The sequence below is a fragment of the Saimiri boliviensis genome, chromosome 3, assembly GCF_048565385.1.
Source record: "Saimiri boliviensis isolate mSaiBol1 chromosome 3, mSaiBol1.pri, whole genome shotgun sequence".
In the NCBI taxonomy this organism is placed as follows: domain Eukaryota; kingdom Metazoa; phylum Chordata; class Mammalia; order Primates; family Cebidae; genus Saimiri; species Saimiri boliviensis.
The window spans coordinates 107,337,518-107,831,968 of NC_133451.1; the positions used below are offsets into that span (position 1 = coordinate 107,337,518).

A 494,451-nucleotide genomic window follows, 5' to 3' on the forward strand; every position below is an offset into this window, starting at 1 on the left:
TTTGAAAGCTGGAACCATGTTATTAAGTGCATAGACATTTAAGACTACTATATATTCCTGTTGAATTAATCATTTTACTATTGTGAACTATTCTTGTTTTGGTTTAGCTTAAAATCTACTTTCATATTTAAATAGTGACAACACTTTCTTTTATTTAGGTTTGCATGGTATATTTTTTCAGATCATTTTACTTTCAATGTACCTATGCCTTTATATTCAAAATATATTTTTTAAAATATCATGTAGTAGAGTCTCACTATGCTTCTAAGATTTTCTGTCTGAAAATATATTACGTTATTTTAGTATACACTCTTTGTACTCAGTGTTATTACTGATCAAGTTGGGTTTAAGTCTACTGTCTTCTTTGTTCTCTTTGTCCAGTCTTTCTTTTTTCTTTTTTTTTTTTTAAATTTCCTTTTCCTACCTTCTTTTGGACTATTCAAGTGTTCCCTTTTATATTCCATTTAATATCCTCTCTTAGTATATATATATATATAGATAGATAGATAGATAGATAGATAGATAGAGAGAGAGAGAGAGAGATTTTATACTATTATTTTAGTGATTAGGTATTGGTGACTTATACTAGCCTATCTTAAATTAGAATTTGATCACTTTCCATTCAATAAATCTTATCACGATTTAGTTTTAGTTACCCCCTTGCCCTTTGTCCTGTTGTTATATATTTTGTCTTCACATTTCATAAAGCCACAAGCATAACTTTTAACACAGAAATTAATGTTTCTTTAAGTAATAACTGTTTTTTTCCTATTTTCCCACATATTTTCCCTTTTCAATGTCCTTCATTTATGCCTTCAGGAATAACGTACTTTAATTTGGAATCATGTTTCTTTCACCTGGATAATATAGTGTTCTTATAGTTCTTATAGTGCAATTCTAATGAAAACAAATTCTCTGAATTTGTGTTTATTTTAAAATAAAATACTTTCTTTTGCCTTTATTTTTGAAAGATATTTTGCTTAGTTAAGGACTCTAAGTTGACCATTTTCCAATACTGGTAAGCTGTATGCTAATTTGCCTTATTTATGTGCAAAGGAAGCTGAAAGTTTTACTGTTGCTCTTTTGATGTTGCTAAGCTTCCAAACCCCCATTCTAGAGGGTTTAGAGTTTTCTCTTTAATTTTAATTTTCAACAGTTTGACTAAGATACACCTACATATATTTTCTTTATTTTTATCCTGCCAATCTGTATGTTGCATTTCTCATCATTTCAGGGAAAGTCATGCCACTGATCTCTTTAACACTTTCTCTGTCTCATTTTCTCTCTGTTTTGCTCTTACTACGATTACACAAAACACTCTGACATACTTTAGGAGACAAATAATAGCTACCAATTTTTATTTATGTCTAAAATAAGTTATATTTCTTACATTGTATAGTATCTTACAGCATAACACAGATGAGAAGACAGTTCCGTAAATACAACATATAATCTGATAGTATATGTATTTTCAGATTTTTAATCCAACACTTAAGTCTGTTGAAAATAATATTGCTACAAAGCAACACTTTTAGAAGTACAAACTTGCTGTATAATTTTTTTATAGACGAATAGAGAGTATATGTTTTCAACTTTCTTCTTAAATTTTGTTAAATCTTGCCTTTCTTGCCTAATTTTGTTAAATCTAAGGTAAACAATCACTGTATAATGGTAAAATAATTCATTATCTGGTTGTTTGTGTGTTTTCTCTCTAACGCACAAGCCTCACCTCCTTGCCGGGGATGGCAACTTTGCTCTCCATTTTCCAAATCACTAAATGAGACCACCTTCATCTGTGTCTCTATAGTGAATTCGTTAATTAATTGTTCCAGAATCCCTATTTTTATAACTTTTCTCTTTCCCAATCCTATTATCCTCAAAACCCTATCTCCTCTCTCCAACGCCAAAGTCTGTATGTAGGAAAAACTAAGCTTTCTCCAATATGGTGTAAGTAATAAGCTCTCCCTATTATGGAGTAAATAAGCAGTTCTTGAATTTTTTTGTCTTGGAATCTCATTGTACTATTAAAATTTTTTGAGTATGCCAAAGAGTTTTTGTTCACATGGGTTAAATCTATTTATGTAGGTTAAACCTATTGACACAACGTTAAAAAGTAAAGCTTAAGATGTGTTAAAATATTTATTAGTCCATTTAGAAATAGAAATAACAAACCTGTTGCAGGTTAACATAAGTCGCACTTCTATGAAAAATAAGTATGTTAGAAGAAAAGATGAAAAGAGTAACACTGTTGTACATTTTAGCAAATCTCTTTAATTTCTAACTTTACAGAAGAATGCTTCTGCACACAATCTGTTATGAAATGGCACATCTCATCATCTCTTACAAATTCTCTCAAGGGAATGGGAATTTTAAAAGACAGATAGAATCTTAGCGTTATTATGAAAATTATCCTGATTTGTAGACCCAGAAATGGTTTCACTGACCCATCAGAGGTTCCCATACCATAGTTTGAGAACTGTTGATGTAGATGTTAAGATTCTGCATGAGTGGGAAGTATCTAATTAAATGCGCAGTTCAATGCCCTCGAAGAAAAAAAAAAAAAAAAAAAAAAAAAAAAACTGAGAAATTCTTACAGGTTTTCCCAGCTACTTGGTGACAAAAGCAGAACGATGACCCAGATCTTTCCCCTTCATCATTTTTTACAGAAAGTAAACCACATGTTTTTGGTCATGAGGATTAAACTAAATTAGACAGTGGCATAGAACATTAACGATGGGACCTCAGACATCTGTTGACAGATTTGGAGGTATTTTAGGAGAATAGGCCTTTTCAGCTTCTCCAAAATCAAACCAATTAGAGGGTTCCCCATTTTGTCTGTGTCAAATCTACCTCCAAGAGCATTCTGCCTCATCTTCTATTGTGATATTCCAGGAGAAGATAGTAACAATGAAAACAACAAAAGTCTCCTCATTGTCTATTACCAGAGATATAAAAAAGTCAAAGAGGGACATAAGAATTCTCCTTCAATGGCTGTGACCCATGCTGAAGACACTTTGCTTGGTCAGCTGTGTTTTGTGTAGCAGTAGCTCATCTAAAGAGGTTTTGGTTGTCCTCCGGTGCCTCAAGAGACTGGACTATTTCACCAACAGTGCTTCAGGTCATGCTTCACCAAAGGTTAAGGATACGGCTCAGCCATATCGTCATAACAAGCCAGGACAAAGCACTATCACTGACTGGGCACAAATGTTAAGATGCAGTTCTCTTGTCGTGTTACATAATAGGGTACTAGTAGAGTTTTGCATTCAGGAGACAGGGTGCTGGAGTAAAAACCTCAAGTCTGCCTTTCACAAATTAAATGATTAGAGAAACTTTAGTAAACTTAGACTACATACTGGAAATTAAAATAAATAACAATCAATGGGAGGGAATTTAATAAGCTGAGTAACATAGGCATATTTTATAGAGAAACCAGAGTCATACAGTAATATACCTTGGGCAAATGTGTTTAAAATGGACGCAAACACGTTTGTATGATACAAGTGTTTTTTTTGTTTTGTTTTGTTTTGTTTTTTTTTTAGTGTCAAATAACTTGTCATTTTGTACTTACTGTAAAAGCTTTGCTAGATTCTTATTGATATTTCTTAACAGTGATTTGCAGTTCCTATAAGTAAGTGCCATAATTTAAGATGAAAACTTATTCTGTAAGTTAATAGTTTGTTAAGCATTTTCCACAGAGAAAATTACCAGTTTAAGCCTTTCATTTTAAATATATTCTACTAGAATTATCAAATTATTTTGATAACTAAAAAACTAGATTTTTCTTCTTGAATATATATGATTTTCCTTAAGTGTATGTGTGCATATATATAAATATGTATTCACTATATATAAAAATGTATGTATTGAAATATATTATATAAATATATATTAATAATATATACTCACAATATTTGTAAAGAAAGTTTTCGGGCTGGGCGCACTGGCTCAAGCCTGTAATCCCAGCACTTTGGGAGGCAGAGGCGGGTGGATCACGAGGTCAAGAGATCGAGACCATCCCGGTCAACATGGTGAAACCCTGTCTCTACTAAAAATACAAAAAAATGGCCGGGCATGGTGGTGCGTGCCTGTAATCCCAGCTACTCAGGAGGCTGAGGCAGGAGAATTGCCTGAACCCAGGAAGCAGAGGTTGCAGTGAGCCAAGATCGCGCCATTGCACTCCAGCATGGGTAACAAGAGTGAAACTCCGTCTCAAAAAAAAAAGTTTTCAATACATATTTATACATTATATTTATACAGTGAAATATATATACATATAGGTATATAGATATATTTATATATAGTGAAAATTTTCTTTACAAGTTCCGAAGATGTTTTTTCATAAATGAGTGACGAGAAACAATAATGGCAGAGCATGTGGCTTCAGAGCACCTCTTTTTGCTCTGTAATGTTTCAGCTTACTCAATTGTTCATGAACTCTTTATGTTGAGCATTAAATTTCGAAGCATTTTAAACCTTTCTGTAAATACCAAATTATGTTATTTTTTCTTTTGTAGGGAAGTTGTTATTTATCTTCTGATTGTTTCACCCTTTCCTACCTGTGGTAAAATGAATATAAGAAAAAAGCAGGCAATCTATGGCAAAAGAATTCCAAAAGGTCAACTAACAGATGAAAAATATTTCATCTGCATATATTTATCAGAGAAATGCAAATTTAATCCATGATTACATACCATTTTACTTCTGTCACATTGGCAAAAATGAAGAACTCTGACAATCCAATATGTGACCCATTATGGGAAGAAAAGGTAACTCTAATACTTTATTGTTGAAAATTTAATCAATAAAATAGCTAGTAAACGTGCATACTTTTACAACTTAATAATAGAAGAATTCTGCTAGTGACTACGCATCTCAAGGCAGTTATTGCCCATGTGCACAAGGAGACATGTAAACTAATGTTCACCGTAACAATGTTCAGAAGAGAAAAAAATTGTAAACCTCAAAACTTACTAAAGAAAGAATGGATATATGTCATAATTTACTTATATATTATATATAACTTATAATAGGTAGAACATGCTTATCGTCATGGTATGTTATGTGCCAAACACTAGGATGAATGAAAGCTCTGTAACAACCTGATTGAATGTACTTACGGTTAATTACGTAAAGCTGTATTTTAAAGTGGCTGTATCTTCAAAACAATGTTGAGAAAAAAGCAAGCTGCGTAACATATATAATATACTAAAATATATAAATATGTATTAAAAGTCTAAGACATACATAAATGATGTAATTCTATTCATAGTAGCTGTCAATTCCTTTTTGTTTTTCATATTTATTATTCATATTGTCTGTATTCATGACTTACAACATGATGTTTTGATGTTTTGTTATACAGGTATATAATAAATGTTTACTTCAGGTAAACAAGTGAACATACTCATCACTTTCTATAGTTTCTTTTTTTGTAGTAAGAGTACCTGTAATCTACTCTGTTAGCAAATATTCAATTTACAATACAGTATTTTTAACCATAACCCTCTATGGTATGGACTTTATATCTTTAGACTTACTCATGTTATATAATTGCTGGTTTGTACCCTTTGACCTTCATCTCTCCATTCCCCTCCCCATTCACACATTATTATTTTATTGATACGTATTGTTTATACATATGTGTGAGTAATATGGTTTGTCTGTGTTCCTACCCAAATCTCATCTTATAGTTTCCATAATCCCCACATGTCATGGGAGGGACCCAGTGGGAGGTAATTGGGTCACAGGGGTGATTATCCCCATGCTGCTGTTCTTGTGATGGTGAATAACCGCTCATAAGATCTGATGGTTTTATAAGGAGCTTCGCCTCTTTTTTGAGCTCTTCTCCTTCCTGCCATCATGTGAAGAATACGTGTTTGTTTTCTCTTCTGCCATGATTATAAGTTTCCTGAGGTCTCCCCAGCCATGCAGAACTATGAGTCAATTAAACCTCTTTCTTTCATAAATTACCCAGTTTGGGCAATTCTTTACAGCAGTGTGAAAACGTACTAATACAATAGGGTAGGTGTGTTATTTTGTTATAGGCACAGAATGTGTAATGATCAAGTCAGGATATTCAGCATATCCACTACCTTGAGTATTTATTATTTTTATATATTAGCAACATCCCCTTTTCCAGCTATTTTAAAATATACAATAAATTGTTTTTAACTATAGTCACTGCGCTCTGATACAAAATATTAGAATTTATTTATTCTATCATATTGTTTTCACCCATTAACTGACATCCATTTATCACACCTCTTTCCCCCTCCCCCACACCTTCCCTGTCTTTGGTATCTTTCATTCTACACTCTATCTTCATGAGATCCAATTTTTATGTTTCCCCATACGAGTGAATATGTGATATTTGACTTTTGGTGCCTGGATGATTTCACTTAACATAATGACCTCCAGTTCCCCCATGTTCCTGCAAATGACGTATTTTTTTTTTCATTTTTGTGGCTGAATTGTATTCCATTGTGTGGATGTACCACATTTTATTTATCCATTTATGCACTAACGGACACCTAGGTTGATTCCATATCATTTTGAATAGTATTGCAATAAGCATGGGGGTGGAAGTATCCCTTTGATATACTGATGTTCTTTTCTTTGGATTAATACTCAGCAGTAAGATTGTTTGATCAGTAGTTCTATTTTTAGTTCTTTGAGAAATCTCTACGCAGTGTACAAGTTCCCTTTTCTCTGCTTGCTCACAAGAACTTGCCTTTTTTTTTTTTTTTTTTGTCTTCTCAGTAATAGCCATTTTAACTGGGATAAGACGATATCTCATTGTTGTTTTGATTCGCATTTCCCTGATGATTAGTGATATTGAGCAGTTTCTTATTTACCTGTTGCATTTGTATCTTCTTTTGTGAAATGTCTGTTCATGTCATTTACCCACTCCTTAGTGAAATTATTATTTTTTTCCTGTTGGGTTTTTTTTTTTTTTTAGTTTCTTACATTTGTTTATTATTAATCATTTACTAAAGGAAGAGTTTGAAAATACTTTCTCACATTCAACAGGTTCTCTACTCACTCTGTTGATCTTTTTTCTTTGCTTTCCAGAGGTATTTTAGTGTAATATAGTCTTAATTGTCTATTTTTGTTTTTGTTATCTGTGATTTTGAGTACCTAGCCAGGCGTCCCCAAACTTTTTACACAAGGGGCCAGTTCACTGTCTCTCAGACCGTTGGAGGGCCACCACATACTGTGCTCCTCTCACTGACCACCAATGAAAGAGGTGTCCCTTCCTGAAGTGTGGCAGGGGGCCGGATAAATGGCCTCAGGGGGCTGCATGTGGCCCGCGGGCCGTAGTTTGGGGACGCCTGACCTAGACCAATGTTCTGAAGTATGTTTTCTATGTTTTCTTCTAGTGCTTTTGTAGTTTTGCATCTTATGTTTAAGTCCATAATCCATCTTTAGTTGTTTTTTGTGTATAGTGACAGCTAAGGGTCCAGATACATTCTTCTGCATAAGGATATTCAATTTTCTCAGCACCATTTATTGAAGAGGGTGTCCTTTCTCCAGTGTATGCTCTTTGCACCTTTGCCAAAGAAATCAGCTGGCTAGAATTACATGGATTTATTTCTGGTTTCTTTTCTGTTTTATTAATGTATGTGTCTGTTTTCTACCAACATCATGTTGTTTTGGTTACTACAGCCTTGTAATATATTTTGAAGTCAGGTAGTGTGATAACCTCCAGCTTTATTCTTTATGGTCAGAATTGTTTTGGCTATTCAGGCTCTTTTTTAGTTCCATATGAATCTTAAAATATTTTCTAAAATTCTGTAGAAATGACATTGGTATTTTGACAGATATTGCATTGAACCTGTAGATTCATTTTGAAGAATATAGTCACCACAAAAATGTTAATTATCCTGATCAATGATGATGGGATTATTTTCCATTTGTTTGCCTCCTCTTAAATTTCTTTCATTAGTGTTTCACAGTTTTCCTTAGAGAGACCTTTCCCTTCCTTGGCTAAATTTATTCCTAAGTACTTTATTAATTTTTTAGGTTATAGTCAATGGAATCACATTCTTGATTTCTTCCTCAGACAGTTTATTGCGGTTGTATAAGAATGCTACTAATTTTTGTATGTTGATTTTGTGTCCTACAACTTTACTGATTTTATATATTAGATATAATAAGTTTTTGTTAGAGTATTTACATTTCTCTAAATATTAAGATTATATCATTAGCAAAGAGGGACAATTTGACTTCCTCTTTTCCAATTCGGTTGTCTCTTTCTTTCTCTTACCTAATTGCTCTGGCTGCTTTTTCCATTACTGTGTTGAGTAGGTGTGAGTAAAGTGGGCAGCCTTGTCTTATTCCAGTTAGAGGAAAGGCTTTCAGATTTTTTCCATTCACTATGATATTAGCTGGTCGTTTGTCATATATGGCCTTTATTATGTTCCTTGTAAACCTAATATGTTGAGAGCTTTTGTCATGAAAAGATGTTAAATTTCATCAAATGCTGTTTCTACAACTATTGAGATGATCAAAGAATCTTTATCCTTCATTCTGTTGATGTGATATTAATTTGTGTATGTTTAATCATCTTTGCATCCCTAGTATAAATAACATTTGATCTTGGCACATTATTTTTTTATGTGCTGTAGGATTCAGTTTGCTAATATTTTGTTAAGGAATTTTGTGTCTATGCTTCTCGGGGATATTGACCTGTGACTGTTAATTGGTAGTTGTTAATTCACAGATGCGAAAGAGGAGATAGGAATTAATTCTGGTAAGGATGTGGCATAGAGATAGCCCCAACTAATTTAGTGATGATGTATTTCTTAAAAACATGTTAAGAAATACAGCACATTATGCTTTAACAAAATAGATGATGGGATCATATTGTTCAGTACGGTGAGCTCTACTTTATATTTGAAAGCACATATTATAACCATAGATATAAAAATTCCAGTAATATTTTTTAAACTTAAAATAATTTTACTCTGATAAAACCAGTGAGATATCATTCAAACCAAATTGAAGAATATGCACAAATGATGGTAGTACCCCATTTTTCAGGCAGCTTAAGAATACGATTGGCTGAGCACTCATGAGGCCAATTTTGACCTCCGGAAGAGTGGATTTGGTGGGGTTGGGTCCCAGTAGCACCAGATCCCTGTTTTCTAAAAGAAGATGGAATGAGTGGTAGAGGAAGAAGAGTAACATCTAGGTGAGAACAGTCCAAGGCCACCACACACTTCAAGCACCACATGCCATTCACAACCAGAACAAATCAGCAGTAGGGTGTCACTGGAGCAGCCACAATACTCAAGTAACTTCTGCAGACAAATCTTCCATTGAGAAGTGAGGAGAAATTTGGCCAAATGGGACAGTACTAAACCTAAATTGGCTTACCACAGGTACCTGTGTTAATTGCCAAAAAGAAGATGATGACCTCTTTCTCAGTAAAGCTGGATTTTAGGGTGGAATACGGAATAACAAACACTCAGAGAAAACTTTCTTTAGATTTCTAATGCATTATTCATTAGAAGTATAGTCTATAAAAGCAAAAATGGTTTCGCTGACAATATAGAAGCATTATAGAACAAGTTGTGTTTTTCTTTAAACTGTGCAACCAGTGATGACTTTTATTCATTTTAAATTTGTTATGATATATATTTAAGGTGCAGAACATGATTTTCTGATATACACATACAGGGTGGAATTATTACTACAGTCAAGCAATTTAATATATCAACTATCTGACATAGTTGCCTTTTTATATATGTGTGATAAGAGCACCAGAAACCTGGTCCTTTCACAAACTTTTATTATGTAATAAAAATATTATTAACTACAGTCCTTATGCTGTACATTGAATCTCTAGATTCATTCAACCTGTATCGCTGTAACAACTTTGTACCCTATTCTGTTTCTATGAATTTAATTTTTTTTTGCTTGCTTAGATCCCATATATAAGTGAAATCATGCAGTAATTGTCTTCCTGTATTTGGCTTATTTTAAGTAATGTTCTCAAAGTTCATTCACATTGTTGCAAATGGCAGGATCTCCTCAATTTTTAAGGCTGAATAATATTGCATCCTATATACTATATATGATAATTTCCTTATACATCCATCTATCAATAGACACTTAGAAGTTTCTCTAACTTGGCTATTGTGAATAATGCTGCAATGAACATGGGGCGCAGATATTTCTCTGAGATGCTGATTTTGTTTCCCTTGGGTATACACTCAGAAGAAGGATTCCAGGGTCATATGGCAGTTCTATTTTTATGTTTTTGGAGAACCTCCTTATTATTTCTTATTCTCATTAACAATGTGCAAGGTTTCCCTTTTCTTGTCCATAGTTGTTTTCTCTTGTCTTTTTGGTAATGACTGTTCTAACACTAGTGAAGTGGTATATCAGTGCAGTTTTGTGTCTTATTTGAAGAAATATTTACTCAAGTCCTTTGCCCATTTTTTTTTTTTTTTTTTTTTTTTTTTTTGAGACAGAGTCTCTGTCTGCCACCTAGGCTGGAGTGCAGTTGCACAATCTTAGCTCACTGCAACCTCTGCCTCCCAGGTTCAAGCGATTCTCCTGCCTTAGCCTCAAGTAGCTGGGATTAGAGGAATATGTCACAATGACCAGCTCATTTTTGCGTTTTAGTAGAAATGAGGTTTCAACCCATGTTGGCCAGGCTGATCTCGAACTCCTGACCTCAAGTGATCCACCCACCTGGGCCTCCCAAAGTGCTGGGATTACAGTATGTCCTACCATGCCCATCTCTTTGCCCATTTTTTAATTGGTTTGTTTGATTTTCACTCTTAAGTGGTGTGAGTTTCTTATATTTTGGATATTAAGTTCTTATTATATATGTGGTTCACTAACATTTTCTTCTAATCTATAGGCTGTCTTTTCACTCTGTTGTTTTCTTTGCTGTGGCGAATCATTTATTTAATGTAGCCCAAGCCTCACTGTTTTATTTTTGCTGTTGTTACCTGATCCATTGGTGGAACATCCAAAAAATGTCCAAGAGCAATGTCAAGGAGCTTTTCCCCTATGTTTTCTCCTAGAAATTTTACAGTTTCAGGCCTTACTCTGAATTCTTAACCCATTTTGATTTGAGCTTCATGTATGAGATAAGATAAACAACTAATGTCAATTTCTTTGACTATACATGTTCAGATTTTCCAGAATGTATTATTGAAGATACTATTCATTTTCACTATATTCTCTTGGTACCCTTGCTAGAAATTAGTTGATCATAAATGCTTGAGTTTATTTTTAGGCTATTTTGTTACAGTGGTCTACGTGTAAGTTTTTATGCCAGAACCACACTTTGTTTTTGTAATGTTATTTGAAATTGGGTCGTGGAATGCCTCCAACTTTATTTTTCTTTCTCAGGATTGCTTTTGTTATTTGGAGTCTTTCATGATCTTAAAAAACAGCTTAAGAGAAGAAAACCGATTTTGAAAATGATACAAAGGTAATCAGGCCTACTGAATCTTTAGGTGAAATTGAGTTGAAACAGTCTCCTATAACACTTTGATAATATGCAGAAAAAATTTGCCTTTCAAAGGTCTTAGAAATCTATTCTCAATTCACTCAAATTATCAAGATCTTCCAAAATTATTCAAGAATAACTTTCTATTTTGGCCTTATTTCAAAATCAACTTCAGGTGTAGGAGCAGAGTGTATTTGCAAAGAAGTAGGTGCAAGACAGAGTAGAAGAGAGAGGGAGAAGCACACATGGCTTGGAGCAATTCTGGAGTTCCTTCCTTTAGGTATTCTCTGATCTACTCTTAGCCCATTTCAAAATTTCAAGCAAGCCACTAAATTAATCCTTACAGCTTATCACAGTTTCAGTAAGGAGGCAAACTCTTCACTACCAAAGAGAGCTATAATCTATATATTTACAGAGAGTTTTTTTTTTCTCTCATTTTCTGGGATTCTGACAGCTCCCCCTGACAGATCATGAATAAGGGCACCAATCTGATTACCTTGCATTTCCTGCCACAAAACTATTGCCTGAGACATTTTGTGGAAAAAATGAATGCAAATTCCACAAGGAAGGAAGTTCATACTTAGAAAGATCTTTTTAAACTCATTAAATTGATGGCTTTTGGAGAGGGATCAAGGAGAGAAGCCATAGCTGGGAAAAAAAATCAAGAAAGCGTTCAATGTAATCTGCTTTCCATAATAAGGCCTTTTAAACTATGTATATTCGTCAATGAAGTAAAATTAGATAAGTTTTGAAGAAATGTACTGGTAATAACTATGGTACGAAAATTATAAGGTATAGAAAATGAAGAAAGTAAGAGAGAGAGAGAATGATAGAAAGAGAAAGACAGAGGAAGGGGAAGAGGAAAATAAAGTTAAAATGCATTTGACAGAGTAGCTACATATATATTTAAATACAAACTATGTAATGTAATAGAACATGCCAAATACACAAAGCAAAAAAGAAATGAGAATTCTTAGGGGGTCATACTTTTGCATGAATAACTTTAACTTTTATGGTAAAGAAGGGCACAGACAGGAAATACAGGGAGATGTACTTTAAAATGTCGGAAGAATATAATGCATAAGAGGCTTATTTCGGATTATGAAAGATCCAAAGTCCAAGAGGTGGCAAGGCCATTTATGAAGACCTTATTCTGCACAATAAGTAGCAAAAGGAAAAGAAAAGTAAAAGAAAGCAAAGAAATCAGGAAAGAAAATAAAGGAGAAAGACAGGAGGGAGGAAGGAAGAAGAACAGAAAAGAAAGAAAGAAAGGGTGAGAAAGAGAAAGAAGAAGAAAGGAAAGGAAGAGAAAGAAAGAAAAAGAAGGAAGGAGAAAGAAAGAGAGAAAAGAAAAAAGGAAGGAAAGAAGGAAGGAAGGAGAAAGAAAGAAAAAAGAGAGGGAGGGAGGGAGGGAGGGAGGGAGGGAGGGAGGGAAGAAAGAAAGAGAAGAAAACATGAGAGGGCTTTTTCAGTTTTATGCAAAATGTGGAGTGTAGCTGATCACAACATGTCCAGTTTGCCACAGTTTTTTCATTCTAAGTGTCAACAGTTTTACATACAAAGAACCATAATAGAACACATAAATAAAATATATCCATCTGTGCATATCTGCTGTACATGAAAAGTATGCCGTTATTAAAAGTCCTTCATCAAAATGAATTTTGAGAACCACTAGATGTCAGCCTCTGATAATTCTATGAAAAAGACACATGCTGCTTTTTTATTTCTGCGACAGACTTTCTGTTCAGCCATTTTCCTCATCTAAATGAAAGTGAACCAGAAATTCTATGCTGTTTAAAATAATCATATCACTTGTAAGAAGATGAACAATTAATTTGATGTTACTATTTTTACGATTATGATTTGTTAAGCAGAGATATGAATAAAAATATCAGCCTCTGTGTGTTTGTGTATATATATGTATATGCATGCATATATATACCCATGTGTGTAATGTGCATTGCCACTATACAAGAAGAAACTACTTAAAACATTTTTATCTCCTTAAGCCCTCAGCAAGTGTTTCTTTCCTTCCTTCAAGAGAACATTTCATCTGCCACATCACAGAAAATAATGAAGACAATAAAGTTTTTTTCTTGTTTTTACTCTATTGCAGATTTTATCCTTTCTACCTTTTGTGTGGATATTTTTCGATACAATATCTCCACACCTCTGCAGATCTATTTCCTTGAGGGATAAAATGGTGTCTTGTCCATCATATGTGCTTGGTAACATCAGTGAATTTGTGAATGAATGAATATTTGAGTTAATTAACTCGTCATAGGAAAATAATTTTTAAAGCAAGTCGTATCTCTTGAGCCAGACCATGAGTTCTGAAGAAGTTATTCTGGAGAATGCATATCATTAAATTTCCTTAGACTACAGATGTTAAGTATCTTCAAATAATAACTAGGAAATTGCAATTTGCCTTCCTCCTAATACTGCTTTTTCTCAGCACCTAATTTTGTAGAGGAGCATAGCCAGAGAGAGAGAGAGAGTCTGTCTTCATTCCAACTGTGATGGTGGATGCAGTCAAGTGAGATCTACCAAAGCCCTTTGCCTGCAGTTGACAAGGGAATATTCTGCAAAGTCTATGTGTGTGTAGGGGGCACAGATGGTGGACCTGAGGAACATTAGCACAAAGATCCTAAAGACTGGTTCTGCAATGGTTTTCTGTTGTGAACTGGCCACAGTTTGGCTGCATTTATCCTTCAAGTCTTAGCTGTGAGATCCTTCTTTCAATCCCAATTCTGAAACAAGTTATCTCCTTTTCTCTGGGAAATTGTAGCTACAAACTGAGACTGTAAAATCCATTCACTTAACAAAAATCTATTCATCCCAACTCTCTGTGAGGCACTGTCTTAGGTTCTGTGGGGGGATACAAAGATATATTCAAAATAGTGCCTATTCCAAGAGTTTAAAATGAATCATCTAAAAAAATTACAATCTTTTATAGTCTCAAGATTCTGTAAGTGATTAGTACTTCAAAGCCATATTGCATAATTAGTCAGAGGATGTTGAATCATCTTACCAAAAAATTCTCATTGATACATTTAACTTACAGAGAAATCAAATCTTACCAGTTGACCTTTTTTTTTTTTTTTTTTTTTTTTTAGATGAAGTAACTGAAATGCTTAGAAGAAATTGTTTGCTTCAGGCTATGGAGTGAGCTGAGATTATATAACCATCTTCACTAGCAGCATGCTAGCGAAGGTGGTTATATAATGCTTGTAAAATCTTGATTGAAAACAATTTTTGAAGCCATAGGTACAACAGCAAATGTGAATTCCTTAGTATGCCTTCATTCAGTAATACTGTTAATACGGCAATGCTGCATGATGGCTCCTGGACACCAAATATTTAGTGGGAGAGACTTTCTTTCAGCTGTCTCAGAAGAATATGTCAGATGCATTTCTCTTTTTTACTTCAAATCCATTAAATTGGAGTGTTTTCTCATTTTTATCTATTTTCTCTCATTCTATTCACTCTTTCGCAAATATGTTAAAAGGGTGATAAGCAAGAGATCAGGTGTGTCCATGTGCACCTGGAAATATTTTCTCTCTCTTGCTGGTGAAGGGAATGCTGCCAGAAGCAGACCTGTCACTCAGGAAGAGGGAACAGATGGAGTGAGAAAATTTCTACATACAGACAGCCCCAAGGAGCTGTGTGGAGAACGTACTCAACAGGCATTGCATTTTCAATCTGCCTTCACACTGTATTTATGATTCTGTGAAAATGTCTGGTTTCTTTAACTGAATGCTGAGTTGAATTGCCTCGAAAACTTTATCTTAATCAAACAATAGCTCTTCATGTAGAAAAAAAAAATCACAGACTTTCAAGGCTTGCACATGAAAGAATGAAAGCAGAATTTTGTAGCTTAAATTTTACTTTTTATGTGTGTCTATTTTTGAACACGGTATGAGAAAATGTTGGATATGGGTGATTACTGGTAACATAATGAAAAGTGTATTATATATGTACCTATTATTTAATAAAATAGAGATGAAATGCAGATAAAAAAGTAACCAGAATTACGCTTTAGAAAAATAACTAGCTAAAAATTCAAGGACAAGTAACTAACCAATCATTACTGAGGTGGAATAATAAATTATATTGAACAGGGATTGATTTGAAGACAGTAAAGCCTGCGACATTAGCACAAAGATCCTAAAGAAATTTTATCTGTGCTCTTTAAAAACTATTCAGACAATTCATTTTATCTGTGCTCTTTAAAAACTCTCAGACAATTGGAAGAAATGTGTTTACAGAAAAAAATAAATTACTTGTCTTTGATGGAAAATAAAAACCTTTGAGATGTATAGATAATAAGATTTCTCACAGTGGCTTATCCTTTTACAGTAATGATATTTCAGTAGACCAGTTTTACTATCTCATTGACCTTTAATTTCGTAGCTCTGATAGGGTCCACAAAGACCCGGGGACTAACGATTCAGGGGAATAAGTCAATCAATTTACCAAATGTAATGAGCGATTACCATGTTGGTATCTAAATGAGCTTTCCCAGAGAGGAAAACAATAAATAAATAAGTCAAAAAAATATGTCCAAAGCCACTATATTGTGTCTTTATCATTTACTCTTAATGATCATTGTTTTCTATCTAAAAGGAATTGTAAGAAATAAGATATAGAAGGGAAAGGAAGAAATCACATGCCTTATTTGATGCTATTCTCTTCCTCTTCCCTTTTTGCCAGGTAATTGTCCAGGCTGTGCTGTGACAGTAAAGGGAGAGTGAAGGAATAGCATACTACAGTGGGTTAAATAGTGGCCCCTGCAATGGACTGAGTCGTGTCACCATGAAATTCATATGTTGAAGCCCTAAACTCCCAAGGGACTGTATTGGAGATGTGGCCTTTAAGAATGTGATTAAGGTTAAATGAAATCAAAAGAGAGTAGCCCTTATAAATCCTATGGAATTAATATCCTTATAAGAAGAGGATGAGCCACCAGAGTGCTCTCCCTACCACGTGAGAACGCAGCAGGAAGATAGTCATTTGCATAGGCAAAAAGGCTACCTTTACCATAACACAGACATGCTGGCCTCCTGATCTCAACTACTAGTCTCTACAACTATGGGAAAATAAGTATCTGTGGTTTGTTAGCCACCCATTCTGTGCTATTTTGTTATGGCAGCCAGAGAAGACTAATACCTTTCCCAAAATATATGTCCACCCAGAAGCTGTGAATGTGATCTCATTGAGAAATACGATCTTGGCAGATGTAACAGTTAAGGATCTCAAGAGAATATTATCCTGGATGACAGTGGACCATAATCAAATGACAAATATCCTTACAAGATAAATAGAAGGCAAGAAGACACACAGAGGAGGAAGTAATATGAAGATGGAGATAGAAGTTGGGGTGATACATCTATAAGCCAGGGAACACTAAGGGTGGCTGGCATCAGAAGCTAGAAGAAGGCATTAAATGAACTCTCCTTCAGAGTCTCCAAAGTAAACTAACCCTGTTGGTACCTTGCCTTGAAACTTCTTGCTCTCAGAACTATGAAAGCATAGTTTTATATTGTTTTAAGCTACCAAATTTGGGCAACTTGTTATATTAGTATTAAAAAACTAATATGAGTGCTCATTTATAAGCAATCTATTAGCTAGGTGTTAGTAAACACATTTCCTAACCAAAAGTTTGTTTGTGTATAATACCAAGAGGCAATGAAAAAAGGTCCCAGGTGTGTGTGGGTGTGTGTGTGTGTGTGTGTGTGTGTGAGTGTGTGTGTGTGTGTGTAATAGTCAACACATATCTGGCTCCAACAAATACTGATCTACCTCTGTCACTACAGTTGGCTTTTTCTGGAATTTCATATAAATGAAAACATACATACAGTATGTCAGCTTTTATGACTAGTTTCTTTCATTTATACAATGCTTTTGAGATTTGTCCATGTTTTTGCACATACGAGAAGCTCGTTCTTTATATTGCTATGCAGTGTTTCATTAAACGAGGTACCCAAATTGATTTCTGTATTCACCAGTGAATGGGCATTTTGGTTGTTTCAGATTTTTGGCCATAATGCATAAGTCACTATGAATATCCAGGTTTATCGATTTGTGAATAAACATGCTTTCATTGTTCTAAGTATATACTCAGGAATTGAGTCATAAGGTAACTGAAAAAAAACAACATACTTACGTTTTTGAGGAACTGACAGTCCTCCTTCCAAAGTTGCTGCCCTATTTTACATTCCTGTCTCAAGTCTGCAAGGGTTTCAATTTCTCACATCCTTGTCAACACTTGTTATTATATATATTCCTGATTTTAGCTATCCTGGTGCATGAGAATTGCCATCTCACTGCTGTTTCAATTTGCAATTCCCTAATGACTAATAATGAGGAGCATGTTTTCATATGCTTAATTGTCATTTACATATTTTTGGTGCCCTATTTATTAACGTACATTTTGCTCATAATTTTTCTGAGATGTTTCTCTTCTGAAAGATTAGTTATGGGTTATGTTTTGCACATGGTCTTCTTTTTCTTCTATTGGCATGGCTTGTGAAAAAGTTTATTTTGATGTAGTCCAGTTTATCGATTTTAACTTTTATGCGAATGTTTATGTTTTATTTAAGAAATTTTTTACTAATCCAAGGTCACAAAGTTTTATTTTCTGTTCCTTTCTGTGCTCTTCATAGGTTTAGTTTTTACATTTACATGCATGATGTTCATTTTAGAATATGCGTGAGGTAAGGGTCAAGGTTCATTTCTTATATATGAACAGACAATTGTTACAGAATCATTTGTCCAGATGATTATTCTTTTCTCATGGAATTACATTAGCACCTTTGTAAAAAAAAACGATTGACATATAAATATGGATCTAAGGCCGGGCGCGGTGGCTCAAGCCTGTAATCCCAGCACTTTGGGAGGCCGAGGCGAGTGGATCACGAGGTCAAGAGATAGAAACCATCCTGGTCAACAAGGTGAAACCCCGTCTCTGCTAAAAAAATACAAAAAAATCAGCTGGGTATGGTGGTGCGTGCCTGTAATCCCAGCTACTCAGGAGGCTGAGGCAGGAGGATTGCCTGAACCCAGGAGGCGGAGGTTGCGTTGAGCCGAGATCGGGCCATTGCACTCCAGCCTGGGTAACAAGAGCAAAACTCCGTCTCAAAAATAAAAATAAAATAAAAATAAATAAATAAATAAATATGGATCTATACCTAAACTCTGTATTCTGTCTCACTGGTATCAGAAACTGCATTATCATAATTAATAAAGCTGTACAGTAAGTCATGAAATCAAGTAGTATAAGATAAACAATGTTACTACTTTTCAAAATGGTTTAAAAGTTCTTTGAAGTTGTCTTTTCTAGCCCCACAGAGCTTTGTTTCTAATCAATGTGTCAATTTCTAGAAAATAATAGTCTGGTGGGATTTTAATTAAGATTATATTTCATTAACAAATCAATTTATGGAGGTTTTGATATTTAACTATATTGAGTTTTTCTAGCCATGAACAAGGTATAGCTCTCCAGTTATTTAGATCTTGTTAATCATTTCTCAGCAATGTTTATAGTTTTGAGGGTATACATATTATATTCATTTAAAACATATATACCTAAATATTGTTAGATTGTTATGCTATTATAAATTTTTTTAAATTTTAATTTTCTTTTGATTATTCCTAATATACAGAATTCTAATTAATTTTTGTATATTGACTTTCAGTCCTGCAACCTTGCTCAATACACGTATTAGTTCTGTTGGCTTATGTGATTGTTCATTTTATATATCCACTTGACTGGACTATAGAGTGTTCAGACATTTGGCCAAACATTATTCTGGCTGTTTCTGTGAAAGCATTAACATTTAAATCAGTAGACTTGGAAAGGTTACCTCCCTAATATGGGTGGGCCTCACTCAATCAGTTGAAGGCTTGACTAGGGGAAAAAAAAAGCTAACGTCCTCCAAGTAATAATTTTTCCTGCCTGATGCTAGTCGACATTTAACTGGGACATTGACATTTTTTTCTGCCTATAGACTTGCACCGAAACATGAGCTCTTTCTAGGTCTTCAGCCTGCCAATGTTTGGACAGATAGTATTCCACAGACCCTCTTGGTTCTCAGGTCTTCAGGCCTAGATTAGAACTAAATCATCAGCTATCCTGGCTTTCCAGTTTACCAACTCACCATGCAGATCCTGGGACTTGTCAGCCTCCATGAAAACGTGAGCCAACTCCTTATAACAAACAAATACACACACACACACACACACACACACACACACACACACACACACACATATTGATTCTACTAGAGAACCCTGACTAATAAGGCTTATTTACAGATCCTTTAGAGCTATATACATGGACAGTCGTAAAGCATATCTACAAAAAAGATTATAGCTAACATCATACTTAATGTTGAAAATCCCAAAGCTTTCCTACCAGGATCAGAAACAAGACAAGAATGTCTCCCCTCGCCATTCCTTTTCAGTGGTTTACTGGAAATCCTAGCTCATATAATAAGGTAAGGAAATTAAATAAAAGATGTACAGATTCGAAAGGAAGAAATGAAATTGTCTATGTTTGTAGATGACATGATTATTTATGTAGAAAAGTGAAAAAAAAAAAAAAAAAAGACAAAAAACTCTCAGGTAAATTTATGTCCAGCAAAGGGGAGGGATGCTTCCCTTGATTGCTGAACAAGAATCTCGTTAAGATTCCCTCTACCAACATCTACTTTAAATATCTGATTGGTGTCTTATGTTAGTCTTTCAGTTATTGTATCTGGAGGTTTCACTAAGGTATTGATAATAGATAATAAATTGTGCTGTTTGAACATATACGTTAGCGTTTCTAGAACATTTAAGCATGTGGTTGAATATCTTTAATGACATATAACTGCAAAGTGTTTCTTATGTAAGAATAGTTTGAGTTTGTATTCTGATTTTGATTTACTCATGACAATTAGTTGTCTTCTCTGGTTACATTAGTACGGATTTTGATTTTTAATTTCATGACAGATTCATTTAAAGATTTCTGTTTGGTGGAAGACAATCTATTCCCTTTCAGCTGCCATATGACTATCAATATGGATTTTTCTTGTTTCATTTCTAATTTTACTTATTTGAATCTTATCTCTTTTTTCTTACTGTAGCTAAGGATTTATCATTTTTTTCATCTTTTCAGAGAAACCATGTCTTAGTTTTATTGATTTTTATTTTTCTTTAGTTGCTCAAGATGTAGAGTTAACTTTTCTATTTAAAATCTTTATTTTTTTTTTATAATAGATGTTTCTTACTATCAGCTTTCCTCTTAGTTTGGCTTTTACTCCATCCAATAAGTTTTGAAATGTCCTGTTTTCATTTTTCTTTGTCTTAAGGTATTTTAAATTTACCTTGTGATTCCATCTTTGACTTCTTGGTTGTTTGAGAGTATATGGATTAATTTTCACACATCTGTGAATTTATCTAGTTTTTCTTCTGTTTTTGACTACTAGTTGGTATTTGGTATAATTACAGTCTCCTAGAATGTATTAAGCCTTGCTTTGCATTTCATCACAAAGCAAGTCTTAATACATTCAAGGAGACTGCAATTATAATTAATCTGTCCTGGAGAATCATCTATGCATACTTAAGAAGAATATGGATTCTAGTCCTGTTGGGTGGCATGTTCTGTGTGTGTCTGTTACGTCCATTTGTTCTATAGTTTTGTTCCAATCTGTTGTTTACTTATTGACTTTCTGTCTGGATGCTGCGTCCATTATTGAAGGGGTATTGACATATCCTACTACTTCTGAAATGCTTTCTATTTCTCTCTTCAGATGTTTGTTTCACATATTTAGGTGCTCTGATGTTGGATACATATATAGCTATTATTTTTATATGTCTTTGTAATGAATTGACCTTTTATTATTGTGTGACAATCTTCTTTGTCTCTTTTAACAGTTTTGGCTAAAAGTCTGTATTGTCGGATGTAAATAAGTCTCCTTGTAAAAGAAAGAAATTCTGGACACAGAGAAATCAGCAGATGAAGATTGGAGGTATGCTGCCAGAAACAAAGAAGCTGTAATAAAAACCTGAAAAAGAGCTTTCCCTGGAACCTGTTATGGCCCTGAGAACACCATCATATTGTAGTTCTAGTTTTCAGAATTGTGAGACAATACATTTCTGTTGTTTAAGCCATTCATTCTCTGTTACTTGTTTTGGCAGCCTTAGTAAACCAAAACCGGAATTAAAACCACCATGTTTAAATCTATTCCTTTAAGAATAAATTGTGATAAAAGCTGGAGAGAAAGTGAGACAGTCCAGTGAGGGACAGGCATAGAACTTGACATCCTAAGATGGAGGGGCAATAAAAAGACACTGGCAGATATCAAACTTGCAGATATTATTAACCTCCTCTTTTTCCCACAGGTAAACTCTCAGAATTTAACTGATCTTGTTTCCATGGTTTCCCCCAAGTCAACTTGCTAAATGCAATTTTCTCAGATTGGTATTCTTAAACTGCCAACTAGTCAATTTACTTATGAAATTTATTCCCACACTGTTACTTTATTCATCTCTCTTTTCTTCTAAATTTTATTTTTTTCTATTCTTACTGAAGACAGTTCTCTGCAATAGAGAAAGCATCTTTATGTGCAGATATGAAATGTCTCTGAGTTATTCAGTGACATTAAGAAGAAAAATACAAACAATTACTGACATCTGGATTCTTTAGAAAATATTTTTTTATTGAGGCTGAAATCATTTTGGAACTTCTGCGAGTATTCTATGATGTGGTTCAATGTTAAGGAAAATTTATCTGTGACCAGGTTAATGGTATGTACAAAAGTACAAATGGCTAAATGGTTATGTTGTACGTAGGGAACTATAACATAGGGTAAGGAAATCAGATTTATTCACATTGAACAGTAATTACAAATAAAATTTGGTGGAGATGGTAGAGCCAGAGTAGGGAGGAATATTAGGAATCTTAACCAGTTGTCATGAAAATGAGAGATTTTTGTTGCTAGTTAAGTAAATCTGGAACTTGAATGAGCGATAATTGAAGGAGGAGGTTTACCTTTCTTCTTGTCATGTGAGGTCTTAAATTGAAAACTTTGTTCATAGAGATGGGTGGTACAAGTGAACAACAAATTAGCTATAATCAATTAGTCGGTTTGTAAGTCATTCAAAAGTTTAGCTCTGAAGTAGAGAAGTATCAGTTTTTACGTAGGCATGAATCAACACACACACACACACACACACACACGCACACACACACACTTTCTTCAGATCTAGAGGGGTAGCTATACTTATTCTTACTTATTCTACTCTATTTATTTAGTTCAGAGCATCTATGTGGTGTTTAATGTGTTGTTACTTACAGCTTAAAAACATGAATTAAATTATAAATGAGAGTGAGAAAAGAGGTGATAATCAGAATACAGTGATTGATGAATTTGATGAAACTGTGGGAAGAAGAAAACAGAATTTATAAAAGATGATATATGGTGGTGTCCATTGATGTCTCTACACTATTATGACACTATACCACATCATAATTAATGAAAACGTTACATTCTCTCAGGAGATGTTACCTCTGGAGTCATTGTATAAAACAATGTAAAGAATGGAAAGATAGTCTGGCTCAAACATTCCTTAGAGTTGTCCTACTACATGCTTGCAAGGTGAGGTCTTAGGAATACATTTCTGACAGATTTATATTGGTCAAGTTCACTCTCAACAAGGCTACATTATTTTTAAATAATTGTTTTCCATCACAACAAAAATAATTAACAACTTTATATCAAAAAGAGACATGGAGAGCAAATCAGCATATCAGGATTTTACTCAAAATTTAAAGGTGTTGTCCTCAACAATTTTTTCTAATGATCTTGCGTGCTCTTGAAATTTTGTGAGGTAAGTTTCCCCTTTATTTCACTTGATTACTTTACTCAAGCAATCAAGGCCCTCTTGTCACTTCAATGAGGAGTATAATGTTCAGACTGAAAAAAGTCCCCTGCCACAGATCTGTAATGACAAAACAAAAGACTAAGAAAAATATCTGTCCCTGCGTTAAATAAACATTAAACAAGAAATCATTAGTTTCATTAGTTTTACTACTTAAACTACCATCATTGAAATTCAGTACCAATTACAACTTGCAAAAATAAAGACAGCATTGATTTTCACTTAAGGGATGGAGTTTAGAACGAGGCTCTGGGGATGAAAGGCACAAGGAGGGGAACTTGAAAAATGGGAAGAAGGGAAAGAAAAGTCATTTGGATCCTCTATACATTTGATAAGCATGTTTCAATTAAGATGGAAAGTTATGGTTAGCTATTTAATATGTAAGAGTCAAGATGGTTGAGGGTGATAATATGATATAAATCATGGTCATAGGTCAAGAGCTAAAGATCATAGTGGATGAGTCATAAGGGTAAAAACAAAGAAAAACTGGGTGCTTCGTGGGTTGCTTACATGCTTGCTAAACACAGTGAGAATATGGATAAGATTACTGGCAGAGAAGAAAGTAGTATCGGACACCCAGTTCTCTGTGGTTTGCTCAGGATTGATTTGGGATGTGGTTGTAAGATCAAGGAAGAAAGGTAAATAATGATATAATGAAATGGCTGCCAGTTCAGTAGTTTGGAAGCGTCAAATTACGACCAAACATCTGGTCTGTAGGTAATATGGAGATTCTGAGAATCTGGGAAGCTCCCCATTTGCTGGGTTGTACATTGTTGAGATATAATATTTGTAATCTTTACTATATGGAGCCCTCCATAAAGGTATGTAAACAGAGAAGGGATTGTTATTGCTTTTATGAAAGGAAGATTTTGTAAGTGACAGAAATATGATTCCAAATGAAAAAAAAAAAAGATCAAAAAAACTTAAAATCAAGATAAAGGAAAAACTAAAGAGAAATAGATCAGGGTCCAGGAGATGATATGTGCTGAATCTGAGATCTTTCATTTTTGCATTACCAACCATGGGAGGTGGTATTTGATTGGTGGATTTTATTTAGATTCTTCATAGCTAATTTCTCTTCCCTCCCTTTTTCTTAACCAAATGGGCTAGTAGTTCCTAGATGCATTACTTTAATAATTTCATTACTTTAATGACCTGAGGCAGACTGTGGAGGCTCACAGCAGCTAAATTAAACAACAAAAAAAGGTATTTAAATGTAAAATGTTGAAGTTAATCTTACAAATTTCTAAAGTGTATCTTTGCCCCACACACTCTGACAAAATCCATGCCCTAAATCACTAACTTATTTTGACCTGTATCATTTATTTATGCTTCTAAATATAGTGTCTACGTATTACATGGTTTAACTAATGTGTTATTCAAGAACAAAGTGACAAGTCAGCATTTCAGCCAGGCATGGTTCTAGTACCAGATTTTTCATTTACACAAATATGTGATAATATATTTGTATTACTGAGAAAATTTTTTGATTTATATTTTATATAAGATATGTAAACGCATTCTCATACATGACATAAATACTTGTGGAGGTGGGACTCTGGAGTTCATTACCTTATAATCCTAAAACTGCCAGGGATTTTGATGCCTTTGCATTGGTAAAACAACATTACCTTCACTAGAGCCTTTCTTTCCTTTTGAAGTTCATCGATTTCCTTTTTATTTCTAAAGGCACTCTATTTTGCCTTCAACTTAAAAAAAAAAAAAAAACAGATTTAGTGGGTACAAGTGCAGTTTTCTCACATGGATATATTTTGTAGTGGTGAAGTCTGGGCTTTTAGCGTATCCATTACCCCAGTAATGAATGTTATGCCCAATAGGTAAATTTTCTTTCTTTTCTTTTCTTCTTTTTTCTTTTTCTTTCCTTTCCTTTCCTTTCCCTTTCTTTCTCTCTCTTTCTCTCTCTCTTTCTTTCTTTCCTTCTTTCTTTCTTTTTTTGGTGGTGCTCACTCTGTCACCCAGGCTGGAGTGCAGTGGCACAATCTGGACTCACTACCACTTCCTCCTCCAGGGTTCAAGCAAATTTTCCTGCCTCAGCTTCCTGAGTAGCTTGGATTACAGTGCTCACTACCACTCCCAGCTAAGTTTTGTATTTTTAGTAGAGACAGAGTTTCACCATGTTCACCAGGTTAGTCTCAAACTCCTGACCTCAGGTGATCCACCTGCCTTAGCCTCCCAAAGTGCTGGGATTACAGCTGTAAGCCAGCATGCCCGGGCCCAGTACATACATTTTCAGCTGACACCCTCCTCCTGTCCTCCCATTTTTGGCATATCCAAGGTCTATTATTCCTTTTTGTGTGTCCATAGGTACCCACTGTTTAGCTCCTGATATAAGAGAGAACATGCAGTATTTGACTTTCTGATTTTGAACTATTTTACTTAAGATAATAATCTCCAGCTTCATCCTCTTTTCAATGAAAGATGTGTTTTCATTCTTTTTATGGTGGCATTGCATTCCATGGCATATATGTATATATACACCACATTTTCGTATTTAATCTTCCATTGATGGACACTTAGGCTGATTCTTAGGCTTTGCTATTGTGAATAGTGCTATAATAAACACACAAGTGTGGGTATGTCTTTTTGATATAGTGGTTGATAGAGGAAACTCTGAGTAGATACCTAGTAGTGCGATTGTGGGATCTAATGGTAGTTGTATTTTTAGTTCTTTGAGAAATATTCATCCTGTTTTCCATAGAAATTGTACTAATTTATGTTACTCTCCTCAGACCACAGACCACAGTGGAATAAAACAGAAAATTGATAACAAGAAGAACTCTCAAAACTATAAAAATACATGGAAATTAAACAATCTGCTCCTAAATTATCTTTGGGTAAGCAAAATTAAGGCAGAAACTAGTTTTTTATTTTATTTTATTTTTTGAAACAAATGAAAATACCAACACTACATATGAAAACTAGTATACAGCAAGAACATTGCTAGGGGTCAGGGGTTAGGGGAAGGATAGCAGAGAGTGAGGTATTGGAGAGTGACAACATTAGGAGAAATATCTGATATAGATGACGGGGAGATGGATGCAGCAAACCACCATGGTAGGTGTATACCTATGTAACAATCCTGCACAATCCACACATGGACCCCAAAACTAAAAGTATAATTAAAAAAATAAAAAATAAAAGTGAAAAAAAGTTTATAGCAGTAAATATCTACATCAAAAAGATAGAAAAATTTCCAATTAATAACCAAATGTTGTTGAAACTCAAGGAAGTAGAAAAATAAGAAAAAAAAAACAATTGCATGCAAAGTGGTTATGAGAGCTGGTGGAGTCACAGATTGATTCTTGAACTAGCAGTGGTGGTAGACTATAAACAATTCTTCTATCGGCAAAGTAATATCTCAAAAGTTCAGGAGAAAGTGGTCATGGTTATCCATGAAATCAATGCTTATTTAACCACATTATGTGGTTTTACTTGGAGTTGAGGTTTAGACGGCCACCCCTGTCTCTGAAGAGAATAATTCCATTTCTGGGACAATTTTACAAATGAAAAAAAAAAAAAGCTTTAATTCCTCCATACACCATAATGCTGCACACATGTTTGTAAGGCACAGATACCCTAAATACCATGGCTTAGGCTATATTGGAACAGTATGCAGCCTTCCTTTTAATTGTGGAATTCGTAGTTTCAAAGCTGACACATTTTCTTTTTTCTTTTTTTTTTTTTTTTTTTTTTGCATTGACTGTGTGCTACATGAACATGCTTATAATTTGGGTATGGAGTACAATAACAAAACACAATGTTCATGAGGGCAAAAAATGAGACATAATGTTTGAAATAGTAACACATGAAAGTAGGCACAGCAATTGCACTTACCGTTATGCTGAGTAAGTGGCCACCGCTGTTAAAAAAGAAAATTAAAGAAGTGCTTACACAGTTCACCAAATTCTGAGGTCATCTTCACAAAGCCATGTTGTGTGCATGGTGTGGTTGAGGAAAATGAGGAATACAACTGTGGTTCTTTACAATTGCGTAAAAAAGGTTTTTGCCAAAAAAAATTTGGCAAACTGCACTCTGAAATCTGGGGCTGCCTGTGCTTTGGGGTTTTGTGGCAGTTCATCCCGTCAGGCAATGTAAGTAGAGAAGAAGACTATGGATCTGATCTTCCAGAGCGGTGCAACAGAACTTGCATAATTGTCCAGAAGATGTGTACGTGCAGGACAGGGTTCCTTGTGTGATCGTAGGCTATTACTAAAAGATGTAATATCCGTGATGAATGGTGCAGACAAACTTTTGGCAAAAATGTCAAGAATGAAAATCAGAGTTGCTATAGAGAGGTGAATATCCAAGGTGAACGTTTTGGTCACTGTGGTATCAGTGGCACTACATATGTAAGACGTAATATCTCAGATAATCTGCATGGAAGAGCTCCGTGTGAGAACATGAAAGAAATTCCTAATTTGAGAGATTATCTCACTGTACATTTGACTCATTTCACTCATATCATCTGCTGGAATACTGCCATTTGGGGATGACCATATCTGATATTGGAGAAGTGAAAGATAGTACAGAGTGTTGTACAGAACTAGTATGCATCGACAGGAAGTATATCCACATGCCGCTTTGGGAAAGTACTTGCTCCTAAGACCTGCAGCATGAGAGGAATCTGCAACGATAAACATAACTGCCATTGCAACCAAAAGTGGAAACCCAACAGCCTGATAAATGGCACTGATGGTGTTGGTAGTGGCCCACCCTATCAAAGAAAAGTGAAAAAAGAGATACGTAGAAGGATTTACCTAACAATGGTTTTTGGATTCCTATTTTCATTTTATTTTATTATTTGTTATTTTTTTTTGGATGATGTGTGAAAATAACACCCAAGGAAAAATGAAATATTCAAATTTTACCTTAGAAAGAATAGCACAAATTTACAGTTTCAGAACATAAACTCAATCCTTAATGAAATTTCCCCATTTAATTATGTGTCCTGGCAGTAGAAATGTTAGTGTATATTTAGTATATATTTATTATATTAAATGTCAGTGTATATTTACTATAGATATCAGAGACCATTGAAAGAAAGTCCCAGAGATCTATAAATGGATTATAAACATTAGCCATTAATTAAAGGACATTCCTATTACGGCTCTGCCTTTCACGATTTTAAGTGTATTTACTGATTTACTTTTCATGGAATTAGTCTCTTTGGGTATCCCAAGCAAAGGCACAGCTCATGAGTGGTAGTGATGTGTGTTCCTGTGTGCACATGTGTGTGTACGTGCATGTGTGTGTCTGTGTATATTGTAATTTGCTGTCTCATTGCAACTTTCTTCCCATTTGCCCTGCTTTGTCACAGGGAAAATGGGAAACTAGAAATCACATTTCTTCATTGTCACTTCTTCCCCTATGAACACCTGCCAATGAATGGAACTAGAGGGAGACTGGAAAGCGCAGAGAACTGTTTGATGGATGTTTATGTCAGTGTTGCCTCAGTAACAGCTTTCACCTTGACAGCATCAGTAGCTTTCAGTCTGCATGTTATTAATATTGTAAAAAGGAAAACTTTGGAAAAAATAAATTTAGTACAGTTTGTTTACATAAAGTACAGTTTATGAATTGGGCAGCACTCAGAAACAGGAGTTCAGAGAGTTCCGCCCAGCAATGTGGACAGCAAGTACCTATAGACAGAAAATTAACATGATGTACCATAACAGCTTCATTGATCACAGCTGGACATTGGCCTTATTTAGACATGGGATGGTGAGATATTTGCCTTATATGGACATGGTCTGATCAGTTGGTCACTGTATTAGTCCATTTTCACACTGCTGTAAAGATACTACTCAAGACTGGGTAATTTATAAAGGAAAGAGGTTTAATTGACTCACAGTTCTGCCTGGCTGGGGAGACCTCAGGAAACATCCAATCATGGTAGATGGGTAAGCAAGGCACATTTTACATGGTGGCAGGTGAGAGAGAGAGTGAGTAAGTGTGAAAGAGGCACTGTCAAACACTTATAAAACCATCAGGTCTTGTGAAAACTACTCACTATCATGAGAACAGCACGGGAGAAACCATCCTCATGATCCAATCATCTCTTTCCCTCAGAATGTGGGGATTACAGGTCCCTTCCTCTACATGTGGGGAATTGAAGACTATAGTCTGAGATGAGATCTGAGTAGGTATAGAGAGCCAAACCAAATCAGTGATCTATGATTAACTAAAGCTCAGCTGCTGTGATTGTCTGGGACTTATATATTTGTTACAAGATTGTTTAAGTTAGGCTGCAGTTTTCTACATAGGGAGTTAAAGGGAGGCAGCTTAAGGAAAATTTTTAATTAAATTTGATGCTATATATATTTAGTAACTCCCAGATCCAATAGTATTGTAATGCCCAGAGACACCAGCACAGCTATCAAGCAACTTACCTTCAGAATTCTGAGTCCTAAGTCATTGAGCCTTCCACCAAATTCCACAGGTTTCAGCAGTAGGTTGGCTCTGGGGTATCCTCAGCAGTTGGAGCCCCAGAACAACAGTACCTATTCCAACACTGTAGGTTCCAGGAATCCCAACCCCTTCCTTTGATCTCCAGTTCTAATAGTGATAGCTACATCTTGTTAATGCTTGTGATTATCTCAGGGCCTGGTTTCTCATTTTGTGAGAACTCTAAGTGACATAGTATTTACCTAGATAGAAAGGAGGACAACAGATTTTTTATATATGGTTTGGTGGTGTCTCTATTCAAATCTCATCTTGAACTGTGGCTTCCATAATTCCCATACATCATGGGAGGGACCTAATGGGAAGTAATCAAATCAGGGGGTGGGTTTTTTCCTGTAATGTTCTCATGATAGTGAATAAGTCTCACAAGATCTGACAGTTTGATAAAGGGGAGTTTCCCTGTACATGCTCTCTCTTGCCTGCTGAAATGTAAGATGTGATTTTCCTCCTTATTTGCCTTCTGCCATGACTGTAAAGCCTCCCTAGTCATGTAGAACAGTGAGTCCGTTAAACCACTCTCCTTTATAAATTACCCAGTTTTGGGTATGTCTTTATCAGCAGCATGAGAACAGATTAATACAGTTTTGAACTTTTCTCAGTACCACCACTGACCGTCTTGGGGAAATGATTTAAAATTAGATAGAATTTCTTCAAAATCTGAAATGAGAAGAAGATAACGCCACTAAACTTCTTTGTAATGTTGCTTATAAAATAGGATAAAGAAGATGCTTAGAATTCTATGTATCATGTACTAAATCTTGGTTTCATTTGGAAAAAAAAAAAAAAAAAAAAAAAAAAACCTCAAAAATCCCAATTAAACAACCATGGTTTAAGGTCTTCAGAGAGCTGTGTAGGCAGTGAGGACTAAGTGAATAAAAACATCAGGAATGGAATACAATTCTGAAGTAAGTTAAATTTTCAGCCATGTTTCCTTCTGGATCACTTGCAGATGCGGAATGTGAATTAAAGATGGGGCTTGACCCAGTTAGGAGACCTCTGCTGCGAAAAAGAAAAACCACCAATCCTCTTAGCTACTACAGAGAACTAGATTCATAAATTAGACATTTTGGAGCCTTCAGTTCATAATTAGGTCCCCCTAAATCACATTTACTATGTTTGAAGACTTTGTGGGATGCTGGTGAGTTAATTTAAAGTTTCAAAAAAGCATAGTTTCCTGAAATCATGTCCTATTTTGGACATTAGTCATGGTAATACAGGGCTTGTCTAAAGCACAAGTATGTCTCTTCCTAAGACATATATCTGATTTTGAATTTGCATATGACAAGAGGCTGGAGAGCTGGTTTCTGGACCCTTAAATGATGATGATTAATCCTCATCATCTATCAGAGCTGAGGAAATAGAGCCACATAAACTCCCAGTTGAAACTGTAGTAGGCCCCAGACCTGAGCTATATAAACGAAGGAAAATTAGTCCAAGATTTACTAAAAACTCCTGGAATTCATTTAGGTAATCAGGTCCTCAGCTTATCTTTCTAACAGAGGAAAGAGAAACAAATCTTTAGTGGAGCCACCTAGAACTCCTATGGTTGTTTTTTTAAATTCAATTAATAGCATGCAATAAAACATTTCCATACAGGTTAAGAGTAAAAAAATTGTGACCTTGTATTAGAGAATAAACAAAGCAGAAGAAAATAAAGGAAAGAAACAGGAGAAACTATAAGTGTGGTCAAGATGATGCAAACATGGACCAAGAATACATTTTTAAAATGACTATGATTAATGTTTTAAAGTAGGGGAAAATGTATAAAATATAATAAAGAACACAAAATATTTCTTTACTTTGAATTTAACATCAAATGAATATTTTAGAACTAAAATTACAGTATACTATAAGAACTCAGTAGATGACTTAAACAATAGACTGGATAGATCAGATTACAGAATCACTTAACTGGATAGATCAGATAACAGTAAGTCAATGGAAAAAATCTTACACCGAAGCACACACAAAAAGCATAAAAGTAAGAAGGTAAGAGGTGTACAGAATATACAAAGTTCCCACATTCCTAATACTGGAGTTACACAGAAAACATAAAGAGATAATTAAATAGAGATAATATTAAAAGAACTGTTTTAAAAAAAAATCTTTTAAAGGAAATAAAGGTTTCAGCCCACTGCTTCAAACTGGGTCACATACTTCTCAGAGGCATTGACGATATTTGCTTCTTATTTATTTTCTCAGAGATTTCTGCTTGCTAATAATCTATCTTCAAGTTTGTGTATTCTTCTGCTTTGCTCAAATCTTCAGTTGATTTCCTCTATGAAATTATTTTAATTATCATACTTTTTACCTTAAAAAAATTACATTTGATTTTTCTATATAATTTCTATCTCTTTACTGATGTTCAGAGTTGCCTTCTGTATAGCCAGTGTTTGATCAGAAATTGTGTTTAATCCCCTAGACTCAGTGAAACTCCTATATTTTGCTGACAGATTTGAGTGTAGCCCGAGGAATTCTTCAAGTCTGTAACATGTCATGCTCTGATTCTAATGGGTGCACCCTAGCACATGTGCACAGCCTTCTGATATTCTGTTATGACTGTCATCCCAGGAGAAATCTTGTTGGCTGTCTCTTTACTTTGTTCTGTTAAACTTCTGTTTGGGCTGCTATTTTGTTTAGGGCTATGAAGTTCATAAAGTAACTGTCCCTTTATTAATTGCTTGCCACCCAATCTCCATTATTTTCAACAATGTTCTTATTCATTAACTTCTTTATTTTCTACTAAATAAAGTCAGTCTCCTCAGTTGGTCCTTATGAGCAGAACATCTATGACACTATACAGGAGTTGGAAGTGGGAACAATGAACCACTCTACTAGGGTGACATCTCCTTTCTACAAGAGGGATGAAATGAAGATGGTAGATCATGGTCTTCTTGGCTTGCTCTCCTGGCATAGAACCTCAGATCTATAAGCAAACGGGGGCAAGGAAAACAGAGGACTCAGTAATCTAGGCCTTTTGTGCCTGTGGCAGAACTCTGACCCTGTGAGTGGAAGCTGTGTGGTTGATCTGGTTCACGCTAACACAAAATACAGTTTTTATAACAAGAAGCTGGAGAGGGAATTAGGTAAGTCTGACATTTTTTCTTATTTGGGTGAAACCATAGCACTAGACTGAGAACTTGGGGTTCAGTGAACCCTCTTTTCCTTGGCCACATCTGTACAGAATACTTACAGTATCATGGATAAAATTCAAGTGCCACAGATTTTTTTTCCTCTTCTACCAAGACTTAGAAGATTTGTTTGGGTAAATGTTTCTCCAATTGTTGTATGCTCTTAGAACAATTTTCATCAACGTTAAACATGTTAAAATGTTTCATCATTTTAATTGCTGTTGTGCTGAGAAAAGGGTCTGTCAACTCCTCATATAGTTACTCTGAAACTCCCATCCCCATGACATTTTGGAGAAAAGGAAAAAAATAGTATATTGAAGAAGAGAAACAGTATCAGATATCCAAGACTTTTTAATAAAGTTGTGGACATTAAAATAGTCAGATACTGAGCATTGAAATTAGGGTAGAAGCCAAGTGATTCATTCAGTAGCTTATGTTGGGTCAATTGATATCCTTGCAAAAATGATGTATCTTTATCACTACCTTGAACTATACCCTAAAGCCAATTTCAGATTGATGTAAGTTGTCAATATCAAAGATAAATCTATAGATCTATTAAAGGAAAACACAGAAAGATGTCTATGACCATGGAATAGGCATAAGTCATTGATAGGAAGAATCATTATCATGAAAATGGCCATACTGCCCAAAGTAATTTATAGATTCAACGCTATCCACATCAAGCTACCTATGACCCTCTTCACAGAACTGGAAAAATCCACCTTAAACTTCATATGAAACCAAAAGAGAGCCCACATAGCCAAGTCAATTCTAAGTAAAAAGAACAAAGCTGGAGGCATCATGCTACTTGATTTAAAACTGTACTACAATGCTACAGTAATCAAAACAGCATGGCACTGGTACCAAAACAGAGATATAGACCAATGGAATAGAACAGAGACTTCAGAGGCAACGCCACACACCTATAACCATCGTATCTTTGAAAAACTCAACAAAAACAAGTGATGGGAAAAAGATTCCCTGTTTAATAAATGGTTTGGGGAAAACTGGCTAGCCATGTACAGAAAGCAGAAACTGGTTCCCTTCCTGACACCTAACACTAAAATTAACTCCAGAAGGATTAAAGACTTAAACCAAGACCTAACACCATAAAACCCTAGAAGAAAACCTAGGCAAAACCATTCAGGGCATAGGCATAGGCAAGGAGCTCATGACTAAAACAGCAAAAGCATTGACAACAAAAACCGAAATAGACACATTGGATCTAATTAAACTCCATAGCTTCTGCATAGCAAAAGAAACAATCATTAGAGTGAACTGGCAACCAACAGAATGGGAAAACATTTTTGCAATCTACCCATCTGACAAAGAGCTCATATCCAGAATCTTCAAAGAACGAAAACAGATTTACAAGAAAAAAACAAACAAACCCATTCAAAAGTGGGTGAAAGATATGAACAGACACTTTACAAAAGAAGACATATATGAGGCCAACAAACATATGAAAAAATGCTCATCATCACTGGTCATTAGAGAAATGCAAATCAAAACCACATTTAGATACCATCTCATGCCAGTTAGAATGGCAGTCATCAAAAAATCGGGAGACAGCACATGCTGGAGAGGATGTGGAAAAATAGGAACACTTTTACATTGTTGGTGGGAGTGTAAATTAGTTCAACCATTGTGGAAGACAGTGTGGTGATTCCTCAAAGACCTAGACACAGAAATTCCATTTGACCCAGCAATCCCATTACTGGGTATATACCCAAAGGATTATAAATCATTCTATTATATAGACACATGCACATGTATGTTCATTGCAGCACTGTTTACAATAGCAAAGACCTGGAACCAACCCAGATGCCCATCAATGATAGACTAGACAAAGAAAATGTGGCACATGTACACCATGGAATACTATGCAACCATCAAAAACAATGAGTTCGTGTCCTTTGTAGGGACATGGATGAATCTGGAAATCATCATTCTCAGCAAACTGACACAAGAACAGAAAATCGAACACTGTATGTTCTCACTCATGGGCGGGTGTTGAACAATGAGAACACATGGACACAGGGAGGGGTAGGGAGTTAGAGAGGGATAATGTGGGGATAAATGCCAGATATAGGTGATGGGGATGGAGGCAGCAAATCACCTTGTATGTACATGTATGTACCTATGCAACAATCCTGCATGTTCTGCACATGTACCCCAGAACCTAAAGATCAATGAAAGATCTATATTTTTTAAAAAAGACTGTATTTAGCTTTGTAAGAAACTGCCAATCTGTTTTTAAAAATGATTGGACTATTTTGCATTCATACGAGCAATGAAAAAGAGTTCTTGCTCTGCATTGTCTGCACAATTTAGTTTTTATGGTTTTGAGTTTTTATCCAATTTAACAATTGTATAGTGATTTCTCATTTTTTGTTTCTGATTTGCATTTCCACAGTAACAAATATATGCATTTTTTTCATATTTTATTTACAGTCCATCTGACATTTTTTTTTTTTTTTTTTTTTTTTTTTTTTGGTGAGGTATCATCTGTTTGGATCCCTTTCCTTTTAATTGAGGAATTTCTTTCTTATTATTGAGTTTTAAGAGCTCTTTGTATAGATCCAAAATAAGTCTTTTATCAAATACTTGATTTACAAAAGTTTTTATCCAGTTTGAAACTTGTATTTCTATTCTCTTAATAATGTAGTCTTAGAACAAAAAGATTTTAATTTAATGTTTGATTTATTAATGTTTCTATTCATAGGTGATACTTTTTGTATTGGATCTAAGAATTCATTACCAAATCTATCTTCTGTAGATTTTTTTTGTTCTAGCAAAAATTTTAGTCATTATCCATCAAAATGTCATTTTGCCTTTGTCAAAATTAGTTGAATATATTTGTGTGGATCCATGTCTCTTTCTAATCTCTCTGTTCTATTTCACTGATCAATGTATTTATTCTCTCACCAGAATCCTTCTGTCTTGACTAATTTAGCTTTATGATAATCGAAAAATTGGGCCATGTGAATCTTCTACTTTTGTTCTTTTTCAGAATTGCATTGGCTGTTTTAGATTCTTTGCTTCTGTATCCAACTAAGAACCAGGATGTCGGTATCTCTAAAAGCCTTACTGGAATTTTGACTGGGATTGTATTGAATGTACAGATCACTCTGGGAAAAATTAACTTCTCTAGTAATAAGTCTTCTGATTCATGAACATAGAATACTTTTCCATTTATTTAGGTCTTTAATTTTTCAATCAGTATTTTATGTCTTTCCATATATAAACTCTGTACATATTTTGGAATATTTTTGCCCAAGTACTTTCATTTTTTTAATAAAATTAAAAATTGCATTTAAAAACTCCAGTTGTACATTGTTGATATATAAACAAACAATTGACTTTTGTATTAATCTTGCTTCATGTGACCTTATTATGCTGGCTTACTAGGTCCAGGATTTTTTAAGATACTTTGAAGTTAACTACGTAGACATCATGTAATCTGCAAATTCACATATTTATTTTTTTCCTTCTGATGTTTATGCTTTATATCTTATTGTCTTAACTTACTGCACAAGCTAAGATGTCCAATATAATGTTGAAGAGTGGCCTTAGAAGAGGATATTTTGCCCAGTTTATGATCTTAGAGAAAAAGTGTTTTATCTTTAACCATTAAATATAGTGGTGGCTATAAATTTTTCATATATACTATTTATTACATTAAGAAATTTACTTGTTTTTCTTTTGTTCTTATATTTTTGAGGATTTGTATTAAATGGATGTTAATATTGTCTGTTTTTCTACATTTATTGAAATAACCATGCAGTTATTCTGAATTACAGAGACTGGTTTACATATGATTAAACATATGTAAACCAGTCTCTGTATTTTTGCAATAAATTCCACTTGTAATGCTATACTGTACTTTTATCTTTGCTGTATCCAATTCCCCATTTTTTTTTTTTTTTTTTTTTTTTTTTTTTTTTTTTTTTTTTTTTTAGGATTTCTGTGCCTATTTTCATAAGCTGTACTGGCCTATGTTGTCTTTTTCTTGTAATATTTACCTGATTTTTTATACAGTAATGCTGACCTCCTAAGATTAGTTGAGAAATGTTCACTCTTCCTTTTAATTATGGGAAAAAAACAAACCTGAGGAAAATCTGCATGACATTTTTTAAATGTTTGTTAGAAGCCACTACTAAAACTACCTGTGATTGTGTTTTATTTTTTGTTGCTTTTAACTTTGAATTTTACAGTTTTTATAGATATACAACTATTCCAGTTATATATGTTTTCTTAAGCAAGTTTAACAGTTGGTGTCCTCTGTGAAAGTTGTACCATTCAAGTAATAAAATTCATAAACATACAGTTGTTCAAAGTATTAATTTCTTATCCTTTTAGTGTCTGTTGAATCAACACTAATGAAACCTCTTTCATGATGGATGCTGTCAATTTGTGTCTTTTCAGTTTTTTTCCTGATGAGCCTGCTTAGACATTTATTAATATTATTAATATTTTAGAAAATCACTTTTGTGTTTTTGTAATTTTTTCTATTTTTAAAAATTAGAATTCCTTTAATTTCTGCTATGTTTTATATTATTTTTATGCTTGATTTAACTTTAATATACTATTATTTCTGTATTTTTCTAAGGTGGAATTTAGGAAGTTATTAATTAAATTAAGTGCTTAATTCTAATTTAAGTTTTTAAGTTATTAATTTTAACTTTTTTATTTTATTTTATTTTATTTGTATGTGCACTTACTGATATAAATTTCCCCATAGGTGCTGCTCTTGCTCCTTCTCCCAAATCCTGTTATTTTCATTCTCATTTAGTTCAAAATACTTTAAAATTTTTCTTGAAGCTTCTTTGACTCATGTATTATTTAGAAGTTATGTTTATTAATTAACATATACTTGGACATTTCTAGTCATTTTTTATTATTCAGTTCCGGATTAATTCCATTGCAACTAGAGAAAAGTATGTTGTATGATTTACTTTCTTAATTTTTCCAGATGTATTTTTTGGCAAAACTATGATTTACATTGGTGAATATCAATACAAAATTGAGAGGTATGTATACTCTTGTTTTTAGATGGAATATTCTATAGATGTTATTTAGATCAAATGGATTATTTATTTTTAGGTGTCTATATTTTCATTGGTTTTCTGCCTGCTTTACCTATCAATTATGGATGTGAGACAAGACAGAGGATAACGAGTTCTCCAACAATAATTATGGAGTTGACACTTTCAAATTTTATTTTCATCAGTTTTAGCCTAAGTAGTTTGATGCTTTGTTGTTAGGTACATACAGGTTAGAATTGTATTCTTTTTGGAGAATCGACCTCTTTATCACTATGCAGTGTACCTCTTTATCCATGATAATTGTCTTTCTTCAAAATGTTACTTTATCTAAAATATATTTACTACAGCTTTCTTTTGCTTAGGGTTATCATTGTAACTTTCTCCATGCTTTTAATTTTAAACTATCAGAATTTTTATATTTAAAGTAGCTTTATGGCATACAGATAGAGTTGGGGCTTATATTTTCATCCAGTCTGATAATAACTATTCTTATTAAAACGTTCATATTCAAAGTGATTACTTCTATTGTTGGATTGTAATGTACTACAGACACACAGACACACACTCATATATGAATGTCTTAAGAAGAGAAAACTGATTGAAATAAATACATAGTTAAAATATAAGAGCTAAGGAATCTCTGCTCATAGCAGGTAGAAGAAAATTGCTGCAGGGATAATTCTTCCTGAAATAAATAGACAACAAAAAAAACAAATTGGCTCAAAACTATCAATCCACAAATTTGTAGACTAAATTGAGGCCTCAGGGAGTCAGCAGGATTACTAATTAAAAATGAATTCAATAAAGCTGTGAAAATTGGAATAAGCATCTGTCTTGAATAGATGTCATTTAAATATATGAATCAGTAGTCTTGAAAATGATGTTATTATTCATTTTTATGTATGTTCATTAAAGTATGCTGTACTGCTAATATATTTTCAAATTCTGTTTTTTATTTCAAAATTGTCATAGTATAATCATTTTATACATGTCAGTACTTAATATATTCTATCTTATTTATATTTTAGATTTTAATCATGAAACATTAACATTTATTAATATAGAAGAGTGCTGAAAAAAGAAAGATGAAAGGGAAAATGAAGCTAACAAAACATGTATGTTAATAGTGGGGGCATCTTTCTCAGAGTTTTGATATCCAAAATGCCTCAAATGATATAGCCAAATTTTTATGCTTATCAGGAAAATGTCTGCTATATTGTATAAATTATGGATCCAGGAACAAGCAGGAGGTGGTTCAAAATGACATTTCATTTGAAATGTAATAAGTCCTCACTTAATGTCATTGATAGGTTCTTGAAAACTGCAAATTTAAGTGAAATGATGTACTGTGAAATGAAACCAGTTTACCATAGGCTAATTAATATAAACAAGAGCTAAGCTTCTATGGCATACAGCACGTCATTTTGCTTAAAGTCACAGTTTCCAAGAACCAATCAACAACACTGAGTGAGGACTTGCTATAGATGTCTCAAATATCTGGCTCATTCAATCATGAACAATCCAATTAGAGAATATTAATATTCTCTAAAAATTAATATTCTCTATTTTTTTAGAAAAAAAAGAAAAAAGAAAAACCATCAAAATTTTTGATGACTTACCCAGATTTGAACTGCTAGTAAGTAGCATAGTCATCACAGTGGTTAGGGAAAATACTAGTGGTCTATTAAGAAACAAAAATATAATTAGTCTTAACAATGTTGGCAAAATTATGTGCTTATTTGTAGCAGAAATATAGTCAGTCTCCAACTTATGATGCTTTGACTTACGATTTTTTGATATTACAATGGTTTGAAAGTGTCATGTGCTCAGTAGAAATCATACATTTTAATATTAAATTTCAATTTTCTCAATAAATTACATGAGATAATTCAACATTTTATTATAAAATAGGCTTTTTGTTAGATGATTTTGTCAAACTATAGGCTAAAGTAAGTGTTCTGAGCACGTTTTGGGTAGGCTAGGCTAAGCTTTGAAGTTCAGTACATTAGGTTTATTACATGCATTTCTTACTTACAGTATTTTCAACTTATGATTGATATATCAGGACATAAACCTATTGTAATTCAAGGAGTATCTGCACAGATAGAAGTCTTATGTCACGTTTACAAAAGAAAGTTAAAGAGGTTTAAGATGCTAAATACTAATTAGATAATATGTAAAAATATGTTACAGAATAAATCAAAAACAGTTAGCTTTTATAATTTTGTGATTTATATTATCACATTTTACTGAGTAGTTTTGTTTCCAAATATACAAAAGTTGTTTTCTGAATAGTAATTCTGCTTTAAATTGTAAAATTCTAAAATTTCTAAAATTTGCATAAATTGCCTACGTTTTCTTCTTAGATCACTTCTACGTAGAAAGATAACATTATCTTTATATAAATTATTTTTGTATAAAAACTGATGACTATTTGAATTGTATGCATGTCCAGATTCATACACAATTAATCTCTTTAAATGCAAACATTTTCAGAAAATCTCATTCTGGCTTCAATGGGTTAAAGCAGCAAGACAATATAATTGTATTAATGTACTAATTCTATGTAACAAATTATCACAAATTTAGTGGCTTAAAACAACACAATTTTGCTATTTTGCAGTTCTGGAATTCAAATGTCTGAAATGAGTTTAGATGGGCCAAACTCATAAAAAAGCTCTCTGGAAGAGTGTGATTCTTTGCCCTTTCCAGCTTCCAGAAGCCCTGAAAAGCCCTCAGCTTTTCTAAGCTTTGGACCCACTCCTTCTCAACAGTGTTGTTCTTCCAAACTCTCTGCTTCTGTACTCACATCTCTTTCTCTGACTCTGCACCTGTTTCACTCTGATGATAACTCTTGTGATTACAGTTGGGCCACCTGGATATGTGGGGTAATCTTTCCATCTAAAGAGCCATAACTTAACTCATATCTGCAAACTCCTTTTTTCATATACGTAACACATCCATAGGTTTGGGGATTAGGATGTGGACGTGTTTGGGCGACATTATTCTGTCTAGCACAGCAACTACATTTTATTTGCTGATTCAGCAAATATGTATTGAGGTTCTGAAATGTGCCACGCATTATTCTAGACATTAAGAACAGCAATGAACAGAAAGGCAAATTCTCTCCCCTGCTGGAGTTTAGGCTAGTGGGGAAGACAGGAAATAAGCAAGATGGATAAGAATGGCATATATAATACAACAGATGACAACAATGCTTTGAAGAAAAACAAAGCAGGTGGACGAAACACAATGTATGGCTAGAGAAGGCCTGTCTCAGAATGAAAATATCAAGGTGGCAAGGGAACAAATAATGCAGACGTGGAGAAAGACTGTCCTGGACAATGGGACAACAAGTGCAAATGCCTCAGGTTGACAAAAGAGGATTCTTAAATTAAGTTTAGCCTAAATCTGCCTCTTACATAGTTTAAGTTCAGCTTAAATGTTTCTCTACCGCTGTTGTACTGTCTTCTAATTAGATGTGTGAACAGACTGTAACCTACTCTTGTAATATGAGGCCAAGTGTCAGTCAATTACAGCAGATTAATTTCAGCCAATCACAGGCAGTTAACTCTTCAAATCTTGCTTAAATAAGGCAAATCCTGAGTTGTAACCAATCCAGCTGCTTCTGTACCTCACTTTTCCATTTTCTGTGTGTTTCTTTCCTTTTTCTTTCTATAAATATTATCCAACCATGCGGCAGCCCCAGAGTCACTCTGAATCTATTCTGGTTCTAAGGGCTGCCCAATTCTCCCATTGCTCTTTGCTCAATGAAAATTAAATTTAGGGGCCAGGAGCGGTGGCTCAAGCCTGTAATCCCAGCACTTTGAGAGGCTGAGGCAGGTGGATCACGAGGTCAAGAGATCGAGACCATCCTGGTCAACATGGTGAAACCCCGTCTCTACTAAAAATACAAAAACTCAGCTGGGCATGGTGGCACGTGCCTGTAATCCCAGCTACTCAGGAGGCTGAGGCAGGAGAATTGCCTGAGCCCAGGAGGCGGAGGTTGCGGTGAGCCGAGATTGCGCCATTGCATTCCAGCCTGGGTAACAAGAGTGAAACTCTGTCTCAGAGAAAAAAAAGAAAAAAGAAAATTAAATTTAATTTGTCTAAGATCATTCTTTTAACATGTATTATGTTCTTTTTGAATTATACACAGCATCGTCATTAAAAAATTATCTCGTTATCAAAGTATTAGAAATGTTTAAGGAAAAAATGTTGATTTTAGACAAAAATTCCATGCAATTTGTGATTTACCTCTGGTTAAATATTAGTAGTTAAAAGTTAGGTCACTTCTGTACCCAATGGGAATTTCTTTGTGTGGTGGAAGTAAAGATAATGATATACTTGAAACTTCACCAAAACGAATTCTAACGCAGAGTCAATATTAAGCCAAAAAAGAGGAGTCTGTATTTATCTGGAGACTTTAAACCAGTGAACACTCCACTTTCTGTGCTGTTACAACAGTTACTTTCTAGATTAAGCTACAAAAATCTTAGTTACTATTTCAGGTCATACTTATTATACGTCAAGATCTCATGGAGTCCCACTCCCTCTCTCTAAGCTGCATTTAACTACAAACTTCTCCTAAAGAATATTTTCCTACTGTAGCAAAAATTTTAATATGACTCCAGGGAAATAAACTGTATTACAGTGAGCCTGCAACACCTCTGCATTTTAATTTCGTGTATTCCTACAATATTACTGGTACTGCTGTGTCCTTTTGTTATGTCTAAAGCACACGCTGCTCTCTTTTACTTCCTTGAACACAATGTGTTATGTTGTGTCATGGAGTAACTGCTACTTTATATTTACAACTTACTCAACCAGAAATTCATAAGTTTGGTTTATGTACTTGATTTGTGAGCTTTTGACATCTAATATTTAAATTTTGTTGAATTGGTCATATTTTGGAGGATGTGGAAAATGGATTTGGTGGACGAAGGCCCACTCATAAAATCCCCTCTGTCCTTGGTAAGATGTGTGCAAGCCACTGTTTAGGATACCTTATTCATTTCCTTTTTTTCTCTCTCTCTGAGATGAAGCCTTTGTCAGCCTGGCTGGAGTGCAGTGGCGCGATCTCATCTCACTGCAACCTCTGCCTCCCAGGTTCAAGGGATTCTCCTGCTTCAGCCTCCCGAGTAGCTGGGATTACAGGCTCCTGCCACCGTGCCAGGCTAATTTTCGTATTTTTAGTGGAGACGGAATTTCACATTAGGCAGGCTGGTCTGGAACTCCTGACCTTGTGATTCACCCACCTCAGCCTCCCAAAGTGCTGGAATTACAGGTGTGAGCCACCATGCCAGGCATTCACTTTCAATTTTTAAAAATCTCTTTTTTATGTTGATTAAAATATCTCTTATTCATGATCTGTGTTCATCGGAATTTACTAGTTCTCATATAGATTTCTTTAGAAACCTTTTTTTTTTCTGGTTTCTATGTACATTCTACGATAAGGTTGATTTTAATTAAAAAACAAACAAGCATCAAATAATAGACCATTAAAAAGATTATCACTAGAAATAGGAACATATCCATAAAAATATTATAAACTATTTAAAATCTTTTTTAAAAAAGGCACTTTGAAAATTAGTGATTTTAATAATAAATATATTTCTAATGGCATTTGTAGTTTACTGGCAACCATAAGTTTTATGTCCTCATTTAGAATTTCATGTCAGACACTCTCACCTGCTTATTCCAGCACTACCTTAATTTGACCATCAATAAATTTAAAATTATATCTGTGGGTGTCCTGGAATCAATCCCCACCTGGTGGCTATAGAGAGACAAGTATAACTAAGTTTATTATCAGAATCTATGGTACTTTGACTGTTTTCTTGACTTTATTATGGGTTGAATTTATCTAAAAGTTTACTGAAGGGTTATAGTTCTTCCTTTGTCATGATAATGCTGAGACATATTCCTTTGCCTTACAGGCATTTTGCTGTCTGAGACTGAAAGGGAGGAAGAAGAAACAGGTATGAGAACATGAACAGGGGAATCTAGACACATGGATTAAGTAGAAGAAAAAGCAATCCAAAATAGTTCATTAAAAGCGTGAAAGCTCAGGAGTTATCACAAGACATTAAGCACTATCCCACCACCTCTTGTATTCTTCCATGTCTGTGTTTTGAAATTCAGTGGCTACTGACTCATAACTATGCCTAAAGCTGTAGAAGCTAGACTTTGGATAATGCTCACCTTTAGCACATGCAATTGCATAAATTACATTTACTTTGTTCTCTTTCTCCACCTTTTGAATTTCAGGCTTATTTCTTAATTTCTTTTTTAATAAAACCTGTGGAATTTCTATTTTCAGAGAGAGTTATGTGCATACATATTCAAGATCAATCTCGTTACCCTGATGTTATAAAATAGCTGATATTTTAGACTCTAGCACAATATAAAATCTTCTGAATTTGATTAGTAATTGATTAGCATCTTACTCTTGTTAGGATATTTAAATGTATATGGAAAGTCTTTTGGAATTATGGTAACTGAATTTATTAGGGAAGGTCATGGTAAGCAAAAGTATTCTTATAAAACCTGGCTTATTATGAGGCATATATAGTTTAATCATGAAATATATTGTTATCTGGATGAAAACTATTTCCCACTAAGATTATAGCCCAATAGTTTGAAATCAAAACAGACAAAAACTTCAGTAAGAAACATAAATTAACACAACCAGAACACTTGATTTAACTGTCCTAGATTACTGAATTCAACAACAAAATAATTTACAATCTTTTAAAGTTCACTTGAAATGTTTACCAATATTGATTATATGTTGGGCCAAAGAAAGTCCCAACATATTTTCAAAGATCAAAATCATGCAGAGTATTTTCACTGACCATGATAAAATTAAGTTAAAAATTTAATAAAATAAATAATTATAAGTGTCCCCCACTGCTTGGAAACTAAATACTACACTTTTAAACCAATATTCAAATACAAAATCCAATCGACATTAATCAACATTTTAAACCAAATGATACAAAGATACAGTACATCAAAACTAATAGGGTGCTGCAGAAATAGTGTTCAAAGGAAAATTCATAGAAAAGGAAAGAAGTGACTGTCAAAGATTTGGGTCAAAGAAACCATTTAAAGAATAGCAAATGAAATGCAAAGGGTAAGGGAGAAAGGAATAAAGATAAGAGCAGAAATAATTGAAATAGAAAACAATGCACAATAAAGGAAATCAACAAAGTAAAATATTGGATCTTAAAAAAAAAAAAAACTAGCACAAATAATAGATCACTGGCAAAATTAATCAAGAAAGTAAAAGAAAAGACAAAACACAAATAACCAAACCAGAATGTAAAAGATTCATGTTTCAAGAATCTACAAGCAAAAAAATTACAGGAGATATTACAAAAACATTAACCTAAAATATTTGCTAATGTATAGGAACTCCTGCAAAAACAAACGTTACTAAAATGACAGAAGGAGGAATAGCGAAATATGAATTGTGGCAGTATGAAGATGCAGTGCTTTGATTTCCCATTAAGGAAATGCTTGCCGTTTGGCAGTAGGTGATCTAGTAAGCAATCTAGCCAATGGCAGCTTAGGTATTCATTTCATCTTTGAAAATGAGACCATACTCTCCTCGGGCAGCCCTACTTTATAAGTGAGCACAATAGAGGTGGGGCCTGGAATTTTCTTCCAAATGTGGAACTCTTCCAAGAGGCAATTTTTTCATTGGAATAGCCATTAGGTTGGCTGAGGCTGTCCTATTTGCATCAAGACTCAAGGATCTCCCTCATCAAATGTTGTTTCCTCTCCATTTTATGTTTTACAGGCGTTAATTCCCAAATGGGTTAACTCCCACATTCCTAATTCTATATCAGAAATATCTTCTGTAGAACACAACTAACACATGAATATGCAGTTACCTTTTAAAGAAATTCCATCCATCGTTTAAAACTTTTCCAGAAGACAACCCCAGGACCAGCGAGTTTTATTAAGGAATTCTGTTGGATCTTTAAGTAAAAAATAACATAGTCCTGTACAAACTCTTCCAGAGAGTAGAAGGGGAGGTAAGGGTGTGTTTCTCAGTGTATTTATAAGGCTATCATAGCTTTGATACCAAAACCCAACAAGAATGTCACATAAAAAGAGATTGCAGGCCAGTCATCACTCTTCAACATGATGCAGAATTCTAACAAATTACTTGCAAATTAAATCTAGTATATATAAGGAAATACTATGTATAATACATAATTATTATATATGTGTAATGAAGTTGGTCTCATTCAAGTAGGCAAAGTGGTTTAATGTTCAAAAACTCAATAAATGAAGGTCTCTTCTTGAACAAAGAAGAAAAATATCACATGGTCATCTCTGTAGACTCTGAAAAAGCATTTGGTAAATGTTAACATACATTTGTGAAGAACTCTGTATTAATAGAATGGATTTCCTTAATCAGCTAAAATGTGTTTACTAGAAAATATGTTTGTTGGTGAAATTTTGCATCTTTCTGGATACAAAAAAATAAAAAAAGATATCTTCCAACTTCAACTTAGTGTTGAACTAGAGATCTTAATTGGTGCAGTGAAGCAAAAATAAATAAGTAAATAAATAATACTAAGGGCGCATGGATTATAAAGAAAGAAACAAAACTCCCAGCATCGTCAGATGATATGTATATGTACACAGAAAATCTAAACAAGTCTACAAAATGTGAGAATCAATAAGCTTATTTTTGCAAATCATTTGTACAAGGTCAATATTCAAAAATTAATCATGTTTCTATACAAAATAATGCAAAATAAAATGTTTAAATATATATTAAATACCTAAGAAACATGTAATGGAACATAGTCAAGATTTTTTCAATGAAGAATATAAAATATTGCAAATGAGAATTAAAGAAGTCCTAATTCAACACAGAACTATATCATACTCAAGACTTAAAAACTCACTGTTTCAAACATATCAATTCTTTCTAAAACTATCAATATATTTGACCTACCTCCCCTTGAAATCCAGTAGATTTTTATTTTTGGGGGTAGAAAGTGACAAGCTGATTCTAAAGTGTTAGTGGACATACAAAAGACCAGGAATAGTCCTGAATTCTTGAAACATAGAAAAAAAGATTAATTCATATTAGCATATATTAAAATTTTTATAGAACTACAAAAATGTGGTTTCAGAAATGTTTCTGGAACAATTGGTTGTCCTTATTAAAAAAAAGAAATTTGTCTTTTACCTCACAATGTATGGAAATGCTAAATTCGATTGGATTTTATATCTAAAATATTAAATATAAAACTATAAATGTCTTAGAAGAAAATCATGAAAGGACACCTCTATGTTTTTGAAAGAGTCAAATATTCTAAAAGTGTTAATCATACATTTTTTTAAAAAGGATAGTGTGTTGATATTGATTCTAAGGACATATATTTATCAAAACATACAATTATGAAAAGCAAAAAGGTAATCCACAGAATGGGAGAAGATATTTCCAATACATATATTCCATAGAACTTGTATGCAGAGTGTTTAAAAATTTATTTTAAACAAGTAGAAAATGTAATGGAAAACATAAGTGAAAGACTAAATAGCTACTTTATAAGAGGATATCCAAACACCCAGTAAACATATGAAGTGACTTCCATAGTCTACGGCCACACCACCCTGCAGGGTCGGGCCTGTTTAGTACTTGGATGGGAGACTTCCATTTCATTAGTTATAAAGGAGATGAAAATTAAAATTCCTATGTGATAGCAGTACACATCCACTAGAATGGTCAAAATAATGAAGACAGACAACGCTGAATAGTGGCAAATACATAGAGTAATGAGAATATCATACAAACCCTGGTGCAAATGTAAATTTGTAGAACCATTTTTGATAACCAGTAGGCAGCATTTGTTAACATCAACATATCCATAATCTAAAACCCAGCAATTTAATTCTAGATATATATTCATATATATTTACATATATATATAAATGCATACATATACAGATATATATTCATTTCTATTGAGACATACACACACATATATATATACACACATATATATGTTTATCGAAAGACAAGAATGTTTAAAGTAGTACAATTTAGAATAAAAATGAGAAACAACTCAAATGAATTATATCCAAACCAAAACAAAACAAAAACCTGTAATATAAGCAACTATGGACGTCTGCATCTCAATGATCAAAAAATCAACTACAAATATTTGCAATGTTATGAATCAGTCTCATAAAAATAAAGCCAGACACAAAGAGTACATACGATTCCATTTATATAGTCTGTGGTATAAATTTCAAGAGATTGGCTACCTTTAAGTTAATATCTAAATGGGCAAAAGAGGGGTTTCTGAGGTCCTGGTATTGTTTTGGTTCTTCGTGTATTAAGTTTGTGAAAGATCATGAAGCATATACTTATGACCTGTGTGCTACTTTTTATATATGTTATCCTTAAATTCAGAAGTGTGAAACGTATGCAACCTAGGCCCCAAAAAATCATTATAGGAACTTCTTTTGATTAAGTTATATTTTGGATATTTTTCCTTCCCAAAGGTTACCAGTGTGCTGAGTATTACATTAAATCAAATTATTTTCAACCAAACTGCCTCTGTATAAGAGCTACAATACCAAATACAGACTGCCTCCTTTACAGATGCCAATTTTATCAATTAAAGTATAATTATTAAATAAATAGAAACTAATAAAAATGAACATGTCTTTCTGTGTTTCATGAAATTTGTGTTATTACCTTAATCTGTAGATTGAACTTGTCCTAAGAAAATGTATTTATTTTGTCTTACACGTCAAAGCTCAAAATCAAATTCAGTTAATAAAACCAATATTGCTTTACCATACCACAAACTGCTCTGCATGGTTACTTATGCAATTCTTCTATTCCCAACAAATGAATCTATTATGCAAATATTTACTGAAAATCTGCTGTCTGCCAAACACACTACAAGGTATTGGGAATAAAAGGCAGAGAATAAGACAGTGGCCTCTTCAGGCTTGCATTCTACTAGAAGGAAACAGACACCAGGAAATTTCCCAAAGATCACTTATTATAATGACAATTGCACTAAAGATGGATTACAATGTCCTGAGCAGAGATGTACGAGAATAACTGAACAGTTTCTCTGAGACCAAACACTTTGAACTGCCACCTACAGAATCCATAGATACGAATTAAACCAGAAGAGGAGAGGAGTATTCTAAGCAGAGACCAAAAGTATCTTAAAGTCTAGTGGTTAAAAAAAAAGAATGATGAACGTGAAGATCAAAAGATTTCAGCATGTCAGGAATTCTAACAGTCAGTAGGTAATCAGCTGGAGCCTCCGTAGGGACGAGATCATGCAGAGTATGTAAAGTATGTTATTAAAATTTATTTTCTCCTAAAAACAAGGAAAGGCACTGAATAGATTTAAGCAGAGGAGCAACGGGATTGATTGACATATTGTTAATGTTGTCATCTCTCTGGCCACAATGCAGACAATGGTTAGTGAGTCAAATCCCACAGCTGCACGTAGACCAAAGAAGAAGCTATTACAGAAATTCAGGAAGAGAAAACTGGTATCTTGAAATTGATTGATTGTGTGGAGATCGCCATGTAATAGATGATTTTGAGAGATATTTAGAAAATAACGATTAATAGCTATGTTTGAGTTGTAGAGAAACTGTTGAGAAAAATCTTCCAGCTGGTACTGTGGATATATATTGATGTTGCTTATTAAGATAGGGTATATGGGGAAAAGAGATGGGATTCCACATTTAATTGCCTCATTAGCTGTGAAGCTTCCAGCGGAAGATGTTGAGCAGAGAGGCTGAGGCCCACACTGGCTGGTTAACCGACACATCACTGCCCTTTTTTTCTGGGCACACAGCTACCTCCATTTCTCATGGTTTTCTGCAGTTAGGTGGAGCTGTGTGGCTGAATTGTGGAATCTGGGCAGAAGCCTGGTTAATAACTGCCACACAGTCCTGTCCCCTCTGTTTCTGGTGACTGAGTGAGGAAGATGAATGGAAGTTTGAGTATGACAAGACAGAAGCCTGCCGTCAGTGGCTCTGCAAGGGGCAGAGGCCCTCTAACGATTCCTATGTGCTGCAAAGTGAGTGAGAAAGAAAATTCACAGTGTAAAAAGCAAAGCTGCTGAGACTTAGGGATTGTTTTCACAGCTATTAGTTTACGTTACCTAATGGAGAAACTGTTTCTGAAAGGGTGATGTGTCTGTAAAAAAAAGCAAAACAAAATACAAATAAACTCACATAATACTCATAAATGCCTGTGTGTGTGTGTGTGTGTGTGTGTGTATTTATATTTCATTTTGCTTTTTTTACAGTACTTATATTTTTTCAGTCAAAATCTAAGAAGTCACAATTTTGAGAGGTCAAAAATAAGAAAACTTGTAGACTTTTAAAAAATGGTGTCCTTTTGGGTACGTGATTAAAATATTTGTTAAACTTACCATCTTTTGGAACCTACTAAACCTATACCCACAGGGAAAGAAGTTGGAAAACAAAATCAATAGTGTGTTTTGGCTCCTGTTGGCCAGGTTTGGGTAGGTATTACAAGAAAGAATTGAGATGAGTAAAGATCAGTTAGTTTTCAAAGAAATAGAAAGTCCAGAAATGTAGGGTCTTGTTAAGTTCAAAAAACTGGCTGCTGCTACACAGATTCCAAACAGAAAAAGATAAGGAAGGAGTTGTGCCTGATGAAATCCCTTTAATACTTAGTCTAGTGATGTAGATCCAGCTATTGTTTACCTTCCACAAAGTGGTATCCGATCATCTTAAGATGGCTGCTATTCAAAGTGAAAGTCACAGAAGTGAGGAAGCATTAGAACAATATGTTAGAAGTACTTTTGAGATTGTTACTTGGACATAGAGTAGAAGCCTTTTGAGCTCTTAAGAAATTTGTATTGCAAAAAAATTAAAAAATGTAAGCAGGATTACATTTAAAAAATAACCCAAAACACAGCACCATGAAAACCAAATAGCATCCTTGGGATGTGGCAATTTAGGTGGCAGTGGTGAATTAGTGATTATTATTATTAGTGATTAATTAGTGATAGTTATTGGTCAAACGAGAGATAATGGAAGTCAGAATTTAGTTCCGATTTAGCAATTTAAGTTTGGTGAGGTAAAGAACTACAGATAGAGAACAGATAATTCCTTTGATAATTTTGACTGTGAAAGTAAAGTGTATATGTTGAAATGAGGTAAGAGAGTTTTATTTTTGCTCGTGTCTTTGTTACATAAGATCAGGCAATTTGAGCAGAATCAACAGCTAAATGGTATATTTCTATAGAGAAGCAATTTGAAGCTATAGAAGATTAAAAACTATAAATTAATAGCAAAGGCAAGAGAGCAGCTATACAAATAGAGAAGTTCTGGTCTCAGACATGAGGAGAAACACATCCTCTGCAATAAGCCAGAGAAGGATGCTGCAAACCATTTAGTCTTGAAGGATTTAGGTGCAGTTAAAACCATATTCCCTCCCTTGTGAAACATAAGTGCCCTACATTTCAATCTTCCAGACACAGGCTCTCCCCACCATTCCCAAGAAATATGACTGAGATAATAGAGAAGACCATCTCATAATCTCAATTTGGTTATCAAATCACAGTATTAATACTTTGGCAGATGCATTATTTTATTAAAAATAATAATCACCTACATTGATTAGCATTGGTGTTATTTACAGTACTGTCAATTTACATGCAATGACAATATCTCTTTAATCCTCCTAACAAACTCACAGACAAACATGTTTCTCACACACATATCAAAATCTGAATTTTAGAGAACTACCCTATGTTTTTCTTCCCAGTACACTAGTTTGATTTTTTTTAATAGTGGAGACTTTAGCTAAAATTGAATAGATGAAGTCGCACTTTCTATATGCCTCTCTTATATATTCACAGAGGCTATTCTGATTCGTGGTGATGAAATTTTTCAGTGCCTAAAATTCACTATTTACTGATGTTCTTCTATTATCAACCCATAAATCTGATTTCTCTCCTCTGCCCTTTTTCTGTTGCTCCTGTAATCCCTGTTCCAATAGTGTTGTGAAGTATTTTGACCAGTTTAAGTTCCATTTCACCAAACTGTGGTATTGATTTTTTCTTCCAGAAACCTCATCTCTCACCTTAAAATAACATTCAGCAAACCAATCTTTTGGAAAACTTATGAAAATATAGAAGAAAATGTGTTCTTAATGTTTTAGTTCTAGCCAAACCAATATCAGACAAATTCTTCATGCTGTAATTACTTTTTCTAGGACTACAGAAGGAAGAATGAATGGAAATAAATTGGAGGAAAAAAATGAAATTGGAAAGAAGGCTGTCTTATTATACATATCACAGACACTCTAGGTTTCAGGACTTCAAATTTAGAAAAAGATAAATATCACTTGTTCTCTCTAAAACATGTAGAGCAAAAATAATGAGCTCATGTCTATAAAAGTGCCATAGAATAGAAAAAATAATTAGAATTCTTTTTATAACTGGTCTTTAATGAATTATCACTGCATTTTAAAAGCAAAGTCACTTCAATGTTGTGTCATATAACTCTTTTAATTAATAATTGTTTTAATAAACATTTATTGCTTGCTATGTGTCACTTACGAAGGAATAAAACCAAATATCCGAGGACTTATATTTTAGTGAAGGAAACTAGAAAATAAAAATAAATTTGTAAATGTATGTAGAAAGTTCTGTATGAAAAATAAAGCAGAGGCCAGGTGCAGTGGTTTACACCTGTAACCTCAGCACTTTGGAAGGCTGAAGAGGGCAGATTGCCTGAGGTCAGGAGTTTGATACCAGCCTGACCAACATGGTAAAACACAAATATTAGCTGGGTATGGTGGCACACATCTATAGTCCCAGCTACTTGGCTGAAGCAGGAGAATCGCTTGAATCTGGGAGGCAGAGATTGCAGTGAGCCAGGATTACACCACTGCACTCTAGCCTAAGTGACAGAGCAAGACTCTGCCAAAAAAAAAAAAAAAAAAAAAAAAAAGCAGAAAAAGCATATAGAATGTATAAGCCACTTTATAGATAGGTTGTAAAGAAAAACTAACAGATATTTTGAGCAAACAAGAGAAAGGACGAGGCTCACAGGTATCTTGAGGAAAAGCATTCCAGGAAGAGTCAATGGCGAGTTCACAGGCCCAGAAAATGCAGTTGCTGATGTACACAAACAGCCATGATGGGCACAAATTAGAAAGGGTGAGAGGAAACAATTTAGAAGAAGTAAACGATATTGAGTAGCAAGATAACATTGTGTTTTGTAAGCCTAGTGTAGACTTTGCATCAACTTCTGAATGTGGCAGGGAGCTTTAGGGGTTGCATACAAAACTGTGATCTCATTTTTCTTACTTCCTAAGAGGATTATTGTGGCTGCTGAGTTGAGAAAATGATGGTTGAAACGGGAGGTTTAAGAAGGGAAGCAGGAAGACCAGTTAATAAGGGCCTCCAGCAATCAGGAAAGAAGTTAATGGTGTCTTGAGGAGTGGAAATTCTGAAGAACTTATTCTGGGAACATTCTGAAGGCATAGCTGATAGGGAATGTGAGAAACAGAGACGATCAATGACTCGTATATCTGGGTCTGGGGAAGGTGAAGTATGGACTTGTTTTTTATGGAAGTGGAGAAGACTGTAGAAGGTGCAGCTTCCTGGGACAACACTGGGTCTACAGACTGATAGGTGTTAACTCTAAGAGGTCTCAAAAACATGTTGAATATCCTTAGGATACATGAGTCTGGATTATTTCAGAGGAAGATTCTAGACTGGAGAGATGAATTTGAAGTCATCAGCTGATAGATGATATTTCCAACCATGAGATTAGAGGTTAGTTACTATGAAAGTTAAGGACAAGGAATACAATGGTAAAACATTACATGACTAAGCAAGAATGAGCAAGGGGATTTAGAAAGGCACAGCCAGGGAACTGGTAGAAAAACCATGAGGATGAGACTTCCTGAATCCAAGGAAAGAATGTGAGGCAGAAAGAAAGGGATGACTGACTATCAAATATTGCTCACGAATGGAGCAAGGATACAATGCCTTGCAAGACCGTAATTAATGATCTCTCAATTTGGGACTCTTTACCTCATTTACTGGCTTTTGTTCATTCACACTTGTTCAACTGTCATTTCAGGTAAAAACACTTCCTTTACTGTCCCATTTGCCTGGAATGTTTTTGCCCCAAATGACTTACTTCCTCAACTCTTTCAAGTTTTAACTGAAATGTTACCTTCTCAATGTAAAGCCTCCACTGAAAATTCACCACCCCTGCCACATTCCTGGAATTTCTCACATGATTAATTATTCTCTATAGGATGTCTCGCTTCAAAAATACCTTATATTCCATTTATTTATCTAATTAGTATCTATCTTCCTGCATCAGAATAAAACTACACTAGATTTTTACCTATTATATTCACTGCTAGATCCTAGTGTCTACAAGGTAACTGTAGTGGGGTCTCAAAATCATGTGACACAAAATAAATGAGAACTAAGCATTGGATTTAGCAATCAGGAGAACAATGCTCTGGCATGACTGATCTCCATGGAGTGTTGAATACAAGGAGGTGATTACAAGGGATTTAAGATAAAATGATAGGAGAGTAACTGGAGGTGATTATACAACTCTTTTATACAAATATACTATTAAAAAAGCAATAAATAGATGGCTGTCAATAATGTAGAATCAAATTAGGGTATATTTGTTTTTATTTTTATTCTTGTTTGATTATTGTAAGATTGGGATAAAACCATTTGAAAGTGAAAAAAAATGATTCAGAAGAGATTAAAGAAAAAAAACTTTTAGAGTGATAACCTTCTCTCAAAAAGGTGAGGGGGGCTATGATCCAGAATACACCAAATGCTTTGGCCTAAGAAACATGGACAATTCATCCATAATAAAAGGAGAAAAAGCAGGGATTGTGCACATTGATGCAGAGAAGTTATCAGATGAGTAATGAAAATTTATGGAAATGGACTTCTGATCATTTCTAATTTTTCCCTAAAATAGAAAGTAATTTTTAATTCTATGGATAGAAATAGTGTTGGAAGTTTGGTAAGAAAAAGTTATGATATAGTAACCAACCAGGATATGTAGAATAGTGAATGCTTCAGACTATAAGCCAGCAAATTATGGCTCTCAGGCTAAATATAGGCCCTCATGTGTTTTTGTAAATAAAGTTTTATTGGAATAAAGAATATGTAAATGATGGGCATTTATTTACATATTTCTATTATTGTTCTTGCACTATGAAGGTAGAGGAAGTGGTTTCAACAGAAACCTCATGGCACATAAAATTTCACATATTCAGCTACGTGCAGTTGTTCAAACCCGTAATCCCAGCTAATGAAATGGCTTACACCTGTAATCTCAGCTACTTGGGTGGCTGAGGCAGGAGGATCACTTGAGCCCAGGAGATTGAGACCAGATTGAGCAACATAGTCAGACCTCCATCTTAAAAAGAAAAGAAAAGGAAAAAAAAAAACTTACATTTTTGCTGTTTGGTCATTTACAGTAAAAAGATTACCAGCCCTGTTCTAGAAAAATGGAGTAAGTTTATTGGGGTTCTGAGTGCTCACCTAAACTTAGGTGAGTCTCAGTGTGTATTTAATGCCAGCCACATTTTTCTATGCAGGTTCAGGTGTGGAGGAATAGGCAGACACCTGAATTAAATCAAGGTTGGCATCTTACCATGCTTGTTTGAGGAAAATAGAGGGTCAACGGAGTTGAAGATTTGCCAAGGAAGTTTTCACAATGATGAACTTGCACTGTAAACTAGTTATTGGGGGAAACTAAGGACATAAGAAGAGTGAAAGACTGTAGGAGATAAATAGATATGTGATCCTCATGGAGTAAGAAAGCTGGAAACAGTTGATGGAAGTTGGAAATCAAATACCTAAAATTTAGATTATACATGGTTTGCAATTATTAGAAATTGTGAGTTTTTATGATTTCAGTGGCTGGATGGGATAGGGTCAAACCCATTGGAGGAGAAGAGACAAAGACCAGCCTCCACCACTGACTTGTCAAGGTATTTACATTAATATCTGAAGTCTCTTCTTGGCTTAGCAGAAACTCCTCTTGTTATTTCAAGCATAAATTTTATACTTCTATAAATCAATAGGTATTCTGTTCAGAGAAATGTGAATGGTACCTGATGATGCTTGGATATTAGGTAGCAGATGTTAAAAAACCAAGGGGAAAATTCTTAAGCTTTTTTGTGTCAACTTGTATAAACAGCATAACTTAGATGTTATAGATGTGATTTTCATATAATTTGCATTTATCACATTGTTAGCTCTAACCTACTTTGTGTACTACTTACAAGTTACGATCTAGACAGCTTAGAAAATATAATTACTTTTAAATCATGGAAGTGTCATTCAGGAAAATTATTGTCCTGTTAAGTTTCATTCATATGCCAAGGACACTCAGTTCTTACTTAGGATGCTGCATTTCTTTCTCAAAGAACAGATCTCACCCTATGCAAAAATAAAATATTAGTACTAAGAAAGATGAATAATATAGTAATCATGGTGAACATTGTGTAAAGGAAAACAAATGTAGTTTATAACTTGAAAGACAGGGTAACTGTGTAGATTTGGCTAGGTCATTAAGTGTGGACATGGATGGAATGGTATGGAGATAGTATTTCTAGCTTGTGTTAAAGTAATTGGCTGACTTATTCATGCATTCCTTTAAATGTTGTTAGTATTTCTTAAAACTCACTCCTTGTTTCTGGGAATTCTCTTTATATAAAAGGCCAGACTGACAATATCTTTCCTTTTGAGAAAGGTGATTAATAGATTAATTAATAGATAAAAAGGTTTCTATAAAAATTAATAGACGTCAGAGTTAAAAAACTTTAAAAGACCAGAAAAAAAAAGTGCTATTTCTCCATGCTCATTTACTAGAAAATACAAAATAATTTCATGTGTATTTTTAGCAGATGAATGGGTAAGCCTTCACTGGCATGTCAACTAATATATCAGCCAAAATGGTAATGTTAATTTTTTGTGACAAGCTGTATAAATATTTCAGAGCAAAGAAGTACCAATATTATCTGGACATGCCAAAAAATCTAGAGAGAAAGAAAAAACAAAAAATCTGGTGCTTACACACACATAGTATCATAAGTGATACCAAAAAAGTACCTCTGCTCCATCTTTCCATGCCATAATTTTTGGATTTATCACAGTTGGATTTATCTTCTAATATTATATTTCTATCAGAATGGCTCTCAAGAGACAAAAATAATTGTTGAAAAAAGTAAAAAAGCAAACACTGCAACACATCTCTAAAGACAAAAATAGTTCTCATTTTTAAATCAGAGCAGTGTTGTTGGGTAGCTGAATGGGATCAGCTCCTCCGTCAGTGGGTTCCAGGTTCTCGGAGACTATAGAGTGTTCTCTTTAGTGTTCTAAAACCTGGACATTGCACACTTGCTCAGGTATCTGGAGCGGAGGGCAGAGAACCCTGAGAAAACCAGTATGTGCACTCTCAATTATTTTTTATGTATTTTTCATCTAACAGCCTGTTATTTCTTGGTCTAATTTGGAGTTTTTGTAGATTTTACTTTAAAAGATTTTTTCCCACATGAACATTAAGAGATTCCAATAACATTGTTCTTTCCTTTCTCTCTATTACTCAAAGAATAATAGCAGAATTAGTTGGATTTAAACTTATCAGCTACTTTTCTCCTATTTTTTAATTTTCCCGTTGTTTATTTTTAATATTTTGTTTGATATTTCCAAATATCTGTAAAAGATTTCACAGATCAGCAATACAGTGGTCAAAATGATATTATTTCATTTAATATTTTATTTCATGATTCATTTAATAGTTAATTTAAGAATTGCTTTATTTCATTTTTAAATTGTTTTCAATTTTATATTGCTAACCTGTGATGGATTTTTGTGGTAAAGAGCCAAATAACCTAAAATAATCAAAAAGGGAAAATGTTTTTTGTAAGAAGAAATTCAAGGTTGCAGACCTATTTAAGAAAGTAAAAACATTTATATTTGAGCTAGAAGCATTTTACACAGATTTGCCTGCAGTGACTTAAAACTTAATCTTTTATCCAAAAACCTCACAGAAAACCAAACAGAACTTCTTCAAGCTATTATAGTACAGTTTAAGTTTCATGGTGGTCATTATATTTCTGCTAGCAGGTTGCCCAAATGAAGTATCTTTTAAAATCACCTGTTTCTATTTAGACTAAGGCAAATAAATAAATAAAACAAATATTTACTTGTTCTTTGAAGAAATCTCATATTTTTAAGTTTTAATGTGAAGAATGAAATTATTTACATCCAAGTTAGAGCTGATCTACATATATCTTATTCTTGAAGTGAGTAATTTCCTTAGGCATAACGCTAACCTTAAAATTCTCAACAGGAAATTACTTGCTTTAATGATAAAATGAGCATTTTTACAAAGAGAAATGGACTTTTTACTTTTAAAAAATTATAATAATCTTATAATAACCCATTTTCTTAAAAGCATGTATTAAAAAATTGTTCATATTCATATTGCATAGTATACAAATATTTACTATGTTGCTGCTCTTATAAGAATTCATAGACACTGAATTATGAATATATTAATTATCATTTAATAATAGATAGAAGATAACTTTATTTTCTTAAAAATTACTTTTAGAGACATAATTAAAATACTTTGCCCAGATCTACTTATAATTATTGTAGATATTTCTAACATAAGTCCAGTAATATGTAAGTAGAAACTAATATAATTCCTTAAGCCTCATGAAAATTAGTATTTTTACTGGTAACTATCTTATTATTTTTAAATTGCCATAACTTCTAGTTTGGCCAGAAGAAATCAGATCTGAAACATACAAAGCCTAGAAAAAAAAAAAAAATATATATATATATATACATTTAAATTTCATTACTCTCACCTTTGTATTTTGAAGCAAACCAAGAAATCATTTTTCTTTCTGAATTGCATTAGGCTTTTTTTTCTCTGTTAGTTTGTGAAGTACTAAAGGAAACATAAAACAGCAGAGATCAGACAAGAAAATGGCAGAACTTGGAAAAAGTTATTTTCTAAATAAAATAACCTCCAAAGTTTTTAGTTCCTCTATCTAGAATTCTGGTACTGAATATTTATGCACAGAATTTTCATTGAATTTTGAAGTCTTAGTTCAGCTCAGCTGAAGTAAGAATCTTAAAGGGATGGCATCTATTCCACTTGAAAAGAATTCACACACATAGGAAAGAGGAATAAACAAAACAAAAAAGAAAAAAACAAATACACTGCAGAAGCTAATCATAAGTACACAAAGTACACAAGTGTATTTATTACATTTTGCAAGCACTTTGTTCTACATTTCAAAAACGCCACCATCAAGCTGTTGGCACATTTATGTACAAAACAGATTAATTGTAATGCCTGCTACAAAGCACTCTGTGAAAATACAAACTCTAATACCAGAAATGAAAGTCCAAAGTGTCAACATCATTACATAAGTTGAAAAGACAGTTTTAGAAATCATCGCAAACTGTTAAGACACGGAACTGAAACACTATAATATAGAATTTAAAGAAGCCCATTAATACTTTTGCTGAATATCTGTAATACTGCGTATATCAGAAAAATGTTGAACCAGTAAGATAATCTAAGTGTAAAAAAAGGAAGCAAAATGAACCCCAAATTAATTAAATAATACTACAGAATGCATAATCATGCCACAGATAACTCTAGTAATACCCCCTCCCTACAACAAGAACTTGTAAAATTACTGATGATGCATGACTAGTCGTTGTACAAAGATTGTTTCACTCAATAAATTTTATTAGAAATGCAGTTACACTGAGAAAGGATTTCACAATGGTCAAATCAGTGCACAATACTACCTAGTTTTATACACTGACAAAAATGTCTTGTCAGGCTACATCATTTTAATAGACACTTTACAGCATTCTTGTAGCATTAGAAATAATCAAAATAAGAGAGTCAATGTTAAAACAAACACCAAATTTGGTCCAATAATACCGATTGCTTTTTTTTTTTAAATTCCTTTGATACAGGTACATTTTATAAATGAATATGAATGAATATTCAGTTAAAATGACTTACTTGAAATAAAAACACAAATATATCACTACACTTCCAAACAATACATTCTATAGGTGCCTCTGACCACACTTTAGAAAACACTACAGGTAAACCAACATACATTGGAAGGCTGCAAGCAAAGCTATTATATTAATGGAAGCCTTTTCAAATATATCATACACATTTTAGGAATAGTTTACAGAGGTGCAATCCATTAAAACTTTTAAAGTAGGTAAAACAACTTCCGAGGGGTTAGTGTGCTTATTTGTAATAAACCACCTTCATAAAGGTAATTAATTTTCCACATTAGCATATTAAAAGTTCCAATCCAGCCACTTCTTAAATCACAAAGAGATCATTCTCCAATAGTCTACAGTAGTTATTTCCATTAAAATTGTCTCTATATACTAAACTTTAAAAGGTAAGCCTGGTGTCACAATCTTAGAAAGGCAACTAGCCATGCATTAGCATTACTGTTTCTACATGCTCACAACATAAACATGAGTCATCTGAGAGAAATACCTTTTAAGAACATCAAGAAAAAGTACAATGTTAACAAAGATAAGAAGCACTTTTTTTTTTAAACCTACTCTTACAAATTTAGAAATTGCACCTTAGATTGATGAAAACATGAACCTGGGCCTACAGTAACATGGCCACTGATCTTCAGACAAGATTTCCATATTTCAAGAGTCATCGTGATGTCATCTCTGTCTATTGTTTCATAATGTACAATGGTCCCTTTGAAGGTTACCTGTAGTTAAACTAGTTACCGAAATCACAACTAAAGAGTATAAAAAGCTATTTCTTTTTAAAACATAAGAAATAATGCAAAAGGTGTTATGTATAACACATGGGAAATGATTAGAAATCAAACAGATCTTTGCATTTGACAATGTTAGTGTCTTCAATCTTACAGAACTAGTAAATGAGTTTGAGAAATTTCAAAAAAAAAAAAAAAGGCTGGATAGGAGCTTGTAGAAAAGATTTGATTACATCAATTTAATAAATTGGGAAATTAAGTGCCAAACAACAAAGAATTGTACTCAGGTGATTCATAAGTCACCTTACATATCATTGATGAGAAGCACTTTCATTTTGTTTTTTAAAGGTTGGATGGTTGGATGGCCCTTAGTTAAACACCAATGCATTCAAATGGTAGGAAGAACAGGAAGATGCATTTATGTGTATGCATTGAGCCGCTCTTTGGAGCGAGTAGAGTGGATGTCATGAAGCTCTTGCTCTTCCTTCGACTTGATGTCTTCATACTTCTGCATCCGGCAGGCATCTTTCACATAGGCCCAGTTGGCAGACAGAACCATAAGGTAGTGAACCTAATCAAAGACAAAAATAACGTATATCAGAAGTTTGTTCAGTGTCTTCATTACACCTTGCTGTCTGGAAAGAAGTCTTCAAATTTTAGGTCTTTACAGGAAATGTTTACATATGAAATGGAACCCAAATTTTGTTAATAATAAAAACAATATAAAATACGTTTTTCACTCCTCCAACAATATCCCACCATATTCTTGGCAGCCTTTTTTTGAGTATCTCTTTCTTTTCTTTTTCAGTTCTGAAGTAATCCAAGACTCATTATTGATCATTATGGGATGTTTCCTGCCCAATGTGTTCTCATTTGCCCAAACCATAAACTATACATTCCATGTTCATTATCTATGTTTTATAATCCATAATCAGAAATATTCTCACATACCCTTTGTGCCTAATTGATTTGAATTAACTGGAAAATCTATTACACCAATTAAACAGAGATCATGGAAACCCCCAAATATAACTGTGGATTTATCAGGTTAATTTTCCCTTTAATGAATTTTGTAGTTTCTTTTCCATTATAAACTATAAGAGATAAAATACTGTGTAATATGGATTTTTTATATTTATATACATTCACAACAATTAGAATAGTGACATTTTCAAAACAGAAGGTCCTGTTTTGTTTTGAGTAATGAAGATGCTGAAGAAATAAAGCCCCTTTATTTGATTTGAATTGACTCAGCAAAGAAAACCCAAAAAAACAAAAAACAAAAATAAATGCTTATTTGTTTGTTATCTTTTTTTCCCTCTTGGTTCACAGGGTAGATAAAGCAGTTTTCCACATGATGAATTTTGATGAATAGAAAAGAGAAACTAAGTTGCCAGTGAATTACTTTCTCTGAGTTTTAAAGGGTGGGCAATATTTTAACCCCACATTCAGAAAAATAGAATCCTAAGATTTTGATCGGTAGTAAAGAGTACATTGAAGGAGGCAGGCTGGTTCTAGAAAAGTACAGATGGATATAGAGAATGAAATAGCAATTCTAAATAGTGAATATTGTGGCATGTTCTGGTAGTCCACAAGTAGCAAAAAACACAATAATTTTGACACAAAGATGTAGGAAAAAAGATGCATATCACTATAAATAACCTATTTTTAGAACTTTCTATTTCCTCTGAAGTTTAGAACTTTGTTTAAGAACATAGTAAGCCACCTGAAAGCAGGGGATGTGAGTTACATTCTTGTACATTATGGCATTTACGTAGTGAAAGCTTAATCACTATGCATACATATATGGATTACATCAGGCTTATACACAAAACAAAGTTTATGTGTTTTTTGTTGCTCTAAAATATCAAGTGCTGTGGAGAGTGCTTAGTATGTAGTAGATATACAAAATAATTGCCAAATAAATGAATATAGTTTTCAATATTCAAAAACTTTCCATGATATCTGAGAAAATGTGGCCCCCAAATTATTAAATGTGTATGAGTGATGTTGAGTACAGTATCTCACGCCTGTAATCCCAGTACTTTGGGAGGCTGAGGCAGATGGATCACTGGAGGTCAGGAGTTCGAGATCAGCCTGGCCAACATGGTGAAAACCCATCTCTACTAAAAATACAAAAAAATCAAAAATACAAAAGTCAGCTGGGTGTGACAGCATGTGCCTGTAATCCTAGTAAGTCGGAGGCTGAGGCAGAAGAGTTGATTCAACATGCAGTGAACTGAGATCACACCAGTGAACTCCAGCTTGAGCAACAAAGTGAGACTCTGCCTCAAAAAAAAAAAAAAAAAAAGAAAAAAAAAATCTGTTTATCTATCTATGCATGAGTGAAATACTGAAAGGAAATTCAAGGTCACTCCAGTTCAGAAACAGGTGCTACCTCATGGGTCTTACAGGCATTTCATCTGGTCCTAAGGGGAAGACAAGCTGAGGGCTTATTAGCGCCCCTCGCTGGGTGAACAGTGCTTACTGGAATCTGGTGCAGTGCCACACTGACTGACTTTGTCAGCATGTAGGACTTCCTAACTTCTCTACAAAATAATGGAGTAGAACAGAGTAAGTTCTTAATAAATATTATCACTTATATTACAATTAAAATTCTTAAATTCTTAATATTAAGGTTTTAAGAAATATTATTAATAATAAAACCTGCTTTATTATTCCTGGTACTAGCAGTAGTTATATTTTACCTGCCTCCTAAGACCTACACTAATATCAGAGCTAATAAATTGGAAATACTTAGGTCAATCATTTAAGCTACTATGGAGTTTTGTGATGACTCTAGATAGAGAAAATAACCCCCAAAGAATGCTTAGTACTTGAAAAAATAATCTTCTAAACTTTCTGCTTTAAATAAAATTTATGTACAGCTTTAAGTATATGTGAAGCATAGACTGCTTAAGAAATGCGTAATATATGATTTTCTAACAGATCAAAATCGTTGATTTGTTTTCAGACTAAGTATTTTCAGGGAAATTTAAATAGGTATTTTTCACTAGTGTATACCTAAATTTTTAGGCAGAATTTTATATGCACATCTATGTAGCGAATACAAACAAATGTTTATTATACTCCAATTTTTAAAAGATGCTCGAATAGACTTCTTGTACCTAGGTATATATTGCTCATACATACCCATGCCATTAAAAATGTTTGACAGTGTGAGAATGTGTGTATGAACACGAAGGTACATGTTTCCTCTGATGTCACAGCCAGCATGTTTCCTCCTAAGGACCATAAATGTTTGCCAGAACTTGTTGATCCTTCCCCAAGGCACAGGTTAGCATTAATTTTAGGTTAAGAATATAAGGCCTTTGCTTCTTGTTCTATTTTAATCCCTCCAATTAATCAACCAACATGATCTTTATCAGGCATCTCACATTCTGAAACAAAATTTCTATATAGAGGTTTCTTGTAACTATATCTAAAAGATCGAGTGATGTTAAAGTAATAAAACATTTGATAATTCATGTCAATACTGACATAGTCAGTTTTATTAAATATACATGTATGTCATTTTAATAAAACAAATTAAATACAAAATATTTATGAAATCACTAACTGGTCTGACATGGTTTATTAGCACATTAGCATTTTCTCATCATTCTTATTTTTAGTCTTTGACAAGAGAAAAAACATTCTTTTTTTTTTTTAATAAAGTGTTTCTTTCACCAACATATAAGGTAGGTATTGACACCATAAGGAAAAGCAATAAATAAATTCCAATTCGTTCATCATCTTTCCATACTGACTGAGCTGTCACAGTTGTGAGGTTACTGGGAGTCTTCTAGGGCTCTAGACTACTCATCGTCAAGGGTACAAACATGGACTGAAGACCCTGGATGCAAAAGCTATTACTGATGCCCAGAGTACTTGCTTAGGGTTGATATTTGGCATTCCAGTGGTCAAACTGGAATTCTTGCTAAGTTAGAAAGGAGGAGACTGGCACGTAGTAGGTCTTCCTCACTGAGTAAAAGCCTGATGTCTTAAAAGAAGATCTAGGGTGAGGTGCAGTGGCTCTTGCCTGTAATCCCAGCACTTTGGGAGTTCGAGGTGGGCAGATCACAAGCAGGAGATTGAGACCATCCTGGCTAACACGGTGAAACCCTGCCTCTACTAAAAGTACAAAAAATTAGCCTCGTGTATTGGCACATGCCTGTAGTCCCAGCTATTCCAGAGGCTAAGGCAGGAGAATCACTTGAACCGGGGAGGCAAAGGTTGCAGTGAGCGGAGATCCCGCCATTTTTCTTCAGTCTGGGTGACAGAGCGAGACTCTGTTCAAATTGAAACTACAGAGGTTTAGTTTTTAAAAAATAACCTAATTTGTTTTTCATAAATGACTCTAGTATGTGGCTTTTTAATGTTCTTAGTTATGGAAAAAATGTAAATTAAGGAACAGATTAAATTATTCAGAATGTCACATTGCTATATACATATATGCTACAGAAATAATTTTTACACTTAGAGTAATCTAATTTCTAAAATCCTAATGAATTACTGTTTTTGTTAATGGTATCAATATTGTAATAATAATATTTCTTTGGGTTTAGCCTTGTTGTTGACTTACTTGCCCATTGTTTTTCCTACTTTTTTTAATCTGATGAAATAAATGTGTATTACATGAACTTCAAACATTAGAGGTAGTTTATCTTCTCTACAAGCAAATAGCTCTGGAATTCACATTGAAAAAACAAGCCCCAGAGCTTGGAGGTCTTACCATAGCAATGACTGCTGCCCCCGCTCCAGCAAGTGCCACAATAAACAAGTGGAAGGTCATGTTCAGCTGCAAAGGAAACCACAGAGAATCAAAAGGTGTCAGAATTACAGGTAGAAGAGAGGTCAAGATTGCTACTGTCTAATAAACAAGACTTTGTGCATCTTAACTAAAAGAAAGCCTGTGATAAATCACCCACTCCATCAGAACAGATTATTACAATATATTTTCCTCTTTAAATCATTTAAATCCTTTCAACTTCATCATTATAATATAACGTCATTATAAAGATGAGATAATGATTAACAATGCTGGTTTTCATCGGTAATATTACAACAATATAAGGACGGCTATGTTCTCTTTAAATATAGCTTCATCATGTTTTCAACCTTCATTAAAATGATATTCTAGAAAATTTGAAATAGTTATAATTTTTATTGAATTATGCAAAGCATATAATTCCTATTTATCCTCTACGCCCCCTGAATAACACTATTGCGAGTAAAATTGCCTCTGGAAGAATAAAAGGAAAAGTCATTATAGATTTCGTTTTAATAGATTATCCAAATAAAATGAATGCTAAAATTCTGACAAAATTAAAAGCTGTAAAAACACTCACCTCAGTAGATTCACACATCCTCAAGAAATTCTCAGAAACAGTACAGATTTTCTTTTCCTCTCCAATTGTCACAATTCCTACAATGTGTAGAAAATTACAGGTTAGCAGTATAAATGTTTTGAAGAGCCAAGAGGAAAAAAAAAATGAAAGTTTTTGCGAATCAAATCTAAGCAAGTTCCACTTTGTCTTGTGTTATAACAGAAAACTTCTTTAGCTTTCATTGTGGATAATAACTGTGCATAGAATTATGAATATAATATGCAAAACTATTTAGCCCTCAAGCAATTTAAGTAATTTCAATCCGAATTCAATTGAATCTCACCCTCAGAATTTCAGATTCAATTATAGCCAGTTCATTGGTTTGACCCATTAACAAGATAGTTTAGGCATCACAATTATTTTGGTAACTATGCCCCAGACTGTGCTGAAGTCAGGATCTAAATTTGTTCAGCTAGTGCAATGCTTCTCTTAATCTGCAAAAGCATACTGCCCAAAGGAGTACTTTTCCTTCCTCCAATATTGAAAACAATGCTATTATTAACAGGAAATGAAAAGTTGCTATATCACTTCTATTTACCCCTGTTCCAGTTGGTTCATGGACCAACGACATTAGAATCACCTAGGAAATAGCCAAAAATATGTATTTTTAGACTCTAGCACAAAACTGGTAGATAGGAATCTATGAATATTAGGCCTAGAACACTGCATTTTTAAAACGAGCACAGAGGCAATTCATTGGCATGTCTCTGCATCTCATTTTTAGAGAGCAAAGTAACCACGTTCATCCGGTGATGGCTCTTTAATTTTGTTTTGAGAACTCTTGAAGTGCTAAACACATACAGGCATGAAAAAAATACGAAGTTCAGGACATTCTAATACCTAAGCTTTAGCATTTGCTCCTCTATATTTAGTTGTTTTTGTTACTGTTGTTTCATTTCTATTTTTTTTGTTGTTGTTTTGTTTTGTTTGAGATGGAGTCTTACTCTGTCACCCAGGCTGAAGTACAGTGTTGCCATCTCAGCTAATTGCAATCTCCCACTCCTGGGTTCAAGAAATTATTGGGCCTCAGCCTGCAGAGTAGCTGGGATTAAAGGTGCACGCCACCACACCCAGCCAATTTTTTTATTTTTAGTAGGGACGAGTTTCACCACGTTGGCCAGGCTAGTTTCAAGCTCCTGACCTCAACTGAGCTGCCCATCTCAATCTCCCAGAGTACTGGGATTACAGGCATGAGCCATGGTGCCAGGCCTTCTTTATTTAGTTTTAATATGTATTTACATATTCTTCGGTTTATGGGATATCATCAACTCTCCATCTCTTACAGAGCTGCTGCTATTATTATGTTCTCCCTTGCCAATGGTTTGTGGAATATGTTACAGTGTGAAAAAAAAAAAAAAATCTATTTGCAGTGAACAAACACATAGATCCCTCTCTACAGCCTTTCCTTTCTGCCAAGATGGTTCCAAGAGGGTGTAAAATTTAAAAGGGTTCTCTCATGAGATTTCCTCCCTAAAATATTTACCATTATTGAAGAAGGTTTTGGGTCAAGGCATTATCTCTTCATAGCAATGCATTACAGACTTCATTCTGTGGGATATTTATGTTGTGGTTACATTTCCTTATCCATTTCTCAATTCACATTTTCAGCAAAACACCTAGAAAGTGTTAGCCTAACCTTACTACAATTTCTTTTCTTTCATTTCTACTTAAACCCTCTCAAGTCAGATTTGGCCCCATCTCCCCTTCCCTGGAAATTTTTCTTATAAAGATCACTAATGACTTCCAAGGATTAATTCTTAGTTTTCATCTTCTTGCAAGTTGGCAGTATTAAACACAGTGGATCCTCACCTTTTCCTTCATGCTCTCTTCATTTGGTTTCTAAAATTTACAGTCTTCAGTTTCTGCCTTTCTGATCTCATTGCCTCATTCTTCTCACTTCGTTGTCTCTTGTCTCATCTTCACTCTGACCTCTTCGGTTGGAGCTTCCCACCCTTCACTCCTTAGCCCTCTTTCTTCCATGCATATCTCATTCAGTCCCAGATATTTAAAACTCATCAACCACTCCTAAATCTACGTGGCCATCCCATATGTCTCTTCTCAAATCAGGATTCATATATCCAATTTCTTATCTGACAATTCTATTTGGATTTCTAATAAGTATTTTTTAAAAACTTCTGCAAAACAGAACTTCTGCTCTTCTCCTGTGCTGGCTCCACTCCCAAGCAAACACTTCTCCTAGCTTTGCCTATTTTTCTTGATAGCAAATCTTGTCACTGGCTCAGTCAAAAGAAATTCCTCCTTGAATTCTCTTTTTTCCCCCAAACCCTACATACAATCTATCAGGAAATTATTTTGCCTCTCTGTTCAAAATACATCCATAATCAGACCAATTCTTCCCACCTCCCTTGCCATCTCATCTCCTGATCCAAGCCACCAAAACTCCCACTTGGATTACTACAATCATTTTCTAACTGGCTTCCATGCTTCAACCCTTTCTACAATCCATTCTTCAAGTAGCAACCAGAGTAATCCCTCTATTAGTCACACCATGCCCTTTCTCTGCCAAAATCTGTAATGATTCTCTACATCCTTCAGAATAAGGCCCCAAACTTACAATGTCCTGTAATGTACTCATCATGATGGTACATGCCAGCAACTCGTAGACTTCATCTCAATCTTTTGTCTACCCTATTACTCTACTTAGGACTCACTGGCTTCCCTATTGTTTCCTGAGGAGCCAGGTATCATATTGGCTTGGTAACTTCGTACTGGCACTACTCTCTGACAAGAATATTCCCAGAGCTAAGTTTCTCCTGTCCTTGAAAGGACAACAACTCAGTGAAGACTTCCTAGATCATTAAAAAAATACTATCGTTATAGTAGGTAGATAGTCAGACATGAATAGAGCAAGAGGGTCCCCCAACTCACCGCCCACTGAGGATATCAGGCCACCATCAGGTGATGGTCAGGCAGTTGTTAACTGTGTCTCTAAAATAATAATTGATCATAGTTAGCTGCCAATAAAGAAACACCTGAAGCTGGTGATCGGCAGCTTCCTGATATGAACTCAGGAGTTGGACAAGCGGGCTCAAGCATGCACACTAAGAGGCAAAATGGCAGAGTGTAACCGATGTATGACCTTCTTCTAAGGACACTCAAATGATAAGTGACAAACACCTCAAATGAGCATGTGCGCAACTCCAGAAAACACACCGCACGTGCGTCCCCTCCCAAGTGCTGGTCAGCCACTACACATGCAGACAGCACACCCCAAGGGAGTAATCAGGTGAGAAGTATGCAGGACCCTTGAAGAATGCCAATGTATAAAACCACAAGTTAAAAGTCAGACAGTTCACTTGATCTCTGAAGTCAGTCACCTGGTCCTTTTCCAAGCGTACTTTACTTTCTTTCATTCCTACTGTAAAACTTTTAAATAAACTTTCACTCCTTCTCTGAAACTTGCCCTGGTGTTTCGCTCTGCCTTATGCTCCTCAGTTAAAATTCTTACTCCTGAGGAGGCAAGAAGTGAGGTTGCTCAGACCCATATGGATTTGCTGCTATTAACATCATTACTGAACTTCCAGTACTCCTGATGCTATATGTATATGTGTCTACACACACACACACACACACACACACACACACACACACAAAATAAAGTTTTTGTGATAAGTATACCATATATAACATATATATATAATATATTAAAGTTAATTGTAGTTTAAAAATCAAGATATGAATAATATTAAGCTTTAGAAGTGAGCATGTGGAAGACGAGCTGCAGGGTAAATTCGAAAGCCTGATTATCTTGTATCTTTGTCTATGAATGGCCAAATTGGTCACACCAAAAATTAAGTAAGTTATTCTAATTTATATCAAATTTTCTAAATGTTGAATATATATATAAAACCTATGGAAAAGTTTTAGCTAAAAGGTGCAGACTACATTTTCATTTTCTTCAAAGCAATTAGGAGAAGAGGCAAGTTATAAGCAAGGATGGCCGGGCGAGGTGGCTCACGCCTATAATCCCAGCACTTTATGAGACTGAAGCAGGTAGATCACCTGAGGTCAGGAGTTTGATTCCAGCCTGATCAACATGGTAAAACCTTGTCTCTACCAAAAATATACAAGAATTAGCCAGGTATGGTGGCGGACACATATAATCCTAGCTGCCTGGGAGCCTAAAGCAAGAGAATCGCTTGACCAGCTGTTAGTACAGACGAGTTTCACCCTGTTGGCCAGGCTAGTTTCAAACTGCTGACCTCAAGTGATCTGTCCACCTCAGTTTAAAACAGGAGGGGGAGGTTGCAGTGAGCTGAGATGGCGCCACTGCACTCCAGCCTGGGCAACAAAGTGAGACTCCATTTCAAAAATAATAATAATAATGATAATAAGCAAAAACTAGGCAAGGGAAGCATCAAGAACTCAGTACAAGGAGAATTGGGGAGAACAGGAAGGACTTGATGCATTAAAGTTGCAGTAACAAGCTTTTTTAGTACTTCATATTTTTCAAGCTGGCTAAACACAAGTAGTATATTTCTGACATTGTAAGAATTGTTTGTGCCTGAAATATGACAACTTCAGAGAAAATGAAGCATAATGTGTGCACACAGTTACTAAGACTTTCATCACCAAGACAATAAAAATCTTTGGTCCTTACTGGACAGCTGAAGTATGACTCCAAGGGTTGTAAACCCCTATCAAGGAAATTGTAAATGAGACTTGGAGGTAAAAGCAGAATGAACAGATACTTAAAACACTCTGATATCTGATAGTGCTATAGGAATTAACTCCCTATTATGAAACATAAATACTTAAATTTAAAATGATTTATCGTTTACATTGCTAGGTTTAAAGATGATAGAATACCAGTATATCTTCTAGAGACCACTCACCTCCCCGGGCTCTGGGGGGCTTTTCTCCATTTTCAAAGTCAGCAAAAATGGATATTTTCATACCCTTCTCTATAGTCCATCTTCCTCTGACTGACTCCTCTCCTTTGGCCCTATTTTTCATTTCTAAGGATCCTTCTGAATACATTGATGCCACCTGAATAATTCAGGCTAATTACTTTCTTAAGATCAGTTGATTAGCAACCTTAGTTCCATCTGTGACTTTATTTTTATTTGTTTGTTTGTTTTGAGAGAGTCTCGCTCTATTGCCCAGGCTGCAGTGCAGTGGTGCAATCTTGGCTCACTGCAACCTCTGCCTCCTGGGTTCAAGTGATTCTCCTGCCACAGCCTCCTGAGTAGCTGGTACTACAAGTGCGTGCCACCATGTCAAGCTAATTTTTTTTTGTACTTTTAGTAGAGACAGGGTTTCACCATGTTAGCCAGAATGGTCTCGATCTCCTGACCTCATGATCCTCCCATCTCCACCTCCCAAAGTGCTTGGGATTACATGCATGAACCACCACACCCAGCTCTATCTGTGACTTTAATTTTCCTTTGACATGTCACCTAACATAGGAATAACTACACATAGGATTAGCCTACACAAGAAAAATATAACAAAGATTTTATGAAATAAATTATTGAATTATGTAGCAGAAGTGAATATAGTTCAGTAATTAGCAATGACACATAGCTTCCTTCTCTAGAGAAAGTATGATGGGCCAGCTTCATGATATAAGTGTCAAACTTTATTTTATATTTTTTGCCATGAAGATTTTTTTCATTCAAAATTGAACAATACTGGCACATGATGCAATTTTTCCTTAAATATTTGTTGAAAATGAAACCAGCCCAACTGTCCCATAGAAATGATATTTGTGGGTTTTTGAACAAATATAGAAATTGCCACCACCACCACCACCACCCCAGTCTTAAAACTTGAAAGTTACATTTGTCTCATCTGAGTTTCTTCTTCAGGAAACCCATCATCAGGCAAGGGACTGAAACTCACCAGATCATCACATCTAGACAATGAGAGGCCAGGCCTTTCATTCATGATTGCCTCCTTACTCCCCAATTCCTGTCTTACATTCCTTATCCACTATATGACCCCCCCAATTTTAGTGGTTCAGAGGCAGATTTGAGACTGATCTCTCATCCACCTTGGCTGCAGCACCTGAAAAAACCTTCTTCCCTGGCAATACTTTCTGTCTCAGTGACTGGCTTTCTGTGTGGCAAGCAATGTGACTTAGATGGATTCCCTGCTTTCAGCAACAAAAATAGTGTGAGCAAATAATTAAGATGAAATCCTACTGAGAAGTGTTTTATGGAAATAAGATAAAAACAAGCTGCTGTCACTAACACGTGTGGGTGTGCTGAGTAAGAGGTAGGGTTGGCCAAAAGTCTAAAAGAAGCCCTACCTACTTTCTCTCTATGGTTGGCTCTTAAGTTTTATCAAATCTTCAGGTTGTAATGGAGGAGAGTTTGTTTTTTTTTTATTTATTTATTATGCTTTAAGTTCAGGGATACATGTGCAGAATGTCCAGGTTTGTTACATAGGTATACACATGCCATGGTGGATTGCTGCATCCATCACCCTGTCATCCACATTAGGTATTTCTCCTAATACTATCCCTCCCCTAGTGTCCCCACCCCCAACAGGCCCTAGTGTGTGATGTTCCCCTCCCTGCGTCCACGTGTTCTCATTGTTCAACACCCACTTATGAGTGAGAACATGCAGCGTTGATTTTCTGTTCTTGTGTCAGTTTGCTGAGAATGATGGTTTCCAGCTTTATTCATGTCCCTGCAAAGGACATGAACTCATCCTTGTTATGGCTGCATAGTATTCCATGGTGTATATGTGCCATATTTTCTTTATCCAGTCTACCACTGATGGGTATTCGGGTTGGTTCTAAGTCTTTGCTACTCTGAACAGTGCCACAATAAGCATACGGGTGCATGTGTCTTTCCTCAAAGATCTAGACATAGAAATACCATTTGACCCAGCAGTCCCATTACTGGGTATATACCCCAAAGAGGAAAGTTTTAAACTTTGCATCTAGATGACATAATGGGGATCAGTTTTAACATTTCCTCATGTAAAGTTATGAGTATGAATATCTAATACATCCAATGTAATTGAATCATGGGAGATATCATTGGAGGATAACAAATCACAATGAAAGCATAAAAAATATAATTATTTCATAATGCATTTTGAAATACAGAAAATCCTAATACGATATGCTATCTACAAATTCCCCAACGATATCAAGTAATGTCTCTGCCTTCCACTAGAACTGTTTGAAATGCATACGTGTATCACGTGAATGGGAATGAATAGTGGGATGCATACTTCCACTACGCAGGTATAATGGCCGTTACAGGCTAAGAGTTCAAGGTAGTTTAAATACTTGGTCTCCTCTACAACAAAAGATAGCATCTATATACAAAGGAGACAACTTTGCAACAAGAGAAATTACTTTAAAGCATATTCTTATCTATTCAATTGTCTTTTTGATGCATATCAGTAAATTCTGAACTGATCCTAATACAATGTTTGAGGAATGGTTCTCTTCTGATGCTTTTTGATAATAATGTGGTTGTATGCATACATTCAGGAGCCTTATCAAGATATATAATCTGGAGGGCAAATAAATACTATACAGCAATAGATTTTTGTATTAAGAGCTAAACAAAAAGTCTTAATAGCTCATATAAAGGCTGCATAACATCTGAAAAGTGCCTCCTCTTTCACATCCACAAAAGAAAAGGCACATTTGGATAAATCTTGATAACTATGTTGTAAATATTAGTACACCTCAAAGAATAATTTTAACCACATATATATGCTTTGTGTAACATGGAAACAAATAATATAGCACATTTTTTAAAAAAGCAATCATGGTTTGGAACTAATGAAACTGAAATAAGGTTTTTGACTTTGAGTTAACGCCATATGGGATGAAACCTTTGGAAGTTGGGATTGGGTGAATGCATTCCACACAAGAAATAGATGTTTATCTTTGGTGGCCAGAGGTTAGACTGCAGTAAGCAGAAAACAGCCTCTCAAAGATGTTCACATCTTTAACTCTGGAGCCTGTACCTGTGTTGGAGTATGCCATGAAGGGGAATTAAGCTTGCAGAAGAATGGTCAGGGAGATGCAATTTTGCTGGCTTTGAGAAAAAATGAACTGCCATGACGATAAAGTAAAGATGTAGAAAAAACTTAAAAAGTTTGGGGGAAAGAAAATGACCTTGGCTTTCAATATTGTATTTGTCTCGTATTGCTGCTGTAACAGATTGTCACAAATGTGGTGGCTTCAAGCAACACAAATTTGTCTCTTATAGTTCTGGAAGACAAAACTAAAATAAAAGGGTCATCAGAGCTGCATTTCTCTGGAGGCTCTAGAAGCAGAAGCAGTTTCCTTTCTTGTTCCAGCTTCTGCAGTCCACCCACATGTCTTGGCTCTTGGCCCCTTTACTCCATCTTTAAAGCCAGCAACACTGCATCTTTCTGCCTTTTCTTCTGTAGTCCCTCTCTCTCTGACTGCCTCTTCTCTGCTGACTCTCTCTTCCACTTTGAAGAACCCTTGTGATTACACTGGGCCCATCTGGCTAATCCAGGATAATCTTCCCATTTTAATCAGTTGACTAACAACCCTAATTCCCCACTGACAAGGAATTTGACATATGTATATGTTTCAGGAATCAGAATGTATATATCTTTGAGGATCTTTTATTCTGTTTTCTTAATAGAAGAATGGTTTACTTCAGATTACACTAAAAAAAAAAAAAAAAAAAAAAAAAAAAAAAAAAAAAAAAAAAAAGCTCTTTTCCTAAAAATTGTATTTGCAAAGCTGTGGAGTAGAAAAGAATTGTGCCAAGATTCAGGACACTCACCTTTCTATTCCAGCACAACCTGCTGCTGGGTAGCTATATGCCTGGAAAATTATTTCATTTCTTAGAGCTCCATTTCTATGAGCTGAACTGGTGATAAATGAAGTCAATTTATAAATTCAATGACCCTATGACATATTCTGTGCTTAATGTCATAAGGAATCCTATATACTCAGTGGGATAAGTCTGAATATTTCAAGTGAAATTAGGTTTATTAGGGGATCACAAGCACTTAAGTGCATTGAGAATTAACAAGTTTTTTTTTCTTTTTAAAGTTGAAAATATTAAGAGAGTCTATTTATCTTTTACAAAGGATTTTTTTTTCTATCTTTTAGAAAGCAGACTTGGGAAATTTTTAAATATTATTTTTCTAGAGTCTCCCAATATTTTTTCAGTTTAAAATCTGGTTTGATAATACAGAAAACCTTACAATCACCGACTTAACTATTTGCATTTAGTATACTATAAGAAATGAAATGTTTCTAACCAGAGCATGCTAATCTCTCATGTATTTCTGAATATAAACAATCACATTAAAGAGAATCTGATCCTCCGTGTATTCCAGTGGTAACACTTTCTTAAAATAAACTGAAGCTTTGAGAGTACGGTTGACAGATTAACAGTAAAAACCATCTCAATGTGCCTTAGCTAAACTTGAATTTCACATAAAGAACATATATTTTAGTATAACTATATGCCATACAATATTTGGTACCATACTTGTCATAAAAAAATATAACTTCTTTATCTAAAATTCAAATTTAACTGGGTGCTCTGTATTTTGATCTGGCAATCCTAACCGAGAGGCTAATCACATATTTTTCAAATTTAACCTTTAGGATCAGCAGAATAAAAGGAAGACTTCGATGACAAAGGGCTGAATGCAGAGCCACAGCTTTTTGAGCAGTTGTTCTGTCGTGACCACTAGCAGCATTCGCTGTAAGCTCCTTTTCTGATATTTATAAGGGATTTTATTTTGAGAGTAAAATCTCCCCAATGTCCATATTCCCTCTCACCAAGAACTTCACCCATAAAGCGTATCTTTCTGATCTTCCCTCGTACCCATGTACATATGAGCGTTATTATTACATAAGATTTTAGCCTTAAATAAAATTAACCAAAGAGAACTGCTGACTTGTTTGGCACTCTTTGATTTCATTATTTATTTATTTACTTATTTTGAGATGGAGTCTCGCTCTGTCACCTGGTCTGGAGTGCAGTGGCACCATCTCGGCTCACTACAACCTCTGCCTCCTGTGTTCAAGCAATTCTCCTGTCTCAGCCTCCCGAGTAGCTGGGATTACAGGCAAGTGCCATCATGCCCGAATAACTTTTGTATTTTTGCTAGAGACAAGACTTCACCAGGTTGACCAGGCTGGTCTCGAATTCCTGACCTTAAGTGATCTTCCTGCCTCGGCCTCCCAAAGTGTTGGGATTACAGGCACGAGCCACTGAGCCCCACTGATTTCATTGTTATTAAATGCAAACTAGTATAGTGTACTAGATCACATTAGAGGGGGCCTGAAAGCTTCATCTGCTAGGATGGTGGGTGAGCCACTGTTCTGAACACACAGCTAGTTAGCTACCCCGTAATCTACTTAGAGCATACCCATAAAGCCACAAGCCCTTCATACCCCTGCTACTAAAATGTTTCCTGCTTTTTCCTGAAGAACGAGAATACTTCATTAGAGAAAAACGCTAAAAAGTGTCCCCAAGTGCCGGTAGATTGGCTTTTAATATCTGTTCAGAGAAAATATAATCCATTTGCAAATGTGGATTTGCATGTCTTTTATAAATTCTGTAGCTCCCATAATGTTACACATGACAACACAGAATCTCAAAAAGTCTAACTGAGATTATACTCTACCTTTCCTCTTCCAGCTCAGTACTAAGTTTTAATCTGAGAGGCAGTTGACTTATGAGGAAGAGCAAAGCTTCTGATTCAACCTGTGTTGCCCATGTTTGAATCCTAGCTCTGTCAGCTGCTAGCTGTATAACCTTGGATAAGTCACTGAACAACCTCACTGTGCCTCAGTTTTGTGATCTACAAAAGAAGAAAACAGTATTGCCTACCATACGGAGTCATGAGAATCAAACAATGTGACACATGTAAAATACTTAGAATAGGGTCTATACATGGTAAACATATATATATATAAGAGTATTATTATTACATGAGATTTTAGCCCTAGATGAAAACAACCAAAGCAGATTGCTGATTTATTTAGTATTCTTTGTTGTTATTATCATTAAATGCTAGCTAAGATGCCGACCTCCCATTTCAGAAGACAATGAATTGCATCCTTCTTAGGTGATCTTTATAGTAGATTTGACATTTTGTTCAGTTTATCACGGCAGAATGAAAGTAGAATGCAGACATCATATTAAGTCTAGAAAAGAGCAAAGGAATCAAGAAAAGAAAACCACACTTCTAACCTGCCAATACCAGGAAACGTGATCTGACATCTGGGTCAATATACATGTATATAAGCTGTGATATTAACATCCATTCATCCTTGACTTTCTACTTTAAATTTAAAGGGAATAGTCTTGGCAGTAATACTCTGATCAATGTATCTCTGTGGTAGAAGAGGTCCTGATAGTTCCAAGTGATCTGTAATATTTTAGAGGCAGTTTTGTCGATAACGCAATATGGGTTGGTGTTTTACAGTTAAGAGATCCAATATCCACCTACCAAACTGACGAAGGTCCAAGCAGAGATTTGCTCCCTCCACTAATGTGGTGTTCCGGCAGATGGTCCACAGATTAAAGTACATGTAAACTGGCAGTGAGGTGAAAGCTGTGACTCCCAGCCAGGCCAACATGAACACGTATGTCAGCATAATGAACTGTAAAAGAGAAAAAAATGGAGAGAGAAAACATAACCTACCAAAGAAGAAGAATTTTGTGTTTCATCGGCAAAGCTCTATACAGAAGGTTTATAGGATACAGTACCCAAGTCAATATCACAACACTGCTGATTTGCAGCACAGGAGGTTGAGAAATAGTGTGTATAATGGGTTAAGTGAATAAACCTGCTGGAAAATCATATCTTGTCAGAAGTTCTGATGTACAAAAAAAAAAAAAAAAGTAATCCTTCTGCATTATAATGCCTTCTCATCCATGTATTTAAGTTTAAAATCTCATCACAGATTATTTTTAAAACTTTAGAAAATATTCCTGGGTATTTAGAAAGTATTCACTTTGCAAAGGGAATTCGGGAGAATTAAAAGTCTGTCAATAAGTTTATGTAGGAATAAACTGTCACCATGTCATGTCATAAATATTGAAGCCATTTAACTGTGTTTACAATTAACAAATATGGTAATTCTCAAATCACGTTAATATATAATATTAGTGTGTATTCTTCTTTTTAAAAATTTTTATAAACTTGTCTGTTTTGTTTATGCATGTTAATTTTACCTTTTATGTATATAGTAAAATATTATTTTAATTTTGAAAATAAAGTTTTTAAAAATACATTTCAGAAATGTTTTAAATATTTATAAAGTGTATAATAGGTGTTCATGTATCCTAGATAGAAATGAATAAAATACTTAGTTTAAGCATGGATTTACATGAAGTTTTAGTTCACACATAGTAGGCAATAGATAGAAAAATGTCTGAAATATAGCCCCTGGACACCAAAAGCTACATTTCTATAGATACATGGTTCTTCTGAAATTCAGAAGCACACTTTGATCAAAGACTGTAATTGATTCAGTAGTGCATTCTGGCTTAAATTTTAACACCTCAAGTAATCACATTTTCAAAATAGCAATACAGTATATAAATAATAAATATACTGAATGAAACTTGATGTTTTATTCAACCCTATTTATCCCTTTTGTGATGAGTTATTATCTAGATTTTACCCCATGATTTAGGTGAAATCTCAAACAAGTCAAACTTATTCAATATCTCTCAGAATATATATTAAAATTAGCATTTTTGAAATAGTAAATTTGGAATCAATGCCATGATAGAACTTATGCACCTATATTAAAGTTATATTGTGATTAACATAGAGATTATTGGGATTAAGGATAGCAAGGAATTTGTAAAACAAATAAAGGCAGAATGTGAAGCCAGTGAGTCCTGGGATCAGGCCCTTCCATTAAATATATTACTAAATGCCCCAGTACTTCAAAAACCTGTCACCCAGGCTGGAGTGCAGTGGTGAGATCTCAGCTCACCACAACTTCTGCCTCCTGGTTTCAAGTGATTCTCCTGCCTCAGCCTCCTGAGTAGTTAGGATTACAGGCATGCACCACCACATCCAGGTAATTTTTGTATTTTTAGTAAAGGCAGAGTTTCATCATGTTGGTCAGGCTGTTATCGAACCCTGACCTCATGATCCACCCACCTGGGCCTCCCAAAGTGCTGAGATTACAGGTGTGAGCCACTGCACCCAGCCCCCAGAGCTTTTTCAAACACATGTTTTCTAATAATATTGCTTTATCTCATGTCAACTGTTAATTTCTTTTTGTCTCTCAAATGAAATACTAATAGTTGGTGTCAACATCTGTCCCAACAATATCCTTAAACTAAGATTTGGCAGACATATTTAAACCTTATACATCCAAGATGAAACAAACCCTGTCCTAAGAATATTAGCAAATAAAATTTGCTGATTATTAATTTATTTAAATCACCAAAGGAAGGAGAGTAAGTATCATTAAAAAGGTATTTTTTAAAAAATCAAAGTTTACATTCCTTTTAGAATTATTTTAGTTTTGCTGAACAAATACTTATGAGGCTAAATATGAATAGAGATTTATGGTAGGATTTCAGCCATGTAAGGCAATAATACTTCCCCCTTATTTTACTGATTAAAAGAATAAAATAGTCCAAGTGGAAATACAGACAATATTTGGTCTTGAGACACACTTGACTATATGTGGTAAACCTTTTGCTCATCTCCTCCTGAGGGAAAGGATAATAATAATAATAATAATAAGATGATGATGATGATGATGATGATGATGATGATGATTTTGAGATGGACTGTCACTCTGTCACCCAGCCAAGATCAGTGGCCTTATCTTGGCTCATTGCAACCTCCGTCCCCCTGGTTCAAGGGATTCTCCTGCCTCAGCCTCCCAAGTAGTTGGGATTACAGGAGCCTGACACCACACCAGGCTAATTTTTCTATTTTTTTAGTAGAGACAGGATTTCACCATCTTGGCCAGGCCGGTCTTGAACTCCTAACCTCGTGATCCACCTGCCTCAGCCTCCCAAAGTGCTGGGAGTACAGGTGTGAGCCACTGCACTCTGCCAATATTAATATATTTAAATGGTCTTTATCTTTTCTTTCTGGACTGTGGAATGTAGCGCATCAATGGATGAAGTTCGCAGAACAGTGGAAGGGTTAGCTCAGAATTTCTCCCCTCTCAAAGGCTTTCCTCCCCTATCACATCATTGCTTAGTCACGCAGGCTAAGTGAGAATGGTTGCTAAGCCTCTGAAAATGGATAAGCATACTCCAAGTGAAAATACCCATTCACCTCTGATACTAATAAACTCTATGATATGATGCAGGTCATTTTCCATCTTTTGCCATTGGATTCTAATATGTAAGAGGTAGAAATCTATCTTTCTATTTCTTTAACAAGCACTGGCATGCCACTTACTGTGTTGCTAAATATCACATCACATGTTTTTAGCAATAAAAGAGGGTCTTCTGGCATACTGATGAAAGGCACAGGCTTTTCAGCTGGCTTGAATCTAATCTGCTCTTTACACTTCTGTTTCTGCCTCTGTAAAATGGAAATAACTAGAATGGCAATCATTAAAAGCTCTGGAGACAACAGATGCTGGAAAGGATGTGGAGAAATAGGAATACTTCTACACTGTTGGTGGGAGTATAAATTAGTTCAACCATTGTGGACAACAGTGTGGCAATTCCTGAAGGACCTAGAAATAGAAATTCCATTTGACTCAGCAATCCCATTACTGGGTATATACCCAAAGGATTATAAATTGTTCTGTTATAAAGACACATGCGGAATTATGTTCATTGCGGCACTGTTTACAATAGCAAAGACCTGGAACGAACCCAAATGCCCATCAATGATAGACTGGACAAAGAAAAGTGGCACATATACACCATGGAATACTATGCAGCCATCAAAAACGATGAGTTTGTTTCCTTTGTAGGGACATGGATGAATCTGGAAACCATCATTCTCAGCAAAATGATACAAGAACAGAAAATCAAACATTGCATGTTCTCACTCATAGGTGGGTGTTGAACAATGAGAACATATGGACACAGGGAGGGGAACATCAAATACTGGGGTCTATTGGGGGGGGACTAGGAAAGGAGCAGTGGGGGGTATGGAAATTGAGGAGGGATAATATGGGGAGAAATAGGTGATTGGGGGCTGGAGGCAGCAAACCACATTGCCATGTATGTACTTATGAAACAATCCTCCATGATCTGTATGTGTACCCCAGAATCTAAAGTACAATAAAAATTATTTTTTAAAAAATGGAAATGACTCCAAACTGGCCTCATATGCTTAACTGAGGCTGAGATGAGATAATGCATGAACAGCATTTAGCACTGAAACCTGACACATAAGAAGCTTTGACAAAAATATTAGCTATTTTTATCTTTGAAAATATCAATGTAATTACTACTATTGCTACAATATTTTGTACATACTATGGAATTATATAACTCTATGTAGTCTTATAGAATAAAGGAATTAGATTTCATTTCATGTTTGGATAAATTGAAAGAATGATAAGTTCTTGAGTCTGGGAAAGTTATTTAAAATGAGCTCTCCTCTGAAGAAGAAAGGTTCCAGAAATTCTTGGAAACCACCCTGAAAGTGAAGAAATCCTCTTAAGGGAACAGCTTTAGGGGGAAAAGTCTTTTTTACTAACATTTTCATTATTAGCAATAGTAGATCTCAAGGCTAATGTATAGTCTCTAGAACAATGAGCATGATATGGCAGCCTGAAGCTTTGGAGGATCCAAAGCAGCTCTGAAATCCATGGGAGAGTAATCAGCATGCCTTTGGTTGCATCTTCTCTATCTTATTTTTCACTTGTTCCACCCTTAAAGATCTTTCTAAAGCTTCTTTTGAAGCTGCTGTTCAGTGCAGAATGGAACTTATAATTCAAAAGGTCTAGATTCAAAGTAGCTTGGAACACTTTGAACTGTGTTGCTACTGCTACTTTATAAGGCAATAAGAGGTCTAACTTCTGAAACCACAGGACTGACCCACATCTTTTTTCTACTCTGAGCTATGTTATAGAAAATTAACAAAGCTGGATGATATAGAGCAAATCAGTGTGGTGAGAAAATATTTTCATTACTATTAATGCATAAGTTTTGTTCTAGAAAAATGCAAACGACCTTATTTTCTAGTTTTGAATGTAAACCGGTTGTATTTCAGGGTGTAGAAGCTCACTAAAGTATTCATTAAAGTATTTTAAAAAGCTAAATATGTAATTTGATCTTTCCATTTTATGTTCTATTTTAGAATCTGATGATTACTAAAATTTAAGAATTATTCAAATTGATCATGCGTAATCCTAGGTAGAAAATCTTTTTATGTAATAAAATATTGCATAATTATAAATTTATTTCTAACTTTACATTGTGAGTCGTATCATGGAGATATATATATATATATATAGTCATCTGAATGTTAAATACATTAGTAAGCAGCTCTTTTGTTAGAACAAACTCTGAAAATGTAAAAGTTCTTCTGATTTTAAAAACCTTTTCTTTGGGTACGTGTGCCTTTATCAATCTCTGTTTTTGGATGAAACACATTCTGAAATTCATCTTCATATTATCTGTTTGAGAAACATAGTAGAAAATGAAAAAAATGATAAAAGTACTATTGAACTTGAAATCAGATGACCTAGTCACTAGTTTGACATATCACTTAATCCCTCATAGATACTTTCCTCATGTGTGCATTGGAAATTATGACACATTTCCCATAGGGCTATGATGTAAACAAGAAGATCCTATATAAAATCACTTAACATGAAATGTGAGCAGTAACTCAAAGAAAGGAAATAGTCTGATTTAATAATATGTATTACTTTTACTTTCAGAGGGTAAGTATGGACGTAAGGAAACTATTTCTGTCCCATTTGGTGTTTATTGCTTTGAACAGACACTGAATGTTAATTTCTAGCAATTCTATGAAGGGAGGATAAGTTCTGTAGAAATTACATAAATAAAGTGGCCTCTTTGGCTTTTCTTATTTTAGTCATTATTTAGAATCACTCACATATATTAAAATGCTGACTAATTCCTCCTGACTCACCAAAAAAAAAAAAAAAAAATCAGTAAAACTTCCTTAATTTGAATTAGTTAATTCATTGATCTTTGAAAGTAAAATTGGTATAAAATGAAAAAGACTGGGTACTGTGTATTTAATTAATATCTTTATTATTTCATTATTCCATGATCATTTTAGCAGCATTTCATCAGAAAATGAAAATGACTAGCAAAGCAAGCATCCTCTTCCTATATTTCCTGCTGGATTTTTGGTTTTATTCAATATACATTTCTTGAGATTCTACCACGTTAGTATTCAATTCAACAAAATCATTGTGAATTACTTCTTCGTCACTTGAAATTAAATAAAACCACATGTAATTACTGTTTTGATGTCAACCTGGATAATCTAATCACTTTTAGAAATCTGGTAGAGAAATTGAAATAGAACTGCAAGAGGCAAGGTTTCATGTTCTTTAGAAAAAGGCCACATATTCTCGTTCCTTGATTATGTAGCCATTGAGATTGCAGTGTATTTAACTTGAAAATGACTTGTAAAATGTAATTGGTTTTTCATCTGAACTCCTATGAACTTAGACTTAATGTCTAAGGAAATCACACCCTGTTGAGCTCTAGACTTTCTGTGGCAACTTTAGCAGATGTACACTAGTCTAGGTAAAAATAACACCTTGGAAGTCGGAAGCATTGACAAAAAGAAGCCAGCTGACTCTGATTCCAAAAGTCTCTGAGTCTCTGAACTAACTGCTGAAAATATATGCCACATGTTTAATAGAATGATATAATATCATGAAGAGTTTCAGATAAAGAGCATATTTAAACTTAAGCAAAATGAATAAAATGGATGTATCCAAAGCCTCTTTATAACCAAAAATATTCTATCAGATTGAACTCGGGTCATTGTTTCTCACTGTTTCAAGGCATAGGATATAAAAATAGTTTACTAAATCTTAGCTCAGAACCTTATATTTCACAATGATATAGTTTTGTAATATTTTCTCATCTTGGAATGGATTTAAAGAGTAGCAATCCAATCACATTTCCCACTTAAACAACAAAACAAAATATCTTTAAATTTATCAAGTTCAGAGTTTAATAATCCTGTGATTAAAAAAAAAGAAAAAAAAAAAAAGCTTCAATAGGTAGACAATAGCTGAAGGAATGCAGCTTCTAATATTGGTTTTCACCATGGCCAGACAGTAGGATCATCTGGTTAATGTGAGAGAGAAAAAGCAGCTTAGGCCTCTCCTGTGCTAATTACATCTGTATTTTTAAAATCACTGCACATGATTCTAGTAGATATCCATTGTTAAGAACTCCTTCTATATAGGAATCAAAGGAGATCTCAGGAGTACATTTGCTGTAAAGACTTCTTTGATCTTCAGCTTTAGACTCTGACAGGGTTCTATCCCTAATGTTTAATAAACAATAAGATAATAAGCCAGACATGCATACTAATGTCAATGAAACAGCCAAAGGCATAAATGAGTGGGGTACTGGATATGAGCTAGATATTGAAATCAGAGTGTCTCGAATTTGTCACTACTGAATTTGAGGCCAAATCATTCTTTGTTAAGGGGACTGTCCTGTACAATACAGGACGTTTAACAATATCCCTGCCCTCTAACCACTAGATGTCAGATATCAGTTGTGCAATCAAAATGTCTCAATTTCCCTGAGGGCAAAATAGCTTCTTTCTTGTTGAAAACTACAACACTAATGCAGGAAAACACCAAGTCAAAGGGAAGAAAATGCATACCTGAATATATTATCACTACAAATGCAAGGCGGAAAAGCATTACAATCCAGCAGGCTGTGGAAATTACACAGTGTATAGCTTAATGCAGAGGAAGTTACTAAACCATTATGTAAATTACTCAAAAATATGCAATCATCATCATCATCATCAGTATTATAGCCCAAAACTACCTATGCTTAAGTTGTGATTAGAAAATTATTTTTAAGTGATTTGTTATAACAACTTTATTCAAAATCGCCAAAACTTGGAAGCAACCAAGATGTCCTCCAGTAGATAAACAGATAAATACACTCCAGCCCATCTAGATAAAGGATGAAATATTAACCAGCACTAAAAAGAAATGAGCTATCAAACTATGAAAAGACATGGAGAAATTTTAAATGCATATGACTAAGTAAAGAAAAAAAAAACAATCTGAAAAGGTCAGTCACTTACTGTGTAATTTCAGCTCTAAGACATTCTGGAAAAAGAAAAAGTATGGAGACATTAAAAAGATCAGCCATTGCCAAGTGTAGGGGGATAAGAGGGATGAATAGGTGGAGCACAAAGGATGTTTAAAGCCCTGAAACGATTGTGTATGAAAGTATAATGGTGGATACACGTCATTATAAATTTGCCAAAACCCAAAGAGTGTGCAACGCTCAGAGAAAACCCTCATCTAAACTGTAGACTTTGGGCAATTTGTGAAGTGGCAATGTAGATACTTCGATTATGAATGTGCCATTCTGGTGCTGGTGGACTGTTGGTAATAGGAGTTTATGCACGTGCTGGGGAAGGGGGCCTATGTAAGAAATCCTGGTACTTTCTGCTTAATTTTGCTGTGAGCCTAAAAGTGTTCTAAAAAATAAAATCTATTTATATAACAACAAAAAAAAAATTTTGAGAAATTTATTCATGAGCATATGTGAATAGCTAATATTCTGATTTAAGTGTTCACTGTGTGGTTTGATTCATAAAAGTCATCAATGTCACTGTGAAATGATTACATACTTCAATCTCAGTTGTTAAGGATGATTTCATCAAAATAAAATGATCTGTGAAACAGTCTGGTTTCCTACACTAAACTACAGGGATAAAACTGCAGAGAATTTTTAGACAGTGAGTGTAAGAGCTAAAAATATGTTACCTTAGACATAGAGGAAGAAAATCTTAATTCCTGTCATATGAGATACCTTTTTTAAAAGCAAAATAAAAATATCAGCCCATTAAAATAACAACCGCAGTATTTATTACTATGTATTGTTACTTTGCAGAAAGTAAAAGAATATTAAAAGTACTCAACGTCCTTTTTAAAAAAATAGTTAAGGGAAAATTAACATAATCAAAACCAATTATTATGCTCCATAAATTTATTTTATTAGATAAAGCAGGTTGATATAATGTCTAAAGCCACACAATGCTAGCCACAAAAACTGCACTGGAAAGGCAAGCACACTCTTGGTAAGTTTATCACATCATATTGTCCAGAGTTATTTTGTTCCCAGTTAAAATTAATAGAAATCAGAGCATGAGCTCTTGAGCTAAGATGGGGAAATATATCCAACGTTCTGTCTGTTGTACTTACTGCTTATCTCTAATGCTTAAAGTAGTGCCTGGAACACGGTAGACACTCAACAAACATTTGGTGAATGAATGATGGTATGAATGTAAGGCTTGTCTTGTGAGGAAATATATCTTACCATGTGTTTATCATTACGATTTATTGGGTTTTGATGCATTTACCTGATAACTAAAAATAAAAATATGACAAATAAAAGGCAACTGTTCATAATAATATAGTATCAACAGTTAAATGTCATCTTTAAACTAACAAATCTCAAGATTTTACAAGATGATAATTTCTCATTGGTTGGAAAAGATGAGAAAAAGTGAAAGATTCTGAGGGAGAGCAAAATTAAAAAGAATTATATGGACATAAAAGTCTACAACCAAATATGGCCCTAGTAAGAAATATATAAATTCAAGTGTTGAAAATTTTAATATATTATGTTAGAAACTAAAAACACGACGTACTCTCAGCTTGTAAATATTTTCTTAGAAATATAATGCTGAATAAAGAAAATATGTTGCTAAAAGTTTAACAGAAACATTGCTGGAAAAAGTATAGATAACATAGTCACAATTTTTTAAAACACAAAAATAAAGTGTTGCTATCACTTTAAAAAGACAGAATGATGAAGGGTGAGCTAAAACTACTCAAATTCTCCCATTAACAAGGGGTCTTGTTTCTTCTTCCTCAAATTAAAATTAACAAAAATTAGAATGAAGAAACAAAAAAAAAAAAAAAAAAAAAACAAGCCAATGAAATTGTCATTGAATGCATATGCTGATCTGATTTATGTGGAAGAAAAATTCTAGTCATGGCTATATCATCTCACTTAGGTTGATAGTGTGAAACTTTTTACTACCACCCCTGCAAATAAGATAATTCTGCCATGGATGAACAATTATTATGGACTTTTCTACCTTGGTTATTCTTTTGTTAGTAAATATTTTTGCTAAGTAATCAAAAAATAAGATACCAGATTTACAGGCAAATCCTGAACACATTTAACTGTGCAATTAGTATATACTTAGTATATACTTAATACATTCATATGTAAGTCTGATAAAAACACTAGAATATTATCTTTCTAAGTCAGATGGAGAATTTAAACAATGTTGACAGATTGACTACATCTCAATATCCAAGAAAAGTGCAATTTCATTAGAAGTGAGTGATAACCAGTGTGTATTCCTTGATGGGTATTTAATTTCAAATGAAATGGTGAAATCCCATCTCTACTAAAAATATAAAAATTAGCCAGACATGGTGGTGGGGCTTCTGTAATCCCAGCTACTCAGGAGGCTGAGGCAGGAGAATCACCTGAATCCAGGATGCGGAGGTTTCAGTGAGCTGAAATTGAACCATGGCACTCAGCCTTGGTGACACAGTGAGACTCTGTCTCAAAAAAAAAAAGAAAGAAAGAAAGAAGAAAGAAAGAAAGAAAGAAAGAAAGAAAGAAAGAAAGAAAGAAAGAAAAGAAAAAGAAAAGTCATTGAAGAAGTTAGTTTTAATTTTTAAACTTGAAAAGGAGCAATGAAGAAGGCCACACTAAAATATAATTATTGTTTTAAAGGTGTTGCCATAATTTGAAGCGTGAGTTATTGCTCTTCAAATCAGCCCCTCCATTGGAAGCTTCAGAAAGTTGGGCAAGACAAGGAAAAGACATGGAAATGAATACTGGTACATACCTGCACATCATTGTCCTGGGACGAAGTGAGATATGTTTCAGACCAGTGAGAATATGTCTGTTTCTCTACCAAAGGGCAACATACAAGCTATAATTTATATGTGCAGTTATAACACAAAAATAGCTCTTAAAATTGATCATGTAAAGGAAATTATAAGCTTTATCAAAATCCAGGAGAGCACCACATATATCATACACATGTATCAATCTGCTGAGAGATTATCATTGACTCAGAACTTCAAATATTTAAAATGTTTAAAAAAAATGCTACTTGAATACTTTTTGGCATATTCATTAGAAATAAAACAGAAGTATATAAACTGAAATGATAGTTCAAAAAAAAATTACATCCAGATTTGTGATAGAAAAAATTTTAAAGAACCAGAGAAAGCAGGTAAACAGAAACAGTGACAGGTACATTTAATATTATTATGATATGTCAAAGGAATGAGGCATACCAAAGAAAACATCTAACTATTTGCCACAGGGTTGTTCTACTTCCCTGTATAATATACTGGGGGCTTTGAGGGAAGGGAATGATAACTGGAGTACCTCCTCTTGCCTCCACACCAGCTCGCACACATTTTTCAACTAGTGCTTTCTTTCTTTTCCACTTAAAACCATATTTAGCTAGGCAAGGCACAGTGGCTCACTCCTGTAACCCCAGGACTTTGGGAGGCTGAGGCAGGCGGATCACCTGAGGTCAGAAGTTCAAGACCAGCCTGGCCAACATGGTGAAAGCCCATCTCTACTAAAAATACAAAAATTGGCCAGGCATGGTGGCAGGCATCTGTAATCCCAGCTACTTTCCAGGCTGAGGCAGGAGAATCACTTGAAACTGGGAGACGGAGGTTGCAGTGAGCTGGGATCCCACCACTGCACTCTAGCCTGGGTGACAGAGTGAGACACTGTCTACAAAAACAAACAAACAAACAAAACAAAACAAACAAAAAATAGGTAGGACGAGCAATATCTATCTATCTATCTATCTATCTATCTATCTATCTATCTATCTATCTATCTATATCTGTTTGTGTAGCATTTACTTGAATATATATATATACACGTATGTATAGTATTTACTTGAAATCCCTGGTATTTACTTGAACTTGTCTAGATAGATGGATAGAGCAAGAGAGAGAGTGAGAGAGAGAGAGAGAAAGAGAGAGAGAAAGAGAGAAACAAAGAAGATTCTATTAGGATTAGGATGAGCACCCGAAATTGGCACTAGAAAAAAAATCATATTAATTTAGAAATTATGTGGCCAAATTAAAAGATAGAAAGTTTAAATAATAATCACTGCTCATGCCATTGGAAGTAAACATGGTAGTGAAATAACTATATAAATTATTAAGTAATAAGAACATAAATGTCAAAGCAAAAGATATAAATTTTCCCTACCTCAAGCATTTTTCCTCTTCAGTCCAGCCTTTACTTTTAGTCAGAATAATTTTTCTAAAATGTAAAACTAATTGCAATGTAGAAACTCATATTTTTGGTGGGATTGCAAAATGGTAGAGCAGTTTTCGAAAGGAGTTTGGCAGTGTATTACAACCCAAATCCCCATCAATGATAGACTGGATGAAGAAAATGTGGCACATATATGCCATGTAATACAATGCAGCCATAAATAGAATGACTTCATGTCCTTTGCAGGGACATGAATGAAGCTAGAAACCATCATTCTCAGAAAACTGACACAAGAACAGAAAACCAAACACTGCGTGTTCTCACTCATAAGTGGGTGTTGAACAATGAGAACACATAGAAGCAGGGAGGGGAATATCACACCAGGGCCTGTCTGAGGGTGGGGGGCTAGGGGAGGGATAGCAGGGGGTGGAGGGATTGGGGAGGGATAGCGTTAGGAGAAATACCTAATGTAGATGATGGGAGGATGGATGCAGCAAACCACCATGGCACATGTATACACCTATGCAACAAACCTGCATGCTGTGCACATGTGCCCTAGAACTTAAAGTATAATAAATACATAAAAGAAAAACTAAACATGCTGTTGCCATATAATCCAGCCATTGACTTGCTGGTATTTACCTGAATGAGTTGAAAACTGGTATCTACAGGAAAACCTGCATGCAGATGTTTAAAGCATTTTACTAATTGCCAAAACTTGAAAGCAACCAGGATGTTTCTGGGTAGGCGAATGGAGAAACAAACCATGGCACATCTAGGCAGTGGAATATTAGTCAGTGTTAAAAAGAAATGAGCTGGGGGTGATGGGGCTTGGGGAGAGATACTGGTCAAAGCTCACAAGATTTCAGTTAGACAGGAGGAATAAGTTAACAGATCTATTGTACAACATGGTCCATTATAGTTAATAACACTGTATCATATTCTTGAGCATTGCTAAGAGAGCAGACTTTAAGTGCTGTCAATACAAGAAACCATCTGAGGCAATGCAAATATCAATCAGCTGGATTTAGCCATTCCACAATATATGCATATTTCAAACCAACAAGTGGTACAGAATAAATATATACAACTTTTATATGTCAATTTATTCAACCAACCAATCAGTAAAATAAAAATATTTTTAAAAAGAAAAGAAATGTGCTATAAAGCCATGAAATGATGTGGAGGAACCTTAAATGCGTATTGATAAGTGAAAGAAGCCAATTTTGAAAAGCTATATACTGTGTGATTCCAACTATGACTTTCTGGGAAAGACAAAACTGTGGAAACAGTAAAAGCGCAGGGGTTAGGAGTGAGGGAGGGATGAATAGAGCACAGAATATTTTTAGGGCAATGATGCACTCTGTGTGATACTGTAATTGTTGATACATGGCTTTATACATTTGCCCAAATTCATAGAATATACAGCATCAGGAATAAACCCTGATTTAAACTGTGGACTTTGGGTGATGATGTGTCAATGCAGGTTCGTTGACTGTAACAAATGTGCCACTCTGGTGTGGGATTTTTTTCCTTTTTTTTTGAGATGGAGTCTCACTCTATCGCCAGACTGGATTGCAATGGCTCAATCTCTGTCTCCCTGGTTCAAACGATTCTCCTGCCTCAGCCTTCCTAGTAGCTGGGATTACAAGCACTCGCCACCATGTCCAGCTAATTTTTGTATTTTTTTAATAGAGATGGAGTTTTACTATGTTGGCCAGGATGGTCTAGATCTCCTGACCTCATGATCTGTCCACCTCAACCTCCCAAAGTGCTGGGATGACAGGCGTGAGCTACCGCGCCTGTCCAAGAGATTTTAATAGTAGAGGAAACTGCATATATGTAAGAGAAAGGAGTATATTTGAATCTCTGTACTTTCTGCTCAATATTGCTGCCAATTTAAAATTGCACTAACAAATGGAGTCAACTTTTAAAAACGAACTGCAATGCTTTCTTCTTTATTACTTTGCATTGGTCTCATCCACTCAACAAATCACGTTCATATACTTCAAGATTTACATGACGCATCAGGGTTTTCCACTTACTTAACTTCTCCATCCTGATCTAGGACACGGATGATTGCAGTACTCTATATTTCATTCTAATTCACACCTTCTGGGTTACTTGTAGAAGTTCTCTCTGGCCGGGCTTGGTGGCTCACGCCTGTAAACCCAAACCCAACACTTTGGGATGCTGAGGCAGGTGGATCACAAGGTCAGGAGCTCAAGGCTAGCCTGGAAAATATGGTGAAACTCCTTCTCTACTAAAAAGAAAAAAATTAGCCGGGCATGGTGGTGCACACCTGTAGTCCCAGCTACTCAGGAGGCTGAGGCAGGAGAATCACTTGAACCCAGAGGTGGAGGTGCGGTGAGCCTAGATTGCTCCACTGCACTCCAGCCTGGGCAACAGAGCAAGACTGTCTCAAAACAAAAGGAAGTTTTTTCTATCCTCTCAATCCAAGATCAAGAGCCCCTTTTACTCACCAATTTGTTAATACAGTTATACATCCTTTAAAGAAAGGAATACATTTTGAGAAATTCATCATTAGGCAATTTAGTCTTTGTACAAACATCATAGCATATACTTACAAAAACCTAGATATATAGCTTGCTAAAAACCTACACTAGGTGGGACAGCCTATTGCTTTTAGGCCATAAATCTACGTAGCATGTTACTACACCAAATACTGTAGGTAACTGTAACATGATGGTAAATATTTGTGTCTCTAAACATGTCTAATCACAGAAAAGGTACAGTAAAACTATGGTATTGTAATCTCACAGAACCACCCTCTGATATGTCGTTCTGCACTGATGAACACATAAGGGGTGCATCACTGTAATTAAAATTTCCTCTGTGCCCACAACGTGTACTGTACTGGGCCTTAGGTCTAGTCAACAATACTTCTTTTTTGTTGTTGTTTATAGTTTTTATTTTTGATTAATTTATTTATTTATCTATTTATTTTTTGAGATGGGGTTTCACCATGTTGGCTAGGCTAGTCTTGAACTTCTGATCTCCAGTGATCCACCCGCCTTGGCCTCCCAAAGTGTTGGGATTACAGGCGTGAACCACCACACCCAGCCTTAACAACAATTCTTTATCACAGACTTAAATCACCTCCTCTTTGTGAAACACTGTAAGCTCCATGCATGCTCATCAATATGTTTGGCATGCATGAGTTCATGCACACGTCTCCCATGTATTCTGACTATACTAAGGGCACCCCAGGGCCAGGGATTCTGTTTTGTTTCTTGATTAATCCTTAACAACTCATCATGACATATCAATCCTTGTAACAGATCCTTAAAATAAATAAAATGGAGCCAAAGATTTTATTTTTTCAATTGAAAACAAAATTCAAATAAAGTCAAATTATATAAAAATAAAAGCTTTGGCCAGGCTTGGTGCTCAGGCCTGTAATCTCTGCACTTTGGGAGGCCAAGGCAGGCAGATCATCTGAGGTCAGGAGGTGTTTGAGACCAGCCTGACCAACATGGTGAAACCTTGTCTCTACTAAAAATACAAAAATTAGCCTGGTGTGGTGCCATGTGCCTGCAATCTCAGCTACTTGGGAGGCTGAGGCAGGAAAAGTGCTTGAACCTGGGAAGCAGAGGTGACAGTGAGCCAGCTGGGCAACAAGAGCAAAACACCGTTTCCAAAAAAAAAAGAAAAAAAAAAAAAAAAGACAAAGCTATTGGCTTAGTAGAATATATATTTTTTCAGCAAATATTACTGCAGAGAAAACTTCCATTTTGTGACTATGAACAATATAACATAATTTTAATATCAGGGTTACTATAAATGCCGGAGAAACATATTTCTTTTTCTTTTTGAGATGGAGTCTTGCTCTATCCACCAGGCTGGAGGGCAGTGGCACCATCTCGGCTCACTGCAACCTCCACCTCCCAAGTTTAAGCGATTCTCCTGCTTCAGCCTTCCGAGTAGCTGAGATTACAGGTGCCCATCACCATGCCCAGCTAGTTTTTTTTTTTTTTTTATTTTTAGTAGAGGTGGGGTTTCACCATGTTGGTCAGATTGGTCTGAAACTCCAGACCTTAGGTGATCTGCCCACCTTGGCTTCCCAAAGTGCTGGGATTACAGGTGTTAACCACTGTGCCCCAGACTGAGAAATGTATTTTTGACCAGTGTTCCCAATATAATAATGCTAGCCTTACTAATTCTTCAGTGAACGTTGAACTTTAATATCTTTGAAATACTTAGTTTCCCCATAAAGCAATCTTAAAATAGAAACTATAGTAGTAGTTAATCTCAAAATGAGAAATATAGATAAAGAAATGGAGTTTCAAAATGTTGTGAAGCAATATCTTTTGTAAAATGTTATTGATTGAAAGGCAAAGTTCTGAAAAAATAGCTCTTGAGTTTTTTCCAAAAGTAATTTTTAAAATAAATGTATTTACATAAAGATTTTTCCCAGTACAGTAAGCATACAATTTCTGGTTGCAAAATAAAGGCATTCATTAACCAATCAATATTTAAATGCCCATTAGTAATCTGTGGTTATTATTTCATCTTTAGTAGTCTATTTAAATAATAACTATTACATGTTTGAAAATATTTGGCATACTGAAAGAGTATCTGAGTAATTGAATTAGCCAATTTAAAAACCATATTTTTCTTTGTGAAGTGTCACTTGAAAGTGTAATATTGAGGCTAATCACACTGACAACAGTTAATATGAGTGAATGTATCCAGATTGTATTCCTGGGAGTCATCAAGTTTAAGAAGCTGAGGTTGAGCATTTGCTATCCTTGACATTAATTTACGGTTTTATTGCAAAATTTGATTGAAAAACCTATACTTCGAGATGCCTTCATCTAAACTATGCTATATTTGTAAGTAGAAATTAAAAATTCATAAGTTATGGAGATATTTTCCTAAAATTTTTCAGAGGGTGTCACATTCTATGATTTAATTTTATATTAACAAAGTTAGAAACTTGAAGATTTTAAGTATTATGCAAAAACAAAATCTAGGTCTGTAGACTATTAACCTGCTATAGACAGGGTATTTATTATAAAATAGATTTTTATGTAATTATTTTAATATAACTACTCTGTTTAGGAAAGCATGGGTCAGATAATGTGTGATTTCATGTGTTTAGTTTTTCTTTTTCAGTAAAAGTACTTTAGACACCCTCGATATGATGTGATGAGAAAGATACATCTCTGTAACCTTCCTCCTCATAACTCAAACCCCCAATCCAATGAGGAAAACATCAGACAAATTACAACTGAAGTTAATTTACAAAATGTATTACTTAGGTAACACCCCTTAGAACTGTCAAGGTCTTTGAAAACAAGAAAAGTCTGAGAAAATGTTGTAGTTCTTAGTAGTCTAAGAAGAGACATTTAAATGTAATATGGTATCCTGAATGGAATACTGACACAGAAAAAGAACATTCTGTAAAAACTAAGGAAATCAGAAAGAGGCATGGACTTTTATTTAACAATAGTGTATCATTATTGGTTCATTAATTGAAACAAATATACCATATTAATGTAAGGTGTCAATCATAGGGCAAACTATGTTTGGTATATATAGAAACTGTACTGTCTTTACCTTTCTGTAAATCTAAAATTATTCCAAAATAAAATGTTTACTTAAAAATACTTCAGAATTATAAAAAATGTAAGCAGTCATAAATTATACAAAATTATATCCTAGGACAATCTGATATAAGAATATACAAAAGTGTGTGTTTTTTTTTAAGTATTGGCCAAAGAGTATATGCAATGACTAGAATCATCTTAAAAATCAAAAACAAACAGATAGAAACAAAATAAAATGTTCAACATTTTGAGAAGTTATTTTTATTTTAAATGAATTTCAGTCACAACTCATGGTGATCCACATGATGCAAACTTTGTATCAATTTTCCATTTCTGGCTGCTGTAAGTCTCTTGTGTTTAAAAATCTAAACTAGATGCTTTACACAGAGTTTTCCATGTTATCAATGCCATCTTATGAGACTAGCACAACATTTCTGTCAACTTTTACATTAGACATCAGAACAAATAAGAACTTCGTTTTTTCGCATTTATTTCTTTCTATAATTTATATACCAGCATAGTTAATATCTCAACAGTTACACTGAGACTGGTCCACTGTCCTAGTAGTTAGAGCTCAGTTCTGAAGCAGTATGTGAGATCTACGTCAGATGCTTGCAGCAAATAAAATTCTGCTCCTTTTTCCTCACGCAATGCTTTTTGAAACATTATTTTAAAGTATCACCCCTATGTTTGAAGAAGTCTACATCCTCCTGCACCCCACCTCCAACTTTTCCCTACTAAGAAACCAGTTAAAGTCTATTGTTAAAATCTGAGAATAAATGATGTTGCCTTCCCCATGTTAGATTTGGAGTTTCCTAGAAGGAGGCAAGGCTTCATTCTAGAAATTCTGTTTCCACTGTTTGGGTTCAAATGTGTGTGTGTGTGTGTGTGTGTGTGTGTGTGTGTGTGCCTGTGTGTGTGTATGTGCCTCTGTGTGTGTGTGTGTGTGTGTGTGTGTGTGTGTGTGTGTGTGTGTGTGTGTTTAAAAAGGCTAAATTTTAGGGAAAGTCTAGAACACAAGAGTTTCTTTACAGTACTTAGAAATTTTTCTTAGGCCTTCTTACAGCTAGTTATCAAAAGTCTGTTAGTCACAGGAAGGCATCTTAGACTACCAAACTCTTTCACATCCTGCAGGGTATTCTTGTATTTGTAAAAAGAGGCAATTCATGACTGTCAATAAAAGCGAAGGTGAAAATGAGGACATCTCTGTAATGAAAAGCTTTCCAATGACCAATGAATGATCTTACTAAGAAGCAAAACAGAAAATGACTGTCAACTTACAAAAGACCCTGTGAACAGAAAACTGTCCTATTAAATTAACCCAAATAAACCATAAAATGGAAGGGAAGACCTAATCATCAGGTTAGTGGCATGGGCTCTGTGCTGGATGCCTGAATTCAGATCTGACTTCATCACCCACCATGTACCCCAGGCAAGTCAATCATCTTCTCCAGGTGGCAGCTGCTTTATCTCTGAAATGAGGACAATTCTAGTATCTACATGACATAGTTTATCGAAGGATTCAATGTCCTACAATTTAGTATAATAGTTACAGTATGGGCATATGTAAGTGCCTAACAAATTTTTCCTATTAATATTACTGAACTTATTAGTACCAAAATTTGACTTTAAGCTATGAAATGGAGCTGTGAGTTATAACATACAGAATAGATTTTAAGATAATTATACAGAGTATGTCTTAAAAATAGTCTAATATACTTTGGTGAAATCTACCAACACATGTTGCTAATAAGACAGGTGTTTTAAACTAAACAAATAGAATAAAGGTTGAATATCCTTTATCTGAAATGTTTAGGGCCAGAAGTGTTTTGAACTCCAGATTTTTTCAGATTGTGCAAGAGTTGCATTAGAGTTACTGGTTGAACATCCAAATACACATAGCCAAATCTGCAATGTGCCAATGAACGTTCCTTTGAACATCATGTTGGTGCTCAAAAAGGATTACATTTTGGAGCATATCAGATTTGGGATTTTCAGGTTAAGATATTCAACCTTTTATCTCTGAAACAGGGTAACAATAGCAATCAGTCAATTTTATCGCTTTAAAAATTGTATATGAGAACTGCTTGCAGTGGCTTATGCCTGAATTCCAGCACTTTGGAAGGTCAAGGAGGGTGGATCACAAAGGCAAGAGTTCAAGACCAGCCTGACCAACATGGTGAAACACCATCTCTACTAAAAATACAAAACTTAGCTGGGTGTTGGTGGTGTGTGCCTGTAATCCCAGCTCCTCAGGAGGCTGAGGCAGGAAAACCGCTTAAGCCCGGGAAGTAAAGGTTGCAGTGAGCTGAGATCATGCCACTGTACTCCAACCTGGGTGACACTGTCTCAAAAAAAAAAAAAAAAAAAAAATTTGCATATGGAAGCACATTGCTGTTATAATAAGACTGTTATGAGTTGAATTGTGTCCTCACAAAAGTCAAATGATAAGATTCTACCACTAGGTATCTCAGAGATTGACTTTATTGATCTTTAAGGAGTTGAAAAAGAAAAAATTAGGTCATTAGGGTAGACTCTATTTCAATGCGACTGCTATCCTCATAAAAAGGGGGAAATTGGGACACAGCCTTTCAGACAGGAAAAACACCATATGAATGTGAAGGCAGTGATGGGTGGTACTTCTATAAACCACTGGATGTCAAAAATTACCAGCAGTCTACCAGAACGTAAAGGAGAAACATGGAACAGGGTGTTCTTCACAGCCCTCAGGAAAAAAATCCACCCTAGTAACACCTTGGTCTCAAACTTTTAGCTTCCTGATCCATGAGACAATGAATTTCCGTTGTTTGAGTCATCCACTTTATAGTACCCTGTTGTGGTAGCACTAGCAAACTAATAAAAACACTTCCAAACGTTATTGTTTTAACTCTCAGAGCAGGTAAACTTATAGAAACTAAATTTATTAAACATTCCATAGAGTTTAGTACATTTAGGAAATCTATTACTTCAAAAGTGTTGCATTTAAAAATCTAAATGTCAGAAGAAGTATAGATAAATTCTGAGATCAATAATGATGTCATAGTAGCAATCAGCAATTTATAGAAATAAGAAAATTGGGGATGGGTGCATATATCATCCCAATATTTCAAAATGTGACTCTCTGAATGTCTCCTAAGTAGCAATAGAATAAATATGTTTTGGTTTAAATTTTAAAAATAAAATATGGTTAAAGAAAATATTTCTACATTAAACTTAATTAGTTCATGTTTAATGTATTCAATAACATGTATTTGAATGTACTCAATTTGGTGGCATTTAATATTTGAGGTAAATACATTTTGTTACTTAAAATATTTTAAGAACTTTGTATAATGTTTTAATAAAGTAGTTAATAATCATTTACACCCCCAGAATTTAATATTGTGGTTTTATGTTTTTTGTGCCTCAAATTCTGGATTTTGAATGATAGATAGCATTAAAATGTTGTAACCAACTTGAATTGGCCGATATTGAATGAGAGGAAATGCAGAATACAGATCAAATTATGCTTTCACAGGCATTCATTAAGTAAAGGGAATATTGATTATCACTCTACATTCAGTGATACAATGCTGCTTATTATTATTTTTTTTTTTATTTTTTTTTTTTAGAACAAGTCTTGCTCTATCACCCAAGCTAGAGAGCTGTGGCATGATCTCGGCTCACTGCAACCCTGCAACCTCTGCCTCCTGGGTTCAAGCAATTCTCCTGCCTCAGCTGGGACTACAGGTGTGTCACTATGCCAGGTTAATGTTTGTATTTTTAGTAGAAACGGGATTTCACTATGTTGGCCAAGCTGGTCTCGAACTCCTGACCTCCTGATCCACCCACCTCGGCCTCCCAAAGTGCTGGGATTACAGGCCTGAGCCACTACCCCTGGCCTGCTGCTTCAAAATTAATTGTGTTTTTTTCTGATCTAGTTTCAAGTAGTAACCCTTTTCCTCTTTATGCAACAGAGAGAAACAGGGATAGAATAACAAGCTTCTGTTAGTATTAGCCAAGGAAGATTTTTGTATAATATACTTGTTGCAAAAAAGAAAATTCCACCCTTTAGTTTATTCAGTATTCCAAGTAGAGTTGAACTGAGATAGCTTCAAAAACCAGACACACTCGAAGCTATGGAACACAGGCAAAACAGGTTAACAGGTGGACTATAAGATACAATCTGCCTATAAAGGGAAAAAAAGAAGAAAAAGAAAAAAAAAGCAGCAGCAGTATAATAAAAATAAGTAGCAGGAGAGGGTGGAAGATAAATATTTCTTTTCCCCCTCGATTCCATGGAGCTACAAATCCTGCGTAATATGAAAGCTGGGGTGGGGGTCGGGGGATGGTTGGCAGAGGGGAAGCGGGGCAGGGTTCTGCAGCACTGGCTGCAGCCGCCACTGTTTACTTCTCAGTCTTGGAGCTAGTCCCCTTCCTGATGGCAGTGCTGGGACACACAGGGTATGGTTCCCAGCCTCACCCGCTGCACTGCTGCCTCTGCAGAATGCAGGGGAATGCAGCTCCTACTCCCACCTCTGCTCTGCTCTTTCCAGGGTGTCAGGGAGGTGTTACAGGGGTGGGCGGGGCATCTTGCTGGGCGGACACCCTGGAGGAGCCCACGCAGCTGCTGCCAGCCTTCTGGTCTGTTGGGTGGCAGTGGTGACACAATTGTTGCCATTATAGAAAAGAAAAAACAAACAAACAAACAAACACGTGGCTTATGTTTTGCTTCGAAAATTCCTATTTGAAATACTGTAAGATGCTTGAATGGCAGGCAGATAGCCAACTGCATCTCTCTATATACAGATATGCAGTTTCTTCTTTGTTTTTTCTTTTTGCTGTGAAGTAATTTTCAAATTCTGAATGAAATAACACAATTGACTGCACTTTTCCCGGCAGAGGGTTATCACCTTATGGTAAGATGTGCTTTCATACCCCCTTATCTCTATTTTTTCATTAGGGCTTTAGCATCACAGACTCCTTGAACTGGAATAAACTTGAAATGATCCTCATTTTGTAAATGAGGAAACTGTGATCCATAAAAGGTGAGTAACTTGCCAAGGCACACCAGTGGCATTACAACGTTAATGTTCCAACAGTAAGAAAAAATCCCATTACTCTATAACTCAATTTACTGTAGAAGAGATACATAACTTAAAATCGGAACTTGCCTTTTTACTAGAGAAATTGCTTAGGCATACCTGAACATTGGACCACGAATTATTCATATTTTAATTTTTCATGAATCCAAGATCTCTGTGTAACTAACTTTCTCCGGATCTATAATATGATGTTACTGATTCAAATAATTTCAATAATAAGGCACAGTTTAAAGCCTCTTAGTCACATTATTGGGATTCTAGTTCTACTCTGACTCATATATTTTACCGCTGGGTATTATGGTAAGTTTTGTCCCAAACCAAAAATAGATGATTCTTTTAAGAAATAATTCCAGAGACCACTACAAATACCCACAACTCAGGTAAACTATCTCATCAGATTGTTATTACTGTTGACCCTGAGAAACATAATAAAATGTGTTAGAAACAGGTTAAAGTTTAAAAGGTTTGCTGGTTAACAGGTACTTTTTAATGTTACTGTGAGATTAAAGTAGTTTATATTATTCCTTATTAGTATTATATTACTTAACATGTAATATAAGTAATATTTAGTAATAAGTAATATTCACCTTTTTAATATGAATTATATGCTATAACTAGACACTGTTACATAACATTAGAAAAAAGTAAAATACGTCTGTCAAGAATGGAAGCTTCAACATTTCATTATAGAAAATTATTTTGCATAAAAAGGCAAAAGTACTTTCAACCATATTACTTTTTATTTTTACCACTCTTAGACATTAATAGATAAGCATTGTCTGTATTGCAAAACTTTAGAGTAAGACTATAAATTTGATTTCCCATTAAATATTGTATCAATTAAAATTTAAGGCTGAAATTAATAGAATTATTCAGTTAATAGAAAACAGAAATTACATGATATAGCTATCCTCAAATTTACAGTAAAATACAGAGATATATGTTTAACAAGAGAGAGGCACATATATTGGAGATATAATTGGTGATGAATTGGAGATAAATTGGAGATGAATTTTTCTGGGATTCTCATGAGAACCACAAAGCCCTTTGGAAAAAAAAATTCATAAATCAATCTACAGTTTTGCTACCTCTAGAAACAAAACTAGTTGTGCTACATAGAATCTGAGGATTTGAAACTGATATTTCACAAGGAATAATCTTACTTTTAAAAATAATATTATCAATATTTAAGATAACCATCACAGAAGGAAATGTTACTGTGTTAAAAAACAAACAAACAAACAAACAAAAAAAAGCACTTTAATTCTTAGAAGATGAATACAAACACCTGTGTGCTATTTAAATAAATGGACATTAAATACTGAATATAGAGAACCAACATACCCAAGCGCTCACACATCTGCCACAAGTGGTGATTTTGAAATCCCCATAGAGATCTTTGATGGCACCAGTTGTGAAGAAACCTTCCACCATCAGCAAAATGCCATACACAAAGAATGCAGCTGCGATGCCGTAGATCACATACTTAAAGATGTCAATCCTGAGAGAAAAGATAAAGGGATTTATTGCAGTAACTTTTTATTGCTGCTATGCAGAAATTGATTCTCACATACTCATGATCCTTTTGGAATGAAAGTTATAGAATATTTATATGCATAACGGAGGTTGGATTTCAAAAACATGTTTGCTTCATATATCTAATGTTTATACATAAATTCTGTGCTGCCACTTCCAATATTTGTTGACAAGAGCGTTAGCGTTTTCATGTTTGTAAATTTCTTCCTCTTCTTTTAGTTCACACCAACGTAAGCTGGAGTTTGCTCTTTTATTTATTTATATATGTATTTGGAAACAGAGTCTTGCTCTGTTGCCCAAGCTGGAATGCAGTGGTGCAATCTCGGCTGACTCCAATTTCCTGGGTTCAAGTGGTTCTCCTCCCTCAGCCACCAAGTAGCTGGGATTACAGTCATGTGCCACTATGCCTGTGTCTTTTTAGCAGAGACAGGGTTTCACCATCTTGGCCAGGCTGGTTTCAACTCTTAAGCTCAGACAATCCACCACCTCGGCTTCCTAAAGTGCTAGGATTCCATTCGTGAGCCACTGCACCTGGCCTATTCATTTATTAAGCAGTATAATCATCATGCAATTCCTCCAATTAGGACAAAATACCAAATGTAAAGATTTGTGTATGTAACACTGTTTTTCAAAACTTACGTCAAAGGGGAAGAAAGCTTTATAATTAATGATGTAGTTGTTTTACATAAAATGATATAATCCCATATTTTGTCATTACAGATAGTCAATTATAGTTCTATTCTATTTGGTACTCATCATAAACATCATGTGTATTTTTAGTAATAATGCAAATAATAAAAAGATATGGTTTTACAGATAAACATTGAAAATGAAGTCTTTTAGGCAGAATCACTAATGGATATCCTGTGGAATTGGGTCTGAGCCAAGATATGGCATACTTTTGCAGTCACAAGGGAAGGTTCTTTTTATTTTCTTACATATACATTTTCTTAAAATTGATTGCCCAGTTGAAAAAAAAAAAGCCCATGTGGCTAAAATAATACATTTATCTAGAAAATGTAGAAATGTGCACACACAGAACTGATACATGGATAACAGATAGCTATATGGATAGATATATAGCTTTTATTCTTTGCCCATAGCTCGGTAACTACAAAATGAAATTCAAGAAAATAAGAACAATTAATTTATTTACAAATTAAAATCATTTGCATTTCCATGTTTTGAAAACATTCATTTCATATATATGCTCCAAATAATATCTTTTAAATCTGTAGGAATATTTATAGTCTTAGGTGTAGCCTAGAATCAAATATTCCATTGGGATTTATTTATTATACATATATCTGTATGGTCAGTAAACATTTTACATTCATTGTAATCAGAGTTGAAGAAACAGCCAGTTAAAGGCAGATGTGGCAATATCACGAACTAAATGCTATACAATAGTTACTTAACCTAAAAAATAGGTTATATTTAATACTGAGAATGTATTAACTACGTACATTTCTTTGGATAGAGACCATGACGTTCTAAGTAAAAGTTAATGTAGCACCAACATATGAGTACCTGTTGATGCTAAATATTTTATTGAGACTGCTAGGTGAATTCAGTAAGTATGAAATAAATTTACATTTTCAATCAACCCACCAATCTTCCTTTGAACTTGTAATTTCCTTCATAAATCAGATTTATGAGGGTATGATTTCCATAAAAGATATGATTTCCATTTATTTATTTATTTATTTATTTATTTATTTATTTATTTATTTTTCAAGACACTATCTCCCTCCCAGACTGAAGTGCAGTGACATGAGCATGGTTCAGTGTAGCCTCAACCTCCCAGACTCAAATGATCCTCTGGTCTCAGCCTCCCCAATAGCTGGGACTAGAGGTGTGCACGACCATGCCCTGCTAATTTCTTTTTTTTTTTTTTTTCTTTTTTTTTTTCGTAGATTGAGAACATGCTGCCCAGGCTGGTCTCAAGGGATCTGAACTCCTGGGATTAAAGAGCTCTGATATGGTTTGGCTGTGTCCCCACCCAAATCTCATATTAAACTGTAGTTCCCATAATCCTCGTGTGTCATAGGAGGCACTCAGTGGGGAGGTAGTTGAATTATGGCGGCAGTTATCTCCATGCTGTTATTGTGAAAGTGAGTTCTCATGAGATCTGATGGTTTCATAAGGCGCTTTCCTGCTGCTTTGCTCTGCACTTCTTTCTCCTGGCTATGTGACAAACATGTTTGCTTCCCCTCCCACTATGATTGTAAGTTTCCTGAGGCCTCCCCAGTTGTGCTGAACTGTAAGCCAATTATACCTCTTTCTTTTATAAGTTATTCAGTCTCAGGTGTGTCTTTTATAGCAGCATGAGAATGGACTAATACGGGATCTGCCAGCCTCAGTCTCCCAAAGTGCAAGAATTTCTGAGCCACTACAGCCAGCCTTCCTTTAATTTTTGACATCTTTACTCAAATGTAAGTTTCATAAAGGCAGGGGTTTTTAGCATTTATATCAACTACTATATCTTCAACTAGAATGATATATGACAGTGCTGGATAAAAAACCTTGAATTGGGTGGGGGCAGTGGCTCAGGCCTGTAGTCCCATCACTTCGAGAAGCAGAGATGAGAGGAGCACTTGAATCATGTGTTCAAAACCAGCCCAGTCAACATAGCAAGACCCCCATCTCTACAAAAATTTTAAAACTAGACAGTGTTACTGGCTGAAGGCTGTAGTCCTAGCTACATGTGAGGCTAAAGTTGGAGAATTGCTTGTGTTTAGGAGGTCAATGCTGCAGTGAGCTATGATCACCCCACTGCACTCCAGCCTGAGAGACAAAGTGAGATCCTATCTAAATTTTAAAAATATGAAAGAAAGTAATTATTAAATTAATACACATTTAATAAGTAATCACAAAAGAGCTATTGAATGAGAGAAGTGTTTAACAAAAGTCTTTTAGTTCTTTTTTTTTTTTTAAATTGCATTTTAAGTTTTGTGGTACATGTGAAGAACATGCAAGATTGTTGCATAGGTACACACGTGGCAGTATAATTTGCTGCCTTTCTACTCATCACCTGTATCTTGGATTTCTCCCCATGCTATCTCTCCCCAACTCCCCAACCTCCACTGTCCCTCCCCTATCTCCCCCCAACAGACCCCAGTGTGTGGTGCTCCCCTCCCTGTGTCCATGTGTTCTCATTGTTCAACACCCACCTATGAGTGAGAACATGTGGTGTTTCACTTTTTGTTCTTGTATCAGTTTGCTGAGAATGATGGTTTCCTGGTTCATCCATGTCCCTACAAAGGACACGAACTCATTGTTTTTTATGGCTGCATAGTATTCCCTGGTGTATACATGCCACATTTTCCTGGTCCAGTCTATCATTGATGGGCATTTGGGTAGGTTCCAGGTCTTTGTTATTGTAAACAGTGCTGCAATGAACATTCGTGTGCATGTGTCCTTATAGTAGAACGATTTATAATCCTTTGGATATATACCCGGTAATGAGATTGCTAGGTCAAATGGAATTTCTATTTCTAGGTCCTTAAGGAATTGCCACACTGTCTTCCACAATGGTGGAACTAATTTACACCAACAGTGTAAAAGTGTTCCTATTTCTCCACATCCTCTCCAGCATCTGTTGTCTCCAGATTTTTTAATGATTGCCATTCTAACTGGCGTGAGGTGGTATCTCAATGTAGTTTTGATGTGTATTTCTCTAATGACCAGTGATGATGAGCATTTTTTTCATATGTTTTTTGGCCTCATGTATGTCTTCTTTTGTAAAGTGTCTGTTCATGTCCTTTGCCCACTTTTGAATGGGATTGTTTGTTTTTTTTCTTCTAAATCTGTTCTAGCTCTTTGTAGATTCTGGATATCAGCCCTTTGCCAGATAGGTAGATTGCAAAAATTTTTCCCCATTCTGTTGGTTGCTGATTCACTGTAATGACTCTCTTTTGCTGTGCAGAAGCTGTGGAGTTTGATTAGATCCCATTTATCTATTTCACCTTTTGTTGCCAATGCTTTTGGTGTTTTGGTCATGAAGTCCTTGCCTATGCCTATGTCCTGAATGGTTTTGCCTAGGTTTTCTTTTAGGAGTTTTAAGATGTTAGGTCTTATATTTAAGTCTTTAGTCCATCTGGAGTTAATTTTAGTGTAAGTTGTCAGGAAGGGTCCAGTTTCTGCTTTCTGCACATGGCTAGCCAGTTTTCCCAACACCATTTATTAATCAGGGACTCCTTTCCCTATTGCTTTTTTTTGTCAGTTTTGTCAAAGATTGGATGGTTGTAGATGTGTGGTGTTGCTTCCGAGACCTCTGTTCTGTTCCATTGGTCTTTATCTCTGTTTTGGTACCAGTACCATGCTGTTTTGATTACTGTAGACTTGCAGTATAGTTTGATGTCTGGCAGTGTGATGCCTCCTGCTTTGTTGTTGTTGTTGTTGTTGTTGTTTTTATTTATTTATTTGTTTGTTTTTTTTATTTAATTTTCTTATAATTGACTTGGCTATGCGGGCTCTCTTTTGATTCCATATGAAGTTTAAGGTGGTTTTTTTCAGTTCTGTGAAAAAGGTCATTGGTAGCTTGATGGGGATAGCGTTGAATCTGTAAATTACTTTGGGTAGTATGGCCATTTTCATGATATTGATTCTTCCTAATCATGAACATAGAATGTTTCTCCATCTGTTTGTGTCCTCTTTTATTTCCTTGAGCAGTGGTTTGTAGTTCTCCTTGAAGAGGTCCTTTACATCCTTTGTTAGTTGTATTCCTAGGTATTTTATTCTCTTTGTAGCGATTGTGAATGGCAGTTCATTCTTGATGTGGCTCTCTTTAAGTATGCTATTGGTGTATAGGAATGCTTGTGATTTTTTGCACTTTGATTTTGTATCCTGAGACTTTGCTGAAGTTGCTTATCAGTTTCAAGAGATTTGGGGCTGAGACGATGGGGTCTTCTAGATATACAATTATGTCATCTGCAAATAGAGACAATTTGACTTCCTCCTTTCCTAATTGAATACCCTTTATTTCTTTTTCTTACCTGATTGCTCTAGCTAGAACTTCCAATAGTATATTGAATAGGAGTGGCGAGAGAGGGCATCCTTGTCTAGTGCCAGATTTCAAAGGGAATGCTTCCAGTTTTTGCCCATTCAGTATGTTATTGGCTGTTGTTTTGTCATAAATAGCTTTTATTATTTTAAGATACATTCCATCAATACCTAGTTTATTGAGGGTTTTTAGAATAAAGGGCTGTTGAATTTTGTCAAAGGTCTTCTCTGCATCAATTGAGATAATCATGTGGTTTTTGTCTTTGGTTCTGTTTATGTGGTGAATTACATTTATAGACTTGCATATGTTGAACCAGCCTTGCATCCCTGGGATTAATCCTACTTGATCATGGTGGACAAGCTTTTTGATGTGCTGTTGCAATCAGTTTGCCAGTGTTTTATTGAAGATTTTTGCATCTGTGTTCATCATGGATATTGGCCTGAAGTTTTCTTTTCTTGCTGAGTCTCTGCCAAGTTTTGGTATCAGGATGATGTTGGTCTCATAAAACAATTTGGGAAGGATTCCCTCTTTTTGGATTGTTTGGAATAGTTTCAGAAGGAATGGTACCAGCTCCTCTTTGTAGGTCTGGTAGAATTCGGCTGTGAATCCATCTGGACATGGGCTTTTGTTGGGTGGTAGGCTGCCTCAACTTCAGACCCTGTTATTGGTCTATTCAGGGTTTTGGCTTCTTCCTGGTTTAGGCTTGGGAGGATGCAAGTGTCCAGGAATTTATCCATTTCTTACATGTTTACTAGTTTATGTGCATAGAGATGTTTGTAATAATCTCGGATGATGGTTTGTATTTCTGTGGAGTCTGTGGTAATATCCTATTTATCATTTTTTTATTGCATCTATTTGATTAGGCTCTCTTTTCTTTTTTATTAATCTGGCTAGTGGTCTGTTTATTTTGTTGATCTTTTTGAAAAACCAGCTCCTGAATTTATTGATTTTTTGAAGGTTTTTTGTGTCTCCATCTCCTTCAGTTCTGCTCTGATCTTAGTTATTTCTTGTCTTCTGCTAGATTTTGAGGTTTTTTTTTTGTTCTTGCTCCTCTAGCTCTTTCAATTTTGACAATAGGGTGTCGATTTTAGATCTTTCCTTCCTTCTCATGTGGGCATTTATTGCTATATATTTTCCTCTAGACACCGCTTTAAATGTGTCCCAGAGATTCTGGTATGTTGTGTCTTCATTCTCGTTGGTTTCGAAGAACATCTTTATTTCTTCCTTCATTTCATTGTTTATCCAGTCAACATTCAAAAGCCAGTTGTTCAGTTTCCATGAAGCTGTGTGGTTCTGAGCTAGTTTCTCAATTCCGAGTTCTAACTTGATTGTACTGTGGTCTGAGAGACTGTTCATTATGATTTCCATTCTTTTGCATTTGCTGAGGAGTGATTTACTTCCAATTATGTGGTCCATTTTAGAGTAGGTGTGATGTGGTGCTGAGAAGAATGTATATTCTGTGGATTTGGGGTGGAGAGTTCTATAAATGTCTGTTAGGTTTGCTTGTTCCAGGTCTGAGTTCAAGTCCTGAATATGCTGGTTAATTTTCTGTCTCATCGATCTGTCTAATATTGACAATAGTCTCCCACTATTATTGTGTGGGAGTCTAAGTCTTTTTGTAAGTAATTAAGAACTTACCTTATTTATCTGGATCCTACTGTATTAGGCGCATATATATTTAAGATTTGTTGCTTTAAAGTCTCCTTTATCAGAGACGAGAATTGCAACTCCTGCTTTTTTTTACTCTCCATTTGCTTGGTAAATCTTCCTTCATCCCTTTATTTTGATTCTTTGTGTATCCTTGCATGTGAGATGGGTTTCCTGGATACAGCATAACCATGGGTTTTGGCTTTTTACCCAATTTGTCAGTCTGTGTCTTTTGATTGGGGCATTTAGCCCATTTACATTTAGGGTTAATATTGTTATGTGTGAATTTGATTCTGCCATTTTGATGCTATCTGGCTATTTTGCCAGTTAGTATATGCAGTTTCTTCATTGTCTTGATGCTCTTTACCATTTGGTATGTTTTTGGAGTGGCTAGTACTGGTTGTTCCTTTATATGTTTAGTGCCTCTTTCAGGAGCTCTTGTAAAGCAGGCCTGGTGGTGATGAAATCTCTGAGTACTTGCTTGTTCATAAAGGGTTTTATTTTTCCTTCATTTATGAAGCTTAGTTCGGCTGGATATGAAATTCTGGGTTAAAAGTTCTTTTCTTTAAGGATGTTGAATATTGGCCCCCAATCTCTTCTGGCTTGTAGGGTTTCTGCTGAGAGATCTGCTGTGAGTCTGATGGGCTTCCCTCTATGGGTAATCCATCCTTTCTCTCTGGCTGCCTTTAGCATTTTCTCCTTCATTTCAACCCTGGTGAATCTGATAAATATGTGCCTTGGGGTTGCTCTTCTTGAGGAATATCTTTGTGGTGTTCTCTGTATTTCCTAGACTTGAATATTGGCCTGCCTTGCTAAGTTGGGGAAGTTTTCCTGGATAGTATCCTGAAGAGTATTTTCCAGCTTGGATTCATTCTCTTCATCACATTCAGGTACACCTCTCAAACGTAGATTAGGTCTTTTCACATGGTCCCATATTTCTTGGACACTTTGTTCATTCCTTTTTACCTTTTTTTCTCTAATCTTGTCTTGTTTTATTTCATGGAGTTGATCTTCAACCTCTGATATCCTTTCTTCTGCTCAGCCAATTCATCTGTTGAAACTTGTGTATGCTTCGTGAAGTTCTCATGTTGTGTTTTTCAGCTCCATCAATTCACTTATATTCCTCTCTAAATTGTTCATTTTCATTAGCATTTTGTCAAATCTTTTATCACTGTTCTTAGTTTCCTTGCATTGGGTTAGAACATGTTCTTTTAGCTGACAGAAGTTTCTTATTACCCACCTTCTGAAGCCTGATTCTGTCAATTCATCACACTCATTCTCCATCCAGCCTCGTTCCCTTGCTGGTGAGGAGTTGTGATCCCTTGTAGGAGGAGAGATGTTCTGGTTCCGGGTGTTTTCATCCTTTTTGCACTGGTTTCTTCCCATCTTTATATATTTATCCACCTGTCATCTTTGTAGTTGTTGACTTTCAGATTGGGTCTCTGAGTGGATGTCCAGTTTGTTGACGATGAAGTTATTTCTTTCTGTTTCTCAGTTTTCCTTCTACCAATCAGGCCCCTCTGCTGTAGGACTGCTGAGTTCCACTCCAGGCCCTGCTTGCCTGGGGGTCACCTGCAGTGGCTGCAGAATAGTAAGAGTTGCTGCCAGTTTCTTCTTCTGCTATCTTTGTCCCTGAAGGATACCCGCCTGATATCAGTCTGAACTCTCCTTTATGTGGTGACTCTTTGGATATACAGGGATCAGGGAGCTGCTTGAGGAGACAGTCTGTCCTTTATAGGAGCTCAAGTGCTGAGCTGTGAGCTCCATTGTTCATTCAGACCTGCTGGGCAGGTATGTTTTGGTCTGCTGCAGCAGACTAAATAAACTCATAACACCCCCCCCCCAACCTTTTTTTTTATCAGGTGCTCTGTCCTGGGGAGTTAGGACTTTATGAGTTTCTGTTGTGCTGCTACCTTTTTTCAGGGCTGCCCTGCCCAGTGAGGAGGCAGCCAAGTCACTGCCGCAGAGGCTTTGCTGAGCTGCTTTGGGATCTGCCCAGCTGCTGTGTGAACTTTCCTGCAGTTCTGTTTATACAGGTATAGTTAGAACTGCCTCAGCAATGGCAACCCACCTCTGTAATGCAGACTCTCTTAGTTGAACAGTTGACTGTCTCCCAGGTGTTCCAGTCTCCTGTTGAAAAGGCACTGGAATCTGTGTGATTTCCCATGCAGTGACCCACTGCACCAGCTGAAACAGCCACACTGAGATTTGTGGTGCTTTTTTGCCCAGGAGTCTCCTGGCCTGGCTCCCTGTTTCAGTCCCCTTCTCTATCAGTTGAATGGGCAACTCTGTCTGACTGAAGCTCCAATCACCAGCTAAAATGGTGCCTGTACCTGTGTATTTTGTACAGAGAACCACTGCTGCACCAGGGCACCAGCCAAAACAGCCGCACTTGTGAAGCATGGGGCTCCTCCGCCTGGGAGTCTCCTGGTCTTGGGCAATAAAAATCCATCTGGAAATGCAGCATCCACTCACCCTCTGCGCTTTTGCTGGGAGCTGCAATCCTGAGCTGCTCCTAATCAGCCGTCTTGTATCCGTTAAGTCTCTTAATTCTTACTCATAATTTTATTAGAAAATAAATTTGATTTGAATCCTGCAAATCTAATTAAATGTCTATCTCATTATTTTTTTCTGAATTAAAACTAGTTACATATATATCCCTTGTGGTTCAAACTTAACTTGTCAAATTATTTAAATAAATTTCAATATACTAGTACCCTATTTATTTTCAACAGTAATTTTTTAGATCAACTTCAAGATTGATCAATGTAATTTGAATAGTTTTTAATTTGCTTAAATTCTGTAGCTCAAAAAAAACCCTGTATTTGTTGTTGTTTTTAATAATACATAGAGAACAAATATTCTATAATATGTGAAGAATGAATACAGTTTTGCTATGAGAAGGACTATATTTTCATTCTGTAACTGATATTTATACTATAAATTTGATAAATGTAAAAATATGCTTTTGTATAATTTTGTATGCATTTTGTATCATTTTGTCCAACCTCTTGGACAAATTAGTTTTCTCTACCTATGTGCTAACACATAAGCAAGAAAGGCAAAGAGAATTTGTTGACATAAGAAAATACCTCTAAAGTAGGAAATGATTTTCTTGTAGAGGACTTGTTTGATAGACAAAAGTACAAATGATTGGGGGTGAAGAAAGAAAGAGAAATTTAAAACATAGAACTGAAAAAAATTTCAAACATCCTAAATGGGAAGAATTTGGCCAAAAAAAAAAATGCTATCAATAATTTTCCAACTTTTGATATAATTATTGAGGAAAATCCATTTTAATCACTAAAACTAAATTATTGTGCAGAAAATATTTTTCTGATTATTTTGGTTCTAAAAATTGTCTGATCTAATTAAATAAAAGCATTATAACCTCAAAGAACTAGATGCTATCTTCTGAGTAAATTTTTTAGAAAAAACCTATAAATAAAAAGCAAGAACTTATATTAAAGAAATGCTGATATAAACATATCACTATGTCTAAATGTACCAATCAAAGTTATTCATTGCTGAAAAGTTGTCTATGCAAATTCATAGAGTATTCTCATTCTTTTTTACTGTTGCATACTACTCCATGAGTATTTGTGCACTATCATTTATTCACCAAATTTCCAATGTTTAGATACTTATATGATTATTGATATTTTACAGTTAGAGTATTGCAGCAATGAATAACTTTGATTACATGTATTTTCAAATAATTAAAGACATATCTTTAGAATTAGGATGGGTAGATTTTTGAGTTAAAAATTAAAGACATAGGTAATTTTGTTACATATTGCCAGTTCCTTTCTGTAGGTCTTGTACCATTTTTATTCTAACCTACAGTATATTAGAATGTCTGTTTCTCCACATCCTTTAAAAAAGAGCATTGTTAAACTTTTAACTTGTTGTTAATCTGAAGGGTGGTGAGTGGTATCCTAGTATTGCTTTATTTATCTGAAGTATGCATACAATTCAACATCTTTTAATATGATTATGGGCATTATTTATATATGTTTTTGTGAATTGTCTATTCATGTGTTTTGACATTTTGCCATAAGATTTGTGGTCTTTTCCCTTCCTCAATTTTTAAAAAGTCTTTATAAATGAGCAATATTATACTTTTGTCTGTCAACAGTTTAGACATTTGTCCTTGCTTAAACTTCCTGTTGATTGCAATCCCCAGTGCTAGAGGTGGGGCCCAGTGAAAGGTGTTTGGGTTATGAGAACAGATCCCTCCTGGCATGGTGCTGATGTCAGTGGGTGTAGCACCTCCCCTCCAACTTTCTCTTGCTCCCGCTCTGACTATGTGATGTGCCTGCTCCTTCTTCTCCTTCTGCTATGATTGTTAGATTCCTGAGGCCTCCTTAGAAACAAAGCAGATGCCAGCACCATGCTTCCGGTAAAGCCAGCAGGGCTGTGAGCCAAATAAACCTCTTTACTAATTACCCAGTTTCAGGTATTTCTTTATAGTAATACAAGAATGATCTAATACAGAAAAGTGGTACTGAAGAGTGGAACATTGCTATAAAGATGCCTGAAAATGTGAAAGCAGGTTTGGACTGGGTAACAGGCAGAGGTCAAAAGAGTTTGGAGGGCTCAGAAGAAAACAGGAAGATGAGGGAAATTTTGGAACTTCTTAGAGACTGATTGAATGATTGTGACCAAAATGCTGATAGTGGCATAGACAGTGAAGTCTAGGCTGACAAGGTTTCAGATGGAAATGAGAAACTTATAGGGAACTGGAGCCAAGGTCACACATGTTATGTCTTATTAAAGAACTTGGCTGCATTTTGTCCATGCCTGAGGCCTTTGTGGAAGTTTGAATTTCAAAGTGATGATTTAGGGGATCTGGCAGAAGAAATTTTTAAGTAGCAAAGCATTTGCATGGCTGCTTCTAAGAGCCAATGCTCATACATGGGAAGAAAGAAATGACTTACAATTTGAAATAATATTTAAACAGGAAGCAGAGCATAAAAGTTTGGAGAATGTACTGCCTGGCCATGTGGCAGAGAAAAAAAAAAATGTTTTGCAGAGAGTAATTCAAGCAGGCCATGGAGCAACCTCTTGCTAGAGAGAGACGCTTAACTGAAAAAGAGCCAAGTACTAGTATCCAAAACAATGCAGAATGGGCCTTGAAAGCCTTTCAGAGACCTTCATGGTAGCCTCTCCCATCACAGGCCAAGACCTAAAAGGAAATGGTTTCAGAGGACAAGCACAGGGTCCCACTGTCTTATGCAGTCTTGGGACACACAACTGCTCATGTTCCAACCTTGGTTCAAAAGGCTTGGGCTGCTGCTTCAGAGGGTGCAAGCCATAAGCCCTGTTAACTTCCACAGTATGCTAAGCCAGTAGGTACACAGAATGCAAGGGTGAAGAACATTTGGCAGCCTCTGGCTAGATTTCACAGGATGTATGAGAAAACTTGGATGTCCAGGCAGAAACCTGCTGCAAGAGTGAAGGCCTCACAGAGAACCTTTACTAGATGCATTGCCAAGCAGAAAAAAGGTCTGGAGCTCCCACACAGAGTCCCCGCCAGGGCACTGCCTAGTGGAGCTGTGAGAAGTGGGCCACTGATCTCCAGACCCCAGAATGGTAAATCCACTGGTAGCTTTTACTCTGTGCCTGGTGAAGATTCAGACACTCAAAGGCTGTGAGAGCAACCACAGGGGCTAAACCCTGGAAAGCCACAGGAGTGGAGATGCCCAAGGCCTTGAGGGCCCACCCCTTACTCAGTGTGGTCTGGTGTGGGAGATAGAGTAAAGAAGATTATTTTGGAGCTTTAATATTTAATGACTGCCCTGCTGTATTTTAAACTTGCATGGAGCGTGTAAACTCCTTTATTTCAGTCAATGTCTCCCTTTTGGAACAGGAACTTTTATCTACTGGCTATTATCTCCATTGTATCTTGGAAGGAGCTAACTTGTTTTTGATTTACAGGCTCCTAAGTAGAAGGGATTTGGCTTGTCTCAGATGAGACTTTGGACTTTCGAATTAATGATGGAAAGAGTTAAGACTTCGTGTGACTGTTGGGAAGGCATAATTATATTTTGCAACATGAGAAGGACACGAGATTTGGGAGAGTCCAGGAGTGGAATGATATAGTTAGGATATTTGTCCCTGTCTAAACCTCAGGTTGGATTATAATCCTGACTAATGAAGGTGGGGCCTGATGGGAGGTGTTTGGGTCTTGGGGTGGATCTCTCCTGGCTTGGTGCTGTCTTAAAAGTGTGTGGCACCTCTCCTTTAACTCCCTCTCTCCCTCTCTTGCTCCTGCTCTGGCCATCTGAAGTGATTGCTCCCTCTTTGCCTCCCACTGTGATAGAAAGCTTCCTAAGGCCTGCCAAGAAAGAAATGCCATTATGCTTCCTGTACAGAGTGTAGAAACATAAGCCAATTAAATATACATACATATCTTGTTTTCTTTTTAAGAGGGAGTTTTGCTCTTGTCATCCAGGTTGGAGTGCAGCGGCACAATCTCAGCTCACTGCAACCTCCGCCTCTTGTGTTCAAGCAATTCTTCTGTCTCAGCCTTCCAAGTAGCTGGGATTATAGATGCACACCACCAGGCCCAGCTAATTTTTGTATTTTTAGTAGAGATGGGGGGTTCACCACTCTGGCCAGGCTGGTCTCCAACTTCTGACCTCATGATTCACCTGCCTTGTCCTCCCAAAGTGCTGGGATTACAGGCATGAGCCACCATGTCCCAGCTTACATTTTTTAATATATACACATTACTCAGTCTTAGTTATTTCTTTATAGCAATGTAAGAAAGGGCTAATACATCTGTGATAACTGTTACAAATATTTTCTTCTGGTTTTTCATTTGTCTTTTGGCTTTGCTTATGGCATTTTGCTGTGCAAATTCAAACAACAGAAATTTTATGTTGTCAATGTTATCAGTGTTTACTTTTATTACATCTCATTGGAATTTAGTCACAGTTAGAAGCCTTTACTTACACCCAGAGAAATTCAACCAAGCCTTCTAGCATGTGTCCATTTTCATTTATTATATTTAGACATCTGATCAATTTGGCATTTATTCTTCGGGTGGCACAATAATTGAATCTACTTTTGTATTTTCTTCAAAATGGCTGCCCAGTTGTTCCAACATCATTTATTCAAAAGACTATCTTTGCAGCAATGATTTAGGTCGACTTATGTCATACAATGGATTTCTATATCTAGATTTGCCTATTCTGTCCTTTCATAAATCTGTTCGTTTTTGTACCAGTTCCACACTGTTTTAATAAAAGGGGCTTTGGGTATATTTTAATATTTTGTAGGACTAAATTCCTCATAGCTCCTCCTTCTTTGTGTTTTCTTAACTATTTGTGTGTGTTTATTTTTACACATGAACTTCAGGCTGTTCCTTTCTAGCATTATTAAAATGCTCGTTGAAGTTTTATTAGGATACACTGAATCTATACATTAATTTTGAGTGAATTAACATTTTGATAATCCTCAGCAAGAACAAGAAATACCTTTTCATTTGTTCAAATCTACTTTTACATCGTTGAGGAGTGTTGCACAGCCAACTTTACGTAAGTTTTGAACACTTCTTGTAAAGGTCCTTAATTTACTTTTTGGCTACTATGAATCAAATTTACCTTTACCAATATATCTATAAAATTATTCTTTAGTTATACAAATGTTCCTGATTTTACATGTACATTTTATATCCTACTACATTGCTGAATTCTATTTTTATTTAAATTGCCTTAACCATTGGTTCTAAAATTTTTCAAGTATATCACCCTGCTATCTGTAAATAGAGGGAGTTTTATTTTTTGTTTTCCAATTATCATGCTTGTATTTAGAACAATGGTTTAAGCAGCGATTCAGAGAAGAGTAGGAGAATGAGAAGCAGAGATCATCCTAGCCTCCCTTCATCTTGACTTCAGTGGGAGTGTCTCATTGAGTAATATTCTGGTTTAGAGTAGTGACATTTTGATACATCCACACACACTCACATCATACATCTCTTCCTATTTTCCCAAAAGTTTATTGGGAAGCAGCATTTTTACTAACATTACTGTTGAATTGAAATAAAAATGATCTGTTAATGAGAGACAGAGAGAGAGAATACACAAGCGTTTGTTTCAAGTCTCAAGAGCCCTCCGTTTAACTTAGAAATATGCTTTCTTTTTGTCTTGTCTACATATTCTAATGTTCCAATATGCTGCTTATGCTCACCTGGATTCTTCCCATGGCAAAAAGCAGAAAATCAGAAGTGCCTCCACTAAAACCATACAGGCATGCTTACTTTGTGCATTCCCAAAAGTTTCTAACGTTTTAATTCTTACAAAAACTTGTTACAGGCAGCAACTACTGCAAGAGCAAAAAGGAACCTTGATTACTGTGGTCAGCTATAAAACCCCCCACCTGATACAGTTATTTAGATTGGTGCAAAAGTCACTGAAGTTTTAGCCATGACTTTCAAAGGCAAAACCGCAGAAACTTTTGTACCAACCAAATACTTCCTAATCCCTGACACCTATGAATATGGAAGCAGTCAATATTTCTGGAGAACTGCCAACATGACAAAGGAGTGAATATGACAAAGGAGTGAATATAAACTGTTATGGCATCAATTGTAGTCAAAAGTCTTGAAAATAGAAGCCTATTCTGGATTATTCAGGTGGTCTTCAATGCAAACACATGTTTCCTTATGAGAGGTATGGGGGTGGTTTTCAGAGAGAGATACAGAGAAGAAAAGAAGGTTCTGTGAAGGTGGAGGCAGAGATTAGAGTGTTGTGGCCTCAAGCCAAGGAAGGACTGCAAACACCAGAGCCAGGAACAAGCAAGGAGTAGAATTTCCTCTATCAATCTCTGGAAAGAGGGCGGCCCGGCTGACAGCTTGGCTTCAGGTGTCTGGCCTCCCCAACTATGAGAGAATACATTTCTGGGGCCTTAAGCCAATAGTTTGTGATTAAATGTTATGCTGGTCACAGTGAACTAATATAGAGAACGAATTAATTATTGTATCTTTTGGTTCTGTATGTAAAGACTGCTTGAAACGAATTCTGACACTATCGAATGCACTTGTATGGTAAAAGTCATTAATTAGAACACAGTGGTTTGGCAGCAATATACACAAGTTGCTAGAGTATACAATATTTCTTTAGAACCAGAAAATGGCAATTTAAAAAAGTAGGAAATGGCTGCTTCTTCCTAAGCACTGAAAATCAAACATTCCTGAGTGAAAATGAGGAGCTTTTCTAGTCTAGGGTATAGATACATTGAAGTTGATGTTTCCAGTGGCTTCTCTACTAGACTTCAGAACAGAGTATTAGCAATTTTGCAGACTACATTGAAGCTACTTCAGAATGTTTAGGGTTAGGATAAAGAAAAGTTATGTTTTATTCTTTTTTATTGCAGTAAATATCATAATATGGGTTTTACTCTCAACGTATTTTAAGTGTACAATATAGTATTATCTACTATAAGCAGAATGCTGTATAGCAGATCATTCAAACGCTTTCATCTTACATGACTGAAACTCTATACTCATTGAACACCAACTCCTCATTTTCCTCTGGCCGCAGCCTGACGACCACCATTCTATCTTCTCCTCCTATGAGTTTGACCATTGTATGTAGTTCACATAAATAAATTCATGCAGTACTATCCTACTGTGACTGACCTATTTAACTTAGTGTAATGTCCTTGTATTTCTTCCATCTGGTATCATAATGACAAGATTTTCTCCTTTTTTATGGCCAAATAACATTCCATTATGCATTTTCTTTATGCATTCATATATCCATGGACATTTAGGCTGTTTCCACATCTTGATTACTGTGAATCATGCTGCAGTGAACTTGAGAGTATATGTATCTCTTCAAGATCCTGATTTCAGCTCTTTTGTATTAATACTCAGAAGTGGGATTGCTGGACCACATTGTATTTCTAATTTAAATTTTTCGAGGAACTGCCAAACTGTTTTCCATAGTGGTGGCACCATTTTACATTCCTAGCATCAGTGCACACTAGGGTTCCAATTAACCCATACTTATTCACACTTATTATTGTCTGTCTTGTTTTGTTGTTTGTAATGGCCATCTTAATCGCATTCCCCAGATGGGTAGTGATTTGGAACATATTTTATGTATTTGTTGGCCATTTATAAGGCTTCTTTGGAGAAATATCTATTCAAGTCCTCCTGTGCCAAATTTTTAATTGAACTTTTTTTTTTTTTTTTTTTTTTGCTATTGAGTTGCAGGAGTTACTTGTATATTTTAGATATTAACTCCTTACCAGAAACACAGTTTGTATTTTCTCTCATTCTGTAGGCTGCCCTTTCACTCCAATGACTGTTTCCTTTTCTGCACAGAAGCTTTTTAGCTCAATCTAGTCACACTTCTCTATTTTTGCTTTGGCGACCTGTGACTTTTGTGTCAGATCCAAGATATCATCACCAAGATCAAAGATATAAACTTTTCTCTTATGTTTTCTTCTAGCAGTTTTATAATTTTGGCTCTTACATTTAAAGTTTAATTTATTTTGAGTTTATTTTTATGTATGGTGTAAGATAAGCATTCAATTTCATCATGTTGCATATGGATATCCAGTTTTTCCAGCATCCTTTATTGAAGAGACTATCTATTTGTCATTGTGTCTTCTTAGTGAAAAGTAAGTGATGAAAAGTAAGTAAGTATATGCTTGAGTTTATTTCTGGATTGTGTACTGTGTTACAGTGGTTTATATGTGTGTCTCTATGTCAGTACCACACTCTAATGTTCAACAGCACAGTAAAGTGACTGTAGTTAACAATAATCTACATATATTTCAAGATAGCTAGAAAAGAATATTTGAAATATCTCTAGAACAAAGAAGTGATAAAAATTTGAGGCAAGGGATATCCTAATTACTAATTAGCTCATTACACATTGTAAGCCTATATAAAAATACCACATGCACCCCAAGGATACATATAATTATGTACCAGTAAATACATATATATAGACATACATACATACATATCCATACCAGACTGTTGGTTTTTGTTGTTTTCTGTTTTTTGTTTGTTGATTTGTTTTTAGAGACAGGGTCTCACTCTGTCACCTAGGCTGAAGTGTAGCAGTGCAATCGTAGTTCACCACAGCCTCAAACTTCTGGGCTCAAGAGATCCTCCTGTCCCTGCCTCCAGAGTAGCTTGCAGGCATGTAGCACCATGCATGTAGAGATAGGGTATCACTATGTTGCCCAGGCTGGTTTCAAATTCCTGACTTCAAGTAATCTCTTCAACCTTGGCCTCCCAAAGCACTGGGATTACAGGCTTGGGCCACAATGCCTGGCCAAGATTGTTTTGATTACTGTCAATTATAATGTTTTGCAATGAAGAAGTGTTAAGTTTCACCTTTATTATTCTTTCTCAAGATTATTTTGACTTTTTGGAGCCCCTTGTGATCCCATATGAATTTTAGGATTTATTCTACTTCTGCAAAATATGCCATTATGATTTTGATAAGGATTGCATCAATCCATAAATTGCCTTGGTTAATATGAACATTTCAACAAAATTGAGTCTTCCAATACATAATATGGGATGACTTTCCATTTATTTGTGTCTTCTTTAATTTCTTTCGAGAACGTTTTACAGTTTATAGTGTATGAGTCTTTTGCATCCATGGTTATGTTTATTTCTAGGTTTTCCTTTTTTTCTTTTTGATGCTATTGTAAATTGGGTTGCAGAAATACAAGTTCAACCTACTTCAATTTTTTAAGCCTTGTTCTGTGAGCTGACGTGATTATTTCCTGGTGAATGTTCCAGCTTCACTTAGGAAGAGTATGTACTCGACTCCATTGGATGGCACATTCTGTACATGCCGTTATGCCATTCTGCTACTGTGTAGTTCAAGTTTGTCTACTCTCTGGATATTCTATCCATTCTTGAAAGTGAGATATTGAAATCTCCTGCTATGATTGTGTCACTCTTAATTTCTCCCTTCGGATCTGATGGTGTTTGCAGAACAATGTTTGTGAACCTTCTCCCAATTTCACTGAGATGTTCTCAGAGGCTGGCCACCAGGTATCTAATCTAGGCCAGTTCTGTCACTGGTTAGAATGAGGTGAGACAGAAACCAGTCCCTCAAACAACCCTCCCAAAAGCCAGAGCACCGAGTGTGTGCTCCACCCTTCTGGTCTCTGTTTTTGTCCCAGTGCTGAGATGAGCTAGCTTGGAAGAGGGGCTGGTGTGGGAGAAGTGAGATTGCTCGTGTCCCCTGTTTCAACATGGCTACTATGTGCTTGCGCTCACCTGGGGTACTGCAACCACTTAAGGAGATTCTCAAAATCTCATAAAGGTATTGGTCTGTAAATTATTGTTGAATCAATGTTTCATGGGGGACAAGGGCTGGGACTTACCAGTCCGCCAACTTGCTGACATCATTTCTCTCAAATGCATGTTTTGTTTAATTAAAATATACAAGACGTCAAAGTGTAGCATTTATGCTAGAAGTATAATTGCGAATTATTGGTGGCAATTATAGCAAGATAAATCTTTTGATTTTACCTTTTCAAACTTTAACTCAAATGCTCTGTAAGAATACCTGGCAGAAAATGCTGCAATAAATTAGCCTAAGTTATTTGTTAATTTCCTATGTCTGCTTTATCAAAATACCACAAACTTGGTGGCTTTTTTAAAAAACAGACCCTTTTGGCCAGCCGCGATGGCTCACACCTGTAATCCCAGAACTCTGGAAGGCCAACATGGACAGATTACAAGGTCAAGAGATGGAGCCCATTCTGGCCAAAATGGTGAAACCCCATCTCTACTAAAAATACAAAAATTACCTGGACATGGTGGCATGCACTTGTAGTCTCAGCTACTTGGAGGCTGAGACAAGAGAATCACTTGAACCAGGGAAGCGGAGGTTGCAGTGAGCTGAGATTGTGACTCTTTACTCCAGTCTGGGTGACAAAGTGAGTCTCCATCTCAAAAACCAAAACCAAAAACAAAAACAACAAAAAAGCAGACACTTATGTGCTGGAGGTCAGAAATTTGAAATCAGTTTCACTGGGCAGACATCAAGGTATTGGCAGAGCCCCACTTCCTCTAGAGACTCTTGGAGAAACTTCTCTTGCATTTTCCAACTTTCAGAGTGCTCCATCCTGGGCTTTCCTTGGCTAGCGGCCCCTTGTTCAAAGCCAGCAGGTAGCACCTTGTTTCAGGAATAACATTGCCTTCTTTTCTGGTCCAATGGCTCTCTGTTCCCCTCTCATAAGGACACTTGTGTTGGGATTTCGGGCCCATCCAGATAATCTAAGAGGATCTCTTCACCTCATGATCCTGGATGTAAACACAACTTCAAAGTCTGTTTTGCCATAAAAGGTAACATACAATGTTACAGGAATTATAATATTGGGGCCATTATCAGCCTGTCACAAGCTATAGACTTCCTTGAAGTTGAATGATAATTTCTTGCCATTCAGATATTCTTAGGGGAAGTTTTCTTCAAACAATCTGGGGATGGACATTTGCTAATGTTATATTCCAATATCCATTTCAAAATTTTAAAGCATCAAACGTTTAAATTATAATAAATCTGCCTTGTCTTACTGACTTCATTTTCTTTTCATTATCACAAAAGTGTTCTTTTATCAATATGCAATATATAAACTTAATAGAACACATAACTTCAAATATTAAATTAGGAAAATTAAATGCTTGCTTCTCTGTGTAAGGATGATTTTTGTCCCTTGTATATCACAAGATGCATAAATAACCCTCTGATGAAGAAGTCACTAATTATGAGGCCTTGGTTTTCATGTAGGATCAAATAGATTAGTAAGGAATTTTTACCTTCAATACTTTTGCCTTCCAAAGTAACCACTCATATTATCCTACTTCTTAAGGGATTAATTCACATACTTTACCTTCTTTCTAAATGCAGATTTTCAGACTTCATGTACACAAGTGTTTTACCAATTGTAAAAGCAATATATAAACACTGTAATTTTTTTTTAAAAAAAAGCATACCAGAAAAATGCAGATTATTCACTGTTTATACTACCAGTTTTTAATTTATTTTAATTAATTCCACAAAGCTATGCTTACTATATGCTACTTTGAAAATTTCCTTTTAAATCAATATATTGTGAATATTTTAAAGTATTATACAGTTTTTAAAACAATGTGTAAGATATGACACATTCTGTCATTTGAAGATACCATGCTCTATTTACCAATTGGCTACTTTTATTCAATTGTAGGAAGAAAAAAGGATCCCAATGATGTTCACATCCTAATCTCCATAACATGCAAATACATCATCTCATATGCCAAAAAGGATCTGGAGATGTGATTCAATTAATGATATTGAGATGGGGAGATTTCCCTGGATTATCTGGGTGGGCCATTGTGATCACAAGAATTCTTAAAAGTAGAAGAGAGAGGCAGGGTCAGATTCAGAGTGAGATTTGAAGATGCCCCATTGCTGGCTTTGAAGATGGACGGGGACCATGAGCCAAGGGATGCAGGTGGCCTCTGGAAGCCAGGACAAGCAAGGGTACGGCTTCTCCCTGAGAGCCTCCAGATGGAGCACAATTCTGCCAACACCTTGATTTTAGCTCATTTCAGTTAGCCCAGTAAGATCTATTTCATACTTGTCACTTCCAGGACTCTAAGATAATACATTTTGTTTTAAGTAACCATATTTGCGGTGATTCTTTTTTGCAGCAGCAATAGTAAGCTAGAACTTGTTATTTAAAACAGCATGGCAATAATGATGATTTTATGTAATATTTGTTTACAGTCTAGATTTCTTCCCTGGGAAAAATTCCTAGAAAAAAAAAATAATGTACATATGGTCAAAATGATGTCCAGAAAGTTTGTGCCAAAGTAAAAGCACATTAATAAAAAGCAAAGTTCCTACTCTCCCTTTGTTCCCTAATGCAAGGTATTGTAATTTAATTTTTCTGATAAATTGTAAGGCTAGAAATAATGGTATCATTTAAAATGACTTTTCTGAGTTTACTATTGAGGATGAATATATGCCTACTAACTATTAATCTTTTGTGGTTTTTAGTATACCTGTTTTAGTATTTTCCCTGTTTTTAGTGTGATATTTTGCTGTAGATGCAACAACTGTTCATTTTTAAAATTAGGAGCTCTTGTCATGTAAGCTGCAAACATTTTTTCTCAGTTTTTATGTACATTTTAATGTTTTTATAACACTTTAATGAATATAATTTTAATTTATAGTATGTTAAATACATATTTTCTTTTGTGATTTCTTATATTGCTTGTATCCTTCTTACCCCATGATCAAAAAAAAACCCTTATTTATATTTTCTACTAGCTTTTACAAATTACTTTACTATTAAATTCTAATTTCTAATGCACCTGGAAAATTTTTGGTAAAATGCAAAGTAGGAACATAGTTTTATACATATTTATGAGTATTTATGTGGACTTAGGTCTCTTTTTACCTTTATATTCTGTTCCATTTTATATGTTTTTCTATGTCCGTCCCAATACCATATTGTATAATATTAATTATTGCAGCTTCTCAATTCCCTCTGTTTGGTTAGCTTGATGCAACCTATACCTCTATTAAAGCAGTAACTCTACCATTCTCTATTCATATCTGTTTAGTCTGATGCACATGGCAGTTTGCTCATATACCTTTCATGTATCAGTGCTTGAAGACAAGGAATTTGTCTTGTTCTACTCTGCATTTCTAAAGATGAGCTAATCAGACATAAGATTAGCATACATATATATATATATATATATATATATAGTACATGTATATATATATGTATATATTTGGAAACAGGATATTATAAAAGTATAATCAATTGAAAGAGTTTAAAATATATTTTCATACTTTAAATTCATGATAGCTCCATTCGTGAAATAGGAACTATTACTAAGATAGCTATTCTGGTATTAATAAGACTAAGTCAATTATAGATTGTTAGCATTTCAGAACTGTAAGTTCATTACCATCCTTGCCACGTTAACTGATAGGCCAATCACCTCATTTCAAGGTAGTCTATGTATTCTTTTTAGAAAACTGTGACTTTTGGAAAGTCCTTAATTTGAAGCCAAAAAAAATTTCTCTATAAATTGAAATACTTTTGCTTAAGTCTCTTTCTCTTTGAACCATAAAGAACAAAGCAAGTTTTCTTTTACCTGATGACTGTTCAAATATTATTTGAATGAAACTATCATATTCTTATTTATAAATATTTTTCCCTAAAGTTGCTATGATATGGTTTAGATCTGTATCCCACCCCCGCCCCCCCACCAATCTAGTGTTGAATTGTAATCCCCAATGTCAGAGTTGGGGCCTGGTGGGAGGTGACTGGATCATAGAGGCAGTTTCTTGTGAATGGTTTAGCACAATCCCCTCCATGCTATTCTTGTGAAAGTGAGTGAGTTATGGTGAGATGGTTGTTTAAAAGTCTGTAGCACCTTCCACTACTCTCTTTTGCTCCTGCTCTGGCCGTGTCAAATACGCCTGTTTCCTCTTTGCCTTCCACCATAATTGTACGTTTCCTGAGGCCTCCCTAGAAGCCAAGTAGATGCCAGAATCATGCTATATGTACAGCCTGCAGAAACATGAGCAAATTGAACTTCTTTTCTTTCTAAATTACCCAGTTTTAACCATACTTTATAGCACTGTGAGAATGGACTAATACAGAAGAATGGTACCAAGGAGTGGCACATTGCAATAAAAAGACCTGAAAATGGGGAAATAGCTTTGGAACTGAGTAATGGGCACAGCCTGGAACAGTTTGGAGGGCTCAGAAGAAGACAGGAAGATGAGGGAAAGTTTGAACTTTCTAGAGATCTGCTAAATTGTTGCAACAAAAATGCTGATGGTGATATAGACAGTGAAGTCTAGGCTGAGGAGCTCTCAGATGGAAATGAGGAACTTACTGGAAACTAGAGCAAAGGTCACTTTTGTTATGTATTAGCAAAGAGGTTGGTTGCACTGTGCCCCTGCCCTAGGAATCGGTGGAACTTTGAACTCTAGAATGATGATTTAGGGTATCTGGTGGAAGAAATTTTTAAGCATCAAAGCATTCACGATGCAACCTGGCTGTTTCTAACAGTCTTATGCTCATATGCATGACCAAAGAAATGACATAAAAATGGAACTTATATTTAAAGGGCAAGGAGAGCATAAAAGTAAAAAATTTTTAACCTCCCCATTGGCAGAAAAGAAAAGCCCATTTTCATTGGTGGAATTCAAGTCGGCTGCAGACATTTACATAGTAAAAAGAAGCCAAATGCTAATATCCAAGACAATGGGGAATAGTCCTCAAAGGCATTTCAGAGACCTTCACAGCAGTCCCTACATCACAGGCCCAGAAGCCTAGGAGAGAAGAATGGTTTAGCTGGCCAGGCCCAAGGTCCCTGCTGCCCTCCACAGCAACAGGACCCAGCTCCCTGCATCTCAGCTGCTCCCACTCTAGCCATGGCTAAAAGGGGCCCAAGTATATAACTCAGGCCACTGCTTCAAGGGGTACAAACCGTTAGTCTTGGCAGCTTTCCAAGTGGTGTTAAGCCTGCAGGTGAGCAGAGGGAAAGAGTTGAGATGTGGAAGCCTCCACCTAGATTTCAGAGGATATATGGAAAACCCTAGATGTCCAGTCATAAGCCTGCTTCAGGGGTGGAGTTCTCAAAGAGAACCTCTACTAGAGCACTGTGATAGGAGCACTGTTGGAGCTCCCACACAGAGTCCCCACTGGGATACTAGCTAGTGGAGCTGTGAGAAGAGGGCCACTATCCTCCAGACCCCAGAATGGTAGGTCCACCAGCAGCTTGCATTTTGTGCCTGGAAAAACCATAAGCATTCAACAGCAGCCCATGATAACAGCCATGGGAACTGAACCCTGCAAAGCCACAGGTCCAGAGCTTCTCAAAGCCTCTGAGCCCACCCTTTGCACCAGTGTGGCCAAGATGTGAGACACAGAGACAAAGGAAGTCATTACGGAGCTTTCATATTTAATGACTGCCCTGCTAGATTTTGGACTTGCACGGGAGCTTATACCCCCTTTCTTTTGGCTTTTCTAACTTTTGAAATGAAAGTATTTCCCCAATGCCTGTACCCCCACTGTATCTTGAGAGTAACTAATTTTTTAAATTATTTTACAGGCTCATAGGTAAAAGGAATTTGCCTCATCTTTGGATTTTTGAACTAACACTCAAATAAATTAAGAATTTGGGGAAAGCATAATTGTATTTGGCAATTTGAGAAGGACAAGATTTGGAAGGGGTCTAGGATGGAATAATATGATTTGTATTTGGTCCCCACCCAAATCTCATGTTCAATTATAATCTTCAGCCTGGGGACTGGTGAGAGGTGACTAGATCATGGAGGTGGTTTGTGATGAATGGTTTAGCACTATCTCCTCAGTGCTGCTCTGGTGATAGTGAGTGAGTGAATTATTGTGAGATAACTTACAATAACTGGTCGTTTAGGGTGTGTTCAGAGATAAACCGACTTAAGATAGCATGATAGTAGGTATCAAAATTGTGAGTCAGTTTCAGAGAAGATGTCATCATTATCGTAACCACTATCACCCTCACTATCACCATCATAATAATAAACACTTGTATAGTGCTTACTCTGTGCCAGCCATGTTATAATTGCTTTGGAATATCAACTCATTTTGTCATCAACTCTAGAATGTGGGCAGCATGAATATGTCCCCTGTACTCCTGAGTTACTGAGACAGGTTAAGTGACTTTTCCAAGGTAAGAAAGCTAGAAAGGGACAGAGAATATATGGAACAAACGCCAGGAGTTTGGTTCCAGAATCTTATCTACCACACTAGCTTGTCTATCTAAAGTCCTCATGGTTCAAGTGTTTGGTTTTGTTCTTGTTATTTCATATTGGTGTTTTGAGGTTTTTTAAGACACACATTTGGGGAGTACTAGCCTGGCTGAAATATTGTCTAATGAAATGCACATGACTTGATTACTATTTCAAAAGTCTGGGATCCAGTATGGTTTTCTAACATGAATTCTAGTTATGACTTACATTATTTTTGACTCCCCAAGACTAATCAATAATCCTACATCAATACCAGTTTGGCAGATCTTCAAACATTGTGGTGAGTAGAAGACTTTGACAGTTTGGTTTAATTGTCCACAACCTAGTTCAGTACAGATAGTTTGCACACTAATGTAATTCACATTGGCCTATGAAACCTTGTTTTGTCTCGTTATTAAATCACAGTTTTCCATTCCCTTAACAGAGCCCACTTATCCATTAAGCAGCTAATAACTGTTTCCTATTTCATTAACTTCCAGAGAATAAACATAAACTACAAGCAAACTTAGAAATGTAAACCCACATAAAGTCAGTTGAGAGCAAAACCTATATATCTATTTTATCTAAGCTTACTGATTGATTTTGTTTTAGGTAAATAGGAACTATTTTATATTTGCATGCAATATTAAGTAACTCACTAGGTAGTGAACTCAGTTTTTGATGTGTTAACTTCAAATTACAGTCAATTAAAAATCAATAAAATTTTTAAAATAAAATAGATCCACTCCAGAAGACAACTCAATAAAGTCATTATCTTATAAGTTATACAGGGGCATGCTTATGAGTAAGACTGCTCCTTGTCCAGTTCTTAGGAGAGCTATTGAAAAAGCCAAGTCACTTAGCAAAATTAGTGGTTTGGATTTCAGCATGATATCTAATTTTCTAACCAGTCTCCGTATTTTATTGTCTCATATGAATCTGCTTCACAGAAGCAAAATACCTACCCTACTTCTTACTTACTTTGTCAAATGACTTACGATGCACAATAATAACACCTTTCCAAAGGGTTCTCAGAAGAGAAAGTCTAAATCATAAGTATCAGGAAAAAATGTCCTTGTCGCCACATAGCAGAAAGTGGCAGAACTGATTTGAGTGCTGAGTGGGCCTAAATGGCAATGCTAAACCAATACAAGTTGTGATGAGTGTAGAAACAACCCCCTAATTGATAAGAAATTACATGCTTCTTACCAAAGCAGTTTGTAACAAACAAAAGACCTGGTTTTGAGAAACGAAGCTGAAAATTAAGGGATTAAAAGCTTCTGGGGAACAAAATTGACAAGAGGCAGAGAGGTACTAAAATTACATAAATGACTAGAAATGAGTTATATAAATCAGTAACAGAATCTTTGAGAAAACTTTTGAGAAAAGCATTCTTCTCTCTTTCTGGAGGTCTCCACACCTCAAATGTAATAAGACAAAACAATTTCATGGGTGATATCAGCTAAGAGTTTAGGAGCTCAACTTCAGGGTAGCTCCCACTGGCAGAGGCCGATGGTATTTAGAATTACCTTTTCTGGAGGTCTCCACACCTCAAATGTAATAAGACAAAACAATTTCATGGGTGATATCAGCTAAGAGTTTAGGAGCTCAACTTCAGGGTAGCTCCCACTGGCAGAGGCCGATGGTATTTAGAATTACATGTCTAATATACTGGTGACATAATAATGAGGATTGTTTGCAAACTCAGATACGGTCAGTGTGGTTTGCATTCTGGACAGGTGGTTAGTGAAACAGAATAGTCACACGTCATTGTGTTTGCTATTGCCTTTCCTGTCTGCCTCTGGACTTATAGTGACCATGTTGAGTTATGTGTATGTATTTAAGAAAAAGGAGACAGTAGAGAGAGAAAAAAAGAGGTAGAGAGAGAAATTTTGTGGTCCCTGAGATAAAAAAGTAGGTAACTCCTCAAATCCTGAGGACCACAGATGGAAGATTCAGGGCATGGGCAACTGGTTTTATCTTTTAGTTCACACATCCAGTAAACAAGCTTCTTTCCAAATATGTGACGTAGGAGTGGTTGAACTAAGTATGAGAACGATGGAGAAAAGAAATAGACTCTGTAAATTACTAAAATTAGGTAGGTCTTTTGTTCTTTTCTCCACAATTACGCTCTTACACATTCTTTTCCAGACCAACCTTAGTTTATTTCCAAGAGAGACGTATGATCTGCAAGCATACCATTCAGCCTCATCTACCTTATATTTGCTTATTTAGTATCTTCTGTTTCCCCTGCACCTTTTCCATTTCTCTGATACCCCAGAAGGCAGTCCTGCATAGATTAATTTCTACCTCTTCTAGACCTTTATGTAATCTTTTAAACTTATCACTTGGCACTAATTGTACTAAGAGGTTTATGGTACATATTTTTCCTCTGTTTTCATGAACTATTTGCTGGCAGGAAGAGAGTTTTAAATACTTTGGTAGCTCCAGGGGACCTGTGTAAGGAATTTTGTAATGTGAAACATGAAAAGAGAGATAATTTTGACGTTTACTTTTATTCCAATCAAAATGGTATTCTTCACACTCCAAACATGCATTATTGGTTTTATATTTAATGCGTAATGTAACAGACCAAAGGTAAAACTACCAAATTAAGCATATAATCTCCAGTCTTTCTTCTAAACCCTCCCTGCCCCCACATACACTGCCTTTCGAGCTTTGATAGATCTCTACAATATATGAAAGTTTGTTGTTTAAATATCAAATATCTTAACAAATTTTTGCAGATAGACATACATAAGCATCTCTTGCCATTCGTTAGACTTATGATTTCTTACAAACTTGTAATTCTATAACCAAGTTTAGCAATTTGGATGTAGCTTACACAGAGAGAATCTGTAGATGTTAAGGACATCTGTGATGGCTTAAAATAATGCACAGTGAGAACATATTTTGTCCAGGGTAGGCTGAGATAAAACTAGAAAATGTCAGTTTTATCACATTAAAATGTATCCATGCAATCATTTTCTTAAGACTCTCTAAAAACTAACCTGTAATAATACAAAGCATTTTAATTATATTCCAGATGATGAATATGATTTATAATCTTTAAAGAGTTGATTCGTGCTATTTGAATCTAAGGTATTGATAGCTATTGAATTTTGGTTTTATACATAGGATTGCATTGTGTTTGATGGAAATTGATAAACTGTCTATTGCATGGTTACAGGATTCAATTTAATGGATGATGTCAATTTTTCAGAACTAATTTGTAAAATAAATGTACATTGGGAAATATAATATGCAACCTTCAACTTGCTATTAATCCTTGATTTCCATTTGTCAGTGACCTTGGTCAGGCTCTCACTTGATACTAGAGTTATGAACTATATATTTATAATACTTGAGCTTCTTAATTTAGTAGCTAATCATTTTCACTTTTCTAATCAGCATGTATGTGTGGGGGTGGGGAAGTACTGGGTTTTCTCAGTCTCATTTTCTCTGTTTTGTTTCTTATTTTCTGATCAGCCCTGCTAAAGGTATTAAGTATCAACATGTTTTAAATACACAAATATTTCAGCTTTCTTTTAACTAAAAATTTTGCTATGTACTCTGTCTAGTGGTATATGTTGTGCACCTGCCCCTTAGAGTAGGGAATTCTTGCTCTGTTACCTGATAGAAATGTACAACTGTATTCCCTTTTCATTAACAGGGGAAATTAGTAACTTTAATAAATAAAAGTAAGTACGATATTTATAAAAACTACTTTGAAAATCAATTTAAGAAAACTGCTTAAAAAATACCTTGTTCGAAGAAATTTGCCTGTACCTGATGGAGTATAAAGAAATTTTTAGCAATATGATATATTTTTGATATTGTAGTTGGAGAAAAGTTGTCTTCTACATAAACAGTTGTCTGGGTGGACCAAGTGTTTTTTTAGAGTAGAATCATAGGTTATAATTACATTAGATCAACAGTAGTTGCCCTGCATAAATGAGAATTGTAATCAACCTCTTTTAGATGGAATGATAGGATTAAAAAGCAAAGCTACAAAAATAATCCAGATAACAACTCAGATTTGTAAATCTAAAAGCATCATATTAGTTAAAATGTATATATGCATTAAGAATGTTTGAATTTATTTAGAATGACACAATAAAGAAACATGAAGAACATTACAAACACATGGTATCAAACAGCCTGAAATAAATCCAAGAATTTGTATAACAAAAGCTATAAGAGCTCAGGAGACAAAGTTTATTATTAGCTGGAATTACAAACAAACAGTAATGAATTATTTTCTTCTCATGGGCATAAAAATCACTGAAAACATTATCTGAATTAGTAACTTATTTAGAAATAAATTTTTCTATTATTCAATCCCCAATCCTTGATCTTGATATTAAGCAGTAAGGAGCTGAAATTTCAACAGCAAACTTTAACTTTCATAATCGTAATATAGTGATCTTAGGAGTTTTATGTTTTAGGTGAGAAAAGTATAACGGATGTTTGTAAAAAAGGTTGTTCAATTTCTTATGATTGACTCTTTTACAGAAGACAATAAAAACTTTGCACAATGTTCTTTACATCATTTCTGTGAGGCAGCGGAAGTGAGATATCATACCCAGGGCTGAGTTCATTTCCTTTAAAGGTGAGAGCACCCATGGAGCTTTGGTGATTTTTCTAAAATTAGTGGCAAGGGCCAGAATTGTACCTGGCACTATTTTAATAGAACAGCCTCTGTTCAAGTTAGAAGAACAAAGAGAAATGCCAGAATTCCACTTAATGGTAACTGAATTTTGAATACAACTTTACATTTAAAGCATTGATTGAGCCCTGATTAAGTTGGTCTCTGATCCTGTGCTATGTGCCTTCTGTTGACTGTAAAGGCAATTGTGAATCTTGATTACCCTTCTGAATCACATACACCCTTAGAGTGTTTTTTTGTCTATATAACACCTCACGTAAATGTAGGCCCCAACTTATTTAATACCCAGATGTGTAGATATGTACCCTGAAAATAACCAGAAATACTAGAGTGACTTACATGGTAAAAACGTCCAGTGTGTCTCCAGCAGTTCTTGCCATCTCAAAGTAGGTTTGCAGAATGTTGACAGTTCCAGAAAGCGCTTCATGACCACAGCCACAGAACAGGGCAACACCCGCATAGAGCAGGATGGTGGCAATCAGAGAAGCATAAGGAATGCCTCCCAGGCATTTGATGCAGCATTCAAAACACCCTGTAGAAGATCACAAAAGGAGAAATTCATATTTTTGTTAATCTAATTAATGAAATTTTTTTGCAGACTTCAGCACTACAGGAAATTATATATGCACTGATAATACCAGGTAGACTACATAAATCAAGTCCTAGAATGCCTTGAAGATACAAAGATCAAATTCCTTAATTATAAACCCATCCTCCACAAATAGGAGAATTCTTCCTATGACTGATATCTTCCTCATCTGCCCCAAAACCCACAGAAGCCCTTGCTTCCAAACCCAGACTTTCTATAATAATTAATCTTCACCATAAATGCATGCATATCATTCTTTCTTAAATTTATTGTTCTCAAATGTCACATTCTTATGGTTTTATTTCAATGGCATTTATTCTTTTTCACCCCCTGTATTTGTATTTTTCCTTTTTGGTAACAGATTTTTTATTAATGTGTTGTAGTTATGCATGTTTTGGGATACATGAGATTTGTAATTGGGATATCCACCACATAAAATATTTATGCTTTCTTTGTGTCAGGAACATTACAATTCTTCTTTTCTGGCTATTATTAAATATACAATAGATTATTTTAAACTATAATTTCCCTGCTCTGCTATTGAATAATAGAACTTATTCTTTCCACATTAGTGTATTTTTGTCCCCATTAACCAATTTTTCAAACAGTAAGTTGAAGCCCATTAGCATATTTGTGAAGTCAACTTAGTGAACTGTTTTTTTGCTTTGTTTGTTTTTTTTTTTTTTTGAGACAGATACTGGCTGTGTTGCCCAGGTTGGAGTATAGTGGCACAATCTCAGCTCACTGCAATCTCTGCCTCCCGAGTTCAAGAGATTCTTTTGCCTCAGCTTCCCTAGTAGCTAGGACTATAGGCACACACCTCCATGCCACACTAATTTTTCTTGTATTTTTAGCAGAGACTGGGTTTCACTACGTTGGTCAGACTGGTCTTGAACTCCTGACCTCAAAACTTAGTGAATTTTGACCAGCAAATATTAAAAGTGGCAGAGACTGGAATAGACAGTATCTGACTGCATGTTATGTAGTAAGGGCAATTATTTTTGACTCTTTTGACTGCAATACTTCTATATGATATTTGAGTAGTGACTCATAATGAAAATCTACTTCTTGCTATCATTCATGGTTTAAAAAATGTGAGAAAGACACTGGTACAGCAAAAGAGTGCACATCGGACACATCAATCACTGTGTGGTTTCTGCCAAATTTATTCTTTTGAGCTTATCATCTTTAAAAATGTGACATTAAGAGAATTGTCAGAATCCTCATATGGTCCTCATGAGGATTAAATGAGCTAATGTATAAAATAGTACTTGACATAGAGTAACTACTCACTACATGCTGTCATTATTAGATGTAATTTAACTATTATTACTATTTTTGGCGGGGAGGGAAGGGAGTCTCGCTCTGTTGCCCAGGGCCACTGCAGTGCCCTGATCTTGGTTCACTGCAACCTCTGCCTCCCAGGTCCAAGTCGTTCTCTTGCCTCAGCCTCCTGAGTAGCTGGGACTACAGGAGTGCATCACCAAGCCCAGCTCATTTTTGTATCGTTAGTAGAGACAGGCTTTCACCATATATGTCAGGCTGGTCTCAAACCCCTCACCTCAAGTGCTCCACCCACGCCAGTCTCCCAAAGTGCTGGGATTACAGATGTGAACCCCTATGTCTGGCCTCATTTAACTATTGTTAATATGAACTATAAGTGTGCTGTCATGTTGTCAAAAATTATTCGGCCATTGTGGTCACTTTTGGTTTTTTAAGTCTCATCACTTTTGCTTATTAAAACACAGCTTTAAGCATTTAAACAGAGACATCAGAAAATGATGGCAAATATTCAGAATAAAGGTCACAGGTTCCTAGGCTATTACTAGATACCTTCTAAGAAATTAACTCGAAACGCTTGAGCATATATGTTTTGCAAGAAGAAATATTTATGAGATACTATGTGCCAGCTACTGCTGAAAAAGAATTTAGGTAAGAGGGCTGACAAGCTAAGGGTACTTGCAAGGATGACCTACCTTCCATATGCGCCCACGTCTAGCCACCCCACCCCGCACATACACACACATATCCTCATTCCAAAGATTTCCTTCTGCTTTCCTCCTTATGAAAATTCTTGACCAACTCTGTCTCTGTAATGCTGAAGCCTCCCACATAATTAATGACTTTTCCTTTTCCTTCAGAAACGAATGACAAACAAGATTTAAAAGTGGATCATGATTGTGCTTAAGTCATAGGAAGATCCGTGTGTGCTTTATCTAGAAGGCATAGATGCATATAGCAACATATGAAGCATGTGATAATTGCAAAGTTCCTGTGAGAACTCACTTTATATTCGGAGATTGAGCTAGTCTGCTATTTTTAATGCTGCTCACTGAACTGGCCTTCTTGAGAATTCTAGTCCATCCCATCTGCCCCAGAGGAGGTTAAAAAAAGGAGTCTGAACACCTTCCCACTTCAGTAGCTGTTGTTTGTGCAGGCAAGATTGTTTCCTGAACATTCTTCCCCTAGCACACATCACACACACACACATACACACACACACACACACACACACACACACACACACACACACACACAATGTGGGGAAGTAGAAAAGGTTAGAACAGCTTGGAACTTCATATAATAGGAAGAGATTTCACCAGCAGATGGCTAAAACCAATGTGTGTAGTATCTGAATGTCACTGAACACAGTTTTGGGTGGAGATTAACCGAGTGTCAAGTCAGTCTTTGGACTATTCCATCTCTTGATGTTCTACAATTTCTGTCTCACTGAGTACTTAAAAATAATAATAATAAAAACATTAGTGTCAATGCATGGAAGAGCTACCCCTGTTTTTGAAAGTATACCACATAGCCTCATAATTTCAAATCCTGTTCATCTGTGATTTCTCTAATTTTCTCTTCTCGAAGCATTTGATGTGGTTGTGGGAGATACCTACAGCAGACAATCAGAAGTATAAAGACCAGATAGAGAAAATGTTTCACAAAATCGTTCAAAATACATTAAGTTCATATATAAAGGGTTCAAACACCGAATGCATAGGTGGGAATTGCTTTTGCTGGATCCTAGAGCCTAGAGCTAATAATTGAGTAAAGATAAAATCAGAATCAGAATAACTCAGGAGCAGACAACGTGGAAAGCTCATGACTAATCACCGAAACCACTTCTGGGGACTTCTGATTAATTTAATTCTTGATTCAGGATCAGTTTCACTTATTTCTAATTTTTTGCCACTCTACTTTAAATAGACCAATTCTAGCCTCCACACTATGCTCTATAGCAGTAGGGGGGATACTGGAGTTACCGCATCAAAGTACCAAGTATAACTTCAATTCAGTAGTGGCTTTCAAATGTAGAAAGAAAAGCAGGAGATAAATTCCAAAATCGGGTCAACCCAAATTGACAACCCTGAGATAATGTGCATTTCGAAAATCAGTGTAAGGTCTCTTTACTCTATTTACATGCTACCATTTAAATCTCTCAGAACCACCTTACCTTTATGGTAAATACAACTTCCTGTGAAGGTAAGCTAGAATCTTTTGACTTAAGACCCAACCCTCCGTGAAACTTCTATTCAAAGGAAGAAATCTTAGGTACTTCATCATACACATATTGCACTAATAATGGGCTAGGTCCTAACTATCCCCACTCTTCTACCGAGCCTGAGTTGCCTATTCCTTTTAAAAGAAGACTCCCAGAACTCCCATCTGGGGAGAGAGTGTATTATTTCAGCATTCTCTCCAGCTGCCAGGATCCCACGTCGTTGCTGGCAGGGGAGCTTCTCTCCTCCCACAGAGAGGAAGCGCCTTGGCAGAGCAGCAGAGTTGCCATAGCAACTGTGCCCCTGGGCCCCGGATAGGTTCCCAACAATCACCCTTTAAGGCTTCGGATCCTGCTGCCCCAGCACCACGTTTTTCACTGAACAGCAGATGAAAAACCACTCTATTAAATGAATATTAGTGAAGGCATAGTAAGCGAAGTGCCAGCATTGGAGAAGATTTTTTTTTCTTGAGAAAGTCTCTAGTGAAATGGTAAATATTGCTTTGAGCAGGAAACGTTTCCAGTACTAGATATTATTAAAATAGGCCCATTAATTCTCAGATAGAACTGATGGCTCAAATAGAGAGTACTGAATTTGCATGTTCTAGTCACTACCTCTATACACAAAGAGATATTTCTTATAACCATTTTCTGGTTATACTTTCTAAAATGAAATAATACTGTGCCTCAGCTTTAACATGAAAACAAATATTAAAAGAATTATGAGATGTTCAACACACCCTCTGAAACATTAGCATTTGCCCAAAGATTAGTGAAGTTACAGATTGACTTGTACTAATAAAACAATTTCAAAGAAAACAGAAGCTCTTAAGAAATGTTATCTTTAAAAAAAGATACTGACATTAAAAAAAATACATTGAATAATTTATTTCCATTTAAACATTGTGAAGTTAAACACATGCCTTTACTTGTGCTCACTCCACAAACTGCACCAAAACAAATATAGGGGGAAAAAAACCTAAACCAATAGGAAAAAGACCAGGAGAGATACGCAACAGAGAAGAGAGACCAGCATCATTCTGGATTCTGGAAAAGAGATTGACAGGAGAGGTTGAGAAGTCAGGTTTACAATAGACTGACAATGGACTCATCGATACATTTTTTCTAATATTATTTACCAGGCAGCTGATTCCTTCTCTCCTGATTTATGTCACCTTTGTCATTATCAAGTGTCCATAGAGGTATGGGTCTGTTTCAGGGCTGTCTCTTCTGTCCTATTAGTCTATTTGTCCACCCCTGTGGCAGAGGTGTTTGAAGCAAAACAACTCCATCTTGCATAAGGGCTGGGTAAAATAAGGCTGAGATCTGCTGGACTGCCTTCCCTGTAGGTTAGGTATTTACTCTAAGCTACAGGATAAGATAGTATGTCAGCCCACGATACAGGTCATAAAGACCTTGCTGATAAAATAGGCTGTAGTAAAGAAGTTAGCTAAAACCCACCAAAACCAAGATCCACAACGAGAGTGGCCATTGGTCACCCTCACAGCTCAATATATACTAATTATAACATATTAGCATGCTATAAGGCACTCCCACCAGTGCTAAGACAGTTTACTAATACCATGGCAAAGTCAAGAGGTTACCCTATAAGGTCTAAAAAGGGGAGGAGCCACCAGTTCCGGGAATCGCTCACCCCTTTCCCCAAAAACTTATGAATAATTCATTCTTTGTTTAGCATATAATCAAGAAGTAACAATAAGTATCCTTAGTAAAGCAGCTCAAGCCGCTGCTCTGTCTGTGGAGTAGCCATTCTTTGTTCCTTTACTTTCTTAATAAACTTGCTTTTCTCATTATCACTGGTCATTAGAGAAATGCAAATCAACACCACAATGAGATACCATCGCAAGCCAGTTAGAATGGTGATCATTAAAAAGTCAGGAAACAACAGATGCTGGAGTGGATGTGGAGAAATAGAAACACTTTTACACTGCTGGTGAGAGTGTAAATTAGTTCAGCCATTGTGGAAGACAGTATGGTGATTCCTCAAGGATCTAGAACCAGAAATACCATTTGAGCCAGCAATCCCATTACTGAGTATACACCCAAAGGATTATAAATCATTCTGCTATAAAGCCACATGCACACGCATGTTTATTGCAACACTGTTCACAATAGCAAAGACTTGGAACCAACCCCAATGCCCACTGATGATAGACTGGATAAAGAAAATATGGCACATATACACCATGGGATACTATGCAGCCATAAGAAAGGATGAGTTCATATCCTTTGCAGGGACATGGATGAAGCTGGAAACAAATTAACAGCAAATTAACACAGGAACAGAAAACCAAACACCGCATGTTTTCACTCACAAGTAGGAGTTGAACAATGAGAACACATGGGCACAGGGAGGGGAACATCATACGCTGGGGCCTGTTGGGGAATGGGGGGCTAGGGGAGGACTAGCACTAGGAAAATACCTAATGTAGATGATGGGTTGAGGGGTGCAGCAAACTACCATGGCACAGTTATACCTATGTAACAAACCTGTATGTTCTGCACAAGTATCCCAGAACGTAGTTTTAAAAATACAGTAAAAAGGCCGGTCGCGGTGGCTCAAGCCTGTAATCCCAGCACTTTGGGAGGCCAAGGCGGGTGGATCACGAGGTCGAGAGATCGAGACCATCCTGGTCAACATGGTGAAACCCCGTCTCTACTAAAAATACAAAAAACTAGCTGGGCGTGGTGGCACGTGCCTGTAATCCCAGCTACTCAGGAGGCTGAGGCAGGAGAATTGCCTGAGCCCAGGAGGCGGAGGTTGCGGTGAGCCAAGATCGCGCCATTGCACTCCAGCCTGGGTAACAAGAGCGAAACTCCGTCTCAAAAAAAAAAAAAAAAAAAAAAAACAGTAAAAAGTACATAAATAAATGTACGTGCTTTCACTTTACTCTGTGGACTTGCCCCGAATTCCTTCTTGCTCAAGACCCAAGAACCTTCTCTTGGGGTCTGGATAGGGACCCCCTTTCCTATAACAGCTGGGCCAATGCCACACTGCCTTATAGTATGTTTTAATTTGTGGAGGAGATTGCCTCAACCAAGTAATTTTCTTCATGAATGTCATGGCTATTCATTGCCCTTTTACTTTACCAATTAATTTTAGAAACAGTTTGTCTGGTTATATAAATTAACTAATTGGGATTCTGATTGGTGTTTTTGTATTTGTATACATTATATAATTTTGCTATTAATTTTTTATCAACAAACTTTAACATTCTTTGTTGATTCTGTGAATTATTTTGAATATGTGGATTATTTTAAATTTAGGTTGATAATGCCATCTGTGAAAATGTTGAGCTTTCTCTCTTTTCAATATGTGTGCCTTTTAATTTAACTTTTGTTGTCTTACTTACTGGATAAAATACAGAGAAGAGATGTAAAATAGTGTGAAAAGGCATCTTTTGTGATCTTGATATTATAGATAATACTTGTCATGTTTTTACCATTAAGTTTGATGTTTGCTGTTGTTGATTATAGATGGTCTCTTGTTTTAAATTCTGTAACATGCTTCTCATCTAGTAAAAGAATTTTTTCTTTTCTCTTTTTTTCTATCATTTCAATAGATTTTTTCTAATTTAAGTTAAAGTTGCATTCATTACACAAAAACCAATGGTGTCACAGGTTTTTAAAAAAACACATTGCTAAATTTTTCATGCTGTGTTCAATGCTTTTGCATTTATTAATTTATTCCACAGTTACGGAGCCCTCATCAGGTGTCAGACACTATGCTAATTGCTGAGACTTTAGAAGTAAACAAAGTCCATGAAAATCGCTGCTCTCATTGTAGAGGTGGGAGCAAGATTATAAACAAGACACTGAAGAAATATGGGTAAGATTGTAAAAAGTTCAAGGAAGGAAACCTAAACAAAGAAGTGGGATAGGGAGTATGAGAATATCAGTTTCAATTTCTGATAAAGAGGCCAGGGAAGAAATAACTGTGGCAGCAATGTAAAAAGGTCTGGGAAAGGTAAAGGGACCATTCACGCGGCTATTTGGGAGAAGGTTTCAAACAGAGGGAAACTAAATGTCAATGTGTTGAGGCAGGTATGTGTCTAGAGTATCTCAGGAAATTTTAAGAGACCAGTAATGGCAAAATAGATTGAGGTAGAGACAAAGGAACATAAGGAGAAATTAAAATATAATAGGTTGCAGCCTAGCGCGATGGCTCACGCCTGTAATCCCAGCACTTTGGGAGGCTGAGGCAGGTTGATCACAAGGTCAGGATATTGAGATCATCCTGGCCAACATGGTGAAACCTTGTCCCTTCTAAAAACACAAAACTTAGCTGAGCGCGGTGGCGACTGCCTGTAATCCCAGCTATTCAGGAGGCTGAGGCAGGAGAATCGCTTGAACCACGTAGTGGGAGGTTGCAGTGAGCCAAGATCACGCTACTGCACTCCAGCCTGGTGACAGAGCAAGACTTTGTCTCAAAAAATATGCATATACATATACATATACATATACATATACATATACATATACATTTAAAATTGGTGAAGGTATAGGGACATCAATATGTTAATGAATGTCATTGATGTCAAATTTTTGTCTTATGTTTTGTAATAAAGCTTATATTAGCCTTATAAAGTGATCCCTTTTTTTCAATGCTCTGGGGCAGTCTGCATAAAGTCATAATTATCTGCACAGTGAATATCTGGTAGAACAACCAGTAAAACTAGCCAGGCCACTTGTGCACTTTATGTGAAGAATTTAAACTCTTGCTCTAATTTGCTAATGTTTATAGAGTGATTCAAGTATTCTATTTCTTCTTAAATCTCTTTGCTAAATTCAGTTTTTATAAGCATGTGTGAACTTAATAAAAGATACAAATTTTCTCATTAAGTTGTGTATAACATTTTAAATAATATTTTTAGTGTATCCATCATCGGAACATATGTCCTCTGGCCTTCTCCAATGATTTTAATTCTTTCTTTTTTATTTCATTCCTTCTTTCCTTTCTTCCTCTTCCCTCCCTCCTTTTTTCTTTCTCTTTCCCTCTGCCCCTTTCTCTCTCTCTCTCTGTCTCTCTCTCTGTGACTCTCTCTCTCTCTTTCTCTTTCTCTCTCTCTTTCTGTTTTTCTTTTCTTCCTTTCTCTCTTCTTAAAGTGTATAGGCCAGGACAACCTATGTTTTACACTTTATGTTTGCCATTAAAACAAACAGTTTTTAATTACTTAAAACATCACATTTTATTTTCCAGTAAGTCTACAATATTTCCTTCCCAGCTTCATAGTGGGGATCTCTTCCCATTATAGCCATTCAGAAACTCAGGTTGATAAAGCAAACACCATCCTGAACACTGCTAGTCATGACATCAGAATAAAAAACACCATAAGTCTCATTTGGCAATTGAGTACTCCAGGCTCTAAGTAGTACATGCCATGTCTACTCACAGCCTAATGGGTAGAAAGAGTCACTAGCCTCCCTCTCAATGACAAACAAAAAAGTGCAATTCTGCTATGTTTCCATAAGAATGGGAGCCACAAAACTTAGCCAACAGCACTAATAACTATCATAATGAGTAAAGCTGAAGGTTTTTCCACATTATCATTCTATTCAAATAACCTTTTATTGCATGATTATTTTGTTTCTTTAATTTCTAATTTTACATTTTTTTTTCTTTGTTTTTATTTTCTTAGGGTAAATTTTCCTATATGTTTTCTAATGCTTTAAGATGAAAAGGTGGATGCTGAGCTAATTGCCCTTCGGACTTTTTTCTTCTCCAATGAAAATATTTAAGCCTATAAAGTTACATTTTAATTCTAACTTAAGTGAATTCCACAAGTTCTGACATGCAAACTTTTCATTCCTTTTCAGTTGTAAGTATTCTCTAAACTTCATTGAGATCTCTTTTTGACATAGAAGTCATGATTTTTCTTTGTATTATTTACTTTGGTTTTCAAATATGCAAGTTTTTAAAATTTTCTGTATGTTGTTTGTATATTTATTGCATTATTGTTAGAGAATATGGCCTATAGAATCCAAATCCTCTGAAATTTATGGTGACCTCTCCTTTTTTTTTTTTTTTTTTTTTTTTACCTTTTTCTTTTTTCTTTTTTTTTTTATTTTTTTAAATTTATTTATTTTACTTTAGGTGCATACTATATCTGGCATTTCTCCCCATGTTATCCCTCCCCACCCTCCCCTCCCTCCCCCACCACTGTCTCTCCCCTAACCCCCCAACTGCCCCCAGTGTGTGATGCTCCTCTCCCTGAGTCCACATGTTCTCATTGTTGAAAAGTAGGCAAAGGATATGAACAGACACTTTTCAAAAGAAGATTACATGAGGCCAACAAACATATGAAAAAACGCTCAACATCGCTTGTCATCAGAGAAATGCAAATCAAAACCACATTGACATACCATCTCATGCCAGTTAGAATGTCAATCATTAAAAAATCTGGAGACAACAGATGCTGGAGAGGAGACGGAGAAATAGGAACACTCTTACACATTTGGTGGGAGTGTAAATTAGTTCAAGCGTTGTGGAAGACAGTGTGGCAATTTCTCAAGGATCTAGATATAGAAATTCCATTTGACCCAGCAATCCCATTACTGGGTATGTACCCAAAGAACTACAAATCATTCTCATATAAAGACACATGCACACGTATGTTCATTGCAGCCTTGTGTACAATAGCAAAGACCTGGAGCCAACCCAAATGTCTATCAATAATAGACTGGACAAAGAAAATGTGATACATATACACCATGGAATATTATGCAGCCATAATAAATGATGAGTTCGTGTCCTTTGTAGGTGATCTTCTTAAAATTAAATCCTAGACTTGAGTTTTTCAGTTTCTGAAAGTAGCAGAAATTTAGATCACCAACTCACAGGAGAACGGGCTTGTGGTACGAAATTCTCAGGAGACATTTTTTCTCCCTCAACTTACCTAAGGTATAAAATATATAAATTTTTCTTTCTGCTTTACACACAACTTTTGTCATTATTATTGCTCTGTAATTTTTGACACTGTTTCATTTTGTTTTTCCTGGTTCAACTTTTCACTGAGTCCTTTAAAGTCCTGACTCTTATGCTGTGTGTTCCAACTTGACTGCCAGTCTTGGAGTCTGGCTGTTTCCTAATTTCCTAACCTGTATATTACCAGGACACTCAATGTGAAGTCCAAGGAGACCAGGAATATGAAAATGACCCTAGACCTGCTGCTGCCTGTAATACTTTCTTGCTTACTTCCCTGAGCTTTTCCTTGAATATTATTTTTGGCCTCTGAGGGTCCTGCTTACTCTCTTGCCAGTATGTCAATGTGTACTTATATACGTGTACATTTATAAGTAATTATATTTTAATTGTACCTATGTTGTAAATGTGCATATTTTAAATGGACAAACATATTTGTTTCAAAACATCAGTTATTGGGGAACAAAAAAGATTTTCCTGCTTTTAGTCTACCATACTGCTGGTAATTCAAACCTAATTACAAAGAGACAACCAAACCACCAGGTATTTGAGGAATGACTTCAACTTGGAGAATAAAAACTGAAATAAATAAGCAAAAAGGAAATTCCAAGAAATACGAGATAAAGCAGACAGCTGAAGAGCGTTTAAAAAGGGCACACTGGCAAAACAAATATACATACATATATATATACTCATACATATATATATATGTATATACACTTACATATATATATAGGTGTATACACATATATACATATAATGATTATACATATATACATATATGTATATATGAATGACATATGTCATATATGTGCACATAATACATATTATATATGTATATATAATAGATATAATATAATGTAACATATGTATATAAATGTATATACATATATGACATAAGTATATATACATATATATGACATATGTCATATAACTCATATGTATGTGTATATGACATATAAATCATATATATGTATTATACATTTACATACATACAAATGTATAGATATTTATATATAAATACATATATAAATGAGTGTATCTATACACTTATATACACATATGTATATAAATATATATCTATATATTTGTATATATAAATACATATATGTAAATATATTTGTATATTTCTTTAGAATATTATAAAATATATTTCACTCCAAACAAAATGGATGTCTTGCTTTCTAACTAAAGTAATAATATGAGACAGCCAGATAAAAAGGGCTCCCAGAGAATCTGCAGCTGGCCTGTGTATTGGGAGGATGAAGTCGGGCCTTGGGAAGCTGTGGTTGTTTGGGTGGGGGATGGGAAGACTGTCCTCTTCTGTCCCTGTGTGGTAACCTGATGAAGTGGAGCCTGTTAGCAAGACTCTATCTCACTTTCCTGAGTTGTATCTCCTTTTCGATCAATAAATTCCACTCATCACCCTTAAATGTGTCTGTGAGCCTAATCTTTCTTGGTCATGTGACAAGAACAGTTTATTTTCTGCAATAAATAGATGGTCTAAATAGGCAACTGCAAAAAAATCAAAAGCTATTATTAAATGGAAATATAGAGGAAGTTTAAATTTTCAGAGAAGAGCTAAAAGACACACACACACAAAGAAATCTATGACAAAGAAAAACTAACAGACAAAAGATGGAAATTACAGAGAAAAGATACACAACTTAGAAGATCAGACAAGTAAGACCAACAACAATAGAACATAATGAGATTTATCAATAAAGCAGTGAAAATAAAAATGAGCAAATTACCAAATAACTAATATAAAATTGTTTTCTAAAGTTAAGGGCATGAGTCTGTAGATTGTTAGGACTCACTGAGTTTCCTTTTGGGGCTGAATCCCTCCCTTTCTATAGCTCTTACAGCCCCCACCACCTCCTGGTGCTCCGTAGCCACACAATGGCAGAGGCAGGAGGCCTGATGTTGGCTTCTGGTGCCACCAGAGTGCTCCAAATTAATAAAGGAGGAATAGAGAAATTGTGGTCATGGATAATAAGTGTCTTAGAAAAATTCATCATCAGAGAAGGGGAACGAGAAGTGCTTTCAGCTAAATTTAAAGCAAATGCTTTTATTTAGAGAACTATTTCTGAAAACTTGTAACAATTCTAAGTTAGCCTTAAGACCTTTTTGTTCCATGGAAATATTAGTAGAGTGAGGCGAACCTGACTTCCTTGTGTCCTAACACTGAGGGAAACATATCCCTTGGGTAGAAATAAGAGAATTAAACCGAGACCTGACTATAGTAGGTTAATTTCACATGCTTACTCTTTTTTTCTATGTCTATGGTAGCAGCATGGACATGGAATCACTAAATCAATATTCAGAGAATGTTTCTTGAGCACCTGCGCATACAGAAGTGACCAAAAAATATGGTCTCTACTCTGTTTGAGCTTATATACCAATGAGAACAGAATTGGAAAATTCTGGCACCTTTTAGAAACATTTCTGAAAACGTCCTATAAAAACATACGGAATTGTGATATACTTAGTGTCCAGTTAGTGTATCCAGAATTACAGTGTTTATCAGCACAATGGAATCAGTGGCAGTGGGATTGGAGTTCAAAACTATCCAAAAAACAGTACACTAAAAAGTTCCTTGGTGTCAAGTATAACACGCCATAAGGATGAGTAAGGATATTTCAAAACTGTGCTTCTGATGAAGGCTTTAAACTATAAAATGTTTAGCAAACACGCTAAGTTAACCCTTTAATGAATGACATGATCCTCTCTATTTTTCAAGCCTTCTAGAATATAGCTCAAATAATCCTTAAATATTCTTAATTCTTTTACTAACATCTTACTTAAACATGTCTTGGCCTAAACAAAGGACAGAGCCAAAGTAAGTATTTGAATTATTAAGGACAAAGTGGCATTACCAAAATAAACTCAGATGACAGGTTTTTATCTTAAATATAGAGTCATGGCTATAATCTGTGATTAAATAAATCAGCTACTAATTTTAAAAGAAACGTCTTTAAACAGGAAAAAATCTGCAGTATTCAAAGTCATTTTTGTACCTCTAGTACAAAATGGAGGAGCATTTTCACTGTATTTTTTGCGGAATCTCATTACATTTGGTTGTGGTTCGTGGTTTTCCTTGTCTGATTTTCTAAATGGCTTATCTTTTCTGTCCAATTTTGATTTTTTGTCTTTTTGTTCTACTTTGTCATAGGGTTTTTTCTCTCTCTCTTTTTTTTTTTTTTGTTTTTGTTTTTTTGTTTGTTTGTTTTTTAACCCTTCTGGGAATATTTAAACTTCCTCTATCATCTTTCTATTTAATAATGTCTTTTAGTTGTTTTGTTTTTGTTTTGTTTTTGTTTTGTTTTTGTTTTTGTTTTTGTTTTGGTAGTTACTTGTTTGTGGCTGGGTATCAAAATCACCAGGGACAATGTCAAAATAGAGATTTTGGGATCCCTTCTGCTGAGAATGTTGTAGGTTTTTATCAAGTTCTTCAGTTGATTCTGATGCTGCAAGATATGCAAGGCATGCAGTATTCTACAAAATCACATTAGATGCCTTGAATCTTTTAAAAGTATTCGATAAGCTAGGATATACATGTAATACAAAGATTAAGAAGGAATTACTCTAAAAAATTTGAACAAATGATTAAACAACATATACACCTTATAACTATTGATAATCAATAAGAACTTTGTTAACAGTTCCAATGCATTGGAAACAATACCAAGACTTTTTGTTTTGTTTTGTTTTTGTTTCTGTATTTTAGAGACAGGGTTTCACTCTGTGCCCAGGCTGGGGCGCAGTGGTGTGATCACAGCTGACTGCAGCCTTGACCTCCAGGACCCAAGGGATACCCCTGCCTCAGCCTCCCAAAGTGTTGGGATTACAGAGAAGAGCCACCATACTTGGTCACCCACGACTTTCAATGCATTGCCTACAGCTTATAGGAAAGAGCTATAATTGTAGACAGGCAATTTCTCAAGTGGCTATTGAGAGTAGATACTGCTGGAGTACTTGAAAGCCTATTTATCATTAATTTTTCAGAAGAATGATGACATTCTTGTTTTTAAAATGCTATCATGAAAACATTTATTAAGATTAATATTTAACATTCCGATAGTTTTTTTTAAGAAATATATTACTAATTACAGAACATTCTGTACTGGTCAACACGACTTAGCAAGAATGTTTTGATTAATTAAACTTGTTTCCCTAAGGCAGCAAAGTTAATTGCTTCTATTATGAATAGAACCATACTCTTCTGACTGTGATAAATAAGCCCCTAGGGTGAAGGAACAGTCAGGTAGAGACATGTTTCTGATGTAGGAAAACAATCTCTGGAATGAAAAAAAAAAAAAAAAAAAAAAAAAAAAAAAAAAACTAGCTTGAATTTCATACATCTGTGGGATTTTGATAGCATATACCCTATGGTTCAGATAATGTCTGGAAATACAGTTAAAAGCCTCATTTTCTCTTGTAATGAATGGATTAATTAACAAAAATTATCATCCCCTAAATATCCACATGGATTTTTCTCTCACAATCTTCAAATCTTGCTCAACATATTCATTCATTTGTTCTTTCATGTGTGTGTTTGTTCTGTTATCCATTGCTGCCTCACCAGCCATCCCCAAAATGTACTAGCTTAAAGCAGCAATTTATTGTAATTTCTCACATCTTCATGGGTTTATTAGTCTCAGCTGGGCAGCTTTCACTTGGGATTGTTCATGCAGACGCAGACAGAAAGTAAATAGGTCTGCAGTCATCTGAATGTTTGACTGGGCTGGATGTCCACGATGGCTTCTTCGTTGTGTGTATGGCACCTCAGCTAGCATGCCTACAACTGCCGAGAACTTACATAATTCTGCCATATTCTATTATCAAAATAGTCACAGAAAGCTCCGATTCAGCTGTGATAGCAGGGGGGAAGAAGAGTTTAGGACTGAATGGGAGTGGGTGTAGAATTTTCAGCCATCTTCAGTCTGACACAAGCTGATCCATTTTAAAATTCATCTTTCCACCCAAGTGGTTGCTTACTTTTTCTCCATGACACTCATCACCACCCCACGTATTATTTGTCTTATTATTGACTCTTTATTAATCGAATCTCTACCAAACTGTTAAAGCCATGGGGTCAAGAATTTGTGTTTCGTTCATTTCTGTATGCCCATGTCCTAGCACAATATTTGACACATAGTAGGTGCTCAATTAATGTTTGTTGAATAAGTGATCTAGTTAAAAAATATGTCTCAACAACCAAGACAGGTCCAAAAGTGGTCATTAGCTTCAAACCCTCCACCATGTCCAGCTTGCAGAGAAATATTAGAATCATAAAAATTTTCTACTTTGGGATTAAGAATGAGAAATGCAGGCAATGAATGGTTAGCTGCAACACAGTTTTTTATTTTGTTTTTCTCCTATAACTTTAAAAAAGTGAGCCTATTTTTCTTTCTGAGTAACTTGTAAAGAGTGTTTATGCAGGTTTGCTGGAAAGTTCATTCAAAAGCCTTCCTGTATTGTACTATAATCTTCAGTTTGTAGAAGGAGAAACTGATGTTGTGCACATCACATAATAGAATGCAAAACAATAACTGGCAACACTTGTACTGAATGTATCCCTCTCTAAGCTTCTGTTTTGTTAATAACACTATGTTGAGGATTATCGGTATGACTCTCCACCAAACTCAAAATAAAAACACAAACCTCTACATCAAAAACAACAGATAAAGAGTCACAGAAGACCTTGAGACCTTCACAACTACTATTAAATTCCAAACAGGGAAAGCAAAAGACATTGCCAACAAAAGTAAAAATCATTAGCCTCTTAAGCAACCTAATTCAGGAAAATAAGATAGTGTTTTTCCTAGAGGAATTTATGATCACAAGTTATTCACCAGTATCCAATAAAATTTTCCATGATTTTGAAAATAACGTGTTAAGTATTGCTCCAAAATAATGTGGTTCCTCAGATATGTGTTTCATGGAAACAGAGTTGTCTATATTTTATCTTATCTCATGCAACATCAATTCAGCAGCTGAAGGAATTATTTCAAAGTATGACCTGGAGTATGTCAGTCTCCTGCTTAAGATTGTTCCTCAAGTTTCCTTTACATTAACTTACCATTATACTTTCTATGTACTCCTTCTATACTAGAATGCTGTGTGTGATCTTGCCAGCATCACTTCCCACTGTGGCCCACATGGCTCACCCCACACCAGCTACACTGGCCACCTTTCAACGCCTTGCAGACAAGCGTTTACACTCTTCCTGTTCCTCTGCCTTGATGATCTGATGCTCTTCCCATGCTAGGCTCCTTCCTGCTTAGAGCTTAAATGTGTCTTCCTTAGAAAAAAATCCCTTTACAGTCCCTAAAAGAGAACGCTATTTATTTTCAAACTTAACAATGACTAATAAAAATCTGGTATTCCTTGGTAGTCATGTAGAATTATCTTTATCATAAAATCCATTCAAGTCCATGATTTAATCATAGAAGCTTGTTTTTTAATTATATATTTTTCTCCCTAATCTCAACACTAGTGATGAGACTTACAGATTGCCCAGATTTTTGTGGCAGTTGGAATTTTATAACATACTATGGTAGCACTGGTGTGAAATGCTATTTGCATATATGGACATAGACGTGAGTAATAAAAGATAATTAGTCATTACTTAAGATTATTCTTCTTAGATAGACAACATTTTAAAGACTACTAAAGAAGAGAGAACCAATTGATCCTCTAGGAAAAAATTGGAATATGCTGAATTAGATAAAAATATCTCAAACTTATGAGACTTATACAATTTAGATTTCATGTTATGTTCTTGGGCAATATGATAAAGAAAGTATAATAATTTTTTCTTATGTCTTGTGGATGTTCTGGAAAAGCTGTTACAATTGCCAAGAGTTTTAAGCATAAATAAGGTATTTTGTGTTGCTAAATAAGCATTATGAAGCATTATGTGTTATTTAGTGAAGCAATATGGCATATGAAGTTATTTTTTAACCTTAAATCATATATAAAGTTTTGTAAAATTGCATTAATTAAGAAAAGCCACTTGAATTCCACAGAAAAGCCACAGAACAGGTACGTGTTCTCATGCCATAAATGCACCCTCATGACCGGGGCAATTTTAAGATGCTTTTATTTTCACGGTTATTGAAAAAATTTTCTTAAAACAAAAATAACAACCGCAAAAATAGCAATAATTTATGTTATGCCGGATAGTCTGTAGATCTGTTTTTATAAAATTAGTGTTTATATGTGTCATTAATTTTTATAATTAAATGAATTCATTTGGCTTTTAAAGAAAACAAATCCCTTACACACAAACTAACTCATCAAAAATATTTTCATCCGTATTTTACTATATCGTTACTTTAAAAACAATAAAAGAACAAATAAAACTTTATAAACTAATCTAGAAAAAGAAATATATGCATTAGGCCGAGCACAGTGTACTGTGCTCGATCACACCTGTAATCCCAGCACTTCGGGAGGCTGAGACAGGAGGATCACTTGAGGTCAGGAGTTAGAAATAAGCCTGGCCAACATGGTAAAACCCCATCTCTACTAAAGACACAAAAAATAGCTGAGTGTGATGGTGGGCCCCTGTAGTCTCAGCCACTCAGGAGGCATAGATAGGAGAATTGCTTGAGCCTGGGAGGCAGAGGTTGCAGTGAGCCCAGAGCAAGCCACTACACTCCAGCCTGGGTGACGAGTGAGACTCTGTTAGAAAAAAAAAAAAAAAAAAAAAAAAAAAAAAAAAAAAACAGAATGAAATATTTGCATTATTACAATTAAATTGGTGAATGCTTAAACCATATGACACACACAGAAAACCCACGAATGTATGAATCACAGGTTTACTCAAAGTTCCAGTGTAAAAAGGCAAAGATGGGATCGTCTACCAGCACATTCCACTACAAGATTAAATACAAATCATTTTGACAGAATTGGAGCATACTTAAAATACAGTTGAGAAATTTGAAGCCTTTCTTAAAAATAAAAATATAACTTTAAAACCAAATGACTAAAATAACTATAAAATAAATACTGATTATGAATTCAAGTTGTGAAAGAAAAATTAGAAATGAAAAATATTCAAATTCTCTTTTAAAAGAGAACATGAATTACTTATAGAAATTTTGTTCATAAAAATTCACTAAAACATTTGCAGATACAACCATCTTACTAAAAACATGATAGATTTTTAATGTGTTCTGGCTTTTTAGAATTTATTCCAAATTAAAAAAAATCATTTCTTTTAAGAAACACATATTTTAAAAATTCTGTTTCATAGTTACTACAACACACCAAAATTGGGTATGACACAAAATTTTCAGCCATAGTCTAAAATATTTCCTACATCAAAATGTTATTTCAAAATCTATACGGACTAGAGAACAAAACAAATTGTCTCCTGATAATCACAGCGTGCCATTTTGTATCATGAGCATGATCAGAATGTTCAAAATGGGTATGCAACAATTAATTTGTTACAATGTCAGAAACAAATCGTCACCATCTATTAAAAGAAAAGCTCTTCTGGAATCCTGCAGTGCTGTCTAAAATGCTTGAATTGTCTAAGATACATTTGGAAATAGAGAGGCAAATGACAGCACTTCAAGTAGATATGTCACTTCTGCAAGCAGTATCTTTTCTCAGGCATCAGACACTTTAAAAAGCAAAAATATATATTTTTTAAATCAAAAGAATAATATTTTCCTTCTCTCTCCCTCTCTCTGTTTCATTAAAGGAGCTATTGGATTATGCTTTCCTCCTTAAAGGCCAGGGAAATAGTAGTTAAAATTCCCTCATCAATCTTTTTAAATGTTATGGAGGAAATGTCGATTTTATTTGAGCCAAGCACAAGCCTGTCATTTTGTTGCTTCTGTTACAATCTGCCTGAGCATCCTGATAAGAAAATACAGATGCACTGCTTTTTTCTTACAGCGAATTCAGTCCTGACTAATTTATCCCATCGCCCAAATACTTAATGTCCTTTGCTTCTTTTGATCATATCTCATATGACCTTTAGATGGTTGGGGCTGATAATAAAGGTTTAGAGAGAAGTTAAGAGGACTACAAAGCAGCCTATGAACATATGATAACAGAATATGCCTTTTAGGTGTTTCTGTATTCTGCTCACCACAGGACACATCCTTAAGAGGGCTCAGCCTGCATATGAAAACCTGCACTTCACATAAATCTTTTTGTTTCATGTTACTAATCCCCAGAATTTTATGAATACACACAAAGCTCATTTTCAATTCCTATCAGTCACCTCTAGTGGCTGTGAAGTGAAAATAAGATACTGCAAAGTAGAAGCATGTCCATGGAATAGCTTAAAAGGCAGAAATACTAAATAAAACGTTAGATCTTTATTATTTCTAGGATATGCTCTACACTGAAGTACAGCACTCCTGGATTGTGGTTTGCATGAGGTTAATAATTAGTTCCCAAGACCAAGGAATATGGTTCTTGTAGCTTTATATATCCTTCATTTCATACAGAGTTTGGCTCATGAACACAGCACTGAATAACCCCAATTTTTGTAAGGAAAATGCACCACAGATCACCGCTGCACCCTTTAGCAGCATTCTTCCTTTCTAATAAACTTTCCTTTTTTCACACCTATACTGGTATCTATAACTTCTTTTTATCAACCTGCGAATGGACCTTTTCCCAGTGCAGGGGCGTTGATATCTCAGCTGGCAAGTGACAGAGTGAGACCCTGTCTCAAAAAACATTATATTGTGCATGATGTACAATATGTGAAATTTTCTCTTTACTGTTAAAACCAGTGATACGTTTAAAAATCCTTTCTTTGACCAGCCATGGTGACTCATACCTGTAATCTCAGCACTATGGGGAGCTAAGGTAGGCAAATTTCTTGAGCCCAGGTGTTCGAGGGCAGTCTGGCCAACATGGCAAAACTGTCTTTACAAAGAAATCTTTTACAAAATGAGCTGGGCAGGGTGGTGCACACTTGTAATTCCAGCAACTGAGGAAGCTCAGGTGGGAGGATCACTTGAGCTTGAGAGGTGGTGGCTGCAGTGACCCATGATTATGCCTCTGCACTTCAGCCTGTGAGACAGAATGATAGGAGATATATATCTCATATATAGATATAGATAGATAGGAGATATAGATAGATAGATAGATAGATAGATAGATAGATAGATTATATATATATCTCCCTGTTATATCTCCTATCATGTAGACAAGGATCTATGTTGTGCAGGCTGATATATGTATATACATATATCTCATATCATTTAGAGAGGGATCATATATATATATATATATATATATATATATATATATATATCATATTTTGTAGATAAAATATTGAGACAAATGGTTAGTGTCAATGGTTTGCTCTCATAAAGAGATTCTAAATACAACATACACTTGCTCCAGTTTAGTTACAAAAAGCTGATATATTTTTCTAAGGTTATTTTTCTTTCATGTAACAAGTCACAAGACCTGGAGTATTTCACAGTTATGATTGAATGAGTGACATCCAGAACACAGATATGACAGAAGCAACCTTGACCATCTCAGGACTAGGAAGCAAATGTCCTAGAGGGACTTGACTCAGTTTATCTTTGGTCCCAGACAAATGTTATATAAAAATGAAAATCACTGTGTGTTGGGGTTTTCTTCCTATTTTCTCAGACCTATCCTGACTCCCATTTCAACCATGTATTTGATTTTTAAACTCCTTAGATGTAGCTGACTAATCATCAAGAGGTAAGTCAGCTTGAAAATTCAACAGATGCCATGGTGCTAAAAGGCAGGCAAAGGGGTATCTCTGGGGGCGTTTAGCTAGAATACTATATTTTTACCAAAAAGTTCCAGATTGAACTTATAAACTCATCATGTTTTAATTCTTTATTACCTAAATTAAGAAGCAATATGTGATGCAATGTTCATATTCTAGCCTGGTTGCATTTGAAAATTAAGAGTAATAAAAGAAGGATCTGGTCTTATCATTTATAAAGATATATAAAGTTTTACTAAATATTGAATCTTTTACTGGACAAATAGAAGATAAAGTAATGGAACGTTATCATCAGTTGATACATTAAGCCCAGAATTTTTGGGCCTCTCATATTAAAAAAAAAAATCTTACTAAAAATGTATAATGAATGGGTCTAGTGCAGTGGCTTACTCTGCAACCCCAACACTTTTGGAGGCCAAAGCAGGTGGGTCACCGGGTCAGGAGTATGAGACCAGCCTGGCCAATGTAATGAAACCCTGTCTCTACTAAAAATACAAAAAATTAGCTGGGTGTGGTGGCAGATGCCTATAATCCCAGTTGCTTGGGAAACTGAGACAGGAGAATCACTCGAACCCAGGAGGCAGAGACTGCAGTGAGCTGAGATCATGCCACTGCATTCCAGCCTAGGTGACAGTGTGAGACTCTGTCTCAAAAAAAATAAATAAGTATAAAGTATTACATGTGCCATTTGTTAATGTTATTTGTTATTTATTAAAATAAAAAAATAGATCTATTATATGATCCAGCAATCCCACTACTGGTATATACCTAAAGGAAAGGAATTCAGTATATGTGGGAGATTCCTTCACTTCCATGTTCATTCCAGCATTACTCACAATAGCCAAGATATGGGATCGATCATCATGGATGAACAGATAAAAAGAATATGGCACACATACACAACGGAATACCATTCAGCCTTTAAAAAAGAAGGAAATCCCGTCACTTGCAGAAACATGGATGAACTTCAAGGTCATTATGTTAAGTGAAATAAGCCAGCTGCAGACAAACAAATATCACATGATCTCACTCATACGTGGAACACAAAAAAAAGTTGAACTAGGCCAGGCACCGTGGCTCATGCCTGTAATCCCAGCACTTTGAGAAGCCTACACAGGTGGATTACCTGGGGTCAGGAGATTTAGACCATTCTGGCCAACATGGTGAAACCCCATCTCTATAAAAATATAAAAATTAGACAGGCATGATGGAGAGTGCCTATAATCCCACTACTTGGGAGGCTGAGAAGGGAGAATCACTTGAACCTGGGAGGTGAATATTGCAGTGAGATCCTGTCATTGCACTCCAGTCTCGGCGACAGAGCAAGACTCCTTCCCCCGCCTACCCGCCAAAAAAAAGGTGAACTCATAGAAGCAGAGAGTAGAATGGCACTTAAAGAGGCTGGGGGTGGGCAGAGCAGAGAGATACATGCTGGTACAAAAAATATCCTGTGCATTGTTTATGTTATTTGTTAATGAACAATACATGTGTGTGGTAATAAAACAGATAGCTTGAGAGTCAGATGAAAATAGAATCAAGCCTTGAGCGAAGAGTGCTTTTCTCAAAAACCTGCAGCAGCTCCTCATTTCCCTTGGAGTAAGGACAGAATCCTTACAACAGATTGCCAAGACTGTGCATAAGGTTTCCCTCACCGCTGCTCCGACCTCTCCTTCTACTTCACTCCTTCTCCCTCACTCTGCCACATGCTCCTCTCTGCTGTGTCATGAACACCCAGCACACACTGGTTCTTGGGCATTTCCCCTGTGGAAGCACTCTACTGCAAACACATCTTCTCTTACATGTCTCCTGAACTAATGTCTTCATTTGCCTTCAAGGTTTTGCTCAAATTTTATTCTGACTACAAATTGCATCTTTCTCTACCCATATCCGTTGATGTAAACTCTAGATTCCCATTTACCTGCTCACACATAGTTGTTCAACTAATATTTTATTTTTGTGATAAAATACACATATAGTGGAGGAGTATCTTACAGATAGTAACAGCTTAACAAATATAAGCTCTTATTAGCCCCAAAACAATGGTATTATACTGTATTTTAATGTGATATATATATATATATATATATATATATATATATATATTTTTTTTTTTATTTTATTTTTGCGACAGAATCTTGCTTTGTCACCCAGGCTAGAGTGCAGTGGTGCCATCACGGCTCACTGCAGCCTCTACCTCTTGCGCTCAAGTGATCTTGCCTCTTCAGCCTCCCAAGTAGCTTGGAGTAGCGGGTATGCACCACCACGTCTGGCTGTATTTTTAATTTTTTGTAGAGGTAAGGTCTCACTCTATGGCCCAAGCTGGTCTAGAACTCCGCCTCAAAAGATCCTCCCATCTCGATCAACCAAAGTGTTGAGATTACAGACATGAGCCACCACACCTAATCTCATTTTCTTATTACGAAGTGAAGAGTGTTATATTAGTGTATATTTTTGTTCCCTGTCATATTTTCATTCAACAATAAATGATACAGCCTGTATTTGAAAAACAATAAAAACAGTTTCAATGAGTACAGTATAAATAAAAGGTAAGTCTGTCTTCTCTCTATCATATAGGATAGTCCAATGTTTTAAATCAATATAGAAAAAAATGTATGCTAATTTGCATTTTAATAATTTACATGAAATGAATACTTTGGAGTTCATTAGAGTGGATGCAAACCATAAATCATAATTCAATTTGACAACATGAAAGATACAATTAAAAATAATTCACTTTTATAGCAAGATACTTCACAGACATATCATCAAATTTATTTTCATGTATCACGTTTTCCAAGTACCCTGTTTATTTTAACTAATGCAACTAGAGTTCATCTGAATCATTTATGTATCTGCATTTATAAAAAATTCTTCTGAAAGTCCCTTATAAAAACTCCTAATAATTGTGTTTTCTTTATCAAAAAGTGTTGTCTTCATGTTGTAGAAAATACATTATGAATATATTCTAATATTTTTTGTTTGTGATTTCAGACATTATTTCAAAAGCATGTCATAAATCTAAACAGTTAATCTCTTAAGGAAATTATGTTGAAGATTTATATTTTATGACCTTCACACTATGTTGGTTATCTGTATTCAAAGATTGACTAGAAGTTTGTTCCCATTGTAAAATTCCGAAGCATTGTTATAATTTATAATGCAGAGGAGCTGAAAGACCCAAAAACTAAAATGCAAAAAAAATTGCCTTGATTTTTTATAAGAGGGTAAGAACGTTGCTCACTTCAATCCCAGCACTTTGTGAGGCTGAGGCAGGTGGATCACTTGAGGTCAAGAGTTTGAGACCAACCTGGCCAACATGGTGAAACAACGTCTCTACTAAAAATACAGGTACATGCACCTGTAATTCCAGCTACCCAGAAGGCTGAGGCAGGGGAATCATTTGAATCCAGGAGATGGAGGTTGCAGTAAGCCAAGATCATGCCACTGCACTCCAGTCTGGGTGACACAGTGTGACTGCCTCAATACATAAATAAATTAAATTTAAAAATTTCTATAAGAAAAAAAAAACAAGTTGTCTGGCCCAGTCTACCCACGGCCCAACACCTACCGACCCACGAATCGGCCCGGCCCTCCAGTACACCATGTCTGGCTCCTCCAGCGTCGCCGCTATGAGGAAAGTGGTTCAACAGCTCCGGCTGGAGGCCGGGCTCAACCGCGTAAAAGTTTCCCAGGCAGCTGCAGACTTGAAACAGTTCTGTCTGCAGAATGCTCAACATGATCCTCTGCTGACTGGAGTATCTTCAAGTACAAATCCCTTCAGACCCCAGAAAGTCTGTTCCTTTTTGTAGTAAAATGAATCTTAGAAAGGTTTCCCAAATCACTTCTTATGATCCAGTGAATATTCAAGAGAGCTCCATTTGAAGCCTGTACAAAAGCTTATCCCTCTAACACTTGTGCCATAATATACAAACTTCTACTTCTGTCAGTCCTTAACATCTTCCTCTCTGAATTTTCATGAATTTTTATTTCCCAGGGGTAATTGTTTTATATACACTGGCAGCAGCATACAATAAAACTTAGTATGAAAGGTTTAAAAAAAAAAAGAAAAAGAAAAAAACCTCCCATCACCTTCTAAATTTTAGTACCTCAAAAGAAAAAAATAGTCAAATTGAAAATGGTCAAGTTGCAGAAATTCTAGACCATATTTCACTGAAGGAAAGGAAAGTAGCAGGAATTGGCATATGTATTACTGAAAGATGACAGGTTTGAAATCCTTGAAAAACACTTCCAAATAATTATTGATTTACAAAAAACAGAAGCAGTATTAGGCTTTACAAAAGCAACCTAGTAGATATAAAAACAAAGTTCTACAAAGACAGTTCGTTCACTCATTCACATAGGGATGTGCGCAGCGTAAGGGTTGAAGAATAGTAAATACTCATCTAAAGTTGCAAATGGAAAAAAAGAAAATACTAAATTTAATGGAGTGACTGGGTGCAGTGTCTCATGCCTGTAATCCCAGCACTTCGGGTGGCTGAGGTGGGCAGATCACAAGCTTAAGGGATTGAAACAATCCTGGACAACATGGTGAAACCCTGTCTCTACTAAAAATACAATAATTAGCTGGGCATGGTGGCACATGCCTGTAGTTCCAGCTACTAGGGAGGCTGAGGCAGGAGAATCTCTTGAACCCAGGAGGTGGAGGTTGCAGTGAGCTGAGAAATTGGGCCACTGTACTTCAACTTGGTGACAGAGTGAGACTCTGTCTTTAAAAAAAAAAAAAAAAAAAGAATGCAACATAGGGAAAAACAAATTCATCTTGTCTGTATTCATTCAATATCCTTAACTTTTAGTCACAAATCTGTTTGTGAGGTAAGAAATAGGACAATTTCTGGTCTTTTTAATTAAATACCTACTTTGCCAGAATATTGAGTAGATCCATGAGGAAAATGCTATACAAATGTGATCTGATTTGCTATGGATTTGTGTCCCACAGTTAACTGATTAGAAAACTCATCACTTAGTTATACACTGCCTGGATGTTAGCAATTATCCACTTGTTTCTTCCCCTAATATCATTATACAATTATATAAACTTTCTAGAAAATATCCCAAGCAATTTCCGATCATCTCACTTCTTACATACTTCTGGTAACAATGGAACAACTGTACAGTCATTTGATTGAGTTATTATCAAACATCATAGGTTATACATTAAATTACAGGGAGGAATTTAGAAATATTAGACAGAAAACACAGAAAAATTGTGAACACATGCAAATGGATTGTAGTCATTTTCCTGTGAGAATCTAAGAAACAATGAAGTATTTTCCCTTAAAAACACAAACTAAAAATGATCCATCCCCAAAAATTTTTTGAAAAAAATTAAATTCCAAACAAAACAAAAAGTATTAAAAGACTTCATTGAACATATCTTTGCCAGATGTTATTTTGAAAAGAACATAGAGCATCTGAAGCCGGAGTACATGATTTTGTTTTCCAACCTCTGTTTATTGTTTTAGTGACCTTATATAATCAGTTTCCAATCATGGCAGTTCCTTCTCCATAGATAAAGATACAAATAATTATTTCAAGGATGATCAGAATATTCCTAGTTGTGGTGCAGAGGTCTCAGTACTGCTGAGTAATCGTGTTTTCTCATATAATTGTTTATATGTTCTCCATGCTCACAAAATTTCAACTTCCCAATTATCCCCTAACTCTCAGGAGATCACCTTCATTTGCACTGTCACTACTCTGAAATTCAGACTGAAAGCTGTTGGTGCCCTCTCCCTATTGCATTTTTGCTAGCCCTTTGCCAGATATCTGAGAGTTCCCCTTTCAATCTGCAGCCTCTGCGTTTCTCTGTCTGAAAGTGTCTTCAGCCTCCCAAATGCTTTGTCTGTTAATGAGGCAAAGTACAGGGACGTGAATGCCCATCTAAGAACACCCCTCATCCAGTGACTGACAGGAGCTGGGTATAAATATCCAGCTTCTCTCTTGGGATGACGGAACTCTTCAGGTGTGTGATCGACACTGGCTCTGAGTGGTTCCCCAGGTGGGTGTGGTTTCAACTGCTCAAAGTGACACGTGGATTGTAATGTGTGCTTTACTGGTTTCCTTAGTTCCCCAGATTATATTAGCCATATTAATTTCCTACTCCCCTACTAATGTTTTCCTTATCTATCGTATCTAATACCAAAACTCAAATCTCTATACCAGAGCAGTTTCTGGGGGAACTCAAGATAGCTGACCATATGTTTGTTGGCTGCATACACGTCTTCTTCACTTTTTGATGGGATTATAGGGAGATAGGAGAGAGATAGCATTAGGAGAAATACCTAATGTAGATGACAGGGGGATGGATGCAGCAAACCACCGTGGCATGTGTATACCTATGTAACAAACCTGCACGTTCTTCATGAGTACCCGAGAACTTAAGAGTATAATTAAATAAATAAATAAATAAAATCTGTAAAACGTAGAGAATTAAAAAAAAGATAGTGACCATAAGTTCCAGTTTGCTAAAACAATCCTAGCTTCATTATTCATAGTGCCTATTTTCATCCTCCAAAGTGTTCCGTTTCAATGACAAATTACATGATCATCTGATTTTAGGGATTATAGAAGTCATCAGATTTGAATGCCCCTCTCTTTCTGGTGGCAGGTGTGCACATCTGCCAGATAATACATTTTGACTCCTTCAGAGTCTCCTCCATGTTCGAAGTGAAAATCCCTTCACTACTGACAAGTGAGAAGATCTATTTATAAAGCCAATTTCCCACGGATATAAAAAGAAAACAGTTGGAAAAAGTAAATAAGACCTCGTATTTGCTAGCACAACAGGATGACTGCAGAAAAAAAAATTAATTGTTCATTTAAAAATAACTAAAAGAGTATAATTTTAGTTATTTTTGAATTAAGGTGATGGATATTATTCAATTATTTTGAATTGAGGTGATGGATATCCTATTTGCCCTGATGTGACTGTTATGCATTGCATGCCCATATCAAAATATCTCATGTAGCGCATAAATGTATACACTTACTATGTATCCAAAAAATTAAAAATTAAAAATATATATATATAAAGTTAACTTCTCTCCTCCTAGTATCTAAAGATTCTTGTACAGTCAGTTATGCTGCCTTTCATGCAGACGCAACTTTCTCAGCTGGATTTTCCCATTGGCTTCCAACTATTATTGAATCTTTTTTTTTTATTTTATTTTACAAATAAAGACAAAACTCTCTTTACTACATATGCCCTTCTGGCAGATGAAGTATAAGCTGCTGTCCTAGTTTCTCTCTTTTTGTAGCCAAACTGCTTCTAATTGCTGCTTGCATTTTTACATCTGTTTGTCATTTTCATTGAATTCCTCACCACACAAAAACCATTCCCATCGTTTCCCATGTTCAGCAAAGTACATGACTCAATTCTCAACTAAACTGATGAATGACCCCTCCATTTTTCTTGACACTGCTTTTACTTGGGTCAAAATATCTATCAGTTGTCTGGTTTCTTGGCATCTCTTCCTCCACTCCTTTGCCTCCATCTTCTTCCCCCTACCTTCTGGCAGTCTGTTGGACCATCCTTTTCTTCTTGACCACTCAAAGGGGACTTAGTGGGTCTGACTGCATCTCCACTGGCCCATTTCTATGAGAAAATGTTGAATATCAATTTGTCATTTCTTCAATTTACACTTTTACTTGCTAATTATAAAAAGATACCAGGGCGCATCTTCGAAAAGTGAAGAGTATTCCCGGTGTTAGAATAAAGACAGACCCTCAGCCTAGCTTTCAAAACTCTTTGTTCTGTGGCCACTGCTTAGCTGGAGTTTCATCTCTTGGATTCGTCGAGTTCCTCCCTGGTGCACAGCCTCTCCGAGTACTGCACCACCCCAATGCCTGGAATGCGCTCCCAAACCACACCTAAGTCACACCTTGGTTTTCACGTACTGAACTTTCACACTTCTGATCTCTCAACAATTACTTCATGAGACGACTACTCTGATCTTCCCGACAACGTGGTTCCTCGGAAAACCTGACCTCAAGCCTGTCTTTCATTCTTTAAGGAGTGTTGCTCTCCACAAGGGGAAGCAGGATTTTGCTCAGCGTCCTCTACACCGTGCCCAGCCTCTGTAAATATTTGTTGCATGAACAGTTACAGCATCTGAAAAACATTCTGTAGAAAATAAATTGTTCCTTATTACAACCTAGTTTTATTCTCAAAAGAGCAGCCTGAATAATTTGGAAAGTTAGATCGCATCACTCCTTTTCTTTTTTTTATTTTTTATTTTTTATTTTTATTTTTTGGAGACGGAGTCTTGCTCTGTCACCCAGGCTGGAGTGCTGTGGTGTGATCGTGGCACAGGGCAACCTCCACCTCCCAGTGACAAATGATTCTCCTGCCTTAGTCTCCTGAGTAGCTGGGTTTACAGGTGCCTGACACCATGCTCAGCTATTTATTTATTTATTTTTTTAATTTATTTTTTTGTATTTTTAGTAGAGACAGGGTTTCACTATGTTGGCTGGGCTGGTCTCGAACGCCTGACTTCATGAACCACCCGCCTCAGCCTCCCAAAGTGCTGGAATTACAGGCGTGAGCCACTGCTCCTGGCCCCACTCCTTTTCTTAAAATACTTCTATAGCTCGTAAGTATACTCAGGGCGATAGACTAGTCCTAGCAGTCTAAAGCCTTCACAGTTTCAACACTTGCTACATGTCTGACCTCATCTTGGCCTAAAGCAATGTTCATCCACTGAGCTCCAGCCCCACTAGCTTTGCTGCTCCTCATACATAACAGGAATACTCTTGCCTCAAGATGTTTGAACTGGTTGCTCCATATACCTATAATGTTCTTCCCTCAGGTAGAGAACACGACTTCCTCTGTCACCCCCTCACTTCTTTGCTCAAGTGCTATTGTTACAGTGGTACACACGTTTCTGACCTTATCTAAAACCCTCTGGCATTCCCAATTTTTTGGTCTCTTTTACTGCTGTATTAATTATTGCCGGCTAGATGCCAGTTCAATTCCAGATCTGTATAACTTTTAAACCATGAAAGACTTTTTTCTATGAGTGTGTGTATACATACATCCTTTTTTTCATTAAGCTTATCTACATAATCTAGAAAACCATGGCATTTTGGAAGATTAATACAAGTTTCAGTAAGTAATGCAATTATATTAAACCAGGTAACAAAATTTCATCCTATGTCTTTAAAAATACACAAATTATGAGAATTCTTCCGAGATGAAAATATCATCTTTCTGTAACTAACTCAAATACTTAATATATTATATTATAACGGAAGTCAGGTTGTTTTATTGTTTTATTATGTTTCAACATTTTCTTCTGATTGCCAGTGCTCCTCTTCTTACTTGCAACTCTTCAGTTTGTACTTGGATTAATGGTTCAGAACCATATTTGGCTTCCTTGCCTCTAGCTGTTCTCTTTTCTAATTTGCACCCAAAAGGCCATGAATTAAAGTGACTCACCTCTGCCACTTTATCATTTCCCTATAAAAAACGTTCAGTGGGCCTCTGTGTAATAATTATGATCAATCCTCTCTGCCAGTTTCAAGGTTTCTCAATGCATGTTAAATTATTTCAAGTGTAGTGAGTCCTTTACTTTTTCAATAAATGCTATATTTACTTTAGGTAACCTTTTTTTAAGGTAATTCCTTATTTTTTTAAAGTAATTCCTTATTTTTTTTAAGGTAATGTCTTATTTACTTTAAGGTAATTCCTTATTCTGAGCCCTTTTGTATCTTTGAGAATAACTTATTTATAAGAACTCTCCACACTACATGTGTTTTCCAATAAGACAATGAACAATTATTGAATGCTTACTTTATAAATGTCATGAAACCATATTTAACTTTGTTCAGAGGAATGTTTTATACTGTATATTTTATATGTGACATTTGGTGCAACTTATAACAGTTTTCAAAGTACATTCTTATTGAGTTTTTCTTACTTCGGCCTAAATAGGGCCTGTGAATTACAGAATTAATCCTCTTCTTCCCTGGCAAAAATAAAAATCTCTCTCAAGATCTGAAAGGGTGAAGACTTAGTGTGGAAATTTTATAGGAAAGTTAGAAACAAATGGCCCTAGATTTTAGGAGTTTAAAATCTTAGGGGTCATATAAAGAGAAAATTAATTACAGTTATATTCAGATTTGATGATAAATTCTGCCTAATTTGGGAAGCAAGAAGGAATTTCTATTTCTAATTATTACTAAGTGATCCATTCTTAGTCCCTGAGAAGGACAAATACACTAATCAGGCTGTGAAATGTAATGAATGCAGAGACTATATCACTGTAAACTTTTTTCCAAAAATAAAATCATTACTCAAAAGTAGAATACAAATTATAAGCCTCTATTACACATAAGCATCAGAACTATTTATGAATCTGAAAACACAAATGGATTTGGAAGATAAACATCATATGTATAGAGTCTAAATCAGTTTTATCCACAAGGTCTCTGAAACTAAAAGAATATTTTATTTTATTTTTATTTATTTATATTTTTTAGAAACAGGGTCTCACTCTGTTGCCTAGACTGGAGTTCAGTGGTGCGGTCAAAGCTCACTGCAGTCTTGAACCTCTGGGCTCAAGGGATCCTCCGATCCCAGCCTTCCAATTATTTGCAGGCACACACCACCATGCCTGGGGTCTTGCTATGCTGCTCAGGCTGGTCTGGAACTCCTGGCTTCAAGTAATCTTCCTACCTTATCCTCCCATAGCATTAGGATTATAGGTCTGACCCACAGCACCTGGCATAAAAAAATATTTTCTTGTAGAAAGGACTCTTAGAAGGAGACATGTATAAAAATGCGAGTCAACCAACTTAGAGTCTTGACCTCTGAGGAGCCACACCTCCTGTTTTAAAGAATGACCGTCTTATTACCAAATTATTTTCTCCTGGTACACAAAATATTAACAATACCAAGGTTTTCTTTAAAAAAAAAAACTATTTGAAAATAATTACAATGCTCTACAAAGAAGATAATCATTTTGTTCTCAGTATTGGCTTTACATTGTTGAAACAAATATAAATCTTAAAAAATATCCCCAAATAGCTAAATTTACTGAGTAAAAAATTGTAGTGCAATATAGTCTTCAGTTTTTTTTCACAAGGATGCTTACTGGCATATTTGTATAAAAGCTCTCTTTAAAAGCTAGTTATTAATTAGCAGTAATAAAATAACAAATCTTAATATAAATGCAAATTATATTACATTGATGCACAGTGTCACCAGTCACCATGTTTTGGTCACCAACAGACAGCATATATGATTGTGATCTCATAAGATTATAATGTAGCTGAAAAATTTCTAGCACCTAGTGACATCATAAGCATTTTAATGTCAGGGCACAATGCATTACTCACATGTTTGTGGTAATGCAGGTGTCAAAAAAAAACAAAAACAAAAACAAAAAAAAACCTATTGGACTGCCAGTAGTATAATGGTATATTACAATTACATAGAGTGCATAATACTTGGCAATGATTATAAGTTACTATGTTATTGGTTTATGCATTCACTATACTCCTGAGATTTAAAGAACTCTAGATTGGTCGTGTCAATAGCAGAATTCACCTGGGCACCCACCATTTATAGAACAAGGTTTGAAGTAAAATATGGTCTCTGCTTTTGAACACTCAAAACCCAAAGCACCTCTTGGTGACTGTGTTAGTCTGTTTTGCGTTGCTATAAAGGAATACCTGAGACTGGGCAATCTATAAAAAAAAAAAAAAAAGAGATTTATTTGTCTCATGATTCTGCAGGTTATACAAGCATGGCACCAGAATCTTCTTCAAGTGAGGCCTTAAGAAAGTCTTCGTCATCCTGGAGGGTGAAGATGCATCAAAGGCAAGAGAGGGAACAAGAAAGGTACCAGGCTCTTTTTAAACAACCAGCTCTTGTATGAACTAATAGAACAAGAATTCACTAATTACCTTGGGGAGGGCATTAAGCCATTCATGAAGGATTCACTCCCATGACCGAAACACCTCCCACTAGGCCCCACTTTTATTTTATTGTATTTTTTTAGACGGAGTTTTGCTCTTGTTGCCCAGGCTGGAGTGCAATGATGCGATCTCAGCTCACTGCAACCTCTGCCTCCCAGGTTCAAGCAATTCTCCTGCCTCACCCTTCTAAGCAGCTGGGACCACAGGCGAATCCACCACGCCTGGCTAATTTTTGTATTTTTAGTAGATGCGGGTTTCTTCATGTTGACTAGGCTGTTTTCAAACTCCTGCCCTCAGGATATTCGCCTGCTTCAGCCTCCCAAAGTGCTGGTATTACAGATGTGAACTGCTGCACCTGACCGCTCCCACTTCTAACACTGGGGTTACTTTTCAACATGAGATTTAGAGGGGCCAAATGTCCAAACCATTATCAGCCACCCAATATCAAAATAAAGCTACTTTGCTCACTGTTCGTTGTGGCCAATCATGCAGAACTCTTCAGAAAATGGCAGCATGTCTTACGGCCAGTACTACCATTTTGCTTCGCTTGGTGGCACTGATTTGAAAAAATATTCTCAATATGTTTTCTTAAAACCACCCCAAACAAACTAAATAGAGACACTAAATTGGCAAGCAAAGGACTCAACTCCTCCATATACTTCATAGCATCTCTGGGTGGGTTAGGTAGGGAGGCAGAGAAAAGGACAGAATGGGATGAAAATGAATGGGATAGAGGGCTCAGAGATGAAATGCTCAGTGATTTGAGGATTCAAAACAATTTTATAGAAATTTTAAAAATCTCTAGCCTTGGATAAACAAAATGCAAAGATAATTTTTAAAAATATAATTCTCAATTTCAAGAGGAACAATGTGTTCATACTGTAAACAATTTAGTGCAGATAATTTGATTAAGTCCAAGAAATTCCATGAATTTTCATTTGAGATGCATGCTGCACTCCACCCTCCCTACACACCATCTGCTATTTGTTTGAGATATACAAAGTTATAGATGGCGTGGATATCAGGCAGATTTTTAAAACCTCAGTTTTTAAAACTCAGCTTAGTTTTGAAGCCTAGTAGTCTTTGCTTTCATGAAGAAAACATTTAAGTATAAAACTGACATAATTTGTGGAGGTGGTCATATCATGTTCTAAGAAACTAGTGAGCATTTGGTATAAGTCTAAAGCAAGCATTAAAGAAAACTACAGCTGTGGCTGACAAGGTGTTGAATAGAAGATACTTTATTTTAGTTTTCATTTGACAGAATAAGTTCTTAATTGTTCTCATTAGGTTCTTCTCCTGAATTTTAAAAATTGGTACATTTGTCATTCTATTTACCCAATTCTTCTCCCCAAATTTCATGTTAAGTCATTTAGTCATCTGGCATGTGTATTTTTGCCAAATAAATATAAATTCTATTATAAATAATAATACATTGGATGCATTTTGTCAAGAACCTATAGATGGAAGTTGCTTCTAACAGGTTTCAGACATGAAATCTGCCATATTTTCCAGAGACAAATGTCCTTTCTAAGCCTACAAATGCCTAATGCCTGTAGCTTAATACTGGTAATTCCCAATTTGAGAGCTAATAATGATAAAAAATTAAGTGTTGTTGAAAGTTACTAACTATAAGTATTAGGGAAATTCTCTAAATATAAAATGTAAAGATTAGTAGAATGGCGAGCTGTTTTGTAAACCTACGGACTTTTCTTATTAATAAATTCCATTCATGAGTCACATTTTTATGAGTAAATTATTCTATAATAGAAAACTCCAAATTCTTAAGGTTTGAGGGGAAAAAGTGACTTTTTGAAAATATTTTGGTGAACTATTATAGTCCTGAGTCATTTGGCTTCTCTGAATGTGCTAAGCCACCACGATTTCTTTTCTGAAAACTGCTAATTCAATTTTATATATTAAGAAGTTAAATTTTAGAAATTGCCAAACTATTTATGCTTTTCTTTCATAAAAAATAAGAGTTTTGTTGCTGATCATTTTATTCCATGAAAGTAAAAATTACATAAAAATATTCTGGAAAACAAAATATTTTTTAAAAAACCTTTAAAAATGACTTAAAAATAGTAGATAGTATTTGATCAATAGTTTGCTAAGGCAAATATATAAAAATTATTGTCTCTAAAACTAATTTTTAAAGCTAGCTTAATGAAATATTAAGGAATTATTAAGAAAGTTGTACTGAATTTAGGCTAGCATATTATACATATTTTGCTCAACTTGATTTAATTACATACTCAAAAATCACAAGTACTGGAATCATATTCTGTTTGAAAATATATGTAGAAATTGTATTAAAATTACTAGCTATATGATGAAAATGAAAGTACATGGAAAGTTAACTCAAAACATTTTCTGCCACTCTACATTTTTGGACAATAACTTGTATCTATTTAAATTTAAGAAGAATCAGCATTACATGCAAATTATGAATAAAATTTAAATAACCTAACATTATTATTTACAACCTTTAAAACTAATTAATTTATAGAACCTAATGTTAAAAACTAGCAAGTGTCATTGTGGACTTTTACAGTGGAGAAAAATCACTAATTATCTACTTTATTCCAGTATTTTCTATGAAAGCCTCCCAACAGAAAGAAAAAACTAACTGAATATATCTCATAGTGATATGTTTTGAGCTCTGGAAATAGTTTGGAGATAGGTAAAATTAGCTTCATGTGTGTGTGTGTGTGTGTGTATATATATATATATATATATATATATATATATATATATAAAAGATGAATAGTTATCAGATGCTATATATATAGCACGATGAATAGTAGATTAGAAATGATTTTTGTTTAATTTTATTATAATTGAGTTTCCCTCTTTTAATTTTTAGAAGAGATTGTTTCATGCTCATGTTTTTCATAAAAAGTTGCAAAATGTAAAGAGCATCTAAGATAAACTAAAAGAGTACCATTTTAAATAACACTAAAGAAAATGGATGAAGGGCATTTTAAAGGAGGGTTCTGAATGTCACCAGTAAATATATTCCATGAAAGTTTGGATAAATCAGTGCATAAAGATCTGGCTGCTAACTTTATCCTATTTCTGGTATTCAGAAATGCATGTTGCATTTCTTTTCTCTGTAATCTTACCCATTTATCATGATTTTGAAAATTACAGGCTTAACTTTCTCAAATTCCTCTGTAGTATAGCTTGTCTCCTAAGAATCAGAACTGTCTAATTGGTACTCCAGCATATGCACAGGCACCTCAAATTCAGCTTACTCAAAAATGACAATGACTTATTTTTGCATTATCTTGTAAAAGCTGATTGGGCTCAACAACCACTCAATGTAGAAACACAATACCATACATAAGAAATATAAGATATTGCCCTTTTCTCTCTGTATCTTTCCTATCCCTATTTCCTAGGCTCTGTTTATTTGAATTTCATGAATTACTTTTAAAACCATTGTCTATTCTGCCTCTTCATTCCTACCATTTTAATTTAGGGCATTCAGAGGATCTTCTGCATTTATTATAATTACAAAATTGATTGATCTCTTCTAGTCTATTTTTCACACTGCCACCATTCTTAGTTTTGACATATGTATCTGAGGATATAATTGCTAATGGAAGAAATCCCCAAATATCTTCACTTGGAACGCGGGACCCTTAATTATCAGACTGTGTCTAACACCTTAAGCTACAAGAAGAAAAGAAAGAATGAAAACCATACAAGAAAAATAAAAGTAAAAACTAAAATGATAGGTATGGATCTCAATTATTATTAATTAAACTAAATATAAATGCACAAAATACTTCAATTAAAAGACAAATGTGTCTGAAATGAAAACAACAAAAAAGTAACTTTCACAATTTAAAAATACATTAAATATAAGGGCACAAAAAGATGGAAAATAGAAAAGCAGAAAAAAGGCATAACATGCAAATACTAAACAGGAGAAAATTATGTGACTATTCTGATACACACAAAGTAAATACTAAGACAAAAATAATTGCTAAAAATAAAGAAGGACATTTCATCAACAGGCTTAATTCAAGAGAAAGAACAATTTTAAATTTCTAGGCACCTAATTAAACAACATCAAGTATACAATATAATAACCAGCAGACCTGAAAGGAGAAATGAACAAATGTAAAATCCTAGCTGAAGTGTTTGGCAGACGTATATCAATATCCAACAGAACAACAACAACAAAAAAATCCAAAAAGTCAAGAAGGCTATAGAAGAGATGAACAAAATGATTAACAAACTGACCAAACTGATGTTCATTTAATATTGTAACCGCAAGTTGCAGGATATAGTTATCAAATGCACACAGAATAGCTAACAAAATAGACCATAGAGTAAGGAATAAAGTAAGTCTCAACAAATTTCAAAATGTTTGAAAGACACAATGTTTCCTCACCAAAGTGGAATTAAGTTACACATAATTTTTTTAAAGTAGGGGCAATATCCAAATATGTCAAATTTAAGCAATATATTTCCAAATCACTTATAAGTCAAAAAGAAACCAAAAGAAAATTAGAATATATTTTGAATTAAATAATAATAATAAGAGGGCATAGCTCCAAACCTTTGATATGCACTAAATCTGTGTTCCAGAGAAATTCATAGTCATAAATGCATAAATTTTAAAATAAGGACTGCATGTCACTGATCTAAGCATCCACCTTAAGAAATTAGAAGAAAGATAATAATAAAAATAAGATGGACAATCAATATAAAAATTTAAAACTCAGAATTTTAAAATATCTAATATTATTTTTTAAAACAATTAATATTGTATTAGTTCTTTTAGTTTTTTTTTTTAATAACCCATTATCAATTAACTTTCTGGAGTTCATGAAGAAAAAGGGGTAATACATACAAAAGTCTTCAATAGTCCCTGGCACGTACCATGTACTCAAAAGATATTAGTTTGTCTCCCATTCAGTTTTCCCTAGCAGTTAAACATTGAAACCTTAAGTGTTAGCTGCCCATCAATACAAAACACTCTAGTAGAAACCTTCTTTTTCTCTGAAATTAAAATATATATCCTGCTTCTGGGTCCAATGTTCAGGTATTATTTTTCAATTTGTGTTGGAATTATCAGGGAGACTAAGGAGGAATGGGTAGGAATTGTGTATATTTATTGCAGGAAACTCTAAATTGCTGAGTATAATAAAAAGGGGAAAGACAGGAAAGTAAGCAACTTCCAGGTCCTCAATTCTTCTTTTCAATATTCCTTTTCTCTGAAAGGAAAGTGCAAATTGTTTTCCTTTTTGTGACACTGTCTTATCTACTGTGGGAGCAATAAAGATGAAGATAAGAAAGAAATACTCTGAGAGAATCGTGATGAAAACTCAGAGAAGACACGAAATACCAGATTTTTTACAAAATACACAAAGTATTCATGAGCTAAATGTAAATCTGTTATCCTGACATACATTAAGTGTGTACTTTTTAAACATGACTTGAAACTGTAGGCAACTGGTTAATTTTGGGGACTTGAGGCTATTATTCAGCAGTAGCCAAACAAATTTCCGTGAAAAATTAAGCAGATGAAAGTGTTTTCTTGGGCCAGTTTCTCCATATGTGAGTCGGCTGCAGCTGCCATTGTACTTACTTTGCATGTTAAATTTTCGAATTAGCAAATGAGAAAGATAAAAAACAAGAGCTTTATTCTGTTCTGTTAAACAAACATTTGTTGCCCATCTTGTGCCAAGCACTGAGCTGGATGCTAGAAGAACCCAGATGAATGAGTGCAAGTCCCTGCCTCAAAAGACCTAGTGTACTTGGCAGGGAGGCTGCCGAGTCTTCCATCCAAGATGATGCAAATGTGTGGTTCACAGAAATCCTCACAACGAGCATACATTATAATTATTCCTAAGATGCATAAGAATCACTCAAGTATGGAAAGATAAGATTGGCAGAGAGTGCAAAACAACCAAATACATAAAATACTCAACATGGTGTGTGGAGAGAAATTACATCATCACTGGTATTGCCAAGATGTATGTTGCAAAGTAAGGAAAAAACGTTACTTGAGGCTGGAGAAGGAGACGGGGGTCAAGTTGGGTTGACTTCTTCTTGTGAACAAATTTGAGATTTTATTTATTTGGAGTGGTATAGTCAGATTTATATTTTAGAGAGATCACACTGTTTGTAGTGGAATGATGGATTTAAGCTGGGACAAGACCCGAGGCAAAGAAATAAGGTGTCACCTTGAATAGCCCAAACGAGAGATGACTGGGGTTCTCATTAGGATATTAGAGCGAGTAGCAAGAATAAATTTTTTAAAAATGAATTAATCATCTGCTAAACTGAAAGTGGACATTTTGAGCACTTCCAGACAAAGAGGCTAAAATTTCCACCTAATTACTATGAATAACAGCTTCCCCCAAAAAAACATACATTCAGATTCAGAAAGTTTGCATTCTAGATTGCTAAAAGGGAGAGAATGATTATGTAATGGGGGAAACAAAAAACCTGATCTAAACAAGGGTATTGCAGAATCACTTTCTGCAGCTCCGCTTGACTAGGAGTTTTGTTAGTTCTAAAGTGAGAAAGTATGAAAAGTTCTGATGTTAGCTTCATTTTGCACATCTTATGTTGCCTATACATTAACCTGTATATAAAAGTACAAAATTGTGGATTCAATTATTCTGCACCAGCCCTTTGTTTGGTCTTTTAAAATACCAGATTGAAAATCTAGTGTTTTTTAGAAAAATTATAATTTAAAGGTCAAAATCTGCAGCAAAAAATGGCATTTGGAATTCTCATAGGTAAGTTTCCGAAGTCTTTGACCCATCATAATTAGAACCAAGCTCCTCATACACAACATGGGTAGAACAAAAATATGTCTGCCCTTTAGAGAATGGATCTTTATATAGTCATTTTTGTCCAGGAACTTTGATTTTATATTTCTAATCCTATGCGAAATCTGACTTGGTCATTAAAGAACTAGTTTCTTAGATCAACTAAGTGATGATTAAGGCCATCTTCTGAAAACCTTGAATATTAGACATCAGTAGAGTTCAGGCTTCACACACTGATGTATGTTTATATTTGTGGATTATCAATATACTAACTGAAATAAAAATCAGGAAGTGAAACTTGTTGCTTTGTGTGATGACTAGCAAGTACTATAATTTGAAAAATTGTAACCCATTAAAAATATAGTCTAATCTCTTGTCCTGCATACACTGTAATACTCAAATGCATAATTTAAAAAAGAAACCTAGAAGTAATACATTTTCATTGCTGTCCTAATAAGACTGAATTAAATATTATATCATTATGAGGGAGTATGAGGTACAGGAATATTGCTATACATATTGTACTATGTACTATGCTTTAAATAGCTCTCAATATCTTTAAACTATGCTTCAAGATATTGTGGGTTCCATTCCAGACTATCACAATAATGTCAATATTGTAATAAAGTGAGTCACACATATTTTTGAGTTCCCAGTGTATATAAAATTTATGTTTACACTATACTGTAGTCTATAAAGTATGCAATTACGTCAAAAAACAATATCTATACCTTAATATAAACATATTTGCTAAAAAAATGCTAGTGATCGTCTAAGCTTTAAGCAAGTAGCAATCTTTTTACTGATGGAGGGGCTTGCCTAGTGCTCATGGCTGCTAACAGATTAAGGTGGTGGTTGCTGAAGGTAAGGGTGACTGTGTCAATTTCTTAAAATAAGACAACAGTGAAGTTCGCCACATTGATTATTCCTTTCACAAAAGATTTCTCTGTAGCACATGATACTGTTTGATAGCATTTTACCCACCAAAATTCTTTCAAAATTGGCGTGAATTCTCTCAAACCCTGCTGCTTCTTTATCAACTAAAATTTATGTAATATTCTAAATTCTTTATTGTCATTTCAAAAATTTTTACAGTATCTTCACCAAGAGTAGATTCTATCTCAAGAAAACTTTTTTCATTCATAAGGAACAACTCCTCATCCATTCAAATTTTATTGTGAGATTGTAGCAATTCGTTTACATCTTCAGGCCCCATTTCTAATTCTAGTTATCTTATTCTTTCTACAATATCTGTACTTCCAGATGTAGTAGACTTCCTGCACCAAAGTCTTGATCTCCTGAAAGTCATCCATGAAAGTTGGAATCAATTTCTTCCTAAGTCCTGTTGATGTCGATGTTTTGACCTCCCTGCCCCCTACCCCGATGAATAATGAATGTTCTTAATGGCACGTAGATTGGCAAATCCCTTCCTGAAGGTTTTCAATTACCTTTGCCCAAATGCATGAGAGAAATCACTATCTATGTCAACTACAGACTTACAAAATGTATTTCTTAAATCATAAGGTTGGAAGGTTGAAATTACTCCTTGATGCATGGGTTTCAAAGTGGATCTTGTATTAGCAGGCATGGAATCAACAGTAATTGCCTTGTACTTCTCCATCAGAGCTATTGGGTGACAAAGTATATTGTCAGTGAGCAGTAATATTTCAAAAGGAATCAGTAGATGTCAACAATGGGCTTAAAATATTCAGTAAACCATGCCATAAACAGATGTGCTGTCACCCAGGCTTTGTTATTCTATTTATAGAACACAGTCAGAGTAGATTCAGCGTAATTCTTCAAGGCCATAAGATTTTTGGAATGATAAACGTTAACTTTACCAGCTGCATTTGTCCGTAACAAGAGAGTCAGCTTGTCCTTTGAAATTTTGAAGCCAGGCATTGACTTCTCCTCTATAGCCATGAAAGTCCTAAAGGACATCTTCCAACATAAGGATGTTTTGTCTACTGAAATCTGTTGTTTAGTGCAGCCACCTTCATCAACAATCTTAGCTAGATCTTCTGGATTACCTGCTGTGGCTTCTATTGACTGAATTTCTATAATTTATCAACATTAGTACTTGATGCTTCACCTTACAATTTTTATGGAAATGGCTTCTTTTCTTTTCTTAAACTTCATGAGCCAAGCTCTGCACATTTTCATCTTCTCTTCTTCCACTTCCCCCCACCTTAATCAGCCTTCATAGAATTGAAAAAAGTTAGAGCCTCTCTTTGGGCTTCAGAGAACGGAATGGCTGGAGCTGTGAGAACACATACAACTTTTATTGATTAAGTTTGCTGTCTTATATGGGCATAGTTTGTGTCACCCAAAACAATACATTATCAGATTGGTGCAAAAGTAATTGTGATGTTTGCCAAAAAAAAAAAAAAAAAAAAAAAAAAAAAAAAAAAAAAAGGTAATGGCAAAAACTGCAATAACTTTTGGACCAATCTATAATCACTGATCACAGATCACCATAACAAATATAATAATAATGAAAAAGTTTGAAATATTGTGAGAAATACCATATGTGACACCAAGACATGAAATGAGCCCATGCTGTTGGAAAAATTGTGATGACAGAGTTACTGGATACAGTTGCCACAAACATTCATTTGTAAAAACTGCACTAACTGCAAAGCTTATTAAGGCCTGCATGTATAAGAAAATGGCATATTTAACTTAAAAAACTCCACTAACTGCAAAGCTTATTAAGATGAGGCCTGCATGTATAAGAAAATGGCATTATTTAACTTAAAAACACACCGAAAATAACTTTAAATGTATACTAATATGTTCCTTGGCATCATTTATATAACTTACATTTTATGTTTTATTTCTCTGCTCAAATATCAAGCATAGAGCATGACATGATATCTTGACCCCTATTACCACACATTTCTGTATGACACCACTTACAATGAATGCATCTGTAAAAAGTGATGGGTGTCATCAAATCACCCTTACTTTTTTTCATATTTACATAAAATGTCATGATAATCAGGGTGTGAGTTCCTCTTTAGATGTCCTTCTGAGAGTTATTATATGTCAACTTCTCCACAACAGAATGGCCAACATGAGTTGTCAGAGAATGGAAAAGCTGCCCCCACATCATCTATGCCTTCTGCGTCCTTTATGGTCTAACTACACCCACCAGGTCCTGCCATTTCACAGTCGGCCTATATGTAACCTTCCCAAAGCTTTAACCATTTCATTTTGTACATAAGGATCAGATTCCACAACTGTATTCTGTTAAAAATATCCTCTAATCTTTATTAAAAGTGAGCCTATTTCTTTTCTTTTCTTTTTTTTTCTTTCTTTCTTTTTTTTTTTTTTTCTTTTTTTTTTTTTTTGAGACGGAGTTTCGCTCTTGTTACCCAGGCTAGAGTGCAATGGTGCGATGTAAGTTTTTTTTTATTTTTATTTTTTGAGATGGAGTCTCACTTTGTTGCCCAGGCTGGAGCACAGTGGGCCAATCTCGGCTTACTGCAACCTCCACCTCCCAAGTTCAAGTGATTCTCCTGCCTCAGCCCCCCAGAGTAGCTGGGATTATAGGTGCCCACCACCATGCCCAACTAATTTTTTTTTTTTTTTGAGATGGGTTCTCACTCTGTTGCCAGGCTGGAGTGAAGTGGCATGATCTCGGCTCACTGCAATCTCTGCCTCCCAGGTTCAAGTGATTTCCCTGCCTTAACCTCCCAAGTAGCTGGGATTACCACACTCAGCTAATTTTTTGTATTTTTGTACCAGTATCACCACACTCAGCTAATTTTTTGTATTTTAGTAGAGATAGGGTTTCACCATGTTGGTCTCAGAGTCCTGGCCTCAAGTGATCCACCTGCCTTGGCCTCCCAAAGTGCTGGGATTACAGGTGTGAGCTAAAATGCCAAGGATATTTCACAACAGCTTCTTATCTAAAGCTTTTAAAATAGTTCCAGATGAAATCCAAAGCAAAATATCATTATAATTATAATCCTCAGGGAAATTCATTTATGATATGCAAATAAAGTATATCTATTGCATCATTAGTAATAAAAATGGTAGATTAAATTATAATAAATTGCAAATGTGAGAGTTGAGATGATGTGATCAGCAGAACGGGGAAAAAGACTTGCATAGTATTGCAAACAATTTATATTCTAAATGCTTGAATACACTAACACAAATTTAAATACAGCAAAATAAAATGCTTTAAAGAGTCGGAAAAATGAATATGAGGATATGTTAGCATGTAGTATCATAGAGCATGTAGAAGACATGAAATGTCATAAAATATAAAATAGAGACAGAAAACTGATTGCATAAAATCATTACATTTTAGGACATATGAGATGAAAATCATGGAAATTCAATCAATCAGTAAAATTATTTTTTTTTTTTTAGTTTCTCTTTAATACCTAGAATGGTAACTTATTTTCCCAAGGATACTGTAGGAAAAAAAAAAATCTTCAGTTTACTTCTTGTCACTAATCTTATGATAATCTAACTGTATAAACTAACCATATATTACTGTAATATTGAACATGTTCACATTCAGTAAAGTGCTTAGATTCCACAGAGTTAAGTGATGCTATATATAATAACAACACTTGTATTAACTTGGGGTTTCTGGAGAGAGAGGAGTTTTCCTAGCTGACTTGCCAGAAATAACCAAATCTATTTTGTGCAAATTATATGACAGATCATTCTGGAAAAAGAAGAGCTGATATAGTGTTGTATGTGGTTATATCATAAACAATTAATAGAAAGTGATCCAGAGTCACATAAGGCAGTCTGTTTTTATTTTTTATTTATTTTTTTTTATGATTCAAGGAAAATAAAATTGTATTTTATCATGGAGGGGAAAAAAGGTAAATTTTTGAACATTGGAGAAAATATAATTGAGGGAGCAAGTAAAAGTAAACATTATCCTTAGAAATAATGGCTGACAGAATTTGCTCTGTTTTTGAGAGCACTGTTAAAACAAAACAAACAAACAAAACAGGAATCAATTGAAGTTAGCTCCTTCTTCCCTGGCATTTTTTTTTATCCTGTTTTCCAGTCTGGGCAAATGGTGCCAGGAAGTACCTAACTGCTGAATACTATGGTGACTTCCTGATTTTCTCTTTCTTCAACACTTCCACATACTAATTCAGTCTGTTCTATCTAGTAATTTTGCCTAATTGTGGATTTCTTACTTAGGAAGACCATATCTTCTATCATCATTTATTTCATAGAGCGTTGACTTCTAACTTGCCAAGGACGATGGTTTGAAAGTCAAATATTTTCAAATCCCTGTGCTTTGTGGAGCTCTCTCGTGTCCTTTCTGGCCTTCTTATGACCCTGATGATAGAATCGAGGCCTGTTGGTGAACAGCACACTAAACAGTTCCCTGATTTAGGGAGTGGATCTGCAAGCCGACGCCTTTTCTCCACACTGTCCTTCCTGCTTGGAATTATCCCATATTTGCCTAATTATTGTCTCCTGGTCTTTCAAACCAGTCACACTTGGTCCCTTCGTCTTCCTCAAGTAGAATATGGTGATCCTTCCTCTATGCAGTATAAAAGTTGGCTCTAAGAAGAAAGAAGAATTAGGCCAAAGAAAGAGCCTGCCAGGAGACATATTTCCAGAGTTTGAAGGTTGGTTTCAAGTCCTTGACTGCCAAGAATATCCACTTTTAACACATGATAATAAAGCAAAACAGCCTTTATTTCTATCTTCTTCTGTTTGCTTATATAGCTCTTACATGAAATTAAAGGCAAAGACCTCTTCCTGCCTTTTAAACTGTGTTCTGGAGCATCTCCAAGTTGGTTATGCCATCTTCCTTTCTTGAAAGGGATCTGGGGACATAATCAACAGTGAGACAAGGCAACAGCTTACTTCATGAAGCTGTGTCAAGGCTCCATCTGCAGAGAGTAAGCCGACTCTGTCCAATGGTTCGAAAGGAAAGTGTCATGCTTGACAACCTGCTAACAACTAAAGACAGAATGTTCTCTAGTTTCAGAAAGTATCATTTAATCAATTCCATTAGTATTCCTGTGCACTGAAACATAGTGTCTACATGTCCCATATGGGACACAGAGTTAAAACCCACAAGGATGAATCCATTTCCAGAGCGAGATCTGCAACTTTATTTTTTTGTCTGTTACAATACATAAAACAAACCCAGAGATTTTCAGCATCATTAATATTTGATGTTCCATGTTCAATATACTTTAGTTATTCTTAACCAGAAAAAGAGTTTAATTTTACCATGAAACATGTATCTACATAAGCTAAAAATAATATTTAGTGATGTTTCACATTTATTGTGAGAAAGATGCTGTTCAAAATGATCAGAAAACAATTATAAAGATACTAACACATTCAGGTTAATAAAATTCATGTATGTATAGAGAAAGCACAGACACATTATAAACTTAGACTGCAATGCAAATAAAAGTATCAAAGCAAAATGGACTGCAGATAATTACATTTTATAGATGAAAATGGGAATGTAATTTTAAAAGGAATCTAGTAAGTAAACAGTTGTAACTGAACTGATAAACTCTGAAACAATGTATTTTTACCTTCATAAAGTACCCTATTTGAGGCCCCAGTTAGTGTTTTAATGGGAATTAACACTCCCTTTACTACATGAGAAATTGTATTCTTTGGCATTTAAATCCCAATTCTTCTTTATATTACAGCAAATTATTTGCCCCCTCATATTTTAAACTATTAGCCTTCTTAATGGTCTCCCAAATTCTGCCTTCTTCACTTTCCAACCCAGCATGTACACAATTTTGACATATTTTTCTAGAAATTCTATTTCCATTTTTAGCATATGACTCAACTAAAATACAAGTTGCTTTGCAAGGACCTATGTGAATACCCAACAACTTGATCATGTTGTACCTTCTGCATCAAGCATCAGCCTTTGGGTACTGCATTTTCTACTGTCCCCTTAACAATGGTGCTCCAACACACAGCAATGTGTCAAGTAGGATCAAGGTTCATAAAGGGGGAGAGCTTTGTTACCTCAGAGTTTTGCTTATGTCAGTTACCCCAACTAGAAAGATATATGCTCCAATCTATCAATTCCCTTGTTCCTAATCCACTTATTAAAAGTATTACCAAATCAGTATTTTTCAACATATCTTAATAAGCAAATATTTCAATGACTTCTTTTAGTCCTAATCCCTTCCCACTCACTGCTAATTCCCACTAAAACACTAAGTGAACTGTGGTTGAAAATAATGCCTATTCACTAGATGTGTGGGTGTATGCCTGGCTACCTGAATCAACAGTCTCCTTGATGTGTTCATAGCAACAACAGCAAGAATAACAAGGTCCTCGGTTTAAGGGAGAGGGATTAAGGTATTGGAAGGTAGATGTTAATCACATGAAAAGTAGAATCCTTTTTATCCCAAAAGTAACTTCTAAGCAAAAAAATAAAAGAACATCTAAGGATTAAAAAAAAAAAAAAATTCCAAACTTCTAACTCTCTATATACAATGGGTTAATGTTAAAATTGTATTTCTAGTCACATAATTTAAACACATTTGGTTCAGTTGCAAAGCTCTAACCTAAGTAGGAATAATAATCCCAAAATGCTCAATGTTAACTTTAGGACTACATTGTAGGTACTTTCTTTCAAAGTTCACGGTTATTTAATTCAAAGTACAATAACAGTATTCAAACTTAAGAAGGAATTAGAGGCAAGGCCAGTATCTAGAAATACATTCACATTTTTTTTACCTACAAATAAAATGCATAATCCAGGAACACAGACAAGGCAAGTGTAGAGCTGTGAATTATTTATAAATTAAAATAGATAAAATTATTCTGCCTTCATCTTCTCACCTATTTATTCCAGATGTCAGTGCCCAATCCTTCTGTTCAAGTAACAATATGAAATATTCATTGATTTGGTATTCCTGTTGCTCTAAAGCAAAGACATTTCAATCTCTGTCTCCCTTCCTTCTTTCCCCCCTCCTTCCCTCTACTCTCTCTCTCTCTCTCTCTCTCTCTCTCTCTCCCCCCTCTGTCTCTCTTTTTTAAACATTTTTTACTTAATTTTTAAAAATTCTCCTTAATACCTGGAATGGCAACTTGTTTTCCCAAGAATACTGTAGAAAAAATATTCTTTCATTTTTCTTGTCGCTAATCCTACAATAATCTAACTGTATAATCTAACCATATATTACTGTAATATTAAACATGTTTACATTCAGTAAACATTCAGTTAAAAAGTACATATGTAGGCACTTTTCAACTATGTCTCAAAGATTAAAGAAAAAGTCTTTTATAATTTTTGGGGGTCATTTGAACTTTATAATATCATAAGGGAAAAATAAAACACTGAACATTTCTTAATTCAAACACTTTTCCTCTTGTATCATAACAACATAAAGACCCAATGAAATATAATTGGTTGTTGTTACAGGAGAAAAAAAAGAGAATAATGATAATGTAGAAATAATTGTGGCATTTCTGGTTGACAATGTGATAACTGTACTGAAAGATGTCTTAAATGAAAAAAAGATAAGCAAATATGGTATCCTTAGCTATACCTAAAATAACGTCTTATTTTCTTCTCTGTAATTACATGAATGCTATAGAATTAACATTTTCAGGTTTCAAATGCAGTCAGAAAGACTAAACATAAAATTTACCTTATAGCTTTCAAGAAGCAAAAGAGATTTTTCAGTTCTAAAATGAATCTCTGTAATCATGCAATGAATAATAAAATTTTCAAGGACCAAGATTCAGGGTAGCTGAAATGTTTATGTTCTAACACATTAAATGGGAAATAAGAAAGACGAACTCAAGTTTTCCATAGTATTAAAGTTCTATGTAGTGGTAAAGAGAGTATAAATTTACTTCTATTTCAAAATTGCATAAAAAAGTTTTCTTTATTTATGTTAGTAGTACTTACTTCTCTGCAAGCCCAACTGACAATTTCCTAGGAATAGCATTCACACACAATCTGTGTTGTGGGTAATTATGCAGTATTCCTGGATGAGTCAAATATTCACATAATCCATGCACCTAGGTCAAATGAATGAGTTTCTATTTCCGTTCGTTAGCATTTTACCTGATGGCTTCTGTGTGTCAGTGACTACAATGAGCTCAGAAGATTTAGAAAGAGTAAGTCATAATCATTGACATCACAGGGTCTGCAGACTATCAGGAGAAAAAACTGAAGACAAACTAAAAGAGACAAACTTTGTATTGAACCTTGAAAAATTAGTCAGTGTTCAGTAGGTAAGAGAGAAGAGCAGGAGAGAAGGTTTCAAGGCTGATCAGGAGCTAAGGTCTGATTTGTTAGGAATTTCAAGTTATTTAGGTGATTAAGATCTAGCATGTTCTGGAAGGTGCTAGATGTGGTGGTGGAGGGAATGGTAAGACTTAAGGGAAAGAGAGCGTAGGGTGATGTTGTATGGTAGTAAGGAGCCATTGAAGGATCCTAAGCACAGGAAGCATATGTTCACATTTGCATTTTGGGAAGAATGGTCTGGAAGCTCTCTAAAGGATGGATTTATGATGAAGAGATGGAAAGAATGATGAACATGTAAAGACAGGGACACGGTTCAGTAAAGGAAAGACAAGATTTAAGTTATGGCTATAGCAATGGTGAGGCAGAATATATGACAATCTTGAAAGGTTTTAAAAGGTAGACTCCATGAAACAGTCTGGCTGGTTTCATGTTGTGTGTGAAGGAGAGAAAAGGGCCCCAAGTTGCTGACAGTATTTGGTTTATGAGACTTAGATATGGTGGAACCATTCACTGAGTTTGACAGGATAGAACCTTGAGTCATTAGCAGGAAAAACACAGACAGACATAAATTTGAGCTATCACTGGGATATAAAAGCAGACATATCTAATGGGCAGAAGGATGTGTAATCTAGAAACAGATCTCAGAGCCAGGTATATTAACTTATAAAACACCTGTCTACAGTGGAATAAACACACTAAATAATATATGCCATCATTAATAGTCATGCACTTTGAATTAGTATTGAAAAATACTCCAGGAGATAAGCAATAAAAGGGCCAGTAAAGTCAATCACCCCTTTGATAAAATACTGGCATCTCAAAGTAAATTGTGATTATAAGCAGACAAGGGAACTCTGGGGATAAAGAGAATGTTAGTTTTCTCATGAAAAAAAGAGTAGCAAGGTAATGAAGGAAAATAGGTGTCAACGGATGGGTTTAGGAAGGGAAAACGGAGACTGACTCTGGGAATGTAAGCCGCCTGGCTTCAAGATGACTCCAGGGATGCTCTGGGTGTTCAGACAGGCGCCTGCAGCCGGGTGTGGCGGCTCACACCTGTAATCCCAGCACTTTGGGAGGCTAGGCAGGCAGATCACGAGGTCAAGAGATCGAAATCAGCCTGGCCAACACGATGAAACTCAGTCTCTCTACTAAAAATACAAAAATTAGCTGGGCGTGGTGGCAGGTGCCTGTAGTCCCAGCTACTTGGGGGGCTGAGGCAAGAGAATCGCTTGAACCCGGGAGGCAAAGTTTGCAGTGAACCGAGATCACACCACCGCACTCCAGTCTGATGACAGAGCAAGATTCAGTGGGAAAAAAAAAAAGACAGTTTTCTTCAGCACTGCATTAGGTGTTATCTGTGTGACCAATAGGATGTGACAGAGGTGACAGTGTGCCACTCCTGAGGCCAGCTTATACAGGGGAATGATGCTTCAGTTACCTTGGGAGAAGCCAGAGCCAAGCCATGAGGGTGCACAGGGATTCCTGTCTAAACGCCCACATGGAGAGAAACCGAGGGCTCCCACTGACAGCCAGCACCAGTCCACCAACAGGTGAATGAATCACCTTGAAGTGAGTGTTCTGGCCCTGTCAGAACTGCCTACGACTGCAGACGCCATTCACATTTTATTTCAGTCTCATTAAAGAACTGTCTAGCCAATTCAGACCTGTCCAGCCAAGCCACTCCCAAATTCCTGGCCCACAGGAATCGGGGGATATAAAAATGTTCATTGTTGCTTTACGTTACTAAAATGTATTATGCATGGATAAGTAATTAACAAACACAATCACGATCGGTTACTCAAGTCGGGAATATACATACTTCCTCCAGTGCTTTTAGCAAAGACTAGGTCCAAAATGAAAGTTCTGAACATAAAGTGTATTTCTTAGCCATCATTTACACAATCAGAGATTTATGACACTTAATTCTAAAGTTCATGGAAAAAGACATATAATGAGAAGATTATCTGAGAGAATCATGTGCTCATTAGAGAGCATTACCACAAGACCAAAGAGAGGCTGCAGCCCTGCATCTAAGAAGGAAGAAGGGTAACGCTTGGTTGACTGAACAAAGAACCATTGATAGAACCCAAATAAGTATAAAATGTACAGCTGATACATGTTTGAACAGATTAGCCAAGAAATAGAATTAAAAGTAGGCTAAAAACCTGATATTTTAAAATAAAACTGCAATGACATCATTGTAAATCTGTTATGTAATTTTCCCACTTGGAACCAAAGCAGAAGAATGGGGGAATAAGTGTCTTCCTGCAATGGAAGAAGTTCAGTTGCTGGAGCAGGAAAGGCCTCTGACAGTCGTGGCCCTTCACTTCCCCAGGGAGTGACCCAAGGGAACACATTTAACCTCTCCAAATCTGTGTTTCCTAAATTAACCAGGGTCATCTGTAAGAGTTATTGTGAAGAGTAACATTTGTATTACTTACTTTTTGTTTTGTTTTGTTTTGTTTGAGATGGAGTCTCACTCTATCACCCATGCTGGAATGCATTGGAGCAATTTTGGCTCACTGCAACCTCCGCCTCCTGGGTTCCAACAATTCTCCTGCCTCAGCCTCCTGAGTAGCTGGGACTACAGGGACATGCTAATTTTTGTATTTTTTAGTAAAGACAGGGTTTCACCATATTGGCCAGGCTGGTCTCAAACTCCTGACCTCATGATTCAACCACCTCAGCCTCTCAAAGTGCTGGGATTACACCCAGGCTGTATTACTTATTTTAACACATCCAAGGCAGGGCAGAGACATAAAAACAAAATGATTAGTAAGCAATACTTTCTCCTCCTAATTATTTCATTTCTTTTTTTAAAATTGGAAAAAAAATATGAAGCTCCATAAGAAAACCAAGGCATTTTGCTTTCTCATCAGCAACGTTTTTAAGAAAATGAATAACAACTTTTAAGACATCAATAGGGAATAGGTAGTGATATGATGAAGGTCTTAAGTTTGGCTAGACTCAGTCAAATCTGTTGGCTTCACCAATTCCAAGCCTATGATTATGTATTTAAAACATCTCCAACTGTAATGCACTGCCTAAATATGAAGTGTGATTTCGGAGACACTGGCAGAGAGTGTCAATTGATCCACTAGTCAATAAATAGCAAATAGCAAATTAAATCTAAAAATGACCTTTTTTTTTAATAGATGCTAAAAGGGACATTGAGAAAATTTATTTAGATTTACAGAAAAAAAGAATGTTTTTCCAAGATCTTCCTGGGGTTGTAACAGTACGAAAGTCCTAATATATAAAAATAAATACAGTATGCTGAGTACATCCTGCTGTCCTCGACTGAAGCACAGCGGGGGATATAAAAATCACACACTGAACACGTGGTTTAACTCCAGTGCCCAGGAGGCAGTCAGCTTTCTATTTGGTTTTTAAAAGGGATTGCAACATCAAGTTTCACTTCCAAATCCATGCTAATTTATGCAAGGCAGACAGTCTCTTCCATTTTGTGGCCAATGAAGTCACAAAAATTGCTAGAATCTATTCTCCTTGAGACCTGAGCGTTGTTTGCTGTGTGTAGCATGCAGCATAGTTACACTATTATAAAAAACAATATTGTACAAAATTAAATCTTTAGTTTACATTGTCAGTCATTCAAAAACTATTAAGCATCCATCACGTGCCAGCATGTCAGGGTACAGATGCTTCCGAAGGTACTTTGGAGCCGGCAAGTTTCACTGTTAGTGTCTGAACACAGTGTCCAGTCATTTGCTGGGTGTAGCTGTTCGGGTTTTTCATACGTGGTTATCTGCCTCCTGATGATAGTTTTGCGATTTTGATAAAGGAAAAGCAAACTAAACAGGCATTAAAGGAATACAGGATGGCGAGACAAAATAATGATTTCAGTTATATGCAGATAATTCTTCAAGACAACTCAGCATTAAAAATCAAATATCTGCCAGGTGGCTCATGCCTCTAAACCCTGCACTTTGGGAGGCTGAGGCAAGTGGATCACTAAGTCAGGAGATCAAGACCATCCTGGCTAACATGGTGAAACCCCATCACTATTAAAAATACAAAAAAAAAAAAAAATTATCCAGGCGTGGTAGCATGCAGCTGTAGTCCCAGCTACTTGAGAGGCTGAGACAGGAAAATCGCTTGAACAAGGGAGTTAGAGGTTGTAGTTAGCTGAGATCATGCCACTGCATTCCAGCCTGGGCAAAAGAGGAAGACTCCATCTCAAAAAAAAAAAACTATATATATATATATATATATATATATATATATATATATATATGTGTGTGTGTGTGTGTGTATATATATGCATATATATGTATATATTCACACACAGTATATATAACTCAAATATCAAGAAAATATGAGATTAAATTATAAAAAGTATACAATTTTCTTTATTCTTTTTTCCCCCTTTTGAACATACCTTGCTAAATAAATTTTGTTAGGAAGATCAAGGGTCTTTTCTTCTTCCTTCAAAAAGACTTCCAAAATGATGCTGTCATTCAACCCATGAAACTCCAACAAGCAACTCCGTTTACTTAATGTAGATTATGAGTTAAACTGATATCATATATTTGAATTGAAAATGTAGAGGAAGATACAAATCTATGAATGAACCTTATCCCAGAAATGAACACTGGGGTTTGTGAAGGGCTAAATTACTGCTTTTAATTTTTTTTTTTTTTTTTTTTACCATCCCATAGCTTTTGATGTTTTACCATGATTATGTATCACTTTAGAATAAAAACTTAATCTCTAAAATATGAGGAATGATATATTAATTATATTAATGAGGGGATATAGCAATTTTCTCCTTCATAAGAAAGAGATGATGTTTTATGGAATATTACCAAAAGAATACAAGAATGTTCTGTTTTAACTAAATCTGGCCAGGAGGGGTGGCTCTCACCTGTAACCCCAGCACTTTGGGAAGCCTAGGTGGGTGGATCACCTGAGGTTCAGGAGTTTGAGACCAGCCTGGCCAACATGGTGAAACCCAGTCTCTGCTAAAAAAAAACAAAAATTACCCAGGCGTGGTAGGTGGATTATAGGTGGATGCCTATAATCCCAGCTACTCAGGAGGTTGAGGCAGGAGAATCACTCAAACCTGGAAGATGGAGACTGCAGTGAGCTGAGATCATGCCACTGCACTCCAGCCTGAGTGGCAAAGTGACACTCTGTCTCAAATAGTAATAATAATAATAATAAAATAAATCTGAATAAATAAATGCAAAACACTTTCTCTTCCAATCAAATTGACTCATGTGTATATTTTTAAATTTTTCACAGTCCCCAAGTGATTCCCAAGAATGGGTAGGTGTTTACAGAACTAAATATTTGTGAAACTCAAGATGAAGGAGCAGGTGCAGATGTAACGGAAGGCACCTGAGAAAAGATGAGGAGACAAGCAGAACAACATACCTTGGGGGACTATTTTTATCTCTCACATCTCTTCACATTAGAAAACTCTAGGACATTTCATTAAAATAAGCTCAAAAGACTCTTATTTTGAGGAAATATGTCTACAGGTTTAAGATTAAAGTGAATATTCAAATGAAGATTATACAGATTAAATCAAGATTCCAATGACGATTATAAATTACATGAAGGACGGGCACAGTGGCTCAAGCCTGTAATCCCAGCACTTTGGGAGGCCCAGGCGGGTGGATCACAAGGTCAAGAGATCGAGATCATCCTGGTCAACATGGTGAAACCCCGTCTCTACTAAAAATACAAAAAACTTAGCTGGGCATGGTGGCGCGCACCTGTAGTCCCAGCTACTGGGGAAGCTGAGGCAGGAGAATTGCTTGAACCCAGGAGTCAGAGGCTGTGGCGAGCAGAGATCATGTCATTGCACTCCAGCCTGGGTAACAAGAGTTAAACTCCATCTCAAAAATAAAATAAAATAAAATAAAATAAAATAAAATAAAATAAATTACATGAAAATATAGGAAAAGAATAAATACACTTCATATAAACTGAAAACCTTAAGGAATATTTATAAAACTAGAGCTCCATGAGTAGTGAATTATTCAGTCATTAAATAAATGCAGTCAGAGCGAGAGAGAGAGAAATATAGAGATATACACCAAGATTTTCCTGCTTAGTGATAAAACAACAGAAAAACTAGGACTTTTATAAAGAGAAATGCTTGTCGAGGTACATCTGAAATAGAAACAGTAATAATAGACAATCAAAAGACATCTTGATGCCTGCAGAATGATTGTGACATTGGAATAACACCTAACAATTATTGAAAGTGTGTTTTAAACCATGTCTTGTATCAAGGCCTTTTTAGTTATTATTTCATTTAATTCTCATAAAAACGTCTAAGGGAAGTACTATTCTTATCCCAGAATTACTGAGAGAGAACGTCATGTATCACTTTGCAAAGAAATGACACATTCTCAGAGTCACTGAGCTAGGAATGAGTAGCCTTACTTTAGTGCAAAAAAAATTTTTGTCAAGATGGAGTCTTGCTCTGTCTCGCATCACGCTGGAGTGCAGTGGTCTAATCGCAGCTCACTGCAACCTCTGCCTTCTGGGTTCAAGCGATTCTCCTACCTCATGCCACCACATCCGGCTAATTTTTGTATTTTTAGTAGAGACAAGGTTTCACTATGTTGGCCAGACTGGTATTAAACTCGTGATCTCATGATCCACCCACCTTGGCCCCCAAAGTGCTGAGATTACAGGTGTGAGCCACCACGCATGGCCTAGTGCAAAAATTTTAATCACTACACTGCTGCATGCAACATGGTCTCCATAAATATGTGTTGAATGAAGTGACAATGTTACTATAATTTAATACTGTATTTCTATTAAAATACAACACGTATCATTCTACCAATATTTCAAATGGACATTGACCACAAAATCTACACACTTTTATTCAGTAGTTTGTATCCATTTTGCCACAATTAAATAGTCAACAGATTTCAAAATGTAGAACATAATTATTTGGACACCTATAATTTAATAATTAATGATATATTAAAAGCTTTTTTTAAATAATAAAACTTACCTGAATAATGTCTCTCTCTTCACACAAAGGTAAAAACAAAAATTATAAAAATCGAAATTAATTGACTTTCTAGTCTATGAACATGATAAATAACATCAACTGTTTCTTTCTGGAAAGAAACAATAATAAGACTTTTTTTTTTTTTTTTTTTTTTTTTTTTTTTTTTTTTTTTTGAGATTGCATTTTGCTCTTGTTGCTCAGGCTGGAGTGCAATGGCATGCTCACTGCAACCTCTGCCTCCCAGGTTCAAGCAATTCTCCTGCCTCAGCCTTCCAAGTAGCTGGAATTATAGGAATGCACGACCAAGCTCAACTAATTTTGTATTTTTAGTAGAAATAGGGTTTCACCATGTCGGTCAGGCTGGTCTCAAACTCCTGACCTTAGGTGATCCACCCACCTCAGCTTCCCAAAGTGTTGGGATTAATAGGCCTGAGCCATCGCGCCCAGCCATAAGAAGCTTTTAATATGTGAAAAAAATAGGAGTTCTTCAGATGCCAATGTACTTAAATTTCCTTGGTCATTCTATGCTCACTTTTTTTTTAATACGTTTTTTGTAATCATAATTTTTTTTTTTTTTTTTAGGGGAACGCGAAGGTGGCCGCCCCCCACAGCAGGAGCAGGAGAGGGCCAGAACCCGAGTGGCCGCCCCGCGCCAGCCCCGGGCTTCCACCCCAGAGGCCCGCAGGGCGGGTCGTGGAGAGCGAAGCAGTGAGGACCGACAGACAGACGGACTGACAGACGCGCCCGCCCCACCGGCGCCCCACGCACGCGGACAAACGCTTGTGTCCAGGGCTGATTTCAATAGATCGCAGCGAGGGAGCTGCTCTGCTACCTACGAAAACCCATCTATACTCACTTGACAGTATGCATTTTATGACAGTTTGCTAAGTTTCTAATATGGTGCAGAGATGCCACTTAATATTACGAGCAACCACAAAAGAAATTCAGCCAAGAACATGTCTAACTGGTATTAATAATGTATTGCTATATTGCTTATATAATATTTGCCATATTTTATTCACTCACTTATTTATCCTTCCATTCATTCACTCAACAACATTTAGACTAGCACTAACATTCACAATATGTCAAATATTGAAGCCATAGGGATAAATTCACTATATTTAGCATCAGCCTGCTAGTCTTTTGTTGATGACTGCAATGTTTATTATGAAATGTATTTAAACTCTGACAGAAATCAATACAGGACATCAGGCAAAGGATTTAAATATCTGAATCTAAGTATTCGTTTCTGACAGATAAACTATTATTCATGCATATTATAAAAAGGCATTAGATTCTTAAAAATTATGGGAAAGCGATTCCCAGTGGGTAAACAAAACAAAACAAGAACACAAGAGCATTGGTGCAATTGGGCACACATGAAAATGCCTGTCTCAAGAGTGAGTGCAGATGATTGCTTTTTCATTCTCCACAATCCCCAGGGTGAGATTGTAATTCAAATGCTAAGAAAAGCAGAAATAAGAAATAAAATGGATTACCACTTTAAAGTAAATGCAGCCAATCTATAGAGATAGAAAGTAGATTGACTAGTGGTTGCACGGGCCTGGGAGAGCAGGAAAGGAAATGGGGAATGACTGCTAATAGGTAAGTGTTTTTTCTGGAGTAATAAAAATGTTCCAAAATTAGACTGTGGTAATGGTTTCACAATGCTGCCTGTGTGTTAAAAACCACTGAATTATTAACTTTAAGTGGGTGAATGTTATATGTAAATTATATACCTATGAAGTTATTATAAAATAGAATGCTGCCAGAGTTTGTTCATTAACAATAACTGCCTTTCAATACATTTTCAAATATTTTCGAAATGTATTTCAGAGCTATCTCCATTTCCAGAGATGTGTTTTAAAAAACTAATCTTGGCAGGGTGTGGTGGCTCAGGCCTGCAATCCCAGCACTTTGGGAGGCAAAGGTGGGCAGATCTCGAGGTTAAGAGATCAAGACCATCCTGGCCAACATGATGACACTCTGTCTCTACTAAAAATACAAAAATTAGCTGGGTGATCCCAGCTACTTGGGAGTCTGAGGCAGGAGAATTGCTGGAACCCAGGAGGCCGAGGCTGCCGTGAGCAGAGATCGCACCACTGTACCCCAGCCTGGCAAAAGCGTAAGACTCAATCTCAAAACAAACTAACTAACTAAATCTTTCCTTTCTGGATGAACATCGATAAACTCCATCCTGTGATTGCCATCAAGTATTTGGTCTTTTAATGGTAATATTATTTTTAATAATCAAATTTTTTGACTAATTTATTAAAATTTTGAGGTTTTAAATAAGCATAAACTTACTTAAGGACCAATGAAAATTAATTTTATTTTTTACTCGATAGGTAAAATTATTTTATGTAATAGGCCCACATTAAATGCAGTTTATATAGGAAAAAAATGCAATGATAAAGCATAACCCCAGATTATTTAATAATATGTTCTTTATTTAACAATGTGGAATAGAACATTGTATGTGTCCTAGTAATAAACTGAGTAACAACATTGATTTCTAATGGAATTAGATCTACTGTCAGGAAACAGGCTTTAAAAAAAAAAGTATTCTATATATCCAAAGAAAATAGTTTACTTTTACTTTGTTTTTACTCTGTAGTGAAAAATTTTCAATGTTTTAAATCCTACACTACTGTTAATATTAACAGATTATAACAACATCCTTGTGAAGTTCTGAGGTTAGTGTTATCAGACTTCTTTTCTGAGTACTTTTTATGCAGTTCTTGGAAACCTGATTGAGAAATGCTGTGTTAGTCAATAAGTAACAAGATCAAATAAAATATTATTTGGTCCCTTTTGTACTGAGGTAAAATACACAGACATAAATTTCACCATATTAAAGTGTACAATTCAATGTAATTGGTGCATTCACGATGTTGTATAACCATCACCACTCTCTAATTCCAGGATGTTTTCATCATCCCAAAAGAAATGTTGTGCCCATTAAGCAGTCCTGCCTCATTTTCTACCTCCCTAGAGCACCTACCAATGACTCATCTGCTTTGTCTCTAAGGATTTGCCTATTTTGGATATTTCATATAAAAAGAATCATGCTATGCACATGCTTTTATGCCTGACTTCTTTCATTTAGCAAAATGTTTTCAAGATTTATCCATGTTGTAACATGTATCAGTACTTCATTCTTTCTTATGCTTGATTAGTATTCCATTGTATGGATATACCACATTTGTTTATTCATTCATCAGGTGATGGACATCTGGGTTGTTTCTACCTTGTGAAAGTAGAAACTTTTTTTTGCAAAGTAGAAACAAATGTACTGCTATACATTTTGCTTGCTTTTATAGGTAACATGCAATGTGATAGACTTCTTTTCCAAATAAAAATTAAGAAAACAAGAATACAAGATTTGGGAAAAACTGTTTTCGTTCTAAACAGGACAAATGCCTTTCCAGTACAGAACTCATCCTTCACATCCAAAGATACAATGTGTGTCCTCAGTGAAGTATGGAACTCACTTTTTCAAAAATATAATGAAAACATCAGAATTGAAAGCCAAAGCCAAAGCCTTGATATATTGATTTGGATATCTTGTGTGCATCTCAAAGTTCTTATGTCCTGAACTGAATTATTTTATTTTCACATCCATATTAAATTTTTCTTTAGCCTTCTCCAATAACTTCATTCTTCTAGTGACTCAGTCCAAAGCCTGGGAGCCATTCTTTCTTTCTTTTTTTCTCTTTTTTGAGTTGGAGTTTCACTCTTATTGATCAGGCTGGAATGCAATGGCACAATCTCAGCTCACTGTAACCTCGCCTCCTGGGTTCAAGTGATTCTCCTGCCTCAGCCTCTTGAGTAGCCGGACTTATAGGCTCATGCCACCACACCCAGCTAATTTTTGTATTTTTAGTAGAGGCAGGGTTTCTTCATGTTGGTGAGGCTGGTCTTGAACTACTGACCTCAGGTGATATGCCTGTCCAGGCCTCCCAAAGTGCTGCAATTACAGGCATGAGCCACCGCACCCAGCCCGCCTGATAGCCCTTCTTAGCACACGCCTTTCCTCCCTACCAATGCAAAGTCCATCTTCAAATCCTATGCAAACAGCTTGAACTCTCCCACTTTCCTTTATTATCAGTGGCATTACCCTAGACCAAGGCACTAACACATTTTACTTGGACTCTTCCTTCTTGCCTTGACCATCTCAAGTTTATTCTCCACCAAAAACAGCGGAGGGAATCTCTTAAGAATTTGTTTTTATTGATATATTGTAGTTGCACATATTTTGTGGGTGCATGTGACACTTTAATATGTGGATACAATGTATAAAGATCAAATCAAGATAATTGGGATATCTACCACCTCAAACATTGATCTTTTCTTTGTGTTGACAACATTATGTCTTCTAAATGTTGTAAAATATGTAATAAATAAATGTTAACTATAATTTTCCTACTGTACTATTAAATATTAGAATTTATTCCTTCAATCTAACAGTATTTTTATGCCCATTATGTCACCTCTTTGTTTCAAATCCTTTAGCGACTCCCTGCTACTCTTAAAATAAAAACCCAATCTTCACTGCGACCTCTTAGTGTCTGCAAGATCTGATTCAGACTTTGCTTCCCAAATTCATTTCATAGCTCTCTCTTCTTATAGTGCCCCAGCAACATCAGCCTTTTGTCTCCATCTTCTCTGCACCACACTGTTCTAGAACCTTCTCAAATGCTGTCTTAATTCCCATTCCCCACACACCTAACCATTCTCCTTTTAACAATTTCCTCCTCATTGTTCATCTATAAAACTTAAGGGATAAAACAAAGTTGATTAGGCCTCTAACGCTATGTGAAATTCTCCAAATCGCCTTCCAAGCAAAATAGGATGCTCCAACATGAGGATGTCCTTTGAAATGAACTGAAATAATTTTATTCTTTGTGGTTTATTATTCTGCAGTGTTATGGGCTGGTTATTACTATAACTATTCAGTCCCACATGAGACTGTAAGCTTTCTGGGGATTTTCACAGTAACAGACAAATATTTTTCTTTTAAGTAGAAAGCTCATATATCACTTAAGTCAATGTTAGTCTTTGATCTCTAGAATAGTTCATGTAATTGAAATTTTCATAAAATGTTAGAAATTAGAAATTGTAATTTCATCAACTTTCTTTTATCCCTTAAGTTTTATAGATGAAGCACACAAAAGGGTTACAAAGGTAAGTGACTGTGAAATGCAGCAGGTCTAATCATGTTAGGAAAACATTTGCTCAGTTAAATAAGCCTTTTCCTGGAGGAAAAAATCTGAAGAAAATGTCCATCGAAATTAAATGAGTGACTCCAATTAAAGCAATTTCAATTTACAGTAATCGGTTGAGTTTTAATGAGTAGCTTAATTTTGCTTTTGTTTTTTTTTTCCAAACTCAGTTGTACATGATTGCCTTTGATATATGAACTAATAAATAAAATGGATTTAGACGGATCTAATGTACCTATCATTGATGCAATTGACACAGTGCTGTCTGCAAAGTATGTTCCATGTTGTCTAATGCTGTGTTAGAAGATCAGTGCCTCCAGTTACTATTTTTTTTTTTTTTTGAAAGTCTCACTCTGTCACCCAGGCTGGAGTACAGTGGCATGATCTCTGCTCACTACAACCTCTGCCTCCCAGGCTCAAGCAATTCTCCTGCCTTAGCCTCCCGAGTAGCTGGAATTACAGGCACCCACCACCATGCCTGGTTAATTTTTTGTATTTTTAGTAGAAACAGGGTTTCACCATGTTGACCAGGCCGGTCTTGAACTTCTGACCTCATATGATCTGCCTGCCTCAGCTTCCCAAAGTGCTGGGATTACAGGTGTAAGCCACCAGGCCTGGCCTCCACTTATTCTTTACCCTCTGAATTTCCCCTCTAATTATAAACTTTTAAAACAGTTAATGAGCCAATCCATTGTTTCAGCCATTGCCTTTCTGGGCTTGAAAAGGGTATGCAGTAAAAGGTAAGGACTACTATTCTTTCTTTTCTTTCATTTTGTAATTAATGAGTCTAGCACATTTTCCTGAAATAAAAGCTATCAGTACTGTTTAAATATTCAGTGGGCACATCAGTTCTCCTGAAGATACATACTATTCTTTCAAAGAAGTTAGAGAATTTATAGAAAAGATCATGAGCCACAGATGGAACAGCTCTTGAAAGCCAAGATTCAAAATCTGCCCCCTTTTTGGCAGAATAGAGCTACATATGTTGTGAGGAGGTGACACTCCTGTGGGGGACAGGAAGATGATTTCTCTATACATGAAAACTGCTTGTAACCTGGCCAAAGAAAATGTGCTTGCATTACGTTCAGCAAAGCTTTGCCAAATTCAGAAACCCCTGACTGGGCGGCTTTACCATTACAACCTCAAGAAATCCTTTATGAATTCACTGTCCAATGTTTTAACCAGAAATCCAGCATGTTTTAAAAAACATATTATAGAGGAAAGATTTTTCACATTTTACTATTTGCCTAGGAGACTTTTAATAAAAGTAACTACACACCTATTGTGCACCATCAAATAAAATATGTGGCTGTAGTCATGGCTTCAGTCATTGGGCAAGAATGCATTTTAGGAGTTTTATAAAATTTTTTCTCTTGTATGCATTCCATTACTAGCTAGAAAGTTTGAATTTGCTTAAATATGTTCAGCAGACACAGAATTCTCACCCTTGAATTCAGTTATAATGTGGATGTTGAGTGGGTGGTTTCACTCTAGAACATTCCAAGGCCTCCAGGTTTCTGGCACTGGAAGAAACTATAAATGCTTTATATAGAAGATGTCTTAGATGCTACATATTACAGACACCTAAAATGGAAAATCAGGTAGCCTGCATGGGAGACTCAAGTGGATATCATAATTTTCAGGGCTTTTGGGGTTGCTGCATTTAGTTTAGCATTTGTCAAAACAGTAATTCAACCCTAAAACTGAGGGAAAAGCATAACAAAATTGGAACTTATATTAAAAACAATATATCTAGAGTTTATATAGAAAGTGGAAGAATTTCAAGTTTATCTAGAAAGTGGAAGAAATTATCTTTTAATTACCTCTGATTTTGAATTACTACTTAATTACAATATGATGGGGCTGAATTTGACAGCTATAATTCTAAGAACAAGCTTTCACCTGATTAAGATAGGGAAATTATATGAAATGTTCAAAACTAATTTTTTAAAAACCCTATTTTTAGACTGTGAATGCTGTATAAGAGAGTGCAAAACATTCCAGGAAGGAAGTATATCAGTTTGTGTCACTGATTAGACAGATTATGTCATCTACATTTCTCTCACTGAAAGAATGAATTCTTTCCACAGAAGAGGTCTTAGATAGCATTTATTGCAAATATAGGAAAATGATGTAGCTTGTTGGGGAGATTCAAGGCATTTCTTGAGGGCTTAGGGATTATTAGACCAAACAGATAAGGAAATAACAACTAATAAAATAATAATTCTGTATAGAGACTAATTCAAGCAAGATGAGGAGAAATAGTGAAGGTTACATTGGAAAAAAAGGAAAAACATGATGCATTGCCTAGAAAGTTCATTTGTACCCTAATAAGAGTAGTTTACGCATTTTAAAATATTTATTATATAATAGACTATACTTCACATGTGTCACCAAAACTGAATCTAAATATCTGGCACTGTGTATCATTCTGAACATAAATATTTAAAGTTAAATTTTGACATTAATATGTAGTGGAAAATAAGAAAGTAGGTTACCATCACAGCCAGGTGCAGTGGCTCATGCCTGTAATCTCAGCACTTTGGGAGGCCGAGGTTGGTGGATCACTTGAGGTCAGTAGTTCAAGACCAGTCTGGCCAACATGATGAAACCCTGTCTCTACTAAAAATGCAAAAATTAGCTGGGTGTGGTGGCGGGCACCTGTAATCACAACTGCTCAGAAGGCTGAGGCAGGAGAATTGCTTGATCCCGGGAGGCAGAGGTTGTAGTGAGCCAAGATCGCGCCACTGCACTCCAGCCTGGGTGACAGAGTGAGACTCTGTCTCAAAAATAAATAAATAAAAATATAAATAAAAAGGCACTAACTGAAAGGTAGTTTTTAGAAATATCTATTTTAATCCTACATAATAAAATGTCAATTGAAACGTAGTTTATTAACCACGGTTGAATATGATTTCCAAACAACCTTGGGTTTAAATTTTGATTTTCCAGTGAAAGACTTCAAATGAGTACCAATGTGAATTTGGCTAAACCACATAATCTTTCTAAGCCTCATTGAGAAAACAGAAATAATTTATCTTCCCTGTGATATTAAATGAAAAAAAAAAGTATAAACAAAAACAATTCTAGGAGTGTATAATTGGTTTAAAAACATAGGCCAATCTGGATTTGAAGCTGGGAGAAAATGACGAATCAGATTAGCAAATACGTTGTGCAAAAGATATTGGTGAGTTCAGGGATACAGATCAATGGAACCTTCTCCCCAGAGCCTCCCTATGACTCCTCAGGAGCACTCCACGGTAACTGATCCAAACATCCCAGAATGAGGTCTGTGCCAGGCCTGGGACCCCAGAGTTGTGTGCCAGCCAACATTTACACCATTAGATTGTGAAAGATGCCAGAATGATACTCAAGAGTCTACTATCTATCAAATAAACAATATATTCCCACATCTTATTTCTTTCTACCCATGTCTTACTACCCTTACAGTAAATGCTAAACTTGCCTGCTAACTGCTTTCAGTCCATTATATATTTTACATTACTTAATTTTGGTTCCATTGGTCCAGAAAATGGTAAAACATGGAATAAAGTTAATACTAATCATAGATAGTCTTAATTGACTAGCAGTCTCATCAAATGGCTAAATTCTATTCCTATGTGACATTTCACTAGAATATTCAGAAAGAAGGATAGCAAGGTGTGTCATATCATTATTTTTTTTCACCTTTGACTTATTATAATGACTTTCATTACAGTATTTTTTTTTTAGATGGAATTTTCCCTTTTGTTGCCCAAGCTGGAGTGCAATGGCACAATCTTGGCTCACTGAAACCTCTGCCTCCTAGGTTCAATTGATTCTCCTGCCTCAGCCTCCCAAGTATCTGGTATTACAGGCATGCACCACCACATCCAGCTAATTTTTTTTATTTGTATTTAGTAGAGATGGGGTTTCACCATGTTGGCCAGGCTGGTCTTGAACTCCTGACCTCAGATGATCCATCTGCCTCAGCCCCCCAAAGTGCTGGGGTTACAGGCGTGAACCACTGCACCCAGCCAATATCTAGATTCTTTTAACAGCTCTGCAGCTGCCGGTCTGGGTCACCTTTAATCCCTTAGCTCTTAATTCCATCTCACTGCAGCCAGAATGACATTTCCAAAATGCTAACTTTACCATGTCCTTTGTATTAGTAATACATTTTGAAAGATGCTTCCTATGATTCAGAATGAATTTGAGGCTCATAATTTCCATTTTAATCTGCCTTTTTCTTGACCATCCAGACTTCTCTCTCACACTTTGTTCTGTTTGTTCTACTTTATCTTCCGTCAGCATTGCACATGCACTATATTTGTACACCTTTCCCTTTCAAAATTTTCCCATGTGGGTCCAGTCTCTGAAGACTGAATTCTGACATCCCTGCCATGCCCTGATCCTTCCTGCCTCGTGGATGACCTCGCTGCACAATTTCCGCAATTGTACCTCTAACCCCTTTTTACTGGTGAATGTGCCGTAACATCCAGATATACTTAGATGGTAGCTGTGTGGACTGTTTTTACTATCTCTACACAGCCTTCCCAGAAGAGATCACTCACAAAAACCTAGCTGATTTCTGGCAACATTATTGCTGTCTCCCGGGTACATCCCTTATTCCTTAGCATTAATCCGAGGGCTGCTTCCTGCACCTTCTGAGGATAAAAGAGGTGACAAGAAAAGTACTTACTGAAAATATCAAGGTTTTGAAGTTACCTGTCACAAATACATAATGCCTCTTCGTTCCAGTGAATGTCTGTAGCGGGGATAATGGGATGTTTTAGGAAATATGTTCTCTATCCTATTTCACCTTCATTATGGCTACAGGGTCCTAGCTCCAGCTGCCTTGGCTTTTACCCATCACTAAGTCTGCAATCCGTACATGTAATCTTTGACACATTCTAATTAGATTTTGTCACTCCCATTGCTTAAACTCTGTCAGTGCCTTCAATGCTTTCACTTTTAGTTTTAAGAATTTTCATAAACATTATACTTGATGTTTAGATGACATAAAGCAGAGTAAAAACATTAAAAAATCCAATTAAGATCCAAATATAATTCAGATATAAAGTAAAATGCCAGTGATTACCTCACAACTAGCCATATAGATAGCTCATTTTGTTTGTTTGTTTAAATTTTTTTTTTTTTTTTTTTTGAGATGGAGTCTTCTTGTGTCTCCCAGACTGGAGTGCAATGGCACAAACTCGGCTCACCGCAACCTCCGCCTCTCGGGTTCAAGCAGTTCTCCTGCCTCAGCCTCCTGAGTAGCCAGGATTACAGGCATGCACCACCACTCCCAACTAATTTTTGTATTTTTAGTAGAGACAGGTTTTCAACATGTTGGCCAGGGTAGTCTCTAACTCCTGACCTTGTGATCCGCCCGCCTCAGTCTCCCAAAGTGCTGAGATTACAGGCATGAGCCACTGCGCCGGACCTTTTATTAATTAATTAATTCAAAAGTGTTTATTACTTCACCAGGCATGGAGCGAGGAAATGATGTGTAATGGTAAGCAAAGCGGGCAGGATCCCAAATTCTAGTCTTCTCAATCAATGCACTGACTTTGCCTTGCCATAGTCTAATCAAGTCCACTGACTAAATCTCTGTGAAAACCATACCTTCCTTGCTTTATTATAGAATTTAATTTTGCTTGTCAGTAATCTGAATTAATTTTTCTTCATATGAAAGGCCACCAGACTTATTTCTAACCCTTGGTCCTGTCATTTGCTCGTGGACGTCTCGAGGAATTGGCCCCTTCCATTATTCTTTTGCTCAATGCACATTTGCTGATCCTCCCAGGTCAATCACAAGGGGAAGGACAAAGGGATCCCAGGAACGTTTCCTACATGCCTTATTGTAAATAGATTTATTCTGTCCCACAGACACCTTAATATGAGGCCGGGGTATCTGCCAACCACAATTTATTATCAGTAATTTCAAATAAGATACCGTTCCTGTTTTTATCCTCCAATAAATAGCATTTTTAAATTGGAAAGAGAGAGAGAATGAATCCTGAGAACATGGCACTTTGAAAGAGGCTTTAGTTAGAGTAAAAGCCTCAGGAAAGGCTAAAGTCCTAGGGGGTTTGAAGAATGAAGAGCAATATGAGAGAAGAATGTTGCTTGCTTGCAAGGGTATATCACTGACAAAGAACTCTGTCACATCCTGTGTTAGTGTTTCATCCAGAAATGTCACAAATAGATCACAGAAGAAGGAGCTGAGATGAGACTACCCCAATTCACATTATCCCTTTTTAGACTGGGAAACCTTCCTTCCTGTCATTGTGCTGAGTTTTGAGACTCAGTTCTTCCTAACTGGCTTCTATCCACTCCCTTTGGAAAAAAAAAGAGGGGAAAAAAAACAAAGAGAAAAGGAAGAGACATCACGCAGAACACTCCAGCCCCACTTTCCACATTCTCTTTGGTTCAGCGTTCATCTTCCTTTTCTGTATTTATTACAATTATCCATGGGATTCCATACTTTATCTACCTACAATTATAAACTGAAATACAAAGAGAGACACAGAGAAAGATACTCATTATACAGTTAAAACCTTAATTATCTGGTATTTAGAAATCAAATGGAAGCAGGGCAAGTCCAATCAATATAAAGTAACATGCTTAAAATTCAAGGCATTTAAAATTTCCTCTGAAACCCCTTGGTCAATAATTCACCTCAGGTCTTGGTCAGGGCCATTGGAATAAATCAGCATTCTAAAAGCCTTTTATGATTATTTAATTAACCAATCCCTTTCCATTTGTACAGTCTTGGTTTTGATGAAACCTCATTCGATGATGTTTTGGTGGTGATTCCTTTCACCCTTATAAATATCCAACATCAGTTTACATAAGTTTATCAGCCTAATGTTTACAGGCTGCAGTGTATATTAAAAAACAGTTAGATGGGTTTTCAGAACAATTATCTATATTTGAGGCTTCTTAATTACTAAAATAATTTTGATTTTTCATGGAGTGAGATCAGCATATGCCATTCAGGATTCCATGAAGAAAAGTCTCTCTTCTCATATACTCAAAGCCTTAAACGGATTCCAAGCTTTGCTCTGAAATTATTTCCAGAATTCACTACTGCATCTTTACAGTAAAAAGAGAAAATAAGAAAGCCTATTTGGCATAGGCTGGTTGAAATGGTAAAATAAATAAAATCTTAACATTCAAACTTAAAGACATAATTTAATCAGAAGTAAAAGGATAATTCTCAAGATAGATGTTGATTTTGTATTTATCAAATTCTCTTTAAAATAATAACAATACTGCTAAATAATACTACTTTCATACAAAATGACACGTAATATATTAGCACACTTGTGAGAAAAAGTAATGAAATTTTATTTGGATTTTTTGGTAAACAACAGAAACACAATTATATGTTAAGAGTTTGAATGGAGAGAGAAACTGATTGGCTATCACTGTGTATAAAACCTGTATACCTCAGAGTTCTGCACAGTTTCCATAGAAACACAGCAATAGCTAGTGTAGAAGCTATAGCATCTCCAGACAAAAGGCTTGCCTGAGCTCTCATTTCAGTATACGCAACGTCTTAAGAACAAAGACTATTAAAATAGAAAAAAAAAATTTCAATACACAAAATGTCAAACCAAAATGATGTATCATTTTATAAATATTTTTAAAAATATATCCTTCCAAGTAAATTAAATGGAAGCATAAATAAAATTATATTTCATTAATCAACATATCAAATTTATAAAATCCAGTTCTATCAAGTTTTTACCCAACATAGCTTGAGATTCATCAGTTCTCTAATATCCACTAAGGACAATCACATTTCATAGAACACAGTTCTCTTAATATCGCTGTTTTTATCTTGGATATTTGTTCAGTAAAAGTAAGATCTCCTTAATTTGTATCAAGTCCAGTGAGAAGGAAATTTGTATTTGAATTTATTTTTTGTTTCTCTGTTCTGTACCAAAGCTCTCTAAAATTCTCAATAAGTAATTCTTGGATTAATAACATTGTATCTAATATAACTCATCCTGCTAATTATTTAAAAATATTAATAAGCATATTAATCTTATTTGTATAAAATCTAAATCCTTCAAATAGATTATGTCATTAGACTCCTCTCTCCTCTAATCTTTAATACTAATATTGAAGTATGGAGATATTAATTTAACACAGTAAAATAATAAAGCAATCAAACTAACTTCTGTACAAAGAAAATTCCAATATTTTATTTTGGCATAGAATCCAACAATACCTAAATTCCTGAGAGAAACTAAAAACAATCAGCCACTGAGCTTATCAGATAAAATAATTTAAGTAATAAGTGAATTTCATAAATATTGTATTCAATGAAGAGTCTTGTATATAATGGTAAAATCCTGGTTACAATTGAACAATAGAGCAAAGAATACATGTTAATGTCAACATTACATCATTAAACTGCAATTAATCTTTAAAAACTCAGTCATGGCTGTCTAATGAAGGACATTTTTCCTAGGAAAGCTTAAGAATTCACTATAGAACGTTATGCAAGACAGTTATTTTCTAACTCTGAGTTCATAATACTGACACTATATAAAAAATACATTCTTAAACATTTTGTTCATCAGTTTATTGTTTTTAAAGAAGAATTTCCATAAAATATTATTGGTTTCTAAACAAACCAGATGATCCTAAAATTTTGACAAAAGTATTTGTCAACATGGATGTACAATAATATTAGGATATAAGGTGAACGGATATATGTAGTGCTAACATTTTTATTTTTAGTGTGTAGTCTACCATGGCTTAGAAGATTCACATCCATATCATTTGTTAAAGTTAGGCAGAAATCTTTGGAAGTATTTATAGTTGTCTAGAACACTGCAAGTCTATATAGAAGTAGCATCTCCAAAATGTTTGCAGTTGAGAGCAATATTTCTGTATCAAATAAATAATTTTAACCTAATAAAATTTCAAAAAGTTAAAAAACCTAGACTCAATCCAGTATAAAACACAGATCTGATGGAGATCCCAAATATTTTGTAGTGCTGAAAGACACAAATGGAAAGGACAAACTGTTTTCTCTGTTTTGAGGATGTAAAAAGAACAACATTTCTAGAATGGTGTTTCTCCAAAGTCATGAGCAGCAAAATCAGTGTGAGGACTGTTGTTTAGTATATATATTCAGGATTTCACTAAAATCCCTAGATTTTTCCATTAATAATAATGTGGATAATTTTTAATCCTTACCTATTTTTAATCCTTACCTGTTTTTAATCCTTACACTATTAGTTATTTTGTATTTCAAAATCAAGTGAACAAAAATGGCAAATCTGATAGATCAGAGGGGAAAAACGGCAGCTTCCTTCCGTATGTCTCACTTTCATATTCCCTTAAAGGACTACCTGCTAACTGACAAAACCATTGAAAGAAAGAAACCAGGAAAATTTCTGGTGGCATATAAAAGTACACAAATTAATATAAAGAAAGTCATGCAAAATATATTCCAAAAATAATCTACTCTTTTCAGATAAGCCAATTAAATGTTTATTACAGCAAAGTCATTTTTCCCTGCCACCTTGAATCAACATGCTGGGGAAATCTAAGTTATAATCCATAAATCAGCCCACTGGAATGAAAGCACAAAAGGAGAGGTTATATTATTCTGTGTTGACTAGAATACAAAACAGAGAAACGTGAGAAAAAAATAAAAATTTTAAAAGACTAAATTCTAGAAAACCTTCAGATTATAAAAAGCCAAGGACACGATACGTCTGACATCACTATTAATTTGTGGTGTCAGAATTTCCATAAAAATTGCAAGAAGTTGGAACCAGAGCTTTTCATAAAGGGACAATAAAAGAGACAACACATCGATGAGCAAAGGCTTTTTCAGAAAGAGATCTATGGCAAGACCCTTAATAAAACTTCCTCAGAGAAAAATTTCAATTCAATATTATACTGAGTCTATCCTAAAAGTGTCCCATTTTGAACTGACTTACCCCCTGTGTTAAGTCAATTTATATGTAAATTCTATGGAAAATTCGGTTAATGTGCCTTTTTCGTGTAACTGACAGTAAAAGCAAATGCATCTTGCCACTTGGCTTCCAAACAAAAGCCTAGCCACAACCTTGAGTGAAGAAGGGAATCAGGAAGAAGGAACAGAAGCTCAGACTGAAAGAGCAAACTGTGCTGATTCATGATGTCAAAACTTGACCTGCTGCCAAAAACGTCAGGTGTGCAAGGGATCTCTGAGCATATTTTAACTTTTTCAATCTGTAATATATTCAACCATTGATCTTGGAAGCATGACAAGGGTTAGCAACAACTCAGAAGCTGCCCTGGGAAGTCAGTTTCATGAACAGGCAGAAGTAAGAATCCCTACTTAAATAATATTTAGTTTCATACCTTTTTCCTAGCAAAGTTTTAATTTCCCTACTAAATGTTACTATTCAATTTCACATTTACACATTATTTATCGAACCCCTACCATGATTTTTAAAATACCCTAATACATTTTAGTATATACAAAGGAAGAGGTATGTAAAATAAGTGGAAATGGTGAAACCAATAGTGAGGTAAGTATACAAATCACATGGTGTAAAGGCCCATGTACCGAAATCAAAGTTTAACAGCAAGCTCTGTATAAAGGAAATAAAATCTTGACAAAAAGCAAAGAAACAAACATGTTACACACACATGGATGTGTGCACGCATTTTAATAATAGACAGAAATTCCCAATATAACTTCAGACCATCGAAATAATTATTAAGGATGCATGTGTAAAGAAAGATTGTAGCAGGAAAGCTAGTAAATAAATGCAAGTTAGTGAGGTATACTGTTGTTATGCAAACATACATAGGCTTTGGAGGAGAAGAATTTGGGTTTTGAATCCCAGTTCTGGTAATGGGCCTATAGTGAGTAAGGGGCCAATATATTAACTAGATATAATAATGACCATAGGTTTTATTTATTGTCTTTATGAAAAATAGCATTCAGCCTTTCAGAACCTTGGCAAACCTGTTTATTTTATCTATTTATATTATCTGTTTATTATATTAGTAATATTAATATATATTATTATAACCTATTTATATATTATTATAACTTATTTATTATTATCTGTTATAATACTAAGTAGACAGTAAAAAAATTACATATGTTAGTCCCTATCCTATTGTAAGGTACTCAACAAATAATAAATTTTTAATATTAATTGACACTAAACATGCAGTTATTTCTTCATATAATGCAATTGAAAGATAGAGAGCATTCTCTTCTTTATAAACTTAGTAAAAAAAAAAAAGACAAAAATATTATCCACGAAAGTTCACAGGTGAATGCATTATATCTACTTTAAAAATATGGAATTAGCCTTCCTATTTTATAATTAGTAACAGCCAATCATTAACTAGAAAACACAAAACACACCAAATGTTAAACATAATTAGCTTACTAACAGGATGTAAAATTAGCATAAATGAATTTGATAAGCTATGATTTTCAACCTTCTCTTCAATATTGTTAGCAATCAACCATGTGCCCAATATGTTATCTATAGGTTATGAAGACCATGGGAGTTTATTCAATTTTCTTAGATAAAAATAGATTTCATTCTGATGGTAGGGAAACTGTAAAAACTAACAAATGAAAAAAATTTTTAGATCCTTCAGAATATAAATAGCAGTTATTTTTCTTTTACCAAAAGATATTTTCATTTACATATCAACTAAACCATACAGAACAGTTTGACATTTAAAATAATGTTTTTAATTAGTCCACTTGGTATTCATAGGGCAGAAACTCTGCAAACTACTTTCTTTAGAATTTGCTTATTTATCACTCATTTATTTTGTGGCATAATGGGGCACAGATTTGCATGTAATCTGCTTAGCTTTCATCATTTCCCAACTCTGACTCTACTCCAACGCTTATTAATAAATGTCAGAGTGTAACTTGAAGACTAGTAGGTTGTGGCCACCAGAATTCTGTTTTCTCATGGGATTAATGTTTTCTGTGGGACAATTATCCTAAGGGAGGCTGAAGCATTTAGATCTAGACTGCAAATATTAGGTTGATGTTAATAGATTTGGGTGCTACTACTTAAGATTCAAGTTTGGTGTCTGTCACTGTCATTCATCCAACAGCCCAGGGTCATGATGACAAAGAAAACTCTGTAGGATAGGAGAAAAATCAAACAGCATAGTCTTTTCCTTATGAAAGATGCCTCAAATTTTTCAACTGAGTATGACATAGATGACTGTAGTTACCTAATAAGTTTATCTCCTTAATAACATGTATATCCACTAAATATACAGAAATAACATAATTACATATATGATAAAAACATTATATATGTAATATATGGATATATCAATAACATAATTACATATTGATAGCTTGTGAATTGCTATATACATATACATATAATACATAAATACATATATCAATTATAAAGTTGGAATAAAATGCACTAATTCTTTACAAATTTATTGTATAGCATTTGTTAGTAACTGAGGTAGAATCTGTATTACAAAATGATATTCCAGAAAAAAAGAATAGTTGCTAGTAAGCTCTCAGGTTTCCAGAAATGCTTGCGGAAATGATGAGAGGGTGGCTCCAGGCTTGCTTTATTCTGCCTCACCCACTCTTGTTCTTCATCTATCCCTGTGAACACTGCGGTTTCTCACCATAGTGTCGGTTTAAATCTCACCCTGCTTGATGCAATCATTGCTACACATCTGATGTGGAAATCTTTACGAATATCATCTGACCTATAAAAATATTTTAAAACTCTCATGCATGTGTAGATTAATTTTCATTTTGTTTTAGCTTTATAATGTATACAAAACATCCTCCCAAATCAATGCAGATTTGCTTCATTATTTTCAAAAGCATGTCATATTTCAGAGAACTTAGGCTATATGATCAGTCCTGTACTGAATAGCATTCATGGGGTTTCCAGTTCGGTAGAAGAGTTTCATGTAGGGCAACATGAATATGTGTTTGCCTTCTTAGTACTATTCTAACACAGCTTCTCAGGTCTCATGGCCCTCAAGAATATGTTCTATCATCACCAGGCAAAATTAGGAACATCTTGAGATGCTCCATGCATCTCAAGAGGCAAACACTGACGGTCAGTTAACAAATTAGGAAAAAAAAAATTATATTAAGCACAATAAAAATTAATATCTCTGCACTTAGTTTTTCCCTTTGGCAACAGATACACCCACCTGATGGTGGCATGATTGTTACCTAAAAGGTTAGCACTACATATATTCTGGGTAAGGAAAATGAGGGTAAAATTTTAAAAGGAGATAAGATATTTTGAACTTTAATAACTATAAGTTCAAAATTAACATGCTTTATGAAAAGCATGACTTCTTCCAAAGAAGATAATACATGTGTATTCATTTTGAAAAGGATAACAGAACTGTAATAATTTACATAACTAGAGGTGACAGTGTGCTTAGTGAAAAAAAATAGTTTAAAGTTAAAAAAAATAGAATTTTAATTTATGCATTAACCATTTTTTTTTTTTTTTTTTGAGATAGAGTCCTGCTTTGTCACCCAGGCTGGAGTGAATTGGCCTGATGTCGGCTCACTGCAACCTCCCAAGCAGCTGGGATGACAGGAGCCTACCACCACGCCCAGCTCATGTTTATATTATTAGCAGAGATGGGGGTTTTCCATGTTGGCCAGGCTGGTCTGGAACTCTTGACTTCAGATGATCCACCTGCCTCAGCCTCCCAAAGTACTGGGATTTATGGGTGTGAGTCGCCATGCCCAATCCAGACATTAGCTTTTGATAAATTATTTGCATGAGCTTCAGATTTCATACTCTGCAAAAAGGAAGTGCATATGTGTAAGACCACAGTTTTCTGTCTCTTTTTTTCATCCCAAATGTTTGGAACAGAGTAGGCACTCAATAAATATCTGTGGGATTCATGAACAGTTATCATGAAGTTGTGAGACTTAAGTAATATAGTGTACACACAGCGTGTCACATTCAATACATACATATTAAAGCCTATATTACCTATTTCATAGTTTTCACTTAATGATTTCATGTGTATCAACAAGAATGTAACTTATTTCAAAATGTATCTTACTGTTTATGACCATTTCAATTTCCACTACACATATTAGGCAAGGTTTTCTGAATAATACCTAAAATATGTGGACACAATAATGCTTTAGAAATGCAAGAAAACCAATTTAACAGTCACTCCCAGTGTGTTCTCTACCTCCAAAATAAGCGAATTTGTAATCACCCATCTATAAGAATATTACGTTTTATTGGTTGAATATAAAAACTTCCTAATGGTAGGATTAAGCGAAATCTTGAATTCTACCAACTCAGATTAGTCAAGTTAAATGATAAAAGGTGTAGAAAAGATAAACTAGTGGTGGAGGAATTTAGGAGCCTTAGAAACTATATGATCAATCAATTAGTAGGGCAAGATATTAGGAAAGGCAGGAAATGAAATATGAGTTCATTACCAACAAGACCAAATAACTCAGATATGTATAAAAACTGCCTATAAACGAGGCAAAGAGCCTCAGGCACAGTAATAAAAAATAAAAAATGAAACAAAAAGGATAACATTCACGCTAATTTCTTTAGTTTTACTAATACGACTCAAACAACACCCACTGTGTGAAAATAGACTGTCTAAGCACACTAATGCTTCTATCAGAGGCCCAAGTGGCCTGAGTATTCCCAAGTGGTCTGTTTGGATGTCCTGAAGAAATGAAGGAGGGAAGTGGGTGTCAGGGAGGGGCACCTAGAGCTCTTCTGTTGTAGCATTGACCAAAAAAGATGCAGCTAGAGAAGGAAATACATACCATGTATCATTAATGGCATCCCTACTTCTGGATCTGAAATTACTTCCCTCTCAGCTTCAACCATGTCAAGCTTCCTGAAACCCCTTCCTTTCTGAACCTCTACTTCACGGGGCCAACTGATCTTCCATGCAGTTCTGTGATGCCTTTGTGCTTTTCTTTCCTTTGCGTTCTAACTAGGGGCATTCACTGCATTCTGTCATGACCTCAATGATTTATTTTTGTCTCTGATTTTCTGCACTTGAAATCTTTAACTATTGTCTGTATGCAGATTATTCAAATTTTACACATTCACAATCTTGATCATTCATTTAAGATTTATTTCACATTTTCCAAAGGCTGTGGAACTTGAAATATGCTGTGTAACATGGCCATTGGGATGCCTCTCTTGCGCAAATTCCTTTCTGAAAGTTTACCTTTGAATTTATCCTCAGAAGACCTTCATTAGGATATGCAGATTGCTGCAACCACTTACCATAGATATTTCCAGATCTTTTTAAAGGATGGTTTTACTATATCACTTCCATTTTCATAAAGATTCAAAGGTTGTGTGGCACAATGATCGTGAGAAGAAAGGGCGAGCCATAAAGTATCTTGACACCTCAGGTTTCTCAAACATAAAATGTAAAAATAATAGCAGTGTCTATCTCATTGGATTCTTGCAAGGCTGAATCCTGGTAAGGCTCTGTAAGTGCTGGCTATAATAATCACAGCATTGTTATTATTACCAATTTTCTACTAAACTCTAAAATGTTTAAGCTAAAATTTTCCCATTATCTGACCCCAACTTTATTTTGCAGACCAGTCTTCCATATACGCTCGGATAAACAAGGAGGATATCTTTGTATTTCTCAACAATTTTTCTTCCTCACCCAGCTAGGCTTTCGCTGGGACTATTTTTCACTATGGAATATCATAACACCTACCTTCACCCTTCAAAATCTTAATCATCCTTGAAGGTTCATACAAAAAGGTCATCTTTATGCAGAATCTCTCTAAAATCTCAACTGAAAGAATACTAAGGAAATCATACTCCAGCCATGCAAAGTAAAAGTGTTCTGTCATGTCTTCCTCCCCTAACAACATGTTTTTCTTTCTTTCTTTCATTTTTGAGACAGTCTTGCTCTGTCACTCAGCTTGGAGTGCAATGGTGCCATCTCAGCTCACTGCAACCTCCGCCTCCCAGGTTCAAGCTATCAGCCTTCCTCATGCCTACTCATGCCTGAGCAGCTGGGACTATAGGCACTTGTCACCATGCCCGGCTAATTTTTATATTTTTAGTAGAGACCAGGTTTCACCATGTTGGTCAGGCTTGTCTCGAACTCCTAACCTTGTGATCTACCTGCCTTGGCCTCCCAAAGTGCTGGGATTACAGATGTGAGCCACCACACCCTGCCATTCTAATATGTTTTTCAAATATATCTTATGCTTTGTTCATCATTGTCTTCTTGATAGTCCTTTCTTATACAATGTAGCAAATGAATAAAACTAAACTGTAGCTGTATTCTCAATTTATGTCAGTTTATTATATCTGATATAATTATATTATTTGATAAGATCAACGAATAATTGATATTAATGATATCTGATTAACTAGTAGACAAGCCAGGGAAATTTAGATAAGTTATTACCTTACACGTTTAAGCTATTTACATTCCATAAATAGTATACATTACATTATTTACTACACATAGCTTCAGAAATAGAACTTACTAATAAATAAATGCCAAAATTAAGTAGTGAAAATAATTATTCTCATTTCTTTCTTTAATATATGGTGTTACTGTTTGAACTACTAAAATACTCCTTACATACAGAATAGATGAATTAATTACTATCATTTTAAAATAAATATTTAAGCTTATTTTGTTGTCAATACACTGATTAAAATTAACACAGACATGGCAATATCCGTATCTGTAATAGAAATTTGAAAATTTATTGTATGTTATTAGCAACGATGGAACAAAACTCATAAAGTAACACTATTAAATTATTTTTAAAATTCTCTAGTTTAATGACAGTTTATTTAATTTGCTTGTGTCCTTGTTTTATTTATCAAAATGAGAAATGTTTTGAATGAACTTTGTTTCCTTACAAAATAATTTAAAAAAATTTTCACCTTTGCCGTAATAGTAAGGATTCTGAACATAAACATAAATTATTAAATAATCAGGCTCTGCCTCGTCACCTTATTTTCATCTACACAAGAAACCTAACTCTAACAGAATTTGTTTTAGATTAAGTCACATCAATTTTACCAATGATTTTCAAAAAAAAAAAAAAAAAAAAAAAAAAACAGATAAAACAATAGAACAACTGGGAATTATTCATGATGTCATATTTTTCTCCATTTTTGTAAGAATTCTTTTAATACTTTTGACTTTAATATTTCATTAATTAAATTATTTAGGAAATTCAGTATTTGTGGAAGACTAAATTAAGTAATATGACTAAATTGTAACATATGGCTTAAAACAATGCACAATTTTTAAAGCATAATATTAAACCTATTATTTATTTGTTCCAATTAAAGTGTAAAATATTTAAATGATACAATTCACAAAATTATTTCCATACCCACTTGTTCCATTTACTAGCTCTGCCTTAAGGAATTAAATCAAACTATGCATTCATTTTATTTAACTATATCAAATACCAAGTTGATATAGTTGATATAATTGTATCAATTGATAAAATCAACTGATACTTGCTACTAATTATATCAAAAAATCAATTTGAATTTGATATTTAATTACATCAGATTTAATTGTATTTAAATTTATATAGATTGAGAAGAATTATTGGCATTATTTTATGGATTTCCATTTTGTCACATTATATCACAATATTTACCAGCAAAAAAAAAATTAGAAAAAATAAATTTTGTAACAAAAACTTCAAATCAGAGGAGAAAATAAGGATTAACTCAAAAGACTCAAATTCATCTTATGAGAAGCATTCCATTTGCATAGCCTCAACGTATCTCTCTGCAATATCTACTAATTACAGTGGTAGTGTTAACATATGTCCACAAATTTTTCGATATCCCTTCCTCTAGGAAGTGGAGCTTATCACCTCTCTTTAAAAGTGTAGTATAGACAGAATGTCTCACTTTTTCAACAGATACAGTTTGGAAGGGAAAAATAGTAACTTCATAGTGTAGTAACCTAGCAGATAGATCTTAACCAAGTGATCAATGTTAACATTGCCAGTAATACATAATGCAGATAATATGCGCTCCTGGACCTGAAGTGATGAGAGAGTCACATCACTTTTGTCCTATCCTTCCCCTAGATCTAGAACTCATTCTCATCATGACAAACACCAAATGAGAGAAATTCTACAAAATACATGACTAGTATTCTTCAAAAGTGTGAGGTCATGTTAAACAAAGAAATATGGAACCAGGGTCACAGCTTGGAGGAAACTAATGGGATATGATGACTAAATGCAACAGTAGTATCTTGGATTGTATCCTAGAACATTAAGTGACATTAGCAGATAATTAGTAGATAACATTAGCAAATAACTTCCACAGTTAATTCGAGATTATTATATCATTGTTAATTTATTGATTTTAATTAATGTACTACGGTTATGTAAACATTAGAGACAGCTGGGTTAACTGTATATTGCAAGTTTCTGCACTATCTTTGCAATGCTTTTGTAAATGTAGCATTATTTCAAAATTAAACAATTCAAAGAGAAATTCACCTCATGGGTAAATAAAATAATGAATGAATTCTAATGAACTAGTCAAAAACAAATTACTATGATTATAGTCAATATCATCAAGACCCCTAAGGATGCTAAGAGAGTGTGTGTGTGTGTGTGTGTGTGTGTGTGTGTGTGTGTGTCTGTGTGTCTGTGTGTGATCATATGTGAGAACGAACAGTATTGCTAGAGGCTGAGGCACTACTTGGTTGTGATTAAAGATACAGACTCTTGGGAGCAAATTCTCTAAGTATGAGTATGGGCTGTTGGACTTATCCACTGTCAAATTACATTACTAGCCTCTCCTTAAATTAATAGCCTTAATACTAACAAGAAAAGTAACAATACCTACATTTGGTAATAATCAAAGATCTCAATTCATCTCCTTTCTGTGTATGCACGCTGCTTATTACATGGAAACAGAATCTAATTCCCTCTCCTTGAAGCTGGACTAGCTTTAATGACTTGGCATTGTGAGAACAATGTGACAGATGTGAAGTTCTCCAACTTCTGAAGATAAATCGTAAGAAGGCTTGTGACTATTGCCTTAGTCTCTAGGATAACTTGCTCTGGGGATGTTCCCTGACTGAGTCCAGTTGCCATGCTATGAAAAGTCCAAGTTCCATGCAGAGGCCACACCTGGGCATTCTGGCACAGTCTCAGCTGAGCTCAGAGCCATCACCCAGCATCAACTGAGCCCTCTTAGACAATCCAGCCCAATCAAGTTCCGAGATAACTGCAGATGTCCCTTGCAGCCAATATCACATAGAACAGAAGAATGAGTCAGAAAACTCAAATAACTGTGAAAAATGAAAAATGAATGTCTTAAGCTACTAACTTTGGGGGTAGGTTGTTATGCATCATACCTCCTATACCTGTTGGGAGAACAGAATTAGTAACCATATTATATTAATATTAACTATTGTTATAATTATTATTCTCATCTCTTCTAAAGAATCCTTAACAGTTAGCAATTACCCAAACTGATTATTCTTTTAAATTGCCTTCCCCTCTTAGGCAAAACTAAAAACGAAGCCCCTTTTTTAGCATTTGCATTCATACTACTCATATGTTGTCAACAGATTTCATATAGATCATTAGAAGAATTCTACTAAAAGAAATGTGCCAGAAAATAATTTAGAGTTTGAAAAGTAGATGAAGATAAATCAGCACTATATATAAAGACTAATACGATTACTGCACTCATAATTGGGATTAATTTAACAACTAGTTATTGAACATGTGCCACAAGCCGATCGTCATGGTTGACAAGGTGGATTCAATGGGGAACAACATGAAAATGGTTCTTTCCTCGTGTAGTTTGCAGACTCAGTCCAATCAGAAAGATAGAAAATTACAGAAGCAATTACAGTGCCATATACACTTTGATAGAGAAAAAAAAAAAATAGGAGAGAGCATAGCATAAACCTATAGTTTCCAACCTGTGACCCAAAGCATCTCCCAGAGTGGCAGCAAACTCATAGAATACTGCTGGATATTTTAAACTTTCAACAGAAAACACAATGACATCCATTAACTTAAAAGTGCTAGGCGTTTCTTTTGACTTAGAGACACCATGAGGAGAAATGACAGGGACACTACAAACACCACGAGAATGTTTCAAAATCTCAGGTCGAGACACTTACAAATAATACCTTTTTTTTTGAAGATCAGGAAAGGGTTTTTTTTTTGTTTTTTTTTTTTTTTTAAATGAATAGCAGTTGGCAGGTAATGTTTGATCCAAATTATCCTTCTTCTCTCCCTTCTCCTGACTCTCCTTCCTCCGATCATATCAATGTGGGCATCTACAAAGTTCCCATGCTGAACCTTTGCCCCCTCTACTTATTTTGGTCCCTCACTTCTGGTTGTTTATTTTCATCCTCATATGGTGTCTTAATGCCACTTCAAACTCAAAATATCTAAAATAAGACATTCTTTTCCCCTTTACCCAGCACCTTCTCCTGCCATTCCTATTTCTCTGTTCTCTTTATCACTCAAGCACATGAAAGCATCTTGAGTCTAGACATTCCCTTCTCCCTCAGGACTAATGTGATATGTGCCTTATTAGTTCTTCCTGCCCATGTTTCCTTGAGTCAGTTGCACCCTTTCATTCTATAGGTTTTCCCTTGGTCTGGCCTCTATCATCATCCACCTCCAGTCTCACTCTCTAATTCATTCTGCACAAAACCTCCAGACTAGTTTCACCACAATTCTTTCTCCAACAGAAATGTAAGACCAAACACACCCAAAATGTGTGTATTTCTAAACCAAACTTAAGTCTTTCTTTGATTTCAGGGAATAAGGCTAAACTTTATTCTTTAAAGAGAAAAATATCTGTGGTCTTCTTTAAATGTGTTTATTAACCTATCCAGCCACTTGCTGGACGACATTCCCTCCTACAACTGACTTCCCTCTATGAGTTTTCCTTTTGCCTATAATCTGAGTGGGATTCTTCCTTTTGTTCTTCTATTTCTCCCTCTGTTCTTCTTTTTTGCCCATGATGCACAAGACTTTTCAAATCCTTATCAAAGATCAAACAACACACAAAAAAGCATCCCTTTTATTAGACGTGACATATCAATTATTAAAATTTATCTTCAAGCTTTAATAATGTTTTTTCATGAGGTATGCACTACAGAGAATAAAGCAAAAATGATTTTCTCAATAGTTTCATCAACAATATTCCACCAAAGTCACCCTTGACCTTACCTTCCAGGTCTGTCATAAAAGTGTGACATTGCTGGCCACTGGCTCCCTCGGGAACTCTATTCTCCCTTGATTCAAGGGCACAAGCTCTCTTCTGTGACAATTTAACATTCTGTTTTCTATTCTGGGAGTTTTTCTAAATTGTTTTCTTTAAGTTACTGTTTCTGGTACTTTTTACTCTCCAACCATCTTTAGTTTGATTTCATCAGTATCAACATCACCAGTGATTGCATACTTGTTGATGATTTACATGTACAGATTTCTAATTCAGATTTTTTTCCCCCAAATCACAGCCCATGTATCTAATCGAATATATGCAAGATATATAATTTTCTTTGAAAAATCTGTTCTTTTTGCTCTCACTTGTGAAACAAGAATATTCACAAGCAATATAAAGCACCATTTTAAAATGACAGTTTTAACTACTAGAATACAGGCTCCACAAAAGCTGGGTTCGATTTGTTAGCTTGTTTTTAATTGCTGCCTTCCCAGCAATTTGATTAGAGCTGGCCCACATTGGGTGCTCATTATATATTTATTAAACGATGAATGAACGAACAAATCAATCTCATGAAGATGGTAAAAGAAATACATATCTCTGAAGTTTTAAGTTATAAAAATTGTACTTTTCCATTGTTTCATCTTTTCTTCCCCATTTTTTCCACCTGCACTTTTCCCATCCTTTATTTCAGATTTGACTTTGCTAGCACCTTGCTTCTCTACCTCACCCTCCTCCTCCAGCCCCTTTTTGTTCTTTTGTGGATATTCATTAACATGTGTTAATCTAGTCAAAGGAAATGGAAGGAGGAGAGAGGGGATGTGTCTGAATATGAAAGAGCAAGACGGAGAAGAGACCAAACAACAGAAAGGGAAAGAAGAAACGTCTGAAAATAGACTAAAAAGAATAAACAAAGGAGAAATGAAAACAAAGATTTTTAACTGATATGCCAAGAAAAACAAAAAGAACAGTAAGAGATACATTTATTTTCAATCCTGAAATCAAGGAAAACCATTGGTTATTTTTTCTCAAAGAAATCTCTTTAAATTGGCAAGGTATATTCATTTCGTTTTATTAATATAAATAAAAATAAAATTATACAAACCACTGATTTTTTTAAAAATGTAATATTTTTGAATCCCAATACTTGAAAAGCTTTAATCAAAGCATCATATAGATGCAAATACAACAGAGATAAAAACTTTATTCTCAAACCTAGAAAATTTAATGTTAGAGACATTGATAAACTAAACTGAAACTATATTTTATTACTGTTAATTATCTGCATAGCAGAAAATGAAAATTTTACAGAATCATGTATCTATAGTGTTACAGGGTAATTTCGGAAGTAGATTTTGTGTTTCAGAAGTAAATATTAAAATACCAGCCAATGATGAGCAAACACCCTATCCACTCTTTAATAATTCTTAATGGACAAATTAGACATATAAATAGAATGAAGTCATTAACAGGGCCATCTAAAAATTTAAGCAAACAAAAACCGATGCTTAAGGTAATAAATTAAAGCCATAACTCCATCTAAGGGACTATGACAAAAAAAGAAAATGAGGAATATGAAAATAAAACGCACCAACAGTGTTGGTTTCATTGACACTAAATGAACATCTCCTGGAAGTAAGGAGTTACCGTGTTTTGACCACACTGTGGGCTTAGAACGCACTGTGGTGCTGTAAAAAGAGCCTGCATTTGAATGAGGCCAGCAGGGTTTTAGGCCCAGTTCTAGCACTAATTAGTTTCTAATCCTACACAGTTAATTTACTTTTGCAGAACAAAGATGATCCTTAATATGTCTTCGTCTCAAAAGTGCTATAATGAACAATGATTTTAAAATGTCATTTCAACAATAGACTTTTGGAATAAATATGGCCTATTTAAAATATTTATTTCTATAGTTGACATCCATATTCAGCTTATTGATTAATCAAAACATCCTTGTTTGAATTTTAATATAAGCATACTAATAAAAAATAACAGAATTAAGACATGTCCCCTTCATTGATCTCACATATTGTCTTTGCAACTAAACTCAATTGCAGAAGCTGTAAATCTGTTATGTTCAATTTGTCTTGTCCTTATTATTTTATTATCCAGATAAAAGCAGGCTAATTGAAAAAATAATAATACTTTCTAGAAAGACAATTGCTTCTGCTAGCCTAAGTGTTTTCTGAGGTATAATCAAATCACACAAATAACAAAAAGCCATGAATTGTGTCCTAGGACATCATAACTTACTTTAATTTTCTATGCCCAAATTTTCTCTTTAACAGTTGCTACTGCCCAAAGGGATGGAGTTAAGATATAAAAGAAAACAGGTACTAGTGAGTCATGCCATCAAACCAACTTTGTTTCTTTCTCTCCTTCATGATTTGTCCTTTTACCATCTTCCTGGTCCCTAAATTTGGCTATGGCAAAACTGGCTAGCAAAGGCTGTTCTTGCGTGCCAATGTGCCTTTGTATGCCATCTGCAGATATCATCTGCCAGGCACCTCACACAATCATTTACAAGAGGAAAGAGCTAAACAGAAATTGCCATTGATAGCAATCATGTTTGTTCTGCGTAATATCAGAATTATCTCTAGTAGAGTCCTTAATACTGTAAAACTGTTTCAACCTTTCTTATTAAAATCCACATAAAATCAAAATTATATTTAGTAATCATCTAAGTGAATTTTAAAATATCTAGCTTTTTGCACATACATTTATCTTATTAGCACTACATAAATAAATGTATAATAGCACATTCAAGGCAATTCTTAGACATTTTGGCCCAATTTGCCATTATCTACACACTGTTTTATTCCCCATCCAGTTAACAGCTTCTGAGAAGCCCAGGTTCCCAATTTCTGAGCATGTTTAATCGACCACTATGGTTGTCATGCCAACCAACACAGAGAATTCTGAGCTTACATGGGGCATTTCAATACAGTGTGACCCAATTACTTTCTGTCAACAAATTCACCAGCAAAATAAAGGAGCTAACACATTAATGAGACTTCATGAGACTGCACTGTAGAGATGTTTGCAGTAAGATCACCATCAGTTTTTAAAATAACTAAAATACTATAAGTATCACAGGTATGATCCTTTTCACCCTCTGCCTTGGTTACTGTTATCTTTATAAGTGTGTTTTCTATCGAAAACGCCTGAAGTCAATAAATTGTAGCTTTTCTTTCACTACAAAAGCAAATGCCACCAGGGCATACATGATATAAGGATACTATATTCTCCAAAGTGGAAGTTACTCTATCTCAACATTATTTCAATTTTGTATTGTACAATGAAAATTTATGAAGGCATAGGGAAAGTCGTATATCCTGTTGGTTACTGTTTTGAAAAGTCTTTATTTGAAAAGCAAGAATAACAAATGCCATGAATTAAAGGAGTTTGCATATGATGAAACTATCTATTCGTTGCATAAAAGATACATTGTTCCTTCTTTTAGGGAGGAAGAGAACACAGATGTTAGCACTAGGTTGAAACAGTATTTAAACAAATCATTTGAATATATAACATACGAAATGTTTTAGCTTCACTTGAGTATTATATTTATGATTAAAATTTGCTTTAATAGGGGGTGGTTGTGTGTATGAGAGAGAGAGAGAGAGAGAGAGAGAGAAACAGAGAAAGAATAGAGAAATATAATATGTATGTACCTTTTTTTTGGCAAATCTTTTTCCTATGTCTTTTGGACAAGAGTTCCATTTTTTTCACACTTTATAATCATATTATGCACAGGCTCTATATACTAGGTAAAAAAAAACTGATGCTCAGATGAGTTTATTTAATAAATAAATCAGATGGCAGATAGGCTTTATTAAAACAAGTAGAAAGAAATAAAATAAAATGTTTAAATGAAAGAGATACTTTTTCTAGAAAAATGACAAGAATTTAATAATGTTTTTACATTTTTATTGAAAATATTGGGTTTTAAAATGCACTAAAATTAATAGAAGCATAGACATGGAACTATAGTGCCACTCCTTAGCATTGCAAATAGGAAAATTAAGGTCTCCAAGGTTAAGTGACTTGCCATATGCCACCCGGTCAACTGGTGGCAGTCACACAATTTGGAGCTTGCTTCATTATTCGACATTAATTTGTAGACTGTTGGATGTATTGTTATAAATGTCCCTATATGTAAAGAAAGAGCAATTTATGAAAGACTAAATTTGCATATTTAAAATTGAACTCAGAAACTGATTGCAGCTACCATCTTAATCCATGTAACAGAGAAGAAATTCAATTTTCTCTTACTTGATAGAAGGAGGCTACTAACAAAATGATTATAACAAACTGAAAGCACTCATCTAAAACACACAGAAGAGATATTTATTATAAAATAGGGACATTCATATTTTACCTGTTTATTCAAGTGCGCGCACACACACACACACACACACTTTTCTGTAGCAAGAGCAAACTATTTTCTAAATATTTTGTAATTTTTTACTCCCTCTGAAAATTGACATATTGTTCTTCTACACTCACAGAAATAATTCCATATATTAACATCTTTATGGGAAGCCTATTTAATCAAATTGATGCTTTGATGAAACGTAGCCTCTGGTCATATTTAGTTATTAATCGTATAACCTAAGGGGTCTTCATAAGACCTAAGTAGTCATCAGTAAAATTAGTATTGAAATAAAATGATTTATAAAGCTACAAATAAATGACTATTTGTTTAAAGTATAACAGTTATTGACTCTGGTTGAAGTAATTTGATCTTATTATAAAAATATATTTCAGTCTTTTTAATTTCCAACTTATACTTGCTCAAAATTTTAAGCTCATATATTCAATCCCTCTGTTTGCTGCTAGAAACATATAGTGTTTATTTATCCTGGTTATGAATTGGATCGAAATTGCCATGACAATAAAAAATTAAGTCAAATGTGTAGAAAACATTCAGCTCAGAGTGTGGATTATACCATCTTTTTTTCTAAAGTTTTACACTGGATATTTGGTTTCCACTCCTTCAAGTACATTTAAACATAAAAAAAAAGACTCAGAAATAATTAAATGAAGAAAATAGCCAGAAAGAAGAGATAATCATATGTTTTTTACTGCCCTAGTAATAAATTATTTTAATGGACTTGGAAAATACATGCTTTCTTCTAAAGATACTCTATAAAATTGATAATGACATTACTTTTCAAAATAAAAACTACATTTACTTAGAATATATCAGCTGATAATTATAATTGATTAAATATTAGTAAAATTTGAGAAGTTAAATTCCATTTTGCTTAACAAGTCTGTATTTTAAAATACAATGTAAAAGTCTTTATCTTGGAATTTAACTTATAATTCTTTGATACTTGATCAGAAAGTTCATTTGCCAATTTCAAAGGAAATATTGAAATTAAACAGAAGTACATATGGGATGCTAATGCTATTGTGTTCATAATGCCTTTACTTTTAAATATTTTTATTAAGAAACCTTTCAAACATAAATAATATAACAAGAAATGATAACGTTAACAATGTGGAAGACCAGGGTAATGCATGCCTGTAATACCAGCACTTTAGGATGCTGAGGCAGGTGGATCACTTAAGGCCAGGAGTTTAAGACCAGTCTGGCCAACATGGTGAAATCCCATTTCTATAAAAAATGCAAAAATCAGCCAGGTATGGTGGTCTATGCCTGTGGTCCCAGGTTTTTCACTTAACATTATATTTTAAAAAGTTATCCATGCTAATACATTATTTAGCTAGTACAGATGAGCCCAGTATTAGGAACTATATTATGTATTTTTTGTAGAACTCTTCCAAAAAATTAATAATAACTGCCCTTCTGAAAGATTTTCTGTGGCTTAATACAATATGAATCCTCTTCCTCTGAGCTATACAGGACCCTACTTATGGAGATGGCCTGGTACCCACCATCCCCATCTTACAGAAATTAAGAATATGCTGGAATAGTCTATAAGAGATCCATGAATTATTTTTATTTTATTTTTACTTTTTGAGATGGGGCTTCACTCTGTCCCCCAAGCTGGAGTGCAGTGGTGTGATCGTGGCTCACTGCAAGCTCTGCTTTCTGGGTTCAAGCAATTCTCCTGCATCAGTTTTCTGAGTAGCTGGGATTATAGGCGCCTACCACCACACCTGGCTAATTTTTGGATTTTTAGTAGAGACAGAGTTTCGTCATTTTGGCCAGGCTGCTCTCGAACTCCTGACCTCAGGTGATTTGCCTGCCTCAGCCTCAGAAAGTGCTGGGATTGCAGGTGTGAGCCACCATGCCCAGCAGAGATCCATGAATTCTTCTGCACATCAGACACCATTTATGCTTTTTACTTGGATCATCTGATGTCCTGATTTTCAGAAATGCATTTCCCATTGTTTATGATGGTAGGAGTTCTTTTCCTCTTTAAACTCTGGTAAGCTGCCAAAGTTCTTCCTGGTATTTAGAGGAAAAATATTTTAAAAAATTTTTTATGAAATTATAAATTCTGATCATCTTGGTTCACAAATATAATTTCATCCATTTATCCTAATTAGTCTTTTGCCTTTTAGTCTTTGTTTTACTTTTTAACCTTTTCCAGTGTATGTCATCTTGATTTGGATGCATCTTTGGAAACCACTTTGTTTCTAGAGTGTTTGTAATATACAAGATAGAGTATTTGTATCTACACTGACAGGACTGAGAAGCAACTTCACCACTTGCTACTAAGTGACCTTGGAAAAATTATCAAAAATCTCTGGGTCTTAGCAACCTTATCCATAACGTCAGAGTAATAAAAGTACCTTATTTATATAGTTATTGTGAGGATTGTGTAAATTAATAAATGTAATACACTTGAAACAGTGCTTAGCAAATGGTGTTATCTCAACAAGTGTTAAATATTCATATAATTTCTTTAGATTTACATATGTGAGTCCCTAACAGAAACCATAATCAAATGTTTATCTTGTTCATAGCCCTTCTTTGAACCTTCTGTAGTTCAAATATTTTCCTTTCAAAGACATAGTGCAATTATACACAATAACAAACAAGGAATTGTTTATTCACTCAATATTTATTGTCAGTCCTTATGCTAGTCTGCTCAGAACTTTGACTTCAAGATTAATATTGCTCAGAAGTTATTCTAAAAAGACAACACAAAAAGAAAAAATGAAGCTGATAACTCAGTGAGCTGCATGACATTACAGAAATGTACTGGAACTGGGGAATTGCATGATTTATGACGAATATGAAAGCCTGGGAAAAGCTTCCTGATGAGATTCTGGTTGAGGGGCAGTAGATAAAAAAGAAGACAGAAAAAGAAATCAGAATGGGCCTGCACACATCGCCTGAGGGCGTGCCTTGCTGGCAGTATTTCAACCCTGTGTGAATGATGAGATTGGATAATAGAGCTAGAAACTTTGCTTTGGGCCATATTATAAAGTGCCTGATATGCAAACGTCAAGCTAATGGATTTGATTTTATAGGTAGTATAAACAATGGAAGCCTTTAAGCAACAGAATCCATGAATATATTTTGTTTGAGAGAAATTATTCTAATTAAAGTGAATACAGATGGGATGAAGAGAAGCATAATAAAGATAATCTCAACAGCTACAGGAAATAGTTGATTCATAGTCTTAGCAGCTGAGTAAATGAAGATCAGAATCTGAATTAGGAGACATTTCTGAAGTGAAAGTATTTGATAACCCGTTAGATATAGATGAAAACGTGAAAGGCATTACTAGTGACCTGTAAGCTTCTAGCTTGGGACACAGTGTACATAAATGGTGACAGGTGCGATGGAATTCAAGAACAAAGGATATGGAGTTGATTCAGCAGTCAGTTGATCAATTCCATTTTGGACATGTTGCATCCGAGGTACCTCTGGCTATCTGAGGCAGTCAGCCCCTTCCGGACACTCAATCCCTTCCTAGTAGCATTCGTGACTTTCTGAAATCTGCTCCTGAGTAAGGGCGGCACTTAATGACTTGCTTCTAATGAATAGAATATGGCAGAAGCAATTACGTGTTGCTTCCAAGATTACATTATGAAAGCACTGTGGACTGGGCATGGTGGCTCATGCCTGTAATCTCAACACTTTAGGAGGCCAAGGAGGGAGAATAGTTTGAGGCCAGGAGTTTGAAACTACCCTGCACAACATAGTGAGACCCTGTCTCTACAAAGACTATTAAAAAGTTAGCTGGGCATGGTGGGGCATACCTGTGGTCCTAGCTGGGAAGAAGTTGAGGTGGGAGGATCACTTGAGCCCAGGAGTTTGAGGCTGCAGTGAGTCATAATCACTATAGTACCCCAGCCTGAATGACAGAGCAACACACTGTCTCAAAATAAAATGAAATATAATAAAATAAGTAAAAATACTGTGGCTTTCAACTAACATGGAGTCTCTTTCCCAGTGTATCTTAGATCCTCTGCTTTGGAGAAGCCAGCCACTATGTCATAAGGCAGCCCTGTGGAGTGGTTCATGTGGTACAGGACCTGTCCTGCCAACAAGACATTGCCTGAGTGAGCCACCAAGCAGATTCTTCCCTCCACCCCAAATGAGCCTTCATATGAGACTGCAGCTATAACTAACAGCTTGATTGCAATCTTGTCACTTTCTAACATGGCACCCTGTTTTTCTCAAACTATATCACCAATATTTCCTTAAATATCTATTTATTTATGTGTGAATGCTGTTTTCGTTGCTGTCTGTCTCCACCACTTCCACATCAAAAGTTTTATAATGTAGTCTGCCTTGCACAATGACACTTAGAAGAGTGGCTAGCAATCAATCAAACATGGAAACTGGATGGCTTTTAGCATGGACAAGGTGGCCATATAACAATACATGAAGGTAATAAGATAATCTAAAAGGTGAATAAAAATTGATTTTGATCATCTGTAATTTACCAAGCAGTACATTCAATGATTTTTAAATATCTCAACAATTCCAACATACAGGTACTTTTCTTCCTACTTGATGAATGAGAAAATTAAGTCTCTTGATCAGGAGTTAAATCACCTGCCTAAAAACACAACCAGTATATGGCAGAGTTAGAATTTAAATCCCTGTTTGAATGGTTCTGTTTATTTACACTATCTTCCCTCTGATACTTTAGTGTTTTTCATTTTAAGTACGTAAAAGCTAAATTCCAAACCACTCACCCAATGAGATTGCATTAACAATACTTTGATGTTGTTTTACCTAATATGGATTATAATTTAGGAGTGATATGTACATCTGTGAATTCTGGGAGAAGGTGTTAAAACATAATTCCTATGGGAACTTATTATAGATTCATTAGATCAAAAACAAAGAAGCAAACATCTTGCATCCATGAAGGGGCTTGAAGACTACCTTCCTCTCAGTACTACCCCTAGGAATTAAACCTCATAACTTCTTTCCTGCCCCAGAATATACTAAACATGCTTTGAAAGCTGTTTTGATGCAGAAGAGTATTTTCAAACATTTCTGATAAGTCCTGAATTGTTTTTTTGTGGGTGTTAATCCTACACCAGTCTCTTGTTTTTTCATTAAGTACTCAATTGTCTCAGATTATTAAGGATGCTCTTTTCTAAAAAGAATACTGGCTAATTTAATATCATATTCCATACCAATGCGTGAAAAGCTGCTAGTCATTTTATTTATTCTAAATAACTAACACATATAAAATTGAACCAAATAATGCCAGAAACCAAATACACAATTCTATAGCACATGGTAATAGCTGGGATCCTCATAGTTACAGTTTTTACTTTCATTTTATTCATTTTATTTGTGAATAAAAGATGCTCTATGATCTTATTCAGTCACAATATTGATAACCAACTTAAACTATATTTAGAGGCAGTGTTTATTGGGTGTTTCATAATCTTGGTCATAAAATGTATTCATTAATAATGTTTGGGTAGGTAGCCGGTGGGATTGACAATAGTATTAATACCAGTAACAAGGTATGATGTGATATCAATGTTTATATCCTGCTCTCAAATAATTCAGGTCCCATGTATATGGAATACATGATAACTGTTTTATTGTTACATACTTTAGCATTTTCAAGAACTTTTGGCTATCTTGATCAATTTCCTCCATCGTCTCATGATTTCCATTTTCTTCTATGCCTATTGTGTAATCCAGATTAATGACTATATGTAATTTAACTCCTGGGCTCAAGTGATCACCCACCATAACCTCCCAATCATTTTGCAGTACTTTCTGAAGTAGTCAAGAGCTTTTGTACATGATTGTAGACTTTGAAATTCTCTTTGTTTTCAAAGGCAAAATTATAGAGGTATTGTTTAGACCACCCTTAAAGTTCTCATTTTAAATGATTGCAATCTCTAAATATAATTTCTTCTCAAATGTTGGGATTTCAAATCCATAATATCTTGATCTTGAAACATAAATTATGAGTCACAATTGGGAAAGCTACTAGGGTTTCTAAACAATAATCTATTGGACTAGCAATTCTCTAAGTGTGGTCCCAGAATCCATAAATACAGCAATACCTGAGAAAGTACTAGAAAGGCAGATTTCTGGGCCCCACACCATACTTGCTGAATCAGAAACTTGAGGTGGGAAAATGAAGCCCAGTAATTGCCAAAAATAGGTGATTCTAAAGCAAACTAATGTTGAAGAGCTACTCAGAATATGGTACCACTACACTTGTGTAACTTACAAAGACAAACCTCAAGTCACAAGCATAACACATTCACTGCAAAGTGAAGTTAATAATCACTCTTCTAAGTTAATCGTTTATAACAATCTAAGGCAAAAATCACCTCACCTTTCACAAAGGTTGATTTTATATCATTTAATAATTTTTAATGAAGCTGAGATATTTAAACTTGACATTAAGATTATCATGTACCCAAATTATCCTAAAAGCACTCAATTCACCAATTTAAGGGTAAGAAAACTCTGTTTATGACCTGTATAATTCACTTATTCAAGACAAATGAAAATCTCCTTTACGTAATTGTCGCATTTAAAGAGCAAAACTGAAAAGCTGGGTTACAGAATGAAGAAAACTCGGGACACTTAACTTAGACTTAACAATGAGCAATAGTAAATTTATGTCGTATTTCTTGCATTATTTACCAAAATCACCTTATCAAAAATATACATACAAACTTTGTATACTATCTTTTGAATTATTATATTTCTTGGTGGGGGAAGGAGAAGCAACTTAACTCTTATTGACAATCACAGATAGGAAAAGTTTTGAATGTTACTGCTTTTCTCAAATACATCCTTTCTGTTACTCTCTGAATCCTAAGTCAATTCTTTTTTAGAGCAAATGTAACACACAATTGAAATGCAAAGATATTTATTTCATAGTGTCCCATTTTCTCCTTAGAATACAGTGGATTTCCTCAGGAAAGCAATTTTACCAAGGAAAATGTAAAATGCATTTTTTATATTGCGCCAAAAGAGGTATTCCGTTTTTGTCTGGCATGTCCTTTGCTGTATTGCACATGAAAGCAAAAGGAAGGAAATTGGAAATCCCTGCCAGAGGCTAGTTATGAGCAATGAGTTCAAAGATTTCAGTGGCCTGATACATAGTGCTTAAAATATACTAGTCTACCATCTCCTTTCATTTTTTTTCTTTTTTCATTTTGCAAAAATGGGAAACAACATTGTTCTTTCCCAACATGCTTTTAAACAGCTCTTCCAATCTCATTTTCCTGCCCCAGGAGGTCTTACGCAGCACTCACAATCTTTCTTTGCTCATACATCTTAGGGAGCTCCAGTCAACTCCCTCTCCTAGAATATCACAGGCAACAGCCCTTTTTTATAATAGAAATCATTTCTTTCTTCGCCAACAAATACAATTGACTCTGAACCACTCATTTAGACTCATTTTGGGGCAGTAGCATTCAATGACCTCTTCCAAAACAGCGGACACCGAGTGCATAATCTTTAATGTTCCTCTTCCCACACTAAGAACTGCTTGAATCTAAGTATCTAGGAATCTAAGAGTCCATTGCAGAACAGTTTTGCAAACTCAACTTATAAGAATACAGACTGATATTAGTGCAGGAAAGTAAAAGCACATAAGACACAGAAGTAATATTGATATTATTATACATGAAAGTTAAAAAATAGAAATATTGGAGTCCAGGAGAAAACTGAGGTCTAACAGACACCTCCAAATGACTGCATATAAAAACAGAGTACCACAGTGAAGGAACGAGTGTTTTCAAAAACAAGCAGAACACCCTTGTGCAGGAGGCTTAATATAAAACCCTACTGATAAGGATATAATCCAAATATTTTTGAGGTTTACCTCTTTTTCTCGTTCAACTTCTTACGGACCCTTACATGGGGTTTTTAATACTAAATTTTAAAGATGCTTCAAAATTTGAATTTCAAGTAAAATGATACTGAGAGTATAATATTTTTAAAAAGCATATGGATTCCAAAATGGTCAGAAGTCAATAAATAATTCCAATAACTGTATAATTCATGGTTGAGGGCTAACTGTTGTGGTTGAGGGCTGAACTGAAGAGTAATCATTTGAGAATATTCAAAACAAAAACAAACAGCTAAAAAGAATATACAAAATATAACAAAAACAAAATTACATAACATGTATCCAAATCTAGGTAGAGACATAGATTGTTTTGCTTAATCAATGTATGCTAACCCCATGTATATAAGTCCATTTTAGATAATATCAATATCCTTTTAACTTCACTGAATGCAAATTACCCAAGTCAGAGAAGAGACCCTCCAACCTCTAGGCCAAATCTTGTCTAAAGTAATTTAATCTGTACTATGGCAAGATGGGTGCATCAAATTCTTTCCTATGCATTCCCACTTGTTTCCCATACCATACTTTAAAAACAGCTAAAATTGGCCAGGCACGGTGGCTCACACCTGTAATCCCAGCACTTTGGGAGGCCGAGGCAGGTGGATCACGAGGTCAAGAGATCGAGACCATCCTGGTCAACATGGTGAAACCCCGTCTCTACTAAAAATACAAAAAATTAGCTGGGCATGGTGGAGCATGCCTGTAATCCCAGCTACTCAGGAGGCTGAGGCAGGAGAATTGCCTGAACCCAGGAGGCGGAGGTTGCGGTGAGCCGAGATGGCGCCATTGCACTCCAGCCTGGGTAACAAGAGTGAAACTCCATCTCAAAAAAAAAAAAAAAAAAAAAAAAAAAAAAAAAAAAAAAGCTAAAATTATATATCTACATAAATTAAAGCACATCCCATTGTCCTTTGGTGCAATACTGCATTACTGTCCACTGAGGCCTAAATCATGGCTTCATCATATTTCTAAAACACAGACTGTAAAACTCATTCAATGAAAGCTTCTGTTTCTTGCAGTATAAAATTTCAAAATCACCAGAGAGGTAATAATGGTCAGGTTAATGCCTGGGTTACATTCAATACTGAAATTGTATATAACTTATCGTCCCTCAAGGACCACAAAACAGCCCTGTAACTCATCCTAGAGGATCTAAAAGTGAACCCCCTCATAACAGAAAGGCATTCCCAGCTTGCAGGCTCTGAGACTCCATTGAGTCATGCCACATGTATGGAAAATAATTTTTGGAGTGCTATTCTATCCAAGGAAAAACAAAGCACATTTTCCACTCTCTAGATGAAAGGACGTTCTGTCTACACTAAGACAGACAGAGTAAGTCTTAAACACTTGTTAATCTTAATGCTATGTTTAACAAGCCTCCCAAGTATTGAACTCAAGCAACCTGAGAAATGAGATCAATGTTAGCTTTTTCATGAAATTTAAATGTGTCAAACAATAAAGTCTTTAAATAGTTTGCCATTTTTTGCTAACAGGGAAAATTAAGCAGTGAATTAAATGGCTCCACAAGGACTTTGGACAATGCCAGATAACTTTACTACACTCCACATAAGTATAACACACACGTCTTAATCATGTCACATCATATATTTCTAATTTGTATATTAAAATCAGGATCACATTAAAAACTTCTTTTTTTTTTTTTTTTTTTTTTTGTATTATTGGTAGAGATGGGAGTTTACTATATCGGCTAGCCTGGTCTCGAACTCCTGACTTCAGGTGATCCACCCGCCTTGGCCTCCCAAAGTGCTGGGATTGCAGGTGTGAGCCACCATTGCTGGCCTAAAAATTTTATAAATGTAGCACCTTAATATTATAGGAATAATGAATAGACATTTTGTAGATCAAGAGTGTTTAATATTAGTAATTTGACATGGTTCAAACTAATACATCTATAATGTAGTTAAATAAGTAACAGATCACTCAGTTGACACTTAAAAAATAAATCTATGAATACCTAAAGGCTGAAGCAAAATAAATTTGTCAGTTAACAGGAGAGGATTTTCCAGGAATCTGATAGAGATGGAATAAATTGACCAGTGGATATGATAAATTTTTTAAAAATTGAGACTTCAATGAATACACTGTAATTTTTAATACTTTAAAGTTTATGGAATGCTTGGGGGAATACATGCATGGATAATACAGTTGCCTGAAAAGACCTCATCATTAGGTTACACTGATGTTGCTTTTGCATCATTGCAGAAATTTAAAACAACATAGAGTACCACAGTGAAGGCCAAATATCGCAGTGATGATATAACTGTAAATATGAAACAAATGTTCCTTCCAATTTAGCAGAAACAACGGGCATACATATTTTTGATGTGTATGTAAATTTAGTGGTCACTCTTAATACAAAGATGATATGAAAGAATCACGTGTGTCATAAATTAGCAGCTCCTGTTAGACCTTTGGGAGGGGGCTCAAAGGTGCTAAAAGGTGTTGTAGAGATCAGTCACGGAAATACATGCTTGCCATCCCTTTGTGAATTAAATTTTCATGGGGTGTTGCAAAAATTAACTATCTAAAAAATAACACTTACATAAATTAATAAGCTTATCTTTCTTCAAGATGATACTTTTCAGCTTGAGTACATAACTGGCCTATAAAACATGAAGTTATTTCAATTGTTTAACAAGAATTCATTCTAAATTCCACCAAATAATGGCATCACAAGTTCCTCTCAAAACTCAAATTAGTGATTCATACATAAAAAAATGAGTACACCAAAATTGTATGGAGAATATGATGAACATTGCAAGGTTAGAAGGAAATACTCTTCAGATACCATTTACCAGAGCTCAAGTGCCCTGTTTTCAGATTGTATTGTTTCTTGGTCCCATCTAAAATATCAGCCAATTGTGTAGGACTATATACCAATAAAAATACAAAAACTAAAATAAAGCACAAAAGAAGACAAAAGAAAATTGAATACTCACTAGCATGCTATTTTTAAAATTCACTACTTTGAAAATTAATAAATATATCCTAGAAAATACCTAATCTTATTAAACTGTCCTCAGTGATTTCAAACTTATTTCTTGTGTAACTTGGTTTTCTTTGATCAATACTTACGAATGAACACAGTAAGCCTAGTGTCAGCAAATTTGTAAACTACTTTGTTAAATTTTAACCGCATATTGTAAATATTATGTCATAATTTTCCAAGTTTCAGTAACCATTTGCTGAACCTGACAGTTTAATGTATTTGACTTCATTGCTACAATCATAATGCTAAAAGTATGCGTGGGCTCTTTAATAATAATAATAATAAAAGACAATCTATTTATTTTCTAGAAAGCTGCTACCAAACTACTGAATACATTTCAGGTGAAAGAATAAAAGAATTATGTTTAATTCAAACCCAATGGCATAAATGGAGTCCTTGCTGCATTCTCTCAAATCAGGTTAAGCTGCTCTGGTGGATCTGTCTCTATTTAGGGGAAAATTTGGGTTTAATTCTTCCTTTAGTCTGTTCAGTGACCTCGTCTTCTTCCTCTTTATCCTCTTCTTGTTTTCCCCGCCCCTCTTCCTTCTCTTTCTTCTCCTGCTCTTTTTTATCATTAGCATCATCATCAGTAATTGTCATCTCAGCTATGAATGGGTTTGTATTAAAAGCACTTCGCAGGTTGGGGTTCGTGAACAAATGATAAAATCTTTACCCTTCAGGGATTGGTACTTTGAGAAGGGAGCTATAGCATAACAGATACATTAAAAAAAAAAAAGAGAGAGAGAGAGAGAGGGAGAGAGAGAGAGAGAGAGAGAGAGAGAGACATGCCTTGTATTTAGTGATAAACATTTAAGAAGTAACTGATACAACAATTCAAAAAAGTTACTAGTCTTTAATTCTGACTCTCTGACTCAAAGAAAATTGCTTGGTCCCTTTTTTTTCAATGCGTACATGTGTTAGGACGAGAGGAAAGGAAACATGAAGAAGGAGTCTGCATTTATCAAACGCTTGCTACATTTCAGGAATTATAAAAGGCGCTTTTACCTAGTTATTGTTCCATCTAACTCACATTAAATGGCCTAAACCCAAAGATAGTGGTAGAGAAAATTCTCAAAATGGAGGTTTTGAAAATATCAGTTATCTTCTGTTTTTCTTTGTATTTTTCACAGTACAAAGAAGTAAGTTACTGTTGGGTTAAGAATATCCAAGACAATGGTTGCAACTTGAAAGCAGATGGAAAAACATGAATAATACAGATTAAGTTATATAGAAAATTAAGGTGGAGAAAAGGAACCAGGGTTTTAACAAAAGTCATCTGATCGGGAAACCAAAAGTCAATTAGCCACTCATTATGATGGCCAAGTGAAAAACTGCTGGCTCTCCTACCTGTTTAAAACTCATGGAGACAATCTGAGTGCATGGTTTCTGCATTCTACATCTAACGACTTATTTACAATTTTCTACTGTGAATGGTTGAGCAGGAATCTAAAATGTTTTAAGTTCAATTATTCTATGACTAGTTTCCAAAGCATTCTTTTCTAAAAGGGTTTTTTATTTTAACTTGATGAAAAGCTAAAATAAAGTCTCTGAGACAATAAACCACTACATACATCTGGCTTTGGTAATACATGGGTACTATTTAAGACAGAGATTCTCAAAGCCTATGTTTGGTTTTAAATGGACAAACCACATTGAGTGTCATATCTAAGAGTTCCATTGCTCAAATAATGCTCAATCCTTATTTTAATAATGAATTCTAATTGCAAAACATTGAAAGGTGTTTGAAGAAAAATAAATACAATTCTTTACTGCCCCTCAAATGTACAGTTCACAGTTCCAAAAATTAGAATTTAAATGTCCTGATTATGGGAAAAATAAACTTTGAATCATTTGGCTTATTCTCCTTTCTGCCCACCTCATAATCTTTCTTGGAACTGAAATGAAAGACTATCTCATTTTGTTGCATGACAATTCTTTTTTCCTCTGGATGTTTGTGTGAGGTTTTCTCTTAGTTTCCTGTAGTGTGTGAACCCAATCGCCATTGACTAAATAGTGTGACCATAAGTCAAAAAACATTTGATATTTGTTAAAAAAAAAAAAAAAACCTGTAATCAACATTTATTAACTAATGTTAAGATACTTACATTAGACACTTTACATGAAATGCTTGGAACAGTGCCTGGATTATTAAACATTAGCTATTATTAGTAGTATTTTTCTTGACAAACAAATCATTCTAGTAAAATTACTTATGTTTCAGATGTTCAATAACTAAACTGAACTGAAAAATTGGTATGATATGATATAGACGGTTAAAAATGAAAGTAGATATCCACCAACACAGGAAATCTGTAGAAAAAAATCTCAAAAAAAAAAATGTCAAGTTTTTTGGGAAAGGAAATTTGGCCACATACTAGTTCTTAATTTGAATTATTTACTAAACATTTTTGCATAAAATAACAATCAGATAATAAATACAGGTGCAAAGTTTTTCTTCCATATTATATTTTTTTAAGAAAGAATAGGTAATTCACCATTCAAATAACCCTTCTAGTAGGGAGTATCAATTGCAATCGTAACAATGTAGAAAATCATTTCCTAGAAATTGAAAAGTTCTATTATGAATCCAATGAAAAATGCTAATTAACAAAATACTTTAATTGCCTCATTTTTACTTGATAAGCAAGAAAAAGCATGATCACTTCCTAATAGGAGGCAATATGAACAATCTCTTATATGTTTCTAGCATCATTCTCAGGGATAGAGTCCATCTAGTTCCTCTCTTTGATGGAGGTAAGTATACTAAAACTCATTATTTCTCATGTGATAAAAATTTAAGTCCAAAAACATTAAATAATTTAACAATATGAGAAAGTGTTTTTCTTTCTTTTGGAAATGGATCTGGTTATATATAGCAGTTAATGTTCTCATACGTTGACATCTTCTAATACATTTAAAGCCAATAGTTTAAAAAAACACACAAAACATTTGAAAGCCAACAGTCATTCTTTCTTTTTTTTCTGATCTCCAATTTCTTCGTATTATAATTTAATTCCCCATTGAACTCTATAAACAGACACCAGTACGGAACTGACTCTCATCTTTAACCAAAGTTGTATTTCCCACTCACAATTAAAAAAAAAATCAGTTATCTTTTGTTTTTCTTTGTATTTTTCACAGTACAAAGAACTAAGTTACTGTTGGATTAAGAATATTCAAGACAATGGTCACAACTTGAAAGCACATGGAAAAATGTGAATTATTTTTATAATGTCAGCTAATCCACAGCTGTGCCACCTGTTAGTATGGATGCTATCCAAAAGGATTTTTGAAAGTAAGCCAGGCAGTCTGCCTTCAATGTATGAAAAAGAAAACTGTCAAACATTTTGAATGGTGGGAAGGGGTTTTTGCTTGGGGGAAAATGGAGTTTGCAATTGACAAACTAGAAGTTCTCTCTTGTATCCTATGAATCCCTTATGAGCCATTGTCGTCTGATGAATTAAAGAATTATTAATTTCTAAAAACCATCTCTTAGAAGTCATCACTCCAAGGACACCATCAATATCTATCTATCATGCTGTAATTCTCATTTAGTCTCTTTAAATATTTAAATTTTAATTCAAGGAGTTAATGAAGTAACTATATCAAGCACTTTCATTTGAAAAGGTGAATTCACTCATTTTAATGATATTGTGAAAAATCTATTCATATCCGTCATCCTAACAAGACGTTAGAAATGTGTTATTAATATTTTGGATCTCTGAGATAAACAGTACCACAGACACACACACACACACACAAAAACAAACAAACAAACAAACAAACAAACACCATAAACAGCAACTGATCCAATGAAAATATAAAATGATAAAATTCTGAAATATTGTGCCTAAACCACAGCAGACATAATAACCACAACAATGCAGAAGTTCTGAGACTATCTATTCAACTTTATTAAAAATGTAACTAATTTTCCTACTGATAGTGTCGTAGAACTACATTTGAAAACAGCAAGGGGTAAAAATAATTTCTTATACCCAGGAGGACACTTGAGGTTAAGCACAATGTTAGCAAAAGCACAGCTGTCAAATCTTAGGACAGATTTATCCTATATGCTTTATAAAATCTGATTCTCTGTGTTTCTTCTAGCCTTGTTATCCAAATGTGGAAATGGCAGCTGAAGAGATGATTTGCAACAGTATTTGCTGAGATTAATTCTGTCCACTGGATGGACAAAACCAGTTCCCTTTTCATGGGTCTGTAAGTAGCCAACATCTAAGATGCAGATTATTAATTCTTATACTTAAATGACTGCTTAAAGGTTTTTGATGATGTTTTTGTTATTTTCTTAGCCACTAGTCTACAGACTTCTATGACATATTAAAGATTATAAATCTATTAATAAACCAAACACACTTTGTCTATTTTATTTTTTGCAGTGGTTCTCCAAATATTATACCACCAATATTTACTGGTAGGCAGTGATTTGGGTACAAACATATTCAAATTGTAAAAAATAAAAGATCAGTGAGAGAAAAAATCAACATTATCAAGGATATACTAAAGAGTGGCATCAAAGTTGAAATTTAATACATTAAATATACAATTGGTTTAGCTTCCACCCACCAGGTTAAACTTAGGGAAAATTTCTTAGCACTAAGTCTCTTTATGTAAGACTCCTAAAAGGATCTGAAGATTTGTTTTATTTAGGTCTTTTGATTGCAAAGAGTAGAGATTTGCCCAGAGTAGCTGGAAGATGGGGCGGCATGGTTATGATAAAAATGTGCTGCCGGATAAAGAGATCCTCAGAGCATACTGAGAATCACCTATCCCAGATTTCAAGATAGAAGGCCAATTGAACCAACTCATCTTTTTGGATTCAGTCCATGACTTACAAGTCATAGATTGCTAGTGCACTTAGGGATTGGCTGCTCTTGAAAAACAACCATCAATTACAGAACATAGCTGATGAGTGCAGTGGAAACATATGGTGGAGGCAGTCCTTCAAAGGAGGTGTGGCTGGCAGGCAGGCAGCTGTGGACATCTAGTGCAGAGAGTGGGGTTAAATGTTCAGAACCCGGACTCATTCTGATTGTATTGAACTCAGCTCTACTATTTACTACTATGTGACTTTGGTCTAGTCCAGGCGTCCCCAAACTTTTTACACAGGGGTCCAGTTCACTGTCCCTCAGACCATTGGAGGGCCACTATATACTGTGCTCCTCTCACTGACCACCAATGAAAGAGGTGCCCCTTCCTGAAGTGCGGCTGGGGGGCCGGATAAACGGCCTTAGGGGGCCACACGTGGCCCGCAGGCCATAGTTTGGGGATGCCTGGGTCAATTAACCTATTTGGTTTTTAGTTTCCTCAACGTTAATACCACTTAAGGTTACTGTGAAGAGTCAATTAGTTCATTTATGTAAAGTCCTTAGGCCAGCATCTGGCACTGACGTCACTGTACAATTTAGGTTGGCCAATATTTTCTAATTTCTCAAAGCCAAAGCAGTCTTTTTTCTTTTCATTTATTGCAGTGGTGTGTCTTCTTCAGGGATGATGTCTGGTTAAGGGAGAGTTAGGTTCTAAAGTCATCTTTCAAGATAAAAATAATCTTATTTAAAAAAGATGTCTGAAGAGACTGTTAGCCTACAAGCTACACTGTATATTAAATATACTGTATATTAAGTAGAGTATATAGTATATGCTTTGTGCATAGACTCCCTTATAGTAGTATGTATATATAAATGTATAAAGTATATGATGATGGGATCTCTTGTCAACAATAATTGTACAGTATTTTAAATTATGAGATAGATGGACATTAACATTGATAGGGAAAACAAAATAAACCTGTAACTCTCCTTGCGTTTAGGTATTCTTGTTGGTTTTAATAAGTTAAAGATATGCTGAAATGACAAATAGGTTAGTGGTATGGAGCGAAGGATGAACAATGACCATTAAACTTTGGCTATATGTTGCTGTTTGAAATGATGAAACTGGGTCCTGAGCACACTGAGATTGATCATCTTGTTACATCTGCCAGTGACCCAGTCCCTGAGAGCCACCAAGGATTGATTCCATTGAGGCGATGGTAGATGGGACTTTGGTGTTGGAGAAGTTGGTGGTTGAACTGACTGCACAGATTCATAGCTGCTGGCTTATTATACTAGGAAAACATAGTGAGTGACATTGTGGCTGTTATCTTTTATGCTGATTAAAAAATTTCTGGTATACTACATGTAATTTTGGGACCTGTTTCATAAAATGTTCATGTTCAGAAATTAAATCCATCAGCGTTGTGGGGGTTGGGAACAGTTCAGCCAATGTACGAAGACTCCAACCTGCTGGCTCTCTCTGCTCATTGCTGTTTTCTTTTTATCTCTATACAGTGTTGCTGCTCCCTTTACTCATCGATTCATCAGCCTTCCTCCATAAACTTCTCCTAATTCAGCAACATCTTCATTAGGGCTATCTAAGAAGAGATGGTCATCCACTAGTCTGGCAACCCAAATGTGTATTCACCAATTCACTACTAATTAGAAACCCATAAATCATTTACATATTTTCTCATAAGATTTGGCGAAATATTCTAGAAACGGTTGCATGGTTACAAGTCATAAATATGCAACTGTTAAATCTTCATCAGAATCTCTTTATTAGCTTTGCTCAACCGCCCTGCAGTAATTGGAGTCCTTGTTGCATGATTTTGTGACTATGGATCTTGATTTTGCTGACAGATGATGCTAGGTTTACTGTGGCCATTGTAAAGACCAAATTCAAAACACTCTTTTCTTTTTTCCTTTTTTTCTTCAGTACTAGAATACCATTGTTTTGGCTGAACACAAGATGAAGTACTTGGCTTTCATGTAGAGGCCATGTTTTACCAACAAAGCACATGTTTATTGAAATACTAGACTCCCCTCAGCACAGTGAGATACTCACCTTTCGGGAGGGTAGCAAAAATGGATGGAGCAGCAGATTAATCATCCCCATTTCCGTTTCACATCAAGCATGGGTTCATTGAACAGAATGGCTGGTGGATGAAGTCACCCATACTTTTAAATTATCCTCTCTCTGTCTGACTGAACACGTATACTTAAATTAGGGTAAAAGTTAGGACTATTCTCAATTGCCTTTTAAAGCTTAAGAGGGAAAGAGGGCTCTAACTATGAAGAAAAATATACTTCTTATGGATGATCTTTGTAAGTGCTTAAACTTCAAGTATATATATTTTCAAATATATGAAATTACAATTAGTTAATGAAACCACTCCATTTTACATTCTACTTGAATTTACAAGGTAATATGAGTAAACATCGACATGAATTTTAAGTCTTTTTGACATGTAACAGAAAAGACTAGGTCTAAATTTTAAGAAAGGACTGAAAAGCATCTTGCCAATGGAGGAGAACTCTGTGATAACTGAATTATTATTTAAGAAAATCCTATGCAGTCTAAGAAAAACAGGATAAGAACTAACACAAAATGCTGCTTTTCTTTAGATAGATCATTAAGTCTCCCCCCCAAACTCTTGAAAAATCTCTAACGATTTTATCTGCTTGTCAAATTGCTCCTCCAGAAATTTCACAGTTACTACCCACGCACAAATCGACAGAGCATTTCTATTCAAATGTAACTTTCTAACAACAAACTTATATAGAAAAGGTGTCATAGGCAAAGTTGAGAGGAACAGAAGATTGAGAGTGAAGAAAATTAAATCTTTTTCTCAAGAAAAAAACGTAAATCATAAATATTATATTCATATACATTTACAAACTGATAGACCACTAAACATTTTTTCGGATTTAAGATTGCTTTCCACCACTGTTGCTGATGCATATTTTAATGATGAAAAACCCACTGTGATAGAATTTTTTCCCTCACAGCATTGCCGCCTCCACCCCCATAAAAGAAAGCTTTTCAGTGTTACCTGAGAAAAAAAAAAAAAATCACAACTAATTACATCATTTTTCTTGGTTCCTGCAGCTAACAAGGCTTGCTCAGACACATTCAACCTGTTACCACAATCCATGATTTAACTCAAGGTTTTATTTAGTGTAATGAATATCATTCCTCTATTGAAAATGCTGTTTATCTTTCCTTAAGCAAATTGACTGGCCAATAAGTATTATCATTAGGTGTTAAAAAATATGTTGTCATAAGATATTTTATTCTAAATTAAAATGGCCCATTGAGATACCTCGTAAGAACAGAAATTACCATTAAAATTTCCCATTTAAAATCACTGATGAACACTTAGGCTATTTGTGCATATAATAAAAGGAGCTGAGGGTTTTTTTTTTTTAATTTAAAGAAAATAGATCACATACTATCAATGTAGATTTTTGTGTTTCTATTACAGATTATCATTAATAATGACACTAAGGACTAAAATTGGAAAATCAACTTATCCATTATCTCTTGCTTATATAAAACTTTCATATATTTAATAACAATGGTCTTTAATTACATGTGTGTGTGTGTACACCATATATGCCTCAAAATATATGTATGTACATTAAGAGAAGAAATCCAGCGTAACTAAATGAATAAAAATATGGTAACTATACTGTGCTTCAAACCTAAATATTTTATCAGATAAAATATAATTTTTTAAAATAAGTGTATTTATATACATTTGAAATTAACTTCGATAGCTGACTCTTTTTCAGCACTACTCTTGAATATTACATTTATGTAGTATTACCTGTGTTACTGTTTCAGTCCTAAGAAAATGAGAGCATTTTCTCTCACATTACATAAGCCTAAGACCAGACAAGAGAAACGCTGTCTATCCTGGGGTGAAAGCTAGCTCCCTGTGAAGCTACCATTTGACACGTTAAAAAAATTCTTGAGTTGATTGAATCATTCCAAATTATCAATATTTATCCATTTCAACCTACAAAAATGGCAATTTCACTTTAACTTATACAACCAGATATACCTGGACAAGCTTTAAAAACGCATCAAAAATTTCCTTTAACGTATATTATTCAGAAGTTGAATTACAGTTAACTATATATAAAGGAAAATCTTAACGTTTCTATACACCCTGAAAAATTTTCTCCATCGACTTAAACTTAAACTGCAACCTCATTAAAAAAAGAAAAAAAAAAAAAAAAAAGATTGCTTTAAAAATGTGCACCAAGCAAAAGATAATTTACGGTCTTGGTCTTTGTTCTATCAGATGTCCATGCAAAGGTATTGATAACGGTTACATCACCAAATTTTTAACTATCTCCAAATATTGTGTTTGTGGCTCACACCAGGGATCCCTTGACCTGGCTCGGCAAGTGTGAAATCACGAAATAAATGAAGGTTAACAAAGACTGGTCTAAGGAACAGTTCAGTACAATACCGCAATGCTCTTCTCACTAATACTTGACTCTGCATTTCGGGACTTATATCTGAAAGATTTGCAAATAATGACAACATTCATGCCAGACATTACTGCAAGTGAGGAACAGACTAAAGGAGAGGAAGGAACAAAATGCCTTCCAAGAGAGAAACATTCATTAGCCTTACTGGCAAGTGTCTAAAGCAAACAAGGAAACTGCAAAATAATTACTTAGCTACAAATAAACGCTTTTTAGCACAGTACCTTTTTGTGTCTGTCCCTCTTCCATATTCTCTTCCATGGCTACCTTTCTTCAGTAGAATCTGGTACACGGAATTAATCAAAAGCTCAATTAGATGTTGGAAAAACTGGTGTTTTTTTTTTTTTTTTTTTTTTTTTTTTTTCCCTGGGAAGCTCCAACAGCAGTGGCTTGGGCAAGTCCTCAGAGCTTAGCTCAGGCTCCCTCGTTCTTCTTGTTTGCTTGGAGACGGGCTGTCAAGTGTAATTTCATTCAAATTACTCTTCCGTGAAGATTATCAATTTTTCTTCTCAAAGCTGCCCATTGTGTACCACTGTAAGCAGGTATTCAAACAAATAGCCTGAGAATTTTGGGGGGAAATTTGGTCTGAATCCCGGGAGCAGAGACACTATGATTCACAAGTCTTGCTTTGCATTTAAAATGGGGAAAAGAAATTGAGGTTTGTATTGAAATCTGGGCTTTAAATTGGAAACAGGCTGAGCTGTGAACAGATGGAGGGGTGTCCTCCTAACATGAAGCCGACCACCAACCCATAATTCCCCCCTTCGCTTCCAGAGTGGGAAAGCCCAGATTCCCGTCGGTTCTTTATGCTGCAGCAGTGGCTTTCACCCAGTCAGATACGTTGCAAAAAAAAAAATGTGTTTTCCTCTTCTCTCCTCACTAAGTGTTTAGTTAATTTGATTTAAGGTGCCAAGAAAGGATGTAATTATACCATCTCAGGGTTTATCTGCAAAAGTTTATTACTAAGACAGGACCCATAAGCTCACACCTTTGAGATTTAAAAAGAAATAGAAATGTGGCTGTCAAAGGAGAGTATAAAGCTCTAAGCCTGAGAGATACATGTTTTCAGTAATTATTGTACTTGGTGCCATATGACTCTTAGGTAAAAGGGAGAAAATCACTGGAAGAAAAATCCCTATTGATGTCTTTGTTATTTATTGTTATGATTTTAGCCCACTAAAGCTGCCAGTGAGAATCTCTTGAAAGGGAATTTCTTTAAAGGTCAGTCTTGGAGAATGAAGAGTGATATAAGGAAGGAACAAACTTTAGATAAGAAACAAGAGGATAACAATTTATAATGTGAATCTGCAAGCTGATTTGGAATGCAAATCACAATGCTGCAGTCTAGCAATAAATTAGCATTTGTACTTCAGCCTGCTGAGTGACAGGACACCATCCAAGAGTCTCAATACTTCACAAAAGGTATAGCAAGAAAATAAACAGTATCTCTTTCAAGGAGCACAAACCTTTCATAGAGTAGAAAAAAAGGAGCCTTGCCTCTGTCTCCATCTCCAAATGAGCCAGTGCGCGCACACACACACACACACACACACACACATACACACGCAAACACACACAGATGCACACACAGAGGCACGCAGAGAGACACACACACATGAGGACACACACAGACATGGATGTAACTCTTTGCCTTTAATGAAAAATAACTCACATCCTCATTATCCATCACATGCCTTTCTTGCATTATAGCTTGCATTTCACATGCATTCTTTAAAGCAGGTCATAGCATGTCACACATCACCCTCTACAAATTACAAAAGCAACTATTTAGAGGAAACACAATTGTACTGCATTCCGGTTTGTTTCTTATAAAGGAATGTTTAGTCCTCTTACTTTGATAATAATTTGTTCTTTATTTTCTCTTTTCAAGTGAATTTTGTCCAAAGATAACTGGAATTCAAATAATTCAAAACCTATCTCTTCTGAATATATATCCATTTGTATTCACGGGTTTTTGAGAGAGCTGCCTGCTCAGTGCACAGATTGAGAGAGAGAAACCATAAGGGAAATCAAAAACCAAATTGTAGCAGTCTCTCTGCTTCAACTCATCCCTAGGCTGACATAACCTGGCATATAATCAACACAGAGTGGAGCGTCACTCCTCATTTATATTCTTTATTCATTTTATACCATGGAAATCATTAGTGAAACTGATTGTTAATAGTAGTGCCGGTAGCTATAAGAATATCACCTTAAATTTTTAGAACACTTTACAATCTATAAAACATGATTACTATGTTAACCCGTTGTGAGTCAAATGGGAAAACCGTAATTTTCCCCACTTTATGCTGAAAAATACTGACATTCAGGGACATTTAGAGACTGGGCTAATAAATGACCAAATAAGTCTTAGAACCCATGTCTGCTGATTTCTTGCCTACTGTGCTGATCTTAGAAGCTAATTTTCCTTGCTACTCTGTTCCTTTATGAATGTCTTTAGCATCTTCAGAAATCAGCCTCAGTTCAGAGCTTTCTTTTTCACCAACATATAAAGCAAAAGCAAGGGAAATGAGAGGGAACGGAAAATTTTTAAATATTCATGTTTTCTTTTTCTTCTGGAAATTTTGCAGCAGAGCATGCTCATGTAATCACTTTTTGTCTAAAACAGCCTTTTTCATGTGACAGTTGTTACCAACATAAGCCAATATAGATTTATACCCATTTTTAAAATAGAAAAAAGTCCTCAGAGCCAGTCTAAATGGACTCTCATCAAATGAATGAAGAGAGATACATGCACATAGATAGCCCCCTTACAGCAATCTCCTGTCAGTAGGCTTTGGCTATTTGTTATTGGGGTAAAACATACAATAAAAATTTGCCATTTTGATCATCTTAAAATCTGTAGCTCAGTTGCATTAGGCATATTCACATTGTTCTGTGACGATGGCCACCACTATGTCCAAGACTTTTTCATCTCCACAAACTGGAACTCTGCCCATTAAACACTCACTCCACTTTTCCCCTTCCTCCTGTTTGATGGTAATTGAGTGGCTGATGCTTTTTTTTTCTTTTCCTTTTTCTTTCTTTTCTTTTCTTTTTTTTTTTTTTTAAGACAACGCCTCACTCTGTCACCCAGACTGGAGTGCAGCAGCGTGATCTTGGCTCACTGCAACCTCTACCACCTGGGTTCCAGCAATTCTCCTGCCTCAGCCTCCCAAGTAGCTGGGATGACAGGTACACACCACCATGCCCAGCTAGTTTTTGTTATTTTAGTAGAGACTGGATTTCACCATTTTGGCCAGGCTAATCTCGAACTCCTGACCTCAGGTGATCCACTCACCTCAGCCTCCCAAAGTGCTAGGATTAGAGGTGTGAGCCACAGCGCCCAGCCAAGTTGTTGTTGCTAATGGTGGTTTTATTGTTTTTTTAAACTTGGATCTCCTTTGAAGTAAAAATATTTTGAAGTTTCAGATATCTTAAACCAGTTAGAAAAGAAAAATGTTTGACATTTTAGTAGATTTGTTTTACGAATTATAAAATATACTATGTGAACTTTAATAACTAGCAATGATGTGTCCTCATGGGGACTGAAATATCTCATCTATTATTCTTTCCATTGTCTCATATTGTATTTGCCCCACTCTACTCTTAATCATTTATTTAAACTATATGGGTTGGATGCAGTGATTCATGCCTGTAATCCAAACACATTCTGAGGCCAGGAGTTTGAGAGCAGCCTAGGCAACATAGAGAGAACTCATCACCACAATTTTTTTAAAAAACATATTATCCAGCCACGGTGGTGCATACCTATAGTCCCAGCTACTGAGGAGGCTGAGGAAGGAGAATCACTGGAGCCTGGGAGGTTGAGGCTGCAGTGAGCTATGATCACATCACTGCACTGCAACCTGGGCAACAGAGCCAGATCCTGCCTCTAGAATGATAAATTAAAGTAAATATAAGTTAACGATGTAGTTAAAAATATGATTATATTTTTATCAAGTCAGAGTTCCTTTTCAAATATTGCCTAAGAAATGTTTGTAATGCATATTCCTTTTTTTCTATGTAAGCTCACTCAATCCCAAACCATCATAAATCTCTTTCATTTTGTTTAATTCATCTTAATTTGAAGCTGACTTTAACACTTCATCTTATCTTTATGGATAAACACATTACTGTAGACGCTGAGAAAATACTGACATATTCCTCTCATGTAATTCAATTATCTTTGCGATACAATGTGCTTAATATAGACAAGCAAACAGAATTAATATATTAAACAAGTTCTGGTTCCAAATATAGCATTAACTATTATAAGTGAAGGGAGAAATTGCTCATTGCCCCTAGGTAAGAGAACAAAGAGATATGTGGAAAATTTGATCATGAAGACCAAGCCTAGTGCATGGGACTAACAGGCATGAACGTGATGAAATACCTTAGTTGGGATCTTCATATATATTGACAGAGAAAAAGGACCCCTTTGATTGCTACTTTAAGCTCTAGGTCAGATACTGACTTCCATAATGTTTTCTTAAAGAAAGTCAAAACCACACAAACACTGTAATGTAATCAGTATATTATAAAATTACCATAACATTCTTTAGAGTTATATAGTCATAGAAAGCAGTCAATTCACAGAATGATCATGGTATTCATAGTCATTACCCCATTTCCATTTAATCTGAACTGTAAAAATGTTTATTAAGCATTCTTATAGGAAATTGATGCAGGCAACAGGGATACTGATGAGACAATGCCTGTCCTAATCAGGCTTATAGCCTAGTAGCATAAAAAAGACCAAATAATATCACAATGTTGAATGACAGGTGCTGCCAAATAAAAATAAAAATGCATTGCATGCCACATAAACCTACATCAAGGACATCTAACCTATATTAAGTTTTGATAGTTGGAAAAGTTTTCCTGGTTTCCTAGAAGGTACAGTTTGATCTGACTTAATCAAAGGAGGTGACCTTTCACCCAAAGGAGATGAAATTAGACAGGAAAAAGGGAAAAGGCAGATTGTTGGGGAGAAATAAAATATTTTTTCGAACAGTTGAAAGCGAACGCATGAAGACCCATGGGGAGAGAGCCATTCTCTTCTGAGAACACCTAATAGACTAACATCTGGCTACATGGCAGAAACTCTCTTTTAGTACTTATTAGACATTATATCCCCAGGGTATTCAGTAGTCCTGTACTGGAATAGCCAGTTCTGAGTCTTGGTCCTTAGTTTTCTTAGGGTACTGAAGGAGAAGACACTCCTGAGGGCTCGCTTGTACTCCACAGGATTGGAGCCTAAAAGGTAGACAATGGGAAACCCACTAGTATTTACTCCCAAGAAATTACCTTTCAGGTATCTTAGGCTCTTTCATACCAAGACCTTTCTTCTCCAATCTGTTAATATTGTATTTTCACATAATCATGAGACCTCTTGTCATGAGTAGGTCATAGCTGATAAATGGTTTTCCAGTGTTCTTAGGATAAAGTTTGACCTCATTAGACTGGCTGGAAAGATCAGCCATGACCTAGCAGGAACTCACCTCTTTGGCGTAACCTCCCCCTGCTGTTCTTCCTTCATTCCTCTCTTTCTGCTCTCTCAAAATTGTCCATTTGTGAATGTTGTTCCTTCTTCCTAAAACGCTTTCCCTTCACCCTCCGGTAGCTAGTCTACTCACTTGTCAGATCTCAGCTGGAAAGTGTTATCCTCAGGCAGAATTTTTCTGAAGGAATAGACCTCTTCTAGCATTCATATCCCATTCCACTACAGAGCGATTCCTCAATGTCTAATATATACATGTATATATATATTAGTGTAATAGATATTAGTGTTGCATATATTAGTGTAACATATTAGTGTTATATACATTTTATTGTAATATGTTAGTGTTATATATTAGTGTAATATTTGTATTGGTGTAATATATATTAGTGTTATATATATCACTGATATATATAACTGTTTTATATAAATATTAGTGCAATATACATATTAGTGTTATATATATTAGTGTAACATATATTAGTGTTATATATATTTTAGTGAAATATATTAGTGCTATATATATTAGTGTAATAGTAGTATAACAATTATTATTGTAATATATGTTAGTGTTATATATATTAGTGTAATATATGTTAGTGTTATATATTAGTGTAAAATATGTATATAAGTGTTATATATATTATTGTTACATATATTAGTACTTAATACATTAGTATAATATATGTATATTAGTGCTTTAAAGTGTTTTATTTATAGTGTTATATATATTAGTGTAATAATATATTAGTGTTATGTATAACACTATGTATAAAACTAGCATGTTTTATACATAGTGTTATATATACTAGTGTAATACATATTAGTGTTATATATAATAGTGTAATATATGTTTTATAAGTATTTATAAGTATTATATATTAGTGTAATGTACGTTAGTAAGTACTCTGAATGCCTGTAACCAAAAAGGTGATCCAAATTTTAAAACTTTTAAATAGTTTTGTTTTCTCCAAAATGCCAGAAAGCAAGAGTAATACTCCATGTATTAATGTAATATATATTAATCACATATATTAGCATAATATATATTAGTCTTATATATAAGGGTAACATGTTAGTGTAATATATATTACAGTAATATATTAGTGTTACATATAAGTGTGATATATATGAGTGTTATATATATTAGTGTTATATATATTAGTATTTTATATAAACAGTGCAATATATATTAGTGTTACACATATTAGTGTTATATGTATTATATGTTATATGTATTAATGTTATATGTATAATATAACTTTACACAATGTATATAGTGTTATATTAGTGTAAAATATATTAGTGTTATATATATTCACGTAATATATGTATATTAGTTTATATATAGTAGTGTAATATATGTATATTATTGTTATATATATAATTTCTTATATATTACTGTAATATATATTAGTGTCATATGCATTAGAGTTATATATATTAGCGTTATATATAATAGTGTAATATATTAGTATCATATATTAGTGTAATATATATGTCTTATATATAAGTGTAATATATTAGTGTTATATATATTAGTGTTTATATATATATATATATATATATAAAACAAAGTGTAAATATATATGTGCATACATATATATATATAAAGCCTCCCCGCTGGCCTGCAGCCTATGAACTCCATGAGATAACAGCCTCCATCTTTTCCCCTTCCACAAGACAAGCATATAGCAAGATTTCGGTAAATACTTGTTGAATGCATGAACAAATGAATAAAAGAATAATGATGTATGAATAAATAAATGAACAAACTCAGTGGCTTACGCACACCTTACCTTATGTTTATCTGCTTCCACAAAATATTTTAAAGGGTGAACATAATTTACAATAACTTGAGGAGCTACATATCATGTTCATATGTAACAAATGTCATTCCCCAGCAGAATGATAATGAGATATTTCTAAGAGCAACCAGCAAAACAAAAAGGGAACTGGGAAATATTCATTGTGTTCCGTGTTTCCTTTACTAAGGGAAAGCTGTATTGTCATAAATGCTGATAACAGTAAGGAGAAACAGAAAAATTCAAGGCTGACACTCTTTGGGCCAAACTTACCCTTTTATAGAAGAATCAGTTCTAAGTACTCTAAATGCCTGTAACCATAAACGTGATCCAAATTTTAAAACTTTCAAATAGTTTTGTTTTCTCCAAAATGCCAGAAAGCAAGAGTAATCCAAATGTCGTTTTGGTAATTATGTTTTCCATAAAACATAGCAGAAAGCATGAGGGGTAAAACCATGGCTTCCAAGATGCAATGCGTAGGCAGCACTGGCCTCTGTTTTACTACTCAAAATCCAAACACTAGTACTAATTAGAAAGAGATCCTAAAAACTGGCCCAAGCTGATTCTCTGTGGTCACAAAAATGCTGCTTTAAATGGAGCTCACCAAAGACTAAACTTTATAACTTACTCACTCTCTCAACGTGCATTTATTCAATGACTACGAGGTATCTGAACCTGAGCTAAGTGAACAGGACAGATGTAGTTTCCTGCTCTAACAGAGCTAATAGCAAAGAGAGAAGAGAGAGACAAACAGTTGGAACAAAGTATGATAGGTGCCATTATATTAATATTAATGACAATTATACTCAGCACTTCCCATGTGTGAGGCATTGTTCTAAGGTTCTAAAAAAGTGTATATTCCATTTAGCACTCACCACAACAGCCTTGTCAGGCAATTACTGTTGTCCCCATTTTGACAGAGAAGGAAACAGGAATAGAAATATTAAATTCTTTGAAGCAAGTAACAGAATGGTGAAGACGGGATTCAAACATAGGCATTCTGACTCCAAAACCCATTCTTTGAATCATCTGGCTATCGGTCTGCTCTTACATAAGTAGAAAACCCAAAGGTGTAGGAAGAGGCCCTGATTGTAAAGGCTTACTGTAACATAAATATTTGTATTCACCAAACAAAAAACATTTAACTGCTTCCCATATGCCCAACGTGATGCTTTTTTTGTGTGTGTGAGAGACACACAAAAAAAGTTGAAGAAATGAATCTCATACTCAAAGAACTTAACGATTGAAGTTAAAAATATTAATACTTTAAACAGCAATAAATCAACAAAAGTGTGATTTCAGAGTAAAACCACCATAGAGAATTGAAGTAGAGAAAATTCTCTAAGATTTCTAATGTGCTTGATAGCTTTGGTCACCAAATGCAATTATCATCCATGCAGTTTAGCAGAAATATAGAGACCTTCACTTCATGGACATATCTCGGATCTTCAAACTACTAAGTGCCACAATTTAGCAAATAGGACTTTATGAACAGTTCTTATTCCATTTTATTTTCTTTTTTAAAATTAACTTTTCAGACATAAATAATAATCATCTGTACTACCACCTAACATAGAAAATAAAATATATACCTGATTATACATCTCTAACCTCATCATTTTTCTTACATCTTCTTCAGCCCTACCCCCTGTTAACAACCAGTCAGGACTGGAGTGTTTTTATTCATGTATGTCTGTTGTCCTTATAATTTAATATATACATATGTATAGTTTTGTTAGTATTGTTAGTATAGTTAGTACTGTTTCATAGGCCTTTTTTTTTTTTTTTTTTTTTTGTGATGGAGTCTGACTCTGTTGCCCAGGCTGGAGTGCAGTGGTGCAATTTCTGCTCACTGCAACCTCTGCTTCCCAGATTCAAGTGATTATCCTGCCTTAGCCTCCCAAGTAGCTTGGATTACAGGCATGCACCACCACCACCACCACGGCAGCTACTTTTATATTTTCAGTAGAGTCGAGGTTTCACCTTGTTGGCCAGGCTGGTCTCAAACTCCTGACCTCTAGTGATCCACCTGCCTCAGCCTCCCAAAGTGCTGGGATTACAGGCATGAGCCACCATGTCCAGCCTGTTTTGTAAGTTTTGATTGAATATCAAGGGTATCTTCTTATATGTCTCTTTTCACAACTTCCTCCTCAATCTTTTAATGATACATGCAGATCTGTTGATAAACATTTACTATTGTTTTTAATTTCTAAACAACTGCAAAAACTTACATATATATATTCAGTGCATACATGTAAAAGTTTCTTGGGAAATCTAAGGTATGTGTATGTGTGGAATCGTTGGGTGGAAGAGCATGTGTGTATTCAATAACATGTGTCAAAAAGCCCTTCAAAGTGCTTATGCCAATTTCAATTTCCCTAAGAACTATCTGAGAATCCTACTGTTCTACATCTTCAATGCTTAATAATTTTTAAATATTACCAAAGATAAATATTTTATTCACATGAGTATTAATTATGTATCTTGGTTAATATGATTTCCTTAAGTATCTCATAAAGTTGAGAACATTTTCATGCTATTAGCCAATGGCTTTCCTCTTTTGTCAGATACATATACATACCCTTTACTCATTTTCCCATTGTATTGTTTGCTTTTTGGTATTATTCTATAGATGTTATTTGTAAGTTCTGAATACAAAATCTACAGTAATAAAATGTCTAACATATATATTTTTACAGTGTATTAGTTAATCCTGACTATGGTCATCTATTTACATTTTAGAATCACCTTTCAAATATAATGAGGGGGAGGTGAACTTATATTTATTGAACTTAAATTAACTTCAAAGTTTAATGAGAGATAATTAACAATTTTACAAAATTGAATCAGTTTCCATGAACATGAGATCTCTTTCCATATGTTGAGAACTTTTTTCATATATTTTAAGAAAGTTTTAAAATGTTCTAAGAGCTTTGTATATTTTTTGTTTTTATTCCTATTTGATTTCTTTTATAGATATTTTATATTAAATATCTCAATCCTTCTTTGACTGAAGTAAAGAAATACATTATCAATTTTAAAAATTAATCCTATAGGAAGCAAATCTGCTAAACTCTCCTATAGTTCTAATAATGCATAGGTCTTGAAATATCTATGCAGAAAATCACATACTTGAATTAAAACAAATATGATTCTATCTTTCCAATCAGTATATTTTAACTTATTTCCTCTAACGTATTGTGCATTCTAGGGTGACCAATGCTGTACTGAATTGAGCAGTGATCTTAAAGGAAATGATTCTATGGTTTCACTATTATATGTTACTTGTAGTAGGTTTGGGTAGATATTTTTTATCTGTCTAAATAAGTCGTCTTCTAGTCCATATATCTGAGATTCAGTTATTATTGAATCAGAAAAAAAGTTTTATTCTCCATCAAATACAATTATATATATTGCATCCATTAATATGTTACAGTAAGAATTGCATTTGTAGGTTTTCTGATGTTTAACTCTGTTTGCATTCCCACTATAAACTCAGATTCGTCATAATATGTAACTGCTGCTTTAATTTCAACTTAATATTTTGAAAACTTCTTTTAATTGGAAATCATATCCTTTTCTATTTTTTGTCTAAACATAAATAATGCTTTTTTAAAAAAGCTGTTCACTGTAGGAGAATCATTTATGAAAAATTTTGGTACATCCAAAAATGGGAATATTATACAGCAGTTAATGACTATATAAGTCACATGTATTAACAATGAAAAGCTGTTCATAGTAAAGTGATAGAAGCATATAATAAAACAGTATAAATAGTATCTTTTTGTAGTTTAAAATGTTCATAAACATATGCATTGAAACAAGCATATACAGATGTATGGAAAAAGGTTAACTGCTTATTTCTAGAAAGTGCTATTTGAGATAATTTATTTAATTCTTTACATGCTTTTGGGGTTTGCTTAGCGTTTTAAAACAATTTTTTACTTTAAGTCCTGGGAAACGTGTGCAAACTGCAAGTTTATTACATAGGCACACATGTGCCATGGTGGCTTGCTGCACCTGTCAACCCGTCATCTAGGTTTTAAACCCCACATGCATTAGATATTTGTCCTAATGCTCTCCCTCCCCTTCTTCCCACCCCCTGACAGGCCCCAGTATGTGACGTTTCCTCCTTGTGTCCATGTGTTCTCATTTCTCTAAACGCTTTTTGATGCTTTTTATATAGTTACAATATTATTGTTGGCCAGGCTGGTCTCAAACTCCTAACCTCTAGTGATCCACCTGCCTCAACCTCCCAAAGTGCTGGGATTAAAGGCATGAGCCACCATGTCCAGCCTATTTTGTAGGTTTTGATTGAATATCAAGGGTATCTTCTTATATGTCTCTTTTCACAACTTCCTCCTGAATCTTTTAATGATATGTGCAGATCTGTTGATAAACATTTACTATTGTTTTTAATTTCTATGCATAATAATTTTACAAGACTGACAATAATAAGTTGATTACCACTAATTGTGCAGCTAAAACATTATAGACACTGGGGTAGCAATTTTTATAATTTTTTTTTTCTAATATTCACATCTCTGCAAGACAGCTTTCTTTCATGTGAGAAAATGGAGGCTTTCAAAGGTTAAGTAACTTTCTCAAGGCTACACAGCTGGTGAATGAGGAATGGAGATTTGAATTTTGGTTTCCCTAATACTAAACTTATATCACTCAAAAGAAACGTCATTCAGTACTTGATTATCACAGTTGTTAGACACCATATGTTAGTATTCCTTCAGTTTTGAGTAAAGGCTTACTGTTATATTGATGACACTGAACACAAGTTATAACTTATCTGAAAACGGGATGATTCATTTTTATTCTTTTGCTTTATTCCCTTGAACCAATATTTAACAATTAAGAAATCTCAGTTAAGCCTAGCCTTACATATCCTATTGGATATTGTAAATGACAAGCTTGCAAAAATAAACAGAAAAGCACAAGAGAGAGAGAGAAGAAGACAGACAAGGGGGGAGGGGTGTAAATACAACTTTATGCAAAACTAGTGGCTTGTCATAAGTCCTGAATTTTGAAATCATGATTTTAAATTGTTGCTTTGAGTCTCACTGCAGATGCAGATGGTAGGAGATATCCTCTGAAAAAGCTGATTACACTATATGGTGCATAGAGAACTGATGAGGAAAAACAAGATTCAAGTTTTCTCAGCTTTATCATAAGCGTTTTGGTATTTTTGCTTATACATTAGATTGCAAGTCCTCTGTGGATGAAAAAAATACATTAAAGTGTACTTTTACATTTCCAGAGATCACGTTAGGTAACCTAAAAATTCTTATCTCAAAAAAGAAAACTCAGACTGACAACTTTTCTCATCCTTTGAAATGCCTTTCCCAACACATCTGAACTGATGACTAAAAAGGCTTGGAGCCCTGGGCTTCTCCCAATGGGCAATCAAGGTGAAAGGCCCTTCTTTTCTTGCTTCTGAGAGAAAGGTATGATTTTACGCATTGTTCTTTTTTTGTGAGTCAGATATCTGAAATCTTTAGGGAGTTTGTCAGTTTTGAGCAAGAGGCCTTAGACTGTGATCTACTTTCTACTAAAGAGAAAACAAATAGGCCCACATTCTGGATGCTTCAGAAACACCCAGAAAACATTATATATATATAAAACACTTTAAGTTTTGGGGTACATGTGCAGAACGTACAGGTTTGTTACATAGATATACATGTGCCATGGTGATTTGCTGCATCCATCACCCCGTCATCTAAATTAGGTATTTCTATTTCTCCTCATTCGTAAATGAGGAGAAGAATACTTATTCATCAGGGATTTAGTGAGGATCAAATGCATTCAGCACAAATCTTGGCACAGAAATGGCTGGCACTCAGTAAACATTAGTCTGCTTCTTTTTCTAGCCTCAAACATGGTGTCAATTCAAATAATTTATTCTCCCAGAAACTAGGAAAAGATAAGAGAAAGGCCCCAGGTCATGAAATATTCACTTTTAAATCAACTGTATATTGTCCTGAGTCATGAAATAATATACCTTTTTGAAAATAATGTTATCCTGAGTATTTATAATGATTTTTTTCCCCTAAAACATTGTGTTCCCCTAAATGTTCGGTTCCCCTAAAACATTTGTGTCGATTTCTCAGATGTGAGTGTATGTGATTTGATAGACTAGTGGACTGATCTGGTTTGGCAATTCCTGGGTCAAATTTGTTTTTGTTTTTCTTGTGTGTGCCTGTGTGTGTGTGTGTGTGTGTGAGTGTGTGTGTGTGTTTTGTTTGTTTGTTTGTTTTTGTTTGTTTGTTTGTTTTAAGATGGAGTTTTGCAACTGTTGCCCAGGCTGGAGTGCAGTGGCAGGATCTTGGCTCACTGCAACCTCTGCCTCCCGGGTTCAGGCGATTCTCCTGTGTTAGCCACCCAAGGATCTGGGATTACAGGCATGTGCCACCACACCCCATTCATTTTGTATTTTTAGTAGAGATGGGTTTTCACCATTGTGGTCAGGCTGGTCTTGAACTCCTGACCTCAGGTGATCTGCACACCTTGGCCTCCCAAAGTGCTGATATTACAGGTGTGAGCCACCACACCCCCTGGATCAAATCTTGGCTTTCTCATGCCACAGGTCTGCCAAAACAAACGTTATCACTAAGTAGAATTGTCTTGTAACAGTTATTAATCAGGTTGGAAGGCAAGATACTTACAGCCTGCTAAGAAAGAGCATGGAAATATTTAAAAGCACGTGACCTTTTCATATTGTTAATTGTGTCCAAATTTTGGTAGGGGGCATATTTTAAATGTATTATGTATTTGAACTTTGGATGGTCCCATGGCCTTATTTTTAAATTGTATTTTAATTGTTCCTGAAATACAACAAAACTAAGCAGATGACCATCTTACTATGTTGATTCAAGACAATTGTTATTCTTTACAGAGTGGTTTTGCTGTTTAAAAACAAAATCAAATATTTACATTTCTAAAAATTTTCATATTACAAAGACTCTTTAATCCCCTAATGTGAAGAGTGTTTAATTAGAATTAATAAAATTAGCTTAATTGCTTAAAAAAATTGTAATTTTGTGGCCCTAATAGATATCTAAAGCCCAATCTGTGGACAAGCCTTTGAAATACACTAAGCAAAATAATAATAACAAAGACACTAATTACAAAGGGACCCATAAAACCCATGGAGCTTATGAATTACCAAAATGATTTAGGAATTTTAAGGGAGTACTTTGAATTTGCAAAGTAAATTTTAACTACAATAAACTTTATCTTTTAATGATACAAAATATAATTGTATAAATAGAAAGACTATAAAATAGTATTTGGAAATTAATATTGGCATTAAAAGCATTTCAAATTTTAAAATTATAATAATGTTAACTTTTTTTTTTTTTTTTTTTTTTTGAGACAGGGTTTCCCTTCAGTTGCCCATGCTGGAGTGTAATAGTACCATCTTGACTCACTGCAACCTCCACCTCCCCAGCTAAATCAATCTCTCCACCTCAGCTACCCGAGTAGCTGGGACTATAGGGATGTGCAGTATGCAGCATGTCTGGCTAATTTTTTGCATTATTTGTAGAGATGGGTTTTGCCACGTTGCCCAGGCTGGTCTCGAAACCCTGAGCTAAAGCAATCCATCTGCCTTGGCCTTCCAAAGTGCTGGGAGCCACCACGGGTGAGCCACCAGGCCTGGCCAAGAATGTTAAACTTTTTATACATCTAAAATAAACAGAAAATGGACTTGATATAGTTCAGTTATAAACATAATCATATCGAGACAGGAAGAAAGTTTCAATTTGAAAGATTATTTCATAATATCCTTTTAGATTAAATTATATGATAAAAATATAGGATTCTCTATTTTAATACCAAAAATAATTTGTTAAAGGCACTGTGTTGGGAAAACTGTAACCTACAAAGTTAAATAAAATATTAAAGTCAGTTAAACTATAAAGTCAGTGGTATAGTTGGATGCCAAGTGAAAACATGTGTTAACCACTATTTTGCTAGGAGAACTGTTAGTTGGGAGTTTTTAGCAATTTCCAGTTTTGCATGTGTCGACTTCAATAACCTTATTTCAGAAAAACTACCAGAATAGGTCCTTTATGTAATATACATATAATAAAAACTTACCCATTAGTCTTGAAGAATCTGGGAAGTTACTATAAAACTAAACGCAGAACATAAGCATTTAGTGATCACAAAACTAAATGCAGGTTACTATAAAACCTACTGCAAAATCTACCGCCAATAGTTTTATGTAACACATATTAATCTCAACTTTGGATACTATATGATCAACTTTTTGTAACTGCCATAATCTGGGCAAAGGAGGTCAAACTAAGCCCAGTGTCTAGGTGTGGTGGCTGGCCCTGCATAAAGTAGATGTTCATCCTCTGAGTTTAATGGAAACGCTGCTACCGATTTGAGGCAGGGAACAGAGGACCAGAGAAAGGTGAGAAAGAAGACAGAGTGAGACAGAGGGGAGGAAAATGCACGTGAATATGGAGAGGTGCGGACATGAGGATAAAGAAAGACCTATCCCTGGGTAGTGATGGTTGAGCTGGTCATGTGAGTCTCGGCCCAAGAGCTAGCAGTGATGAAAATCACGTAGTCTTTTATTTTTATTGAGCATCATTCAGTGAGCTTGTGTTAAATGCCACAGTCTGATCTTAGGTGAACTTTTGAGCATTACATTTAGGCATGTTTGTTACATCACAGTCGTTAGACACATAAATACACAAATTCCATTCACAGCTTTTTATGTTGTAACTATGTAGGCCAAAGTGTGTATAAAGTAATGACGATGTAATAATAATAGCTAATGCTTATATATGTCCTTTTTATGCACCAGACACTGTTCTTCACATATATATCACCCCATTTAATCCTTACCATCCCTCTATTAGGTGGGCACTCATATTACGCCCACTTTTTTCATATAAAGACTGAAGCATAAAGGATTTAAGTGATTTCACCAAGCTTATATCACTCATAAGTGGCAATAAGTAGCAGACTGGAGATTCAAAGCAGGTAGTTTTCTTCAGAATCCATATCGTTCATCTGTTTTGAGTAAAGAGTGTGTACATAAAATAGAAGTTTCTTACTATCTATGTCATGCGTACATGCCACCATTCTGTACTTGTTGATTTCACTCAATGTGTTTGTTCAGGTTTGTTGGCAGAATCTCTGTTATTTATCATTTCTTTTCATATTGATTTGTTCACTTATATTCCCTAATTTATTTTGCCTGTACCTCCATATATATATATATCTCTATACTAACTGGGCTGAAAAAAAAAAGTAAGTGGGACAACTTTGATTTAACTGGACAATTTTTATTCATCCCCTAAACTGGAAAAGAAATCTATATTGCTGAGCTTATTTGACTCCTTTATCTCATGTATTTGTCTATTTAAAAAAAAACATGCAATTCCTTTTTATTGGGAATAATATCTATTATTAGCATCTATTTCTACTTGTCCTTTTATTGTCAACTGGAAATTAAAGCTGGAGTTTTATCAAAACACATCAAGTGATAGAAAGAAATGCCCTTTATTTAATTACTGCAAATCCCCACAGAGCTACACTCTGGATAAATTAAACGCACTGGATAGAAACACAAAATTGAAACTAATAGATTACATACTTAAGTCTGAAGACACCAAGAAAGGGCAAGGTAAAATTATTAGTCAAGACTGAACGTACCTTTGAATGGCTGTGCTGTGATTATTGTAACATTAACTTCTTCGGTACATTTTCTTAAATAAAAGCTCAAAACAGGAAGCTTACATTTACGAAGTCTAAATTACTTTATGACTGACTGTAGACAGTAATTTATTTTGAACAGGCCAATCTCCCAATGAGTCAAACACAAATTTCTCAACATGAAATTTAAAATACTCCATTGATGGGCCCTATGTCAAGAAAGTAACATCTTTCTCTGTTTTGTGAAACAAATTCATGCTTAATTAGATTCCTTGACAGGATACTCATACCCTTCTCCACCTCCTAGGAAGTCCCCTGTAATTTGATTTCCCTTCAGTACATTTCCCCGATACTGTTCTCTCAAAGTTCACAAATGGCCATTTAGTCATCTTTTTTTTTTCTTGTCGCCCAGACTGGAGTGCAGAGGCACTATCTCAACTCACTGCAACCTCTGCTTCCTGTGTTCTAGTAATTCTCCTGTCTCAGCCTCCGGAATAGTTGGGACTACAGGCGCACACCACCACCCCTGGCTAATTTTTGTATTTTTAGTAGAAACGGGGTTTCACCATGTTTACCAGGCTGATCTCGAACTCCTGACCTCAGGCTATCCACTCTCCTGGGCTTCCCAAAATGCTAGGATTACAGGTGTGATCCCTGCCCTGGGCCTAGCCATCTTAATTCTACTTGACTTTTTTTTTTTTTTTTTTTTTTTTTTTGAGCTGGAGTCTTGCTTTGTTGCCCAGGCTGGAGTGCATTGGTGCGATCTCGGCTCACTGTAACCTCTGCCTCCCGAGTTAAAGTGATTCTCCTGCCTCAACCTAAGTAGCAGGATTACAGGCACATGCCACCATGCCTGGCTAATTTTTGTATTTTTAGTAGACACGGGGTTCCACCATGTTGGTTAGGTTGGTCTCGAACTCCTGACCTCGTGATCCACTTGCCTCGACTTCCCGAAGTGCTGGGATTACAGGCATTAGCCACTGCGCCTGGCCTCTACTTAACTTCTTAATGCTGAAAGTACCTTCCCTGATACTCCATTATCTAGATCAGAGCCCCCTTGATGTATCCTCTGATTGCCAACTCCCTGGCTCTGTTTGTTTCTTAGACTTCCGGCTCTCTAACTTTCCTATTTTCCTTCTCAAAGAATTCAGCAACTTATTTGGTAACAAATAAACAAATATGGAACTATTATTCTTCAGCTAAGTCACTCCAAAATTATTTTATAATCTTGATCTTTCACAAGTGTTTGAGATTTAAATCTCAACCTCAACCACATAAAAAAGTAGTGTTTTTTTGATTTATAAAGACAAAAAGTATAAAGCAAAACAGTGTAGTGTATAATCTTACGTGAAATACTTGCTATTTCAAGGATTTTCCTTTTAAGACAATATGTTGTATTTATTTGTATTCAAAGTTACTGATATAATTTTTATTTTGCAACGTAAATTGTGCTAGGTACTAACAACACAGAAATGAAGAAAACGTACCTACCCACAGGAGCTTAAAGTCTGTTTAGAATCTGGCAGAAGGGATTAGTCACAGCTGGACCAATAGGAAGAAAGCATTAACTTGGGTGTTATTTTATTTTTCTAGAAAACTTACATATACTTAACAGATAGTAGAATGTTTTCTGTCTTGATCTCTATTTTCTAATTCCCTAAAAGCAGGCAAGCTTTTCTATTCCATTCAAATATAAGTATCATATTGATCTGGTATATTATTGAAGACCCTTTAAATGCAAGAGAAAGAAAACCAGCTCCGACCAGCTAAAACCAAATGGGGAGTTTCATGGTGCACATGCACAAAATGGACAGGCCATGACAGGGGAACATTAGGGGTCACAGGAATGCCTGTTCCCCAAGACAGTAAGGATAGTTTCCAGCCTCTGCTGTTTATGCACTGTGAAACCATCATCTCCATTTCAGACTTTCTCATTAAACAGGGAATATAATTGCCAATAGCAGCTAGCTTCATACCTCAAAGCAGCACCAGAAAGAAGACCCATTCCCATTGCCGGAAGGATGGATTGGAAGGAATATTTCTCCCAAACGGTAAGATTGCTTTCTCAGAATATGGGAGGAGCTGAGTAAGACATGATAAATGTCTTCTCTGGAGAGGCTCTGAACAAAAAGGCAAAAATATCATCAGTAAGAAATTCTGGTTAAAACTATCAGTATGGACAAAGACTCCTGGGGGTGGGGAGGCTAAAGAAAGAAGACAGAATGATGAAAACCAGAAATCAGTGACAAAGGCAGATTTCCGCAGCAAAAATTATAGAACATGAAACAAGATGGACCCTTTCTCCCAGCCCCTCCTCCTTGCCACCTGGAGGACTCTGTAGAAACATGCGGAGACTCAGCTGAATGCTGGTCCATTCGTTTTGTTACATTTTGTTTTTAAATCCCTTTGCCACACCCTTAACCCAGTTCATAGAGCAATCTTCAATCCTTCATGCCTTTGTATCTTCCTAGCTAACAGATAACTTTTTTTTTTTTTTTTTTTTTTTTGGAATAAGGCAAGACATAACATGCAAACAAATAAATTTTTGTTTAAGTCTAATTCAGCTCCATGTTGTTTCCAGTAGAGTAATTAAGATACATTATTTTCCTATTTAACTAATAAGGAAATTAAAGGATAAAATGTTTAAGCAGTATGCCCTGACAGTAGATGAGTCACAGCAGAAAGTGTGATTCCTTGCAGATATCTGAACTTTTCTGCCTACTGGTCGCAAATTATTTTTGGTCCCTGGTGCGTCCCTCAAATTAGCTATACCCAGAACATCAAACCAACCAGACAAGGTCTGAGAGAGAAGAGAGCAGAGAGAAAAATCAGTCTGATAAGCCCTTACATGGGTCAGTAAGATTAAGAACACAATTTCTTGAATTATAAGTGAAGCATCTGGGCTAAAAATGTCCCAAGTCCTTCCAGAGAAGTGCTGTGATGCCAAGTCTCTGAGCTAGAGTGTTTCAGAAAAAACTGGTCCTGTTAGGTTTTGTGTAGCGACCCTACTAGGTACCAGAGGGATTGACAGCTACGGCGACTTCAGAGGGAAGCAGAGGCAGCACTGTCAAAGAGGCTGGTGACTACCCAACCGAGAGAGATATGTTACGATTTACTCAACTGTGTGTTTGCCAGGCTTTTAATCTGAAAATGATGGCCTGCTTTTCATAAAGCCACGCAAAAATCTGCTATAGAATGTCCCCACACCTCACTTCTGGCTCCCAGCCTGACAGGAGGAAGGGCAAGTACATGCTCAATAGGACAGAAGACTCCACAATCCCTTAGAGTTGTTCAGCTGCTTTTTTTGGTTTGTCTTATTCTTGGCTTGTTTGTTTGCATGAGTGGTTACAAAATCTTTACAAAGTGAAAAAGGGTGCAGAATTTTCAGTACCCCTACTCAAGGATGCAGTCTGCTAGCGTATTCAATTTGTTTCTCTGGCCTTCACAGACTCATTTTTCTCTTCTTCACTCCTTTTGTATTGAATATGTACTGTAAACTCACATTGCTTGAATATGTACACAATGCCTCCATTATATTTCTAATCCTGCATGGAACGGATTAAACTATCAGCATTCTCTCACCTGTGCACTTTTCCCTTACTAAAAAATTTAAAAAAAAAAAAAAAAGAAGAAAAAAAAAAAAACCTGACAAGTGTTGAGAGAGTCTGAGTCATAAAAATGCTAATTATAACCAATCTTCCTGGTATTATTACCATCGCTATTATTAGAAAACACAAATACATCCCTTCTTCATTTTATTAACGCTTTCCTGAATCTTTTGCATCTGATATGGCTCCCAAAGAAAGAGAAGAACAAGGAAGCATAAAGATTGATTATTGCTAAGTGTATTTCTTTTCATTCCTGGTATTTATGTTGATCCAGGAGCCCCCTGACCAGCCACATGGCACCTACTCTCTGTCCTCAAACTAACTCCATTGCCTTTAAACTCCCCTTCCTTTATCTTTTCTCCAGGTTCTCCTGCTGAGCTCACCATGAAATCTCATCATGCATTCAAAGCTTGAGAAGACAGTGCTGCAGAACTTGATCAAATTCTCTACAGTGCTTGTTAAAAATTGCCAATTATTGGGAGCTCAGGAATCCCCACTAGGACTGCATAGACCAGATCTTTTTACCCTGGAGAAACACGGTATAGTCTTTTTACCCAGTGTTTCTATACCGTGTTTCTCCTTTGGACCCTATAGAAACACTATACCGTGTTTCTCCTTTGGACCCTATCAGTATATAAAAGCACATGAGAATATTATACACTAGGACTAATTTAAATGATTAGGAAACATACATTTTATCTCGTGGCGCAAATTGACTTGTCTACTTTTGTTAACTTCAGTATATCCATCTTTCTAAAAAATAGCTTTCTCTCTTCAAGGTTATGGCTGTCTTGGGGAACCAGACAGACCATCTTCTAAACTTGACAGGACATTTTCATCATCTGAGAAGATATTAAAAAAATATAGATCTCAAAACTTACTCTATACCTGGTGAACCAGAAAATCTGGAGAATGAAATACAAAAATATATTTAAAATTAAAAATTTTCTCTGCCCTTCTCCATTTCTAATCGCCACTATACTGCCAAGAAGCACCAATGTTGACTCCTGGTGTGTGTACTTCAACCTCTTTTAGCATGGCCAGGTTTATATATATATATATATATATATACATATATATATATATATATATATATTTGTATGTTTGTATATAATATATAATATGTATTTCATAAATGCATCTAACATATATACTTTACCTTACACATTAACTATATGTGATATATTATTTTATTTTCAAGTAATTATATTTACCAAAATATATAATAAAGCATATATAATATATATTTTATAAACATACATAATATATATAAATTATAATACATACTTTATATATTATAAATATTTTTATATGGATGTGCTTGAAAAATAGGGGCTTGCAGAGCATTTACCCAAAAGACAAAAAAATGAAGAGCATAAATATATAGAATATGGCACATTTTTGTAAATCTAGCCTGAAAGAGCTGCCCATGGTTTCACTGATATTCCATTGGCTGGATCTCCATCATGTGGCTATGCCCACTTGTAGGGGGTTGAGAAATGTCCTGAGCCTGGCAGCCACTTCCCAGTAACAGCTCCACATTGTAAGGAGAGAGTAGGAATCTTTGACGAATAACTGACTTTCTCTACCCAATTATGGATATCTCTTATGGATATTCCCTGAACATTTGATGCCCTCTGAATATTTGATGCCCTCTGTGTTTCTAATCACAGTCCTCTCTCAACCTGGAGTACATGTCTATACATATAGCAAGCCTAATTATTCTTCTATCTCCCTTCCATTTTCTTCTGCTCCTCAGACCCTATCCCTTTCGTAGGTTCTTTACTCAGCTAATGTCTTTTGAGGCATACCACGTGCCAGAAATATTTTTAGGTGATGGAGAGCAAAGAGTAAACCAAAGAGACAAAATCTCTGCTCTCTTGAAGCTTACATTCTTAGACAGATAAATAAAATGTTTAATAAGTAAACCTTACTGTATGATACATAGCGGTACTTTGCAAAGAGATAAATTTTTTAAAAATAGAGGAAAAGTATAAAATTTCCAGAAGTAGGATTAAAACCAAAGTTAGTAGTCTACTTCAGTGAAGCAGGAAGTGTTGCTACTACATTCCCATTCACATTTAATCTGTTACTCCTTCCGGACCATTAGGAAAACTTGATGTGAACAAAGGATATGCTGTTTCTAGTAGTGAATTTTTTTGGTTTCCGTTTTTTTTTTTTTGTTTTTTGGTATTTTTTTGAAACAGAGTCTTGTTCTGTCACCCAGGCTGGAGTGCTGTGACTCAGTTTTGGCTCACCACAACCTCCACCTCTTGGTTCAGGAGATTCTTGTGCTTCTGCCTCCCGAATAGCTGGGACTATACAACAGCAACACCACACCGGCTAATTTTTTGTATTTTTAGTAGAGATGGGGTTTTGCCATGTTGGCCAGGCTGGTTTTGAATCCCTGAACTCAGGTGATCCATCCATGTGAGCCACTGCACCTGGCTGAAATTTTTAATCTATATATGATAATGGATCTGACTTCAGGAATAATCAAAAGAATACCTATTTAAAAGGAGGTATTCTCTGCTATTCTTTGATAGTAATATTGCTAGTGTCTTTCCATTTAAGATTATTCAATATGAAGTAAACATTGATAGCCTACTTAAAAAGCCAGACTCAAATAAATGGTATTGGTTCAAGACAGCCAGTTTGAAAACGAAGAGTTTGAATCCACATTTCACATTATACACTAGAATAAACTCCCAATGAACCAGAAGAAAACAAATAAATAGAATCAAACAAGTGCTAAAGAAAACATGAATGAATTTCTTTCTCACCTGGACAAAGGAAAAGCATTTCTAACTCTGACTAATATTCTACAGGCAATAGTAAATGGGATTAAAATATTCTACTACATTAAATTTAAAAAAAACTCTTTGCATAAATATTAAGTAAAACAAAATACAAGTGAAAACCTGAAAGAAATAGTTTGGACTTCACCAAAAGTAAAACATTCTCTTTTTGAAAGACACTTCAAGAAAATCTGAAGTCAAGCCATGATGGACTGAGAGCAGCACTAACATTATTTGAAAATGAACTTGTATGTTGAATATATTATAGACTCAATTCTAAAATAAAAAACACTTTTTTTTTTAAATAAAATATGAGAAAATCCAGTCTATCATTGATGGGCATTTGGGTTGGTTCCAAGTCTTTGCTATTATGAACACTGCCACAATAAACATATGTGTGTATGTGTCTTTATAGAATGATTTATAATCCTTTGAGTATATACCCAGTAATGGGATTGCTGGATCAAATGGAATTTATATTTCTAGGTCCTTGAGGAATCGCCACACTGTCTTCCACAATGGTTGAACTAATTTACACTCCAACCAACAGTATAAAAGTGTTCCTATTTCTCCACATCCTCTTCAGCATCTGTTGTCTCCAAATTTTTTAATGATCACCCTTATAACTGGTATGAGATGGTATCTCAATGTGGTTTTGATTTGCATTTCTCTAGTGACCAATGATGATGAGCTGTTTTTCATATGTTTGTTGGCTGCAAATGTGGCACATATACACCATAGAATGCTAAGCAGCCATAAAAGAGGATGAGTTCATGTCCTTTGCAGGGACATGGATAAAGCTGGAAACTATCATTCGCAGCAAACTGACACAAGAACAGAAAACCAAACGCCACAGATTCTCACTCATAAGTGGGTGTTGAACCATGAGAACACATGGACACAGGGAGAGGAACATCACACACTAGTAGGGTCTGTTGCTGGTTGGGGGACTAGGGGAGGGTTAGCAAGGGGCTGGGGGACAGGGGAGGGAGAGCATTAGGAGAAATACCTAATGTAGATGATGGGGTGATGGATGCAGCAAACAACCATGGCACATGTATACCTATGTAACAAACCTGCATGTTATGCACATGTGCCCCAGAACTTAAAGTATAATTAAAAATAAATAAATAGTATGAGAAAATATGATTTGTACAGAAACAGACATTTTGCCAAAATAGTAGGTACCACCTAAACATTTTCACTGTGAGAACAGACTGTCTTAAACACTAGATTTCAAGAAAAATACTTTATAGTTGAAATTATTATTCCTATTTAGCTTTTTCATATGATTCCAAAGAGTTTCTTGATGTCTTTATTGCCATCAAAAGATATACAAACTTCTCAAAAGAGTTTATAGGAGATTCTAGCCAATAATATTACTCTACCATGACAGCCTTAGAGATTAATATATAATTAAAATTAGAAATTTTAAAATGAAAGTTATAATTCCTGAAGCGAGAGTGATCAATGTAAATTATGTCTAAATTAGAACCACCTCAAATAAATTATTCAGTAATGAGATTGTTAAAACCAATCCATCAAGAACAAACAGCTATTTCCAAAAGAAAAATAGTTCTGCTAGCTTTATTCATAGATATTAAAAGATAGCTATAGCTACAATTGACTATAGAATAGAAGAGTTTCTCATTATTAGCAGTAAATCTAACCATCAAAAATGAAATTTTTCAGGACATTTCATTTGGAAATCTACTCCTGATTTCAATCTTTAAAATATCTACTTAGTGAATTAGAAAAGATAAATTAGAAAAAGATAAAATGTCTATGCCAGTTTAAAGAGATTTTCTCTATTATTCATTACTTTAATAAGTACATATTGAGTCCCTTTACATATAGAAGAGAGAGTAAACTAGTAATTAAATAAATACAGAATTTCCAACTATTATAGTGGCAAGGAAGTGAAGAATCCAGTATAAGAGAGAAAAGTTTTCATGATAATTCAGTGATATAGCCAAAGGCCTCATTCATAAGGCAGCAAAACTTTTAATGCACTTGAAGAATGAACAGGAGAATGGAAAACAGTGAATGATAGTAATAGCAAAACCTTGGCAAAAATAAGATGAATTGAGTTCCTGTTGGGGTCAAATTAGTTTTCTAAGTGCTTAACATATAATAACACATGTAATTGTCACAATGATTTTGCTTATTACATGTGTTATCAGAATACTGAAAAAGAGATGGTTGAAATAATTTGCCAAAGTCACAAAACTAATTAGTAGCAAACAGAACCTAACCTAATCTGCCTGTCTATAAAAATTAATTCTAAAAGTAAGTAGCTGCTAAATCATGAAAGAATATGTAGACCATGGTCGCATCTAAATAAGCAACAGGAGTAAGTTCATGTTCCAAAATATTCTCATATATAAATTGTAATTATATAATTAACAGTAAGATGACAGTAGCATACATTTTATAAGCTTAAAATTGGAATTGGACTCTGGGATTCATTGTCATCATAACCCTTTAAAAAAAAATCTTTGTTTTTAGAGCTAGGAGCTAAACATTTATATATAATGTACACGTCTGGAAATTCAAACTTTCCCCATCCTCCAGAATCTTGAGAAATCCTATTGGGAAAACATTGAGAAATATGGTAAAATAAAGATTACTGTTTTTATTTGAAGGATAAGGATGCTTGTCCAAAACCAACTTAAAATGATAGGGATTCTATAAAAAGCAAAGCCCAGCAGATAAACCTACTTGAAAATCTTATTTCCATGACAACAGAAACAGAGCATTAAAGGGCCAGCACACCTCTGCAATGAGTTGTTGTTGACACAATCAAATACAACATTTTCAATAAAAGGAATAACTTTTAATATGCATGCTAAATTATAACTACATGTGAACATACGAAAAAGACTAGCCTGTTACAAAAAGGGAGGGATTATAAGGCTGATTTTTTAAACTATCCTGAACATATTTAACATCTTTTCCATTTATTCTGAAAACCGTAGAAATAAAATGTAAGATATGATCTGACATTGCATACAGAAAATGAGTTTTCTAGTTTCCATAGCCCTCATTCCATTTATTGTTTTAGAAACATCCAGCTAATCCTATTATTTTAAGAAAATATAGAGTGCTCATTCATGAATATACATGTAGCCAAAACAATTTTCTTATTTAAAAGAATCACTATTATTTAATGATGTCAGATAGATTTACATTCATAATTCTGGGAGTTAAAATATAGATTTTTTTTTTGGTGTTCCACAGATAAAACAATTAAAAATATATTGAAAAAATAGGGCTTTTTTTCCCCTATGGTAACAGCAATTTTTTGTACAGAATTCCTTTTCCATATTATGCATTTAAGGCTTTCTAAATTTAAATGATTCTACAAAAGCAAATTTAGCATTAAACTATGTAAAATAGTTTTAACTCTACTATTTTAAACAATATATATTATATTATAGATTTTAAAGATGGTATTATATAAATGACTTTGGCCCTCATAACAATCCTGTACAGTGAGGAAAGGGCAGATACTGCCTTTATTTTTTTAACAAGTGAGGTATTTGATGCTCACACACATTACATGGTAAGTGGCTACAGGAAAGATAAACAGGCTGATCATGCTGGTTCATGCCTGTAATCCCAACACAGAAGCAAGAGGTTTGCTTGAATCCAGGAGTTTGAGACCAGCCTGGGCAACATAGAGAGATTTTGTCTCTACAAAAAATTAAAATTAGCCAAACATAGTGACACATGTTTCCAGCTACCCTGAAGGATGAAGCAAGAGGATCACCTGAGCCCAGGAGTTCAAGGCTTCAGTGAGCTGTGATCTTCATGCTACTGTACTCCAGCCTGAGTGATGGACTGAGATCCTGTCTCTAAAAACATTTTTAAAACAAAGAGAATAAACATAGTTCTTTACATTTCCCTGGCCAGCTTTTTTCTTCTCTATGATGCTACACACCACAGTTCATTTAGAAGATTAGATATTGACATTACTGGTCAATTTAGTTATACTTAAATACGAATTGAATTAATGGCTCTATGGAGAAAAGAAAAAAGAAAGCATTATTAATCCCAATTCTTGCTTACCTAATTATAAAAATAATTCCTTATTAAAAATTGATGAAAAATTTTTATTTGGTTTCATATATGTAAAATACATAAATTGCATATATGTTTTCTATATAAACACATTAAATACTGCATATATATATATTATATATATGTAGGTAGGTATATCAAAATCAAGTAGGAAATCTTTCAGGAATATATCCAATCTCTGATTTTCTAAACTAAAGAGGTCTATTCCTCTCTCCCCATGAGCACAAGGAAAATATTTGCTTGAAAAAATTAGATGTAGAATTTCCTAGATGAAGAGCATATAAAAAAATACAGAATATAAACAACAATTTCACCTGAAGTAGGGAGGGATTTACAAACAATATATTTAATTTTGGTTTCTCCAAATGTCTTTCCTTTTATATTCATTTTTTTTTCTCGACGGGAACATGCTTAAGCTAAATTTAAATTTACTGAATGGAGGCCTCTGACTCCAGAGCACAAAAAAAATGAGGAGAAAACCCACTGCATCAGACTATCTCATCTGAAATGTCAAGTGACACTCACAAAGTCGTTTAAACCTACTCGGTTTCTGTTTCAACACATTTATTCAGTACTTTGAGCCATAAATCCTCCTCTCAAGGAGTTGAGACCCAGGCCACCTTCACAGGCAGTCAACCTATGGAGCTGAACTAGGTGCTATGCTTAGAAGAGACCCTCACTTGGTTTGATGATCTGCTGTCATCACCTTGAAATTCTTAAGTTTTGAACAAGGGGTTCCACGTTTTCATTTTATACTGGGGCCAAAATGATGTGCCCATGTCTTGAGACAATTGCTTAGAACCAATTTCATTTGTAAAATAAGGTGACTGAATACATTCCTGACTAATAGGACTCCCTTCTTGACCAAAATGTAGACAGGCCTCTCTATGTCCTCCTTCTAAGCAGGCCCCATCCTTGGGCTCTCAACCTGGTTAGCCTGCTTTTACCAAGAATCCTGATAAATCAGTCTGGAGAGAATCCATTCCACCTTTGCCATCGACAAGCTCCTCATCCCCCACCTTTGACACATAAGTCCTTAGCTACATTTAGCAAGAATTCTTAATGTCTCTTCTTCGTGATTTCTCACCCACTGACCACATCACTCTGCTCCTTGGCTGTAAATCCCAAGCTCTCTTTGTTGTATTCAGAGTTGAGCCTACTCTCTCTTCACTATGGCAATAGTCTTGATCCTTACTGCAACAGTTTTTAATAAAACCTTCCTTGCCATTTTAACAAATGTCAAAATAATTAGTCTTTAACATGAGCAATATAAAATTATGAGTTTACATTCCATTTGCAGAACAAAACCCTTACCTCAAACACAGATGTCACAAGACTTCCAATGTTAGTTGAGAAGACAAGGCAGTCTTTCCAATTCCTCCTGCCACAAGACTGAATCATCTTAAACCTGCTTTACTCTCTCTTAATAATCCTTTTATTCAAATGTGACACATTGTCCCTTGCCATTGTATAAAACCAAGAATATGAAATATCCTCCTAAGTCTCAGTTTAGTCTTATGTTGATTTGTTCATATTAGGTTTCAATAATAGAACAGGGTTCTTTTCTCTATACAAGTTATAGATGCTTATTCTCACACATAAAACTATTGTATGTTTGCTTTTCTTTCCATTTTTAAAAACCCAATATTATTAGAGTTCAAGAAGACCTTAGTGATCATTGTCCAACTTTCTGACTCTATAGATGATGAAAAGATGATTAAAGAAGTCTTGTAGCTTAAACTAGAACCAAATTTTCTCAAATCAATTAAGATTTCATCCAAGGCTTTCTTTTAAACAATTATATCAGATTTCCCTACCACTGCTGAGATTTTATAAGTGTCTCTTGGGTTCCAGGTATTGAATTTATTTTCTTTAAAATTCTGTTTAGACAATTGCTACTTCCTATGAAGAGGGATGAAGAGGGGCATAAGTGATAAATATCTTAAGCACTTTTTTTTTTCAGCTATAATGGCTAGAGAAAGGAGCTTCATCATGTTTTCACTGTATTTGTATTTGTTTTTGATCTATACCAGTTTAATTCAGCCCTCTTCTTTTTCTAAAGTCAACTAAACCCTTTAATAGCTACATTGTCTTGACTTACTGCTTAAAACTGACTACAAATAAAAAAGAAACAGATTTTTATTTTGTGACAGAAATCAATTAAAAATATTTTCTTAATTACAAAAACCGTATATTTTCCTAAAACTTTCTTTCCTAGTGGTGGATCTATGTAAAGGAGATAGAGGATTTTGTTACTGAAAGCTTCTTAGCAAAATTACAATAAACACACACAAGTTGTCATAGTAGAGAGCAGTGTGACCCATGTTATTAACTTGAAATGTAAATTTTTTACTTACAGGGATAGCATAAAGTTTCCGGCAATTATTTTGATGTTTCCCCAACAGACATAGAACTCACCATTCTATTATTTCACATTCTTGAATAAAGGATACATTGGATTAGTAACTTCTCATTCCCACTAAATGTTCACCTACCAATGTAAGCATCTATGCATACCCAGAGTTACTGTTCTGCTTATGAGCTCATTTTTCCCATAGTGAGTATAATTACATTTAAATCTTCAATGAACAGAACTAAATATGCAGGTTCCAGTTCAGATTTCTCTTTCCCCTTTCCTCATTAGATAATTTCTTTTCTTGAAATTTCTGTAATAATTTGTATCTTTTTATTTTCACAATTTCTACTTTTAGTAATCCTTATCTGGATCATTAAAATCACATACCAATTAATTTTGATGGTTCAAGAGCTCTCCTTTTAGTATTGTCAGGGCAATCACCACAGGCAGGGATTTTTTAAATCACATTATTCCCATGCCAAAAAACGTTCACTATCTCTCCACTATTTAAATGAAAGAATGTATAAATCTGCCTCCAAGCTACCTTCAAATGTAAGTTATACCACACTTTTTCTCATACTTAAAAATAGAGAAAAATAAAATATATTGCTGTCCACAAAGTAATCCCAATGTGTTTTCACTCACTGCCATTCTCTCTATTTTACTTTTCCACATATTAGTTACCCTCAAGTTCATAACCCTTTCAACCCCCATGAAAAGTTTCCTTTTCAAGCCCTAATGTGCCATAACATAGTGTCTCTGCTCTCAATTTTGCTTTTAGGTTATTTATTCCAGTTTGTCTTATATTGAAGACAAAAGAAAGAACCTATTATTTCAATAATTATCATTTTTGTACATAAAGGCTCATTTGATAATGTAATAAAAGCTTCATACCTTCTATCCTATAACCCAACAAATGAATATTTGAAAACCTACCAAATTTTGTTTACATTTTTGCTGTTTTATGGGGCTCAATGTGAAATCATATTTTCAGATCCTAAAACTTCAATTTAAAAACTTCTGGAATATTGGAAAGAAATTTCAAACATTGATTCTTCCCTGAAGAAGTTCATAGAGAGAAGTCCCCAGAGTCTTAGTGGTTAATTTATCTTTGTAGCCCCAAGCCAATATGCCCTTTGTCCAGGTTGTAAAGCCTTTAACGTGAGAGGCCCTCTGGAGTAATTAGACAACAAAGTGAGTCATTATAATTTCTTTTTCAAAAGAACATTATTTGGCACAAATTTTGTTATATCTGTATAAATTTTAATCTGTAGAAAAATATGATTTTTTCTCAGTGATTAAAGATACGTCTATACAGAAGAATAAAGTCTCCTACTTTATTTCACTGATTATGCCAATTTGCATAAAATTGCAAAAGCCCTTATAATAAGGTTTTACTCTAAGTATCAAGAAATTGAGCTATGTAATAATATAGGTATGTAGCAAGTATATGAAGTACTTTAATACAAATGCACAGATCTTGCCTGTGCTTATTCAATCTTCATAAACTGTAAGATGTGTATCTCAATGTGACTTACTCTAAAGATAAAATAATAAAGGTGAGCTGTTTAACGCATTTCTCTTACATGGCCTCATTTTGAACTCAAAAACAAATAATAATTTTGGAATGTTTTTGTTGTCAATATGTGCTGCATAAGAGCCCCCAATCAATGAATTTCCCTTTCTATATGTTTTAGCTCAAATAATACTAAAACATATAGAAAAAGAAGTAATGCAGAAAGTTACCAAACCAAAAAGTAACTCAGGCTAGAAGTAGGGAGCAGTTTGGTCTAATAAAGGAAAAGACATAGAATATGCCATTCAACACATCTTTGAAACTGCCTACTGGATGGTCCTCCTTTCTTTCAATCAATGAAGTTTCTACTTGTTCACATGCCCATTAAAGCATACGCCTTTTCTTAAAATGCTCACAGTACAGTAATTTCACTAATCTGCACTGCTGCCCAAAAATATTAAATGGAAAATTCCAGAAACAAACAGTTCATAAATTTTAAATTGTGCCCTGTTCTGAGTAGTGTAATGAAATTTTGCAGCTTCCCATTCCATTCTGCCTAGGACATGACTTCCCCTTTGACAAGCTTCTCCACCCTGTGTATGCCGCCCACCCCTTAGTCACTTAGCAGCCTTCCTGATTGCGAGGTCCACTGTCACATGATCACAGTGCTTGTGTTCAGGTTATCCCTGTTCTACTTAATAATGGCCCAAAGCTCAAGAGTAGTGATGCTGGCAATTTGGATATGCCAAAGAGAAGCCATAAAATGCTTCCTTTACATGAAAAGATGGAAGTTCTTTACTTAATTTAAAAAAAGACAAGAATTATATGTTGAAGTTATGATCTATGGCAAAGACACATTTTCCATCCATGAAATGGTGAAGAAGGAAAAATAAATCATGCTAGTTGTATTGTTGTACCCCAAACTGCAAAGTTACAGCCACAGTACTCGATAAGTGCTGTAAGATGGAAAAGCCATTAAATTTGTGGATAAAAGATATGAACAGAAACATGTTCTGATCAACATCCACTGGGTATGACATGGTCATCCACTGGAAGGTCTTGGAATGTATCCCCCACGAATAAGCGGGAACGACTACAGTTTCCTAACACAGGACAATGTTCTGCAAATGAAATATCAAAGTCTTTCTCTCCCAAGTTCATATCTTTATTTCTCTTCGCCACCCTTAACCCTTAGCCCTTAGCCCTTTTCCATTGTTAATTGTCAAAAAGCCCAGAGTTCCCTTTCTTGACTAGTTGTCAAAACACCAAGGCTATAATCTAGTGACTCTCCGAATCCTAGTGCTCAAGCTTTTTTCTTCAACATTTGCAGTAATGTATAATTCTAAATGACAGCATATTTTGTAGCTGTCTAGTCCTCCTAGTTTCAAGGATAGCAGCCCTAATGAAAAGTCTTTTCCCACATAACTATGTTTCCATTTGCCTCTGAAAGTCAATGAAATAAAACTATTTCATTCCTTCTGGGACTCATCCGACGACAGAATTCTTAAATGAGAGGCCCTAGATTTTTCTTCTTATTTTATACCTATATTTGAAAAATATCCAACTGTCTTACAGTATTTAAAATCAATATGTTAGAGAAAATTCTGAAGGTAAATAGCCAAACTTAGTTGTAATAGGTGCCTTTAGTAATTGACCTGAAAACAGATTACAATTTAGAGACTAGAGTCACACATAATAAAGATCAAATTCTGGCTTCACCTTGCACTCACTGGTAATTTTGGAAAGTTATAATCCCATTTTGGTTTCAATCCTGTACACATAATGTGAGAATATTAACAATTTGCCTACAACAGAGCAACAATGTTCTGAAATTTCAAGAGACAATGAATACATTGTTCTTGACACACGCAATAATAAATACTGTTATTTTAAACTAATAAACATAAATGTCTAATAAATACTATTATTGATGTTATAAAGAAAATTAGCTATTACAATTTTGGATTTTTTAAAAAAAAAATCTCTATGTAAATAAAAGGAAGAGTAAGAAAACACAATATATACAATTCAGATCCATATGAGGAAAAGTGATACATTTTAATTGCAGATTTTGCTGTTGTTCGGCTGATTCATTAACAATGAAATGGTCTGAATTTTCACTGCTTGATAATCATTTCTGTGTGTAAAATATATTAATTTCAAAATACATAATTCATTTTATAAATATGCATATAGATTTAAAAGTGTAAAAATGTTTTCTATCCAGACATATAAGTCATGTTTCCTATCCAAAGGTAAGTACAGTATCAATTAATCTGCTAGAGAATTGTACTGAAGACTGCACCAAATATTCAATATCCACGTGCTTCCCAATTTTCCAAGCCCGTTTTAGTTGGATGGGGCCTTGTGACTAATTCTGGCTAACGGACTAAGAACAGGGTTCATGTATGTCACTTCTAAGCAAAAGTCTGGATAATAGATATGAGAACTTGGATGCTCTTCTACCTTTGGTGAATGCAGTATCATAGATGTTTAGCCTCTATTGACCCAGTGCCTTTAACAGTAATGGGGGGCGGGGAGGAGATCTGAGAATTAATGTTTGAAGAAGACAGAGGTAGGTTTGCAATTCAGGAAAGAGCTAGTCTGGTAATGCATGCTTAGCAGCAACAATGGTCTGAACTATTCCACCATAAATAATCTCAGGTGGAATTTTCTTAGACCCCGATATCTGTTTATCTGATGCATTGCAAGAAATATATATACATATATATATATGTAAAATAAATAAAAATATATGTATATGTATATATAAAACATATATGTAGAAAGAGCACCTACAGAATGGGAATATTCATTTTACATATAAATTGCTTATATAAAATTTTATATATTTATATTTTATATGTATTATATAATACAATATTATATATATTTATATATGATTTTATATATAGTATATATATATATTTCTTTGTAACATAAAATACTATATTATATGTGTTAAAAACTGATTTCCTTATCATGCATGTGTTCTTCCTACTTTCAACAATTTTTCTTACTAAAAATACTCCTCCTAGGATACAGCATATCACTGTGGCCCATTCTCTCCTTTTGCCTGATACTTTGTTTTCTGAAGTCTGTAGTCTCCAAATGAATATTCAAACACTCTTGATGTTCAATCAGAGGGGATAATATGCAGGTTACATTGAAGAGGGAAGGGTCTAGTTCTCTGGTGTAAAACAGGGATTATGGATACAGCAGCTTTGGAGTAAGGAGGAGAAAGCCTGTCACTCTATTTCCTTTCAGACCCACACAGTTTACTGCACCTACAGGTGGCAAAATATGCAAGTCAATTGTGATTGGCAAGTCCAGTTCACGCATTATGAAAATACAATTTACACTCTGAGTTGTTGTTGTTTTTTTTTTTTTTTTGGCAATTCTGTATTGGACTATTCTCTTCCTCCATTATTGTTTAGTTTGCAGGAAAATCTGTTTTATGCAACAGAAACATGTTGGTGATGACTTAAGAAACACACAAACAAAAACAAAAACAAAAAAACATGACAGTGGCCACACACAGGGTGAAGAAATATGGAAAGAAGACATGAGCCCCAGGAAGTGAGCAGATATTAAAAGATCAGTCAGAGCAGGAATTCAGAGTTAGAGAAAAACACAAGAAAATAAGCTCCCAGGGGAGGATACTGAACTCCCCATAATACTTGGAATGGGAGTTTTAACCATCTTATTAGCTCTGAAATAAAAGGATGAGACCAGAAAGTGAAATCTTTTCATTTTTAGCATTTGGCATTATTCCTAGGACATAATAGATACTCCATCAGTTTGGAATGAATAAATGAAAAAGTGGAAATGTGTGAGAATGTGAAGGAGAAAATACTGAGAAAAATTTGAAAATGGGAAAAAAAAGGAAATTTTGGAAGGCTTAGAGTTTTAAAAAGGAGTAATAAGAAAAGGAACTGATAAGATTCAATGGATACTTAAGGAGATAGATGAATCACCAGAGACCAAATAAAGATTGGCTTTAAAAATTTGAGTCCTCTTTCAGAGTAAAGCCCCATCTTCTTTCTTGCCTCATTCTTCATTCTAGTGAAAATTCTGATAAATTTCCACTTTATTAGAGATGGCAAAGAAAAAGTGAAATAGCCCCTTATTGTGTCATGTTAGATCTGCATTACAAGCCCTTTCAGTCTGAAGGCCCTTAGAGCTTATATCAATAATAAGTGTTCACATGCCCAAATTTGAAAATGCTGTTGGGCTTATTTTTAAAAATAAAAGCAATGGTGTCTGGAAATAATTTCAAAGTACCATTCAGATGGCACTTAATTTCTCTTCTTTGTTTAATGCTCTGCTGCCTTTAAAATATAAAGAGGAAAGTCCTTTTTCATCTGCTCTCAGAAAAACAGGAAGGAAAAAAATCTTGAAACTTCAATGAAAATGTCAAAATGCTAATAAAATAAAACATTTCACATATCCTTATAGCAATATGAAGATCTGAAAAGACATATAACCTTGTTCAAAGCAACTAATAGATTATGTAATAGCTAGCAAAATGTCTGAATCAATATGCAATAAACATCTTTTTTCCTTTCACTAACATTGTACCTCAAATGGGTCATCTAGTTATTGCCAATATCATATTTCTTCTCCTTTAGAGAACCTGAGTCCTACAAAAACCTGATTACAGAGAACTACAGAAAACAATTGAATGGTACAATTGATCGCCTCACTTTTTCTCCATTATTTATAATTTAAGGAAAAAATTTCAAACCACTTTGGTTCAAAGAGATTAAAATACTTTAAGAATAATTTACTACTTCTGTCTTTAATAACTAATACATATTTAGAGTGATTATTTCAATTCAACTCAAAAATATTATTGAAATGAGGCTTTTTTGGCATGATATCAAAAAAGGTTATTTAATAAAATACTCTAGAGCTATGTTTACAAGAAAGTACCAACAAAAGAAGCTTTAGCTTTTCTTTTATTTCTTTTTACCTTAACTAAAATCTTGACTAAAATCTTGAGTTGAAGCTTCTCACAATATTAAGGAATTATTAAATAATAGTGCAGCACAAATCAGACAATAATTGGGAATTCAAATAAGTTCTTTTTTTTTTTTTTTTTAGTTTTGCAAAGCCACAGAAACAATGAGATCAAGCAGTATAAAAATCAGGAGCTCTTCATTACTCTTTACAAAGAATTAATAAGATTACCAGTCGAGTGGTTCTATGCTTTTATGTAAGGGGTTATGTTCCAAGGGATTCAAAACAAAAAAAGGAAAGGAAAGTACCCAACAAATATGAGCTGTGGCAACTTGAGAACTCACATGACTCTGAGGTTTTATTTCTAAGCAGTACTTTAGTGTGAAGATATTATGATATTAATATCTCTCAGTTACCAAAAATAAAAACTTTAAGCCTTCTTAGCAAGTTCAAACAATGATTGTAAGCCTAAACACTCTTAACTATTTCAATATGGAAGAGTATTTATACAATGTGTTTTATAATTGATCCACATTAATTTAAACTATACCCACTTTATCTTGAAACTAAATGCAAGTGGCCAGTTGACTTAAACATCTCAAAAAGTTAAAACATAGGACTCCTACAAAAGGAGAAATAGGAAAAAGCCCAGGGAAAACACATTTCTGACTTGAGCACGTAAACTGAAATTCTGAGGATCTAATTTTGATTATAGCAGAGGCACATACTTTGGAAATAAGTGTCAGCACAAGATAGCAGAAGATAAGCGTATCTAGGGTAAAGACACTGAGAACATCAATTTCTTAGGAAAAGAATAAAAGGCAAACGAACAAAAAAGAAGAAACAGTAAGAAAGTAAGGATATGAACACAGATTAGAGGTGTCTTATCCAGAAATTACATGAAGCATCTTGAACTAGGGGATGAATAAAGTCAGAGTCTAAGTTTCATTAAGAACTCTTTTCATCTGATAGCAATGAAAGCTTAGAAATGTGAAAATCCTAGGACTTAAGAGAAAAAAAAATGATCTAATGAATGACTAGTGGATGGACTATTGCTTCAGGCCAAGATTGAGTAACTAGGACTGGATTTACCTTTACACCTGAAACAACAAGATTGAACAAAACATGTGAAACAAGACAAAAGGCAGTATGTAATAAAATACAAGATCTCTGAAAGAGGGAATACAAATGAAATGAGCCTTATTATTGCCTTATTACTGCTCTGAAGGAATTTCCAGGCAGTGACGTAAAACAGAAAAACCCAGGTAGAGTGCTAAACTCCATGAGTTGAAACATTAAACTGAGAATACAGAGAGACCTAGACAGCAGTAGTTAAAAGAACAGAGTATCAGAGGGAATAGAGCTGCACAAAGTGAGAAGTCTGGAGATCCACAGAGAGTGTGCCTTCGGTATTCAGCAGAGCACCAATTCACAAAGGCACATAAAGAAATGTCAAGAACCACCTGAAGGTATTAAAAGGAATAGCACCAGTTGCTCACACAGAGCTAGAAATACTAGTGTTTGTTTCTACCGGGGTGAATATCTCCTAAGTCTCAAGTCACAAGGTAGGCATTGAGAAGAGTCTTGCTTCAGCAGTTAAAATAATTTGACAAAACACTGCTCTGATCCCAACCAACAAACTTAAAAGGAATCCTTGAAAAGATTACATTGTTTCCAAGTAATTAACTGCATCCTGGAACATAGCTCAACAATATTTTTTTAAAAAAGGAAAAACTCAAAATTTCTAGAAGGCAATCAAAAATTACTACCCATGCAAAGAAGTAGGAAAATATACTCTCAAAGAGAAAGAAAATAATCAGTCTGAACAGAGCCAGATCTCAACTAAATATTAGAATTAGCAGGCAACAATATTAAAGCATTTATTACAATTATAGCCCAAATATTCAAAAGTTCAATTTGCATTTGCAAAACTTATAGAACTTCATGATACAAATGATAAAACAAACATATGCAAATAATATATTGGGACAGAGGATCCCAGGAAAGAATTAACACTGTTACAAGAGAATCTAACTATATTACAAGTGTATGGAAAAAAAAAAAAAAAAAACCTCACTTAAGAGGTTGAGAGTAAAGTGCTAAATGAAATAACTCTGGAAATGAACAGGGTCTATGATAAGGCAAAAGGAACTGAACATAAGCACTGTATTCTAGTCAACAAAATTTTTTTCTACTGAGGTAGAGAATAACAATTCTAATAGTACTAGATAAATGTACTGGAATTGAACAAATAAGTAAATGGATGACAGATAATGCAAATGAGGCTTCTAATTATTAGAGTGGAAATTTATAAATCAACAAGGGAAGGAGGCTAGAATGATCCATATTATAGTTGAAGATAGAAGAACTCACGTTTAACTTAATATGCTACTGATGCTTTCACATGGAAATGTTTATAAATATGTACATATTATTGGTTAATACACACACACACACACAAACACACACACATACACACACACACACACACACACACATATGTATTTTATTTCTCAACTGAGAGGACCTGGAAGCAATGACACTCCAGCAACAATGAGAACACCTAACTAGCACACAGGAGCACATAAAAGCCTAGCACTCACCTCCTGCTTTTTGATACCATTGGAGAAATGGCTGATTCTAGGACTTGGATGAGATATAAACAAGATAAGTCTGGAATATCCTTTAGTTCAAGAAAATAAGGACTTACTCAAAAAAGCAAAAATACATTGATAAATTAATGTTTATGCAGTTTTCCTGGGTACAAGAAATTTTTTTAAGGTAAAAACTAAGAAAACTTACTATGTAAAAACTAATAGACTCAGAATAAAATATGCAGTTTGATTAAAAACAATATATTAGTCTATTAATTATAACAAATATACCATACTGAGAAGGGAGACTTTTCTTGATCCCTTTGTGGGACTTGCAACAGAGATGTGGCTCATTTACTCAGCCCCTGGCTCATTTGCTCAAACTGCATGCTGGAGGGTGAACACACAGGTAAGCGGGTACAGGAGCCAGGGCAAGTACCTTTGGGCACCAGCAGGAACAAACGCCATACTAGCCCACAACAGCATCTAGGGGTTGCCTGCAACTCCTGGAAGGCAACCAGAGGGTGTGTGTTACAACAAATTTTAGCTTTGCTGTCTGTGGTTGGCTTAAGTGTTAAACAGCTCAGTGAAGAGTCAGTATGACAGCCTTTTTGGGTTTCTGCACACGGTGCATTCCAAATTCTGGCATCCAGGAAGAATCAGGTTACATGAACAGACTGAAGGGTTGTGTATGCAGAGGACATTTACTGAGCAATGGAAGTGGCTCTTAGCAAGATGGGGAGCTAGAAATGGGATGGAGTGGGAAGATAATCTTTCCCTGGAGTTCAGCCACTCCCAATTGAACTCCTCTCAACATTCAGATGCTTCTTCTCTTCTCTCCTTCTCTGCCACACTACTCTGCTCCTCTGTCATTGGAACTTGGGGGTTTTATGGGTACAGAGTGTGGGGCATGGCAGGCCAGGGTGGTTTTGGAAAAGGAAACATTCGGGCAGGAAAACAGAAATGCATATTCTCATTTAGGGCCTCAGGTCCAGGCTTGTGGGTGAAGCCCTCGTCAGGGACTCTGCCCTCTTCTACCCAGTATTTTCGGGCCTCCTGTCTATATCAGTTCTTATGTAAGATTCTAATAATAGGGGAAACTGCATGTAAGTAGTATGGCAATTCTCTGTACTATCTTCTCAATTTTTCTATATACCTAAAACTGTTTTAAAAATTAACATAAATATTTTAAAATATAATTGATTCAATAAACAAAAATAATCACAAGCAATTATATCACAAGCAATATATAGCATGTGATATACAAATATACAAAAAGTAAAATGTATGAGTACAGAATGTTTCAGTACATCTCAGAACTGACTGAGAGGAGAGAAATGAAGCAAAAAATTACAGGATTCTTACAGTATACGTGAAGAAGTACAAAACCACTTGAAGGTAGGTTCTGATAAGTTAAAACACATAAACACTAAAATATTCTCTACAATAGCAAAGTAGTTATAGCTAAAAATCACAGAAAAGATATAAAATGCAATCATAAAAATCAATTTAAAAAGGAAGTGAAAATGAAACCAAGAAGAAATAAACAGAAAATTAAAATAGGGAAATGACAGATTTAAGTCTAACAATATCAGTAATAACATTAAATGTAAATGGTCTGAATTCTGTAATATTTTCAGGAAAAGTCATTTGAGAGAATGCAATAACCATTTTTGTTTTTAAAAACTCTCTGTAAACTAGGCATAAAAAGAAACTCTCTCAACCTGATAAAGATTTTCTGGGAAAAAAAAAAAAACTAAATCTAACATCATACTTAATGATAAAAGACTGAATGTTTTCCACCTAAGATCAGAAACAAAACAAGGATGTTTGCCCTTTACTGTATATACTTATGAATATACTGGAGGTTCTCAATAGTGGAAGAAGGATTAAAAAAATAGCAACATGTGTTTTTGCAGATGACAATTAGAAATTACCATTTACAATGCATCAAAAACATAAAATACTTATGAGGAAATCTGACAAAAATGGTCAACGACCACGCACTTGAAAACTACAAACTATTGCTAAGGGAAATTAAAGACTTAGATTATTAGAGAGGTAGGCTATGTAAATAGATTGGCCAAAGATTTAAACAAACATTTCACCAAATAAATATATGAATGGTAAATAAGCATATAAATAGAGCTCAACATTATGTTATTAAAGAAATAAATATTAAAATCACAATCTGATATTGCTACTCATTTATTAGAAAAGCTAAAGAAGGGCTGGACCTCGTGGCTCAAGCCTGTAATCCCAGCACTTTGGGAGGCCGAGGCGAGTGCATCACCTGAGATCAGGAGTTTAGACCAGCCTGGTCAACATGAAGAAACCCTGTCTCTACTAAAAATACTAAAATTAGCCAGGTGTGGTGGTGGGTGCCTGTAATTTCAGCTACTCGGGAGAGGCTGAGACAGAAGAATCAGTTGAACCCAGGAGGAGGAGGTTGCAGTAATCTGAGACCACACTGTTGCACTCCAGCCTGGGAGATAGAGTGAAACTCCTTCTCAATTAAAAAAAAAAAAAGAAAGAAAAAAGAAAAGGTAAATTCACACAAGGAGATACGGGCAATCTGAATAGCACTATATTTATTAGAGAAATTGAATCCATAATTAATAATGTTCTAAAAGCAAAATCGAGAGGGAAGTGTAGCACAGAATGGTAATATCTTTAAAAGCCAAATATTATGATCTATGCTGTCAATTTATATTGACCATTTTCCTATTAGTTACTTAAGTGACAAGCAAACAGAACATGCTGCTTAAACACCAGCAGAAAAGGCCACTTACAACTTCATGAACTAGTCCTCCTATGCAGTGCTTCTAGGAGTAGAGCTAGGCAAATCTTTCCAAAATGGTCAGCTACAAAAGCAGATGCCTATTTTTTGGCTCTGAGTATTTAAATTTTTTTGAGAGGAAAGTTAAGTGAATCGTAAGATTACCCTTGATGTGTAAAGAGTGAATTCTAGAAAAAAAATCTCGTTTCCTAGACATTTCCTCACGTAAATATCTCTTCCATGTGGGAAGACCTGTAACAAAAAAAATGCTAGGCCAAAGAACAGCAGCAACTTTCTTCATTAACCTATGTAATCTTAAACGATTTTAAATCCATGCAAATATGCATTTCAAAAAGTTGCAATAACTTGCATATAAAAAACAGGAATATAATGGAACATTCTAGTATGGTCAAAGGATATTTCAAGTTTACCCTTTATAAAGAAATTAAAGGCACAAATGTAATACTGGAGCTTGCATAAGGAGAGAGAAAAACAGAAAAAGGTAAATATATAAAAATTATAAATATATATTTAGATAAAGGAAAAATACAAAAATAAGGATAAAAGGACAAATAAGAGATAAAATGATAAAAATATAAAAATAACATATATGTATAAATTGTACAGTTATGCATCTGTAACTCCAGTACTCTCTCATTCAAATGACTCAGAAAAACAAGTTCAATACTTTTAATTCCAACTAAAAAAAAAAAAATTAAACACTTTGAATCAGATATATACTGGCTGGGCACAGTGGTTCAAGCTTGTAATCCCAGCAATTTTGGAGGCTGATGCTGGCAAATCACTTGAGATCAAGAGTTTGAGAACACCCTGGGCAACATGGCAAAACCTTGTCTCTACCACAAATACAAAAATTAACTTTATGTGGTGGCACACACTGTAATCCCAGTTACTGGGGAGGCTGAGGCAGGAGAATCACTTAAATCTGGAAGGTGGAGATTGCAGTGAGCCAGTTGCACTCTAGCCTGGGTGAGAGAGAGAGATTCTGTCTCAAAAAAAAAAAAAAATAATAATAATAATAATAATAATAATAAAAACGAAAATTTATACCTAAATCAGATTGCTGGAGGTGAGTTTAAGACATTTTATTTTTCACCATCCCTAACATAAATTTAGGGTTGTTTTCAAGTCTATGATGTATTATGTCATCCATAAAATAGAAATGAAATAAATAACTAGATTGAGGAATAATACAGAAAGTAGCACATTTTCTATAAAAAATTAATACAAATATTCACGTTTATTCTCTTAATCTAAAATTACTATTTATAACTAATAGAGTGTGTACCTTAATTCAAGGCAGAATTCACAGTTTTATTTTTAAGTCTTCCTATCCAAAGCATAGTTTTGTATTTATGTCTAATTTATTGCTTCCATAGATTCACTTTTTGGCTGAGGCTTTAAGTTCTTTTCTTTTTGGTAAGTATCTCATATATAGACAAAAATGTGCACTTTGCAAGAGTAAAGCCCAAAGAATTTTCACAAGCTGCATACATCCATGTAACCAGCACCCAGAAAATTGCCTGAGTGTCAAAAGACTCTGCCAGACCCCTTGAGGCCACTCCTTTCCATCAAGGGTAACCATCCCTGTCTTCTAACAGTATGGTAGCAGACTGCCTATTTCTGAACTTTGTAGAAACTGAATCAGACACTATTAATATATTCTTTTTAATTTGGTTTTGCTCAACATTATGTTTGTGAGATCCACTCCTGTAGTTATAGGTCATTTATTCTTGCTGCTGAACAGTGTCCCCATTGTGTTAATTTAGCGCAATTTATTAATCCAATCTACTGCTGTACACATCTATCTACTTCCTGTTATTGACTATTAAAGTCAGTGCTGTTTGAACTTTCTTGTACAAGTACCTTAGTAAACATTGCACACATTTCTTTGGCGCACATGCCAATGTTCAGCTTGAGTAACCAGTTTAAAATCCCCATTAGTATTACATTAGCATTCCATCTACTGAAAGCACAAGGTTTTTTATTTTTTTTTATTTTTTTTTAAGGGAGTGGACATTTTCTTTCAAGCAATTCTGGCAGATATATCCTGAGACTATTTCATATACATATTGCATTTAAAAAATAAATTTCACTACTCGTTTTGAAAGCTTTGGTTGCTGTTGCAAATAGTGTCATCTCAGCTTTGCATTTTTCCAAAGTCGCTGTACCAATTACAGTTGCCCCATGAATAGCAGCATGAGAGTTTTTCCAAATACGATTTTCTGTTTGTTGTCTTTCTCTCTCCACCCCATCTTATCTCTCTCTCTTTCTTCCTTTTCTCTGTTTCACTGATTCTGGTGATTGTACTGAGTAGACATTTTTGACAGCTATATTAAAGGATAATTGAAATACAATTATCTGCATCAATTCAAAGTGTAAAATTTCATGAGATTTCAAATGTGCATGCATATATTTGAAAATCACCACAATAGAGATAAAGAATATTTCCATCACACTCTTCCAAGTCTCCTCATGCCTCTTTGTGATCCATAGTTTCCTCCATATCATCCTCAAGCAGCACTATATGCCTTCTTAGACATTATTGTTTAGTTTGCATTGTCTAGAATTTTATATAAATAAAATCATGTACTATGTACACTTTTTGTGGATTTTTTCATTCAGTATAATTATTTTAAAATTGATCAATGAACCACTGTACATATCCATAATCCATTACTTTTTAATGATAAATAGTATTCCATTGAACAAATATACCACAATATGTTTATCAATTTATTTATTGATGGACTTTGAGTTTTTTAGTTTTGGGCTGCTAAAAAATAAAGAGGCTGTAAATATTTGTGTATGAGTCTTTGCATGAGCATATGCATTCACATTTTTCTTGAACCAATATCCAGGAGTGGCATTACTGGTTTATAAAAGCATATGCTTAATTTCATAAGAAACTTTAAAATAACTTCCCAAAGTTGAACAAATTTATGCTGCCACCAGCAATGTATAAAAGTTCCATTTTCTTGGCCAGGCACAGTGGTTCACATCTGTAATCCCAACACTTCAGGAGGCTGAGGCAGGAGGACTGTTCAAGGCCAAGAGTTCACGACCAGCTTAGGCAAAAAAAGGAAATCCTGTCTCTAGAAAAAAATAAAAAATTAGCCAGCTGTGGCGTCAGATGCCTGTAGTTCTAGCTATTTGGGAGGCTGAGGCAGGAGGATCACTTGAGCCCAGAAATTCTAGGCTGCAGTGAGCTGTGGTTGCACCACTGCACTCCAGCCTGAACAACAGAGGAAGACCCTGTCTCAAAAAATAAATAATTAAGTTCCATTTTCTCGATATCATTGCCAACATCATGTGCTCAGACTTTTAAAATGTTTCCTTTCTAGTGGGTTTACAGAGATATTCATTGTGGTTTACACTTGCATTTCTCTAATAAAATAAAGTTGAACAAGTTTTCACGTGTTCTTTGTTTTTTAGGACAGGGTCTGAGTGTCACCCAGGCTGCATGTAATGAAGTGGCGTGGTAATGGCTCACTGCAGCCTTGACCTTCTGGGCTTAGGCGATCCTCCTATGTCAGTCTCCCAAGTACCTGAGACTACAGGTGCATGCCACCATGCTCAGCTAATTTGTCATGTGTTTTGTAGAGACAGAGTTTCACCAGTTTGCCCAAGCCAATCTCAAACTCTTGGACTCAAGCAATCTGCCCACATCTGCCTCTGCCTCCCAAAGTGCTGAAATTACAGGCATGAGCCACCATGCCCAGCTTTTTGCTAATTTTTGAATAGGATTGTTTTTCTTCTCATTGATGGATTGTAAGGGTTCCTATACTATCCTGGATATAATTTTTATCTTATATATAATTTATAAATATGTCTTATATGGTTTTCACTACTTCAAGTGTCCTCTGAACAGGAAACATTTTTAACTTTGATTAAATCCAACTCATTATATTTTGTTTTATAGTTTGTGTCTTTGTGAGTGTGTACTATTTAGGTAAACTTTGCCTAATTCAAGATCACTGAAATTTTTCTATGTTTTATTCTAGAAGTTTCTATTTGGTGTTCTTTCTTTATAGCTACAATTTTCCTTTTTTGATTTCTTCTTTCTTTCTCTTTCTCTCTTTCTTTATTTCTTTTTCTTTCTTTCTTGAGATGGAGTCTCACTCTATCACCAGGCTGGAGTGCAGTGGTGCAATCTTGGCTCACTGCAACTTCTGCCTCCTGGGTTTAAGCTATTTTCCTGCCTCAGCCTCCTGAGTAGCTGGGACCACAGGCATGAGCCACCATGCCCAGCTACTTCATGTAGTTTTAGTAGAGATGGGATTTCAGCAAGTTGGCCAGGATGGTCTCGATCTTGTGATCCATCTGCCTCAGCCTCCTAAAGTGATGGGATTACAGGCTTGAGCCACCACGCCCGGCATTCTTCTTTAATTTCTTTCATAAATCTTTTGTTTTACTTCCTACATGCACCATCTTAAATGTTTTTGTCAAATGTATCCATTAACATTTCATGTTTTGTGATGCTATTGTTACTGGTAATTTTTGAGTTTTTTTCTTACTTTTAATTTCTGATTGCATTTGCTGGCATATAGAATATTTTTGTCTATTCTGCTGAGGAATATTTGTCTGTAGTTTTATTTTCTTGGATTTTCTTTGATTTTGTTATCAGTAGAAGAATGAGTTTGTGTGGAATTGGCATTACGTCCTCCTTAAAATTTGGTTGAATTCACCACTGAAGCCATTTGAACCTAGAATTTACATTGTGGAAGGGTTTTTAATTGAAAACTTAATTTCTTTATTAGTTTTATATTTATTAAAATTTATATTTTCTTCAGTGAACTTCAGTAGTTTAAGTCTTTACCCAGAATTTTTAAATGTTATCCAAGTTATTTAATCTATTGTCATAATGTTTACAATATTCATTTTTTAACAACTATATTTTAGAGTGGTTTTAAATTCCCAGGCTAATTAAAAGGAAGGTACAGAGATTTCCATAAGCTCTTTTATGCCAACACATGTATAGCCTCCCCCACTATCAACATTTCCCACCAGAATGGCACACTTATTACAACTGATGAGCCTACATTGACACGTGAGAATCATCCAAAGTCCATAGTTTGCCTTAGGATTTGCTCTTTGTGTGGCTCATGTTAAGGTTTGGACAAATGTATGAAGACATGTACCCATCATTATAGTATCATACAGAGCATTTTCACTGCCTCAAAAATACTCTGTGCTCCACCTCTCCATCACTCAACCCCTGACAACCATGGATCTCTTTACTATCCCCAGTCTGCTTTTTCCAGAATGTGACATAGTTAGAATCATACAGTGTGTAGCCTTTACAAATTGGCTTCTTATACTTAATTAAGCACATTTAAGGATTCTCCATGGTTTTGTATGGCTTGATGGTTTATTTCTTTTTAGTAATAAATAATATTTAATTGTCTGAATGTACCATGTTTGTTAATCCATTCACCTACTAAAGAACATATTGGTTGCTTTCAAATTTTGGAAATTAAAAATAAAGCTGCTACAAACATCCACGTACATGTTTTTGTGTAAACGTGTTCCCAACTTTTTTGGAAATACCAGAGTGTGATTGCTGAATCGTAAGACAGAAACGTGTTTACTTTTGTAAGAAACCACCAAACTGCTTTCCAAAGTGGTTGTACCATTTTGCATTCCCACAAGCAATCAGTGAGTGTTTTGGATGGTTGAGATCTTCATCTGCATTTGGTGTTGTCAGTGTTCCAGATTTTGGCCATTCTACTAGGTGTGCATTGTTGTTTTAATATTCATTTCCCTGATGACATGAAGTGTGGAACGTATTTTTATATGCTTATTTTCCATCTGCATATATTATTTGACAAGGTGTCTGTTAAGGTCTTTGGCCTACTTTTTAATTGGGATTTTTACATTTCTTATTGCAGAGTTTTAAGGGTTCTTGGTATATTTTAGATAACAGTCATTTGATATATCATTTGCAAATATTTTCCCTCAATCTGTGGCTTGTCTTCTCTTCCTCTTGACATTGTCTTTCAAAGAGCAGACGTCTTTAATTTTAATAAATCCCAGCTTATCATTTGTTTCTTTTATAAATTGTGCTTTTGATGTTGTACCTAAAAAGTCATCACCATATCCAAGGTAATTTAGATATTTTTCTTATGTTATTTTCCAGGATTATTATAGCTTTGCATTTAACATTTAGGTCTGTGATCCATTTTGAGTTAGTTTTTGTGAATAGTGTGATATCTGTGCCTAGATTATTTTACATGTGGGTGTACTGTTGTTCCAGTACATTTGTTGAAAAAAGTTATCTTTGCTCTGTGATACTGCCTTTGCTCCTTTGTCAAATATAGTTGACACTATTTATGTTGTACTATTTCTGGGCTCTCTATTCTGTTCCATTAAACTATTTGTTTTCGTTGATCTATTTCTGTTTCCATAGATCTATTGATCTATTCTTTAGCCAATATTACATTGTCTTGATTAGTGTTGAATTATAGTAAGCGTTGAAGTCAGGGGTTAGTTCTACAGATTTGTTCTTCTCCTTCAAAATGATGTATTGGCTATTGTGGTTGGTATTTCCCTTCTCGAACATGAAAGGCTACAGCTGATTCAAGCTGGGTATTTCCCTTAAATCAGTTAGATTCTGATTATACCCCAGCACATTTGGTTCTGGTTAAGTAATTTCTCCTTAGGTCATGTCTTGTTAAGAACAGAGTGCTCTCATGCATTTCAAAATGGTTCATTTTCCTCTCTCCCTGCCAGAAAAGCAATAGGATTTTTCTCTGATACTTACTTTGGGAGCCAAGTCAACCTAGTTGAATTTGTGAAGGTAAATATTGTGCCTTGTCCCCATGACTCAGTTTCTCTCAAGCTTTTAGCCTTCGGAGTTGTCCACACCAAGCCTCCAGCAATTTGTTTAGGTTTTCTCAACCTCATTAGTCTTTGCTCTGGTAAGCCTAACTCCCTGCTTTTACCTGTCTCTTCAATATTGGAGGCAACAGTTTGCCCTGTGTCATCTCCTCTCTTCATCTCCTCTCTTTAAGAACCCGAGTGTTGATTTCTTCATCTGTTCAGTTTGTTACTTTTTGTTAAGAAGTAATGGTCACTTACAAACTCCTCCTTACATGTGGAACTGGAATCCAGACCTTTACTGTTTTGTTATCTATAGTATCTGTAGTGATACACCCTTTGTTGGTCCTGATATTGATCATTTGTGTCCTCTTTTTTTACTAAATAATCTGGCTAGAGTTTTGTCAATCATTGATCTATTCAATCAGTTTTTCATACCATTGGTTTTGTATAAACTTTCTGTTTTCTATGTCATTAACTTGTTTTGTATGTTTTGTGTTTATCATTATTATTTCCTTCCTACTACTTATTTTAAGGATACAATGCTCACCTTTTCCTTGTTTCTTAAGGTAAAACTTAGGTCATTGATTTGGGACAATTCTTCTTTCACTAATTCATTATTCTCAATTTGTGCACTTCCCTCTAAGTAGAGCTTTACCTGCATCCTACACATTTGACAAATTTTTTTTCATTCAACTTCAAATACATTCCATTTTTTTCTTGTATTTTCCTTAATTTGTTATTCAAAAATATGTTGAAAGGTTTCTAAATATCTGAGGATTTTCCAGTTATCTTTCCGTTATGGATTGCTAATTTAATTTTGTTTCATACAGGAACATGTTATATATAATTTCAATCATTTCAAATATATGTAACTTACTTTATGGTCCAGAATATGACCTGTTTGCTATTTTCATTATTAGTGACAATTCTCGTAAATGGTGAATCCTTACTTGTTGAAAGAATGAATGAATGACACTACTTCTCTGGAAGTTTCTTTTATCCTTTTCTGTTTTCATTTGTTGTGTGAATTCAGGAAAGTGTCAGTTCAGCTGGATCTTGTGCTATTGATGACTTATTATTTTCCAAGTGCTCGTATTATTGATGACTTGAGTTAGTCTACACCAATTCCTAGGTACCTTTCAGTTTCACATGTTGTGATTATATTTCAATAAGTCCATGGTATTCTAAATGATGCTTCCAGGCATTTGACTTGACTTAGTCACTAATGATTTACTTCAGAACACAACCATGCCTAATGAAAATCACAAACAACTACATTTCACAGATTTCCAAAGCTACTCTCAATTTGTCAGAAATCTCATTATTCAACTCAAAAATGCCAATGGCTTATTGTACTTTCATCTTACCTTTTTTCTATGCATTTTTTAACAGTTGTAATTATACTTTATAAAAATTATATAAAATAAAGTGTATCTTGTTTATTTTCCTAATGTGTTGGTCTATTAGCTAAATGCTAAAGACTTCAAAAGTCTTTTCTTTACAAAAGTATGTGATTCAGTGTACAGGATACACAAAATAAAAAGGTAGCACATATACCCAGGGAGTAAGTTAATCACTTACAAATATATCACATTTATTTATTTTTAAAAATCCACTAACATAGCAATTATTATGTGCCAAGTATTTTTCTAAACAATTCACAAATTCTAGATCTTTTAATCTTCCTACCAAGTCTATGATGTGAGTGCCATCATTACCTCCATTTTACAGGTGAGAAAATAGTATAGACTTTATAAAGTTTAGACAAGTTTACATGGCTAATAATTTGCAGCACTGGGATTTGGACCCAAGCTATCTGGTTCCAGATTCTGTGCTCTGAATCATTCATCTACATGATTAGGCATGTTATTTATTTTCCTTTATTCACCAATTAATTAACAAATTGAATTGCCATAGTAGTATAGAAGTTAAAGGCTTCTCTCCATGAACTTTACTTTGTTCCCATATCTTATGCCATGGTGAAAACTTGCTCTTTGAGAAAATTCTCTCTCCTATCTTTTGTGTATAGCTCTTTCTCCCAGGGTTCTCCTGTGGTTAGACAGCTAAGTTGGCAACCTGTTTCCCTTATTCACTAGTGCTATTATTCCAAATAATATACAACACTTTCATGTGTTTTGTCATTGACCTTAATTATTTATTAGCTTTCCCTGAGCCAGAATACAGCATCTAAACTTCACTTTAAAATACAAGATCTGATTTTTTTTCTTGAATGAAGTCAATATATATATTTTAAATTTTTTCAGGGCAATAATCCAGTTCCTCAATATCAAACAACAATGCATTATTTAAAAGCCCCTGTGTAAATAAGCTATCCTAAGCCTTTTAACTTAGGATCTTAGGCTACCTTGTTGACACTAAAAATTCAACTATCAAGTTTCCTTTATTCACTCAATAAAATGTTATCAGGTACCTACTATGTGACAGGTACTGTGCCAAATACCGAGGATACAAAGAGAAAAATAATGTATATAAAATGTTTATTCTTGCAATTAAAAGCTTGCTTAAGTTTTTGCTTTACATTCTAAATCTTGTGATTCTCCTTATGGACTGCTATCTAGAACCCTGTAATTTTCCTTTTTTAAATATATTCTGTTACACTACATGGCTTCTCTCCTTGAACTTCTCTCTGTTCCCACACTTTATGTCATGGTGAAAATTAGCTCTTTGGGAAAATTTTCTCTCTTATTTTTTGTGCATAGCTCTTTCTCCCAGGGTTCTCCTGTGATTAGACAGCTAAGTTGGCAACCTGTTTTCCTTATTCACTAGTTTTAATCTTGAACGACTACTTTGGTCTTTCAAAGCCTCAAAATCTTGTGTGTAAAACAGAGATTAGAATAAGTATCTTTTTAAAGAGATGTTATAAGAATGAAATAAAAGCACCCATCACACAAAATATATATACCAAACAAGAAAGATTCAGTAAATGTGAGTTGCTATTATTATCTTAATTATGTTAATATCATATTTCTAGGGCTTCTTTAGAACCATTCGTCTTCTTGTCTCATGTCTCCTGGTTGATTTAGTTGTACACTGGAGTCTTCTGGTGCTTCTCCAGTCTTTCCTTATTTATCTTTCTCACTTCATTTTTACCTTGAGCAAATAGTTTGAGCCAAAATTCTGTAATTTTTATCTTTAGAAGAATTCACTCTGCCAGATGCACTGGCTCAGGCCTGTAATCCAAGCACTTTGGGTGTCTGAGGCAGGTGAATCACCTGAGATCAGAAGTTTGAGACCAGCCTGGCCAGCATGGTGAAACCCCATCTCTACTAAATACACAAAAAATGGCCAGGCATGGTAGTGGATGCCTGTAATCCCAGCTATTGGGAAGCTGAGGCAGGAGAATCCCTTAAACCTGGGAGGTGGAGGTTGTAGGGATCTGAGATTGTACCACTGCACTCCAGCCTGGGGCACAAAATGAGACTCCATCTCTTAAAAAAAAAAAATCATTATTACTAACAAAAGTAGCTGTCTTCCCTCCTGATTTCTGAATATTTCTCAGGCTTCCCTTTCACCCTGGTCATAACAGCTTTCTATAGCTTTCTATCTTTTCTACTCATTACCTTGATTAGCCAGTAATGACACTATCCCCTATATCCATTCACCAATGCAGAAAGTTTTAGGTTATTCTGATTTCTTCTATCCCAGGATTATCTGTGCTGTTATGTCCCCTGTATAGAAATACTGCATATTTCAGAGTCTTTGTGCAAAATTAGTAGCATCATGTCTCTTTAACCTTCGACTAATACAATCTCTAGTGACCATTTTGTATGAGAATATCTATGATCTGCTCACAATTTTTGCTGCAGAAATTTAAAAAAAAAAAAAAAATTCTCTTTTCCTTCCAGATTTTCTCAAAGAGATCATAGATCATTTTATTGCTAAAGCTCAACTAACACATTATTTTTGTCTCTGACATATGCATTCCAGAAAAAATGCCTGACTCATTCCACTGGGAATTTACAATTATGGCTTATAAAATACAATCTCTCTTTGCTTTTTTTTCTTCTCCTCGGAGATTCCACATATTTATTATTTTACCTCTATTGGCCTTTTCTTTTCCTCCCAGTTAACTAGACAAAGCCAGCATTTTAAATCAATACTAGAAGTAACCTGTTTTGATCTTCTCTCATTTCTGCATGGTTTATAGAGGCATATATTTATCAGGGTGTGGCTCAAGCTTTCGGTTCTACACACCTCGGCAAGCTCTCTGGAACGTACTCTGCACCTCAGCGTCATCCCAAGCACTTGTCTCCACCACCTCCTTCACTACTCTACTCCAGACTTACACCCTTCTCTTCTATTTCCAGGCACTTCCTAAAATTGCTTCCAGGGCTTCTTTGATGTATGTCTTTCTGTCTGAGGCATCAGCCATCTTGGCTTTAACCCAGGAAGCACTAAAATATTCCTAAAATGTGGGTATGGCGAGTTGCCATGCAGATCGAAGTATGTGAAACTAAGGCAAAGAAAGAAATTAAGATCTTTCAAAAGGTTACATAATAGAACTCTCTCTACTTGACTTTCTTTGAGAATGAGAAGAAACATTATACATTTCTTTGATCATAGTGAATGTAATATTGATTAATACTCCTGCCTTTAAAGTTTAGTTATTATTTTGAGTACTTAGAGTATGAATTTCTTCAATGCTAGTCTAGGAACCCAAGGGTTAATATATAAACAATGCCGAAATTTACGTGACAAATAAAAGGTGCAAAGAAGTTAATGTATTTGAAGCGATAAATTAACATGTAGACAGATGGCATAACCCTCCTGTGAAAATAAAATTCTAAAATTTACACTTCTGTGAAACCAAAATGTGATCATCGGAGTTCTCTCTAACAAGTCTTATTAGAATAAATTAAATTATGTCCTCTGGGTTTAGAGATAAATACTAATTAACCTTCACGAAGGGCTCAAAAGAAGTGGAATTGTTTACTGGACAAGTAGATACTTGCTGATTTTATTTAAAGTATTGGGGAAAGAAGAATAAGATACTAAATAAAATAATAAAAATTTTATTTTTATTTATCTGAGTCTCTGTGTGTTTTAGCTATGTTCAATTGACTAGATAAATAGATATGTGAATTTTCAGATGTAACGAAGGGAAGTATATGTTCTTTTCTCAGTTTAATGAAGTAACATCTGTAGGTCCTAAAAAAACAATCATTTATGTGGTACTCATATTTAAATGTCACATACAGAAATTTCTTTATTAAACTGAGTACATTGTCATTTCTAATTTTATATCTAGAAAATTTATCAGCAAGACTGAAAGACTACTGCCTTGTAAAAAAAAACCATAAATATTTTCTATAAAATATTATTTAGATTGCAATTACAGAACACAATCACATTTTCTTCTATCATAGGTGAATGTTCACACTTTAAAAAGTTGTAATCACTTGTTTGTTATTCAGTTGTCTTATTATATTTCCCACAAAATCAATGAGAAATATATTTTTATTAAAAATATAGCAAAACTGTAAATAGAGTAATTGTGATAAGTCAAAGATTTAAAGGAGGGTTTTTTTTTCTCATGATGACAAACAATTATTAATGATTTAATCTTATTTTTTTCCAAAGCACTTTATTTCTGTAACAAAAAACTTTATTCTTCCATTATTTCCAGGATATGTAATACTAAAATGAATCCCTAATATTTCCATTATTTCCAGGATATGTAATTTTAAAATGAATCCCTAATATTTAAAAGAGATAACAAAATGTAAAATTATCTCTTGGTCTCCTCTCTATTATAGACTCTCAATATGGAAACAAATCCCAAGATGTGTAATTCAGGAAACTCAGCAAGCAATTGTAGTTGTAGTCATAAAACTTGATTGTGTTATAAAGTTAAGCTTAATTATCTAGCTTTGTTTCTATTATAGTCCATCTTTTTACAGACTTTTATTAGAGTGTTTATTTTCCACTGTATTAACTTATTAATTTAACAATTATTAACTGAGCACCTGTTGTATATTAAACAATGTAATAAAAGAGTCCCATAAACTCCAGAAAATTGCAATCTATAGAAAAATAGAAAGACATAACTAGCTAGCCTAAAACGAAAATGGTAAGTTTCATAAAAGAGACGTGAGGTAGCACCAGGAAAACACAGAGCACCATATTCCTTACAGCAGCTGGAATCTCAGCTGCACAGCTTCATGTTCTGTAAGTCAGTAAAGATTGTGGAATAAAGAAACAGAGTGATGAGAAATCTAAGGATGTTATCATTGATGAGCACCCACATATAATTTGTTAGAGAAACAAAAAGTTCCAGGAGAAAGACAGAAAACAAGAGGTCAGAGACATTTTAAATAATTGAATGTCATGCTGCAAAAGCCGAAGAAGGAACTATTTTTCAGGAAACGGCCTATAGCTAGCAGAGTTCTGGGTGCTCAGTGAGGGAACAGATGGGTAGAGGACTGTTGGCATTGGGAGAGTTCTCTGGTAAGTTGCCAGAGTAGGTTCAGAACTGGGGTATGGAGGGAAGGGAGGAGTCAACACTGAGGGAGCAGAGCCATGGGTCTGGCCTACACTTTTGAAACTTTCACAGAAAAATTGGAGACATTTAATGGTACCTTAAGGCAAGAAAAAGGTCAATGGAAGGATTTTAATATTTGGAAATAAGAAGATTAATAGCTTAAAGTCATGAGAAAAGAGAAACTCTAATAATGAGATTGAAGATGAAAAAGAAAGTGTATGTGACAGAGAAATTTCCAGAAAGGTAGATGGCGTTGACAACAAGAGATCCTTGATGTGAAATGGATGGAAAATGGAAGAAGAGGAACATTTATGCAGTTCATTTCCATTGGCATACATGATTTTAATTAATCCAGGGCACTGGCCATCTGCAGAGAAGGAAAATATAAAAGATAACTGACAACTCTTGTCTACACTGTACCCTTTCTTACTGCTTAACACACCTCAGTTTCCTTTTGTGAAGTTACCTAAGCCCCAAGGTGTGTGTGTGTGCATACTGCAATATGAAATCTATGTGCCTGCCTCCACTTACAAAGGCTTTAGGGGAGAGTGTGTGCTTCTCACCACCCAGGACATCCAAGTTATAAGCTTAGACAGAAGATTTCCTCCTGGGACTTTGAATCTTGATGCAAGACTATGATCAGGATGGGGGTCTACACTCCCTAGCAGCTGTGCCCTGACACGTTTCTGTGAAAGAACGGTTCCCACAGCTCCCAATTTCTGGCTTCCAGAGCTGGTTTTGTCCTCTTCATGTCTGTTCCTCCATTCTTCTTGCAATGCCATTAGCTTTTAGTATCAAGTCAGTAAAGTTTCTTTTGCTTAAATTCGTCACAAGTAGTTTTATCTCTTTCAACCACTTTCCCCAACTTACACACACACACACACACACACACACACACACACACACAAGCGTAACAGAGTTAGAAGACTGATAGGAGAGGAAGCATTTGTAATAGTGATTTTAAGATAATTACAGTCAATTTGAGGTGATAAAGAATCACCAGCAGCACTGAGAACCCATTTACAATTCAGTGACACACACGTAGTTTTATAATGGCCAAGTGTAATGACCTACATGGTGACGATTTTTCACACTTTACTTTTTCATGACAAACGGTGATATTTTCCAGAAGTTGGTTAGTTGAGATGCTGGTCCCTGGTAAAACCACTGCACATCTCATCCCTACAAATACCATCTCATATGCCAACTAAACATGCAGACTAAATTTTCGTGTTGCTTATAACATGAAGTTTTTCCAGACTGGGCAACCTACAAAATACAGAAGATGATTCTAAATCATTCCCTGGTCCCTTAAATTCTTTTAAGAACAGAAGCCTTGGAAACAAAAATATTGCTTTTGTTTTTAGTGCAAATGGTATGGTGGATCACCTATCTTTGGAAGCTATGACTTTCCTTTAGTAGACTAACACTCGTTGTGACTCTTATCTAATTAATGATAAAGCAAGCAATAAGAAATCCAAAAAATGTACAAGAAAAATAATAAGAAAAGTAAAAGCAGCTGGCTTTATTTCCAACCACTTGCTTGACTGGGTAAGTCAGATAACCTTTTTCATCTTTTACTTTCTCTATCTGTAAATTGAGAACATTAGACAAAATGTTAATGCAGCTCAAACCTTGTAGAATCTGCACTGTGATTCCTCTATGTAGTTTGATTCCCATATGGTACTTAGATCTAAAAATAGCATTACTGTGGGTAGAAACCTAGGGGGAGTGTGGTGACAATCCCATGAGTTTCAGATGAGCAATTTTTTGAAGCAGCTCATATTAGATTTCCAGAATACTGACCCCTTACCAGACTGTGCTACAGGAGTAATAATATGACTCATGCAATGGCCAAAGTCATTATTAAAATTCATTAAATGTATTAGATTTAAAGTAATAAGGAAGTTTTAAAAACTAAAATTAGACTTGGCATTTTACTAACATATACTGTACTTTTTGTCCTCAATTTCTGGAGAGAAAATATGCCACTCTATCTATTTTCAGTTTTTACTTCTGTTTGTGGAGGAGATACATTTCTTTCTGGAAGCTGTCTTTTGAGTACCATGGTAACTACGTCCTTCCAGTCAAATCTGTCCTGTGGGATGCGCAATTTAAGACATTTGAAAATGCCACCTAAGAAGATCACACTAAAGAGACCTGAAAGGGTATGCTTTAACATGAAAGTGGGAAATTTTCTCAGTGTTAGTCCAAATGAAATGCCAAGAATGAGGAGGAGAAACAGGATTCAACCAATCCGGCAATTTTTGCCATTGCTCTGAACAACCCGAGTCCTTTTTAAATTTTTTTCCTAGCTATTGTCTCATCATTAAGTCACAGTCTAGTATTTGCCGCTCATCTGTTTCTCTGTATTGATGTTAGAAAAGACAAAGGCCAGAAATAATAAGATTCTAGCTAAGAGACAAGAAAGGTCACAGAGACTGGCGACACTATCATGACAAACAGATTCTGCATAAACACAGTGTGCCTCGAAGTCCACAGAGGCACCTGTCCCTCCTTTGGCAGAAACCAGCTCTCCAGCTCTGGGGACTCTGGAAACATCATTGGAAGAAATATACCTGATTATTGCCTGCCATCAGGGAAATGAAAGTCATGGATGTCCAATGGTGAGATCCTGCAGGGAAGTGGCATTTTTCCTGAGGTGAATGCAGACAGCAGATTCATGTGTGGGCACGGTGTGGCACAAGCCTCTGCACATGATTCCAGGGATGAAGTTTTGTCCCTGTCTCAATGTCAGGCAAAAAAGTGAGTGACAGCAAATCTGAGTCATTTTTATGTGACATTCTAAGCAAAAGTAATTCTATGTGTACAAGGACAGCAATCCAGTTACATGTTCTAGACTCAAAACACAAAAAGATAGTTAAGCATGATATTAGTCTGTTCTCACCCAAGACTGTGTAATTTAAAAATGAAAGAGGTTTAATTGACTTACAGTTCTGCATGGCTGGAGAGGCCTCAGGAAACTTACAGTCATAGTGGAAGGCACCTCTTCATAGCTCATCAGGAGAGATAATTAGCCCCGAGTGAAAGGGGAAGACCCCTAAAAAGCCATCAAATCTTGTGAGAACCCACAATCATGAGAACAGCATGGGGGAAACTGTTTCCATCATTCAATTATCTCCATGTGGTCCCACCCTTGACACATGGGGATTATTACAATTCAAGGTGAGATTTGGGTGGGGACACAGAGCCAAACTGTATCATTCTGCCCCTGGTTCCTCCAAAAATCTTATGTCCTCACATTTCAAAACACAATCATGTCCTTCCAATAGTTCCCCAAAGTCTTAACTCATTCCAACATTAACTCAAAGTCCAAGTCCAAAGTCTCCTCTGTGACAAGGCTAGTCCCTTTCACCTATAAACCTGTAAAATCAAAGCAAGTTAATTACTTCCTAGATACAATGGAGGTAAAGGCACTGGATAAAAACACTCATTAGAAATGGGAGAAATTGCTCCAAAAAAAGAGGCTACAGACCCTAGCAACTCCAAAATCCAACAGGGCCGTCAAATCTTAAACCTCCAAAATGATCTCTTTTGACACCATGTCTCCCATCCAGGTCACACTGGTGCAAGAGGTGGGCTCCCACAACCTTAGCAGCTCTACCCCTGTGGCTTTGCAGGGTACAGCCTCCCTCCTGGCTGTTTTCAAGGCCTGGCATTGAATGCCTGTAGCTTTTCCAGGTGCATGGTGCAAGCTGTCACTAGATCTACCATTCTGGAGTCTGGAGGATGGTGGTCCTCTTCTCACAGATCCACTAGTTAGTGCCCTAGTGGGGACTCCATGTCAGGACTCTGACTCCACATTTCCCTTCTGAATTGCCCTAGTAGAGAGTCTCTGTGAGCACTCCACCCCTGCAGTACACTTCTGCTTGGATATCCAGGCATTTCCATACATTCTCTAAAATCTAGGTGGAGGTTCTCAAACCACGATTCCTGACTTCTATGCAACTGCAGCCCCAACACCACATGTAAGCTGCCAAGGCTTGGGCTTGCAACTTCTGAAGCAATGGCTTAAGCTGTATCTTGCTCTCTTTTAGCCACAGCTAGGACAGGGCACCAAGTCCCAAGACTGCACAAAGCAGCAAGGCCCTGGGCCCAGCCCACAAAACCATTTCTGCCTCATAGGCCTCTGGGCCTGTTGTAGGGGGACTGCCGTGAAGGCCTCTGACATGCCCTCAGGATATTTTCCCCATTGTCTTTGTGATTAATCTTGGGCCCCTCATTTGCAGCCACCTTGAATTTCTCTTCAGAAAATGGGTTTTTCTTTTCTATCACATCATTAGGCAGCAAATTTTCCAAACTTTTATGCTTTGCTTCCCTTTTAAACATAAGTTTCAATTCCAAACCACATTTTTGTGATTACAAAAAGCTGAATGCTTTTAACAGCACCCAAGTCACACTTTGAATATTTTGCTGCTTAGTAATTTCTTCTGCCAGATACCCAGTCATCTCTCTCAAGTTCAAACTTCCATAGATCTATAGGACAGGGGCCAAACGCTGACAGTCTTTTTGCTAAAGCATAGCAAGAGATACTTTTATTCCAGTTTCCAACAAGTTACTCATTTCCATCTGGGTCCCACTCAGCCTGAACTTTATTGTTCATATCATTAGCATTTTGGTCAAAGCCATTCAACAAGTCTCTAGGAAGTAACAAACTTTCCCATGTCTTTCTGTTTACTTCTGAGCACTTCCAACTGTTCCAATTTCTGTCTGTTACCCAGTTCCAAAGTCGCTTCCACATTTTCAGGTATCTTCACAGCAGCACCCCACTCCTGGTGCCAATTTACTGTTTTAGTCCCTTCTCACACTGCTACGCAGAAATACCCAAGACTAAGTGATTTAAAAATAAAAGAGGTGTAATTGACTCACAGTTCCTCATGGCACGGAAGGCCTCATGAAACTTACAATCATGGCAGTAGGTAACTCTTTACAGGGTGACATGAGAGAGAATCAGTGTTAAGTGAAGGGGGAACACCTCCTGAAAGCATGAGATCTCATGAGAACTCATTCACTATCATGAGAACAGTATGGGGAAAACTGTGCCCATGATTCAATTATCTCCACCTGTTCCCACCTTTGATACATGGAGATTATTACAATTCAAGGTGAGATTTAATTGAGGACACATAACCAAACCATATCAAACACGTTTACACAGCAACATCAAAATAGCAGGCAAAATGGCCTTCTTCCCTCCACTAATTATTAGGTAATAGACATGGATATTTTTTCTAAATATTTTAGTATATTATTTGGTTAGAAAATAATGTTATGCTATTACTGAATGTTTGAGAAAATAATAATAATAAAATAATACTGAAAAAAACTTTTTAAGCACCTACTATGTTAAGCAAGAATCAACACATAATTTGCAGTCAAAAGCACTGAACAAACAAGGGAGATATTGATTAGAATAATTTTCATATAATTGTTTAGATTAATCATTTGTTATATTTATTTGTTCATAGTTTATTATCATTTTAATCAGTTAATCAATTTTAGCTATTTCCTCCTTTTCCATTTAATATAAGGCAAGAAAGGCAAGTGTTTTCCATTGTACCTAAGGTGGTGTGCCTCCTTAAAAGTATCAATTGTTATTTTTAGTCATGTAAATTTTCTTTAATATTTCCTGTGAACTCTAATATGTACTTATTAAAATATTTAATGGTAGCTAATATAGCTAGTAATTTAATTCACAAGTGAGCAATAAGATTATTTTATGCTACTGGATGATTAAGAAAACTGTAAGTACAAAATGGTAAGCCTTCAATAATATATTACATTATAATACCTTATTTTCTGCTAAATAAAAACTAAAATAATATTTTGTACTATTTCAGATTTTTCACAAATAATCTGTTCTTCCATTAAAGCTAAGAAAATTTCCATATAGACACAGACCACCATTTTTAAGCAACTTTAAGATTTTTAATTTTCCCTTAATTTATTTCATTCTATCTTTCAAGTCAGATGTTTTGCCTTACTTTAGTTTTTGTCTTTTATAAATTTAAGAAATATTCATATATATGCTATAAACCAGGTGCTATGCCAGACATGTAAGAAAATGCAGGGAACAAGACCAAAAAGAATTTACAGGTGGTAGGAAAACAAATTTTTCAAACAAAAATATTTTGATAAAAGGTGATAAGGGGTATGTGAACAACACAGTGGTCACACAGATGAGGTAAGTAGTAATTGATCTTCCAGTGAGAAAAGTCAAGAAAATTAGTGAACAGGAACAAATAAGAGTGAGGTCTTAGAAAAACTGATAGGAATTCACCAAATAATCAAGATGATAAAGGCATTCTAAGTAGCAGGAATAACTGAAGTAAATTTTTAAAACTCATGAAATTGAATGACATCATCAAAAATACATTTAAAAAAAAACACCTTATTTCTTTAGACACACTAAAGTACAATGGAGAGACGAGTAACTCACATGGCTGGAGTAAGAGCCAAATATTTGACCACAGAGTCTGCACTATCCAAGGAATTCATCCTACTTCTTGATGGAAGTAAGCTAATGGGAAACTACTGGATTTAAACACAGGCATCTAACCCAGTTTGCTCTGTAACATACTGGATTGGGATTCCTTGGTCTGAAAATATGCACATTTAAGCAACTGCTCTGGATTATCACTGTACAATAGAAATACAATGTGAGCCATATATGTAATTTTAAATTTTGTAGTAACCACGTTAAAAAATAGAAAAATATTTTAATATTTATGTAACCAAATATTCAAAACCAAATAGTATCTTGCAATATCCAATCAATATAAAAAAGTAAGGAGATAGTAATTCACATTAGTTTTTCACTAAGTCTTCAAAATCAGTAAACATATTATATTTACAGCACACCTTCTTTGGGATGCTAAATTTTCATCAGAAGTATTTGATCTGTATTTATACTTCATAGAGTTTACAGTAAGAAAATCAATGCATCTTCCCAAGTTATTACAAACTTACTTGAAAGTTTCCTAATAACTGAATTGAATATCAAAAAGTATCTTCCTTTAATATCTGCAATATTGACAACCCTGGTTTATCTTTTTTTTAGAACAATAGATTTGGTTTTTAAGCAAGAACATGTCAGTTTCAAAACTGTGTCTCAAAAGTACCTCTGTCTCAAATAAGCAAATTTACTTTTGTGTCAACTCAATATTGACATCACATTCACTAAGGTATTATAGAATGAAAACAATTCTAAATTTACCAATGGAGAAATGTTATTGAAATTTTTCTTCTAGTTGTTACAAGCAATTGATTACAATTATAATTTTATGTACATTAATTCATATTTGAAAATACATAAAGTAAATCTTATTGATTTGTATTATGAAAGTTTCAATTTCAAAATAAAATCTCATTTCTACCTGGCTACCTCAAAAATAAGCTTTTACTTTTCCTTGGAGCTTTAAATTCATGCATAGCACAGTGTGACATTGCTAATAAAACATAATCATGGGGCTATTTTTGTCCCTGATTACTGAATATTTGTCAAGCATTTTTTTTTAATTCTTGAATTAGGATTAACAGAACTATAAATCTTTGTAAAACTCTTCTATGACTCAACTGACAAGCATTGACAAAGAACGTAAGATCATTAGATTCATTGTCTTCTTTTTCTTTCAACATTTTCATGTACTAGTGATGATTCACATCACTTACACATATATTGTGAACAGTTTTAGCAACTATATTTATGGTTATTCATAAAGTTTCCTTTAGGAAACTAAGTACAAATATTGTCATAATGTTTCATACAATAGAACAAAGCAATAAGGCAAAGGCCACTCTTATTATAAAATTCCAATAAATCCAATAATTGACTTGATATTTCTAAAGCACCATTTATTGTGATCGAAATAATAATAATTATTATTATTATTACTATTTTGACACTGAGTCTTGCTCTGTCACACAGGCTGGAGTGCAGTGGCATGATCTCCACTCACTGCCAGCTCCGCCTCCCAGGTTCTAGGGATTCTTGTGCTTCAGCCTCCTGAGTAGCAGGTACTACCAGCACTGGCCATCAGCCCAGCTAATTTTTTTGTATTTTTAGTACAGACAGGGTTTGACCATGTTGGTCAGTCTGGTCTCAAACTCTTGACCTCAGGTAATCTGCCCGCCTAGGACTCTCAAAGTGCTGGGATTATAGATGTGAGTCACTATGCCTGACCAATTATTTTTATCTCTAGATGAAATCTTTCTTTGACATATTAAAAATGTTTTTTAAAATCTACTGTTTTCAAATTTCTTTGCAAATATGGACATTCTTTGAGACAAAATGGTAAAATTGCAGAGACAGTCAATACTAAGTGCTGGGGAGAATACAGAACAACAGAAACTCTCATACGACCTTAGGACTAGCAGTTCCACTCTTTAGGAGTATACCTTTCAAAATGTACATCTGTATGTGCATCAAAAGTGTTCAAAGTAGCACTCTCTATAGTATTCAAAACCTGAAAACAACACAGCCATTAATAATAGAAGGAAAAAATAAATTATGGTATAATCTTACAGTGAACTACGACAAAATGATGAACACTATTGAACCAGCACTACCTGTAACAAAATAGATGAGTCTCACAAGGATTATGTGAAGTGATGGAAACCAGACACAGTAGAGCACACACTTTACATTTATAAAAGTTTCAAAAACAGACAAAAGTAATTGATGCTGATAGGCATAGATAGTGCTTAAATTAAGAAGGATTATCTGGGATGGGTATGAGGGACATGTCTTGCTGAATGATCGCTTGAGCCCAGGAGTTCAAGACCAACTTGGGCAAAACAGTGAGACACCATGTCTACAAAATATTTTAAAAGTTACCCAGGTGTGGTAGTGCACACCTATAGTCCCAACTACTTAGGAGATTGAGGTGGGCAGATGGCTTGAGCCTGGGAGGGCAAGGCTGCAGTGATCTATGATTGTACTATTGCACTCCAGCCTAGGTGACAGAGGAATAGAAAAAAGAAAGAAAAAAATACTTACTCTGGAAATCCCACTTCTGGGTATGTATATATCCAAAATAATTGAAAGCTGAATCTCAGAAAGACATTTACACCACCATGCTCAACAGAACAGTTGCTTATAAATTCTAGTTTTAATTGGGGTGGTGGTTACACAGATGTGTTTACATGGTGACAATTAATTGGTCTGTAATTATTATACTTACGATTTGTGTATTTTAGATATATATGTTTTGAGTTTTACTTTTTTTAGCTGTTTTAATAAATGTATTAAACAGGAATTTACACAAAGAACACAAAAAATTTAAGGGAGTTGAAAGATCTGAGGAAATCACTCAGAATACAGCATGAAAAGATAAAATGAAAAATACAAAAATAACATTAAGAGACATGAAGGTCAGAATAAAGAAATTCTATAAATATCTAACAGAAGTTCCAAAATGAGAAAATGTAGAGGCTAAGTCAATATCAAAAGCAATAAAAGCTTAGACTTTCACCTAGCTCATAAAACACACCTTCTCAGATACAGGAAGCACAATGTACCAATAGTAGGGTGAATAAAAGTGTTTCCACAACTGCACTCATTATAGGAAATTACTAGATATCAAAACGACTTTAAAAGCAACCAAAGAAAAAATTCACATTATCCACAAGAGTATTACAATTAGACCGAAAGAAGACTTCCAAAGCAGCAATGTAATCCAACAGAAAGTGAAATGTCTGTAAAATGTTGGGAGAAAATAACTGTCAAGCTAGAACCTTACAGCAAGCTAAATTGCCTTTCAAGAATGAATGTGAAACATTTATAGACTAATCAAGCCTAAAGGAGATCATAACTCACAGAACCTTACTGAAATAACTACACAAGTATGATAAGGTCACTGAATCAAAAGGTCCTTCTATGGACCAGAATCAAATGGAGATGTTCATTAAATTAAGATTATGTCACATCATTTGTCCATGTTAAAAATGTAAAGGTGTAAGAAATTCATATAGTAAAAAGACAAGTTTAAAACATTTGATTAACAAAATATAATAGAAAGAAGAGGAAAATGGTAAAGGTAGACTTCAGTAAACAGATACACACACACACATACACACACACACCCCCCAGTAAGATGACAGAAATAAAGCCGAATTCTCAGAAATCCAAATAAGTCTTCTGAGAGTAAACTTACTTTTAATTGAATTTTGAAAGTATATCTATGTCAATATATAAGATATAATTGTGGAAAACAAAAAAATTAAAAGACGTGAAACGAAATAAGTGGAAAAGTATAAATGTCAGGTAAATACTAATCAAAGAAAAGCTGATCACTAATTTAATATCACTAATCAAAAATTAATATCACAATAAAATATTTTTAGACGAAAGTCATTACAGAATGCAAAAACAAGTCAAAAACTTATTTATTGGACACATATGAAATCTGGCACCCAATAATTAAAGTAAATACCATTGTTTTTCAAATACTGTATACATAAAACATTTGTAAACACCAATCAAATATCAAGTTATAAACTGAGTTGGAACAACTGCCAAAAAATTTTATATAATGCTAATAATGTCACATGATCAAAATACAAGCAAATAAGTAATCAATTATAGAAAGTTTAAAAAATTTAAGTTAAAAGCTTCTAAATAATGTGTGAGTTAAAGGAAAATTAATAATAAACTTGACAAAATACATCTGAACTTTAGTGAAAAAATTATCCATCAAAATGTATGGGAATGCAGATTAAACAGTACTAGAAAATTTAGAGCCTTATCAACATATTTTAGAAAGAAAAACATTCAAACAAATTCATTTGTTCTCTTAAAAGAACAAAATACAAGAAAAAAACACTAATCACAGGAAGCAAATAGAATTTTTAAAATCAAGAATACAAGAAAGAACATTTTCAAACGTAGTGTTTAGAAAACTAATACATTTGACAGACTACTGCAAGTGTTATCAAATCTGAAGGAGGAAAGGTAAGGTATTAGACATAATAAATATATACCCATGATAAAAATTTTGAAAAAATAAAATACACTAAAAATATTTTTTAAGTAGGTTTGAAAATATTGATGAAATTCATAAGTTAACTCTTTCAAAAGGAAATAGCAAACCTGAATTGCATAATGACAATTTAATCAATAGTTAAAATTTTACCCTTTGATTAGCCAGGTCCAGATATTATTAAATGAGATCCCAATTAATACTTGAAGGAGAGATAATTTCTATTATGTATGAGTTGTTGTAGAAGAGAAAGAGCACATTTTGCAATTAAATGCAATGTTACCAGATAAATTTTGATACCAAAGACAGATGAGGATATCATCAAAAAGAAAATGTAAGATTGATTTTATTTTCAAAAGGAAGTTAAAAAATCTAATTTAAAATGGAGAAAATAATACATAGTAAGCAATCAGAATTCAAGAATGGTTTAACATCTGAACATAAAGATAGCTTAAAACTAGAAAATTGAATTTAAGCCAGGCGCAGTGGCTCATGCCTGTAATCCCAGCACTTTGGGAGGCCGAGGCGGGTGGATCACAAGGTCAAGAGATTGAGACCATCCTGGTCAACATGTTAAAACCCCGTTTCTACTAAAAATACAAAAAAAAAAAAAAAAAAAAAAAAATTAGCTGGGCATGGTGGCGCGTGCCTGTAATCCCAGCTACTCAGGAGGCTGAGGCAGGAGAGTTGCCTGAACCCAGGAAGCGGAGGTTGCGGTGAGCCAAGATCACACCATTGCACTCCAGCCTGGGTAACAAAAGTGAAAACTCCATCTCAAAAAAAAAAAAAAAAAAAAAAGAAAAAGAAAGAAAAAAGAAGAAGAAAATTGAATTTAAAACACTATAATAACAGATTTAAGGCAAAAACTTACTGAACAGAGGCATTTGTACAATAAAATAAATTGGTAAATTCAGTATGCTTTTATGGAGAATAAAAGCTTCAAGCAAATGAAAAATAGATGAAAATTGTCTTAACCTCTAAATGATTATTTAATTTATAGGAAACAGCATACTGCAGAATAAATTGTAAGAAGCATTTCCTTTTAATTCAGGAATAAGCTAGAGTGTTTGCTTCTATAAATAAGAACAGAAATTAAATATACAAGAATTAGAAAAGAAAAAAGTTGTCATCACTCACAAAGATAGTTAATCTATTGTAGCAAATCCAAAAAAAGGCACATTATATATTAGCAAATATGAGACGTCTGCAAGGTTGCTGAATATAAGATTGATACATGAAAATTCAAAAAATAACATTTTTAACAACTGCTTTAATCTAAGTCTAAAACAACTTGTAAGACATTACTGAGAAAATTTAAAAATCATTGAAGAACAGAAATGGCTTAAATAAAAGATGATAATGACCATGTTGACTAATAAAAAATTTCAATGCTGAAAGGTGGAAATTTTCCCTATAATTGTATAATGCTTATTGAATGCCCAAAGGGAATTCAAGGAGCTAAGTCAGCTTTGAAAAAGAAACAGGAGCAAAAAGTACAACTAAACATTATAATACTGCCATAGTGCTAGGCAAATTAAACAATGTAATTAACATAGAGCCTAGAAATAGATCCTTGGAATTATAGAAACTAGACTTAGGAATTAGATAACATTATAAATCAGATGGGAAAAAAGTGTTGGACAAGTGACAAACAATATGGCTAAAATGGAAAAATAAATCCCTACTTCAAACTATGAACACACACACACAAAATTAGGTGAACTGAAGATCTGGTGTGAAAAATAAAACTTTATAACTTATAGAAGAAAATTAAAGAGAACAATTTTGTCATTAGAATAGAATAACATTTTAAAATGGCAAATACTACTATTTTTTAAAACACTGATAAATTTGATCATATAAAAGTTTAAAACTTCTGGGTTAGATAATGCCATAAAACTAGACCGAGCAACATGTACCTTGTCACTATAAAAAAATTTTTAAATTGGCCAAGTATGGTGGCTTGTGCTATTAGTCCCAGATACTCTGGAGGCTACAGCAGGAGGACTGCTTGAGCTCAAGAGGTCACAGCTGCAGTGAGCTGTGTTTGCACCACTGTACTCCAGCCTGGGTGACAGAGCAAAACCCTGTCTCAAAAAAAAAAAAAAAAAGAAAAAGAAAGAAAGAAAACAAGAAAAGAAAATGCCATAAAAAAGGAAAAGATAAGTCACTGACTATACAATTAATAGGAACCCAAAACATGTGAAAACATACTACAAATCAATAAGTGAAACACCTACATTCAATGGCAAAATAACCAAATAATATAAATAAGCCATGCACAGAATTGGAAATACCAAATGGCCAAAAGTTACATAAACATGCAGGCTCACTAATAATTAGATAAAGGCACATGAAAATAGCAATGAGACTCTACTGCATACCCAGAAGACTGAGAAAACTTGATTAACAAGTGCTGTTAAAAGATACAGGAAAACAAACTGTAACAATACAGGACATTTTTGGAGATCAACTTGACAATATTTAGTAAAGTTGAAATGCCCATTCTATAGAATCTGGTCATTTCATTTTAGAATAAGCAACTTAAAGAAATCCATATGTATGTGTGTAAAAAATATTCTTAGTTATAGTTCTTGACAGCAGTACCTATAATAGCAAAACAGCATAATTAAATTGAATGTCCACACATAGTTAGTAGGCTTTTTGTGTAATAGAAAACCATACACACAGTCAAAAAGAGCAAACTGAATATATTGAGTGAATATTTTATTACATTTTATTTTATTTTGTAGGGACAGAATCTGGCTCTGCTGCCCAGGCTGGAGTGCAGTGGTGCAATCATGGTCCATTGCAGCCTCTTAACTCCTGGGCTTCAGTAATCCTTCCAAGTAGCTAGAACTATAAGCACATGCCATCAAATCCAGCTAATTTTTATTTTTATATTGTAGAGATGGGGTCTTGCTGTGCTGCCCAGACTGGTCTCAAACCCCTGACCTCAAGTGATCCTTCCACTTTGGTCCCTATAAATGCTGTGACTACACACATGAGTCACCATGCCCCTCTAAGAATGGCCATCTTAAGAAGCAAATTATTAGAGGTCATGCATACAGTATGATATCATTTATATACATTTAAACACAAAAATGATACATAGCCTAAATAATATAGAGTATATGCATCTACATATAGATATAGATATATACAAAAAGCAGCCCTTGACATGTGTAAGCAAAGCTAACACTAAAAACTAGGGTCTGGCCTGGAACTCACCTTTATAAGACTCATGACCTGAGCTTAATATTCTTCTACTGAACATAAGTAACTTCACATCAACATCAACATCAGACAAAGCCCCCTGTGGTCATTATGGGCCAAAATAAAAACAAGGCTGAATTCATATTAAATGAAGGCAAACCAGGAATATTACCCAAACCACAAGTATGACCAAACCTCCTCTATTTCTGCTTTCTTCTCTCTACTGAATGTCCTTTCCTCTTCCCAGCTGTGATTGATGGTTGCTTCTCTACCGATTACAGCTTTAGCTTTTTCCTATTCCTCCCTCCTTTTAGGTAAGATTTGGTATGACATTCAATAATAGAATTACTTCTACTTCCTAACAGTAAACAATTCGAAGCAAGGTCACACTCTTCCTTGAGTCCTCCCAAACTTACCCAATGCCAAGTCCAGATCTGTAAGAAATCCTAATGCCCTCTCACTGAGATGCTCCACACTTTCTTAGCATGTGCATTTTCCATCATTGAAATGTACCCAACTTATTCAAACATAGATTTCCTGATGGTCTTTGTTAGGAGGCATTCACCAGTTTAAGTAATCAAAACAGAAACATACAGGAAAAAAAAAAGTCATTCTAATTTCAAGACAGTAGTCATTCCCTGAGAAGCTGCAAGGGAGAAGAGAAGGTGGTGAGAATTTGAACTCTCTTAAAAATTACATTGCTCTTATCTTTTTAAGACATATAAAGTATTGAACCAAATTTATACTCAAAATAGCAGAATCAGAGACTAGTCTGAAGCTTCCACTCACAATTTCAAAACTCACTTAGATAATTATAGTACTAAATAAAGAATAAAATGAAAAGGCAAGGCTATGATTCATAATATTGCAGGCTGTGATGCTGCAGGATTGCCAGGAACAGAGATCAACACGCAGTACAGAAAACTTCAACGTGGCTTTCCCTCATTGTTATCTTGTATGTTATATGTGTGTTGACACAGACTCAACAAAAATCAGAGGCATGTTTGGGAAGCAGTCTGGTACTTTAAAACTATCAAGCATGTCACTTTGCCACCTTTTGGTAACTATAGCAAACTACAACTTACATTCTCAAGAACAAAATTAACAAAATGGCACCTTACTAATATGAATCCTACCTAATTGAGAGATCACATCACAGGCATTTATCATTTGAATAATTAAAATCCTTAAATAGTAACTCAAGATACCCTCTTATTTCATTCAAATTTACTTTATTAAACTTAAAAAATACATCTAGAAACACAATCTGCTACTTATTATTCCCCATCCGTTCCCTACTTTTTCTCACTTCTTGGTTATTGTTTGCTTTCTTCTCTCTACTGAATGTCCTTTCCTCTTTTCAAATGTCCAAACCTCTGTCTATCCTTCAACTTGTAATTCATGTGTCTAATAATTCATGGATTCATAAACAGTCCTGCTGGAGTAAAGGTCATTACTGTGAAATCCTGTTGCACTCTATTTTTCCTTCTTATATTTATTGTTCATTCTTTCATTCCTTTATTCAATAACTATGTTTACCCACTTTGTAAGGGAGAGTGAAAGACTACATTTCCACTACTCATGTGCCTCTCTCATGTGCCTGATCCCTGCAGCTGTCCTATCCCTCCACCCCTCTGGTACATGACCTTCACCCCTATTGCCCCTTCTCACCCTGTGGACATAATTCAAATTCCTCAAACAACGGCAGTGAATGCACAAGAACCATCTTGGACCAACTATTCCTAAAACCAGGTGAACTTCAAGTAATCCCTCCTGCTAAACCTCACTAAAAAAAACTCCATCTTCCAGGTTTTACCCATATGGTTCTTATTTTCTTCCAGGGTTTCAATGTCAAGACTCAGATTAGGACTGTGTTTTCTGGTGCTTGGCACTTCGTCATACCAGACACTCTGTTGATGTCTCCTCTCTTTGGAGTTCCAGTGAGTGACTAGACACTTCGGCTGGTCCTGCTTCTGACCACGGTTCTGCTCCCTTTGCCTTTTTGAAAGCACTGTCTAAGCTTTTATTCTTCCATCTTGATTGTCCTCGGTGTAAGCTTTTTCATTTGCATTGTTTTGCTACTTAATGGATCACTCCCACGGATAAGACAGGCACTGGGGACAGTGATGGTAGACCTAAGGGCCTGATGCTCAGGTTCTCTTGTTTTGAATCAATGAAACTGCGGGTTGCCATCCAGTTTCTTAAACTATGGCAGGCTTTTTATCAAAGACAACTTTGAACTTTATTGATGATACTAGAAAAACTTGGAATAGGAGGAAAATAATCCTTTGTGACCTGCCGTGGGAAAGGAGAAGTTTAAAAATTTCAACTATTCAATGATCAGCATTTTTTATTTTTAGGAGTGGCCTCTATAGCTTAGGAAATTTCTAAAACTGATTCCTTAAGAACACCTTAGAAAAGCTAATAAAAAAATGGAATACCTAAATTCCAACTGAAATTCTTCAGTGAACTTCTGTTTTTACTTAGGAAAGTTAGCAGACTTAGCTAGATTACATAAATCTGTTTTGAATAAACAATTCTCCTTTTATCCTGACCTTACTCTGATCAGTCTCCCTCCAGGCCTCCCTTAAGCTGACCACCTTCTCCCTCTTGGTCTGTTCTTCCTCCTGATTCTCCAGCACCTTCATGGGGCCTTCCTCTCTTTCCTCTGCCAGTTCTTCTTAAACACACCCCTCTGAATAGGTAATATTCCTTCTTAATGTCTTATAAGACCAGGTGGGGATAAGTAACCTCATTAGTTTGATACCTTCAAATCTTTGTTCAGATCAGATTTGCATAATGTAGCTAAGTTTCCTAACCTTCCTAAGTAAAAACAGAAGTTCACTAAAGACTTTAAGTTTATTCAAAGAACGTATAGTCTAAGACACTCTGATATCTATCAACTCATCTCCTTGTAGGACATGAAGATGCTAAACCTTGATAAGCAAAAGCAATATAAATTTATTAACAAAATGATATAAAATATAATGATCAACATTTGAGAGAGCTTGACACCTTGCATTATATCTCTGAGGTCATATCTGTTAAAATAGATTGGTGAAAAGTCCAATCCTAAAAAAAAAAAAAAAAAAAAAAAAAAAAACACACACACAAATTAAAAATAAATTAATCTCTTATTTCAGAGGCCCCTTAACTCCTACTTCTGAGAATACTGTTGTCTCAGTGTGGCTGATAATTTCACAAGTGCCTTATCTACCTTCTTTGTTGATCTTAAAACTGAGATGGTAGATATAATTAGAAAACAGAAGATAAGATAGCAGACTGTCTTCATCTTAGAATTACATTTTTTTTAAGTTCTTTGAAGATACTTTTTCTCAGAACAGAAAAAAAAAAAAAAAAAGAAAAAGTGATAGACCAAATTAAATGTTGTCAGTGACTACTGAGTCCAAGTGGGAAATCATTTATATCTAATCTATACCAAGATACTGCTGTATATTGCAAAAAAGCAGGGAAGAGGTGCTAGAAGAACCATTGCTCTGCCTTAGATCAAAAGATAGAGTCACAAAATATAAAAGGCTAACTCTGTCTGATAGATTGACTCTCCTCTGAGGAAATAGCTGTTCCATTCTGCCCACAGTTGCTTTTCATGAAAAGAAAGAGATTTCCATGAAACTGCAAAAATAGTGTGTTCCATAGTTAATATTGTCTTCTAGTTAATAATGAGACTACGTTTTCTACCTTTCCACTTTCATCATTTCTAATTCAGAGTAATTGGCACAAAAACTGGAATACAATGATTTTAATGTTAGCAGCATATATTTTTAATAGTAAAGCAACAGAAACCACTCAAATGTCCATCAAACAGGGAGTGGTTAAATCATTTTAGCTAATTAATTCTAAGGACACTCCAGTATCATTTAGGAGGGAAATCCATACACAAAATATTACATAAAGGGTACATGATCCCCTTTTCTTCTACAAGGGTCTTTGAAGTTCAAAGAGAGATTGCATCACATTTAAAGTCATGCATTCACTAAGTGGCGGGTCCAAGTTTTAATCCCATTCTCTGTTTCCAAAAGTCAAAACACACTGCTTCCCAAATCAGTATACAATATTGATAAGATGCGTTATAACTGATGTCTTGCAATCCATTTCACTGTATAACTTTGTGCTTTAAGGAACCTAGAATGCTACAGAGTGAGAAACCATCGATCAGTGAACTTTAAAGCAAACTCAAATACTTAGAGGCAAAACAAAATCTTTGATCTTTAAAACAGAATCACCTTATGATTCAGTATGCCAATGAATGACTTGAGATATTATCAGTGTAGCCAACTCTCTTTTAAATATGTGATCCATTTTCCTCTCTTTGGTAAGTTTCCATAAGGGCTGGAATAAACCAAATGACTCCATTTGGTCGCTGTAAAGAATACATGATTTTAAATCCTATTTATGTTTTCTCAGAATAAATTTAGGTTAATTTCAATTAAAGTAATACTGATATAAACAATGCATTCTATCTTTTAAAAAAATGGTGAATTAATTAACTTTTCTCGTTGCCAATTGGAAAAAACTAAGAACTTGGAAGGTAACTAACATTTCAAAAGTATTACATGTTCTTTGTAGAAGATTTTGAAAACACAGATGAGAAAAAATAATATCTACAGGTATGTATATCACCAAGAGATATGTAGTTACTAATAAATTTAAATAGATGACATATTATGAACAAGTTAAAATTCCAGCTATTAATATAGTAACAGTAGGATATTGGTACAGTCTCAATTGTACAAGATACAATTATTCGACGTCACAAGTACTTAATAAGATAGAAATTAGTTGAAAACGAATATTTATTTGGTTTGCAATATTTTCTAAATTCTGAATTAAGTATATTGTATATGATATGTCGGTATAATAGTGGTTTTTAAAATAATTACTTCAAGTTATAATAACAGCTTTTTTAGTAACTCTTCATAATCATACCTCGGCATAAACTGTTACCCTGAAATCATTGATCTACTTTGCTGTTTGTTTTATTATGTTTTCCATTACATTGTCTTTTATTAATCCTGAATCTCTCCATTTGTGGCCTTTTCCTATGACCTTTGCTAAGCAAAGTTGCTGTTAACATCTAGTTGTTAAAATATGATTTGCAATAGCTTTACAAATAAAAAAGCGTGAACTATGTATTGTTACTTTTGCAATGGCTATAAATGTGAGTCAGCAAATTCAGATATGCATTTAGTGTTACTTTTATTTATTTCCTTAAAAGAAACTTAGTTCTGGCTTCTAGTTTCCATCCTAGAAGAAGTTTCCATCTAGTTTCCATTGCAAGAGTGAGAGAAAATAAGACTTTATCTTTTGGGGAAGCTTTACATTGAAGGATGATGAAGACACAGGAGCTTTCAGGGAACCCAAAGTAGTTGGTAAGATCCCACATCAGTCTGCTCTGGAGACCACTGACACTTAATATTCTAATCTACATGGGTCCTCAGGCCACAAAGGTCTGTGGTCTCTGTGGCAAACTTTCTGGAGTCACAGGTGCCTAGCATCCTGCCTCCCTGAGTGCACCAGAAAATTATCCCCTGAGATCATTCAACCTGGCTGGGGAAGTGCCTGGGAATGTGATGTGAGTTCAGCTACTCCTGAGATACAGAGACCTCTGCTCCCTTTAAAGACTTAAGGCTTCATCTAACTCCTCAAAAGCCTTGTACCTTCAACTTTTGTCTTCATTCTACCCCAGTTATGGACCCAGCACTATTTCTTTTGTTGTTTTTGTTGTTCTGTGTCAGTTTGCTGAGAATGATGGTTTCCAAGTTCTTTAAAAAGTTTAAGAAAATTCCTGGCCAGATGTGGTAGCTGACGTTTATAATCCCAGCCCTTTGGGAGGCTGAGGCGGGTGGTTCATGAGGTCAGGAGTTCGAGACTATCCTGCCAGCATGGTGAAACCCTGTCTCTACTGAAAATATAAAAATTAGCTGGGCGTTCTGGCACACGTCTGTAACTCCAGCTACTCGGGAGGCTGAGGCAGGAGAACTGCTTGGACCCAGGAGGCAGAGGATGCAGTGAGCTGAGATCATGCCACTGCATTCCAGCCTGGCAACAGAGTGATACTCCGTCTAAAAAATAAAAATAAAAATAAAAAATAATAACCGGGCATGTTGGTGTACGCCTGCAGTCCCAGCAACTCGGGAGGCTGAGGCAGGAGAGGAAGAGGTTGCAGTGAGCTGAGATCCTGCCACTGCACTCCAGTCTCGGTTAAAGAGTGGGACTCTCTCTCCAAAAAAAAAAGAGTTTAAGAAAATTCAAAAAGCCTTTAACTCCAAAAGCTTTCTGCTTCTGTTTTCTGCCTTGTGAAAATCTCCCCATTAGATAGGCACCAAGGGCCCTGTCTATCTTGTTGTGGTGGGGGCAGGAAGCAGGGGAGAAATAAATAAAACAATATCTTGGTAAAGCAACTTGCCATCACATTTGTTATTCGAGGCCATATTCTCTATTAGTCAATGACAAGAGGGTGGTGTTTGACAGGACTTTTGGTTCATTTGTTTGTTTCAAATCACCCAGAAATCCTCTTCTTTGAGGTGGAATCTTTCATTTGAATAGCGTATCAGGGAAAATGATTATATTCACTGAAAATGTTTAATTCAAGATGATTAACTCAAGCACTTAACAATCTCGCTAGCCTCATCAATCAGCCGGGGCCCAACATGGAAAACAAAAAGCACTCTAAGTATTTAAATCAAAAAAGTTAATGCAGGGAATAGGATGAATAGGGGACAGAAGAGCTGAGGAGCCACACAGACGTCGGGGAGACATCCTTGGGAATAGTAAGTAGGAAGCTTGTGTCCAGCCTGGGCTGGGGGAGGAGGTGATGTTTGTAGTGTCCAGGGTCAGTGCAAGTGGCTGAATCCTGGATGGGCTTACATTGGAAACTAGAGCCTCAGAGGAGCTGCTTTTGAAAGGTGCGGCTGAAGTCAGAAAACAAGTACCATAAATACCCTGGCTTCTCCTTACTTCCCACTCTCCAACCTTACTCCAGTGCCTCCCATTGATGGAATTCAGCTGAAAGGAAGCCAGCTGGCAGGAAAGCCTGCGAAATGTGGCCCGAAGAGGTCAGGACTCTTAAATATCGAGCAGCAGAGAGGTGAGAAATGGATCTTCCTGTACGCAGTCCAGAGACCAGCGTGTCTAAGAATTCTCAAAACAACATAGGACAGGATTATACTCATCTGCTGCACAATGTTTATATTACCACTGGATTCTCTTAGTGAGTTTATTTCTTGCCTAAACTGTAAAAATATTACAGACCCATTCTTTGGAATATAAGGTATTTAAAATTAGGGAGCCATGCACTTAAGAACTTGAGTGAGAAGAGTTTGGTACCAGACTCTCCATTTATTTTTATTCCAAAATATCTTCCAGAATTAAAAAAATATACATCTAGAAATGCAATGTTAATTGGGTCAATTGAACTACTTTGGTTAAAAAATAAAATCGGCCTAGATTTCAGAACCGAAGAATCAGGTTCTCTGTACAAGCTAGTGATTCTAAAAATTGACTTTACTTAAATTAGAATCCCTCTTCTCTTGGCTACATTAATGATACCTGTTATATTTTACTGAAATTGGCAAGCAACACAACACTAAGTCTCTCTTCTCAGTTTCAAACTGTGAATCATGAGAGACAGGCAAGATAACAGCATCTTAAATCAGAACCATACCATGGTAGTTTGATATTATAAGCTAATTTTGATAAATAAAGGCTATCACTCTGAGTAGAAACATTTTAGCTGCCTTAATCATTTACCCCTTAAACCAATGGAGCTAGTTTCTCCATACCAATCCCGTCTTCTTTCATCTGTCACATAAGGTTTAAAATGATCTATATAAAAGGTAAGTTGGATTATGCCATTCCTCTGCCTATATCAGTTCAGTGGTTCATCATTGACTTGATAAAACTCCAATTTTCCATACATAATTACAAGTTCCCTAAGACCTGACACCCAACTATCTCTGATCTACTTCTGTTTCTGACCTTGAATCTCTATGAAATTCCAAGCTGCTTCTTGCTTACTGTATTCACTGGGTCTCAGCGATTCTCTTTGTTTATGGTACATCTTTTGTAGAAACATTTGTCCAATTTCCCTCTTCCGGTTGATACCCATGTAGATTCATTCAGCTCCAGTAAGGGATTCTAATGCCCAAGAATGACCTTGCAAACACAGGCCCTTGGGGAACACGTTCATCACTATAATGCTTGCACTGTCGTGTCACTATCTGTTTCTATTTTTACCTCTCAAACATTCTGAGAACCCCTTGGGAATAGGATTCATACCTTGTTCTTCCTTGGTAAAACTACCAATTATGTGAGACACACAATGGCCCTCCATAAATACGTGTTAAATGAATGACTGAATACTAAATACTACCAAGATATTCCAAACTAAATTCTTCAACTTCTTTTATTCTCTCCCTTCTGACATTAATTATACAAAAAATCATCAAAGTTATCCTTCAGAATAAGTAAATAAGATCATGTCATTTCTCTGCAGTAACATTGCTGGTGCTCCCGGTAAACCTGTAGGTCACAAGGATTTGATTATTCATTCTTCACCACATATCTGTTGAAGCCCTAAGAGTTTGCCAGATATCATTCTCAGTACTAGAGTTTAATGAATAAACAGACAAGTTTTCATGCTCATGGAACTAACTTTCCTTGCTGTTTCACACCTTTTTTTTTTTCTTACATACTGTATTGTCTCTTTTGTTAGGCAAACCCTTAGTCACTTTTCAGTGACACATCCTTCTACACTTAAAGCCAAAGTATTTGCTTCTTCCTCTCTCTTCTATTGCACAGAATTCATGTTTTTATTAAACAACTTAAAACTGTATTATGTAATTTTGTATTTATTTGCTTTTCCTATAATATTCGACTAGTCCTGTTAAGGCAGAAATAAGGAACTTGCATCAGGACAATATAAAATAGTCCTACGATTCAATTTTTTTAATTTAAAAAGGGTTTGAAGAGGTACTTCACAAAGAAAGACATATCAATAGACAATAAATACATGATAAGTGCTAAGCATTATTAGGAACCAGAGAAATGCAAATAAAATCGTTTAAAAATAAGAGAGTGGAGGAACCACAGCAGCTAACTTCAAATCATACTACAGAGCCATAATATACAAAACAGCATGATACTGGCATAAAAACAAGTACACAGACCAATGAAACAGAGAAAAGAACCCAGAAATAAATCTATAGATCTACAGTGAACTCATTTTAGACAAAATTGCCAAGAACATACACGTGGGAAAGATAGAGTCTCTTTAATAAATGGTGCTGGGAAAACTGGATATGCATATGCAGAAGAATAAAACTACAATCCTGTCTCTCGTCATATGTAACAATCAAATCAAAATAAAGACTTAAGTCTAAAACCTCTGCCTATGAATCTATTACAAAAAAACAATTGGGGAGAATCTGCAGGTCTCTTGGGCAATACCCGGAAGCACAGGCAAACAAAGCAAAAATGGACAAATGGGATCACCTCAAGCTAAAAAGCTTTTGCACAGCAAAAGATCTAATCAACAAAGAGAAAACCCACAGAATGGGAGAAAATATTTGCAAACTACTCATCTGACACAGGGTTAATAATCAGAATAAGGCCAAGTACTGTGGCTAGCACCTGTGATTTCAGCATGTTGGGAGGCTGAGGCGGGGGGATTATCTGAGGTCAGGAGCTCCAGGTCAGCCTGGTCAACATGATGAAACCCCCCGTCTCTATTAAAAATACAAAAAAATTAGCTGAGCATGGTGGTCGGTGCCTGTAATCCCAGTTACTTGGGAGGCTGAGTCAGGAGAATGACGTGAAGCCAGGAGGTGGAGGTTGCGGTGAGCCAAGATTGCAGCACTGTACTCCAGCCTGGGGAACAAGAATGAGACTCCAAAACAACAAACAAACAAACAAAAAAGAAACAGCACATTTAGGAAGCTCAAACAACTCTATGGGAGAAAATCTAATAATGTAGTCAAAAAATGGATAAAAGATATGAATAAATGCATCTCAAAAGAAGACATACAAATGGCAAAAAAAAAAAAAAGAAAAAATGCTCAACATCACTGATCATCAGAGAAATGCAAATCAAAACTACAATGAGATATCATCTTCCCCCAGTTAAAATGGCTTTTATCCAAAAGACAGGTAGGAACAAATGCTGTCAAGGATGTGGAGAAAAGGGAACCCTTGTACACTGTTGTTGGTAGTATAAATTAATACAGCCACTGTGGAGAACAGTTCGGAGCTTCCTCAAAAATATAAAAATAGAACTACTATATGATCCAATAATCCCACTGTTTGGTATGTACCCAAAAGAAAGGAAATCAGTACATCTAAGAAATAGCTGCACTCCTGTGTTTCTTGCAGAACTGTTTACAGTAGCTAAGATTTCGTCCATGAACAGATGAATGGATAAAGAAAATGCAGTATAGATACACAATGGAGTACTATTCAGCCATGAAAAGGAATGAGATCCAGTCATTTGTAACAGCATGGATAGAGCTGGAGATCACTACATAAAGTGAAATAAGTCAGGCACAGAAATACAAATATCACATGTTCTTACTTATTTGTGGGATCAAAAAATCAAAATAATTGAAGTCATGGACACAGAGAGTAGAGAATGGTTACCAGAGGCTGGGGAGGATAGTGGAGGCTGGGCGTGAAGTGGGAGGGCAGCAGAGGTGGGGATGGCTAAAGTGTACAAAAAAGTTAGAATAAATAGGACCTATTATTTGATAGCACCACAGAGTAACTATGGTCAATAATAATTTCATTGCATATTTTAAAATAAGAATGTAAATAAATTGTTTGTAACTCAGATGATAGATGCTTGAAGGGATGGATACCCAATTCTCTATGACATGCTTTTTCATATTGTCTGCCTGTATCAAAATATCTCATGTACCCCATAAACATGTACACCTACCATGTACTCAGAAATATTAAAAATAAAAATATTAAGAATAAAATGAGCCAGGCGCGGTGGCTCAAGTCTGTAATCCCAGCACTTTGGGAGTCCGAGGAGGGTGGATCACGAGGTCGAGAAATCGAGACCATCCTGGTCAACATGGTGAAACCCCGTCTCTACTAAAAATACAAAAAACTAGCTGGGCATGGTGGCGCGTGCCTGTAATCCCAGCTACTCAGGAGGCTGAGGCAGGAGAATTGCCTGAGCCCAGGAGGCGGAGGTTGCGGTGAGCCGAGATCGCGCCATTGCACTCCAGCCTGGGTAACAAGAGTGAAACTCCGTCTCATTAAAAAAAAAAAAAAAAAAAAAAAAAAAAAAGAGAGAATAAAATGAGAGAGGTTTACAACGTTAAAGTAGCTACCATTAAAAAGAATAATAACACAAAATGTTAGCTAGGATACAGAATGATCAGAACTCTTGTATATTTTTTGGTGGGAATGTAAATTCATAACTATTTTAGAAAAAGCTTTATAATTTTCTTCTTTCTTTTCTTTTCTTTCTTTCTCCTTCCCTCCATCCCTTCTTCCCTCCCTCCCTTCCTTCCTTTCTTCCTTTTTTTCCTTCTTTCCTTCTTTCTTTTTTCTTTTCTTTCCCTCCCTCCCTCCCTCCCTGCTTCCTTTCCTTTCTTCCGTCCTTCCTTCCTTCCTTTCCTTCTTTCCTTTTTCTTTTTTTTTTCCCTTTCTTTTCTTTTTTTTTGACATAGTCTCACTCTGTCACCCAGACTGGAGTGCAGTGGTACAATCTCAGCTTACTGCAATCTCTACCTCCCAGGTTCAAGAAATTCTCCTGCCTCAGCCTCCTGAGTAGCTGGGATTGCAGGCGCCCACCACCACGCCCAGCTAATTTTTGTATTTTTTATTAGAGATAAGATTTCACCATGTTGGCCAGGCTGGTCTTGAACTCCTGACCTCAGGTGATTCGCCTGCCTTGGCCTCCCAGAGTGCTGGAATTACAGGCGTGAGCCACTGTGCCCAGCCTATAATTTTATTAAAAAGCTAAATTAACCAGTAAAATATTCCTTAACCTAATAACTCCACTTTTCAATTTTTATCCAACAGAAATGAAAATGAATGGCAACAAAAAGATGTGGACAAGAATGTGTGTGGCTCCTTTGTAGTAATCCAAAACTTGAAACAATCCAAAAAAGCATCAGCGGAAGGATGGTTAAAAATGTGAAGTATTCTCATGCAAGATGCTACCCTGGAAAAAAAAGAACGAATTACTGATATGAGGAACAGCCTGGATGCCTTTCATAATCATTACACTGAATGAAAAAAGCTGAACAATAAGATTACGTAGTTGTGATATGGGAGCTAAAAAGAAATTACTTAAGTTTAGTGAGGGTAAATGATTCCTTGGTAAGGTTTCCCTTTTAATAAAAAGCAGCCCCCAAATCATTTATTTCCGAACAAAAAGCAGCCTAAAAAATTGAGCTGCAGACATAGATAAGCAAGCTGGAAGCTTGCATGGATGAATGCCAACAGCTGTGCCAACAGGAAAAGGCTACCTGGGGCCAGACATGTTCACCATGGAGGCTCCATCTCCCCTTTCTTTGTCACCACGTGTATAGTCAGGACAGGCAACATGGCATCCGCCAGGCAGAGAACAATCTGCAAAATAAAAGATTTGGGTGGGAGTGACCAGATTCTTGCACACTATGCAAATGGCACAGCTGATCCGACCAATCGTGTGTGCCCTGTGTCAATCAGACGCCACTTCCTCACACTCATCTATAAAACCCTGTGCATCTCAACACGAAACCAGTGGGAGCCCTGGCTCTGCAGCAGAGACAGCTCTTCTCTTTCTTTCACCTATTAAACTTCTATTCTTAACATCACGCTGATGTGTCCGCGTCCTAGTTTTCCGTGGCTGTGGGACAACGGAAGTCAGCTATTACCCCAGATGAACAACGCCACTTCAGTTATGATTCCATTTTTATAAAGATCTAATAACAGCTGATCTATGATAAATATAGAAGTAAAAATATCTAAAAAAAAAATATGTGCATGTTTTCTAGAGATAGCTGAGAAGCAACAATAGGCTAATAATAGTAAGCACATCTATAACCCAGGTCGTGGATTCTGAATATTAATCTTCACTAAAAGAAACCAAGGCTCCTTAGAGAAATGATTGATTCTTGGGCTGATGAAGGGAAATAGTGATGAGCTGGAATCTCTTTTTGCAAATGAAAGTGACCAAAGTTTTCAAATAATGATGGAATCCTATCCAAAAGACCCAGGAGGTTCTCATGGTCAAGCTCATGACATTTGATCATCAAAAGAAATAACTATAATAGATTGCAATTAATTGAATAAAATAAGAATCAATGGGTACATTAAAAGACAAACAGAGAAAGTCTCCCTTAAAGGAGAATGCACACTGGTAAATATAGAGGAAGTGATGAAGTTAGAAAACTTCATCAATGAAGCTAAAGCTTATTAGGTAAATATTTGATGAGAAACAAAATTTATATATAATCTCAAAGTGTTTCCCCACAAATTACTTATTAATTACAAAGGAAAAAAATAACTTCATACTGGAGAAATTTTATTCAACCAATCAATGTTAACAAGTACAATTTTAGGACAAACACAGGGACATGCCTCCTGATGTGATACACTGGGAATAACACTGTGTTCCTGTAGTATTCCTGTAGAAAAAGCAAAACCTGAATTTAATCTTGAGGAATCAGCAAACAAACCCAAACTGAGGAACATTCCTAAAGTAAGTGCCCTATAATTTTTTTTTTTTTAATCTCGAGGTTAAAAATAAAGGTTGAGAAACTTTTTCACATGGAAGTAATCTCGAGAACCATGATAACAAGTCTAGTGGAAGGTCCTGGAGTAGGTGAGGAACCAAGGAAAAAATTTGGATAGCCAGCCAAAGTGAATACGGACCATGGATAACACGTTATATGGTGTCAATACATGCCAAAATGGGATCATTGTACTGTGGTTATGTCAGAGAATGTCCTTCTGGGGAAATACATGTGAAGAGACTATTTTTCTCAAAGTAATAACAAAACAGAACTTGAGATTTCTACTATATTCTCTATGGATAGAGTAAAAGAAGTAGAGAAGTTAGAGAGTAGCACACTATTTTTTTTCCATGTTTCCAAGACATTCAAAAATATAAGTAATGGGAAGATAGCCACATTGAGAGTAACCTCTAACATAATTCTTAATAAAAATTCTTTAATTATCCATGAAAGACATTATTTACAACCTACATTTTTTTTATTCTGCCTAAATTAGCAAATGTGTTTTCAGTTCATGACAGGCAACTGATATCATTAAAATTTTAAAGAAGACAAAGAAAAGTCAAACTTCATTTAAAATATCTGCTTTCAGTAAAGTCTCAAGCTTTCTTAGACTTGAGCTAACATAAAATACGACTCCCAGCAATATTTTATATACACAGGTATACATGTCTACATACATATGTATACATATACACATACTTATATACCCATATACAAGTTCATAAACACATATAAAATGTACACATTTACAGTAGACATTCTATTTTTTAAGATTTTTCTAAAGAAATAAGACCTCCAGAACAGTCAATTGTAGATTACCATCGCTTGACATTTAACACTGGTGACCCTCAAAGGATGAACATTTGAAGACTTTTTGGTTTATTATATTTGAGCATGAAGGTATAGTATCTTGAAAAAGATAATGCCCTCTCCTGACGTCGAAACTTCTACAATTTATGGGAAAAAAAATACATTATCTGCATAATTCCTAAGTGCTTTTGTCTAGTCCTGTGCTTAGTGCTGGTTGTGATTAATTATTTCCTGAATTACTCATTTAAGATACATCAAAAGTAACCGAAGAAGTTCTTTTCAGCATCCTCAGAAGGTATATCAATTTTAAAATTTGACATTTCTTAGTTCACTTCACTAAAAACGATGGATATTGTAAGAAAGGGAAATTTTTCCCTCTACCCTCAAGTTCAGTGGCTGCTGCCCTGCACGTTAAGCCTACAAAAGGGAGATTAACAAGAAAAATCATTTATCACATATGCATATGAAGTCTGCCATAGAAAAAAAGTGAAAACCCCAAACAGTAAAACCCAGGGCTACATACCATTTTAACAAAACTGAGTGGAAGTGACAAGATGAAGGCAAAGAGGATTAGGCTTTTAAGGGTGGTTAATTGTGGGAAAGTAAATACACAGGAGAAACTAATGAAATGTTGTTTAGTAAGATTTGTTATTCAGGTTCCTCTCAAGTGCTGTCTCTGGGCTGAGCCTAGATCAAGCTTGTCCAACCCACAGCCCGTGGGCTACATGTGGCCCAGAGTGGCTTTGAATGTAATCCAACACCAATTTGTGAGCTTTTAAAAAAAATTCTGAGTTTTTTGTGATTTTTTTTTTTTTTTTTTTTTTGCTCTTCAGCTATCATTAGTGTTAATGCTAGTGTATTTTACGTGTGGTCCAAGACAATTCTTCTTCCACTGTGGCCCAGGGAAGCCAAAAGATTGGACACCCCTGGAGATCATCGCTAGTGATTACAAACCATTCTCCCCTTCCTGGCACAGGAGAAGGGAGAAGGTGGGGCATCTTCGCAAAGGGAGATTTATGACCCGACTTTAGGCAAATAGAGGAGAGTAGGAGTCTTTTCAATGCTTACTGTTTCTCAGTTGCCTTCAGCTCGAAATAATCCTCATGCCAAAATGGTATATTTTGGGTGGCATACTCTGGTCCCTTTCAGTATGTATTTGCTAATATTAAGGAATCATCTAAAAATACTGGTCTTCATATTGTCTAAGAATGCTAATCTTGGAAAACCATCAATGTTCATGCTTTCCTTTAATTGTGAAAATGCAATGCCTTTTGTCCTTTCATCATTAAGAAAGAGAGCACTTTAGCAGACTTTTACTAAATATCAGCACTTAGTTTCTTTCTCAATTAGATGGAAACAGCTGGTGTGGACCGCATTTCCCTGTATCTTTGCTTACCAAGAGCATTTGGGAAGTCAAAAGAATAACATTGCAGCAGGGACTTCTCTCAGTAATGAAAATTGCAGAATGGTTTCAATAACAGTAAACATTTAAGGCCCATTAAGTCATCTTTCTCATTGTGCTTAACACCATCAAATTCAATGAGTGAATCAATGGCCACAGCTGGATGCAAGAAGCATTGAAATTCAAAAACGATGTCACTGCATCAGTGACAACAAGCCTCAGAAGTAGTGGGCGAAAGATTCAAATTCATCACTGAATTTTGATTGTAGCTCAGCATCAGATTAGAAGATGACTTGATGTCTCACAATGATTCATTAAACCTAAGATTCATGATGTCGGGGGGAGGGAAAAGCAGCACAAACATTCTTGAATGTTTAGCAGTGAGCATTTAAGGAGAAATTTATAATTTGGTTTTGGCGTTTTTTCAGTTGAGATAACACAAACCACAGGATCTTTTCATTTTATCAGACAAATAGATAAAAAACCAATTTTAGAAAACAAGCCTTCAAACTCCAGTGCTCTTATTTTTCCCTCCTCATTATTTTTTATAGACCGTAACCATGGTGATATTCAGAAACACAGCTCTGTTTCTTGCATAGCTTCCAAGCTTGCATATCTGCATGTCACCACCTCCGCTCTACAGCAGCCACACTTAGACTCCTTTAAAATCCAGTTTTACCTTTCTTTATTTCATCTCCTTGTAATTCTAATGAGTCCCATTTGATACTGCTGGCTTGGGGACACCATCAAGCACATCTTTTCCTTCTCAGAGCCACGGGTACAGATGCCGCAATTGACTTGGATGGAATTCTACCCTGATGAGAACTCAAATTAAGTTGGGAAATCTCAGCTGCAGATGTGAAGAACATTATCACCCATTGAAATAGATGAAAGTGAGAAGCATTTATGACATCATCGAAAGGATTTTGTCTTTCAGATTCTGTTAATATGTAAAATTACCTTTAGAGTCACAGCAGACCAGCCATCTGCCACAAGGACAAATGACCTGTGGCCATTCCAGTTAAATAGACAGCACTTCTCCTTAAACCTCGTAAGTATAATTTACCCCTTAGCCATTGCAGCTGACAGGCTCAGTGGGTGCCGCAAGAATAATCTGACTTCTCTGGTGTGCCATGGTAGCTTCCTGCTGCCATATTACCTCTTTCTGGTCTGTCTTACACCTGTGGCCTCGGAACACTGATTTTTCTCTCCTACATGTCATTCTTCCACCTCCAATCAGATTCACATACACGTGCATACACCCAAGAGGACTACTTGTTCCCACTAGAATCCTCTAATTTTATTTGTGCTCTTTTCCAATCCCAACTAAATCCATTTTATCCCTAGGCTCTCCTTGTCTCTCATTAAAAACTAAAACCCTCAGATCAAAAATTAAATATGAGGTAAAAAAATCTCGATATATTGTAGTAAAATTTCAGAACTTTCTGATAAAGAAAAACCTCAGAATAAGTCATAAAGGAAAGACTGTCTACAAAAACAAGACAGTTCAGCTAAGAGCTGACTTATCCTCAGCAAATATAGCCACTGGTTGGTAAAGTGCTATCATCAAAACATTTTGAAAAAATAACTGAATGCTATACATATCATTCGAAGGCACAGGCGAAATAAAGACATTTTAATGTGAAAAAAAATGCACATCTGTTTGAAGTAGCAGAACCTTCTAGACACAGTTCAAATGAACATGCATCCACATCTATGTCCTCTGATGTTCCATGAATCTTAAGTCTCTTCGATAGTTATGCTCAGTCAGTCCCATCCTCAGCATCAAAAATCAAAACTGTTGATAGGAGTTCAGGACATGCTACCCCAAAATATGACACCGTGACATTTGAGAAAACAGCAGAAGCAGGAAAGTCACTCTGATCTTCTCTTGCCCTTCTCTCGTGAGACAGGTCATACAGCCCTCGTGTGAGAAAAGGAATATCTTCTTATCTGAAGGCACAGGGGCACAGAGAGAAAACAACCAACAGGGCTTGCTATGCTCCTTCTAGTTTATTACTATTCGATCATAGTTTATATCCAATCTTTATGACTACTTATTTCTTCATCAAACCTAGCACAAAAGAGAAATGTATTTATCCATTTCTTTTGGTCTTAATTTACTTACGAAGGCTCCCATACCACACAAAAGGTATATTAAATAAGTTTGTATGCTTTATCCTTCGTAATCTGTCTTTTTTAAATAAGGGCCTCAGCCATAAACCTACAATGGGTGAGGAAAATATATTCTTCATCTTCTACACTGTTGAGTAGTAAAAGTTTTTTAAGGTCAACAGAAAGTAGGGAAGAAGTGAATGTAAAGACTGAATGTGAGCAGAGAAGAACAGTAAATATAGAAAAAGGAATATATTAAGTAAATAAATATTTGGCCATAGTTATCATGTTAATAATACCATATTACTATGTCATTTATGAACACATGTGTCAAGACTCCATTTGTCTAGTGATAATCTTTTTAATGCAATCTATTTTAAACAAACTAGAGAATCTAAATAATTTGTCCACAGCAGATGCCCTATTACCATTCATACACAAATAGAAACACACTAATGACATCCTGCCTATGAATGGGGCAGCCTACTTCTAACTTATCTGACCTTGAACATGCTTAGATTCTTTAGATCTCTGTGTCTTCTGTATCCTCGTCTGCAAAGTGAAATTGATTCGATGACTGCCAGTACTCTACCAGTCTCTCAAGGCTAGTGTTACTGAATCCCCAATCTTTAATTGGAACATACAAACAAAAATTACCAGACATAGATGGAAAATCCTCAAGTTTTCCAAAGTTAAAAAAAAAAAAAAAAGACAGTTTAAAAAAAAAGATATCTGATCTAGGGATAATCTTTGAGGAAGAAGAAGTTTGTATCACCAAAGGAATTTGCATAGGAAAATTGCCTTAGCTGGTTCCAGCAAATAGAATCTTTATATTCCTACTAAGATAAAGAAGAGCTCAACAAAGGAAAGATATTTCAACAAAAATTTAAAGGCTCTTTTTATGTAAAACTGTCACTGAGACTTTGTTTCACATCAACTAAAAATAGACTGTGTGAAAACAATTCAAATAAATTTTTTATGAACCACATAACAAGAGATTGTTTTTCTCATATTGTATTAGGCTTTGTCTCTGCTGGAATAATAACTAGAAAATGAGAGTGATCCAGTTTTATTGTTTTTGTTCTCTTATATACCCTATCCATAGGAGCACATAATAATTTTGTGTTTTCCCATGGTTCTTGAACCAGGATGCTCCCTGTGTTATCTTGATCAATGCATTTTGCCACTAGAGGCAGACAAAAAAAGAAAAAGAGAGGGGGCAATTAGCTCATAACCAACTTATTCAGGCCTTAATATAACTCAGAAATACTAACTGAAAGAAAAAATGCTATCAATACAAGTTCTTTTATTATCAGGAAAGATAGGTCAGAAAATATCACCAATTAGCTAGTAGTCATCAATCATAATGTGATAACAGAGAAGAGGGGCACCTTGACTGAAAAAGGCAAATTTAGCTTTAGTCAAACACGTATCAGCGGTTGCTAAGAGAGTCCGAATGTTTTCAGATCCTTTTACCAACTGTGCATTTGGAGAAGTAGTCATACTTTTCAAAATTTCACATGTATTATCTGATTTAATCATCCTCAAAATCTAAGGTAGAGAAATGCCAGTGTTAAATATAAAGTAAATGTTACCATATTTATTCATGAGTAAACTGTCATTAATATATTTGTTATAAATGAATTGCTTGAGGGTAACTATAAAGATGAAATGGACACAATACAAGAATGAAAGAAGCCATGATTCCTACCTTCCACCAGCATACAATATAGGTGAAGGGAGAAAATATTAACACTATGTAGCATATTGCATTATGGTTTTATACAATGAACCACAAGTACTAAAGGGAGAGCAGTAAAGAGACTTCAACTTAAGCTGCAGTAATCTGGAAGAGATTCAAGGAAAAGGTACAGTCCATGGTTAATCACAAAAGTTGATACGATTTGTATAAGGCAAACAAAGAGAGATAAACGTGTCTTTGAAAAAAACAGGTTCAACAACATATTTAATGAGAAATAATTATGTTTATTTACAGTACAGTGAGAATGACAACAAAATGCAAATCAAAAGAAAAGAAACCCAGTACTACCCTTGTATTAAACATGAAGAACTCATGGGGTATAATAAAAAGTCCACTTAGTTTCCTGTCTCTACAGTTTCAAAGTAGTCCCTGAGGGCATGTTATGGTCCAATGGCGTGCTACCAAGCTGACTGACTTTCTGGGGGGAAATAGTTCTGATTGGCAACACTTACCAGTTTCTATGGTGTAATCCACTGTGACCAGTTTTAAGCTACAGATGTTTTAACCACAGGATCCCAGAGTTCCTGAATATTTAACAAGCCAGTGGAATTCTGCTATAGCACACCACTGGTTTCCCCTGAACCTTGAAAAAATGTGTTTCCACCACATATCTTCCCTGGTTACTCTTAGGCTATATAAATTTTGAAGTCTCTAAGTTGCAAAACACGATCTCCTCTTGTTAATAAAAATGATGAAACCCATGTAATAATGAAAGCTTTGAACCTGCTTTGAAGCTGGGCGGAGGGGAGGTGTTCCTGGGTAAGTTATCTTCTTTGTCCCCTTCTACTGTTACTCCTCTTCTTCCTGTGGTGCAGAATTCACTCTCTCAGCCTTACAGCTGGTGACTGGAAAGGAAGAAGGAAAGGGCCCAAAAAGCAGTGGCGTGGCTGAGACTATGGTGAGCTGGTTATAACTACAGAACATGGGATACGTATAAAGCACGTGCACTCTTTTCATATTAACTAAGCTTCTGAAATTTCTGTCTTTAGCATCCTTCAGCATGACCTCCCATAACCAGGGTGATTGCTTCTCTATTCTAGTTATTTGCTTTCTCTGTCCTCTGGCCTTAGAAACCAAACAATAGTTCCACACTTTTTCTGCTGAAATCTGCCCACCCCTCCAAACCAGAGTTCAACAAACTTTTTCTGTACAAGGCTAGATAATAAATATTTTAGGCTTTGTGGGCCAGATGGTCTCTGTGGCAACTACTCTACTCCTATAGCCTGAAGCAGTCAAATGCAATTCATAAATGAATGAGCGTGGCTGTGCTCCAAAATTTACAAAGACGCAATGAGCTTTGGCCTGAGGTCTTGGCTTGCCAACCTCTGCCTCAGACAACCTTAAATAACGTGTATTACGACCTTGCTGGCTCACTCTCACATACAGTCCTTTGGAAACGCTTACACATCCTATTCCCCAATAAACCAGAGTGGTGAAATAACTTCCCAAATTTTGGGCTGCGTAGGCCAGAAATCACTTAGATTTCTCAGGTGTCTTAGACAGCAATCTACCCAGTCCTCCAAATGGTAGGGACATATATTAAGCTGTTCAACTCTCCGTAGAATCCTTCTCTTTTGAGTTACACAGAAGGTTTCATAAAAGTTTTGGGGGCAGATGAGGAGGTGAGGAGGATGAGACTCATAGTACAAAATATGCACTTAAAAAAATCCTCAAACTCCTCTCTCAATCTCAAAAATATAATACATTTCATGTCTTAAACATTGTCAAGAGGTCTTTCCTTCCCTAGTTGAAAATACTACTTAAGGCCCAGTACCACCTTGGAATATATTAGCTATTATCCCCTGCTTTTCAGCTCAAACTTCCATTTTACCACCCTGTGTAAATAGGAGTATTGGCAGAGATCACTGGAATCATAGGTAAAGAGGTTTAATAGGAGTATTGGCAGAGATCATTGGAATCATAGGCCATGTATCCCAAATAAAGTGATTTTAACTCTATTCACGGAGTAACAATAAAGTATTCAGGGTGAAAAGTGATGAGTGACATAAGAAAACTACTCTTTAAGAAAACATAAGTTCAGTCAAGAATTGGTTGTATTGAAAATCAAGAGATATTCTGACAGCAGGGAAATTAATTAGAGTGTTCTTGCAGATAATATAATAACCCAAACTAGGATTATATGTATGAGATGGTGACAAAAGCGGGAATACGTAAGACAGACCAAACATCTAAAGGTGACTGATTGCAGCGAATGAAAGAAGAGTGAGTAAACTTTTCCCCCTTTCAAGTTTAGATGTCAGAAAACTGACAAAAATAAGCAAATCAAGAAGGGCAGGAAATGGAGTAATAAGAGAAATGATGAATTCTATTCAGGACAGGCATGATTTGAGGTCATGTTCACACACCAAACTAAGGCTTTATGCTTAGCTGTGGCTGCACCTATACAGATTTAGAAAGCTAAACCAGTAGATGATATTATGCAGAAGCAGGGTAATTCACACAGCAAAGGAATACAGAGGAGAGAGAGAATTTTGGAAATGCTCCCAGTCAGGAGCAGGAAGAAGAAATAAAAATAAAAGAGTAAACACACTGAGTTTATTTTTTATTGACTCTATTTGAAATTTTGGGGAAGAAGTCAAGTTTTTAATTTGATAAGGACAGAAAAAATGTCTTAAAGTCCATTTTTAAACATGTTTAAATGTTTGTGTTCAATATACAAGGAAGATGAGAAATACTCTTTTATGTAAAGTGGTAAGATTTGATTTATATACCACTTCTTAGTGGTGGTATATAAATATATAAAAGGAGTGATGGCTTAAGCATAAATGTCTTGCTGGGCACGGTGGCTCATACCTGTAATCCTAGCACTTTGGGAGGTCGAGGCGGGTAGATCACCTGAAATCAGGAGCTCGAGACCAGCCAGGCCAACATGGTGAAACCCTGTCTCTACTAAAAACACAAAAATTAGCCGGGCATGGTGGTGCCTGCCTGTAGTCCCTGTAGTCAGTAGGCTAAGGCAGGAGAATCTCTTGAACCGGGAGGCGGAGGTTGCAGTGAGCAGAAATCACGCCGCTCTATTCTAGCCTGGGAGACAGAGTGAGACTCCATCTCAAAAAAAAAAAAAAAAAAAAAAAAAAGAGAGAATGAATAAAGGTCTCTGTACTGGTTTGGTTTCAAAAAACTGTGTTGTCCACCTGGAAATTCACATCAACTCTCTCAGCCCATGTCCTCATATTCACAATGATAGTGAATATTGCACCTGTACTCTAGAATGATTGTGAGAGTTAAATGAGGTAATGCAAATAAGGCAAGATCATAATAATACTTGTCACGTTGTAGGTGATAAATAAATGTTAGGTATCATTATCATGCTCATTATCAATAAAACGTACTTTTCTCTCCTTACTAAAATAATTTCATTTTCCCCCTAAAAGTTACTTTATATATACATATGTATATGGAAAACTGGTTCTAATGGAAACAAACTGCTAGCTTATTCTGTAGAAAATTTACTAACTCTTCTGCATGAGTAGGATTATAGACATATATCATTGCAAATAGGTGCAAATTATATTGCTAAATTTCTTTTTATGCATTGTTCTGGTGTCATTTCAAGTTTGACCATATATTTATAACAATCTGAACCTTCAAGAGAAGTGTCTACTACAGGAAAACTCACATCTAAAAAAAGATGATTTCTAAACAAACAGAATCATCTACTGTGTCCTTCAGGAATTTTTTCTATGCATTCATATTCATGTGATTTAATACTTATATATGCAAAAGAATGCATCTACATGCAGACACTGTGTTATACCCAAAAGGTCATGTACTTCTGTTTAGTAACTTGCTCCCCTTCCCACAGTAGTAGGCATTAATCCTTTAAAATGTAAACAGATTGATCATGCCTTTGCTCGCAATCCTGCAAAGGTTCCCATTTGATTCAGAATGAAAGCCCAATCCCTGCACTAGCCCACAGTGTTGAGTGATTTGACACCCTTATACCATCAGCCCCATCTCCCACTACTCATTCACCTATTCATAACCACCAGCTAACTTGCTTCTCCTAGAGCAGCCCAGGCATGTTCCTGACTCAGGATGCTTGCAGGAGCTGCTGTATTTGCTTGGTGCTCTTGCCCTGCCCCATCCCTTCATCTCCTTCAAGCCTTTGCCAAAATATCACTTTCTCAATGAGGCCTCCTCTGACCACTATATTTATGATTGCAAACCTACCCAGATAGCATGGAATTCTCAAACCTACTTTCTTCACCTGATGTCCTTCCTTTCTTCATCATACATATCACCTTGTAACAGAATATTAAAATCTCTTGTTCATAAAGTATATTTTTTTTCTTCCCTCTCACCATTGACAACATCAAAACCAAAGAAGTGTCTGAGACAGGTCTCAATCAAGTTAGAGGTTTATTTTGCCAAAGTTGAGAGCATCCCTGGTATAGAAAGTAAAAAGTTCATCTTCAAAGTTTCCCTTCTTGTTAAAGAATAGTAATAATAAATGTTAGAAATAGTCTCTTTTAAAAACTAACTTTCTTCAAAGCCTTCCTGCTTTTTGCTACTAACTCTTTGTTAAGCCCTATCCTTTGTAGCTGTTAGATATGAAGGAGTAAGTGTGTTCTATGCCCTTGTACTTTAACCAAGATATTTGTGCTGGAAGGGCTCACAGGCATGTAGTACATTCTAGGTCCTTGAACTTTAACCAAGATATTTATGTTATTACTTTTCTAAGTCCTTTCACAAGCAACTTCCTCTCCTTTCCTTATTTAGACTTCCTGTTTTCCTTTTGTTCTCCATTGTCTTTACCTATTCAGAAAAGTTTTAAGTTGTTAGCCAATCAGGTTTAGTTTAGATTGTGATGTCTGGCTCCAACTAACGGAGAGCAGACACAGCAGTAAAGACCTCATGCATAAAGAATAAATATGCCTGCCCTTCCTTTGTTCATTGCACTTACATGGCAAGATTGCTGACAGACAGTACCCTTTCTGCAGAAAGTAAAATTGCCTTACAGAGAAAACTTTTTGTCTGAATGCTAATTTTTCCTTGCAGTACCTAAGAACAAGCATTCTGTTTGGGTAAAAGCCACAGAGACACAAGCTACCATGGGATCTTCAGCCCACATTTTTTCCTAAGAGGGTTTTGAGGGCTTCAACATTTAAAGGAGGAAAAATGTGGGCAGGAGGGAAAAAGAAAGGGGAAAAAAAATAAATGGAGGAGGGATATGTAGTGAGGTGAATAGTCACATTTTTGTCAGGTTTTAATTAGTGCTCATTTAATCCTGAATCTGCGTGTTGCATGTGGAAAGAGGGGGTAAAGGACCGGTCAATTACGCATTTTTCCTATGTTCAGCAAATCTCCTTTTTTTTTTTCTGGAGTCAGAGTCACTGTATTGCCCAGGCTAGAGTACAGTGGTATGATCTTGGCTCACTGCAACCTCTACCTCCCAGGTTCAAGTGATTCTCCTGCATCAGCCTCCTGAGTAGCTGGGACTACAGGCACCTGCCATCAGGACCTACTATTTTTTGTGTTTTGAGTAGAGACAGGGTTTCAGCATGTTGGCCAGGCCGCTCTGAAACTCCTGACCTTAAGTGACCCACCCACACTGGCCTCCCATAGTGCTGGAATTACAGGTGTGAGCCACGATGCCCACCCACAAATCTGCATTTTGCATAAGATAAAGTAAACATAAAGTAGAGGAAGAAGTCAAATATGCATTTGTCTTTTCTAGTGCCAGTGAAGATAAGCAGTTCCTTTACATTGCCAGAGTGAGGGAGGCCACCTGGGGCGATAAGTGGCCTTCTATCTTGCAGCTATCTGTTTAGGAACAAAAGGAAAGGCAGTTTTTGTATGACTCAGTTTTCAAGAATAATGTTTACCTTTGCCAGAGTGTTTGGGGCTCCAAGATTTTATTTTCCTTTTACAAGGCACACCCCAAGCAATAAAAGCCAAGAATCTAAGAAAGTTGACTGTCACAATGCACATGCTCCATAAATATTTTTGAAGAAATTTTAATTAATATTTATTTTAAATATTGAGACATACTGCCAAATTGGCCTTTGAAAGCTTTTTTTGACTGTTATTTCTTTCCCAGAGAGGGATAAAATACACAAAATAGAACCACAATGGCATGGAGTAGAGAAAGTTTATAATGGAAGATACGAAAATCAAATGTTATTTTAAAAATAACATACTGACTAATCATACCACAATTTAAAATATCTGTCTGAAACCAAAAGGCAAATAATTATGGAAAAGTATTTGTAATATCTATACCAGACAAGAGGCTATCCTTCCTTCATTAAAAACGAATTGCATTGTTTTTATTTGTTTGATTTTTGACAGGGAGTCTTGCTCTGTCTCTCAGGCTGGAGTGCAATGGCATGATCTCGGCTCACTGCAACCTCTAACTCCCGGGTTCAAGTGATTCTCCTGCCTCAGCCTCCCAAGTAGCTGGGATTACAGGCGCCCGCCACCATGCCTGGCTAATTTTTGTATTTTCAGTAGAGACAGGGTTTCACCATGTTGGTCAAACTAGTTTCAACCTCCTGAACTCAGGTTCACCTCGGCTTCCCAAAGTGCTATAAGTCAATTTTAAAAAAGACCAGTAACTGGCCTGTGTGGTGGTTCATGCTTGTAATCCCAGCACTTTGGGAGGCCGAGTCAGGTGGATCACGAGTCATGAGTTCAAGATCAGCCTGGCTACCATGGTGAAACCCCGTCCTACTAAAAACTCAAAAATTAGTCGGGCATGGTGGTGGGTGCCTGTATTCCCAGCTACTCGGGAGGCTGAGGCAGGGAATTGCTTGAGCCTGAGAAGCAGGGGTTGCAGTGAGCTGAGATGGTGACACTGCACTTTAGCCTGGGTGACAGAGCGAGATTCCATCTAAAAAAAGAAAAAAAAGAAAAAGACCAATAACTCTATAGAAAAACCGATAAATAAGCATTTCACAGATGTTGTAATAAAAATGATCAACAAAAATAGAAGGAGCTAGGCACAATTTGATAAATGCAGATCAGTACAACAGTATTATTTTTCATCCACCACACTGGCAGCATCCAGGTGTGGGGGAAACAAAAAGCGTATGAGAAACCAGACAGTGCCATCTGGCAACATGTGAGTCTTTTCGTGTTGTCCTTGGCATTTGCTTTGGTAATTTGGTGGTTCGCTGCTCTGCTTTGTTGTTTGTGCATCTCCAAATGTGAACGTAGCCATGTGGACCTTACACGTGTCATCCTCTGCTACTTGCATGCACCTGGGGACTGGGTCATCTATCCATCCCCCTTCTCAGATTGAATGCTGAAGAAAAGGCTGATGTGTCATGCTCACCATCATCTCTCACTCAGCCTGTTGTTACTGGATTGATGAGTGGTATTCTCCCATCTCCACAGCCAACTACTCTGATAGTCTCACCCTATAAAGTAGATACATGCAGAACAGCAACTCACAGGCCCCCGAGACACAGGCCCCAGGGTCACCGACAGAAAACACATCTACCCCGCCCTTTCCTGCATGCCACTTCTTCCCTATTTGTTTTCTGTGAGTTGCAATATACAGCAGAGAGTTTGGGTTAAAGAACAGCATCTATGTTGTCCAAATACAAAGTCTAATTTTCTGTTTAGTGTGTCCCCTGACTCTCTTAGCCACAGGCAAGGGTGGATTAAAGGATCTAACATATACAGGCTACCTAATTCCATCAGCTTTGGAGCTAAATCAAAAGTATCCCATATTTTGGCTAAATGTGAAGTTTTCCTTTTCAGTGGTTTAGAATTTTGCCTTTTTTCCCTGTACTTACTGTTTCAGAGGGAAGTTATGAGAACTTGTAAAAAATGCTAATTATAGATCAGATGAATCAGAGCTCTTGAGACTAGTGCTGATTTTCTATTTTATTTCCCGTATTCTATATCACACCATAAGCATCCCTGTAAGAGAAAACAACCCAGGAGGCTAGCCTGAAAGGTGTATACATTATGAGGGAAAACATAATAATATGAACTAACACATACTTTCCAATTATAGGATCAGATGCCGTCAATCAGAGGTCTCACACACTTACAAGCTTTACCACTATTTTCAAGGATAGGAGCAATCAAGGGTTTCAGGTAACCAAGTCTAGATTCCATGACACTCCCCAGGTCCCTCCTTCCTGCATTAAAAACATAGTTTCCCTGGCAGAGAATAACAGGTGAGATGCAGGAGAGGTTCTGCAGATTATTACTCACATAAAAGAGAATTCTTAAGTTATGAAACATCTTCTTTTTATACACCCAAAGTGTTCTGTGGTTTATGGGCACTCATACCTCATAAATCCATAGACCCAGGGTTGATTTACTGTAAGCATTATTTTAGCCAAGGATATCCTATTAAAAGCATCCTGCTGAGGCCGGGTGCGGTGGCTCACGCCTATAATCCCAGCACTTTGGTAGGCCGAGGCAGGTGGATCACGAGGTCAAGAGATCGAGACCATCCTAGTCAACAAGGTGAAACCCCGTTTCTACTAAAAATAAAAAAAAAAATAGCTGGGCATGGTGGTGCGCGCCTGTAATCCTAGCTACTCGGGAGGCTGAGGCAGGAGAATTGTTTGAACTCATGAGGCGGAGGTTGCGGTGAGCCGAGATCGTGCCATTGCACTCCACTCTGGGTAACAAGAGCGAAACTCCATCTCAAAAAAAAAAAAAAAAAAAAAAAGCATCCTGTTGAAGAGATTAAGCTCTGACAAATATCAGTCTATAGACGTCCACTGAACGAGGAGGCTAGAGCAGGTCACTGACCTTGTTACCTTTCCTCCATGGGGTGGGGGTAGCATCTCCATGGCGGAGCAAGCGAATGGGTCCCAGGGCAGCTTCTTACACTCCTCCCTCCACACAATCACACTTCTTTAAGTGTCCTGAAATTTCAGATGCTCCCCCCATTGTAACATGTCCTCTAAGAGTCGTCTTCTTCCCTAAGCACTGTCCCTTGCCTGTGTTGAAGGACCCTTCTACAGTTGCTGCTGTTGATTTAATGTGGCAAGAAATGGAATATTAGCAATAAACAACCAAAACAATGAAACGTAAGGGCTTGAGATAGCAGAAGAATTCCTATCAAAAAAAAGGTAACATGATTCTAACAAGAACAAAGAAGTCAAAGAAAGGCTGACCAGCTTATACATCTGTCCATGTACGTTACCATAGTAGTGTGGGAGCTATTAAAAATCCACCTAACAGATGACTAATCTTCATTCATCCTCTTTGATACAAAATTCACAAAATGGGGAGGGGGTTGTCGAAATAATTCAGGATGGACATGTTAAAATGTGTGAGATCTGGTATGTGGGAGGAATGAGTCGGTACAAAAAAACACATAAAAAGGCAATGAAAAAATAATGCCAAATGGCTTAAGAAATCTCAACTCAAGGAGAAAACAAGCTTTCTAAAGAAAACGCTAGAGAGACAACAATGTTAATTAGCCTTATAAGTGTCAGAATGTAATTTGCAAGGGATTATATACTATTATTATAATTTTTAAATAATTGAATCTCTTTTCCCTGGTTATCTATTTTTAAAATTTAAAACAGTTTTTAAAAACTTTATCTCATTTTAAACATTAATTGAAATAACTGCTATAGTAATAAACCCATCAAGATAAAAGAGTAAATTATCATAATTCTTTTCCTAACATTATCTAAATCCTTATTCCCACAATAAAAATTACTATACAGAGCATATTTTACATGCATAACTTAAAAACCTGAGATTGAACATAGACAGCAAAATGAAAAAAAAAGGGAAACTTTATAATGAAGGCATATTTCAGACAAACTTGATGATAACCATATGTGCAAGCTATGAATGTTTTTTCAAAACATTGGAGAGACTACAAAGATATAAGCTAGGAATTAGTCAGATTTTAAGGAAATGCAAAGTTTTGCTTAGGTAATGGAACTGATAAAGCAGGCCACAGCTGTTGAGTTTCATGTGGAAGAGTCTTTAGGGGAAAAATAGAATTAAAAAAGAAAAATCCTTAAGTAGGGAAAAGAAATGAGGCATGCAAAATAACATCACAATAGTTTTTAAGAAAAATTAGTATTCACCAAGAAGGTGCGGATATGGTTCTTATCCTTAACAAAAAAAAAAAGAAGAAGAAAGAAAGAAAGAAAAAAGAAAAAGAAAAGGCTACAAATGAATTCTGGAAAATATCTAAAATTATTGTTTCCCATTTCCACGTGGAAGAAAGTTTAGCAAGACAATAGACTGCTTGTAACTAAAGATAGCATTTGCTTAGTCTAAGATCTTTGGCTGAAAAGCTGTTAATTTAGTTTGCTGGAGTTTCCTATGAAAACTGCTTATCACGTTTCTTAATTCTTTTTGTCAAAAACGTATGTTTCCAGTGGAATGTCTGAAATGCAGAAATGTATATTTAAATATTTTAACAATTTGTGAAACAATAGCACATCACATTTTCCTCTTATGTCTTTAATTATTAACAAGGAATTATCACATCTATACAATATTCTTTATTTTTTATGAGCTACTGGTTTTTGTCTTATTATCTTCTAAAATATATTTGAATAATATGGAGAAAGATTTTCATATACTTGTATATTTAATAGTCTCATGTTTTGAAACAACCTGAGCTCACTAACAAATTGATACGAAACTAGGGAAGGAAGGAAAATTGCCTGTTATCATTAGGATAAGATGGGGTATCCTTTCAGCACACCTAAATTTAACTTTATAGTTAATTAAAATATCTGCTTATTAAAGACTATTGCCCACCACTTATAAAAAGAACTCAACCCTTCTCATAATCTTTCTTTTTTTCCTTTCTCCTGATTTACTTGTAAAAATGTGGTCTCTGGAGGTCTAGTAAAATATTATGAGTTTATTTTTGAGGTACTTCTAGAAATTCTGTGTATCATAAAAGGTGACTTATGATATCTAAATGGGTCTCACTCTACCATAACCTCCTTAAATCCAGGATCTTATATTTTTAATCCAACAAGATCCAAAGACAAAAAAGATTAATGGGTCAGAAGAAACTTAAAAAGCAATTGACACTTTTACATAAACATTTTTAACTTAAAAATAGAGGATCCTTTTTTTTTTTTTTTGGATCAGCAAAACTTAATCTTCTTAATTAAAAACATCAGTGAAGTTTGCCTATGGCTTTCCTGCAGGCTTCTAATGAACAGTATGCAAGGGTGAATAAAGAAAAGTTGGGCCATAGTTGTCATCTTTCATAAAGAGAAGTAGTCAGTAAAGGAACCCATGACTACTAATTTCTTTTCAAATGTCTATGATCTCCTTTTCTCTCACATTAAGAGAATTCCCATTTACAATTGGACACACTCCTACATGGTCAAATTTCCCAGCCTGTGATAAGGCTGGGTACGGTTATTGACCAAGTTATGAACAAGGAGCTGTAACTATAACCAAGCAGGGATGCAATTCAGTCTGAAATCTTACTGCTGCCTCCGAACTTCCCTGTAATGGATAGCTATGTAGCCCCCCAAATTTCCTCATGTGCTTCTGATTAAAAAGCACCATCTAGGTGAAAGACAGTTCAAATCATGATCTCTTGTCTAGACTTCTATCAAGGATGTTGTGAAGCAAAGAGAAGCTTACTCTAGTAGACTCTTCTATCTTCTAACATCTGCGCATCTTTGGTCATAAAGGGAAAGTAAACTTTAAAGGTGACAGAGCTTGGCCTATTGCATCAGTCGTGCATGTGGGTATGTTTATGTCTGTATGTGTTTCTATTCTTGTGAACAGAAGGGGAAAATGACCTTTCCAGGAAGGCAACATACAATAAAATCATTATTAATTACTACTGATATTATGATAGCCACTGGGATCCTACAGTCTGGAAGGAATTTAGGGCATAATGTTTAATTGATCCTTCCTCTGCTACCTACTAGTCGTGTTAACCCAAGTAAGTCACTTACCCTCTCTGTGCCTAATTCTCTTACCAGTATAAAAGGGTTAATTACCTTTTAAAATTGTCTTATAAAATGACACAAAAAATAAGGAACTGAGAATTGTTCCATGCATACAGCAAGCACTCAATGAATGTTAGTTACTAATGTCACTGGTAGTGTTAATCCGGACGATGATATTATTTGGTTATTTAGTCACTTACTGAGTGTACCATACTCCCAAAAACAGCTTACAAAAATGGCAAAATTAATTATACTGGCCTTATATAGCTGGTACAGGAAGTCTACATAGGATGGTAGTCCTTTAGTACTTGATTTCTCTTGAGCAATAATCCAGGTCATCAGAACTAGAGACGGTATTTTGCTTTTGTTTCCCAGGTTGGAGTGCAGTGGCACAATCTCAGCTCACTGCAACCTCCACCTCCTGGTTCAAGTAATTCTCCTGCCTCAGTCTCCTGAGTAGCTGGGATTACAGGCACGCACCATCACAACCAGCTAATTTTGTATTTTTAGTAGAGATGAGATTTCACTATCTTTGTCAGGCTGATCTCGCACTCCTGACCTCCTGTGATCCACCCACCTCGGCCTCCCAAAATGCTGGGATTACATGTGTGAGCCATCATGTCCGGCAGAATGAGAGGGAAATCTGCTTCTAAGAGAGCAATAAAAGACCCAGGTTGTGTAGTTACACAAGCCTTGAAGACCAAGAGAGATGAGCTTAAATCCTGCTTGCCTACCATATGCATATGGTTCATAATGCAGGGTAAAATATGCATTATGTAAAGTGGAGCTTCTCATACATATCAGCCAGGGTTAATATGAAGATTGTAAGAGGAAAGGTATACAAAATACCTGACACATGATAGACACTCAGTTAATGTTAGCTTTCTCCCCAGACTAAAGCAGTGTTTAGGGAATTTCCAGTAATACATGATGATACCCAAATGTCCTGTAAGTTCCACAATGGTCTTCTGGAGTATCCTGATATCAGCAATCAGTCCACATTAATAGATCTTTACGTCCTCCACATCTGCATGCTGAAAATTCCCTTGGACTCTTCCTTTGGTTTCTTCGTCCAGCTCCATAATGAGCTAAGAGCCCCCAGAGATCCCAAGGTATTATGGAGGAAGTACAAATGATCTTATTCTTGCACATAGATATAAGCCATGCTGGAAAGTTACCCAAAGGCTTCCAGCCTTACCTCTGCTCTGAAACTCACACCAAAAAGAAGAAATCTGATATTGGAGAAATTAAAGCATTTCCAAGTTGGTATAATGAAATAAAAGGAAGAGAGCAATTCAAAAGCCCAATTTGAACATCTCTACATAGATGAAACTAGCTCAGTTGATTTTCCTTCCAGTGGAATTAAGTCAAAGTCTGGAAATAGATGAGTTTATTTGGGGTTTACAATAACACTTACATTATAAAACTCTTAAAACCCTAAAGCAAAAATCTGTAGCTACTGGTAATTTTAAATCTACTGAACATAAAATTTAATTGGATATGAAAAAGCTCTTTCACCTTTTCTTTCCCTATCTTTTCTTCATTTCATTAACTGAAGAAAGAGATACTGTATTAGCAGTTATAAATGGAAACACATCGTTGCCTACTAAAATTGCCCTATAATTTAACCAGTATATCTTTTAGTTCATTTTTTTCTCTGTACTGGTTAACTAAAGCATAAATCACAATTGTTATTTGTCTAGGATATCAGAATAACACGACTTCATATGTAGATACTTTGTTATTCATATAACAATTGATTTATACATCCTTTCCTATGGAAAAAATAAATGCTGGATCTTTACTAAGGTATAGGTTAAACAGTTATTACAAATGTTGTCAAAGATAATCTTTGTAGTCCCTGACATTTTATAACATGATTAATACTTATACACTATACAAGTGAAAAGATTAACAACTTGAGAGTGTTCTTTCCCTAGAAGAATATTTTATTTCAAAGGAAGAGAGTCATGGGAATGTGTAATGAGAACATTGAATTTAGAGTTCAAGTTCTGGCTATGAGATACCTGGGAAAGTAACACACTTTGAACAGTGAGAGGTAAGCATACACCTGCCTCATCAGCAGACAAAGTGTGAGCAGAAGTCGGTGAGGGTTGGGGAAGGTTCCAAGAACCACCTCCAGTAGTCCATGCTCACCTTCCTGCTGTTTGTTTTTTGAGACAGGGTCTGGCTCTCTTGTTCAGGCTAGAATATAGTAGTATGAACTTGGCTCACTATAGCCTCTGCCTCCCAGGCTCAAGTCATCTTCCCAACTCAGCCTCCCAAGTAGCTGAGACCACAGGCGTGAACCGCATGGCCAGCTAATTTTTTTTATTTTTTTGTAGAGATAGGGTCTCATGTTGCTCAGGCTGGTATCCAGCTACTGAGATCAAAGGATCCTCCTGCCTCAGCCTCCCAAAGTGCTGGGATTACAGGTATGAGCCATCGTGCCCTCATCTTTCTGCTTTTGAATCAAGTCCTCATGGCTGGTATTGCCTCAGCCACCTTGATGCCATAAGATAACAAGCATGAAGACTAAAAATGGTCATCATTCCTGATTTGCCTGGGATCATCTAGGTTTGCTTAAAATAGCCCTATTCAAGTATTTGTCCTAGGTCTTTCCTTTCAAATAAATAATAATTATTGATAGTTGCCCTCAAATAAGCAAAGATGCATTTGGTAGTTCTCTACTTTCTACTTTCTGCTTCCTGTTTCTGCCATAGCCATATTAGTAGCATGTGGGACTCTTATGCAACAACCAGAGCTCTCATTTTAGCACATGCTTAAATCTAAAGATTAGTAGTGACCTGTCTTTATTGCTGACCTTCTCCAAATGAAATATTACTAAAATCACCTGATAGAAACAGCAGGCAGTATAATTAAAGACAAAATGAAGTGTACTGTATGCCAGTTGCTAGGGACAGACCAAAGCAGGCATGGGAGAAGGCTTTGATGCTGCCGCCATTCTGGTCACACGTTGTACCCTGCAAATGTGCTGTGGCCCTTGCTAAAGACTGTGAAAGGAACAGAGTAGACAGGCCACTAGGCAGAGGGATAGGTAAGGAATATGGGAAAGGATAGGTGAGGTGTATACGAACTATATGAGAAAAATCAAGGCCGAGTGTTTCTGCCTGAGAACAAACCAAGAGAAGTCTGAGGCCAGGAATGGCAGCTCACGCCTGTAATCACAGCACTTTGGGAGGCCGAGGCAGGTGAACTGCCTGATGCCAGAGGTTCGAGACCAGCCGGACCAACATGGTGAAACCCTATCTCTACTAAAAATACAAAAATTAGTCAGGCATGGTGGCACGCCTGTAATCCCAGCTACTTGGGAGGCTGAGGCAGGCGAATCACTTGAACCCGGGAGGCAGACAGAGGTTGCAGTGAGCCAGTATAGCACCAGGGACCCCAGCCTCAGCAACAGAGTGAGACTCTGTCTCAAAAAGCAACAACAACAAAAAAATAGAAGTCTGAAATACTTGTGCTACAGTGGTTTTGTCATTTATTGTACGGTGCAAATCTACAATTATTTATACACTTTATATTGGGAAAGCATTTTTATTTTGCAAAGAACATTGACACTTACTTCATGTTTAATGAAAATATTAAATACCACATTTCCATTTCTCATCTCAGAGAAATTAATAATTAATGTGTAAGTTTTCAAAGTGTTCGTGAACCAGAGATCATAATGATTACTATACCTGATCACAGGAAAATCAGAAACACAAAACCACTGAAGAAGAATCAGCAACTTCTTAAAGTCCGGCAGTGATGTTATGAAGATGGTAACTGAATACAATGATTTATGAAGTGAAACTGGAGATGAGTGTTTACAAATCACTCTGCAGAGTGCGACTCTGCATTTACATCACGTGCCTAACTTCTAGATTAATTTCATGCATTATTTTATTCCAAGTTTTCTTGTGAACATACGAAGAGCTATAAATTTATTGCTTCCATTTGGCAAATGATCTTCAAAAGCAGTTAAATAATCCTGTATCATAATGCTTCAAGTAGAAGCATCGAAATGAAAATAAAAAATTAGTTAAATTTAATTCTTAAAATAATTTGAATTTTAAATCTAATTTGTATATTTAAAACAAAGCTCTTCTAAGCTCATTTCTGTTGAAACTGAAAAGTGGTATCATAGTACATACTATCGTAAATGTAGTTAAAAAGTTCATCACTGAAAAAAAATCATTTGCTTTTATGGTGATAAGGTAAATACAATTTTTATTGTAGTATAGCTTTGGAATACCATCGATGTTCTTAATAGATGTATTTGGAAGTGGCTGAGATGAATTATATTTCATAACTGCATCCAAACAAGTTTCTAGTTTCATTATTGTACTAATATTGTACTAATCAAAATACAGCTGGTGTTATCAAAATTTACATATATGTATGTATATGCATTTATACACAAATTCTCTTTTTTCCTTTCTTTGAGACAGAGTCCTGCTCTGTCACCCAGGCTGGAATGCAGTGGCATGATCTTGACTCACTGTAACCTCTGCCTCTGGGGTTCAAACAATTCTGCCTCAGCCTCCTGAGTAGCTGGAACTAAAGGTGCCTGCCACCACACCAAGCTAATTTTTGTATTTTTAGTAGAGATGGGCTTTTGCCTTGTTAGCCAGGCTGGTCTCAAACTCCTGACTTCAAGTGGTCCGCCTGCCTCTGTCTCCCAAAGTGTTAAGATTACAAGTGTATGCCACTGCACCTGGCCACAAATTTTCTATATTTTTAATCCAAAAACATTTAAAATATAAAAATACTAAAATATTAAAAACATTCAAAAACATTGTCAAATGTTTGTTCAAAGTATTCAGTAAATGGAATGTCAAAAAACGTTGGATTTTACAGTTTTGGATCAATTGTAATTACTAGGAATAGGCTACAACAGAAAGTCACAAACAAGATCAAGGAAATAAGGAGATGAAATGGACCTCAAGATTTACTACTTAAATTCTCTGTATTTATCAGTATATTGGATCATGGGAAGAATCTTTTAATAGAGCTTATATTTTTCAATGGATAATTTTATGCTTTGTATAAGATTAAAATAAAATTGAGATGACCTAAAATTATATGGTGTCAAAATTTGATAAAACAGTCAGCTTTTGACAAATTTAAATATGACAATTTTCTAATTCGATAATCTAAAATTTTCTTTTATAAAAATAATGGTCCAAGAAAATTACTCTGAATCAAGGTACAAATATAATATTTGTAATATATTTTAGCTGACATGTTATTTTACAATATGAAAATATTACAAGAATATGTTCATCTTAGCAAAATTTTTCTAAGCTTATGAGAATCTCCGCATATGTAGAAAGTGTTTATTGATAATTCAAAAACATTATTTTTCATAGAAAAATGCAAACTAAAAGAGTACTAATTTTGATTTTAATAACTATATAATAAAATAAACTGAACTTAGAGTCAGATGGTCAAATCACTGCCTTAACCCATATTCCTATATTCAGAAGCTTATTCATTCACTTGGCTTTCATTTAAAAGTGTACTTACAACAATATTTTAGTAAAACCAGAGAGGTGCCTATGCTATAATAAAACATTATTTAAAATACTATTTAATGCTTTTCTAGTTTCTATTTTTGTTATTTTTAACAATCTACATATGTGCATAATTTAAAATAAGAGTACACCTATTGGATATGCTTGTGGAAAATGTTTTTACTCACAGAGTGCAAAACAGTTAAGTTTGGAGACCAACACAAGAATGTATAGCTTGTCTTCTGAGACTGCCTATTGGTTCAGAAGAACATGGCTTTGCCGAAATGATTCTTTCTATTAAGAAATGTCCAATCATTTCTGAAAGCACTAAACTAGTCACTGACCACAGTTCAAATATAGACAAGGAATGTTGTTTCCACTGTCATTGTGAGCTCTGTTTTCTCTACAAGCAGAAGTCCAGGAGTAGCTAGTACAGCAGAAGCTACTCTTGCCAGCAGTCCAAGAACAGCTAGTTGATGTTGAATACAGACTATGGCATCTATTAATAGCTAGAAGAGATGTATGTCTGTGGATTTGCACAGTTCTGGGCAGTGGCCAAGCTAGTCCTAGATCTCCCAATACATATGCTCATGCTTTTCCCCAAACTGTACTGGATGCCTTGCTCATAGTGCTACTTAAGAGAGTACTGGTTAAGAATAAAGGTAAAGAGGCCAGGCATGGTGGCTCACGCTGTAATCCCAGCACTTTGGGAGGCAGAGGCAGGTGGATCACGAGGTCGAGAGATCGAGACCATCCTGGTCAACATGGTGAAACCCCGTCTCTACTAAAAATACAAAAAATTAGCTGGGCATGGTGGCGCGTGCCTATAATCCCAGCTACTCAAGAGGCTGAGGCAGGAGAATTGCCTGAACCCAGGAGGTGGAGGTTGAGGTGAGCCGAGATCGCGCCATTGCACTCCAGCCTGGGTAACAAGAGCGAAACTCTGTCTTTAAAAAAAAAAAAAAAAAAGGATAAAGGTAAAGGCCAGTCAGGTGGCTCACGCCTGTAATCCCAGCACTTCGGGAGGCTGAGGTAGGCTGATCATCCAAGGTCTGGAGTACAAGACCAGCCTGGCCAACATGGTGAAAACCCATCTCTAAATTGAAGTAAAAATACAAAAATTAGCCAAGCGTGGTGGCATGGGCCTATAGTCCCAGGTATTCAGGACAAGGAGGCAGGAGAAGAGCTTGAACCAGGCAGGCAGAGGTTGCACTGAACCAAGATCATGCCACTGAACTCCAGTCTAGGCCATGGAGCGAGACTTCGTCTCAAAACTAAAAAAAAAAAAAAATGAGGTTTTTAACTCAGCCAGGCATAGTGGCTCACACTTGTAATTCTAGCACTTAGGGAGGCTGTGGTAGGTGGATCACGTGAGGTCAGGAGTTCAAGTCAAGCCTGGACAACGTGGTGAAACACCATCTCTGTAAAAAATAGAAATATTAGCTGGGTGTGGTAGTGCACACTGTAATCCCAGCTACTCCGGAGAAGGCTGAGGTGGGAGAATTGTTTGAACATGTGAAGGGGAGGTTGCAGTGAGCAGAGATCACGCCACTGAACTCCAACCTGGGTCAGGGAGTGAGACTCCATCTCAAAAAAAGAAAAAAAAGAATAAAGATACAACTCATCTCATGCTAACAAATCTACTTCGTACTGGGTTTTATTCTAAATGTTAAAGACTCTTGCCTTTAGGTTAACTGGTTTTGGGGTTGAGAGGTTTCATTTAGCAAATTATTTTTATTTTGAAACTACAGTGATTTCTAGAGAGAGAATAGATTCACAAATCAGTAGAGATTTTTATTTTTCATATATTTACACTTTCCTTTATAAAATAAGTGTCTGGAAGTGAGCATTTTCCTCTTTTATAAATCCTGAAGGACTCATTTTCCTCTTTTATGAATCCTGGCTTATTGCGAGGATGTTTACAGAATGCCTTCTAATAATATAAACCTGCTCATTAACACTATGGGACTTAGAACAAGAATATTGCAATAAATGGAATGAAATATAACAGTTTTGAAGGTATTATTCTGGAAATTTTCCTATGTGGGAAAAGTTTGCTGTAGTGATATAAACCCTTACCTGGAAAATTTATCCAACTGTTTTCTCTTTTTCTTGTCCACATGTGGTGCTTTGGATGAATGGTTTCATAACAAGCATTACAAGCTCAAAATACTGCTACATTACTCCCCACTTCCACTACCACTACTCCCAGCCAAAAATAAATAATTGAAATTGAAATATCATCCATAAGGGCTTGGCACAAAAGAGGAGTGTATTTCAGAGTTGCTTCAGAAGGAAAATATTTACTGCCCAACCAAATGGGCGCTATAGTAGGCCTGCCTGGCATGTGGTAGGCAGTGCAGAGAACTGAAAATGCACCAAGAAACACAGTAGGAAACTTTTGGCTATTTTGTTTTTCTGTTTAGATTACCATATGCAAAAGAAATAGAGTATAAACAGGCATTGAATCTTGATTCATCACATTTTGCTTTACTAGGTTTTACAGTACAGTTTGACCAAAGAACTCAGGTTTATCAAAGAAATTTTTATTTATTATAAAACTCTGAAAACTAAAACAATGAAGCTCTACTGAAAAGAACTGGTTATATTCTTGATTAATTTGCATGAATGCTGTTGTCTGAGAATACATTTTAAGCACATTTCAACAATATTCATGTCTTGAGGAACACTTATATTATTAAGTGACCTATGCAAAAGAAACTCACAGATGAGACTACCTAATGCTGTAAATCTAAGACTTACGTGGAATAAATAAATATACATCATCTCTCAATAGTTTCAGAGCTGTGATGAAGTAAAAAAAAAAAAATTTTAAAAGCTCAGTGAAAAAAACAATGAAATTTAAGTTTACAGCCCTATGACAAGGAACAAAACAGCAGACTTCAATTTTAGAACTCCAGTTTTTGTTTTTTTTTGTTTTTTTCTGTATTTAAACACTTTTATAAGCAGAATGGAACATTTTTATATTCCTGATATCATCTATACAGTCAAAATATTTATAAAGCTAAGCCTCATAATAAAACCTCATTAGTTCACACTCAACACCAGGAGTACTTTGGAAGTACAGGCGCTGTTGTTACAGGTCTATTGACTGCCCTTTTTTTTCTGAAGAGTACATCCCCACTGGTGGAACAATGTGTAAACAAAGATAAATTCAGTAATTAAAATACAAATAAAGTCATATGGTTCTGCATTTGTAAAACTGTCCTGACCCATATTGATCAGATGAGGCATGTACATGACTTGCCAGTTGCAATAGTATTCCTTCCTAAATCTATCTTTGGTGTTCTCCTTCACTACTCAGCCTTTTCCCTTTGCAATAGAATGAGATTGTGCTGTAATGAATCAATGATGCCTCCTCAAAAAATGTACACAGGGCCTTGGGCATGTGTAAGCTGCCATAGTAGTTAATCTAATAGCTGTAGATATAAACAAACAAAACTCCAAACACGTTGATGCTTTCAGTTTAGTAAGGGGGAGAAGTACATAAACCATTAAATTATAAAGCATAAGCCCTTCAGAGATATAAACACACAAAGTAGGATGATGATGATACCCAACAATGGTAAAAGAAGTACGGTATCTCAGAAACATAACAGCCTTGTACTTGTCTTGGGACTATTTAAACCAAACTATATTTTAATATGAAGAGTTATTTCTGTCTCATTCCTGTCCCCAGAGAACTTATACATTCCCTATAGAAAAAGGAAAACCTAAAAATCATTTAGTCTCAACTTCCTTCTTCTCTTGTTCTTTGTGTTTTCAACACAGTCAACAGTTGTTTTATTTTATTTGAGGTGCCATGCAAGCACAAGAGATGAACAATGTTACAGTCATGAAACATAGAGATAACATTAAGTCACTCTCAAGGCATCTGCTTTCGTTTATAAAAACATTCTGTAAAAAGTGTGCTTTTTTGAAACTGCTTGGAAACAGCATTAGCAATTTCAAAACAAAAAATGCCAGGGGAAGATTATTTTATAGTCAAGATTACTTCCATGTTAATATTCCTCTTTTTAAAGAGGAAGTTTATAGCCTAGACCAGAGCAACAATAAAAAGCATAACATAAGCCTAAACTTAAAAAAAAAAAAATTTTTAGAGACTTTTCATCTTTTTTTTTTTTAAGTTTCAACATGAACTCATCTTTCTAAGGAGCATTTTGGGTATTATACAGCTTATTTTATGTACATCACAAGCTAAATTTAGACAATTATACTCAACTCTGAATTTCAGTTTTATAAGAACCTTTTTTTGCTTGGTGAGGTGCTTCTGAATCTCAAAAGCTGATCCTCATTTTAATTCCTTTGAATTCTTAAGGATAAAAGATATTCAAATAATTTGAAGACTTCTATCAGGAATCCTGGCATTTTTCCTGCAGATAAAATGAGCATTCCTTTCTTCCCACATACCAAACACTGAAGGTAATATAACTGTTTTTTAAACATAGGTTTTATTTCTTCTCAGTTAATATTACATAATTTTGGTACAATATATTTTTAAATAATTGACATTCTAATAAATATATGTGGCACTATGTATGACATTTACATGATACCTGGCACAAAGATGTACATAAATTAATTATCCATTCTTTAGGATAATCATCCATAATTATTATTTGCTAGGAAGATGGCATTTAGCTCTTCCTAGCAAAGTGCCAAATTCTTGAGACAGGAAATCATATCTAATTTTAAAAACAACAAAACAAGTAACATTAATGGTCACAGTGTCTCTGTATGGTGATCACTATTACTGTCATCAACATCACAGAGAATACTAACTGGGTTAGGCACTGAGATTGAGACAGATACAGTTCTAAGAAATCATTTCTCCTACCTCAATCTTTGCAGTTGTCCCATGCGATAATAACTATTATTGTGCCCATTTTACAGATGAAGAAACTAAGATCTAGAAAAATATCCAATAAATATTAGATAAACACTATTCAAGTCTAAGCCACAGAAATTAAATCCCACAACCTCACATTCCCAGATGCTCTCTATATTTTACATTCACCAAGCACTTTTCTAAAACACTTCTTGACACTTTTTGCCTTGGAATGTAGAATTTTGGCCAGTGAGCAAACACATATTTTAAATTCTAAATATAATACAGATGAGAATTCAGATGACTTGTACTTCTCTTTATATATTTTGCTATTAGTTGAATCTGAGTGAAAACAAAACATTATTTTTAAAGTGTTGAAGAAATAAAAAACTGTCAATCTCAAATTCTGGGTCCAGAGAATATATATTTAAAGAATCAAGGCAAAATGAAAACTTTTCCAGATTACATCAAAGCTTAAGGAGTCCATTTCTGGCAGACATGTGTTACAAAATATAATATAATATAATATAATATTATATATATATATATATATATATATATATAATTATGTAATGAGAGTAGATAAAACTCAAACCTGCGTGTCTACACAATAAAATAAAAAGTACTAAAAAATGGGCTGGGCATGGTGGCTCATGCCTATAATTCCAGTATTTTGGGATGTCAAGATGGGAGGATCACTTGAGGCTGGGCGTTCAGTACCAGTCTGTGCAAGATAACATGACCTAATTTACAAAAAATAATAAATTAATTAATTAATTTAATTACCCAGGTATGGTGGCACATGCCTGTAGCCATAGTTACTTGGGAAGCTGAAGCAGGAGCCCAATCACTTGAGCCCAGGAGTTCAAGGCTTCAGTGAGCTACGATTGTGCCACTACACTCTAGCCTGGGTGATAGAGTAAGACCCTGCCAGAAAGAAAGAAAGAGAGAGAGGAAGGAAGGAAGGAAGGAAGGAAGGAAGGAAGGAAGGAAGGAAGGAAGGAAGGGAAGAAAAAAAAGTGCTAGGAATGATAAGTATGTAAGTATATCTGTTACCGTTTGGATATGTCCTTTCCAAAATTCAGGTGTTGCCAATACTATAGTATGAAGAGATGGGGCTTTTAAGAAGTGATTAAACCATGAGGGTTCTTCCATCATGAATGGGATTAAGGATCTTATAAACAATGCTTCACACAACGCTCTGCCCTCTTGCCTTTCATGTTCTCCCAGGTGAGAACTCAGTATTTCTTCTCTCCAGAGAATGCAGCATCAAGGTGCCATTTTGGAAACAGAGAGCAGCCCTTACCAGCCCCCAAACCTGTGAACACATTGACCTTGGATTTTCCATCCTCCATTACTGTGAGAAAATAAATCTCTATTCTTTATAATTTGCCCAGTCTGCAGTATTCTTTTATAGCTATACAAACAAATTAAGACAATATCTTAAAGGCAATTTCAAAATATTTATTGACAAGATAATTCATGATTTAAAACAAAAATAATTGCAAAATATCCTGGATTTATAACATGTGTTGAAAGAAAATACATGGCAACAATTTTACAAAGAGAAGAAAGTAGAGTAGAAGAGCAGTTTTATGGTTCTTAACACTATATATGAAGATATATAATATTAAGTGAAGTAGACTTTAATAAAAATGCATATTGGGAACTGGAGCAACTAACAAAAAACTAAAAATGAAATATGGTTGATAAGAAAATAAGAGAATAATAAAAATACCTAATTAATCTAAAAGTCAGGAGATGAGTATATAATGGAGAAATAATAAATAGGATCAACATAAAATAAACAAGAGGGAAGACTTGTACTATCAATTACAGTAATAGTCTTTGCATGAAGACCACAAATAAAAATGTAAATTGTCAGCCTATAAAAAACCACCACACAACTATATACTTTGTACAAGATATGTCTTTATATAAAGAAATAAATAAGAGTGAAAGATTGGAAGAGATACGCCAGGCAAATATTAATTGTAAAACAACCAACAACTCCATGAAAAATGGACAAAAGGATGGGATACTTCAAAAAAATAACGTATACAAATGATCAATACACTCACGAAAAGACATTCAATATCTCCAATCTTCAGACATACGCAAGTTAAAACAAGAGTGAGCTACCACTATACACCATCTAAAATCATTAAAATTCAAAAGTTGACAACACTTCCTATAAATGAAAATGTCAAGTAACTCTAAGTCTCGTACACTGCTGGTGAGGATGTACAATGATACAATTTTGGAAAACAGTGCAGCAGCCGTTTCTTAGGAAGTAAATCATAGACTTACCATAGAATTAGCAATTACACTCCTCTCCTCTGTCAATATTTAATAAAAACGAAAATTTATGTCTACGCAAGGACTTACACGTAATATTCTTAGAAGTTTTATTCATAGAAGCCACAAAATGGAAACAACTCAAATGTCCTTCAACAGATGAGTGGAAAAACACTGTAAATCCATGCAATGGAATACTTTTCATCTTTTAAAAGAAGTGGGATATGTACGTAGAAAATAACATGTATGAATTTCAAAAGCTTTACACTGAGTAAAATGAACCACACATCAAAAGTTACGTCTATTCATATTAAATTCTACAACGGGCAAAACCAATCTGTAGTTGAGGGTTTGGGATGGATTGACCAGGAAAGAATAAAGGGGTCTTTCTGAGGGATGATGGCGATTACATGGGTTTCACATTTGTTAAAATTTATTCAACACCATGCTTAAACAGGTTGCATTTGGTTGTAGGTAAATTTTTCCTCCCAAAAGTCGACTATTTTAAATGTTAATTTTAAAACACTTACTCTCTTTTGTGAAACCAGTGATTCACAACTTTCATCAATTAACATTTAAAAGAAAAGGGATTATAGCCATGAATCTCAGAAACCATACTTTAGCCAAATTTCTATACACATCAAATAAATAATTTACATACTGGTTTAAAACAAAATCATTTACTTAAGTTGTTAATTTGAAGTTGTGGTGACTGGAACAATCTAAAATATAACCCAAATCTGAAGAGGTAGGAAAAATTACATAGACTATATTCATTTTCAAATGATATTGCTCTATCACTAAAATGTATTTTGTTCCAGGGCATGAGACAGTGTTTTCTGTTCTTGGTTCTAAAATTTATGGCGTGTTTGAAATTAACTATCTCAATAAAAATAAATATAAAAAAGAAATTAGCTTTCTATAAATGCTTTCAGATACTCTTCCACAGAACAGGAGGGTAATAAAACAATCACATTTAATTTATTTTCCTTCCATTTATAATTCTGAAGCTCTCATTTATGCCTCCAGTCATATCAACGAATTGTATAACAAATCAATTGCTTCATACTGACTAGGTTATTCTGAAAGTGTAACCGCATTTTTTAAATTGCCACCTACAACTAGCTAAGCCTGTGTGTATACCCTTAAAAACAATAATGATAAAATTAAATTATTGTTCAAATTCCTACCTTATGTTCAAAGGTCACAATCAAGCATAAAGTTCCAAAGTTAATACTAAGAACTGTTTGTTATTTAAGAAGGAATGAGAATCTCTCAGTCCCATGTAATTCCCTATACATATCTTGACTACTTTAATGTGGATAATATCATTACTAAGATACCCTCTATTTTAAGTATTGGACCTTAGAGTATAGTAATGTGCTTTTATTCTGAGTTCTAATAGCAAAACCTGCTGTTTGGACTGTGTGACTGATCATTCTGGAATTACTCGTTGTACTGCTGCAAAAGAGCCTTCACTTCACCTTCCCAGCTCTCTGTCTCTGAACTCTAAAGTGTCAGGTCGCTTAGACCCATTGAATTCTCTGATCACAGCTGTCAGGAATTTCTCACTCAACTTTTAGTAGACATTCAGGAAAGAGAAGGAGGATACTGTTTAAGGAAACTTATAGTAACCAAAAGTACAGACTGTCAAGTGTACAGAAAAGAAGTTACCCTGCGATAGTAAAGAAGTCCTGCCAGGTGAATATCTGCTTTCTCTACTACTACCTTTAAACCATTAAAAGACTTAGATTCCTAAAACCACTACTGGAACAAAAGAAATACTCAGAAAAATTAAAATTAAAAAAATTCCCATTTTCATTATCAATGTACTAAAAACAAATATATTACTTATAAAAAATATAAAAGGTAAAATCTATTTAATACCAGGAATAAAATGATTTGAATAAATATCATATTCCTGAATTCAAGGACTCATTAATATAAAAATATCCATTCTCCCCTAATAAATCTATCAATTCAGTATAACCCCAATAAAAATTTTATAATTTTATAAGTTTTATAAAACAAAACAAGCAAATTTATAGTGGGTGTTCAAGAGTGAATGTTCTAGACTGCCAAAGAATAATCAAAAAGTACAATGATAGCAGATATTGATTTAATAAAATAAAGTTAAGAAAGGTTTTGTTACAGCAATTTTTTTGACTTTTAAAATCAACAAACCATGAACCACTATGCAGTAACTTGAATAGAATATGACTAAATATTTAGGAAAAACAAAACTAAACAAAAACTATACATTTCTGTTATACAATAAAATACAAACAATTTCCAGGCATACACTTCCGTCATTGCACTTGTCTAAATGGGTAGCTACATGCATTGGACTGCTATGTGGTGCCAGTCCTTTAGCCCACTAGAACACCATTACTCAGAAAGCAGTTGAGTTTGCTCAGCATTGCATCTGACACAAGTCCTAGCAGCCTGCAGGCATTCAATGGTTATTTTATGAATTTAGAAATAAGTAACCAAATGTTAAAACACACGTAAGAGATTCAGGAAAATTAATAAAAGAATATTTCAGAATGTCAGTATACATAAGTATAATCTATGAAGATATCAGACCAGAAGCAATATTTTAAAAACCTTGAAGAATCAAAACATCTGTAGAGTGAAAATACCATAAATTTAAAAGATAGGCACATGACTGAGAGAAACTACTTGCTAAATTGTGGTAGGGGATTCATATCCATAATATATTTAGAACTCCTAAAAATAAATAATAAAAAGACAAGTAAGTATATGGTAAAATAAGGAAACAACACGAACAAAGAAGTCACAAAAATTTAAATCTCCAGTAATATGTGAAATTTTTTCCTGCATCTTGACTATTGTGGAATTTAGAGAGATGGACAATCACAAAAGAATTAAAAAAAAAAAAAAAACTTCAATTCAATTAATACCTTTTCTTCATATACCCATAATTCAGATTGATGGGTCCAGCACGGTGGCTCATGCCTGTAATCCCTGTACTTCCGGAGGCCCTAGTTGGGCAGATCATGAGGTCAAGAAATCAAGACCATCCCGGCCAACATGGTGAAACCTCGTCTCTACTAAAAATAAAATACAAAAATTAGCCGAGTGTGGTGGCACATGCCTGTAGTCCCAGCTACTAGGGAGGCAAGGTAGGAGAATTGCTTGAACCCAGGAGGCAGAGTTTGCAGTGAATCAAGATCTCACCACTGCACTTCAGCCTGGAAACAGAGCAAGACCTCGTTTAAAAAAAAAAAAAAAGTGATGATTTCCAGCATTGTCAAAGGTACAGACAACAGAAACCATTATTTCTTTTATTAGAATTGAAAATAGGAGTAGTTTTGGGGGAAGGCAAATTATCAAAATATTAAAATTATTAAAGTGCTTCTTCGTCTCAGAAATTCCACTTTTAGAAGTCTACTCTACAAAAATACTGACATACCTGCACTCAAGGGCAAACTTTTCATTGTAGTATTCTTTGTAAATAATAAATTAAAGGAAATCAACTCAAATGATCCTCAATTAAATACACTTCTTTATATACATATTATGTTATACATGCAATCTTTAATGCCCTTTAATGCATTTAAGATGCAAATGAGTTATATCAATATGTACCTCTTTGAAAATACTTACTGAAAATAAAAGTTTAAAACTAAGTTATAGAAGAAGCTTTATAGTGTGATTCAATTCATGTCATAAAAGTACACAAAGTGCCTGGTATGTACAAATGGAGCCGATACTCTGCATGAAACATAGTGCTTAAAATGTTTGATTAATGAATGAACAAGTCAATGAATAAGTAGAATGAAACCTTAAAGTATCCAGCATGTTGAAAACATTGATTGCCTATGGGTTGGAGAGGACAATGCAGGAGGTGAAATGTTTTAAGGATATGAAAGAGACTATTATATTTTATTTTATATATTTACTTGATTTTTTTAAACAAGTTACATTCAAAATGTTGAATTTAAAATTAATTTAAATTAAAATATTAAAAAGAGATCTGGCTACTAGAAAAATATTAACATAAAAACACAAAGTTGAGAGCAAAGTTAAATTAAATGAACAGTCCATTTTACAACGAATAAAAAAATGCACCTAAATTACAAGTGCCACTTAGACCAAAAGCTGAAATAAAATAATGTAATTAGGCTAGTAAGGTGACTTTCTATCATCCTATTTAATTCTAAAGTTGATAGTTATTTATGTGGATATGACTGCAAGTGAATGGATTGCATAGAGTTTGAGTTTTAACTTTTTATATCTTAGGCTCCCTCTCAATACTTTTTAGATAAATAATTTATTACGTTATTACCATGTTTTTGACATTGGTCAATAGGTACAAACTTAGAGAAAATAAATAATTTCTAATGTTTGATAGCGAACATGGTGACTATACATAGCAATAATATTTTGTATATTTCAAAGTAACTAGAAGAGAGGATTTGAAATTCCTAACACATAGAAATGACAGATTCTCCATAATGGGATTGCTGGGTCAAATGGCATTTCTGGTTCTAGATCATTGAGGAATCACCACACTGTCTTCCACAATGGTTGAACTAATTTACACTCCCACTAACAGTGTGAAAGTGATCCTATTTCTCCACAGCCTCACCAGCATCTGTTGTTTCCTGACTTCTTAATAATCACCATTCTGACTGGTATAAGATGATATCTCATTGTGGTTTTCATTTGCATTTCTCTAATGACCAGTGATGATGAGCTTTTTTTCATATCTTCGTTGGCATAATAAAAAGAAGGCGTCAGTGTCTTCTTTTCAGAAGTGTCTGTTCCCATTCTTCATCCACTTTTTGATTGGGTTGCTTGTTTTTTTTTGTTTTGTTTTTTTTTTTCTTGTAAATTTGTTTACAATCTTGGAAATAGTCCTTAATTATGTAAGGATACATAATAACAGAATGTAGATTCTGGATATTAGCCCTTTGTCAGATACTTAAAGTAAAATAAAATTTTTTTTAAAAGTAAAAAAAAAAAAAGAAAGAAAAAAAGAAAAGAAAAGAAAACTTGAGGTGATAGATGATTCCAAGTATCCTGACTTTATCATTACACATTCTATGCATGGGACAAACACATGTACTTCATAAATATCTAAAATAATATGTATAAATAAGAAGGGAAAAAGACCAGTCAACTGTGATTTTAGAAACAAATTACATTATACTCTTTCACCAAACAGTGTTACAGCTTTTGCCAAAATCCATAGTCAATCTTTTCCTTAACTCATTAGGTAATTTAAACGTTGATTAGTAGCCAAAGGAATAATGCTAAATATAATTATACCAAAAAAGGGGGAAAATTGTTTTGAAATAATGTTATACCAAAAAATGTCAATCCTCTTTATAATTGCCAGTTGAGGGTATCTGAGTAGAAGTCTAAATTATATCTATCACACCTCTGGATTAGAGTTAGAATTCAGAATGAATGCAAGGAAGACCCAATATTGTTCCAGCAAATACAATAAATAGTTCTCAGCTGCTGCAGTGCCAAAGAGCCCAGAGTGGGGAAAACAACAGGCAAGCTCACGTAGCAATCTCCAAATCTATGTGTCTACAGTTTCATTCCTAGAATATTTAGAATTGTGAATAATTTAGTAATCTGTACACTTCCCAATGTAAAATATGTTATCTGAATTAAGAGAATTTTGTCTCTCTTAAATCAGCACAGCTACATTTAATAGAATTATGCTTTCCTGGCTGATTTACATTTGCTGCCAGACAAATTAAAAGTACCAAATAAAAAGCTAATAAATACGTCTTTCCCAATTAAAGAGAGGTCACTCTTCACCAATTTAAATGGCAATTAAATAGTTCACTAATTTTATAGCTATCTCAGTTAACAACATAATATAGTCATTATATGTGTCAATTAACTGTAATATAAGCCTACCAGATGGAAAAAGTCAGAAGAAAATTCAACTGGAAGTTAACATGTATTTTGTAATAAAATACATTTGAGTGGATATATATGGTGGCCTAGGACGAGTGAATGATGATTTTCAACTGAGACAGTAAGAAAAAGTTAAGTCCTTATAGCAGGAAATTTTCAAGTTTTTATTTTGCATTTATCTGATTCACTTTTAATAAGCAGAAAAACACTTGTAGTTTGGCAATCATAAGTTTTTCCATAAGCACAAATAGAACCATAGAGTCTGGTTCCAGACTACATATAGTATTTCCAGGAAAATGCATACATGCCATGAAGATCTGTACCAGTTAAGGAAGAAACACAGCAACATAAATAGTGATTAAATAGTGAAGCACTAGTTTATTTATTATTTTATCATACAAATCTCATTTGTATCAGGACTAGTTTTATCAACAACATTAAAAATACCTGGTAAACTAGCAATAATAAAATATTTAAGAGAAGTCATGAAAGCACCAGACATTGATTTTTGAAAATGTATGTATCTTCTCATGTCAACCAATGTAAATATAACTCAGATATGTTTGGGAGCATCATCACAACAGTCTACAGTAAAAATTTCTGGCCGGGCGTGGTGGCTCAAGCCTGTAATCCCAGCACTTTGGGAGGCCAAGGCGGGTGGATCACAAGGTCAAGAGATCGAGACCATCCTGGTCAACATGGTGAAACCCCATCTCTACTAAAAATACAAAAAATTAGCTGGGCATGGTGGCGCGTGCCTGTAATCCCAGCTACTCAGGAGGCTGAGGCAGGAGAATTGCCTGAACCCAGGAGGCGGAGGTTGCGGTGAGCCGAGATCGCGCCATTGCACTCCAGCCTGGATAACGAGAGCGAAACTGCGTCTCAAAAAAAAAAAAAAAAAAAAAAAATTCTTCTAACAGTCTAACAGAAAACTTTTATCTATAGGTTTGGGAAAATGGTATATTGTAATTTTATTGGAAAAGTAATGCATTTTATAGTTTATCATCAAACATTTTACTAAGGCAGAAATGTAGTAAAATATATTTTAATTAAGAATTGTAATAATAGCACTATCATATTAACAATCAAAATGCAGAGAAAAGTTTTAAAACTTTTAACAGTTCTATTGTTGATAATAATTCATTGATACTTCATTTGTAACAATGGCTCAGCTATGAAATTATAGTAAAAATGAATAGAAATATCTATAACTTTTTTTAATGTCTTTTTTAATTAGGTTGATACATCTAACTTAGGATTACTGGAGTAGGAGCTAAGAGGCCAGATTTAATTCTAGTTGGTCCTCCATTTCATGGTAGGATGTTGGGATAAATTACAAGTGTCCCTGGCATACAGGAGTTTAACAAACACTTAAATATTGTTTTTTACTGAGTGATATACAAGATTCTTCAAACTGTCAACACAGGGAATTTTAATGTTTATGTTATCCATAGTTTGGAAAATATGACTGCTCAAATATTGGTTTCTGGCTCAACTGCTTAGTCACAGCAATCTAATAATTTTTGTTTCTAAATAATGAATATACTTTTAATAATGTTCTCTAACAGAAATGCATATTAATTAATATGTTAGTGATAACACTAGTGATGTCTCAGTTACAATAAACATCTTTTAAAATTTTTTGTATTGGTTGTTTTAATATCTATCTACTTAGAAGCCTTTTTTTTTTTAGATGGAGTCTCACTCTGTTGCTCAGACTGGAGGGCAGTGGCATGATCTTGGCTCACTGCAACCTCCACCTCCCTGTTTCAAAAATTCCCCTGCCTCAGCCTCCTGAATAGCTGGAATTACAGGCATGCACCACCACACCTGGATAATTGTGTGTGTGTGTGTGTGTGTGTGTGTGTGTGTGTGTGTGTGTGTATTTTTAATAGAGATGGGGTTTCACCATGTTGGCCAGGCTGGTCTTGAGCTCCTGACCACAGGCAATCCACCTTCCTCAGCCTCCTCAAGTGCTGGGATTACAGACGTGAGCCACCACACCTGGCCTTTTCTTTTTTCTTTTTTTTTTAATACATTATGTTCTGGGATACATATGCAGGAAGGGCAGGTTTGTTACATAAGTATACATGTGCCATGGTGGTTTGCTGCCCCTATTAACCCATAATCTACATAATGGATATTTCTTCTAGTGCTACCCCTCTCCTAGGTCCCTACCCCCTGACAGTACCCTGTGTGTGATGTTCCCCTCCCTGTGTCCATGTGTCCTCATTGCTCAATTACCACTATGAGTGAGTCAATGCTGTGTTTGGTTTTCTTTTCCTGTGTCAGTTTTCTGAGAATGATGGTTTCCAGCTTCATACATGTTCCTGCAAAGGACATGAATATGTCCTTTTATATGGCTGCATAATATTCCATGATATATATGTGCCATGTTTTCTTTATCCAGTCTATCATCGATGGGCATTTAGGTTGGTTCCAACTCTTTGATATTGTGAACAGTGCTGTAACAAACATACACGTGCATGTGTCTTTATAGTAGAATTATTTATAATCCTTTAGTTATATACCCAATAATGGGATTGCTGGGTCAATGACCTTTCCAGTTCCAGATCTTGAAGAAATGCCACACTGTCTTCCACAATGGTGCAACTAATTTACACGCTCACCAACAGTGTAAAAGTGTTGCTATTTCTCAGCAGTCTTGCCAGCATCTGTTGTTTCCTGACTTTTTAATGATCGACATTCTAACTGGCATGAGATAGTATGTCATTGTGGCTTTGATTTGCGTTTCTTTAATGACCAGTAATGATGAGCATTTTTTCATATGTTTGTTGGCTACATAAATGTCTTCTTTGGAGAAATGTTGGCCCATATTCTTTGCCTACTTATTTATTTATTTATTTATTTATTTATTTATTGTAAATTTGTTTAAGTTCTTTGTAGATTCTCTGTATTAGCCCTTTGTCAGATGGACAGATTGCAAAAATTTTCTCCCTTTATGTAGGTTGCCTATTCACTCTGATAATAGTTTCTTTTGCTGTGCAAAAGCTCTTCAGTTTTATTAGATCCCACTAGTCAATTTTGGCTTTTGTTGTCATTGCTTTTGGTGTTTTAATCATGAAGTCCTTGCCCATTCCTCTATCCTGAATGGTATTGCCTAGGTTTTCTTCTAGGGTTCTAACGGTTTTAGGTCTTATGTTTAAGTCTTTAATCCATCTCGAGTTAATTTTCGTATAAGGTGTAAGGAAGGAGTCCAGTTCCAGTTTTCTGCATATGGCTAGCCAGTTTTTCAACACCATTTATTAAACAGGAAATCCTTTCCCCATTGCTTGTTTTTGTCAGGTTTGTCAAAGATGAGATGCTTGTGGATGTGTGGCATTATTTCTGAGACCTTTGTTGTGTTCCATTGGTCTATATATCTGTTTTAGTAACAGGACTATGCTGTTTTGGTTACTGTAGACTTGTATTATAGTTTGAAGTCAGGTAGCATGATGTCTCCAGCTTTGTTCTCTTTGCTTAGGATTATCTTAGCTATACAGGCCCTTTCTTTGTTTCATATGAAATTTTAAGTTGTTTTTTCTAATTCTGTGAAGAAAGTCAGTGGTAGCTTGATGGGGATAGCACTGAATCTATAAATTACTTTGGGCAGTATGGCCCCTTTCATGATATTGATTCTTTCTAGCCATAGCATGGAATGCTTTTCCATTTGTTTGTATCCTCTCTTATTTCCTTGAGCAATGGTTTATAGTTCTCCTTGAAAAGATCCTTCACATCCCTCTTTTTCTATTGTTTGGAACAGCTTCCAACGAAATGGTACCAGCTCCTCTTTGTGCCTCTGGTAGAATTCGGCTGTGAATTCACCTGATCCTGGGCTTTTTTTTTTTTTTTTTTTTTTGGTTGGTAGGCTATTAATTACTGCCTCAATTTCAGAACTTGTTATTGGTCTAATTAAGGAATTCAACTTCTACCTAGTTTAGTCTTGGGAAGGTGTATGTGTCCAGGAATTTATCCATTTTTAGAAGCTATTTTCATTTCAGTAGCAAGTAGCAGACAATAACAGATTTAAAATTACGTACCAATGTCTTTTCCATAATACGTGGTAAGAAAGTGCAAAGAAACAAGCTACAAGCCATTTGTGGCCTAAGATATTCAAAGAATTAATTTTTGTGCTGGCGTATACTGTAATTAGAAATTGTTCTGTGCCTCATGATTAAACTGGTAACTATGGTAACGAGAGCAGGAAAGCATGAGTGCAAAAGGAAAGAGCCCGAGCAAGTCAGGGATAAGCTGGTTTTCAGCTTTCTTTTTAAGTCTTTGTGATCCACACAACTATCTATGCACACTGATTTTTATTCCAATTCTTATCACTCATTTACAATAGATTAAAATATATCATTCCTTGAATATACGCAAACACGTACAAGACAGAACAGACACAGATTGTTATCACATTTGGAGAGCATACAGCTCTTTAAAATATTATCAGGGGAATACTATTACAATCTGTGCACATCTCCCTTATTTTCGTAGGGCTGTATGAAGAAAGTCACGGAGCAGAACAAGTAAGAAATCTGCAGTTTTGGGCGTTTGCCTTTTGCCCATACATTTTCAGCAAAACTGCTTGTCTCTCATTTGCATGAATGACAAATTCACATTGGCAGGCAACAGACATGAACAGAAAGGAAACCAGCAGCAGCACATTCCCTAATCATGCATTTTGTAGGCTGTACCCACTGCAGGTTTCAACAGACATGAATACAGAAACCTCAGTTTCAGAGACCTTGAATCTTTAGGCTTCATGTACATTTTATTTATTTATTTTGATTTTTTTTGGTTTCAAAACCATCAAGTAGTATGAGAAATAATTAGAGCAGTTTCAAAAGAGAACATCAATCAAAACTGATTAAAGCGTTAAAAACTAAGCCTTTTGAGAAGAGGATATTTAAAAAAAAACATTATTCACAGAGGCTAGAAAACACTCTGTGATGAAGCCAAGTATGTGAGTGTGAACCACAATTATCTCATTATAGAAGACAGAACAAAGTGAAATAATATAAAAGTCAGAAAAACATTTCTATTATTTAATTTCTGGAATAATTTCTTGCCGTACACTTATAAGAAACTGAACATATCACCAAATAAGCTGTAGAATCAAATTGAATTTATTAAGGAAGATGAGCAAACATCATGTTCTTGTTTAGTACAAACAAATATTTAGTGTGTCTATAGTAGAGTTTCTGTATAAAGAATTGTAAAACTTTTTAAAACCCCATCTTAAACAGAAAGTTAAATACCACATGGTATTACTTATGAGTGGAAACTAAGTAATAAGTACCCATGGACATAGAGAGTGAAATAATAGTCATTGAGACTCAGAAAAGTGGGAGGGTGGAAAGAAAGTGAGTGATGAGAAATGACTTAATGTGTATAATGTATTCTATTTGGGTGATTGTTACATTAAAAGCCAGGACTTCACCACTATACAGTATATCCATGTAACAAAACAGTACTCATATCCCCTAAATCTATAACAATTAAAAAAAATTAAGCTTCATTTTAAGGTAAAGTTAATGAGAAAGTTAAATTATTCCAAAGATTACAAACTGCGTATCAACTAAAACAAGGCACTGAAATCAACTCAATGTTTCAGCAAAATTTTTAAACAACTGACACCAATTAGTGCATGTTAGTATCATCTTCCATTCATTTATTCACTGTTTCAACCAATATTGAGCACTTGCTATGTGTAAAGCACTGTTCTAGGGTCTGGGTCACCGTCATGAAAAGATGCGCAAATCTCTGTCTCATGTAGTTTCCATTCTTTTGAGGGATACTGACAAAAACTAGTAAAAGATAAATCACATTAATTAGATGACGGTAAGAATTCTGGAGTAAATAAATGGGTAATGTGATGATGATGAACTGTCAAAGCCTACGTTTCTAGGTTGGTCCCGGGAGACCTTTATAAGGCAGGTGAGGTCTTGAGCCAGGTGGCCCAAAGAAGCCAGTGATGTGAGGCAGAGCATGCCAAGAACAGGGAACCACAAGCACAACTGTGGAGTGTCCGAGGGATAAAGATGACAGCACCCTAAACACTGTGGGCAAGGGCAGACCAGGGCAATGCCAGGCTGCAGAGGTGGGCAGAGATAGACAACAGGGGCCTGGTAGACCATTCTGGGGCTTAGATTTTTAAAATGCTTTTATCCTACCATCAGCTTGAAGTGCTTTTGATTTTTGGAGTGATTTATTAAAAAGGTGCCTTTAAGAAAGACAAAGATATGCTTTACTCACACAGAACTTCTGCTCAGCTTCCTGTGAGGAAGCCAAGACTGGAGATGACTGCTGTACTAGAAGCCAGATCAGGAAAGAAAGCACAATCATTTAAAAGCCTTCATGTATAGGATGAAACGGAGTGTGTGTAGCTTCTCTATTGCTTTTTTCAAGCCTAGATACATTAATCATCATCTTCATTAAAATCCATTTGGTGTTGTAAAAGAACCAAATAATTTTCTTTCTAATTTTCAGAAATGGAGTGCTGTTACATAATTTTAAAATCCAGCTGAAGAGTCTTTAAAAAAACAACACTAGCCCGAATCTGCTCAATAATTTTGGCTATTTGTTTTTCAATTCTTTTGGGTTTATTTTCCACTCGAACATTTAGCAGTAGAAAATTTTCATGTGATTTCCACAGCAACCACTAGAGGGAAAACTTCCACTGAAGAAAGTTATTGAAAGATAATATTTCTTAAGTATAATATTAGGTATAATATTTCTTAAATATATTGTTAAAAATAATATTTCTTAAGTCTGAAGAACTTAAAAATAATGGTGTCTTCAAGATAAAATATTAAAAAGCACATCATAAGTCCTACATGTATTTTCAAATTATTCCTGATAATAATGAGCATTTGTGTTGTAATACATATTATGCAAATGTTCTTACATTCATTACCTCATTTCCTTTTCCAGATGAATGGCTAATAGAGCGGGCACTATGATCACTCAGCAAAAATTTTAAAAAAATACAAATAATTTAACCAAAGACATCTAACATTTTAATTACACAATCAATATTACTACAAAGGGCTGAGTATATTTTTCAAGTACATTATATTCTCTCCCCACTACTACTTTAAAAAGAAAATATGAAAATTGTATAGTCTCAGTTTGCTCATCATATTCTAGACTTTTTAGCAAAACACCTAGAACACAGTAGGCACTTAATAATTACTGAATGTAGTCATACTTTCATATATGAATAAAAATATGAATGAATGAACAAACTCCTACTCTTTTTCCATGTAACACTATATCCCAATGTAGTACCTAGCAATAAGATACCTATTGATTTTCCAAACACATTTCATTTCAAAGTTAGTAAATGCAGAGGACACCTGAAGATATTACTTGCAGCTTCATATGTGCTACAAAGAGGACAGGTTTTTGTCCTTTTTGCTCCAATATTATGATATTCTCATGTTATAAGCAGAATGTGTCCCCCTGAAAATTCACATGTTGAAATTCTAACTCTCAAAGTAATGTTATTAAGAGGTGAGATCTTTGGGAGATAATTAGGTCCTGAGGGTGGAGTTCTCATAAATGCAATTAGGTTCCATAAGAAAAGACACCAGAGAAATTATTTTTCTTTTCCTCATATAAGGATATAACAAGAAGATGGCCATCTGTGGGCCAGGATGAGGGCCCTCACCAAGAACTCAAGCCTGCAAACACCCTGATTTTGGACTCCTAGCATCCAGAACTCTGAGAAATAAAGGTTTGTTGTTTAAGCTCCCCCAGTCTATTGTATTGAGTCATGGCCATCCAAACGAAGACGCCATATCTGATTCTACCTTCCTTACATTGTTTGACTTTTGACTATCTAAACTCTAAAATTGTGATTATTCCATCAAACTTTATATAATTCATTACTGTAACTCAAAAACACAAATATATCATATGGGTTAATACAACCACATAAGAAATCAGCAGTGGTTAACTGGAAGTGAGAATTATAATTGTGATTCTGTCCTTTCCTTTTGCAGGACTTTTAAAAGATTGGCCACAAAGTTATGCTATGGCCCCATCTCCCCAGGCAGTAAAATAATATTAATACTGTAATTGATAGTCACTAGTAATACTGACTATCAATCATTACTAGATTGAGCAAAGGGCAATCATTGAAATACAATAGATCCTCGGAAACAAGCAATAACTTCCTAATAAAAATAAGATACTTTTCTTATGCTACCACAAGGCTGCATTTGGTGTTAAGTGTGTGTGTGTCGGGGGTGTGTGGTGGAGGGATGAAGTAGATTTGAACATCTCTTTTTCCACACGGAACACCCTTCCATACAGCTAAGGAATCAAGAAAAAGCTCCTAAAATGAGTAACTAACTTAAACTTTCAAAAAATATTTTTAAATGAAATACTCCGAAATAGTAAAAGTTGTTAGCAATGGGTACTGCGAATAGAAGTAATTTTAATATTTTTATGTTTTGATGTAATTTCTCATTTGTTCACATTGAAAATATGAATATTCCTTTTTTAAAAATTGGGAAAATTTTTTCACTAAAAGTAAAGTTTTATTTTTGTTGTTGTTGGTAGAGACAGGGTGTCATGGATATGTGGCTTAGGCTGTTCTTGAACTCCTGGTCCTGAACTCTTAACCTCATGTGATCCTCCTGTCTCAGCCTCCCAGAGTACTGGAAATACAGACCTGAACTACCACAGCTGGCCAAAAGTCAAAGTAATATAAATTTTACATTACATCTTAAAATCATCTTAACTATGTTTGGCATATATTTTATCTAAGACAAATATGAGGGTTTTTTTTTAATCTAAGAAGTTAAATAGGGGCTGTTAGACTGAAACATGTCTAATAAACCTTGAATCTTCTTATCAAAAGCTGATTTTAGTAAATATTGCTTCAAACCAGCAAATAAATGAGGGTGTCTCCTCTGGCTGATCCAGAGTCCTTAGAAGTTTGATTTTAAATGCATGAAAAAGATAAAGCTGAACCGACAGGCTCTACAGTATTTGTTCATTCTACACATTTAGTACATTCCTTGAATAGATGGTATTGCCAACAGCTTGTTTAAAAATTATCTGCTATCTGCATTAAGTTGTTTGGATGACATTCATGAAACCAAATAGAAATAAAACATCATAGCCTTAAGAGTTCTCACCACATATTTTCAACAAATTTTACAAGTCCATAAGTGAAGAAAGATAAAGTTCTCATTAATCAGACAATGTATGAATGCCAATGGATCACAAACATTTTTGTAAAGAAAATCAAGTAAGGACTCTCTCAAAAAATCTTTAAAGCACACAAAGTTCTCCATTAAGAAAAGCAATTCATTTTATAATAAATATAAAGGAAAAAAAGGTTAAATACACATTGACAAAGTTAATGTATTTCTTTCCACTGTATTGTGATATTTTAAAAAATCTATGGCCCATTCAAATGCAGATGTGTAATTATATCATGAGAAAATAATAAATAAAACTATATTAGCTATGTGTTTAACAGAGTCTCAGTGAGACATAATAGATGTTTACTTTTATTCGAATTTTTTTACATTTTTAAATGGCTTCATTTATTAAAATAATTACAAGTGCCATTGATTCCTATGACATTCTAAGCACATGTATGTCACATTGTATAGACATAATTTTGAAATGTGAAAACAAGAATATAATACTTTTGAATTATTCCCAACTCTCAACAAAATTTAAATATTCTAGGTTTAACCACGAATTTCCAGGAAAGGAATTGTAAAACGATGTCTGGTTACTGAAATGTGTTTCAAAAGTGGAAAAAAGTAGCTTTTGGAGAGTTTTTACATTTAACTTTACTCTCAGAAGAACCTAGGACAATCTGCTGCAGTCACCAGATTGGGCAGTGCTATTTTTTGCTGTGCCTGAGTGTGCTGGCAGGGGAAATGAAGGGACAAGTCCTCACTTACATTTAGAGAAAATGTATTATTTTAATGGAAGTATTTTTAAATGACACGAAATAGTTCTAAATGCCATGATGTTTCTTATCACCTTAAATGATTAACAGCAAGAATTATATTATTCCTGCAGAAATTATCAACCATAATTTCAACAATGTTAATTTCTGAGGTATCAGAAATATGTAGTCAGGTCAGAAAGTAGAGCTCTGAAACTAAAAATACAGGAGCAGAAATAATACTCAATATTAAAATACAGTATTTGTAAGACATTGTTTTCTTTCCTATGAATATTTAGAAAATATTTTTGATTATTTCAGGCTTCCATTATGGAGAATGCCACCCATTCCAAATGACCTCTAGGAAAGTGATTTTATCTCTGCAACCTAGAAATTACTACTCTTAAATAGAACATGTTGATAAAATTGAGATGCTTCATCTATCATCCTGCCTACTAAACTCCCCATGGAATGAAAAATGTCACATTCTCAAGATGGTTATCTGCCCAGCTGACCCTGTAACAAGCCATTTTTCTTTATAAATCATATTTCATATAGAAAATATTATTTTTAGTAGGAAAAATGGGTGGAAGAACCACATACAGTTTTTTAAATCTATGGATATAGAACTCAAGATGGAGGTAAAACACTAAAAATAGTTATGGATTCCCATGATACCCACATGGTTAGGCCATGAACAGACAGAAAAGGTAAGAGGAAGCACAGAGGTGGATAAGCACTGGCCAAAAGCCAGAAATTTCTGGATTCCATCCTCACTACCTCTGACAGCCAAATAATCTCTTCAGGCTTCAGTATCCTTAACTAAAAATGAAGGGAATACCATCTACCGTGAAAGGCTGTTGAAACAATGAGGCTTTAGGCATTTAAAGCAACTAGAATATACACAGTTAATAAGTAATAGGTAATAACAAATATGAATGAATTGCAATGATTTTCTGAAAAAAAAAGCTGGATTTATCCCAGAATTATATAGCTTTATACAAGTCTTCTTCACATTTATATTGCCTGGGTAGTTAATGGTATTTGTCAATGAAGACGGTGTTTGTGAATGAGATAAGACTTAAATAGGTAAACTTTTCATTAGCAGATTGCCCTGGATGATGAGGTCGACCTTGTGCAATCACTTGAAGGCCCGAATAGAAGAAAAAAGACCAGCCTCTCTGAACAAGAGGAAATTCTCCAGCAGTCTACCTTCCAACTTTACCTGTACCATTAGCTCTCCTGGGCTTGCAGCCTGCTGGCAGCCATGATATAGACTTTGGACTCACCAGCCTCTATAATCACGTAAGTCAATGCCTTACAGTAAATCTCCTTCCATATAGACACATTCTAGCAATTTTCTTTCTCTGCAGAACCCTAATAAAATCATATTACAGGGCCAGGTGACCAAATGTCTCAGAGACAAGTAACTAAAACACTCCTTTTCAAGAGTCTTAAATCTGTTAGTTTTTCTGAGAACTTTATTGTGTTTGAAATATCAAGCGAAGACATTATATTCCTTAAGAAGCTAGGAGAAGTTCATTTCTACATGCACTACAAAGCTAGATGCCCAAGAACTCTAGTGGAGTTCTGAACTGCATAATGGATTTCCATAATGGATTGTAGCTTAAGGGAGTGATCACAAAATGGATGTCCCCCAAAGAATGGAATTAACATATTCAGTCGTTTTCCCAGTTACCCACTGTAACAAGGTGCTGAGGCTACAGTACCTCCACCTTCCTAGGGTAAGGATTGTTGTAAGAAAAAAATTTGGCCAGGCATGGTGGCTCAGGCCTGTAGTCCCAGCACTTTGGGAGGCTGAGATGGGCAGATCACCTGGGGTCAGGAGTTTGAGACCAGCCGAACATGGTGAAACCCCATCTCTAGTAAAAATACAAAAATTAGCCGGGTGCAGTGGCAGGTGCCTATAATCCCAGCTACAAAGGCTGAAGCAGGAGAATCTGTTGAACCCAGGAGGCAGAGGTTGCTGTGAGTCAAGATCACGCCATTGCACTCCAGCCTGGGTGACAGAACGAGACTCTGTCTCAATAAATAAACAAATAAATTGTTTCATTTAAGAAACATGAAACTAGAAATATTAGAAAGTGTTAATCCACTTACTCAATCCAAAGGTATTTTTTATATGCCTCTTTCCTGCAAATTTTTGTATATATTTTGTCCCAGAGCCCACTAAACCACATAATAAAATAGATAACGAGCCATCCTGTCCACTAATGAGTCCAGTCCTGGTGTATAACAATGTCCAAAGAAAACAGAAATCCTTTGGGGGCACAGGGACTTGGGTCTGTAATCTTAGCACTTTTGGAGGCTGATATGGGAGGATCCCTTGAGCCCAGGAGTTCAAGGCCAGCCTGAGCAATGTGGCAAAACCATATCTCCACTAAAAATATAAAAATTTGATAGGCATGGTGGCACATGACTGTGGTTCTGGCTACTTGGGAGGCTGAGGTGGGAGGATTGCTTGACTCCAAGGAGTAGAGGTTGCAGTGAGCCAAGATTGCACCACGGCTCTCTGGTCTGGGTGACAGAATGAGACCTATTTCGAAAAAAAAGAGAGAGAAAAGAAAAACTGAAAAACCCTTGCCTTAAAGTTAAATAATGGGAATGTTTTATTTGATTCAAGAATACAGCATGCATTCTACATATCTACAATCCCAAATCTCATAAAACAAATAAATAAATCGATGGGCAGAGAAATTTTATTCTATATCAAACTGTTCCCAGAATTTGATATAGTTTTTGAAGCTGAAAAACCTATAAATACACTGTTGGAACCTCTGCTGTATCCTGACAATTTTCCACAGAGAAGTATTCTAGGGGAAAGTAATTTGTGCCATAGATGTGAAAATGGCTCTGGAAATAGCATTTGCAGAGACCCAAACTGTATTCATTTTAAGATACGTAGTACAAAGAATTAGGAAGAACACTTTCTAACCACAAAGGGAACAGCCAATTGCCTGTAAAGCAGAGTATGGCTGGAATTTAATTGATATTTGTCTTGTCTTTATTTTTATTTAATACAGTATTATTGCTTTCTTTATAATGACACATTACACAACTTTGATTTCTGCAGGACACATGGCAGACTTATAATGTATATTAAAACTACCATGGAAACTGTTAAAATTGAGTTAGAATGTTAACTCTGTTGGTTTTAAAGACATCATTTTTTTTACAGTCCTGAGAAACGCTGACAGCACTCATCACTACGTGATAGAAATTAGTTCAGTTACATGTCCTTAGCTTTTCTTCCTGACCCACTCTGTACCTTGACTTTTCCTAGAGGGCAGTATAGTCTGGGGCTGAGCTGTCTAAGAAGGTAGACACTAGTCACATGTGGCTATTTAAATTTGAATTATCTAAAATTAGATAGAACTTAAATGTCTTTGCTCAGTTGTGCTACTCAAAATCCAAGTGCTCAACAGCCACTGTGGGTAAGGCTCACGTATTATACAACACAGATAGAGAACGTTTTCATCATTTCCAGAAGTTCTACTGGACAGCACAGCTCCAGTGGCTAAGGCTGTGGTCCCTGTAGCTAGGTTGTGCAAACCCCAGCTCAAGCACTTTAGAACTGTGTAAGCTTAAATAAGTTTCCTCATCTTTCTGTGCCCCAGTTTCCTCACCTGTAAAATGAAAACACTGTTAGAGTTTCAATCAAAATGTAGAGAGTACTGAGAACAGTGGCTACCGAATACTATACACCACACTGAGTTTTATCCATCATTTTGCCTCCTGAAGAGTCAAGCCAAAGCAAACGTCTTAAGAGGTCTAAAGAGAAGTGAATCTGAGAGGATAAGTTAGACCATTTCTGGAGAGACATGGAAGTCATCTTTTCTGTTTCTCTTTCAATGAGGTTGCAAGTGTATCTTTGCCCTTATAGTCCAGGTACATTCCTGTATTCCTGTCACAGGGCCTCATACCTGTCATTTCCACAGTCTTAAACCTGATTTGGATTTGAGTATTTTTTACTCGTCTAGGGCAAGAGTAGCACCTTACCCTGGCTGCCTGATAGCAAACAGCCAAACCTTGCAGTGCTGAGAAGGTACTACACAAGCTGTGAGGACATAATAATTCTTAAGTCAAAGGACCAGACAATGACCTCAAACACACATGAAAAACCCTGTGTCTACTTGAGAATCCAAAACTAACTCCATAATTTTTCTTAACAGTCCTGAGAAGTAGAGATGAATCACCCTATTCTCCAAAACCTAATACGTGGAAGAAAAGTCCCTTGACTTTTGCCACATAGATAATCTTTGGCTGGACAAAGCCAGTACTTGACATCTGGATTTTTCATTTTTCTTTTTTTTTTTCTTAATATATATTTTATTGCACTTTAGGTGCTGGGGTACATGTGAAGAACATGCAGGATTGTTGCATAGGTACATACATGGCAATGTGGTTTTCTGCCTCCATCCCCATCACCTATATCTGGCATTTCTCTCCATGATATCCCTCCCCAACTCCCTACCCCCCACTGTGCCTCCCCTAGCCCCCGCAACAGACCTCAGCATGTGATGCTTCCCTCCCTGTGTCCACATGTTCTCACTGTTCAACACCCGCCTATAAGTGAGAACATGCAGTGTTTGATTTTCTGTTCTTGTGTCAGTTTGCTGAGAATGATGGTTTCCAGGTTCATCCACGTCCCTACAAAGGACACGAACTCATCGTGTTTATGGCTGCATAGTATTCCATGGTGTATATGTGCCACGTTTTCCCTGTCCAGTCTATCATCGATGGACATTTGGTTGGTTCCAAGTCTTTGCTATTATAAATAGTGCTGCAATGAACATACATGCGCATGTGTCTTTATAATAGAACGATTTGTAATCCTTTGGCTATATACCCAGTAATAAGGTTACTAGGTCAAATGGAATTTCTATTTCTAGGTCCTTGAGGAATGGTCACACTGTCTTCCATAATGGTTGAACTAATTTACATTCCCACCAACAGTGTAAAAGTGTTCCTATTTCTCCACGTCCTCTCCTACATCTGTTGTCTCCAGATTTTTTAATGATTGCCATTCTAACTGGAATGAGATGGTATCTCAATGTAGTTTTGATTTGCATTTCTGTAATGACCAGTGATGATGAGCATTTTTTCATGTTTGTTGGCCTCATATATGTCTTTTTTTGAAAAGTGTCTGTTCATATCCTTCACCCACTTTTGAATGGGTTTGTTTGTTTTTTTCTTGTAAATCTGTTTTAGTAATTTGTAAATTCTGGATATAAGTCCTTTGTCAGACGGGTAGATTGCAAAAAGTTTTTTCCCAATCTGTTGGTTGCCGGTTCACTCTAATGATTGTTTCTTTTGCTGTGCAGAAGCTGTGGAGTTTAATTAGATGCCATTTGTCTATTTTGGCTTTTGTTGCCAATGCTTTTGGTGTTTCAGTCATTAAGTCCTTGCCTACGCCTATGTCCTGAATGGTTTTCCCTAGGTTTTCTTCTAGGGTTTTTATGGCATTTGATCTTATGTTTAAGTCTTTAATCCATCTGGAGTTAATTTTAGTGTAAGGTGTCAGGAAGTTTCTGCTTTCTGCACTTGGCTAGCCAGTTTTCCAAACACCGTTTATTAAACAGGGAATCTTTTCCCAGTTGCTTGTTTTTGTCTAGTTTGTCAAAGATCAGATGGTTGTAGATGTGTGACATTGCCTCTGAGACCTCTGTTCTGTTCCATTGGTGTATATCTCTGTTTTGGTACCAGTACCATGCTGTTTTGATTACTGTATCCTTGTAACCTTGTAGCATACTTTGAAGTCAGGTAGTGTGATGCCTCCAGCTTTGTTCTTTTTGCTTAGAATTGACTTGACTATGCTGGCTCTCTTTTGGTTCCATATGAAGTGGGTTTTTTTTGTTGTTGTTTGTTTGTTTGTTTGTTTTTTTCCAGTTCTCTGAAGAAGGTCATAGGTAGCTTGATGGGGACATTGTTGAATCTATAAATTACTTTGGGCAGTATGGCCATTTTCACAATACTGATTCTTCCTTGTTTGTGTCCTCTCTTATTACCTTGAACAGTGGTTTGTAGTTCTCCTTGAAGAGGTCCTTTGTATCCTTTGTTAGTTGTATTCCTAGGTATTTTATTCTCTTTGTAGTAATTGTGAATGGCAGTTCATTCTTTATTTGGCTCTCTTTAAGTCTCTTATTGGTGTATAGGAATGCTTGTGATTTTTTGCACATTGATTTTATATCCTGAGACTTTGCTGCAGTTGTTTATCAGTTTAAGGAGATTTGGGGCTAAGATAATGGTGTCTTCTAAATATGCAATCATGTCATCTGCAAATAGAGACAATTTGACTTCCTCCTTTCCTAATTGTATACCCTTTATTTCTTTTTCTTGCCCAGTTGCTCTGGCTAGAACTTCCAATATTATATTAAATAGGAGTGGTGAGAGAGGGCATCCTTGTCTAGAGCCAGATTTCAAAGGGAATGCTTCTAGTTTTTGCCCATTCAGTATGATATTGGCTCTGGGTTTGTTATAAATAGCTTTTATTATTTTGAGATACGTTCAGTCAACACCTAGTTTATTGAGAGTTTTTAGCATAAAGAGCTGTTGAATTTTGTCAAAGGCCTTCTCTGCATCTATTAAGATAATCATGTGGTTTTTGCCTTTCGTTCTGTTTACGAGGTGAATTACATGTATAGACTTGTGTATGTTGAACCAGCCTTGCATCCCCGGGATGAAGCCTACTTGATCGTGATGGATAAGCTTTTTGAGATGGAGTTTTGTTGCCCAGGCTGGAGTGCAATGACACAGTCTCAACTCACCACCACCTTCGCCTCCTGGGCTCAAGTAATTATCCTGCCTCAGCCATTTGAGTAGTTGAAATTGCAGGCATGAGCCACCACACCAGCTAATTTTGTATTCCTAGTAGAGAACAGATTTCTCCATGTTGGTCAGCCTGGTCTTGAACTCCTGACCTCAGGTGATCTGCCCACCTTGGCCTCCCAAAGTGCTGGGATTACAGCACTGTGCCTGGCTGACAGCTGGACCTTTCAAGCTAGTGGTGGAGATGAGGAGCAAAGGACAACTTTTCCATTTGTTCCAATAAGCCCACATGCCACACCAGTTCCTGGAGTACATGGGAGAAAGGAAAATCTAGTAAGTTCATCTGAAGAGGTAGCTTATTTCAGTATTTGGTGTCCTTTGCTTTTTCCAACAAATATTCAATAGCAAATATAGAATACGTTTACAAAAATTAGAAAATGGTAGAGTATGGAACCAGGAAACTCACATTTAAATTCCAGCTACACAACTTGCTAGCTGTGATCTTTCAGCAAAAATACTCACCTCTTGAGATTTTAATAGGACTGGAACAAGCCAATACACATAAAGCATTAAAAACAGTCTCTGGTACATATCACATGCTCAAATACAGTGTTAGCTGTCGTATATTTTCATCAGTACAGAGGTAAAGTAAAATCTTTTCAGGAAGATTTATTTTCAGGTTTTCAGTTTCATTTATGAGTATCCAATCTATCTCTGATTCACCTGACTGTGAAATCATTGGCTCTATTCTTAACCAGTAATAAGGAATAACTTCATTCCAAAAAATAACAACAGCCAAAACAAACTACTGATGGAGTTTGCTTCAGTCACTGTGATGAGTAAACTCTCCATTCCTGAACATCTATATCCAGGGCTGGATAAAGCAGGGTTTTGGAGAGCTGTGATGGGTAACATGGTGGTATGCCGGAGCTGGCTTGCATGGTCTATGGAGAGCCCATTACGTGTACCTCTTTCCAACTTTGCCTTTAGTGGGTTAAAATTAGCTTTTGTGGGAATAGTTACACCTTGACAATAGACAAATACTTCAGGTAAGGGCTGCACCCTCATCAGAGACCCAGTTGTAAAACATTTACCAACACATCACTAGGGCAACCCCAAATAAGTGCCACAGAACTGCATGGATGGGCGCCACTGGCTTGAGTGCACGTGTGTCATACAAAACCAGGTGGTTTATGATGTACATCTTGAGGGTGCTGGTCATCAAAATTTAAAAATTCCTGTTCTTGAGGACCTATTAGCCAAATTTCTCTTGGATGTACCATAGACACATATTATGTCTTCATTTTATGCTATGGACAATAGACTTTCCTTTTATTGATGGATGTTACAAAAAATATAGATAATTTTTGAGCCATCAATAAATAAAATGAAGGGCTTAACAAATCCTGTGTAAGAATCTCACCCAAGCTTCCCCTCATTTTTCTATTTCCTTTGCTCTAATTCATATCACTATTTCTATTTTTTAATCACTCCTTTTTGTGTGTTTATACTCAAATTTAGTTCATTTTAAACCAATACTTAGGCCACTTTAATTTGGTTCTGTCAAATTCTAAATGATTTCTTGCTGGAATAAAACTTTTTGAATTGCTTAGGTGAAGAGTCAATGAGATAAGAAGCCACCTACCAGGTAAAATGTATAGACAGAGGTTAAATTGATTCAGATTAGCTGGAAGATACAAAAGAAAGTTGATTAATCCCTCCTCTCATTCCAATTTGAAAATTTTTAAGTATTTATTTCAACTGAATACTATGTTGCTGAACAATTTAATATAATTTTAATTCCAATTCTATTTTAAGAAAGCAAAATACATTTTTAAATATAGGTGGAGAATAAGAACCATTTGGTACAAGTAATAATGTAAAGGCATTTCTTTTTCTCTAACATAAACATGAGAATAAAATAAACCATGTATTCTAGAGTACATACTGCCAGATATTAGTTCACAATATTTCAATGGGAAACTATACAGAAATTACTTGACACTCTCTACCAAAATACAGCCTATTAAAATTATTTAGCAATTGTTCATATACGCTTATGGAAAAAGATAGAAAAATATATTTTTTACTAGAAAAGCTTCCCAAAAAACACCTAGTTTTTACAGAAGATGCACCTTGGAAATGTCCAGACTTAATGCTCAGGCTTAAAAAGAGGCTGGTCAATGAAGACACAACATATGAACAGGTATATTTACCCATTATCACAGCCTCTTATCTCAGTGGGTTTCTGTCAGTTCTCCTCCATCCACACCACTTCCTGAGTAAAAATTCTGTGCTTCACACTAAGCTAAGCGTAAAGGCATATTTTAAAAAAGGCAGATATGACAAGGGTACTTGCTCTCAAAGTTTAAGTCCATTAATTATTTTACACTTTAATTGAACAAATTCATAGGTAAGCCCCTACCTTGTATTTATGTACAAAATGTGCTGCAAGATGGTGATGGTCCTCATGAGTACTGAATTCCAGCCCATAAACAACTTACAGCCTGGTTGAAAATATGAACAAAAGAATTCTTATAGCAAAGTGTGAAAATTGTGTGATATAAAAGGAACATGAAGTCTGGACAATAACCAAACCAAATGTACACAGGGAACAGAAGGAGGTAGGGTGTAAGTCTAATAATCATAATGACAAAAGGATTCTGTGATCATTGTATTGAAGTGATGGTCAGAATTAAATATTACTGGATATATAAGAGCACACAGGAATTGTCCTGTGGGAGAAAGAGGCAAGGCAGAGAAATACCTCTTGCAGAGTTCTGCAGGATTCAAAAATCCTAAGGGCAGTGTGGAAGTGTTTATGTATATGTGTGTGATGTACATAAGATGTATAAGGAGGAGAAGAAAACTGAAAGGAGGATAGTAAAGGGCCTTTGTGGCACCCTAGAGATGTTGAAGTCAGTGAAGAGTCCCTGGTGGGTTTCAGCCAGGTTAGAGGGCTAATTACTTTCACATTCAGAGAAAAGCAGTGAATAGATGGTGCATTGGGCCAGGTGCAGTGGTTCACACCTGTAATCCCAGCACTTTGAAAGGTCTACGTGGGTGGATCACCTGAGGTCAGGAGTTTGAGACCAGCCTTGCCAACATGGTGAAACTCCGTTTCTAGTAAAAATACAAAAATTAGCTGGGCCTGGTGACACATGCCTGTCATCCCAGCTACATGAGAGGCTGAGGGAGGAGAATGGTTTGAACCCAAAAGCAGCAGTGCCGCTGCACTCCAGCCTGGGCAACAGAATGAGACTCTGTCTCGGGGGAAAAAAAAAAAAGAAGAAGAAGAAGGTGCATTGATAGAAGACAAACTTGGAGGCAAAGGAAGATATTTTCATAAACAAATCATAATAAAAGCATGCAATAAGGCCGTGGGAATAAAGATGATGGGGTTTGCAAGTTAAAGGAACTAATGATGCATAAATTTTAAGAAATAAAATCATGGAGTTACTATTTCAGATGGCATAATTCAATGTGCTATTAATGGAATGACCAAGGTATAGGCTGCTGAATCCAAGTGAATATAAATATTACTCATTTAAAAGGAATCAATAGTCTGTCAACAGCTAGAGCGCTGCAGGCTTCTACCTGGATAGTGTAGTGTCTCAGTATTATGGCAGGTCATATGGCTAAAGTTTGAAGCCAGGTTTCTAAATAAAGATACACACCAGGAGAAAGTCCACCCTGTCTTCTCTTTTCTGATTCTTATTGATGGGAGTATAAATATCAAAATAACTTTTATTTGTTATGCCCCTAAATAGTCAGCAAATACAATAAATGGAAAGCTATGTATACAGTTCCCTAGCAACTTTTGAATGCATACTATTACATTTTGGAAGATTGTATACAGACAGCAACATGGAATAAAGCATGGACCATTTCTCAGAACTTTTCCAAGAAGCCAACATTCATGTGCCAGTGTTACATGGTACACTGAGAGAACAGTCTCCAGTCTTAAAAACACAAACAGGGAAAACTCACCAAAGTTTTTTGGCAGTAAATTGTTTGATAATCCATACATTAGGTAGAGTAGAGAATGTCATAAAGAGGCTGGGCATGGTGGCTCAAGCCTGTAATCCCAGCACTTTGAGAGGTCAAGGTGGGTGGATCACCTGAGGTCAGGAGTTCGAGACCAGTCTGGCCAATATAGTGAAACCCCATCTCTACTAAAAATACAAGAACTACCAGGGCATGGTGACATGTGCCTGTGGTTCCAGCTACTCAGGAGGCTGAGCAGGAGAATCGCTTGAACCTGCGAAGTGGAGGCTGCAATGAGCCAAGATCACACCACTGCACCTGGGCACCAGAGAGAGATTTCATCTCAAAAAAAAAAAAAAAAAAAAAAAGACAGAGAGAGAGAGAGAGAGAGAATATTATAACGAGATAAAGGCTTTGGGGAAACCAGGAAGATAAGATGCAAATACTGAATAAAGTTCCAGATAAAAGGAGATTCAGTTTAACTGATTTATTCTATAATTACTTGTATGAAAGAGATGCTATGAATAGCACAAAATAATATTAAAAAGACACCAAGGGGAGGGGAAATTTCTAGAAGGAGTTTCTACAACACAGACTGATGGAGAAGAATATTGGGAACAAAATATTGAAGAAAACTTGAATATAAATATAGAATTCTGTTTCAAGTTAGTCTGGGCAACCAGAAAAACAAGAGGCAGCTTATTAGGTATAGTAACTACAACTAATCCAAACCTAATTCCATAGGTCAGAGTGTCTTTTTCTTTTTTTTAATGGCCACATGAAAACTGAAATCAACATCAAACAATATCCCCTTTATATGTAGGAAAACAGCATCAAAAATAAAATTGTTACCTGGTATTTATTAAATAAATTTTCCAGACTCATGAAATTTAAAGCAATGGATTAAATCTATGTAGGAATTATCTACAAAGCCAAAGTATTTTTTGCCCTGCATTGATTAGAAGTTAAAAGAAATGAAGATATGTAACCTGTTATGAGAACAATAAATTAATTTAAAAAATAAACTTAAAAATTCAATGGTACATTGTCATAAAAACTAAATAAATAAAAAGAAATAAAGTTTAAAAACAACTGAATTTTTGTTTGTGCCTACCTTTATAACATTAATGTAACTTATAATCCTAACATATCACCAATATTTTAGTATCTGAGTAATTGCTTGTTTTGTGTTTGTCTTGTTTTGTTTTGTGTTTTGAGATGGAGTCTTGCTGCAATGCTCAGGCAGAAGTGCAATGGTGCAATCTTGGCTCACTGCAACCTCCATTTCCCGGATTCAAGCAATTCTCCTGCCTTAGCCTCCCGAGTAGCTGGGATTACAGGCACCCGCCACCATACCCAGCTAATTTTTGTGTTTTTGGTAGAGATGGGGTTTCACCATATTGGCCAGGTTGATCTCAAACTCCTGACTTCAAGTGATCCATCTGTCTCGACCTTCCAAAGTGCCGGGATTACAGGCATAAGCCACTACACCCAGCCAGCTTCCAAGTAATCTTGAATGCTGGAGAGCATTGCCTATTTTGATTTCCTGTAAAATATTAGCTGGGCCATATAAAATACTTGAATGCCATCATTCAAGTTCAAAGTACTTTTTAAATGGTAGCCAATGAAAAAATAAAATATCCACAAAGTTTAGGAAACCACTGTTGATTCAGAGGGGAGTTTACTGTTTGACTCTGTAGCATTAGGTTACAGATGCGCAAATTGTGATTGTATTTGAAATGCGTTTTCAAAGCTACTATCCTTGAGAACAATCAAATCACTTTTCAAAATCTGTCTCTAAGTCTCTAAATTCACTTGCTGACTGATAGGGTGACATTATACCATACTTAAAAGTCACTATACCATATCTTATAATGGCTAAAACTATATTCGTTTAGAGGTATTTGTTTTGCTCCCATTCATTGACCAAGACAAGTTTTTCCAGATCTCTGGAGGTCTCTGGAGAATGCTTGTCCCTAGCCACTCTGAGTGTATATTAGCAGTCCATTAAGGCTGAATCTAGATCACATCTTGAAATGAACTAGGGTGTGATCTACTCATATCTGTGTTATCTAAACTGCCAGAGCACTAGGGTTTCCTAAAGGAGGTATAGTTTACACTAAAGAAAACCTTTTTGATTTCAACCAACAAAATCACAGTTCACTCTTTTACTGCCGCCTTTATAAAAAGCTACTTGGATCCATTTCCTTTCTCACTAAACATAACCAGAATTTATTGTCTTCAAATGGAGGCTGAATTTCACCTATCTGCAAGCGTAATAAATGAATGAAGAAACTAATGAATATCTGAATATGCAATAAAATTGCCTGGAATCTCAGTTTTTTAAAAAATGATTTCTACTTAATTTGTCAAAAACACTTAAAAACCTGACAGCTACAATATAGTTAGGAATAGTAGACGGAGGAAGAGCCAAATTATTCTACAAAATCAATTCCAGAAATAGTGACTGAAAACAGAGTTTTTGCCAAGCATTTAAAGGAAACCTAAAACGATTATAAAAGTACTCTCAAAATATCTGGATAGATGGGACCAAGAACTCCTGAGGAACTGTCTATATTTACATTTAAAAACAGTCATGTCCCCATCTTCATACTACACAGCTTAATGTTGTTCATATTATGAGCGCTTATGAAACAGCCAGCTTCACACAACATGATTCACGTTTAATAAATTGACCATGGTTACACAGTCACTAAGTAGTATCTTTATTGAATATGACAAAATCATTGTCAAACATTCCACTTTGGAATTTACAAATGATCTGTCTTCTTAAATAAACTCCTATTAAGTCACATCTATTGGGACCAATGTTTTTGAATTAAACTTTTAAAAATAAAGTTGGCAAAATTGGAGTCAATTTTCAAATAACTGGAATATAAGCAAATAAAAAAAATTAAACTAGAATTCTAGGCATACAATTTAGCCATTTCATGGTGAGTCAGATATTGCTTTGAGATCCTTCAGCATTTCAAGGTCATAATCCTAGATTCCACTATATGATAATCTCTTGATGAAGTAAATAAGAACAAGATGGTTTAAATCTGTCTCTTTTTTTATGTGCTTATTTTAAGTTCCAGGATACATGTGCAGTATGTGCAGGTTTGTTACATAGATAAACATGTGACATGTTGGTTTGCTGCACCTATCAACCCATCAAGTAGGTAGTAAGCCCACATTTAGCTATTTATCCTGATGCTCTCCGCCATCCCCCAGCCCCGTGCATGTTGTTCCCTTCCCTGTGTCCATGTGTTTTCATTGTTCAGCTAAATCTGTATTAAGACCAAGACTGATAGTCACATCTTAAGAAACCATAATATAATTATGCCACATACTAGCTTCTGACCCTAAATAAGGCCCTTATCTTCTATAGACATCATCTGTAAAATATGAAAACAAAACTATACAATGTGAAAGGTCTCTTGGAATTCTAAAATTCTGTGATGCAATGACTAATCTCACAACATGCTACATTGGGACATACAAAATTCATGTTATTTTAAACTATGAAGTTTTTTCCATTTTGGAAAAATTATAGTTACTTGAAAGAGATACCTACTTTTCCAGTATGCATTAGGGACAAAAGCAAATAATGTAATCTGATGAGCACATACTGTTTAGTACAGAAGAATGTGTACCTTATGCATTAATATTCAGCATACCAATGTGCTAATTTCTGAAATTTTATTAACTAAAAGTTTCTTCAAATACCAGCCGACAATACAAAACACATTTTGAGCTAATGGACTGTCAGTTGCAAACATTATCATCTGGTTATCACTCATCAGTTGCACACAAATCCCTTTACTGGGAACTTATCATCGTCTTGAAATATGTGAATTTTCAAAATGCTTACGAAACACACCTTTAGATAACTTTTAAAGAAGGATGTTCATTCAACAAAGTTCAAAATAAAATAGATTTTCTTTTTTTTTTGGCCAGCATATAGGAGTTCAGAAGTCACCACTCCATTCTAACAACAAATAAAAAGCTGAATAAGTTAAAGATCAACAGCTTTTAGGTCCATGAGAGAACTGAGGTCCTGAGACAAATGGACAAACACCCCCCAAAACTGGAAAGACAGATAGGCAGACACAGAAATCAACAATTCCTGGTGCAGAAATCTCTGCTGGAACTAGAACTGGAGTTGAAATCTAAAACTGTAATTTATGAATTGCTGGAGACTCAGCTTGGGCAAGTATGAGAATTAAAATCTCCCAGTGGGGACTTCCTAGGAGGTTTCCACACTTTTCTGGGTTCTACCATCAGGAGCCCTACCATGTTCTCACAGAGAACATCAGAGAAAAATCCCCTACAGCCTCCAATATGTGAGTGGGTGGAGAATGGGAGAGTAGCTTTTTCGAAAGAAAAAAAAAACAACACCCAGAGCTTTCTGTTCTCAACAACATCTACTCTCAAAGGAAAATATTCTGCCAGTGCCAAACAGACCTCAAAAAAGGGAAAGGTTCAATTCCAGCTCACTCTAGCCTTCCTGCTTCACCCAGGCAGGGAAGGTACCTGCAAAGTTACAGCCCAAGGGCACAAGACCACTAAAATATGGAGTCCTTATTACACGACAGGACAGTGCTGCTCCTCACCCAACCTTACCACCACATCAATATGACTCTTGTATATTAACAGGGGAGCACAATTGAAAATGTTCTAGTCCCAGGCCTTACTTAAGAAATTTCTAGGGAACCAGATGTTGCCAATCCGGCTAAAGCTTTTGGACCTACAATAGTGGCCCATGCTGTGCCTAATCCAGACCCAGTGACAATGTTACAGGACATCAAGCATCAACCTAAGGTGGTCAAGCAGCTGGTTTCCTTGCCCTTTGAGTATTGGAGTCAGTTTACAATAATGGAGCAAGAGAACATTGACCCCCTACATGTCACTGAAAACTCAAACACCTTTTCAACACCACAGACACTAGATATTAACGTGAGTTTACTGAGACCTGTGACCCCTCCTGAAAATCAGCTTCTCAAGACTTCTTCATCGAGTCCCCTGTCTCAGAAGGTCCAATCCATACTCACCTAGAACACTCCCAGATTTGGGAGCAAAAGCAAGACTGCCACCAACCTAGGACAATAAGGCATCTTTGTTGCTTCTCCAATGCTCAAGTGAATTCACATCTGCCTATGTCTTTCCAGCCTTGACTGACTAGAAGAAAGGACATACCTGTACTCCTTGCTCTACAGCTCTGCAGCCTCTTGTACTCATTACTACTTTGGTTTTTAGGGAGCAATAAAGACAACAGAGGTGATTGAAACATGGACACCTGAGGAAATTTTAGCCCATGACACTTACAACAAAATAAAATAGTAAACACAGCCCAATTACTAGTCATATAGCCAAAAAAGAAAAAAGATTTTAAAAAAAAAATCCCACACTAAAGTCATATTTATCTCATTTGTTTTTACCTAATATATAATTTTCAACAAAAACTGCAAGGCATATTAAAAGTTAAAAAGCAAAACTTAAGAGACAGGGCAAGCATCAGAACCAGACTCAGATGTGGTAGAGATGTTGGAATTATTAGATTATTAATTTAAAACAATTATCATTAACAAGGACTCTAACAGATAAAGAAGATTGCATGTAAAAACAGATGGGTAATGTAAGCAGAAATATGGAAACTAAGAAAAAATCTAAAGAGTGCTAGAAATCAAAAGCACAGTGATAGAAATGAAGGCTACCTTTGATATGCTCATCAATAGATTGGATAGAGCCAAGGAAAGAATCAGTGAGCTTAAAAAAAAAAAGTTAATGGAAACATGAAAAAAGAAATGTAAGTGAAATAGAGTATCAAAGAACTGTGGGACAATTATGGAAGTTGCTACATATTTATAATAAGAATTCAAAAATAAAGGAGAGAAAAGAACAGAAAAAATACTTGAAGCAATAATGACTGATAATTTCCCAAAAGTAGTAACAGACAGCAAACCACTGATCTAAGACTCTCAGAGAACACCCAACAGGATACAAAACAAAATAAAAGATGAAATCTAGGCAAATCTTATTCAAACTGCTGAAAATCGAAAACACAGAGAAAATCTTGAAAGAAGCTGGGGTGGAGTGGAGGGTGGGTGAGCTTTCCTAGAGGGAAGTAAAATTAATGATATGAAACTTCTCTCTACAACCATGAAAGAAAAATAGAGAATGTAGTAAATATTTAAACTGTTAAAAGAAAACACCCACCCAGCTAGAAAAATTGTTTTTCAAAAGTAAAGTCTTTCCTAGGAAAATAAAGTTGAGAAAATTTGTACTGGTAGACCTTTCTTTAAAAGAGGTTCTTCAGAAAGAAGGAAAATGAAATAGGTCAGAAACTGGATTTACATAGAGAAAGGAAGAGCTTTAAAGAAGTTTTAAATAAAGGTAAAATGAAAGTTTCTGTTTTTCTTATTTTTAATTGACATAGTAGAATAGTAGATAGCAGTTGGTTCAAAATAATAGCAACAATGTATTCAATGATTATATCTCTTGGATAAATGAAATGACTGACACCAACGTTACAAGAGGTAAGAGGGAGGAATTTGGAATCATCTATTACAAGGTAGTTGTCCTATCTGTGGTACTATAGTATTGCTAAGTGGTATAGTGTCTTCTGAAAGTAGACTTAAATTGAATGTAAATAAGTATTTAAACTCAATGGCAATCACTATGAAAAAGTTTAAAAAGTATAATTGATATGCTAAGAGAGAAGAAAAAAATAGAATACTCCACTTAAACCAGAAAAGGTAGAAAAACAGTAGAAGACACACACACACACACACACACACACACACACACACACACAGAGAGAGAGAGAGAGAGAGAGAGAGAGAGAGAGAGAGAGAAAGAGAGAGAGAGAAACAAAGAGAGAGAGAAACAAAGAACAAGGACAACAAGTAGAAAACAATAACACAGTAACAAACATGATACATAATCTATATATATATACCAATAATCACTTTAAATGCCAATGGTATACACTTTTTTTAAAAAAGAGACAGTTGAAGTGCATAAAAAACTATGCCCAACTCTATGTTGTCCAAAAACAAACGAAAACAAAAAACAACCAAACAAACAAAACCCACCTAACTGCAGAAACAAATTGATTAAAAGTAAAGGAATAAAGAAAGAAATACCACTACCATCCTACATTAGTTCACAGGGGCTACCATAACAAAGTACCACATTGACTGGGTGGCTTAAACAGCAGAAATTTATTTTCCCACAATTTTGGCAGCTCAAAATCAAAATGGCAGCAGCATTGGTTTGTTCTGAGTCCTTTCTTCTTGGCTTGCATATGGCCACCTTTTCCTCTCTGCAACTTTACATGATCTTGCCTCTGTGTGTGACTGTGTCCTAATTTCCTGTTTCATAAAGACAATAGTCACATCAGATTAGGGCCACCTTAATGACCTCATTTTAACTTAATTACATCCTTAAAGACCCTATCTCCAAATACAGACACATTCTGAATTTGGGGCACACAATTCAGCCCATTACGTTGCTAACAAAAATCAAAAGCAGGCTGCAGTAGCTATATTAGTTTCAGACAGTACAGATATGAGAGCAAGTTAGATTATCAGAGATAAAAAGAGGCACTACATAATGAAAAAAGAGTAAATTCTCAAGAAGACAAAACAATCCTTAATATTCATATATTTAACAACAGATTAGCAATATATGTGAGGTAAAAACTGAAAGAACTGCAAGGATAAACAGATGAATCTGCTATTATAGTTGTAGACCTATACACTGCTCAATCTGCAATTGAAAGCTATAGAGCAGGCAGAAAAGCAGTGAACAAAACAGCACAATCAACTGAATCTAATCGATATTTATAGACTATTTCATCCAATGACAGCAGAATGCCCATTCTTCTCAATCTTACACAGAACACTCACCAATATAGACCACATTCCATGTCATAAAACACATCTTTATAATTTTAAAAGAATACAAAGCACACAAAGTATGCTCTCAGACCACAATGAAATGAAACTAGAAGTCAAGACAGGAAGCTATAAATTGATAAAGACAGATCCTTTATAGAATTAAATGCATATACTAGAAAAGAAGAAAGAAAATTCAAACATCTAAGCTTCTGCCAAAGGAAACTAGAAAAAAAAAAGAGAGCAAACTAACTCTAAAGTAAACAGCAGAAAAAACCTAGAGAGAAGTAAAAATAATGATATCAGACTTCCCTTCCAGCTAAAGCAGTAAGACAAGAAAATGAAATAAAAGGCATAAATATTAGGAAGGAAGAAGTAAATTTGTATTTGCAGATGGCACGATTGTCTATGTGGGAAATCTCAAAGAATAAATTAACTAAAGCAGAATACAAGACACTGAAAACGGAAATCAATGGGCAATGAAACTATAGAATGATTCTCTCAAAAGATTCACTAAAACTGGTTAAACTCTAGCTAGGTTAACTAAGGAAAAAGAGAAAAGACACAAATCAGAATTTCTGAAATATAAGAAATGAGAAGGGCTCTTTTTTTTTGTTTTTTCTTTTTCCTTCTGAGATGGAGTCTCACTCTGTTGCCCAGGCTGGAATGCAGTGACACACAATCTCAACTCACTGCAACCTCTGCCTCCTGTATTCAAGCGATTATCCTGCCTCAGCCTCCTGAGTAGCCAGAATTACAGGTGCATGCCACCATGCCCAGCTTTTTTTTATTTTTATTTTTATTTTTTGAGATGGAGTTTCACTCTTGTTACCCAGGCTGGAGTGCAATGGCACAATCTCGGCTCACAGCAGCCTCGGTCTCCTGGGTTCAATCAATTCTCTTGCCTCAGCCTCCCGAGTAGCTGGGACTACAGGAGTGCGCCACCATGCCCAGCTAATTTTTGTATTTTTAGTAGAGATGGGGTTTCACCATGTTGACCAGGATGGTCTTGATCTCTTGACCTCGTGATCCACCCGTCTCGGCCTCCCAAAGTGCTGGGATTATAGGTGTGAGCCACCGTTTTTGGGTTTTTTTTTTTGTTTTTGTTTTTGTTTTTTTTTTTTTTTAAGTAGAGACAGGGTTTCACCATGTTGGCCAGGATGGTCTAGATCTCCTGATCTCGTGATCTTCCTGCCTTGACCTCCCAAAGTGCTGGGATTACAGGCATGAGCCCAGCCAAGAAGACTGCCCTGTCTAAATAGGAAGAGGACACTCACCAAGAACCAAACCATTCTGACATCCTAATTTGGGGTATTCAGCCTCAGAAACACCAAGAAATGAAGGCTCGTTGTTTAAGCTATTCAGTCAGTGTTCATTTGTATAGCAGCCTATGCTGATCTTATATCTATAAAAGCAATTAAATCAATAAAAAATACCCTTCCAAAACAGAAAGCAGCAAGCCAAGATGGTTCAACTGTTGAATTCTACCAAACATTTAAGAAAGAAATCAGCTATCTAAAATCTCTTACCAAAAATAGGGGTGGAGGGAATATTTCCTAACATTTTGCAAGTCCAGCATTACCTTAATACCAGAACCATACAAAGACAACACAAGAAATGAAAACTACAACAAATATATCTTACAAACCTACAGGCAAAAATCCTCAATAAAATATTAGCAAATCAAATCTAGCAATGTATAAAAAGAATTGTACATCATGACCAAAAGTGATTTATTCAGTGTATGAAATGCTAGTTCAATATTTAAAAATCAATTAACATAACCCATCACATCATGACACCAAAGAATAAAAATCATGGTTATGACGATAGATGCAGAAAAAGCCTTTGACAAAATCCCATACCCATTAATGATAGAAACTTTCTGCAAACTAGAGATTGAGGTGAACTTTCTCAACTTGGTAAAAAATAGCTGAGAAGAATCTACACTTAACATCATACTTAATGACAATTAACTAAAAGCTTTCCTGCTATGGTGAGGCTGTCCCTGCTTATCACTTATTTTCAATATTGTAATGGAAATTCCAGCTAAAGCAATAAGACAAGAAAATGAAATAAAAGGCATAAGTATTAGGAAGAAAGAAGTAAAATTTTATTTGCAGATAGCATGATTGTGTGAGAAATCTCAAAGAAACAAAAACTTAATTACAAATTAATAAAATATTATTTCCAGTCTGCAGGATACCAGGTTAATATGTAATAGTCAATCACTTTCTTATATGCCAGCAGCGAGCATTTGGAAATTGAAATTATGTTGGCAGAAGCAGCAAAGGAGAAAGGACTTACAGAGTTCCTACATAAATTGGTTATGAGTAACATATAAACAAGAAACAACAAAGTGTGGAAGGCTGCAGGAGGCCTCTGAGGAGGAAAGTCTCTCCATGCCTCATGTTCCAGTGCAGGGTGACCTAGGCTCTGTTACCATAAACATTGTGCTCAAGGACATAAAACCCCTTAGTAGCACTATGATGCAGCCAGACTTGTAGGCTCCTTGTAAGGCCCACATTCCACCAGATGCACATAGATAACAGGCTAAAGAAAACTGCATGTTCTTGTTTTGTGAAACTCCCAAATTGCCACTGTTATCAATCTTTAGAATGACATACCACTTCTGACTCACTGATTCAGTTCCAGTCACTGATTCACCCCACCATCACATCACCCTCTCTGCACCATCACTCCACCCCTACCTTATAGATCAAAGTGATTGTAACCAATAAACAGTGTGAAAGAGCAGAGCTTGGGGACTTCACTGCCTCCAGTAATAAGTGATGGCCCCCTGATTCCACTTTCACTCTTAATCTGTCTTTTTCTCATATCTTTGTCACCACCAAACTCAGGGTACCTATGGGTGATGTGGGGGCTGGTTTCCTACAAAGTTAAAAACAAAATGCCATTTACATTACCATCAGAAAAATGAAATACCTAGGTATAAATCTAACCAAATATACACAAGAACTATATTTAAAAAAAACTATGAAATTATATTAATGAAATCAAATAAGATCTACATAAATGGAGAGGTAGTCCATGTACATGGATAGGAAGAGTTAATATTGTCAAGATGTAAGTTCTCAATTTGGTCTATAGATGCAATGTAATCCCAATCAAAATCTCACCGAATTATTTTCAAGTTATCAATAAGTTGATCTTAAATTTTATATGAATAGAAACAGAAAAAAAGATTGAAGGAGAAGAACAAAGTTGGAGGACTAATATCACCTGACTTTAAGACTTACCACAAAGTTATAGCAATCAAGACAGCATAATACTGGCAAAATAGACAAATTAACGGAACAGAATAGAGAGCGTAGCAATAGAACTACACAAACACAGTCAATTATCATTGACAAAGAAGCAAAAGCAACTCAATGAAAAAAGAACAGCCTTTTAAACCAAAGGTGCTGGAACAAATGGACATCCACAGGCAAAAAAAGAATGAATACAGAAGGAATTCTTATACTTTTAACAGAAAAAAAAACACAAAGGACATCACAGACCTAAATGTAAACCACAAAACTAAATATCTTAAAGGACAACATAGGAGGAAAAATGTAGATAATTTTAGGTTTAGTGTTGAATTTTTAGATAGAACACCAAGCATATGACTCATGAAAGAAAATATTGATAAGATGGACTTCATTAAAATTAATAATTGCTGCTTGGCAAAAGATGCTGTAAAGAGAATTAAAAGACAAGCCACCAACTGGGAGAAAATTCTTTGCAAAACACAGATTTGATTAATGACTGATATCCAAAATATATTAAGATTTCTTAAATATCTACAATAATAAAACAGAAAACCCAATTTAAAAAGTAGGCAATAAATCTGACCTAACATCTCACCAAAGAAGACAAAGAGATTGTAGGTTAGCATATGAATAAAATGCTCCACATCATTGTCACTTAAACACCTAAAAGTTAAAAGAATAAGATACAGTTACACACTTGTGAGAATGGCAAATATCGAAAACACTGACAATATCAAATGCTGGCAAGAATGTAGAGAAATATGAGTCCTCATTCATTGCTGGGCTGGTGGAGATTCAAATGGTACAGCCGTTTTGGAAAACAGTTTGGCAGTATTTTATAAAATTAAAAATACTTTTGGCATATGATTCTTGGTATTCACCTACATAAATTAAAAACTTACGTCTACACAAAAACCTATCCATGGATATTTACAGCAGTTTCATTCATAATTGCAAATAACTTGGAAACAGCCAGTATAGCCTTCAATAGGCAAGTAGATAAATTGTAGCACTTCCATACAAGGTAATATTTTACAATAATAAAAAGTAATGAATTATCAAGCCATAAAAAGATAAGGACTGTTAAATACATATTATTAAGTAAAAGAAGCTAATCTGAAAAAGACTACATACTACAAGACATTTTGGAAAAGACAAATGTCTATAGAGATGGCAAAGTGTTCAGCAGTTGCCAGGGGTTTAATATAAGGAGGGAGAGAATAGGCAGAGCACAGGAGATTTTTAGGGAAGTGAGACTATTCTGTGTGATACTCTAATAGTAGATAGGTGTCATCGTACATTTGCCAAAACTCACAGGATGTGCAACATGATGATTGATTGACCCCAAATGTAAACTGCAGACATTAGTAGGAATATATCAAGTCAGACTCAATGGCTCACACCTGCAATCCCAGCACTTTGGGAGGCTAAGGCAGGTAGATCACTTGAGGTCTGGAGTTTGAAACCAGCCTGGCCGATATGGTGTAAACCTGTCTCTAGTAAAAAAAAAATAGAATAAAAAATAAATCAGCTGGGCTTGGTGCCTGTAATCCCAGCTACTTGGGAGGCTGAAGCAGGAGAATCTCTGGAACCCAGGAAGCGGAGGTTGTAGTGAGCTGAGATCACACCGCTGTACTCCAGCCAGGGCAACAGAACAAGACTCCATCTCAATACTACTACTAATAATAATAATCATCATCATAAGTCAATAATAACTGATCAGTTGCAACAAATGTATCACAACAGTGCAAAATGTTAAAAATAGTGGAAAGTGTGTACGGAGGAATGCAGGGCAAACAGGAACTCACTGTACTTTCAACTCAATTTTCTACTAATCTAAAACTGCTCTAAAAACAAAACAAAACAAAACAAAACAAAAAAAACACCACCAAAGAGCATGCAATGATCTTTTGAAAATCAGGCATTATGAAGCATAAAAAATAAAGTTATTTAACTATCTTTACTTTCAAGACCAATTCAGCCATTATTTTCAGATGTTATTGTTCCTCAAAACACAATGATACTGAAATAGTCCACTGTGTCCTTCCTTTCTCCTTTCCAAAAGCATTTTTCATCAAAGGAAACTTCTCCTACCAAGAAATATTTGGCAAATTCTCTGGAAATAAAACTATTTTGCCCTTGTACTTTGCCACCTCTCAATAAACAAGTTTGTTTTCATCGGAAATCTGATTTTTTGGCTTTTAAACAGAAACACATCAGACTTGTGCTTTAGAACAGAAAAGGAAACTGAGGGTTGAAGGTCAGAATCTCATTGCAGCGAACACATGAACCCCTAGGCAGCCAAATGCCCTACAGTTTTCAGAGACACAATGAAGTTAACTTCCATGGAAAAGAACAAAATTCAAAAAACAGGAGAAATGAAAAAACAAGTGACTGGTAAACAGTAACAGTGGACTTGGTAATTAGGTTCTTGGTTTGTTCGTGTGTATGTGTGTGTATGTGTGTGTTTTCACATATGTATTTACTGACAAATGTTTATAAAACAGAGGGCTATATGGAATATGCCAAAAATAGTTACATACAGTTCTTTCTCTGAAAAACAAATTCTTTCTAAGCTTATTTATTTCCTCATTCAAATTAGACCTAAAGGGTCTTAGGCAGGGTTGTGAAGCTTAACACAATCACAAGTGAAAACAGGAAAAAAGAGAAGGGAATTGAAGAAAGCCATATCTTCAAAGCCACAATCAATCTCTTATGTTGAAATAAAAGGCCACATTAAAAAGAAGGACTTGCAGCTAAAAGAAAGGCAAGATTTTATTTTCCTTTGTCACTCCTTCTATTTAAATTACTAAGCTGTCGGAAGAAGGAATCTTCTGATTGTCAGGTCCACTGCGCTCACCAAGTGTAGGCATCACCAGACACCCACAGATCCTTTTTTTCCCCAACTGAAGAACACAGGATGCAGTACAGAGATGGAAGCAAGACCCTATGCTTGAGCAGCACAGAGCACTCCTGGGGAACTCCGTGAAAGTTGCAAATACAATACAGCCTCAGTCAGGAAAGTAAAGAATACAGACCCCAGAAAGGGTCCAGTTCCCAGACAAGGCCTGCTTGTCTGCAGCATCAGCCACCTTTGGACATTTTTTGTTAGCTTTATCTTATAATACAGAACATGTTTAGATTTTCCAGAGCCCTCATATCTTAGTGGCTCAGACTGCAATTGTAGGCTGCAAGGTTAACTCCACTGCGGCTGCACTCCTGTGAAACCTGTCATCAGAGACGTGTGATCTCTTCACCTTCTGTGAAGAAAAAAAAAAAAAAAGAAAGAAATCTGAGGAGCCTGTACCTGCCTTTAGGTCACTACTTATGAAAACAAACATAAAGCATATTTTTTGAATCATATTATTTTCAAAGCTGCAATCAAATGAGGAAGTAAAGCAGGTGATTAATATACCGAAAATATTATGTGATCATAATTTTCTTTAAAAACCTCGTTCTTCTTTTTCACATAAAAATTAGAACCAAACACATTCAGCAGAATGACATTCAGTAACTCTTCTCCCTAAACTGGCTCCATCCCTCTCCTTTATATCTCTCTCCAACTCTACTATATTCCCCTATTGGGAGAGAAAGGAGAATGGGAAGGGAAGGCATCGGGGGAGCCAACTGACCTATCAAGAAAACCAAACCAAAGGAGAGAGAGACGCAGGTGTGTAGTGACTAGAGAGACAGTAGAAGAAACACTGGTCTTGAAGTCTCTGCTGGAGTTGTCTTTCTATATTAAAGATTTTGAAATAAAGTATTTCACGTATTTTTTTCCAGGATAGAGATGGAATCTCTTGCCTTTGGGAGGGTGGAAATAGTTATTTCCTTGGCCTGACACAGGCTGTCTCACTACTGGGGCATGCCGACCAGTACATTGTTCTCCGTTGGCTACTTGAAAAGTATTTCCAGTCAGAAGAGAGTCACGTGCAGTGTATTTGACCTAAATTCTCCATGGTGCTACTATTCATTCTACACTTCCCTTCACATTATGATTCTTTGCATATACTTTATTATTCATCAGTTCATTCAAAGAACTCCCGCTTAGCTCTAAAATTTATTTTTTAAAAAAATTGTATCAGAGTTAGCTACTAAAAGCAATAGAAGTTTTTTTTTAAATGTTTTGTGGTGTATATACATTTAAGAAGACTACAATATTCCAGTGTATCTAAATAAAAATACTAATAATTTATAGATATTTTGCTCAAAAAGCTTTTATTTACATTGAAATGCAAAATCCCTGATGATTGTTAAATTTATGCCAGTGATTTGTTCAAAGAGACTTACACATAAAAACAAAAGAATCCTAAAAGCGGTATTTTTAAAATGATCTAACATGCAAACGTTTTCACTTGCAGACTTCCTCTGCCTTCCTTCAACTATACAGCCTTGGACAAGCCAATTCACTTTTCTTGGCCTCAGGCTCTATATTATAAAATAAGATATTTAAGAATCAAATCTGAAATGGTAATTTACAGTGCTAGGATCTTTATGTATATAGCCTATTATTTAAAGTTTAGAGAATGTTCCTTAACACAGAGAAAAATAAAATGTGAAACATTCCATTACTTTTGTTTTGGGCTTGTTTCTTTGCATATGTGAACACCTCTATTTGATGTATGGCTTATAGTGGTTTGAAACACTCCTTTCTTTTATTATGCAAAGTTTCCTTTCTTGGTTATGCAGGGAAAATTAGTTACTCCCTTTTCTTTGCTGTGACAATGTATATCTCTGTTCATATTTCTCATGAGCAATTATAGCTACCATCATTCTATATTATTAAATTTGGATCCATGGAATGGTCAGTAGTGCTGGGCATAACCTGAGTGCCCATTAAGTGTTGGTGGAAATGAATGGATGATCACATGACTATCATCTATGTCTATTATTAATATATGCTCAATGAAAACAAAATGTGTCCATAACAGTCAACACCCATCTGAAAAGAGATGATCTATGGCAAGTCATGAACCAGAATGTTAAAGAAATAGACATGACAAAATTAGGAAGATTTAACTTTATAGATGGAACATCTTCTAAAGTCAAAGAATAGATAATATCATGAATATTGAACCTTGAGGTACTGAGTGTCTACTCCAGGTCTTCAAACCAAAAGCAGTCCACATCAACAGAGTTTTCACAATAAGGAAAAGTTAAAAAAAAAAAAAGATCCAAGACATTATTTAGCTTTTTATCTAATCCCAAAAAGAACTTCACAAAGCTTTAGAACATGGTTTTGCTGCTTATATTGTTGTTGTTTTCAGTAAGGCCTATCTTACAAAAGCTGTGACTCCTTTGATGTGGTCAAATTAAAATTTTGCAGAAAGCTTACAAATTATCACAGGCAAAATGAGGTAATTAAAAGGGTCAACTACATAATTAAATTCACTTCTGACTCAATCAAACATGCTAATGAGATCTTCGGACAGGATGAATACATGAAATTTTCAATTAATCCCAAACTACATCCTGACTATCAATTGCATTTTTTTTTTTTTTTTAAGCAGGAGTCTTGCACTATTGCTCAGGCTGGAGTGCAGTGGTGTGATCTCAGCTTACTGCAACCTCTGCCGCTCGGGTTGAAGCTATTCTCCTGCTTCAGCCACCTGAGTAGCTGGGACTACAAGTGCATGCCACCATGCCCAGGTAATACTTTATAGTTTTAGTAGAGAGGAGATTTCACTGTGTTAGCCAGGGTGATCTCGATCTCCTGACCTTGTGATCCGCCCACCTCAGACTCCCAAAGTGCTGAGATTACAGGTGTGAGCCATCGCACCCAGCCTATCAATTGCAATTTAAAAAATTACTAAGCATTCTTAAAAAAAAAATGGTTCTGAAAGAATATTAGAAAGATCTGACTCAGCTCCTCTAGCTAGCCTCTCAGTGGAGGTGCTAATAAGCAGTGAAATGACTAAAAAGGGAATGGAAAGATGAAATAGCAAATGACTTTCAACCTACTTCACCCAGACTCTCACTACAGTACACATCTGTGTCACCTCCACTTGTCTTATCTGCTTTTAATAAATTAACATATGATGCTTTATGCTGACTTTTATCACCAGCTTTTATTGTTTCACAGTTTTTAACTTATCATTCGTGGTTTAAAAATTTCTATTATTAAAACAGCCTAGCTGGGCAAGGTGGCTCATGCCTGTAATCCCAGCATTTTGAGAGGCCGAGGCTGATGCATCACCTGAGGTCAGGAGTTTGACACCAGCCTGGTCAAGGGATGACAGTGAAACCTCATCCCTACTAAAAACATGACAAATAACTGGGCATGGTGGTGCACACCTGTAGTCCCAGCTACTTGGGAGGCCAAGGCAGAAGAATTGCTTGAACCCAGAAGGTAGAGGTTGCAGTGAGCTGAGATCAGGCCGTTGCACTCCAGCCTGGGAGACAGAGTGAGACTCCATATCAAAAATAAATAAAAATAAAAATTAACAGCCTGTAAGGTAGATCCTTTGTTCTGTTTTGTCCCTTTCAGATCCACCCTGCAAAAAGCTTCCTAAATGTCTTGTCTTCTCTTTTCTTTTCTTTTTTTCTTTCTTTTTTTTTTTTTTTTTTTTTTTGAGACAGAGTCTCCATCTGTTACCCAGTCTGGAGGATAGTTGCACCATGTCAGTTCACTGGAACCTCCACCTCCCGGGTTCAAGCAATTCTCCAGCCTCAGCCTCCTGAGTAGCCGGGATTATAGGTGTGAACTACTGTCTCCAGCCCTAAATAACATTTAAAGGGCAATGTGACTATGTCCACTATCTGTTTAAAATAGGATAAAATCAAAACTACTCAATATGACTACAAGACGACGTATATAAATATGCTGTTGATGTCCTTCAGACACCTCTCCTGATATCCTTCCTTTCTTATTTTATTTTATTTCTGAGACAGAGTCTCACTCTGTGCCACAGGGTGGAGTGCAATAGAACAATCTTGGCTCACAGCAGCCTCAACATCCCAAGGTCAAGTTATCCTCCAGCCTCAGCCTCCCAAATACCTAGAACTACAGGCATATGCTACCACGCCCAGCCAATTTTTGTATTTCTTCTAGAGATAGGGGTCTCACTATGTTACCCAGGCTGGCCTCAAACTCCTGGACTCAAGTGATCTGCCTGACTCAGTCTCCCAAAGTGCTGGAATTACAATCACGAGCCACCACACCTGGCCTATGCATCAGCCAGTCTGAACTACCTTGAATTCCTTCAAATCCAGATTCTCCTACCTCTCTACTTTCAGCCTTCACATATGCCTCTCTAATGCACCAAGCTAGTTCCCGCCTGCGTTCCCTGCTCCTCTGCGCCATACATGATTAGGGGGCAGGCTCAGAGCAGCAGGCACTCATGTACTTTGCCTGTATACAGATAAATCTGTTCAACTCCAAGCCGAAGTACTAATAAACCCTCTTGGAAAGACTAAGTTCTTTTCTTTAAAACTATCAGTAAAAACAGCTAACATTTTTAGTTCCATCTGCCAGAGTGTTTGTCTTCAATCCAAACTTGGGTGAGTAACAAGATTATTTGTTGAGTCCTGTAAAATACCAATGTCTGAGTTGCAGTTATCTGCCTGCCTTTCTTCCCCATTAGCCTATAAACATCGGTGAAATAACTAACCATGTTTATCTTGATCTTGACTATATTTTCAGTGTCTACCAGGTTATCTGGAACTAGTAGGTACATGGTGGGTATTCAATCAACATTTATTTAGTGAATAAATGGGTACAAAACAACTAAAAAATCCAGACTTCTCAGAATTTTGTTTCTCACTAGTTCCTAGCTATTTTTTTAGAAATATTTAAGCACTTATACCTTATTCTAAAACATTCATTCTTATTGCACTAATTTAGTATTCAATAACTTAATCTTTCATAGGTTTAAATTTATCTTTGTTCGACAGAAAAGATGTATTAGTCAAAGATAAAGTGCTATAATTGTAATCACAGAGTCTTCTGTGTGAAAATTACTTTATTAGTTATCAAGAAATGCTATCAAGAAAAAGCATTCCAAAATAAAACTAAATTAATTTCTCTGTTTAAAAGGTGCTAAGGTCATTTTAAATGATTTTCATCTACTTATACAGTTAAAAAGATAAGATTTTTATTTCCAAAACCATAGTAATAATGGCTTTGTAATCTTTTTGTATGCTAGAAATAAAAAATTGTGCTATTTGTGTTTGAAAATTCAGTGATTTAGACTTTCTTCTAATTTGGCCTGTGTTACCCAATTTTAATAAGTTACCCTGCTATGCATCACACTGATGTTTTTACCAGGTTTTATTACTTCACAATTTTTAACCCATCTGTGGCTTAAATATGTTGCCTTTCAAACCACTTTTTTTGTGATTAAAACTGTCCTTTTTTCTCACCACAGGCAATTGCTAAACAAACACATCATAGTGTAACAATGTGGTTCAGAACCAACGATAGGTACCATGCATACTCATTAAGTCAAGGTCTCCAACAAGGTGGCAAAGCACCACTGAGGCTTACCGAGGCTTGACTCTGTGGAAATGGGTACATAGGTGAATGGTTATCTAGTAGGAAGCTCCATTGCCAGACCCTGTTGTGTGTTATGAACCAAGGCGGTCCCGTGGACTCTCTGCTTCTGACCATCATTATAACTGTACACGTGATACAGAACTATCCACACAGAGAAGTGCAACAGAGAACTCAAGTAAAACACACAAATTGCATAACCAGTAAGTGGAATTGCTTAGATTTAAACATAAAAGGACAGAATTGAATAAATCAGAAAAATAAAACAAATAGGAAACCCTCTATTCCCTAATGGTGTTGGATATAAGAAATATAGGTGCATTTGCATAATTAAGCCACCGGAAACTATCCAAATCTAAAATTATATAAATGTTCTGCAAGCTAATATGCTAATAAACTCATTGAAATAAGGTCAAAATATTGTACGCTTCAATTAATAATTAATAGGCAAATCAAAGAATAGAACTGTGAATACCTGGCCTCCAAAAGACAATACATCAGAGACAAGAATTCATCAAAGTTGGACTTTGGAATATGACATGACTCTAAAGTAGTCAGACTGACTTTTTATGTCCTAGTAATGGAAATTCCTGTCACAAATTGAAAATCAGTGTTCATATCTTTAATATTCCTGCAATGGATAAAACAGCCATGTAAGCCCAAAGTTCAGCTGTATTTTATTTAGTGCTTTCTTGTCAGCATGCTGACAAATACTATTTAAAAAATGAGAAACTTTTTTTCGATGTTTTTTCTTTCAGGAAAAATAAAACTCTTATTGCTTTAATAATATCTTGAAATATGGGTTTTAGTTTACATTAAGTTCTTCATACCTATTATAAAAACCCAGGTATTCCTAGTGAATGAAAATATGCTGTATTCTTCCTAATATCTAAAAGTAGTAATACGTTATTTGATACATATCTTAAATTCTTACCAAAAATGCCTTGTGATTAGAAATGTATTTATACGAAACGATATTTGTATAAAAAGTTAAAGACGATCTTAATAATTCTCTTCTTCCTTCCCATATGACTAGCCTTACTGTGAGGCTATTAACTACACATTATTGGAGAAAGTGTATAAAACCATATTCAATAGCTATGTGATGCAGTAACATTAATGCTTAAATATAAATAAAGACTTCTGGTTCTTCTTAAGAGGTGATGTTTTATAATCAAAGGACAGAAAGAAAGTCTGACTCCCAACCGAACTCTTTCTTTCTTGAATTCCTAAACATGTCTGCTCAATAGCCTCCTTCACATCACATCACACCACTTTATCCTCCAAATACTATGTGGTCCCCCCTCATTGCTGTCAGGTTCAAAAGGTTTCTCTATACTTCCTAAAAATTTAAAAGTAAATATGTATTTTTACTTTTTTCAAGATGCTAAACGAAATTTTAAAAAATAATGCTATTTTTGATGTGCTGTTGTATAAGCCTGTTTTCACCCTTTATACCTGCCCGAGACAGGTATATTTATAAAGGAAATAGGTTTAATTGACTCATAGTGCCACATGGCTCGGGAGGACTCAGGAAACTTACAATCATGGCAGAAAGTGAAAGGGAAGCAAGCACCTTATTCACAAGGCAGCAGGAGCGAAATAATAAAGGGGAAACTTCCAAACACTTATAAAACCATCAGTCTCATGAGAACAACAGTATGGGGAAAACCATTGGCATGATCAATCATTTCCTTCCCCTGACAGGTAGAGCTTACAAAATTTGAGATGAGATGAGATTAAACTGGGAACACAGAGCCAAACCATACCAGGTATCATTTACTATTATCTTTTAGGGTGTCCCTAAAAATGTCAATTCCTTCCCCTCTTGCCTCCACATACCTTCTCCCCACTCATGCCAGACTGTGACTTAATAGAGAAATAAAGCACTTGGGTGAGCCACTGAGATGTGGTATTTTTTTTTTTTTACCATGAGTCAATCCTTAAAAAAAGAATAATATGGCAATAAACAACCATAGCATCTAATTCAAGTATTTTCAACCAAATATTCAGGTTTAGCTGCATATTGGATTCAAGTACTATAGGTTTTTCAAAAAATACCAATATCTGAGTTTTCATCTGAATTAACTGAAACTCTATCTCAATAGGTAAGCCAAATAGCCCTAGTTTTTAAAACTATCTAAGTGAGTCTGATGCCTAAGTGAGAGTTGAAAACCACTGCTAACCATGGAACTGTATTAACTCAATCACGGTAATGGTGGTATCTTTGCCCAGTGTTTTATCTATTTCATCAAGGACAATGTAAAGCCTAAAACTGTCAATTTAAGAGAAAAACGATGATACATATTGAAATCTGGAAACCTTACTTTAAAACTCCAATAAATATTTCAAAATTGCTCCCAATAATTTTATCCCCCAACTTCAGGCAAATGTTACCTTTCCTTTAAGAGAAATATTTGGTTAGAATCAATGTTTTCAAAAACAAATTCATTTTTTCTAAGAAACAACTGCCACAATAATAAAAAGACTAACTACCATGTCATGAGGCATAAGTTTAACAACACTGAAGACTACTGCGATTCTATTTAAATTCCATGAACTAATGACTTTTCAAGCAAGCACCAATCTATACTACAGAACATTTAATCACTCTACTGCCTAAAATGTTATTTAAACACAACTTATCCAGGCAGTAGAGGCTAAGCAAAAATTATCACATCAACTGAGTCAATTACACCATTCTTAAGTTCTGCAGCCTAATTCTAAACCATAATCAAAAAGTAAATATCAATTGTTTTAAATCTTTGTATGTACAGCTCCTGCGTTTCTGAGATCAGCCTTATAGATCGGGGACCACAGCAAAAGTTCACAGGAAAAGACAGGGAGAAGAAATGAATATCCACTTAGGCTATGATGCTGAAAATACCAGTTACTTATTTTCCAGCCATGAATATATGATTAATAGTGTTATTCTATTTGCCACTAAGTTAATTAAAAGTAAATAATAATAGTAATAACTAGCAATAGTAGTAATGCTAATAGAGCCATTTGCTTCTTGTTCTGTGAGTTTTACAACGCTCCTATGCAGCCAAGTATACTGATCTAATTCACTATTTTGTCTTGACTGTAATTAGGAGTATTATTTCCCCCAGTAATAAAATGTATGATAGCTAATTTTGAGCATCCACTAAAGTCTGGGTACTGTGTGGGTTAATTTACATATCTGTAATCCATACAACAATCTTGAAGTAATACCATCATTTTACAAAAGAAAAAAGCAGTACTTTGGGAGGCTCAGGCAGGTGAATTGCTTGAGCCCAGGAGTTGGAGACCAGCCTGGGCAACATAGCAAGACCTCTGTCTCTACAAAAAATATTACAAAAAGAAATAACAGCATGGTGGCATGCATCTGTAGTCCCAGCTTCTCAGGAGGTGAGGTGGGAGGATTGCTTGAGCCATGAGAGTGGAGGCTGCAGTGTACCCAGATTGTGCCACTGCACTCCACCCTGCACAACAGAGTAAGAGATCCTATCTCAAAAACAAAACAAACAAACAAAAAACATTGGGTCCTCACAGTAAGATCATTTAAGTTTTTAAGGTTGTTTTGAATGTACTGACGGTAGGATTCGAACCCCAGAAGTATGAATATTTAGCTTGCTTTCTGACACAGGCCTTACTATTGGTTTCCATATTTGTAAAATGAATGTCTACTAACTGGAATATTCTAGTAAATTTGTGAATATTCTTCCTAAACAAATCAGGGTTCTTAAAATTTGAGAATTGAATTGGGTTGATATAATATAATAAATATTTGCTTCCATATTCTGCTGGGTAGAATCAAGATAGGTTTTTGAAAGTATGTTTCTCAAATTTGAAAAAGTGCATGAAACATTTATGTTTGCAATAATAGTGATGTGACCTCTGAAAAGATTCATGTACACATCACTTCTCAAGAGTCAGGAATCTTAAGGTTTCCTCTCAATCAGTACACCAGCTCAGCAAGCATAAGGTTTGATATTTTCTTGTTAGCATATTTTGCCATTTAAGATGCATTCAATTTTTAATATAAAATAAGTGAAATGTATTATATAATGCCTAATGGTTGATTAAATTGAAGGATTTTAATTAACAGTCGTTTTCAAAAATTCTCACTTCTATTACATCTAACCCTTAAAGATTTTGTATATTGTATGAAACTGAAGGAAATGAAGAGAGTAAAAGAGAGATTACAAATATAGGATTATATGGTTTGAGGCAGCAATAGGAAAGGTGTTATCCAGAGGCAAATATTTTAATCTTTTAAACACTGGGGAAATAATTTTTATTTTATTGTTATTTGGGGAAAAAAGCATAAAAATAATATAATTAACAAAAATTACCTACCACTCAAAATCAACCAAAGGTAATGTACAGTTACATCAGATTTGGGCTGGTTTTTCAAGGGATATTGTTTGTTGCACAGAAAACTCACCCTTTTTAGAATAAAATTCTACAAACTATGGAAAATACATGCAGTCACATAAACACCATCATAATTAAAACATAGAACAATTTTTCAAAAATTATCTCGTCCATCTGTAGTCAACCACTGGCCTCACTTCCAACCATTTTTAAGCACTGCTTTGTTTTTTATCTTTATAAAGTTGCCTTTTCTAGAGTCTCACATGAATTGATTGATAGCCGTTAGAGTTTGACTTCTTACACTTAGCATGCATTTAAGATTAATCCATGTCTTATGTTATTGAGAGGTTTTTCACTGTTTACTACTGAGTAGAATTCCATCTATGGCTGCACCAGAGTTTGTTTGCCCATTTAGCAGTTGAAGATCATGGATTATTGCAAATTTTTAATGACTACAAATAAAACCATTATAAACTTTCACTTACAGATTTTTGAGTCAACATACATTTTTATTTATCTTGGGTAAATACATAAGGGAGGGCTTGCTCGATCATTTTAACTGTATTTTTGACTTTATGAAAAAACAGCCCAGGCATTTTTAAAGTGGTTGTACCATCTTACAGTCCCACAACAATGTTTGAGAGTTCCAGTTGTCCATTGTCAGGACTTAGTATTTTCATGGGTTTTGTTTTGTTTTGTTTTGTTTGCTTGGATTTTTGTTTTGTTTTTCTTTCTTTTGTTTTTTAACTATTCCCATTGGTGTATTGTGTTATCTCATTGTCAATTTGATTTGCATTTCACTACTGACTAATAAAATTTTACATATTTTTACCTTTATTTGCCGTCTGTATATTTTTCTTAGCGAAGTGTCTATGGAAGTCATTTGGTCTTTGTTTTCTTGTTATTGGGGTTTTATTGCTTTTTTATATATTCAGGATATCAGTCTCTTACCAGGTATATGTTTTGCAAATGATTTTTCCCAGTATAGGGCTTGTCATTTCATTTCTTTAACAATGTGTCTCACCAAAAAAAAAAAAAAAAAAAAAAAAGTGTTTTCCATTTTGATGATCAACTTTTTATTTTAAAACTAGACTTGTGTTTTTCCTAGGAAATATTTGCCTAATATAAGGCCCAAAAGATTTTCTTCTTTGCTTTCTTTTAAAAGCTTTATATAAGTTAATGTTTTAGAGTTATGTTTTATATCCGTTTTGAGTTAATGTCTTAATAACGTACAACTTAGGTCAATCTTCAGGGTTCATTTCTTTGTACATGGTGTCTAATTCTGCCAGCATCATTTGATTAAAATTCTTTGTTTTTCTTCACTTAATAGTCTATGTATCTTTGTTAAAAGTAAGCTGAGCTGGGCGCGGTGGCTCACGCCTGTAATTCCAGCACTTTGGGAGGCCGAGGCGGGTGGATCACAAGGTCGAGAGATCGAGACCATCCTGGTCAACATGGTGAAACTCCGTCTCTACTAAAAATACAAAAAATTAGCTGGGCATGGTGGCGCGTGACTGTAATCCCAGCTACCCAGGAGACTGAGGCAGGAGAATTGCTTGAACTCAGGAGCCGGAGGTTGCAGTGAGCCGAGATCGCGCCATTGCACTCCAGCCTGAGTAACAAGAGTGACACTCTGTCACACACACACACACACACACACACACACACACACACAAAGTAAGCTGAAATTGTGATGTGGGTTTATCTCTAGAGTTCATACTCTATTCCATTAATGTATATATCTATCATCCTACCAATATCATACTGTGTTGGTTATGATGGCTGTAGAATGTGTCTTAAAATGAATTAGCAAGACTCCTACAATTTTGTTCATTTTTAAAATTGCTTTGACTATTCGACCTCCTTTGCCTTTCCACATAAGTTGGAGAATCAATCTATAAAATTTCTTGCTGGTGTTTTTACTTCTTTATTTTTTTGAGATGGAGTCTCACTCTATGGCCCAGGCTGGAGTGCAGTAGTGTGATCTCAGCTCACTGCAACCTCCACTTCCCAGGTTCAAGCAATTCTCCTGCCTCAGCCTCCCAAGTAGCTGGGATTATAGGCACCCACCACCACATCTGGCTAATTTTTGTATTTTTAGTAGAGATGGGGTTTCATTTTCTTGGCCAGGTTGGTCTTGAATTCCTGACCTCGTGATCCACCTGCCTCAGCTTCCCAAAGTACCAGAATTATAGGCATTCGCTACCACACCTGGCCTCTTGCTGCTACTTTTATTGGGGTTGCATTGAGTCTATAGATAGGTTTAGAGAGAATTGACAAAGTAATATTGAATCCTCCAATCAATTTGTATATCTTTCCATTTAGGCCTTTGTTTTCTTTCATGGGTAAATTGTATTTTTCTGCATAAGCAACATGTACATACTGTGTTCAGTTTATTTTATATATTTTGGTGCTATATGTAAATGGTTTTTATTTACTTTATGGGAGTCATTGAACATAATTTTATTTTGTCAAGTGCCTTTATTGAAGTTGCGTCCCTGATGTCCAGGTTAAATAATAAACAATAAATAATATAGCACAAGGTGCTTCAAAGATGGTGAGGAGAGAATTTCAAGAACCAAAGCAAAGGAGGAAAGCTATGAGGACAAATAATCTGTCATCAGACTTTAAAGGACCTCCAACTCCTCATATAGTTGTGATTATTCCATAATGTATCTGACAAATACATAGAATCGAGTGTGTCTTAACGAATGTCTTAAGCAACGCCTTTAATTTTGTGGTGATAACACAGTTGCATGGTATTTTTCCTGCTTCTTTGGAGCTCTTTATATACCATGCAGAGCTTTCTATTTTGACGATACTGTCTCAACAGACAAGATTCCATCCCCCTCTGTGATTTTTTAAATGTCCTTTATCAGGTTAAGGAAGTTTAATTCTATTCCTAGTTTAAGAAATTTATCATGAATGGATGCTAAACTTTGTCAAATGATTTTCTATGTCTATTGCTGTGATTATAAGAATTTTCTTTTTTAATCTGTTCTTATGGTGAATTACACTAATTAAATTTCAAACGTTAAACCATTTGAAACCATTTCCTTGCTTGCTTAGGATAATGTCCACTTGGTTTATATATTTTGCATATTGGTTTCAATTTACTTAAAATTTCCTTAAGGAAGTTTGCATCTATGCTTCTGAGATATATTAGTCTACAGTGTTATTTTATTTTTGTATGGTTTTGGCATCACGGAATGCTGGCTTCATAAAATGGGTTGGGAGTGATTTTTGCTCTTCTTTCTTTCTGGAAGGTTTGTGATAGAACTGCTGATATTATATTTTTCTTAAATGGTGGGTCAAATTCCCCAGGGAAGCATCTGGAGTTTTCTTTGTTGCAAGATTTACAACTATTGACTCAGTTTATTCATGCATATAGGAGTACTCCAGTTACCTATTGCGCTGTCTCTCAGTCTCTCAATCTCTCAGCCTGCCTCTCTCTCTCTCTCTCTCTCTCTCTCTCTCTCTCTGTCTCTCTGTGTGTGTGTCTTTGTCTCTCTCTCTCTCTCTTTCTCTCTGTGTGTGTGTGTGTGTGTGCGTCTTTGTCTCTCTCTCTCTGTGTGTGTGTGTCTTTGTCTCTCTCTCTCTCTGCTTCTCTCTCTCTCTCACACACACACACACACACACATACACACACACTTGACTTTTTCTAGTTACCAGAGATTAGAATATGTTTTGATATGAGACATCTTTGATGACTTCTTCCATGAAATTCTCTTGTTCTTTCATTTGCTCGCTTTCTATTGTATCATTTGTACTGTTTTTTTTTTTTTTTTTTTTTTTTTTTTTTTTTTTTTTTACTGGTTTATAAGTTATTTACATATTCTTAACACTTAAAAAAGAATACAACCAGTTTTGTCAATATTTTTGCTTCATAGAAATACTTTACAATTTGATATGGTAAAATTGGTCGGTATTTTTTATTAATACTACTTTTCTTCTATATTTTAAAAATCATTCCCTGTCCTAGTGTAATAGAGATACTTCCCTGTATTTTTCTTCTTTTTCACAATTAGATTCTTATTAGGTGCCTCTTGTCAGATGCACCTGGAATTTATTTTCATATATAGGGTGAGATAGGGATATGTGTAAGGCAGTAAAATAATTTATTCATTGTCTACACAAGCCTGTTTTCCCATCACCATTTTTAAAGTAGTCCTACATTGATTAGTAACTCCTTCCCTATTATATATCAAGGACAGAGAAAGCTGAACCTATTTTTGACCTATGTTGGATTCTATTCATCTATGTATCTATTTAATGCTAAACCACAGTTGTAATTACTGTAGTTTAAGTCTAGATATTTAAAAGGCTAAGTCCTCTCACCTTCTTTTTCAGAATTATGTCATTTACGGAAAATCCCTTTTCCTTACAGAGTTTTAGAATCAGTTTGTCAATTCCATGAAAACGTTTTTGAAAATATTCGGAAATTGTGTTGAAAAAAAATATATATATATATAGGTACACACACATATTTGAAAGAGATGTGATAATGAGACTGCATGTCTGCTAACCAGATCTATTTTATCATGTGTTCACATTTGCTTTCTGCCATTAAAATCTCATATATTTTTGGTAAATTTACTTCTGGGATTCTTATAATACTTTTGCTATTTTAAATTAGATTTTAATTACCCTCGTTTCGGTGTTGGTGAGATACTGAAATGCTCTTGATAATATATGTTGACCTATGCCAAGCATTTCTACTAGTCTTTTATTATTCATAATTGTTTGCAGAATGTCTTTATTATATAGACAAGTGCATTATCTTGATTAATGCCAAATTTACCTCCTTCTTTCCAATGTTTCCATTTATATGTTTTCTTTTCTGATTTCCCTGGTTAGGACAACAGTCAGCACTGAACAGCAATGGCAAGAGTGAGTGTCTGTTTCCTGTACTTGACTTTATTTGGAATGTTTCTAGTGTTTCGCCATTAAATATAATGTTACTTATAGTTTCTGCAGGATATCTCAAATCAGTTTATAATCATTCTATTCTATTCCTAATTATAATTTTTGTTATAAGTTAATTTTAAATTTTATTTTATTTTATTATTTTTTTTTTTTTCTGAGATGGAATCTTGCTCTGTCACCCAGGCTGGAGTGCAATGGCACAATCTCGGCTCACTGCAACCTCCACATCCAGGTTCAAGCGAGTCTCCTGCCTCAGCCACCCAAATAGCTAGGATTACAGGCACATGCCACCACACCCGAATAAATTTTTGTATTCTTAGTAGAGACAGCTTTTCACTATGTTGGCTGGGCTGGTCTCAAACTCTTGATCTCATGATCCACCCATCTCAGCCTCCCAAAGTACTGGGATTATAGGCATAAGCCACCCTGCCCAGCCTAAATTTTATTAAATGTTTTCTATGTTTACTGAGATGATCATATGGTTTTTCTCCTTCAAACAATGAAAATGAAACTTCAGATCTTTAACCATCCCTCCATTCCAATAAGTGTTATTTGAAAATAATTATTTTTTGGACACTTTTAGGCCGGGTGAGATGCCTCAGGCTTGTAATTCCAGTACTTTGGGAGGTCAAGACGAGAGGATTGCTTGAGGCCAAAAGTTTGAGACCAGCCTAGGCAACATAGTGAGACCCTATCACTACAAAAAAAAAAAAAAAAAAAAATTATTAAGTTTGGTGCAGTGGCTGTGGGTATAGTCCCAGCTACTCAGGTGGTTGAGGTGGGGAGATTGTTTGAGCCTAGAAGAGTTTGCATTCTGCCCACTGAGCTGCAGTGAGCTAGGACTGTGCCACTTTCACTCCAGCCTGAGCAGCAGAGTGAGACTGCATCTCTTCGAAGAAGGAAAAGAGACTTTTAAATTTTTGTAGTACTTCATTGATATGTTTATCGCTGTTCTTAAAACATAACCTTTCTTACATTTTCCTGTTGTTTATAATCTCCCATGTATCATATTTTTCATCCCCACTGCTGCTGAAATGATCTTTTTAAGCTAACAATTTAAGTACCTTATTTCCCCGGCAAATATACAACAGTGCCTCTACAGGCTTCCTGCGCTAAAGGCCAACCATTGAACTTGTCAAAGAAGAGCCCCACCCCCAATCGATCTCTTGTTGATCAATGCACACCTCTCACATTTCTATACTCCAATCAACTGAGCTGCTTGCAATTCACTGAATACCTCATGCTTTTTTCACTTCAATGTTCTATTCCTACTACTCCTCTGGCTAGAATTCCTTTTCCTTGATCCATAACTCAGGCAAATAATTTCAAAGTTCTATGGATTAGCTCTAGCCTGCCTGTATGCATCCTTTACTGACATTTTAAAAGTAATTTCAACTACTGTCTTCTGCCCATATACACCATACAAAGTCCCACCTCAACATCTGTTATAGCATATAATTCCTACTGTTTTATTTTTATACCAGGTACCATATTTTATCTTTCTTTAGAAATGTCTAGCACTAAGCATTCTGTCTAGCAAATAGCAAGTTTAACAATTACTTGATGAATGAATTACAGAGATAGACTTAGCAAGCTCTGATTTTTAGGACCATCTCTAAGTGTCTTTTGACCAACACCTGGCTCTTAATTCTAGCTTCTTCCTAACAATCTTCATAAAATCTATAAGTGATCAGTTTATTCTCAAGAAAACACATGATTATAGCATGTACTGCTTTAGAAAAACAACCACTTGTGATTAAAGTCTGTCTTAAACTACAAATCTAAAGTTCTCTTTATGATAGATTTAAAAATAAATTAAGACTTAAAACTTAGTTAAGACAAACTTACTGTTGTAATAAAGTGTGTGTGGGGTGTGTGTGTGTGTGTGTGTGTGTGTGTGTGTGTGTGTATCTTTATATTAATTGAATACTCTCTCCTGGTCACTTTGTTAAGCTATTTTACTTATTTTCCCTCATTTATTCATCTCAACAACTCCATGAGTATTTATTATTTTTATTAGGCCTACAAATAAAATAAAAATAACTGAATTTAGGGATGTTATTCTTTATCCAATTTAGTGGATCAAGAAATTGAGGTCGGGCGCGGTGGCTCAAGTCTGTAATCCCAGCAATTTGGGAGGCCGAGGCGGGTGGATCACGAGGTCAAGAGATCGAGACCATCCTGGTCAACATGGTGAAACCCCCTCTCTATTAAAAACACACAAAAAATTAGCTGAGCATGGTGGTGCGTGCCTGTAATCCCAGCTACTCAGGAGGCTGAGGCAGGAGAATTGCCTGAACCCAGGAGACGGAGGTTGCAGTGAGCCGAGATCGCACCATTGCACTCCAGCCTGGGCAACAAGAGCGAAACTCCGTCTCAAAAAAAAAAAAAGAAAAAAAAAAAAGAAAGAAATTGAGAACAGATTGTTCTAAATGCTACAAAAGTGTCATGAATTTTCCAAGAAATTATGTTTTGTTTCAGGTTGCTTAGAAATTAATTAGTTGAATGCTATAAAATTTTCATTCAACTGATGTATAAAGTGAAATAATATAACTTTTTCCACCCATTAACCTGACTGAAAAATGTCTAAACTTTATAATTCCATACCACCAAAAAAGGTTTTATGTAGACAGAAATTACAATTATTTGTTACTTGTGAAAAGAGAAAAAAATCCATTTATACTTATAAATTATATAGTAGTAGAATTTAATACAAATAATCCCAAATCTACCTTTATCTAGAAAAATAAAATAGCCATAGCTATCTTCTTTCTAAACAATATTATTGACTCCAAAATATCCTGATTCTTTGTTGAAATGAACTTTTTGTAAGTATTTGTTGCCACGATAGCCCACTTCGATGCACTTCTCTTTGTTATTGCTGGGTATATTTAGAGCTTAGTAACCTAAGCAGTGGCACCCAACAACTTGGCAATTGATCATTTTAAAATTAAAAGATTAAGTCCACTGAAAGCGTAATTATGAAAACTGGGAAAAAAAAAAGGAGTACAAACAATTTCAGCTTACTTGTTCAGAAATGAACATTAGGAAAGAATGCTTAATCAACTCTACAAAATTGTTGTCCTATGAAAGAACACATTCATTTTCAGTAGGAGATGAAACTTTTTGTAGTCATATATTCAAAGACTAAAGAAACTTAATTGAGATGCCCAAAAGACAATAAGTAGGACTTGTTGCTATGACTCCAATGACCAGCATGCAGCTAATCGGCATCCATTGCGGTCACTGAAAAGGAACTGGCTATTTCAGTCCTTAGCTTTACTTCTAAAGATGCAGTGATCAAAACTGAAATTTGACCTAGAAGCTGTCATTGGTCTAAAGATGCATGACAAAAGATTTGGCAAGTGTTAATAAGAATAGAAAAACAACAACTAACAAAGCAGTTAGATTTTTCAAACTTTCAGGATGGTAAAGTGCAGCAAAAGCAGCCAAGAGCCTAACAGGCAAAGATTATACCCAATGTAGCGTGAGGGGCAGGCTCATTACTCTGATTTGTTGTCAATGGTAAAAGAGTAGATGTTTTTTCATACTAAACAGCTAATAAATAAACAGTGAGCTACAGCCACTGGGACAGAAGAAGAAAGCCAAGGACAAAGAAAACAGAAGGACTCAACTTGAGCAGAGCAAACAGCTACTTGTACCCCAATTCTGTAGTCCTTGGAGGAATTCGAAGTTCACATTAAAGCCATGCGTACCAGTAGGGCAATACTTCCTAATACGCATTTGCAACAAAAAAAGTCACCTGCACATTGCACCACATATCAACTAAAGAAGGCTTCAGTGTAAAATGAAAAGGCACCATTACAAATATCCTATTGGCTTTTTAAAAAAAATTACTATTCAGAATGCTTCGTTTTAATTATGCTGCATTTTATTTTAAATATTTTTTTATGAGTCCTTGATGTAGAAGATGAGAGAGAGAACTGAATGAGTCTTTCAACCTGAAGGATAATAGCCTCTTTAAACATTCATCATTTGAGATTCAAAACCCAAGAAAAAGCAGGAAAGGAAAAAATAGGGGGCAAAACAGAAGGACATGGAGGAAGGCCCCAGAATTACAGAGGCCTACGGACATTACTGCGAAATAAAGGGTGTCAAGAGAAAGGCATCTTTCTTCTTTAGCCCTCATCTCAATTAAGTCATACAAGTGTTAAAGTATTATGAATATGAAAATAAATTTTAATAATGCTAAATCATTTGTGATCTTAAAAAAAAAAAGCTGTTGGTATCCTGCCATTACCAACACTTAACTCTATCACATTTTCTGATAGCTAAAGTTTCTAGTTTTTAATTTTATAACTTAGTTTCATCGTTGTAATCATCCACTATGTTATTGTCTATAGTTGAATATGTTAAATTATTTTCTTTATAATCAGATATCTTTAATCTTTGGGTCAAATTTTATAAATTTCTTATTTTACCATGGCAGTCGGTGGGAAATAGAATCATAAAGGCTTGCATGGAGGTTCTGCTTAGTTAAGGAGTGAGACCAACTGCATAATCATAAACTGTTCTGTCATCTGTAAGATTCATCAACTTGCACAGCTTCCAGGGAGGACCACATGGGGTAGCAAGAAGTGATGGAAGATCTGTCTCTCTGAACAAGTAGATCAACAAGCAATTGTGAATCGCTGGGTTGACACAAGTCATACCAGATCAACCTCCTACTTAATAACGTGGGTTTTGATATGCACAGTTTAATTGGAAGTTACCAGAATTGTGAATACTTTACATTTGTTTGTGCTTGTTGTTGATGACTCCTTTCTTTCATCAGAATTCCAACTTCTGGTTTGTATTCTAACAAACAAAAAGATGATTTTTCTTCTCATTATCCCACATATTTTCTTCCTTTTTTTTTTTTTTCTTTTTTTTTTTTTTACATCTGTAACCAAATCTGCTCGGTCTCCATCACTTCCTGTAGGAAATGCTGCAATTGCATGATCGTGGAGTAGGACGATTTTTGTAATCCTTAATTATCAAGCCTTTCTCCGGTCTATACTGCAATAACCCAGCCTCATTTGGACAAAGGGCCCAGAGAGTCAAGAATATGTTCATAAGAATGGTGGGATCTCTGGATCATGTAGTCTAGATTGAGTAGAAAGAAAGCAATGATAGGTTGAAGCAGAGAGAAAGAAAATGGGACAAGTCTCTAAGGGCCCTATGAGGACAATGAGGTTTAGAGTTGGAGTAACAGGGCCAGAGGAAAGAAAGGATAAGAAGTGGGGGCTAGCAGAGCCCCGATGTTGCTCACCACCAAGGCACTAGGACTCACATTGTTTCTACAATTTATATTGGGGTGTGGCCCCATATCCCATTCCAGAGGTCATGGGTGTAAAACAATTCACTGTGAGAGATCTGGAGGGGAAGTGGACTCAGATGGGTCCCAGAGCATGCTTGTCCTCCTCCACAGCTTTCTTCCTGCTCTTCTTGGGCTGTTCCCACACTGTGCCTTTCCTACTTCCTGACAAAGTCATAAACCATCCAGCTTCTCATCCAGGTATTCATTCAGAAAGCTTCTCTTGATGACAGTAGGCTCCACTGAGTCCTCCATTCCTGACCAGTGGTTTTACCACTGGTTATATTTAATCTAGATCTCTAAATCTTAGAGATTTGTAACACAGTTTTCTGTGTGCAAGTTTCATATCTCCAATGAAAGCGTAAGTCCTTTAGAATCAGAAATTATACTTACCCCACGTCCTTTATTATGTCATTACATGCAGAGCAAGGGTGAGCATGTGATAGACCCTTTAGCAGACCTTAAGAAATACTTGTTCCATCAAGTCAATACTAAAATAAATTTAACTGCAGTAGTTTTTTTTTGTTTTTTTTTTTGTTTTTTTTTGTTTTTTTAACCAGGGAATTGTTGGTGGCCCTACCTACAATAATTCTGCCACAGTGATCCCAAGATGATACAATGAGATATGTGAATTATCACTGGTATTTTAAAATATTTGACCTTTCTTGAATTGAGTATCCCTTTACTGTCAGGTGATTTAAAGCAGGATAATTTATCATGTGCCATTGAATGAATGAAACTATTTGACACTAATTTTTGTAGTTATCTCTATGCCATTTATACCCAAAGAACCAACTATTTACAAATCATATAGTTATATTAATAGTTGCTCCATTTTTTTTCTTTAGAGGAATTTGATTTCTTATATATAATTAACAAATAACATTTTATTCTTTTTAAATATTTCTTTCTTCTTCTTTTTTTTTTTTTTTTTTTTTTTTTTTTTAAGATAGAGTTTTGCTCTTGTAGCCCAGACTGGAGTGCAGTGGCACGATCTCACTGCAACCTCTGCCTCCCAGGTTCAAGCGATTCTCCTGCCTCAGCCTACCAAGTAGCTGAAATTACAGGTGTGTGCAACCACACCCAGCTATTTTTATGTGTATGTGTGTTTTTAGTAGACATGGGGTTTCACCATGTTGGCCAGACTAGTCTCGAACTCCTGACCTCAAGTGACTCACCTGCCTCAGCCTCTCACAGTGCTGAGATTACACGTCTGCCTTAAATCTTTCTTTAGAAGGGGGAAAAATATGTAAAATAGTGAAAAAATGTATAACCTTGTCACACATGTCTCATATATCAAGTACATCCCTATGAATTTTTATCTTTTTGTACTATTTAGCAAAAAACTGAAAAAAGAATGCAGAAAATTCCCTGAGTATCCAGTGTTGAAGTTCATTATTTGCACTTCAAATCTAGATGGAAATAGTTTTCTTACTTTAATTTTAAAAAATTTTCTAAATATAATGTATCTCCAAAATTTTTTGAATGCACAATTCCATTCAGCACTTTTATTTATTTTTCTTAATAAAAGAAAGAGCAAACAAAAAATGTTACACCCAGAAAAAATAAGCCAGCACTGAGTTATATTTTATCAGATATTGTCTGTTCTATGCCCTGATAGTTCTTTAAAATAAAATTAAAACCACAATATATTAGTTTCAGATGTATAGACTAGGATTTAACCATGGTGGTCATTTTTACCTGGAGGTAACATTGCCAATGGAACAAACACCATTTCTAGGACTTGTAAAATGATTCACTTTAAATGGATCATTTCTAGGAATTGCAAAATGATTCCATTGTAACAACCACACAAAACAGTATCTTGTACTCACATATACAAAAATGAAACAAAGCAATCATAATGAAAAAGATAACTCCCCCTACACACACACACACACACACACACACACACACACACACACACACAGAAACATGTAAATAGCAACCTAAAAGTCTAGAGTTGTTGGCATAAAAAATATAAACTTACCTGTTAAAATGTATCAACTAGTTCCCTCACTAATTAATAAAATATTAATAATATATAATGAGTTATAAGTAAGTAAGGTACATGTAGCCTAAGAAAGCTTCAGATAATTCCTGGTAATATTGTATATTTGGTGCTTGCTGTGTTTCTATATTTTTCTTATCCTCACTTAATAAACAGAAAAAAAAAAAATCTAAATACGTGAAGAAAGAAAAATGCCCAAATCTTCTGGTTGAAGCCTTAGGTGTCTTTTCTGTCAGAAAGTCAGAATTGAAAACACAGAAGAATTACTAACAAGGAAAGATCTGTGTCAGTTTGAGAAATACTGCTATGGAGCATCATTTTCATAATTTAATGATCATGTGGGGTTCATCAAATTATGATTGATTGATTAGTTTATAGGCATCTAAAGAGCTGAGTGAAATCTTACCAGCTACTTAATCCAAGTCCTTTGTATATACCTCAGGCCCAAGGTGGCACAGATCAATAATAGTGAGTTACTGAGATAAGAACAATTATCTCCTGACTCCTAATGTAGTGATTATTTAAGCACAGTATGCTTCATCTCTGTTGATTCGTTTCAGAGTTTGAATATAGGTCATATATTGATCTATGTATTTCTAAATACATTAAAGTATAAATTGTCTTTATAAATAAAATACAAGAAAAATGATCACAATGCAGTTTTCAGAACAGACCCATAAACCAAGTTTACTAGACATACTGTATTATATCACAATTTAAATCAGTCAAGAAGCATATCTTATCATTTAAAAACCTCAAATGCCATCAAATATTCTTAGACAGTTTTTTAAACTTTTAAAACTATATTTAAATAATTTACATGAATATTATTAGATCATTTTGTAGTAACTTGCTCAGGGATTCTACTATTCCATGGCACTTTCATTCTCTGCCTTTCTCTTAGATCATTCCCCTTCTTAAATCATGAAACGATTCTTTTCTACCCAACAAAAATCTTTGCTTGAACTTGTATCCATCCAAATTTCCTCCTACCCTCCTTCCTTTCCTCTTTCCCTCCCCTCTCTCCCTCCTTTCTTCCTTGGATTTCTTTCCTTCTCTTTTTTTCTAGTCCTTGTAAACTGGTCTACGAGAGCAGACTTGTGTCTTCACTCCTTCACTAAAAATGCTTTGATTTCAATATGCTGGTATCAATGAAAAACCCTTAAAGCAAAATATATTGTATTCCTTTCTGTTCCTTCTGTTGCGCTGAATATTTTACGTCATTCATTTCTTAATGCTCATCATGACTGGTCGTTAGAGAAATGCAAAGCAAAACCACATTGAGATACCATCTCACGCCAGTTAGAATGGTGATCATTAAAAATTCTGGAGACAGCAGATGCTGGAGAGGATGTGGAGAAATAGGAACACTTTTACACTGTTGGTGGGAGTGTAAATTAGTTCAACCATTGTGGAAGACAGTGTGGCGATTCCTCAAGGACCTAGAAAAAGAAATTCCATTTGACTCAGCAATCCCATTACTGGGTATATATCCAAAGGATTATAAATCGTTCTGTTATAAAAACACACGCACAAGTATGTTCATTGTAGCACTGTTTACAATAGCAAAGACCTGGAACCAACCCAGTTGTTTATATGTAGATAAACAACTCTTTTTTTCTTTGATTCTTCTGAACCTGCACTAACTCTAACTCTGCCTCATCTACTTTTCAGCTGAAAGGTCCTTCTTGCCTTAACGTTCGAGGTCCTTCTTGCCCTAGTGTTTCTTTCACAAGGGCCTTTGGTCTAGCGTTGACTCCCTCCCACAGCTGTTTTCTAAACCCTATTCTGAACAGATACACTCATTCCACAGTTTGTCTTCTTTCTTGTCTCCTGCAATGACCAATATTAAATAAATTATACTTTTTAAAGGGCTAAAAATTTGTATTTTTGTATCTAAGTTAGCAAAGTAGGCAGTCTAGACAAATAGCTTAATGATAAAAGTATTTGTCGGTTTCTTTGTCAATTGCCTAGAAGTTGTTGCCTTCAGAGTCTGGACATGACCCCAGATAATGAAAGAAAAAATACACATCTACAAACAACTATAATGCAAGGAGGAAACAGCTGCCATAGCAGACACAGAGAGACAGAAAAGAAAGACTTTCATGAGATGCATGTGTTTACCAAACGCCAGGCATCTGTGCAATATACTTACAGCTTTACCACATTTTCCTAGCAATGTGTAAAACTGTAATAATAATCAAATATTTATGTTATTCACATTCCTTTTCCAGTATCCCTTCGTTTTCTACAAACATCATTCCAAGATAGATATTAGAGAGAAAGGAGAGTTTGAATCTATTGAGGCTGAAGGACTAAAGGGATAGCTAGGTGAAGACAGCTGACAGGCATAGATATGCAGATTTGAGAGTTACATTAACATAAATGACACTGAAACTATAAGACAGGAGGTCGCTGGTAATTTTCAGAGGAGGGGTTTCAGTAAACTCTGGAGAACATAGCCCAATAAGGTTGATGAGTGACTGATGAAAAAGAGAGACAGCAACTATAGAAACACTATTAGTAAGTTTAATAGTGAAATGAATCAGAAATGCAATGGTAATTCCAAGAGGTGGCTCTTGGTAATATTAGGACCAGGATTAAAAAATAATAAATAATGCAGGCATGCCTTAGAGGTGTTTGGGGTTGGGTTCTAAACAACTGCAATAAAGCAAACATCACAATAAGGCAAATCACGTGAAGTTTTTGATTTCCCAGTGCATATAAAAGTTATGTTTACATTATGCTAAAGTCTATAAAGTGCACAATAGCATTCTGTCTAAAAAAAAAAAGAAAGAAAAACCAATATGCATACCTTAATTTTACAATATTTTATTGCTTAAAAAAAGTGCTTACAATCATCTGAGCCTTCAGCAAGTCATAATCTTTCTGCTGGTGGACGGTCTTGCCTCCCTGTTGATAGCTGCTGACTCATCAGGGCGGTGGTTGCTGAAGGTGGCTGGGCAATTTCTTAAAATATGAATTGTATTTGTCTTATTTTAAGGCAATAAAATTGCTGCATCAATTGACTTTTCATTTCATGAAAGATTTCTCTGTAACACGTGATGCTGTTGGATAGCATTTTACTCACAGTAGAAGTTCCAAAATTGGAGTCAATCCTCTCAAATCCTATTGCTGCTTTATCAACGAAGTTTATGTAGTATTCTAAAACCTTTGTTTCATTTCAACACTGTCACTGTTACCAGAAGTAAATTCCAATCTAAGAAACCGCTTACATCATTTATCTGTAAAAAAACTTCTCATCCATTCAAGTTTCATCATGACATTGTAGCAATTCAGTCACATCTTCAGGCTCCACTTCAAATTCTAGTTCTCTTGCTGTTTCCACCACTTGTGAAGTTACTTCCTCCACTGAAGGCTTGAGCCCCTCAAGGTTATCCATGAAGACTGGAATCAATCTATTCCAAACTGAAGTTAATACTGATATTTGATCTCCTCCCATGGATCATGAATGTTCTTATTGACATCTAGAATGGTAAATTCTTTCCAGAAGGTTTTCAATTGACTCTATCCAGATCTATTAAAGGAATCATTGTGTATGGCAGCTATTGCCTTATGAAATACAGTTCTTACATAATAAGACTTGAAAGTGGAAAATACTCTGTGATCCTTTAAATTTGTTTAGAAACACGGTATCTACGAAGCACAATAAAGTGAAGTGCCTTCATATAAGGCATACCCTGTCTTATTGAAGGTGATCTAAGTAAAGAAATAACAGTTGTAATGAGTAGCTAAGTCAGCTTGGAAGGAAGGCATTCTGCAGTCAGTTCTCATTACATGCCCCAGACTTCCTGCCCCCAAATCAATGGTATTGCATGTTAAAATTGCAGGTCTAGCTCTTGAGCCCAAGCCTTCTGAATCTGAGTCTTGGGAGTTGGGAACCAGGAATCAGTTTTTATATATGCTTTAAATTATTCTAGCTAGACAATAAAATTAGAGGTTCTACAATAAGAAAGTTCATAAAACTAGCAAGATATTTTTCTTTTGTTATTACTGTATATTATATAAGCATATCTTACATATCTTAGAATAAATAGTGAGTGAATATCTTAAACTGGAAAAGCATTTGTTTTATCATACTACTTTCTAGAATTAACACATTACTCTGGTTATGTCGTTCATATAGGTCAAGGCTTCATTTCTCATTGGGATGTGGTTTTGTTTGCTTGGTATATCATGGATAGTTAGCATCAAGTATATGGCTTTGCACTGTCTACCCTCATCTCCTCACCTCTTATCAAACAGTTGTAAACGGAATGACCTCAAGTCAAAAAAGCTGAAACACAGTAATGTTTTTTAAGGCCTCTAAATTTCTAGGTTGAAACTTATTCTGTCCTGGATAATTTAAAACCATATAATGTACCCTAATTATCCTTTGTTTTTCAATTGCCTAGGAGAAAGGCCTCTGTTTTTTGTAATCACAGAGACAGCTCTAACTTTGTCAGATAAAGTTAACAGTAAAAGGAGATATACATGAAGAGTTTTGTTAAGTGGAACTTTATTTAGTTAATTAAATACTTCTCTTCGAAAGAAAAGTATGATGAAGACTTTAGTGACACTATACCAATTCCAATTTTGTATTTTGTAAAACTAACACATTCTTGAAAAATAAAGCAACCTCCTAAACAGTTCACTACAAAGCATCTAGTTTATTGTGACAAGAGGATATTGAGCAAAGGATTTATGCTAATTGACCTACATTCCAATTTATAACCAACTCCATTCCAAATAAAGTGAACCGTACTTTACAATAGCCTTAGAAACCTCAGATTCAAGGGAAAATAAGAAAGATTAGCTGATTTTATTTGAAACAATTTTGAGTAGAGCTTATCCCAGTATTCTGCCAACACATTTCCACGCAGGCATGAATTTCCACACTCAAATGTTTTGCTGTGAAATTTTAGTGTGACTGTTTAGATTTCTTCCAGTTTCTGATTAAAAATTTAGTCTTTAATCATGTTTTTCTGAGAATTTGTACTGAGTTTTCAATTGTAAACCCAATGTGAAGCACACTTAACAAGACAGCTCTTTTAGGAATGAGATGAATTAGTCGGCTACCCTAAATTTCTCCTTTCCACATGTGAGCAGGCTGTTCCTCCCATCAAGAGGGCAGCCCTGATCTCCCTCCCCTGGAATCTTCCTGTTCCCGATGACTCTCGTGTGGCCCATAGAATGCAGGAAAAGTGATGTCCTGGGACTTCTGATGCTAGATCATAAGAATCTTTGCAGTTTTTACTTGAGTTTTTTCAAACACTCATTCTTGGGATGCTGCCTCTTGGAAACTAGCCATCATTCTGTGGAAAACTCAAGCCACTTCAGGACAGTTTGAGATAATGTCGTTGTCAACAACTGGCATCAACCTCCAGCTATATATGTGAGCTCTCTTGGACAACCAGTCAAATTCTGTCTTCAGACGGCTGAATCCCCTGCTGACATCAGGTTTCCAAGGCAGGAAACTTCAAATGAGAATTGCTCAGCAGACAGTCAGCCTTCAGAACCATCAATGATAATAATAAATTGTTTTAACCCACTGGTTTGGGAGATCATTTTATACAGCAATAAATGCTCAGAACATGAGTTTTATCTTACTCTGCTGAGGTTGGGACTCTTATCAGACCTTGTAATTTTCTAAGGAAAATAACACACAAGAAGCCAAATGATCAAAAGTATTATCCAGTACTCTAGCATCATAAAAGTATTATCCAGTACTCTAGCATCATAAAAGTATTCTCGATTTGCTTAATGGGAATAACTTCATCTTATCTTCTTTACATTTTTTTCTCTAATGATTCCTGGATCAAGATCTGAGCTACAGAAATTTATAGAACCTTGCCCAATCCTCTCATCAAACAAATGAGGAAGCAGGGTCCCAAAGATTTATAAGACCCATTGAAAGACATAAGAGATTATCATCAGACGCATCTCCTATTTCAAACCTTGGCTCTTGTACCTTGCTCATAACTGTGCCTAGAGTGTCATCGTTTTTCTAAAAAAAAGATATGAGCTCAAGTCAATACTGTGTGTCATTAATCTGTGTCTAAATTTGCAAACAGCTTTACAGATACTTAACAAACTCTATTGTTACTGAAATTGAGTAAGAGCAAAATATTTCTATTGATATTTTTCTCTTGTCAAAATGTGTAGACTCTTGGATCTAACACGGAATGTTTAAGTTGCCAACATTTCACTGTTCTCATGTTAGGGCATTTAGTACACATCATGTGGCTAGTCTCCCTCTTCAATCAAACAGGGTTTATCCTTTCCCTCCCTGCCTCTCAACCAGTACTCCTTATACTCACACTTTCAAATAGATAATTCAGTTTATGGGATTTCCGCTCACTAAATGTTGGTCACCTTTTCATCTTTGTTTTCTTTCTTGTTCCTGTGATCTAATTAAATTATCACTGTGTGTTCCTAACATACTAAATATTTATGTTTAGATATCTTGCTATCACCTTTTTTTTTTCTTTTTGTTTGAGACTGAGTCTCTCTCTGTTGTCCAGGCGGGAGTGTAATGGTGCAATCTTGGCTCACTGCCTCATGGGTTCAAGCGATTCTCGTGCCTCAGCTTCCCAAGTAGCTGTGATTATAAACGCGTGCCACAACACCCGACTATTTCTTGTGTTTTTAGTAGAGACGGTCTCCCTAAGCTGCTCAGGCTGGTCTCAAACACCTGGCTTCAAGTGATCTACCCACCTTGGCCTGCCTCCCAAAGTGCTGGGATTACAGGTTTAGCCACCGCACCCGGCCTTGCTATCACTTGTTAATAACATTTCAAATATGAAATTCATTTCCCTTCCAAAACATGCAGAAAATAAACATTTGGTTTATCCTTTAAGTATTCTATCAAGGGACTCACTACTTCCCCAGTTTTCAAGATTTCAAACTTCTAGATAAAATCTTCTATTCATTCTTTTACTGCTTCATTGCCTAATTTTATAGTTTTTTTGTTTGGCCTATCTCTCATTTGTCTTTTGCTCTCCAGTTCCACTGGCATAGACATATATCATAGTCTATTATTATCATATTACATATATATATCATATAATATTATTCCCATACTGGTTTAGACATGTATCATATTAACCCAGGATTATTGTGAAAATTGGGTCTGTCCTCTTCAACTTATTCTGTTTAAAACAACATTTTCCACTTATCTTCCTTAATCACTAATCTCATTATGTCTTTCCTGCTCTAAAACCTTCCATGACATCCTACTTCCTATCATGTAAATTCTAAACTCATCTCATTGCTTTTACAGGCTCTCAAAAATCAAATCCCATCCTGTCAATCCCGCTCCATATCTTACTGTTCCCCAAACTCACCTCCTTACTGCCTACAAGGAGCTCCTTCTTCTGCCTAGAACCACTTCCCTTCCAAATGTTTTTCATTCCTCCAAGCCAGGTTCAGTACCACTCCCATTAAACTTTTCATAATATCTGTCAAACCAAATCATATTCAACATCATTTTTTAAACTAAACAATAATCAGTGGTCTCATAGTGAAATATATGTGGTCAAGTAGAACAATAAGTGTGTTTAGGAAATAAATTTAAAATATTCCTGACCTATCTTTCCAATGGAGCCTGAAATTCCACAATTAGAGATTTGCAGGTTAAAGTTCACCTTGAAGTTAAAATGTAAATACTCTTAGCAATGGTTAGCCCTGCATTTTTTTTTTTAAGTGTGAACTATTTTGTTGTATCCTTTCTGCAGAGTATCATTTTGGAGTGGAGGAAAAACCCTCCTGCATACCTACACAAGCCGAGGGCATCAATAAGGAAATCAAACAATAAAAGGAAAAGATGCCAAAATTGCTATTTGCCTACTTTGCAAATAACTTTTTTTTTTACATTCAGCCTTATGCATTATGAAGATGAAGACTATAAATTATTCAGAATATTTGATTAACCAATTACTCTCATTCTTCCACAATGCTAGAGTTCAGATTTCTTCTTCTGAGACAAATGAGAATTGATTGCTACAGTCATCCCCATGGCACTATCTTCCTTTCTTTAAGTGATAAATTTTAGTTGTCATGATACCAAAAAAAAAAAAAAAAAAAAATGAATTCCATCTGTTGGCGCAATCCAGCATTCTCCTAAGAGAATTTTCCCTCTTACCCTAGCAATTTGGACTCCAGTGCTAAACTCCCTACCATCCCTTCTACAACTACATAGAAGAGGTTCTAAGTAGTGAAGTTTTGTTTTTCACAAGTAAATTAAAAGCAAGAAGAGAAATATGGCCTTAAGTGGCCAAATGTTTTCTATTTCCTGTAGGCACTTCCTTCCCGCTTTCCCCCTTCGCTTCTCACTGCTTATTGGCACTTCCTGTTCTCTGGCCAGCATGCTTGAATCTTGGTCCTGAGTTCTGGCTTCATGCTCTCACTCTCCCTTGCTACACGTTGGTTCTTTTCTCTACTTCCCTCACCTCTAGCTTCCTCACTTGCTTCTTTTACCTCCACCTAAAGAGAGTTCAGGAATACTTCTAATCTCTCCTACCAGGCCCCTGAGTACATGAGTTTTAATGACCTCAATTACAATAGGAAAAATGTAATCCACTTCTGGCCGAAGAAAGAACAGAAAAATTTTAGGTATCTGTCAGATTACAGACAGGAAAGAGAGCTTCTAAGAGTTACAGACCAAGCTTTGGATCGGATCCTGACAACTCAGCTGTTAACTTCATACCAACCCCCACAACACCTTCGTATAATAAGGAACGATTGATGATTATCCATGGACATTGAAGTAAAATCCAGGAAAAATTGTTTCCATTATAGTATGGAAATGGAAATTAAAGAAATGATTAACTTTGAAATTATGAATACCTTACTTTTGATAGCCAGTCCTCTGGAGCTTGAGGTGGAGCTTGAGGTTACAAAGGTAAATTATGTAATTCTTTCTAGATATTTTATTATGTTGGATCCAAATGGCATCTTAATGCTGTTACTAGAGCTAATGAATACATTACATGAAGTCAATTATTTTGACTTTCCATTTGTGACAGCTTTTCTTCTGTGTGAGCATATAAACAAGAGTTTATAGGCTCCGTGCAACCAAATTTAAAAAAAAAAAAAAAAAAAGCCTGAAATACTCTCTGCTACACTTGGGAAAATGTTTCATCTTTCTTTTTTAACCTGAAAATACTCCTTCCTTTTCAGAAAACATTTAGACAGTCCTTCTTAAGACCATTTCCAACACTGTTTACACAAAGGCCCTGAAAACGGGTCCTTCTAAGACTCTTCCAAGGGTCAAGCAAGAAGAGACTATGAATGGCTTGATCACAGCTAACATTCATAGGCAAAAATGTCCTCAGCTTTCTCTTTTTTCCTTTCTTCCAAGTTGGCTAGTGTCTATGAACTCCAGTGATTAGTAGTCAAAGCAACCTCTAACCCTTGAGCCTGTGGGAATATAGGAATTTCAACCCCAGCACGTCAGTCCTCAAAGCCTCCTTTACTCTGGAAGAAATCCCTCACAACAAAGGACAAGGGAGAGGCCCGGGAGAGGGGCGCCCGGGGGGCTTGGGCTGGAAGCAGTGAGCGCGCTGGGGTTGGAGGGTACCTGGGGCTGCGGGCAGGCGGAGCGCAGTCTGTGACTCGAAGAGCAGCGTCGCCCCTGCGCCTTTGGAGACGCCAGTCCCGGGGTGGGGGAGCTTTCTCCTCCCCAGCCTCCCCCTGGCTCCTCGAGGTTCACTCGTGGGCCCCTGCGTCCTAGTGCTGGGTTTGAATCGGCTATTTCACCCCTAGTTCCTCCTCCCCTCCGCCACACACAACCACGTTCCTGGGGCTGTTCCAAGCTGCCGCCGCTAAACGCCGAACCAGCGGACCCTGCCTGGAAACTCAAGCGAAGCTGAACTGCGCCCAACCCGGCGGTCCAGTGACCCGAGCCCGTACGGACGCGCCTTTCACCACGCTGTCTACACCCGGGTCGAATTTAGGAAGAATCAGCCTTCAGCCTCAGCCCCAGACCTTTTGTGCGCACGGGCGCTGCGTTTGGACCGGGACTGGAAACTGTGCCCGGTCTCGCCTGGCCCCCGCACCTTCCTCTGCTCAAACCTGTACCAAGTGGAAGTTTGAGGAAGTTTCCATTTCTCGCGCCCCGTCTCAACTTGCTCCCCAAAGAGAACAGAAAAACGTGGGAACTCGAGAGGACGGAGATCTCCCTGGAATCCGCTGGCTCTTCGGATCCTGGGTCTCTTCGTCTCTCTTTATTCCCCAGATACCGCCCCAAGCGCGGCAGACGGGACCCCCAGGTCTGAGTCCTGGGGCCGGCGCAGAGGATCGGCTGGGCGCAGCCCCCCACGCTCCCGGCCCACTGTGAGCAGCCGGGCACCTTCCCTCGCCCCCAGGTGCCACCCCAGCGCCGTCGCCCCACTCCAGGAGAGAAGTCCAGAGACAAGCGGGGAAGCTGGGGGAATGGGGGTTGGAGGATAAAGCCGGGACGGACGCAGTCTGAGACCAAGAAACGTTCATTTTCTTTCTATAACGCCCATTCCCGAGGCCGAGCCTTTGGGCGGAGTGTCCATGCCCGCGCGTGCACTCACCCATGGCCCAGGTCCTGCTTCTCTGCGGTCCCCGGAGGAGAGCGAGTGACCAGGCGCTGAGCGGGGCCAAGTTCTCCGAGCCGTGCTCGGCCTCCTCGCGCCCCGGCAAGTGACAGCCTCGCCCCTCCCAGCGGAGACAACTCGCCGGGCGCCTGGTGACTCTGCGGGCGCGCAGACCCCTCCCTCTTTCCACCTGCCGCCTCTGGTCGGAGCGCGCTGCCCTCCCCTTCACTGAGCGCCTCCTCCCCAGAGGCCCCCACCCCGCCCCCTTTCACTCTCAGGAGACGCACGTGCAAAGTCTTTCTCCCAAATACATTGAATGCACATCACACACACGTTGTCGCAGCACACCGCAACCGACTCGGTAGCCAAGATGCCTAAGTGGAGTCTGGAAACAGATTATTCCAAAAGACAGGCTTGAAATGATGACTTTATGTTTCCTTGTCTTCTGTGTACCATTTTGTTTCTTAATTATAATATTAATAAAGAAAAGAGGAAGAAACGATCCTCACTTTAATTTATACTTTGTCATCTCCTCTTTCTTCTACATAAAATATGTTTCTGTAATTGGACAAGGTTATAAAGTCCTAGAAACTATACACATACACACACACACACACACACACACACACACACACACACACATCATAATAATAATAATATGCAGAAATCACCTGGAAAATAAACAACTCAATCCAAGAGGCAGTTGATGAGGCTGAAAGAATACAGGACTTGACAGTTGAGAGGACAAGTTGTAATCCTGGCTCATTTCCTAATTTCTAAGATGAAGGATCTGGAAAAAGTGATCTCTAAGGTCTCGTCAAGCTAAAAAAAAAATTATATAATTCTATGGCTTATTGACCTAGTTCTTTCAAGATTCATACTGGAGGAGTTATTTCAGTCAGTCAGTCCCCAAAGTATCTTATGCTGCCTTTTCATGCAAAGCACACCCAAAAGTATACATATTTATGCTGCCAGCCAGTGGAAAAATGAAATGGACATGACTGCTTACCTTTACGAACATTGCTACCTAAGGGGGAAAAGATGATCTGAAAAAATAAATAAGAATATTTTAGCAGAATGCATGGATAAATGCAGAGCATATCATTAAAATGCCACAGAAACATCTGCACAGCTTTTTCTCGTGTAATGGAAGAGGTGTACTCCCGGCAGGGGCGTTGTAGATGCACTTCAGTTACAAGGGATTACAGTTATTCTTATGAGAGGGGAATGGAAATAGTCAATAAAAATTAAAAGTGTTCAACATAACATTTGGAAATGCATCACCATTCTGGAAACTGACTAACATAAACTGTGACTGAAGCAGAGAGTAACAGTAATACATCTGTTCAGTAAAGATAAATTGGTGGCTCACACCTGCAGTCCCAGCAGCACTTCAGGAGGCTGAGGCAGGCATATCACCAGAGCTCAGGAGTTTGAGAACAGCCTGGGCAACATAGTGAGACCTCATCTCTACAAAATCAAACAAAAAAATTAGCTAGGTATGGCGGTGCATGCCTGTAGTCCCAGCTACTTGGGAGGCTGAGGTGGGAGGATTGCTTGATCCTGGGAGGTTGAGGCTTCAGTGAGCCAAGATTGCACCACTGCACTTCAGCCTGGGAAACAGAGTGAGACCCTGACTAAAAAAAAAAAAAAAAAAAAAAAAAAAATTTTGGAGATTAATTATTCATAAGCTGAGTTTTAGGATCACTGCAGACATCTTACCAGCCTATTTCCTGAAGACTTATTCAAAATAATATTTGAATTCTAAAAATTAGAACTATTTTTTGTTTTTTCCCCATGGGATTGTATCATAATCCTGAAATACAAAGTAATAATTATAACATAAACTGAGTACCGTGTGCTAAGTGTCAGGCATTGTTCTAAAGGCTTCTGTTAGCTAATATGATTCTCACAACAAAAGGAAAATACTGTTATCCCCACTTTACAGAGGAGGGAATTAATCCCTAAAGAGATTAAGCACTTGCCCAAATTCTCATAATAAATGGAAATGCAAAATTCATGCCCAAGACAAAAGACTCCAGAGTCCATAATCTTAGTCAGTTAACCACATAGTTTCTCAGTATCAAACTGGTTTGCCACGTGCTTGAGAAAGATGGTGCTATCTTTCAACACTAAATATAATTCATAAATATTTTTAACATTCCCAGTAAAATATGTGAAATGTGGAATACACTAAAGATACAAATCATTATACACTTGCTTTTAATCATCAAAATCATGATGTTGTCTTTCTTTTGGCATAAGTGAATAGATCAATATGTTGATGTTTAATTCATTTATCTTCCAGTGATGATGGAAGCGGTGTCAGTATCCTAGATCTCAGGTAGAGAGAGGCCATTATCTCACGTGAAATGTAGTAAGTTACAGAATTTTATGTGGGAATTCAATAAAAATACGTAAATTAATTCATTATCCCAGTTACTACCTTATATTTTACTCTGCTTATCCAGTATTTCTGCCTTCTCATTCCTGTCACCTAATTGTCCATCAAATCCTAAGGTTCTGCTTCCAAAATATTCTTCTCACTCATACCTCATCTTCAATTTCTTTGCCTAAACCACCTTTTAGCAAGTCCTGTGGAAATATAACTAGCCCTTGTTTTGTTTTGTTTTAAATACGGAGATCGTTACCAACCGTGGGACTCAAAATTGAGGCTTTAGCTAAACTTGTGAAATTCTGAGATGAATAGAATTTTTCTTTTTTTTTTTTTTTACACAGAGTTTTGCTCTTGTTTCCCAGGCTGTAGTACAATGGTATGATCTCGGCTCACTGCAACCTCTGCCTCCCGGGTTCAAGCAATTCTCCTGCCTCAGCCTCCAGAGTAGCTGGGATTACAGGTGTGTGCCACCACACCTGGCTAATTTTTGTATTTTTAGTAGAGATGGGGTTTTACCATGTTGGCCAGGCTGGTCTCGAACTCCTGACCTCTGGTGATCCACCTGCCTCAGCCTCCCAAAGTGCTGGGACTATAGGCGTGAGCCACGGCACCAGGCTAGAAATTTTTCATTATATAACCTTGTTGGGGCCAAGGGAAGACTTCTCCTTTGCTCTCTGAAAGTTCACTGAAAATCAACTGAGCAAAGACAGATAAACGGAAGAAATGGCATACAAATTTATTAATGTGCACAGAGAACCAAAGAGTGATTACCTCAACCCCCAGTGGGGTAGAGAATCTTACATATTCCATCTTGAGGCTACTAAAAGTATTGGGGCTTTTGTCATGGACAGCAGGTTATGGTGGCAAGACTCGTTATGGGAGAGGAGAAGAGGAGTCAGGGCTTGCAGAGGTGATCTTTCTATGCAGATGAAACCTTGCAGGGCTCAGTCCTCCCTCAGAATACATGCTACATGTTTACTTCAGACCTTTTTTGTTTGTTTGTAGAAAGTGATTGAGAGAGAGAGAGAGAGAGAGAGAAACAGCTAACTCTCATGCTGAGTGAGAGAATCCAGAAAGATGGAATCCAGGAGAGGAAAGCAGCTTCCACACTGAGTGGAAGGGAATAGAGAGAGATGGAGTTTAGGAGGGGAAGACAGGCTTCCATGAGAGAGTGTGGAAGGGGACCCCAGAGGGGAAATCCAGGAGAGAGAAAGATGGCTTCCACGAGAGTGTTCATGGAAGGAGACCCAAACGTGGAGTCTGAAGGGGTGTGGCAGAAGGGGACTTTTAACCTGGAAGGAACACTCACCTTCTCCAAGACCCCTGGACAAATGAAAGGAGTTCCTTAGAACTTCCGCTGGAGTGATCGACTCTTAGTTTCTTCCGGCGTCTGCGAAATTCAAACATAAACTTAAATCTCCTGGATGGAGAGAGATGAGGGGGGGCATGGCGCTGGGAAATTCTTGCTGTTAAAACTACACCCCTTTGTGGACCCTGGAAAGAGAACACGTTCCCTCATTCCCTCCCTCCCTCTGAACAGGAAAGCCCAACTTTCATTGGAACACGGGCATCGATTCTCTTTAACTACTTCCTGCTGAAATGGGGCGTAGAAGAGGCCCTGCATTGAGGTTTCCTCCAGAGGGGAGCCTTTCAGGGGTGCAGGTTGATCTAGAGGTCCACAATAGAGCTCATGAGCCAAGGACATCCGGGGTTCCAGCGGCAGGATTATTTGTGACCTTACGGTTTGGTTTACAAAATAGCAGCATTTTTCCTAGGAAGAGACAGATTCCTTTCCCACTATGAAAAGATACTCAGAGTTCAAGAGATAGCAAAGTTGAGGGTTGTAGTCCTATTAATGCTAGGATATAAATTAGACATGAGTGGTTACTTCCCTGGGTATCTTGTTGGAAAAGCAGATGTAGATCTTCTCAGGTCTCGCAGGGATACGAAGGATCGTCTCCTGGAACTTCAGGTTGTGGAGTGGAGGGTCTGTGACTTCCCTCAGGAGGTATCCAAGACTTCAGCTGAGTGTGATGAATCCATGAGTTAATTTCCACTGCCTTAACTGTTGTTGGAGTGGACAGAATGACTGAAAATGACCTTCCCATGATGGGCCTAGAGAGGGAGAGTCTGAGGGGAGATAATTAACAAGCACCAAGGCTCCAGGGCAGGAGAGAAACTGAGAAGGCCATGCAGTGTCCAGGAGAAGATTGACTTCCTGGACCTCTGTGGTCAGCTTTCCCCGGGGCTCTGTGAGGGTGACGGTTCATGCTGGTACTTGCTCCAGGAACCCTCAGTCCTGCCATTGGGTCATCCGGTCAGATGCTTCAGGCCCTGAGAGCCTTTGTTCCCTAGGACAGTGTGCTTTCCAGTGATTTCCTTGGCACAGCGGGCATGGATGAGATGGTGGTCCATTTTGGGGGGAAAATTTCTTATAAAATGCCCCCTCAGACTGCACTGATAACAAGTTCTGCCAGACTTGTGGCTAACCCAAGCCTTTCCCGCATTTGAGCTCTGGGGTCTGCTTGCCTGAAAGCCATGACTAAGGCTGATCTCGTATTTCTTGCAGCCTCTTCCTCCTGGTCTCTATTATAAAACACGGAGATTGCCTGGTTCAATAACGATTCTAGGCTCTGCTAGGCCAGCTTCTGGAACTTCCTCCTGATATTTGCTGCTGAATAAGTAATAAACGTGTCCTTTAGTATGAACTGACCCTCTATGGAGTCTGTGACAGGTGAGTGTACTTCCTTAAGCCTCCTGCAATCACTCAAGGAAAACTGTTGGGTTTTCTTCCCTTCCCTTTGGGGGTTAGGTTTTCCATTTGGCAGACGGTAATTTGGCCACACTGTTTGGCAGACAAAAAATAAGCCGCCTCTTTTTCAAAGACTGTGTGCTAACTTGGTCCCAGTTTTCCAGTATATGTTTTAATGGAGACTTGAGCCTGGGAATAGAAGCACCCATCTGAAATCAAACTCAAGGGATGCCTGCACCCTCAGTTAAAGAAATTACAGCCGCTTCTATCTGAGGCATCCCCCAGGTAAAATGGGTACTGAAATGAAATGTCTTTCAGTCAGTACCCCGAAATTTCATGTGCCCAAGATACGATCCATCTTATCAGAGGGGCTCCCATGTACTGGATTCCAATCACGACCTACCAGTGTCATAGGACCCCTCCTGCCTGCATGACCTCCAGTGACTACCACAGAGTCATGGAACAAGAGGAGCTATTGGGGTGGGTAGTCACATACCAAGGAGCCCCAACGAGACCAGTGACGCTCAGGATATAGGTACCAGTATTTCCCAGGAAAAGTCCAGTTTACACAAGCCAGATTATAAAACTGCCTCAGAAGGGTAAACTTCTAGGGAGGGGCCATTAGAGCACACAGCTCAAAGAAGGCAGGCCTGGCATGGCTGAGGCTGGAACACTACCCTCAGGACCTGGGCCTCCTTTCCTCAACCCATCCTCCATTGTAGGAAAATGCTCTTAAGGTTGTGACGCCTGCCATTGGCTATTTGGTCCTGGAAATGGTTTAACATGGTTTAACTATGATCTTCCAGATGGGAAAGTTCTACCAGAGAGCCAGTCCTAAGCGAGACAAATTACACACCAAACACAAAGTCCCATAGCCTTCAGCTTTTAAATGTCCCCAGAAGGTCTCACCAATTCAAGACTGGCTCCACCACAGACTTGAACCTGCAACCTTGCAGTTGCAGGCCCTACACCTTCACCAACTGTGCAAACAGGCCACTTCATTGAGCAGAGGCAGAAAGCTTTCTTAAGCCGTATTTTGAAAGAGAATACCGCACCCTGAGGCAGTGGCCGCCTAAAAGCCGGGCGGGGCTGACGGCCAGCAGCCGCTTCAGCCGCTTCCTTTCCCTCAGAGCCGCCCTTCCCTCAGAGCCGCACACCGGCACAGGACAAAAGCCGCTTGCCGCGTCAGTTTAAAAGCCGCGTTCTCAGCCGGGCACGGTGGCTCACGCCTGTAATCCCAGCACTTTGGGAGGCCGAGGCGGGTGGATCAGGAGGTCAAGAGATCGAGACCATCCTGGTCAACATGGTGAAACCCCGTCTCTACTAAAAATACAAAAAATTAGCTGGGCATGGTGGCGCGTGCCTGTAATCCCAGCTACTCAGGAGGCTGAGGCAGGAGAATTGCCTGAACCCAGGAGGCGGAGGTTGCGGTGAGCCAAGATCATACCATTGCACTCCAGCCTGGGTAACAAGAGTGAAACTCCGTCTCAAAAAAAAAAAAAAAAAAAAAAAAAAAAGCCGCGTTCTCCGGCCGCTGGGCCACCCTGAGTTCCCCCGCCCCTGCGGCTTTCGGTCGCCATGTTGACCCCCACAGAACCACTTGCACGCCTGGGCCACTTACCGAGCTACTGCCCACACAGGGACCAGTGGCTGGCAGGCAAACGCCCTGGTGGGCCCTTTTACCCTGCTGCCTGGGACTGCGGAATGCGGAGAGGCCAGCCACAGCCCTGCGCAGGTGCCGTTAGGGATGAACTTCGCCCCACCCCGCTGTTTTCTCCAGCCCACACCTGCTCGGTTCCACCCCTGGGGCTGGGCTGTTCCCTGTAGCAAGGAGCGAAAGGCCCCGGGGCTGTGTTTGCCCACTCTGCCCCACAGGTTCCCTCAGGTTTTGGTCCCAGAGATAATATCCGAAGGATAGAGAAGGAGACAGAAAGCAGAGAGAGAGCTTCAAGGTAAAAAAAAAAAAAAAAAAAAAAACTGCACTTTTAATTCTGGCTTGGCTGAGCGCTTAAGCGGGGCAGGGTCGTGCCTCTGAGTCCCGCTGCTCAGGTTCCCCTCAGCCCTGCCTGGCTGCGTCCACTTCAGGTGTTTGTAAAGAGACAGGACAGAACGGGGCCAGTTTTACTCACGACTTGAAGGCTTCTTCATCAGCTGCACCCCTGTCCTGGTTGTACCCCTCTTAGGTGTATCCCTCTCCTGGCTGACTCTCCAAAATGTAATATTGGGGTTCAGGGGTTCAGGATGACCTCAGCTCCCCTGAGAGGTTTTTCTCCAGGTTCTTGGCCTCTTGCCCTCTCGAGAATGAGAGAGGGGACCACGGGCACCATGCACAGTAAATGCTGGACTCCAAAGTGTTTGTAGAAAGTGATTTGTTTAGAGAGAGAGAGAGAAACAGGAGGAAAGAGAAAGAAATGGCTAAGTCTCATGCTGAGTGACAGAATCCAGAAAGATGGAATCCAGAAGAGGAAAGCAGCTTCCACACGGAGTGAAAAGGACCAGAGAGAGATGGAGTTTAGGAGGGGAAGACAGGCTTCCATGAGACAGTGTGGAAGGGGACCCCAGAGGGGAAATCCAGGAGAGAGAAAGATGGCTTCCACTTGAGTGTTCATTGAAGGGGACCCAAACATGGCGTCCCTCCTTCAGATTTTTGAAAGTGCCAATCTCTCCGTTAACCTTTCCAACGTCCAATCAAAGGAAGGTCTCAGAAAAAGCCTGGTTACCAATGCAGGTTTTCCCTACTGAGGCAGATCGCCCCCACAAAAGGCAGTTTTTCAGCTGTCCTTGAATTTCCAGCTTTTCTAAATAATCATCTTGAAGTATGTCAAGAAAATATATTTGGAGGTGAAATATTTTTGTTTCCTTCTGTTCCCTTTGGAAACATTTCTTTAAGAAAGTTTCACTTATTAAAAGCAAGGTTGATAACTATGGAAAGATGTGATGTAGAGGTTATTATTTAGGAGACAGGCAAAGGAGGAGAAAAACAAGTTGGAATCAACAGGAAATAACAAATTTAAATATGTTCTCTCGTATCTTCTCAAAGATATGTTTAACTTTTCTCAGGACTAAGAGGCTGAGAAGATATGAGATAACATATTTAAATATGTTATCTCATATCTTCTCAGCCTCTTAGTCCTGAGAAAAGTTCAGTTAAACAGCAGGGTCTCATTCCAGGAGGCAGCATGGCAGATAGGCTTGACCCCCATATATGGTGCAGACAAACAGATCTTTAGCAAGAGGCATTTCTGTAGAAACATAAGAAAAACAAAGATTGGTATCTAGAGTAGTCTATAAACTAGCGTTTTTTTATTTTTTCCTTTTCTTTTTTCTTTTTCTTTTTTTTTTCTTTTTTTTTTTTTTTTTTTTGAGACAGAGTCTTGCTCTGTCACAGGCTGGAGTGCAGGGGCATGATCCGGGCTCACTGCAACCTCCATCTCCCAGGTTCAAGCGATTCTCCTGCCTCAGCCTCCCGAGTAGCTAGGACTACAGATGCATGCCACCACACCCAACTAATTTTTGTATTTTTAGTAGAGACAGGGTTTCAGCATGTTGGCCACGATGGTCTTGATCTCTTGACCTCGTAATCCCCCTGCCTCAGCCTCCTAAAGTGCTGGGATTACAGCGTAATCCACTGTGCTCAGCCTAAACTAGTTTTTCTAGCATCCCTGAAGCATCTTCAGATTGCAATCTGACAGATTTTTCTGGATTGTAGTTCGAATCAGGCATTCAAATGAACGTGCTGAGTAGTCCAGATATCAATAGGCATGAAAATTGTTTGTATATAAGTTGCTATATTGATTTCACTCAAAGTTTATATCAAGTTGTCTAGTTTTAGTTTGTGAAGCTTAAAAATAAAGTACGTTTTTAATTTCTAGTGATTTCAAGTTAGGCAAATGAGAGAAAAATTTGAAAACTTTGGTTTAAAGACTTGTAGCCAGAAAAGAATTCAGAATGGAGTTCAAATTGGAGGCAAATAATTTAAAAAACTTAAAAACAATGGACAAGGCTAAAATCCAGTAACAAGTATAGTATTGTTTTCTTCTGAAATATAATGTTTCTCCCTCTAGACCCCTGGGTCCACCAAAGATGAGTCACAGTAAGACCAATTTATTTGCAAAAGAAGTTTTACTCTTATTATAATTGGCCTGATTATTTGCATGAAGTGTAGCAAGAGTAGTAACTGACTACATAGCCTCTTTTAAAGTTGGCTTTGTTGGAACTTTTACATAAGGACTCTCACATTAGACTTCTAAAAACCTCCCAAAGCTAGGAAGTCAAATCATGGATTTGCTACGAGACTGTGCCCAATACCTGTATGAATTTGGTAAATTCCTCTTTTCTTAAAGATCCCAAAATATCTTGAGGTTCCTGAACCTGGCAAAAAAAGTGACATTCTACTTGCTGCCAGGTCGGGAACCTTATAAGAGAACCATAGAGACAAGATACCAGCCCAGTATTTAGAAGGGGCTTTTTTTTTTTTAAGGGGCTTTTTTTTTTCTTAATCATCTCTAGAAAGTCAATATCAGTTCCTCAAGGCAGTGTGGTAATATATGAAAATATGTCTATCCATCCAAGCCTTGGAATAACTAGTATCTACGTATTATTTTGGAAGAAGACAGATTTTTGCTGAATTCATGCAAATAACTATGTTGCCATAAAATAAGTCTACTCACAGATAGTTTCTAAATTCTAGTGACATCAGGTAGAGAAAATGGTAAATGTTTCCATTTTGCTGGCAAAAGTATACCTTACCAATTATTGTAAGCCATAAACAGTACAAAAGAACAAAAAAAGTTTTCTTGACTCCAGAAAACAAAACAAAAACAATTAGCTATTTCCAAATTTAAAAGTCATAGAAAAATCATTTCAGTTCTCTATCAATTCAGTCTTATATGACTAACTTTTGTTCTGCTTGATGTTGGGTTAGCAATCTTCATGCACTCACTAGCTTTTTTATTAGACTTGGAAGTTTTTACCTAGTCTAATGGTACAAACTCCAAAGTTATCAGAAACCTGTATTCAAGTGTACTTAGCAATGTCCTTTCTGTGAATTTCCTTGAAAATCAAGCACATTTTGGATTGTAGCCAATTGTAAACTACTTTTTGAGAAGACTCAAAGTAAAACAATCATTGTCTGAGGATGACAAAAGATACCAAATAGCGTCGGTTAAAAATGCAATTGGTAAGGGAATTTGGTTATTTTTGTGACATAGTACAACTTAACATAATCATGATCATGACTGATATCATGTACCAAGACACATCAGAAATTTTAGGAATGTCATACAATTTTGAAACACATTAATAACAACACATTTAAACAAATACAACTCAAAGAGAGTTAAGCATTATTTCTTATGATAATAATTCTGTATGGTTTTTACACACCACATAAGCCTCATATGTCTCTCTTGGACTTTTAGGGGTTCTTTATGGAATATCCCAAAGTCAGTTTGAGGTCAAAAAGACTTACTTTTAGAATGTAAAATTTGATTTTGGAAGTTTGCCAAATATCAAAGGTTAGAAACACTTGATATTAAAAGGAGAAAGTTTTAAAACATTTGATCAAAATAGGATCACAGGTCACTGTAAAATAAGTCATTCATTTAGCTAAATTCATAATTAAAAGATTTCAAAAGCAAAACACTTCACTCTTTGCTGGAGAGGAGGCTCAGTTTTCTAATCAAAATACCTGATAAAGACAGCATGAATCAAACTCTCCCTTCTACTTCTTATTTTTTGCAGTTTATTCACAAGGTGAACAAAAATATTCCATTGTACTGTTTCGTGTCGATGCTACACGAAAATCATGTTCAAAAGTGAAACTAAATTATATATTCACATCAGTGTATTATTAGTGTTACAGCTAAATTTAATAAAATACTATAAATAGTTCCATTTAACCTCAATCCATTTTGACCACATAAGATTTGTTTAAAACTTTTATAACTCTCAAAAAGTTTTTTCATTCTTTTTCTTTCCCCAACTTTCTATATCTATTTAGTTTTATCTATTATTTTTTCCCTTCAATTTTAAACAACATTTATATGGCCTCAGACCTAGACCAAAATTAATTTACTTTCTTAAAAACAAAAACTGCATGCTCATGCCTTTGTTATAACCTCCCTTACCCAAAACTCATTGTACTTTCCTTATACATGTTTCATACAGAAATGTTTCTCTTCTATTTAAAAGTTTTAATTTCGTATATTAATTATAATGTTAACCCTTAGCAATCCTAACTTTTAGGAAAAAACCTTAGAAGTTAGCAGTTCTAATTGTAATGTACCAGACGCAGTGCCCAGGACCTTTCAAGACAATTCCTGGGGAATTCAACTTATCTCAAGGAGGAAAGACCTTTCAAGACAATGTCTAGTGAATCCAACTCGTCCCTGTATGGCTATGAGGGACAGCTAGGTCAGGTAGGATGGGGGACAGATGCTGTGCCTCAGTCCTCACTGTGACCACTTATCTAAACCCTAGAATCTAAAGACTCAAAACCAAAGAAATAAACTCACAGACAAATTAAGCAAGTATCAAATATATCTTTGATACAAACAAAAGAAACTTTTTTTTTTTTTTTGGCCTTATAACCATCTAGAAGAGATAGTATAAATTTGTCTGTCCAATAGATTCAGGCAAAAATGTGTGAATTATATTTAATACTGACAGTCCTAAAGACATTCTAATTTTATTTTACTAACAGTTTTTAAGCTGGCTTTAATTTCCAAAGATGTCACATGAAATTGAAAAGCATACTTTCATGCTAATGCCACATGAACTTGAAAAGCATTGGGATTTAATCTAGGCATAGAGTGACTATGGGTCATTGAATAAGCATTTTATGTCTCAGCCAAATATTATTTCTACATTGCCATTAATTTAATTCATTGAGGGAGAATCGTCAGTAAGAGGAAAGAAACACCAACAATGGAGAATTGGAAGACACAAACACTTAATAACTCTGGACAAGAGGAGTTCATGCAAAGGAGAACAAAAAATAATCTTAGGCTAGGGAAAGAACCCAGGGAAAGTCCTGTAGAGAATGTTTCAAGAAGAAAGAAGTGTCAACTAGATACCACAGAAAGAGTGAGGAAGACTAGGACTGGCAAGTTCCCTTTGGATTGGTGGTTATGAAGTCACTGGTGAAACATAGCAAGAGTATTATCAAAAAGTGAGAAGCAGAGAGTTAAGGAATAAGGGAATGGGTGGGAGGAAAAGAGTGTAGACAACCTGTGAAGGTTGTTTTATCTATTATTTTTTTATCTATTATTTTTTTCCCTTCAATTTCACAGTGAAGGAAAGTAGAGTGGGCAATAAGCATCAAAGAATGTTTATGAAAGAAAAAGAAACATATGTTTAATATATTAATGCATATATAGGTTTCAATCTTAGAGATCAACTTCTTAGAGTAGAATGAAGGATGTTATCTGGAACAAAGGAGGAGGAATAAGGTAGAGAGAAGAGGCAAAATTACCTAATCCTCTGAGATAGAAAAAGAAGTAGAGAAAGAGAGTGTAAAGAAAAAAGAAGGGGCAGGTGCAGTGGCTCACACCTGTAATCCCAGCACTTTAGGAGGGCGAGGCAGGCAGATCACGAGGTTAGGAGATCAAGACCATTCTGGCCAACATGGTGACACCCGGTCTCTACTAAATATACAAAAAAATTAGCTGGGTATGATGGTGCATGCCTGTAGTCCCAGCTCTACTCGGGAGGCTGAGGCAGGAGAATTGCTTGAACCCAGGAGGTGAAAGTTACAGTAAGCCGAGATCCCTCCACTGCACTCCAGCCTGGTGACAGAGCAAGACTCTGTCTCAAAAAAGAAAGAAAACTGCTGAAGGGAATAAATGGAAACAGTCTATGTATACCATAAACATGAAGCATAAATTTTCTTAATTTATTTATGAATAAGGACCAAGAGGAATTCATGGATCCTTGAGCAGGGTAACCAATGGTAAAAAAGATAGGGAAATCAAGCTGGTATTCCAGGGAGTGGAGGTTCCAACCAAAAGACTCAGATCTTTTTTGTGTTTGCCTTTTGTTTTGATTTGGTTTCGGTTTTGCTCATTTGTTTCAGTTTTATCGAGATTGAAGTGATTGTTTGACAAAATATATATCCTACAGATGTGACCCTCAGGCCTTATTTTCCCAGCAAGAAACACCAACACAACAGCTTCCAAATGCAGTCCTCTTTACAATTCATTGACTCTTGTTCTGTTCCTAGAATGGACTCCACTAGGCTTTGGTTTCTCTTGAGGAAAAGTGATTTTGTTTTGTGTTTTTGCAGTTGGGTCACAAGAGAATTTTGAAGGATTTTGAGCCTCCCCATTGGAAAGCTATAGGTAAGTGTTTTGTGACAGCTATAGCAATAAAGCAGAGTAGTCTTTCTTAACTATTTAAATGCAATAATTAGCATATGTTGTTTTAAATTGTGTTTTTTTAATGTTTACAGAGCCATCTTCTCCAAGCAGTCCAGTCTCTCAAGTTTCACCAGGAGGGGCAGAGGGCCTGGCCTATGGCTAGAGCCAGAGGTCTCTCCTCTTGTCTCTCTGATGAATACTGGCAACCCCCCACCCCCCGAAGCCTTACCAACTATTTTAGAGACAATGCTTTTGCAGGCCTCGGAGGTGCTGAATATCATCTTAATTTGAACCCCACAGAAAGAGTTGGGACACCTCCATTCTCCACTGCACAAAGCCCTCTTGACCAAGCAGCTGGCTGATCTCTGGCACCATCTCAGTGGGCTCCATGGAGCTCACGGTCTTCATTCTCCAGGTAAAGTCAAGAAGCACAGCTTAATCTTCTGACATTCTTTCTTGATTTTATCACTGCCTCTCCTGCCTTGCAGCCCAGCTTGTTATGTCTGATACACACTGCTTTCAACTTCATGCTGCTATTTTTCTGGCCTACTAGAAACATACATATCTATAGATCAATGGTGAAGAACCTCCCAATGCCCCACTGTAAGCTCTGGCTATTGTCAGAAGAAGAGGTTGGGGGTCACATGCTCAAGCATATGTTGCTGGATGTGTACCTGTCTGAACTTCCCAGAGTGGAGGGATTTTCATTTGGAGGATACACCCTGGAGAAAATCAGTTTCAACTTGGGATCCAATGATGCTGCTGGCATTGTGGGTAGAGAGGGAGGCCACAGGGCCGTACTAGAGGGCTATGCTGTAAGAAGGTGTCTTCACCTCTAGCAGGCACTTTTGCAAAGCCACTGGCCTTCCACTCTGACTCCTGTTTCTGCCGGGGCCACTGAATTCTTTGTTACCACTCTGACTACATTTTTGAAAGAATGTAATGAGTTCATGTGAATATTCAGTGATTCATGGATTGGGTAGCACCAGATCACAAGTGGTTCAGTACTCCACAAAAGGGGTCTATAGGGGACTTTTAAAATAATTTCAACTTTTATTTTAGATTCAGGAGTACACGTGCAGGGTTGTTACACCAGCATATTACGTGATGCTGAGGTATGGGGTATGGATGATCCTGTTGCCCAGGTAGTGAGCACAGTACCCGATAGAACGTTTTTCAGCCCTTTCCCTGCTAATAGTCCCCACTGTCTACTACACCCATTTTTATGTCCATGTGTACCCAATGCTTAGCTCCCTCTTACAAGTGACAACATGTGATATTTGGTTTTCTGTTCCTGCATTAATTTGCTTAGGATAATGGCCTCTAGCTGTGTCCATGTTGCTGCAAAGGACATGATTTCATTTTTTTGTGGCTGCATAGTGTTCTCTAGTGTATATGTAGCACATTTTATGTATCCTATTCACCAGTGATGAGTATCTAGGCTGCTTCCATGTTTTTGCTATTCTTAGAGTAAGAATTAATGGTGGGAATGGCAGGCTCATTGAAACTCTGCCACTTTCAAATGGCAGAAATCTCATGCTGTACTTTGCAAGGGAGGAAGGAGTACAGCTATTGGTGGGATCAGCTGAAACCAAGGCTTGAGGATAATGGGGTAGCGCTCCATCTCAGATCTCTTATAGCCCAGAAGCAGGTGGATGGTCATTGCTTTGCCATACTTTTGACCCATTAACAAGTCCTGAATCTCTTCCCTTGTACAATCCATGGGCATTATCTCAGTCTGTCAGGGATCCTTAAAAGCAGGAAGTGGGTCCATGTAAGAGTTTAGATTTCAGTTCCTCCTCATGGTATACGTTCATCCATGGATGCTTCATGATTTTCTCTAAAGTGCCTCTACTGCCAGAGTTGAGGATGAGAAATTTCTTGGGCAGATTTTCATACTCCATGGACATATAGAAAGAAATATCAGATATTCTTCTCAATATCTACTCTGGCAACTCCTTGAAGTCTGTCTGTCACAAGGCAGCAGGAACCCACTGAGCAGCTGATAGAGGATGACTGCAGTCATTATATATATATATATATATATATATATATATATATATATATATACTTTAAGTTCTGGGATACATGTGCAGAACATGCAGGTTTGTTACATAGCTGTACACGTGCCATGGTGGTTTGCTGCATCCATCCCCCATCATCCCTAATTTTATCTAATGTTTTTATTATTTCTCCTAATGTTATCCCTCCCCAATCCCCTCACCCTATGCTGTCCCTCCCCTAGTCCCCCACCCCCTGACAGTCCCCAGTGTGTGATGTTCTCCTCCCTGTGTCCATGTGTTCTCGTGGTTTAACACCCACTTATGAGCAAGAACATGTGGTGTTTGGTTTTCTGTTCTTATGTCAGTTTGCTGAGAATGATGGTTTCCAGCTTCAGTCTTTACTCGCTCACCACCAGCTGTCATACTTTGGGCCCTGGAATTGCTGTGGGGCAATATAAGGAGGGCTGCCACAGAAGGCATCTAGCTTGTTGCCAAAGGTGAATTTGTTGTGAAGCTACTCTGCAATGTCAGCTGTGCAGGTGTTCTGCCTGTAGGTCTCTAAGGACCATACACCTCTGGTGGTAATACTCCACAATAGGCACTTCGGGGCAAAACTCGCCTTGTGCTTTTTTCTCTTTCATGCTGCCGTGAGCCACCAGGCAATAGAACACTCCTCCTCCACCAACATACTCCAAGATAATGTAGTGTATTTCCTCAATGTCAGTCACTTCAAATAATGTCACTGTGATGGGGTGATTCAAAGCCTTGATTTGGTCTTTCTGGAACAGTCACAGGAGGCTGGGGGAGTTCTAATGAGTCTTATTGATGGTCTTTGCAGCCACCTGTTTCCCAGTGAAAATGTGCCAGAGCGATTTCACCTTGGTGAAGTTTTTCACCATCCCCACTGATGGTCTTAAGGAGCCAGTAGTTGCCATCATGGGTCTCTTCCTGAAGAGAGGTTGCTGAGAGGCACTGCGGTATGTGAAGCTTATAGGTAAATTGTCACAAAGTCAACTTAAAAATTGGGAAAAGCTGGTGAGAAGTTTGGTCTAAATCACCTCGACAGAAACTCAGGCCCAGAGTCTACCCAAGGAACTAGTCACTGAGAGGAATCAAAACGCAGCTCCAAACAAAAATAGAAAGTACTAGAAATTAGCAATAACTAAACAAACAAAAAAAGGAAATGAGAAAAATGAAGAAAAGAAAAATGAGAAAATGAATAATAAAAATAGAAAAATGACAAAGGGAAATGAGAAAAAAGAAAGTAAGAAAATAATTTTTTAAAATGAGGAAAAGTAAAACAGTATAGAAGAAAAAATTTAAAACAACAAGCAAAAGAGAAAGAGAAGCCAAAGAGAGAAAAAGTTATTTTTGATCAATGTCTCTCAGGTCACAAAGAACTCAGGTCTTTCTTTCTTTCTCAGCTTCCTGAGCTAGAAGCACCAAAGTTTAGATCCAGAAGTTGTAGGTTCTCAGAATTTCATAGCAGTAGCTCCTTATGAGGGTTATAGCAAGAAATGAACTATCACTGGTAAAGATAATCCAGAGTGGTTTTCTTACATTTTGGTTTTGGAACATATTCTTCTTATAAAAGGGGGTTTCAGTGTTCCTAAAAAGCTTTTAATCTGAAGTATATTGATCAATATTTACGTTCATAGAATTTAAAACCTGCAGAATGTTTCAGTGACCTTTTCATTCCTCGTTGAAACCTATAATAAATGTTGGCTTTTAAAGAGCTCATAGTATTTAGCATATATAAATTCTTTCTTTCTTCTTTTTTTTTTCTTGTTTTTTGTTTTTTTTTTTTTTTTTGAGATGAAGTTCTGCTCTTGTTGAACAGGCTGAAGTGCAATGGCATGATCTTGATTTACTGCAGCCTCTGCCTCCCGGATTCAAGCAATTATTCTGCCTCAGCATCTTGAGTAGCTGGGATTACAGGCATGTGCCACTATGCCTGGCTAATTTTGTAGTTTATTAGTAGAGACAGGATTTCTCCATGTTGGTCAGGCTGGTCTCAAATTCCTAACCTCAGGTGACCTGCCTGCCTTGACCTCCCAAAGTGCTGGAATTACAGGCATGAGCCACTGAGCCCAGCCTAAAATTGACAATTTATTTTTTAAAAACTCTGATTGGTCTCAAAATGAGGTAACAACTTGGCTGACATCATGCATACAAAAACGTTCCATTGCATAAGACACAATAAGGTATACATTAGCTATACATTATTAGCATTTAAAGCTGAAGGGAAGAGAGCGTCCATCATATTCTCATTTCTTATTTAAAGTTTTGCCTTTCTTCGGAGAATATTCTTCCCTTCGATGAGCCAGATAATTCACTTGGTGTATTTCAATATTTTCAGAGGTAGAGGTTGCAACTGTCAGTTCAGAAAGCAAGTTTCTTTCTCTCTCTCTTTCTTCTCTTTCTTTCTTTTTTCTTTTTCCTTCCTTCCTTTCTTTTGTTCTTTTGTTCGCTTTTTCTTTCTTTCTCTCCCTTTTTTCTTTCTCTTGCTCTCTTTTTTCTTTCTCTTTCCTTTCTCTCTTTTGTTTCCCTTTCTTCTTTCTCTTTCTCTCTCTTTTTTCTTTCTTTCTTGCCTTCATTCTTTTTCTCTTTCTCTTTCTTTGTCTCTCTTTCTTCTTTCCTTCTCTCTCCTTCCTTTTTTCTTTCTCTCTCTTTCCCTTTTTTCTGTCATTTTCTTTCTTCCTTTCTTTCTTCCTCTTTGTTTCTCTCCTTCTTTCCCCTTCCTTCCTTCCATCCTTCCTTCCTTCTGTCCATCTGTCCTTCCTTCCTTCCTTCTCTTTCTCCTCTCTCTCTGTCTCTTTCTTTCTTGCACTCTATAGACTATTTAAAACAGCAGTTTAGGTTCTCAGCAAAACTGAATGGAAGATATAGAGTTCCCACATTCCCTTGCTCCACACATGCATAGGCTCCTCTGCTATCAACATCCCCCATAGAAGCAGTTAATTAGTTACAATCAGTGAACCTATATTGACACATCATTATCTTCCAAAGTCTATGGTTTACACTGCAGTTCACTCTGTGTTAGTCTAATGGTTTGAACAAGTGCTTAATGACATGTATCCACCATCTTAGTATCATGCAGAATAGTTTTATTGCTCTAAAAATCTTCTGTGCTCCATTTATTTCTTCCTCCCTCACTCCTAACTCTTGGCAACCACAGATCCTTTTACTGACTCCATTGTTTTGCCTTTACCAGAATGTCATACAGTTGTAATCATGCAATGTGTAGCCTTATAGTTAAAAACACACAGTATTGGCTCTTTACACATAGCAATATACATTTATTGTTCCTCCATGTCTTTTGATTTCTAGGTAACTCATTTTTCTTCAGTCCTAAATAATATTTCATTATTTGGCTGCACCACAGCTTATTTATTCATTCACCTACTGGAGGATATCGTGGTTGCATCCAAGTTTAGACAATTGTGAATAAAGCTGCTATAAACAGCTGTATGCAGATTTTTGTGTGTATATAAGTTTTCAACTCATTTAGGTAAATAACAAGAGGTGAGACTGCTGAATTCTATGGTAAAAGCATGTTTCGTTTTATTAGAAACTGCCAAATTGTCTTTCAACCCAGCAATGAGTGAGAAGTTCCAGTTTCTCCACATTATTGTCAGTGTTTTGGATTTTTGCCATCTCACAGGTATGTAGAATAGTTTCATTGTTGTCTTAATTTGTAATTCTCTAATTACATATGATGTGAAACATCTTTTCATATTCTTATTTCGTATACTATTATGTCTGATTAGGTGTCTGTTCAGATCTCTTGCCCTTTGTAAATTAGTTTGTGTTTCTTATTAAGTTTTTAGTTCTTTGTATATTTTGAATAACAGTCATTTATGAAATATGATTTTGCAAATACTTTCCCCGGACTCTGTCTTCAGACTCATATTTTAGGCCAGGCACAGTGGCTCATGCCTGTAATCCCAGCACTTTGGGTGGTTGAGGTGGGCAAATCATGAGGTCAGGAGATCGAGACCATCCTGGCCAACATGGTGAAACCCTGTCTCTACTAAAATACAAAAAATTAGCAGGCTTGGTGGTGCCTGCCTGTAGTCCCTTGCAGTGAGCCAAGATTGTGCCACTGCACTCCAGCCTGGTGACAGTGAGAGACTCCGTCCAAAAAAAAAATCATTTTAATTATTACTTAGGGTATTTTAATGATTAAATATTAAATATGATTATACATTTAAACTAGACCACATAGAAGCTGCATATGTAAGTATTGTTTTGCTAGAAACAATTTCACTTTCTGTGATGGTAAGAATGAGTATTCACTGGTTTCCTTAATAGTAAGTGCATTGTCATGAATATATGTAAAGGTGTTTGCATGAGACAAGAATTTTCTGGTTTTACACTTTTTCCTATTGGTAAGATATTATATATAATCATAAACATCACCAAATCATACATGTGCTAAGTTATACGGCTTTAAGATAACTACCAGTAGTTTCGTATTAAATTAATTGGCTTAAAGACAAGGCTCAGATATGGGTTCAATGATCAAAAAGAAGGAGTAGGAAATCCTTTTTTTATTCCTCAAGAACATTGGCACTTCTTCAAATACATTGATTATTGAACACAGACAGCCAACTGGGGAAAGAGTTTTCCAACGTCTGCATCCATGAAGACATTTTCAAACAGATGTAAAAGCAGACTGATGCTTTCACTGGATTTGTATATTTTTTTCATTACAGAGGGATTTGTAGCCTTCTCCTTCATTAAACAGTGTTAATAAAACACCTCTAAGTAAGTGAACTCCTTATGGTTTTTATTAATGATATTAATTTCTTCTTGAGGTTTCCACAATTGCTTTTAAAATCAAGTTTCTAATATGCTCCACTCTTCATACATCTCTAATTGGAAAAGATGTAAGAACATTATCAAAAGCTAATAAAAGTGGCCTTATGTGTTTTCAAAATAAATGGTTAACAATTTAGCATCTCTGATATTCCTTTCAGGCTGCCACTATTCTTTGTTATACTGAGCCCTATAAATTACAGACCACTACTTCATGCACTAATATATGAAATAAACACTATAGCTAAAGATAAATGAGTTGGTGGGAAATTTTTAATCTGAACTTTTGTCTCATATTGTAAAAGATACCTGAGAATCTTGGACTTTCATATAAAGCTATCCTGCAGCAATGTCCCCCTCAGGCACCTTTAACTATGCTAGTGATTCTCAATCCTGGCCACACTCATCTTAACGTTTTTCTTTTATTTGAGACAGAGTTTTGCTCTACTGTCCAGGCTGGAGTGCAGTGGCAGGATCATAGCTCACTGCAGCCTCAACCTCCCACTCTTAAGTGATCCCCACCTTAGCCCCCTGAGTGTCTGGGATTATAGGCAATGCTACCATACCTGGTTAATTTTTTTTGGAACTTTTTAGTAGAAACAAGGTCTCATTATGTTGTCCAAGCTGTTCTCAAACTCCTGAGCTCAAACAGTCCTCCCTCCTTGATCTCCCAAAGTGTTGGGATTACAGGTGTAAGCCACCATGTCTCAACTTAGAATTTTAAAAATTACAAGTGGATGCCAACACAACTTAAATGTATTAGAATTTCTGGTGAAGAATATCTTTAGAAAGCTTCCTGATGCAACCGTGGCTGAGAACCACTATGCCAGACCTCTTCATCCAGTCCCTGGATTGCCTTGCCTCACTTTTAAGAATTCTACAGCCGATATTTTTTTATATGCATTACGTCCAGAATTATATGCTGCTAATGTTTATTCAACGAGTATTATTGAATGAACTTTCTTACCCTCTTTACATTGTTATTCCCTGAAAACTTCACCATAAAACAATAAATAGATATTCATGTTATTTCTACATATAGATGGAAAGACTGAGATTCAGACATGTTCATTGTCTTCTCCGGCATGTTCTTTTTCAGTGTTTGCTGTTGACCTCAAGAAAGGCTTGGAAATAAGACCCTGATCTGTAATTTTGATTAAAAGTGTTAGGTTACATAGTGCATTGGAAACTTTCAATTATGCCTAATATAAATAATCACAACCAACACTATTTTTCAAAGTCACATAATATTTAAGAAATCACAGAGGCTGTCTACATAATAAAACTAAAAGCATGAAAGGCAGACTTTGGAATTATTTGTTAGAGAAGAACTGTAGGTTCCGCATATAAAATAGGCTCATTTAACAATAACACCATTCTGTCTGCCCCAAAGGATATGGGGAAAAGTTAAGAAACTTCATTTTAAATCAATTGTGAAATGTGGTTTAATTATCAGAAGCAAATGAGACATAATTTTTTCCACCAATAAAGCAGTTTTAAATGTTGTTCACTTTACTTTAGATATTGTAAGCATAAAAATGATTTGATAAACCCAGACAAAATTTTTGAAGTTTTATGAATCCAAACATGTTTATACTATAATAAATTATTTCAAAGACACCAGAAACATCATAGCTGAAATACAATTCAAATGAGATCCATATTTAATGTAGGAGAACCAGACATCCCTTATCTATATCAACTATCAATATCCCTGCTGTGAACTATAAAATAATGAGGTTCATTTTGTGTGTGTGGCCATGGAGCCAGGCTTCCAAGCCCCATTTAAGCCACATCAGTCATACCTCATATGTTTATTTAATGAAGATAACCACTTTCAAGTTGCTTCATGCGTTTGCATCTTTGAAGGCACTGTGCATTATGCTTTTACTGCAACATTTGAGTTCTGGTTCTGTATTTTGTGTTGATAGACCTAAATATGATTTGAAGTTATTTTGATTCCATTTATATATTTGCTTTAGGCAATTGGAAGAAGGAGATACATTTGACATCAGAACACTCAAGTCTTATAAGGAAGTAACTACAGGAAAGCTCACACCAGGTGTAAATAATGAACATGTTTTCTCAGATGTAAATAATAAACATAATCCCTACTATGTGTCAGGCCCTTAACATAAACATAAAATAATATAATCTTCCCAACAACCCTGAGATGAGTGTATCGTTGCTATTAATTTCTAATTACAATATTAACTTATATCATTAAAGGCGGATTAGGAGAAGTTAACAATAGCAGGGTGAATCTCAAATCCCAAAGTATCTGCTCAGTGAAGGAAAATGATGGCATTCTTATGGAATTCTGAACATGTGGTCCAAATACAATGGTAGAGGCTTCATAGTGAAAGAAATGAGTTAATCTGACATCACTAAAGGGCTCTTGTAGTTCTTGATTCCCTAGATTAGAAGAGAAACATCTGGACCAGAGCAGGAAATGAGAGCTTGGAAAATAGCCTCAGGAGCATGGCAGTGATGGCAGTGTTTCAGAGCAGGAGAGGGTTGTTGGAAACCATCTGACTGACAACATGTAATAACCTGATTCAAGCATCGAGCACATACTATGTGTCAAGCATTGTGATAGATACTGGGAAGACAGTGATAAGCAGGATAAGCTTCGTTCCTGCCCTCCCAGAGCCTATAATTTAGTAAAGACACAGATGATTACAGATGGAATTACAGTGCAATCTGATGAGCTCTATAATGGGAGGAGCACAGGGTTTGCTTGGAGCATGTGAAAGGTGTGCCTGTGCAAGTGTTTCGATTATGGAAAATGAAGGTGAAGACAGTAGTTGTTTACAGAGCAAATTAGAGAAGGAGAGGGCAGGTCATTTGGTGAGGGAAATAATTGTTTGAAGGCAAAAGAACAGCATATTTAAATGTGTGAAGAGAATGCATTGGCAAACCATGGGAACTATAATGATATCTAAATGATTATGTACAGGTTCAACATAAGGATCAATGCAGGGAGTGGCAACCAAATGAAGTGAGGCTGGGTTAAGCAGAGGACAACCATGGTTTGAAGGGCTTTATGGGCCATTTAAAATGTTTGAGTATTACTTTAATGTTTAGGCGGAGGATTTTAAACCAGGAAATTACATAACCAGATTTGCAGTTTTAGGACGCTAAAAGGAGAAGAATGAGAAAACCAGCAGCCTCAATGCTATTTATCAACTCACTCTACTTGCAAGCACCCTGACCTCTGTCTCCTAGCTCAGTGCTCTTATCACTGTGGTCCACTGTCACCCATAAAATTGTGCCTTAATATTCAGAAAAGCATATACACTTGCTAAGTGTAAACTGAATTGGACAAAAATGTGCACAGGTAATTTAGATTCTGACCAAAGAATAAATTCGAGAGCTAATAGGAGAAAGAAATTGTTCAAGGAAAAAAACATGACTGTCGTGTGACAAACATTGTAAAACTGATTGAATTATTTGTACTGGTCACAGTCAACTGCTAAAATTATATGGTAGTATATCTTACAGCAAATTTAAAAAAAAGGCAGTTGTGAAGTGTAGATCCCTGCTATCATCGCTACTTCTCTTTTACTTCATTAATCCTTAAATTATGTGAGAAAACCTTCAAGCTTTACTAATGAATCATTTCATAAGAATGAGAGATGTCTTATCTATTGGCTGTAGTGATGTCAAAAATGACATTGACTAAAGAATAGCAATGAACTTATTAAATAACTTTTCAAATGAAAGGCCATGTTTATTTCAGGGCCAGTAATATGCTAGGGCTAAGATTATACAGAGTATGCAAAATATGAATTAAAAATAAAATACTGGCTGGGTGCAGTGGCTCATGCCTATAAACCCCAGCACTTTGGGAGGCTGAGACAGGCGGATCATGAGGTCAGAATTTCAAGACAAGTCTGGCTAACATAGTGAAACCCCGTCTCTACTTAAAAAAAATACAAAAAGTTAGCCAGATTTGGTGGTGTGCACCTGTAATCTCAGCTACTCAGGAGGCTGAAGCAGGATAATCGCTTGAACCTGGGAGGCAGAAGTTGCAGTGAGCTGAGATTGCTCCACTGCACTCCAGCCCAGACAACAGTACAAGACTCCAACTTAAAAAAAAAAAAAAAAAGAATATATTGGTCTGGGCATTGTGGCTCATCCCTGTAATCCTAGCACTTTAAGAGACCAAGGTGGGCTAATTACCTGAGCTCAGGAGTTTAAGATCAGCCTAGGCAACATGGTGAAACCCTTTCTCTACTAAAAATACAAAAAATTAGCTGGGTGTGGTGACAGGTGCTACTTGGGAGGCTGAGGCAGGAGAATCACTTGAACTTGGGAGGCGGAGGTTGCAATGAGCTGAGATCGTGCCACTGCAACTCTAGCCTGGACGACAGAGTGAGACTCTGTCACACACAAAGGGTGGGAAGAATATTTTGACTCCTTACACTTAAATATATTTACATTTTTTGGTCAATTAAAAAAATTTGTTGATGATTAGAATAAAGACTTAGTAGCATACTCTGTATTTATGTTATTATATTCAATCTTTGAAAATTACACAACTTAAACATCCATCTATGAAAATAAAACTGGTCCCAGTTAATCAACAGAAGAAAGCAATCCGCAGAATGGGAGAAAGTATTTGCAAATCATATATCACATAAGGGATTAATATCCTGAATATAGAGAACTCCTGAAACTCAAGAACAAATAGGACAAACAACCTGATTCAAAAATGGGCAAGGGACATGCTCCAAAGAAGACATGCAAATGGCTCATGAGCACGTGGAGGGATGCTCAACATCACAAATCATTAGAGCAGTGCCAATCAAAGCAACAGTGAGTAACAACTCATACCCATTAGGATGGCTATTATTTAAAAAAAAAAACACAGGTGGGCAAGAATATGGAGTCATTGGGACTCTTGTGCATTGTGAATGGGAATGTAAACTAGTACGGCTCCTGTGGAAAACAGTTTGGCGGTTCCTCAAAAAATGAAAAATAAAATTACTATATGATCTAGCAATTCCACTTCTGGGTATATGCCCAAGAGAATTAAAAACAGGATATGGAAGACATATTTGTAAACCCATGTTCATAGCAACATTGTCAGCAACAGCTAAACCACAGAAGCAGCCCAGGTGTCCACTGATGTATGATGAATGAATAGGGAAAATGTGGTATATACCTATAATGGCATATTATTCTGCCATAAAAAAGAAAACTCTGACACATGCTACAACATGGATAAAACTTGGAGATATGCTAAGTAAAATAGGCCAGTCACAAAAAGACAAATAACTGTGTGATTCCACTGGTAGGAAACACTTAGAGTAGTAAAAATCATAGGATCAGTAAGTAGAATGATGGCTCCCAGCAGCTGTGGAGAGAGCGTAAGGGAGATTTGTTGTTTAACGTGTGTAGTTTCAGTTTTACAAGTTGAAAAGAGTTCTGGAAATGGATGATGATAATGGTTACACAATGTTAAGAATGTATTTAAAACCATTGAACTGTATACATAAAAATGGAAAATATGGTAAATTTTAAGTTTATGTGTATTTTACCACAATTTTTTTATTGCACTTTAGGTTCTGGGGTACATGTGCAGATCATGCAGTATTGTTGCATAGGTACATATGTGGCAATATGGTTTCCTGCCTCCATCCTCCTGTCATCTATATCTGGCATTTCACCCCATGTTATCCTCCCCAACCTACCCATGTCCCGCTGTCCCTCTCCTAACCCCTCCAGCAGCCCCCAGTGTGTGATGCTCCCCTTCTTGTGTCCACACATTCTCATTGTTCAATACCTGCATATGAGTGAGCACATGTGGTGTTTGATTTTCTGTTCTTGTGTCAGTTTGCTGAGAATGATGGTTTCGAAATTCATTCATGTCCCTACAAATGACACAAACTCATTGTTTTTTATGGCTGCATAGTATTCCACGGTATATATATGCCACATTTTCCTTGTCCAGTCTATCATGGGCATTTGGGTTGGTTCCAGGTGCCTGCTATTATAAACAGTGCCACTATGAACATACATGTGCATGTGTCTTTATAATTGAATGATTTATAATCCTTTGGCTATATACCCAGTAATGGGATTGCTGGGTCAAATGGAATTTCTTTTCCTAGGTCCTTGAGGAATCACCACACTGTCTTCCACAATTGTTGAACTAATTTACACTCCCATCAACAGTGTAAAAGTGTTCCTATTTCTCCACATCCTCTCCAGCACCTGTTGTCTCCAGATTTTTTCATGACAACTATTCTAACTGGTGTGAGATGGTATCTCAATGTGGTTTTGATTTGCATTTCTTTAATGACCAGTGATGATGAGCATTTTTTCATGTTTGTTGGCCTCATGTATGTCTTCTTTTGGAAAATGTCTGTTCATATCCTTCACCCACTTTTGAATGGATTTCTTTTTTTTTTTTTTTTTTTTTTTTCCTGTAAATCTGTTTCAGTTCTTTGTAATTCTGGATATTAGCCTTTTGTCAGACGGGTAGATTACAAAAATTTTTCCCATCCTGTTGGTTGCTAGTTCACTCTAATGATTGTATCTTTTGCTGTACAAAAGCTCTGGAGTTTAATTAGGTCCCATTTGTCTATTTTGGCTTTGTTGCCAATGCTTTTGGTGTTTTAGTCATGAAGTCTTTGTCTATGCCTATGTCCTGAATGGTTTTCCCTAGGTTTTCTTCTAGGGTTTTTATGGTGTTAGGTCTGATGTTTAAGTTCTTCATCTATCTGGAGTTAATTTTAGTGTAAGGTGTCAGGAAGGGGTCCAGTTTCTGTTTTCTGCACATGGCTATCCAGTTTTCCCCAACACCATTTATTAAACAGGGAATCCTTTTCCCATTGCTTGTTTTTGTCTGGTTTGTCAAAGATCAGATGGTTGTAGATGTGTGGCATTGCCTCCACGGCCTCTGTTCTTTTCCATTGTTCTATATCTCAGTTTTGGTACCAGTACCATGCTGTTTTGATTACTGTAACCTTGTAATATAGTTTGAAGTCAGGTAGCGTGATGCCTCCAGCTTTGTTCTTTTTGCTTAGGATCATCTTGGCTATGTGGGCTCTCTTTTGGTTCCATATGAAGTTTAAGGTGTTTTTTTCCAGTTCTGTAAAGAGGGTCATAGGTAGCTTGATGGGGATAGCCTTAAAAAAATCTATAAATTACTTTGGGCAGTATGGGCATTTTCACAATATTGATTCTTCCTAACCATGAGCATGGAATGTTTCTCCATCTGTTTGTATCCTCTCTTATTTCATTGAGCAGTGGTTTGTAGTTCTCCTTGAAGAGGTCCTTTACATCCTTTGTTAGTTGTATTCCTAGGTATTTTATTCTCTTTGTAGCAATTGTGAATGGGAGTTCATTCTGGATTTGGCTGTCTGTTAGTCTGTTATTGGTGTATAGGAATGCTTGTGATTTCTGCACATTGATTTTGTATCCTGAGAGTTTGCTGAATTTACTTATCAGTTTAAGGAGATTTTGGGCTGAGACAATGGGGTCTTCTAAATTTACAATCATGTCATCTGCAAATAGAGACAATTTGAATTTCTCCTTTCCTAATTGAATACACTTTATTTCTTTTTCTTGCCTGATTGCTCTGGCTAGAACTTCCAGTTCTATATTGAATAGGAGTGGTGAGAGAGGGCACCCTTGTCTAGTGCCAGATTTCAAAGGGAATGCTTCCAGTTTTTGCCCATTCAGTATGATATTGGCTGTTGGTTTGTCGTAAATAGCTTTTATTGTTTTGAGATACGTTCCATCAATACCTAGTTTATTGAGAGTTTTTAGCATAAAGCGTTGTTGAATTTTGTCAAAAGCCTTCTCTGCATCAATTGAGATAATCATGTGGTTTTTGTCTTTGGTTCTGTTTATGTGGTGAATTACGTTTATGGACTTGCTTATGTTGAACCAGCCTTGCATCCCCGGGATGAATCCTACTTGATCATGGTGGATGAGCTTTTTGATATGCTGTTGCAATCGGTTTGCCAGTATTTTATTGAAGATTTTTGCATCTATGTTCATCATGGATATTGGCCTGATGTTTTCTTTTTTTTTTTTTTTTTTTTTTTTTTTTTTTTTTTTTTTTTTTTTGAGTCTCTGCTGGGTTTTGGTATCAGGATGATGTTGGTCTCATAAAATAATTTAGGAAGGATTCCCTCTTTTTGGACTGTTTGGAATAGTTTCAGAAGGAATGGTACCAGCTCCTCTTTGTATGTCTGGTAGAATTCAGCTGTGAACCCGTCTGGATCTGGGCTTTTTTTGGTTGGTAAGCTATTAATTGCTGCCTCAACTTCAGCCGTTGTTATTGGTCTATTCAGGGTTTCAACTTCTTTCTGGTTTAGGCTTGCAACAGTGCAAGTGTCCAGGAATTTATACATTTCTTCCAGGTTTACTGGTTTATGTGCATAGAGTTGTTTGCAGTAATCTCTGATGGTAGTTTGCATTCCTGTGGAATCAGTGGTGATATCCCCTTTATCGTTTATTATTGCATCTATTTGATTATTCTCTCTCTCTTTCTTGTTTATTAATCTGGCTAGTGGTCTGTCTTTTTTGTTGATCTTTTCAAAAAACCAGCTCCTAGATTTATTGATTTTTTTTGAAGGTTTGTGTGTGTGTGTGTGTGTGTGTGTGTGTGTGTGTCTATCTCCTTCATTTCTGCTCTGCTCTTGTTATTTCTTGTCTTCTGCTAGCTTTTGAGTTTTTTTTTTTTTTTTTTTTTTTTTTTTTTTTTTTTTTGCTCCTCCAGCTCTTTCAGTTTTGGTGATAGAGTGTCCATTTTAGATCTCTGTTCACTTCTCATGTGGGCATTTATTGCTATAATTTTCCCTCTAGACACTGCTTTAAATGTTTCCCAGAGATTTTGGTACATTGTGTCTTCGTTCTCCTTGGTTTCAAAGAACATCTTTGTTTCTGCCTTCATTTCATTGTTTATCCAGTCAACATTCAGGAGGCAGTTGTTCCATTTCCATGAAGTTATATGGTTCTGAGTTAGTTTCTTAATCCTGAGTTCTAATGTGATTGCATTGTGATCTGAGAGATTATTTATTATGATTTCAGTTCTTTTGCATTTGCAGAGGCATGATTTACTTCCAATTATGTGGTCAATTTTAGAGTAGGTGTGATGTGGTGTTGAGAAGAATGTATATTCTGTGGATTTGGGGTTGAGAGTTCTGTAGATTTCTATTAGGTCCACTTGGTCCAGACTGAGTTCAAGTCCTGGATATCCTTGTCAATTTTCTGTCTTGTTGATCTGTCTAATATTGACAATAGAGTGTTAAAGTCTCCCATTATTATTGTATGGGAGTCTAAGTCTCTTTGTAGGTCATTAAGAACTTGCTTTATGTATCTGGATGCTCCTATATTGGGTGTGTATATATTTGGGATTGTTAGCTCTTCTTGTTGCATTGATCCTTTTACCATTACATAGTGCCCTTCTTTGTCTCTTTTGATCTCTATTGGTTTAAAGTCCATTTTATCAGAGACTAGGATTGCAACTCCTGCTTTTTTTTTCTCTCTCCATTTGCTTGGCAAATCTTCCTCCATCCGTTTACTTTGAGCCTATGTGTGTCCTTGCCCTTGAGATGGGTTTCCTGAATACAGCATACTGATGGGTCTTGACTTTTTATTCAATTTGCCAGTCTGTGTCTTTTGATTGGGGCATTTAGCACATTTACACTTAAGTTTAATATTGTCATGTGTGAAATTGATCCTGCTATTTTGATGCTACTTGGTTTTGTTGCCTATTAGTTGATGCAGTTTCTTCATTGTGTTGACAGTCTTTACCATTTGGTACATTTTTGGAGTGGCTGGTACTGTTTATTCCTTTCCATGTTTAGTGCTTCTTTCAGGAGCTCTTGTAAGGCAGGCCTAGTGATGACCAAATCTCTCAGCAATTGCTTGTTTATAAAGGATTCTATTTCTCATTCACTTAAAAAGTTTAGTTTGTCTGGATATGAAATTCTAGGTTGACAGTTCTTTTCTTTAAGGGTGTTGACTATTGGCCCCAACTCTCTTCTGGCTTGTAGGATTTCTGCCAAGAGATCTGCTGTGGATCTGATGGGCTTCCCTTTGTGGGTAACTCGACCTTTCTCTCTGGCTGCCCTTAGCATTTTTTTTCTTCATTTCAACCCTGGTGAATATGACAATTATGGGCCTTGGTGTTGCCCTTCCTGAGGAATATCTTTGTGGTGTTCTCTGTATTTCCTAGACTTGAAGGTTGGCCTGCCTTGCTAGGTTGGGGAAGTTCTCCTGGATAATATCCTGAAGAGTATTTTCCAGCTTGGATTCATTTTCCCTGTCACATTAAGGTACACCTATCAAACACAGAGTAGAACTTTTGACATAATCCCATATTTCTTGGAGTCTTTTTTCATTTCTTTTCACCTTTTTTTCTTTAATCTTGCCTTCTCATTTTATTTCATTGATTTGATCTTCAATCTCTGATATCCTTTCTTCTGCTTGGTCAATTCAGCTATTGAAAATTGTATATGCTTCACGAAGTTCTCATGTTGTGTTTTTCAGCTCCATCAGGTCATTTATATTCTCTAAGCTGTTTATTCTCATTAGCATTTTGTTTAACCTTTTTTCAAGGTTCTTAGTTTCTTTGCATTGTGTTAGCACATGTTCTTTTAGCTCAGAGAAGTTTGTTATTACCCACCTTCTGAAGGTTTCTGTCAATGCATCAGACTCATTCTCCATCCATATTTGTTCCCTTGCTGGTGAGAAGTTGTGGTCCCTTGGAGAAGAAAAGGTGTTCTGGTTTTTGGTGTTTTCATCCTTTTCGTGCTGGTTTCTTCCTATCTTCATGGATTTATCTACCTGTGGTCTTTGTAGTTGGTGACTTTTCGATGGAATCTCTGAGTGTATATCCTTTTTGTTGGTATTGAAGCTATTTCTTTCTTTCTTTTAGTTTTCTTTATAACAGTCAGGCCATTCTGCCACAGGACTGCTGGAGGTCTACTCCAGACCCTGTTTGCCTGGGGATCACTCACAGGGGACTGCAGAACAGTAAGGGTTGCTGGCAGTTTCTTCTTCTGTTGTCTTCATCCCAGAAGGGTACCTGCCAAATGTCAGCCTGAGCTCTCCTTTATGAAGTGTCTCTTTGAATATACAGGGGTCATAGATCTGCTTGAGGAGACAGTCTGTCCCTTAGAGGTGCTCAGATGCTGTGCTGGGGGTGCCATTGCTCTATCCAGAACTGCTGGGCAGGTACATGTAAGTCTGCTGCAGTGGAACTCATATCTGCTTCTTTTGCCAGGTGCTCTGTCCTGGGAAGGTAGGGCTTTATTTATAAATTCCTGACATGCTGCTGCCTTTTTTCAGAGATGCCCTGCCCAGCAAGGAGGTAGTCTATTCACAGTCTGCCAGCAGAGGTGTTGCTGAGCTACCACTGGCTCTGCCCAGCTGCTGTGTAAATTTCCTTGAGGTTTTGTTTACAGAGGTACAGTTAGAACTGCCTTGGTAATCGCAGTCTGCCTCAGTAATGGTGTACTGCCTCAGTAATGGGGGACTGCCTCAGTAATGGCAGACTGCCTCGGTAATGGCGGAATGCCTCGGTAATGGCAGAATGCTTCAGTAATGGCCGACTGCCAAAGTAGTGGTGGACTGCCTCGGTAATGGCGAATGCCCTTCCACCTACAGAGCTGGACTGTCCTGGGTCTAGCGGTGCTTGCTGCCAAGCTCTCAATCCAGAGCATTTCAGATTGCTGGTTTTTGTGGTAGTTGGACTCACCAAGCCTGATCACCTGGCTCCCTGTTTCAGCCCCCTCTTTTTCAGTTGAATGGGTGGCTCTGTCTCTCATACATTTCAGGAGCCAGTTGAAACTGCCATCCAGAACTGTGTGAGTTTTTGTGTGGAAACCTGTGGTGTCGGCTGAAACAGCCGTACTGGAAACTCATGGCACTTTTCAGTCTGGGAATCTCCTGGTTTGTGGGCAGTAAAAACTCATTTGGAAATGCAGTTATCACTCACCCTCTGCCTTGTTCTCGCTAGGAACTGCACTTCAGAGCTGTTCCTATTCAACCATCTTGGATCTCTCCCCACAATTTTTTAAAAATAGCAGCAAAACTAGATTAACTACAAAAAGAGCAGGCCAAGGATGGTGAGGGATTGGGAAAAAGAATGAGAATAGATCAAATGTGGAGGTGAGATGAGATGGGATGATGTGATTATAAAGGTTAATAAAAGATAAAGCTATAAAGGATGGGAGAGGTGTGTATACATGATTTCTGTTCCCACAGCATGATGATTTGCCCTCTTTGCTACAAATTATGTTACTTCTTTGTGGCGTCATCCAATCTTATCTTGAATAAAAGTGAATGTTAACATTCTTTCAATAAATGTGTTTCCTTAAGCTTTGAAAAACAAAGTAAGAAGAGACAAAAGAAGTAAGTTAAATTTGAATGATCGAGCATCATGGAATGTATGCATATGGCATTATAAATTTATACCATTATTCCAGTGAGCAAATATGAAGGACACATTTATGGTAATAACAAAGTATAGATCCATAACTAAAACAACAAGATGTAGGTCTAAAAAGGACAGATATAAAAGCATTAATCAAGTCTTCATATGGGCATTGTTTAAAGATAGAGTTAATAATAAAATTGACACTATCCTTGATTTGCAGCAAACCATCAATAAATGCCCCTCCAGAGTTTCTCAATTTTATTTCCAATTTTACCACAAAATAATTTTATTATTTATTATTCTCATTATTGAGATAAGATCCCACTCTGTCATCCAGGCTGAAGTACAGTGGTATGATCAGAGCTCACTGTAGTCTCGACCTCCAGGGTTCAAGTGGTCCTCTTACCTCAGCCTCTTGTGTAGCTGGAACTACAGGCATATGCCATCATCCTCAATGATTTTTTTTTTTTTTTCGAGAGATAGGGTCTCACTATATTGTCCAGATTACTCTCAACCTCCTGGACTCAAGCAATCCTCCTGCCTTGGCTTCCCAAAGTGCTGAGATTACAGGCCTGAGTCACCTCATCCAGATAATTTAAAATTTTTTTGTGTTATCATCAATATACATAATTTTTAAAAGATGACCTTTTTCATTCCATTTAACTGGGCCACTACAATTTAGCAGTTAAGAGAAAAACATCTAGAATACAAGCATTTTGATTTATGTATCTACTCAGGTTGGTGAATTTTAAAACTGCCAATATCAAGACTACTCAATCATATAATTTTTAAATTTTGTTCACAGCAGTGTTGTTACTAAAGTGACATTTTCCTTAAGCTAAGATTCATGATGCAAAAGTTATAGAAAACTCTTTGCTGTATTGTGTGATACCAACTACATGGTGCCATAGAGTTAAGAACAAAAATAAGTTCAAGTAAACATCATTTGTGATTTAAAAATAAATTGTCTACAGCTCCTCATCTTTGCCACTGATATCAGGGCACTGCCAAAACACTGACCTAATCTGGTGAATGTAAGTTTTAGTAAATAAATCTAACCCCATGTCAGAAAAAGGAAAAACATTCATCTGGTCTTAAGAATATCCCGTATCATATTATATATATATATATATATATATATATATATATATATATATATGTAAAGAGTCACACTCTTAAAATACTCAGCACTATTACGTTTAAAATTATTTTTTAAAATATGATTAATGCAAATAATTACTATAAGAAGGAAATGTACTGTAAAATCAGTCGCTTTTTACTAAATGACCTATGCAAATTTTAGAGAACTTTTAGATAAAACTAGCAGTGGAGAAAAAAATGAGAACATAAAAATCAATTAAGAAAATAATTAAGCAAGGGAAAGATAAAAACAAGTATAGAATATTTCTTATTACTGATTAAAGCAGAACTATTATGAAAATAAGTAATAATAATTTGGCACCCATCATAGTAATAATTGATTCCAAAAGAATCATCAGCATATGCTAAAACTAAGTGAATGAAAGTCAGATGAGTAATAGAATATTTATGTACCTTAGTTTCAAATGATCTCTCATAATACACTTATCAATTACAAAGGAAATAGTACAACTTTACATGGTGACAGTGGAGGACACTGACCTAATGAAGTGATCAAAGTTAATGTCAGTGGTAATTGGACAATTTGACATTATGCACCTCCTGGCAGAAAGCATAGGACACATAACATGCTTCTGCAACGTTCCTGCCAAAAATGCATAATCTGAATCTAGTCATGTTGAAGTGCCTCAGAAATGCATCTTTTTTTGTTTGTTTGTTTGTTTGTTTTTGTTTTTGTTTTTGTTTTTGAGATGGAGTTTCGCTCTTGTTACCCAGGCTGGAGTGCAATGGCACGATCTCGGCTCACCACAACCTCCGCCTCCTGGGTTCAGGCAATTCTCCTGCCTCAGCTTCCTGAGTAGCTCGGATTACAGGCATGTGCCACCATGCCCAGCTACTTTTTTGTATTTTTAGTAGAGACGGGGTTTCACCATGTTGACCAGGATGGTCTTGATCTCTTGACCTCGTGATCCACCCGCCTTGGCCTCCCAAAGTGCTGGGATTACAGGCTTGAGCCACCGCGCCCGGCAGAAATGCATGTTTAAGGACATTCTCCAAACTAGCTTGCCTACTGTATATTCTTCAAAACTATAAAGATTGTGAAAACAAACCAACACAAAACCCGGAGGAACGTTCCACACTATAGCAAACCAAAATGACGTGCAACTGAAAGCCACATGTGATCCAACAATTTATTTTCCTACAGAGGACATTATTGGGACAATTGGCAAAATGTGAATGTCTGTAGATGAGATAATAATATCAATGTTAATTTCCTGATTTTGATCATTCCATTTTATTTTATTTATGTATTCAGTTTTTGGAAATACAGTTCTCATTAATGTTTCCCAAGCTGGACTGGAACTCCTGGGCTTAAGGGATTCTCTTGTCTCAGGCTCCTGAGTAGCTGTAACTACAGGCACATATCACAGCACCTGGCTTGATAATTGTACTTTAGTTCTATGAGATAATGTCTTTGATTTTAGGAAATATTCACTAAAATATTTAGGGTAAAGAAGCATCATGCCTGCTCCTTAAAGACAAAAGAATATGTAAAGGGAAAATTGTAGTCTCTGTGTGTGTGTGTTATATGCATATGTGTAATATTACATATATACATGTATATAAAAGAGAGAAAGAACGGTAAAGTCAGAGGTAGCAAATGTTAACATTTGGGGAATGTAGAGGGTCCTTTTCATATTCTTACCATCTTCCCATCAGTCCGAAATTATGTCAAAGTCAAAGTTGCAAAAAGAATGAAGCATGATTTTTTTATCCTTTTCAAATTCTATAAGATTTTATGATCTTGCCAAATACATTTTAAGTCAAAAAAAATCCAGTGTTTTATAGGTCATTTCCATTTAATCAAAGAACATTAACAAGAAAAATATTCTTGTGCAGTGTTTTAGTTATTTTGTGCAATGTTGGAAGCATGTGACATATACCACTCTAAGTTCTGTTTACATGTCCTTGTGTCCAAGCACCAGGAAGTTTTTGAAATGGGTAAGTGACAAATAGCTGCAATGTAGAAGGACAGTATTATTAACCTATATGAGGTAACCATGTTTTTGAATGGCAAAATATATGTGCCTTGTAATTTTTTAGGGTACTAAAAAATTAAATTAAATATTGACTTAATATCAATGGATTATTAATTAATTTTAATATTATTAATATTAAATATTGACTTAATATCAATGGATTATTAATTTTTAATATTATTAATATTAAATATTGACTTAATATCAATGGATAAATGAGAGAAGAATATTTTACTGCCCTGAAATTATGGGGCATCTTGATTTAGAGAAGAAAAATAAAAACAACAGCAAAAAATCTGTTTCATGAACACAGCTGTGTTCAGATCCCTAGTAGTACAAAAAAGATAAACAGTCATCTTGCTCTTAATTAACTTACCAATTGATTGAAGTAAAATGTATGCCTGAAACATAACAAGTACAAATTTGTATACAAACTTTTTTTAATTATGAAAAAGGAAATACTGCTTCATTTACACATCTTTATTGAAACATGAGATTTTTTTCTCTTTAAAGTGATATTCAAGGTAATTGACGATTGGCTCATCAAAATAAGTTTTAACAATTGCTGCTTAAAATATCTCCAAAGGCATTTTTTGATTTAGTATCAGATTTAGGGCCATTCATGGTTATTATTTCTTGTTCTCTTCAGAAACAGAGGAGGTTTTGTTCCTGGGACTTTTCTTACGTATGATGCTCAACTTATTGATTCTTTCAGCCTTTTGTATTTCTGCATACTTCAAATGAGCCAGAGTTTGGTAGTTCAAATGATCATTAGAATTACTGACAATGAAAAATTAGTATGCTCTGAAGTTGCTCTGTAGTCCTTTGATTCAAAATAAAATTGTGCTAGCTCTAAAATTATAAGACTTTAAATGGCACAGAATCATTTATAAAGTTATTTTCTCTTTCTTGGCTAAAGTCTTGGCTGTAGATACAATTTATGATCCTGTGATTAGCACAGCATAAATAAATGATAAAATATTGTTAGACTGAAAGGCAGTTTTCTATGTGACTTTGAAACTAAGTAATCAACATAACTGGTGATGAGTAGTATACAGGATATTCGATGAACTTTCATTCAAACAGCAAAAAATATATCTGCAGATTATGAGGCAAGAAAAACATCTAGTTAATTTGATTATGATGTTTTGATTTTGAATAATTAAAAGATAAAAATACACAGTGATTACCTATTCCTTTTAAAGAAATTTAGTGACAGGTAGTAAAATGATGAAGTCTGTATATTTCATAACATAACTAATAGTATATTCAATGAATAAATGAAAGCAACCTAAGAATCTTGTAGTGCCCTGAAGTTGTTGGGGAATCACTTTTAGCCTATGCCGGTCTTTGTTTATCTGGCCAAATGTAAGGTAGTAGATAAAAATGGGATATGGAAACATCAGAGAAGAATGAGAATGACTAAGTGTTCTCAGTGTTTAGAAAGGAGGTTTTATGTAGAAAGTGCAGGGAGGCACATATGGAGTGGATTCATATTTAATTAAAGCTCTGATGTCATAAATTACACCAATTATATGCAATATTTTAGTGTGACAGGACCATTTGTATGCAACAAACACAAAAACAAGGCTGGGCATAGTGGCTCATGCCTATAACTCCAGCACTTTGGGAGGCCAAGGCAGGAGGATTACTTGAAACCAGGATATTGAGAGCGGTCTGGGCCCACATAGGATGACCCCATAACTACAAAACAAAAATAAAAAGTTAGCTGGGCTTGGTGGTGCACACCTATGATCCCAGCTACTTAGGGAGGCTGAGGTGTTAGGATCACCTGGGTTCAAGAAGTGAAGGCTGTAGTGAGAATTAATTGCACCACTGCATTGCAGTCCAGGCAACAGAGCCAGAGGCCCATCTCACAAAAACAAACTAAACAGCAATTTTTAAAAACACACACATTTAACACATACTAAGTGCTTACCATGGGATATATGACTTTATAATGGATTATCTCATCTATTTATGAAGTGTTATTATGAAGCAAGAGGTAGCTTGGTCACATTTACGTAGCTAGTAAGTCCCTAGGCAACTTCCACTACAACAGAAGTGCTTCTCTAATTTGTCCAAACCAGCACAGCACTTGGTATTCTGAGTAGTTTCTAATCTTCCTGCCACTCACCTTATATCCTTTTTTCCTGTTTATGTCATCCAGTTGACCTGAAGATTAATGCAGTTTCTGTAGCCCTGATCTCCTGATTCCCTGTCCAACCTAATTTATATGCAGCCTGAGGCTACTCTGGAAAAATCTTTTAACATCCTCCCTCCTGCCTGGGACCTTATACAATCATCACAGCCAGCATTGCTGCTGGCTTACCCAAGCCTGTGAATGGCACACGTTGTTATTACTACTCTATTTCTACTTCATGAAATTAGGTAACTGGGTCATTTACTTGTGAAAGGATTATCTGTAGTGTGATTTCTTTTAACTAAAACTTTCTTTGCAAGGACTCAAGCATTGTATTTTGCTACTGTTTGTCTTTACGAGATTGGGTATTATATTAATTACAAATGGATATTCATTCATTTAGTAAATATATCTGTGCACCAATAGGTACATACTAGGAATCCAGTCCTGTATGCTATGGATATAATAGTAAGCAATATAAGCAAAGCCCCTGCCTTTCTATTCTAACAAGAATAGTGGGAAACAGACAGATACTGACGTAGGTAGATAGATAGAAGATAGATAGATAAAAGAGAAATAAGAGAGAAATGGATGATGATAGAAAACACATTAGGGCTGGGTGAGGTGGCTCATGCCTGTAATCCCAGCACTTTGAGAGGCTGAGGCAGGCTGATCACAAGGTCAGGAGACTGAGACCATCCTGGCCAACATGGTGAAATCCGGTCTCTACTAAAAATACAAAAAAGTTAGCTGGTCATGGTGGCACATGCCTATAGTTCCAGCTACTCAGAAGGCGGAGGCAGGAGAATTGCTTGGACCCAGAAGGCAGATAATGCAGTGACCCGAAGTCACACCACTGCACTATGGCCTGGGTGACGGTGCAAGACTCAGTCTCAAAAAAAAAAAAAAAAAAAAAAAAAAAAAAAAAAAAAAAAGAAAGAAAGAAAAAAGAAAAAGAAAAAGGAAAACAGATTAGATGGATGGATAGAGAGATACTAGATTAGATGGCTGGCTGGATGGATGGACGGATGGTTGGATGGATGATAGATAGATAACAGAAAAGAAAAGGAAAAAATACTAGATTAGATGAATGGATAGTTCCATTGATGAATAAATAGATGATAGATAGATAGACAGATAATCTAAAAGAAAGGAAGAAAGAAAAACAAAATAGATTAGATGGATGAATATATATATAGATTAGATTAGATAGACAGATAGTTAGGTAACAGATTAGTTGGATGGGTGAGTGGATGGATAGATAGGTATAAAGATAATAGATTAGACGAATGGCTAAATAATAGACCACATGTATGGATATATAAAAAATACAGATTAGATAGATTGACAGTTAGGTAACAGATTAGATGGATGGATGGGTGGGTGGGTGGATAAATCAACATATAGATAATAGCTTAGGTGGATAGATAGATAATAGATTAGATGGATGGAGGAACCAATAGTTAGAAGATAGATAGATAGACAGATAGATAAACATATATATCTGGTGTTGTTGACTGCTGCAAAAGAGAACTAAAACAGGATAAGAATAATAGAAACTAGCAGGGAAAGAATTGCTGTTCCATACAGTATGGTCAGAAACATCTCTTTGATAAGGCAACATTTGATCAGAGATCTGATGGAAGCAAAAGAAAAGCACACATGAGCTTCCACAGAGCAAAAGAAACTATCATCAGAGTGAGCAGGTAACCTACAGAATGGGATAAAATTTTTGCAATCTATCCATCTGGCAAAAGGCTAATATCCAGAGTCTACAAGGAACTTAAACAAATTTATAAGAAAAAAACAACCTCATCAAAAAGTGGGCAAAGTATATGAACAGACGCTTCTCAAAAGAAGACACTTATGTTGCCAACAAACATATAAAACAAAGCTCATCATGACCGGTCATTAGAGAAATGTAAATCAACACAATGAGATACCATCTCACGCCAGTTAGAATGGCGATCATTAAGAAGTCAGGAAACAGATGCTGGCGAGGATGTGGAGAAACAGGAACACTTTCACACTGTTGGTGGGAGTGTAAATTAGTTCAACCATTGTGGAAGGCAGTGTGACAATTCCTCAAGGATCTAGAACCAGAAATACCATTCGATCCAGCCAACTCCTTATTGGGTATATACCCAAAGGATTATAATCATTCTACTATAGACATATGCACATGTATGCTTATTGCAGCACTATTTGCAACAGCAAAGACTTGGAACCAACCTAAATGCTCATCAATGACAGACTGGACAAAGAAAATGTGGCTCATATACAGCATGGAATACTATGCAGCCATTTAAAAAAATGAGATAATGGCTGGGCACGGTGACTGACACCTGTAATCCCAGCACTTTGTGAGGCTGAGGGGGGCGGATCACCTAAGGTCAGGAGTTCCAGACCAGCCTGACCAACATGGAAAAACCCCGTCTCTTCTAAAAATACAAAAATAGCCGGGTGTGGTGGTGCATGCCTGTAATCCCAGATACTCGGGAGGCTGAGGCAGGAGAATCGCTTGAACCCAGGAGGCAGAGGTTGCAGTGAGCTGAGATCCCTCCACTGCACTCCAGCATGGGCAACAAGAGCAAAAAACTCTGCCCACCCCACCTCCCCAAAAAATGAGATCATGTTTTTTTCAGGGACATGGATGAAGGTGGAAGCTATCATTCTCAGCAAACTAACACAGAAACAGAAAAACAAACATCACATGCTCTCACTCGTAAGTGGGAGTTGAACAATGAGAACACTTGGACACAGGAAGGGAAACATGACACACTGGAGCTTGTCACGGGGTTGTGGGGGCAAGGAGAGAGAGAGCATTAGGACAAACATCTAATTCATGCAGGGCTTAAAACCTAGATGATAGATGGATAGGTGCAGCAAACCACCATGGCACATGTATACCTTGGTAAGAAACCTTAATGTTCTGCATTTGTATCCCAGAACTTAAAGTAAAATTAAAAAAAGAAAAAAGAAAGAAAAAGAAAAACACACATGGAAATCTGGACGAAAGATATGTTAGGGGCAAGGGGACACCAAATAAGACCAGTGCTTAGAGAATAAATTGTAAATTACCTATCTTGTTATGGATTTCATATAAAGAAGATATTCCCTAGTAATAACTAAGAAAATGTGGGTGCCTGTAGCAGCAGGGGATAACATTTTTCCCACTCCATGACTACCTGGAAGGCCCCACAGCATAATAAGATACAGCTGCAGCATAATTACAAAGAGCTTCCTCCACATGTTTATTGCCAAAGAAAAACTTTTAGTGAAGCATATTTCATTTCTTATAGAAAATGAAGATTTAAAACACTAAAGAAAAATCTGATTCACTTAAAGAATCTGCTCTCAAATAATTGTAGTTGAAATCACATTCCCACCAGAGGTCAGCCTAACCACGGGAATGAATTATTAATTGGCAAATCAAACTGGTGTTGATTCTTTACAAAATATAACAGTAGAGAAATTGTGACTTAAATCTCTTTATTTCTTTATGTTGTTTTGTTATAGGAACTTGCTATTTGTTGGGTAAGTAACCATCCTGGTTTGTGCAGATCTTTTAAATAAATCAGATTTTTCTTTAGGGTTTTAAATTTTCCTTTTCCATTTGTAATGAAATAGGTGCCACTTAAAGTTTCTCCTTTGACATTAAACATGTGGAAGAAGCTCTCTGTAATTATGTTGTAAATGTACCTTACCGCAATGTGGGGCCATGCCATGTACTCACATAGTGGAGAACATGTTACCCACTGCTGCTATTGGCACCACATTTTCTCAGTGAGACAGGGATTTCCAAAGAGCAGGGAAATGGATCTTTCAGTACTGGAACCAGGAAAGTCCTGAGCTAACCAAGAGCAATTGTTCACTCTATTGCAGTGACCCAGGTGTTTGCGTTCAGTCAGATCTTTTTTTTTTTTTTTTTTTTTTTTTTTTTTTTTTAATTTAGACATCTGGGCAACACAGAGTTCTGATTCAGTGGGTATAGGAAACTGATTTGTAAAAAGCTCCGTGGTAATTTGGGTTCAAATAGACCTTGTTTCAGAATTACTGGTTACAATATTTTGTATTTAAATTACCTGAAAAGGGAAATATGTTATGTTAGCCTGAGAATAAAAACACACATATTAAATACTAATTGAACAGAACAATATATTACTATGACTTTATCTTTTCCTTAAAAAATGCTTTTACTTCATAATGAAGTATTTATCCCCTATTAAACTGAGTTATGTATAAAAATAGGTATTTTATCCACCCTTTAGAAATAAATCTCAGTAATATAAAGTATACATTACTATCTAAATTATAATCATAATAATGATTATTTATTGATTGACTACCATACACTAGCTGTGTGCTAGCAATTTTACATTCTATCTTCATTTAATCCTTAAAATAACTCTGTAAAAACCCAGTAATGGAATTGCTGGGTCAAATGGTACTTCTATTTCTAGATCTAAAACCAACCCAAATGCCTATCAATGATAAATGGGGTAAAGAAAATGTGGCACAAATACACCGTGGAATACTATGCAGCCATAAAAAAGGATGAGTTCATGTCCTTTGCAAGGACATGGATAAAGCTGGAAACCATCATTCTCAGCAAACTAACACAGGAACAGAAAACCAAACACCACATGTTCTCACTCATAAGTGAGCATTGAACAATGAGAACACATGGACACAGGGAGGGGAACATCACACACCGGGGCCTGTTGGTGGGTAGGGAGATAGGGGAGGTATATCAGAGGGTGGGGGTTAGGAGAAGGATAGTATTAGGAGAAATACCTAATGTAGATGATGGGGTGATGGATGCAGCAAACTCGTGCATACCTGTGGTACGTGTATATCTATGTAACAAACCTGCAGGTTTTGCACATGTACCCCACAACTTAAAACATAATTTAAAAAACTGTAAAATAGGTACTATTTTTCACACTTATCAAATTAGGGAACTGTAGCTCAAAGAAGTTAAATAAATTTCTTGCACCACAAGACTAGAAAGTGACAACCTGGAACCCAAACGTATGTTTTGGTTCCTGAAACCTTTGAGCTTTCAGACTTGAGTTATAAATTATCTCATTATCAGGCCTACAAAGGAAAAGTTGGGTCTAAGACTGGGGCTGAGTCAGATCTAAGTTAGTTTGGGATCATAATGTAGATGGTTATCCAGTTAGGATTGCCCCATCGGCTGAGGTTCTGCAGTCTCACCAAGAAGTGGTTCTAAACCAGGAAGGAAGAGCCAGTGGCCTCCTCCTTGGTGTCTGTCTCTCATAGTTGACTACTCCATCCAATATATCTCTTTCATTTTTTAGGTCACAATTCTTCCTGCATCCCACTTTATATTACTTAGCTGCAATACTCTCCAGTTCTGATTTTAATCTATAGGCTATTTTCACTCCGTTGAGGCTCTACTCCACTCACTCTGCACTCTGATGGGTGGCGTCAGCCAAAGCATTTCATAGTGTAATGGCAGTAGGATCTGTCCTCATTTGCACATGTCAGCAGCAGCAGTAGCTGTGGCATGGTGTTCACACTCTCAGTTGTGGCAGGTGCAAGGGTGCCTGCTTCCATGAAGGTGTTCATCACAGTAGTGGAGGCAGCATAGCTGGTTCAGGGGTTGCTTGCTGTTGCCTGTGCACCTGATCGGGTGGAGTGCTGGTGGGTCCAGGTCTATGTGCATTCTCAGTGGCCACAGGCAAGGGTGATCACTCAGGGTAGGGAACAGTCTGCTGTTCTCTGTGTCTTGTTTCACTACCATGGCAGTATTGGTGCAACGGTGGGAAGCTGGTGGGGGCAGGGCTGACTGGCTCTGTGCCTGCCGAAGTTCTGACTTCAAAGGCAGTCCAGTGTGGGGAGAGGGGTGGAAGGCATGCCCACTACAGCAGTGGTAGGGAAGGGTGCATGCCCATATGTGTGCCAGCAGCACAAGGAAGGCAAAACCTGCCCACATCCAAGGGTGACAGTGAAGTGATGTGGAGGTTTGCCATGGGCCCCGGGAAGCTGCAGCATGGGGAAGGAGTGGACAGGCTGGTGTGTGTGGCCATGGGGGCTGCCCTGCTGGAACTCTCTGCTGGTCAGGCATGATCTGCCAGTGGAGGAGCTATGATGCACCCGCTTCCAGTGCACCTGAGACTTTCCTGGAAGCAGAGGTAGTCAGGCTGAGGCCTTGAAATAAGCCAGTAGACCAAGGGGAGCTCAGGTTGGACCAGCTAGATCTGATAGGCAAGACTGCCCTGCAGAGGTCAGGACCCGCAGTTCTCTTAGGGCTAACGTCTCCTGCAGGAGCAAGTTGAGCCTAGGGAGATGGGCTTCCCTGGTTGTGCTCTGCTGCAGACTTTCCTGCCAACCCTCTGGGCTTCACTTCAGCTGGCATGCTGCCCCTACCACTTCTCCAAGCAGCTCTCCCTGCCTACCTCTGTATCCATGGTGATCAAAGGTTCTCCTCCTGCCAGGATTCCAGAGGAGCATGGGAAGAGTGGGTTGCTCCTTGCCAGTTGAACTCACTTGTTCCCCCAGGGTCACTGGGTGCCAGGAACAAGTCCTCGTGCATGGTGGCCTCATGCAGGGTTCCCAGCTTCCTCTCCCTTCAGTCCAGCTTCTGTGTCTTTCTTCTATTCATTCTTGGTGCCTTCCCTCTGAAGATCTGTTGGAAGTGTGACAATTATCTCAGTCCCTTGGTGGCAGCTGTTCCACCTGGCTGTGTCTAGTTGGCTATCTTGGCCTCTCTCCTCAATAACTTTTAAGAATGTTACAAGGCTGTAAGAACAAGACCATGATCATATTGCTTATTGAGAATGATAAACAAACAAACAAACAAAAGAACAACACCATGAGAACTGCTGCTGTAGACCACTGGGTTAATGTTACCTAAAAGAGAAGAAAAAGCCAAGTCAAAAATTAAACTTACAGTCAAACAAAGTATTGCTCCAAGAAAGTCAGCTAGAAATAAAATAAGATCAGAGTCAAAAGTCAGCAATCAAATATAGATTAAGCTAGTAGAAAATCAAACTTCAGCTTTCCTGAAATGGAACCATCTAGACCCAGAGACCTTGCCATAGTGTATTAGCCAGAGTTCCCTAGAGAGACACAACCAATAGGATGGATGAATGGATAGATAGATGACAGATAGATAGATAATAGACAAATGAGAGGGGATAGGGGAACTGACTCACACGATTATGGAGACTGAGCAGTCCCATTATAGGCCACATGCGAGCTTCAGAATCAAGGATGCTGGCAGCATGGCTCAGTCCAAAGGCAAAAGCCTCAGAACCAGGGGAGCTGAGAATGTAACTCTCAGTTTAAGTCCAAAGATCTCAGAACCTGGAAGCCTGCTAGTGCAAGTTCTGAATTCAAAGCTCATCATAACACCTGAAGAACCTGGAGTGATGATGCCCAAGGGCAAGAGAGAAGGGAGGCCCAGCTCTACAAGAGAGAGAGACAGAGAGAGAGAGAGAGAAGAACCTTGCCTTTCCTCTGCATTTTGTTCTCTATGGGCTCCCAGCCAGTTGCAGTGAGGGCAGATCTGCCCTACCCAGTGCACTGACTCTCATGCCAATCTCCTTTGGAAACACCCTCACAGAAATAAAGCTTTACAAGTTATCTATGTATCATTAATCCAGTCAGGTTGACACTAAAGTTAAGCATCACACTTGGAATAACTGTGGTCTCACTGACAAATGGATAGGAAGCTATCAAGTTCTGTGGAGCAAGTTCTATAATGACAAATATTAAATCTCTATATTCTAGAGAAGCTTACAGTTTTGTGGAGGAATGCTACATTTATTTCTATGAAAGATTTATGGTCATGAGTTAAAATGAAACCACTCAGGGCCTTTGTGTGATTTTTTTTTTTTTTTTTTTGTCCCAACAACATTCCAACACTTGAGCAGAGGCAAATAGAAGGTTGGTTTGGGGTGTTTCTGGGATGCAGAGAGAAACAATGGAATTGGAGACATTGAGAAGTGAGAAATTATCATGATGAGACATTATTTTGGGGTTGAGTTAAAAGTGAAGTGAGGGTAGCAGATGATGGGTTCAATAGTTCAAAAAAAAAAAAAAAACTTTAAAGATAAAAACAAAACAAACAAGCATCCCAGGGAATTAGACATCTTGTAGGAGGTAAGAATTGTTGGAGTCTAGGTACCAGAATGAATGAGTTAGAAATATATGAGCAAGTGACTAAAAGTGGGATGGGTAAAGAGAGATTTTAGAGCATGCTTGTCCAACCCATGGCCCAAAGACTACATGCAGTCCAGGCTGGCTTCAAATGGGGCCCAACACAAATTTGTAAACTTTTCTTAAAACATTATGAGATTTTTTTTTTGGATGATTTTTTTTTTTGCCTCATCAGCTATTGTTAATGTGAATGTATTTTATGTGTGGCCCATGACAATTCTGCTTCCAATGTGGCTCAGAGAAACCAAAAGACTGGACACCCCTGTTTTAGAGGTTGTGCAAGGTATTGATTGAGGCAAGATAATGGTCCCTGGATTTCTCTATGTTCCTACATGGTCAGTATCTTCTGAGCAATGAAAATTGACACAATATAAAGATAGAGAATGTGTCTTCTTCCCAACTTGCTCATATTTTGTTTTTTTTTTGATAGCAAAATCTAAAGATAGCTTTCTAATCTTCCCCAGAACCAATTGCTCACATTCCAGGGTAAAGGACTTCCCATTTTTCCCCAAAAGAGGATGTGTTTACCTTCCAGTGTAAAAGATAGTCAAATCAGTCTCTCTCTCTCTCTCTCTCTCTCTCTCTCTCTCTCTCTGAAGATATGCCAGCAGTTCCAATATAAGACCTGGGTTTTAATAATTTCAGAGTTTCTCTCCTATGATGCTAAACCCTTCAGACACATGTAACTCTTACCATGTCCCTCCATGAGGAACTGGGGCATGGAGAAAAGGTATTCTGTGAGTAAACAGAAGCTTTGTATCCTGATCCAGAGGTTTCATGTTCCTGTTTGCACGTGCACATGCATGCACACACACACACACACACACACACACACACATACACACACACAGAGAGACATAACTATGGCAGCGTAGATTTTTAGCATATAGGTAGGGTAACATCTTAGACTCTTCACTGTTCCATACTTAACACTGATGATTACAAGATTCGTGGAATGAAAAGCTAACTGTAGTAGAGCAAAATACTGAAGATGAAGATGAACTGAGAGGCCTGACTGCTAGACAGGTTATCCATAATGATATCAACAGTTTGACTGCAGAAGCAGGGTTACAGAGAAAGACCTTGGGCCAGAAGCTAGAGTATTCAACAAATGAAATAACCGAGATGAATACTGCCATATGAAAGCCAGATGACCATGTAAACAGCGGATAAAAGTTTCCAAAAAGCAGATGTTTTGGTTCATATCATTATCTCTTCTAAGATTATATGTGGTCCCGAAAGTCAAGAATGCCAATATATTCATCTTTGTTCCCATAGCACTGAGACTATCAGAATGAGGGTGGGGAGAGGGAAGGAAAAAAGAAAAGAAAGACAGTGGTGTAAACTAGCAAAGATGCTACCTGTGTGGCTATGAACGTGAGAATGTAGGGGAGAGGGTCAATGGAGGACTTTTCACTTTAACGACATAAAATAAATTAGACTTGCATATTTGTTATTTAAAAGCCAGAAAGATGGAACTAAAGCATTTTATGCTCCCTTTGTTCTTAGATGCCCTTTCATTACATTTAAACATTTATAAAGTAATTAAATTTTGACATGACAGTAACATTACATACATAAAAGTCTGACTTCTAAAAATAGTGTGAAAAACTCAACCAGTGAGAATGCCTGAATTATCTTGTTATGTTGTTTATGTTACTACAACAGTAATTAAGCTTGTTCCCTTTATGTTTCACTGCTCTGTGAAGTGAGGGCATTTTCCTGCAAGAAAACACAGGAGAAGAGGGACAGAAGATCAATTTTTGAGTTGAAAACCCGAGTTTTATAAAAATGAATTTACAAATGAAATTATAAATTTCCAATAAGTGTACATGTTCTTGAACAGATGCTCCAGATTAGGGGTCATTATATAGACAAAAGTTATTTTTTTGAAAATCACTAGAATGATAATTCCATAGTAAAAATAAAATTGCCCTGGAAACTGAAAGTTTAGGAAGTTATAATTAGAGCCATCCTCATTTGCATATTTTGCAACTAGATCTTTGCTTTATCCGGCTTCTCAGACTTACAGTCACTGGGCTTACCCCGTTCAATTTCTAAAAAATCTTTCCTCGAGGAAAGAGGGTGTTTTACATTCCTACTCTGCCTTTCCCAGGATTATTCTTTTCTGCTCTTTGGGCTTCTCCAACACAGTTTCTGAACCCATTCCTCACCATCTTTTTCATAGGTCACAGGGCTGAGTTTCTGTCTTCATCCACATTCTAAGATTATATCCCAGTAGACTGTCTAGATTTCTCAGTCTTCCTTGAAGACTAAGTTTATTCTCAAGGGCTACAGCACTAAATTCAGTCTGGGCCCTCTTCCCTGTAAACACATCTTCCGGGTAATACATGTTTCATTTCCTGTAAGTCATTGGCTCCCACAGTTGGCACACTCTGCTACTTTTGATTGATTCCACTGACGCCAGTCATCTGCTGAATGAGAACTGGAGATTTCCAAGCCTTCCCTGACACACATTGCACACTGTTCACCCCCTCAAATCTCAACCTAGTGTTAGTCTTCACATGCTTTGATCCTTTCCTGCCTACCCCTTCCCTGTCTCCTTGGAGAAACACTTCCTTGATTCAATGATGAATGATATGTATGCTATGCCAGTGAAGTCTAAATCTTCAAGAAACTATGTTTAATGTTTGTTTCTGTAAAATAAGCGCTTAAAGTAAATTGAAGAAAAAGTTTTAGCATGTGTCAGATTCTTTGAATTGCTAACTTTATAAATCAGATCATACTAGCTTAAGCAAAAAAGTAATTTGTTGGCTTATAGGGTTAAGATTTTATAAACAAGTATGGCTTTAGGTGTATCCTGATTCAGGAGCTCAGCATCATCAGATTCCAGGTTTCTTGGATCTGAGTGGATCTGTTTTCATTCCTCAGAGAGGATTTTTTTTTTCTTTCATGTAAGGCAAAATCATTCTTTTCAACATGGGTCGTTTTCCTAATTCAGCAATCCTATTTTTAAAAAGCCTCTCTCTGACAGTATCTAAATGTCTACCTCAAGTCTTTTTGGGAACTTCCGATGCTGCTTGTAGCAACCTCTGTGTTCAAGAAATGAGGAGCTCTTATTAACAAGGGCTGAGACTCTCCATGATAAGAGGAGAGGTCAGGGCACTCTGGTGGGACAAACGAACTCAAGTGTCCATACTGAAGTGGGAGAGGAGGATCACAAACAAAAAAGCAGAACACAATTTCCATAATAGGGGGAAGGGATGCTAGGCGAGAATCAGCTCATCACTGTCAAACGTGGTTAATGTTGGGATTCTAATGTTGGGGTTCAGGGGTTCAGGGGAGCTCTTAGCTCCCCTGAGAGGACATTTCTCTAAGGTTCTTGGTGTCCTGCTCTCTTAAGAATGAGAGAGGGGACCAGGTACACTTGTAAAGTAAATATCGGACCCCAAACAGAGTTTTTGCAGAAAGTGAATTTATTTAGGTAGAGAAAGAGAAAAAAAACAGGAGAAGAGAGAAAATTTACACACGAGAGAGTGTGTGGAAGGAGATCCAAACATGGAGTCCAAAGGGGTGTGGAAGAAGGAGACTTTTAACCTGGGAGGAACCCCCACCTTCTCCTAGATCTCTGGCCTATGAAAGGAGTTCCTTAGAACTTTGGCTGGAGTGATTGACTTTTTTATTCTTCCCACGCCCGTGAAAATTAAAACAGAGACCATTAAATCTCCCAGATGGAGAGAGATGGGAGGGGGCATGGCGCTGGGAAGTTCTTGCCCTTAAAACTATGCCCCCTCGTGGACCCGGAAAGAGAACACATTCCCTCACTTAGTCTATGCTTCTCAAAGCCACATAAAAGTTAATTAACTGAACCAATTTGGCCAGAGCAGTTCTGGTTTCAGCACTGATAATTCTGTATCTTAGAAAACTCTGAAGTGCCAGGCAAGCCAGTTACCCTAGGTATATATTCAAGGCTCCAAAAATTCACAAGAAGCATCTTCAGGACACATCAAATTGACTTAATAATAAACATTTTTATTGAAAATGTATTTTCTATTAAACTTTATAGATATATTTTATGGTGTGGAATATGAAATGATCATGAATTTTTATCATAAAGTTTGAAACTTCCAAAATATACACTGTGGTTTCAAAGCTGCTTTAGCTATTAAGAATCACTTGGATGCCATTAAAAATGATTGCATTAAAGCATTTGTGCCCCTAGACACAGGTATGCAAAGAGTTGCAGGAAAATAATATTTACAATGATGCAATTTGACAAAAGTTTTTATTCAGTTTATTAACAGAAAAGAAAACTGGAGAAGGGTTAGAATAGGAAAGAATAGAACAGGAAAGAAAACTAATGGAAAAGAACGATAGCAATATTCATTTGTAAACAGAACTACTAGGAAATAATTAGACATGTAGTAATCATTTACAAGTCATTAAAATGTATCATTTCAGCTGGGCACATTAGCTCACACCTGTAATCCCAGCAGTTTGAGAGGGTAAGGTGGGTGGATTGCTTGAGGTCAGGAGTTTGAGACCAGCCTGACCAACATGATGCAATCCTGTCTCTACTAAAAATACAAAAATTAGCCAGGCCTGGTGTGGGTACCTGGGTACCTATAATCCCAGCTATGCGGGAGGCTGAGGCAGGAGAACAGCTTGAACTGGGGCTGGAGGTTGTAGTGAGCTGAGATCAAGCCACTGCACTCCAGCCTGGGCAACAAAGCAAGACTCTGTCTCAAAAAAAAAAAAAAAAAAAAAAAAAAAAAAAAAAAAAAAAAGGATAATTTTAATTGAAAAAAATGTATCAAATGAAGATGGAGATCACTCTAGAACTATTTGTTGGAAATATAGATACTGGTTTTTAAAAACAGGATTATTTCCTTGCTACCCTCATGGACCCTGACCACGTCATGCCCTACTGCTGTCATAATTTTGCCACATTATTACCTGGGTTTGGAATACTCTTGTACCGTTGCCTGTTTGATGAATTTTTAATAATTTTTCCAACCACAGATTGAATAGACTTTTCTCTGTGACGATATCCCTAACTTCCCTAGTCCCACTCCATTTCTGAAACTCCACACACTCGCTCATTTTAACATTTATCATTATAACATTTTATTAGAGTTGTTTTTCAAGGTTTCCATTAGACTATGACATTCTTAAACCCAGAAAATTAGTCTTTCTGAGTTTATTATCCCAGAACCAAGCATAGGCCTATATCACAGAGGCACTCATCAAAAGAGGTTTGTGAAACGAAGAATGAAAGAATGAATATGACAGTATGAAGTCAGTATAGACTAGAAACAATGTATTTTGCTTGTCATATTTAAAATAAGCAAGGGGTGACTCTGGAGTTTTTTTTTTCCACTCTATTTTTCATTATTATTATATAGTTTTACACAGCCAAATTTTCCAGATCTTTTACTTTAAAGTTTCTACTGATTATTGTGGGAGACCATGAATATCTTCCTATACCTGTTTCTTGAGATGGTTTTAGAAATAATCAATTCAGGGAATAAATTTTATTTTATTTGGTTTAATGCAGAAAAATAGTTGGTGACTAAAGAGATAGTCACTCTTGACAATGCCTGTAGTTATTGCACGACAAAAATGCAAATCTGTTAAGCAATCATGTTGAAGCATATTAAAGAAAACTGAAACATTTGCTGCTGATCCCTTCTTAAAGGCTCTACCTAATATCCTTCTGACTTTGTCCCTATTGTGCCAGTCAGCAAAGGAAATAGAAAATCCTCCTGTTGCATCTCCTTATATTCTATAACTTACACCAACCTTCCTTACCAAAAAGTAATGAGTTTTGAATATTATTACTCATTTCAAATTTCTTGAGGCCAAAACAGTCTTATCAATCTTTTTGTTCTTCCAAATATGACACTAAACTGTGTGATACATGAGAAGTTTTCTAAAGTTGGATGGAAAGTCAAAGGGCAGTAGTTATCATCTCCAATATCTTGCAAAGCCAAAGGCACATCCGTCTCAACGTTGCAAAAGGAGAGTCATAAAATTACAAAGGATGAGGATGATGGTCTAACCCAACAGAGAAAACTATATAAATACCAGCACAACCATCAGGTTGTTGGCAATGAAATCAGGTAAAGAGCAGAGCAGATTCCTGAGCTTTTACTTTTGTGTTTGCTTTTCTATTCAACAACATACTGGTACTCAGTACAACTTGCCTGTATCTCTGCACACTGGGTATGAAGAAATGGCTTTCCTGAGAGGTTCCAAGAGGGGACAGGCCTACCTACAGTCTTGCATAGTCTTGTTGGAACTATTAGATATGCTATTCTCAGCTATTGCTTGCCTTTTATTATTTTCCTTTTCTCGTTCTCTGGCTTCAGCCTCCCATAATGTTGTTTGCTGCTGAAGCTACCAGCAGTGTTACAGCAAGATACCTCACTGATGTTGCTCTCCTTAGTAGCACCTAAGGCTGAAGCTACATCATGCCAATGCCAGGCTGAGATTAATTGGCCTCTTAGTGAGAAAGCAATGATGCTGAGCTAAAGGATGTGAACACACTATAGGTGTGTTAACATCCTCCATATGGATTGCTGCCTTGTGTTCTCACTTGAAATGAGAATATTGCTTTGCTGTAGTATATGGATTGCAAAGAAGGCAGGGTCCACAAGTCTTACAGGGCTATTAATTAGCTGTATCATAGACTTGACTTGTTTTTCTCTCTTCCTTGAATTCTATTTCCATGAGTGCAACAGACAAATTACTTCCAAATCCCGTAATTATAGTCATTTCTCCTGACTAGCAAAGGACGTTACAATTAGGCCAAGGCTGTGAGCTTGAACTTTCCTTCCTCAGAATGTTTCTCAAGAAGTTCTTCCTGCGGTGGGCCAGTTTTCTAAAAGTTCATTTATTTCTGAATCCACGTATAGGTAAGCTATAATGTACCACTTTGTCGTTGAGAAGACATCATTTAGAAAGCTGGTTCTCTTATCCAAGATCACAGAGACATATGGCTGTAAAACCATGCAGCCATAAAACTTCCCCTTTTCACTTCTGCTTCAATATCCACAGGATGTTCATGTAGCTAACAGAAGAACCTTGAGGAATACATCAGAAGTTCTAAGCAGTAGGCTTGTTTCATTTTACTGTGAAAAGATATTGGTCATAGTCACATGGCAAGTGGCAAGGAAAAGATGTTCAAAGCCAGTGACTTAAGGAAATGATCGCGCCTGACAATAGCTAGAATATTTGCATGGCAACGGTGCTATGACATCAATCCATTCCATTAAAGTATCACATAAAAACGGAAACACAGGTCTAGTTTGTAGGAATGAGAAGGGTAGGGGTGTGTGGAATAAAAGAGAAGAGCCAATGGTGCTTTACAAAATATACAATGTAAAGTATATCCCAACTCTATTGGGATTGTGAGAGAAGAGGCCTCCCAGTTTGGAAAAATATTCTTTTTTTTCTTAACAGTTTAGATCAGGGTTTACAAATCTAAATACCTACAGTTGTCAAGCAACTATTGTCAACAGACAAAAGCCCTAGAGTGTAAAGAGAAAGAGAGAGGCCAGGCAAGGTGGCTCACACTTGTAATCCTAGCACATTGGAAGGCCAAGGTGGGTGGACTGCCTGAGCTCAGGAGTTTGAGACCACCCAGGACAACGTGCTGAAACCCTGTCTCTACTAAAAATACAAAAATAAAAATAAAAATTTAACCAGGTGTGGTGGTACATTCCTGTGCCAGCTACTTGGGAGGCTGAGGCAGGAAAGTCACTTGAGCCCCAGAGGCGAAGGCTGCAGTGAGCCAAGATCGTGCCACTGTACTCCAGCTTGGGCCAGAGAGTGAGACTCCATCTCAGAAAAAAGAGAGAGAAAGAGAGAAAGAGAGAAACAGTGACTGTCAAAGAGTATCATCTGCCTCATCTAGAAGGTCAATGACTACTTACCTCTAGCTGATTACTTGCATTGGAATAAGGTCCCATATTTCCAGGGCTTCTGGTTAGTATGAAAAAAACTGGAATAACGAAGTTTTACCGTGAAATCTCCTGATTTTTAAATGTTGGCTCCTTGTGAAACAAACTGTGTAGGCTTTAGGCAAAGCATAACAGAAATGTTGCTCGGAAATGGCCTGACCAGTTTGCAAGCTCTATTTACATTCTGCTGACTCTGCTAATTGTCCTCTATTGTTAGAGGTATGCATGTATCTTCCAAATATGCATATGTCTGTTATAAGTCTATGTTTAAGTTCTCAGTTATCCATTTGGCAATGTGAAGAAAAGAGCATACCTGCAAGTGGCAGTACTGGAAAACCTTGCAGAGAACAGACCGGATTGCTTATTTCTAGCTGTCATCATTATGGAAGACTTGGAATGCCAGAAGTCCACAGTAACACACTAACCCTCCCACTGCAGCCTCTCCTTTCCCTCTCTCTTCCTACCTCTGCACTTGTACCTCAAAGACGTGGTGTTTTAGAGTGGTATTTCTAACTTAAGGCAACGTTCCACTAGCAAGAGGAGGATGGATGAAAATAGACTCCCTGGATAGTGGGTGGAGGGTCTAGTGGCAGAATTTGGAAGAGGGCAATTTTATGAAGTATCTATTACTGAGGAAACAGTTTCAAAGTTAGGTACCCATCAAGCAAGTCCATAACCTTCTAAAATTTTAAGTCCGGGGATGGTTTGGGATGAAGCCCAAACCGTAGAGATCTGCACCCTCCCTCTGCTATGTGCTTTGTGAACATACAAAATAAAGTACTCCTAGGCAAGTCGGGGCTGAAGAGACTGACATCATCAGCTTTTTGGACCACCTGGTCCAGATCTCTATGGGGTTCTCTTGGGATGAAAACTAAAGGCATATTTAATATGCAGCTTTGTAGAGAGCCAGTGTAGCCCACCCCCTCTGGGGAATCAGCAGCAAGGCTGCTGTGAGCTTTGGGTGAACTCCAGAGAAGCAAAACCATAGTAGGGGAATGTGTATGTCTCAGAGAAAGGCAGAGACGCCTATAAAAAGATAACCAGGTCTCACTGACCTTGCAGCAAGATATTGTTAGCTGAAGTATGTTAACTGAAGTCTGAGTTGTAACCACAGGCTGTTCCAAATAACTGCACCCTCCCTCTGCTATGTGCTTTGTGAACATATAAAATAAAGTATTCCAAGGCAGGTCAGGGCTGAAGAGACTGACATCATCATCTTTTTGGACCACCTGGTCCAGATCCCTATGTTTGTCTGTGTGTCTGTCTTTATCTTCTGCCATTCCCTCTTAGATCTTTGAATAATTGTGCAGTGCAGAACAGAGCATGAGCCAAACAGTTTGAAGTTGCTTCCCTCCTACCTTACAGATCCTTTGTTTCACCAATGCTTCAGAAAATCTGACGTTCCCTTCAGCCTTGAGTGGTGCAGCTGTAAAGTATAAACAGTCAAAACAGCTGTGACTGCTCTGTATTCACTCTCCCGCTACTGATTTCAGAGAAAGAGCAACATTCCACCAGGGAAACCATGCCCCTACATTCCAGGCAGTGGCCCCAGTAGAGTGGCAAGAAATGTCAGGAGAAATTCTAGGGAGACAGTCCAGCAGAGATGTAAGCCAAGCCACTGGTTTTGCAGTACCAGGCAAGGTGACCTCTGGAACAGAGGAAGACTAATGCTTGTGTTTCACTGGTTTGGCTCTAAATAGCAAGGTGGAATCATAGCTGTCATAATCACTATAGCATTTCGGATTTGGACAAGAAACAGGTTGTAACCATGGGTCTGAATGGAACTGCATGAATGAGCAAATAGGATCAAATCAAGGGGCTAGGAATCAAGCCTGGCCTGACAGAACTTGCATTTCCTTCACGGCCACCAGCAGAAGAGAAATCAACTTCTCTGTTTACTCTAAGGATGCAATAGTGTCACCTAGTGGCAGCTGAAATTTGTTTGTTACTTAAAAATCATTAGAAAAGGATTGTAATGCTAAGAAGTCTATACACTATTTCAGATAATAGCAGAAACCTTATTTTTAAACTTCTATTCTATTTTTATACCTTAATGAGGCAAGGAATCATCCCAATATTTTAGATGGAGGTTATTATTTTTCCCATTATGTAGAGAATAGTCATGTATACTCTTCTCTGCTTTCTGCCTGTCTCTTCCCGAAACAACAATAACAGCAACAGCAACAACAAAATCTCGGGTAGGTACCACTATAAATTTGACTATAGAGATTTTCTGGCAGGGCATAGTAGCTCATGGCTATAATCCCAGCTTAGAAGGCTAAGGTGGGAGAATCACTAGCAGCCAGGAGTTCCAGACCAGCCTGGGCAGCATAGCAAGATCCTGTCTCTACCAAAAGAAAAAAAATAGCCAGATGGGGTATTGTACACCTAGAGTCTTAGCTACTCAGAAGGCTGAGGCAGGAGGATCCTTTGAGCCCAGGAGTTTGAAGCTGCAGTGAGCTATGATTGATCATTGCACTCCAGCCTGGGTGACAGAGCAAGAACCTGTCTCTAAAATTCTCTCTCTCTCTCTCTCTCTCTCTCTCTCTCTCTCTCTCTCTTCTTTATGAGATGGAGTCTCACTCTGTCCCCCAGGCTGGAGTACAATGGTGCAATCTCAGCTCACTGCAACCTCCACCTCCTGGGTTCAAGCAATTCTCCTGCCTCAGCCTCCAGAGTGGCTGGGACTACAGGCACCCACCACCATTCCTGGCTAATTTTTTTGTATTTTTAGTAGAGATGGGTTTTGATCATGTTGGCCAGGCTGATTTCAAACTCCCAACCTCATGATCCACCTGCCTCAGCCTCCCAAAGTGCTGAGATTACAGGTGTGAGCCACTGCGCCCGGCCAAAAATCCTCTTTTAATGTCTTGATAATTATGAGACTATGAGACAGTTGTAGTTTATAATCATGCCAATGTGCTGTTTTAAGCCATGCCTGGAAAGCTAGTCTCCTTATACCTTAAGATTCTTTTTATTTCTCCACATGTAGTAGACCTATATGTGATGTTAGTTAAAAATCAATCAAGTCAATTAAATTTAAAGTCTACGCATTTGCCAACTCAATGAGTATGCTCTGTGTTCAGAGCTAGCTCCCCAAACATTGCCAACATAATGTATTAAAAAGACATGAAATTCTATACACTGATTACAGCGCAGCCCTCTGCTGTCTGATTCTAGCGCTGCACATGATCTTTAGCTGTTTTGCCTTTTGAACATTGTAGATCTGATAGATACATAAAACTTTTTCTGTGTGGTAAAGATCTAACTGACTTATCCCCTTCTCCTCCCAAAACAGTTTTTGCCTTCATTTGAAATTCATTTAAATACTCATTTACATGACATACACATTTGTGAGGTTTTGAATTTTCATTTGAACTGCTTATAATATCTGCTTGTTTCCTTCATAATGTGTAAAATGCTTTTAACTGGGGAAATGACATATTGATTGAAAAAGAAATCTCTCAAAATTTAATCATGCTTTCATGAACTGGAGAGAAAAGTCCCTTTGTGTAACAAAAAAACTATACTAAAATGCTCTAGCAATGGAAGAGTCAAAGAATACTTATAAATTAATCCCTAAGGATCTTTCCTCGTGATCCCCCTCTATATTTCAACTTAAAAATAAATCATTATTTAATGTAAAGATTTCAAAACCTAAATATAAGCATCTCCTTCAGCATTAATTTATCAAACATAAGATTATCATTTTTAACATTCATTTAACAAACAATTTATCTGAGTGACAAATATTAGACATTTACTGAATGACCTGTTTATTTATTTAGGTACTGAGGACACACTCTCCTTTTGAGAATTTTTTTAAATTGCAATATTAATTTCTGCAGAAGTAAATTTGAGTGAGTTGCTTTCTTATTTCTGTTTCATTTCCTTAAGAAAAACAAGAGAGGCTGGGCGCGGTGGCGCAAGCCTGTAATCCCAGCACTTTGGGAGGCCGAGGAGGGTGGATCACGAGGTCAAGAGATCTAGACCATCCTGGTCAACATGGTGAAACCCCGTCTCTACTAAAAATACAAAAAAATTAGCTGGGCATGGTGGTGCGTGCCTGTAATCCCAGCTACTCAGGAGGCTGAGGCAGGAGAATTGCCTGAACCCAGGAGGCGGAGGTTGCGGTGAGCCATTGCACTCCAGCCTGGGTAACAAGAGCGAAACTCCATCTCAAAAAAAAAAAAAAAAAAAAAAAAAAAGAGTAAAATATAGTGGTGGGGTAGGTACAAGGTAATGTGGAAAGTCACATGCAAGAAAACGTAACATAATTTTGTTAATTTAACCTGTTCTGCTCTTTGAAAAAAAAATGCTAGGTTATAAAATCCATCACTGGCCATCCAGAAAAACACAATGTAACACATATTGCTTCACTATTTCATAAAAAATATATTTAGAGGTTTTTCTCTTTTTTTTTCTTTCTTTCTTTTTGGCAAGATTGGTATGAATTGGGAATACAGAAATACAAAGGAAATCTTCTGAGATTTACTTTTACAACTGCATCTAAAAAGCCATGGACATTTGCCCACACTTTGAAGAGGATTTTATGAAGGCTAGGATTTTTAACCTATCACTGTTTATAAGCTTAAGCTTTTTAAAACAGGTGAAAAGTTAACTACCCTTCAACCTGGTGTCACTAAAAGATTAAAAAGTTTGGATGAAGAATTAGTGCTGGCAGTCATCCTTAAAACAGAGAAACAGAAACCCATGTCTTAGGGGCCCAAAGTCTTCTGAAATATCTTCGGCAAATTGCTTCATGTGGGACTCCCGTTCATAGCAACGTATTATTTTGTTTTCATAGCAAAGTGGCCTAGGGCATATTTTCTAGAACCAGAAATCTGAACTTTGCTTTATTTTAGCTAGGCTTAGTCTTTTGCATGGTTTCAGTCTATTGTACATATTTCTTCCATTTTATTTATAAGGCTTTGATAAATTTTATTTAAATGTACAGACAGCGGTATATACATACACACATATATATGAATTGAATGCCTATTGGAGAGTTTCAGATTTAGGAAGTTGGAATGTCTATCTCAGATAAAAGTTGTACATACCTTATACCAAAAAAATTTCCATATGGGATATACATAATAAAAATATATTATTATTTAAGATCAGTCTGGTAAAATTAATGATATAAACTCAGGTAGCTGTCCAAATAAACAAGAGTAATTAATTTTGCCGTTGTTTCTATTAACTCCCAATATTCAACATTAATATATGTTCAAATAACATTTTCCATGTTTTTAAAAAATGTATTTACATACTTTTCTTTCAATCTGATGCACTAATTATATACTATTGGGGTATTTGTTTATTAACGGGAGAAAATTAGTTCTTTGTGAAGGTCAAAAAATAACTATTGAGATAAAACTTATATATAGTGAAGTGTGATTTTGGCATAAATATGCTGATGGTGGATTCAAAGCACAGTAGCTGAGACCATCTATTCTTTATGATTCCCACAGCTGGAAATAAGTGGTACATTTTAAAGGCCATGACAGAGAGAGAGTGGAGGAGGGAGAGAGAATAGATTAGTACATAGACAGATGGCTTTGAAACACCAAGATTCATAAGCATTCCTGTGTCACATTTATAGACAAATTGAGGTACTTTCCAGTGATGTGATAGTAAACATTTAACAATCTGCTCTCTAAAAAAATCAATGTGTGCATATATATGTAAACAAATTTATTATAAATTTTGTTGATATAAAATGTGTCTAACGATTTGTGTATGATAATATGATACATAATATTCTTTATTTTATATTCCATATAGCAAATTGATTTTCACAGAATACGTTCATTAATTTTTGCCAAACTCATACTTTCATTAATTTTTGCCAAACTCTTGTATTTGTACTCAAATTATGATTGCAATTGAGATTAATGTTGATTGTTTATGTTCATGAGTAAGACAAAAAAGAAACAATGAAGGCATATCTAGAAATTTCACTCATTCATCATTGGCCTGAACAACTTATTTGCAGGATTGAATAATAGTTTTTGAATATTAGAAAAATAGTTCCTCAGTTTTTGTGCAATTTCTAATATGTAACAGTTATAGACAAAACAAGCTTTAAAGTTAAATTGCATTATTAATAGTTTCTCCATCATTTTCTTAAGTTCATACCCGACAGACAAACTATTATAGCCTTAATTTGAATCCAGCTTGCCTCCTATTTTTGTAAATAAAGGTTTTTGGAACACAGCCACACCCATTCATTTATGTATCGGGTATGACAGCTTTCACACTACAAAAAATATCTGTCACAACAAAGTTGAGCAGTTGTGACAAAGACCATATAGCTCTAAAGTCCAAAATGTTGAGAATTTGGCTCCTTACAGAAAAATTTTTTCTGACTCCTGAAGTAAACCCATTTACCAATAAAACTCTCTGCTGTAATAAAAGTGTTCTTTACCTGCTCTGTTTGATACAGTAACCATATAGCTACAGCTGACTATTGAGTACTTGGACTATTGAGTACTGTCATTGAGGAGCTGAATTTTTAATGTTATTTTAGTTAATTTAAATAGCCATATTTTGCTAGTAGCTACTTTATGAAACAGGGTAGATCAAGACAGTCAACAAAACTATAAATCATGCCCTGATTTCTCACATTTACTGAATTTCAAGATGTAAATGTGGAGTCCTAATAAGGGAAAAGGAGTCACGTTGGTGGGACCAAGAGAAAGGAAAGAGAAAGCAGATAAGCTATAAATCTGCCTTTCTTTATGATCCAGGACACACAGCCCTCCTGGACAAATAACACAATCTTCCTGTGCCCAGCTATCATTGGACCCTCAGTTGACAGAAAAATGCAAGTTAGCTCACTGCAACCTTGATATTATAAATACTGCACAAAGCTCTCTTTAGCTCACAGCACAAGCGCCATTCTGTAAAATCCCCAGCAAGCTTTTATCTCCTTGAAGTCAGCTACTCTCTTGCTGGTCTGCACATTGTACCCTTGCAAAGTATTTTCATACCTTCTTCAATAAATCTGCCTTTTTATGTACAACTGTCTTGGTAATTTCTTCTTACCCTAATGCCACTGGCCTATCATTGATCACCCATGGCAGTAAATACACCCACTATGGCCAGTTTCAAGCTAGCAATGTGACATCACTGAAAACGTTAGGAAAAAAATGTACATTATTATGCAATATTTGTACCATACAGTTACAATGAATGAATGAATGAATAAATAAATAAATAAATAAATAAATACATAAATACATAAATAATCTATTCTATCAATATCAATCTGGAGAAAAAAAATCTCAAATTTTCTGAAATTTATTGACTCATTTAAGCCATTTTTATACCTCAAGAAGACCAAAGAGTAAAAATCTCGAAAGTATTTCATAGCGGAAACACTAATATTTTGATATATTTAAATATATCTAGCTTAATCATAGATAAGAGTAAAAAACTAATAGTTAAGAAGTAATAAGTTTTGAGTATTTGAGTTTTAATTTAATTTAATTATACATTTATATAATTTGGTTTTAAGAATAGATGTGTTTAATAATGAGTGACAAAATTCCTGAAAAATGTTAACAATTTTCTCTCAAGCCAGTGCAATCTGGCTTCAGCAGATGACTGAGTGAAAACACCATGCTCTTTATTACTACACATAAAATCAATTGAACTAAAAAAAGGTATTAGTGGAAACAAGGTAAATGAAAGAGAAAATCAAAAGGGTCCATTAGTCTGAAATTCAGTTTGTGAAAATGGATATACTGTCAAAGGCAAGGCATTTCTAGTTGTACAGAGACAAGTGTCACAGAAACTAACAGAGTAGGGGTTTGAAACTAACAAAATAGGGGTTTGGTGAGTCAGTGGATTTTAAGGGAATTTCAGTGAGGATCCCTCTCAATTAATATGTAAAATGTAGCCGGGCACGGTGGCTCAAGCCTGTAATCCCAGCACTTTGGGAGGCCGAGGCGGGTGGATCACGAGGTCGAGAGATCGAGACCATCCTGGTCAACATGGTGAAACCCCGTCTCTACTAAAAGTGCAAAAAATTAGCTGGGCATGGTGGCACGTGCCTGTAACCCCAGCTACTCAGGAGGCTGAGGCAGGAGAATTGCCTGAGCCCAGGAGGCGGAGGTTGCGGTGAGCCGAGATCGCGCCATTGCACTCCAGCCTGGGTAACAAGGGCGAAACTCCGTCTCAAAAAAAAAAAAAAAAAAAAAAAAAAAAAGTAAAATGTATGTAAAGATATAAAAACATTTCCCCAGGAATAAATTAACATTCAGGGGGGTTAAATAATTTTGGTTTGAAAATTTGAATATTAAAGTTGTCAAGTCTCAGTCAAAAATTTAATAAGCACATCTGTGGATTATATATGATGAATGTAGAACTAAAACCACAAATCTTTGGATCCCAAATCTGGATTAGATAAAAGCAGATGAGAGTTAGCCTAAGCTGAAAAATGGAACCTAAATGTCTCATATGAGGCTGGACAGGAACCAGGATCATCACTTTGAAACTATTTGAAGGGAAAAAAAACTCCAGAAATTGAAATATGGTACTGAGAGTCATACAGAATTTAGCACAAAGGAACAAAGAGATTAAAATGTTAAAAAGACAAGCAATAAATATATTATGGGTAGAATTAACTCTCATATAGTTTCACTTAAAATTTTAGAAGTGAAAAATAGAATAAATAATGATGGAGAATTTTTTACAACTAAAGATCTGGACTGATGTTTGCAATAGGTGTATCTAACAAACATAAATACCCTAAGTATTTTAAAACCTAAAAAATCAATATGGAAAAGTTAAATTTTAGGAATAATTTATGAACATAAAAAGATGTGCCATTCCAACAATTCTAGAAAATACTAATTTAAATCATGTAGAGATATTACTATACATTCATTAGATTGGAAAAAGTATAAAACTATGATGTTGGTGAGGATATGGAGCAGGAAAAGAGTTTCACTGCTTTCTGCAGTAGTGAAAAGTTCACACACTCACATGTTCATCAATAGGTAAATAATGATGGTGACATATTTTATATTCCTAATATAAGATATATATATCATATAAATATATGTACTTATACATATTAATATGTATAAAATTTTAAAATAAATGACAGAAATAAAGCAAATTTAGAAACTATATTTATCTGTTAGATTAGCTACATCTGGTTAAAATGAGAGAGCAATCCAAGGACAAGAGCAAAAAGGACAACTTCACTTGCATATAATGATTTTTTATTTTTTTTATTTTTTGAGGTGGAGTCTCGCTTTGTCACCCAGGCTGGAGTGCAGAGGCAAGATCTCGGCTCACTGCAACCTCTGCCACCCAGGTTCAGGTGATTCTCCTGTCTCAGCCTCCCGAGTAGCTGTGACTACAGTTGCGCCATGCCCAGCTAATTTTATTTATTTATTTATTTATTTATTTATTTATTTATTTATTGTATTTTTAGTAGAGATGGGGTTTCACCATGTTGGCCAGGATGGTCTCCACCTCTTGACCTTGTGATCTGCCCACCTCAGCCTCCCAAAGTGCTGGGATTACAGGTGTGTGCCTCCCCGCTCGGGCAATTTTTTTTTTTCTTTTTGAAGACAACACAAATATAGCAAAAACAAAATGTATTAGCTATAGTTATTTATTACATAACTGTATGTACTTTCCTGTTTAAATATTTTATAATTTAAAAACAATTTTAAGAATTATATCAATATTGACCCAGCTGGGCATAGTGGCTCACGCCTGTAATCCCAGCACTTTGAAAGGCCAAGGCAGGTGGATCGCTTGAGGTCAGGAGTTTGAGACCATCCTGGCCAACATAGTGAAACCCCATCTCTACTAAAAATATAAAAAACTAGCTAGGTATGGGGGCAGGCACCTTTAATCCCAGCTACTTGGAGAATCACTTGAATCCCGGAGGTGGAGGTTGTGGTGAGCTGAGAAGGTGCCACTGCACTCCAGACTAGGCAACAGAGTGAGACTCTGTCTCTAAATGAACGAATGAATGAATAAATAAATACATAAATAAATAATCAATTCTATCAATATTGATCTGGAGAAAAAAATCTCAAATTTCTTGCAATTTGTTGGCTAATTTAAGCCATTTTTATACCTCAAGAAGACCAAAGAGTAAAAATCTCTAAAGTATTTCATAACAGAAATAATATTTTGATATATTTAAATATATCTACCTTAATCATCAATATCGTGATAATAGATTATATAAATATTTAAAACGACTTCAATTTTGAAGTGTTTTTACATACAGTAAATTTTAAAGTATTTAGTTCACTATTTACTGCCCATTTGTTTCAGTGTGTTTTTTTTTTCTGTTATACTTGTTTCTGCTCTTTTATCATTTTTACATTAAAAATAGTGTGAGAAGTCTTTTCAGTTAGATTAATCTAAAGTCTTTTTGAGTAAATTTTTCTAAAATTTTAGTTTAAGAAGTTTTTTTCTTGTTGATTTTTCATTCAGAGTATATATTAAAAAGACATTTGCCACATTAAATTGCATTGAACACCCTTTTCAAAGCCATTGCACTCACAGAATGTGTCTATCCTTGAAGACGAATCTGACTGGAGCCATTTGGCTTCCCTAATTGCTCTGCTTTTACGTTTAATCATGAAGAACTCTGTGTACTCAGTGTTGAGAATTAATGATTGCCCTGAAAATGTCAGTCAGCCTAAGTGACTGACAATTTTTTTCTTTGAGAGCTGAGTGTATGACATTAAATACTTGATGAGTAAAATAATAAAAAATCAGAGTAAAGGGATCTTTGTTTTAGAAATTAGGCTATATTGTTCCTCTAGATATAATCTTACTGTAGTTGCAATTATTTACATCACCTTTTCAAAAGGAATGAACTAAATTCTGGTAAAGGAATAAGAGTACTGAACTGGGAAACTGGGATCATTCTATCAAAATCTGCTGCTAATGTGGCTGGAGATTTAAATACCTTCATTTTTAAATTATGAGTGGAAAACTAGATAATTTCAGTTGTCTCATTCAGTCTCTCTCTTTTCTTTCTTCTTACCGCCTTCCTCTCTCCTTCCTCCTTTTCTTTTCTTTCCTTCCTTCCTTCCTTCCTTTTTTCTTTCTTTTCTTTCTTTCTTTCTTTCTTTCTTTCTTTCTTTCTTTCTTTCTTTCTTTCTTTCTTTCTTTCTTTCTTTCTTTCTTTCTTTCTTTCTTTTCCTTCTTCCTTTCTTTTTGTTTTTCCCTCTTGATGGAGTCTCATTCTTGTCACCGAGGCTGGAGAGCAGTGGCACAGTCTCAGCTCTCTGCAGCCTCCGCCTCCCAGGTTCAACCAGTTCTCTTCCCTCAGTCTCCTGAGTAGCTGGGATTGCAAGCACCTGCCACCATGCCCTGTTAAGTTTTCTATTTTTTTTTTTTTTTTTTTTTTTTTTTTTTTTTTTTTGAGACGGAGTTTTGCTCCTTACCCAGGCTGGAGTGCAATGGCGCGATCTCGGCTCACCGCAACCTCCGCCTCCTGGGCTCAGGCAATTCTCCTGCCTCAGCCTCCTGAGTAGCTGGGGTTACAGGCACGTGCCACCATGCCCAGCTAATTTTTTGCACTTTTAGTAGAGACGGGGTTTCACCATGTTGACCAGGATGGTCTCGATCTCTCGACCTCATGATCCACCTGCCTCGGCCTCCCAAAGTGCTGGGATTACAGGCTTGAGCCACCGCGCCCGGCCTAAGTTTTCTATTTTTAGTAGAGAAGCGATTTCACCATGTTGGCCAGGCCGGTCTCGAACTCCTGATCTCAGGTGATCCGCCCAATTCGGCCTCCCAAAGGGCTAGGATTACAGGTATGCAATTACACTGCATCCGGCCAGTTTTAGGTTTCTTAACCAGAAAGTTGGAACAATTATGAGCAAAATAAGCATAAAAGATACTTTCTGTCCAACCGATGGACCAAGCTAGACATTGTATCTTCAACATTTTCTCTTCATGTACACCATTGACCATTCAGCACTGTACCTGGGAAATATCAGTCAAAACTGAAAATGATAGTCTATTTTCACAGAAATGTTTCTTGTGACTTTCCCTCTTTGTTCCTATTTTCATTGTCTACAAGATGCCATCAGCATCTTTTCCCACAAACTACTGAATTTTTCTCCTAAGAGACCATACTCTTCATCTCTCTGCACCCTATGGATTTCCAGTGTTTCCAAGGTGGCATTCTTAATGAAAAAGCACTGATTTTATAAACTTCAATCTCTTCCTTTGGTTTAGCGGTTAAAGCCTATCCCATATATAGAATTCTGCATCTTTCCCAATCTAGTTTTCTCATTTTTCTAGTATAATCTTTTGCCAATTTTCATCATTCTTCACAGCTTTGGATTCACATCCCTAACTCTGAAGAAGGCAAAAACATCAAATTTAGTTAGATTAATCGTTTATTTTTCCCACTTTATGCTTTTGGCAATGCTGCTCCTGCTGCGTAATATACACTTTCCTCCTTTTTTATCAGGTGAAATTCTACTTATCTATAAGTCTCTGCCCAAATACTAATTGAAAGCTTCCTTGAATACCTTGGAAGAGAAAGTTCTCCCTCCCTCATCTGGAATAATCTCATAGCACTTTTACATAACCCTGTTTTAGGACTTAATACATATATTTAGTTGTTGCTCTTATACTTTCTTTGGTATTAAGTGCTAATTTCTTTCTTTCTTTATCTGCCTATCCATCAAGCATTTATTGAAGACCAGCTATTCATCAGATACTTTGTTAGAATATAAAGGGACAGAGTCCTAAGAACTGATTTTAGTTTTAACAAGTTTATTCTTTATATGGAAATCCAACATTCAAATAAATTTTAATTTACAATATAGGATATTGAGTGCTGTGGTAGGTAGTCGTCTCTGCAGAGAATACTTTGAAAAAAAAAAAAAGGGCATTAAAATCTACTGCATAGGAGGGTAGAAATTAGGTCCAGGGACTTTGGTTGAGGTCGACCATTCATTTATTAACTATTCAGAGTAAAGTATAATTAGTTCTTAATAAATATCATTACATACACTTTATTTCAAGTATTTGGAGGCTTATTCTCTCTAGCGTGTTGGATAAAGGCCACAGGTAGTGAAAATATTTCAGAGATACGAAGAATCGAGTAGGAATGTCGACACCAAGCATTTCCATTCAACGAGATCCCACAGGGAAAATGTCAGTTTTGTGAAGGCAGATACATGAATCACACGCAACTCGATTAATAGAAACACATGATCTTATCCACTGAACTCTCCCATAGACCTGCATGGGCCCAATCAGACAGTAATGAAGTGCAAGCGAGACAGCACTCTGCACTCACATTCCAGGCAATGCTTCAAGCCCCTCCTCCAGGTCCCCCAAGAAGGAAACAGG

General features: G+C 35.8%; 1 protein-coding gene and 1 pseudogene across 2 annotated transcripts; one reads left to right on the forward strand and one right to left on the reverse strand.

Annotated features, from left to right (window-relative positions):
* Positions 1-59,363: 59,363 nt before the first annotated feature.
* GPM6A (glycoprotein M6A) lies at positions 59,364-427,105 on the reverse strand. Of its 2 annotated transcripts, none has more exons than XM_010344430.3 (7): positions 426,952-427,105; positions 132,355-132,547; positions 101,727-101,883; positions 77,751-77,904; positions 66,264-66,340; positions 65,648-65,713; positions 59,364-61,483 (listed from the first exon to the last, which is right to left on the reverse strand). In XM_010344430.3, exons 1-7 carry the CDS (start codon positions 426,953-426,955, stop codon positions 61,331-61,333), a joined length of 804 nt encoding a protein of 267 aa, XP_010342732.1. In that variant the 5' UTR covers positions 426,956-427,105; the 3' UTR covers positions 59,364-61,330. The 2 variants fall into 2 exon arrangements, with proteins under 2 accessions (XP_010342732.1, XP_003933916.1); XM_003933867.4 differs by lacking the exon at positions 426,952-427,105 and adding an exon at positions 240,083-240,878.
* LOC120363607 (guanine nucleotide-binding protein G(I)/G(S)/G(O) subunit gamma-5 pseudogene) lies at positions 157,339-157,844 on the forward strand (annotated as a pseudogene).
* Positions 427,106-494,451: the final 67,346 nt, after the last annotated feature.

Bases quoted from the DNA above. Each gene is read 5' to 3' on its own strand.
- GPM6A (XM_003933867.4), bottom strand. From the start codon at position 240,119: ATGGAAGAGAATATGGAAGAGGGACAGACACAAAAAG. The intron at 132,548-240,082 runs GTACTGTGCTAA...GATCTTCTACAG, and splicing joins AGAGGGACAGACACAAAAAG to GGTGTTTTGAATGCTGCATC. The intron at 77,905-101,726 runs GTATGTTGGTTC...TCTCTTTTACAG, and splicing joins GCAGATGTGTGAGCGCTTGG to TTCATTATGCTGACATACGT.